At 37.8% G+C, this 576716-nt stretch overlaps 2 protein-coding genes, 1 long non-coding RNA gene, 1 other non-coding gene and 1 pseudogene across 17 annotated transcripts, besides 27 other annotated features; 2 read left to right on the top strand and 3 right to left on the bottom strand.

Annotated features, from left to right (window-relative positions):
• Nucleotides 1-7232: 7232 nt before the first annotated feature.
• On the bottom strand, nucleotides 7233-31115 carry P3H2-AS1 (P3H2 antisense RNA 1). The gene is made up of 4 exons (NR_126419.1): nucleotides 30990-31115; nucleotides 23004-23150; nucleotides 8578-8793; nucleotides 7233-7473 (listed from the first exon to the last, which is right to left on the bottom strand). It is a non-coding gene; the product is annotated as a P3H2 antisense RNA 1 (long non-coding RNA).
• Nucleotides 29801-195351, top strand: P3H2 (prolyl 3-hydroxylase 2). Of its 2 annotated transcripts, none has more exons than NM_001134418.2 (15): nucleotides 29801-29876; nucleotides 156637-156789; nucleotides 157796-157985; nucleotides 163041-163172; nucleotides 164410-164552; nucleotides 165202-165291; nucleotides 167489-167529; nucleotides 168939-169033; nucleotides 177394-177521; nucleotides 178075-178170; nucleotides 179055-179205; nucleotides 180072-180189; nucleotides 181188-181263; nucleotides 187981-188121; nucleotides 194075-195351. In NM_001134418.2, the coding sequence occupies exons 2-15, from the start codon at nucleotides 156700-156702 to the stop codon at nucleotides 194165-194167; spliced, it is 1584 nt and encodes a 527-aa protein (NP_001127890.1). In that variant the 5' UTR covers nucleotides 29801-29876; nucleotides 156637-156699; the 3' UTR covers nucleotides 194168-195351. The 2 variants fall into 2 exon arrangements, with proteins under 2 accessions (NP_001127890.1, NP_060662.2); NM_018192.4 differs by lacking the exon at nucleotides 29801-29876 and adding an exon at nucleotides 31182-31827.
• Nucleotides 30796-30975: an enhancer, noted in NCBI's record as "active region_20983". NCBI's record gives its function as "activates an Ori minimal core promoter by ATAC-STARR-seq in GM12878 lymphoblastoid cells {active_cell/tissue: GM12878}" and the evidence as "EXISTENCE:reporter gene assay evidence [ECO:0000049][PMID:35858748]".
• Nucleotides 30945-31239: a silencer, noted in NCBI's record as "tiled region #10063; HepG2 Repressive DNase matched - State 4:PromP, and K562 Repressive non-DNase unmatched - State 24:Quies". NCBI's record gives its function as "represses a minimal TATA promoter and a strong SV40 promoter by Sharpr-MPRA in HepG2 and K562 cells {active_cell/tissue: HepG2 | K562}" and the evidence as "EXISTENCE:reporter gene assay evidence [ECO:0000049][PMID:27701403]".
• Nucleotides 30945-31415: a biological region, named in NCBI's record as "Sharpr-MPRA regulatory region 10063".
• Nucleotides 31186-31415: a silencer, noted in NCBI's record as "silent region_15000". NCBI's record gives its function as "represses an Ori minimal core promoter by ATAC-STARR-seq in GM12878 lymphoblastoid cells {active_cell/tissue: GM12878}" and the evidence as "EXISTENCE:reporter gene assay evidence [ECO:0000049][PMID:35858748]".
• Nucleotides 31626-31705: a silencer, noted in NCBI's record as "silent region_14999". NCBI's record gives its function as "represses an Ori minimal core promoter by ATAC-STARR-seq in GM12878 lymphoblastoid cells {active_cell/tissue: GM12878}" and the evidence as "EXISTENCE:reporter gene assay evidence [ECO:0000049][PMID:35858748]".
• Nucleotides 87545-87839: a silencer, noted in NCBI's record as "tiled region #7173; HepG2 Repressive non-DNase unmatched - State 24:Quies". NCBI's record gives its function as "represses a minimal TATA promoter and a strong SV40 promoter by Sharpr-MPRA in HepG2 cells {active_cell/tissue: HepG2}" and the evidence as "EXISTENCE:reporter gene assay evidence [ECO:0000049][PMID:27701403]".
• Nucleotides 99851-99900: a silencer, noted in NCBI's record as "silent region_14998". NCBI's record gives its function as "represses an Ori minimal core promoter by ATAC-STARR-seq in GM12878 lymphoblastoid cells {active_cell/tissue: GM12878}" and the evidence as "EXISTENCE:reporter gene assay evidence [ECO:0000049][PMID:35858748]".
• Nucleotides 110178-110860: an enhancer, noted in NCBI's record as "OCT4-NANOG-H3K27ac hESC enhancer chr3:189759008-189759690 (GRCh37/hg19 assembly coordinates)". NCBI's record gives its function as "activates a minimal SCP1, AML or CMV promoter by ChIP-STARR-seq in naive H9 embryonic stem cells {active_cell/tissue: H9 hESC(naive)}" and the evidence as "EXISTENCE:reporter gene assay evidence [ECO:0000049][PMID:30033119]".
• MTAPP2 (methylthioadenosine phosphorylase pseudogene 2) lies at nucleotides 182140-183049 on the top strand (annotated as a pseudogene).
• Nucleotides 213630-214829: an enhancer, noted in NCBI's record as "P300/CBP strongly-dependent group 1 enhancer chr3:189655039-189656238 (GRCh37/hg19 assembly coordinates)". NCBI's record gives its function as "activates an origin of replication core promoter dependent on BRD2, BRD4, P300/CBP, MED14 and CDK7 cofactors, with strong dependence on P300/CBP, by STARR-seq in HCT116 cells {active_cell/tissue: HCT116}" and the evidence as "EXISTENCE:reporter gene assay evidence [ECO:0000049][PMID:35650434]".
• Nucleotides 216118-217317: an enhancer, noted in NCBI's record as "P300/CBP strongly-dependent group 1 enhancer chr3:189652551-189653750 (GRCh37/hg19 assembly coordinates)". NCBI's record gives its function as "activates an origin of replication core promoter dependent on BRD2, BRD4, P300/CBP, MED14 and CDK7 cofactors, with strong dependence on P300/CBP, by STARR-seq in HCT116 cells {active_cell/tissue: HCT116}" and the evidence as "EXISTENCE:reporter gene assay evidence [ECO:0000049][PMID:35650434]".
• Nucleotides 254803-555333, bottom strand: TP63 (tumor protein p63). 13 transcript variants are annotated; one of them, NM_001329964.2, is made up of 14 exons: nucleotides 554841-555333; nucleotides 414211-414339; nucleotides 413305-413437; nucleotides 343553-343807; nucleotides 287661-287847; nucleotides 285282-285397; nucleotides 284137-284246; nucleotides 283363-283499; nucleotides 282673-282755; nucleotides 279084-279220; nucleotides 265528-265685; nucleotides 262595-262739; nucleotides 261197-261290; nucleotides 254803-257873 (listed from the first exon to the last, which is right to left on the bottom strand). In NM_001329964.2, exons 1-14 carry the CDS (start codon nucleotides 554894-554896, stop codon nucleotides 257577-257579), a joined length of 2037 nt encoding a protein of 678 aa, NP_001316893.1. In that variant the 5' UTR covers nucleotides 554897-555333; the 3' UTR covers nucleotides 254803-257576. The 13 variants fall into 13 exon arrangements, with proteins under 13 accessions (NP_001316893.1, NP_003713.3, NP_001316077.1 ...); NM_003722.5 differs by lacking the exon at nucleotides 554841-555333 and adding an exon at nucleotides 520502-520690; NM_001329148.2 differs by lacking the exon at nucleotides 554841-555333 and adding an exon at nucleotides 520502-520690 and having other exon boundaries at nucleotides 283375-283499.
• On the bottom strand, nucleotides 322070-322157 carry MIR944 (microRNA 944). The gene has a single exon (NR_030642.1). It is a non-coding gene; the product is annotated as a microRNA 944 (primary transcript).
• Nucleotides 343093-343639: an enhancer, noted in NCBI's record as "H3K4me1 hESC enhancer chr3:189526229-189526775 (GRCh37/hg19 assembly coordinates)". NCBI's record gives its function as "activates a minimal SCP1, AML or CMV promoter by ChIP-STARR-seq in primed H9 embryonic stem cells {active_cell/tissue: H9 hESC(primed)}" and the evidence as "EXISTENCE:reporter gene assay evidence [ECO:0000049][PMID:30033119]".
• Nucleotides 352581-352650: a silencer, noted in NCBI's record as "silent region_14997". NCBI's record gives its function as "represses an Ori minimal core promoter by ATAC-STARR-seq in GM12878 lymphoblastoid cells {active_cell/tissue: GM12878}" and the evidence as "EXISTENCE:reporter gene assay evidence [ECO:0000049][PMID:35858748]".
• Nucleotides 362278-363363: a promoter, noted in NCBI's record as "-823 to +262 promoter fragment". NCBI's record gives the evidence for it as "EXISTENCE:reporter gene assay evidence [ECO:0000049][PMID:16516862, PMID:18198175]".
• Nucleotides 362278-365466: a biological region, named in NCBI's record as "DeltaNp63 promoter of tumor protein p63". NCBI's record gives its function as "regulatory_interactions: TP63".
• Nucleotides 362284-365466: a promoter, noted in NCBI's record as "-3043 to +139 promoter fragment". NCBI's record gives the evidence for it as "EXISTENCE:reporter gene assay evidence [ECO:0000049][PMID:16931914]".
• Nucleotides 362379-362591: a conserved region, noted in NCBI's record as "conserved_region; -170 to +45 region". NCBI's record gives the evidence for it as "COORDINATES:sequence alignment evidence [ECO:0000200][PMID:16645595]".
• Nucleotides 362463-362502: an enhancer, noted in NCBI's record as "-83 to -44 fragment". NCBI's record gives the evidence for it as "EXISTENCE:reporter gene assay evidence [ECO:0000049][PMID:27681615]".
• Nucleotides 362542-362572: a protein binding site, noted in NCBI's record as "probe C for Oct6 site". NCBI's record gives the evidence for it as "EXISTENCE:protein binding evidence [ECO:0000024][PMID:16645595]".
• Nucleotides 363013-363035: an enhancer, noted in NCBI's record as "p53/p63 RE". NCBI's record gives its function as "mediates induction by Tp53 when multimerized" and the evidence as "EXISTENCE:reporter gene assay evidence [ECO:0000049][PMID:14576823]".
• Nucleotides 363013-363035: a protein binding site, noted in NCBI's record as "p53/p63 RE". NCBI's record gives the evidence for it as "EXISTENCE:protein binding evidence [ECO:0000024][PMID:14576823]".
• Nucleotides 363013-363035: a protein binding site, noted in NCBI's record as "p53/p63 RE". NCBI's record gives the evidence for it as "EXISTENCE:protein binding evidence [ECO:0000024][PMID:14576823]".
• Nucleotides 363073-363102: a protein binding site, noted in NCBI's record as "STAT3-RE". NCBI's record gives its function as "positive regulation of promoter activity" and the evidence as "EXISTENCE:protein binding evidence [ECO:0000024][PMID:18198175]".
• Nucleotides 520566-521375: a promoter, noted in NCBI's record as "-784 to +26 promoter". NCBI's record gives the evidence for it as "EXISTENCE:reporter gene assay evidence [ECO:0000049][PMID:20052674]".
• Nucleotides 521111-521136: a protein binding site, noted in NCBI's record as "NF-kB (II)". NCBI's record gives its function as "positive regulation of promoter activity" and the evidence as "EXISTENCE:protein binding evidence [ECO:0000024][PMID:20052674]".
• Nucleotides 521163-521173: a transcriptional cis regulatory region, noted in NCBI's record as "Sp1 site". NCBI's record gives its function as "contributes to promoter activity" and the evidence as "EXISTENCE:site-directed mutagenesis evidence [ECO:0005528][PMID:20052674]".
• Nucleotides 521223-521247: a protein binding site, noted in NCBI's record as "NF-kB (I)". NCBI's record gives its function as "positive regulation of promoter activity" and the evidence as "EXISTENCE:protein binding evidence [ECO:0000024][PMID:20052674]".
• Nucleotides 564992-565131: an enhancer, noted in NCBI's record as "active region_20982". NCBI's record gives its function as "activates an Ori minimal core promoter by ATAC-STARR-seq in GM12878 lymphoblastoid cells {active_cell/tissue: GM12878}" and the evidence as "EXISTENCE:reporter gene assay evidence [ECO:0000049][PMID:35858748]".

Genomic DNA, 576716 nt, shown 5'->3' with positions numbered 1-576716 from the left:
GTTGACCATCTATGGACACTCTTATTTTTTTTATTTTTTTGGAGACAGAGTCTTGCTCTGTCACCCAGGCTGGAGTGCAGTGGCATGATCTCAGCTCACTGCAACCTCCGCCTCCCGGGTTTAAGTGATTCTTCTGGCTCATCCTTATGGACACTCTTAAGCAAATTGATTTATCTGTTCTCGAGTGTCTAGCCATCTAATCAGACCTGTCCATTTGCTCACTCCTCAAACGTGATAAATGCTTGAGAAACAAAAATAAATAGATCACAGTTCCTGGCTTGAGAGGTTAAAGGGGGAAGACAGACAAATACACTCCAATGATTTGTAGGAATTTGATACATAAATTTTAAAAACAAAAAAGAACTCATCTAATATTCTTTGAGAACACTGAGGAGAGTATGCTTAACACTGAAAGGAAAAATTAAGAAAAGCTAATTAGGAAAATGTGAGTTGAGTTGATTTTTGAAAGATAACTCAATACAACTAATACTTACTGAGTTCTATGACAAGCCAGATATGTGTTCAGCCTCTACTGTTTTAATTCCTTTAATACTCGCAATAACCATCTGAATTAAGCACCATTAGTATCCTACAACCTCACTTAATCCTCATTTTAAGCGTGGGGAAATTGTAGAGTCATTAAAACATTGTGACTGTGACACTTGGTCAGGTAACACAGGAAATTAGAATGACATGTTTCCTATCTCATTTTTGACTGAGGGGCTGATAAAATAACATCAGTTACTCAAGCATAAATCAAACCCCTTCCCATCAATGCAGTTTTATACATAAAATGACGCCTAGTCTATAAGAGGGTATGGTCAGGGGATCTGCAGAGACTTCTTTTTGGGAATAGGTTGTTATGCTGTAAATCTCCGCCCTACCCATTTATGGTGGAAGGCTGTCAACCTCTCCCTTTAAATATAGCGAGAGAGGTTTCAAGGAAATAACTGAAAGACCTCAGAAATTTGCTTCCAGTAATCGGGAGATATAAAGCACTTTGCTTGCCTCGGTTTTGAGAAAGCTTTATCAAGTTGTAACTAGAAAATCTGAAGGGTAAAGCAGGCCTGGCTGTGGTGATAGAGCCTGGAGAAGGCTTCTGCATTGGAATCTGTCACCTCATACTAAGTAAGGTAGCTGAGGCTTTCCAAAGTCAGATAAAGGTCACATGAGAGAAAGCTCACAAAGGGCCTTCTTGCTCCTGTCTGATGGTGTTGCCTGGAGGGGCAAGGAGACCTCAGTGAAAAACCACTGGATATGTAACTGCTGATGGCCAGGTGCTGATAAAGGAATTACAAACAGCCATCAAAAAGCAGGCTTCAAGGTGATTTAAGAGAGAGACCCACGAAAGAATCTCCACAGAAGTCACAAAACCTTCGCTAAGAGAAAGATCTGGCTCTTATCTGCCAGGCCACTTAGGGGTAGCACCTTTACTTGTCTGTCAGTTCCATAGATAAGAAAACCACCCACCAAGTATGAAATGTCCTATCCTTTTGTCTTTCCTCCTTTTCCTAATAAGATTCCTACAGAGAATAAAACCTGAAAACAACTAGTGAGTGGGTGAAAAAGCAAGCAGAGAGGGAGCAAACAGAGGAAGGACCTTGCCCCTTTCAGTTCACCCCTTGACTCATTCAAGGCCTCCAGTCTGAAGTGGACCCAGACTCCACCAGGGAAACAATTAGCTGATACATCAGGCCCAGGATTTTGTCTGGTATCTTGGACAGGACATTATAGTTTCCAAATTCAGACTGTGTTTACACTTAAAGTCACCAGAAGACCACAACCCAAGAATTGAAGCCACAGGCTTGCGGGGGTGTCATCCAACACCCCTAGGGACTTGCTCCACTGATGAAAATTTGGAGGACAGTGGGAGATTTCATGCCCTTCCGTGTGAAGAGACCACCAAACAGGCTTTGTGTGAGCAATAAAGCTTTTAATCACCTGGGTGCAGGCGGGCTGAGTCCGAAAAGAGAGTCAGCAAAGGGAGATAGGGGTGGGGCTGTTTTATGGGATTTGGGTAGATAAAGGAAAATTACAGTCAAAGGGGATTGTTCTCTGGTGGGCAGGAGTGGGGGTCACAAGGTATTCAGTGGGGGAGCTTTTGAGCCAGGATGGGCCAGGAGAAGGAATTTCACAAGACAATGTCATCAGTTAAGGGAGGAACAGGCCATTTTCACTTCTTTTGTGGTGGAATGTCATCAGTTAAGGCAGGAACCGGCCATCTGGATGTGTACGTGCAGGTCACAGGGGATATGATGGCTTAGCTTGGGCTCACAGGCCTGATATTCCTGTCTTATATTAAAAAGAAAAATAAAATGAAATAGTGGTAAAGTGTTGGGGCGGCGAAAATTTTGGGGGGTGGTATGGAGAGATAATTGGTGATGTTTCTCAGGGCTGCTTCGAGCGGGATTAGGGGCGGCGTGGGAACCTAGAGTGGGAGAGATTAAGCTGAAGGAAGATTTTGTGGTAAGGGGTGATATTGTGGGGTTGTTAGAAGAAACATTTGTCATTTAGAATTATTGGTGATGGCCTGGATACGGTTTTGTATGAACTGAAAAACTAAATGGAATAACAGAAGGAGAAAAACAGGTATTAAAGGTCTAAGAATTGGGAGGACCTAGGACATCTAATTAGAGTGCCTAAGGAGATTCAGCGTAGTCCTGCCAGCAAAGATTATTTATTTACTTCAAGAGTTAAGAGTGGTAGTTTGGGGATAGCACCAGGAGATATCAGCTGTGATGGCTTGGAAAAACAGGGTAAACCGGCAGTGTAAACAAGAGCAGGGCATGTATGAGTAGTTGAGAACGGTGAATAGGAGTATGACTAGACAGAAGACAGTAGGGATGACAAGTTTTTGGGGGGCACAGTCTAAGTTGGTCTGGTGTCTGGAATGAGACTGGGGCGTAATAAAAAGGAGCGTCTATACAGGAGCTCAAATGGGCTGTACCTTGTAGCATTCTGACGACAGGTCTGACTTCTGAGAAGGGAAAGTGGTAAAAGTATTGTCCAGTCCTTTTCAAGTTGGTGGCTGAGCATGGTGAGGTGTGTTTTTAAAAGACCTTTAGTCCATTCTACTTTTCTTGAAGACGGAGGACCGTAAGGGATATAAAGGTTTCACTGAATACTAAGAGCCTGAAAAACTGCTTGGCTGATTTGACTAATAAAGGCTCATCTGTTATCAGACTGTATTGAGGTGGGAAGGCTAAACTGGGGAATTATGTCTGACAGAAGGGAAGAAATGACTGCGGTGGCCTTCTCAGACCCTGTAGGAAAGGACTCTACCTATCCAGTGAAAGTGTCTACCTAGACTAAGAGGTATTTTAGTTATCTGACTCGGGGCATGTTGAGTAAAGCTAATTTGCCAGTCCTGGGTGGGGCAAATCCTCGAGCTTGATGTGTAGGGAAGGGAGGGGGCCTGAATAATCCCTGATGAGTAGTAGAATAGCAGATGGAACACTGAGAAGTTATTTCCTTGAGGATAGATTTCCACGATGGAAAGGAAATGAGAGGTTCTAGGAGGCGGGCTAGTGGCTTGTACTATAGCATAACCTGCCTTTGCTGGTGTGTGGCGATTAGGCCTGGTGGAACCGCCATCAATAAATCAAGCATGATCAGGGTGAGGAACAGGAAAGAAGGAAATTTGGGGAAATGGGGTGAATGTCAGGTGGATCAGAGAGATACAGTCATGGGGGTCAGGTGTGGTATCAGGAATAATGTGGGAGGCCGGATTGAAGTCTAGGCCAGGAACAGTGGTAATTGTGGGACTTAGCAAAGAGTGAGTACAGCTGAAGGAGCCGGGGAGCAGAAAGTATATGCTTCAGGTATGAGGAAGAAAATAGATTTTGGAAGTTATGAGAAATGTGGGGAGTGAGTTGAGCATAGTTTGTGATTTTTAGGGCCTCTAAAAGTATTAAAGCAGCGACAGCCACTGCACGCAGACATGAGGGCTAGGCTAAAACAGTAAGGTCAAGTTGTTTGCACAGAAAGGCTACAGGGTGCAGTCCTGGCTCTTGTGTAAGAATTCTGACCGCACTAACTATGCCTAGGAAGGAAAGGAGTTGTTGTTTTGTAAGGGATTGAGGTTTGGGAGATTAATTGGACACGATCAGCAGCGAAAGCACGTGTGCTTTTATGAGAATTATGCCGAGATAGGTAACAGATGAGGATGAAATTTGGGCTTGACTGAAGTAATGGGGGCTGTCTGTGAAGCCTTGCGGCAGTACAGCCCAGGTGACTTGCTGAACCTGATGGGTGTCAGTGTCAGTCTAAGTGAAAGCAAAGAGAGGCTGGGACGAGGGGTGCAGGGGAATAGTGAAAAAAGCATCTTTAAGATGGAGAACGGAATAGTGAGTTGTGGAGGAAGGTATTGAGGACAAAAGAGTGTACGGGTTGGGCACCACAGGATGGATAGGCAAAACAATTTAGTTGATAAGGCACAGATCCTGAACTAATCTGTAAGACTTGTCCGGTTTTTGGACAGGTAAAATGGGGGAATTGTAAGGAGAGTTTACAGGCTTTAAAAGGCCATGCTGTAGCAGGCGAGCGATAACAGGCTTTAATCCTTTCAAAGCATGCTGCGGGATGGGATATTGGCATTGAGTGGGGTAAGGGTGATTAGGTTTTAATGAGATGGTAAGGGGTGCATGATCGGTCGCCAAGGAGGGAGTAGATGTATCTTATACTTGTGGGTTAAGGTCGGGGAATACAAGAGGATGCAAAGGAGGCTTTGGATTGGGAAGAAGGGAGGCAATGAAATATAGCTGTAATCCAGGAATAGTCAGGGAAGCAGATAATTTAGTTAAAGTGTCTCGGCCTAATAAGGGAACTGGGCAGGTGGGGATAACTAAAAGGAGTGCCTAAAAGAGTATTGTCTAAGTTGGCACCAGAGTTGGGGAGTTTTAAGAGGTTTAGAAGCCTGGCTGTCAATACCCACAACAGTTATGGAGGCAAGGGAAACAGGCCCTTGAAAAGAAGGTAATGTGGAGTGGGTAGCCTCAGTATTGATTAAGAAGGGGACGGACTTACCCTCCACTGTGAGAGTTACCCGAAGCTCAGCGTCCGTGATGGTCTAGGGGGCTTCCGAGGCGATCGGGCAGCGTTAGTCTTCAGCCACTAAGCCAAGAAGATCTGGGAAGCAGTCAGAGAGCCTTGGGCCAGAGTTCCAGGGGCTCTGGGAGTGGCTGCCAGGTGAGTTGGACAGTCCAATTTCCAGTGGGGTCCCGCACAGATGGGACGTGGCTTAGGAGGAATCCTGGGCTGCAGGCATTCCTTGGCCTGGTGGCCAGATTTCTGGCACTTGTAGCAAGCTCCTGGGGGAGGAGGTTCTGGAGGAATGCCTGGCCGCTGAGGTTCAGGCGTTTGGAAGTTCTTGTGTGCTGGAGACGTGGCTGAGGTTTGTCTCACAGTGAAGGCAAGGAATTGCAACTTTTTTCTATTATTGTACACCTTGAAGGTGAGGTTAATTAAATTCTGTTGTGGGGTTTGAGGGCCGGAATTTAATTTTTGGAGTTTTATTTAATGTTGGGAGCAGATTGGGTAATAAAATGTATTTTGAGAATAAGACGGCCTTTTGACCTTTTAGGGTCTAGGGCTGTAAAGTGTCTCAGGGTTGCTGCCAAAGGAGCCATGAACTGGGCTGGATTTTTATATTTGATGAAAAAGAGCCTAAATGCTATCTGATTTGGGATAAAGAAAAAGAAGCATTAACCTTGACTATGCCTTTAGCTCCAGCCACCGATGGGCAGGTGGGGGAGGGCTAGTCACAGAAAGAAACTGTAAGCCGGACCAGGTGTGAGGAGGGGAGGTGATAAAAGGATTATAGGGTGGAGGAGCGGAGGCTGAGGAAGAATTGGGACCTAGCTCGGCCTGGCGAGGAGCAGCCTGGGGAGGAGGGGAGAGGTCAGATGGGTCTGTAGAAAAGGAAGATTAGAAAGACTCAGCGACGCTTGGGGTTGGGACTGAGGGGACAGGTGGGAGGGAAAGAAGGAAGATTTGGGAACAGTTGCTTTGGGAACAGAGACTAGAGAGGGACCGACGTGTAAAAGAATGCCTGGACGTCAGGCACCTCAGACCATTTGCCCACTTTACAACAAGATTTATTTAGATCTTGTAGGATGGAAAAATTGAAAGTGCCGTTTTCCGGCTGTTTGGAACTACTGTCGAGTTTGTATTGGGGTCAAGCGGTATTGCAGAAGAAAATAAGATGCTTAGATTTTAGGTCAGGTGTGAGTTGAAGAGGTTTTAAGTTTTTGAGGACACAGGCTAAGGGAGAAGAAGGAGGAATGGAGAGTGGAAGGTTGCCCATAGTGAAGGAAGCAAGCCTAGAGAAAAGAGAGAGTAGAGACACAGAGGGAAGGGGTTCGGGGGTTCTTACCTTCCAGAAAAGCAGGAAAGGGGTTGGGGCGTGGAAATAAGGGATTGGGGCACAGAGATAAGAGGTTGGGGCATGGAAATAAGGGATTGGGGTGCAGAGATATGAAGTTGGGGTACTTGCCCCTCTAGAAAAGCGGGACTTGCTGCTAAGAGTGAAGAAGAAGGGGTTACGGGTTTCTTGCCCCCCAGAAAGGTGGAGAAGGGGTAGAGACACAGAGAGAAGGGGTTGGGGTACTTGCCTCTCCCCTAGAAAAGCAGGACTTGCCGCTAAGGGTGAAGGACTAAGGCAGGCGTCCCTGCGTGGTCTGACACCTCTAAAACCTGGGTGAATAATCAGAGAGGCGTCCCTGCAATGATTAAACACCAAGGGAAGGCTGCCTTCCCAGTCCGTGACCGGCGCCGGAGTTTTGGGTCCACGGATAAAACGTGTCTCCTTTGTCTCTACCAGAAAATGAAGGGAATTGAAATTAAAAGAAGGGAGAGATTGAAGTGTGGCACCAAGATTGAAAGGAGAAAGAGGTTGAGGGATAGTGAGGGAGGTTGGAGAAGAGAGTAAGAAGAGGCCGCTTACCAGATTTGAAATTGGTGAGATGTTTCTTGGGCTGGTCGGTCTGAGGACCATAGGTGGATCTTTCTCAAGGAGCAAAGAACAGGAGGACCTCCCAAGGGAGGTCACGATCTGAGTCACGGCACCAAATTTCATGCATGTCTGTGTGAAGAGACCACCAAACAGGCTTTGTGTAAGCAATAAAGCTTTTAATCACCGGGGTGCAGGCAGGCTGAGTCCGAAAAGAGAGTCAGCAAAGGGAGATGGGGTGGGGCCGTTTTATAGGATTTGGGTAGATAAAGGAAAATTACCCTCAAAGGGGGTTGTTTTCTGGTGGGCAGGAGTGGGGATCACAAGGTACTCAGTGGGGGAGCTTTTGAGCCAGGATGAGCCAGGAGAAGGAATTTCACAAGACAATGTCATCAGTTAAGGCAGGAACAGACCATTTTCACTTCTTTTGTGGTGGAATGTCATCAGTTAAGGCAGGAACCGGCCATCTGGATGTGTACGTGCAGGTCACAGGGGATATGATGGCTTAGCTTGGGCTCAGAGGCCTGACAGGAGACATATATGCAGTTATATTTCATTTATGTCAGAAGTTTCACATGCAAATTATGCTAGTAAACACTAAAGCCATCATTTCTAACTCATCCCTCAAAAATATACAAATCTCCAAATGTTCTCCAGTATAACAAAAATTGATAATCAATGATGTATTTCCATGTTTCTGTAAACCTGACTTTTCTATCTTAAAAAAAAAAAAAAAAAAAAGAAAAAGAAAATGTCAGGTCTCTGGGCCCAAGCCTGCACGTATACATCCACATGGCCTGAAGTAACTGAAGAATGACAAAAGAAGTGAAAATGGCCTGTTCCTGCCTTAACTGATGACGTTACCTTATGAAATTCCTTCTCCTGGCTCAAAAGCTCCCCCACTGAGCACCCTGTGACCCCCACCCCTGTCAGCCAGAGAACAACCCCCTTTGACTGTAATTTTCCACTACTTACTCAAATCCTATAAAACGGCCCCACTCCTATGTCCCTTCACTGACTCTCTTTGCGGACTCAGCCCACCTGCCCCCAGGTGAAATAAACAGCCTTGTTGCTCACACAAACCCTGTTTGGTGGTCTCTTCACACGGACGCGAGTGAAAGAAAGAATATCAGACACCTAACTAAGTTTACAACAATTCTAGTTAAGTGTCTTTTACAAATCCTGGTGACTCACTTAATATTCTATCTGTAAAGTGGGTGTGGGAGGGTTATTTCAAAGAACAAATGACAAGAAAATTTTGTAGTTTACACAATAAATGACTAATGTGTGTGTGTGTGTGTGTTTCTTCCCAACATGGATAAAAGAGTATAATATTCAAAAATAAAGGGAAAAACAATATATACAATAAAAGTTACATAGAATTTAAAATACCCCTCACACACACACAATACAAAAGAATATATTGTTCATAGAGATATACGTGTGTATACATATATACATATATGTGAGATATATGTGTGAATGTGAAAGGTGGAAGTAAGTCGCAGAAGACTTCAATTTTTTTTTTTTTTGAGACAGAGTCTCACTCTGTCACCCAGGCTGGAGTGCAATGGTGTGGTCTCAGCTCCCTGCAACCTCCGCCTCCCAGGTTCAAGCGATTCTCCCACCTCAGCCTCCCGAGTAGCTGGGACTACAGGCATGTGCCACCACACCCGGCTAATTTTTGTATTTTTAGTAGAGACAGGGTTCCACTATGTTGGCCAGGCTGGTCTCGAACTCCTGACTTCGTGATCCGCACTCCTTGGCCTCCCAAAGTGCTGGGATTACAGGAATGAGCCACCACACCCAGCCCAGAAGACTTCAATTTTAAGTAGAAGGTGTTCCTTTACAAAAAAAAAAATGGCAGAATGTTAATAGATACTAATACTGGGTGTGAGAACTCAGAAATGTATTATTCTTTGTATGTGTTTGTGTTTTTTAAACTACATTTTTATATACCCAGAAACCCATATACATACATAAAGAATTAGAAAATAGACGTTCTAGTGGTATACAAACTGCAAAAAATGTTACATAAACATTATGTAATAATATTCTAACATATTATAACTTTTAATCTTGAGGTTTAAACTATGTTCAAGCTCTTTATATATTCCCTTATGATAAATAACAAAGAATAACAAACACCCTGAGTCAACAATTGGTAAATGAAAAGTATTTTCTCACAAATCAAAACCACAATGAGATACCGTCTCACAGTCAGAATGACTACTATTAAACAGTCAATAACAACAGATGCTGGGCTGGGTGCGGCAGCTCACACCTGTAATCCCAGCACTTTGGGAGGCCGAGACGGGCAGATCACGAGGTCAGGAGATGGAGACCATCCTGGCTCACACGGTGAAACCCTGTCTCTACTAAAAATACAAAAAAAAAATTAAACAGGCTTGGTGGCGGGCACCTGTAGTCCCAGCTATTCAGGAGGCTGAGGCAGGAGAATGGCATGAACCCGGGAGGCGGAGCTTGCAGTGAGCCAAGATTGTGCCACTGCACTCCAGCCTGGATGACAGAGCGAGACTCCGTCTCAAAAAAAAAAAAAAAAAAAAAAAAAAAAACAGATGCTGGCGAGGCTGTGGGGAAATGGGAATGCTTATATACTCTTGATGCGAATATAAATTAGCTCAGCCACTGTGGAAAGCAGTTTGAAGATTTCTGAAAGAACTCAGAATTAACATTTAATCCAGCAATCCCATTGCTAGGTATATACCCAAAAGAAAACAAATTATTTTACCAAAAAGACACATGAACTTGTGTGTTCGTTGCAGCACTATTCACAATAGCAAAGACATGGAATCAACCTAGGTGCCCATCAACAGGGAATTGAATAAAGAAAATGTAGTACATATATACTATGGAATACTATGCAGCCATAAAAAAGAACAAAATTATGTTCTTTGCATCAACATGGATGCAGCCGGAGGCCATTATCCTAAGTGAATTAACGAAGGAATGAAAAACCAAATACTGTATGTTATCATTTATAAGTGGGAGCTGCACATTGAGTATTTGTGGACATAAAGATGGCAACAAGAGTGGACAACTAGAAGGAGAAGGGAGTAAGGGAGCAAGCGTTGAAAAATGAACTATTAGGTACTATGGGTGATGGGATCAATCCTACCCCAAACCTCAGCATCATGCAATATACTCAGGTAACAAACCTGCATGTGCACCCCCTGAATCTAAAGTAAAAGTTGAAATTATAAAGAAAAGACAAATATTTTAATTACAAAGGGTAACATATGGCCTTTAATTTCATCAAGTCTGAGAGTCTGAACCATGCAAATATTAGTCCAAATTTCTGAGCTTGGGCTCTATTTTTTAGAGCTCACTCTGAGCTCAAATAAGTGAAAACATTTCAAAATTTAAATATAAATAGGATTTTTTTTTCTTTTTGGAGTAGTATGTAATTTGTGGAAGATTTATGGAACACAAGTTAAGTTTTTAAAAAATCAAAACAACTCATAATTCTACTTCCCAAAGATAATCTTTTTCTTCAAATACTTTTTTCTATAAATATGTAGTTGGGATTATTGTTTCATGTATGCATAGGTGTTTTGCTATTACCTCAATTCTGGCTCATGTCATCAAATTTTTTTGAAAGTGTGTTTTTACTATGATGTTGTAGCATTCATTGATACCATTGTTGTCTTACACTCTCTTATGATGAATGGATTATTTTCAGTTTTTTACTATTATGTATAACACTCAGCAACATCATTATTTATAAGTATTTCTATATGCTACTATTTTTTCTTAGATTAAGGTCCTGAGGATATCCAACTTTTGGGTTTTAGAGAGGTAACGTGTTGCCTTTAACCTCTATTAAGTAACATCCTATTTGGAGTCTAGGGAAATGCTTTCCTTAGCAAAATGTATTGATAGTCTCATAAAGTAGAAGCAATACAAACTGTGAGCAGCATCATATGAATTCGAGTCAGTGTTTAGTGGCAAATGAGCTATGAAAAAATCTTTGAACTTTGGAAGTGTGGATGAGGGATTGTGAATCCATACCAATTTATACTCCTTCCCAGACCAGATGAGAATGATGATTCATAGAATTTTCAGCCAGTATTATTTTTAGATTTTACCAATTTAATAAGCTAAAATAGGAATATTTAAACATTTTAACGTTTAACATTCACTTATATTTTTTCATTCAGAAACCCTATTATGCCTTTTTTCTATCACAGTTGAAGCATTTATCTTACTAATTTGTCAGAATTCTTTATATAAATGATAATAATACTGTATAATATGTGTTTTAATACTTTCAAAGTTCATTATTTATATTTAATTTTAATATTTGAAATTTATCTATGTAGCTAAGTATTTAAGTCTCTTATTTTGTAATTTATTCATTTGCTTTTATGTTCGGAAGTTATTTCACCACTTACAGATCAAGTAGTGACTTTCATTTTTACCTATCCCTTTATAACTACAGATTTTATATTTAACTTTGATTCTATTGAGATTTTATTTGGTATATGTTTAATAAAAGGGAGCAATTTATACTTCAGCTTTCCCTATTACAAGTGGAGCTATTTCAGAGGATCTTTGGAATTCAATTTTGGGCTATATTGGTATGTGTGTGAACCACAGCCTTCATCTGCTTTGATTTATTATCAGTTTGATAGAAAAATAATGTTAAATTAAAAATGTGAAAACAGAGATGTACAATATTTACATATGTAAAATCCTTACAATTCATCATTTACATATTTGTGTATCTTATGAACTCAAATTATACTTTATGTTTTATGTTGATTTGATTCAGCTAAGTATGGGTAATAATAAAAATTCCAATTCTGCTCGAAATGTCAAAAATCATTGCTAATCCTCTCCTTCCAACCTCCACCCTCAAGTTGTTCTTATTTTTGTATTTGTTACTATTAATGTTATTTGACTGAGGTTAGTTTCTGTTGTTGCTGTTTTCAGAATCAAGTGCTACTTGCGCTAATATCCCTGAATCACGTATATAAGTGCAAGCAGCATATTTGGAAGGTGATCCCAGGAAAAACTGTAAGGAAAGTGGTGAAATGAGAGAGACAATGGAAGGAAGCTGGTGAACGTTGTATTATGGAACATGTTAATACTGTAGGCAATTGAGGCTCAGTTATACCGGAGAAATCTCACAGAATATAGAACACATCTCATTTATCACAACCAAGGTCTAACTTTGCTCTTCTCTCCATTACCTACACCACATCCTAATTTGGGTTTATAGTACTATTTTCCAAGACAATTGCAGTAACCTTCTTACTGAAAGCTCCTGGTCAAGGGGTCCAGAGTACCTACTTAATATAATTGATGTATAGGTCCCAGTTTAATCTTGTAAATTTGCTACCACCTTGTGCAAAAGAACTTTAACAGATTACCATTCTCTATAAATAAATAGAGCCTAAACCTCGGGAATCATTGGCTTCAAAAAATTGCTTTCATCCCTCCTTTCAGGCTATGTCTTACTGCTTCTCATGACATACGTTGTGGGAAAACTGGGCTCCTTTCTGTTTCTCAACTGTGTCCTATATTTCTACACGTGCATCACGTCATACTTTTTCTTTCTCTGGAATGCTGTTGTTTCTCTCCTAACTTCATTCTATTGAAATCTCACCTGTCCTACATAGTTCAGCTCAAACATTACCTCTTCCACGAATTTTCTGACCACTAAGCTAGAATTAGTATAATATGTTCTTTTGAAGTCTCTTATAACACAAGCCACCTTTCTCTTTGAATTGTATTTGTTTCTATGTCCCCTAGATTGTCTTCTTTGAGGAAAGGGTGTGTTATCTGATGAATTCTCCACTGAATTAAGTAAGTCACTTGCACATAACAGACACATAAGAGATATATAGTAAATTAATTCAATTATTAAGAATCTTACTAATAAAGTGTTATTTTCAAATATGTGAGGAGATGTCAAATAAATGGACTTGAGTTTTTTCTATTGTTCTCCCAGGGGATAATGAAAACAAATTGACAGAAGTTGCATCGGGCATGGAGGTTAAAAAGGAAGCTTTTCCTGCATTTTTTAGGCTGTATATCAGCTGAGTATTTGTTACTTTTCTCTTTACTTCTTTATTTTCTTTACTTATTTTATTCTTTACTTATTTATTCATCTTTTTTTAATTAATTAGTCAATTGACAATATTGACTTATGTTAAGAACGATTCTAGTTGCTAGTTACACAGCGGTGAACAAAATATGTGATTTTTACATTCATGGAGCTTATAAAGTATTCAAGGAGAAAGATAAACACACACACACACACACACACACACACACACACACACACACATGTAGTGGTCAGTGCCATGAAGGCAAATGACAGTATAATGCATAATAGACTATGAGAGGGATTGAGAATAAAGAGAGCCAGAAAAATCTCTTTGAGAAAGTAACAATTACCTTGATACCTGAAGGATAGGGGAAATTTCCAAAAAATGAGAATATAGAAAGGATCTGAGATGGGAAAGATTTGGGCAAGTTTAAAAAAAGGCGAGTTGCCTGGCCGGGCATGGTGGCTCACACCTGTAATTCCAGCACTTTGGGAGGCCCAGACAGGCGTATCACGAGGTCAGGAGTTCGAGACCATCCTGGCTAAAACGATGAAACCCCGTCTCTACTAAAAATACAAAAAAATTAGCCAGGCGTGGTGACGGGTGCCTGTAGTCCCAGCTACTTGGGAGGCTGAGGGAGGAAAACCACTTGAACCCAGGAGGCGGAGTTTGCAGTGACCCGAGATCATGTCACTGCACTCCAGCCTGGGTGACAGAGTGAGACTCCATCTCAAAAAAAAAAAAAAGAGAGTTGTCCAATAGAAATAGAGTAGTAAGTAGGATGAGTTTAACATTGGGTAGATCACACATGATCTTGTAGAAAAATTGAAGATTTCATATTTTAGCTCAAGTGCAGTGAAAAATCATTGAAGAATATTAAGCTGGACAATGACATAATCATATTCATATGTAAATTTTTTTAATTTCGATTGATCATAGCAAATGGTTTCCTCATAAACCAATAATAGTAGTTAATTCAAATATTATTTTTAAAAATTAACCTCTTAAAGGCAAAATAACATATATTCATATCTATTAAAATATAATTATTTAAATTGTTTATTAAATATTATGAAGAAACAATAGAATTATTTTTGATACATTTTCCTAAATTTTAATGTCTTCTTATTTTACTTCTACTATTATATTACTAAGTTTGTGTCCTAGAATATATTTTGTTCTTCAAAGTGGTTTCTTTTATTTTTAATGTTTAATAGATTTATTGAGGTGTAATTTACATACCATAAAGTTCACCCATTTTAAGTGTACAATTAAATATTTTAAAATAAATTTACAGGGTTGTGCAAATATCATCACAAGGGCTTTACATTTTTAACTTTATAAAATTACTGGTAATGTTCTTCCAATCTTTTTTTAATTAATTAATTTGAAATTATTGATGACTTCAATTGACTCTTCTCTATAAACTATATTTTTAAGTAAGAAAGTGATCAGTTAACTGATGCTGAGGTTTTTGATAAGTTCATGACAAATTCTACCAAAGAGAAGATATTTTTAATTCTAACTGCCTTTAATATAAAAGTATGTACATAATACTATCTAATTATTTTCACATAGTGTCTTTTTGTTTTATTCACATTATATTTTGGCAATATCTAACAACTATTATTTAAGACAACATTTTTCAAATAAGTTAACGATTTTGAATGTTTTGCCATATTAATCCTGTAAAACTGTAGGCTTTCTGAATCTTTTCTGTTCTAGTATACTACATTTTTATATTTCATTTTATTTTTAGGTTAGATTCACAACAAAATTGAGAGGAGGATATGAAGATTTCCCAAATACTCCCTGCCCTCACACATGCATAGCCTCCCCATGATCAACATCTCCTACGGAAGTGCCACATTTGTTACAATTGATGGACCTACATTGACACATTGTTATCATCCAAAGTCCATAGTTTACATTTAAGTTCGCTATTGATGCTGTATAGACTATGTTCAGACAAATGTATAATGACACCTGTTCACCATTATAGTATCATAGAGTAATTTCACTGACTTAAAAACCCTGAGTTCCCCCTAACCCTTGGCAAGTACTGGTTGTTGTACTGTTTCCATAGTTTTAATTTTTCCAGAGTTTCACATAGTTGGAATCATACTGTAAGTATCCTTTTCAGATTGGTTTCTTTCAATTAATGACATGCATTTAAGCTTCTATTTTCTGTGACTTTATAACTTTTTTATTTTTGCACCAAATAATATTTCATTGTTTGGATATACCAGAGTTTATTTACCTGTTCACCTACTGAAGAACATCTTGGTTACTTTGGCAATTATAAATAAAACTGCTATCAATATTTGTGTACAGGTTTCTGTGTGGACAATAATATTTCAACTTTTTTGGGTTGATATCAAGAAACACAAAATGTTGAGTCCCATGATAAGGGTATGTTAAGTTCTGTCATAAATTGCCAAATTTTGTCCAAAGCAGCAATACAATTTTGCACTCCTCCTAGCAATGAATGAGTGTTCCTGTTGCTCCACTTCTTTGCCACTATTTAGTATTGTCAGTGTTCTGGGTTTTTGCCATTCTATTGGGTGTGTAGTGGTATCTCATTATTCAAATTTGGATTTCCTTGATGACATAAGACATGGAGTATCTTTCCATATACTTATTTTCTGTCTTTATCACTTCTTTGGTGAGACGCCTGTCAAGGTCTTTGGACATTTTTTAATCACTGTTTTTTTTTTTCTTGTTGCTGAATTTTAAGGTTTTTTAGTTTAGGTTTTTTTTTTTTTTTTTTTTTTTTTTTTTAGATGGATCTTGCTGTATCACCCAGGCTGGAGTGCAATGACATGATCTCAGCTTTCTGCAACTTCCAGCCCCCGGGTTCAAGTGATTCTCCTGCCTCAGCCTCCCGAGTAGCTGGGATTTCAGGCATGCCCCACCACGCCTGGTTAATTTTTGTATTTTTAGTAGAGACAGGGTTTCACCACGTTGGCCAGGCTGGTCTCGAACTCCTGACCTCAGGTGATCCTCCCACCTTGGTCTCCCAAAGTGCTGGGATGATAGGCATGAACCAATGTGCCCGGCCATTAAGGGTTTTTTTTTTTTTTTTTAGCACATTTTGGATAACAATTCTTCACAAGATAAGTCTTTTGAAAGTATTTTCTCCCAATGTGGCTTCTTTTTTTATTATCTTGAAAGTGCCTTTCACAGAGCAGAAAAGTTAAATCTTAATAAAGTTAAGTTTATTAATTCTTTTTCCTCATTAATTGTACTGTTGGTGTTGTATTGAAAAAGTTATCACTAAACTCAAGGTCATTTGGATTTTCTGTTATGTTATCTTCTTAAAGTTTAATAGTTCTGCATTTTACATTTAGGTCTATAATCCGTTTTGAGTTAACTTTTGTGAAGGCTGTAAAGTCTGTGTCTAGATTCGTTATTACCTCTTGCATATGATTGTCCAGTTGTTCTAGCACCATTTGTTGAAAAGAATCTTTTCTCCATTCTACTGCCTTTGCTCCATTGTCAAAGATGAATTGACTATATTTATATAGGTCTATTTCTGGGCTCTCTATTCTGTTCCATGTATTTATTTGTCTATTCTTTTACCAGAACCACACAGTCTTGATTACTGTACCTGTATAGTAAGTATTGATGTTGGTTAGTGGTAGTTCTCCAACTTTGTTCTTCTCCTTTGATATTTTGTTGGCTATCCTGGGTCTTTCGTCTATTTATATAAACTTTTAAATCAGTTTGTCAATATTCACAAAACAAGCTGCTGGAAGTTTTATTGGGATTGCTTTAAGTTTGTGGATCAAAATGGGAAGAACTGACATTTGGCACTATTGATTCTTCTTATCCATGAACATAGACCATCACTCTACCTATTTAGTTCTTCTTTGATTTCTTTCAACAGAGTTTTGTAGTTTTTCTCATATAGATTTTGTACATATTTTGTTAGATTTATACCTAAGTATTTCATTTTAGGGACTGCTAATGTAAATGGCATTTTATTTTTAGTTTCAAGTCCACTTGCTCATTGCTAGTATATAGAAAAGAAACTGACTTTTGAATACTAACTTTGGATCCTGCAAACTACTATAATTATCTATTAGTTCCAGGATATTTTTATTAATAGAGCTTTTTGTTTGTTGTATGGAGAAAAAGTTTCAGGGGACAAGAATACAAGCTGGGAGACTGGTAAGAAGCTATTGCAGTTTACCAAGTGAGAGATATTGGTTGGTTGTTGTGGAGTAGTGGCCTACATTAGAAATAAAGAAATTAGTTTAGTGAGATATTTTTAAAATTTTCAGTGGACAAGGCTGAGGGATTAGCTATTGAGTATGAGGAAAAATAGATCTCAACAATAATTTTAAGGTTTTTTGTTGTTGTTTGAGCAACTAGGTGTATGTTGAGAGATTTAATGATATGGGAAAGACTAAAAAAGAGTAGATGAGATTAAGGGGAGGGGCCCACAATAAAGACACCTTCTCATTTCTCTAGTGTTCCAATACTAATTTGTTTGATTGACCAGTGGTTCTTTCTCTGTCTTTCAAGTTTCTTCAACTTGCCTCTTGGATTTAACACTATTGTTCAGAGTCTATCCCTGATCCCTCATTGAATCCTCATTGTGTTTAGATCCATCTTCATACTCTGCTGCTGGATCACAGTTGCTTGATTTGTTTGCTTGGTCATCTTGACCTAATACCTAGAAGTAAATGAGAATATTCTTCTCCATGGAAATGGAGAAAAACACACCACAATGCAATGGAAAGTAAAACCAAAAGCAACTGTTGTACCCGAGCGAGTTAGAAAAACGCCACACTTTGAGACGAATTAAGAGTCCTTTATTAGCTGGCGACCGAGAGACGGCTAACACTCAAAATTCTCTCGGCCCCTAGAAGAAGGGGCTAGATTTTCTTTTATACTTTGGTTTGGAAAGTGGGGGGGTCTAGTTAAAACAATTTTACAGAAATAAAGTGGCAAAAAGTTAAAAGGATGAATGGTTACAGGAAAGTAAACAGCTCCAGGTGCAGGGGCTTAAAGACTATTACAAGGTGATAGATCCGGGGCTTTGGGCGTCATCAATCAGACAAAATCCTGAGAATTGCGGATATTGCTCGCCACAGTATCTTATCAGTTAATTGCATTCTTGGATGTGCTGGGAGTCAGCTTGCACAAGTTAAGTCCCTGAGGAAGGGGCTGCCAGTGAAAGAGCCAAGATGGAGTCTGTCTGGCTCTCTTAGCTAAGGGAGAGTCAACTCAGGTGGAAACAAGGCTAGGTGATTAAAGGAGAAAGGGAGAGTCTAAAAACAGGGTTAGTAAAAACCAGGTTGGGCATTACCCAACTTCTAAACTCTTGTGCAGTTGAACAATATTGATGTTTTCAACTTTGAGCCCTTGATAAATCTTGCATATTTTCTTTGTCCTCAATAATGTCTTCTTCACAGATCCTGCCTGGAGTTTATGGGGTGTGTTGGCTGTACCTGTGGCTTTTCCGAAGCTAAGGTTTTTCAAAGCGTGAAGTAGCAGTATCTTATTAGTTTTCTAATACATTATATGCAAATAAAATCAAAGAGCTCTGGCCGAAGTGGGAGCAGGGTTTCCAAAAAGCCTCGGAGACTCTAAAGAACATCTAAGGATCCCATATGCAGTTTAACTACAATTTTCGTTAAATCAGCAAGGAAGAGTTTTAAATCTCAATCCTGACATGGTCATTCTTAAAAAAAAAAAAAAGAGCTCTATCTACAAAAACATGATGTGTTTCTAGTTCGGCCACCAATCACTATAACATTGTATGTTAATCACTTTCTAATCTAGGCTTCAGCGTCTTCACCTGAATCAGGAATCTGGACTAGAGGAACTTAAAAGATTCTCTCAGCCTGGAGCATCCAATGAGCTTAAGCATCCAAGATTATCTCTGTATAATTTCCTTGCTCATCATGAGCTCTTCAACTTTCTTTTGGAATAGTAGGTCACTGTGTGGTTGCAGGGAAAAAGGAAGGTAGTAGGAAGTTTGGACAAGTATGATAGTAGGAGACCATGTGATTTGCCTAACCACTACTGGAAAGCTAGTCACTGAGCCTCATTTGCTGATTTAGTCCTAGATTCATTGTGAGATTTGAGATAAAGCATATCCTGAGGTCATAGTCTGTTTCATTATCAGGAAAATCTGAGTTTTAATCTCTAATCATGGAGAAAAAAACAGATTTTGAATAAATACATAATCTGGCCACATCGTTCTATTCTTAAAATGTCACATCAGAGGTCCTCTTACAAGGAATGTCACTGAAAAAGAAGTGAATAAATAAAAATTTTATCTCTGAATTTTAATGTCCTTATCAGAAAGCCTTAGTCAATTACAGCATAATCTTCCAAGAGAAGGGTCATAAGTTTTGCCAGTGAACATGGGGTAGCAAGTGTAATACAAGGGTAAACTCCTATTTTTAACTGTTATTTTCTGTTATCTTGCAATAATAGAGAAGCAGATCCCTGGAGAATTTCAAATTTTGTGTAACAATCTGAGGTCTGGCAGTCTTTCAGATGCAGAGTTCAGTAATTGTTTTCTAGTGAATATATCAGGAATGAAGTAAGGAAAAAATAGAGAAAAAAAGATATTTAATAGCAACTCTTTCATATATCCCAACATTTGGGATTCATACTATTAAGTTTATTTCTCAAAGTGTGGGAAAACTCTGGAGTACAGAGAATGTCTCTAGAAAGATAAATGGATTGCTTTAATAAAAGTTTTCCTACTAGCTAAAGTTTTCAATAATGATGGAAATGTGAGGAGTACATTAGTTTGAAGTGTAGAGTCCTAGGGTATAGGTAAGCAGATTGTCATTGGTTTACTAATGGCAGTCCCAGGGGGCAAGCAAGATTTTGAATTTCTCCAGCTTTGCAACACAACCCAAAGCCTTTATATAGGAAATGCCCAGAAGACCAGACCAGGTGGTGAGACATCAGCTGTATCACTATCATTTTACACATGTGAAAGGGCTTTGAAAATGATCAAGGGCTACAAAAATTAAAGTAACATTACATTTTAAAAATCTGTGATTATTATATATGAAATGATTATTCATTAATCAAAAGAAAGGTCTCTGAACATTTAGAAGACTGGCTTCAATTACTATTATTTTTAATAAGGGTAATTCTTTATCTTTTGAAGTTTACTCGAATTCAGGAAACATCTAAATGTCACCTGGAGTTGATTTTGGAAAATGAATTTAGAAAGACTCTTCTTTGGTAAAAAAGAAAAACAAAATGGAAAATGAATTTAAAAAGACTCTTCTTTGGTAAAAAAGAAAAACAATCAGTTTTGGTTATAAAATAAGAAATTTCTCCACAAGTCCTTCCCAAAGCATTGATATCATCAATGAGATCAGCGTATGTAACACCAAGGTGTCTACTTTGAAGGAAATTAATTATAATTTATTTGATATTTATTTTAACAAATCAACCTATCATTTGCTTTTATGTGATAGAACCTGAGGGCTGGCAGTCTTCCAGGAGTAGAACGTCAAGTTAGTGACTCATGTTTTCTCATGGGTATATTAGGACTGAAGTGTGAACAAAAATGGATATTTTGTTTATACGACTTGCATCATTGAAAGTAAGGAGTCATCTAAAGCTAGTCCTAGTCCTCTGAACCTGAAAAGGTTTTAAGCGTACATAGGTATATTTTTATAGTACCTCAAAAGTAGTGATTGAAAGTTTGAAACTGGTTTAGAGTTAAATAAGTTTATTTTAAAATATAAAGTGTCTCCCTCCTTCAGAAGTAAACTGGCTCAGTTAGTTTACTACTTACATTCCGAATTTCTCCAAGGAACAGAGTGACAAGGGATTCAATCCAACAGGAGAGAGGAGTTAAGATATTGGTTTAACCAATCATTTGTTATTATTTTAGGTGAGCTTCATCATTGCACCTGGGTCTTAGCTTCTCTATTTATAATGTGAAGTGGTAGAATAGAGTAGCTGCAATTCCAGTCATTATTTTCCCTCAGTCCTGGATTATATTCATATTTCGTCTTTCCTATGGATAAAGGCCCAAAGACAGAAGGCAAACACGCATGCTGGACAGACTGAAGTAAGGAGGTTCCCCAGGGAGCTGGGCATATGGATCAACTCCGTATTGCCCAGAATTGTTACTATGCTACGGGCTGGCTCAAAACAATAACAGTAGTCTCTTGCTCTACTTGGTGAGAGCAGCCGAGATTTCTAGGCAAAACCAACAAGCTCTGAGTAAACTAAGACTTTTAATGACCCCAGAGGGAGCTTCGAAATTTGCTTGGGAACCAAAGTTTAACTTTATCCCAGAGACAGATGTAGGAAGAGGGGGAGCAATGCTTTGGGGATCTCTAGGAATGTGACAAAAGTATATATTTTAAATGAAAGAATTAAAGAATATGGAGATCTAGGAGACATCTCAGAGATCTAGTTTCACATTTTCCATTACTGATGGGAGTAAAAGAAGCCCAGAAAGGGACTTGCCTAAGATACCAGACCTAGATAACGGAAGAAACAGACCGGATCCAAGATGTTCTAATTTCCTATCCAGGGTAATTTTATGTGTACATCTCTTTTGAAATATAAATTTATTTTGTTCACTCAACAAAATATTATTTGCTAGAACATAGACACAGTGTTGACATCAAATAGATATCTTTTTTCCAAGAGGTTAAGAGAATGATGATCACTGGTTTATCCCTTCAAATACATTTCCATATGGGCAATCTGCATATGGTCAGGTACTGCTACCGAGAGGTAATTTGGAAATAAACACAGCAGGACTGGACTGGTGTAGGGACAGCCTGGTTGAAGAAACCACAGACAGGCTGGTGAGGTAATCAGGAAGCTGGAATCTATTTTCAGGGTAGCCAAGATGAGTAGTGAAGTCAGACAGAATATAAAATATTCAGGTATGATGAGTGAAGATTTCTCCAGAAGTCACATTGGCAAGTTTTATGAGTTCTGCCAATATTTTCCTCTGAATGCATTCTGTTTTTTTTTTTTTTTTTTTTTTGAGACGGTGTCTTGCTCTGTCACCCAGGCTGGAGTGCAGTGACATGACCTCGGCTCACTGCAACTTCCGCCTCCCAGGTTCAAGTGATTCTCCTGCCTCAGCCTCCTGAATAGCTGGGACTACAGGCACGCGCCACCATGCCTGGCTAATTTTTGCATTTTTAGTAGAGACGGGGTTTCAACATATTGGCCAGGCTGGTCTTAAACTCCTGACCTCGTGATCCACCTGCCTGGACTCCAAAAGTGCTGGGATTACAGGTGTGAGCCACTGCACCCAGCCTGAATGTATTTTTTAAAATTACTATGAGGAACAAAATAATCAATTTAGTGACATATCTATTTGGTATTTTTAGCTTTGATAATTTTATTTTGATCACTAAAACATCAAGCAGTTTTAAATTTCTACAGAGTGAATTCAAAACATTTTTCTTTATTAAGAAAAAAGCAAATCTGTTCTTTTTTGTTTGTTTGTTTGTGTTTTTGAGATGAAGTTTTGCTCTTGTTGCCCAGGCTGGTACCACAACCTCCACCTCCCAGGTTCAAGCAATTCTCCTGCCTCAGCCTCCCGAGTAGCTGGGATTACAGGCATGCGCCACCACGCCTGGCTAATTTTTTTTGTATTTTTAGTAGAGACGGGGTTTCTCCATGTTGGTCAGGCTGGTCTCGAACTCCTGACCTCAGGTGATCCACCCACCTCGGCCTCCCAAAGTGCTGGGATTACAGGCATGAGCCAACGTGCCCGGTCGCAAATCTGTTCTTTTTCCTCTGAACCTTTTTTTGACCATGTATATATGGGAGAAAAAACATATATGTATATATTTATAAAGTTGACTCTTTAATTACCTTTTAATCTATACTTGATAGTAAATCATGAGTTGTTAATCTTAGTGACTACAAATCATAAAATGTGAGCTACTGATGCTTTATATAAAGTAAAAACATTACATATTACATCATCTTATTACCTTCAAAGCAATTACCTTAGATTTGCCACAGATGAGGTTGCTAATCAATGAGATGCTGAGAGTTCTGAGGCCAGAGGTAAGGAAGGATTGTGCATTTCCTTGAGACTTGGAGAGGCCTTGTCCTCCATCTGGCTGGGGTGGGCTGCTAGTACCCATCAGGCACTAAAGAAGAGAACAGAAGAGGGGGCTCAGCAGTCCTGGGGGAAGCACATGTAGATGCTATTCATAGAAGCAGGGATGCAAGATTGGGTGGGAAAACTTGGTGCCAGCATGCAGGATACCACAGGTTACATGACGCATAACGTAGATGTGGGGAAATGGTGATAAGGGTGGGCAGAGCAGCCTAGAATCATTAGAGTGGTGAATACCCAGCAGTAGAATTCAGAGGGTTTTAGTGGCTGAGGCTTTATTGTCCTAGTATTTGGCTCTTTTAGTTTCCCTGTGATCCTACCAGATGATGAGTTTGGAGGCTACCAGAAGTCTGAAGAAATTGACTAGAACAAAGCCTCCTGTTTGCAGGCGCTGAAAGGAATTCCTGTCTGGAGGTCCTCACAAGAGAAGGAAGACATCTCCAGTAAAGTGAGCTCTGGATTCAGATTCAACTCTCTACTGCGTAACTTATTTTTTTTCTGTGGACTTAAAATATTTTTTGAAATCCACAAAAAAATCATAAATTAGGCAGTAAAGACAAATATCTTAACAAATGTCTTCATTCGTAAAGTTTGTATAATATTGTATCCCTTAATTTCTTCCTGTCTCTAAACCCCAGGGCTCAAATAAAATCACAAAAATGTTTCCAGTTTAGAATCCTCAATTAGTATGAGTTGAACCTGAACAAAGATGAAAGTTTAATGCTAGGAGGGAACTTAATGTAAATTTTCTATCAGTCAACTAATATCTTTGTATTCCTTCCTGCGCTTTTTATATTTGGCTTTCCATCTAGATCCCCGACAAAATGTAAAAACTGCAGCAGCCTACGTTTTTCTGAAAATGGGAACAAGACATGATTCACAATTGAAGTGTGCGTCTCCATCCTTTTCCCATGAAGCTGAGGCCAGAGAGATAAGCACATCAATAGCTCTGTTGTAGCCAGAACACGCCTCAGTGCACTGTCAGCTCAGGGGCCCTGTCAGAAGCAGGGCAGGCCAGATCCAAAGGAAGGTCTTAACAACTGGTCAGAACATTTTAGTGGACCAGACTTAGGGGTATATAGGCAGGAAGCAACAGGATGAAATGCAGATGTCCAATAGCAAAGCAGTCAGTATTCGGGTGGCTTTAAAGGGAGACAGGAAGATGCCATACCAGAAAGATGAAGCTCTTACCCAAGGAGTTTGATAGCAAGAGCTAGGTGCTGGTCCAGGCAGGTTAGTGGCATTACTGATATCTAACAGCTATGAAAGGGACTGAGGTTTAGGAACAATTTCAGTTAGAGCCAGAAGGAGTAAGGCAAGGGACTCATTTCAGAGGAAATAGGGTGATAATTATTGAGATTAAGTAGAATGTTGAAGGAAGCCCTCATTTTTCTTAAATATCTCAATGAGGAAATTTCTACAGTAATACTTCATACTTGTCTAGCGTGGCCTGGGAGTAGGCAGGTAAGTTTGATTTGAGGGTGTGGTTGGCTGAAGAAATAAAAAGACCATTTACTAAAGATTAAAACCCATGTTCTTCAAAACTGCTTATTCATCAATAAAGGTAATATTTGGATAATTATCTCAAGTGATTCCAAGTTTGAAGTTGGGAAAAGATAAGTCATTAATGATCAACCCTAATATACCTAAACAGGAAAATACAAGGGTTCAGTTTCTAAACCAGTGTTCCAAGTTAGAGTAGGCCACTAGGAGAACAGTGGTGTCTACTTTGCCATGGGACAAAGCCTCCTGGAACTACAGAATGACCAGAGCCAGACTCAGTTCCTGGAGCTTGCAACAGGGATGCTTCTGAAATGTGATATCAGGGAGCCCTGTGAGGAAGAGTGCAGGGATGGAAATGCGAAGAGGGTCTTGGGACAGGGAGGGCATAAGGGTTATCTCAGGATGACAGATCATCCCATGCATACAGAATATTCTTCTCTTCCAGAATTTCTGATGCATAAGGCTTTTCTTTGCACCCAAGAACAGTGTTCTGGCATCCCTTGTGTAGAAATGAATTAAGACCTATTTACTTCTCTTGTCTTGAGTGTTCCTATACACATTATATCGTCTAACAAGCTGAGTTCAAAGTTGTATTCAGCTTCTGTCCAATACATATGGCTTTACACACACACACACACACACACACACACATACAAACACACTTTGTCTATATATATTTTGCAAAATAATTTTATGAGTCTGGGACTCTAGCTGAATGATGCTTATAAAACAAATTTGGTGATTAAAGCAGAAATGTGGTCTGTATAACTTGAACCAAGGCAGAATTGTGACAGAAGCTATGAAGGTATTTTAGGCCTAGAAGGAAGCACTGAGAAGCAGTGAGAAAAGCACTAAATAAGCTTTAGTCCTGGCTCTGTCAGTTTCAAACTATTGCATTAGGCAAGTCATTTCTATTTTATAAGCCTCAATTATTTCAACGGTAACATTACAGTACAAATGTCTTACTCAAAGGGACCCTTGAGGGTTATATAACTTAATGTTTGTAAAAATAATTGGTAAAATGCTAAACACATAGGATATACCCAATAATCTGGATTTCAATCTGAATTGTGTTTTTAGCCTCAATTATTTGGGGAATACTTAGCACCGTTATTATTTATTTATTTACTTATTTATTTATTTTGAGATGGAGTTTCACTCTTTTCACCCAGGCTGGAGTGCAGTGGCATGATCTCAGCTCACTGCAACCTCTGCCTCCCAGGTTCAAATGATTCTTCTGCCTCAGCGTCCCGAGTAACTGCAATTACAGGCGGGGGCCACCGCGCCTGGCTAAATTTTGTATTTTTAGTAGAGACGGGGTTTCATCATGTTGGCCAGGCTGGTCTCGAACTCCTGACTTCTGGCGATCCACCCGCCTCGGCCTCCCAAAGTGCTGGGATTACAGGTGTGAGCCACTGCGCCCGGCCAGCGTTATTTTTTCACTTCTTTGTAGTTGTTGTTCAACTAAATGTGAGGCTTCCAAGGAATGAAGTTAGAATGTCTCCACAACATGAGTGTGAGGACAGAGTGTTTGCATGTTTTGTTTGATTTGGAATTTTAAAGCTCAACTGAGAATTAAGGTAAGCACAAGGATGGAGCTATTGAAGAAATTGGAAAGGAACAGACAGTCCTGGAATGTGGCAGCTCCTGTTTGATTTTAAATGTAAGTTAAATATTAATTTTTCTAAAAAAAAAACCTCTTTCTCCAGGGAGGGCTTTCTCTCTCACTCTCTTACGTTGACAGATTGTTGGTGGCTTGCCTTTCACACTAACTTATTTGGAGGAAAAAAAGTCTTCAGATGATTTTATTTGCGTAAGAAAAAATTGTCTCCAAAACAACTCCCTTGTCACCAGCATCAACAGCAGCTGAACAACGAGTTGGGTTGTCGCACAGTGAGAATTATTCCTTTCATTTCAAAGGAATCAAAGATGTTTGGGGCAAGCAAGAGCCCTGGTTACACGTGATCATAATAAACTAGTATCAGATTCGCTTTTGGAAAGTGTTAAGTCTACTGCTGAAGTCCGAGTACACTTTTATTGTTCCAAAAATATTTACTAGAATGGAGAAAAGTTGGTTTTTAAAAACTAAGCTGATTTGGAGAAAATAAGAAGCACTTAAAAATCTCTTCTAATTCCTACTTGCTGATGGTTCCCTAAAGAAAGACGGTGCAATTATGCTGTTGACTTGTAAACAGAAGTCAAAAGGAAATTCAAGCTCTGTTAAGACTCAATCCAAATATAATAAAAAGGGCTCTGTCGCCCAGAATCTCCTTTAATGTTTTTGGATGGATTCTCTTGTGCTCTGGCTATTCTTTGATTTTGTAAAGAATAGGAAGAAAAGCAAAATTCCAGTCTCCCAGTTCATACCTATCTTAGTAGAAATGTCAACATTTTATGTTCCAATGTCGTCTTTTCTCAAATATTTTTCTTTCTTACTGTCATGTGCTTTTTTCTTTTGCTTTTTAAAAAAGAATTTACAAAACTACTATCACCCACTGCCCCATGACATCTAGCATATATGTTTTATATTTTGCTATATCAAATTAAGCATTGTACTCCTGCTACTGCCTACCTGTGGGTCTAAGTATCCTCATTTTTAAGTTAAGGGAATTAGATGAGCCTCGCAGTGCTCAAACTATGCTATATCCCTCAGGCTTGGCACCATTGACACATTAGACTGAATAATTATTTCTTGTAGGTAGCTGTCTTGTGTATTGCAGTATGGTCAACACCATCCCTGGTTCTACCCACTAGACACCAACAGTATGAATGCTCCCACCTACCATGCCCCAGATCCGACAACCAAAAATACCTCCAGATAATGTGAAATGTCCTCTGGGGAGTACAATCACTCTCAATTGAGAACCACTGCTCTAACTGAAGCTGTGAATCTTAACCTTTGGTTAGTATCTGCATCACCTGAGAAACTGGTAAAAATATAAAGGCCCAGACTAGATTCTAGTTCAAAAATCCAGGGTCTCCACGATCTTACTAGCTTTTTCACAACACAACGAAGTTTTAGAACCATTGTTCCTAAGAAATCAGATAATAAAGTATGGGCAGCACATCATCAAGGAACAAGTTAGAAATGCAAATTTGAAAGCTCCACCCCAGGTTTAGTGAATCCGGAACTCTGAGATGGAAGTCAGTTAATTATTTAAGGAAAAAGTACATTCTTGGCACACTCTGTGAGAAGTTCAGGAGTATAAGAGACTCGTGGATGACTGTCTGTTCCAACATTGAGTAAGTACCACTGGGACAGCATGACCTGGAATCAGCTTCTTGGCACTGCATGGCTCTTATTACCATAAGGTCATGAACTTTTTGTCCTGATCCAGCCTTAAAAAGCAGATCAGATTGGCTTTCCTGGGAGGGAATATCTGGGGGATTACACAAAACCCTACCTATTCTCCAAACCCTACCTACTCATGAATTCTACACAGCACCTGGAACCCCAACTCATAGACTTATTCTTTGGGCTGTGGCATTAGCTGTAGACCTGTGGTTCTCAACCTTGGCTTCGTATTATAATCACCTGGGAAACTTCTAAAAATCCCATCGCTCAGGTCATATCCCAGACCAATAAATCAGAATCTTTCAGAGCAGAAGCCAGACACTTCTTAGGTGATTCTAATGTTCAAGCAAATTTGAGTTGTCAATGAATAGTTTCTCTCAAGTCAGGCAGAGATTGTACGTAAGGTAGTAATACAAGGCATATTACTTACTTACTACTTGTAGTAAGATATAAGAAATAAGGTAGTAGGACATACAAGAGGCTTGAAAGAACCTGGCCAATTTGGCAATCAGTAGGATGTGGTTGCATTCTATAGGCTATTGACTGTGTGCTAATGCCAATTATTTCCCTAAGTCTTTTTAGATCCTTCTAGCCAGAAGCTATCTTTGTAACCTCTGTGTTCCCAGAGCTCTTTTTTCTTTCTTCTTCTTTTTTTTTTTTCTTTTTGTTTTTTGAGACTGAGTCTCACTCTGTGGCTCAGGCTGGAGTACAATGGCGCGATCTTGGCTGACTGCAACCTCTGCATCCCGGGTTCAAGTGATTCTCCTGCCTCAGCCTCCTGAGTAGCTGGGATTAAATGTGCCTGCCACCACGCCCAGTTGATTTTTGTATTTTCAGTAGAGACGGAATTTCACCATGTTGGCCAAGCTGGTCTCCAACTCCTGAGCTCAGGTGATCCACCTGCCTCGGCCTCCCAAAGTGCTGGGATCACAAGTGTGAGCCACTGCGCCCGGCCAACACTTTCAATCTAATCTAACACGTACCACATTCTACCTTGTATTATAGCTGTATACATTATATATATCAAATTTGTTTCCTATACAGTACTGTGAGCTTCCCAAAGGTAAGAATCCTGACTTATCTTCTCTTTCACCTAGAATATTTACTTTAAGAGTAGGCATCAAAAATTGTTAATTTAATTGAAATATATTAAATGATGTAGAAATGTCACCAAATGTACAAATAGAATGTAGCAAGGTATCCTGGCACTTTGCCCTCAGTCCCACAGCAGGAGTTCCTATCCTGATGTGCTTCAAAACCTTCCACAAGTGGACTGATAACCCTGGACTAGACTCCAAAATCTTTATCTGAAAACAGACAATCTCTAGAGAAAAAGTCTGGGCAGATGACTGATGTGCTAATTCTGGAACACTGACCATCCAAGGCATTCAATATACATTCAGCTCCAAACTGGAGCTTTTTCATCAGTGATATGAGCCGAATTAGTAACGTTTGGTGGGAAAAAAAAAGAGCATGATTCATCAGTGTCTCTTGGAATTACACAGCCAGGGCTGTTCATGGCCTGAGTGGTCAAACCTAACAAAATGAATGAAGGAATCAGCATGAATCTCTGGCAAGCCCCTCAGCGTAGTGGTGATTCCACATAAAAGCCTTCTTCGGAAAAATCATAGCAACTAGATACATGCGTGAGTCTTTTTCCCATTGCCTGTCCCTCTGCTCACCATTGCAGGGGCTGAAAGACTGATGAGATTCTCACAGGCACTAGAAGACCACAGAAATGCCTCCAGGAGGCAGGCTGGGATCCAGGGTCCAACCAATATTCTTGTGAGAGTGTGAAGCCAAGGAACACGAAAGAGGGGAACACCTTGGCTAAGAATGTATTCGTGACAGAGGAGAAGGGGAGGAACAGGAAGCCTCCAGCTAGTCGTTTGGAATCTGGCAACCATTTCTGTCAGCTTTCTCATTCCTAGATTGATGCAGATTGCTTAATTCCTTGAGGTAAGGGATATACTAAATTGCCTCTTTGTTCAACTCTTAGAATAAGAATTTCCCTCTCCTCTCCCGTCCCCTCCCCTCCCCTCCTCTCCTCTCTTTTCTTTTTCTTTGTTTTTTTTGTTTTTGAGACGGAGTCTCACTCTGTCACCCAGGCTGCATGATCTCAGCTCACTGCAACCTTCACCTCCCAGGTTCAAGCAATTATCCTGCCTCAGCCTCCTGAGTAGCTGGGTCTGCAGGCACGTGCCACCACGCCCAGCTAATTTTTGTATTTTTAGTAGAGACGGGGTTTTGCCATGGTGGCCAGGCTGGTCTCGAACTCCTGACCTCAGGTGATCCACCCGCCTTGGCCTCCCAAAGTGCTGGGATTACAGGGGTGAGCCACTGCACCTGGCCCACAGCAAGAATTTTTTTCTGAATAGCATTTTACGTGTTAGGCGTCTGGCTGTTTAGGAGATGAGGAAACTGAGGCCCTCAGTTGCCAAGGTCACACAGCTGGTAAACGGACGGAGCCAGAATGCGAGTACAGCTCCTCCTGCCTCCAAAGGTTCTCTGGGCCCTGTAAAACCACGGGCTGCACAGGAAAGGCAGGCTATATATTGTTCTTCCCCTGGCCCAGCGCCCTGATCCAATGCCCGGACACACATCCACACCAAGTTGGACGAAAAGGTAAGGGAGAAACCTTCCCCAAGAGAAGAAGCGGTAAGCTTTGGTTCTAAAGGCCCTGGGTTGGGTCCGTCCTTTGCCACTTCTCAGCTCTATGCATTTAGGCAAATCACTTATCTTCTTAAACCTCCGCATCTGGGCCTACAGGGCCTCTATGGGTTTTTTTTCTATTTATTTATTTATTTATTCTTTTTTTTTTTAACTTTACGTTCCGGGATACACGTGCAGAATGCGCAGATTTGTTGCGTAGGTACACATGGCATCTACGGTTTGATTCAGTCTGAAATGGCGCTCCAGGCTTCATTTAGAAGGTGAAGCACTCTGCAAACTGCGAGGCCATACAGAGATTCCAGAATATGATTAAGGCCCTAACCTTGCTAAGCTGGATTTTCTTTATTTCCCAAAAAGAAGACTAATACTATCCACTTGTACAACCAGAAGGGAGCTCACGTGTAAAGCGCCTCGTCCCCGGCCGGCCTCAAGCGGCGCTAGCTCTCTGGCTGGCGCTGGAGTGTGCCGCCCCTGGCAGCCCCGCCGCTGCAGCGGGGAGCCTGGGAGAGCGGCTCTCGGAGTCTCAGGCAGCAGGAGGAGCGTGTGAGCTGTGGGCGTCCCTTTAAGAGCGGCTGGCCAGGCACGGCCTCCGCCTCTCAGTACGCGGAGCGCCGGCGGTCACCTGGGGCTCGCGGAGCGGCCAGATCGCGGCGGAGTCGGCGCGCTTCCCCGAGGGAAGGTGGGAGAGGGGACCCGGACGCGAGGTGCCCCGAAGCCCTCTCGAGCGTAACCGTCCCGCGCCTCTCTGAGGCGGAGGATGCGGGAGCGCATCTGGGCGCCGCCGCTGCTGCTGCTGCTGCCGCTGCTACTGCCGCCGCCACTGTGGGGCGGCCCCCCGGACAGCCCACGCCGGGAGCTGGAGCTGGAGCCCGGGCCTCTGCAGCCCTTCGACCTGCTCTACGCCAGCGGCGCGGCCGCCTACTACAGCGGAGACTACGAGCGAGCGGTGCGCGACTTGGAAGCGGCGCTGCGCAGCCACCGGCGCCTGCGGGAAATCCGCACGCGCTGTGCCCGCCACTGCGCGGCGCGCCACCCGCTCCCGCCCCCGCCCCCCGGCGAGGGCCCCGGCGCTGAGCTGCCCCTTTTCCGCTCCTTGTTGGGGCGGGCGCGCTGTTATCGCAGCTGTGAGACCCAGCGCCTCGGGGGCCCCGCATCCCGCCACCGCGTCAGCGAGGATGTGCGCAGCGACTTCCAGCGCAGAGTGCCCTACAACTACCTGCAGCGGGCCTACATCAAGGTACCCACAGAGCGCTCCTCCACTGCAAAGCCCCTGCGGCTCTCACACGCTCTCTTGAGCCCTCCCTGCTGCCCCCGTCATCTCTGTTCAGTCTTTCGAATTGGGTCTCCTTAAATATGTGTCTCAGTTTGTGAATCCAGATATCTGGTGGCCCTATCTCTGTATGCAACAATTGATTAACTTGGACAAGTCTTTTTCTCTCTTTCTCAGAGCCAGCTTCTCTCTCAAAAAGAGGACTGTCCTGATAAGGTGATGTTTAAAGTACCCATTCAGCACTAATTCATGAGGCATTGACAAAGCTGAATCTAGTACAATTTATCTTCTCCCTTCTCACTTCCCATTTCTCTTCTCCCTTCTCACTTCCCATTTCTCTTCTCCCTTCTCACTTCCCATTTCTTTTGTCTCCTCTCTCTTATCCTTCCTATACTGTAGTCTGCACCTTTTCTCTGAAGTTTAAAAGAATCTTCAAAATAGTGAAGTTGAAAGACCTGTTCCAAAACAAATTTCTCTCTCTTCTCCCCTTCACCTACAAAAAAGTAAAGATCAAAGGTTAAAGAGAAGGTATGCTTGGAGGAGGCGAAGCTGTTTGAGGCAGTCTCAGTCAAAGTATCCACCCTAAGTGTTGACTTTTTCTCCTTTGATAGAGGGCTTACGTTTTCTGGTGGTATGCATTGGACTGGGTTACTAGGCATCAGTCCTCTCTTTCTAGTTTTATTTTTGTATGCCTAACTTGCCTAAAGTTAGCGTCAGGAGGTATAGTATGCATATTGACATATTGTTCACATCCATAACTTTGAAGATCTCTCTGGATGCTTCAGCAGAGGGAATTTGAATGAGTTCTTCAACCTCCACTGCCACTCACCCAATTTTCCTTCAAATTGACACTCTTAACCCTTCTTTCTCGTTTTCTGTGTTAATATATCAATGTATCTTCTACAGCTACCGGAAAAGTGGAAGCTTTGGGGTTGGTTGTTCATGCTAGCCAATGGACCAGGCTGCTCTGCTCTGCTCTGCTCTGCTGTGCTCTGCTTTGCTTTCTTTTCTCCTCTCCTCTCCCCTCCTCTCCTCTCCTCTCCTCTCCCCTCCCCTCCCCTCCCCTCCCCTCCCCTCCCCTCTCCTCTCCTCTCTTCCTTTTCTTTTCTTTTTTTGACGGAGTTTTGCTCTTGTCACCCAGGCTGGAGTGCAGTGGTGCAATCTGGGCTCACTGCAACCTCCGCCTCCCGGGCTCAAACGATTCTCCTGCCTCAGCCTCCTGAGTAGCTGGGATTACAGGTGTGCACCACCATGCCGGGCTAATTTTTGTGTGTGTTTGTGTATTTTTAGTAGCGAAGGGGTTTCACCATGTTGGCCAGGCTGGTCTCGAACTCCTGACCTCAGGTGACCCGTCCGTCTCCGCCTCCAAAAGTGCTGGGATTATAGGCGTGAGCACGGCTGGACCAGGCTGTGTTTCTAAGGAGATGAAAGTACATACCATGTTCAAATATCCAAATGCCTTTTGCAGCTCATCCCACAAGATCTCTGCCCTCATCTGTGGTAGGGTTCTCTCAGATTGGCAACTGTTGGTGGAGTGCACGAAATTTCAACTAAGTATAAATCTTAACTTCCTTGTGTTGTGGCTAAGGTGTTGGAGTTCACTGGACTAGTATCTTGGGCAAGAAATGAGGAGAAAGTCTGAATCCTTTCCAGGACTTGTCTTCTGCTTGCTTGTGCCTCCTGATTGCTAAGGCATGTATGAAGTATAACTCTAATTTCTTCTAAGTGATTTACACAATTTCTGGTGGTCTTACAGAAATCAGTCAACACCAGGCAGAGAGGGGACCTTGAGTGTCTGACGGTGAAGTTATCATAAGCTAGTTCCCAGAGCAGAACATGGGTGGTCCCTGTAGCTTGGTCCTCCCAGGAGTCTCGGATGTAAGGTTAGCAGTCCTGCTGTTAATTCTGTCACAAATTTTGGACATATTTTCCTTTCTCATATCTGGAGAAAGAATACATAGTCAAGGTCAGTCCTATAAAAACAAATAACCATGAGGTAACTCTCAATATGTGGGTTTCCCTGGTTCTGGAATTCTGCTTGCTTCACTGTTAATGTCAGCATTTGTCAGTCATTTCCCCTCCGGTTCCCTGGTTGGAGGTCAAAGAAGGTGAAGCCATAGGTTTAACATACCTCAAATTTTTGTGGTGAATTGATTACAGGAACAAGTCACACTCTGTAAGTGAATTACTGGGTGTTGTCTGATGAATTAATGAAGTTTAAGAAGTTCTTTCAAAGATCCGTGGCTTCGTGTGTTCATTTCAGTTCTACCAGCAATATTTCTGAGAGCAGAACAAGTCTTGCGTCTTCTCCCTACTTCTCTTCTCTGGCAGTTTCTTGGATCTACATAATTGATAATCTCTTAAGAAGAAAATATTTTATCCTTTTGGAAATTCGTTTTTGAAAGTTGGAGTTTGTGAACCTCTAAAACTGCATCATGGTTTTTCTCTCCCCTTCACCCCCCTCCCCCAGCCCCCAAGAAAGCCCCAGTTTTAGCCTTTGCTTGGCTTCCTTGGAATTTCACTTATGAATACGCACACACACCATCTTTTGAGACTGAAAAAAAAAAAAAAAACCTCTCAAATAATAAAAGAACATCCTGGAGCTCTGACAGGTCTGGATTCTAGGGCATTGATTCCCTGATGTTAGGATGAGGAACTCCCTGCCATGTGACTGGATATGGTCATGGTGCCCTGTATTGTTTAATTGCTTTTGACATCAGTGATCCAGTTTGCACTTAAAAGGATAATCCTGGACTAGATCAAATTCAGTGAGGGAGGACTGGAATGCTTCATAAAGCTAAGAAAGTACAATTATTCTCAGCTAAGAGATTTTCCAACTATAGAAGCTCTCAGGAGATGTTACTGCTCCCCCAAATCCTGCTGAGTGGGCCTCCGATGAAAGCAGATTATTTGTGCTGGTGTGTTGGAGGGGAAGAAGGATGAAAAATCATGAAATCTGAGACCCAATGAGTTCAATTTCTTGGTTCACAGATGAGGAAAGGGATGTTTCTAAATGTTTAATAGAAAGGTAAAGAGGTTTGCTCAGTGTCACATATTTAGTGGCATACCAAATGATCTGTTGAAATGAGCACAGGGCTGGGAGTCAGGAGTCTGGATTCTTCCAATAACTGATTCCGATAGCTTTCCTGTGCCCACTGGCCTGTAGGTTCACATCAGGTCCCAGAGAATGCTGCATACCCCAGGGCTATCCTTATGCCAGATTTGGACAGCTCCAGGGATGAGTATATCCTTGTCTTGCAGGGTAACAGATACTCACTACATCTTTCATGAGCCTTGCTCTGTTGAATTTTTTCAAGGCCTGGCATGTTGGGAATTTGCCTAGACAGCTATGAGGCAGTAGTTTCACGTGGCTCCTAGCCATACTTTTTGTTTAAAGGCAGTGTGAGACTCTTCAAACTTTTGATTTTTATCATTTAAGATTGTTAGAGATAACCCATGATTCATAGCCTAAGACGTAATATATAGCTTTTATCATTGCATTCTCTGCTCAGAAACCTTCAGTGGACTTCCTCTTGCTACCATATAAAGCTCAAATAGGTTACCATAGCATCCACAGCCTGGCTCCCTCTCAACCTTCCCAGTCCTATCTTCCCCAACTCTGCCGCCTTCCAGCCAAAGGTAACAATGAGTGCTTTGTCTTATGCCTGACACTTCTGCATCTCTTGGCCTTGTTTAGTCTTTCTTGGGAGGTGTAGAGGCTTTAGAATGGATAGATATGGGATTAATTTTTAGTTTTCCCAGTCTCTATCTGTGTGACTGTCAGCAAATTCCATAAGATTTTTCAGCTTTAGTTCTCCCATCTGCAAAATGGGGAAATAATGGGGCCTACGTTCCTATTTTAAGTTAAGTTTAAGAGATGAGTGATGTAAAGCACCCAGCATAGGGCCTGATTCTCAGTAACCATTGGAGATACATTTATTCTTTTTATTAGTTAAAATAGTAGACCTTTCCTCTTCCTCTTCTACATGTTCAAATCATAACTATCCTAACATATAAATGCACCTATTTCTGTGAGTTCTTCCTTCACTCCATCTACAACTCCCAAAAGTATACCATTTCTCCATTTTCTGAATTCCCACAGTAACAATTTTGTTCCTCTTCTGTCATTTTTCATTTTTAACCTTGTTTTGGAAAAAGTGATAATTTCGTTATTACTTAGGTGAGCTTCCTGAAATCAAGAACTGTCTTAGTGATTCTTGTATCTCCTAAAGCAGAGGTTCCCAGATTTGGATGATTACTAAATGGATAATTATTATTAATCATCAGGGGCTTTAAAATGTGATTCAAAATTACAGATACAGGCTCAGTAGGTCTGAGTTGGGTGATTCACAACCATCTTCCCTCCAAATACCTAAAACAGGGGGTGGTTCAGTGTATGTTTGTTGAATGAATAATAACTTGGTTCCATGCATATGAAATGTTGTTGAGGAAGATTTCTGCATGGTGGCAGGAGGTTTTCTCACTTTAGTTGTTTGGCTTCCTGGCTGGTCAGTTGGAAGAGAACGTTTCAGGACTGTTGACTGCCTGACTTCTCACTATTTTCTACTTACAAGTTCTGGCTAATGTTGCAAACTTTCACCCCCTTTCCCACCCCACTTTTTCTTCTTTAGTTCTTATTACTTAAAACTATACTTCAAAATACCCTTGACATATTGTACCTGTTTCATGCACAATTCTGGAATTTAAACAAACATGAGGGATACTTTTCTTTCTTATCTGTGTCCTTTATAATCAGGAATGGTTTGACAGTGTCTGGTTTTTTTTTTTTTTCTCCCACTTTTCCCAACCATTTAAAAAAAGGAAAAAAAAATGCTGTTTATTTATTCATTTTTCTACTCAAAACAAGCTTGCCCCTGCTTGTTTTGTTTCTGTGTTGTTGCTTTGTTCCATTTGACCTTTGTTTTTCTTCTTAGGATTAAAAGGAAGGCGAAAAATAAATACACAATTACATTAGGCAATTCTGTTTTGGTCCTAGAGTCCTCTCTTGAAACTTCTTGTATCTTGACCATAATCTATTTGATTAGGATTAAAAGGAAGGGGAAAAATAAAGACACAATTACATTAGACAATTCTATTTTGGTCCTAGAGTCCTCTTGGAACTTCCTTTATCTTGACCATAATCTATTTGATTAGTGGTTCCTAGGGGAAAACAAAGTAAACTCTAGGAATTTCCTCACTCTTACTCTGTTTTATCAACTGCTATCTCTTTCTATAATGCATGCCTTAAAATGAAATTGAAAACCCAGACAAGTGCATCATATAGATCTTATTAGTTTAGAATAAAAATGCTTTCCTGAATTTCATATTTAAATTATTTTTACCTATTTGTAGAATATGTATATTTTATCTGCAAATTATTTCAAATAGAAGATTGATTTCATATCTTCTTGAAATAGCTGTTATGAAATTGTTCTAATGGTTATTTCCTCAAAAGATGAAGCTTTTCCCCCCTCTCTTTAACAACTGAACACTTTTTTGTGCTTAAACCATCAAAACTTACAGGTCACCATCTTTATGTCTCACTCCTTAGGAAGAAAACCTGAGAGATTGTTCATCTAGCTAGATTTTAGGTCCCGTGTGCTAAGGAATTAGAATCACAATTGTTCCTCCTTGGGATTGTCCCATATCTGAAAGCCTGGTCAGCTCCTTACCAGTCATCTATTGCCCGTATAAGTGATAAGTGCCACAGAGGCTTAAAATTTAATTAGATGAGGCTGGGCATGGTGGTTCAAGCCTGTAATCCCAGCACTTTGGGAGGCCGAGGTGGGCGTATCACGAGGTCAGGAGATCGAGACCATCCTGGCTAACACGGTGAAACCCCGTCTCTACTAAAAATACAAAAAGAAATTAGGCGGGCGTGGTGGCAGGCGCCTGTAGTCCCAGCTACTCGGGAGGCTGAGGCAGGAGAATGGCGTGAACCCGGGAGGCGGAGCTTGCAGTGAGCCGAGATGGCGCCACCGCACTCCAGCCTGGGCGACAGAGCAAGACTCCGCCTCAAAAAAAAAAAATAATAATAATAATTAGATGAGGGCAGCAATTGCTTGCAAGTATTCTCCCATGGTTAGTCAGCTTGGTTAATCAGGGATTCCTTCCTGGCCATTTTTTTTTTTTTTTTTTTGAGACGGAGTCTCACTCTGTCGCCCAGGCTGGAGTGTGGTGGCGACATCTCGGCTCACTGCAAGCTCCGCCTCCCGGGTTCACGCCATTCTCCTGCCTCAGCCTCCCGAGTAGCTGGGACTACAGGCGCCCGCCTCCACGCCCGGCTAATTTCTTTTTGTATTTTTAGTAGAGACGGGGTTTCACCGTGTTAGCCAGGATGGTCTCGAACTCCCGACCTCGTGATCCGCCCGCCTCGGCCTCCCAAAGTGCTGGGATTACAGGCGCGAGCCACTGCGCCCGGCCTCCTTTAACAATGGAAATTAATAAACTGCTGCCTCCCTTTCTTCATAGACCTCGTCTCTCAGAATCAAATGGATTCTGTTACTAATATCATCTGCTCATTGATAAACTCCAAAGGGGTAGCTGTGAAATTCTCTTGGAAATGCTTGATAAAATGTCAACTTCCTCATAGGCGAGACTTGATACATTTTGAAAGGTGGATAGGTTCACCTAAATGAAGACTTGCTGGATTTGATATAATGACTATTCTTTTGTATTGCTAAGGAATTAAGTAAACTGTGGATTTCTTAGAGTCACAGATTTTATAGCTGGAAGAGACTCCAAAAGAACACCTTCAAGTCAACTAACTGCTTTGGGGCAGTGACGTAAAAGCAAGGGAGGAAAGGGTAATTATTTTGTTCAAGAAATGTAATCTAACAAGGGTGGAAGTGGTAGTTATTAAAATTATAAAAATGCTATAGCTTGAAAGAGCCCTCAAAGATCATGAAAAAATCTATCCCTGTCACTTAACAGATGATGACACTGGCCTCACAGATTCTACAACAAATCAAGAAGGGAAAGCAAATGGAGCTTGGCCCAGAATAGGTTTTCTCACTTCCAGTCTCCTACTCTTTCCAGCCTCTATGTAACAGTCATGGCTACCTCCTTGAGGGGTGGTCTAGTGAATCAGTGGTGCACTTGAGACCTGCAGTAAACCCATTGCCTTCAGAGACAAAGTGGACATAAGACACATCTTCCTGGACTGCCCCCTCCACCCTGCACTTTCATTCACATGATACATAAGTTATTCAGCCAAGAGTCACAGTTGTCTGGTGGAAAATGTTGCATTTCTCATTAGGAAAAATAATTCCTCCTGTCTTTTTTTTTTCCATTCATCTTTCTTCTATAATTCTTTTTCTGTCTTTTTATTCATCCCTCCTTTCCTGCTGTCTGATTTTCTAGCCGAGTATTTTCCACCAGACCTTGTCATCATTTGCCAAATGGCCTACACATATCTCTAAAAAAAAAATTTGGTGTCAGCCTTCTGAGTGGCGTTCCTAGTGTTGTATGTGTGTTTTGCTGGTTTTAGTACTGAAGAGGACTGCAGACTGTTGTTGAAAGAAGCTATTTCTCTTGACCACACTCCTTTCTGCTCTACTGTACTATATCGTTTCCTCTAGTTATTTCTCTGTTTTTCCTTGGCCCTACCCCTGCATTGTCCTGTTAGTAGTCTACACAATGAAAGTACATCTGAAAAGAAGAGAGCAGAGGGGAAAATGGGGAAAGAGAAAATATTGGTAGACCTAAGGTCAGGTTTCTAGCTGTATTAAAATAAAAGCCATTGAGCCTTTCATTTAATCTGATAAACCGTCATAGATATCTACTTTTTGATACTGTTTTTATGTCACTTACCCTCATGTGTGTTGTGCAAGACCTGGGTATGGGTTAGAGGAAGATGTTCCCCACCAGCTCTCTATCTTTCTGCCACTGCCCGTCTGCCACATTAATGAAACATTAGTACTGCAACCATTGCATTTTATGGATGGGAAAATAAAGCTCAAAAGAGAATCGAGTTGATCAAAGTAAATGCAATCAAATGGAAGATCCAGGATTAGAATCCAGGAACCTAGACTCCCTCCAAGTCCTATGACATTGCCATTGACCACTAGTTGTAAGATCCACACTAGAACAGGGTTCCTCCCATCAATGAGCTCACATCTAATATAGAGGATTTCAAATGGCGCATAATTATAACACAAGACCCATGGGGAAAATTGTCAACCATAATACCAGTTATAGGATTATTTTTATCGCACTCCCCATTATTCCATTAATGATAAAGTGACTTAACCCTAGGGACATTAACGATTTCAGCAAGTTTTACTTTTCTCTCTCTGAGCATCTTCCATGAATTCCTGTGAATAGAAGTGGCTGGATCAGCTTAATTATTTAGGTTCCTTCAGGTCTGTGATTGTGACATTGAGGCTGTCAAGAATATTGTTTATGGCAAGAATCCATGCATCAGGTAAATTAGATGCATGGGATTCTGTACAAAATTTTCTGTGTCTTTGAAACCTCATAAGAAAGAAAGAGTCACATTCAAGTGGGGAATAGGAAGACCAGAAACTGGTTTCATGGAGGAAGTGATGTTTAAAATCTTTTATTCTAGAGGGGCCAATGCTAGTTTCCAGATTGGGGTTTTGATACACAGATGAAAGCTACAGTGTCATTTCTATATATAGTATATTAAAATAGAGCCCCTTTGACTGATTTTTTTTAAAAAAGGCATTCTTTCTCCCCACCCTTTACCACCCTATCTTTCTGCAGCTGCACCCTGCCACATTAATGGAACACTAGTATTCCAGGCATCCCATTTTACAGATGGAAAATAAAGGCCAAAAGAGAATTGAGTGGCCCAAATTTTACAGCACTGTAAGAGAAGGACCAGGGTTAGAATCCAAGAACCCTGACTTCCATTCTGTGAAATGGCCGTTGACCACTATTTGTAAGGCCCCGGTGAAAACACAAGCTTAACGAAGTTAAAATGAAACACACAGCATGCCACTTGCATTATATGCCAAATGAAAGAGACCCTGAAATAAAAGCTGCAATCTTCTTATGCAATGTTATTCCTTGCACTACTGTTCTTCCTACTTCTGGGGAAAACTCAGAAATAAGAACCTGAGTCAATGCTGTTTCCCAGTTAGCTTAATGAAAATGAGTGAGGCAAAGGATCTTCTTTGGAAGGGAAGTAGAAGAATAGGAGCCAGAAAGAGGGAGATCCAAAACGTCAGAATTTCTAGAAGTGCAGGGCTATCAGAATGATCCTGCTGGAATTCATTATCTACAAATATTAGATTCAGTTTTTGAGCACATAACAGGAAACTTCTGGGGATTGCAGTTTAATTGTACTGGGACCCTGGAAAGGAATGGATAAAAGCAAAATATGTAATAAAATAAATGATTACAAAACAAAGAAACTTCTAACAAATCTGGAAGCACAGGAAATTTGAGCCAATTTTGACATATTCTTCTTGCTTGAATGCTAAATTTGTAAGTCTGCCAAAATCAATAGATTTGCACAGAGAAATTGACACATAATTAAGACTCTGGGCATAGAGAATTACCTTAAAACCAGATTTGGCTGTTTTTTAAAAATGAGCTCAAATTATAGTATCAAAGACTAATCCAGTAGACCATACAAATTATTTCTCCACTGAAGCATGTGCTATTTTAAAATAATATTTTCATATGAAATCCAGGATCAACAGTCAGCATTTGATTCTTATACATGCCATTTATAAATGCCGCCAGGGACAGAGACTTTCACAGTCAATCATTGTTTCTATAGGATTACCAAGGGCTCAGTTAAACAGTGGGGTTTGCAGGTTTTCAGGTCAATAAGCATTTCAGTCCGGGTTTCTCAGCCTTGGCTGATTGATATTCTGGGATGAATAATTCTTTGTTGTGGCAAGCTGTCCTGTGCATTTTAGGATGGCCAGCAACATTCCTGGCCTTTACCTGTTATATCAGTAGTAACACAGTCCACTCCCCTCCAAGCAGTGATAACAAAAAATGTCTCCATATATTGCAAAATGTCACTTGGAGGTCAAAATCACCCCAGATAGAAAAACACTGATTTAAACATTTAGCCATATTTAAGATGACTGGGCCAGGTGCGGTGGTTCATGTCTATAATCCCAGCACTTTGGGAGGCTGAGGAGCGTGGATCACCTGAGGTCAGGAGTCCGAGACCAGCCTGGCCAACATGGTGAAACCCCAACTCTACTAAAAATACAAGAATTAGCCAAGTGTGGTGGTGCATGCCTGTAATCCCAGCTACTAGGGAGGCTGAGGTGGGAGAATTGCTTGAACCTGGGAGGGAGAGGCTGCAGTGAGCTGAGATCACGCCACTGCATTCCAGCCTAGGCAATAGAGCGAGACCCTGTGTCAAAAAAAAAAAAAAAAAAAAAGACTGGGCATCAAGGTTAGATGGTTAGATAAGTACAGTTTATACTAGATTATACTAGAAGGCAGTTTGCCCACTGATGAATTATAATATTTATTAAAAAAGTTTGGCTGCAGCTAGATATCTTTTAGAGGAGAAATCTATTGGAAATAGAGCTTCTCTCTTCAAGATGCAAAGCACTTGGCTTATATCCCATATCTGGTTCTCCATAGCTACAGTAACTCAGCTTATGGAAAAGACCAGATAGTTTTCTCTACTGATTGTCCTAACATGATGAGACAGCTTGCTTTAACAATACAAACTAACACATCTTAGTTGTGAATTTCAAACTCCAGAATGACTATATTTCTCATTCACCTTGTAAAGTTCTCAAACCCAATTATTTATAAATAATCCACTGCAACCTGTACGTTTTCTTTGGGTTAGCTCTGTGTCACATCTATTCTTAGGAAGCAGCTTGACTGAAAACAAAAATGCCAACTCACAGAAGGCTGGGAAGTGGGGGAAATAAGAGGAGGTCAGGTGAAAGAAAAAATATTAGAGACAGAAAGAAAGAGAAAGGGAGGGAAGGAGGGAGCCAAAGACTGATACAGAAATAGAGGAAGAAGGATGACGAGATAATGAACAAAAATGAAGCAAAGGAAAGCCAAAAGCAATTAGATTGAAGTCTAAAGGTCTCAGGCATGAAAAGAGTCTCACGAAAGAAAAGTAGGATGTTTCCCACTCTGATATCTGTCTCACGAAAGAAAACTAGGATGTTTCCCACTCTGATATCTATGTTGTATAATTAGTAATTGGGAAGCAGATGTTTGTCTTTCTTCCACTCCGTATTGCCGTAAGGCCATATTCTATTGAGACACTTCTGCCTTGCTGAAGCCCAGAACAGCAGAGTTAATCAGCTTCTTCAGGAAAGAGAAGGAAGTAATTCCTCTGGCTAGAAATTCCACGTGTACAACACTGAATATTTACCAAATGACATAATTCCCCTCTAAAAAAACAAAAACAAACGAGAAAGATCTCAAACAAAAAATGCTAGCTAATAGTTTTCATTAAATTAAACTGTTTTCTCTATCAGCAATTTAAAAAAATACTGAGGCCTTTTAGATGTAACCTTCTTTTTTAAGGCCCTGGAGATATGAAGATGAGTAAGACACTCTTCCTATCTTCAAGTAAGTCACAGTCCATTGAAAAAAACAAATGTGTATATAGCTATAATATTAATTAACGTAATAAACAGAGGCACTCCTATGTGATTATGTAGTGTCAATTCAGAGATGTTTTGTATCAAAAAAGTGAAATTAAATATGGGAAAGAAAAAGTAAAGATTTACAGGCTGGGCATAGATTGGCCACACCTGGCCCAGTCATCTTAAATATGGCTAAATGTTTAAATCAGTGTTTTTCTATCTGGGGTGATTTTGACCTCCAAGTGACATTTTGCAATATATGGAGACATTTTTTGTTATCACTGCTTGGAGGGGAGTGGAATGTGTTACTACTGATATAACAGGTAAAGGCCAGGACTGTTGCTGGCCATCCTGAAATGCACAGCCTGTAAATAATCTCAGTGCTTTGGGAAGCTGAGGTGGGAGGATCACTTGAGCCCAGGAGTTTGAGGCTACAGTGAGCCATGATTGCACCACTGCACTATAGCCAGGGTGACAGAGCAAGACCATGTCTCAAAAAAGAAAAAAAAAATTATGGTGTGTGAAACCTGCCATTTAAAAAATACTGGTAATTTTTAGGCTGGGCACAATGCCTCATGCCTGTAATCCCAACACTTTGGGAGGTAGAGGCTGGAAGATTGCTTGAGTCCAGGAGTTCAAGACTGCCTGTGTAATATAATGGGAACCCTGTGTCTAAAAAAAAAAATAAGTAAAAATAAAATACTGGTAATTTTTAATACTTAGGAAAAAAGGAATAAAAAACAAAAAATACTATTGGAAACAGAGACAGTGAAAAATTTGGAGAATTAATTTAATCAATAGTACAGGCAGTTTTAAGAATAAATTTGACTAATCATAGTTTGTAAAAGAATCTGTACTATTCTGAGGCTTGAAAGAAATGTATGTATAGTAAGATATGAAACAATGCCTTTTAGGGAATTTTACTAATAGTTATAAAATCCATTACCCAAAGCTAAATGTAAGTGAATTGTAGCTTTAAAGATTTTTTAAGTTTGATAAGGGAAATGTTATTTTGCCATTTCAGGTTCCTTTGAAATTCTAGGTGAAGCTCAACCTTCCCTTTTACAGTTCTCCAAATTGTTCACCCTCTTTGTGTCTCAATTTCTATCTCTGTGAAAAGATAATAATAAAAACTGCTCAACTCATAGGGTTGATGAAAGGACAAAATGAGGAAATATTTGTGAAAGTCATTTATGAGGGATAGGATACATAAAATTAGGAGTGAGAAAATAGAGAAATTAAAATCCTTATTCGTAGACTAAATTATTCACACAAAAATGCTATGAAAGCGCAACAAGAAGAAAATCTTCTATTCACACAGCTGAAACACAGGTCAAAGAATCTCCCTATTTTATCGAGATAACTTGTTGAATTATTTTTTACCTCAATAGGTATAAATGTATATCCATCTATCATCTATCTATCATCCAAATATATATCAAGAAAGTCATTAAACTAATAACGAAAAATGTTTTGTGTATGTGCAGGAAGAATCAGACTAAATACTCATATAGAAAAAATTGTCAGCCTTTGAAGACCATCTTATATTATCTTCTTGATACATTTTGTTTTCAAAACAGATTTTGAAGAAACCTGAAATAGCAAAATGACATTTCCTTTAACAGACTTAAAAAGTCACTGAAATCAAACACTTGATCTTAGTTTTGAAGACAGTTATGTTCTATGACTATAGTTATTAGTGATAACAGATATTATTGACTATTACTGTGTACCCGGTATTATGCTAAAAGCTTTATGTAAATTTTCTCATCAAATTCTTTCAACAATCATGAGATCCAAACTCTAGTATATTCTTCATTTTTCAATAGGGATACTGAAGCCTGAAAGATTAAATAATGTGTCTGAGATTATACTGCTAGTAAGTAACAGAATCAGAATCTGCATCCAGATTTTTCTGATCACAAATCCTGAGTTGTCATCCACTTCTCATAGCTTGAGTTTTGACATCAAACAGGTATATAGTCAAAAAAAGTTCTGACATATCGGTTGTTTGAGACTGTATGAAACTTGTCTACGTGAATCAGAATTTTGTATCGGGAAAATGACAATAATCATACCTATTTTACAAGGTACTTGTGAGAAGTTAAAAAAAAAAAAGATTGTTCCTTGCCTCATAGTTTCTAGGCAGATGGTGAATTTCTAAGGGAATATAAAGGGCAAAAGAATATTTAGGCAAATATATCATGGTAAGTGGAGAAAATAATTACATCTATAACAGGTACAGAACACTAGGGGACATATAAAACAGGTGCTTGACCCATTCAATCTGAGTAACTGGCTTCACGTTCAACACTGCGCACTGTAGCACAGACTTACCTGCCTCTCCACCATCAAGATAAAACAAAAATCATCCTCTTAATGGAAATTCGAGGCTGTTCATTTGCTATGTTAAGAAATGTTCTTTTCTTTCTTCCCCATTAAATTCTCCCATTCTCTGATTTCACAATTTCCTTGAGATTGTGTCCTCTTCTTTGTATTTTTTTTAAATGGACTCTGTTCAAACACATTCCAAATCTTCTCTGTTTCATATTAATAGATAAAATCTCTTCCCACAGACACATCTTGGGAATTTTAAACCTCTTTAAGCCTCCTTCCTACCCTGATTTCTTGTACCCATGGGAGATGACTTAAGTTTGAGAATCAACAAACATTTCTTCATCATAGACACCAAAATGAAACTGCTTTTTGTTTAGCAGTCAGGTAAATGGGAGAGTAGCTCACAAAAAGTAGTAGAGGGTTACAAGTCTAGGAATCAAGCAATTTAATCTCTACACCCAGCTCTGTCATAAATGGCTTTCTCTAGTCCTTGGGGTTTGCATTTGGACTAGGGCAGCATTGGGCCAGTTACTTAATAAGAGCTCTTCTGCATCTGCCAGCTTGAGATGCTAAAATACTTTAGTGGATTGGTACAGCAAGCCAACAGTCTACCTGTGGAAACAGAAAACTGATGAGATTATAAAATAATGGAATATAAAATGCAATGGACATAAATTAGTTTAAAAGTTTACAGGAAAGGAATTACTTCCAGTGTATCTAATGCTGGTCCTCATCTTGGGGCAGTGAATCCCTTTAAAGTAAAACTTGAAAGGAAGTTACACAAATATTTAATTTAATGGTAATTTAAGAGGACAGAATAAACTAGGCAATGTTCAAGAGAGACAAAGAAGATAGATAAAAGGCTCAAAACCATATATGAGAAACAGCTGATATAGAGGATGAGTAAGCTAATGAAGAAAAGACAAGCAACAACAACAAAAAATCTCCTTTTGCAGTTTCAAAAAAGATTATCATTTGAGGCGATTGTTCCTGATCTTTATGGCACTGAAGAATTGAAGCACTAGGACCAAATAACAGAAATTACAGAAAACAAGATCTCGGCTCAAATGTGAAAGACTTTCCTCACACTATTCTGAGATCTAATAGGAAGCCCTAGAAGGTGTTCAAACGTGAGTCAAACAAATACCTAATGTAGAGGTTGTATTTAAGGTGCAAGCACCAGAGTGATGTTGAAATGAATGAGATTTAAAATATTTTCCAATCCAAAGTCTATAAGACTCCATGATTTTGTGAAATGAAAATTTCTCTTGTACTCACAGAAAGGATCATTAAAGTCTTTTTCATTGAAAAAGGCATACAGTTTTCTAGCTTCCTTTTGAATTCTAGTTAATGTATTTTAGGCCATGGTTGCCAGCCTACTCCCTATAAATAGTTACATAATGCAAAAAAGAAAAGAGGAAAAAACAGTACCAAGGCCCTAAGACACACATGCCAGAACACACATGCATGGAATATTTAGCAGTAATAATATCCACATGCATGATTGGCATCAGTCCTCTGATTTCCGACTCTTGTCTCCATGAGATGACATCTGAGATGGATTTAGTTGTGGTTACATAGTACCACTGGGGGTTTTAAGTTAAATTTATTACAACTGATCAGGACATCCGTGCTAGGAATTGAAAGTAGGTATGCTTCTCTGAGCGAATATATCGTGATATACTAAGTAAAAGCAATTTCATTTATAGAGGCTTTGCAATCCTATTCTGATTTGCTTCCTGTATGTACTGTCCAGAGGCCAATCTTTAAACCTGGTGGTGTTCTACACTGTAGTTCATTTCTCAAACTTTGATACTGTTAAAGAAATTTAAAGGGTATTAAAATATTAAATATTTTATAATAATATTTAAATAATCCCTTTATCCAGCTCCCTCCTCTTTGAAGTTCTTCCCTCACTCTCTAGTTGGGAGCGGGAGGAGTGCCCTGATACCATCACTGGAGTGGAGGGGAGTGGGTGGAAGTCCATGCTGTCTCGGACCAGCTGACATAAAGGTGAATTGAGCCGTGGTTTTTGCCCCATGCTGTTTGGCTGGAGTAGGATAGATATTATCACTAATATTTCTGTTCTGCTATGCCTAATCCTTTGACTAGAGAGAGCATGCTTTCTAAATGATCTTTGAATGATGATGATGATGAATATAATTTGGAATGGATATGATTTCAGATCTCTAGCAGAGTTTTGTTACCAATACTTTACCACAAAAAGCTACTGAAGGCAGGGTGCAGTGGCTCACTCCTGCAATTCCAGCACTTTGGGAAGCCGAGGCTGGCAGATCACTTGAGGTCATGAGTTCAAGACCAGCCTGGCCAACATAGTGAAGTCCCGTCTCTACTAAAAATACAAAAATTAGCCAGATGTGGTGGCGGGCACCTGTAATCCCAGCTACTTGGGAGGCTGAGGCACGAGAATCGGTTGAACCTGGGAGGCAGAGGTTGCAGTGAGCCGAGATCGCACCACTGCACCCCAGCCTAGGTGACAGAGCAAGACTTCATTGAAAAAAAAAAGCTACTGAAAAACTTTTCTAATGTTGAATAAAAATCTCTAAGTCAACTTTGTCACCACTACTAAATTAACCATAAGTCGGTGAACCGGATTGTGCTATAGTTCATGTCAAGTTGTTGAGTATTCTTTCCTACCTCTGCTTTAGAAGTATGGAAAAGTCCCAGTGCTCTTTCAGCCTTGCCACCAGCCTGCCCTTTCACTTGTTTATATGTCTGTAGATGAGCTCCTCTAGAACACTGTGATTTAACTCTTCATAAATAAATACAGATTTGATCATCCTGGTCCACTTTCCCAATAAGATAGTTAACAAAGGTTTACCTAATGTGTTATTTATGGAAAACCAATTTACACAGAGTTTGGAATAGGGAAAAAAAGTTTCTAAGTAATGATTTCTTTTCCTGTAACCCATTGTCCCAGATTAAGTCTGATAGTCTTATGATCAATACCTCCTAAATTCCAGATTATTGTGTGTGAATCTTTGACCTAAACATTTACATATGGCTGATAGTACTATTTGAGTCTTGCACGTGATGGAAACTCATGCTTGTTGAATTTGAATTGTCAGTTCTCCTAGGACATAGGTTTGTCCATATGATTTTACACAGTTATTTAGAAAACTAGCATACCTCAGAAATATTGCAGGTTTGGTTCCAGACCATTGCAATAAAGCAAGCCTCACAATTTTTATTTTTTGGTTTCCCAGTGCATATAAAATTTGTGTTTACATTATAATTTAGTCTGTTAAGTATGCAATAACATTATGTCTAAAAAACAATGTACATACCTTAATTTTAAAAAATACTTTATTGCTAAAAAGTATCTGAGCCTTCAGCAAGATACAGTCTTTTTGCTGGTGGACAGTCTTTCCTCAGTGTTGGTGGCTGCTGACTGATCAGGTTGGTGGTTACTGTAAATTGGAGTGACTGGCATTTAAAACAAAAACGAAAACAAAAAAACAAGAAAGTTTGCCCCATTAATTAACTCTTCCTTTTTTGAACACTTTCTCTGTAGCATACTGTGCTGTTTGATAGCATTTTACTCACAGTAAACTTCTTTCCAAAGTGGTCAATTCTCTCAAACCCTGCCACTGCTTTATCAACTAAGCTTATGTAATATTCTCAATCTTTTGTTGTCATTTCAACAGTGTTCACTGCATCTTCACCAGGAGTAGTTTCCACATCAAGAAACCACTTTTTTTGCTCATCCTTAAGAAGCAACTTTTTATCTGTTCGAGTTTTATTATAAGATTTCAGTAATTAACTAACATCTCAGGCTCCACTTTTTATTTTAGTTCTCTTGCTATTTCTACCACACTTCAGTTACTTTCTCCACTGAAATCTTGAATTCCTCGAAATCATCCATGAGAGTTGGAATCAACTTCTTCCAAACTTCTGTTAATGTTGAAATTTTGACCTTCTCCTTATGAATCACGAATGCTATTAATGACATCTAGAATGGTAAATCCTTTCCAGAAAGTTTTCAGTTTACTTTGCCCAGATCCACCAGAGGAATTACTATCTATGGCAGTCATAACCTTACAAGGTATATTTCTTAAATAATAAGACTTGAAAATCAAAGTTACTCCTCTATTACAGGCTGCTGAATGGATGTTATGTTAGTAAGCAGGAAAACGACGTTAATCTCTTTGTTCGCCTCCATCAGAGCTCTTGGGTGACTAGAAGCATTGTCAATTAGCAGTAATATTTTGAAATGAATCTTTTATTCTGAGCAGATAACAGTGGGCTTAAAATACTCAGTAAACCATACTGTAAACAGATATGATGTCATCCAGTCTTTGTTATTCTATTTATAGAGCAAAGGCATAGTAGATTTATCATAATTCTTAAGGGCCCTAGGATTTGGGGGATGGTAAATGAACATTGGCTTCAAGTTAAAGTCACCAGCTGGATTAGCTCTAACAATAGAGCCAGTCTGTCCTTTGAAGCTTTAACATCCGGCATTAACATTTTCTCTAGCTAAGAAAGTCCTATGTGACATCTTCCAAGAAGATGCTTTATCTACAATGAAAATTTGTTGTTTAGTGCAGCCACCTTTATTAATTACTTTAGCTAGATCTTCCGGATAACTTGTTGCAGCTTCCACATTAACGCTTGCTGCGTCATCTTGCACTTTCATGTTTATGAAGACGGCTTCTTTTTTTAGACCTCATGAACCAACTTCTGCTTGCTTCAGACTGTTTTTCTATAGCTTCCTCAGCTCTCTCAGCCTTCACAGAATTGAGGAGAGTTTGACTCTTGCCCTGAATTATGCTTTGGTCTTAAGGAATGTTGTGGCTGATTCGATTTTCTATCCAGACCACTAAAGCTTTCTCCATATCAGCAGTAAGGCTGTTTCACTTTCTTATCCATGTGTTCACTGTAGTAGCACTTTTAATTTCCTTCAATCGCTTTTTTTTTTTTTTTTTTTTTTTTTTGCGTTCATGATTTGGTGAACTGATGCAAGAAACCTAGCTTTTATTCTATTTTGGCTTTTGACCTGCCTTCCTCAGTAAACTTAATCATGTTTAGTTTTTGATTTAAAGTGAGAGATATGTGACTCTTAACTTGAACACTTAGAGCCATTGTGGGATTATTAATTGGCCTAATTTCAGTGTTGTTGTGTCTCAGGGGACAGGGAGGCCTGAGGACAGGGAGAGAGACAGGTGAATGGTGAGTTGATGAAGCCATCAGAACACACACAACATTTTTCTATTAAGTTTGCCATCTTATATGGGCATGGTTTGTGGGGCCCGAACCAGCTGCAATAGTAACATCAAAGATCAGTTATCACAGATCATCGTAACAGTAATGGTAGCTATGAAAAAGTTTAAAATATTGTGAGAATTACCAAAATGTAACGTTGAGACATGGGGTGAGCACATGCTGTTGGAAAAGTGGCACTGAAAGAAGTGGCCTGATGCAAGGTCGCCACAAACCTTCAATTTGTGAAAAACAATATCTGGAAAGTGCAATAAAATGAAGCACAATCAGAAGCGGTATGCCTGTATTTACATACTTCAAAAACACCATTTTCTGCACTTGATCATAGTTTTGTAAAGACAGACCTTTCATGATGATACCAACTTCATATGTCAGTTTGAGAATAATAGCATGAAATTGGGTGGAACATTTTGGAAACTGTATTAGAGTGAGGAATATAGAAAGTGTGGCTCTAGTTTTAATTATGTTACTAACTCTGTAGGGCTTTATAATAGTTAACCTTTTCTTGGCCTCAGAGTCTTCTTTTACAAAATGAGGTGATTGTAATATGTAATCTTGGAAGTCTCTGCCAGCTTCAATATATTTTAATATTTGGCAGAATATTTCCACTGATAAAAAAATTTATTAAATGCTACTAAACTATGAAACTCTCAGCAGTTGTTCACTCCTCATTTTAATAAATCCTAGTATCTTATCCTCAATACCAAAAATTGTGACATTTAGACATTAAGATAATAAGCTTAGGTAATATAAAATATTGAATACATTGCAGAGAAAAATGACCTTGGCAAGCCTTATGCAATCATAGAAGTGTTTTTTTTGGGGGGGGGGGCGGCGGGGGGGGCGGGGGACGGAGTTTTGCTCTTTGTCGCCCAGGCTGGAGTGCAATGGCGTGATCTTGGCTCACTGCAACCTCTGCCTCCCCAGTTCGAGCAATTCTCCTGCCTCAGCCTCCCAAGTAGCTGGGATTACAAGTGCCCACCACTGCACCTGGCTAATTTTTATATTTTTAGTAGAGATGGAATTTCACCATGTTGGGCCGGCTGGTCTCGAACTCCTGACCTCAGGTTATCCACCCACCTCGGCCTCCCAGAGTGCTGGGATTACAGGCATGAGCCACCATGTCCAGCCAGAAGTGGTATTTTATAGCAGTGTCAGGGTTCTGAAGAAATATTTTAGTTTTCATCACTCAATTCTACAATTAGCCTCAGTACCTCTTCCTCTTAGATAAAGGTATTGTACCTGCCACACAGTTCTGCAGACTCCGCTCTGAAATGGTGTAAACCAGTGGTTAACATTCAACTTTCTTCACAATTTTCCTTATTTTCCATAATGCTAAAAAAGATCAAGATATATATTGTTAATACCATCTTTTTTCTATGAATAAAGCAGTTTATAGATTGTCTTTCAGGTAAGACTTCTTATTAGAAATGTGCTTTTTTGCTGCACAAAAAAGGTCAGTTCTGTATCATTCTTTATTTCAGCCAACCTTGGTTCAACACATCCATGTTCTGATTTACACAATATTGTGAATTAAACCAGAGCAACAGAATCTTTCTTGCTATGTGATAAAGAAACAAGAAGTTTCTGCTGATAAAACCTTTATAAAGATATAAAGCTTTAGTGATAAAGAAAAAAGGAGTTATTCCACACTTTCCCCCTGCATATATACCCGTTGTCCAAGTGTAATTCTTCTCTCGTGGTTTGTCCGACTATAAAGCAATATCTGTTGTATCTAAACATGTGGTAGTAATTGTCTTTCCTCATTGTGTGTATTGTATTACATTATGTGATATCCTACAGCGTCATTTGAAAATGAAGTTTTGCCAGAAGTTTATTCTTCGTTCCACGCATAATTTGTTGTTCATGTTGAGGCATTTTTTACTAGCTTCTTGGCAATAATATTTAATGTAAGTATTTTTGCTGCAAGAAGTGAAACTTGACAAAATGTTTTTATTAGTTAAATTACTTTTAGATCTAGTATTTGTTATTATTCTTATATCTACTATTAAGCTTCAGTAAATCATGAAAGAACCCTTTTTCTTAAAAAAAAGCACAGCTATAGCAAAATACAGCAATGGCATTAAAACTGCAAATGTAATAAAAGTAAACAGCGTTGTATCAACAATATTAAGTTAGCAAGATCAAATAAACCTTGACAACTAAGTGGTATGTGACAGAAAATGCCTGGAAGAATCCAATGAAGAGCTTGTATGACCTTAAGAATGTCATAATTATTAAGAATATAATGGAATTGCTAAGAAAATCATAATTAAACTTGCATTTTAATTCTGCGAAATACACCTAAATCAAATCATTGTTAAGTCTGAAACTGTTGGTGGTCCGTGTAATAAATTATGAATGATCAATGTATTTTGAGAAACACTGATCTAGAGAAATAAACGAGACACTATTTTTTGATTTGGGGCAAGTTACTCAAAGTCTCTTTTGCCTCTGTTTTCTCATCCAGAAAGGAGGGGTAAGTGACAGTGGCATTGCGAGGATTTCATTAGTGAATACAAGTTAGGCACTTAGAATAGTAACAGCTTATTGTAAGCCCTAGTAAATAATAATTGTTATTGGTGCTATCATTATCATTTTTCTAATGGGCTATCTATCATCTATTATCCTGTCTCATTTATAGCAACTACGGAAAATTATGACTGTTGTCACTTTCAGACCTCATCTCTTAATTTTTAATTTTGTAGCACGAGATTAACCTATTGTCATTTGGAACCTAAACTGTACACAATCTGATTATAAAACAATAAGAGCGATTCCACAGATCCCTGCAAAAGTCATACATTTTTTGGAAACTTAGTTTCTCCTTCTGTAAAATGGGGGCTACTAATATTGATTATGGAACACGTATGCAATAAGGACTAAGGAAAGTATTTTGAAATGTTCAAGTTCTATACAAATGTAGTGTATACAAATGTATACATTTTACACGACTGTAATTTCTCATATGAGAATTTGCATCACCTAAAATTGTTTCATTTTTAAAAAATTACTTTTACCATATTCATAAAATGTTTTTTTATTTTTCACCACAGTAATTGCTTATTTTTACTTTAACAATGACAATATCCATACTAGCCATAAGGCTTAATGTGACCTAAAGTATTTTTCCAAATGCTATTGCGCTTACATAAATTAGACATGGATAGTGCAGACACAGAGAGCATATGTAGGGTTTTTTGGGGGGCCTTGAAAGGTTTAAGGCCTCTGACCTCCTTTAATACATTCCAGACTCATGCATGCCTTTATCCTGCGGGGGTGGGGCGTGGGGATGAAAGCTGCTGCTTAAAACAACACTTCCAGTAGGAATTGTTTGATAAGGCCAATGGTTAGAATATTTGCAGCTTCTTGTTTTGAATTCTTATGATAATATCCACTGCCAAAGATTATGTAGCAATCCAACAACAATAAAATAATTTTATTGTGGGTAATCCAACAACAATAAAAATTAGGTTTTCAAGTAAGACTTTGTAGATATGATACCTGAGGCAGAAAGAAAGAAGGGGAATATGTACCTGTGAGGGAGGTCTGAATTGGCCCCAGAGCACAGTATGTGGGGGCCTCATTGTTTTTCATGTCATAACAGGTGGAATCGTTTTGTTTTATTTTTCAGTCCACAGTCTGTTTGTTTGTAGGTATAAGTCAGTCTCTTATTGACTTCTTTATTGAACTATATATGAGGAACCAGCAACATTATTTCTGATTTTCAAATATATGGGAAGAATCAGTATTGGGGAAATCATAGCGGTTTTTTTGGTTGTTTGTTTGTTTTACTTTTAGTAATGCATCACATCTGTGAGAGTCAGTACTTGCATGATATGTTCCAGCACTCAGTTTCACATTGATTCTCCTTGCTTTTGAATGGTGAGAATTACAGTGAGAAGGAAGATAATCACCTCTCATGTTTGCATTATGCTCTGAAATTCATGCTCTGAAACTTCATCACACACGTCTTGCCTTCCTCACGAGAGCCCTGTGAGAAATCGGAGGTTTAATGGCTTGTCCATTCTCAAGTGTGGCAGAACTATGGCTCAGTAGAGAAGTTTCCTGACTCCAAGGCCAGTGCTCTTGCCAAAATGTCACAGTTGCTGTCTGTTCAGATTTGAAGTTCTTTGTAGACACAAAGCTACAAACTAATAAATTTCTCTTTCAAGGCTCTCATCTCTCATGACGCTGCTTTTATCTTTTCATAAAAAGATGTCTTTTCATGATGCTGTCTTTATCTTTTCTGATAGGTGGTATTTCCAAGCTGAAGAGATTGAAATTTAGCAATTCACCCCACTCTTTAATATATGGAGACCTTTTGGCCAAGTTGGGTGTCTGTGTTCATTGACCTATGATAGGCATGGAAGAAGGTGGGTGTGAGAATACTGTTTCCAGCCAGATGCTAACACAATTGCATGACTGAATGTGGGATTGCCCAAAAGCTTTTTTCATCTGAAGTGAAAGCTACATGCTTCTCTTTCTTTCTTAAGCGTTCTGAATGTATTAGTTCATTTTCACACTGCTATGTATGAACTACCTGAGACTGGGTCATTTATGAAGAAAAGAGGTGTAATTGACACAATTCCACAGGAAGCGTGAGGAGGCCTCAGGAAGCTTACAGTCATAGTGAAAGGCAAATGGGAAGCAAGCACGTGTTACCGTGGCAAAGCAGGAGAGAGAAAGTGAAGGAGGGAGTGCCACACACTTTTAAACCACTAGATCTTGTGAGAATTCACTCACTATCATGAGAACAGCAAGGGAGGAATCAGCCTCTGTGATCAAATCACCACCCACCAAGCCCCTTCTCCAGTTCAACATGAGATTTGGGCAGGGACACAAATCCAAACCGTATCACTGAATAATATTCCCAATTGTTCATTATTGTACTTAAAGGAAATGGCAGTTGTATGGGCCTAGGTCTATTTGTCAGGTTCTTGGCGTTTGTTTGTATTGTTTGTAAACATTCTGTTTGTGCTCTGTGTACACGCTGATGTGCAGTGTTGTATTTCATTCCCTAATCAGTTAAAGGACTACATGATTTTCAGAATCCAAGATAGGGCATCAAAAGAGATGGTTTACATTACACATGGGTTTTTGTTGTTGTTGTTGCCTTTTATGCTGTATTTACTTGCCTTTCACTTGAGTCGTAATGAGTTAGAATTACAGCCTGTTTTTGGCCGGGCGCGGTGGCTCAAGCCTGTAATCCCAGCACTTTGGGAGGCCGAGGTGGGCGAATCACGAGGTCAGGAGATCGAGACCATCCTGGCTAACATGGTGAAACCCCGTCTCTACCAAAAATACAAAAATAATTAGCCAGGCGTGGTGGCGGGCGCCTGTAGTCCCAGCTACTCGGGAGGCTGAGGCAGGAGAATGGCGTGAACCCGGGAGGCGGAGCTTGCAGTGAGCCGAGATCACGCCACTGCACTCCAGCCTGGGTGACAGAGCGAGACTCCGTTTTAAAGGAAAAAAAAAAAAAAAAGGAATCACAACTTGTTTTTGTTTTTTAATTTCCCTCTAAATTACATATCTTCATGGACTTAGCTCTCTCTTATTGTTGCTCACTGTGGAACCCAAGAGAAATTTGAAATTAAATTCTCCTTGTAAACTTTTGGATGAGGTTTTTTTGGTTTGCTTACATTGCAGAATTGTAAGCAAAATGTTGAACATTGTATAACTCTTCTTGGTGTAGATATAGGTTCATTGCTTAACATTTTGAGGTGATAATCCATATATATATATATATATATATATATATATATATATATATATATATGTTTTGAGACAATTTGTCTTTGAGACATGAGTCAGCTTCAAGTTCCTGTGTATAGGTGTGTAAATTTGGGTTAGATATTTAATGTCTGTAAGACTCGGTTTTGTCATCTGTAAAATGAACATAATAATAAGTCTCAGTTTTCATGTCTGTACAATGAGCAACTTCTAAAAGTGTTATAATAATTAAATAAGCTAATACATATAAAATTCTTAGATATGCCTGTCAAAACCTAAGAATAAAGCACATGTTCACTTTTCTGTGAAAACTAATGGAACTTACTTTGGGAAATACTGGCTCTATTCTTTTACTAAGTTTTCAAACTTGTGATATTGATTATATTTGGCCTGACTGTGGCAGAATTGTCTCGATACAATGACATAATCATGGATGATCAGTCAAAAAATCTGAATAATTGTTCTAGTCATTCCTTTTCTAGCTGCCTGACTTTGGACCAGTCATTTACACCTCTGAGTCTTGTTTCTTTTGTCTTCTAGTGAAGAAAAGTGGTCCTCTTCCTTTACAGGATGAACAGAAGGATGTTTCTCTGTATTGGCTGTGTTAGGTGTTTTGCGGATTACAAAGTACTATATATGTCTTTTTATTATCTCAGTTTTATCACTTCCTGTTTTGGGTTGGGCAGAATGTCAGAGAGACCCAGTACCCCACTGTTGTTGCTGTATTGTACTCAGGACATCAAGGCTATGAGCTTGAGTCAGCCTTTCCAAGGCCACCATTGTCCCAATGGTTATGGAGCTGTGCCTGGGTTCTGTGGAACCTGTAGGGAAAATGTGAATCAGTGGGCTGTTTTACTTGGCTGCTAAATTTGGTTCACTGTTTCATAAATCAGAACAAGTCTGTCTAGAATGGTTCTGGTTGCCATCAGCAACCAGGGTCATAGAATTCAAGGACATCAGATATGTAAGAGAAATGGAAAATAACTTTTCAAAGGAATGCCTTCTGCAAGAATCCCGAGGCTAGTTGAAATACTAAAGAAAGCTAAATAGAAACTATAACTTCAAGCTTGGAATTTCCTGCTTGTTACTTGGATGTTGTCATGAGGACTTGGTCCAAGATTTTGCTTTCCTGGGTGGAAGAAATAGTGTCAGTATTGGATTACTGATTAGTGTCTTTGCAATGTACAGAGCTCCATAGTTCCAGTCAGTAGAGCAGATGTTAATTTTCCAGAGAAACACATTCTCGATTCTGGTTTTACAGTGTATCAGATTGTCACCTATTGCTCTATATCAATGTTTGTGGAATTCTTAAAATTAATCAAAATTATTTTAGTTCATGCTAGCTACATAGCACCACTTTTTTATTCTTGGGAGCCAAGTTGATAATGGGAAAAGGATGTGAAATTTTTATCATGTAAAATGAAAACTAAATGACTTCATGAGAATTTTTCAGTGAGCCATTTAAACTTATAGCGTATAATCTTCAATTTTAATGAAATTTTCATTAATGATTAATGTGGTGAATTTTTCTAAAACTTACCAAAAAAGCCACCAGCATATTAATTATTTTCAGTGTATCTACTGCAAATCATTTTGACAACAATGTTAAACCAAACCCAAAACAAAGCAAACAAACACTGTAAATAGTAGCAATCACTTTTTTTCTTCCACTCAGTCACATTTTCAGCAGTGCCATCTACTCTCTCTCTTCTCCATCCTGGACACCTTTGATGACTTCAGTTTCTGAAGATGACTTGTGGTTCATCACGATCCTTCCTTTTTATCCACTCTCCAGCTACCAATGCCTGTGAGTTCAACAACCGTGAGGACACTGCCTTAATAATTTTCCTTTAATTTTCTCAGATTTCTTTATCTGATTTCACCCTTTCTAGCTATCCAGCAGAACTTTCCTCTATGGCCTTCGTTCCTCTTTCCCTTTCTCTCCAGACCAACCCCCAACTCATGGCCAACCTCTTTAGCTAGTCACGTGTATAGAAGGGTAGGGCCATTTGCATTGCAATAAGGATTGATGATCATTCTTTTCCTCAACTGTCTGTCTTGTCAAGCTTTACAGCACTCCACCACTGTTCACTGAGCACTGCAGACAAATGACACAGAGCTATGTCTCTGCCGTCTACTATGTATTCGCACTGCATGATCACAACTAAGGTTTTAGAGTTGTTTATCAATTTTCTATTATCGTTGCTTAGTATTATTTCTTAGAATTGATGTCAGAATTATTTCTACTTCTCAAACTGTGTCCCTTCATTCTTTTCATGATTTTATCTCCCACACTACTAAGGAAAGCTCTAATAAAGGGAGGAATTTTGGGTGGTGAATTGGAGTAGGAGAAGAGAGATCACATGTATGAGACACTAAGCAGGTGAAATTAATAGGTGTTTGTATCATTTTTGGGGGGGATTAGAAAGTAAAGGAAGGGGATCAGAATTGACTCGGAGATTTAAAGCCTGGGTGATTGATGGATTGTGGTTCTATGAGCAAAAACAAGAACTACAGGAGCGGATGTAGAATAGGAAGGAAGGATATTATTTTCCTTTGCCCCTTCTTTTCCTCTTTGTCTTTTTAAAAGTCTCATTATCTTTGCTTAATTGCCTTAAATAAAATATAAAAATTTACTGCTTGAAATGAATGAGCTTTCAAAATAAAAGGGCACATACCAGTAAGACTGAAAAGAGTTCAGATCCCAGCTTCCCGAAAGAATAATCCTCTTAATAAGGCAGCTGTAAGCTCTCTAATGCTGGATAACTAGAACAGCACTCTGCCTTTGGAAAAATGCCATAAGTCCCTTGCACTTTTCCTTATTTTTAAAGATAGCCATGTAAGCAAGATGTAGCTCCTAATGAGAGTATTTTCTAGACTTCGTTCCTTGCCTTAAGCACTAGCTATTTTGCTAAGCAACTGTCTTCTTGGAGGGTTTTGCTTTTTAGCAAACCAAAGATTGACAAAGTTGGTGAGGAAGTGACTCATGGCATTGGGGTTATTTTAGTATAAACTACTTGCCCTGAGTACATGGCCCTTTTATACTATTTCAGCTGAAGTATTTCTCCTTTGATAGAAATATAGAGTTGCTAAGACCAACTGGATTTTTTTTTTTTTTTGACGGAGTCTCGTTCCATCGCCCAGGCTGGAGTACAGTGGTGCAATCTCAGCTCACTGCAATCTCTGCCTCCTGGGATCAAGCCATTCTCCTACCTCAGCCTCTCAAGTAGCTGGGACTACAGGTGTCCACCACCATGTCCGGGTAATTTTTGTATTTTTAGTGGAGACGGGGTTTCACCATGTTGACCAGGCTGATCTCAAACTCCTGACCTCAGGTGATCCACCCACCTCGGCCTCCCAAAGTGCTGGGATTATAGGCGTGAGCCACTGCGCATGGCTGGAAAACATTTTTACATGTAAGACATGGCCCCACTTATTTAATGCACATCAGTAAAACCTAGTTCCACGTTGTTCCTATTCTAATACATCAGGTTATGCTCTCTCTTCCCTTTCTTTAATATCTCAGCCTCTTTGCATGTAACATTTCCTACTTCACAGAGAATGTCAAAACAAAACAAAAGAAACAAATATGGCATCTCCAACATCTCTTTGCTTTCACACTGTCAGAATACTGTTTTCCTCTGCCAGCCTATGTACTCTTTAAAAAGCCTCATTTGCCATCATTCTTTTCAGAATTATCAGGTACTCTATTTGTTAAGGATCTGGCTTGTGCCATCTTTCCTTTGAAACTTATATTGATTGGTATTTATAAAGAAAACTTTCTAGTACAATATATATAAGCAAATAGCCATTTACAGACATTAAGATGTAATCACCTGTCCTAAATTGATATTGTAGTAACACTTCCTTTCTTTTCTTAGTAATAATGGGAAATAGGGGCATCCTATTATATCATTTCATTAACTATGAATTATGCAGAAGTGTAAAGTTGAGAGTGTATAGTCATTAAAAGAAGTTACTGTTAAGGTAACAAATGTGTCCACTTCGTGTTTCCATATGGCAATCATGACTCTTAGAACCACTTCCATCAATCTGAATGCTTTATATCAGACCAGAAAGCATTTAGCAAATTTGAGCTTAATGCTGTACCTTGGTAAACACAATCCAGAAGCTAAAATGGTCTCCACAAATCCAAATCAATACTAAAAGCCAACACATAATTTTTGGATTACTTGGCTTTTGATTTTTTGTGGCTGAAATTCCTCTTCACTTGCACAATAAAAAACTAGCTTTGATATTTATTTTATTTATAGAACAAACATTATATTCCAAATAAGACTGAATACCTGTGTTGGCAGGTAGAAAGAAGCACAGTCATACCTTATTTGTTCATAGTTTTGAGAGATGGCAGGCGGAATAAAAAAATAATACATGAGAAGGCTATGATAGTATTGATGAGGGAGTAGGTAACTGAGTGAATGAAGGAAACTTCTGTGAGAAATTGACACTGAAGTTACGTCTTGCAAAGGAGTAAAACATTCCACACAGAGGAAATGGGGTGGGGCTCTCCAAGAAAAAGGAATAATGTGTATAAAGACTTGGTAGTGTTCAAGTGCCTGGTGAAGAATTCTACTAGGTTTACAGTTTGTTTTCTAAGGTAATAGGTGGTAAATTTTTTTTTTTTTTGAGTCAGAGTCTTGCTCTGTCACCCAGGCTGGAGTGCAGTGGCACAATCTGGGCTCACTGCAAGCTCCGCCTCCCAGCTTCACACCATTCTCCTGCCTCAGCCTCCCGAGTAGCTGGGACTACAGGTGCCCGCCACCATGCCCAGCTAATTTTTTGTATTTTTAGTAGAGACGGGGTTTCACCATGTTAGCCAGGATGATCTCGATCTCCTGACCTCGTGATCCACCCGCCTCAGCCTCCCAAAGTGCTGGGATTACAGGCGTGAGCCACCGTGCGCGGCCAATAGGTGGTAAATATTTTTTGAGTCTAAAATATGCTCAGTGAGAACTGTGAAAAATATGTCCATAAAATGTTTATTTACCTTTCTGTACAGATTAATATTTTGTTTTCAGTAAGCATTTTACTCAGCATATTTTTTAGTGCCTTTGATCCGGTATACTCCACAAGGAAAAGGAGAAATGGAAAAAAATAAAAACGAATGATATCTTCTAAAGAAATTTCCAATCTATTTGGGGATGTAGCCATGTTTATTTAGTTAAGAAGCATGTTTGACCTGATGCATAATGAGAAATGGAAAGGGTCTGTTGGGGCACAGAGGAAGGAGCAATTCTGAAGGCTGGCAGGCAAAGCCCAAATAAATCTACCTACAGAGAAGATTCATTGACTTCGGTCTTTGTGCTTCATGACACAGACACCAAACCACAAGTTCTTTACCTCACTGACCACTGAGACTCTGCCAGACCCAGGAAGCCTCCCCAACAAACGTCCCCATTCATCATTTCTTCACCCTGTGACTAAAATGTGATGTGGTGTCAGGCATTACTAGCTAAATATGGGATCAAAAACCCCAATTGCACCACGGTGGTAGCCTTGTGGTATGCAAGTCTTTTTAAACAGGCCCCACAGATTGGACACCCATCTTGTCCTACCCATATTATTATGACTCCATGGGTTTGGAAAGTCCGGCATGACAACCAGCACTTGTTTCCAAGTTTCTGACATACTTGCCCTCCCATGTCTCAGATGCCCATGACTTATTCCTATAAATGCTACATCCCTTTACTGACAAAATACAGAAAGAGGGGAGGTGGAGAATGAGGCATAAGGTATGTGTGACCACCCTCTAGAGTCAGGACAGAACATCCGTCCAGTCCTCCTGTTGGGAGGGCGGGAACAGAAGGTCACAAGGAAGGAGACATTAAGGTGTTTTTTAATGAGCTAGTCTCTGGACATGTATGCCCATCCTCTGTTGCCCTTGTTTCAAACAACTACTTTGGAATTTTTGGTGAAATTTCAACATCTGATTTAACAATGAATTTTCTTTCTCTTTTTTTATTATACTTTAAGTTGTAGCGTACATGTGCACAACGTGCAGGTTTGTTACATATGTATACATGTGCTATGTTGGTGTGCTGCACCCATTAACTCGTCATTTACATTAGGTGTATCTCCTAATGCTATCCCTCCCCGCTTCCCCCGCCCCACGACAGGCCCCGGTGTGTGATGTTCCTCACTCTGTGTCCAAGTGTTCTCATTAACAATGAATTTTCAACATCTGATTCACTCATTTGGAAACTTCCTTAGTCACTTGGCATGAATGCTGGCCCTAGGAGATAAGATAAAGGGCTAGAGAATATGGTGTCAGTGTGGAGCTCCCAATATCTGCCTGGGGACACCACGGGGGCCATGGCGAAGACTTCTGACAAAACTGGGTCTATTTCTTGTTCCCTCTGGTTTTCACACACTTTAAGTACTTAGGGTGGTGTAAGTGTGGGAGAGTTAAAGTGTGCTATAGGTAGGGGTCGAACACGCTATATTCCAAAGGTAGAGGGAGTTTGGTCATTTATGAACATCTGCAGGTATTGCAGGAACTGTTTTCAAGGCTGTAGTATATATAAAAATGCTACATAAAATTTTTCATTTTAATCAGAATTAATCTCATTAAGTTTCTTACTTTTTTAAAAAATGAGAAAATCAAGTACAAGGGTCATTCTTTTCAATCTTTGACATTCTCACAAGCCCGTAACTATTATTCTGGGAAGAAAAACCTATACCCATTTGCCCTCCTTCTGATCTGGTCTCTGTTAATGTTCTATTAATTTTGACCCTAATAATTCAGTTATCAAGTACCATCCAAGAGCAGAATATGATAACAGAGTCAAATTTTATCCTTCCCTTCCCAATTATGACTAATTTTGGTAACAACCTAAATACAAGAGAGATCTATGTGTTTTCTTTATACATCAGTGTAGTGAAAGGGAACACAGGCTTACCTTGTTTGCATTTACCACTTTCCAAATTAACAAAGAAATATAGAATCATTGAGCTTAATGAATAACCTGCCTTCTCTCCCTAGACATCTAAGAATGTGTCCAGTTAAGGTTTTTCACTTAATATTGCCAAGGGAATTATCCCATAGCATGCTTATCCAGATGTATTGTACATAATAATATTCTGAGGAAATAATATTTTAGGGATTTAGTTTTTTTAAATGATGTGTTCATTTTAAGAACCTAAGAAAGAACTCCTTTAAAAATGGCTTTAAATTTTTTTATTATCATCAATGAGACTTTAGATCTATTGAAATAAAGATTATTTCCATGTGTTTCATATGAAATTTTATGTTTGGTCTCTGTTGCGCTTACCTTGAGTAAAGCCAAATTGAAAACTAGCACATTAAGTTTTGATAAGAAAACTTGCACAACAGAACTCGTGTTGAGAGGGCAGAAAGTAATCACTTTCAGGAACTTGTTGAACACTTGGACCAATTCCTTTATTTCCAATATTTGTTAATGTGTGATATATAATAAGGCATCTTTGAGATCATTTAGCTGTGAAAACACAGATGATCAGGTCTGCTTTTAACTTACAGTAAGCCAGAACAATTTTTGTTTTGAAGTCTTCCTTCTTCCACTTTTGCTTACTTTTTCCCACTCCTCTCCTACCCTCTCCTACCCAAGAATCATTACCAGAAACAAAACTAACAAAAACCCACAAAAATTGGGATCATTATGGAATTTTATAGATCTGAATTTAGAAATACTGATCGTATTCAAATACTGACTTCCCATAATGCATTTAGATATTTAAGTTATAAAGAAGAGCCAAATAAATGGATGACATTGCCTTTTCTTGATGGTTTTTTTTTTTTTTTTTTTTGAGATGTAGTCTTGCTCTGTCGCCCAGGCTGGAGTGCAGTGGTGTGATCTCGGCTCACTGCAAGCTCCGCCTCCCAGGTTCACGCCATTCTCCTGCCTCAGCCTTCGGAGTAGCTGGGACTACAGGCGCCCGCCACCACACCCAGCTAATTTCTTTTTTTTTTGTATTTTTAGTAGAGATGGGGTTTCACTCTGTTAGCCAGGATGGTCTCGATCTCCTGACCTTGTGATTTGCCCTCCTCGGCCTCCCAAAGTGCTGGGATTACAGGCGTGAGCCACCGCACCCGGCCTCTTGATGGTATTTTATTAAAGCAGATGATACAGATGTATAAACAGCAGTGATAGAATTTGAAAAGTATTTTTATAGAGTTAAATTCGGTGTGGTATAAAATATGCAGAGTAAGAATTTGTTCTACCTGGTAGTATTTGTAAGGCTAATTTAATTTAGTCTAGGGAGATGAATAGGAGTTCGCTGGATTTTCAAAGTGGAGAAAATAGCATGGATTTTCATAAAGGGATTGTAGACTTAATTACTACTGCTCTTATGTGTAAATAAGTTAAAGCTTATGCTCCACATCAGATCAAGTCTTCCTCTCAAGTTCCCATCTTAGGCTGGGCTATGGAGAAGAATTTTAAATTGCCAATCTGTCCCCTTCTGGTTTTGTTTGTTTAAATGGTGCAATCTTTTGGGGAAAATACTTGGTCTTTCAGATTTCTTCTCTCTTCTCAATGCCCCTTTCCAACACAATGCCTGGATATTTGAGAGGCTTTGTGTGACTTCTTGGTAGCAGAGAGTATGGTTCTTTCAGATCTTCATGGAGTCCCCTGGATGCTGGTCTGGTTGAGTCCCTGGGCTAGCACTAACTGAGGTATGGTGTGTCCCACTTGACCTTTAAGGGAGAATTTGGATTCATGATTTCCCTAGTCCTAACCATTTGTGAAATTGAGAAATCTGTATGCTGAAACTCTAACACAGAACCTCACGCCTATGCACATCCATGATCTAATCAATTCTGAGGCTTCTTCTGCACAAGCAGGAGTTCTGATTCTTACTCAGCTATATGCAGGGTAAGGAATCCAGCAGAACTGCTGCAGGTTGGGAATTAGAGAGATGAGCTGGGCATCTGGAGGTCAGCAACTACCCCCGGGAAACACTCAGAGAAGCAGACACCTCATGCTGTGGCACTCTCTTTTGTAAGTATCTGTTTCTTTCTACAGAGGTTTCACTCTGAGCTGTCAATCTTTGTTATGCAGTTAGAGGGTATTCAGTGATAGCCCTTAAGAGACTCCAAGTGAGAGACAGTGAGGTTCTAAAATAGGTTCTAAAATAGGATAGTGGCTTTGGGGAATAAAAAAAGACAGTGAGTCCCAGATGTATTAGGAAGATTAGAATCAAACAGATTTAGTTTGAATTTTGGGGATGAGTAGATGACCTCAACATTTGTTGCTTGGGTCATGGGGTAGCTAATGATACCATCAAGCAAAGTAATGGGTTTGGGGGAGAATTTACTGAGGGCAGTTTTGGTAATGAAGAATAATCTTTATTTAAATCTTTTAGTAAATTTTGCTGCACCCAATGGAATATTCCCATCTCTCTTTACCTGTCCAGTGAAATGTGTTACTGTAAAAATTCAAGAATTAGACCATTACATACTATTAATTTTGTAAAATTACTAGGGATATATACAAGGATGGGTTTTTAGGTTTGAGACCCAACTAAGGTAAAGAGAATATTATCAACAAAGTAAAATAATGCCATGATTTTTTGATCTATATTAATGAATAGAGGGATAATTAATAAATATATTAAATATGCCAATAACTCAAAAGTCACTTTTGTACATAAATATTAGTATTTTCTGTCTCTAGGTTTTCTAATCTGTCTCAAACAAAGGGTTAGAAGTAGTTGTTATTGAGCAATGAAAAATAAGCTACAAAAGGGAAAACTGTGTAGTCAGTTCCAGTAGGAACAACAATTTTAAAGAGTTATTTATTTACAAGGAAGGAGCATATTAATCGATCAGACTGTGTGGAGCTGCAAATGCTTAGATAATTTGTGCAAGCACATGTCAAGCAATTGGGAAATCGATCCTTTTCCTGCTTTGGCAACATTTCTATTCTCCATTCAGAAGTTTATATATTTAATCACATGTATCCAGAGACTTTTAATTAGGGGTAAGCTACCTTTGAGTATGTCTGTATCAATAAACAGAAATGTCATAATTTTGACCTTCTTAGTTAACATCACACTTACACTAAAAATTCAGTAAAAACAGCAGACATCACCAATGGCTGCGTCATTAATGTTGTGCCAACAAACAACATTGGGTTCTAGCTCCTTCTTCTTTCTCTGATTTATTATGCCCCCAAGCAAAAGTCATGATTTTTCTCTGTGCTTTGGTTGAGAAATTCTCATCCCACAGATGAGAATTTCACCAGAAGCAACACGAGAATAATTCAACGTCTGCTCCCCAAGCAAAGAACCTTAGGCCCAGGCAGCACATCCCCTGTAATTCTGTATTTGAGATGAACACCATCTTAAATTTTTATCTGAAAGCTTTATAGTTAGTTTTCTTTCTTTCTTTTTTTTTTTTGTTTGTTTCTCTTAGCTCTCGACAAAAACTGGGTAAAAGGAATTACCCTTAGGTACAGAGCTATGAACTATGTACATACTATCTTACACCAGAAAACACCTACTGAGCGAGGTATTAAGTCTGTTCCACAGGTTGTAGAGACTGTGGCTAAAACAAAACCTCAGTTCAGAAAAGTTGTACTAAGGTCTGTGTTAACCCTAAACTTGTATACTTTGCATTGTTTCATATTACTTCATTATAGGAGAAATAAAGAAATGGAATAAAGGCATTTCGCAGAGTTGGTTTATTTTTATACAATAATATTTTATTCTTCATTAATATTGATAAGATTTTAAAAATGCAAAAACCACTTGCCAGAGTAACAATTTCAGATTCAGCACCTGTGATTATTAATTTATTATTAAGTCTGCAGCATCACAGCTTTTACAATATCCACACCTACCTTTTAAATGTGCGTTTAGGTCTTGGAAGTAACGTGAGCTAAGACTAAAGGTATGTCTTCTGGCCAAGAGATGGAGAAAATTAATACAACTTTCTGAAGAAAATAAGATACAAAATAATGCTATTAGTGTGCTACTTAAAATTATGGCAAAAGTTTGTGAAATCATCAGATTAATTGTCATCCTTATTTTCTTCTTTAGCGGAGACCATTTATTTATGTCATCCTCCTATTCTGAAGGTTGTTAGCTGCAAACATGTTGAAGAGGTTTTGGCATAGTGTAAAGGAAGTGAATGGTGAGAAATTATTCGGGAAATTCTTGCTCTATATGCAATATACATAATCAGCTCATTTGAGTCCTAACTTGATGTGTAGATTCAGGTCCTTTCTCGGCTTTTTAATAGCTGCTTGACCTTGGCTAAGTCACTGAGGGAATATGCCACCATTTAAATCATCTTCTTACTGAGAATCCAAGTTGCTATAAGAAATATCTTTTGATTTGATGACTTTTTTAAAAAACATAATGAGAATGGAGTACATTAGGTACTTAGACTCTTAACCTAGAAGAATGTTATTAAAATGAAAACATCCACGTACCCTTTTAAAAATCCAGCCAAGCTTGTGGTTATTGTTCGTTCACTTTTAAACAAACATTACTCTGTCAGACACAACTACAGCCCCCATGGGAGCCACCAGGGAGGGTTCTGTTGTCTCATGTAGCCGAGAGTGGCTCTCAGGTCCAGTTGGCAAAAGGGAGAGAAAAAAGGTTTGATGTTAATCTGAAATGTCTCTGAGAGGCCATACATGATTTGAGAATGGATTAAATATCAATGGGTGACTAGGGGATTCTTATACTCAGTTAATTTTAGAAAGAACTTTTATTTAGAGCTGCCTTTATGCCTGTGATGGGGCGGGATACACCACAATTACACATTTTCAGAAGGGTGGATCCTTTGATGACAGATGTAATTTCTACCCCCTTATTTCTCCCCAGTTAAAAGATTGCCAGTTAAAAATCCTTTGAAAATGGTTTGATCCTTTTCATACATGCAAATTTTTTTCCAGTCTTTAGGAAATTTATATAGGCTGTAGTTTTTAGCCAAAAAGCACACACCAGGAGTTGAGTCTTTTCCTTATCCAAAATAGAAAGGGTGTGGATTTTCCTTCTTTGATGTGGATAAGGCACAACTTCTTCTCTAACACTTCTGATGGCTGTGGTGTTTCCTCTTTGTTAGAAATCCACTGTGAACATCCCATCCCTTCTGCAGGTCTTTCCCGTAAAATAAGATGTTTTGCATTTTTCAGACCATATGTCTTCTTGGTAAGTTAGGCTAAAGAGGCAAAAAAGGCAAGTTATTTTCATGATTGTGTTTTCAAGACTTTAGAAAATTAATTTTATCATAAGAGAAAGACCTGGACACCATTATGAGCTGCTTGGTTGTGAGAATTTGATGACCTTAGGTAAATGCAGATAAGCTGCATGATCCTCTGCATTATGGGATCCTGATTATGTGTACATATTTATTCACCTAATCTTGGAGTATTATGTTCCTTTGTCAAATCATGAGTATGATATAATTTTATTTTTGTTTATAAATATAGGTATACAATCTCTCTAAAGTGATTCTTCATTTTCTTTTACTGTTCATATTAATGGTAAACACAAGGTAATTATATTCTTCCCACTTGATTAAGTAACAAGAAGAAAACATTAAAAAAAACCCACCTCTGTTGTCTACAGCATTGGCTCTCAATACTCTATGCAAAGCATTCTGCTAAGCTCATCACCTTCACAAATTCATTTATTCCTGTTAAGAATCCTAAGGTTGAAAATACAGTTCAATAAAGGGAATAAATTTCAGTATTCAATAGTATGGTAGGGAGACTATAGTTAGTAATAATGTATTGTATATTTCAGTGTAGCTAGAAGAGAGGAATGGTAGTGTTCCTAGCACAAATAACAGATAAATGTTTGAGTTGGAGGCTATCCCAATTACCCTGACTTGATTGTTCTACCTTGTACATATATCAAAATATCATATGTACCTTCAAACTATGTACAACTATGATATATCAATTTAAAACAAGAATCTTTGGGTGGGCATTATTATTAGTCTTTTTTTATAGATGAGGAAACCAAGACTACCTTGTATGTTTTCACACAAGTAGAAGGCAAACTCAGGACTTGCATCCAGGTTCGCCTCAAGCTAAGGTCAATGTTTGTTGTTTTGTTGTTGTTTGTTTTGTTTTGTTTTTGAGGCAGAATGTTGTTCTGTCACTCAGGCTGGAGTGCAGAGGCGTGATCTCAGCTCACTGCAACTTCCGTCTACCGGGTTCAGGTGATTCTCCTGCCTCAGCCTCCTGAGTAGCTGGGATTACAGACACTCACCACCAAGCCCAGCTAATTTTTATATCTTTAGTAGAGATGCAGTTTCACCCTGTTAGCCAGACTGGTCACGAAAACTCCTGATCTCAAGTGATCTGCCCACTTTGGCCTCCTAAAGTGCTAGGATTACAGGCGTGACCCATTGTGCCCGGCCACAAGCTAAGGCCATTGTTTTAACCATGTTTAGCATGTACAGCTGAATGCCTTAAGTTTGATGTCTCAGAAAGCCTTAGCTGTTCAGCACATTTTTATACTTCATAAATTATAATTTTGCCAAAATGAGTGGCTGGGTATCATCCTACAGCCCCAGCCCTATGATTGACTCTTCAACTTGTCTGCATTTCATATTATAACTTAGTTTGTATTCTAAAATAGAAGTGGTTGAATTCATCATTCAAGGGTTTTGAGGAAGTTAATGCATGCAAAACAGTAATATGCAGGGCTAGCATGGAAACAATGCTGGCATCTGTCTCTTAGTGCCTCTCCTCCAGACTGGAACGGTAGTCACTTGTCACTAGTCACTTTGTCTCTCAGGCCTGAAGAGGAGAAAGTGGCGACACTAGATGGTAGTACACTTTTAGAAATCAGACTCATTTTCTTGAAACAATTTGAAGGCCCTTTCTCTTTTTTCCAAATCATTCTTTTTTCTTTCCATTTATATTCATTTTATTATTGTAAAGATACACTACATACATACAATTCAATTTGGAAAGCCTTTTTAAAAATAATCCACTTACTTTAGGGTTGATGGTAACATGAAGCTACCTTGTTTTTGCCCTTAATTATATACCAAAGTAAGAAAAATAATTCAGATAAGAAAGTCTTAAAGACTTCTATCTCTTTAAGTGCCTCATACTATAATCTCTATTTTATTTCTAGGCTTCCATGTGTCAAACTACCTTGCCTACACAAACGAACCATAATAATAAATATCACAGAACACATAAAATCTTTAGAGTTTACAGATTGATACATATTCATAATTTTATTTGATAATTTCTTTAGTTCTATGTAAAAGACAGGAATACTTCTGCTTTTTCTATTATACAGTTGGAGACACTAACAAAGAGAAGAGCCAAGGGTTTGCTCAGAGTATCTGTAAGCGTTAGATATTCTGAGTGTGACTATCAGCCAGAGCTGTTCACATAAACATGGTAATCTAAGCTCTGAACTTCTTTGGAAGTAAATTATTGTCTGTGACAGAAAGAAAGAGCAGCATATTTCTTTTTATTTAATTATGAGGTTCTGGAGGGTTTCTGTGAATTCAAGAGATGGGAAAGTCATTATTTTTATTTCATTCTCTTTCATGTCTCCACTACAGATGTTGCCATATGTTTTTCTTTTGTTTGTTATGTTTTTATGGTTTGCCTCTCAAATTTACAGACACCATCTACAGTTGGGGTTAGAAAAAATGCTCAAATCTCAGCTGGGCGCGGTGGCTCACACCTGTAATCCCAGCACTTTGGGAGGCCGAGGCAGGAGGATCACCTGAGGTCGGGAGTTCGAGACTAGCCTGACCAACATGGAAAAACCCTGTCTTTACTAAAAATACAAAAAATTAACTGGGCGTGGTGTTGCATGCCTGTAATCCCAGCTACTCGGGAGGCTGAAGCAGGAGAATCACTTGCACCTGGGAGGCAGAGGTTGCGGTGAGCCAAGGTCACGACATTGCACTCCACCAGCCTGGCCAACAAGAGCAAAATTCTGTCTCAAAAAAAAGGAAAAGAAAAAGAAAAAAGCACTCAAATTTAATTCTCTCCCGGCTATGCCAACATGATCAGATGTTGTGTGGCCAAAACTCTTACTATGGCACTCAAGGTCCTTCATACACTAAAGCCTGGCTTACTCTGTAGCCTCAGTGCCCTCTGCTATGCCCGTATCTTGTTATCCAACTCCAATCAAATACTGGGTTTGCCTCAATGCATCATGCTCACACATGTGTCTGTGATTTTTGTCTATGCTCTTCCTTTTATCTGTCAGGCCCTTATGCCACCTCTGAACTGATTTTCAAGATTCTACGGTTACTTTCCTTACCCATTTATGACTTTGAATTGTCACACTAATTTTTTATGCCTCTACTTAATAAGGGAAATATATAACTTGCCTTTTCCTACTCTATTATAATAACAATGATTCATTGAGTAGTTTTATTGTACAAGCACTGTCCTAATGACTTTTCATATATTATGTTATTTAAATGATGTATCACAAATCTCTGAAATTGCCATTAATACTCTCCTGTCCCCTTTTATGGATGAGAAAACTGGGCACTGACAGGTTAACTGCCTAGGTCACAGTTAGTAAATGATAGCCAGTATTTAAAGTCAGTTCTATCTGCTTTGAGGTAAAGGTTCTCACCACTGTAATATACAGCTTGAAATCAGTGAATTAAGAAGGGGGAGGTTCAATGGCTAATGCATTCCTGTGTAACAGTTGCTAGCCCCAGGTGTGGTGGTGTTAGGTACTCTGTTGAGAAGGTGGAAAGGGTGATGCACACTGGGCAGTGTCTCTGTGTTTTGGGACATTAGTGGACTTTCAATTCATAAATATCAGGTATTAAGAAAATAAGGTTTCATGAGCTTTTGGCATATATCTAAAATGATTCTGCCAAATCATAACCTACTACTAGTAAAATTTAAATTGATGTATCATTCATCTGTGCTTACATATACTAACTCAATTCTCACAATACTTCTTTGTGGTAGGTACTATTATGTCCCCAGCTTTACAGATAAGGATTATTTATTTATTTATTTATTTATTTATTTATTTATTTATTTATTTTTTGAGACAGAGTCTTGCTTTGTCACCCAGGCTGGTGCAGCGGCGTGATCTCAGCTCACTGCCACCTCCACCTCCTGGGTTCAAGTGATTCTCCTGCCTCAGCCTCCTGAGTAGCTGGGATTATAGGAATGCACCACCCTGCCCAGCTAATTTTTATATTTTTAGTAGAGACAGGGTTTCACCATGTTGGCCAGGCTGGTCTTGAACTCCTGACCTTAGGTGGCCCACCTGCCTCAGCTTCCCAAAGGGCTGGAATTACAGGTGTGAGCCACCACACCTGGCTCAAATATGGATTATTAAGTCATAGAATGTTGATGTCAGAGGTTACATAGCCAGCAAGTGACTGAGCTAGGATTGGAGCATGTGGACTCCAGAGTCTATGCTGTCAACCACTGTGCATACAGTCTCGTGTAAACAGTCCTTTCACCCTCCTGCACTTCCCAAGGGAGCTGTCTGACCACTCTTCCACCCTTAACTAAGAACATTAGGGCATCCACACGGATTTCTTTGCTACTTCCCTGGAAGAACAAAGTCTTCATGGGAAGGAAGAGAATGATGATCCTATAAAGAATAAATAAAAAACAAATAAAAAGTTTGGGTATACAGTTAGAGCTCAGGGAACTGAGCCTATTTTTTCTTACCTATGAGATTATGAGTGAGGATAATAACACTACATTTCTGTGTCCTTTTCCAGTTTGTGAATATATATGCCATTGGGTCATAGTATGTCTCCCTTGTCTCATGGGGCTATTATAGCTCGTTGGTCTCCTTTGCTTGATTAGAAGTTTCCTCATACACAATTCCCTCTAATCAGTTGCCTTTAGTAGGTGGTAATGAGTGATGGTTGAAATTGATAATAGTAGAAGATAAAACAACAGATTTCATTTATTGAAATCCTATTAAGTACTAAATGATTGACATATACTTTCTTGTTTAATAGTAACCTGTAAGTTTTAATTAAATTCATCATAAATGCAGTAAAAACTGCTAAAATGACCAATTTCATAGCCCTGACTATTGAATTTGTCCCATCTTCCAACAAATGTTTATCAAGTGACTATCAAATGCTAGGCACTGTCCTAAGCACTGAAGATACAATAAGTAAAAAATAATACAAACAGACATAATTTTTGGATTAGTGGAGCTTACAGTCCAGGGACTTTGAGTGCTAAATAAGTCTCACTCCCTCAACTTATCTACTTACAAATTTTAGTTCTACTCCATTAGCCCTTGAGAAAGGGGATGGAGAGGATTTGGAGTCGCTACCCATCAATACTTTCATCTCTTGAACTATGTTGAAAGCAATAGGAAGGGCCCTTGATTTATTTGCCTTGGGCCAGTTGGAGCAGTTTTGGGTCATGCAACAATTATTCAATTTAATGATATGTTGCTATCCCTGGTCTTATATGCCTCATCAGTTGCAATCATTACTCTCTATGGGTCCCAGGAAGGCTCTGGTACAAGTTGAAATTTGGATGATTAAAGAGAATAAATTCCATTCATATCTTGATAAGAGCTTTGTTCTTAAGTGAGTAGTGACTTTTTCACAGGCTTGCGTAGTTGCATCTCTTCCTAAATACATGTCTAAAAACATTTCCTCTGCTTATAATGTAATAACTGTATTAATCTGTATAGCCATTATTGTTACAAAACCTTTCATCCTTCATTGTATCTTTTGAGTCTCACAATGACACTTTGAATTGAGTATTTATCATCTCCCTTCTACATGATGAGGTAACCAAAGAGGCACTGGGACTTGTCTGATTTCTTCAATAGACAAGAACAATTCTATGCTTGTTGTACTAGATAGTATTCCCATCTCCAGGACAGATTTCAGGCCATTCTTTTGCTGGTTTGTGTGTGTGTCCATGTGCATACAAATGTTTGTGTGTAAAAAAGAGAAAGAAGGAGAGAAAGGGAGGTGGAGACCTAGGAAGGAAGAAAATAAGTTCAATTTCAACTGATTTTCCAGGTCTGACTTTAGACATCAGACCCCTTTGATTACAGGGAAGGTTTTTGGTTTGTCTGGACTGAAGACAAGAGCACAGCCATGAAAAAGAACCAATTGCTACAGATGACTAGGCAGAGAAAATGTTCAGTGTTGCTAGGAGACCAGGTCTGCTGTCAGGCTCAGGAATGAGAACATGTCGGATGGAGGGCACTGGGCTGGAATTTGTGTTTGACATAAACTATTGAATCATGCATGCCAGTAGGATTAAGTCAGAATCAACTGAAGCTAAAAACAGTCAGGAAAGTTTTTCTACCTCTTTTTGGTTTTTCCCTTAAATTTTTTTTCTTTTCAGTTACAAATGCCTAATGAAAGGCTCAGCAGTAGATAGGTGATGCTTAAAAGTTTTTAGTAACACCCTGAGGCAGATGGTACTGTGTGTAAACCAGCATTTAGAATGAAAAACCCTTTCCTCCAAAAGACTAAGCTGGAGGAGTTTTAACTTGCTTGTCATCAGAGTTACTTTGAGGTAGTCAAAATTATTGATAAAATGAATCATCATTACTGAGTTAGAGTCTAGACTTTTTGCAGTGTTTATAAGAGAAGGCTGTGGTGTGTCCTTACCTGGACTTGGAAGAACTCATTACTAATCCCTGTTTCCACCAAGCAGCCATGTGGGCTTGGACATGTCATCTTTCTCTAGGAGTCTCCCTTTTCTCAGATGAGTGAGGCTAGAATTGTGGGTTATAATACCTTATAAAATATTCAGCTTTATTTGGTTCTGGGACCACAGGCAAATGTCAATAACCCAGATCTGCTTATATTAATTCTAAAGCACATGGATGCTGGGATCACAAGATAGACCTAGGGAGGTGGATATGTGAATGAGTGAGCAGGCATTCTCACTTTGCTGCAGCTGTAGTAATAGCTGCCTCATCTTTCCCATCTTTCCATGATTAAGGTAGCCTGGCACTGTACTGAAGAATTGCCCAGTGTTCCATTTCCTAGAGCCAGCAAAGAACTTCAGGGAATGTTCTGGCTTTTGATAGTTTTTGGTCAAACACATTCTCTTTTTTGTCAAGTTTCCAGGAAGCAGGGAGCACTTGGCCCTGAAAATCCAGAGTGTGCTCCTGCCAAAGCACATAAATATCTCAAAATTAAGGACACTTGTGTTTAATTGTTTCTGTGTGTGTGTATGTGTGTGTGTGTGTGCATGTGTGTTTGGTGGTTTTTTTTTTTCATATCTTAATATGGCTGGAAATCACCACTGCTGACATTGAAGGTTCAGCCCAGGAGAAACAAGCCCAAATTTGTCCAATATATGAACTAAATAGACGAAATGAAATCTGCCCAATTCAGGTCTAAGAGTGACCATTTGTGTTACCATGAGGAGTACAAGACAAAGCCATGCTCAAATTTCCTGGAGGAGTTTTCTGAAAGGTAGTTGATACATCTGCAGAAAAAAGTGTTAGTTGTGGGAAGTTAATACATTTCTAATGTAAAAATTCAATCACATTATTCCTCTAAAATACAACCTGTAGTGAGTCCTCTGTAGACACAGATGTGACTGTCTTCATCTGAAAATCAAGGCTTTCAAGATCTGACCCGACCTATCTTTCAACCTGATCTCCTATTAATCCTTTTCAGGTACCCTAAGTACATACCAAATGTCTCTTCCACTTCTCTCTTTCTTGATGTTTCTCCCTCTTAATCTCCACATGTCCAAATCCCACCTTTGTTTTCAAGGCACTTCTCCAGTGCCATATATTTTGGGAAGCTTTCCCTAATTCCTGTAGTTTACCAGGAAGATTTCCCTTCTCAGAAATCACATGAGATTTTATGTGTATCTGTCTTGGTGCACTTTTTCTTTTTGCTTTTCTTTTCTTTCTTTTTTTCTTTTTTTTTTTTGAGACGGAGTTTCCCTCTTGTTGCCCAGGCTGGAGTGCAATGGTGCAATCTTGACTCACTGTAACCTCCACCTCCCAGGTTCAAGTGGTTCTCCTACCTCAGCCTCCCGAGTAGCTGGGATTACATGTGCCCACCACACTCAACTAATTTTTTTGTATTTTTAGTAGAGACAAGGTTTCACCATGTTGGGCAGGCTGGTCTCGAACTCCTGATCTCAGGTGATCCACCCGCCTTGGCCTCCCAAAGTGCTGGGATTCCTGGCATGAGCCACTGTGCCCAGCTGCACTTATTCTTTTCTACTTTGCATGACAGTTATTAGTTTCATATCCTAGCCTTTTCTTCACTACTAGACTATGAACTCCTTGAGAACAGGATCTCTGTCAGTTTTGCCTCTGTATTGGCCATAGCATCACTCTCATTATATGCTAAAAGGTGTGAGTGGAGTGGATGAATGATAGCTGAGGGAGGTGCTGTTGGTCAGATGTTCTTCAGGGAGAATTGAGAGTAGCACAGTGCAAAGTTAGAGAGCAAATCCCCTCTGACTAAGAGAAGAAGTTTCAAAAAGAAGTGATCGTAGACTGAACTGTACACATTGACCATGTATTTGATTGATTATCTGTGTATATTTTCTTCTCTCGTGCTTTCAGGTCTTTCTTAATTTTATTTTTATAATCTATTAAAGAGAACTTAGAGGATGCATAAGGAAGTGAGAGAAAAGACATAAAGCAAATTGTTGAAAATCAAAAGACAGATTGGTTAAGAAGATGTTCAATTTACATTCAGTTGTACATGCACCCTCCATCTCTTTTTAGTTTTTCCCCTCTGGTTATAATGAGATGGAACTGGGTCTGTAATAAATCTAGGAATTACATTGTGTTATGATAAATTAGGTGATATCTTTTTTTTTACAGTGATGCTTTTGGTGTGAAATTGTACCTTTAGAATCATAGTATTTTACTTTATTTTATTTATTTTGAGACAGAGTCTCGCTCTGTCACTCAGGCTGGGGTACAGTGGTGCGATCTTGGCTCACTACAACCTCCGCCTCCTGGGTTCAAGTGATTCTCCTGCCTCAGCTTCTGGAGTAGCTTGGATTACAGGTGCATGCCACTGTACCCGGCTAATTTTTTGTATTTTTAATAGAGACCAGGTTTCGTCATGTTGGCCAGGCAGGTCTCGAACTCCTGACCTCAAGTGATCCATTCACCTCGACCTCCCGAAGTGCTGGGATTACAGGCATGAGCCACCGCACCTGGCCAAGAATCATAGTATTCTAGATTTAAATTCACAATTTTTGGAATAAATGGGATCTCAAGATTAAGTTATCCAATCACACTTTACTAATCCAGAAACTGAAACACCACAAGATCAAATAATTTAGAGTCATATAGCTTGTACATGAAGGCTCAAAGGTAAAATCCAAGTGTCCTAACTTACAGTTTAAGTGTCCTGTCTTTTACTGATACGAGAGTATTTCTTAATCTAATGACAAATGATATTCTGCATGATGTGCTTCAATAGCTGATCCTTCCTCAAAAAAGTGAACTGTCCCCTAAAGCGTTATTTGTTAAGTTTTGTTTATCACTTTAAAAATTCAGGCAAAGTTCACACAGCTGCAGACATAATTCTCCAAACAGCCTTATTTGTAGCTCATTTGAGGTATGGCCTTGGCACAAAAAGAGCAAAAGTCCTTGATTGCAGTTGAATCATTTCCATTATTGCAAGCATCTCTTCTTTTAAAAGCATACATTTATTGGATGTATATATACCACTGGCTTTGAAATGAAACTCAGTTTGCCGTAACTGAGCCTTAGAAATTCTGGCCCTACTATTTACACTCAGCCTATGATCCTTGACCACACTGCAGTTTCTGGGCACACTGCTGTCAGCGACCTTCAATCATGCCCACCAGAGCTGCTGTGGCAGCCACAGTTCCCAGGCCAAATGACAGGATGTACTCTAGGCCTTGGTGGTTAATGACCCTCTTACCATCTATGCTCAAGCATGCCTGTAACTGATTAGCTCAGAATCGCCCGGAAGCTGAAAACAAGCAGATTGTTTATGGCTCATTTTGAGGAAGAGGGCTTTTATCAGGGCTGCGTGGCAATGGAATGATACTCAAGGATCACAGCACTTCTTATCTGTGGAACTGAAGAAATGGGATGAGAGGTTGGAAATGACCTCTTGGGTTTCCTGCCAGCTTTGCTGTGAATCTAGGAAATAACAGGCTGGAGTTACTTGTAATCTTTTTAATTGAAGTATAACAGACACACAGAAAAGCACATTGATTAGAAATCACAAGGTGAGCATCCATTTAATGAAGACTAAAATTCCAAATTAGGTGTATCTGTTCTTTAGTGCCAAATTCTGATAATAAATATTTTCACCACATTGATCACAAACTACTGTTTCTATTACCTCTTTTATACCACGTGACTTTGTGATTTTTAAAGTGATATGAATGCAGTTAAAATGGTACAGGAGATATGATACTCTGATACCAGACTGTTACAATAGTGATTTAAGAATGATATTTACTTTCTCTGGAATAATTTATGTTCATGGTAGATAATTTGCAAAATATAGAGAAGCAAAGTATAGATAACAAATCTCAGAAATCAGTATTCAACATCATCATCCAGAACTAATCATGGATAACATTTTCCAGTATAACATTTGAAATGCACATATGCCACATGTACATATAAATTTAAACAGTTGTTTGAATTATATTGTGCATGTTGTTTAGTAACTTTTATTAATTAAAAAATAAAATGATACTTACAAAATTTTTGAATAGCTGTAGTATAACTGTTATATGAGCATATTGGCATCTATTTAATAAATACTGATTTTTAGTTATTTGTGTGCAGTTTTGCACTAATAAATATTGCTTGATGGTCACTGTTGTATCTGAATATTAGTTTTTTAAAATTTTTAAGTACATCCTTAGAAGTAGAATTGCTGGATTAAATAGCAAACACACTTTAATATATTTGATATATATTGCTAAATCATCCTTTAGAAAGTTGGTACCACTTAATACTCTAATTCAACATCAGTGGACGAGATTGTCTGATTCCTAGAGCCACTGCCAATGCTCTAAATTATACTTTAAATAAAAGAGACTTAAAGTTTAATGGATTAAAACTTCATCTTGACCGGGCATGGTGGCTCATGCCTGTAATTCCAGTACTTTGGGAGGCCGAGGTGGGCAGATCACCTAAGGTCAGGAGTTCAAGACCAGCCTGGCCAACATGGTCAAACCCCGTCTCTACTAAAAATTCAAAAAATTAGCCAAGCGTGGTGGCACATGCCTGTAATCCCAGTTACGCAGAAAGCTGAGACAGGAGAATCACTGTAATCATGCCTGTAATCCCAGCTATGCAGAAAGCTGAGAAAGGAGAACCTGGGAGGTGGAGGTTGCGGTGAGCCGAGATGGCGCCACTGCACTCCAGCCGGGGCAACAAGAGCGAAACTCTGCCTCAAAAAAAAAAAAAAAAAAAACCCTTCATCTTGTTTTAATATGCATTTTTTATTATCAGTATAAAAAATTTTAAATGTTTCTTGCTCATTGTTTATGTCTTTTGTCCATTTTATTGAAGTATTTTTCTTATTGCTATGTTAGATTTGTTTATAGATAGGTATGCAGGTACTGTTCCCAGTTCCTCATTGTCCTTTCAATTATTGATCACCTATAATCATAGCTGAGATCAACAGACTTACCAGAACTAATTTGACGTGAATCCTAGATACTAAAAAGAAATGTTCTTTTTCATCACTCTCAAATGACTCTTTAACATCTGCAGCTTTTTCTTTTTGATTTCAATATGTATGTGCCTAGGAAAAACCCATGAATAGCACAATAAGTTGGTGACTATGATCTTTCCTCAAATGGAAAGGAGTAAAACAGCACAATTGTGCTTTTACATTCTTCATTGGAATGATTTGGAATACAATTAATTGCCTTATTTTTAACTTTTCTGCTACTGTTTATAGTGGCTATTAACTAATATTTGCTTAGTGATTAATGTTATTCAGAATTAGTATGGAAGCTGATTGGATTTACATGTTTCTAGAACTACGAGTGGATTTAACTGATTTGCCAGGAAAGAACTTAAACATATTTTAAGTTTTAATTCAATATTTATTCTAGGTGACAGATTCTTTTTAAGGACTGGCATTGAAAAGTCTGTTTATTGTGGCTTGTAATAAGACATTTCAAAATTAATGTAGGCCCTTTGAAGGGTATTTATTTCAACATTTACCTAGTAAATATTTGGATACTATCTGAGTGCCTGAAGCAAACCGTAATAGCTAAAGTCAATGTCACAGGGATTTGCTTAGTTCATCAGTTTCAATGCAAACATGTCATCCTGTAACATGATAGTATTTATTGAGAAAATTAGATACTTCACATTTGATGAATATCTTAGAAGCTAGTGGAAAGTGTTTTATAATCCGGAAAAAAGCCAAAATTATTTTACTCATTAAAATTGTTCTAATAAATTGTTTTCCTTCATTTAATTTATTCTGCTTTAAGTCATTTAAAAAGACTGTGTGCAGCCTACATGTAATATGATTATGATGTTCTGGTCGGGTCAGCTAAAAGAACAACATTTTTTCTCAATGAACAGGAGTTAATGAAGTGTGAGCAATGCATAAGCGTGAAAATGGAAGCTGTAGCAAGGGGCTGGAATGTAAGGCAAGTTTGAGGTCATGGAAATTCCCGTTTCAGGCAGACAATGTGTTGTTTAACTGAAGATAGCTTTTTTGAGAATGATGGCTGTTCATATGGATTGTTAGTAATAAGAACTTTAATGTGAGAAGGGGAATTGGCTACATATAGATAGTCAAAATGTTTTGTCTTGTAAGTCGTTGCCTCTTTGATGGAACTGTGACCACTCCCTCCTTGGACCGTGTGCTCTTGATTACAGCACTATGACTATAATGCTGGAAAAGATGAGAGGAAGCTTCATGGCTAGATGACCCTGGATACCCTCATGAAGGACACTTTCACATTTTTATGACTTCAGGAACTGACTTGATATTCCTGTGACTCGGTTACCCCAAATGCAAGGCAAGAAAGTTGAACCTGATGCTTACTAGAACCCCTTCTGTATCTTCCTATGTACTATGACTTCTAAGAAAACAAGATAGATCAGATGAGGATAATCCTATCCTCTTACCACCAATTCCTCCAATGCACTGAGCCAAAATCTGCTTCTCTTCCTCTCTCAATAGTAAATAATAATAATGATAACAATAATAATAAATCTCTATGTAAGAACAATGCAAGTTCAACATTTTTGACTAAATCCCTGGATCTGACCTATTTCCGCTAGCCTTCATAAGGACTTCATGCTTGGAACTATCCTTTTTTTCTGTTTTCCTATGTCATCAGTTTCTCCATAGCCACCACGTGATTGCCATCAGCACAGCCTTCATGCATGCATCTTAAAACAAGTAAACCACCTTTCACCTCACTTCTCCGTTACCACAACTTAAAAAGAAGAAGAAGAAAAAAAAAAAAAACTTGTCTACACTTGCTGGCTTTACCTGCTGGCTAGCTTTACCCCCAATTTTCTCCACAATCCATGCTAATTGGATTTCCATCTACACCACTGCTCTGAAATGTCACTCATAAATGTTTCCAGTTGTCTACCCCTTGCTAGAGCCAATGGTCAGTTACTGGCCATCAGCTTTCTTGGCCTGTTAGCACTATTTCACTTTCATGACCTTGCATCTTGAAACCCTTTCTTCTCCAGACATTTCTTCCCACCCTCGCTAGATTTCCTTCTATTTAACTGGACATTTTCTCTCTATTTGTTTGTTGGTTCTTTGACTGGCCCTCTGAAAGTTGGTGTCCTTCAGCATCTTGGTTGCTAAGGATATGGGTAGAATTTTAACACACAGAGATAAACATGAGGAGGACTGGGAAAAGAAGAAAAGGTAAACATGCTGTAAATCTTACAGAGAAGTTCTGTTTGGCTGGAGAGGAGGTGAAGAGGAGATTCATTTATGGGAGAAGTTTGAAACATCCCATCAAATATATAAGATTTACACTGAGACTAGAAGAAGATTTCTAGGGACTGTGAACTTTCCATTTTTTCTAGTCCTGAAATCAGTGAAATGTCAAAAGATGCTTACTCAGTGGGGTTGGTCAGTTAACTAGGCCTCATATTGAAGGTAGCAATATCCTTTTATTGGAAACCCACATCTTAGCAATGTCCCAGTAGAGAAACCAAGACTGTGTCATCATAGATTTTTTCTTCTTGGTATGGTTTATTCAGAAGACACTCTAGGGTCTGGAGCTGAGCCTATAGATATTTAATCCTTAATTACCCAAGTATTTATTGAACTTTACCATGTGAAAGGCACAGATAGGTGAGGCTCTCTTGGATTAATATACCAGAATTTTTGTTAGAATGAGCTAAGGTGCCGCCTGTGAAAATACTGACCTCACTCATATAAAACATTTTTTCTGTGGTTTTTCAGTGTACTACCAAACATGGGATGGTATCGATAGCAAACGTTTAGTTGGTTGTAATAGGATATTAAATGTGATTGTTCTCTTTTTTGTATTTGCAATTTTTTTGTAAAAGTCTTATAAATTATATATTGGTTTGAATTTCTTGTGTGCAAAAGCATCTATATGTAGAGAAGCTGAAAATTATTGCCGAAGAAGAAAACACATTATGTAGATCAACAAATAGCTGTCATTTTACCGAGAAAAATCGGTAACTCTTTTAAGTGATAAGCCTTCTCCCTCAGGAAATCGCAACTTCAGCTTTTAGGAAACAGCTCTGTCTACTCGTCCACCTTCATCCAGGAATGAACTGAGCAAGCAGTAGTTTTTCAAAGAAAACAAATCTCCTACATAGATTTACTCTATGTATTTTTGCCAGCTCCTTAGTAACTGTTCAGTTTTGATATCACTAAAGATTTAGAGTAAGCCTGATTTACCAAATCTAGCAGTTTTAAGACCCAATAACTTTTGTGGGAGACAAAGGGTGTGGGGTAACTTCCCACCAACATATGTGTGTGTCCAGGGGGCTGAGTCCACCCTCATGTGACCAGACCGCTTGGCCACTTATAGAGTGGCTGTCGAGGTTAAGGTATCTGGAATCTAGTAATATTTCAGAGGATGGGACAAGGTAGATTTCCCAGGCTTCTTTTCAGTACTTGTTACTTAGCTATTGTTTTTCATTTTAATTATTGTTGAAATTCAACCAGATTGATTTTATTTTGAAGGTCCTTTCAAATGTTTGCTAACAATGTATTCTCTTTAAATGTTTGGAGAAAATTATAAGTGATTTATAAGATTTATCTTATAAAATTTTTATAAACAATGTAATTCAGACATGAGATTATACTATCCCATTCATCTTAACCTTTCTTGATTTGAGAAAAATTATATAAACATTTTAAGCATAAATTTGACTTAAAATTAAATTAAAAAGTTGTATATTTTATTGTTATCATATGAAAAATCTAACTCATGCTATTTGTGGATGAAGCCTAATTTTTATATTTAAATTGTTATAACTATGTACATTTTTTTCTTAGGTCTTCTTTTCAAATTCATTTTTCAACTTAAATATTGAGATGCTGATGCACACAACTTGTACTTGCATGTATTATGTAAATAATGAAATGCAATATTTTATCTTTTTATTGGATTCCAGATATAGATAAATAATTTTTGTATACTTAAGAATAAAGAAAATATTCCCCCCCAGAAATACTTCATAAATAATTTTAAAACTTTTTAACGAACACTTAAGAGGAGGAGAAGAAGAATCAAAAGTATATGCTTAGTAGGTAAATGTGCCAGCACCATATGTAGAATTTTATGGCTGGAGGGGAGGTGAAGAGGAGATTCGTTTTAAATTAATATACCAGAGAGTGACACAGAATCACTAGTTATTCAAAAGCAAAACTCTAGAGAAATTGAGATAACATAGAATGGTAGCATTTATCTGAGAATTTGTCATAGGGAGATTTTGAGTGACTAATTCTTTGTTTTTATTTTGTTTGGGGTGTATGAGGGAAATACTTAGTAAAAGGGGTATGGAGGTCATGCAAGGATTTGTCTCTTTGCTTCTGTGGAAGAAACATGGAGCTCAAGTTCCTGGGTACATGAAGACTGCTTGATAATTCATATTCCTCCCACTTCTTCCTTCTCCTTTCTCTTCCTTCACTTTTTATTTAGTAAATATTTCTTGAATGCCTTGAGTCTGAAAGATGGATTAGACTCAAATCATGTCTGCAAAAGGTATGAATCTGATAGTAGAGACATCTACAAAAATACACAAATAATAGGTAAATGTAAGAATAAGGCTGGGTGTGGTGGCTCACACCTGTAATCCCAGCACTTTGGGAGGCCAAGGCAGGAGGATTACTTGAGCCCAAGAGTTTGAGACCAGGCTGGGCAACAAAACAAGACCCCATCTCTACAAAAAAAAAAAAAAGAAAGAAAATTAAAAAAGAATAAACTACATGTGAATGTAGTGGAGAGAATTATTGTCCATCCAGCGACTGTCAAAGAAAGCTTTACCCAGGAAGTGGCATTTGAGCTGGGTCTGGAAAGGTGGAAGGAGAAGGCACTCTAGGCAGAAGGAACATCATGAGCAAAAGCACAGATGAGGGGCTGTCTGACTTTTTCAGGGAGCCATGAATAGACAGGGCTAGAGCTCTGGCTTGGAGTCTGATTGTTGACGAATGACATAGTAAGAAATTTGGACTATAGATAGTAAGTCCCAAATTATTTGAAGTAGAGGGATTTCACTATCAGATTTTTTTCATAAACTTTTTTTATATTGCATTCTTTTTTCCATTTTTTTATTTCCATAGGATTTTGGGGAACAGGTGGTGTTCAGTTACATGAGTAAGTTATTTAGTGGTGATTTGTGAGATTTTGGTGCAACCATCACCTGAGCAGTATACACTGAACCCAATTTGTAGTCTTTTATCCCTTACCTACTTCCCATCCTTACCCCCTGAGTCCCTGAAGTTTATTGTGTCATCCTTATGCCTTTGCATCCTCATAGCTCAGCTCCCACTTATGAGTGAGAACATACAATGTTTTGTTTTCCATTCCTGAGTTACTTCTCTTAGAATAATAGTCACCAATCCCATACAGGTTGGTGTGAATGCCATGCATTCATTCCTTTTTATGGCTGAGTAGTATTCCATCATATATATGTATGTATATACCACATATATATATATTCCATCATATATATGTATGTATATGCCACATGTATATATCCATATTCCATCATATATATATGTGTGTATATATGTGTGTGTGTGTGTGTGTGTATATATATATATATACACACCACAGTTTCTTTATCCACTCGTTGATTGATGGACATTTAGATCTGTTCCACATTGAAATTATATCAAGTACTCTCTCAGACCACAGTGGAATAAAATTGGAAATCAATTCCAAAAGGAACCTTCAAAACCATGCAAATACATGGAAATTATATAGCACACTCCTGAATGATCATTGGGCCAACAATGAAATCAAGATGGAAATTTAAAAATTCTTCTACCTGAACGACAATAGTGACACAAGCTATGAAAATCTCTGGGATACAGCAAAGGCGGTACTAAGGGGAAAGTTCATAGCCTTAAATGTCCACATCAAAAAGTGTTTCATAAACTTTTATAAATTATAGATTATTGGAGGGGAGACTGATGAAAGACCAAATAGGAGGCTATTGCAGTAGCCCAGAATGGTTTACTTATATCTTGGTAACAGAGGCAGATATGATGACCAAATACGTGTAGGACATTTCATATAATTAAGGAAATGACAGAATAGGCCAAACAATATTTTTTTGAATCCTGTATTGACTAAGACTTTGACTAGAGAGAGTCTTCAGTTAGAAAGTAATTCTATAGGAGCAGTACTGAAAAAAAAATCTCTATGTCGTTACTGATTAACATAACACTGACTGTTGTAAAAGAGAAACTCCTAAATCTCAGTGGCTTAAAACAATAAAAGTTTATTTCTCATATAAAGTTCAAGAGGTGTTGGGTGATGGGGAGGAGTACTCTTCCTCTGACGTCTTCAACAAATGGCTTCAAAATCCTCCTGGGTATTGACACTCATCAACCAGTTGATAGACAAGGAAAGGGAGGGAGGGTAATGGATTCCATGGAAGGTTTTTATGGGCCAAGCCTGGGAATGGCATGTATCACCTGCATCCATATTCTGATGTATAACTCAGTCTTGTGGTCACATTAATGCAAAAGGACTGAACAATATTGTCTCACTTTTTGCCCAGGATGACAGGGAAACAAGTTTAGTGAACAACCAGATGGAATCTGAAATGCTGTCATTGCCTTGGGGAGACTCGGTTTTTTAATGGAGACAGTGCTCTCCTGGAGACCTTGGACATCAGTGCCTTCTGGCATAAGCAGTTTTTAGGCAGGGAGTCCTCCAATTATGGAGAGCCAGCCTACCAGAAACCAAGAGCCCAAACTCTTTACGCAACAACAGGCTTTTCCTAGAAGATGGAATTAGCTGAACAGCCCCTGCAGTCTACTGTTTGCACCTAAGGAAGCTGCTTTACATTTTGATTTTGTTGTATATCAGAAGACTGGCTGACACAAAACAAGAAGGCTTATCTTATAGCCTCTGATATGTCCTGTTACTTCCTGCTGCCAGGAAAATGCTTAAGACAGCATGTTAATTTAGGAGGGATTTTCAAAACTATACGGTATGACTCAAATTTTATATTTTTCAAATATAGACATCTTTGTTATTATAAATATGTACATTTAGACTGTTACTTCAGTGAAGCCTCAGATATACCCATTTTTGCTCTGCACTTGTCCCTGGTGACTTCCAGAGTATCTGGCATACCATTGTCTCAATAAAAATAGGCTGAATAGATAAATATATATGTGAATGCACAAAGACTGGAAATGTACATCAGATGTTATTTAAATATATTTTAAGTTACAAAATATCCCCTTGCTTAAACCTGTCGACTTCAGATTCAGAAGAGTCATACCGTGATGAGATTTACTGAGCAGCTATCAGCCTAGCCCTTCCAGCACAGCCCTATTTGTTGACTCACTCCCTAGGAAGGATCAGAAACAAAGTTACTGAAGTGTAGCCAAGAATTTAGTTATTAAGAATATTTATTCTGGCTGGGTTCAGTGACTCATGTCTATAATCCCAGCACTTTGGGAGGCCGAGGTTGGAGAATCACTTGAGCTCAGGATTTCAAGAACTGAGCAACAGGAGTTCACCCTGGGCAACATAGTAAGGCCTGTTCTCCACTAAAAATTAAAAAAAAAAAAAAGTTAGGTGTGGTGGTGTGTGCCTGTAGTCACAGTTACTTGGGAGGCTGAGGCAGGAGGATCACTTGAGCCTGGGAGGTCAAGACTACAGTGAGCTATGATTGCCCTACTATTCTCCAGCCTGGGTAACAGTGAGACCCTGTCTCAAAAAAAAAAAAAAAAAAAAAGTTTATTCTAAAATGATTTCTTAAATGTTTATTTAAATTTAAATGCTTAAATAGATATATAGTTAAGTATAAACATTCTCAAATCTAACTCATGGTGAAAAGAGCAAGGAGGCTCTTCAAATTCATTTCTCGCAGAAAGTAACAAATTGGCTGCTCTCTTTAAAGCCTCTGCCTATCTGCTCCCCATCTTTTTCTGCATATCCTGGGGTAACAGCTTATGTTCCAGAGGCAGCTCGGAAGTCTCTAATGGTCACCATACAGGCTTCACTCACTCCAAAAATAAACATTGTAATTACAACCACCACCACAGTGGGCGTGAGGAGACTTTCACACATTTATATGTCACAGAACATCAAGGGTGGAAATTGTATTGAAGCACTGTTATCTGAATCTCTAACAAAGCACACACCTGGTATTTAGTAACACATTAATCATGCAAAGGGAAGCTTTTAAACTTAAAAAATGGAAGTCTGAAAGCAACTGCAGGTATGATTTTTAAAAATAACTTTGGTAGCAAGCGGTGTCTGATGTGGTTGTCCTATTTAAAGAGAACCATTAGTACTGTCTGTAATGCAATAGCCAAACGTATTGACCAGAGCAAAAGTTTAGCAAAATGCCTTTTTCCCAAGAACATTTGCTTTTGCCTGTGGAATGCTGACAAGTAGGATGCTGTGCTCAGGCATGGAAATGATAAATACTGTCTCTTCATGTCAGATTACTGATCACATTAAATAATCCACAGCCCTTGCTATCTGCAGACTCCAGCACTAACTAACTAGAAGCAGCTTATCATTTACCAGTAGTTGTGTACACCCCATGGCACCATTTTCATAGATTATGAAGCCATTTGTAAAAAGTAGAACTCCTAAATTTAAACTAAAACATCTCAGGAGCCATTTGTTGGGGAATGTGGTTTGGGCCCAAATACACTGGCTTAATAGAAGAATAGCTTTATATAACTTCTCTGATTGATTAAAAGTCTTAATGATGAAAGCTCAGAGCTAATCTTAAACAAAATTATTCAATAGAATTTGCTCATGGCCCTCAACTACTGCCTGCTCCACATTCTTGCTCCCAATTCTGATGTTATCCCATTCTGGTATTCTGTTCCCACCAGTTCATTATGCCAGGGTCTTGCTTCCTGTTCAAGTCCTTGGTGGTGGTTAGGATATGGAGTTTGTAAATGTAAGATTGAATCAGTGGGGAATAACGTTATCTCACTGATGCAAGATACTATTATTAATTCCATTTTACAGAAGATAAAACCAAGCCACAGAGAGATTGAGTAACTTGCCCAAGGTTATGTCACTAGTTAGAAGGTAAGCTGGGATTCCAACAAAGGAAGTCTGGGTTTATTTCAAAACGCAATGCTTATACATAATAATAGTGCCAGGCTTATTATTAATCAGTAAATATTCACTGGACACCTATTAAGTCCACGACTTACAAGTGTGGATATTCTACATTTAGTGATAAAGCAGTGGGTAATGTATGGGCCACAGTTTTAGTTATTAGAGCTAGTTCTTAAGAGTGAAAAATTATTTCTTTATTCAATTTGAATTTGTTAAATGGGGATATTCTGTGCAAGGAACTTTGAGACTAGAGCATTAAATAAATGATGCTTGCATCAAGGATTGTGATGGGAGGGGATTTGTCATGTACATTAGTTTATGATATAGGACACAGAATTAGGAGATGCCAAAAGACAGGTAATTATAAGGATCCATGGATACAGGGGGAAAGATTAGGGTTGAAGCAAATAAGGAAGGGTTTGAGAGCAAAGAGATAGTATTGCAGCTTAATTTTGAAGGATGGATAGCATATGAACACAACTGATATAAAATGACTGTGATGAAGGATTAAGAAGGCTAGGGGAGAATTTTAGAGGAAAGAGTTTGATTATCTTTGATTTTGCCTGTTGAAGGGTAGAAGTAAGCTAAGGTTGGAAAAGTAAGTTAGCATATCATGGAGGACCTCGAGGAGAAAGAAAATCCAACTACCATGTATTAAGTACCTAATATATGCCAGGCATTTTATATACTTTTCTCATGTAATTCTCACAACCACAAATAGTAGTTGTGTTTTGTGTTCTACCAAGAAAAGAAACAAAAGCCTGGACAGACTGAGGAACTTTCTCAAAGTCATTTAGTAATCCACTAGGATTTGAATTCATGCTTGTGTGGATCCTAGCATCTGTTCTTTCCATTTCATCATGACCTCTTTCTTTTGAAGGCAATAAGAAACCCTTAAAGACTTCTTAGGACAGTACATGGTATCTGGCACCAGTTTGCCTGAGTTAGAAGGAGGCAAGGCTAAGGGATATGAGTGTCCTTAGCAGGAAACTGGCAGGTGAATGAAGAGTAAGAAATCATCTTCAGGACATGGCAGAAATGAACTCTAAAAGGTTTAGTACTATTTAGATTTTGTAGTATAGTAGGATGTATTGATAAACACAAACAGGGTAACCTGTTTTTAACTCTGAAGTTTGTGGTTGAACCTGCTTTCCTGTCATCTAGCTGCCAGTCTTTGTAATTCTGGACCCTTCCTTGAGCCATTTTTATCACTTTCACCTTCATATGAGGGTTTGCATTAAAAACAGAACCATATTGCACTAAATAAAATCCACCCATAGCTCCTGGCATCAACCTTTCAATGGAATGTGTGTTTTAATGGTTGTCAGTTTTCCCTCCATTGGGATTCCTATGGCGTTAATTCCCAAACACAGAACGGTATTTAAATGCTCTCCTAAGGTCCAGAGGAAAAAAAGTGAAGGAGCTATTCTCAGGCACTTGTGGGGCAAGTAAGGAGGATGAAGAGTGGAGGAAGAAGGTGTTTTAGTTTTGTTTTTAATTCCAGTTCAATCTTACTTTGTATATTCCTCTATAGTCAGAAACAATGGAATGTCCTAGAGCCCTTTAGTGAAGAATGAAGCAAGATAAGAAATTAGTAAATGAGTATAGTGTACACTATCTGGGTGATGGAATAGCCTGGAAGCCCTGACTTCACCACTAAGCAATCTACACATAACAAAATTGTACATGTGCCCCATAAATTTGTACAAATAAGAAAATAAAAAATAAATAAAGCAGGTGCTTAGTGTTCCATAAAGGTCATCAAAATAAAACAAACCATGTAGCATGGTTCCTGCCATTTCTATACTCCCCTTCCCTATATTTTTAGCATGTTAGTACATGGGTTTTGATTTACAATCAATTTTTTATTCTCAGAAGTTCTTTTAAGCATCTTTATCCATTTATGAGACAGTGGAACAAAATAGCACCAAATTATAGTTTGATGTGAAATCTTTGGTTTTCCCTTGGAGATACACTTCATTCGAGTAAGTAGAGATCATAGGCTAAATTAGGCCATTGTGACTAAGATACAGTGCATCATCCAATTCTATAAAAACAGAGTGCTTGACTGAAAGCAATGATAGCTATTAAAAAATATAAAATTGGAATTAGAAGAATTGAGAGGAAACCACTTCCAGGAGTCACTGACTATTTAAAATATCCAGGAAATTTTTCTCTTAAGTCTGGCTTGGCATTCATGATTCTTCTAATTCCCAGAAAATTAATATGTGAACTTGAACGGATTTTGTGATCACTTGTAACCTCCAGAAAATTGGCGGACTTGGATGCTGAATGCATTGTAAGCTTCCTTACAGATCTCCAGCCTAGTTTTAAAATAGATGCTTTGCATTAGGATTTAGCCAAATACTTCGTTAATAGTGGCAAATGTTGTATTTTTCTGTGACTACTATTTTTTTTTCCTTAACATCCAGGCATTTTAGGAACCTCCAAAGCAGTGAATTTCAACAAATTGGGTGCTTCATCTGCTTCAGGACAAACACTTTCAGCTATTTGTTACAAAACCTGGGTATTTTTCAGGCATTGGATTAGTCTTAAGAAAAATGTTTTCATCAAAATGTTCTAAATTCTTACATTAAGTGTCTTAGATAAAGCCATTTTTAGAAGAAAATTCTTGATGTTGGCAAAAGGTAGATACCTGGAAAAATTTCCTGTCTTTTCTCCTTAAACTGGAACTATACCAATTAGAGTTTCCCAGCGTAACACACTTCATTCATATGGTACCATGTGACTTTAAAAAATCTCAGATGACGAGAAGGAATCTTCATTTTCCAAGCTTGAAAAACAAGAAGTTAGTCAGACTTGTGAACAAGAAGACACTGTGGAGAGTGGTTAGGGCTCTTGCAGGATACTAAAAAATGATCAAGAATTATGTTTGGTTTTGTCCCCTAGCCATCATGCAGTGTTTCTTTCATATCCTAAAGATGCTACCAGGATGAGGAGGCCAGCATTCGTGGGAATTGGTGGCAAGTGTTGGAGGGGTGGGTGGCAGAGGCAGTGAAGGTGAGTGATGCTGGCGTTGGAGGAAAGCAGTGAAGTAAGGATAATGACAAATAGGAAAATGTCACTTTTTCCAATTCTGGTAGTTCAGAGCTTTCTCATTCTCTTAGTCTTTGCTTCTTTCACCATGACACTATGGCTGGAGCCCAGGAAGGAAAAGGATCCCCATGACTAAAACCAGTGACCTTTCCAATTTTCCATCCTCCAGTGTTGTATGACAATGCTGTGCTTTTGATACCTCTCGGTGCAGCTGTGCTGGGAGTCTCTTACTCATGAGACTATCTTCCTGGAATACAGTTGCCAAACACATACTGACCCACCTACTGTCTGCATCAGCTATTAAAACACAGACCTGCTACTCAAGAAACTCACCATCAGTAGGGGAGACAGACATGAAGACAGATAATTATACTATTATGGCACAGGTTGGGGGAAGTAGGAGAATCCTCACAAGGCTATGGGAGTGTAGGGTAGGAAGCTACTGCAGCCTCACCAACTGCCATGAAGCAGGGACTGCCTGTCTGAGTCTGCATCCTCTGTGTAGTCCAGCCTTTGTCTAAAGGAAGTCCTGGGTATCAGAAAATGATCGAGAAAGGGGATCAGCAAAGCAGAGATTTAACAACTGAATGTACAATGTTGGTAGCTAATAAGAATGCCCTCCTTCCCCAATCCACTAAGCTGAAAGGATAGCAGGGAAAGAAGGAAGCCATTGTGTTTCACTGTAAAGTCTCCTCAGCAAAAATCAGTTGTTTTCTCGCTGAACTAAATCTGGCTTTTGTTTAGTGAGTTTCCTTTGTGTGTGTGCCTTCTCTGGTCTTTTCCCAGCATCCTTTTATTATCAGGGACAGAACACTGTGACCTTTTGCGCAGGGTTAAAATAACAGCAGTAGCTGAAATGAAGGTTGAATTTTGCTGACTGGTTTACATCCTCCCTATAACTTGCTGTCTGCATCAGCAAAGCAGGTCGCCCTTCTGCCCACAGCTTCCAGTAATGTTGAAGCTGTCAAGGCAATTAAGTCTTTTTACCCTTTTAAGTTGATGTAACATTTCACCCTTTCCATTCCTGGACATCTACTCACTCCCATTCTGTTACCAAGTTGTTTCCAGCATTCCTGGGACCATTTACTCCCCATTCCATTTTACAACTTTGACCCATATTTGAAACTTCACAAGTTTAACCCATTGTAGTTCCTATGGCTTCCGTAGTTTTCGCCTTGTTTTAGGACAGGAATAAATACTTTTATTCCTTGGGGGCGGGGATAGGTATCATCAATACCTGGTATCTTCACTATGAGGTGAATAAATTGATCTATAGGAAACAATAAATGCTACTTACACGAGAGAGGGTAGCTTATCCCCATCTTACTGAAAAAGAACTAGGACTTCAACAAGCCAGTTGACAGATAGGGACTAAAATCTATGTACAAGGCATTTTGCTGGCCCCTTAGGGTTATGTGTTGAGGAATATATATTCTCCTAAATTATATTAAGTCAGGAATGACTGAGGTGATATTGGGATTTTCCATGCTCTTCCTTACAGTCTTTATTTTATTTTATTTTTTGGTGTTGGGGAGACCCTTTCAATCCTGTTTTTTATCTGCCCCAGCTATTCCTCTGTCTCTAATATTCCCATCTTTCACAAATAGACCCAGATTTTTTTTCTCATTAATGAGTACTTCAAGTTGAAGGTCAGCTATGCCTTAGTTCTGGGAATGACTGAGGAAGAGAGGGAAGAAGGAAGGGAAACTCAAGAACTCACCCATCTTCCTTACACTCTGAAAATAGATTCCTACTGCTGAATATGTTACCTATTCCTTCATCTTTCCTTTCACTCCCATGTTTCGATGGAAAAATGCTCTTAGTAGCCAAAGTTTGGGTTTTTATTGAAATATAGATGAATATAAAGCTGTCTAAAACAGAGGCCACACCACATCATCTGTTTGCCTCAGCCTTCCCTCTGCAGGATGATCCTGTAAGATAAAGTGTGATGGCTTTTTTCTTTCCTCTCAGCGTCCACACCATTATCCCAAATAGAAATCTATATGAAACTCTCAAAGGATAGCTTGCTTCAGGTGGAGGAGTGATGTGGGATTCTGTTTCCAGGGAACTAGGGAAAGGAATAACACTGGTAGATGGTAGGCCTTAGAAGAAAGTCATGAGAAGGAGCAGAGAATTTCATTCCAGACATGATTAGGAATCAGAACCAGCGGGGTTCAGATACATCCCTGGGACTTAGCCTTCCATGGTTCTTACTCCTAACACAGAAAAGCTGTGCTTCTCAGACTTTCGTGTCCATACAGATCAGCTGGGGGATTTTGTTAAAATGCAGTTTTAATTCAGTAGGTCTGATCTAGTTTGAGATTTGCATTTCTAACAAGTTCCCTTTGCTTCTGGTCTAAGGATCACCCTTTAAGTAACAAGACTCTTAACTATCCATCATTATGTAAAAAGAAGCAGGATAAGAAGATACTTAAAGTTAGGCCTACTAAATTTTTCAAGTTGATTTGTAGGTAATACAGACATCCCCTTTTCAAGTCATTCTCCTTCTGCTCCAGTTCCCCACTTCCCCTTCTCTCATGTCTGAAAGGTTGGCAGCCGTTTCATCAGTCCTCTCTGCTATAAATGAATCCAAGTTATCCTGGAATGAGGTCGCATTTTCCAAAAGCATGTTTCTAGTCTATGGTGAAGGGGGAGGGTCTACTTGAACAGTTGAGGCTTGGGAAGCATATTCTTTGTAAAACACAGCAGTGTCTGAGTAGAGTGTGGATCTGAGGACTTTCCCTAGGCAAAGGAAGTGGGGAGGCCCAGAGCAGCTGCGTGTGCTTTTCTAATCCAGCTCCTTGGATTTATAGAAATAGACCGCTGGCATGTTTAAGGCATCCCAGTTAACTGCAGCTGAGAAAAAGTCTCCATCATTTCTGACTGAGCTATCCAGCCTCACACCAAAGTCTCTGTCATTTCTATGGACCCCCAGAAGCTTAATCGTAGTTTGACTGGTGATGAATGGATTAATCCAGATTATCATCACGACTTCTTGAAATTACGTTCCCTGTAGATTTGGCTTTTCAGAAAGAGTCCACCTATCAAACATTCTGAATGCAATGAAAATATTTAAAGGTTTCCCAGAATTCATTTGAGAACAATCTAATTTAAAACTGCATATTTTTCCATGAATGTTTAGTGAGCCCTTGCTATGTGGACCCTGTGTTGAGTACTCGGGAATATAGCGGTGAACCAAATGAAGGCAGTAACTGCCCTCATGACCGTAGGGAACTGCCTGTGGTCTCTATCAGGGGGACAGCTTCTTAACAAGCTGTATTAGCTTGGGCTGCCAGGACAAAGACCACAGTCTGGATGACTTGAACAACAGACATTTATTTTTTCACAGTTCTAGAAGTTAAAAGTCCGGGATCAAGGTTCCAGGTGGTTTAGTTTCTGGTGAGGCTGTCTTCCTGGCTTAAAGATGGCCATCTTCTCACTACGTCCTTCACATGGACTTTCCATGTGAGAGGCAGAGAGAGAGAGCTTTCTGGTGTCTCTTCCTATAAGGATACTACTAATCTTATCATGTCATAGCCCCATCCTAAAAGACCCCACCCTAATGACCTCATTTAACGTGAAGTACTTCCTTAGTATCCCCTATCTCCAAATACAGCCACGCTGAAGTTAGAGCTTCAATATATGAATTTTGGGTGGACACGAACAGTCCATAGTACAAGTAAACACACAAGTAAATCCCAATTACAAAGCATAGTACATCCCAAGAAGGAAAAAGAGGCTCTTTTTAGAGCTACATTCCATGGAATTGTTATAGAAAGCTTACTTTTATTATCCACTAAAAATATAAATCAGAAGAGCCAGGAGTGTAAAATTGAGAATGATATTGTATTCTGTATTCTTTCTTGGAACGCTGAATCTATTTTGTTTGTACTTGCCTCAAGGCCCACATAATAATCTTTGACTTCCTTCAAGAGAATATGATCGTTTTGTAAAATGTAACTATGGCCATTGCCTGACTCTTGAAATGTAATTACATTTCTAAGTACTTCACTTTTTGGTATTCAGCGAAATGAGAGAAAGGAGAAAAAAAAAAAAAGCACTCTGTATAGAGTTTCATTCCCAATTTTTTTTTTCACATTTTGTTTAATATCTAAAGATTCTTGTTATAATGAATTTAAATCTTTTTTGTTATGGTGATTCTTTTTTAAGTAAAGGGGTAAAATTGAGAATGCACTGATGTGAATTTCAGTCTTTCAAACTGAAGTTTTAGAAATTAAATATAATGTCACTTTTTGGCAGAAGAAAATTAATGTGGGAAATTTTTAGAAGTTTTATCCAAACGAACACAAACTTGGCTAAGTACTGAGGAGACTGCTGAATGTAAGACCCTATGTTACGCACAGCTTGTAGTTATTCCCGATTGTAAGATGCACTATTAAAAGTTGTTTGTGGACAACAGGGGTCAGTGGTCTCCTTAACATCTGATGCCCATGTTACACTTTCCTGTTTCTATTGGGGAAGACGGGGGAGTCTCCTGTTCGAGAGAGGCCTGTCCCTCAGAGAACAAGAAAGATGTGCATCCCACTTTAACTGCTGAAGGAAGGAAAAGGAATTGGGAGGCCTAATGAACATGGAATTTGACTTTCACAATGTATTTCTCATGGATAGATTCTTGGAGAATGGTGTCTGTTTGGGGGCATTTAAGAGGGATATTGAAAGAGAAGAGCTGTTACAGATGGAGAACAAGATGGAGGGGGGCATACAATTCTGTAATGTGAAGAAGAGGCGGGTAGTAAGCTTAGTTCCCTTAGTTTCTACTCATAATACTGAATGAAGTGAGGTGAGGGGATGGGGGCAGTGCCTGAGTCTTTTCATATGCCTGATGCCCAGGTAGCTGAAATCCATGAAGGGATACAAGGTGTGGATGAATGGGTGAAAAATTCAGAATCTTAGAAATTGTACAACGTGAGAACAATCTTTAAAGCAGTTAGGACTCTCCATAGATAAATGAGCTGCCTGGAGTAGTGGAGGGAGTGATACTGGCATCTCTGTAGAGGTCCAATCAAAGCTTCATGACTGAGCAAAGGTATTTTACATGACTGAAAAAAAAATAAAGATCCTAGTGTCAAACAGCTGAACTACAGGCCCAGTAGTATCTCTCCCAATGTTGATATTCTATGATCTTTTTTTTTTCTCTCTACCACATTCCAAAGATATGACAAGGCTGGATGTCACTACTGACGTCGGCTCTCAGATCAGTCTGTGTCGTGGCTGATGGCTTCACCAGATCCTCAGAGACCAGGCTAGTTGCCCTGCAAATTATTCAAGATTCAATTTTCTCAGACTATGAACTTCCTTTGAATACCATAGTTATATAAGGCAGAATCTTTCATTTCCTAAACTGATTAATGATGATAAATAAGGCATTTAGAAAATAAACTATAGGTGGGGGTGGAGGGTTCTGATTAGGCATTATTTCAGTAACCTCACTGTTCCAGTAGTGGTCTTGGAGTATAATGCAGCATAGTGGCTAAGAACATTAGAATACAGTGCAGATAAAGCCCCTGCATATATGGCCAGCTGATTTTCTACTAATGTATGAAGGAAGTTCAATGGAGAAAGAATATTTTTTTCAGTAAATGGTGATGGAAACATTGATATAAAAAAACCTCAATAGATTGTAGACCTATGTGTAGAAGCTACAGTTTTGAAATTTGTTTAAGAAAACAGGGAAATCTTAGTAACTCTGGATTTGAAAAATACGTCTTGATTAGAAAATAAAATACATAAACTATAAGAGAAATAGATCAACAAATTGGGCCCCATAAAAATTAAAAGTGGTTGTTCTTCAAAAGACACTTTTGGCTGGGCCCAGTGGCTCATTCCTGTAATCCCAGCACTTTGGGAGGCCGAGGCGCGTGGATCACCTGAGGTCAGGACTTAGAGACCACCCTGGCCAACATGGTGAAACCCTGTCTCTACTAAGAATACAAAAATTAGCCGGGCATGGTGGCGGGTACCTGTAATCCCAGCTACTAAGGAGGCTGAGGCAGGAGAATCGCTTGAACCCAGGAGACAGAGGTTACAGTGAGCCGAGATTGTGCCATTGCACTCCAGACTGGGGCCTGGGTGACAAGAGTGGAACTCCATCTCAAAAAAAAAAAAAAAAACCACTTTATTTAAAAATAAAAATAAAAAGGCAGTCATAGACTGAGAGAAAATATTTGAAAAATATATACCTAACAAAAGACATGTGTCTAGAATATATAAAGAATTCTTAAAATTCAATAAGAAAATCCAATTTTACAATCAAAAATATTTGAATAGACACTTCACCAAATATGATATGTGGATAACAAATAAATACATTAAAAATGCTCAACATCATTAGAGAAGTTAAAGACTTGTATCTGAATGTTTTTAGAAAATTTATTTGTGATAGCTAAAAATTGGAAACAAGCGGCCCTCAACAAATATATAACAAAACAAATTGTGATATTGTCCTAGAATGGAATACTACTCGGCTATTCAAAGGAGTCAGCTGTTGATATGTGCCACAACATGATTGAATCCTAAAATAGTTCTTCTGAGTGAAAGAAGCTAGATAAAAAGATTTGCTGTATTTTTCTTTTCATATAAAGTTTTATAAAAATTTAAACTAACCTATAGAAATGAAAGCAGATCAACGGTTGCCTCAGTATGGACTAAGGAAGAAAGATGAATTTGAAAGTGGCACACGGAAACTTTTAGGGAGAGTGGATATATTCATTGTCTTGATCGCTGTGTGGATTCATGGGGGAATGCATATGCCAAAATTCATCAAATTATATTCTTTTACATGTACGGTTTACTGATCATCAATTAAACTCACTAAAGACAGATAGATAGATATGTATGTGTATATACACACATGCATATATATATATATATACACACACACACATTTATATGTATATATACTTATATACACATAAACACACAGCAATATGTTCTTAGACACGGTAATAACCTTTCTATCTTCGATTTACATTTGTATAAATTGGGGATATAATATTACTTACTTCATGGAGAACAGTGCTAAGCATGGAGAAAGATCTCAATCAATGTGAGCTAAAACTATTACTCTGTAGTATAGTTCACTTCTTTTAAAACATATTTTAAAAGAAGTTTGTTTTAAAAGAAATATGCTTTAAAAGAAGTGTCTATGTCCTTTGCAGGGACATGGATGAAACTGGAAGCTATCATTCTCAGCAAACTAATACAGGAACAGAAAACCAAACACTGCATGTTCTCACTCATAAGTGGGAGCTGAAAAATTAGAACATATGGACCCAGGGAGGGTAACATCACACACCGGGGCTTGTCGGGGGGTGAGGGGCAAGAGGAAGGGAGAGCATTAGGACAAATACTTAATGCATGCGGGACTTAGAACCTGAATGACAGGTTGATAGGTGTAGCAAACCACCACGGCACATGTATACCTATGTAACAATCCTGCACGTTCTGCACGTGTATCCCAGAACTTAAAGTAAAATTTATTTTAAAAATGATTTGTTTATTCTATTTCTCCACTTTTTTCTTTGTTTTTGAGGATATTCGTTACCAGGAAAGATATTGTGTTTCCTCAAGGACTATTTTGTGGTATGTAGTTTTTAGAAGGTCTGACTCCTGGGCAAGTGTGAATAGAACAGATGGGTGAAGAAGCCTTTCAAATGGCATTCCCAGGCCTGAGAGGGGAAGTCCTTGTGCTTAGAAATTTTCCATCCTCCTCCACAGCTGAAATGCCTCCCTTGGCTGAAATGCCTCCCTCAGCATTTTTGTTTTGAACGCCCTTTCTTGGGGGATCCTAACCCAGCTGCAAGAATTCACTGTGGGCTGAAACCTGGCAGATTAGATCTTGGAGAGGGAAAGTGATTTGAAAGTAATGTTTGTTCTTAAAAATGACAAACAAGTATTGCAGGTTTCTGTTATTTTTTGTGTTCCAATTAAATTGTTGAGGATTTTGAAGATCAGTTACAAGACCTTTGAATTTGCCAAATGGCAGGTTTCCTTTGCTCCTTTTAATTTTTAAAAGAAAATAAGCTGTAACTTGTAAAAATTGGCTCTTCTTTAAGCAAGGACTTCTTATTACAGCTACTAAATGCCCAGGATTTATCTCTATATGCTTTTCAACTATGGCCTCTAGTATGAAAAGTTGAGCAAATTTTTACCTTTTCCGTATTAAATTGCATTGTTTGACCAAAGATTAAATGACATCTTAATGCCATAAAATTCTATGTCATTTTTTCCTATTTCCATTTTTTATAGAGAAAAAACAAATGTTATTTTGTATTGGTTGTTCATCATCCTGACAAAAGTAACTTTTTCTTCAGTTGCCTCTTCACTCTTTTCTCATCCAGAGTAACCTCCCAGCTATTAATAGCCTATTTCCTTTAAATCCTAACCTGTACCCGCATCAAATGGCATTAGCATTGTCCTGTTTCTGCATTATTGATTCTAACTTATCAAATTACATGATGATACAGTTATTGATGTCACAGGTGAACTAACAAGACCTGCACTACCTATAGCTATGACTGGTCTGCTTCAGTTCGCAGATTAGGAAATTGCTACAGATTAATATCCTAATTTCAGAAGGCATTTGACAGTATCTTTTATATTATGACTTCATGACCAGCTAGATAAATGTATTATCATTGGTATTGTGTAGGTTTGTGAAACAATTTACTTGGTATCAAGTAATGAATTGGTATTAAGCTGGAAGGAGGTCACTAGTATAGGTAGTAAGTTTCAGGCTAATACTCTTCATTCTTCTAATGTAATAGAATTTGCATGAAGCTGAGATATTATAACTTTATAAGAGAAGGTAACTGAGAAAAGATGACCAATTTTATTATAAAGCACAGTCTCTGTCATGAAGGACGAATAAAATCTAATGGACTTGTGTTTTCCTAATATTCCTCAAAAAACTCATATATACACAAACAAATGATCATACAGATATAGAACTGTAGAGAATTGACTTAGCCACAATATTTATGAGGACTCGAAAGTTTTAGTAAATTAATTGGAATCAATGATAAGACATGCCTTCCAGAAAAAAACAAAACCTGACATCTAAGTCTGCATCTATAGAAGCATAGATACTTCTAGAGATCTGAATTTCTGTAATCATTTTGAAGCCCCATGTCTTAAGACATTGACAAGTAGAGAGGATTAATTTGATGCATTCATTTAAGAACTAGAGCTGTGTCTTCCTGCAAAATGGAAGAGTTTGTGAATATGATTGTCGCTTTCAAATATCTAAAAAGCTATTGCAGGAAAAAGGAATTGCATTACTCTTCTTTTTGTTCTTCCAAAGTGCAAAATCAAGAGCAATAGTGGAAGTTATAGAGAGATAGATTATGGTTCAGCGTAAGAAAGAAATCCCGTTTGACTTAGATCTTTCGTAGGACAGAATGAACTCTTTTGGAAAGTAGCAATTTTGTTCACATGGGGAAAATTTAATCAGAGACTGGATGAACATTTTAGATTGATTTATATTAGCATTTTTCACTGCATGTCCTGCAAATTACCACCCTTGTAAGATATTTTGCAAGTTTCTGGGTCAACCAGCTTTGAGAGATATTACAGAGTATGTTGACCTCTTGAATATTTACAATGTGCATCAGCATATTAGAGACTCTGAAAGTTCCACAATAAAGAAAGCTGTTTAACTTTGTGTAACCCGGCATTTCCCAATTTATTTAAGCCCCTCAGTTTTTCACATGTCGTGGAACAAATATGCTTCAGAACTCACATTGGGAAATGCACTTAAAGGAGGTGAACCAGATAACTTTGATTCCGTGAAACTATTTTCTCCATATGTATTGACAGGTTATTTTATAAATTCACACACATACATCTGTGTGTTTGTGTTTGTGTGTATCTATGTAGCCGAGGGTGGGTTTTAAGTCTTATTTATAGATAGGTGACAATTTTGAAAGAGTTTTTATGAAGGCCAATAAATTAATAGCATGATGAATAAATACTCCTTTAAGAATCTCAACTGCCTCAAGAAAACTACAATTCTTAATTTTCCATAGAGATGTCATGAAAGCGAAATGTATTTGTCACATATCAACAACCACTCATCAACCTGAGAATAAGGCTAAAGCTCCAGAACTTTTTTTTCTTCTTTTTTTCCCTTTCCCTCCCCTGCCATTTAGGCGAAAAGCCAATTTCTTGAAAGTGGTACAGGAGGGGATGTGAGCAAATACAGCGTAATGATTGAGCTACAATTTAAGCATCTGGTTTTATTTATGTGCAAGCACCGTGCACAGAACTTAATTAATATGACTGAAAAAAAAAACCATGTGTCTATTGAAATGTTAGGTAGTGCCTCACATATGTGTGTTTCTCTTTCCTAAACACTCCCCGATCCTGATCTTTTTATCACACCTTCGAGATTCAGTTTTGTGCAAGATTTATGAACATGCAGTTTTTCTTCCTCTTCTGACTTTCTATTTTTCTTTCCCTGTAGTTTTATATCTAGAAAACTACTACTTTGGCAAGGGTTGAGGACTGAGTCACGGACGTGCCCTTACTCACGTCTTCTGTGATTTGAAGGCAGAATCTGAAGCAAATTCCAACACAGCTGTGAGAGGCAGCCCGTTTTTGTTCTTAAAATGCTAACTACACACATTTGCAAACCTGCAAAGCTATTTTTCTCCTTCCTTTGGAAGGTGTTAAGGCTAAAAGGACATGTAGACAGGAGACAGCAAGGAGAGTCCCTTTCCTGTCTCTGTTATAGAACTTCTATTTATTTTTAGTGTTTATTTTTTCACTTGTGAATGACATGATACTGACCTGGAAGAAACATTGCTTCTGGGATATGTAGCTGATCTCCTGCTACTGTCCCTATAGTCCACCGAAAAGTTAAAAGGCTTCAATTCTGATCATCTTCTCCAGGAGAATTTTTATAGCCAGTGATGTCAAGCTTACATTTTAACTTTGTTTTCATTTGTTTGTTTTTTAATATACTTGGTTATTAATGTCATAGTTCATCAATAGCCTACCAGGTACAAAAATCATCTAGTAAAATAAAGCAAAATCTATGGTAGTTATATTATTTTCAAAACTATTTTTTGGCATTCTCATTGTGTTGCCCAGTCTGGAGTGCAGTGGTGTGATCTCGGCTCTCTGCAACCTCCACCTCCCGGGTTCAAGCGATTCTCATGCCTCAGCCTTCCAAGTAGTTGGGATTATAGGCACCTGCCACCATGCCCAGATAACTTTTGTATTTTTTAGTAGAGATGGGGTTTCACCATGTTGGCCAGGCTGGTCTCGAACTCCTGACCTCAAGTGATCTGCCCACCTCAGCCTCCCAAAGTGCTGGGATTACAGGTGTCAACCACCACACCCGGCTCAAACCATGTTTAAGTTAGCAGAAGCCATTTTTAAAATAAAATCTCTTGAATCATTGTAATTTTTTTAAAAAGAGAGAAGAAAAAATAATAAATGAAGATAGTTGTGTTGGTGAAACTGCTCCTCTTCTGTATTCAACAGTCCTTGAGGGACCTCTAAAGTACCTCCAGAAGTCATTGTGACAGCCACTTCTCTCAAATGCAAGAAATCAGAAGAAAGACCTGTATACATAAAAAAAGGATAAAACAAGGGTAAAGCATTTCTTTGTGTTGAGAACTTTCCAAATCTTACCTTCTAGCTATTTTGCAATAGATTATAAATTATTGTTAACTGTAGTCTCCCTACTGTGCTATTCCATACTGTAACTTATTCCTTCTATCTAACTGTATTTTTATACCCATTAACCAATGCCTCTTCATTCTCACCTCTCCCACTACCCTTTCCAGCCTCTGGTAGCCATCAGAGACTACTTACTACCTCTATGAGATCAATTTTTTAGCACCTGTATATGAGTGAGAACATGCAATATTTGTCTTTCTGAGCCTGGCTTATTTACCTTAACATACTGTCCTCCAGTTCCATCCATGTTGCTGCAAATGTTTCTTCACAGGAAACATGGTGTATATATACACACGAGAATATTATTCAGCCATAAAAAAGAATACAACCCTGTCATTTGCAGGAACTCTTATGTTTAGATATCTGTACTTTCATGTTCATTGATGGACACTTAGGTTGATTTCACAGCTTAGCTATTGTGAATACTCCTACAATAAACATGAGAGTACAGATACCTCTTTAATACACTAGTTTCCTTTCCCTTGGATATATACTCAGCAGTGCGGTTGCTAGATCTTATGGTAATTCTACTTTTAGTTTTTTGAGGACTCTCCATACTGTTTCCATATTGGTTTCCATAGTGGCTGCACTGATTTGTATCTCTACCAACATCATTGTCAGGTCACCATTTGCTATATGAAGTCTTTTGGATTATAGCCATTTTAACTGGGGTGAGATGATATCTCACTGTGGTTTTGATTTGCATTTCTCTGATGATTGGTGATGTTGAGCACCTTTTCATTTACTTGTTGGTCATTTGTATGTCTTCTTTTAAGAAATGTCTATTCCGATCTTTTGCCCATTTTTAGATCAGATTATTTGTTTTTTTGTTTTGTTTTGTTTGCTATTGAGTTTCTTATATATTCTAGTTATTAATTCCTCATTAGATAAATAGTTTGCAAATATTTCTCCCATTCTGTAGGTTATCTCTTTGCTTTGTTGATTGTTTCCTTTGCTGTACAGAAGCTTTTTAGCTTAATATAATTCTATTTGTCAATTTTTGTTTTGGTTACCTGAGCTTTTGAGGTCTTCTACAATACCAATTAGAGTGGCTTAATAGGGTAAATTACCCTAAAATAAATTAAATTAAATTAAAAATAAATTACCATAAATTTCTTTAATTTACATTAATATTGGGCATTTAGTTAGTTTAATTCTCTGTGGTTCAATTACAAATTTTATAGAGAAATCCATTTGCATCAATTTTGAGTTTATATCTGATTGTTTCTTAAATCTATATCTGATTGTGAGATTATAGTGTTGAAATGTTTAGTTTTAATGTTACTGGCTACTATGACAAGCTATTCTGGCAATAGCATCCACAGCTACAGTGGCCCACACATCCAAAATGGATGAGGGCTCTCTAACTCTGCTCCTCTCTTCATCATCATCTACCATTACTTCATTTGGCCAGAACAATGGAATTTGGCAGCATTATACCTGAGTAGACTGTTCTTCCTTTCATCTTCCACGTAATTGAAACCATATTGTATGGGTCACAGAAATAAAGGGATTATGTCGATCTTACCCCTTTGGTGTTTGGCATGAGTTATCTTTAAGACGTTTATTCAAAATAAGTGTGATATCTTGTGTAAGTCAGGATTCAACCAGAAAAAATAGAACCAGATAGATCACAAGAGATGTACTGCAAGGAAACGGCATACACGATTGTGGAGGCTGGCTTGGCAAGTCTGAAATCCTTAGGGCAGGCACCAGGAAGGGCAGGTTTGAACTCTTTTTTTTTTTTTTTTTTGAGATGGAGTCTTGCTCTGTCGCCCAGGCGGGAGTGCAGTGGTGCGATCTCAGCTCACTGCAAGCTCTGCCTCCCGGGTTCACGCCATTCTCCTGCCTCAGCCTCCTGAGTAGCTGGGACCACAGGCGCCCGCCACCACGGCTGGCTAATTTTTGTATTTTTATTTTTAGAGACGGGGTTTCACCATGTTAGCCAGGATGGTCTCGATCTCCTGACCTCGTGATCTGCCCACCTTGGCCTCCTAAAGTGCTGGGATTACAGGTGTGAGCCACCGTGCCCGGCCTAGGTTTGAACTCTTAACCATGAGCTGAGGCTTCTGTCTACAGGAGGAATTTCTTTTTTTTTTCAGGAAAGACGAAATTATCTTCCTAAGGTGTTTCAATTCTATTCTTAAGGGCTTTCAACTGATTGAATCAGGCCCACCAGGATTATCTAAAATACTCTGTCTTACTTAAAGTCAACTCATTATGGACTTTACTCATATTTACAAAAATACCTCCAAAGAAACACTTATATTGGTGTTTGGGGACTGTAGTCTAGTTAAGTTGACACATCACAGCTCTGTAGCTGGTTCTTGTTCTGCCTCTCTCTCTATGTCTCTCTCTCTTTCTGTCATACTTAGAACTAGGATATATGAAGGATTTGGTTGGGGGGAAGGAAAAATGAATAAAAGGCAGCAAACAGGAATGCAGAATAATGGGAAGAAGAAAATTTGAATTTTTTTCAGATGTCTCTTCTTACAGCAAGAGCCCTATTTATTCTTGCTAAGGGAAAAGAATGTTTAGAGATCTTAGCTGCCACGAAGCTTATATCTAAGTGTACCACACAATTGCATTAATTTTCTCATCATTGCAAAATAAATCCAAGCTTTTCACATTGGCCTACAATGGCTTAGATGATCTGGGCCTTGCCTGCTTGTTAAGCCTTCCCTAATTTTATTAGGTCCTATAAAATCCAGCATGTTTTTCTTTTCCTCAGAGATGCCAAAGGTCTTCCTCAAAGAGCCTTTGCACTTGCTTTTCTCTTTGCCTTAAAGATCTTCCTCAACGTATTTTCTCTCCTGGGCATTTTATTGAGTTCTTAGCTCAATTGTTATTAAATACTTACTCAGAGGCCTTTCTGGCTACCTTAGCTAAAGGAGTCTCCTCCTCCCCAAATTACTGTATCCTACCATCCAATTTCAATTTTTAGTGAGAAGTTGTATCTATATTAATCTTAGCGATTTCACACGTTTTTCTGGTTACTGCATGTCTTCACTTTATTCATGTTATTGAGAACAGAGACCCTTTTTCTTCCCTCCGCTAAATCATAGTGACAATAGCCTTACCTGACATTTAGACGAGGTTTACCTCATACTCGTGGAATAAATAGAGGCATCGCAATTCACTTTCCAAGTACAATCAATCACTCCTCCATATGTGATAGTTTTTGTCCTAGCTTGTACCATTGTATTTTCTGGCTACATATATTGTTATTGTAAGTTACCTTACACTATTATTTTTGGAAGTTGTTAGTGTATAGTGTATGATAAGTGCATGCTTTTGCAGAATTAATGAAGTGTCCCTGGTGAGGATTCTCATGCTCCAGTCCTGAGTGGAACAGCATATATCAATGTCGAGAATTCTTACTGGGGACCACAAGCGAGGCAGATGTCAGAACTGTTTTCTGTGTGCACTGCATTCTAGCGAGAGGTGTGGCAGCTGCAAAGGATTGAGAGCCCAGAGAATGTGCCTTGGCTAAAAGTTTCTGTATTACTCCACCACTCTGATTTCTCTGTACTGTAAAATGTCTCCCATTTGGCATCTGGCTCATCTGAAACTAATGTGTCATGTGTTAGGATTATGCAGAGTGGTGAGAAGGCAATGAGCATCTGGGAAACAACGTGTGCTCCTGACAAGTGCTCAAGTATTAGCTAATGATTTTCAAAATATCCTGGGAATGGAGTTGGACACCTATTCATTCTCTTACTTGTGCTTTTGTTTTGTTTTTATTTTAAAGAAACACTTATTTGACCCTGCATTTATTTTAAGAGGTGTGCAATATGCTAACTAAAAATGAAGTAAAATATAACAATCTCTCTTTCATTTTATACTTCTTTGTAAAGTGTTTATGACTACCTTGGAAGTTCAGGAAAGCAATACAGTTCTGTTGTTTTGTTTTGACATCTCCCTGGAATTCATCCAAATAACACTATAAAACTCCTATTTCAGTAATAAAAGCATGATTTTAAGGCAGATTTGCTAGAAAAATGCTCCTGAGGTGCATTGTCAGAGTCTGCTGCCCTGAGAATCTTCCATCTGACTCTGGGAGACACAGCTGTGAACTTGTGGAACATGTTGGCTCAAGGTTCATAATTCCTACTCTCATTATTGTTTCTAATTATGATATATAAACACTTGATTGATATCAACAACAGTATAAAGTCTGGATAGTGGTAACTACGGAAGGTGAGGGATGTGTTAGTTTGAGTGTAGTGATCATTTTATTATATGTATATTTCAAAACATCAAATTGCACACATTAACTATATACAATTCCTGTTTACCAGTTATACCTCAATAAAGTGAGAGGGGATAAAGATCAATAGGAAATTCTTGTGTAGTGAAATTGTGGCAAGTTCTCACGGGTGACCTGCACTCTGCTGTTCTTTCTTCCACCTGTGTAAAGTACAAGTTTAAAGAGAATAAGAAGAAGCTGAGAGTTGCGAATTACCCATAGGAAGTCAGCACTCTTTCCACTCATCACTCTGCAGCCTCATCATCTCCATTCATCAGTAGGCTCCACATGGCTTCCTGGAGGTTAGCAACTCTGGTTCCTTAATTTTGATTTGTTGCTTTGGCGCTTAAAGGATGACAACTGCCTGAATTTTCATGAAGGTACATAATAAGCCTTATATGAGATCTTACTATAATTAGGAATATGATAAATGTATATGATGTTCCATCTGAGCATGTGCACATGAACACACACACAGACGCTTCTATTATTTTGTGATAATTATAATATAAAAGTGATTTTGAAATTGTTTCATTTCTTACATTTTCAAACACTTTCCTATACTTACTCTCTCACAACCCTTTGCTAATAGGCCATGTATGGTACTCTGTTCTGCTACTGGAAATTAGTTTAGGAAGAAAAATTAACGACCATTTCTAGTGATTACATTTCAAATGAAAAAAATCTGCCTTCATTTTCAGCGTTAAAATTGACTAGCCTTTGTTTCTAGTCTGGCTTTCTACCAAAGCATTATTTTATGAGTGAAAAAAAATGTTAAGGGCTCAACAGTTTTCTCCAAAATGTGGAACTCTGGGGATAAATTTTCACTGCCTTCTCCTGACTCTTGTTTCTAAGAACAGTCAGTATGCTGGAATCCCACTTACCCCTAAAAGGGAATAGTAACTATGCCAATGTAAAATAGGAACCATTCCTTTGAATTCAGGTCAAAAGGTTTACTGTAGGGACTGGAAATGATGCAAAGTAGAACATACTGTACTTTTATTCATAAGGTTGTTCCGAAGGAAGATTCTACATTAATTTTGAAAATCTTTTATTACAAATATACTAACATCTTATATTGCTATACAGCTTTAGAGTTTGCAGTATATTCTGACATACTTTGATATATTCCACAATATGCCTGTGAGATAGATGGCCAGATTCTACATACACACACACACACACACACACACACACAAAATCTTACAAGACAATGAAGTTCTTAGGATATCCTGACACCAAGGACACACAGAGTAAACAAGTAAAAATTTTTGGAACCGTGTCCTCAGATTCCTAATACCATATACTTTCTGCTGTCAGTTTCATAGTTACTTGCCACAAACTTTGTGGACTGGATAAGTTAAACAAAAAACATCAAATATGGCAATAACCCTCAGTCCCTAATAGAGTTCAGAATCTCAACTTCCTATTCATGTCTATTAGGTTAGTTACACATCAGAAGATCCTAGTCAGGATAGGTCTTAACCAAAATAAATAATTTTCTTCCACCCCTCCCTCTACTCCTCCACCATTGCATTCAGACGATAGAAGCCAGTTTTAGAGTTTAAAGCCACTAATTACCAAAAGCCATTGGTTTAGGCACTTACAGACTTTAATCATTAAGAATAAAGAATTGCCCCGTGGGGAATGTGTTTTCCATGCATATGCTGTTCTAAACTGAAAACAAACTAGGTAAGAAAAATAAACAAACTGGGTAAGTGATTACTTTCTTTTTACTTTCTTCATATGCTTTTTTGTATGTTAAAATTTTTTTTAAGTTGAACTTCCCATGACCATGAATTTTTAAGTTCTGTTCACAGCATTGTTTTTCACTTAAAAATTAAAAATTGCCTTTGTGTAAAAAATTAAAAATTTAAAAAGCAGAGTGTCTCTTTCCTGGTACTTGAGAACATAAAAAACCATATAAAAGTAATAGGGAGAAATTAGCTAATTCAGGTTTTAACATGTTAATAGAGGGGCAACAATGACTAGACCAGCTGTGCTATTGACCTAGGTCTTTGAGGCCTTTCAGGTTGCAAAGTAGCTATTATTCTCCTTAAGCATTTGCAGGTCAGGCATGGAAACTTTTAAGCAGGCTCTGACTGAAGTACTAGTTTGCATTCTGTAATTGCAGTAAGCAGAGCCAGCTGTGAACCTCTCGGGATTTCCCCTTATTGGACTAAGAATTTAAACATTTTGCTGAGTAGGCGGTAAAGTTTTCTTCTCTTCACTGCCACCCTCCTTTAAAAAATATACTCTTAATATGCTAAAAAGAAACAGGGTATGAAAATAAAAAATGAAGAACTTATGTAAACACAAATTTTAGTGCTTTTTTTTTTTTTTTTTTTTTTTAAGACAGGTTATCACTTTGTTGTTGCCCAGGCTGGAGTGCAATGGCACAATCTTGGCTTACTGCAGCCTTAACCTCCTAGGCTCAAATGATCCTCCTACCTCAATCTCCCAAGTAGCTGGGGCTACAGGTGTGCACCACCATGCCCAGCTTATATATATATATATAGTATATATATATATATAGAGAGAGAGAGTGTGTGTGTGTGTGTGTGTGTGTGTGTGTGTGTGTGTGTGTGTATATATATATATATATAGTAGAGCCATGGTTTTGCCATGTTGCCCAGGCTGATCTTTAACTCCTGAGTTCAAGTGATCTGCCTGCCTCAGCTTCCCAAAGTGCTGTGTTTACAGGTGTGCACCACCATACCAGACCTTTAGTGCCTTCTTGAAGGTCACACACGCCAACATATGGAAATTAACTGGTACTATGTGTACTAGCTTTGTAGTAGCTGATACATCATAATCATAAATTAAATATTTGTTGAATGGATTGCATGCTAATCAGCTCATTTTTTGCATAGAGTTCATAACAGAAATGTATCCAATGTATCTGCTATTCCAATAACTTTCCACAGGCAATGATGCAGTTTGTCTTAAGTCAGGGATACTTTGTGTGAAACCAAGAAATCAGAAGATGTAAATGACTTAAGGCAATATTATCACCATTCCTGGAAAAACACTACTGTCTATGTTTGTGATAGCAAACATAAAAGCATTACCTTCCTTAGGTGATGAATATGAACATTTTTAGTCGTATATCTGGTGCCCTTAGATGACCAGTCAGATCAGATTCCATGTCTTTATGAAAAGATGGTGTTCTCGTGTCTTGACTCTGATGGAACAAGCTGCTTTTCCAAAGTTATTCTGCAGGTGGTGGATTCAGTAACCATTAGTTGGCATTCTCCCTTACAAGCCTCAGGTAATCCTGTGTGCACACCAGGTTTATGGACCGAATGAGTACCACAATGGTTTATAGACCCAATAAAAACTGTTTAAATATCTGGTGGTGCTTTACAAATATCTTCATCCCAGGTTTTTCAAATCTCCCCTGGAATCTATGCAGCCAAATGTGCAGTTGTTCTGTAACTGATGGTCGCCTGGATATCATTTGATAAAAGTGTAAGACGGGTTTTTTGTGTGTGTGTGATGCCAATTACTGAGGACTTGAAGATACGCATCTTGAATTATTACATATAAAAAGATTAAAAGGCTAAATATCTATTTAAGAAATATCTAATGCAACTATAGTCACTGCTCTCACTTCTCCATATTCCTGTGAGTTTTTGTTCTGTTCCTTATTCTTAGAGTGTAAAGTGAATCATTTTAGGAATGAATATCATAGAAAGTAAATACAGGGAACAGAAAGCTTAATGCATTCATTATTCATTCCTTTCCATCAATACTCTGAACACCTACAGAGTGTTCTAGGCTCACTGGGGAAACAAGAATCAATAAATCTCATTTTCTCCCCTTACTGACCTCATGATCAGTAGAAAATCAACCCGAATAATCTCATACTGATTCCTCCTTCCTGTGAGTCCTCATGCGTTCTGGAAACCTTTGGAGGGATTTATCATAGTCCATATTACTTAAGAGTTTGTGGGCATTTCTTTTATGCTCCTTGGTAGATGTTGAATGCCTGGAAGGCAAAGACTTTGTTTTCCCTATCTTTATATCCCTGGTTCCCTGTGTAGTGGTTACTCCATGCTATGGGCTTAACACATGTTTTTAAATAAAAGGTTCAACGGTTTTGCAATTAACAATATATAAGACTCTTAGCTAGTAATTTTGTATCTTTGGGGCCTGTTTTCTCATCTGTGAAGATAACACATGCTATATTTCATGAAGTTATCATATCAGAATTAGATGCATTAAATTTTGCAAACTGAGAAGCAAAGCATTATACCAAGGTACAGACTTATTAAAATTGAATATGTGCTTTCATTTAAACATGAGTTGCCATTTAACTATGGCTGGTAGTTGCGTTTGGGGGATTCTGTTACTATTAGTGGAGGACTCAACAATCATATGCTCCATAAAATTGTCCTTCCTTACAGTGCTCAATTCTTTTTTATTTTTTTTTTTGAGATGGAGTTTCGCTTTTGTTGTCCAGGCTAGAGTGCAATGGTGTGATCTCGGCTCACCGCAACCTCTGCCTCCTGGGTTCAAGCAATTCTCCTGCCTCAACCTCCCAAGTAGCTGGGATTACAGGCATATGCCACCTCGCCCGGCTAATTTTGTATTTTTAGTAGAGACAGGGTTTCTCCATGTTGGTCAGGCTGGTCTTGAACTCGCGACCTCAGGTGATCCGCCCGCCTTGGCTTCCCAAAGTGCTGGGATTACAAGCGTGAACCACCGCACCTGGCCACAGTCCTCAATTCTTAAACATAGAGTTAAAGAGTAGGATTTCATGAAGCATACTAACTGCAGTTTATTCTTTAAAACTTTTAACCTCTGCCTTGTCCATAAATGTGAATTATTGTGGCATATGGTTTCATTCAGTGTATGATAAATATTGTATGTCCTTTAGGAAGGAAACTATAAGGTATATTTCTGGCTTGTCTTGGGGATGAAATAAATGGCCTCTGCAGTCATTTCCACCTCTGGCTTCAGTGATTAATGCATCCTAGGGGACCAACTTTCTTTTAGCTATAATGCCAGCTTCTATCCTTATTTCATCCCTGGAGCTTTAGGCAGAAAGGGAACTAAAAAGTCATCAGCTTTTATTTTATGTGACTTTTTTCTACTCCTGTTTGGGTTTCACTTTTTTTTTTTTTTTTTTTTTTTTCATTCTGCAGTTAGTTCTTCTTGTTGAATATCTAGGTTTTTATCTAGGAGGACACCTGGGGTGATTGAGATAATGCAGGGGTGTATCTGGTGTTTGGAGGAAGACTGTATGCTCAGGAGGCTGAGAGGCCACAGCACTTCTAGTGCCAAAAGTTCTGTTTATCTCATCATGTTACTCACTCATAGTCTCCAGGAAGCTTGCAGCCAATCAGGTTTCCTTGTTTGTGACAGTTTTTTTTTTTTTTTTTTTTTTAAACCTAGTCTTGCTCTGTGCCCCAGGCTGGAGTGCAGTGGCGCAATCTCGGCTCGCGACAGGTCTTGACTTGCAGTGTGTTAGGCACAGTAGATAAGCATTTTGTGAAACAGTATGAATGGAAATCAAAAGCAATTTGATCTAATTTTCTCTTAGATTTAGTTATATCTCAATACCAACTTCTAATTCAGTTTTATTTTTGCTGATTTTCTAAAAAGATAGTTTTCATCACCAGTGTGAATTAGCTTGTCATTAGATCTTGGAGATCTTTGAGATCAGTGGAGAAGTTTCAACTTAGGCAGGAGAGTGGCTTTGTACAAAAATAAATGTTGGTGATGGCTTATCGATATTGTTATTTGAGCCCATGTGTGATGCTTTCATTGCAATAGAAATATTCTGTTGTCTCATTTTAAAGAAACTATTATTTTGCTTAACAAATATTGAGTGTCTGCAATATGTGACATAAAGGAGGCGCAAGAAATGTTTTAGACACAATAGCCATAGTTAAATTGCTTATAAATTGACTTTATTAAAATGTCTTACCATATAATCATTAACATTCATATCTCAAATAAGTGTCAGTAATTTAAAATGACCTTTAAAGTCATGCTGATCAGTAATTGTAAAAAGAAAACAGAGAGTCATGCTAATAAGGTGAATAGATGTGACAGATTGACGTGTTGACATCAAGGGACAAGAATTGATTCAGGTAACTAAGTCAAACTATTTGCTAAAATCTGAGCCACGGTATCTTATTTTCTTCTGCAGACTCTATCCAGAGCAATGATTCTTCCCTAGGGTCCATATTTTTCCTGAAGCTTAGGGATCTATGAAGCACATAAAATTGTGTAGATGTGATCATCTTTCTGGGGAGAAATCTAGAGCTTATACTAGATTCTAAAAGTAATGATCCAGTAATGTTAAGAATCATTAATATAGATTTTTACTTATAATTTGCTTCTCCTTTTAGGGAAGGCAGTGTCAGAATTCTAGAATTAAGTTGAAAAGGTATAAATTATACACCTTAATGCTCTCCTTTCCAGCTATATGATCTCAAGTTATCCAACCACAATGTTTTTTTAATATATGAAATGGGCAGATAATCCCTTCACTCCTAAGTGTCAAATGAGATGAGCTATATGATTGGCCAGAATAAACTATAAAATATTTGCAGACATAAACATTATTACTATTGTTTGGGCTTCTGCATGTGCCAATCCATGATACTATTTTGTTGTTGTTGTTAATTGAAAATTTTATTCTATTACCAAGTAAATATATATATATATTTTTATCTTTCCAACGTTGCCAACATAGTTTCTCAAAGAATGATGATTCAGTTTTTCCATGCCTTTGGAGGCCTTTGTTGTTAAATGAATCAGTGTAAGTATCTCATGTACCATGGCTGCTGCCTGGTTTACATCACAGTGGAGGAGAAGGGATCATCGCTCAAGGGCAGAGCAGAGGGTGTCCCTGGTCTTTGTCAGATTCTACAGAGGGAACTTGGGGGAACTAATTCTGTTTCCTTATAATTGAAGTCAAAGGTAGACTCAGTGAGTGAGACTGAGGGAGAAAAAGAAAAGTGGAAATGAATGTGATTTGACATTAGATTATGAGTTTTAATTTCTGTCTTGCCATCATGCAATCTTAAGCAAGTCATAATTCCTTTAAGACTCAATGTTAATTTTTTTTAAAATGGAGATTTTAAATAATAATCTCACAAGATTACGTTAAGAATGAAATTATCATGTCGACTATAAAGTGATATACCAGTTTAGATGTTATTAATTATTAAGGCATAGTCATTTGCACAAAATTCTAAGGTGCAAAATAATTTGATCACTCCCTTGGACTTCCTTTTGATGGGCTTTCAATACTGTTGTATTTATTCAAACATGTATGAAGTCTATATGTATGATTTACCATTCCTTTGGAGACACAAGAAATATGTGGAATGCATCATTAGGTAAGAGCAAAATTCTCAAATCAGAAATTTGAGACTAACTGAAAAATGAGAAAGTTTGGGAGAAAAGGCAGAGTGATGTGGTTATACAAAAAAGGGAGACAAACTGTGACTTCATTTTAGAGAACAACAGAAGTGGGAAGGAGATGGTGGTGGCAACTGAGACTTTCAGAAGAAAAAATTTCATTCTGAATATGGCAAAATGGGAAACCAAATGGTGCAGAAGTAGAGACAATTCTTGCAATTGAATAAAATAACTGGTCAGAAATATTCATCCAACTAACAAATGGTTTCCAGGGACCCTTCACTGCAGCTTACTGTGTAGAATTTAAACTAAGTAACTTAACAATTGATAACATAACCTGTATGTACCCTTTGTCCCCTGCCCCCACTCCAAATATTACTGCTAATTAGAAGCACATGTTGAAGGAAAAACTCTAATAAGACATTCCGGTATAAGATCTGGGTTTGCTTTAAATCCCCCAAGCAGCCTAAAGCCCAACAGAAGGTATTTAGCCTTTTGCCTTTTGTTTAAATGGAGATTATTTTGAGTTATCAATAGTGCAATACTCCCATCCTGCTGTCCTTTAGTGTAAATTAAGGCAAAGGACATGATAACAGTATCAATAAAAGAGCAAAAGTAAAAAATAAAACGCATAAGATTATTAATGGGTGACAGAAAATTGCTATATACATCATAGCTGGTAGATTAAAAGGGAGTGACAAAGAGATGTCCTGAGAAATTTATTCAAGGGTTTACAAGAGAAAAAAAAATGAAGGATTTAAGACTGTTTAATCTTTAAGAATTTAAAACTTTTAAATATCTCTTTAATAAGCTTTATATTCACATAACATTTTAATAGGATTTTATATAGACTAACTCAATTGTCAAATATACTGAGGCAGGTTGGGTATCAGGTATCCTCTAATACCTATTAAATAGAATGAACCAGAGAAGTTAAAATATTTTTGTAAAGTTATGCAGCAAATAATGTGGGAGCCAATATTTAAACTCTGGTCTTCTGATATAAAAGCTTTTGTTTTATGAACTATTCCTAGTTGCCAAGGAAGCAATTACAAACAAAAAAACCAAAAAAAAGAAAAGAAAAAAATAGCCATTTGGGGGCAGATGCGGTGGCTTACACCTGTAATCTCAGCACTTCAGGATGCTGAGGCAAGCAGATCACTTGAGGTCAGGAGTGTGAGACCAGCCAGACCAATACGGTGAAACACTGTCTCTAATAATAATACAAAAATTAGTCGGGTGTGGTGGTACATGCCTGTAATCCCAGCGACTCAGGAGGCCGAGGCAGGAGAATCGCTTGAATCTGGGAGGCAGAAGTTGCAGTGAGCCGAGATCACACCACTGCACTCCTGCCTGGGCAACAGAGTGAAATGCCGTCTCAAAAAAAAAAAAAGAAAAGAAAAGAAAAGAAAAAGCGATTTGGCCAGATATTTTTAAATATTTGAAATTATTTAATGTAATTTAAATAAACATACAGCAGAATTCCCATTTTTGATGTATAGATCGATTCCCATCAACAAATTCAGTCATGTTGACCACCACACAGAAACTAAGATACAGAGCAGTTACGTCACCACCCAAAATTCCCTCATGCAGCCCTTTTATAATCAACCCCTCCCTCCTTCCCAATCTGTGACAACCATTTGTTTGTTCTTTCTTCCTCAAGTTTTGCCTATTGCAAAAGTCTATTAATGGGATCAAACAATATGAATCATTTTGTTTCTGGCTTCTTTCTGTTTTATGGGTGACCAAAATCACATGGAGAGTATGTTATTATTTTCCTATGTTTTTTACATATCTGAAACTGTGCAATACTGCAGAAACTTCTGAATTATTGTGTTTATTGTGAAACTCAATGTCCAAATAGTGAGACAAATTATTGTTCAAATTCTGTCGCTTAAAGATTATACCTAATATGCCTAGAGAAAGTACTACCACCAAAAGTGCAAGTCCAGCTGTCATCTTTTTTAGGTGTCTCTCTCATTACTAAACCTGACTTTTGACAGAGTTTATGAGGAACAATTATTCATATGTGATTATTTCAACTATCCCTTTATCTAGTCCTTTGGACAGGATTATTTATAAAAGAGGTCTATGCACATTTTTAGATGTCTTTATATCATGTTGAGTCTTATCTTGCCACAATAACTACATTAAATCTTTTTTTATAACATCGTGTTCCGTCTGAATATTGTTTACGAAAGTATTCTGTAACGTGAGCTTGAAATTGTAGCAAAACCCATGTTAGGAAAGTAAATATCTAAAAGCAGAAAATATAAGCTTCCCTGGTTGCCAAGAAAACCACTGTACGCAAATTTCTGTTTATTAAATATTTGGCGGTAAAATAACAAAATTGTTGAAAAGAGGAGATTGTCTTACCCTGAGCAATAGGATATGAATATCATCCATTTTTTGTTGGAAAAATAAACAACAACATGGGATTTTAGGATAGGAGGTCTTCAGCAGTCTCTTGCAAATAGCTTAAATCATGGGGATTAAAAGGCAGCAAAACCAGGTACAGATAACTTGGTAAGAATAGTTACTTCTTTTGGGACTTTTACAGCCAAGTTTACAGGACCAGCCACATCCAAATGGAATGAAGGCCGTATGGTTTGCAAATGAAGATTGAAATGCTACGGCCAAACAATACAGAATGGATCCTGAGCTCATAAAGAAATAGACATGTACTAAACATGAGATTACTGAAAGAAAAAAATCATAAGTTTTCTTTTTGCAGTCATAAATGACAAAAATGTTTAAAAATAATAGATAATTTTCTCTCAAGGAGTATGAGAAAAGTACCCAGTTGGTTCTAGATATTTTATTTTCTTTCACAGATTTCTCTCTATATTTTTCTAAATTTCCAATATTAATTTTAATAAAGGTATATATTCTGGTTATTTTGAAAAGAGAAAACACCACAATATTACTAATTCAGTTAAATCAGGAGTCCACAACCCCCAGGTCACGGACCCGTACAAGTCTGTGGCCCATTAGGAACTGGGCCACACAGCAGGAGGTGAGCGGCAGGTGAGCAAGCGACTGTATTTACAGCTGCTCTCCACCGCCTGCATTACTGCCAGAGCTCTGCCTCCTGTCGGATCAGCAGTGGCATTAGATTCTCTTAGGAGCGCGAGCGCTATTGTGAACTTTGCATGTGGGGGATCTAGGTTCCGAGTTCCTTATGAGATCTAATGCCTGAGGATCTGTCACTGTCTCCCATCACCACTAGATGGGACCGTCTAGTTTCAGAAAACAAGCTCAGGACTCCCACTGATTCTACATTATGGTGAGTTGTATAATTATTTTATTATATATTGCAATGTAATAATAATAGAAATAAAGTGCACAATAAATGTAATCCACTTGAATCATTCTCACACCATCGCCCTACCCTACCTCCTCACAATCCCCACCGTGGTGCATGGAAAAATTGTCTTCCACGAAATCCTGGCACCAAAAAGGCTGGAGACCGCTGAGTTAAATCACACCTACCAAAAAAGCCAAAACTTGAACATTCCTTCTCAGTGACTCTGTCATAGGGTGACAATTTAATTTTATTGTAGACAAAGTTTCTAGGAGGAAATAGTAAAGCTTCAAATTCTAATCTTACAAATCCAAAGCTCTAAATGTACCCATAAATGTTCTCATGGGTTTTGAGTCTGTGTCCAAAGTTGACCTTCATGTGTTGTGAGCCAACCTGCTTGCCTGCATTTCCTCTTCTCCTCTCCTTCCTATCCTTTTCCTCTTTCTCATCCTTCTCTTCCTCCTTCTTTTTGTGATGTTACCAAAACTTTAATGTTGAATTTTTACTGTGAATTTCTTGAGACTAAATCACAGAAATTATGGAACTGAAATCTTCACATGTTGATTTAAGACATGGAATTTGGAAAATATTCAGGCTCCTAAGGCAATTCATATAGTAAATTTTATACTTGAGTGAATGAGTCAGCATTTTGACAACACACCTACAGAAATATAGTGCTTTGAAAAAAAAATATTTCTCTGTTGAAAATAAACAATGTAGACCAGGCACTGCTACCATAAACATTTCTGGAATTGTAGAGATAACAAATAATTTATAAAAATCCACTTCAGAATAGGATATGGAAGGAAGCATATCCTCCATCTCGTTGGACATGCATTTCTGGAGTTTCAGCTCATGCCAGCTAAATGCCTTGTTACTCCCATAAGACAGGGATCTTGTCCAATCATTCTTGCATTATGAGGTATAGCAGTAGGTCTAGCACTTAGTAGACACTTACTGAATGTTTTGGAATAAACTAAAAAATGATAAAGCCCATCCTGGATCCCACATTGCCCTTAATTGTTGTCTTTTTAGTCTCCTCTACACTGTGCCAGTTTCTTGGTCTATACTTGTCTTACATGACTTTGGTACATTGAGTTCTGATCAATTATTTCTAGCTGAGTCATTTGAAATATGTATGTCACAAATCTTAGCTTAAATTTTAAATTTTTGTTACCAATCTGCATTTTTTTTGCAAATTTATCTGATTGTATCTATTAGACTTTTAGTGATTTTCCTTAAAAGTTAGAAAAGATCTTTGTATATTAAGATATTAACAGAAATTACATTTCTTTTTTTTTTCGACATGGAGTCTCGCTTTCTCACAGAGGCTGGAGTGCAGTGGTGTGATCTTGGCTCACCGCAGCCTCTACCTCCCAGGTTCCAGTGATTCTCCTGCCTCAGCCTCCCAAGTAGCTGGGATTCCAGGTGCCTGCCACCATGCCTGGCTAGTTCTTGTATTTTTAGTAGAGACAGGGTTTACCGTGTTGGCCAGACTCGTCTCGAACTCCTGACCTCAGGTGATTAGCCTGTCTTGGCCTCCAAAAGTGCTGGGATTACAGGCATGAGACCTCATGCCCGGCATACACTTCTTTAAAAATATTTTTTCTAACATGATAATGTAATTTTATGTACACAAGGGTTTATTTTGGTCTTATTTTTCTTCATTTTATGTATATGCATGTTGAATGACATTTTTTGGTTATATCTTCCATCACTTTTAAACATGAGAAATCCTTTCATCTATAAATTAGAAATATCTGCATATATTTTAGTCTTGTTGTTTTATGTTTATTTTAGAGCATTTAGTATTTTAATTCATTTTTAGTTTATTTTATTGTGCTGTCTTTCATCACTTCTCAGCATAGGAAATCCATCCTTATCTAAGTGTCAGAAATATTCACATGTATTTTATTCCAGCTTTTTAAAAAAATATATAACTTGAAAAAGCATTCACTACGAATTATAGTACGTACTCTTAATTCATCTGTAGTTTATTTTTAGCAGGATATGAGGCTAAGATCAAAGTGATGTTTTCCAAATGATCAACCAATTTTTCTAACATCATTTATTGATTTTATGTAATATTCTCATTAATTGACATTGCCTCATTTTTCCTATATTAAGTTCTTTTGTAGTCTAAGATCTCTTTGGGGGCTAATTTGTTCCACTGATTATTTTCTCCCATTTTCTCTCACTAACAGATTATTTTAGTTATTATAAATTTACTATAGCATGTTTACTTTCATTACTTTTAATTTTCAAAATTTTACCTCTTCCTTTTTGCCTTTTCATTTTTCCATTCAAACATGATAATCATTTTGCCAACTTCCAATACAATCTCATTGTTTTTATTATTTATTCATTTAATTACTTATTTATTTGAGACAGGGTCTCACTCTCTTGCCGAGGCTGGAGTGAAGTGGCACAATTATAGCTCACTGCAGCCTTGACCTCCCTGGGCTCAGGTGATTCTCCCACCTCAGCCTCCAGGGTTGCGTGCCATCACGCCCAGCTAATTTTTGCATTTTTTAGACAAGAGGTTTTGCCATGTTGCCCAGGCTCATCTTGAACTGCTGGGCTCAAGCCATGTGCCAGCCTCAGCTTCCCAAACTGCTAGAATTATAGGTATTTACCACCACCCCAGCCAAAATCTCATTGTTTTTCTAATATTTTAATTTTTCATATCTCAGTGAAATTTTGTATTTTTTTCATGTAGCTATGACACATTGCTTATAAAGATCATGTGTTCAGGTTCTGTGTATGGAATATATAGATATTATCTTTTCTCATTATATGTTTAAATTTATTTTTAAAGGAATATAGAAAAGCTAAACATTTTATGTAATTATATATTTTTATACAGCTATTTAACTGAACTCTTAGCCTGATAGTTCAGCACATTATCTTTTTTTCTTTTTTTTTCTTTTTTTTTTTGAGACGGAGTTTAACTCTTGTTGCTCAGGCTGGAGTGCAGTGGCACGACCTTGGCTCACTGCAACCTCTGCCTCCCGGGTTCAAGCAATTCTCCTGCCTCAGCCTCCTGAATGGCTGGGATTACAGGTGCCCACCACCATGCCCTTCTAATTTTTTGTATTTTTAGTAGAGACAGAGATTCATCATGTTGGCCAGGCTGGTCTCAAACTCCTGACCTCAGGTGATCCACCCACCTTGGCCTCCCAAAATGCTGGGATTACAGGCATGAGCCACCGTGCCTGGCCAGCAAATTATCTTTGTTTCCTCAAATAATGATACATTTTGTCTTCTACTTTTCTGTAATTTTTTGACATCTTGTTTATTGGTCAGAATTTCTAGAACAGGGTTAAATAACAATGTGGATAAAGATTGCTTTAATATTTAATTATTAAGCATGTTTTTTTGAGTCAGAAATTATATCAAGTGCATTGGTCAGATACTTTAATTAAAAAAGCAAAAAAAAAAGAAAGTCACCAATTTCCTTTTGCCTGTTGATACTTCTAGAGGATTATCAGTTGTGACAGCCCGAAACTTGGCATGTGAATGAATAAACAGTTCTCACCAAATGAAATTGTCAAGTTGATGATATTTAAGAATAGATAGGGGTAACAGTATGGTGACTTTTAAAAGTCCCCAGATTTCTCTGAATTCTTAAAATCTTCTTTGTAATTACCAGCATGAGACTGAGACTAAATAAGAATTTCACCTTTGATATAAACACTTCATGGTGGATTGAATCAATGGTTCTCAGCTCCTTGGATAATCAACTTCTATTCAGATATTGAGAGCTCCAAACTCAATGGACACTTAATAAATACTAACCACCCCCACTCGAACTCTTAAGAGATAATCAAATATTGTCTTAAGAACCTCAGGCCGGAACACTAGAATTTGGCAAGAACCAGAGAAAATTTTTCTTTAAGTCATGTAAATGACTTTTTGAATTAGTAGTAAATTCAGGGTTTCTACCTCTACCTTAGCTTCCTGGAAATTTCTCCCTGGCTTCCCCCACACTCCTCTCCCTAGACTGTGTAGCCCAAGTACAAACATATCATCCTTTTCTTCTCTCATATCAGTCAGCAGAGGTATGTTTGGGGCTTTTAAGGAATGAACTTTCTGAGGAGACTCAGAGAAAATTCAAACAATTATTAAAATAATAAAATCATTGTAAAACATAGAGTGTCTCCATTCAAACAATTATTAAAATAATAAAATCATTGTAAAACATAGAGTGTCTCCATTCAAACAATTATTAAAATAATAAAATCATTGTAAAACATAGAGTGTCTCCATCTAAGAAGCACAGAATTTTAATTAATTCTGACAGCATTCAATGAATGGCAAATCCTATGCAGGGCACTATGAAGATTAAACCATGGCACTTGTGGTCAAAAAGATCATTGGTCTAAGTTGTGGCTTCTGATCTGTGGCTACTGAGAGAGCCCCTCAGATATGGAAATATTTGACAAGTTCCCCTCTAATTGTGTGTCAACAGAAAAGATGGAGGATGTCAGGTCTCCAGAGTTTGGCTGGGATACCTCTTCAAACAGATTTTTCTCTGTTTCTCCCAGTCCCGACCTTCACTAAGCCTCTAAACCTGAGTGCTCTGCAAGAGTAGGGCTTGAGGGGAATATCAGTCATGTGTATTTTCTCTTCACTATGCTGGATGAGAGGCCAGCCTAAAAATTATTCCCCAGTTGAGAATGGCTTTGCTATTTCTCTTGCTAAGTATGGTAATTTTTTCCTTTAAAAGTGGGAATAACATTTAATGTGTGTCTCTTATTTGGCATAGTACTGTGAAATTTTGCTTCCATATCATGGAAATTGTGAGAATTATCAATCATTCTTCTAGAAATATGTGGAAATAGAGGGAACTTATTGACAGGAATAGAAAAGCACCTTAAATAAAAGACCAAGGAATAGGGTGCAGAGGGCTCAAGAGACAATATGAGCAGAGGAGGTAGTGGAAGCCTGGTTCTTTATTTTTTTTTTTTTTGCGATGGAGTCTTGCTCTGTCGCCCAGGCTAGAGTGCAGTGGCCCACTCACTGCAGTCTCCACTTTCTGGGTTCAAGTGCCTGGTCTTAAAATGTATTCCGTGAAGCCAGAGAGGAGGTGAATGCTCAGACCCAGCACAAAGGACCTCCTGTGTGCAAAATACATGCACCAGCATTGGGTGGGAAGAGCAGCAGAGGGAAATCCTGAGCAGTGAGTGATAGAAAATAATATTTTATGAATCGATTACCCACTTAAGATTCATTAAACACTAAATGTTAACAGTACCTACAGGTTGGTGCAAAAGTAATTGCAGTTTTTGCCATTGCTTAAAAAAAAAAAAAAAGGTAAAAACCGCAATTACTTTTGCACCAACCTATATCTAAATATCTACTTTATTTTAGTGAAAATACAACAAATATGTACAAGCCCTTTTATAGTTTAATTAATGACCTCTTTCTCTATAACCTGATGTTTCATTATAAGGTCATAATTCCTCAGAGTTAATTATTTTATTCCAGTACTGTTCAGGTACCCAACCACTGTCCCTCACGTGGGTTAAGAATGGGTTACTGTATTTTCCACAGTGGTGGAATTCGCTGGCTGTGAAACCCTGTTCTTGCCCTTGTGGATAGAACACAGAGATAAAATGCCACAAGATGTGTTTACATCATCTTTGCTTCATGGTATAGTATTATCTGTTGGGTGGTTTCTCTGTCCAGAGCTAAGTGGCGGAGATTTAGTTAGGTATCATAGTTTAAAACTACAGGCCTCAGAGCCAAACTGCTTGTGTTTGCATTACATTATCTGTTATTTCCAACCCATTTGTTTGGTGAAGTTAGTTGTACTTCTCAGTGCCTCAGTTTTGTCATATGTAAGTGAGAATGATAGTAGTACCTACCTTATAAAATTGTTATGTGTATTAAATGAGTAAATGTTTCGAAATCACCTAAAACAGTGCTTGGCTCGTATTGTAGAAGGCAGTTATGTTTTAAATAAAGTATAAATATTTTCTCCTAGCTTATCCCCTTTTCATTTTATAGCTTCATACACCCAGCAAATATTCATTGAGTTTTGATAAATACTACACACTTCGCAGATTGGGAAACCAGACCTGGTTATTAGAACAACTAATACCCGTATGATATTTTCAGTTTATGAAGCACTTCTTATTTTACTTTAATCTTTATGTTACCAGAAAGGGAGGGTTCTTGGATCTCCCGCAAGAAAGAATTCAGGGTGACTGCACAGAACAAAGTGAAAGCAAGTTTATTAGGAAAGTAAAGAAATAAAAGAATACTTACTCCATGGTCAGAGTAGCCCAAGGGCTGCTGGTTGCCTATTTTTATGATTATTTCTTGATGATATGCTAAACAAGGGGTGGATTATTCCTGCCTCCGCTTTTTAGACCATATAGGGTAACTTCCTGAGGTTGTCACGGCATTTGTAGACTGTCCTAGCACTGGTGGGAGTGTAGCAGTGAGGATGACCGGAGGTGACTCTCAGCGCCATCTTGGTTTTGGTGGGTTTTAGCTGGCGTTTTTACTGCAAGCTGTTTTGTCAGCAAGGTCTGTATGACCTGTATCTTGTGCTGATTTTCTGTCTCATCCTGTGACTTAGAATGCCTAACCATCTGGGAATGCAGCCCAGTACGCCTCAGGCTCCTTTTACCCAGCCACTACTCAAGATGGAGTTGCTCTGGTTCAAACGTCTCTGACACAACAATACTATAAGAAAGAGATTACAGGAATTCCCCAAAATTTGACTTTTAAGTAAACAGGCTAAAAGAAAGGGATGAATTTATTCAAGTTCATACACATCATGTAAAAGCTGAGACAAAATTCTGTTAAATTTCATTGAAAAAATGAAATGCTGCCAGTTTTGTAAACTGACTAACAGAACCTCCCCAGATGAAAGAAAAATGTTTTCAAGGGCCCGAGAAATAATGGTTAATAAAAACAAAAAATCAAATCAAAATAAAGTTAGCAACTCTAAAAGGTACTTTCCCTTACTAAAGACAAACACTTATTATTTTGGTCTTTAAAAAGTGTACTGTAAATCCAGTAGTAAATTTCTAAAATTAGCTTTTCAAAAAAAATTTTTTTTTGGTCCATGGTCAGGATTCTGCTCTTGATTTACAGATAATTTCCATTCTTATGGGAAGCATTGATGGTTACTTCTAAGATTCCCGACTGAGGTTTATTATGTGTTAGTCCATTTGTAAATGAATCAGCTCCAAAAATATCTCGAATTCATTTTATTTTCTTTCATTCATACTTCTATTTGACTTTTATCTATTTTGGGGCTGCAATATAAAGAGAAGAAGATGTAAGTGAGACATAATGATAATAGCTTTATCAAACTCTTATATGCAAAGGAGAGTTCTAAGTTCTTAACAAATGCCAATTTACATTATCCGCATCATAACCCTCACAGGTGAATACTATTATTATGTCTTCTTTATACTTGGGGAAAATGAGGCACAGAGAGGTTAATTAGTGGTCCAAGAAAACAAACCTACTAAATTACCAGTTAAATTAAAATCCAGCCAGTTTAGTTTTAGAGTGTACAGTCTTGACTAACTCACCATGCTACTTATTAATGATTAAAATATTAAGAATTTAAAAAGTAATTGAGGGATAATGCAGCTTGGTTTTTTTAGCCTGCGAAAGAGAAAAATAAAAGATAATAATGTTATGGACTTTTGGCTTACAAAGGATGAAAAGTTACGGTCTCTGAGGGAAATTATTCCTGGAGAAACATTATGTTAGAGGCAAAAAGAAAAAAAAAAGTTCTACTAGTGACTGTGGTTGAAAAATTCAGATGAGGAAATGATTCATTAAGCAGGAAGCCCCCATTTCGTAGGCTTTACATATTCATAGGTCTATTTTAAGAGCTAAATATGACAGCATATATCAAGGACTCGACAGAGTGCCACTTGTATAGTTCCTTTAAGAGTCTTTTTAAAAGGCTTTTTTTTTGTCTTTTGATAAGTCAGTCTGTTTTTGGACTGGATTTTCCTCTGGGTATCAAGGACAAAAGTACTTGCCACATTTATGGCAGTGTTAGGGTGGAGAAGGGTTTCCATTTATGATCATGTGTAGGTAAATTGAAATGACTCCAATATTAACATTGTCTGTAAGAAAAATGTAATTCTGTGTGTTTTCTCTCACATTATTTGCTTGAAATCCTCTTTTTATATTCTCAGTCTTTCTTTTATATTGGGGACGATAGAGTTTTCTTCTGCTAGCCTTACAAATTCACATCATTGCAGATATAACAACCTGTAGAGGTACCAAAGCAGACAGAAGGCATCAGACACATTTACCAAGAGCCCCATCAATGCATATGAAAGAGGAAAGTAAATTCAGACTGTTGGAATTCATCTATTTACAATTTTTTTTCTTTCTTTCTTTCTTTTTTTTTTTTTTTTTTTTTTTGAGAGGGAACCTCACTCTATTGCCCAGTGGCAATATCTTGGCTCACTGCAACCTCTGCCTCCCCAGTTCAAGTGATTCTCCTGTCTCAGCCACATGAGTAGCTGGGATTACAGGCATGCGCCACCGCGCCTGGCTAATTTTTGTATTTTTACTAATAGTAAAGACAGGGTTTCACCATATTGGACACGCTGGTCTCGAACTCCTGACCTCGTGAACCACCTGCCTCTATCTCCCAAAGTGCTGGGATTACAGGTGTGAGCCACTGCACCTGGCCAATCCATCTGTCGTAAATAGTAAGATTTACATATTATATTTTTTGCTAACATTTATATATTAGCTGTATACTATGTGCACCATGTGTACTCTGATAGATATTTTAAAATTCAGGAACAATTATTTATACACTTAATTTATTTCATACCAAGCAGGGCCCCTGCATTAAAAAAACTGCAGGGGCACCATGCACCATGTCCTTATTATATTTAATATTATAGTATATCCTCTAAAGCACATATGTTTATATTTTACAGATGATGAAACGGGACCCTAACAGTTAAATAATTCACTTTATATCTCACCAGTAATGTGTAGTGGATGCATAAAAATAAGTGGTATTGGTAACAGAGCTTTCTGGACATCATGTTGCCTTTGTAATACTATGTAAAACATTAGTACATTAAACCTAACATAATTAAATACAGTTGAACAAAATACACAAATATTTGGCCTTCATAGCAAATCCAATCTATGGACTTAATCTTTTGGGCTTCCAAGTGTAGACTTGCACAATGCTTTTAAATACTGCCAACAAATTTTACATAGATAAATAGACTCTCATTGACAAGGTTAGGTTTTGTGTCCCCACCCAAAACTCCTCTTGAATTCTAATCCCCATAATCCCCGCCGCCCATGTCAAGGGAGAGACCAGGTGGAGGTAATTGAGTCATGGGGGCAGTTTTCCCCATGCTGTTCTCCTGATAGTGAGTTCTCACAAGATCTGATGGTTTTATAAGGGGCTCTACCCGCTTCACTCGGCACTTCTCCTTCCTGCCGCCTCGTAAAGAAGGTTCATTGCTTCCCCTTCGCCATCCTCCCTGGTTGTAAGTTTCCTGAGGCTTCTGCAGCCATGTAAACTCTTGAGTCAATTCAACCTCTTTCCTTTATAAATTACCCAGTCTTGGGCAGTTCTTTAGAGCAATATGAAAATGGAGTAACACACTCATCATCTTTATAAAAAATTGAATCACCTGCCAGTACTTTACCTCCATTCCCAAAACGGCAATTGAGTAAGGCTATTTAATTTGTCATCAGTTTCACCATTTCTTACAGCAGACTTATAGTGTAGTCCTTGGTCAGCAGCACCAGCTTCACCTGGGAACTTGTTAGAACTATATGTATATATTTTGGCTGGGCGTGGTGGCTCACACCTGTAATCCCAGCACTTTGGGAGGCCAAGGCGGGCGGATCGTGAGGTCAGGAGATCGAGACCATCCTGGCTAACACGGTGAAACACCGTCTCTACTAAAAATACAAAAAATTAGCCAGGCGTGGTGGTGGGTGCCTGTAGTCCCAGCTACTCGGGAGGCTGAAGCAGGAGAATGGCGTGAACCCGGGAGGTGGAACTTGCAGTGAGCCGAGATCGCGCCACTGCACTCGGGCCTGGGCAAAAGAGTGAGACTCCATCTCAAAAAAAAGAAATATATATATATATTTTTTGCCCTGTATTGGACTTACTTAATCGGAAACTTCGGAGGAGGGGACCAGCAGTCACCTATGACCCCTAGGTGATTCTGAGGCATAACAGAATTTGATAACCACTGCCTAATGGTTTTATAAAGTACCCACTTCATTATTGATATTATCTGCCTCGCCTCTGAAGGCATTTGGGGTTTTGATCTATTTAGAAACCCTCTAAATTGCCAACTTTGCAAATAGAGAAATTTGTGTATGTGCATTTAACTAACAAATAATGTTTCTTGGAGGATAATATGTTAAATAAAAAAGTATATACAAGTTTATTCTGTATAAAATACCTAAAGGAGACTTTCACTTCATTATTTATATTTCATAAAGAAACAAAGGTCTTATGGAATCCTGAGAGTTACTGCATTAGTTACCATGGGTTTAGAAAAGCAAAGCCACTTTGGGCTGAACATTTTGGTCCCCTGGCTGGATCTGTTTTCTTGAATGCACACCCCACCCCTGAGGGGCTCATTTGTGCCTTAAACTACAAATCTACTACTTCTTAAAAGCCTTTGGTCATTTCCAGAGAGCTAAAGTCACAAATGTTACATATGTAAATTTTAAGAATTTACTGTTTATTATATGGAATATTATTTGTGAGATGCTCTTTAATGTTTACTATAAGAAAAATAAATCAATGGTAAAATTTGTTTCTCAGTTATTGGGAGAAGTCTGGTTAGTCATTTGTAACCAAGATACTCTCAATACTCTTTAGAGGCTAATGTCATTGTACATTCCTAGAAGAACATTATTTTTATCAATGTATCCCTAAAATAGTAATTGGCACATGATATACATTCATTACATATTTGTTGAATGAATAGGCAATAAAGTATCACTGACAGCTTTTAAGAACTGTCCTGTAATGTCAGTTACATTAGAGAAACACACTATCATATAATATTGTACATAGTTGTCTAACGAAATCCAGAATTTACAAATTTAGTACCACTGGAGTAGATCCTCAAGGTCAGAGATGCTTATTTTTTAAACACTCAGATCACCAGTACCTAGCATTATGCCTGGCACATGAAAGGCACTCATTAAAGATTTATTGAAAAAGTGAATAACTGGGAAGATGGATGGAAGGATGGATGAATGGATGAGTGGGTAGGCAGATGTACAGCTAGCTGGATAGGCATCTGTTGGTATGAATATTACAAATGTGTGCAATTTAAGCCAGAAGTATGGATTTTATTTTTTAAAACTGAAAGAGAAAAGTTTACATAATTTAGGGATGAAATATTTGGAGAGAAGAGAAAGTTACTTTTTTAAAAAAGGAAATTATAAAAGAAAAAATATATTTGGCTAGAATTTATGCATTATAACATTGTTGAAAATCTATTTGTTACAGAACAAAAAATTGAAAAAAGGAAGACTTTAAAAACAAACTGAAATAGTTTAATAATTGAATTTTACTTTTTCAATCTTAAGGAAATGACAAAAAATAGAGACAAAGGCAAATTATTGTTTTAATGAGCCACATTGATGCATAAGAAAGGGAACCACTGATTGTGCTCATTTCTCCACCAGACTAAAACATCTGCATAAAGGGTGAAAAATCTCTGGAACCTCGCAAGCACTTTTTGTTGTTTTATTAATTTTTCAGACCAAGTTTCTGATTATTGGAAACAGTTCATGGTGGCTGCTTTGTAAATATTGGTTTCCAGATGGCTGTAGTTGGCATTATTTAGAATAAACATCTAGAGGACTCTAGCCTGGTGTAAGGCAAAGATGGTTACTTAGGGTCCTGGGGTCTCAGATTTTTCCAAGTGACTTTGAAAACATTATTTTGCCTTTTTGAGTCTCAGTTTCTCTTTTTATAAAACTGAAGGATTTGGACTAAACTATACTTAAAAGTTCCTTGCAGTTCCATAGCCATCCAGCTTTTACCCCAATATTTTAATAGGGATTTTGTAGACATTGCTTTCTTTTGTTTGACATTTTTGACAGATGCCACCTCTCCTTGGAAAAGGACTCCTTAGGAAGCCTTTCTAAAAGGCCAGTTAGGCTTCAAGCACTTCAGCAGGCTTAAAGTAATCAACGTGTGGGTAGCAGCCGCCCAGCCAGACCATGCATAGGAAAAATCACCACACCCCTGGATGGGCTTCACCCTAGAGACCCACGCTAAACTGTGACCCTATTTAACTTTGCTGTGTATCTGGCACTGATGAGACATAGGAGACTTTCATGAAAGGGGAAAGCTCTGACTTTTAAGATGAGACCTGGAGGTCAGGCCTATTGAGCCATAAAAAAGATGCTAGGAGGGAAAGTCCTTAAAGAACTGATCGTGGCTTCTTTGAAGTTACCACTGATATTAATACTATATTTGGGAATCCAGTAAGCTGCTTTATTTTTTTAAAAAGAAGAAAAACATGTTTGGATTAAGATGGAAAAGAGAAGGCAATCTTGGTTATTGAGACAACTCTTCCACTCTTTCGCAAAAGAAAAATTCTAATTCATTTTACTTTTTTCTAAATCCTTTGACGTTTACATTAGCAAGATCACACATTCGTGTGCTAAGACTTATTCCTGATTTCATATCCAGTGCTGTTCAGATACCTGGTGTAGGTTTCCTGAAACCTACAGTCTCTGTTTTGCCAGAAACCTGGTGTTGAACGCCTTAGCCTTTCTGAAGGTGGCAGCCACCACAGATAATGGAAGAAACTTTGAACTAATTTGATAGCTTTTCACCATATTTCAGCAGTAGACCAACTATGAACCTTTCTAATTAAAGTCTTCAGGTTTGTGCCCCCACCTGCTGGCAATGATGACTACTCGCAGAATTGTATTCATGGGGTAAGGTATGTTAAATTTTATTCTCATCATTATTATTTATATCCACTGAATGCCTACTCTTCTGAAGCACTTGAGATAACATGAAACATATGGCAAGTCCTTGTCATCAGGATGGAGACAAGACATACTTAAATAGAAATAATTACAGAAGCATCAATTGTGGGTTTGTGAGTATATATATATATATATATATATATATATATTTTTTAATTTCTAGGTAATGTCACATGGATTTTTTCCTTTTCTTCCTCACACAACTTCTTGAGGCAACCCAAGCAAGGATCATCATTGCTATTATTATAAATGAGGCTTTTGACAGGAGGGGGGCAATGGAGTGGCTTGCTGAAGTTTCAAAAATGAAAGACAGACCCAGGTCATCTGTCTTCTTACTATTAAAATGTGCAAAATTAATGGTAATAGAAACGATAATGAGCATCCAGACATCTATGGATATAGGGATAAAGGGACAGTCATCAGCATCCAGACATCTGTGGATATAGGGATAAAGGGATATGATTTAGTCTCATCATGTAAGAATAAATAAATAAATGTCACTGAATAAATGCTATTGAATATTTTGACAATTTTTCGGTTCTGAAAACTACATTTAAACTCTCTCAGGTATTCTGAATATGAAGTTTTCACAGTGGACTTTTGGAATGGAAAGAAATACCTTATTTTTTGGCATAAGAAGTGGCATTCACTCCAGGGGAAATGTGGCTAAAAATAACATCAGCATCCTTAATCTCCATTGCCTGAGAGGAGCCTGTGTTGACAGACACTGGGAGGGCCAGTCTTCTTTGGTTTCCCTCGCTTCTGTTTGTCTAACTAGCCCTTCCTTAAATGCCAAGTCAGAAAAGTGACTGCATTGAATCTTCCCAGCTATTGAAATGAATGGCAATTATCTTGGCTTTCTCAAGGCAGGCTTTGGTCAAAACATATTCATATGTGTTTTGGAGAAGGATGAGTGGCATAGGATCCAGTAGTTTCTTCCTGTGTCTGTCACAGTGACACTAAGATTTCTGCATGTATTTCTGTAATATCCTGGGCCATTACGGTGTAAGAAGTTTGCCGATGGCTGTATTATAAGGAAAGATAGAAATACTTGTTCTGACCTGAAAGAGTGAATAATTTAGAAAGGAGTACAACAGTCTTAAGTGGGGCATACATAAATACATCAACAAGCACTTACAGTTCATTCCCTCTTATGCCTATATCTAACTTAAACTGCAGCATTAAGTAGTGGAGTTAGCAAGGCACTTATCTTTTTATCCTTTTTTGAGTCAGGGTCTTGCTGTGTTGCCCAGGCTGAAGTACAGTGGCACAATCATAGCTCATTGCAACCTCAAATTCCTGGGCTCAAGGAATCTTCTGTCCTCAGCCTCCCAAGTAGCTAAGATTACAGGTGCTTGCCACCATGCCCAGCTAATTTTTAAATTTTTTATAGAGACAGTGGTCTTGCTATGTTGCCCAAGCTGGTCTCAAACTGCTCGCCTCAAGCAATCCTCCCTCCTCAGCCTCCCAAAGTTTTGGGATTACAAGAAGGAGCCACTACACCTGGCCTACTTATCTAAGCCTTGATTTTCTCATCTGTAAAAATGGGACTATTAACACCTGATTTATAATGATGTTAAAAGGATTAAATACAATACATGCATTTTAAGTGCTTAGCAAGGTGGCACAATACATGATAACCATGATTTTGTTATTATTATTATTTTGTAGAAATGTGCATCTAGATGCAAGAGAGATTGAATTAGTGGCAAATGTGAGTGATTAGTTCATCAAGGTAGACCACAATGATGGGTGAAATAAGTTAAAATCGATGTTAAAATAGAAGCAATCTTTGCCAAGTAGAACAATACTTCCTTACAAAGTTTCATATAATTCTTGACCAACTGCTTGTGAAACCTTTCATAATAAGAGGATGAATTCATAAGGAACTACAGAATCGGTCACTGTGACTTCAGCCACCTGACAATTCATGAGAAGGGTAATCTAAACACCTTTTTTCCATTGACGTGCTCAGATCTGTTGTACTTGGGCTAGTATTTCTGTGTATATACAGAGACATATGTGTCTATGGCATTAGCAAGTTCTCTTTGCCATTGAAGCACTTTTCTGCCCTCTTGGGGCCAGTTTTCACCATTCCAATGTCCTGAGTAATTTGGCTTTAATCAAAAAGTCAGGATCATTCAAGTCAAAGAGAAAAACCTTTCAGGAAATAGATTGTAGAGGTTTTCTTGTGAATCCACAAACAAAGTGTTTGCTCCTTCTCCAAGACTAACTAACAAGGGCTGCAGCATCAGCCATACTCAGCAACTCGGCACATGCATAATACATTGTGGCTTAGGGGTGTGGCTCGATGGCAAACACATAACGGTACTGCTGGTGGTGAATGTGCTGAAGAGAAATCCAGAGAAGAATTTCTGCTAAAATCCATTTCCCATTATGCAAGCTGTCTTCAGGACTTGCTTTTGTTATTGTCAGGAGTCAAATATATTTACCACGCTGTTACTGGCTCCATATAGTCAACAGTTCTTTTGCATCCATGTGTATGCTCTTTGGCCTCTGGAAATAATACCTTTTTGAAATATTTTTTGGGGGATGATTCCCAAACTTTTGTAACTGGGGAAGCAACAGTATTATTTTTTTTTCCCTGAGAGAGCAGCTGAGGTGGCTTAAATTTATATTACTAAATAGAATTTCACTGCCCCAGTCATGGCTAATTTATGAAGAACAAAGAAATGACATTGCTGTATGTATCATGTATCTCTGGTTCTCTGAACAAAATTCTTCAGGATATGGAGAGACCTTTCCTGACTGACAGGACAGCTGGAAAGGGACTAAGGAACAAATGGGAGGAAACACAGAGAAGATGCAGCAGCTCCCATAATAGAGATATGCATGTATCTATCTAAAGGTACATTAAGATATTGGCAGCTCATGATAAAAACATTCATAGAAGAACAACATTTTCTACTGAATTAACCACATTGATTCAGTGGACTCATACTTGAATGGCTACCTTAGATCTATCTGGAATGGCTGTGACCAATAGATTGAGGGAAATTTGGTAGAAATTCTAAGAAGACAAAGTATAGGACTCTGGAATGGCCAAAGCTGCCCAAAGCTAGAATGGGCTGTTTTGGAAGGTAGTGAATGTCCTGTTGCTGAATGCGTGCAAGAAGGGGGTCATGGGACAATTGACAGAACTCTGCAGAAGATGCAAGTACCAGAGGAGAGAGTGGGGTTTGGCCAGATGACTCTTAAGAACTTTTCAGTCTCAGATTCAACGGAAAAAAGCAATGAGACTACATTAAACATATGTTGGAGTTTTAATTTGCAAACTTGGCATTATTATTATTATTTTTTCTAACCAGTTTAGATCACAATTGGCATTCATTTCACAAATCACATGCCAGATTAAAAAATAAAATAAGCAGGCCGGGTGCAGTGGCTCATGCCTGTAATCCCAGTACTTTGGGAGGCCGAGGCGGGTGGATCACCTGAGGTCAGGAGTTCAAGACAGCATGGCCAACGTGGTGAAACCCTGTCTCTACTAAAATTACAAAAAATTAGCTGGGCGTGGTGGAGGGCGCCTGTAATCCCAGCTACCTGGGAGGTTGAGGCAGGAGAATCGCTTGAACCCAGGAGGTGGAGGTTGCAGTGCGCCGAGATCACACCATTGTACTCCAGCCTGGGCAACAAGAGTGAAACTCCATCTCAAAAATAAATAAATAAATAAAAATAAAAATTAGGATTTGGTGTTAATATTCCCATTATACACATGAGGCAATTAAGGTAAAACAAATTAGGATTTATCACATACCAAAACAAGAAGAATGGAAAATCCCATCAGTGATATATGTTGTGGATGTTTTCTCCTTCCAGGATAAGGAAGCCACAGATAATAAAGAGGCAAAACAGCAAGCTAAAGAGCAAGGACATTTAATAGAGGTCTACCCTCATGCCTGAACTTTACGGGAAATAGTCAAGAAGTAGAATGCAAGCACCCCCACCCTCCAACGCAGATACACACACATGCACATGCACACACACATGCACACATGCACAAATTTCTCCACCCAAATGTCCCCTAACTGCTTACTTCCAGTGGACCATTTATCTCCAGTCCTATCCTTGGGCAGAGCTTCAGTCCAGGCAGGGTGTAGCAATTATGATCTTGTCTCAAGCAGCCCTCCAAGGGCACTGGTTCAACCTTAGCTTGGTCAGGGAATAACCAAAAGATTGAAGTAATCTCTGCCCTCTTTAGGACAGTTCCAGGCTGAGTGCAATGATGCTGAGATAAATCATATCCTACCAATATCAGCTTGGGAAAATCAGAAATGCTGGACCTACTCTTGGGGAGGTATTTTATCTTGAGGAGTAGTTCAAGGTTGGTCGAAAGAAGATGATTGAGGGAGACAAAAAAAGTTCATGCCAGACTCCTGGGTCAGTGCTATTTCTACCATAGAACGCTGGTATTGGCATGAAGGGAAAACCGTGGGTTGGAATCAGTTATTCTTCAGTGAGTAAACAGAGCCAAGGGGGCTCTGAGTAAGGCTTGTTATACACTGAAGCATGCTTTTACATTTTTTCACAATTTAGTTTCTAAAGTGGATTAAGCAGATTATACTATTTAAGCCTTTAATTCTTAGAATTTATAGAAACTAAAGAGATAAACATAGGAAACTGGAAGTCATCTTAAAAATCATGTGTCCTAGGCTAGATGCAGTGGCTCATGCCTGTAATCTCAGGAAAGTAGGCAACATAGTGAGGTTTCGTGTCAGCAAATAATTTTTAAAAATTAGCCAAGCATGATGGTGCACACCTGTGGTCCCAGCTACTCAGGAGTCTGAGGTGAGATCACTTGAGCCCAGGAGTTGCCGGTTGCAGTGAGCTATGATCAGCCCTGCACTCCATCCTCAGTGTCAGAGTGAGACTCTGTCTCTAAACATTAAAAAATAATAATGAAATAAAATCATCTGGCCCAACCCTTCATTTTACAGATGAAGCAGCAGATTCAGAGATATTGAATGGTTTGCTTAAGGTCACTCGACAGGTTGCCAGCAGAGCCAAAACTAGAATTCCTCTCTTCTGATGTCTGGTCTTACACATTCCCTCTTACCAAGGCTCCCTCCTTCCTCACAAGTCTAGTAAGGAAGTTTCTGTGGCTCTGAAGGCACCAGCCGGGGAGTATGGAAAGAGTCATACAGAGCAGAATGATAAAGAGGCTTCCATGCTAAGGCCAGGGAATTAGAGAAGCCACGAGGCCACCAAGAGCGGCAAAGAAGACAGTGAGCTTTTCATTATGACTCAAGCCCCAGAAGATGTGGGCTCAAGATTGGTGTCTATGTTCACTCAAATACAACCACAATGTGAATGAAATCTCTCCTCCTTCCTAATGTCCCATTTCTCTCCAGTCGTCAGTCTCAGATGCAGCCAATTGGAGCTTCTTTCCCAGTACATAGCCTGCACTTTCTAGGCAGCCTGCTTTCATCAGTTACGATTGCTTTACCTAGAAGATAACCTTTTCACCTTAAGCTGCCAAACCCTATCCATCTGTCAAGGTTGATCCTAGGTGTCTGCTCCTTTAGGTAGAGCCTTACTTCTCTCTCCTAAATGATATGCTTCTCACGTAGCCATACCTGTGGATCACCTATCTACTTTTCTCTCAGAAGGGGTGAAATTATTTGCATCAAAATAGGAGAAAGAAATATCAATGACAAGAAATCCTGTAACTTTACAAAGACTTGAAATAGTTATTCATTCCTTCATTCAATCTTTTAGTTCAACAAGCCTGGGCTGAGCCCTGCTTCTCATATTCAAATCACATCTTTTCCTCCAGGATCAGCACAAATGTTACATTCTTCATGAATCATTCCCTAATTCCTCACCTGTAAGCAATAAATACTTCTCATAAATCAACTATTTATTGTCCATATTTTGCCACCAAATTTTTTTTTCTCGCTAGTAGACAGCAAATGCCCAGAGAGTAATTTTCTTCAGGAAAAATATCAAGAAAACATTACACCTACTTTTTTCCTACTTAAAAAAAAATAAGATCAAAGCTAACATTTACTGATACTCTACTCACACCAAATTCTTGATCTCAGTGTAATATTTCATATGCAGAAATGATGAAGTGATGATTTAATTACATCTTAATTGATTTTCTTCTCTCGTGGAGGATTTTCAAGCTATTAGCATTTGGCAGCCAGGACCATTCCACTTACTCTCTGGACCTGTAAAAGATATTTGAAAACTGAGCCTCAGGCAAAGCCAGGGTTGTTAAAATCACCATTTCCCTAAAGGATGTTAAAAGTCCTAAGGGAAAATATTTACAAGGAAAATCTGTTTTCTCTTTGGAATTTACAGATTTTTATTTGTCTATTTTTCTCTTCTTACATGTCTCACCCTTGCCCTGTCCTATGTGGCAGGAAGACACATCCACTTGTCCTTCCACAGATGTATCCATCATCCAGTAGCTGACTGAATTCTACACCTTTTAGTAAATGCCTTTCAGCTTATCAAAGTTTGCTAACAGATCTTCAACTGTCATTGGTTTATTTCTATTTTTAACTCTTTAGAATAACTTACTAGTTCCAGTTTAACTAAAGTTCTTTTGAAAAACAGCTATCAGGAGACTGCTATAGTTTGTAACCAGCTGCCATAATTTTTAAAACTTGGTGGTATAATAAATTGAGTTAGGTGTCCTTTCTATGTGTTCTCACATCATTCTCCTTTGCACTTGACTCATCACCTGATCATTGTCATGTGTATTTACTGTGTAGCCCTCCCAATGCTATAATCTCTTATTATATTCATATCAATATATATCGAAGAGCACATCCATGCCCTGTGTGCCTATCACGCATAGTTGGTAACTAGTCCACAGTAGCCCATCCAGGGCTCTCAGTCAGTGTTTGATGCGTGAACAACCATATGAACAGCTTTTCTTACAGTCCTTATTGAGAGCCCAAGGTGTGCCAAGAAGAGTTAGTCACTGGGAATACAACGATCAATCGGAGGCACATAGAGACACAGCTTTTTATGAGCTAAGCGGACTTTCAAGTTTAAAGAGAGAAACTAGTTCTGTTTTTTATACAGATGAGTTTTTATTTTGACTTACAAAATCTCTTAATCTTCTGTATACTGGTAAACAGTGTCTTCAGAACTCTGCCCCCAGAGAGCCACTGGGGGGAATACAGACATAACAGTGGATGATTATAATACTACCAGAGAGGCACCACGAGGGGAAGTCCAGAAGTGGATGGGATCATATGGGATTTAGTTGTTCATGGAAGACGTAGCAGAGGAAATGATGTTTAAGCTAGTCACTACAGATGAGTGAGAAATAATCAGTCAAAGATTTGGAAGGAGAATTGCCCAAGAAGAGGAACACTAGAAACCCAGAGGGGAGACTGAGTGGAACTGAGACAAAATTCATCAGGACCGTATTTTAGAAAACAGCAGAGAATAATGAGATTTAAGTCTGAGCAGGTAAACCACGAGCAGTCAGGCAAGAGCTTGTGAGTCATGTTTAGGAATTTGAACTTTATCCTTAGACCAGTGGGGAGCCTTTGGAAGTTTTAAATCAGAGAGGGATAAGATCAGATTTGCATTTTAGAAAGATCACTCTGGCTGCAGTGTGGTAAATAGATTAAGGACAGCAGGAATTCACAAGAAAATTTCCTACAGCTGTTTTCCTTTGTACATTTAAATATGTCCCCCGCCCCCCACTACACACACACACACACACACACACACACACACACCTTTACCTACACACAGGCACACACCTTTTTGAAATTTCACTTGTCTTATATAAACTATATAAATTAAATTGACTGGTGGCATAATTTGTCCCAATTTCAAGATGAAGCCCTTTCATGCTTGAAATATTTATTTAGGAAATCATGACTAAGCTCTACCTTTGCTTCCTTTCTCATTCTACTTCCATTCCTGTTTCTTCATATACCACACATATGTTTGTTTTTAAAATTAGAAAACAAGAAAAAAATTAGAAGTAGTCAATTATTAAGTCTCATTTCTCCATGTGGATATCATGACCATTAACATTTGATGTATAACATTTTTCTAGTGAATTTATGTTACATGAGTAGAATCATATTATCCAGAATGTCATACAATCTGCTTTTTTCATTCGAGAGTATATCATGAGCATGTTTGCATTCTAATTATTCTCAGTGGGCATATAATACTCTACCATATGATTGTGTTGTAAGTTAATCTATGCCCATTAGAAATTTTGCTTTTAATTTAATCAGACCATAGTTTATCTGGAGTCTTAAAAAATCTGCTTGACGAAATTAAGATGACATTCCCCAGGCAGCTCTTTCTGTCGGGTGCTCTGGTATTTGGGGTTTTCAGCACTTTTCAGTAACTTTACCAGCTAATCAAAATAATATCAGAAAAGTATCTTCCCTTTGGGAAGCTTTCTGCATTAGGAAAACTGTTTACTTCCAATAAAATAAGTGGAGATGCTTAAAGGAAGAGGGTCTTGATCAAACTTATTTTTTAGGATAAACCAAAATGGAAGGTTTAAGGACCATAAATAAAAACAAATGTATCACTCCAGAATGCTTACAAAAATCATTTTTCTTGAATTGTTTAGTCTTATTCTGAGAAAGTATAAAAGAAAAGCAGACATTTTCATTTTTGCATGAAACTCTATTTTTTTTTTTTTTTTGGAGATGGAGTCTTGCTCTGTTGCCAGGCTGCAGTGCAGTGGCGCAATCTCGGCTCACTGCAAGCTCCGCCTCCTGGGTTCAAGCAATTCTCCTCTCAGCCTCCTGAGTAGCTGGGACTACAGGTGCGTGCCACCATGCCCAGTTAATTGTTTGTATTTTTAGTAGAGACTAAAGGGGTTTCACCAAGTTGGCCAGGATCGTCTCAATCTCTTGACCTCCTGATCTGCCTGCTTTGGCCTCCCAAGGAACTATATTTTTTCTTAACTTTGTTTCCCATTCTGTTTTAATGTCGTAATGAGTCTACCAAGGTCACTTTTTGATACCTTTGTAGAAAGAACACTGGATTAAAAGTTAGAATACTTTAGTTGCCAGCATTGTCATTGATCATGCTGGGAGGATATAGTAGAGCTTAAGGGTGTGATTTCCGGTGTAAGACAGAAATGAGTTTAAAGTCAGATTAAATTACTATTTTTGAATTTCTCAATTGCAAATGAAGCTACTGATGCCAAACTTGTTATTTTCAGCATATATTAGTTTGCTAGGGCAGCCATCACAAAAACCACAGACTGGGTAGGTTAAACAGCAGACATTTACCTTCTGACTGTTCTAGAGGCCAGAAGCCCAAAGTCAAGGAGTCAGGTTTGGTTTTTCCTGTGGCCTCTCTCCTTGGCTTGCAGATTGTTGCCCTCTTATTGTGTCTTTATGTAGTGTTTCCTCTGTTTGTGCTCGTTCTCCTGGTGTCTCTCTCTGTGTCCTAATCTCCTCTTCTCAAAAACAAACAAATAACAAACCAAAAAACCACCAGATTGGATTAGGGCCCACCCTTATGGCCTCATTTTAACTCAGTTTCTTCTTTAGAGGTTTCATCTCCAAATACAGCCATATTCTAAAATACTAGTTGTTAGTACATAAGAATTTTGGGAGACACCATTTAGCGCAAAACACGTGGTAATACATTTATTTCAGGTCTCTGGTGTATTACATGTTTAATAATAGTGGCAACTATTATTACCTGACCTCTCTGAACTTCATTCTTCTTATTTGCAAAATTGGGATATGAATATCTGCCCAGTCTACACATGATGATGACTTAAGATTATTTATATTAACATTCTTTGTAAATTAAATGGTAGAATACTCTTGTGTATTTTAGGCATACACGCATATACTCACCATCTTCTCTTTGAGAATATGCAAGTTGCATCCAGGCATTTGCTGTTAGCTTCTTTTTACATTAAAGCTGGAAGTTGGAAGGGTGGGACTTAGGCTCCTAGTCATCTTCCTTTTATTTCTATAGGGTCTTAGCGTCCTCAGCTCCTAGACACACAGATTTAATAAGTTTCAAGTCATATAGCCTTTCCCACAGTACTTCCTCTACTCACATGGGGCAAGGAGCAAAGATTAATGAAAGTGGAACAGAATCTCTCTGCTTCACTGTCTCCATGTAGAGGCAAATGAGATTTCCTCTAGTGCCTCATGGGAGTGTTTCCAAATAAAAAAGAACAAAAGCTGCTTATATTATTTCATAATAAAACCACATGTTTTTCTGGGTAGAAAGAGTAGAGATGGCAACTCTCAGATGGAAGGCTATATTCATTTTAATGACTTGGCTAAAATTTCTCTCTGGCTTAAAATTGGGTTTGCTGTGGAGTCTTCAAAATATGAAACGTTTTAAATGAACAGAAAGTGAGTCTTCCAGAAATGTGAAATGTGGAAGTGTAGTACCTTATTGGGATGCCCTACCAACGGAACTGCTGGAGTGTGAGTATGCAGGTTGATTCCATAACACTCAGCATTCAGGGCCAGGTGGAGAACTGGTTGGAAGGAGTAGGGTATACTGCCACGCATTGCTCAGTAAGATTGATCTAATCCAGCTCTCTCGTAGACCATCCTATGCTACTCGAACAAACTAACAACATAGACTTTCTCCTCTCTCAGATGGAGATGTTTCTGGAAGGAAATTTTTAGAGCTACAAATCACTCAGTTGCTTTACAAGTTTCATGTTCTCCCCAAAATAAAACCTAATATGTGCTTAACTTTCAAACCCCACCCCACTTTGGCATCAGACTACCATGTTAGTATTCTTTGCTCTTTCAAACCCCACTCCCAACACTTGTACTCCTAGAAAACTAACTCTCAAATATAGATGACGCTTTTCCTCTGTGTCTTACTCATGGTGAAATGCCCTTCCCAGCACCTCTGCCTGTTGAAATCTCATCTATCCATCAAGGTCTGTTACAGATGCCATATTTGTAGTAAGATCCCCATGAAGACTTTTCAGATCCATCTATTCAGAAGTTCTTTCTCCTACTTTGAATACTTATAGAATTTCTTTTTACTTCTCTTAAGGGCCCTTACTTAACCCTAAATTATAGGTATTTGCCTGATTTCCCACCCCACCCCCCAGATTCACTACTAAAACACAGGAATTATCTCAGATTTCTCCCCACTGTTCCCACCTACCCAATGGCCAGTACAGGCCCCTCATTAAATGTTGCTCGGGTGGAATGGAAAGATGAAGTAAAGCAGCCTGAGCTTTAGAACCTCTAGAAATAGAAAGCTCATAGTCCTCTCTGCAGACAAAGCAGGACTCCATATGTGGAAGTGCATAGTGGCAGTCTTTTCTTAGCACAGACCAAACATGCAGCTGCTACACTCTGCCACACTATAACATTTCAAGGGGAAGGGAGCCAATGTAAACCCACAGTATATACAAAATTGGAATCAGAAACCCTCAGTTTTTTTAACCACCGAATATAATTTCACAGTCTATTTGATATAATTTTTCTAGGCTGTGGTTCAATTCAAGCCAGTCTCTTCATTTAAACACAATCCTATAGTTATCTTCTATACTTACTAGCAGTCACTTTGCAACTTTAATTTGCGTTATTCTGGGTGGCATGGAGAAACTGATGTCTGCCACCGACTTTTGGAGAGATACATTTTGGGTCTGACATTTTTATATGCACTGATTAAAAATGGTAGACTCTTAATTTCCCTGCTGAAGAAGGAAGATTGTCCACTTAGTCTCAGGCACAGCGAACTATACTAAAAAATTATTAACTTTGGAATTAAAAGACCAGGTTTCAGCTCTTCTGTCAGAACCCACGTGACCCTGAGAAGAACACTTTTCACTCTATACTTATCTTATTCATGTAAGTATATTAGGGAAGCAGATGTCACAGCAGATGAAGAGCTATTTCAATATCTGCATTCGGGATTCTGGGATCACTTAGGTCATTATTTTATAATTAAAGTCATTCATCAACGTTACTGAAGTTTACTATATATATATATATATATATGTGTGTCAACAAATAGAGTCTCAGGCAGCTGATTAGTTTTTTGAGCCAGTCTGAAGCAGACTAGAAGGTTTTTGGCCGAAAGAGTTTGAAAAATGTGAAATACAGTGTCCCATTTACACAGATTAACTGTTACAGTAGTACATAAAAAAAAAAAAATCTGAACGCTGTATCCTAAAGAAATGTGTTTAACTCTTACTACAGTTCATCATACCCTTTGTTAATTATAAAAGCATTTTTATAAGTCTTATGAACATCTAGGGCAATACATTTCTTAGCAAGGTAAGGGCTGACAAACATCAAAATAAACATTTTTTTTTCTGTCCTTCTTGGTTGCTCTAACTTATTTATAATAATAGATTGCTCCTTCATTTAGGAAACTCTTCTCTCTGGCTTTCTGTCTGGGAAAAGACCTCAAGTATGTCTCAAGTGAAGACTTTGCTCGATATTTGGTTGATCAGATCTCTTGTCAAGATGCTTGACTTCTAGGAAGATGTACTTATTTGGATGCCTTTTCATTATATCAAACACAAACTAGCTCAAAGTGAAATGAAAAATTTCTCCAACCCACAACCAAAATTTGTAGCCACCTAAAAAATACTATTTCCATTGCTATTACCACCATATTCCAAGTTAACTAGTTTTGAAATTTTAAGCATGCCTTTAGCTTTGCATTTCCCTTTGACCAACTTACTTCTCTGTTATATGAGAAAGAGAAGTACAAGGGTTTCCCCAAAATTTTGCCTCTTCTCCAGTATCCCTTTACTCCCACTTAGTCCTACAACAACCAGGCTAATGTTTCCACAACTAAAAGGATATTATAAAGTTTATCATAGGCCTCCAGTCTTACACTCTCCTCCCTGCCAATGAGGAAGTTCTCCCTGCCAATAAGTGAAATTTTACCTCACGTATTTTAGTTTTTACTTTTCACAGCCCTTTTTGGAATAAGAGAGATATATTTTTATGACTACATTCACAAACATGCACATATAGATAATGCATAGATATATCTATCTGTTTCCCCTTTTCCGGGAATAAAAAGCAAAACAACTCACCTTAGTATCAAAGATCCCCATAATCCAGTCCTGTTCCACCTTGTTTCCCATTACTCTGGAATCGAAACCTTCCACATGAGCCACGTTATCCAAAACACTATCTTATAAATAGATCTGAGACATTTCTGCTGTAACATTACTATTCTGCAGCTGGGACATCCACATGTTTTCTGTTTTTCAAGACCCTCAGTCCTACTTTCTCAGTGAGTCCTTTCCTGAACCTTCCAGGTTACTGTGATTTCACATTTCTCCTAATTTTTACAGCATTATATTGCCTGCCACCCACCCACTCTGCCCTAAAAGCTTGTAAATTCCCAGTTCTTGATATCAATAGTCTGTGTATGTCTTCTTGTCCTAACTGGGCTATATTTACTAAAAGATTAGGATCCTGTCACATTTATTTTGTATCCTCAGACACTTGTCATCTATCACAGTTCTATGACTGAAGTGACCAGCAAACCTGTTACATAAACAAGACATGCACAAACTCACCTCTACTTTGAAATAGTGGTGACTAAAATCCCAAGTGTCTATTTGTGAATGTTTGTTTTAATCGAAGAGGTAGCTTCTAATTATACTTCTGCTGCTAATATTCTAGGCAGGTTCTTTATCCACCTGTAAAATGAAACAGTGGGACTATATGATATAAATAGTCTATCCAGCCCTAGTCTTCTATAGACTTAATTGCAATTAGTATTTATAAGATCAATGCAAGTGCCACAAAAATAACAGGACTGATGCTACTCGATATGTTTAGTCAGTAAGTAGATCTCTCCCAAACTTTAGCTTTCTCTAGAATTTACATGGACTAGAACTTTCTTTCTAATATAGTCTCTTGGCTGAGGTACAAAGAAAATGTTTGAGTTTATATTTAACCTGGATATATGGTAGGGATATTTCATATACTGTACAGCCTGAAGGTTATTGCTGTGGCTGGATACTTATAAAAGTGCAGGTGTGATGCCAGAGGAATGTATGAAACATTGAAATGAAAGAACTCTATCATGAAAACCATCTCTTTAGTAAGAGCATGTGGCCTGTCAGGTTAGGAGTACCCATTAGTGAGCTTGATGGGTGACATACCTGCAGAGACCTTAGTCTCCTCTTAAAGATTCCTCCAGGAGGGGTCTTTGGAATAAAATTCCCCTTGGCTTGCAGCCACGATGCATTCCTTTGCATGAGCTGAAATGAGTGTTTGGAAATAACTTTTGAAGTAAATCTTCCCACTCCTATAAAAGCAAGAGTTTATATTTCACAGAAGAACGTGGCGTATTTATACCAAAAAGGTACAAGTGGAAAGGCTTTTGATTTACTTGTTTGCTTTTCTTGCATTGCTCACAGTAAAGCGATTTGAGTGGAATGTTAAGTTTGTTTCATAAACACAAAATGGAAGGGAGACCAAGCATGTTGGAAATTATAATGACAGAATTTATTTGTACATTCACTAAACCCTAAAAGCCTCCTCAAATAATCAAATTTGCCAAGCTATTTTCAGTGTTATCCTAGCATTGTTACAATTTAAAACAGGCCAGGGCCCAAATGATTACTTCTTCTCCCTGATCTATATGCCCCCATGCAGTCTACTCAGGAAACATGTGGACTTACAGGAGAAACACTAAATAAACCCATACTTTGATTCCCAGTGCTTGTGACAAGCATTTGATGTCTGAGGCTTTGTCATTTCACAAAACAATGTTGCAGACACAGCAACAAACTTTTGAAATTTTTTTTCATATTCTCAAGATCAGAAAAATCATTCCCAGGCTTGCATTAAGCTATTTCACTGCTGATTTTCAAAAAGCTATCTTAGAAACAGAAATCCATAGTTAATTGCCATTTTGCTATCATAATTGACAAATTCAAATGATTTGTGACATATGATTTTTGACAAATGATTTGTGACAAGTGATTTGTGACAAATTCAAATGATTGTGACATACAGTTTGAGGAAAAAATGTGATCTGGCTGCTATTGGTTGTAGAGACATAACTGTGGTAGTGAACAATTAGGAAGCTGACTTTTAGCTGTAGTAAATTGATGGCCAGCTAAAATTTTTTTTTTAATTGAGTCACTCGGGAAAGACAACGTTTTTCCCCCTTTATTATAATGAAAACCAGGCAAAATATGAGTCAAGTGTTATCACAACAAAATTTGTTTTTGTATCCTAAAGTTCATTAAGGGGAACTCTGTCCCTGGACAAGTTTTGACTTGGTGCTATAAATTATTGTTCGTGGCCAGGCGCGGTGGCTCACACCTGTAATCCCAGCACTTTGGGAGGCCGAGGCGGGCGGATCACAAGGTCAGGAGATCGAGACCATCCCGGCTAAGACGGTGAAACCCCGTCTCTACTAAAAATACAAAAAATTAGCCGGGCGTGGAGGCGGGCGCCTGTAGTCCCAGCTACTCGGGAGGCTGAGGCAGGAGAATGGCGTGAACCCGGGAGGCGGAGCTTGCAGTGAGCCGAGATCCCGCCACTGCACTCCAGCCTGGGCGACAGAGCGAGACTCCGTCTCGAAATAAATAAACAAATAAATTATCGTTTGTATCATAACGTACCCTTGTCAATAATTACCAGCCACTTTCTGCGCTGGTCCTGAAGTAGAGGTAAGGGCTCATCTAGCTTTTTGAAGCTGTCCTCTTGGGCAGACAAACTCAATAAATGGCCATTTTTATTTCTCTTATTTTTATTACTAATATTATAAAATGCTTTGCCAACTATATAAAACATACAACCTATATGACAAATGCAATTTTTATTATTGGCAACCTCACAAGTTAGATTGTGCTCACCAATACAGAGGTCATGTATAAGAGGAGTAGAGTTCTGTACTCACATAGAGAAACATTGGATTTCTATTTATTTATTTTTCAAAATCTGACATGAACTAGATTCTTGAGATGTTAAAGTAATGACTACTACCATAGTCATGGGATGCTGGCAAAGCTAAGGTATGAAATTAATGACAACTACCTTCAGAATAAACTTTGAAAAGGATTAAAGCAGATTCCAAAAACAGTAGCAGGAAACAAATGTCAGCAAGGTCTTGGCCCACACTGCTTTTCGGTAACCATTAGTCATCATCTGACACCTCAAGGGAGAGTGCTGGACAAACACTGCAGAGGTTAAGATCCCTGCCCAGTTATTCAGTCTTACCCTGTCCTAGCATTTAGAACCAAAAACAACAGTAACATACCAATAGACCATGCACACTAACTTCATTCGACCCGAGGCAGAGACGACTTGTCTACCTTCCATCACTAAGATAATGTGCTCTCCTTCTTACCCAGCAGCCATTCAAATTTTGGCTGTTCCCTTGGTAGGAAGTTAGACAATACACAGATGACTTGAGCGATTTTGTCTAATTCAAAGCACACACTTATTTCTGGCTAATACTTAGATAGTTTTTTTTTTTTTTTTAACATCAAGGGCATTTCATTTTTAATAGTCTCTAATCGGAAATAGTATGTTTAAAAGTTCTGTGTCTTCACTTTAATGTTTTCCTTACCCAGAAAGATGGTTTCTATTTAGATAAGAAATCTTCTAGAAAGCTGATGGAATCTGTTGTTTCACGGAGCTCCTAAGAGTATCCTCATTTGGCCATGGCTATTCACCATTAGTGTTTAACACTAAAATGTAAACATCAAGACTAAAACTTCACTAGAGTGTTTAAAAAAGCAGGAGTCTATTAATCAGAATCAGGACCATAAGTAATTGAGGGAAAGAGCATAAGCAGTTTGGCAAAAGAAAGCACTTTAAGAAAGCATGTTCATTCTTCCTTTCCAACTTACTCCACAGAGGAAATATTACTCTTCAGAAACGTCATTTCCATTTAATCCTTACCAAATTGCATTTTGAAAACGATAAATAGTTACTTATACCTATGACTGTATTTTAGAGTGACATTCCATAAATGCAAAGATAAGTTCATTTTCTACATTAGCATGGCCACCTAACTTGTGAATTAACATGTGTTCTTCAAAGCTAGAAATTTTAAAATGTTCTGCCTTGAGATGTAGAAAAGGAATATATTGTATAAAAATCTCCCTTACTATGGGAGTATATATTTTAAATAGGTTGTACCTTTTGTATGTCCCTGAGTTTCCTTGCTAAGGCAACTATTTGTATAGTTAGATTTTTGAAATGGAAACAAAAACACTCAAAGAAAAAAGTGAAATATGCCAGCTTTAGTTTGACACATTAGAAACCCAACATAATGCCGGGCACGGTGGCTCACGCCTGTAATCCCAGCACTTTGGTAGGCCAAGGTGGGCGGATCACGAGATCAGGAGTTCAAGACTGGCTTGGCCAACACGGTGAAACTCCATCTCTACTAAAAATACAAAAATTAGCCGGGTGTGTTGGCGCGTGCCTGTAATCCCAGCTGCTTGGGAGGCTGAGGCAGGAGAATTGCTCGAACCCAGGAGGCAGAGATTGCAGTGAGCTGAGACCATGCCATTGCACTCCAGCCTGGCAACAGAGCGAGATTCCAACTCAAAAAAAAAAAAAGAAAAGAAAAAAGAAAGAAAGAAACCCAACATAATATAATATAGTTACTGTAAATGACAGTGAATGCAATTCTGAGCTTCCCAGTAGTCAAGGCAAAAGGTGCAACAGAATATATTAGGTAGTTCTCTATGGATGTTAAAATTAATTTTATAAATTTGTCAGGAGATATAAACTGTTTTTTCTTATAACTGAATTGTGAAAATTTCAAATATGGATCTTTTTACAAGTTATATTAATGTATTAACATCATCAGTAACTGTGAAATAAAATGCAAAGTTATTTGCTATATGGCTATTATTTTACTCCAAAAATCTGACTCTGCTATATAGAAATGTTTAGGAATGTCCTAAAATAAGATTAAATTCTCATTCATAAGCCCATACTTTACATTTAAATACTGTAATTTACAGGATTTCGTTTAATTCAGTAGGTTGAACAAACTGCTTCCAAATTTTATTTCAAAATTTGATGTTTTGTAAATTTTAAGAATATTCTTTTAATATATTATTCATATTGTAAGAAATGTATTTATTTATTTGGTTCTATGAAGAAAAATTAACTCAAGTTGGCAAAAATTCGAGTAAATTTGGAGACTTTTTAGCAAGTAATGAAATGTCTACAAATGTGCCTTGTGACATGTGTATGTATATGAGTGTATACACACACACATCTTACAGGTTCATCAAAGGATGAATTTGGTTGTTTAGTGTGATATACATGCTGTAATTTGATGACTTCCTTTCTCTCTAGCTGTTGTGCTTATGCTGCTAGCTAGAGCTTAGAACTTGCGCTGTGGCTTAGAAACAGGATGTCTTCAGTGTCAGCTTACATGCTTGTCACTTGGGAGTTAAAAATCTCTAAAGTTACTATATTGTGAAATTTAAGTAAAAAAACGAAGGCAAAAACCATAGCACTTCATTAAAATGTAATGGATAAATTCCCAAAGTTAGGGTGACGAAAGTAGAAAAAGAATTCATTCATTTATTGAAAATGTTGATGTTTGAGAATAATGGAAATTACTTATTTTACGCTTGATGTTTTACTCTGTACAAAAAACCTTCAAAAGAGTAAAAAGTGCTGCCAAATATTCTATTTGAGAAGTACATAGTGGTATTTCCATGTTTTAATGTGCTTTAGAATTATTAGCCCCTTTTCTTTGTTGCACGTGCCTTACAAGTTGTTCTTAATTTCGTATTCAAAATATTTGAGCTACATATCCTAATTCAGAAAATAGGGAACTTACATATTTTCCACACAAAATCTTTGGAAATTTTAGAAGCGTTTCCTTTTGTGTTACGTGTTTGCCTTCTGAATTGAGAAACATTGTTAGAGCAAGGATGGGCAAAATAGACGAAGAGAAAGGAATCGAGGCAGGAAATGGAAGGAAAGTAAAACAGGCAACTGACTTACGCTGTGCTGCATTATTTTGCAAAGTAAAAGCATCATCTCTGACTGATTACTGCAGTGCTCTTCTGCCCTCTAGGAAGATCTGTTTTCCACAAAGAAGTTTGAATTATCATTTTAAAATGTGTATCAGATCTGATTATATCCCTCCTTAACATTTTTTACTGTTTCCTTGTGCACTTAGAATGACATTTAAACTCTACCATAGCCTATACAAATGATCCGTCCTTCTCTAACTTCTAAAATCTCCCTCCTTGATCTCTGCTCTGCTTTGAAAACACATCAAGCCTTTTTCCACTTCAGGCACCTTTCACTTGACTTTCTTTGGCCTGGAATGCCCTTCCTCTTGTTCGGTTCATGCCTGGCTTCTCAACTTTTAGGTCTCAGCTCAAAAATTACATTGAAGAGAAATCTTTGATGAATGAATCTAAAGGAGTTCTCCTTCCAGCCCAGTCCCAGTCAGTGCTCACAACTTTGTTCATTATTTCTTCATAGCACTTAATACAATCTGAAATTACTTTCCTTACTTATTTATTTACTTGGGATTTGTCCCCTTCTATGAGAATGTCAACATTTGTTATAGAAAGGAGGGCCTTTGTCTGTCTTGACCACGTAGGTATTCTGTTTAGTGTCTGATACAGAGTTGGTGCAAAATAAATATTTGCTGAATAAGTAAATGGGTGAACTAATGAACTGGGGCATGACTGGAGAATTGGACCTATGTGTGTGTTCTTGAATAGGCGGGTGGTAAGTTTTAAAACTTAGAGAAGTTCAGTTTCTCTGGAAAGAGTTGGTATAATGGCAGAGAGGAAGAAGTGATGCCAGGAAAAACAGAGCCAAATCCCAGAGTTCTTGAATGTCATGATGTGGAGTGTCTGAAATCTGTTTTCTAGTCAATGGATGACTACTGGAGATTTTTGAATAGTCAATGTGTGCTTTAGCAATCCGTCCTTTATTACTAGCTATGGAAAACTCTTTCTGTGTCAGAGGAACCTCATTCACTCACAGGTTCAAGGACAGTGTAACTTCTGAACGTCAGCAGGCTGTTGATTTAGTCAATGTTCATTTCTTTGTCCATACAGTATGACTACCACGTAGTCATGCTTCTGGGCTGGCAAGAGAAAATGTTTGCCTTAGTTCTTCACAGCTTGAGAGGAAATGGCCCTAAGCTTCTTGAAGGCATTTTTACCAGTATTTCTGACATCTCAGTGGCCTCCCCTAAACGTCAATACCATCTTCATGTCAGATTATTCCCCTTTTCTCCATTGTTCTTTATTTCACAGTTTATTTTTCTAATGCATAGAGTTACCCCCATATTAGACTTACTCGCTCCTGTGGTTTGTTTTAATTAGGTCTTAAAGGAAGTCCAGTTTGGAGCCTTTAACTGTAGTGTGCTGTTGGTTTGTTTCATTGGAGGAGTGGGTAGGTCCTTCCTTAGCTGAAACCTAGTACTGACTATGCCTTGTAATAACCTCCATCCAATCATATGACATTATATGTAGCATGCACATGTTTATGTGGACTTTTCTTACCACTTTGGATGTGTGTATTTATACAATGGAAGACAGAGGTATCAAGCTTCCAGTTAAAACAGTGGTTTATTTTATAGACCCTGGCAGCAAATTCTAGTTTCCTAAACTGGTTCACAATAATTTAAAAGCCAGGGCCAGTTCATGAAGTTTTATGGTTCAGCCTTTAGTCATGGAATCTTTTTTTATAGATTGTAGTATCTTCAATTCTGGACTATAAAGGAGGAAAGCACCAAATAAGCAAAACGTCAAATTTGAGAAAAGGACCCAGTTTGTTGACATTGACTGTTTTCAAGAGCTACGGAATCACATTCATCGTGATAACCACATTGGAAGCTCTCAGTATGAATGATGATTTCAGAGAAGTTTTTATTAAATGTACAAACTTTTAGTACCTTATAGGAGGGGTCCCCAACCCCTGGGCCATGGATCAGTACAGTCCTGTTAGGAGCGGGGCTGCACAGCAGAAGGTGAACCTTACCACCTGAGCTCTGTCTCCTGTCAGATCAGTGGAGGTCTTAGGTTCTCATAGGAGTGCCAACCCTCTGGTGAAGTGTGCAAGTGAGGGATCTAGGTTGTGTGCTCCTTATGAGAATCTTGCGTGATGATCTTAGGTGGAACAGTTTAATTCTGAAACTATCCCTGCAACCCATCCATGGAAAAATTGTCTTCCATGAAACTGGACCCTGGTGCCAAAAAGACTGGGGACCACTGCCTTATAATTCATGAAGCATATTCACATGTAATATACCTTTGAACTTATTACAAGTTACTTCTTACAAGTTTTTTTCTCTTTTCTAAGACATAGCATAGATATACTCTGTATGTAAATAGGTAGAAAATAAAAAGATTAATATACCATATGATCCATGTCCACAGAAAGCTCTAATGGGAGAAGCAGATATACTGATGCATATATAAGGTACAGAATGGTAAGTACCAGTAAAGGAACAGGTTGAGAGTATATTGTGGTACCCAACTATGGCTACAGGAATGGGAAAGGGTCTCTTAGAGAAGGCAGGATTTAAGCTTGGCCTTATAGGACATGACATATTTCAGTAAGAAAAGACAGAGGGACAAAGATTCTCTAAGTCAGTGGAATATCCTGAGCCAAAGCATAAAGTAGGAAAATTAAGAACATAAATATTTATTTGTGTTCCATTAACTTTAACGTCTAGTGCTGTAGAATCAGAGTATGTCAGTACTAATCTGTTGTACTCATAGCTTGTAGACTGGCTATTGCCCAGAGAAAATTTTCACCAACCAGAAGCACCTACTCTATCCTCTTATATTATGTGTTCATGGGAGCTATAAACTCTACTCTTCATTAATGGGAGCAGATTCACCTCCTTGAAACAGATCATTTATATATTGTATGCTATTATTTATCTTTTTCTAGTGCTCTAGTGACTGCTGAACACATTCATATGTATTTCACAGTTGAATCCTTCCAAAATCCTCCACAGTAAATGATGGTGTATAGTTCTTTTGAGCATTTTTTCTTTAGGGAAAATTAAAGCACCAGTGTTTAAACAACTTTTTCCAGGTTCACTTGGCCAATAAATGCAAACCACACATAATTTTGAACCCATTCTTTATACCTATATAGTTATTACTATGTAGATGCATACAATTCATATTTATCTGTATTGATATGTAAGAGATTGAGAAGATTAAAGTTGAGAAAGATGAAATCCAAAATTAGTGATTTTGACAGTCAAAATAATTCTGAGTGCACAGAATTGAGGACAAAGGTAAAAGTGGCAGGAAGAGCTCATTTCAGGCAAGATTTAATGGAAGGAAAGACAGTAGCTAAAAATGTGCAATTACATTTGAAAAGGGAAAGCTTTACTATTATGGGATGTTAGGTCTTAAAACAGGGCAGTTTATGTTTTTGTGTTAAGAGTTGATTATATTTCACAAGACTGCAGGGACTGGGCACTTGTGAGTCTACTACTTCTAGTTTTTAATAATTGAGTGGCAAAATGGTCAAAAGCAGATACAGTTGAATCTTACATGCCATTCTGTGATTTTATATTGTTCAGCAACAATTAGTTTTCATTTCTTCACACTAAAATGGATTGAGCATATTTTAGATTCCACCATGAAAACGATAACTAATGTGAATTTTTATTTTTCTGATGTGAGGTAAATGGATCTCTCTATTGAAATTCTCCATGACTAAAGCATATGTAAATATGTGAAGTGGGCGGATCACAAGGTCAGGAGATCGAGACCATCCTGGCCAACATGGTGAAACCCCATCTCTACTAAAAATACAAAAATTAGCCGGGCATGGTGGTGTGTGCCCATAGTCCCAGCTACTTCGGAGGCTGAGGCAGGAGAATCGCTTGAACCCTGGAGGCAGAGATTGCAGTGAGCCAAGATCGCGCCATTGCACTCCAGCCTGGCAACAGAGCAAGACTCCGTCTCAAAAATAATTTTAAAAATGTGTTAAAATGGGTAAATTAATTCCATTTTTTAAAAATATATCATTGCTTGTTACATGGAGATCATTGTATTAAGTGGTTTAGGAGACAGTTGGCAGTGTCTGTGTAGTGGTGGTTCAAAATTCTTTTTTATTAATGAGAATCAAAGTTGTAAGTTTGGAATCAAATATCTCAAAGCTGTGTGGTAAAGCATTTTATGTGCTGTTCTTAGCATCTTTATGCATTGGAATAATTTATCCTTTTAATTTTTTTAAAAGTTTTGTCTTATTTTTAATTGACACATAATAAGTATACATAATTACGGGTACAGTGTGATGTTTCCATATGTGTATTCATTGTATGATGATTAAATCAGGGTAATCAGCAAATCTGTTGCCTAAAACACTTATCATTTATGTTGGTGACATCATTAAAAATGCTTTCTTCTAGCTATTCTGAAATATACAATACATAATTGTTAGCTATTGTTATCCTACTGTGCAATAGAACACCAGAAATTATTCTTCTTCTTTAACTATAACTTTGTACTCTTTGACCAACCTCTTCCTGTCTCTCCCTTTCCTACATTTTCCAGCCTCTGGCAATCACCGTTCCACTCTACTTCTATGAGATCAACTGTTTCAGATTCCATATAAGAATGAGATCATGTGGTATTTGTCCTTCTGTGTCTGGCTTATTTCACTTAACATAATATCCTCCAGATTCATCCATGTTGTTGCAAATGATGGGATTTCATTATTTTTTATGGCTGAATAATATTTCATTGTGTATATGTACCACATTTTCTTTATCCATTCATCTGCTGATGGGCACTTAGGTTGATTTCATGTCCTGGCTATTGTGAATAGTGCTACAATAAACATGGGAGTACAGATATAGCTTCAACATACTGACTTCATTTCCTTTGGATATATACCCAGCAGTGAGATTGCTGGATCTTATGGTAGTTCTACTTTTAATTTTTTAAGGAAACTCCATACTGTTTTTCATAATGGTCTTGCTAATTTATATTCCTACCAACAGTGTATAAGGGTGCCCTTTTCTCCACTTCCTTGTCAACACTTGTTATCTTTTATCTTTTTGTTAATAACCATTCTAACTGGAATGAAGTTGTATTTCATTGTGATTTTGACTTGCATTTCCCTGGTGATTAGTGATGTGGAGCATTTTTTCACACACCTGTTGGCCAATTGTATATCTTCTTTTGAGAAATGTCATTTCAGATCTTTTGCCCATTTTTTAATCTTTCTTTTCTTGCTATAGAGTTTTTTCAGCTTTTTATATATCTTATAGATCCTAGATATTAACCCCTTTTGGATATGGATATATAGTTTACAAGTATTTTCTTGCATTCTGTAGGTTGTATCTTCACCTGTTGATTGCTTTCTTTGCTGTGCAGAAGTTTTTTACTTTGTTATAATCCCATTTATTTTGTTTTTATTGCCTGTCTGATAAAAAAAAAAAAAACCAAGGCTCCTAGTTTCATTCTTAAACTGTGAGATTTTGGATTGATCTTTGTATTTCTCTGAGTGTGATTTGGAAATATTTGCCTTCATTTTGGTCATTTTTTTTTCTCTTTAGCTTAACCAGCTCGAAAAAGCAGTGGAAGCAGCTCACACATTTTTCGTGGCTAACCCTGAGCACATGGAAATGCAGCAGAACATTGAGAATTACAGGGCGACAGCTGGTGTTGAAGCATTGCAGTTGGTAGACAGAGAAGCCAAGCCACACATGGTAAGCTCTGTGGGCCCCTGCCCTCACCACAGGGAGCTAAGTGCTCCTAAGTTTCATCTGAGTCACAGCAAATTTCTATGAATGAATATCTCATAAAGTTTATTCTCAAATTTTAGTAACATTTTTGGACTTTCAGAATTCTCAGAATATAATGATCAGGTCTGAAAAAATTGAGGTTTTTTAAAATTTTAATTAAAATTTTAAAAGTTGAAATAAAAAAACTAAAAAATTAAAAATTTTTAAATTAAGAGAAAATAAAAATTAACTTAGAAAATTGGCATAATGTGATAAAAACTAGAACATCATATAATTCTCTATAATCCTCTCTGAACCTTTCTGATACTCTTATTTTATACCTAGGAGGTGAGGCCAGTGTAAATTGTTCAGGATTATACTGTGATTTTCCAGCTCCCAGTCCAGTGGTTTGCCCATTGTACCTGTATGTTTCAAACTGGGGTTTTAAAAAGTGATGTAGTTCTTTATATAGACTAAACATTACTTGAAATCACATGTTGAAAGCCTTTTTTTTTTTTAATTTTTGACATCACCATTCTCAACATGTAGCCTCCAAAATTATCACAGAAAAGGATAAGGAAAGATTTTAGAAAATATTAAAAAAAAAAAACAAAAAACACAGGCAGGGCCTAAAAGTGGATGTCACTTCCACCCACATCTGTTGTCCTGCACTTGTTACATGGCCCTACCTATAGGCAAATGATTTCAAAAACACAGTCTTGCATGTGCTAAGGAAAAAAACGACATTGACTGATCACATAGCAATCTATTTGCTCAGTAAGACCCCTCTCACTTACAAGCATTTGAAGCCAGGAATGTTGTTCTTTATCTCCCAGTGCAACCCTTCTTTATCCCTCCGCAGCAGAAGCATCCAGTACCCCATCTACCTAGATGATCCTGAGTCAACAAAAACCCTTCTCTTTGAAAATAAGGGTTTTTTTGTTTGTTTGTTTGTTTGTTTGTTTGTTTTTTCCCGTCTGTTTCATTACAGGAGAGTTACAATGCAGGAGTTAAACATTATGAGGCTGATGACTTTGAGATGGCTATCAGGCACTTCGAACAAGCCTTAAGAGAATATTTCGTTGAAGATACAGAATGCCGGACCCTATGTGAGGGGCCTCAGAGATTTGAAGAATATGAGTATTTAGGGTATAAGGCTGGTCTGTATGAAGCTATTGCAGGTAAAAGCTTAATTTTTCATTTTATTTCTTTCTTGATTATAAAAATACTACTTGCAATTTGTAAAAAACTATTCCAGCAAAATAGAAGAATATACTGTAAAAATAAAAGACTCTCATGTGTCTATCCCAGCCTATCTCCTGTAGAGAAATGTATGTAGTTAAAATTTTGGTGACTGTCTTCCCAAACTTTTTCAGGTCCTTATGTAAATATTTATGTATTTATTTATAGTTATTATTTCATTTTTTATAAAATAGGACAATACTATATATAATGTTTTTCAACTTTTGTTGTTTTATTTTATGCTTAACAATATATTGTGGACTTCTTCTCACGTAAGTACGTAGAGCCATTTTATTGTATTTAATGGTTGGGTAATGCTCTGTTATATAAACGCATCATAATTTAATTGACTAGTCCTTTAGTGATGAGTGTTTAAGAGGCTGAAATTTTTCATTATTATAAACAATGTAGTAGTGAACACTTTTGTGTAGTCTTCAACTACTTAAAATGTTTTATTACTTAATAAGAATTTAATATATTACAAAGCGGCATTTAAAATACTAGGTAATGCACATTATAGAATAATTTGGGAGATTGGCTAGTTAACCACTTATGAGGAGAAAGTGGGGTCTCTGCTGTATGCCTTACACAAAAATAAATTGTATTTGTAATAACAATATAAGTGTAAAATATAAAACTGTTAGAACAAAATGAGGGAAGATATTTGTATAATATTAGGAGAAGAAAAGCTCTTTTTTTTTTTTTTTTTTGAGACAGAGTTTCGCTCTTGTTGCCCAGGCTGGAGTGCAATGGCGTGATCTTGGCTCACTGCAACCTCTGCCTCCCGGATTCAAGCAATTCTTCTTTCTCAGCCTCCCGAGTAGCTGGGATTACAGGCATGCACCACCAGACCCAACTAATTTTGTATTTTTCATGGAGACGGGGTTTCTCCATGTTGGCCAGGCTGGTCTCGATCTCCTGACCTCAGGTAATCCGCCCACCTCGGCTTCCCAAAGTACTGGGATTACGGGCGTGAGCCAGCACGCCCAGCAGAAAAGCTCTTCTAAGTATGACAAAAGACAAGAAAAATAAAGAACAAGTTAAACTTTACCTAAGATTTATAAGTACAGATTTATACGATAAACCAAGCTGATCTACAAACACAAATAGAAAGTATTGCAAAATATTTTATAGGCAAAGTGTTAATATATTTCATATTCAAAGAGAGCCTGTAAATTATTATTGTTCATAGTAATTTACTTCTTAATTATCAGTAGTAATAATAACCAACACATATGTAGCAATTGTAACATACAAAGCACTTAACATATTTTTATCTATTTAATGCTTTAAGCAACTCTTATAGATACTATTGTTACTTACTCTCCTCTCCCTTTTGTAAATGAGGAATTTATCTGAAAAAGATTAAGTGATGTGATTAGAGTGAAGCTGGAACTCATATTTGGACTTTTCTGAATCTAGAATCTATACTTTTAAGGTCTACATAATTGAAAAGTAGGCAAAGGATAATTTATTAATAAAATTTTCACAAATATTTTGAGCACACATTTTTTTCTGAGTTACCCATATATGAAAAGCAACATTCAACTTCATTTACTTACTGAAATGCCAGTGAATAAAATCAGTTTGCTCTCCCCAACTTCCAGTGCTTTCAGTCTTCCTAAAAAGCACTACTCATCCGGGCGCGGTGGCTCATGCCTGTAATCCTAGCACTTTGGGATTCTGAGACAGGTGGATCACATGAGCTCAGGAGTTTGAGACTAGCCTGGCCAACATGGTGAAACCCCATCTCTACTAAAAATATAAAAAATTAGGCAGGTGTGGTGGTGGGTGCCTGTAATCCCAGCTACTTAGGAGGCTGAGGCAAGAGAATCACTTGAACCTTGGAGGCCGAGGTTGCAGTGAGCCGAGATGGTGCCATTGCACTCCAGCCTAGGCAATAAGAGCGAAACTCCATCTCAAAGGAAAAACAAACAAACAAACAAAAAGCACTACTCACCTAATAACTCAAACCAAGTTACCTTTCAATCCAACATCTTCCTTAATTCCTATTCCCATATGATTTTTTACCAAACTTGGATAGAGGTTATCTCCTAATAGCACTGAACACTTCCTAACTCCCTCCACCCCTTTTGCTACCACCCTGGCTCAAAGCAACAGTGATTGCCTCCTTGTTGCTCTTCATGTCCTGTTCTGGTTTTGCTCCAAATGCCCACAGAGCAGTCTCTAAAAAAACAAAATTCTGCTCACAGATCTGGTTTAAACACCCCAAATGGTTTACACTCCACTTGGAATAAAATCCAATTCTTTAATAAGAACTTTCATGATTGGGCACTTGTGTATGTTTTCATTCATTCTCTCTCTCCCTCTCACTCTCTCTCCTGCTTTTTGATTCCTTAAATATGCCATGCTTATTTCCACTTACAGATCTTCAAAGTGTTGTTTTCTTCTATCTCTCGGCTAAAGCCTTGTCCTGTTTAGTGCTCAATCTTCAGTGCCTAAGAAGAGTGAGTGGCAAATAGTAGATACTTACTTAGTAAATACTGGTTAAATGAATGGGTTGATTAATGAATGAATGAAGGAAGGAGATGATATATCCATCTATCTCATAGCAGGGATTAAAATGGTTAAATACTCCATGTTTATGAGAATGTAGGTTTAGGATTATTGTTAAGAATTATTTTTAAGGTTTCTTATAGAGACAATTAGGGTATAGCTATCAAAAATTAGACTAGGAAGTAGACTGAAAATTAATGTGACGAATGACCAATTTGTGACACACCCAGTTACCCAAAATCAACTCAGTTCACCTAAATTCAATACAGCAATCTCAATTATTGAGGATATTTTCCTGAAAGTTTTATTTTTTTGGATCTCTGCCAGATCCAGTTGCCTAAATTTTTGGAATGTCAGTTTTATGTGTGGTTCACATTTTAATTGCTATTTCTCTACACTTGATCTTGTATTTGGGAATGGCAGATTCTTCCTTTATTATAGTTAACTGTGTTGTGGTTGTGGGGAGATATGCATCCTGCTTTCACGCCCACATTCGCCTCTACACCTGCTTCCACCAATGGCCACTGAACAGTTTTGGCCAATGTCCTAGATCTGGTTTAGGAAAATGGACCGACGATTTCCCACAGATGAATATTTAGTGATTTGCTCAAGGTCACCACAGCATGTCGGTAGCTGGAAAAGAATAGAGATCTCATAACTCAGGTTCTTTAATTTTTAAGACTCAAACTTATTAAAAACATATTAATTGCACAATGTCATTTAAGATAGAAAGGAGGCAAGGGATATACCTAATAAAAGTAATATGACAGCTCTCACTATGTAAATTCTTGTCTGCTTCAAAATTGTCCTAAATTAGGTATAAAACTGGCTTTTTAAATAGCAAATGTATTAGAAAATCAGAATATTTGAATTTTAGAGTTAGACATTAACAGTTCGGGAAAAATACAAATGGCTGCTGAATGCAGTTATTTATTACTAGCTCTGCTATGAAACCCTAAAGGATACCTTTCTGTCACTCCTATTTTGCTGCTATTTGTATCCGCTTTGAAAAAATATTTCCATTCAGATTTTGAGTTCTCGGTGGGTATCTTTCGCCTTTACCTTTTGCTTGTCACTTGGAATTAAAAGGAATGTGTATTAGAAAGTAAATAGAAATGCAAATGGTAAGTTGAGTAGGAGAAAACAGTTGAAGGTTGTTTATTTTTGTTTTCTTAAGAAATGAAACAGCTGGTTATTTATTTCTAACATGCTAATCAAATAAATAGAACTCATTCTTCCTTCACATCCCCTGACTGGGGTTAATAACCAATGGGCTTTAGGGATTCTATTAGCTGTGCTATAAATGATTCAGTTAGCCAAGTTATACAAAACTGGCACATTCCCCCACACCAGAAAATGCACGTTTCCTTCCTGTTGTGTTTTGGGGTCCCTCTGCAAAATCACCAAGATCCAAGCCAAACTCAGACTAAACAGAGAACCTTTTGAAAAAAAGGCAGTTGTGGTAAATTAAATTGCACAGCTATGAGATCAAATGATTTTATCATCATTCTCAAAAGAACCCACTCAGCGCAGCCATGAATGAATCTTTCTTGCTGGAAAATACATCCATCTTCATTGTAAAAATCAGTCAAGGTGAAACGTAGGAGGCATTTTCTTCTCTGGGACATTCACCACTTGTGTTTCCTCATCTCAGGCTTTGATAAAATAGAGTCCAGAGCCAAAGGTGGCATGAAGACCCTAACACTTCAGGACTCTCAAGCAAGAAGAATGGGAGCAATAGAAAGGGGAGTGAAGAGAAATAGGAAATAAGATGCTCATTCCTTTAGTTTACATCCTTCTGCCTGTTTTACCAGTCTCTGGTAAAGAATATACAATGTACTTAGTATTAGAATATACTATGTCTAGGCGATAGACTAATTTATAACTGGATAGAATAGGTTTCTGACCAATAGGTTTAAAAAAAAAGAGTTTTTATTTCTCTTTTAGGACAATTTGGCTTGAAAATGTTAAGAAAGAAAAAGAGCACTTTTGCTTCACTTCTCAGCCTGAATTTTCCATGCCCATGGTGGTTTCTTTTTCCAAACTGTTCCTTAACATTTACTAGCATCTGAACTTCCATTCCCGATTCCAGGGCACTTCGAGCCATCCAAGATATCCAAAGAGAGACCCCAAAGTTGTTAAATATGAAAACTGACATTCAGCTGGGTGTAGGTGGGGTAAAGTGGACTGTGGGGTATAAAAAGTGTACATGGGAAGGGAAAAGTGAGGTGTAGAGAACAGACTGTGAGCTGGAGGATTCGGAATCTACTGTCGTTCTAGTGATCGCTGACCAGGAGACCTTGGCAAGTCACCTACTTTCTTTGTAAAAAGGTTTTGCAGTCCGGAAGTGAGGATTATAATAATTTGGTCTTCCAGTGTGGTGAGGTGAGGAATGACCTGTGTAACTGTGGCTGTGACGTTGACGTTTGGGCACTCAGCAACCTGGAGGAACACACGTATTGGCTCTTGTCTTCCAGATCACTACATGCAGGTGCTTGTTTGTCAGCATGAATGTGTGAGGGAACTTGCCACCCGCCCTGGCCGCCTCTCTCCCATCGAGAATTTTCTTCCTCTGCACTATGATTACCTACAGTTTGCCTACTATCGAGGTAAAGCGTGGATCATCCGTGAAGACTTCTTGGGGGGTTGTGGTTCATCATTACAGACATCACATTTTTGTAATTGAGTTTTCTGACTTCTTCAGTTTATTATGAAAGCAATAGGAATTTATGCATTTCTTCTCTCCTGAGCTGCAGGACAAGAAGAGCAGAAGGGGATATCACCAATGGGCAAAGTACAAAATTTAATGCTGTGATAATTTACTGAAAATTATACTAGATTGACATTTTGCATGGTTTTTTAGACTTAATTTTTTTAGAACTGAATTTAAAAGGAACTTTGCAAAATCCTCTTCCTTTCCAAAAACAAAACATTATTTATTATCCTGGCGTTGATGGCACACAGTGAATCACGTGCTCAAGTCATAAACAGTGAATCAAAGATGAGAGAGTTGCTTAATTTTTATCATTCCTTTTAAAAATCAGAGTCATCTCAGAGTATATATATATGTGTGTGTGTGTGTGTATGTATTTATTATACACACATACATGCACACACACACATATATATACACACATACGTATATTGTAAATTTCCATTAGAAGAAATACAATGTTGTGAACTATTTGAAAACAAGGCATACAGACATTTAAAATTTCCCTTGTAATAGCTAAATATTTCTATAATGAAAAGTTTATATTGGAAACATCCTTGTTAGTTCCTTTTAGTAGTTTGCTACTGTAGGATGTGCTATAATTGTATAGTGAAGGATTTAAGGGGCTTCCTCCAGAACATCTGGGACTCTATGAAGGACTTTGCATTGAAGTACCAGTTTACCACAAACTGCAGCAATGAAAAATAACATTTTAAAAGCACTTATGTTACTCATACATTATATATAAAATGGTACATTACTGTTGCAAAGATCACCTTCAGGATGTTTACTTAACCCAAACTCGGTACAAAAATCAGAATTAACTCATAGAATTCTGCTGTTTATATGTGTTAAATAATAAAAGTTGTCAACAAACATCTTCAGATAGAAACTTGACGATTTGCACAAAACAACTAGTACCAAAGCAGACCAAAGGTAATAACTTTTGAATACTTGAAATCATGTCTTTCCTTTTATCTGTGACTGTTTCTGCTTTCTCTGCTGAGCCTCAATTTATCTTCCCTCTTATTCATGTTTAATGCTGACCTTTGTAGACACGTTGATGGCCTCCCTTTAAAATCCTTTGGACAGACCTAGGCTGACTCTAATGCTGCAACTCCTTTGTCTTTCAGTTGGTGAGTATGTGAAAGCCCTGGAGTGTGCCAAAGCCTATCTTCTATGCCATCCAGATGATGAGGATGTCCTAGACAATGTGGATTACTATGAGAGTCTGCTGGATGATAGCATTGACCCGGCATCCATTGAGGCCAGAGAGGTGAGACCAATGTTTTGAAAAGAAATTCTTTTTTTTTTTTTTTTTTTAAGACAGAGTTTCGCTCTTGTTGCCCAGGCTGGAGTGCAATGGCACAATCTTGGCTCACCGCAACCTCCGCCTCCCGGGTTCAAGCGATTCTCCTGCCTCAGCCTCCCTAGTAGCTGGGATTACAGGCACATGCCACCACACCCGGCTAATTTTGTATTTTTTTTTTAGTAGAGACGGGGTTTCTCCATGTTGGTCAGGCTGGTCTCGAACTCCCGACCTCAGGTGATCTGCCCGCCTCGTCCTCCCAAAGTGCTGGGATTACAGGCGTGAGCCACCGCGCCTGGCCTGAAAAGAAATTCTTGATTCTGCATGTGTTCGGGGGAGAGTTGATAAAAATATGACACTGGTCTTAAAGATGTCTAACAATTTAGCAAAGGTTGTTGAACTCGGTTCTTTCAAACTTTATTTATGCCTGAAGCACATTTTTATTCATACATGCTAGCGTGTGAAAGTATGTTGAGATGGGGCCAAGTCTTGCAGTTCTGAATATTTGTTAGCTCATTTGTGACTATCTAATGAAAATATTGCCACCTGAACATTTATCATATCTCTTACCTGCTATTTAAATAAAAAATGTCTTTCTTTACTTCTTTTTCTCTAGGATTTAACAATGTTTGTGAAACGTCATAAGCTGGAGTCTGAGCTGATAAAATCAGCTGCAGAAGGTCTGGGGTTTTCATACACTGAACCGGTAAGAGGAAAGAGGAAACGTTTATTAAAATAATGATTCAGTGGAATCCTTTTTATGTTTTTATTACCTGCCTCCATTTTTGCCATTTACCTCAAAAAGCTAAGATTTCGATGCCCTCCTTGAGGTAAAAATTGGGGGTGGGAGATATTTACTCAATATATGTGATGAACTTTATCTATTTATTTATTTATTTATTTTGAGATGGAGTCTCGCTCTTGTCGCCCAGGCTGGAGTGCAGTGGCGTGATCTCGGCTCACTGCAACCTCCGCCTCCTGGATTCAAGCAATTCTCCTGCCTCAGCCTCCCGAGTAGCTGGGATTACAGGCACACGCCACAATGCCCAGCTAATTTTTTTTTGTATTTTTAGTAGAGATGGGGTTTCACCATGTTGGTCAGGCTAGTCTCGGACTCCTGACCTCAGGTGATCCGCCCGCCTCAGCCTCCCCAAGTGCTGGGATTACAGGCTTGAGCCGCCGCACCCGGCCATCTGATGAACTTTAAAAGACTAATGGATTTCCACATCAGTCATTCCATATTAACAAGGTCTAAAGTCAAAAGCAAATCTATTGGGTAAAAGTATTTTGTGTATGACTCATTTGCCCCGGGAGTGTTTTATTTTCCTAAATTCCGGATGTGGTGTTTTAAATTTTTCTATTAATGCTTTTATGTTACCTAAACATTAAAGAGAATTCAAAATATCATCAGTCACAATGCTATCACACCCATCATGCTGACTTCACTCCGCTTTTCCATGTTGTCTTCTAATCATTGTTTATATGAAGACATAGCTTTTGCAGAAACATATACTATGGTATAAAGAGATTTGTATTCTTTTAAGAAGATACCATAAGAAATTTCTACATTTGTATAGCTTTAAAAGGTATTTTTAGCTACATTTTAGTCTCTAAAAAGTTGGTAGAATTTAGAATTTTAGATAGGTAGAATTGACATACAATAAATAAATGAACTCTTCTGCTGAACATTTGAATTATTTCTGATTTTTGAATTATACATAATGTATTAAGCATTTTTTCTCTATTGAATTATGTCCTGAAAATAAATTCTTAAGAGTGGAATTATTCTGTCATCAAAGGATATAAGGTTTTAAACTTCTTGAAACTAAATTGCTTTTCTAAGAGAATTCTCTTAGAAATTATTTATTATTAATTTATTTATAATTATATATAATTATATATGATTACTAAGAGAATAATTCTCTTGGAATTATTTATTTGCACACTATTTTAATACTAACACTATCTCATGTGGGAAGATTTAGTGACTACTCTAAAGTCTCATAGCTCACAACAGATTGAACAGGCATTTGAATCCTAGTAATGCATAAAAGTACCATTTTACCACAAATTTATCAGCGATAAGAAATAACATTTGAAAATCACTTTTATTATTTATATATTATGTATGAAATAATACATCATTTTAACTTGTAATTTTTTTGATGACCAGCAAGAATAAACCTTTTCACATATTAACTATTTTTCCTCTTCTTTTAATTACTTGGGCATGGGTTTTATTCATTTATCCATTGGTTACTATGTAAGTTCTTCAAATGATATACAAGTTAATACATTTATAAAATTATTTATAATATGTCCATTTACAACCTTTTTTCATTTCTTATGCCGTGTTTTTATAGGCACACTTTTTAAAATGGGTTAATTTTAATGTACTATTTCTAATATAACACCTTCTAATATATTAATATTTATATCGGGCCTTACTTATTATTCTTTTAAAATTATGTTATCCAAGAGACCTTAAAATATGTTATTTACTAATTTCATGATCTATACAGATGATTACTAAAGCTCAATTTTGTTTGCTTGTTTTATTCAGCAAACATAAAGAAGTTGAACTGAATGATCTTTCAAATGTTTTTCTGCCACCAAATTCCAAGTCACTTTCTTGGACAAAAGGATGGATATCTAGGCTAATTCCATAGTATTTGAAAACTCGACTTGTATTTCATTTTTTCCTTGCCAAATCTCCACTAACTTTAGCCTTCCTTTTCATTAATCTATAAAATATAAATATATTGTATCTTTACACAATATGCAAAATTCCTAAATTATAGATCTTTTGAATGTTTTGTGCATATTTTATTTTATCTTAATTCTGTAAGTGATGTTTTAGTGACAAAATTACTGCATTTTTTTTTTTACTCGATTCAAAACAGAATTATTGGATCAGATATGGAGGACGACAGGATGAGAATCGGTAAGTCCATTCAGAATGCAAACTGGTTTTTTATGAGGAGAAATACTTAGTGTCATAACCTATCATAGAGAAATGTAGCTCTATGAAATAGGCAAGGAGATATAATAAAATAATTCTAAGCTCTGAATTAGGAGCTCTACATCCAGGTCCCAGCTCTTCCTGCCACGTTTTTGTAACCTTAGGTAATATATCTTCTGCTTTCTGGATCTCATTTTTTTTTTCCAGGAAAAAAAGGGTTAAATCAGGTGCTTTCTATCTGCTAACGTTCCATGATTCCGAATCTGAGAAGGTTGGATACTGGTTTTGATTTATTAACAGAAAAACTGTGAAATGGGTTTTTGATGGTGAATTCCCTTATTGTATTTACCTAAAATAATGAAGTTCAGAAAGTTATACTAAAATAGCTAAAATATTAGGTGTCACTAACTGAATCAGAAATCAAGAAAGCTCATTTTTTTTTAAATTTTATTATTATTATACTTAAAGTTTTAGGGTACATGTGCACAACGTGCAGGTTTGTTACATATGTATACATGTGCCATGTTGGTGTGCTGCACCCATTAACTTGTCATTTAGCATTAGGTATATCTCCTAATGCTATCCCTCTCCCCTTCCCCCAAGAAAGCTCATTATTTAAAAATGACAAAAGTCAATTTACATCTTTTTAAAGGACTGAAACTCAGAAGGTTAGAAACACCTGCTTGAGATCACATGGTCCAGCTTATTCATTTTCAAATTGGGAACCTGAGGCCCTGACAAGGCAAGCAACTTGCTTAGAGTCTCATCACAAAGGAAGGACAGATCCAGATCTTCTTATTTAGAATCTTGAAGTCTTTCACGAGGCTTCAAAAACTCAACCCTTGGGTGGCATAAAATTATTTCGAGAGATCCAAGAATGTATATACACATTTGGATTTGTTTGATTTTTACGTATATAAAGAACAGCCTGCTATCATTTGTGTGTTTGCATATGACAAACCTGTGTCTTCTTTTCACAATAGTCAAGAACTACTACATTATGACATAATTTATTTCAATTCAACAGTTGTTCAATGATGCACTCCATGTTCCAGGCCCCATTGGACACTCTGAGCATTATAAAGATGCTCATGATAATTTTTTTCCTACTTGAGATTAGAGTCTAATCTGAAGAGAGTTATGTTATGCATACAATTAATTGTAATAAAGGTTGCTAAGAAGATTTAGAGGAGTGAAATAAGGCAAACTCACCGAGGAAATAGAGAACTTACTAGAGGCAGTGACATTTAATTTGACTTTAAAAGACAGGTGAACTTGTTTACAATAAAATACACAATATAGAGTCACAGACTACCTTGGTAAAGTATTCTTTGCCTTTGAACATCGTTATTCAATGACAAATTGCCATTTTAAATTTTTTGAATGGGCAGGGTCCCTTCAGGAGTGAACGTAGAGGGAGCAGAAGTTCATGGATTCTCAATGGGAAAAAAGCTATCACCCAAGATAGATCGAGACCTAAGAGAAGGTAAGTAGCTGTGCACTTTTACCCTATAAAGGAGGGGAAGGGGAAGATGGGGCTTGACCAGTTCTTTTCCAGATCAAGGAAGAACCCACTTTCTCTAGAAAATAAAGAATAAGACTAAGCTACTACACTCCCTAATAGTCTGAAAGCAAGACTTAAAAAAAAAAGTCTTAGATTTGTGTATTATTACCATGGGTTTCAAAAAAAAAGAAAAAAAGAAAAAGCCTCCAAATTCACTCCCTCATCTGTTTCCCAAGGAAACTTGCATGGTCATCACCATTCTCAGAATACCGGAGGCTTAGCAATTTCCTATGGTTTACTTCTGTTACACAGTCAGTAAGAGCTAGGTAGTGTGGGACAGACTGTATATCAGAGGAACTTGGAGAGGAGACCAGCCACATGGGATATTAGATTAGTTAACCTTAGATGCTTGAAGCACATAGATCTGAGCAGGGCCTTTAGAGAAAGCAGAATGTAGTAGGATGCATGGATGTAGAGGGAACCATTCTAGTGGTTAAAAGAAACGGAGCAAAGGCACAGAGACGAAGCGAGCGGAACATTATGTGCCTACTTATGTAAGATGAAAATTAGTAGAGACAACAGGTGGAGTGTTGCCAAAAACAGTTTTTAAGTAGAGCCAAGCATTGTTATATTAATAAAAACTATTAGCAATAGTAATACTAACAGCAGTGGTTAATTCTTAACAATTATTATTTCTATATGTTTTATGATTTCCCAGCAAATTTGCACACAATTTATTTGCATACTATTTTAATACTAACAGCATCTCATGTGGGAAGATTTAATGACTTCTCTGAAGTCTCAGAAGCTCAGAACAGGTTGAACAGGCATTTGAACCCAGACATTTGACCCGAAATCCCATTTTCTCTTCTTCACCTGCTGCATGAAACATAGAATTGTGTAGATATCAAAAATATATCACCTATTGATGAAAGAATTGCAAGACAAGAGGCTTTCAAAGTGCTGCATTGGGAAGCTGTACAGTACTTCTTTCCCCAGGAGATCTTGTCAGCACATTCCTCTGATTTGAAAACTTTTGGCTCTCTACAGCTCTCACATTTCCCATCCCTTTCCTTCCTTAGCTTCCAAGTCAGTTTTGAACCAGTAAACAGGATAATATGCTCATCTAATCTGACCTGGACCTCAGTTTGCAGCCACAAAGCCCAAGCTGTTTTACAAATGCCAGAGAGCTTCATGGTCAGCCAGAGTTCATGTTGCCTTTTAGGCTGAGAAATCACCCAGGAAGTTCATGCCAATAAGCCAACACATTGCTGTAAATGTTTGGGAAACTCCAGGACAGTTGCCAAATTTCAAAGCATTTTTTTCCCCTGGCTACCAGGGAATCTGGTGTCCAGCAACTGACTAGAAGGTTAATAGAAGAGCAGAACAGAAGACTACGTGTGATAGAGAAGGATCATGATTAATTGGGCTACACAAATCTACCATTTCCACAGAATTGTCTAGGACGAAGTGGCTAATGGGTTGTAGGATGGAATGTTTTCTGGGAACCTACTGGTCTGAAGGAAAAAAAAAATTTTTTTTTACCTACCGTACTCTCATATTCATTCAATACAGAATACTTCTGTGGCCAGATGTGTGTGAGGTTTTACCCACATGCACCAGTAATTCTCCAGTGGATAGCAACTGAGGGTGAACTAATCCAATTCAGTTCTGACACTGTCTGTCTGGAAATAGTGTCAGATCCCACAGGTTAAGGGCTTAGCCCACAACTGGCATTTCAGATGCCAATTGCAAGTATAAGTTGTTACCTATACTTCTGACCAACCCCTCATTGACCAGCTACAAACCAGTGTTCCCATGATCCTGACTTTGGGTTAGGTTAATTTGCTAGAGCATCCCACAGAACTCAGGAAACTCTTGTGTTTACTGGTTTATTATAAAGGATACAGATGAACAGCTAGATGAAGAGGTACATAGGGCAAGGTATGGGGGGATGGCAGGAGGAGCTTCCATGCCCTCCATGGGCAAACCACCCTCCCAGCATCTCCACGTGCTCAGCAACCTAGAAGCTCATCACATCTTGTTGTTCAAGAGTTTTTATAGAGCTTAATTTGCAGGCCCCAAACTCCTTTCCCAGAGGTCTGTGGGTGGGGCTAAAAGTTTCACTTTCCTAATCACTTGGTCTTTCTGGTGACCAGCCCCATTCTGAATCTTTTTAGGGGCCCTACCCTAATTCATCTCATCAGCATAAACTTAAGTGTGATCAAAAGGATCTCATTATAAGTAAAAAAGGACACTCTTATCCCTTGGGAAATTCCAAGGGATTTGGGAGCTCTGTGCTAGAAACAAGGGATAAAAACCAGTATATTTCTTATTATATCATAACTAAAAAGCCTGTTGTCCAGTCGTCAGATACCTAATTAGGATCTAAATTAAGAACAGTTGTAGATAGATACAAAGTTTCCAACCAGAAAACACTTTCATATCTCTTTTTCTTTTTTTTTGAGATGGAGTCTCGCTCTGTCCCCCAGGCTGGAGTGCAGTGGCGTGATCTCAGCTCACTGCAACGTCCGCCTCCTGGGTTCAAGCGATTCTTCTGCCTCAGCCTCCTGAGTAGCTAGGACTACAGGCACATGCCACCATACCCGGCTAATTTTTGCATTTTTAGTAGAGACGAGATTTCACCATATTGGCCAGGCTGGCCTCGAACTCCTGACCTTGTGATCCTCCCGCCACGGCCTCCCAAAGTGCTGAGATTACAGGCATGAGCCACCACGCCCAGCAACATTTTCATATCTTAATCTGACTAAAAGGGGATGTCAGGGAGGCATGTGTCGCAGAATAGAGTATACTTCAGCTTTTCTCATCTTCCCCAAAGAGACTGTCATCTACTCTGGATGCCTATCAGTGTTTAGTATTTTGTATTATTCCTACTGGACAGCTCCTAAGCATTAAGATGGGGTGACCCAGGGCTACTTACATCCCACAGTGGCTTCAGTCCATGAAACATGCGTGATATGGAAACTCACTAAAAAACATTGCTGTCACTTGTCCATTCTCCTTTCACTCACCAGATTTTTTTTTTATTTTTATTTTTTGAGACAAGAGTCTCACTCTGTCACCCAGGCGGGAGTACAGTGGTGCGATCTCAGCTCACTGCAATCTCTGCCTCCTGGATTCCAGTGATTCTCCTGTCTCAGCCTCCCGAGTAGCTGGGACTACAGGTGCATGCCACCATGCCAGGCTAATTTCTTCATTTTTTTTTTTAGTAGAGACGGGGTTTCACCATCTCGGTCAGGCTGGTCTTGAACTCCCGACCTCAGTTGATCCACCCGCCTTGGGCTCTCAAAGTGCTGGGATTACAGGCCTGAGCCACTGTGCTCAGCCCACCCACCAGATTTTTAAAGGTTGTGCTGGATATGATTCCAGAGTCAGTAGGGGGATAGTAGAAACAATGTTGGGGAATAAACTTGGAATCAGGAGGCTTAGTCTCTGGGATTATCTTATTCTGATATGCTCCACAGTGATGAAGATCTAGTGACTCAATTTTTCTGGGCCCTATGATTTTTATCTATAAAAGAAGGATAGTAACTGTTTTAAGATGGTAAACATAAAAAGTTCTTCTTTTTTTTTATTTTAGAGCCAGAGCCTCACTCTGTTGCCCAAGCTGGAGTACAGTGGCACGATCTTGGCTCACTGCAACCTCTGCCTCCTGGGTTCAAGTGATTCTCCTGCCTCAGCCTCCCAAGTAGCTAGGATTACAGGCATGCATCACCATGCCCAGCGAATTTTTTTTTTGTGTTTTAGTAGAGATGGGGTTTCACTGTGTTGCCCAGGCTGGTCTTGAACTCCTGAGCTCAGGCAGTCTGCTCGCCTCAGCCTCCCAAAGTGCTAGGATTACAGGTGTGAGCCACCGTGCCTTGCCCTTTTTTTGTTTTTTTAACTGTAAAAGGCTGTACTCATATAGGGATTGTTAGCCTGCCTACACCATCATGCTTTGTATGACACTATCGAATTTCTGATAAAGTGATTCTTCTTGCCATGAGCCAGACAGTGAGTACAAGGGAGTACTTTCTTAGATGATCCCTTCTTGTTGCAACCAGAGAGTCAGAGCCAGGCACATACTTTATAAACGAGGGAAGAATTAACTTGTTTGACTAAATCTTCTTGGGCTGTGGTTAAGAATTGGCTGAAGCCATCAAATCAGGCCCCAGAAACCACAATTTATTGGACTACATTTTTATTTTTATTTTAATGTTTTCCTCTGTCTGGTGTGCTACTAGTCATTAAGCTACCAGCTTAAGACTGGTAGTCATATGGAGGCTGGTTGACTTGCCTGTTGAATGATAGGGTTTCATTTGTCTTTTTTTTTTTCCTTTGGTTAGTTGATGGGTGATGGGTCGTTTTTGTTAAATGTACGTGTGGAAAATATCTGTGTAAAATTCTACACTTAGTAATATTAATGATTATGTTAGCTACATGAAAGGCATATTTCTAATGCAGATTCTCCCGGAACCCAAGATTCAGATATTGAAGACTCCATGTTACATTCTTCCTTCACTTGATCTTTGCATGTTACTTGTGGAATGCTAGGAGAATTGTCAATATCCCAGTAGCCTTCTCTTAAGGCTCTATGCTTATTAAGGTGTCTCAATCAGAACTTAACACAGTATTCCAGGTGTAGCTTATTAATTCAACAATAACGATAGTAATGATAATACATACTTATAATGGAGCTTAAGACTGGTAGACATTTTCCTAAATATTTCATTTTTGCTAACTTTCAAAATCATATTTTGAAAATAAGCTAATTATGTTTAAAATAATACATCTTCAATGTAGAAAAAGAGAAAAACTTGGCAAAGTATAAACCAACTTAATTCACTAAATCTCTCATCTGTCTTTCATTTCTATTTGAGTTTTTATTAGCAGATGCTTTTCAGTGAATCTACAAGTATCTTATCTTTCTTCTTGAAGGAACATTTCTTTTTATACTTCTAAATTGGAATGGAATATACAGTTCACTTTTCCAAATATTCGAGGGAATGCCTGTCTCAATTTGACTACAAACTTTAATCAGCTACATAGATTAGAACAGCCTTTTCCAAATTGCGTTCTATGCTAAGACGTTTAGGGGGGATTTTTAAAAGACTACTTGGCTGGGCGTGGTGGCTCATGCCTCGAATCCAAGCACTTTGGGAGGCTGAGGAGGGAGGATGGCTTGAGTCCAGGAGTTGAAGACCAGCCTGGGCAAGACCCTGAAAATAAAAAAATAACAAGACCCTGACAAAAAAAAAAATAAACTAGGCATGGTGGTGCGTGCCTATAGTCCCAGCTACTTGGGAGTCTGAGGTGGGAGGATTGCTTGAGGATAGGAGGTCAAGGCTGCAGTGAGCCATGATGGTGGTGCCACTGCACTCCAGCCTGAGTGACAGTGAGACCCTGTCAAATAAATTTTTTAAAGACTACTTTTTTTATTGCTGTGAAAACATAATGAAAATATAGCAGCTTATGAAAATATCCATTTATTATCTCATAGTTTCTGTGGGGTAAGAGTCTGCAGAGAACATAACTGTGTCTTTGGCTTCAGGATCTCTCACCGGTTTCAGTCAAGTTGTTGACCAGGGCTGAGAATTCAGTTCCCAAAAAGTTGTTGGACTATGGCCTTTTAGTTCCTAGTTGGTTGTTGGCTGGAGGACGCCCTCTATTCCTTGCCATGTGATCCTCTCCAGTACAGCCGCTTGCTTCATTACAGCATGGCAGCGGAGAAGGCAAGAGACTGAGAAGGCAAGAGAGAAGTTGCAATTTCATGTAACATAGTCACAGAAATGACACCTTATCACCTTTGCCATATTCTACTGTTTAGAAGTAAGTTCCAGGTTCCACTCGCACTTGTGGGAAGCAAATTGCACAGCTGTATGAATGTTGGGAGGCAATGATCATTGCAGCCCATCGTAAAGTCTCTGCTGCAGGAAGGAAGTTGGGGGAGTCGGGGAGGGAGAGAATTGTATTCAATTAAGGCTAAAAACTGCTGCATATTATGTTACTACTTAGGACATTAATAAGGCCTGTTCACATATTAAAAGTTCTGAGACGTCCTCTTATCTTTTATTTAACCCAGTACTTTCCCAGAACTTTCAATGCAACACAATTTGAGAAATAGTGAATTGTAGAAAAGCATATTTTTCTATTCAACTAAAAGATGTGATACTGAAACGAGGCTTATGGATATATTCTTGGGATCCAAAAATTCCATATTTATAAATTTTAATCACAATTTTCAAAAATTAAGAGAAGCAATTAGGGGTTATCTAAGGGATCAACTTCTAGCCAGGTGGTGTCATGGGATTCCACAGTTCAATGGGCACAGTTATGGTCATATTAACGCCAACTAATAATACTTCAATGATTAAAGACTAGAAATAAATGAAATACGATGCACTTATAAATAATGTATTAGGCTTAGATGAAAGCTGATATGGTTTAGCTGTGTCCCCACCCACATCTCACCTTGAATTGTAATAATCCCCATATGTCAAGGGCAGGGCCAGGTGGAGATAGTTGAATCATGGGGGTGGTTTGTTCTCCTGGTAGTGAATAAGTCTCACAAGATCTGATGGTTTTATAAACGGGAGTTTCCCTGCACAAGCTCTCTTGCCTGCCACCATGTAAGACATGACTTTCTCCTTCTTTGCCTTCCACCATGATTGTGAGGCCTCCCCAGACGTGGAACTGTGAGTCCGTTAAATCTCTTTTTCTTTATAATTTCCCAGTCTCAGGTATGTGTTTATTAGCAGCAAGAAAATGGACTGATACAAAGGCCAAAATTAATCGTGGTACATTAAGATTGTGTAGTAGTTTAACTAGAGAAAAGTTGTGGTAGAATAGTAATTACACACCAACAGTACTATAAGGAATCCTGGCTCAAAAGAACCCAGACCAGATCAGTGAGTAGAATATTCATGTGGAAGGTAGCTTTTTATTTTCAGAAAAATAACGTTAACCATTCCATTTGTTGATTGGAATTTAGTTCATTTTATGGTCTTGCTTTTATTTAGTCTTGTAAATTGGTTTGGGTACTGTATGAAACTACTAAAATAAATAATGTGAACATAGTTTTATGATTGCATATATAGAAGTAAAATTAGAGTGAAAATAATTTGTCAGCACTGGAGCTCCTTAGGGAACTTCTGCTTTAACAGATAACCGAACATTACTCTAGATTGAGAAACACTGCCTCATGCTTTTAATATTCCATTAATCATGAGCTGTAGTGAGTCTTTTATCCTAGCTAGACTAATAAACATTTAGACAGTGCTCTTCCCTAGGCTGACTAATCTATTTTATAAAGTAGACATCAATTTCAATTGTCTCTTCTTCCTCTGTTGGAGTGTTTTAGGCCAACGTGTTGGTGACCTTTGCTAGACCTGGGGTGGCAGGGAGTTGTGCCTTCCCTATCCCTGCTGTCTTATCTTCGGCTGTTGCTATGGACAAGCACGCACCAGGCCCCTTGGGAGTGTTATAAATGGTTAGAAGCAGTGTTTTCTTTTCTGTTCCATTTTCTGGTTCAAAATGTTTGCACTATGCTACACCAGAAGATTTCCTCTCTATCAGAGGCTTTGTCCTTCAGTCCTACTCTATGAAAAAAAGTCTTTGTCAGGTCTGGATTTTGTAATTTCACAACCTAAAATGTGACCCCAAAGCATCACCCTCTGAAGAGCCTATCTGGAGTTAATTTTATAAACTTGTGGTCTCTCTCTGGGAAGAGAGTAGGTGCCTAAGGGAAACCCTCCTGTGTGGAAATAGAAACGTGATGATTTTGCCTGGAGAACAGAGAAAAACACTCCAAAAGCAAGACAACCTAGGGTCAGTTGTGTGGTAGGAAGAAGACTGAGGCAGAGTCAAGTGACTTGGGTGTGACTACCTGAATCACCTAGTGAAGGTGTTACTCTAGACACCAGTGAAACTGAGGTGTGCATGTCATACCTGGGGACCCAAACATGCAATCTGTGGTGTTGCGACAGAGGTATGAATGAGGGGCTGTGAACAAGGGTGGACTTTCTCAGAAGAGAGTCCTATGAGATGCCCAGTCGACTTTTTGGGATCAGCATTAGAAACAAATGCAAAAGTAGTTCTATCTCTCCCAAAATAATGTACGCATGTAACATTATTATGACATTATGAGGAAACCCGATAGACATCTTTCTCCTGAATCTATATTGTGTTTATCAAGCTTCCTAATTTGCAATTTGTCTTTGCATTTCTAAATATTCATGAAGAAATGGACTCACTCGAATTGCACATTGAAAGCTGTTTGGTATTCTGTGCTTCCTTTCGGGGGACAGAGGTAACAGGGAAGACAATGTGCTCTGTTCCTGTAGGTGGTCCTCTACTCTATGAGAACATCACATTCGTCTACAACTCGGAGCAGCTGAACGGGACTCAGCGGGTTCTCCTGGATAACGTCCTGTCGGAAGAACAGTGCCGGGAGCTCCACAGCGTGGCCAGTGTGAGGATCCGGAGAAGGAGGGGAGCTCACTGCGCTGGCCTGCCAAGAAGCTGGAACTGCTTTGGTCCTGGTCTCATCTGGAGCCAGACAACAAGCCCTGAAATATTGCTTTCTTGAGGAGAAAGACATAAATTATTTTTGAGGAACTTTTATAGCCTTTGGGTTGGGATTATTTTAGTTTTCCCGGGTGGGATCTGGAATAGCTACTGGCATATTTCCTAGCCCAACAGCCATCTAGCAAGGTCCCTGCCTATCATATAAAGTTGCTGGAGAAATCCTTTTATTTTAATTAATTATTAGGCAATATATCAATAATTTACATTCTTTTTATTTCCATAAAAAGTGACAGTATTTGATAATAAAAATGTAGAATGAAGATTAAATAAAGATATCTCTTTTAATTAAAAGAATAGTTATACCAGCATCCTGGAATAAAATGGGGATGGTTCTTAGCATTGACTAGAGTTCTCAGCTTTCTGGCAGCCAAAGCAGAAAAAGACCTGATGAATTCATAGTTATCATTGATGACGTATCTTCTTGTATTTGCTTCCAGGGAATCATGCTTGTTGGTGATGGATACAGAGGAAAAACTTCACCCCATACACCCAATGAAAAGTTTGAAGGTGCAACTGTCCTGAAAGCACTCAAAGTAAAGTCTTAACTTCTTTTGGGTTTGAGTTCCTTAGTGTCAGCCTAAGGCTTCTGTAAATGGCAGATATAAGAAAGAAAAAAGTGGCCAGGCACAGTGGCTCACGCCTGTAATCCCAGCACTTTGGGAGGCTGAGGCAGGCAGATCACGAGGTCAGGAGATCGAGACCACCCTGGCTAACATGGTGAAACCCCGTCTCTACTAAAAATACAAAAAAATTAGCCAGGCATGGTAGTGGGTGCCTGTAGTCCCAGCTACTCGGGAGGCTGAGGCAGGAGAATGGCGTGAACCTGGGAGGCAGAGGTTGCGGTGAGCCGAGATCGCGCCACTGCACTCCAGCCTGGCCTGGGCGAGAGCGAGACTCCGTCTTAAAAAAAAAAAAAAAAAAAAAAAAAAAGAAAGAAAGAAAGAAAGAAAAAAGTTTTGAATATATACCTATCAGGACAGCTGAAAGAAGCAAGAGTGAAATGAAACCTTCATTGTAGTTAATCATTCCTCCGTTCAGCCATCAACTTATCAAACTTTACATTTCCTGACAAAAAATACATACAATCCCTCTTTGTAAAATCATGATCTAATAGTGAAAACATATTCAAACAAGTAATTATTCTCTACTGCAGGAAGGGTTGTTAGAGAGGATGGTAGAACATATTATAATAGAAGAGAAGAGGAACCAAGTAGCTTTTAGCTTTCCATCTGTTATTGGGAAGAGTTTATTCCAATGGCACAATGTCCTAACCGAAATCCACAAATATGTAGTAGCCTTCCCCATTAGTCAATACAGACATGACAATCCTATATTGGCTCAATGCAAGCTAGTGCCTGTTTTTCTTACGACCTCCAATGAACCCATTTGTTTCTCATGTTTTGTTTTTTTTTTTCAGTCTGGTTATGAAGGTCGAGTCCCACTGAAGAGCGCTCGTCTGTTTTATGACATCAGCGAAAAGGCTCGAAGGATTGTAGAATCTTATTTTATGCTGAACTCAACTCTGTATTTTTCCTATACACACATGGTCTGCCGAACAGCCCTGTCTGGTGAGATTGCAGTCTGAAATGGTTCCCTTTTACCCACAATACATTGGGAAATGAAACAAGGCAAAACAAAGCTCAACAGCATGGTAGATTAATATTTTAGACGAATTCTAGATTTCCAAAACAAAAGTAGCTTATGAACTCTTATTCTGCTTCTTTCTTTTTCTTCCTTTTGTTCTTCTGAAGTTCCAGAAAACCCTCGTTCTGAACATTTTCCCTTCCAAATCAATTTTCCCCAATTGCTGAAGTCTTGGGAAAAAAAAATGCTTTTCTGCTGTAGGTTTCCCATTTTGAGGAATCAGGAACATGGAAATCATAGTCACCATGATGTCTACCAGCATTAAGTGGAAGCATAGAAGATGAAGGGATGATTGAAAGAAATACTCTTAAAAAGACCGGGACCTTCTCGGTCCCTGCTCAGCATTATTTCTCCTCTATGTCTTATGCCCCTCTGAATGGGGCGGGGGGAATAATGATGTCATAGGAGTAGACTTTTACACTTGGGAAGTTTTAGCTGAATTAAATCTTGTTTTTTTAAAAAATTTTCATTTCCTTCCCATTGTTTTGCTGCCCTATGTGAAGTACAACCCATGAAACGCATGGAATTTGTTCATGTATGTTTATATCAGAAATAACTTTTATAGCTGAAGAGACAGGTGTGACATGCTCAAGGTTTCACATCCAGTTCATATCAGAACCAGACCAGAATCTCAACTACTTGTCCACTGTTCTTTTATCTGTTCTTTCCTGTTGTCTGCCTCTGCCCATTTGCAAAGATCATCAGGACTGGGAGAAGAGAGATTGTCAGTTACTTTGGTGGAAGTTGCTGCACTTCATTTCTCGTTCTTCCCTATTCCCTTTTCTGGCAGGTCAGCAGGATAGAAGAAATGACCTCAGTCATCCCATCCATGCTGACAACTGTTTGTTGGATCCAGAGGCCAACGAATGCTGGAAGGAGCCTCCTGCTTACACATTTCGAGACTATAGGTATAGCTAGAACCTGCTTCAAAACAAAGCTTTTACCTAACAGTTTTCAAGCAGTGAAAACTGGAAAGGTGCTCTGTTTTGCTTGACGTCGTGTTCATATCTCCAAGGCAGAAATTCTCAAATAATCTTCTGAAGTAGCTGCCATAACCAATAAGTGGCATTATCATCTCACTTTTATCTTAAAAATTGTGCACAGTTTGCATCCCATTTCACAAAATGTCCATTTTGTTTTAATATGAAAAGTAAATTTTATGTTCTTTTAAAAAAATTCCTGTTCTCCCTGGAACATATTCCTTGTGGTATATGTATTTCAGTCAGAATACAAGGGCATGGAGTCTTGGCCTACATAAGGACTTTATCACATCAATTATCTTTATTCATACCCAAGAAGAACTATGTCTGCATTTTATAAATAAGACACTAGAAACTCAGGAGAAAAGAATGTCCTTACCTATTGAGAGAGATTTCAGTGTGTAAGGAATCAGGAGTTATAGTCACCATGTGTTCATCCTTACTACACTGTACTCGATTCCAAAACATTTATTAAGCACCCGCTATCTGCAAGGCGTGGCTAGGCCACAAGGAACTCTTCAGCAAGTTAAAGAGAAAAACAACAACAAGAACAAAGCAAACAAACAAACAAAAATCCTTTAGAGTTATATAAGGGAAAAAGAGAGTTGTAATTAGGGTGGGCACGTTCAAAGGGCTAGATTAAATTAAAACTAGTTAGGTTTTCTGTGGAGGAAGTGAAATGTGAGACAAGCTTTGACATATGATTACAATTTTAGTAAAGGTGGAATAAGTAAACTCTTCAGAGGTATAACTCAAACTCTATCTGATCTTCTCTTTAAGAGTTTGGAGGACCAATTATATCAATGTCTAGTTCAAAGGAAACTTACTAATGGAGGCTGGACAGTACATCACCAGTCTTCAGTATTCTATGACCATGCTCTCATAAGCATATAATAATACAAATAGTTTTCTCTTCATTCTTATAGTGCTCTCCTATATATGAATGATGACTTTGAAGGAGGAGAATTCATATTCACAGAGATGGATGCTAAGACTGTGACTGTAAGTAAACCTATTCTTGAATACTTATTTAGTATGTTTTAGCTCAGTATTGCCATTTTTCTAAGTACTTACAGATGGTTAGATTTCAAATACTTCTGAGCTCAAGATTTCAAGAGGTTAAGAGAGTTTCAGTAAATGTATAGATCATAAACTGTTAGAAGTATCCATAAAAATCTAGTACGTTGTAAAGATGAGTAAATTAAAGAATTGAGATATTAATCATTTTATCATGATCATATAGCTAGTTAGTGTTAGACTTGGAACCAAAACCTAGGTCTTCTAATTCTTTGTCAAGTAATCTGATGGAAACGTAAGAACGTCAGTTCCTAAGTCACCCAAGTCTAGAATAAGTCAAATGATTCTACAAGGTGTCTTTCAAGTAACCTGGTGTTCTACGTACTTGGACTGAGCATTGGCCTTCAAATATATAGTTACCAAAATTATCATATATGTGTGTATGTATGTGTATGTGTATATATACCTATAGGTATGTGTGTATATATATTATATATATAAAAAATATATATATAATATATATACACACATATAAATATGCCCACTGCAGCTTCCTTTCCCATGCAGACATGGCCTCATATATATATATATATATATATATATATATATTTGCATATATATATGCATAGAGAGATATATGATTGTGACTGTATGTAATAAACTCATACCTGAAAATTGATACACACACACACACACACACACAAATATGTAAACAAAGAGTAAATCAAAAGTTCAATTCAACGACCATCTTCCTAAGTAAACCCGTGCCTTTGGAAAGAAGCCTACTTAAAGACCATATAGTTAGCATCCTTTGGTCTTCAAGCCAAAGAGCATACACAATGGTAGAAAAATATATTTTCGACTGCTGCCGCTCTTTGGCCCACTTCATTCCCTTAGTCCCGAGTGCTCGCCCACTGCAGCTTCCTTTCCTGTGCGGACATGGCCTCAAGCACCACCACCACTGCCATGAAGATTGGAATAATTGGTGGAACAGGCCTGGATGATCCAGAAATTTTAGAAGGAAGAACTGAAAAATATGTGGATACTCCATTTGGCAAGCCATTTGATGTCTTAATTTTGGGGAAGATAAAAAATGTTGATTGTGTCCTCCTTGCAAGGCATGGGAGGCAGCACACCATCCTGGCTTCCAAGGTCAACTACCAGGCGACCATCTGGGCTTTGAAGGAAGAGGGCTGTACACATGTCATAGGGACCACAGCTTGTGGCTCCTTGAGGGAGGAGATTCAACCTGGCGATATTGTCATTATTGATCAGTTCATTGACAGGACCAGTATGAGACCTCAGTCCCTCTATGATGGAAGTCATTGTTGTGCTAGAGGAGTGTGCCATATTCCAATGGGGGCCAAGCCCCCAAACGAGAGACGTTCTTATAGAGACTGCTAAGAAGCTAGGACTCTGGTGACATTCAAAGGGGACAATGGTCACAACTGAGGGACCTCGTTTTATCTCTTGAGCAGAAAGCTTCATGTTCTGCACCTGGGGGGTGGATGTTATCAACATGACCACAGTTCCAGAGGTGGTTCTCACTAAAGAGGCTGGAATTTGTTATGCGAGTATTGCCATGGTGACAGATTATGACTGCTGGAAGGAGCACGAGGAAGCAGTTTTGGTGGACCGGGACTTACAGACCCCGAAAGAAAATGCTAGTAAAGCCAAAAGTTTACTGCTCACTGCCATACCTCAGATAGGATCCATGGAATGGTCAAAAACCCTCCATGGCCTGAAGAATATAGCCCAGTTTTCTGTTTTAAAATTTTTGCAATTTATCCTTTTGACAAAGGGCTAATATCTAGAATCTACAGAGAACTTTAACAAATTTACAAGAAAAACAAACAAACAACCCCATCAAAAAGTGGGAGAAGGATATGAACAGACACTTCTCAAAAGAAGACATTTATGAGGCCAACAAACATATGAAAAAAAGCTCATCATCACTGGTCATTAGAGACATGCAAATCAAAACCACAATGAGATACCATCTCACGCCAGTTAGAATGGCGATCATTAAAAAGTCAGGAAACAACAGATGCTGGAGAGGATGTGGAGAAATAGGAATGCTTTTATACTGTTGGTGGGAGTGTAAATTAGTTCAACCATTGTGGAAGACAGTGTGGCAATTCCTCAAGGATCTAGAACCAGAAATACCATTTGACCCAGCAATCCCATTACTAGGTATATACCCAAAGGATTATAAATCATTCTACTATAAAGACATATGCACATGTATGTTTATTGCGGCACTGTTCACAATAGCAAAGACTTGGTACCAACCCAAATGCTCATCAATGATAGACTGGATAAAGAAAATGTAGCAGATATATACCATGGAAGACTATGCAGCCATAAAAAAGGATGAGTTCATGTCCTTTTCAGGGACATGGATGAAGCTGGAAACCATCATTCTCAACAAACAAACACAGGAACAGAAAACCAAACACCACATGTTCTCACTCATAAGTGGGAGCTGAACAATGAGAACACATGGACACGGAGGGTAACATCACACACCAGGGCCTGTCAGGGGGATAACATTAGGAGAAATACTTAATGTAGATAATGGTTTGATGGGGTGCAGCAAACCACCATGGCACATGTACACCTATGTAACAAACCTGCACATTCTGCACATGTACACTAGAACTTAAAAGTATAATAATAATAAAAAAATTTCCAATTGAGAAAGTAAGCAGATTATAGATGACCAGGTATCTCTCACCACCATACAAAATCTAAGTAGTTGGGACATGTATGTGATAAACTTCAAAGTTTTGGCATTATAGAAGCTATTTCTAAACTTTTCTTGAATTTTATGCTTGTCCCTCATAGCTTACATGCTTTTCTCATTAGTGAAACATATCTGTCATTTATGACACACATATGTTATTCATCACACAGTACTGTGATATAAGCAGGTAATATCAAAAAGTATGTATTACTGGGTTAAAAGGTGATTCCTATGAGGATTCTCGTTAAAATTGTCTAGAAACATTGTAATAACTAAGAAAAAATATTTCATGTGACTTCATACAATAATATATGTTAAAAAGTCATGATGCCTCACTTTTTGGGTAAAAAGCTTAAATGTTAATATGGGAGTACTTTAATACTCCGTAATCTGATAAATTAAATCAAGATTGACGATCTGTATTGGAGTTTAAAGTCCAGAAGGTTTTTTGCACTTCTGGGAAAGCTTGAGTGTAGGAAGCATTTTATTTCTGATCTCTGCTAACACTGAAACTGAGGTACAAAAATACTGGCATTTCGCAGTTTCAAAGAAAGTCAGACAGGTGGTTGAAAAGATTTCTTTGCTTCTCCTCCATCTAGTGGCCGTATTTGGAAATGCTTGATGCTTAAAGCAAGGGATGCCTGTTTCATTAATTTTTGAATGTCAAGTTAACTGGAATTCTACTTTTTAAAGATGTGAAAGCAGATAATATTCTCCTTTCAGAGTGCTACAATTTTAATTAAAATCTATAACTATTTTTAAAAACCCAGAATCTAACCTCCCCTAAAAAAACTAAAACTGATTTAAACAAATTTTTAATCCAAAAGCTCCTGTTTGAGAACATTTATTTCCTCAAATACTTCATATTAATGCATACAGTGGCATTTTAGGGAATAACGTAGATAACTAAAATTCTTACGTAAGGCAGTTCTTATCTTTCCCCACAGGAAGTTTATTCTAGTACCAGCAACAACAACAACAGCAACAGAAATGGGTATTTTTCTGTTTTAGTTTCCCTTTGACTGTGGAGGGACAAATGGAGCAGAGAAATGGCATAACTTGAGGCCACATAAGGAAGTAACGTCTTCTGAGTCCTTTACTTTGGAAAAATCTGGAAGTTGTGTAATTATCTGAAAGGTGGCTGAAATTTTACTTTTATTAAAGACAATTACAGCACAAACGCTTTTCTAAATCAATCATCAGTTAGACGGAAAGCAAAAGGATTATTTTAAATTATGCTTAGTATACTTGGAAGATATGTGGATTCTTTTCAATAGCGGCATTTGTTTGTGAGACTTGGGAATTCAAGGATGTTGGTTTCTCTGTGCAGGTTCAAAGAAGATAAAATTTAATGAGTTCCATTTGTTTCATGAAAAATTAAATTCAGTATAAACGGGGCTGTGTTACAAAAGTATGTTTATAATCATTTATCCAAACTTCATAACATATTTTTGCTGTAGAAACAATGTCACACATGGAAGCAGGTTCACTAAAGCTTGTTTATTCCTCCAAATACCTGACATGTAACAGATGATGTTCGCTGTGTGATGAGATGGGTCTTAGAGATCCTTGTGAATCCACGGCTATAATCAGTTCCAACCGCCTCATACAGTTCACAGCTTCTTTTCCTAAACTTTCCCAAAGTTATTCATGTTTAAAATTACTTTCAATTCCAGAAGAAAGAAAATACTAATTTGTCCCCACATCCTTTCTTTAGTCTTATAAGATGTTACCAAGACTTGGTAATCACATAGAAACATTGGCAAATGCGTGTTTGAGTGAGTCCTGACCAGCACCAGGGAGTGGGCAGCCCAGAAAACCTGAAATTCCAACATCCCAAGGCCATTTACTCAGAAGGCTTTTCTTTCTTTCTTTCTTTCTTTCTTTCTTTCTTTCTTTCTTTCTTTCTTTCTTTCTTTCTTTCTTTCTTTTTCTTTCTTTCTTTCTTTTTTCTTTCTTTCTTTCTTTCTTCCTTTCTTTCCTTCTTTCTCTTTCTTTCTTTCTTTCTTTTCTTTCTTTCTCTCTCTCTTTTTCTTTCTTTCTCTCCCTCTCTTCTTTCTTTTCTTTCTTTCTTTTTTTTTTTTTCTGTCACCCAGACTGGAGTGCAGTAGCACGATCTCAGCTCACTGCAACTTCCGTCTCCCAGGTTCAAGCGATTCTCCTGCCTCAGCCTCCTGAGTAGCTGGGATCACAGGCACCCACCAACACATCTGGCTAATTTTTGTATTTTTAGTAGAGACGGGGTTTCACCATGTTGGCCAGGCTGGTCTCAAACTCCTGACCTCAGGTGATCCACCTGCCTTGGCCTCCTAAAGTGCTGGGATTATAGGCGTGAGCCACCACGCCCGGCCTCAGAAGTCTTTTCTATCCTACTTCACAGGTTTTACCTTTCACTTATTTTGCTGCTTCTATGTGGAAATGTACAAATTCCTTCTCCAGAAAAACAGAATCACATTGATACTGAGGACACGACTAACTCGTGAACTCTCTAGATTTACATCAGAACAGTTGCCTTGGTAAAGCTGTTTAGGAAAAGCAATTCCAGCAAAGACAAATCACTCTTCAGTTATTGTGAGTAGAAGAGTAAAAAGAAACTGACTGCTTTTTTTCTGCTCTTCCCTTTAACACTCACACACAAGTCACATATACACACACATGCAGACTCACACAGACATAAACACACACACATGCCCACATAAACACATATGCACCCACCTGTCTCTCTGGCTTTCCGACTCCTCCACCTACCTCTTACCTTCCATATGTAGTCACGTAGTCCGGGAGTACCTATGTTATGTAGCAACCAAGGACTTTAGGAAATTTTTCAAATATTCTTCCTGAAGCTAGCAGTGAAAAACCAGCCAGCTCATTTTATGCAGAAGGAAACCAAAGATTTACGGGCATATGTCAACTCAAGTCAATTCAGAAAATGGCTAGTGAGAACCAGTCCATGTTCTCACCTAGTAAAATGGCTAGTGCCACTTTTTTTTGGTTTTACTTTACTTTTCTGAACTATACAGAGGAATGAATAAAGTTTCTGTATTTCCCAAGAAAGACAAAATGGATTCTACTCACATGAGACACTTCTTTAAACACAGAAGCAAGGCCTCTAATATTCAGTTGCTTAAGCTCATTCAATTTGAAGAGGCAGCTTGTTTGATCTTCTACCCTGGCTCAGTGAGCCCAGCAGTATTTCTTTTTCTCTCACTACACTCTTCTACCTAAACGCTGTGGACAGCTCCACCTGAGCAGTGCATAAGCTGCGAAGGACTGTGTCAGTCTTAAAACACTTAAGGGTGATGGCGAATAGGCCACTCCAAGGGGTGTCGTGTTCTCACCACTAGAGATGTTCAAACAATGCCTAAACGACCACTGGGAAACAATAGTGTAAAGGAAATGAAATATCATACAGAATTATGACTTTTAAAAATGTTTGTATTGTGAAAAGCACATAAACCATGAATGTACAATTTAAAAATTAGAAAGCGTATACGCTCATGTAACCACTACCTAGATCAATAACAACTTTTCCAGCACTGCAGATGTCCTGTTTGTTTGTTTGTTAATTACACAAGTATGGAATGGACACCTACCTTGTATCCGGATGCTTTGCTAGTGCAAAAGCTACAGAAATGAATTATGAGAGGAAAACTTTGCCTTCTTTGAATTTGCAGGCTATCATATATATAGCATGTATTGAATGATTACTATGTATGTGGACTTTGCTACACGTTTTACTTGAACATCTTTTTATTTTCTGAGGTATATATTATTTTGACCTTACCTTTGTTTTACGGGTGAGAAAATTGAGATAATTTACATCATCTTCAATCCCAGGATTCCTTTATTCTTCGCCTCAGGCCTTAACTCAAATAATCTCATAGCCAGAGAAGCAGGAGTTGTGGAAATGTTTATGATACAACAATTGAAAGTCTAATTTTTGCTTTCTTTCTCAGGCCTCTATAAAACCAAAATGTGGGCGCATGATCAGCTTCTCATCTGGAGGAGAGAACCCTCATGGGGTGAAGGCAGTCACCAAGGGAAAGAGGTGTGCTGTGGCTCTGTGGTTCACCTTGGACCCACTTTATAGAGAATTGGTGAGTTTCTCACCCGCCCAGAAAGCCAATTAGGCTTGCTTCATGAACTGCTTTATCTGAGAAGTCCTTTAAATTGCTTCGTCTGAGGAAAAGAAGAGGGTAAAGGCAGTTCTTAATCAGATATGTTCTAGTAAGTGAAGATGTTTGTAGAAATAGCTGTGTCAATGATATTTGATAGTCACTAATCTGTCTTGAGCTTATTAACAAATTGTAAGGCTGGGCGTGGTGGCTCACTCCTATAACCCCAGAACTTTGGGAGGCCGAGGTGGGCAGATCACTTGAGGTCGGGAGTTCGAGACCAGCCTGATCAACATGCTGAAACCCCATCTCTACTAAAAATACAAAATTAGCTGGATGTGGTGGCATGCGCCTGTAGTTCCAGTTACTCGGGAAGCTGAGGCAGGAGAATCGCTTGAACCTGGGAGGCGTAAATTGCAGTAAGCCGAGATCGCACCACTGCACTTCAGCCTGGGCAACAGGGCAAGACTCTGTCTCAAAACAAAAACAAAAACCAAAACAACTCTGTGGCATCAGGGAGGAATCACTTTTTATTGGTCACCCAGAAGACGGATTTGTTTTCTCGCAAATCATAAGAAATAGTATTGAATCATTTATGAAACGTATTTGAAAGAGGGCAAGGAAACCTAAAAGATTATTATTACTTATTACTGTTATTACATTAAGTATTTCAATATTATTATATGCAAACTAGCTGAGGACACTTAGCTAGGAGGAGACCATGATCTCATCGTTTTGGAAGCCCGTGGGCAGATGTCATAGTCTCCACCTGTGGAGCTGCAGCGGTATGAATTAAGACCAATGGGTAGAAGCCCTGGAGGGAAAATTTGGGCTCCACACAAGGAATAACTTTCAAATAGTCACCACAGTTTGGCAGAATTGTCTGCTTTGGAAGCACTGATTGGATGGCTCCAATCAAAGCCCAGGCAACTGCTTAGCATGGAACGCTGAAATGGAATCTAAAACATCGTAGCAGAGGCTTAACTGGATGACCTCCAAATCTTCTCCAGCCCTAAGTATTGATGAAGCTATGAAATTCTATTCTTAAAACTGGCATTCTATCCAGTTTTCCTTGTTAGGTTCCTAAGTTGAATCCAATTTCATCAGAAACTATTTAAAAATAATGCGTTTTTCTCATATACTTTTCACCATCAAATCTAACTTACAAAGTGTTTCCCCACATTCCCTAAGCCATTCTTTCACATATTTTACAAAAGACCTATTGTGACCTTTTATTGTACAGAAGAGCTATTATTATCTGCCTTGGAAACTCTGCTAGATAGGCCCTAGGGGTAGAAGGGTGAACAGAACAAGGTCCTGGACTATGAGGAGCTTGGACAGAACAGCTAGTAAATACGCTGTAAGAAGAGAACAGTATATGTTTTGTAGCAGGGAATCAAGGAAGACTTCTATAAGCTCAGACCTAGAAGCAAAGACGATAGCCAGGCATAGAAAAAATGGCCCTGGCTGGGCGTGGTGGCTCACGCCTATAATCCCTGCACTTTTGGAGGCCTAGGTGGGTGGATCACCTGAGGTCAGGAGTTGGAGACCAGCCTGGCCAACATGGTGAAACCCCATCTCTACTAAAAATACAAAAATTAGCCTGGCGTGGTGGCACGCACCTGTAATCCCAGCTGCTCGGGAGCCTGAGGCAGGGGAATCGCTTGAACCCAGGAGGTGGAGGCTGCAGTTGCAGTGAGCTGAGATCACTCCACCACACTGTAACCTGGGCGACAAGAGTGAGACTCTGTCTTAAAAAAAAAAAAAAAAAAAAAAAAGAAGAAGAAGAAAAAGAAAGAAAGGCCCTGACAAAAGGACCAGAGCACAGAGTCCTGAAAACCTCAAGGGAGCAGCAAACAATTGCCTTCCCCTATCATTACTTTATATCCTGGTATTTTCCATCTCCAAAATGTTAGCATTCCATCAAAGCATTTTTTTTTAAACTAAGGAACCTATGTCAATGGGTAGACAGTGAAGATAAAATTATTGAAATATTACCTCACTATTCTAGTATTCAATTCAGCAGACATTTAATCTATTTCATCATTCAGTATCCAAACTCCCTTTTCCAAGGTATTGTTCTCTCAAAATAAGCTAACACAAAGTAAGTTCTCTTTGCTCCTTTGTAATAGGAAACATCAACGCCAGCGTCCCTTCCTCTGATGGAAAAGTACTAGAAAACCTCTCCAGTCTTCAGGCCGTAGCGGCATCTAGTGGCCACAGTGGGAAATGACCAGAACTTTTTCCTCAGCTAAATTAGCCCAGGCTGTGAATCATTCTTTGCTACACGTGGAGATCATCTATTGATCGTTACAAACTACTAACATCTGTGTTTCAGGAGTTTTAAGAGCTCCCCAGGTGATTCTAACGTGCAGCAGCAGAGTTTGGGAGTTCCTGGCCTAGACGTCTTTTTGCAGATTGAATCTCAGAAAAAAAAAATGCCTACCTATGAACAAGTCATTAGAGCTGGCCGATTCTCATGCTTATTATGAATTACTTTAAAGGGTCTCAGTTCTCAAGGAGTATTTAGCAACATCCTTTTAAGGATGCAAGGATGTTCGAAGCTTCATATATATTGGTTCCAGCTCTTGAATTTCTTTCCCTTAATGAGAAACAAGATTACAATCATTTCTTGTGGTCAACAGATGTGAAAGCTTTGTATGTGTGTCGATTTGTTAAGTATCAGGATTGTTTTCCTTGGCCGGGCACGGTGGCTCAGTCCTGTAATCCTAGCACTTGGGGAGGCCGAGGCGGGCAGATCACCTGAGGTCAGGGGTTCGAAACCAGCCTGGCCAACATGGCGAAACCCCGTCTCTACTAAAATTACAAAAATTAGCCAGGCATGGTGGCATATGCCTGTAATCCCAGCTACTGGGGAGGCTGAGGCAGGAGAATCACTTGAATCCAGGAGGTGGAGGTTGCTGTAACCCGAGATCGCACCACTGCACTCCAACCTGGGCAACAGAGTGAGACTCTGTCTTGAAAAAAAAAAAAAAGATTGTTTTCCTTATATTTGTAAAGTAGTACTTGGGCTTTTTATTTAGATGTGGCAGCAACTTAATTTTCTGTTATTTAGTATATCTAGTCCTTTTAGTTGCCTTTTTGTAAACATTTTTTATTACAAGCTCTTGCATGAAAGGGGCTTTGTTTTCAATTCATAAAATAGTTATTTATTTAACTTACTGTGCGCAGGCACTGTGTTAAAGACCGCCTATGGGGAATGCACACTAGTAGGATATAATTCCTATTTTCAAGGAGCTTGAAGTCAAATTGGAGAAATAATACAAGGACCCAACTAATTAAACCACAAGGCAAGTTTTGGTAAGAATCCTTAGCAGCAAATGCGTGGTTTGAGGGATATCAAAAAGCAATCCAAAAAGGCTTCTTTGAGGAGATGGCATTTGAAAAAAAGCTTTAAAAGATCAATTTCTTTAGGGAGAGGCATTTTAGACAGAGAAAGGCTTCATCCATTTACACATTTACTCATCAAAGAAAATAGAACTCTTGCCACATGTCAGTGGCTTTTCTGAGCACTGAAAATACAGTAGTGACCAAGAAGATAAGATGCCCTGCTCTTCTGGAGCTTACATTCTAGTGGAAGGAAACAGATCCCAAAAAAGTAAAAAATAAATAAATAATCGAGAGATTTTTCACACGGTGACCAATGATGTGTGGAAAATGGAACAAGACAACTGATTCTGGAGTGAAAGGGTAGGAGCGGCAAATTGTGAGGCCTCGCCAAACAAGTGGCATGTGAGCTGAAACCTAATAAATTAGAAGTCCACTAGGATAAATGTCTGGAGGAGAGTATTCCAGGCAGAGGACAAGCTGCAAAGGCCCAGAGACAATAAGATGTTTGGAGTCACCAAGAAACAAAGAAAGCCAGAGCATCTGGAATATGGCAGACAAGAGGGAGAGTGGCTTCAGTAGAGGACGTGGAGGCGGCAGGAGTCGGATTCCACAGGCTGATTGGGAAATGCGAATTGTATTCTAACTAGTGGAAAGTCATGTAGTCCCCACACCCCAACACACACACACACACACACACACACACACACACACACACACACACACACACATATCTCCTCCAGTCCTGGAGAGTTACAGGATACAGAAGATTACTTTAGCTAACATGTGGTCTTGGACTGGAGTAGTAATAGAGAAGGTAAAAAGAGATGGAAGATTTGAGATACAATTTGGAGGTAGACCAGCTGCACCTGCTGATGGATTAATGTGAGGAATAAAAGAAAGCGTAGAATATAATGGGAGCATCCAGAGAAACACTTAATTCAGAATCGGATTAGGGAATTCTTTTGAAAGTGTTACATTCAGGGAGCTTGAGGTAAGTTAAGAAGTTGGAATATAAGGTGAGGAGAAGGGAGGCAAAATAAACCTAAAGAAGAGAGAAAGGTATGAATAAGAAGAGAGAACAAACACCACATATTCTCACTCATAGGTGGGAATTGAACAATGAGAACACATGGACACAGGAAGGGGAATATCACACTCTGGGGACTGTTGTGGGGTGGGGGGAGGGGGGAGGGATAGCATTGGGAGATATACCTAATGCTAGATGACGAGTTAGTGGGTGCAGCGCACCAGCATGGCACATGTATACATATGTAACTAACCTGCACATTGTGCACATGTACCCTAAAACTTAAAGTATAATAATAAAAAATAAATAAATAAATAAAAGAAAAAAAAAAGAAGAGACAGGTGTAAAGCAACTTCTTATAAGCACACCAAGAAAAGTAGACCTGAAACTTCAAGCAGTAGGGACCCATTGAAGAGCTGTGAGTAGGAAAGAGATATAATCAGATATAAGCCAGTAGGATTCATTAGAAGCATGTGAGGGTGAGTAGTGAAACAGCGAGAGCAATTTGGAGGCTGCGGCAGTAATTAAGAGATGATGAGGGCTTACAATGGTGGCTCTCAAGAGGGAGCGATTGGCCGGGTGCAGTGGCTCACTCCTGTAATCCCAGCACTTTGGGAGGGCGAGGCGGGTGGATCACCTGAGGTCGGGAGTTTGAGACCAAGCCTGGTCAACATGGTAAAAATATAAAAAATTAGCCGGGCATGGTGGTGAGCGCCTGTAAACCCAGGTACTTGGGAGGCTGAGGCAGGAGAATCGCTTGAACCCGGGAGGCAGAGGTTGCAGTGAGCCGAGATCGCGTCACTGGACTCCAGCCTGGGCAACAAGAGCAAAATTCCATCTCAAAAAAAAAAAAAAAAAAAAAGAGGGAGCAATGTTGCCCTCTAGTGGACATTTGGCAATATCTGGGGGTTGGTGGGGGAGGTTGTTACTGACACCTGTGGTAGGTAGAGAGGACGGGGTGTCGCTGAGCATCCTGCAGGGCACAGGGCAGCACCACCCTCCCACCCCCCAACAAATAATTATCTGGTCTAAAAATGTCAATCAGACCAAAATTGAGAAACCCTGACCTAAACTCCGGCAACAATAGTGCATTGAGGAGAAAGGGGCAGAGACAGCAGATAGAACAGAATAGGTGACTTATCAGATGCAGGAAACCATGGTCGGGCTTTTAAGGCAAATAGGTGAGCGATGTTGGTCTTTACCGAGAGAGAGCCTACGTGAAGAACAGAGCAGGTTCTTGGGGAGAAAATGGTGAATTCAGCTTGACCACTGAACTGAGTTGGAGATGGCTATGGGGCCATGAATTAGAAAGAGTAGGAAGCAGTTGAACATACAGTCGTTCTTTGCAGGAGAGAAAATCTTAGAAAGTAATTGCTTAGGACCCAGGAATGTTAGGAGAAGGCATCTGTCTGGGGATGAAGAGGAGGTGTTCAATGCTTAACTGGATATAGCATCAACCCATGTACAGATGGATGCCAGGAAGTGTTTGGGAAGCGTCTGCTGATGAGACTGATTATTATGCTTGTAACAGAAATGTGTAAATTGTCTTTTTTGCAGGAGCGAATACAGGCTGATGAAGTGATTGCAATTCTGGATCAAGAACAGCAAGGGAAGCATGAACTGAATATCAACCCTAAAGATGAGCTATAAAAATGAGAAAGAATGTTCTATCAAATATTTATTTAAATTGTTAATCTTATGAGAACCTTTTTATTTTTGTACAGAGCCATGGTATAAATTAACAGGTTAATGTCAGTCATCAGATCTTCCTTCTCTTCCTAAGGATGCTTGTGTTGCCTCAATCTATCAATCTATCTTTCTTGTTTTGGGTTGTTTTCTCTCTCTCTCTCTCTCTCTCTCTTCTTAGAGACATGGTCTAACCATGTTGTCTAGGATATAGGGCAGTGGCTATTCACAGATGTGATGATAGCACACTGGAGCCTCAAACTCTTAGGCTCAGGCGATCCTTCAAGCCTCCCGGGGAGCTGGGACCACAGGCACGTGCCACCACACCCAGCTCTCTTTCTTGGTTTTTCATCATTTCATGTATCTATCAAAGCCCAGTTCACCTCCTCCCCCAAACACACACACACACACACACACACACACACACACACACAATTAAGTTGCTGCAAATTCAAAAGCTTAGAGAGAATAAGCTTCTTGGTGGTGAAACTACAACTCTCACGTGTGCTCCAGTTCTAAAATTAACCTGTGCCTGGTCTCTGAAGCCCTTTCTTGCTCTGTGCCTTTCAGCCACATCCTTAGGTGCTAACGGCCATGAGCTCCGACTCTCCAAAGTGAGCTCCACTTTGGGTCTGAGGAGCCCCTGGCAGAGTCCACGCTGCCTCAGGTATCATGGGCGTAATGATCACCCAGGCTCCGGGAGATCTCATGGATGATTACTGTATGAGACAGAGGGGACTTCAGTCTTTCCAGGGCCTTGGTGGAATTTTTGGCTCTGGTGTTTTCGCCAGACAATAAACTTACACTGGAAGCTTTGATTCACCCTCCACAGTACTCCAGAAAGGACTGTCCTATAAGTTGTACACTTTAAAAGGTCATGTAGAGGTTGTAGTAGAATGGCTTTTCACCCTGGTGACTTTGGAAGAAACTCTTGAATACTGCCTGCATCCGGGCACCATGGCCAGGTTGCCTAGGAGTGGGGTCCACTGATGAAAAGAGGTGTTTTGTACTTACATAAGAAAAATAAATTTCTGATTGATTTTAACCGTCATCTGCTTATATTTTGGGGGCCCCTCCTCATTGCTGCTATCCAGCACACAGATTTGTGCTTGTGTCTGATTTGTTTAATAAAGGGAGGCTTATTTTAATATCTGGCATTTATTTTTGTTCTCCCAAATGTTTGCTTTATCTTCACAGAATGGTTTTGTAATTACATAGGAGCTTTTGGGACCACTTTAGGGGCAACATTGGGACATGACTAGTGTTGCTGGTGCAGTGGCCTCAGGAAAGGTGGGGACACTGCTCTTGAAGAACAGAGATGGAGACCAAACTGGGCATTGATCCAGAGAATGCTTGGTTCCAGGTCCCACTTCTAAGAAAGACACTACAAAGGCATAGTTCATGGGGGATGGGGTTCTTCTAACCTAGGGGAGACTTTATCATTCGCCCGTGGGAGATCACATGCTTTTATGACGGGCAGTGGTGGAGGGAAGATTTACTTTCTGCCGTTTACAATCTGGTGAGTGGTAAGAACATTCATCCATTGAAATTGAAAATTTGAGTTAGTGATGTATGAACCATCTGTTTTTTACTGAACCTTCTGGTTGTATTTTAATCATGGGAGAGTGGAAAGAGCATTGGATTATCCTCCCAGTTCTATCAAATATGCCCTGCTGTGTGATATGGAACTACTCTCTTTCCCTTTCCAGACTTTAGTTCCCTTCTCTGAAAATGACATAATTGATTGTAACAAGGCCCTCCCTCCTACTCAAAATACAAACAAAGCAAAAAGAAAAAAAAGAAACCAAAACCATTTTAGAAATAGTCACAACCAAATTTATTTCTGCTAACATTTAGAGAGTTGTGAATGGTTTTGTTTTGTTTTGTTTTGTTTTTGAGACGGAGTCTCACTGTCGCCCAGGCTGGAGTGAAGTGGTGTGATCTCAGCTCACTGCAGCCTCCACCACCTCCCGGGTTCAAGCAATTCTCCTGCCTCGGCCTCCTGAGTAGCTGGGATTACAGACGCCTGCCATAATGCCCAGCTAATTTTTGTATTTTTAGTAGAGATGGGGTTTCACTATGTTGGCCAGGCTAGTCTCGAACTCCTGACCTCAGGTGATCCACTCGCCTTGGCCTCCCAAAGTGCTGAGATTACAGGTGTGAGCTACTGTGCCCGGCCGTGAATGGGTTTTTTATGTGTGTACCTGATTTTTAAAAACGTAAACCCAAATTTAGACCTAAAAGTTCTTGAGCTTTGCAAAGGTAGATTGCTATTTGTCCTCCCACTGTGAAGAGCTTGTTGGCACTCAGATTTGCTGATTGGAGGATCTGGGTGAGGATCTGATTTCTGTTTTCTGGCAACAAGGCATCAACATAGAAACAGTCTTTGTTTGGCTCCTTAAAGTTCCCACTTCCTGGGTGCGATGGGCACTAGGGGAGGGGCAGGGACTTCATCACTGATTCTTATATTCAGTCCCACAGAAAGTGGGTGAAGGCCGAATAGATGTTGTGTTAGAGCCACATCTTGTGCCATTTGCTGACAACACAGGGTAGTTATTCTTGTTTTGCCGGTTAACCATGTTGCTTTACACCTGAAACATCATGTATACACTAAAGCATTTACTTCTTAATCTGCTCCACATCAAACCATACATAATTTCATTCAAATATTTAGGGAGTGTCATCAGACAACTTAAAAAAAAGTGAAGCTTAGAAATTGCAGTTCGTATGGCACATAATCCCTTGTGTAGAAGGATGGAAAAGCCCATTAGGACATTTGTTGCTTTTACAGCTGAAGGAGGGCGTAGAAATCACAGTTCAATTTCATCTTTCTTTTTGGGTAGAAAGTGAGGCTTAGAGGTGGTAAAGATGATCCCATGGTTACAGAATTTGAGCAACAGAGCCAGAGCTAAAGCCAGGACTGTTGAACTTGGTTATGCAAGAATGCCTGTGGGAGTGTACATGGGGGCTGGAACCCTGGCACAGGGCTTTGTCCAGCTGGTGGAAGGGATGTCTTATTCTATTTGCCCAGAGATGGTACTTGCTTACCAATCTATGGACCTGCAGGGCTATATCTTTCCAGAAAGGGTGTCTTTTCTAATTCTCACGAAGTGCTGAATGTGCTTGAGTCAGCCTAGGTTAAATAGTCCAATGTGTATGAATAGTACATCTCATCTGTGTTATCTGAGGAATTACCGTTGGTCTTGGTGATGATCCTTCCCTTGTGTGAAAAGTCTGCAGCTCACAAAGCTTTTATTTTCACCTATATTATTGTTTTGAATGCTTATGACACAGAGCATGTTCACACACTGGGAACCCCAGGAGGTATTCTGGGCATGGATCGTGATGTCCATTTTGCAGATGAGGACATGGAGAGCAGTGGAGAGAGGTGATTACCTGGGGTCACGTGGCTCAGAGTGTCCAGGTCTGAGCTAGAAGCACAGTCTTTTGGGTCAGAAGGGAGAAAAGAGCACCAGGGTTGTTGCTCCCCTGGCCGTGCTTCTAGGCATATTAAATATAAAATAATAAATGTGAATAAAAAAGTCTGATTTTACCAAATCAAGAAAACCTTTTTCTCCTCTTTTATTTTCCTGCTGAGGGATGTATGTTGGCATACTTCCTCTTCTCTCCTCTGTGATATATTGAATACGAGTTGTATTATTCAATTTGATTCAGCCCTATTTTTAAAGACATACCTTGAGCCTTGAACTGCTTTTATGAAGCTCACAAAAGGGAAGAGGATTCTAGTCAGGTATCATTTTTCTCTCCCTCAAAGGCAAAAAGAATCTTGAACTTAAATTTCTTCTTTAGAAAAATCTGACACAGGACAGAGTGATACTGTGGATGGGCGAAGTGCTTTCTTCACAGCCCCGAACCTACATTGTTTGACAAGGAAATCTCAGTTTTAACGCACTCTTAAGACTTTTAATGCACTCTTCATCATTGACATCATAACATTTTTGGCACTTCCTCAGCTGAGGAGAAGCCATGGAATGAGTCAGTGCTATTTAATAATATATACCTGTGAATTTTAATTGAAGTACAAATGCTGAATTATTTCACACAAGAGAACCACAGGGAATGACTCCCTCACTGACGTCAAGAAAGGAGGTAATGGGGGCCGCCTCACCAGTTCCTTATGCCAAAGCATTGAACATTCTGAGCTGACTGACAGTGGTATGGCTGAGAAGTGGGAAAATGTTGACCTGTTCCCACATCCAGAGCACTTTAGGGAAACAGGAGCCATTGGCAAAAACTCCAGACCACAAGTCCGTGTTACAAGCCCTCTCTGCCTCCTGCCAAGAAGGCTGTGATGTGAAATGACGTCTCACATAGTTCCAACTGCCCACCCACAAATCCTCTACTCCCTGATAATTTGATGTTTCCAACAGGAGGCATATAGACTTTTTTTTTTTTTTTTTTTCTCCTGAACCTGGTTGATTTCTTCAAACACATCAAAACAAGTAACATCAGCCACTCATTGAGCTCACTGCTGGGTTGGAGCTGCAGACTCATTCTGTCAGAGCTTCCCCTTTACCTCCTCCTCCTTGTAATTCACAGTGTTTTCTGTGCCCACTGCTGACCTCCGAGGCTGGGCAAAGCCAAGTTGGGAACAATCTGACTATTGATTCTGTTTCACTCTACAATGGATGGCATCAGCTGTAAAAAGTTGGGTTAATGAGGCACCTCTGGCTTCAACTATCTTATTAAGGGCCCGCAATAAAAATAACCAAACAAGATGTTCCTATCATTTTTTTTCCAGACATGTTGCTGGGGAGGAAAATCTAAATGAATGCTTCGTTTAGTCAACATATGACACATGTTTTCTAGTCATTTTATATGGTACATTTAGGAGAAGGGAGAACAAAAGGTGAATAAGACATGCTGTACCCCCTCTCTTTATTTTGGTAGAATGGCCACAGAGGAGAGCCAGGGTAGCCTAGAGTTTGACAGTCTTTCTACCTTAACAGTCCCTTTTATAATTATCTGATATCTTCTGCTTTTGAAGGACGAATCAATTTCGAATAGATAAGGCCACGTGCCTTCTTGATTTGAGCCTCATTTCAACAGTGAATTGAGTGTTACCTATATATATGGGAATCTTGCCCTGGGCCTCTCTCATCAGACCTAGGTGCCTTCCCGCATGACGGCAGCGTGATGACATCGGTCCTAATAATCTTATCCAGACCCGAGGTAAACCCTCCTCTCTTATTCCAAGTTTATGTTTTTACCTCTGAGTTACTACCTGGTGGTGGGTGGAGGTAGAAATAGGGAATGGACAATAAGCATTACCTGGTATGTCTCATCTCTTTCCACTTGTTAATCGTATATTCCATTGTTTCAAAGGTTGTAATCGTGGTTGGCTTTATAAAGCTTTTTTATGGTCTTGAAGCACGTAGCAATCATATGTAACTACATAATTATCTTGAGAGACACGTCAATGCCATCTTCATTGTGTAAATGGGAAAAAACAAACAGGCACAGAGAAGGTGATGTCGTAAAGCCCTGGTCATGTATGAATTCATTTCACAGAGAGTTTTTGAGTGGCCGTGCCGTTGTAGGCTTAGGGAGGCATTTAAAGATGAATAAAATGTTATCCCTTCTTTTAAGGAACTCAAAGTGGAAAAAAACAGATGTAAACAAATGATCAACTTAAAGTAAGGTGAATGTTACGGCAGAGGATTGTGATAGGGGTAGGAGGAAAGGTCATGCAAGTGGGAAAGGAGTGGTTAGTGGTAGGGAAAAGTTGGAGAGAAGGTGACAGGTGAGCTGGATCTGGCCTGACTGATCTGCCACCAATACGTGGGAATGAGCCACTTAACCTCTCATTGCATCACAGTGTCCTCAGCTGAAAAGTGTTGCATTTGAACTGAATGATTTCTTGGGTTCTAAAGGACTGAGCCTTCGGAGAAAATGAGAGTTCAGAAAGTTGGTGTTTTGGGGTGGAGTGGAATGAGATAGCCTTCGGAAAGCAGTTTAATGAATGCTGTGAAAATCTTAATAAATACCAGTTAAAGAGTAAGTTTTATTGTATTCACTTGCAAGGGAGGTATTATTCAAGTGGGTAGTGTGAAAGCCCTGAAGGACTGAGCTTCCTTCTGAAAAGCAGAGGAGTAGCTACTATCAGAAATAGCTGACGTGAATTCATCGTTGAGACTAAAGTCAATGGGCTCTACCAGCAGCATATTCCTCTGCCCATAAGTCCATGAAACTTTCTACCCTACATGACCTGGAACTAATCTACTTCACTCAAATTATTAGACTTTCGTATCAGAAATGGGAATAATGACAATATTGCAGCACACAGGTATGTTGTCTGAAAAGCCTAGCATTTGGTAAACTCAGTCAGTCTTTTAATAAAACCCGAAAGCCATGTAATGCTTTACTAATGACATCTTTTCCAATGTCAAACAAGGAACAGAAGGAATCATTGAAAGAAAACCATCTCCAACAGGAGTTAATTGGAGCAATTTACCTCATTTAAAACCAAAGGGTCAAATAGGACATAAAGCAACAAGCATCCAATCACCCTTTTTGTTCTCTGTACCTGTTTTTTGGTGTGTTAAACTTTGCAAATGCCTTTGAAGGTCTTAGGCAATCAGACTACTTAGATTTAGAATAAATTATAGAGTCCCTGAGGCTCAGAAGCTGACTTCAAGGCTTCCGGTCACTGGAGTAATATTCTGGTCTATCACGATAGTCCAGTGTTTAGCAACATTTACTGAATAGATGCTAGAATTTTTATTATATTTCAAGTTCAGAATTTCAGGACTTTTTTTTCACAAGGTAATATGAACCAGAATTATATTTCTTTGAAGTTAACATTGGTTAATTAAATAAAGACTACTTGGAGATTTTCAACCCTTCAGCATCCCAGATAAAGGTGTAAACATCTTTTAGGACAGCTGGATTCTCAGTGGTCTTAATCTGCAATTTATTCTAACTTTAGCTACTTAGTATTAAGTAAAGAACAGGCATGGGCGGTATTGTTGAAGCTCCCTTGCCTAGACAGAGTAAAGATTTCTGGGAAAGTAGTCCACTTCATCGTTTAGCATTGGGTTCACTAAGTTTTTCACGACATCCCAATAGATGTGATGATTATTCTCATATAGTGGAAAAAATAAAACACCAGAATAGATAAATAATTTGACAGAAGTCAAAGTCAGTAGATGTCAGTTCCTCGAGTTAAAAAAAAGTTGCTGAACTCTCTAAGAAGATTTTGCAGTTTTGATGTTTTGAATAACTAGGAAGCAGTAGGAATTATTATGAGCTTATCTGACACTAGATCTCACCCACTCCCCCACACTCCAGTGCAAATCCAGAAGGAGGCGACATCTTCAGCAAGATGGCTGCTGCCACTGCTCTGAGTTGGTTAGACATGATTAAAGCTCTGTCTAAACATGCCCTGGTTTCCTCACAGGGAGCACTTTCAGCCTTCTCTGAACTTCCAGGCCGCAGGGCTAAGCACAGGGTACAGATTTTTCCTTGCAGACGTTTGGCTTCTGAGTGATGTTTTTTTTGTCTCTAAGGGTAATAAAAGTACATCAGATGTTGCTCCCTGTACCAGAAAGTTTGCTTTGAAGAACGCGTGAGCCGCTTCAAAGGCTAGGCATGCTGCAGAGATGGCTGTCCCCGGAGACTGTGAGCTATCGGGGTGTGCCTATTAACTAGGGACACGTTGCCCACCAAGCCACTTACCAGCTAAAGGCTGATTGTCAAAAATGTCAAATGTGACAAATTGGCGTGCCAAAACTGAAAACTGCCCTACCTTCAGAATCAGCATGAAATAAACTATCATGCCTTGAACTCTGTGGTCAAAACATGTCATTTATGTGTAGAAGGATTTACAAATTAAATAGAATGATATTTGAATGACCATCAACGTCAGCACAGAGGGCTTTTCATTATTGATCTGAGGTCAACGTTTAACTCATCAGAGCAGGCTAAACAGGGAAGATCAAGTCCATGGTAGGGACCCCAAGGAAGAATCATAGCCACAATTGTGCTTTGTATTTATAGCTTAGCAAGTGAACGACACTGCAAACAACTGACTCCAAGTTGGAAGGGACCTTAGAAAGCACCTGACCTTATGCCCTTTATTTTAGAGGTGGAGAAATGTGAGTTACTCAACTTTACTGAAATGTTAGTGGTAGAAATATGGACTCAAAACCAGCTCCTCTGACTCCTAGAGCGGCAGACCACACTGAGAAGCTATGGAATTGCAGAGAAGAGTGCAGACTGTGTTACCATGGACTTGCAGCCCTTTCTGCCTTTTACTGGCCTTTAACGCACATCTGTTCAGTGTCTTTATCTATAAAGAAAAGGCTGGTAATATCTATTTCATAAGTTATCTAGAGATTTCATTGGCCAGGCATGATGGCTCATGCCTGTAATCTGAGCACTTTAGGAGGCCAAGGCTGGAGGATCACTTGAGGCCAGGAGTTTGAGACCAGGCTCGGCAACATATGGAGATACTGTCAGGAAGGGAAGGGGAGGGGACGGGAGGAGAGGGGCAGGGAGTGGGGGAGGGGAGGGGAGGGAAGGGGAAGAGAAGGGAAGAGGGAAAGAAGGAAGGAAGGAAGGAAGGAAGGAGAAAGGAAAGAAAGAAAGGAGAAACAAAGAAGAAAGAGAAAGAAGAAAGAAAAAGAAAGAAAGAAAAAGAGTAAGAAAGAAAAGAAGAAAGATTAATTGAGATTATAAAAAGAGAGCCGAACACATAGCAGGTAATCATTAAAAGACAATGACTTGTGACTATATCAGAACACCTAAAATGAAGGAAAATGAATAGGACTGTGAATTCTCTGGCAATATTTCACCTGCTCTCATGACTTTTTTTTTTTTAGTGCATTATCCCTTGATCAACCTCAGAACCTTCAAGGTTAATTTTCATACAGTTACATTTAGAAATAGTCTGATCATATATAACACACTTATTGCTAGGGCAGGGGCACAGGAGAAGAGAAACTTGTTACAAAATTACAAAATTGAGAGTGTTTGAACTCCAAGCTGGTTGTCAATCAGCAGTCCAGAAAAGAGAGGCTTGTCTTGTCTGCAGCCACCTCATTTGGTCCTTCTGACAGCCTAGCTTTCTGTCTGCACTGTGACATTACAGCTACTTTGTTTGTGCCAAGCACCTTGAAAGACACAATTTTTACCTATTTCCTTTTACTGAGCTTTCTGTCACTTGCTTTTCAACTGTGTAAAAAACAGAATCGTTAGTCAGCAGCAGAGGGCACTATTAGCATATTTTGCTGTGAGGGGTTAAAAATAAAAAAGAAAGATGCCTCTATGCATTCATTCATTCGTTCATTTTAGCAAGTCTTGATTTAACATCTACTATGTTCTCAGCATTTAGAGAAATGCTAAACAAGCATGAGATGTTGCATTTATAGTCCAGGTGGGAACATGATATGAAATGATACATGTGGTACATGCCTGAATGCAAAGGGTATATGTTTTGGAGGTTTTTGAGGACAGCAGAGTTCAGTTCGGTAGGCTAGTGTGACCCAGGAAGTATTTGGCAGGAAGTTAGTCTAGAGTTGTTTCTTAAATGACGAGTATGATATGGAGTGGTAAAGATAAAATATATAAAAGATAAAATAGACAACATTAAAAAAATCAGTAAGTCATGCATTGCCATGAATATCAACACTAATTGTTGACAACCACTACCCTGACAAGTATTACTTACCTCTACTGCTTATAATAGTCATCGTGGCTCACACGGGTAGCTGCTTTCACAACCATGATGTCATTTTGCCCTTGCTGTAATCCTGTGACTTCAGCTCTATAGGTATTATTATCCTAATTTTACTATGAGAAAATCAAGGCTTTTAGAGGGAAAGTGACTAGCTTAAGCTCACACAGTCACTAGTACTGCTGGGATCCAAAACTGGTTTTCCTCCCTGCTACTGCAGCAGGAAACCATAAATTTGTAACATAGACTCCTCTGGAAAAGAGGGTTTGGGATGTGAAATTAAAAGGAAAAGTCACAGCTGTTAGGCTACCTACAGGTTACCGAGGGCTTGATCGAAAGCTAAACTGAGGCATTGGGGCTTGATCCTGTAAACCTCAGGGAGGATTCTGAAGTTTGGGAGAGCTCGACACAGGTGGTTATAGATTGTAGTTGTTAGATTAACAAAGTCAGCCTGAGAAGGATTGGAGGAAAAAAGGTCAATTGTCAGGGATACCAATAAAGCAAATGTTACACTAATCAAGAGTTGAGTGGGAGGGAATTTGGGAGTAGTCTGCCCCAGTGGGAAGGAGATTTTATCTTTGTCATTGTCTATAGTTGCTGGCACATAGAAATAATACAAGGCAGGCTAATTTCGAATTGGTTTTGTATTGGTTTTAGACCTCTAAAGACAACACCTCGTCATTGCCTGCACCCAGGGGTATCCAATCCTACTGATTGCCTAGCTTAGTCCACCACTGCCAAGGCACATGTGAGGAAGCCTGAGGCAGGCTGGCAGCCGTGGAACTTGCGGGTAAAGGACTAAGCAGAGACATCCTGAAGGAAAAACAAATCAGAACTTGGAGGCTGTCAGAGTCACCAAGAAGAAAAGATAAAAATTATGTCTCTGAGCTGTTGAGCCTAAGAAAATAATGATGTCAGTGATGCAAGCAGAGAAACGAGGGAAAACATCAACTAGTTTCATAGGGAATTTGACCTTATTACACAGAAGGACTCCCAAGTAGCAACTGAACACTTAGCTGGAATGTTTTCGTATAAATGTATTTCCTACTCTGTTTAGTGATTTCTTGCTTGTCATCTTTTTCTTTACCTGAAAACTTATAAATTACTTGTAATAGCTCTTCTACAGGTAAATTAACAGAGGTGACAGGTAACACTGAGTTGTTAGTGCTAACACTCCTTGCTTAAAACCCTTCCAATGATGTAGAAACAAATCCCAGCGATCTTCTGGCTTCCTCGCCGTACGCTGGTGCCCTTGCCTACCTCCTCAACCCTGCATGCTGCCACTTTCCTCCTCTTTATTCCCTACCCTGTAGCATGGCCCTCTCTTGTCTCTCAGATGTTTACATTCAATTCTCTCTGCTGAAAACACTGTCCTCCCACCACCACTCTGGTTTCACCAGGAAACTCCGACCGTGGGTGGTCACCCATCCCACTTTCCCTGGGACCGAGGGGTCTGAAAACCAAACTTGGACAGTTGGTCACTCTACATCATGTTGTGGCTTAGGTCTGGAATATTTCTTCCTCTAGGAAGCCTTCTCTGATGCCATGTACTCCTAGGCTAAGTTCGGTCTCTCTGCAGAGTAGTCCAGACCCACCCTTCCTTACCCTTCTCACACCCCTCATTATTGAGTTTATATTCATGTCTTCTGCTGTCCATGGTAGTGGACTTTGTGCCATCACCACTCTCACCATCTTCGTCTAAGCCACCATCATCTATCTCTCTGCTGAATTACTGCAGTGTCCTCCTAACTTTTCTTTTTGCTTCCACTCTTGTCCTCTTTCGGTGTATTCTCAACCAAAAAGCCAGCGGTATCCTTTTAAACATAAATTAGCTTATGTCATTCCTCTGCTCAAACATCTTTCATTGGTTTTGCATCTCATTGGCTAAGTCATTAGAACAGCCACCAAGACCTGAGGCAGCTACCTCTCTGTTCTTATATCCTATATACTCTCCCCTTGCTTAGTTGGCTGCAGTGGCACTGGCCTCCTTACTCTTCCTAGAACATGCCTGTTGCCTAGCATGCTCCAGCCTCAGGGCTTTGCATTTACTGTTGTTTATGCCTGAGCCATTCTTCCCTCAGGTGTCTACGTGGCTCATTCCCCATGTCTATCTAGTTGAGATCAAAGATCACCTTCCTGGGGAGGTCCGCCATGACCTCTCTCTACAACTGAACTCCTGCAGTCAGCATTCTCACTCCCTCTCTCTGCTTAATTTTTTCTTTTTTTTTTCTTTATTTTATTATTTTTTTTGAGACGGAGTTTCACTCTTGTTGCCTAGGCTGGAATGCGATGGTGCAATCTCGGCTCACCACAACCTCCATCTCCTGGGTTCAAGCAATTCTCCTGCCTCAGCCTCCTGAGTAGCTGGGATTACAGACACGTGCCACCACGCCTGGTTAATTTTGTATTTTTAGTACAGACGAGGTTTCTCCATGTTAGTCAGGCTGGTCTTGAACTCTCGACCTCAGTTGATCTGCACACCTCAGCCTTCTGCTTATTTTCTTCATAACCCTTAATATCATAACTTCCTACTTATGTGTAATCTAACTTGATTTATTGACTACCTCCTTCTGCCCAGAATAAAGTTTCTAAGACAAGAGTTCCATTCATTGCTATATTTCCACAGTTTAAAATATTACATGACACAGATAAGAAATGCATAACTATTAATTAAATGAGTAATTAATTAATGTACACACAATTAAATGAAAGAGTGAACAAACACATTGGAAAGGACAACTGACTGAAAGTCACAAATTTTAGCTTAATCACTCAGGATTTGGGAGGCTCTGAGAAAATTACCCTCTAACTCAAATTCTTAATTTCTCCAACTAAAAAATGAAGGCATTAGTCTCAATACTCTTTGAGAATACTATAAGTAATGGTACTGTCAAAGTCTAGGAGCCAATAATAAGTATAAACTAGAATCCAAATTTGTTGCTAAACAGGGTCCGAAAGCAATAAACAATAACAAGGGAAAGAGAAGCATTGTGCAAATTCCAACTGAGAAAAAAATATATACAAGAAACATGAGAATTCCATATGTGAGGAAACACACAAAAGGCAGGTGACTGGGGCAAGCTGACACAGTCAATTTGTTACAGGGCTAGGATTGAACCTCAGCCCAGGGATATGTTGCCCTGGCAGCCTGGAAGAGAGAGTCAGTCCCCATCTGATTACAAAGCCCTGCACTGATACAATTTGTGACGAGAACACTGCCTGGAAATCTTTCCTCGTACCCGCCTAATGGCCCCCAGAGTGGGTGGATTCTCGAATTAGTCATATGAGAACAGAAGGCTTAAGAGAACACACATCTAAGTTCTAGGCTGTTCCACTTAGAAGAGTATCACGTCTTCGGAAATGGAAAGCAGTGTCACCGTGCGCACAACTTTCTGCCTACTGCAACACTGTCTCCGGTGGGAGCAACAAGCTGGCCACCATTTTAGGGCAAAGGGGGAGGGTGGAAGGGACTGGACTGGTAAATTTGAAACAGACACTGTAAGCACTACAGCTGCCACACCCTGAGTGCGAGGAACAAGACCGGTTATTCAACTTCCCCTGTATAGCTACTGTATGGAAACGATGCCCAGTAAGGTCAGAGAGTTATCCTGCAGTAACCAAACCCATGGTGTTGCACTGATTATCAGAGCGATCTGCTTCTGCCGTTGTGGTTGAGTAGGATTTTGCTGTTGTCACCTTGTTTGGTAATGCAGAGATAGCCAAGTGTTGCAGATGTAATTGTCCCTATTAAAATATCCTCTTGGCAGTTCCTGGTGTGTGTGTGTGTGTGTGTGTGTGTGTGTGTGCTCATGTGTATCTCTATGTGTTTACCAACCTCTTCAATCTTCACAGAGCAGCTCTGGGAACCTGGTTTCCACCTTAAGGAAGTAATCATAAGTGGGACTAAGATCCAACTAACAGATACCAAACGCCTAGTTCATGCTAGTCATTTTCTTGGACGTTTTGTGCTGATCTAAAACCTCGAGAGCCAGAATGATTGGTTCCATTTATAGACAAGAAAACTGAGGCTCAGAGAAGTTGGGAGGTAAATACTCAAGGCTCTACTGAGAGCAAGTTGTCAAGTCAGGATATAAGGATTTTAGGATTTGTCTGCCAGACACAGAAATATTTCGTCAAATAAAATCTTAGGCAGACTACCACTGTAAACAGCAGGAAAAATCAGAGCTTCTTGGGCTGAAGCAAGAGTCAGGAATTTGGAGCTCTCTCCGCTAACCCCTTCTCATCTTTCCCCATGGTCTTCCTAGAGCTCTGTGGAACACATCTGAAAAGGCTTGCTGGGTGAACTTGATTTCACTCCCAGCTCTAAAGTTCTATTAATCTAAGATTCGCAGAAGTTCCTGCTCATATCCGGATGTAGACTATTTACTCCTTTCTTTGGATGAGCACTCAGTATTCAGACCTCCGATATGGGAATCTGAATTTATTCACAGTTTACAGAATCATAGACTACTAAGAGTGGAAGAGACCGTAGAAATTAATAAAGCTGGTAACTCTACATTTTAACTATATGATAATCCTTTTTTATTTTCACTGAGTCATAGTAACCCAGAAAAAGAAAATGATTTTCCCGGGGCAGTCATCCAGTCAGTTGTCCTCTGTCCTCCAAAGAGGTGACATTTATAATATATAACAAGCAGTACATTCTCAACAACCAGAACAAATAAAGCATAGGGCAGGGGCCAGGGCCACAACCTGGATTGTGAGGAGGTCTCAAGGTTTTAAAGGAGGAACTGAGGAGGCTAGAGGCAGAGGTTGCTGTGGTTCAGGGGCTGGGGCTGGGGAAAGTGGCTATTTATGAATTGTCTGAATTTTGCCCTACTGCTGATGCTGCTTCCTTTTCAGAAGGGGACAAAAGAGGCAGGGAGGAGCAGATCTTCTGCCAGTCAAATGTCACATTAAAGAATTCCACCCAGATCCACACAGGTGCAGACACCTGAGGGGCATTGCCGTTCAGATAGTGCTGTCTCTGGTAATTGGGTTGACATCATCTAGCAGCCTTAGAGGATGTGAATCCTTTCCATGACTCCTGTCACCTTCTATCTGGCGGTGAAGACTGCAGGCTGGAACCTGAGTGATTATGCAAAAGCAGACACAGGGAACCTAGAAGATCACACTGCTCAATAGAGAGACTTTCCCCTAAGTTCCAATCCAAATACCCGAGGAAAAGCAAAGGGCTGAGACCCCACTTGCCTAGAAATGAATACAAGGAGGGAGCCAAGAGTCATTATGAAATTATGTGCCTATGGGAGTGGAAATCTCTCTAGTGGTCACTTCTTCCAACACCCCGTCTAAGGCTTGAATTTTCAGGATGAACCATCATCCCCGGCCCCAACCAGACTGAAAGATGCTTTGTTCCAGAATGAGCCTTGTTCTTCCTCCCTTCTAGATCTTTCTCTATATAGTCTTGTCTGCCTGCAAACCCTCCCTCTTTCCGTGCTTCCTTTGGGGCCTATCTTCTACTCGCCTTCCATGTCTCTTTTTAGATAATATTTTTTTTTCAAGCAGTTTTCTCTGGTCCTCCGAGTCTGCATTAGGTGCCTCTTAGATATACAACTATAGCTGTTGGAACTTCACACATGCAGCATTTATTACAATCATGTTTTCATCACTCTCTCTTTCCTGGACTATGAGCTACATTGGGATGGGAGGGATTGGTTCTGTTAAAATTTTAACAGCAGCTCCCACCACGGGGCCTAACCCAACAAGAGCATTCAAAAAACATGAATGAATGAATGAATGAATGAATGAATGAATGAATTGCTATATCTTGACTACCGATAAAGTGTTTACATTCAAAATCCTATAATCATACCATACTTATGACAAAGATAACATGTTTTATGATTATAAGAAGTAATATTTTAATTTTCATTTTATGAATGAAGAAACAGACTCAGAAAAGAAAGCAATTGATATGTATTTAGCACACATGTGAGCCATTTATTGTCCTAGATGTTTTCAAATCTTTTATTATTATCCTCACCCTTATTTTAATCACTCTTTAGAATTTATTTGCTTTTAAAATGTGTATACAGTACAATTCATTATTTTCAGGTTCACTTCTATGGGTCACAAATGCGTGGAGCTGTGAGACCACCACTGTAATCATGACACAGAACTTTCCTCCTCCCACCCACCCCGCTGCCCTTTGTGTCATTCCCTCCTGACTCATTCCTGGGCAATCACTGGTTTGCTCTCCACCCCTACAGTTTGTCTAGACACATTTTTAACAAATAAAAAAGCAAGGCTCAGAAAGTTTAAGTAACTTGCCCAAGGTAAGCAGCTAATAGGTGATTAGATTTAGCCTTTGAACCCAGCACTTCTGATTCCCTGTAAAGGCTGGAAAACATGAGTGTGGAGCCAAGGAAAACAGCTGTCACATTCTCTTGTCTACCTCCCACCTTCCATAGAGAGGCCTTTGTTCTTAGTGTTCTATTAGAGGCAAGGCAAACACGGCCTCATTACCAAAGGCAAAATCTGATAAAGTTCCACCTCTGATCATCCACTAAGTGCTGAGGGAAGACTCTGTTCCTACCTAGCAGAATAATCTGAAAACCATTATGATCTGCAGCCTGTTTAGCTGACTATGGTGTAAGGCATTGGTCTTTTTCCAGTTCCCTCACTTATCTCCAAGAAAAGAGGGCTCTGAAAGGAGGTCACTGCTAAACATCTAGCCTCCCAATTCACCAGCTTCCCCACTAAGGCCCGGGGGCCCTTTGCTAGACATAGGTAAGACCACAGGTGGGCCTTGCTTGCACAAAGTGGATGCTGCTGCTAATTGGGTTGATGTAATTAACTGTCATTGTTGTTCACCCGGGAAGACAGCCATAGTCTCAGCACGAGCAGCCTATCTGGGCCAGCCTGTGGCAGCAAGCACAAATCTTATTGGAGCTCCAAAAGCAAACAGGTTTAGAGGCAGCTTCAAAGGTGAAGAGCTGGGCTGCCGCTGGGAGAAGGCCATTTCCCTGGGAGGCGTTGGCTTTGTAGGCCATGAGGGATAGAGAAATCATTTTATCTTCATCCTGCTTTTAATCAGGATGGCAGGATATTGGTGCCACTTTTGTTTAAAGATAATCTTTCTCTTTCCTAAATTAAAAAAAAACAAAACAACTTGTTTGAGGCTGAAGGAAAATAAGTGAGCTGAGATCTGCCCTAACAGAGGGAGAAAATAGCTATAGGCCTCCTCTTTCTACACTGGGCCCCACCACAGCTCCTTCTCCCCACCATCCTGAGACCCCAACTCTCTTTCTTCCCTAAGAAGATACCTTGAAAAATTATTTGCAATTCATGAAGGCTGAATCGCTCCCCATCCCCAGCCTTTAGGCTCACAGCCTTTGCTACAAAATGCCATCTAGCTGTACCCAGTTAAGTTAGATCTACCTGTGAGGGTTTCTCGGATCAGTAGCCCAGACATGTTAGGTGGGGGAGTCTCCAGAATTTGCATTCTGCATTCTCTGTAATAGACCAAACCCAAGACTCTAACACAAAACTAGGAACAGCAAATAGTGAAAGACATTTCACAGGCTATGGAAACCTCAATACTGTCCTGGTTAATAACTAGCTGTGGGATTTTGGGTGAGTTGTTTGTGTTCTGAACATCATCTTCCTCCTCTGTGCAATGGAAGAAATAATACCTATTTTTACTGGGTTGTAGAAAGAATAATGCATGTAAAGCGGCATACAGAACACATCAATAATAGTAATTATGATCATCCCATCATCACCATCACCATTTACTCAACAGAGTTTTGTTCAGACAACAATGTTTGGATATTTCTGCAAATTATATACCTAAGTTGTTCTCTGCCTTTTGCTGCCAATCCACAATATGATACAAGACAAGGAATGCTCCAGCCAATGTCCTGGATAGAACATTTGCCCTGAGAGCTTCTTCGTTTCTACCTTAGACTGGGTTACACACTAAGAAGTATATAGAAGGGTCCTCTCTCTCCCAGAGAGAGCCCAGAGCTCAGAGCCCAGGAGTAAGTGAATGCCACTAGCCCTTGCCTTTTTCTTCCACAGCCTACCTGGTCTCTTTGAACCCACAGAAACAAAATTCTCTCCTAAATAGCGGGCAATTTATGGTAAGAAAATCTCAAGAAACCACAGGCCAGCAAGGCAAAAATGAAAACCCAGATATCCTTTATTCTTGTTCTTCTCCAACTAGCTTTCCCAGTCTGGAGAGGTATGCCCTAAAGGTGGAGCCATTCCTTTGACTCAGGGTGGACATTTTTTCATCTCCTCCAATCTTTGCCTGTTTTAGGTAGAGTTCTCTTGTTGTGATGTCTGGGCATCAGAGGAGAGGGTATGAGGCCCACAGAACAGGTGTGTTCAAATCATTAAATGGGAGATAATTTGAACGCAGAAAACTACCTCTTTTTTTTTTTTTTTTTTTTTTTTTTGAGACAGAGTCTTACTCTGTTGCACAGGCTGGAGTGCAGAGGTGTGATCTTAGCTCACTGCAACTTCCGCCTCCCGGGTTCAAGCAATTCTCTTGTCTCCACCTCCCAAGTAGCTGGAATTACAGGCATACACCACCATGCCCAGCTAATTTTTGTATTTTTAGTAGAGACAGGGTTTCATGATATTGGCCAGGCTGGTCTTGAACTCCTGACCTCAGGTGATCCACCTGCCTTGGCCTCCCAAAATGCTGGGATTACAGGTGTGAGCCACCACGCCGGGCCAACTACCTTTTATACTACAGCTAACTACTAGTGTAGGATGGTTGATGTGATGATTCCCTTGTTGCCTAGTTTTGTGGATTTAAATGATAGAAGAGCTGCTCATCTTACAGTCATTTAAGCTACCTCATCCCTTTCCTTTCTTAGACCTTGGCAACCTGAAAATATGGGCATAAAAAAAAGGATGGGGATCAGGTAAATAATTAATTCCTGCGGCTGGGCACAGTGGCTCATGCCTGTAATCCTAGCACTTTGGGAGGCTGAGGTGGGTGGATCACCTGAGGTTGGGAGTTCGAGACCAACCTGACAAACATGGAGAAACCCCGTCTCTACTAAAAATAAAAAATTAGCCGGAGGTGGTGGTGCATGCCTATAATCCCAGCTACTTGGAGGCTGAGGCAGGAGAATCACTTGAACCTGGGAGACAGAAGTTGTGGTGAGCCGAGATTGTGCCATTGCACTCCAGCCTGGGCAACAAGAGCGAAACTCCATCTCAAAAAAAAAATATATATTAATTTGTAAGACAGTCCCTTGATACATAGAAATCCTGGCAGTAGCTCTGAAGTTAAAGGGTGTATTTTGGTGTCTTTGTCTACTGCATGTAGACTAACTTCTTATCACATTAATTCTTGGTATTTAAGGTTTAACCTTCAACTTAGGGCATTGAGCTTCTATTGACATTGCCTTCAAATTTCCTGCCCTTCTGTAGGGGCAAAAATTAAGGACTAAGAGAAATTTTAAGATCTACTCAAGATCACACATGAAGTCATCAGAACTCCTGATTCTCTCTCCATTCCTGAACTACTCTTCCAGCCGTCTTGCTATCTCAGATCCTCCTCCATAAATAAACATTTTAATTGTCACTTTTTTACTATATTAGGAACTATGTTATCTAATAAAAATAGAAAAGAGAAACACAAAAATATTAATACTAGTTATATCTAGATGATGGCATTAAATGTCAATTTTTTTGTTTTTCTTCCCATATTTTCCAATCTTTAACACTGAACCATTTATTAATTTTATCCTAGATATATGTATGTGTGTGTGTGTGTCTGTGTGTGTGTATACACAATTTATTTCATAAGGCTGCATACAGTGGTATACAAAAGTCCTTTAAATAGTCAAAAGACATAACCCATCTGAGTATTATTGCTACTCAGTTATTATTCAATCTCTTGACCACTCTGCAAACTGTTAGGCTTTCTCTCAAGCTTTTTCTGGAGAGCAACCCTAAACAAAGGTGTTAGGTTCAAGGATACTCAGAGATGCAGTCTGCCCTCTTCTAGCCATTTAAAGACAAAGTCACCTCAGCCCGTGCTTTCCTGTCACCAATGCGAAATGTAGCCAGTAGCACAGTCGTAGAATCACATCACACTCAATTTCGTGCTCTTGAGGTCAAGGCCCAGCAGAATGAAAGGAACTGGCAGGTGAGAGAACCTTGGGTGGAGAATAGAGCACTGAGTCATTAAATTCTCACCAGATGTTAACTGGAAGGCTTCGGCCCACCCAGTAGCCTTAGGCAAAGTCTCTTGGCCATTGTTTTCCCATCTGTAGGCTCTAATGCTGACCAACCATCCCCTCTGGCACCTTATAAGGGAAAGCTAATTAGAAAACTCATCTTGCAAGAATGCTGCAGAGAGACCTTTCACACATGGAGTGGAACCACAGTGCCTTGAGGTACTGTGACTCAGTGGTGTATCTGACTTCCAACACCCAGGCCTGATCATTCTCCAGCCAAAAGGAGGGTGACCTATCCAGCAAAAGCCAGGCAAATTCCCACGGGGCCAGTCACAAGGATAGGGCACGGGAGTGGCAGGTCCTCACAGTGCCCTAGAAAGCACTAATTACACCCATAGTCTCAGGAAGAGAAGGGAAGAGGTCAGCCAACTCATTTGCTCATTTGTTTATTTTATTAGTACCTATCGTCTGCCCCTAAATATATTATTCCCTCCTCATGTACCAAGGATTGCATTATTTGCATGGGGAAAACAAAGATGAATCAGATAGCTCTGGCCCTCAGGTCTACTTAGAGGGAAAGATAAACCTTAAAATATTAAACACCTTGTAATCACTGCGAATGAAGGCATATACATGGAATGGAATAACATGGAATGACAAAGTCAGGTGTAGCTTAACTTGAGAGGGAAAGTGAAGGTTTACATGAGAATTAAATTAATTGTTAAGTGTAGAAAAATGAATAGGAGTTTGCCAGGCAGTGAAAAGCATGACAGCTAAGGGGATACATGTATATAAGTAAGTAAATAGGAACAGAAAAGATAGAATAAACAATCCAAGTGTTTAAAGTTCATTTCGTGCTCTAAACATTCCATAGATCTCAGCCATGTCATTCTCTAAAATTGTAATAAAAATTTTACCTCTGTTCACAGTAAAATTCTTATTTCCCAAGTAGTAGAGCACATTACAAGAGAGAGAACGGGAAAAAAGAGTTGAATAATCTAAGGCCTCCTTAACAAAACAAAACAACAAAACAAAACAAAACAACAAAACAAACAAAAAACAAACAAACCAAAAAGGTGCCGTGTCTTTTCTCCCAAGGTTCCAGGATGCTTTATCTTAGAAACAGTCAGAGGCCCTGCCCAAGCTGGCTCTGGGTTGTTCTTCTACTCCATCTGCCAACTTAATTATTTGATACACTTTTTCACTAGGATGGCTGGGAACCACCCAATAGCCATCTGTGTGTATGTGTGTCTTTTAAGGTTGCTATCCCTCATGTTTTATCTTCTGTTTTTATTTTTCTTATTTCCCAACTTCCCCTAGCCTTGGGTGTGTTCCTGTTTGGCCTCTGTGGGAGACACTCACGTGTCTCTCACTACCTTGTCAGTCTTGCTTTTTCCCCAATAATTTTCACCATTTCTCTCACCTCCTGAGACGAACCACTACAAGCAAAGCTGTGATATCTTTGCTCATTCCCTTTGCTTTGCTCTTATTTCTTCAGCTTAACATGACAAGGAAATAAAGTGCAGCCACAACGGCTGAGATGAAAAGGAGTTACATATTTTGGAGACAAGAGTGCCCTTCTTTTCCCTGGAGGCAAATGTGAGCACAGTGGTAGAGTCATCATCTTAACACATTGTTCTGTGCCCGGATCTTGTGTCATGTATAATGCAATAGATAGATTGTGCGGGCCTTGAAGTCAAACTCCTAAATGATTATGTAATATCATTCCACAGAGAAAGTAGAATCTCCTCAGGAGACTTATAAATATCAAGGTAGACATAGAAAGACCAGCAATGCCTTTGCAGAACATTCTTCTCTAGTATTTTGGTGCCTTTCTTCAGGAGCACAGATTTTGATGCATAGTCCATGGGCACAAACTTCAGCTTCTGTCCTGAGACTAGAAACGATCCACATGCACACTATTTTACTATTTTAAATTAACATAAATATGCCTTTGCCTGCAATTCCTTTCTTTTATTCTCAATGACACTACTGAGACATGAAGCCAGCTGGGCTTCTGGGTGGGGTGGGGACTTGGAGAACTTTTCTGTCTAGCTAAAGGTTTGTAAATGTACCAATCAGGGCTCTGTGTCTAGCTAATTGGGTAGGGGACTTGGAGAACATTTCTGTCTACCTAAAGGATTGTAAATGCACCAATCAGCGCTCTGTGTCTAGCTAAAGGTTTGTAAATGCACCAATCAGCACTCTGTCAAAATGGACCAATCAGCACTCTGTAAAATGGACCAATCAGCAGGATGTGGGTGGGGCCAAATAAGGGAATAAAAGCTGGCCACCAGAGCCAGCAGTGGCAACCCACTGGGGTCCCATTCTGCGCTGTGGAAGCTGTGTTCTTTCGCTCTTCACAGTAAATCTTGCTGCTGGTTTCTCTTTGGGTCTGCACTACCTTTATGAGCTGTAACATTCAATGTGAAGGTCTGCGGTGTCACTCGTGAAGTCAGCAAGACCATGAACCCACTGGGAGCAATGAACAACTCCGGCTGGACCACCTTTAAGAGCTGTAACACTCACTGTGAAGGTCTGTGGCTTCACTCCTGATGTCAGCAAGACCATGAACCCACCAGAACGGAGAAACTCTGGACACATCTGAACATCTGAAGGAACAAACTCCGGACACACCATCTTTAAGACCTGTATCACTCACCGCGAGGGTCCACAGCTTCACTCTTGAGGTCAGTGAGACCAAGAACCCACCGGAAGGAACCAATTCTGGATACACTACTACATCCATCCTTCTGGCAACATCACTTGAATAACATCATCCTTCTCTTTAAAAATCTTCGTTAGGTTCCCTCTGCATGCTATAGAGCCATCCGACTTAAAGTTTGTAGGCGTTCATCTAACTCTCCAACTTTATGTCTTAGTAGTCCCAGCCACATGTCCAATGCATATAGATTCAATGAAGTGCCTAAGGATCCAGGACACATGCACACCCAGCTGCTCACTGGAGACTGACTCATCTGTCCCTTTCTGCGTGGATTGCATTTCTTCTGAATCTCCAAAGAAGAACAGAAAACAAAACAAAATGGGGCTGTAATGTATGGATGACATTCCTTGGCTCTCCCCCATCCACTGTAACCATTCCACCTTTCAATATAATGCTAGTAACATTTTATCTGCATTTCTCATTTGAGTTCTAGCAACTTATCTCTGTCAATACCATTAAATTTTTCCCTTGTGAGTACAAAAGCAACTTGAGAGCAAGGATTTTGTCTGTCTGTTTTGTTCAATGGTGTATCCCAAGCACCCAGAATAGGGTTTGGAAGGTACTACATGCTCTATAAATAATTATTGAATCAATTAAATTAAATTTCATTAAATACCTATTGATCACCTATACTATGCTAGATATTGTGTTAGAGTTACTTATGTGCATATCTTATCTTTCCTAATTGACTGTGTGTTTCTCAAAGGCATAGAGAACATGGTTTATTCATCTCGAATGTACTTACCACAAGGCCTGCCTGGCACATGCTAAGAAGTTGGTAAACATTTGTTAAATAAATGACATAATGAATGAAGACATATCTTTATAGATAACAAACCTCACCCAATATCCTTTTATTTTGTAAAGAATTACTTTCTTTCTGCCTCTATTCTTCAGATTCCTATGACAAGGTTCTGCATTGCACTTGAATAGAAAAATCAGTAATACACATTTGTCCTGCCTTTGTTACTGCCAACATTTTCTACCAGTGCTTTACTCATACTCTGAGTATCCATTTCATTGCTTACTATGGGGTTCAATAAGTGTTAGTGGTGAAGGGGAGTGATCAGGGAAGAAAGAATTAAATTGATTAAAGAAGTCAAGAAAAAATAAAAATGCCATATCCACCAGCCTCACAAACTTTATTTATAACCCCTTTGTTTGCATAATAGATATATTTCCAACTATAATTTGTGCTATTTGAATACCTTGAATATCTACTGAAAATTTGCCTTGCAGTATAGAGAATTAGCTTTCAAACGGAGGATCTTGTTGTTTGGCCAATTTTTACATTGACTGTGGTTCCAACTTTAGAGTAGATCTCATAATTATAACAATTCTAATTTAACCATGTCTCAAGTAGTGTCTGGTGATATCCATAAAGACAGAGTTTAGTTTGATTCACCCGTGTGTTGCCATTAATTAGCCCAGTTTCATACACAGAGTGGGATCTAAATATGCACTTACTTATCACATGGTTACTTTTTCAGTTGATCAGTTGAGTGAATGAACATTTATTTAATGTTTTCCTATATGCCACACAGCTTGCAACATTCTGGGATAATACAAATTAAATATAACATCCTGAGTTCTTCATGTTAAAATGAATAAATCCACAATAAACTGCAAGTTATATGAAGCAATTTTATGATACTGTTAGAGCTACATTTTAAAATCCATAAATTACAAGGTAGTTGACACTCATGAACATAGATGCAAAAATCCTCAAGATACTATTAGCAAATGAAATGCAACAACCTACAAAAAGAATTATACATCATGACCAAGTGGGATTTATTTTAGGGATGCACGGCTATTTCAGCATTCACTAAATTAATTAATTTAATCCACCACATCAACAGGCTAAAAGCCTGGGCAACATAGGAAGACCCTGTCTCTACAAAAAAAGTTAAAAAAAAAAGTAGCTGGATACTGTGGCATGTCCCTGTAGTCCCAGTTATTTGGGAGGCCGAGATGGGGGTGTTTCTTAAGCCCAGGAGTTCTAGGCCGCAGTGAACTGTGATCACACCTGGACTCTAGCCTGGGTGACAGAATGAGACCTTGTCAAAAAAAAAAAAAAATTCGGAACATAGGCATAGGCAAAGAGTTTATGACTAAAACACCAAAAGCAACAGCAAAGAAGCCGAAATTGACAAATGGGATGTAATTAAACTAAAGAGCTTCTGCACAACAAAAGAAACTATCATCAGAGGGAACAGGCAACCTACAGAACGGGAGAAAATTTTTGCAATGTATCTATCTGACAAAGGGCTAATATCCAGAATCTACAAGGAACTTAAACAAATTTACAAGAAAAAAAAAAAACCCATCAAAAAGTGGGCAAAGGATATGCACAGACATTTCTCAAAAGAAGACATTTGTGCGGCCAACAAACATTTGAAAAAAAGCTCATCACTCGTCATTAGAGAAATGCAAATCAAAACCACAGTGAGATACCATCTCACGCCAGTTAGAATGGCGATCATTAAAAAGTCAGGAAACAACAGATGCTGGAGAGGATGTGGAGACATAGGAATGCTTTTACACTGTTGGTGGGAGTGTAAATTAGTTCAACCATTGTGGAAGACGGTGTGGCAATTCCTCAAGGATCTACAACCAGAAATACCATTTGACCCAACGATCCCATTACTGGGTATATACCCAAGGGTTTATAAATTATTCTACTATAAAGGCAGATGCGCACATATGTTTATGGCAGCACTATTCACAATAGCAAAGACTTGGAACCAACCCAAATGCCCATCGATGATAGACTGGATTAAGAAAATGTGGCACATATACACCATGGAATACCATGCAGCTGTTAAAAAGAATGAGTTCATGTCTTTTACAGGGACATGGATGAAGCTGGAAACTCTCATTCTCAGCAAACTAACACAGGAACAGAAAACCAAACACTGCATGTTCTCACTCATAAGTGGGAGTTGAACAATGAGAATGCATGGACACAGGGAGGGGAACATCACACACTGGGACTTGTTGGGGAGTGAGGGGGGCCAGGGGAAGGATAGCATTAGGAGAAATACCTAATGTAGATGACGGGTTGATGGGTGAAGCAAACCACCATGGCATGTGTATACCTATGTAACAAACCTGCATATTCTGCACATGTATCCCAGAACTTAAAGTATAATAAAAAAAAAAACTAAAGAAGGGAAAGATCATATTATCCTATCAATAAATGCAGAAAAAGCCTTTGATAAAATCAAATACCCATTCATGATAAAAGAATCTTTCAGCAAATTCAACACAATATTGAAAGAGAAGAACAAAGTTGAAGGACTGGCACTACCTAACTATAAGGCTTAATATAATGTTACAGTATTCAAGACGGTGAGTATTGGGAAAAAAAAAGAAAAAAGAAAAATAAGTAAGTCAACGGAACACAATAAAGAACGCAGAAATAAATCTGCACAAATATAGCCAACTCACATTTGACAAAAGCGCAAAGGCAATAGGATGTGTAAAAATAGTCTTTTCAATAAGCGACACTGAAACAACTGGACTCCCACATACAAAACAAAATGAATCTAGACACAGACCTTATACTTTTCACAAAAATTCGCTCAGAATGGATCATAAAGCCAAATCTAAAATGCAAAACTGGAAAACTCCTGGGAAACAATGTAGAAAATCCAGTTTACATTCGGTTTGGTGATAATCTTTTTTGTACAGCACCAGAAACATAAGCTATAAAAGAAAAGATTGATAAGTTGGACTTCATGAAAATTTAAAGCTGCTCTGTGAAAAACATGTCCAGAGAATGAAACTATAATCCATAGACTTAGAGAAAATATTTGCATAAGATTTATCTCCAAAGGACTGGTATACAACATATAGAAAGATATCTTCAAACTCAACAATAAGAAAACAAACAACTCAAATATAAAATTGTCATAATATATGAACAGTCATCTCACCAAACTAGGTATATAAGTGGCAGGTAATAATATGAAAAGATGCTAAATATCATATGCCATTAGGAAATTAAAATGAGATACCACTACATACCTGTTAAAATGGTTTAAATCCCAAACACTAACAACATTAAGTGCTGGTAAGAATGTGGAGCAACAAGAACTCTCATTCATTATTGATGGGGATGTCAATAGTACAGCCACTCTGGTTGATAGTTTGGTAGTTTCTTACAAATATTAATTAAATTAATATTAAAAAATTAAATACAGTCAGCCCTCAATATCCAAGGGTTTTGCATCAGCATATTCAACCAAACACAGACTGGAAATATTTGAAAAGGTAAAACCACTACAATAAAAATAACAATACAACAATAAAAAAATACAAATAAAAACATTACGGTATAACAACTACTTACATAGCATTTACACTATAATAGGTATTATAAGTAATCTGGAGATGATTTAAAGTATATAGGAGGATGTGCATAGGTTATATGCAAATACTGTGCCATTTTATATAAGGAACTTGAGCATCCATGGATTTTGATTTCTGCAGGGGGTACTGAAACCAATCCTCTATGATACTGAGGGATGACTCTTACCGTATGATCCAGCAATCATGCTGGTTAGTATTTATCCAAACCAATTGAAAACTCATGTCCACACAAAAACCTGCCCATGAATGTTGATAGCAGCTTTATTCATAACTGCCAAACTTGGAAGCAACCAAGATGCCTTTCAATAGGTGAGTGGATAAATAAACTGTGCTACTTCTATAAAATGAAATATTATTCAGCATTAAAAACAAAGGATCCATCAAGACACGGAAATGCCTTAAATGCATTTTGCCAAGTGAAAGAAGCCAGTCTGAAAGGCTACAACCTGTATGATTATAGCTTTACAACTTTCTGGAAAAGGTAAAACTATGGAGACAGTAAATAGATCAGTGGTTGTCAGGGAAATATGTCTGAGAAATATCATGAAAGAAACATTGTCGGTATTTGGCAGTCACTCGATTAAAGATGCATTTATAGCCTGAAAAGTTGTAGGAGTAGTAACAAGAACGCGAGGTGAAAAAGGTAGGAGAGGTTTTGGGTTTAGGCACCATATGGGTTATTTTATAATGTTATTTATTATTATTATCAGTGCTGATGGAAATTCTAGCAGAAGTCTGGCAGGGAGTTGAAATTGTGGGACTAGAAATGAAGAGAACTTTAAACACTAAAATTATAAATTCAGAAGTCACCTGCATAAAGCACAAGAGCTGGCTGATATTACACTCTTAATAAATGCATGTTAGTCAAAACTATAAAACTGTATGAGCTTCTTTAATATTGTGAAAGGAGAAGTAAAGGGGGTCAAAGACAAAAAGTTTGTGCTAAAAATTATCTTAGGGAGCAAAAAGATTTATCATCAGAGAAGACAAGATTAACAAGGAAGATGGATGATGAGGAGTGGGTTTTGGAAATGGGAGGAACGAGAAACCCAGACTCTTGATTCAGTAAAAGATGCGTGTATATGCATGAATCTATGTAAAGGTGGGCTTGGAATGACTCAAAGGCCATTGATTTTGACCCTAAACCACCCCATAGCTGGATCCTAAAACTTCAACATTACAGTAATCTCACATAGCTAGATAGATGAAATTATTATACCAGAGACTTGACTAAGAATAGTTAACTAGCATCATAACATTTAATTACCCTTCATCATAATCTGATAATTTTATATATATTTTTAATGATTTATGAGCACTGTCACAAATATTAAATGTAAGTCCTAAAATAAATCTTTGAGATAGATCTAATTCTCATTTTCACAGGTGAGAAAAATGAAATTCATGGAACTTAAATTACTAAGAACAGTCATGAGAATAAAACACAGATTTTCTGACATTATCCAATGCACTTGCTACTGTGTCACACTAACATCACCTTGCACAAAAGGGGGCCATAGAGTTCCTAACACAGTAGGCATCCTGTTGCAGATCCTGAAACACTGGGACATCTTCATAAGACAGAATGACAGGATAATATTTCAAATGAAGGGGGAAGTGTCTTGGGCATCCTGGGTTTCTGAAGAGTGATAATACAATCTAATTTGTAACAGTTTTCTGGTTTAGAGAGTGCTTTCTTAATTTTAACATGACATTACAAACTCCCAACACCTTATTAAATCAGAATTACTAGCTCCATTTTACAGATGAGGGAAATGAGATTCAGAAACAATATGTTAATGACTCACACTCATACAGCCGGATCAAAGCCACATGTAAATACAGTCTCTTTACATTACTAGTATGGAAATAAACTTTAAGAGGGTATGGAAATGCAAGCTGTCCTCTTGTAATGTTGCAGCTAGAATTAATGGTGGTGGTAGTAGTAGCGTGGGGTTAGAGATTTTGTAAACTGACATATATTCTGCCGGAATAGTTAGGGGTGTGAATTGGTGAGACCGATGCTCTAGTGCAGGTAAATACGAAGGGGCCTGGAGCAATGTTGAAGGTCTGAATACTTTTGCAGCTATCAGAAGGCCGAGGTGGACAAATAAAGTCTCCTACCATGTCATTTTGGTGCAACAGACTCTCTCCATCACGTGGTACTGTTTCTTAATTTCAAAATAAGTTTGGGGATTAGGTGCTGATCTGTATCAGAAACCTGAAATGAATGTTATATGAGGTAAAGGACCTTATCTAGACTGGTACCTGAATAATTTAATGATTTTTCTGAACTAATGGTACCCAGAGGCATGTATGTTGAATAAATCATGTGAGATAAGTTATCCTTATTCCCACGTTGGTAACAAATCTCTTCTCTCTACCATCTTGCATTGCTGTCCTCATTCTGGAGAAGTGACTCAGTCTCACCTGAAGGGAAATGGAACTAAATGGTTGGTATGGCTGATGACATGTGGCTTATGACTAAGAATTCCCAGAAATGAAGGGCTGATCTTTTCCCCTGCAGCAAGATACAGCATGGCAGCTTTTCCTGAGACTCGATTTAGTTGCCAATTTCCTTAATCCAAGGCCAGTGAGTTACCTAGAGGAAACAATGTTGAAGGACAGAAAGAAAATGGCCTGTTTGGCAGCTCTGCTCATGCCCAACATAAAACACTGCTGATTTATGGTGAGAGTGGAGCTGATTCTAAAGAATCCAATGAATCAATTCTACAGCAAGAGTTTATCAGTGCTTATTCATTTTTTAAGAGATTGAATGCACTAAGGCAAAAGTGAATGCACTAAGGCAAAATGTAAGGATTGGTCTAATATACTGGTTCTTAAACTTGGTTGTACACTGAAATCTCTTGGAAAGTTTAAAAATATATATACTAATGCCTGGGCATCAGAATTTTTGAAAGCTCCCCAAGATCTAATATAAAAAACAGTTTGAGAACAATTAATCTGAGAAATACTCTTTTATTTTGAAATTTGGTTTTTGAAGCTTTCTCATTTCTCATTTCATTTCCATAACCACTGTATGCACCAGTCTAGGCAGAGATTGTTCTCTATGTTAGGTTGGAGATACTAAGGTGAAACAGCAATCAAATGTCCTGACTCTAATTTGACACTTTCTTTCATTTAATAGCCAATGTCATCTTTGGGGTGAATGAAGGACAAGAGACAGAAGTGCTTATGCTTAAAAGGACATTATTATATGGCAGATAATCTTTGTGAAGGGATATTTGGATTCTGAAGCCTTTTCACTGTTTGCCAAACATCCCACATGACAAAACAAGTCTGCAGGGCTTCACAGAAATGTTTCTAATAAGTGCCTGCATTAAAATTACATGGAGATCTTGTTAAAATGCAGATTCTAATTCCAAACCCCCCAAATTTGTTATGCTTAATCAGAAATAGATCTTTGGAGTCTGCATTTTAAAACTCCCCAAAGTGATTCTTATGCCTACTGAAAGCTCTAGGACCATACCACCGTGAAGCTCTCAGACAGTGTTGCCTATTGTCCCAGTGTCGACCTAGATTCCGGTGACTCTTTGCACTGAAATTTAGAATTAAGATTTAGCCATCTGTTAAGCTCTATCAATTCTGTTGCAAAATGAGAACCTAGAACACTCCTTAAAATCTGGTTGCTGAGGCAATAGAAATATTTCTCCTAGAATTTCAATATACCTGAGGTTCAGCTAAATAAACCTGGTAAAAACAAACAAACAAGCAAACAAACAAACAGAACTACAGTGAAACAAAAATAAGTTTTTATATTGGTACATGGTTATTGGTTATGTACAGTCAAGAAATGCCATGTGCTTCTTATGCAAAATCATGATTGATGTTTTCTATTTATTACGGAAAAACATCGCAGGAGACCAAAGATGTAGTGAAAGGACACTGATTGAATTTAGTGTCAGAAAATTAAGCCATGATTTCACTGCTAATTATTCAGGTGACTTTGGGTAATTCACTTAACTTCTCTGATTTCAGTATTTTCATTGCTAAATGAGATTATGCCTTCTCATGCCAATATAATAGAGCTATTTTAAGTTGCAAATGGTATACTCAGTATGAAAGGGCATACTTATAAACTAATTAATTTTATACAAGTATAATTATTTCATGGTAGTTACAGTGGAATCTTCTTTAATAGCCTTAGATAATTAGAGAATTGCTTCCATGTGGGGCTATACTTTCGGTGGCGGGGGAGGGTAAAGACAGATGTGTAAATCTTAAGAGAAAATTAACAAATATTTATCAACAGGGTACAATGAATTAACCCTGGAAAAAACTATCTATATTTTATCCTGGGGCCAGTATGATGTGTGGTATCATAGTTATTCTTAATTTGTTTACTAACATATAATAAAACATTGTGTAGTAAAATATCGTGTAGTAAAATATTGTGTAGTGTGTAAAATGCATTTTCAAAGAGGGTTTATAGACATGATGATACTGATAAATGGGGAAAAACATTTAACTTGCATACATTATTATGCCAGTATTGTAAAACACATAAAATTAAATTAATTCAAGAAATGTTGAGCACCTATTGTATAAAATGTGAAATGTTCTCATGCTCTTTGCTCGAAAACATAACAGTTGAATGAAAAATATTCCATTATATATTAATAACACAATTTTTTAACCCATCTCTTCCTAATGGCTATTTTGATGGTTGACACTGTTGTCGCTGCTATTGTAGTATGAGGTCTCAGCCAAAAAACCTCACTGATCAGAGGATCCCTTTTTGGTCCTTTGAGCCAATAATCTCACATTAAGCAATGCTGTAAAAATTGTGTGTGTGTGAAAAAAAATTATGTGTACAGATACAGATTACTTACTGGCATACAGATGTGTATATATACATATGTGTGTGTGTATAGCTCTGGATTATAAAATTATAGTCTTGTTTTTAATTAAAGGGCTATACATCTCTGTAAACAACCTAAGGTGATGGGAATAAAAACATTATTTAAAAAGGTAAGTCACAAAATAGAGAGAACTTCTTAGAATCTAAGGAAGATGGGTGGAATGATGCCAAAAGCATATGGATAAAAAAGCATCCTAATTTTAATAGGGGAAGTCCAACTTCTAGAACCTAGAGCGCAGCTTCTGGTTAGCACTTGTCAAATCAATGCTCTACTGAATTGGATAGATAAAAACTTTGGTCAAACTTTTCCAAGACGGGGCAGTTTCACAGGATGTCGTCTGCCTTCAAACACTTTGAGGAACATAGCTTTTATTTATTTATTTATTTATTTATTTTTCTGTTCATTGCCTATTAGCTGAGAGGTTCCTTAGACTAGTCCTGTCACCAACAGGGTTATCCTTTCTTTGCTGGCTTAAGGAGAGGTAACAGGATAGTTGTATGCCTTTCCTTTCTCTTTGTGGGAGAAGGAGGGAACAATTTAGTTCCTAAATAATTTTGAAGGCAAATTGTGTTCTCTAAAAGGAAAGTTAAGTAATCTTATCTGAGTTTTAAAGTTCAATACGTGGTTCTACAAATAAAAACAAATTATCCAGTGAACTTTCTTATATATAAATATTTACCTATATCTTTGATAAGATCCTCTAGTAGATTCTAAAAGGTAAAAACTCCAGGTCAAAGGATATGATCGTTTTAAAGTTCCTTGCACATGTTGCCCAGCTTATTTCCTGAAAGATTATACCAATTTACATTCCCATGAAAATGAATAAAGTGCTTATTTGACTTTGCCTGCAATAGAGATTAATTGTCTATTAATAGGCAGGAATCAAAGAAATAGTTTCCTTCAAACCTTCTTTTATCATCAGGACAATTTTGTCAGATTTTCTTTTACTATTATGTGTAACATTAGCTTCTACTTTTATGGGGTGCACTTCATCAAGTTGAAAAAATTACCTCCTATTCCTAATTTGATGAGAGGTTTTTTTGATCATGAATGAATTTAATTTTGTCAAATGCTATCTCTCCATCCATTTAAATGATAATCTTCTCACATTTATTGGTTTTTTTTTTTTTTTTTTTTTTTTTTTTTTTTTTTTTTTTTTTTTTTGAGACGGAGCCTCGCTTTGTCTCCCAGGCTGGAGTGCAGTGGCGCGATCTCTGCTCACTGCAAACTCTGCCTCCTGGGTTCCCGCCATTCTCCTGCCTCAGCCTCCCGAGTAGCTGGGACTGCAGTCACCCGCCACCACGCCCGGCTAATTTTTTTGTATTTTTTAGTAGAGATGGGGTTTCACCGTGTTAGCCAGGATGGTGTCTATCTCCTGACCTCGTGATCCACCCGCCTCGGCCTCCCAAAGTGCTGGGATTACAGGTGTGAGCCACCGCGCCTGGCCACATCTATTGTTTTATTATAAATTCCATTGATTGAATATCTAATGTTCACCCAATTTTGCACTCATGAGATTAAACTCTATATGATAAAGTGTATTATCATTTTGTATACTGCTAGGTTCAAGTTGCTAATATATTAACAAGATAATATATTCCTGAAAAAAATGGTCTTTCAGAGTATTTTTTTCTAATGTTTTAGTCTGGTTTTTATAACAATGTGACGTTGTTTTCATAAAATGACTTGGCAAGTCTCTCCTATTTTATGTAAAAGTTTATGTAGAATTTGCTTTATATTTTTAAACTTATATTTGATGGAATTCACTCATGAAGCCATCTGGGACTAGAGTTTTATGTGGATGAAGGTTGTAAATTACAAGTTCATTTTTCCTAATAGACATAGGGCTATTCTTGTTTTCTATTTCTTTTGTGTACTTTTTATTTTTATTTTTATTTTTTATTTTTTTGAGACAGAGTTTTGCTCTGTTGCCCAGGCTGGAGTGCAGTGGCGCGATCTCAGCTCACTGCAAGCTCTGCCTTCCGGGTTCACGCCATTCTCCTGCCTCAGCCTCCCGAGTAGCTGGGATTATAGGCGCCCACCACCACGCCCAGCTAATTTTTGTATTTTTAGTAGAGATGGGGTTTCACCGTGTTAGCCAGGATGGTCTCGATCTCCTGACCTCATGATCCACCCGCCTCGGCCTCTCAAAGTGCTGGGATTACAGGCGTGAGCCACCGTGCCCGGCCTCTTTTGTGTACATTTTGATCATAGTGTCATTCAAGAATTTTGTCCATGTCATCAGCTAACCAAACCAAGGAAAGATACTAATTGGTGTATATACACATATTTATAAATGTTTTAATTGTAATAATCTATATCTACAATTTAAGCAAACAAGAGTTCATACTTATGTCTCCAAATATAATCCATTACCATGTGAATACCCGCGGCATACTTTTTTTGCTTATCTGTTAACCCACACCTAAACTGAGAAACTTGTGTCCACCATCCACTATCCATTTACTTAATTGTTCAATTTCAGTATACAGTATAGCACCATCAGTATTAGCACCTGCTAGAAACAGCTTTACTAACTAGAGTATAGCGCTTGTAAGTAGCTTATTTTACTTTCCGTTTTACACACTCAAGTAATTTCCAAAGTTTACTTAGCCAGTATCTTTTCCCTCCAAACCTTTCATTGAAGTTTTTCATACATCTGTAATACAGTAAGATTCTCTTGCCACAGTCCACACTTCTTCCTAAAATCCTCCAGTTTCAGAGATGATTTTTTAAAATGAGCATGCATTAAGGTTCACACTATGTATTGTGAAGTTCAATGGGTTTTGATAAATGCATAATGTCATTATAGTACATACCATTATAGCATCATACAGGATAGTTTTAATACCCTAAAAATCACGGGAATTTTACCTATTTAACCATCTCCCTCTCTCACTGAGTCCTGGATATCACTTACTTTTTAACTTTATCTACAGTTTTACCTTTTCCAGAATATCCTCATAATGAAAATCATACAGGTTTGTAGTCTTTTCAGACTGGCTTCTTTCACATAGTAGTCAACACTAAGGCTCTTCTGTGTATTTTTATGACTTGTTATTTTACTTTTATCATTGAATAATGTTCCATTGCATGAATGTATCACAATTTGTGTATCTCTTCACCTATTGAAGAATTTGGTTCTTTCTAGGATTGGCAAATGTACATAAAGCTGTTCTAAACACCTGTGTGTAGATTTTTGTTTCGTTATAACTCTTCAAATCAATTAGGTATGTACCTAAAAGTGTGACTGCTAGATCATAAGACTAAGTTCAGCTTTGTAAGAACCTCACATGCTGTCTTCCAAAGTGGTCATATCATTTTTCATTACCACTAGCAGCAAATAAAAATTCTTGTTCCTCTGCATTTGCACTAGCAATTGGTATTGTTAGTGATTTTTTTTCTTATTTGTTTTGTTTTACCCATTCTAATAGATGTGTAGTAGTACCTCCATATTGTTTTAATTTTAACTTCCTAATGGCAAATGTTACTGGGCATTTTATATGTTTATTTACCATCAGTATATCTTTTTTGATGAGATGTCTTTTCAGATCTTCTACCCATTTTTATTGGGTTGTTTTCTTATTGTGGATTTTTAAGAGATTACTCTACATTTTGGATGCAGGCCTTCTATCAGATATACGTCTTGCAAATATTTTATCCAAGTCTATGGCTTGTATTTTTATTTTCTTAACATTGTTTTCAGCAGAGAAGTTTGTAATTTTAATAGAGTTCAAATAATTTATTTTATTTCACAGGTTGTGCATTTGATGTTATATCTAAAAACTCATCACATAAATTTTCTCCTGTTTTTCTTTCAGAAGTTTTGTAGTGTAGCAATTCATATTTTAAACTAAGGTGCATTTTGATTTAATTTTTGTGAATGGTATAAGGTCTGTCTAGTTTACCCTTTTTTTGCATGTGAGGATTCAGCACAATTTGTTGAAAATCTGTGCTTTCACTATTGAATTGACTTTGCACCTTTCTCAGTTGATTGTATTTGCAATGGGCTTATCTGTGACCTCTCTAATCTGTTCCATTGTTCTTATCCCTCCAGCTGTGTTCTTGAGTATTGTGTTAACTGTGCTAGGTCTTTAGCCTTTAAATATAAACTTGAGAATCAGTTTGCTAAAGAGCTTACTGAGATTTGATTGCAATTGCATTGAATCTATAGATCAAGTTGAAAAGAATTGACATCTTAATAATATTGGGTCTTCCAATCCATGAACATGGAACACCTCCATTTATTTAGGCATTTGATTTATTTCATCACAGCTTTGTTGTTTTCCACAATTAGATTGTACACATATTTTGTTAGATTTATACATGTATATTTTGTTTTATAGTATTACTGCAAATGGTATTGTTTTTATAATTTTAAATTCCAACTGTTCATTGCTAGTATATAGAAAAGTAATGGGCTTTTGTATAGTAACTTGTAACTTGTCACCTTTCTATACTTGCTTCTTAGTTCCAGGAGGGACTTTCTACATAGACAATCGCTTTGTCTGCAAAAACAGTGTTCTTTCTTCCTCATGTATATACATTTTATTTTGTTTTCTTGTCTTATCACACTAGATAGATAGAACTTACAGTACCAGGTTGAATAGAAATGGTAAGAGAGGGTATCTTTACCTTGTTTCTGATCCTAGGGGAAAGTATCCAGTTTCTTACCATTAAATATGAGTAGTTTTTTTTTTTTTTTTTTGAGACAGAGTCTCACTCTGTCACCCAGGTTGGGGTGCACTGGCACGATCTCTGCTCACTGCAAGCTCTGCCTCCCGGGATCATGCCATTCTCCTACCTGAGCCTTCCGAGTAGCTGGGACTACAGGCGCCCACCTCCACAGGTGCTCCAAAAATTAGCGCCCGGCTAATTTTTTTTGTATTTTTAGTACCGATGGGGTTTCACCATGTTAGCCAGGATGGTCTCGATCTCCTGACCTCGTGACTCACCCGCCTCAGCCTCCCAAAGTGCTGGGATTACAGGCGTGAGCCACCATGCCCGGCCATGAGTATAGATTTTTATCAAGTTGAGGATATTCCTCCTATACCTAGTTTGCTGAGTTTTTGTTTGGTTGGCTTTTGCTCATTTTTAATCATGAAAGGGTGTTAGATTTTATCAAATACTTTATGCATTTAGTCATATGATTTTTCTTTTTTAGCCTTTTGATGTGGTGAATTATGTTGGTTTTTAAATGCTGAACCAACTGTTTCTTTTTTCCTTGTAATTTATTTATCTAGTTTTGTTACTAGAGTCACATTGTCCTCATAGAATGAGCTGAGGTGTTTGTTTTGCTTCTATTTTCTCGAAAGATTGTGGAGAATAAGTATAATTCATCCTTCAACATTTGGTAGAATCCGTCATGAAACCATTTGGACCTATTATTTCTTTTATTGTAGGTTATCAATTATTAATTCAACTTATTTGATAGATGTAGGCCTATTCAGATTATCTGTTTCTCTTTATATGAGTTTTAGTAGATTCTGTCTTCATGGAATTGGTCAATTTTATCTAAGTTATCAAATTTGTAGGCAAAGAGTTGTCATAGTATTCCATGATTATCCTTTTAATTTTCATAAAATAAAAAATAATAACCTCTTTTTCATTTCTGATATTGGCAATTTAAGTCTTCTCTTTTTCTTACTTTCTTACATATTAATTTTATTGATCTTTCCAAAGAAATAGATATTAGTTTACCTTTTTCTATTTTATTTTTGTTTTTAATTTCATCAATTTCTGCTCTATTTTTTATGTTTTTTTTTCTTCTGCTTGCTTTAGGCTTACATGACTCTTTTTTTCTCTAGTTTCCTAAGGTAGAAGATTAAGTCATTGATTTAAGATATTTCCCTTTTTTTCTAACATAAGCATGTAATTGTAAATTTTCCTGTAATCATTGCTTTTGTTGCCACTCACAAATATTGATGTTTTACTTTCATTTAGTTAAAACATGTTTAAATTTATCTTGAGGCTTCTTTTTTGATCATGTGTTATTTAGATGTATGCTATTTAATCACCAGATACTTTGATATTTTTCACCCAACTTTATATTACTGATTTCTTGTTTATTGTGTGTATTGAGAGCATACTTTGTATAACTTCTGTTCCTTTAAATTTGTTAAGGTGTGTTTTATGATTTAAAATGTGGTTCTTCTTGGCGAATATTCCATGGGGGCTTGAGAAAAAGTATATTTCATCATATTAAATAGAGTTTTCTGCAAATGTCAATTAGGTCACTGTGATTGATGATGTTTTTAAGGTCATCTATATCCTTATCAGATTTCTACCTGTTGGATCTATCAATTATTAAACGAGTGGTGAAGTCTCCCACTATAGTCGTGGACTTGTCAATTTTTCTTTGCAGTTCTATCAGATTTGCTTTGCATATTTTTATGCTGTGTTGTTGGGTACATGCACATTAAGGGTTGGTGTCTCCTTTTAGAAAGTTAACCCTTTTATCATTATGTATTACTCCTCTTTATCTTTCAAAATTGTCCTTGTTCTGAAGTGTGCTTTGTTTAAAATTAGCATAACTACTCTAGCTTTCTCATGGTTAGAATTAGCATGGTATATCTTTACATTTAACCTGAGACTTTACATTTTAAAGTGGGTTCTTGGTAGACAACATGTAGTTGTATCTTACTTGTTTTTATTCACTCTGATATTGTCTTATTTAGTGTATTTAGAGCATTCACATTTACAGTGGTTGTTTACACAGTTGGATTCAAATTTAACGTGTTTTAAACTGCTTTCTATTTGTTGCATTTGCTGTTTTTTTCTCTACTTATAAAAAATTCTTCTTTGGTTAATTATTCATTTTGCATAATTGCATTTATCTCCACTCTTAGCCCATGTATTATATGCATTTTAAAGTTTTAAATTTAATTTATTACTTATTCTAAATTATTTAGTGATTACTGTAGTATTTGCATTATTCAATTCAAATTAATCAAAGCCCATTTTCAAATAATACTGTGCCATTTCAGATGTAGTACAGATATCTTGCAATAGAGAATTTCCAATTCCTCCATCCCATTTCTTATGACAAAGTTGTCATCCCTTTTACTTATCTATGTACTATAATTATCCAATACATTGTAACTATTAATAATTTAAAGTTACATTTTAGATTAAGAATAAGAAAAACAAAATGCTTTATTTTACCTTTATTTATGATTTTGTGGTGTTCTTTCTTTTATATATGATTGGAAAGGTTTTCTGTAAAGTCATCTGTGCTGGGAAATTTATTTGTAAAATGTTTTAAAATTACAAATTCATTTTCAAAAATCATATGTTGGATTTGTTAGATTTTTCGCTTTTTCCTTGTGTTTGTTTTGGTCAATTGTGTTTCACAATGACTTTCTTCATTTCCTCTGATTTACAAATATATTGATCAAAAATTATTCTTAGTATTCTCTTATCTTTCATATGTATATGAAAGAATATATGAAAGTTATAATATTTTAAATAATACATTTTGTAATTTACAAAAATATTCTGTAATTTATATTTTGTAATACATATAATGCCCGCTTTTACTTCCTAATATGGTAATTTGTACTTTTTTCTTTTCTTGATCAATCTTTTAAAAAAGTCTTATCCACTTCACTAATTATTTTTCAGAAACCAATTCTTGCCTTTTTAATATTCTCTGTTGTACTTTTGGTTTTAATTCATTCATTTCTACTCTTATTTCTTTTCTTCTGAGTTCTTTATGTTTACTTTGATGTTATTTTCATAATGTTTTAAGATAAAACATTAAATCATGAAATACAGCCTTTCTTTTCTGGTAGATGATTGCAAATCAGTATTTGTTTGTTCGTTTGTTTTTTGTCAAATTTAGCTGTGTATGTAAAGCTTCAGTATGCGTGTGTGTGTGTGTGTGTGTGTGTGTGTGTGTGTGAGACAGGGTCTTGCTCTGTCAGCTAGGCAGGAGTGCAGTGGCACAATCACAGCCTTGAACTCCTGGACTCAAGTGATCCTCCTGCCTCAGCCTCTTGTGTAGCTGGGAATGCAGCTGCACACCACCATGTCTGGCTTATTTCTTAAAACTTTTTTGGAGAGACAGGGACTCTTTATGTTGCCCAGACTGGTCTCAAACTCCTGGGCTCAAGTGATCCTCCTACCTGTACCTCCCAAAGTGCTGGGATTACAAGCATGAGCTTGACCTCCATATTTTTCTTTAGAAGTCATCCAAAATATTTTGCAATTTACACTGCAATTTATTCATTGGTTCATCAATTATTTTAGGAGTTTATAGTTAACATCCAAACATTCAAATTTTATTTTATTTTATTTTATTTATTTATTTATTTATTTGAGACAGAGTCTTGCTCTTTTGCCCAGGCTGGAGTGCCATGGCGTAATCTCAGCTCATGCAGTCTCCCAGGTTCAAGCAATTCTCATGCTTGAATTGCTCCCAAGTAGCTGGGACTACAGGCACCGGCCACCATGCCTGGCTAATTTTTGTATTTTTAGTAGAGGTGGGGTTTTGCTCTGTTGGCCAGGCTGGTCTCAAACTCCTGACCTCAAGTGATCCACCCGCCTTGACCTCCCAAAGTTCTGAGATTAGAGGTGTGAGCCACCATGCCCGGCCATTATTTTTATAAAAATACCATGTAGTATATTTTTCTGTTGAACACACTCTATTTTTTTAAACTTTGAATCAATATTTGTTAATTATTTAGTTCAAACCTACTATATTTGTTCTGACTTTTGTCTGCTTGTCCTATGAGTTACTGAAAGTTGTAAATCTCTCATTATGACTGCAGTTGTGCCACATTATACATGTTTATATATTGAGACGATGTTATTAGGTGAAGACAGATTTGTAATTGTTACAATTTTTCTTATTATTTATAATAATGCTTTTCACTTTAAAGCCTACTTTATTAGTTTCCCAAGTGAATTTTGGTTAATATTTGCATAGTATATTCTTTTTCCCATTCTTTTATTTTTAACCTCTCTACATATTTGTTTAAGAAATGACTCATAAATTGAATGTGCATTTTTATTTTTATCAAATCTGAAACTTGTAGTCTATTTACAGGCAATTTATCACTGATTTTTTTTAATTTAAATCTACCGTATTGCTATTTTTTTTGTTTATCCCAACTGTTCTTTTTTTCTCTTTTGTTGCCTTCTTTTTAATTGATTATTTTTTCAACTATCATTCCATTTTGCCATCTATTAGCTTATTAGCTAGAAATTATTTTTCTCTTATTTTAGTGATTACACTAAAAATTACAACAGAAAGCCTTAAATTATTAGCATGTACTCTTAATTAATATTTTGTTCATTTCTTAGGAAATGTGAGCACTTGAGGACTCTTCAATTTCATTTACCCCACTCAGGCTTTTTTGTATTATTGTCAAGTATTTTAATTATGCCTGCATTTTAAACCCCATGTTGTATTACCATTGTCATTTTATACTATCAGTATTCATTTCTGTTTCCTTATATGTTTATTCTTTCCAGTGATTTTATTTCTACTTAAATTTTTGCCTGGATTGATTTTCTTCTTGCATTTCTGTCTAGGATAACTTTCTTTCTGCCCAAAGAATATTCTTTAGCATATCTTTTAGTACATGTCTGCTGCCACTAAATTTTCTCATTATTTTTCTGAAAATTATTTTATGTTCATTTAAAAAAATGTTTTCAACTGGCATATAGGTTTTGTTTGTGAATTTTGTTTTTCAATAGTTTAGCATTAGCATTTTGTTATATTCTGTATTTCATCATTTCCTTTGAAGACACACAGAGCTTTTTAAATCTGTGAATTAATTTCTTTAGTCAGTTCTGAAAAAAATTTTTTTTTCTGTATACATTTCACCTGTTCAGTGATTTCTAGTGTTATTTTTTTTCCCCTTTTGGTCATTTTGTCTTATTCGGAAATAGCTAATCATTTTGGATTGAATGCTTGACATTGTGTAAAAAAGATTGTAACATCTTCGTATTCCTTTTTAAGCTCAAAGTTAGAATAGGGTATAACATTTCAATTCTATAAGGAATTGTGCTAATGTGAGGATAAATTTCAATCCTTGTAACAACTGTTCTATTTTTAGTTTCCCATTACTCCTCATTAAGTCATGAGAAATATGTGATCCATTAGTTATATATTTTTTTCATTGGTTTCCTGGAAGTTTCATGTTACGTTTAACATTTAAGTACAACAATTATATTGACCTTGACCTTGTTTCTTAGTTTTATAACAAACTTTTTTATTTTAGTTAATTGTCTTACTGTACCTGTATCTATTATTATAAAGATTCTCTAGTATTTTATGAAGTTCATTCACTCATTATTTATTATCACTTGCCTACATTATTTGGGGCATCAAATTAGTCTCTAAGTAGGCCTATAAGGATGAATTCCATATTTCCTGACTTAACAGGTCTTGCAGTCAAATAACTGGAATAGGAGAGAGGAAGAAAACTGTGTAACAGGTGCATAAACCACATGCTGTAGGGAAGCAGACAAAGGAATAATACAGTTTTCCTAGAATGATGAGGGAGAACATGGTAGGCTAGCATTGGAGCACACACTTTGCCAGGAGAAGGACATTGCTTTAGGTTAAGAACACAACATGAACAAATGTACAAGAAGAGAAAAATAGGGTAGTTTGAGAGAAGAGCCTGATAAAGGAAAGGATGAATAACTGGAGGATATTGTTATGGGGCTGAGCCAGGGCTGGGTAAAGCTTATTTAAAAACTAGTTTCTGAGATTCTTAAGTCAGTGATTCGGTTGCCAGAAATACGATCAAGTATTATTCTTTGGTGATTTTAAAATATGTGCTTGTTCTTTAATTACCTCCCAAGAGATGTATATTTACTAACTAAAAATCAAGAAACAATTGCTGCCTCCAGGGCTAAGAGTATCTAAGGAAAGAGAAACACACCTGCTTTTTTGGTCACCAATATTAATATTTTACTTTCTTGCATCTTGAATGGTAAGCTGAAGCCACGAGTTGGAACGGAATACAGGCCGCTCTAGGGTGATGATTCAGGATGACTATTAGACTTGCAAAACTGAATGTGGGTGGTTTTGTTGTGTAATCTTTTGCCTTAATCTTTCTGCCTTTAATGAAGTGCTTTGACTGTCTCTTTTTGTGTGTGCCTGTTAGAAGTAGGACATGCATAGAGTTTCTCAATGGAATCTCATCAAATGTAAAGTCATGATTGAAAAATTGTTTGCCTTAGGTTAAAAAAGTCCCCTTTAGTTACAGAAGATATTACTTTATCTTGGGATATAAAGTCCAGAGAATTAAATAATTTGGTCAAATTACTTCCCAATTTAAGTGGATTTCAGACCTGAAATTTAATAGGTACAAAGTTAGTGTACACATGCAATATTGAAGAGAAAATTTGGCTATAAACAGCAAAAAAATTATCTAGTAAACAGTAAATCACGAATTGAATATTTTATCATTTCAAAAAAAACCACTAAACATTTTTCTAAGTAGCATGCTATTACATCAACTTTCTCAATATTTTAGTCAATGTTTCTTCAGCAAACATTTATTGATTGTCTACTATATGCTAGATTCTCTGCTAGCCTCCAGAGACAGTGATGAGCAAAATACAGGCACCACTTTTAATATTTTGAAGATTATAATCTAGTGAGATTCATCAGACATTTATCAAATAATCATACTTATGAAAGAATAATTCCAAATTTAAAAAAATGCTCTGAAAGAAAGAAGCACAATTCTATCAGAGGCAATAATGAAGGGACTGTAAATAAACACCTTCATTCTTTTTTGACCTCAGAAGTGGGTGGCATACAGAAACTTGTTACCACAAGCTGCTTGGTGCTGTGGAGACAACAGGAGTCTTAGAATTAGACTCTTGTCAAGATGATTAGAGCTTTTCCATGATGTCCTGCAAGGTCAGAGATGGCTAAGAGATTCCTGAAGTTAGGTTTGTCCTAGTCCTACCTGGACTAGCCCTTTACTTGTCCTTTGCTTTCCTCCAACCCACCTCTACAGTGCTGCCAAATAGACAGTTTTAATACTCAGCTGGTAGAGTGCCTCAGATCTTCCCAACACCATCTGAAGTTTCTTCTTTACACAGTTGCATTTCTCTCCTTCATATTCATTTAAAATCAAGTTCTAAGTCCTGACAAACAAGTTTCCATAATCTTACCAGACTCCAGCCAGTCTTACCAGATTTGCTTTATCTGTCTTCTCCACACTTCTGTACCCCAAGTTACAGACTCAGTTAATATTTTCTAGCAGAATTATTTACTTCCCTGAAACAGGCATGTGCTATTTCCTTTTACTGGGAAGCATTCCCTCTCTTCTTTGCCTGGGAAGTCCCAATCCTGACTTCCTCACTGAGGCTCTCTCCTAATCCCTAAGGTAGAGTTAGTTGCTTCCTTCTTGGTATTTCCTCAGCATTTTGGACGGGCAGCAGTTACAGCTCTCATCACTTTGTACTGTAACCATTTGCTTTTGTGTTATTTCATAAGTTAGAATGTCAACTTTCAGAAGATGAGGACTAGGTCTGATATACTTCTGTAATCTTATTTTGGTTCTTCCCAGGAGGATAACTAATACCATGCTTTGCATATATTAGTAGATGGTTGTTTAAGGAAAGAAGAGGCCTACAGGTCCTTGATGTCATGCCTTTTTTATTTCTAACTAAATAATGAGCCTTAGAGCCTAGTGTGGTGGCACACACCTGTAATCTCAGCTACTCAGTAGGCTAAGGCGGGAGGATTGCTTGAGCTTAAGAGTTTGAGGTTACAGTAAGCCATGATCATGCCATTGCATTCCAGCCTGGGCCACAGAGAACAAGACCCTGTCAAAAACAAAAATTAAAAAAAAAATGAAATAAATAAATAATGACCGTGATATATTTTTAAAGAATGTATGAATGAAATAAAGAGCTCAGGTGGTTCTTAAAACTAAAATTTGAGGACCAAATTAGAGAGCTCTTTGATACTTAGGGGAAAGAATAGTCCCTAGCTCATATGGTAGCTATGTGTTAATTATAAAATGCTGTCCTTTTCTCAAGACCCTTTACTTCAGTTGTTGTCCTAAATATACAAGGCTATGATAGCTACAGTAAAAGTTATAACTTTGGAATGTTGTGCCTGTGTGCACTTCTCAACCTGAATGACTATAAGTGTCTTTCAGAAAGATAATATGCTCTCTATTATTAAAAAAGCACCATATTGCTGCTTTAAAAGGAAAAATAAACTTACAAGTTGAGCTGCAAATGGACACCATTGTCATTATCATGATTAACAACAAATGACTACTGAATACCTAGAACATGTAGGCAGGGAGGTGAAACTTAAGGAAGACAAGACAAAAGAATTTATTTCTTTTTCAACTGAACTTCTAGCACATATTATTTCTTTTCCCTTATGGTTTAACCCTACCTACTTTGAACTTTTGAATTATTTCACTCATTCTGCTTTTCTCAAGCAGAATTGTCTAGGCATGAATGTTACCATTAAACCTAATTTTACACCAAAGGGTTCTCTTTGGTGTTGGTTTATGCACAACAAGACCAATGGAGATGGGCAAGAGAAAGAAGTCTAAGTTGACTACCAAGTTAATGGATTAGGTAGATGAGAAGTATACATTTATGCTAATTACTAAAGTAAATGTTGCTGGATGACATTTTAAACCCATAATCATTTTTTCCCAGTAATTTATCTATATGTTCCCATACTGCTTAATCAAAGTAGTGGTTGATCAGGAATTATTGCTTTAAAAAAGAGAAATTTTCAAAGTACAGTTACAAAATTACTTGCTAGTGTTTTTCTGGAGTTTGGTTATAAATATTTAAGGTTAGCTTAAATAATTTAGGCAGAAAAAATATATTTGAAAGATGAGAGTTGGCTTCCTCCAGACCATAAAAGCTTTCCTCACTTGGAAAGACAGAGTTATGATGCAGAGATGAGAAGATAGGTATTGGTAGATACTGGAGAGAAGAGTCTTGCTTCTTTTTTCAAGAACAGAGCCTTAAGAAAGTAGCAAGACTTTAATATGTCCATATTGCATGTAAGCCTAGGCAGGAAGAGCCCAAAACAGCACCAGAGAGATTCCCATGCTTCTAAGCCTGACATAGAGCTGCAGGCCTTGAATGGCCATGGCGATGAGAGAAAGAAGCCTTCCAGAAATGACACTAGTGGATTAATGACTAAGGAGCTGATGGGATTATGGAATCCTTAGTGTATGTCTGAGTGGACAGATGGCTGAGTGGACAGTTGGCTGAGTGGATCTGAGGCGCCCTACCAGAACTTAAAAAGGAAGAAAGCCTGAACTGACCTAGAAGCTTTTTATTTTTTACCACATTGGTGCAAAAAAAAAAAAAGAAATAGAAATTAAGTCAATATTTAATAAAAATAAAGAAAGGTAAATTTCTTGCACATTTACGTTTGTGGAGTGAGGTTCATATACGTTACAAAAGGAAAAAAAGAGTAGGTGTGCTGGGGGTGGAAAGCAGTGTGAACTCAGCATGAATGAACCATGATGAGTTTGAATTATCTATGGGAAAGTCAAGTGCTACATGCAGAGTTTCTAGAATACGAAGATTTGTAAGACATAATCACTATCTTTTAGAAGTTTACAGATGGCCTATAAGGATGTATTCTTTAAAAGATCAGTGATAATCCCAGAGATGATGTGCTAACTCTAACAACTGCAGAAGTAGTTCAGATGAGAGAATGATCATTGAGGTTTTCTAGTGAGGAAAGGCCCCACATAGAGATGAGACTTGAACTTGGCCTTGAGAGAAATATAACACTTAAGCAAATAAAATAAATCAGCAGTTATGTGGTAACAAAATTATGCATGGTATGTTTGAGGGACAGTGAAGCCTGGTTGTGTCAGGGCAGGTGGTTCTCTTATGTTAGAACATAGGTAAGGCACGTTGGAGTGCTCTACCTGGTTCAGGGAAGAGGAAGTATGGAATACTCAGCTACAGAGTTGAGCTTTAATTTGAAATCAAAAGGCAGCCATCAGAGGTGTGTGAATGGAGGGAGTTTCTGTGAAACAGGATATTTCAAAAAAATAAATTCCCTACAGTATGTAATTTTGCTTCTAGCAAATCAGGCACAGTTATATAAGATCATCCTAAAACAGTTATTCCAATGAGAGAGACTATTCCACTAAAAGGCAGAAAAATTAAAGTTACAGACTAAAGGTAAAGAATACCCGGATGGTGCATTTGTAACCTTATGTTTATATTAGAGATGGCTTATGTGGACTTGATTTGCAACTATTAGAGAAAATTACTCTTATTGTCTGAATGACAATACTGACACATGAATGAACCAGTAACCTATGTTTACTATTAGTTTGGTTTGCTCACTGAGCTTGAGGATTCTGTGAGCTCCAGGTCTGTTCCTCGAAAGTGGTTTGCACAGATGCTCCCATGCCCTGTGGCAGCATATAGTCAAAAGTGTACTCTTTACAAACATAACCAGGTTTGTTCCTCTCTACTCAGAATCCTCCAATAATTTTCTATCAGTCAGGTTAAATGAAATTTCCACTGTTTACCTTGGGTTACTTGACTCTATGTGATCTAGTCTGTTCTCTGCCACTGTCCCTGATTTTGTCTCCTAATACTCTTGGCCTGCCTCACAAAACTGCAGTCATACAGGGCTTCTTCCTATTTCTTTAACATTACAAATATATTCCCTCCCAGGGTCTTTGCTTTCATTGTTATCTTTTCCTGGAACTCTACTCCTAAGATATCTTATCCTTTCCACTTATTCAGGTGTCTGCTGTTCTACCCAGAGAGGAATTCCTGGACTTCATATCTAATCATTGATATCCTGAATTTCATCTCTAATCATAGCCTCCATCTTTCACTCTACCACTCATTCTGTGTTTTGTTTTTTGCCTTGCTTCAGTTTTTTTTATTGTGCTAATCAGTAACTGACATTGCATTAAATACTTATTTGTGTGCTTATTGTTTATGTCCCTTGCTAGAATATAAACTCTGTGAGGCCAGGGTCTTTAACTAAACCCTCTGTAATTCCTGTCCTCGAAGAGGCTCTGACACATAGAAGGTACTTGATAAATATTTGTTGTATAAATGAATAAATAAAGAACATTATTATTATTCTTATCATTGTTCATAACAAGTATTTACTGAGACTTCGTCATGTGCCATGACTGGGTTATTAAAGGTTGTACTTGCTTATTTCATTCCTTTCTCACAGGCACTGACCTACCTGCTGAATCATAGACAGGTGAAGCAACTTCAGCAAAGTCACTCAGCTAAAATATGGATGAGTCAAAATTTAAACCTGGAACTGTTGAACTCCAGTGATCTTGCAATGCCATATAGTATATGTAAAACCACCATGCTGTATCATAGAGTATATATGAAAGCATTAGTGCGATGTCTGTAAATTAGTAAATGAAGGTAACTCTCTTAAATATAGATCCCCTTGTTAATATTAATTTAAAAAATTGGGAAATGTAGCTGATAGGATGCTATTGGATTAAGGTTTAGATATTCTAAGATCACGTTTTTCTAGATAATTTTTTTTTCTTAAGTATGTTCCCTGGGCTTTGGTATGTTTCACTTCCAACAGCCAGCAATTGTGATGGTTCTTTTTCGATGACTGCCCCTGGGATTTTTGGAACACACAGGAAACTGAGAGTTCCTAAGAGTTTATATGTCCCTGGGAGAGCCCTTTACCAATGATCGGTAGGTACAGGATTATGACATCCCAAGTTTCCCAGCCTCAGGTTGAGACTATTTTGGGAAACTTGACATTTCATAGTTCAGTGTCAAGTTCAGGCTGAAGCTATTGTCTCCCACCTTGCTTGACACTGTATTCTTGCTTGTGTGGCTTCTTCCTCTCTCCTGTCCTGTTTCTGTCACTATTTTTTCATGGAGAACTTTGTTATTAAATAACTTGTACATTATGAATTTTTTTCTGGGTCCGATGGTAAGCAATCTAACCTTAATTAGTAAATCATCCAGTTCGTGTGATTGCCAATGAGAGTACTATGGCCACACCTTAATTTACTCTTCATGGGCATCCATGCCTTTCTTTCCATTCATGGTCTTTCCAGACTTGCAAATGTAAGATTCATACTCACTGGAGCCAAGTGTTAGGGGAGACTTACTGTAAAGAAATAGCATTTGTAGGAAAATCACCTTGGGTGTGTATAGATCCTGGTTCTTTGCATTGTGAAGCTCAAGCATAGATTTGCCCTAACTCACTTCCTCCCCACATTCCTGGCTGATAGACAAAGGCAGGGAGGAAGGAGGAGCTGAGTCACTGAAGCTTAATTCACTTTTCTGTTTCTTAGCCCCTAGAGCTTGGTTTAATTGAAGGTGGTTTCAGTAGGATTAACTTTGCTCCAAAAAGTGTGCTTTTGGCTATATTGGAGCAGCATGACTATTTAATGTCTTTGAAGAACGTAGGTATTTGCTAACTTTGATGGGACTACCTCTCTAAGTGGGCCCACAGAAGTCATCTTCCCCTGTATCTTCTCTGTATCTTTGTGTTGAAAATCTAGAAACAGCAGTGTATGGGTGCAGTGGCACAAGCTAATGGCATCAGATGACCAAGGTAGGCACTCTTTCTAGAGACCCCAGTGGAATTCCCAAACACTAAGAGGTTTAGAGAAAAACAAACTGGCCTCTGTATTTTATAGGACCTGAACAGTGAAGGCAGGTTGCACTCTTCACCTAATATTCTAGGGAACAAATTTCACTCTCAGGATCCTCCTAGTGTGCTCTTGCTTGGCTGAAGCTAAACTGGAGCATGCTTTGTGCAAGAAAATTAAAGAAACATGTAGGAGTGTTATTACCATGGCATGCCAGGAAGAGTATTGCACAGGGTGTGAAGAAGAGACATGAGAAGTCACTGGAGGTCAATCACTGACTTTGCGACCTTAGGAAAATAACTCAAATTATCTGAGTAACGGCATCCCCATCTGTAGAGAAAAGCAGTCACTATGAGTTCGCTGTGGTCAGCATTCTGCAACTTCATTCTTCTCTCGTAGTATCCAGTGTTTCTGTGGACAATGAATGGTCCCTGTATCAGCTAGCCACAAAACAGAAAACTAGGAAACTCACAATTTGCTGTTCACCCCAAGGCATTGGAGCCTTCCTGCTTCTCCCACATGTCTTCGTGTAAAACCTGCAAGTTACTCCAGGGGTAATTGAGCAATTGTCTAAATATTATGAGGGGTGGCTAGCCACACTAGCGAGTTTTAGATGTTTAGCTGAGTTGTAGAGTACCAAGAAAACAGAGTTTTTCTAAAATTCTGTAAACCTTTCTGGGGCAAAAATCCCCAAAGTAGGTACAGTGGCCTGTCTTTCCTGACTTTTGGTCATATGTAAAGCTGTGAGTCCCCATTCATGTTCCTAGCTTAGCGAAGAGGTCTGTTGACTTAACCGTCACATTGCCATGTCGTTATGGCTTTGCCCGTGATATTCATTCTACAAGATAGTCCAAATGCTTCTTCTCCTCTGATATTTCTCCAGATTTCTCTGATCAAAAACATCTTTTCTTCCGCTGGGATTCTCCCGAGTAGTTCATACTGCAGTCTCACTTGGAAACACTTTATACATGTTTGTTTATGAATCCTTACCTTCTCCCAAACTCTAAACCATGCTCACAGGAAGGGCAAGGGCTATAAGTCTTACATCTGTCTTGCTCCAAAGAATAATTCATGGAGACTGGTACCACTAAAAATTATGGACTTCCAAGCTCAGTAGTATTGGCATATGTTTTAGTCAATCATTTTAGAAGGTACAGCACGATGCAAAGGGGAGAGCAAAACTTTGAAGTAAAAAAAAAAAAAAAAGCATTTCAATCCTGCTGCTTCTACTTAATCTCCGCGTGGCCTTAGGTAATTTGTTTCAAATATTTGAATTTCTGTTTTTTCATCTGTGTGACAGTCAATTTTAGATGTCGACTTGAATGGGCCCAGATAGCTAGAAAAACATTTCTGATTGTGTCTGTGAGGATGTTTCTGGAAGAGATTAGCATTGGAATCAGTAGACTGAGTAAAGAAGATCATCTTCACCAATGTGGGTGGCATCCCTTGAGGGCCTGAAGAGAGCCAAAGGTGGAGGAGGGACAAATTTGCCCCCTATTTGAGCGGCAACCTCCATCATCTTCTTGACTTTCAGACATCGGTATTCCCAGTTCCCTGCAAGGATGCACACAATCCACCAACACCCTCCTCCTCTCGCTTTGTTCTTGAGTCTTTGGACACAGACTGAATTACACTGCCTGCTTTCAAGGTCCTCCAGCCTGCAAACAGCAGATCATGTGACTCCTCATCCTCCATCATCACACAAGCCAATTCTCATTATATATATATATATATATATATATATATATATATATATATATATATATACATATACACACTATTGGTTCTGTTTCTTTGGAGAAGCCTAATACAATCTATAACATGGCAATTCCATCACTTAGCTTGACTGTATGAAGGCAGAGAAACTGGATGAAAAAAAAAAAAACCTTAACGTGGCAACTGTTATGTTTAAGATTATTATTCTGGCCGGGCACGGTGGCTCACGACAGTAATCCCAGCACTTTGGGAGGCTGAGGCGGGCGGATCGTGAGGTCAGAAGATCGAGACCATCCTGGTTAACACAGTGAAACCCCGTCTCTACTAAAAATACAAAAAATTAGCCAGGCATGGTAGTGGGCGCCTGTAGTCCCAGCTACTTGGGAGGCTGAGGCAGGAGAATGGCGTGAACCTGGGAGGCGGAGGTTGCAGTGAGCCAAGACCATGCCACTGCACTCCAGCCTGGGTGACAGAGCGAGACTCCATCTCAAAAAAAAAAAAAAAAAAAATATATATATATATATATATGTATATTATTATTCCAATTCTATGAAATTTACTTATCTGTACTATAGAAAGCAAAATGATAATGGATTGGAGGAAATACTCTAAACTTATGGTGCAGATTAATTCTGGCCCCAGGTAATGCAGGGAAGTAACAGAGAAAGATGTGTATACCTATAGGTAGGCGATAAAGGGGATATTTACTTTGTTAAGTTTGACTTATATGAAAAGCACAGAGATACATAGATTTGTGGTAAATATGAAAAAGTGTTAATCATAATTTATGGGCAGTAGGTATATGGACATGTATCAATTATTTTTTAAACTTTTCTATATTTTTAAAAGTATAAATTCTATGTATACTAGAAAATTTCCATTTCACATCATAGAGCTTAGGGTGTGGTTTGTTGACCACAAAATCCTCTTTCTTCAGTAGAAAGCATGTCACTAGTAAATCAAGGGACAATCAAGGAGAAGCTAGAGTAGGTTTTAATAGAGCTTTAGACTCTCAAATGAAAGTAGTAAAACATTTTGAGATCTCTAATATCCCAAGGGGTTATTTCCTAGCTAAGAATTAGGAGTTACCCCAACTGCAAAGCTCTGTCCCTTCTAGACAGGAGCTGAACCACAGCTGATGCCAGATCTAGTGTGACTGAAAGAAAACCTTATATATATATATATATATATATATATATATATATATATATATATATGTGAAAATAAATTTTGAATATACCAATCTAGTATCTTTTTACCTTTCTACTTCCTTCCACTGAAAGCTATTCAGAAAAAGCAAAACATACTACCTGTTTTTCCTGTTTGCAAAGTATTTATTAGCATTTAAAATAATAATCCATCGAACCTTCATTAAACACCCATTATGTCTTAAGAACTTTATTTAGGGGTTGGACTAGAAACTGTGCAGGATCAACTGTCAAGAGATATATGACTACAAAACAGAAAACACGAAGCAGATTGTGGTGACATCCATAGAGGCATAGGTTATATTCAAACTACTTAACAACCCACAGAGAATGGGCACAGACCACTCAAAATGTACACATTTACCAATCAGAACAGGTAGCTTGCCTTAAAAGATACATTTTTAGGGGGTTTGAAGAAAGAATGAGCATTCTTGTATCAAGGAGAACCTGGGATTTTCAAAAGGCATTTTTGAAAGACAGGTGGTATCATTGGCCATAGCTGAGGGTTTTATATAGGTATATATTATATAGTGGTGTGTGTGTGTGTGTGCATATATATAGATATAGATATAGATATAGATATAGATATAGATATAGATATATTTTTTCCTTTTCTCTTCCTATTTCCTATCCCCTGGAGGATAGGGGAGGCATTGCTTATGTTCTGCCCCCACAACAATTAAAATGCTTTTTAACATTCAGAAATAGAAAAAAGAGAAAAAAAAGACGATCAAACTGAGAAGCCAAGTTCGTTCATATCTATCATGAAAACAGAAACACATCTAAGTCCTACAAAGTCTTTCCAGTGGTAGATAATCAAGGAAGCTTTGTTGTGGAAGTAATGTTTGAGGTAATTTTTGAAAGACAAGAAGAGGTAGACTGAGATGGGTGAGAGTAGGGTCGAAGCATTCTGTTGAAGAGAACAGCATAGAAAATGCACAGATACCTGAAAATTCAAGAACTGATTTGTTGAATTCTACAAATAGTTATTGAGTGAAGGCTACAGTAGGCTTCATCAATTAACAACGCAAGGAAACCTGCCTTGTGAAGATTACATTCTAGCTGGGAATGTTGAGTAAATAGAATTGGTTGGAGCATCAGATAATATTAGACTTAAAGGGCAAATTAGTGACAAAGTTAGATAGGCTTTATCCTGCTGACAATGGCCAGTGATAGAAGGGTTATGTTTTCAATAAGGGGCTTGAGGGGCCTAGGTTAGTTGGATGCAATCTAGGGCTGACAGATTTTGGAACGCATACTCTGTCTCCAACCAGGGAAAGTCCACAGAATTCTTTTCTTTGAGGCGTGTGTGTGCAGCCTAAGAGAGTGACCCGCTGAGAACTTATTTTCTGATTGGAGACAACAGTACCACGGAAAAAAAGAGCCAAACTAGAATAGAAAGACTTGCTGATTCTACCACTGACTATAATAGCTTTGTGAACTTAGACATGCCTGTAACTTCTCAGAGGCTCAGCTTCCTCCGCCCTTTGTACTGACAATGTTTGCTCTGTCTATTCCACAGTGTTGAGGAAATAAACAAGATAATTTATATGAAATGTTTTAGGAAACAGTGAATCAGTATATATTAAGAATATAAAGATTTTATATTTATTTATACAATCCATCTAGATCATCAGACCTATTGACAGATACTCTTTAGCTATGTTTTACTTGATTGTATTTTTTTAAATATATAAACTAGAAAATTGCCACTTCTTTTCCCCTACGTTGACGTCATCTCTTCTGTTTCCTGAGAGATTAGAAGAGGGTGTCCCAGCTGAAAGTCATGCTATGAAGGAAGATTGTCATGGAAAATACCTACAGCTGTTGCACAAATCTTTGCTTTTATCCCAGCAATTCCTGTTAGCACCTTTCACAGCTTTTACCTAAATGTTATTAATTCTTAAGGCCTCTTAATTTTAGCTAAGTAATGTCAGTATGTAATGAAAATCCCATTTTCTTCCTTAAATGGTGGCCTACCTCATGGTGAAATGTACATTTCTAGAACACTGAAGCTAGTAGAGGACTTTGAGATCTTTTACTCCAGCCTCTTTCCTCTTAGAGATGCGAAAGCCAAGACCCATTGTGTGAATTCCAGAGTTCTTTAGGCCAGGGGTGTTTGTGGTAAAAACCAGCATGGGGATGAAAAAGAGTAAAGCAAACAGAGTGAGAGAAGGAGTCACTCCTAAGCAGCACTCAAAAGTATTCATTGACAAGTTCCATTGAGAAATAGCAACAGCAATAACAAGGGCATCACTGTGGTATGGAAGAGAGACTTCTTCTAAGTAGAGGTGGAGTTAGGTTGTACTACAAATGAGAAAGGGAAGTCTGGATCACCTGGTTCTTCTTTGCCTTGCTGTGAGAATCTGTATAGTTCCTTTTCCTGCCTGGGCCTCAGTTTTCCACTCCAGAAAATGAAGAGTTTAAACTAGATGGCTCTTAAGTTCCTTCTAGGTCTAAACTTCTGTGATTCATAGAGCTGTGTATTTTTCAACTTTGAATTTCCCACAGTGCCTTGCACATATGAGAGTCTGTCAAAGGCAGCTGAGTAACCCCTGGGACAGGAAGCACAAGGAGATCCCTCACCAAAGCCCATGTGTAGCCTCCACACAGACCTTTGCTGAGCTCCACCTGCTCCATCAGATTCTTTCATTTTCCCAATGTTTACCACCTCTAGTCTCCTCACTGAAGGCACCCAACCCATTCAACATGAGGAGGAAAGACTGGTATTACACAAGAATATCATGGAAATAATTGGAGTGGAGTTCATTTAAAAAAAAAAAAAATTAGTCTTTCAGCCAAGAGACAGGGAAGCACTTTTCCTCAGGGAAGGAAAGAATGCATTACAATCATGGGAAAGAGGCAGACATTCACTTCTCCTGATACTCTACCAAGGGAGGTCAAAGTGTTACAGAGGCTGTGATGATGAGCAAAGACTGTGGTATTGTACCCCAGGACAAGAAATAATGAGGCTAAGGAGATGAAAGATGGAGGAGAGAGCCAGCCAAACTATGTTCTTATGAATAGGATATTATACCAGGGGAGAAGAAGGGCTGTATCTGAGAAGACAGAACTCTATTGATTGCCAAATGCTAACTGAACACTGGCCAGCCACTGGACAGTATTACGCCTTCTGCTGGGCCTTTGGTGAGACTAGGCTTAGCCATGGCTTCCTGTCTTACATGTGACTCTTGAAAGAATCGTGGGCCTTAAAGTGGGGATTGGTAAGAATAAGTGGCAGGTAACCACCTCCAAGGCATGGTTAGAAACTCCTGGCAAAATGCATATAACCGTGGTATCTCATGCACCATCAAGGAAATTACCACCTAGCTAGGAACATCAGGTTTGAGTAGAGAAAGTAAAAAAGAAAATGTGAATGTCTTCAGCAGAAAGGGAAAAGAAAGACAGGCATGGGAATGGAATATTCCAAAGACAACTTTCGTATCATTTTGCTGAGAGTTTGTGCTGCTTATAAGCCAATTACTTAGGGTGACAGTGGGACCCCGAGAAAGCAAAAGATAAGGAAAAGGGATATTGAGATGTTCCTATCCCCAAGCAGTAAAAACAAAAATTGTATATATGCATATATATATTTATATATATATATTTTTAAAAAATATATATATATATATATTTACTTCTCAGTGTCCTGAAAGCCATGTTGAACACCAGGTGTTGTTAGGCAAATATTTCCTAGGGCTTCTTCTGCGTGGGCAAGGTTCACAAAAGTGTTCTATTTCTTAGAATATTATTTCATGACTGCCATTGGATATTTACGGATGTCAGCATTTGTTCTGAGATACCAAATGTGCTGGTACCTGGATGCCACGTAATTCCAGAATTCTTTAGAACGAACTTTCTAAACATTTCCAAAACGCATTTGGCAAGAGGCCCCATGAAATGACACAGCAGAATTTTCTCTATTCATTTCACAGTCCAGAATCTGACAATGGGTTGATCTTTTTGTTCTCTCTTTCTCCTTTCATTCTCTTTTAAAATTCCACCATTTCTGTACTTTAGGGATTGCGAGTGCTTTCAAGTGCTTTCTCTAACATTTAATCATTAGTGAGACAAAATCGTATTAGGAAGGTATTGATAAGTTGGAGAAATATTGAAGACCGCTGATGCAAGCTTAGCTAAAATACAGAAGAGCAGGCTGGACGCAGTAGCTCATACCTGTAATCCCAGCATTTTGGGAGGCAGAGGCAGGAGGATTGCTTGAGGCCAGGAGTTCCAGACTAGCCTAGGCCACAGAGCGAGACCCCATCTCTACGAAAACTAAAATAAATTAGCGGTTTTGGTGGCACACACCTGTAGTCTCAGCTACTAAAGAGGCAGAGGCAGGAGGATTGCTTGAGCCCAGGTGTTCGAGGCTGCAGTGAGCTATGACTGTGCCACTGCACTGCAGAGTAATCAACTTACTTATAGAAGGTAGTCCTAGAATTTCGGAATATTGAACCATATTCAAAGTCACCATAATTTCTTTCACAGAAAAATAATAGCGTTTCCAATTACAGAGCAAATGTCAGATGAGTTAAAGCGCTCACAGGATTCGTTATTTTCTGCCTGGTGTTTCTGATGTCAAACTCTCTCTGCAAAAAATTTTTGTTCCTCGTCCTGTGTCAGACTTTTACTTGAATTGCAAAACGTTGGTCCTCCAGTGTGCTAGGCCTAGAATTCTAATCAGAATCACAAAAGGGAAGTTCACCTGCCAGTACTTGCCACCCACCTGGCACATAGACAGAGTCAGGATTAGTGTAAGGAGTTACAAATCTCATAAATTTCAAGGACACACCCAACATGACTGTAAACCCACAAAGTTAAATTAGTGAACTACTCTTATCTGAGAAAAATATATATGGTTAGTGCTCTATGAAAAACCTTTCTAAAGAAGGAACAAGATTCCCGACACTTTTAGGTCTGCATTTAACGAAGATTAGAGCTTTGAGACTGCTGAATTTTTTCTGAAAACGCTAACCCCATTTCTATATTGGAAGAGTTGTTTCATGCCATCCTTCGGCTTTCTTCCAAAAGCTATTACTGAAATACTGACAAGTTAGGGGTTCAGACCTCTCATCTGGCAGATGTTGAAACTGAAATGCAGAAGATTAAGCATCTGGCCCAAGTCACCAGACTCCTCTCAGTCAAGTGTTCCTTTCACTCTGGATCTTCATATTTCCGTGAAATCTACACATCTGCATAACTTTTTTTGGAATGAGTCTGAAGCACCAGGGGAAAAGGCATAGTGTAAATCAAATTTGGAAGAATGATAATGGACACCAAAGTTTTTATGGGTACAAAGAGGAAGCTAGGAAATCCATACTCAAGGCTGAAAGTGTCCTATGTTCCAGTTTACCTAGTAAGACAACTGTAGTATATGAAAGAGAAAGAATGGCAAAACGGGTAATAACCACTGCCTTCTGCCAGTCTGTGGATGCCCTGACTCAAGATTAAAGTTATCTTTCCTGGATCTAGGAAGGTTCCAATGTCTACCCACCTATGTGCAGGCCTTTATTCCATACTTTTATTTTGCTACTAGGAATACAAAATAAATCAGTATACTAAGGAAAGTCCTTGGGTTACCTTCTTAGATAATTCAGAAACTGCACCCAAAAGCACAAATATGTTCTTGGAATCTCAGAGATTCTATGCAGATTTTAGATAATTCAAGAGTCTTTAATGAACATTAGGTTTTTGGCATTCTATAACAATATTAGATAAATTATTCTAATAATTCTCAGTGCAGTAGTCATTATCCGTATCTTCTGGGTCTAATTAATGCTTTATATTTTTATTTTAGTAATTTTATAAATAACAGAATATATGGTGAAGAATAATTTTATAAGAAATTTTAATATAAACATAGTAAATCTAAAATTTTGTTAATGATTTCAGTGGCACATGTACATGAAATAGAAAATACCTTCTGAATGCAATTAACTGCTCATGAACTACCATGAAATTTGGGACATAGCTACCTTGTAAGTATTGATTTCAAATGCACCTCTGATAAGAAGTTCTAACATCATTACTTCTGATTGCTTTTCTTGTATTTACATCATCAACATAAAACACTTGAACTATTTTTTTTGAATCCTTGATGGCTCATGCCTTTGTTGAAGAGAGGATGACTATGTTCTTCACTCCAAAACCGCAAAATACTTTTTAAACACCAATTAGAATGATTAATCCAATGAGTTAAGTTTCTACCTCATTTTTCTTCCGATTACCTTTGATACTCACCAGCCTTTATTTGTCCACTTGTGAAGTATATTGGTAAATTTTGGTGCACAAGAATCATTAGAACTAAAATAATACTATCGCATGTCCTTTTAGAAAATCGGATGGTCAGATTATTGTTGTAACCTTAAATGGTAAAATTCTTCCTATTGAAGAACTATCTAGATTAAAGTAAGCATATACCCTTTTTATCTTTAAAACTTTATTCCTTGGCCACTGAGCCTTGTGCTTGAGAAAATTCATCTAGGATATCATTACATGAAAACTCAAACTTACACAAGCCATTTCACCATCACCAGAGTCTAGAGTGCCATTGTGTTTTGTATTCATATTCTGATGTAACAATTTTGAAATGCTTTTCTCTGTCAGTTTTAATATCTTTACCATTATGGGGAGAAAATGAAAAATCCTAACTACAAAGATATTGTCTCCTATTCTATACTTTGTTGAAAACTGATGCAATACTAATGAGCAACCCAGTAAAAAACCAAAAAACCTGGATAATTACACAATAGTAAATAGTAACTTCATTTCATCATCCTAACAGGCTTCTTATTACATCATCTTTCTAGCTAATTGCCCAATAGAACTACAATGAAATCCATTTACATAATTTTAAATTTTGTAGTAAGCATATAAAGGAACGGGTAAAATTAATTCCAGTATATTTAACCCAAAATATTTATTTTCAACATCTAATTTAAACAATTATCAAGGAGTTATTTTATATTTTTGAGTCCCTGAAGTCTAATGTGTATTTTGCATATACAGCACATCTCAGTTTTGACTAGCTCCATCCATGTGCTCAATAATTACATGTAGCTAGTGACTACCATATTGGACAGCACGGTTTTGGGCAATCCCACCATTCTTCTTGGTTTTTATTCTTTTTTTACTCATTAGAATTGATGGATAAAAATAAAGCAATTTCTAGAACGGCTAAAATAAAGTCTCAAGACATGAAAAAGAAGAAAATCGCCGAGTTTCCATAGTGCATTTTGTATTTGTAAAAGGGTTTAACAGACCCAATAATTCTAAGCAAATGCATTTTTTTAAAAGTAGGTTTTTCTTTTACTCCAGAAGACAGCTAAGAGTAAATAAAAGTCATGAACTACCAATTCATACAAATAGAACTACTGAAAAAATAAAAATTAAAATTGAAAGAGCCCAAATGACAGATCAATTATTAATCATTTTTATAGCTCTTTTATATTCCTCATGCTAGCATAATTGAATTAACTGTTTCATTTCTGGCACTCTATCACCTAGACTGCAAGGACTAAGAATTGAATATTTTGGCTGCACCTGCTTGCCTATATGAACATATCTTTATAATGTGATTATATCTATAAATAGAAAAACAAATTGATATCTCTAGTATATATTTTTGTTATTCTGAAAAGTTTATTTTATAAGTCTAAGGCATTATATTGTATTCATGCCATCCAATGTTATCCCATAAAGTAATATACATTCTTATTTAATAAAAATAATTCACCCATTTTGATAGAGATAGTATTGGCTAAATCAATGTACATAACTGAAGGGTGATATTTAACAATGAATTTAAAAGGGAACATGGCCCAGTCAGGGCCCATCATCTGCAGCGTGCTCCCACATACCACCAGCTTATTTGCTTTCCACTCCCACAGTACTGATGAGGTCACTGCTGAGTATCATCGGAAGGTCACTAAGTTAGACATTAGGAATATTTGAAGTCTAGTCCCTGTTCTAAAGCAAACTCTTTCTGACCTCAATCAAATAAGGTATTAAAACTTTGAATGTCTCATTCACCAAATGAAAATGCCATTCTGGTCTTTCCTATTTTGTAGGTTGGCTAAAATGAGAAAAGAATGATTATTTGTTCTCAGATGAGAAACGTCAACATCTGAAACTCTCCAGTGTTTTGCTCGGTATCTCTTCTTCCTCGATAATATCAACAAGGCCAAAGGATGGAAGAATGGACAAATAGGCAAACAGACACAGATAGACACACACACAATTTCTTAATTAGTTTTTATTTATTTTTTAAATTTTATTGCATGTCCTGGCAAACAAAAAGAGATTGTAGATTGGCTTCTGGCTCCCCAAAAGCCCATAACAGAAAGTACCAGAAGACAAGCAACTGAAGCTTAAAAAATGTATCACATGTATAATACCTTTTGAAAACATTAATAAAGCATATAAAACTTTTAACATTTGCTTAATTTTGTACAATTATAAAAATAATAGAAAAAAATATCCCTTTAACATTCAATATCCCACATACTGTTATTTTAGGGGATTACCAAGAAAAAAAAAAGGTAAAAGGATTTAATGAAAACTCTGCTTTCCATTTCTGTTTATAAACGTCTCCAAACAAAAACTTTTCAATTCTTCAGCTAACTGCATTGAGCTGAGGCCACAAGAACTCCATTAAGCCCACTTTCTAGTGGTTTCTATGCTTACTATCCTTTTACCCCTTACCCTGGCTACTCATACACTCAAGGAGAGTAGGCTGCCATGAGGAGGTAAGCCAGTAAGGGTGCCTCGCTTTGGCTAGTGCCAAATCCATGAGACACAGTACAGGAATTTCCAAGGCCCTAGTGTTACCTGAATAGTACTGACATAGCTCGGAAGTCCTAGGTTTATTCAAACCCTCAGCAAAGTAAGGGAAGCAGTTTGTCTTCTTACTAGGACCAAGGAACAGCTTTCATTCTTCCCCTTAATGGGTTTGCAAAGCTGCATGCTTGTTGCAGAAGTTTACAGTGCTTATTACCATTTAAGTACAACAAAACTTTGAAATCAAGGACTCATTCTCTTTAACATACAAAATTTTAAAAAAATAATAAAAAAAAACTTTCCCTTCCCTCCCCTCTTAAAATTGTAGCATTATTTCTTATTTGATGTGGTATTCTTACTAAATGGTATTTTCATGAAAATACAAAAACGATAAAAAAAGGTTTCAAGTGTGGTTCTGGAAATCCCACTATCCCAAGAAGAAAAAAAAAATAATCAAAATACAAAGTATGCAATTTCACACAAAATATATACACACTTTTCAGAGGCAATCCACACATTACCTTTTAGAGCCACGCTGGCCCTTTTGCACTTTAAAATTAAAATGGAAGCTTATGTGCAATGACAGCCCTTGACCAGAATGCATGGGAAGATTTCAGAGCTCATTTGCATGCATGCAAAAAAATGTGTTATATTTCTGAAAGATCTGGAATATTGTCATTAACATGTTTTCCCAAAGTTTCAAGGGAACTCTTCGTTTAAGTGGTTTAAGCAACAGCAGCCATGAAAGACTTATCTCTTGCTCTGTGGGGACCTTTCATGTCTATGGGTAGTCCCTAAGGGAGATGGACGGGAAACTGGGTTCTCACAGTTACTTTCCAACAAACTGAAACTCTTACCGGTTAAAAAAGAAAATGATACAGTGATGCAATTTATGCCACAGGAAAACCAATCTCATAATTTTATATTTTTCAAATCACCACTCCTATTGTAAACCTTAGAGAGAGAAAGGTAAACAAGCCTCTACATGCAGAGTTTTATAGAATAGGAGGGTCTTTAAAAGAAACATTTACCAAACAAAAGAAACATTTACCAAACAATATTATCTATGCTTCAAAAGATTTTTACAAAGTTGAATTTATGGTTCATTGAGATATCTTACTGTTTAGTACAGACTCAACATTTCTGAATGATTCCTATTTACCCTGAATATTAATAGACAGTAAAACTTCACTGTTAGAACTAGATAGATGGCATTCATCCCAATCAAATCAATCAGAATTCTTACAACAGTAGCAAATGTGTATTTGAGTTAGTCAATCTAGTAGTGAAATTTAGTTTTAATACCTCTGTAATGGCAGCAAATGTTTTCCCAATCAATATTGTAAGATAAGGTATCTGGTATTAAATTTAAGGGGGTTACTGATATGCTCAAATACATGACGTCGGGTGTTTTTGAACTGGCTGCTATGGGCCTTTTAAGAATTTTCCTCATTCCCAACCAAAAACTAAAGAGGACGTTTGGACATGAACTTCTTCTTATAACTGGATTAAATCACCCCAACGTGAACCATCATCACTAGAAGAAATGTCAGTAATATAAAATATACCAACACTGAGAAAAGAATACATATCTACAGTCTTACCTACATAATAAGCAATGGAAATGGATCTACTCAAAGGTTTGATGTGGCATGTATTTAGAATCCAAAGAACTGAAAGAATCTGTACATCATCGTCACTCACATGTAGCATTAAGCTCTAGATACCTATCACCATACATGATACCCCTTAAGGGAAGGAGTATAGACAAGCCATCCAAAACAAGTAAATTAAAAAATGGTCAATAAGTGCAACTCAATTTTCTTTCATTTAAATTACATTTTAAACAATACTCAATGCCCCCCACCCAAAAATCTATACTGTATATTTATACATTTATATATATAGTCTTAGACTATAAGGGTGAACATGCTTTATAAAAGTCAATGAGAAATCTCTGCAGCTTAAGGAGACACCCAACTCTTTTTTGCTCACTTCTACCTAGCCATGGCAGCTACAGTTCTGCAAGCTATAGTTTTGAAGGCTTAAAGCCAGAATCAGAATTAGATGCCAGGTCAGATGTTAGGTAAGAGGTAGCCTCTTACTTCTCCTTCCCCTAAGAAATCAGACAAGAGGAAGGGGAGGAGCTAGGGAGAAGGCTTTGAAGATTAAGCAGGAGTGCTTTTAGGGGGCTGGCAGTTAGGAGAGGGATAGGAAGAGCTCACATGGTGAGGCTCACTCCCCCTCCTCTTTGATGCGCTGTTGCTTATTGCGGCGAGCATCCATGTCAAAGTTGAAGTCATTCCACTCATCTCGGGGTGGGAAAGAGATGGTCTGGCGGAGGGTGAATCGCACAGCATCAATAACACGCTCACCCCGGGTCTCACTGGAGCCCACACTGACTGTAGAGGCACTGCTTGGGGTCCGCAGGAGATGAGAAGGGGAGGAGAATTCGTGGAGCTGCCGGTGGTCCAGGATGCCCTTCCAGATCGCATGTCGAAATTGCTCAGGGATTTTCAGACTTGCCAGATCCTGTGCAACAGGGGAAGGTGTCATGGAGAATGAAAACAGGGAGAAAAACGGACATTTAGTCCACAGCATCCTATCATTCCCTGATGCTCTGGTTTAATTGATCTGAATCTATTGATCCACAAATTAGAAAATAAAATTAGTTCTCTGAGTCTTCAACTCTATGGAACTAAGCACAAAGGCACAGCCTTGAGGTGTCTTTCCTGCCTGTGTAGAACACTTCACTTAGTCTCTACTGGCCTCAGTTTCTTCATTGGTAAAATTGGGATAATAGCTAGATGAGAGGGCAAAAATCCCAAATAGAAACATGAGGTACCTACTTATGCTTGAATTTACCTGGCTAGTCACTAGAAGAAAGGTATTAATGGAATGTCACCACCACTTGGTTGAGGAGATGAGAAGAAAAGATTGAGTACTTTCTATGTGCCAGGCCCTGAATTATTTTATATTCATGATATCATTTAATCCCCAGATTAGTGGTAAACATTATTAGACCTGTTTTATAGATAGAACAACTGAAGGCCAGAGAGGTTGACAAGTTTAAAGTCACATAACTAAGTGAAAAAATTAGGGACTTAGGGCATCCTCAGAACCTGAAACGGCACTTTTATCTAAAAGGTCTCTTGGTGTTTGAATAAAGCAAGGTATCAAAATGCAGAGCAACTGTGTCTATGTTCTGTGAATGGGTGCAGAAGGCATTGCAAATAGGGTCAACCTTAACTGACTGTGGTGATATCACTTACATTTATCTGCGTTAGCTCTTCTTTAGATTGTTTCAGTGATAGCTCATATTTTCACAGGGCAGAATGGTAGGTAAACAGCACATTGTGCTTGGAGTGAGAAAACTGTGGCAGAGGTTTTGATGGTCACTGACTGGCTATAGAACTTCAGCAAGTCACTTATTCTCTACCAGCCTCAGTTTCTTCTTTGGTAAAATGAGATACAATTGCTTTATAGGGCAAAAGATGCTATAGACTCATAGGTAAATACAGCTATGAAAGTATTTTATAAATTACAACACACTCTATAAATATTAACCATTTGTATTATTATTATGTTGTATTGTTACCTCATTTTTGCATGTTATGGGGATACTAATGAAGTTCCCCAAATTTAGGTCACATTCCTTTTCCAGGAAGTGATGATGCCCAATAACTTAGACTGGCTCTAAGATAAAAGCTGAGAAAAGGGTGTCTCTTTCTAGAAATACGCAGGAAGAAGCTGAGGTGAGGAGGAGAAAATTGCACAGCTTCCCAACATTTCTCAATTTGGAAGTTTGTAGTCTGGTGTCATATTTTCCTATGGTGTGAATTTTCAGGCCATTAGAGGTATTCCTAATCTCTTACTGTAGCAGAAGAATACCTTATAAAGAAGGTAATCCACAAAAAAATAAGCATAGCTTTTTTTATTATTTTTTGAGACGGAGTCTTGCACTTTCACCCAGGCTGGAGTGCAGTGGCGTGATCTCGGCTCACTGCAAACTCCGCCTCCCAAGTTCACGCCATTTTCCTGCCTCGGCCTCCTGAGTAGCTGGGACTACAGAGGTGCACCACCACACCTGGCTAATTTTTTGTATTTTTAGTAGAGACAGGGTTTCACCGTGTTAGCCAGGATGGTCTCGGTCTCCTGACCTCGTGATCCGCCTGCCTCGGCCTCCCAAAGTGCTGGGATTACAGGTGTGAGCCACCATGCCCGGCCTAAATAAGCATAGCTTTTTATGTTTCTTGGATTCTTTATACTTTTGAGGCTCTCAGTAAATGCAAAGCTCTTTGTAAATTAGACTCTGTTCATTGTCATGATGCCCTGGATGGATTTTAACTAATGACTGACAGGTGAGAAAGCTGTGGCCCACAGATTGGCATAGGACTTAGTCAACATCAGCAGAAATGAACTTATAAAGGGTATCTGCAGATCCTAATGATCAAGGGAACATCCTGACACATTCCCCAGTGGAAATAAGTGAGCAAGTGGAAAGTATAACTTTAAAAATATAGGGAAGAGGAAGATTCTCTGTTCCAAAATGTAGGAATCTACTACAGGAGACTCTCTCAAATATAGGGCAACTCTGTTCTCTTCAGTGGACGGAAGTGACTGTAAAGTTATCAGAATAATACTGGAACTTACTCTTAAAGCTTTCCCTGCAGTTTTTGCTTATAACTTATTCTATCAGGGAGCAGCAGCCAGGAGTGATTTATGGGGTGAAGAGGGGTGGGCATAGGGGCAGTACACTATGTACACGTCACCTCATGGTGGGGGCATTCTTATGCTGCAGGGGCATCTCTAGCATCGGTGCTCAAGGAGGGGGAAAAAAGAGTCCCCAACAATAGAAGTAGCAGCAGAGGCAGAGACTGTCTTCTTCCCGCAGTCCAAAGTACCCTCTGGAAGCTAGAAGAGAGGCTAGTGAACCCCAAAGAGAGCAGCATGAAGAGCGCGGCCTAAGAGACAAATCAGATTGCCATAAACCAGAGCAACACTAGCTCCCGTGTGAGCAGGAGTTCAAAAAGTGGAGTAGGAAGCAAGAAAAAGTCCCCTCTCGCCCAGCTTGTTTCAAAGACAAATCAAAGGATATGAAAGCCAGAAAGGAGTAATTTGAACCCAATATTTTATTAACTGAGGCCCAGAGAGGCAAAGTGATAACCCCAAGTTCTCATTGCTACTAAAAAGGGTGATTGGGATTTGACCCCATAGCCATTGATAATGCCCAATGATTAGAAATGGCTGGGCTCTATTAGGATGAAACTGAAAATTAATAAAGGAACATATAGTTTTAATTGAGAGGAACGGCTGAATCTCCCTTAAGGTACTAATTTAAAGAAAGGCAGAAAAGGCCAGTTAATAAAGTTAAAGACTGTAAGCTTACACGTTTGTGTTCTATTCCTAGTTTTGTTTTAAATAGTCATGGCAAATGACTACTGTGTCATCTCTCCATGTTTTTAAGAGAATAGCACCACCGGTGCCCTGCTATCCTTTCTGGGAACTGATACAGATTAATGAGCACACTCAAAAAGTTGTATTAATTCTTTAGAAATTATGAATGTTTTGATTGCGGGAATAGCTCCTCTTTCCCACCTTGAGAATAGTGTAAGTGCAATAGACAATTGTTGACTGATAAGACAAGCTAAGGAAGATTGATTGCTAAGCTTCTAATATGTATAGGTTGAGGCCTGGGAATCTTTCTAACATAGTTATGGGTTCTATCAAAATGGATAATTGGGGGCATGACAAAAACAAATTTTTAAACTATCAGGGATTGAACTACAAGGCGGTTGTCATCAGAGGAAAGAAATGAAGAAATAAAATTTGAGAAAAGTCTAACAGTTACTTACATCCATGGAGTAATGCTCAATCTGATAGATGGTGGTCAGCCCCTGGGTCGTGAAATAGTCCAGACATGATGAACAGCCCAACCTCGCTAAGAAACTGCAGAGGGAGGAGGGAAGAGGAAGGAGGAAACAGAAAAAGAAAGTTCACCCCAACTGCATTGGCGAGATAAGGGAAAACCCAATATATTTTGCCCTTGGATGCCCCACATCAGAGATGAGGATTGGGTAATATATATGTGGGCCTTAAGTCTGAGGTCTGGAGATTACTGGTGACATGAAGTTTAGGTCTACAGAAATTAAAATCAACTATAAGGATTCCTGCAGATCAGCGATTATCATATGGTGATCTGTGGAATTCTAGGGTTCTGTGTAAGTGTCCTAGGAACCATTGCAAAGGGTGAAAGGGAAGTCCAGTGTTCAGGTTCCTAGCTTTCTTGCTGCTTGGCTCTACACTTCAAAAAGAACATCTCTACTTTATTTGTTTTGTATCTGGGCTTTGTGAGAATGGCTCATGTGGTTAAGAAAAAAATTGTAGGCCTCTACTCCATTAAGTCATTCATGCCTTTTGATTTATGTCCTTCTCAGGATACAGATCCCCTTCCTTTTGGTGCTGGTCTGAGACTGATGATGATGCCACCATCATTACAGAACAGACCCTGGGTGGAAAAGGCCACGCACTTTGCCATCCCTGTGATTGACGTAGCAGGAAAATCAACACAAATCGTTCCAGTAGCCAAATGAAACAATCATTCTGCACATGAAGCAGAAGAAGAAGATATACACTAGGCAAGAAATCTGGGAACCTACTCTTGCCTCTGTGGGAAGCAAATCTTTCAGGCTTCATGCATTTCTTTCTTCTGCTTATCTCAACTCCCCTTTTCTGGAGTGTGCCCATTTCCCATAGGCAGAGTAGTAAAGGCCATCAGTTTTTGAAAGTCCCTGTCATTTTGGATAACATTAAAACTTTTTATGGACATCCAACTCCAAAATAATGGTCCCATGGTGGCTGAGAGCTATAAGGATTAGAGAGAGAGGAAAAGGAGCGAGATAGCAAGTTTATTGCCCTTTTGGAAACCCAGCCCTGAGCACCAACTTGAGGGCCGCAATTGACAATGTAAAAATGTGAGAGAGGAGGAAGGGAGTAAGTGAAGGCGAGGGAAACAGACATGAAAACAATATGCCTATCAACAGACACTTTCCCTTGTTTCCATGCTGGTTATAGTAGTTTTCCTTGATAAAACATTGTTGACCACTCCACAGATCAGAGATAATAGTGACTGAACTCCAACCACAGGACTGCTGTCTTCCCTTCCAACTGTTTTATGGACTATAACAGTATCCGCCCTCCACCATCCCGGGATGCTTAGGGCAGGCCCCCAGGGGCACATGCTGTGGACTCACCTGACAATGCTGCAATCTGTGGGATACGGAGGTGGGGGTGTGCAGTGGGAGGTGGATGGCATGGAGAGTGGGGGAGGGAGTGCCTGGGTGGGGCTGAGTCCATTCATGTCTCCAGCCATTGGCATGTGGGTGCCCATCATGGGAACTGAACAGAAGCAGGAGGAACAAAAAGGGTTACTGCCATCATCATGTACCAGCATCCCAGTGGTCCATCTTGTCTGGTTAAATTTTATCAAGGGCCTAAACTACCAGCCTTCCTTTTTAATCTTCGCTCTCACTACACCCCTTCAAACAGCCTACATCTAGTCAAACAGAACGGTCAGACTCCAAACTAATTAGGCACCTCTTGACTTTTGTACCTTGTCCGAGAACAATCTCTTTCCTCCCCTTTCTCTGCTTCTAATTCTCTAATTGCTAATTGCTCTTAATGTTAACATATTCTTCCTTGTATTTGCCTTCGAGGGTGATATTTCTGTCTCCCTCACTAACCTGTGCAAGCACAGAGATTAGATCTTATAGGTGTCTAGATCCCTACAGTCCCTAGCACAGTGCCTGGCACAGAGTAGGTGCTCAGTAAACTTAGGGTAAGTGGATAAATGCACAAATCTGTGAATGAAAGAGTGACCCTTGGAACATTTATTTGGGAATAGGGAGACTGACTTCAATATTTAGAAGGACTCACGTGCCTAATAAATGATGATACAATTAAATATTCTATTACTTATGGTCCATTTTCAGGGTTGTATACAGGAACACCACCAATACTTACTGATATTTTACTAAACAATTAAGTGTAAACACTCACTGATAGAGAAAAAAAGTTTAATATCAATATTTATAAAATGAATTTTGCCTTCATGTCAAAAAGAACAAAATAATTTACTAAAAGATTAATGTAATTTGTTTCTACTTTAGTGAGTAGCAGTATGCCTAGAAAAGGTCTTTGCCACTAACTAGCTAACTAAAGAGCATACCCTATCACATCTCAATCTGTTTCCCTTCTGAAATAATTGTAAAGTACAAATAAGAAAAAAAGTAGGCAAACTGTAAGTTATACAAATGTGAACCATCATCACTATTATCACAATTTTGTCATACCAAGAAGGAACTTGAGGACTCTAAGATGTCACAAGAAATAAAATAAAGTTGAAAATAAATGGTTTCTACTCTTTTTATGTCAAAGTAGGCCTGTCAAGGGGTCAGGTTTTAAGCCTTATGATGAGTTTATCATTAGTGAGAGAGTGATCTCACTCTAAAGTCTACGTTTGCCATAACAGGCAACCATTGCAAACACACACACCTCTATCTCATTAAAATATGAATGTGTGGCCAGGCGCGGTGGCTCACGCCTGTAATCCCAGCACTTTGGGAGGCTGAGGTGGGTGGATCACCTGAGGTCAGGAGTTCGCGACCAGTCTGGCCAACATGGTGAAAACCCACCTCTACTAAAAATACAAAAAATTAGCCGGGCGTGGTGGTGCACGCCTGTAATCCCAGCTATTCGGGAGGCTGAGGCAGGAGAATCACTTGAACCTGGGAGGCAGAGATTACAGTGAGCCGAGATTGCGCCATTGCACTCCAGCCTGGGCAACAAGAGCGAAACTCTGTCTAAAAAAAAAAAAAAAAAACCAAAACAATGAATGTGTGCCATTAGACCACAGAAAGTCATAATCCTAGCCTCCCCTGATTTCTTTCAGAAGAGACAACACTGAAATGCTCGTTTAGAGGTTTGATCAAAATAATTAGGATTTCAAAAGACAAGCTTGAGGGTACTGTTTTTTAGGTAGTAAGGATTATATGATACCCATGCAATGTTCAGTCTTCTGTATCCCCGAGGGTGTTATACAATCTTTTGCATTTTTACCACGACTTTTTTTTCCTTCAAGTTTGTGTATCCACTTTGCTAGATTTAGTCCTAGTGGAGAAGATAATTATATTTATAGTAAAGCTATATGCCAGTCATCATCCACTTGGAGGCCCAATTCTTACAGTGCCTTTTTCATTTGTACTTAGCTGATATGAGGAATGTGTGTGAGAAGAAATAAAAGGCAGGTTCCTTCGTAGATCAGTTCCTTACTGACTGTGTCTGGGATAGAATAGGTGAGTTTAAAAGGCCAGGATTATAGAGTAACAGACATAAAATGTTAAGTATATATAGTGACAATTTTATGGATAGAAAATTAAGTATTCGAGAAGTAACTTCTTTGTAATTAGAGGTATTTTTTTCATAGAGTCCAGACGATAATCTACTTTTCTAGATTTTTTTTTTTTTTTTTGAGACTGAGTCTCACTCTGTCACCCAGGCTGGAGTGCAGCAGTGTGATCTCACCTTACTGCAACCTCTGCCTCCCGGGTTCAAGTGATTTTCATGCCTCAGCCTCCTGAGTAGCTGGGATTACAGGCATGCACCACCAGGCTCAGCTAACTTTTGTATTTTTAATAGAGACGGGGTTTCACCATGTTGGCCAGGTTGGTCTCGAACTCCTGACCTCAAGTGATCCTCCCGCCTCGGCCTCCCAAAGTGCTAGGATTGCAGTCGTGAGCCACCATGCCCGGCCTATTTCTCTAGATTTTAAGTTCACTGCAACATGCTACTTTATGCATGTTGCATTTGTTTCCTTTTGACTATTTCAAAGGCTGCAGGTGGTGAGTCTCCATCCAGGATAGCAGCAAGTAGACTGTTCTTTTCACAGAAATCCTTATCCCTACACTAAAGAAACATCCGTCCCTATCTCTACCAGTAGTATATTTTGCAATGAATGATAAACCTCAAAAGTGAAAGGTTCAGTCAGAAACCCAAGCCACTCCACTTTGATCTGATCTGTCCCACTGTGTCTCTCATTTAGCTTAAGAACATGCCTTCCCCATCACAGAGTCTTGTCCTAAGCTAGCCTGTTCATCCTTCAGCCACAGCTAAAAGGAGATGCTCTTACTGTTGGCTCCCATGCCATCAGGAATGGTTGTAGGAGTGAGGGCGTTGCGCTGCTGAGGGTTGATAAGCTGGCTCACAGAAGGCAGCTTGTTCATGCTGTTCATTTTGTTCAGAGGTGGGGAGCTGTTACCATATGAAGATGGAGACTGTATTGAGGTCCTAGGAAGACAAACATGGAAATAATGGTGAGCAAGGGACACTGAAGAGTGGGGACTATTGATTTTCAACAGGTCTCTGTTTAAAACATGGCCTCAAACCAAACATTTGAAAACATTCTTCTAGGATTAATGGTAAGAAGTTAATTTTGTTTCCATCTGAGAATATTTCCTGAATAGGGAGAAACTGACTGCGAGGCTATCATCAAATCATATTTTTCCTGAATGTGCAGAGTGCAAGGTTTAGTATTTCCTTTGAGAAAGAGAAAATTCTTGCCTCCTCTTTTCCCTTCAGTTGTTTTCTCCATTCCCTTCTCCTCTTTTCCCTTCAACTCAAATGAGTTTGAAAAGCAGTTAGGGAAAAGAATTGAGCAAAGACTTAAAGGCTGACGAAAAACATGGATATCCCACCCTCAAACTGCAGCTAAGGCATTCCATTTGTAGCTTTCTGTATATTCCATTTGGGATATGCAGAAAATGACTACAAACCCAATCAAACTGGGCATTTGGCAGCTCATCTTGCTGTCATGCAGAGGCCCCTACTTGGAAACATGCATTTTCAATAGAGATGTTCATGATGTATGAGAGAACCTACTGGAATGTCAAAAGCATTTCTACACAGGAGAACGCTGAAGCCCAAATAACTATTCTATTGACTTTCCAAAAGTCTCCTGGGAGAAATGAAAAAAACAAAGCAACAGAAAAACCCAATAGTTTTCCATTCAGCATGATCTTCAATTTGGAAAGTTACCAGAACTCATTTGTCATATTATATCTAACAGATAATATTCCCAACTCAACTGTCATTCCTGATGTTTTATCTTAATATAAAAACTAGTGATGTGTACTACAATGAGAGTCACAAAGTCAGAGATGAAGCCTTCCTCCGTCATCTGTTAGGATGCTATAGATGCCCATGCGAGCTACTTAACATCCTGGCCTTTGTTTTCTCACAAGAAAACTATATAAACTACATACATTTACACTTGCTGCATGAGTCAGATGTTCAAGTTAATAAAACTTAAGGCATGGTCCCCATCTTTGAGACACTCATAGAGTAGTGGAGGCAATGGATATAATAATCCATCCTACCTTATACGGCTATGATGAGAACTGAAAAAGAGAAGATGAGGAAGAAATGTACAGACTATGCAGCATCTACACTGAATTACTGTGACCACAGAATGAAGACTGGACTTTAAGCAAGTGTCTAGTCTGTTATGGGAAAACTCCCCTTTAACAATTCTCAAACAAAGCGAATTATGTTGTTCCTGTTTACCTTTTCCCTGTCACAGGCATATTTACATTAGAGGGGAGACAAATTTTTTCTTTGAGTTTTATCTGCATATATATGTATAATTCAAATTTTGGAGGCTCTGTAAATGGACCCAGGTTCCAAGCCTATATGGCATAATATTTGAAAAAAATCATTTTAAAAATGGCCCTAGCACTTAGGTGCTGCAATCGTAGGGATGGTCTTCGAAGCTGCCACTCTGCATTCTCTCCATAATTACATGAAAATAAGGAAGGCTCCATTCCATGTCAATGGAGAGCCACAGCTAGATGAATGCAAACAATATGCTGTATTTTAATGTGTATAAATTATCATGTCAATTAATGTAAATTAACAATTCAGGTGTATTTTACAATCACTGCCTTTAAGGTAGGAGGGCATTGACTTTTCTCTTTAGCCCTTATCAAATACTCACAATTATAGATCCACATTGTATATATATACTGGTGTTGATACAATAAATCCTCCCAACTATAAAACATTTCAGGTTACCGAACTCTTCTTTGTACATTTTCTGAATGATTGTCACACCATCCTTGTGGAGCAGGTCATGGTATAGCAGGGCAGAGATGGACAGAAATTACTATTCCAAATATACATATGGGTAAATATAAGGTTCTAAGAAAAAACATATGCCCAAGATCACATGTTGCTAAATGGATGCACTGAGGGCAGAACTAGGTCTCCTGGCACCTATTGTTTTTTCTAGGTTATGGGGACAAGAAATAGATGAAGTAGTAAGAGAAATGTAGGAGACCAAGATGGAAGAGGGGTAAAGGAGGTAACTCCAGCTACTACCAAGCACTTCTGAATCCACTCCGTCCCTGTGGGGGAACCTTTTCAAAGAGTCAGCACATATGGCTGCACTTAGGCTCATCCATTAGTCCACATCAGAGTATAGGAAAGCTTGGGGCAAGGCAGTAAGGAGATTCTCTGCCAGCTGATGTTTCTTCAATTCTCTTTGCTCACTGAAAAGTACCTAAGATTCCAGGTAGCCCATATTCCTGATGCAGTTGGTCCTCTGTAACCTGAGGAGACCTCTCTATCTGTCCCTCCTCAAACCAGTCAAATGTACAGCAAGAGCTAATAGAAAGCAGTGCTTGAATCATTAATAGCCACAATTAGAAAAATAAAAATACATTTAAAAGTTTTGCTTTTTTTTTTTTCTGGACGCTCAGAGTAAATTCCTTCTTACAATTCCTGTTACAACCTCCTGCTTTCTTTAGCTTATGGTTATTATTTTTGACTATTTTATTAGTTCATTTACCATTTTTCATCATAAGCCACTAATTTGAGGAGGGTAGGTCAGAAACCACAGATGAAGAAAGAAGGAACATGGATTCTAAGTCAATCAAAACATCTAACACAAACTTAGTGACGCAGGATGTTGTACAAGTTTCTTGAGTCTCATTTTCTTAACCTGTAGCCTAGATATTGTACCTACTCTAGAAGATTTCTATTAAGAATGAGATCATGTAACAGCCCTGGACAGGGTCCAGTGATTTGTAGGTGCTCAGGAAACATCAGCTTCTTAGCTTCTTTCACTGTTTCCCTCCAGCCTCAAATATTTAACACTCTGATATGTGGCCCATGGCATAGAAGATAACTATGTAAGAATTAATAGGAGGAAGTGGCCAGAGGTGAGTTGGATTCTTAATTGAACATACCCAGAAATGAGGGTGAACAGTTGAATGGGGTTAACAGTCAGGAAAGGTCAGAAATTCGGAATGCCTTCCCTTTAATATGAAAGTGAGTTTTAAAGCCACACGGAAGGGAAGCAAGGTAGTCTGTCTATTATTAATTTCAAAATGACTGAACTAGAAGAAGCATTCTGAAAACTACATACGGTGAAAAAGGAAGCAAGGCTGAATAAACTCAGCCAATTTGAAAGCCTTGAAGAACAACCTTTTTTAAAAAAAATTACAAATTTAATACAATAGTTCTTAAGTGAAATATTCCAAAAATTTCTGGAGAAACTAAAGAGAAGGAAAATGTGTTCAGAAGAATAACAGGACCTGTACCATTCTGGTTTTCTTGCCTACACTCTCCTCTCCTATCCAAAACCCAAAAAAGTAAGAATCCAGCTGTCTGCAGAAAAAAATCGTAAGGTGTATACCTCAGGTTGTTTTCTCTAGAGCCTCACTAGATTTTTCTAAGAATTCAGTGTAACAGAGATGTAGAAAATCATATTTCACGTATTTCCAGCTTTGAAGAAAAATCCTGGTGGAGCCAAGTCCCAGTTCTTAACTTTAACAATATAAGCTTCTGCACAGTTTCCGAAGAATAAAATTCAAAATTGAAAAGCGAGAAGTGGTTTTAGGACATATAGGACTTCAAATCAGGTTTTCTGGTTCCAACCCTAGTGACTATCTATGTGGTAGAATATCAAAATTCCTGCGCAGACACAAGTTACACTATCTACCTCCTAGATGTCTAGAATTCCACTAGATTCCTTCTTTTGGCTAAAATCTTCCACTGCTCATTAAAAAGCAACCCTCTAGTAGGATTTGGTGATAGCTTAGGCCAAATCTATTTCAACAAACCATTTCTGCAGTAAAGAATTTGGGAGCAGAAAGGGATACTGAGGGCGGAGCAGAGCATCCTTGTTATGAGAAAGGTCAGGAAAAAAAAAAAAAAAAGGGAAAACATGGACCATCAGAAAAAGAATCATATCTTCTCTCAATTTTACCCAGTACTGCCTACCTGTGACCTTTCTCTCTAGCCGGGTTATCTGGCTACTAAAGACAGTGCAGCATTTATTCTCTAGATGGGAAAACTGTAATTTTCTAATATTTTCCATCATTTCAAATATGTGCATTTATATACAAGTCACTATAAACACATTAAAAACTTACTTAAAAAAGGCTGAAAGAAAAGAAAAACCCTTCTGAAAGAAAAGCAAATATCAAAAAACGAAACATACTCACCAATCCTTTAAGGGCTTTGTGAATCAAAGTTATTAGACCAATTGAAAAACACCTTGCAAATATAACAGGAGCATCTGGTTTTACTAATATACTTTTATCTCAAATATAAAGATTTTTTTTTCTGAAATATTTATCTAAAATACTAATTTTTTTTTTTTGGTTAGAACTTCTTATGAAGCTTTTAAAAGCAATTATTCAGGGCTCAAAACATAAGTAAAAAAAAAAATTGGACAATAGGTTCCACTGTTGATTTCTGGCCAAATATTTGCTAATGTCTATGCCACAGAAGCCATGTTATTTAAAACATTTGGATTTGATTGAAATTCACTTTAGTAAATTTGGCGAATTAACATACAACTAGAGGTTTGTCAGGAATGTCAATAAATGATTCTATGGTGTCTGGCTTCCTAGGACAAACTTTAAAACTCATAGAGCTAAAGTATTTTTTTAAGTTAGTTTAGGCATTTTAGTTCCTTGTTACGATTGATGACCTTGATACAGAGTATCTTAAATAAAAATACCAAATACTGACAGAAGAAATGTACGTAGGAACAAAGTGATGATTCTATTATTATTCTTGTTCCTTAGACCTACACATGCTACTTCAAGCACTTACATGAGAATATTCTAGTATTTAGTGGAAAAAAAGTGAGAGAGACAGAAACAAAAAAACTGCAAGATAAACCAAGATGCAAAAGTTTATTGAAAATTAAAATCACACATCCACAAAAGCAACAGCCTCAATAACAAGAAATCATTGTCTTGGTGACAGAAAATACAGTGCTGGTGACTGGGTGTGGGAAGATGGAGGGGAGGAACATTTTTAAAGTCTTTATGCTATTATCTTAAAATATGTTTTTAAAATGGAAAGAAACAGAGATTCTCTAAACTTTTGAGTAAAAAAAAGAAAAGTAGTCTACCCTTTCAATCTTTAATTTCCAGTCCAGGAGTGCTGATTTTAACACGTCTGCTTGGATCTCACTTACTCAAAACGTAAGTCTCCTGGCTAAATGCACTGAACAGTATCAGTAATATGGCTGGTTTTATGGTAGGTAGGCTTGAGGGATAGAAGCTCTAATTAAGCAAATTAATCACAGATTTTGTGAGAGGGCTTCAAATTCTATTTTGAGCTTTGAATAATGGTAAACAACTACGTAAGGGCAATATTACTGGGGTGGATTTGTCTTTCTATTAAAAGCACAAAATGAGTTCACCTGCTATGGGGGCCAAACAACAGTTTTTTTGTAGTAGGTCTTCCAGGGTTTCATGTACAAGAAAAACTTTAGCATAACAGATGCCAACATACAGTGGCAGAGGCAGGTACACAGCATTAAGAAATGTTCTACCTACACATGAGGGGAGGACACAAATAATGCAAGTTCTCACAAAGAACTCTCCACCCACAAAGTTGATTACTTTTGGTAATGATCACCTCGCTGCCCAGCAGTACACTTGACACCTTCGTTTCTTACTACTTGCAATATTATTACATGACCAGCATTAAAAGGGTCTGACTGAGTCTCTCAGTCACCTACAACTTACTTATGCACAGACAATAACAACTTTTTTCTCCTTTTCTTAAAAAGACATCTTAAGTTTGAGACCTGCTCAAAAGCTTCCCTGTGAATTTTAGAAAAACAACAGAAGAAGACAGAAAAGGGTTCCAATAAACATCTTAATGCCCCTTTCCCCACCTGACCCCTCCCTCCCAGGAAACAACAGAAAGCTCACAGACAAACACAGTGGTTCCTCACCCACCAATGGCCGGTCTAAGGATACAAAATCTGCAGAAAACATCCTTTCTTGTAAAGGTTTGAGTCCCTTCAAAAGATTCTCTCACTAGTGGCTTTGTGCCTTTGAGCAGTTGGGTCTCTGAGCCAAAGTGTCTTCAAGTCCTGTTTATGAGGGCTAGATACACACGCACACACATACACACACACACACTCACATATACACATGGAAATACAACACACACACTTAAAATATAGAGATAGGGCTCTATGGGTACACTGATCGGTTTGGGGGCTTGGAATGTCTAAAGAAGACGTCAGATTGTTTTGGAGTTTCTCTCCGGGGCTCCACAAGCTCATTCCTGAAGCAGGCTGAAAGGAGACTGCAGAGAGGAACCAGAGAAAAGAAAAAATGAAGGCCTAGGACTTCATCTATTCAAATCAATTGAATTCAGAAACACACTCCTTATACCTTCATGATCATAGTATAGACAGAATAGAGTGCCTGAAAAGCTATTTTTGTTCTTCCAATTTATCTTCTTTTACAATTACTGAGACTTCTCAAGATTTTTATGAGGAAGAAATGGGATAAGGCTATAGTAGTTAACCAGAAATAAACATCAGAATCACTTGTGAAACTTATAAAAATGCATTTTCCTGGCTCCCTTCCAACACAAGCTGGCATCCAGGAAAACATATTTTTAATAAGTTACACAAGGCGATTCAGTCGAGGACCACTGAGATAAGGTAGATCAAGGTATTTAACACAGTGCTTCGCATACGGTTTACTGGACTCAATTAAAAAAAAGGAATGAAGAAGAAGAAACTTGAATCTTTTGTAAAATGTCATCTGGTCAATTATTATCCCTCATTACAGTTCTTGTCTAGCCTAAGTGTGAGGTATAGAGAAATATGATATTATCAGAATGGGGCCTGTGGCATCAGGCATTTACAAAGAACTGTTTAATGAGTATTTTGGATATTCCCAGATTGAGATGGATAAATACCTTAATCCTTTGAGTAAAAAACTCGGCCTATAAATGCATATATCAAACCCAAGAAAGCAATTTTTTGCATAATTAAGAAATTATTTACACCACGAGGATGCCAGAAATAAACCCTTTTATTTTGCTGAAAGTTGGGCAATCTCATGAACTGTTTGGAAATTGTTTCCCAGATTGGCTTCTTGAATCACATTTGGCTATGCCTTTCAAAGGAACAAAGTCATTTTTATTTGCTTAATGCTAGGATTCAGTAAACCATGTCACCGGCAAGAATTGATATCATCTTAACAGAATATGCCCGAATAAAAATGGATGGGGAAGCAATGTACAGCTAACTAAAGACCTCTAAGACCTAGGACTGAGCCTGATTCTGCAATGAGGTGAGAGAAGTTACAAAAGTAATTTAATCTATCTGAGTTTAATTAATCATTGAGTTTTTTCTTCATTACCAATTCAGAGATAATAAATCTCTGCCCTGAAAACTTCATAACTATGAAATTCAAAAGTAAACTGTAGGCTGGGCGCGGTGGCTCACACCTGTAATCCCAGCACTGTGGGAGGCCAAGGTCAGGGGGATCACAAGGTCAGGGGTTTGAGACCAGCCTGGCCAACATGGTGAAACCCCGTCTCTATGGTTTTTCTTCATTACCAATTCAGAGATAATAAATCTCTGCCCTGAAAACTTCATAACTATGAAATTCAAAAGTAAACTGTAGGCTGGGCGCGGTGGCTCACACCTGTAATCCCAGCACTGTGGGAGGCCAAGGTCGGGGGGATCACAACGTCAGGGGTTTGAGACCAGCCTGGCCAACATGGTGAAATCCCGTCTCTACTAAAAAAAAAAAAAAAGAAAAAAAAAATTATATATATATATCAAAATACAAAAATTAGCCGGGCATGGTGGCAGGCATCTGTAATCCCAGCTACGCAGGAGGCTGAGGCAGGAGAGTTGTTCGAACCCAGGAGGCAAATGTTTCAGTGAGCCGAGATCATGCCACTGCACTCTAGCCTGGGTGACAGAGCAAGACTCTGTCTCAAAAAAAAAAAAAAAAAAAAAGGAAACTGTAAAAGCTTGTGTAGTTCCATAATAACTATAAGGGTGAATCATATGAAATTATCAATATTCATCTCTTTTTAACCTATAAAGCTGGCAATTTCAGATATTCTGGAAACGTGGAGGATTTCTCTGTCTAACCTAGAAATACGGTGTTGACATTTTCTATCAGTTTGGAGACCGTGTACCTTTCTCTTTTCTACATTGATAATACTGAAAATACTGCCTGCTTCTCCCTCAGATACATGAATCTGAGAAAAAAATATCAATATTCTTGATGATAACCATCGCCAAACAAGTTTAAAGATACAGGACTTTAAAGTGAACCTACAAGAATAAATACCAAGTAACTAACAACAGAGTCAGAAAAACGTGCCAGGCACAGTGGGGTGTGCCTGTGGTCCACAGCTACTCGGGAGGCTGAGGCAGGGGATCGCTTGAGCCCAGAAGTCCAAGTCCAGCCTGGGCAAAATAGCTAGACCCCATCTCTAAAACAATCCTACAAAAAAGAGACAGAAAAATGGAAATAGATGTTTAAATTTTATAATTAACTACTTACTTAACTGCCAATGTAGCAGAACACAACATTACAAAGAGCTCTATGTTCTAAATCTGATTCTAGTCTTAGCTTTATTATAAACTGGCTATAAATTCACAGAGCCTCAGTTTATCCGGCTATGGTGTGAGGGGCTGGAACCATGGACTTGGAGATCCTGCTTTGTTCTAATAATCTCTGACTTGTGTTACTAATGAGCCACAATTGTCAAGTAATCATAAAAGAGAAGGAAACACTAAGGGCTCATCAGGATGTCACAGATCTGTTTTATCATTTAAATAAAATTCATCCTGTAGAAGCTCAAAAATAAATTTCCAGAGGAAAGTAAGAGCTAGCCTAAGCGAGACTGTAACAAAGTGATGTCAGCCTCGCTTTTATGTTGGAAGCCAAGAATAAGGGAAAACAACTAACAAATGAAAAAAGAAATAGTACTGATCTGAAGTACAGAAGTCAAAACGTTGCTAAATAGGTCTCAAGAGGCTTCTGCAAAGCTGTCTTAAGCGTTGATGTCCCTTGATAATAGGATGGCAAGAAGTCTAAAGATAGGGTCCGATTTGTCTTTCTATTAGATTCTGGCATCTAGAAACATAACTCTCTATATTTATTCCAATGTAAGCAAATCAACTAAAATCACATTTCTTCGTAATATAAAGCCTACTTGTATCTATAACAATTTGATTCACAGCAGCTCTGTAAAGTCTATCTTCGATAAAGCCTATGATCATGAAGGTAAACGCGAAGAAATTTTTTTAAAAAGAAAAACCATGCACAAATGAAAAGCAGGCAGAAGAAAACACATAGTGGGAACCTAATAGAAGTAATTAAAGTAAAAATATTGTAGTGCCACCTTACAGAAAGTACGTTCTCTTCCCACTAATTTTCCCTCTACTATAAAGAAAAATACAAAATTGATTCCTTACCAGCATAAAATTGGTACTATCTTTTTGGAAAGAAAATCACAGGCTATTATAGGTATTTTCCAAGCTGATTTATTCTTTTCAAATGATTGCCAGGAAATTAGATTTTTGTTTTTCTTTGTTTAGTCATTCATGCTCTTTCTTGGAGATTTGCATGAAAATAAGAGCTAAAAAAACTCAGCTGAAGAATTCAACTGAAGGATTTATATAGATGCATATCAATCACTGGAGACCCATGTATATATAATGTTACAAAGACATAATTAGACCAAATGTCTATATTTTGCAAAGATTTAATTTTGCAGTCTGTTAGATTTCCATGCACAAGTTATCACAGCTGTGAGATACCAACTCAAAAGCATGCATATAATACAGTTAAATGAACACACCAGGGAACTATGAAGCTACTAGTTCTTTACTATCTATCTGTGGCCACACATGCAAAAAAGTGTAAATATGTCCCTAAAATCTTGTGTGCTTTTAAAAATAACACAATATTAACATGTGTTTTCTTCTCTGGGGACACAGATTATTTTATGAAATATGAATAAAAAATTCCCTTTAGAGCAATGTGAGCCGGTCAGACAATAAGCACTGGATACTCATCGTATAGAAAAAGAGGGTTATGTATTTTCATGTATGCCATAAAAACAAATACATTTAGCATATGCCCCTGAACTGAATGATGTCAATCCTCCTGGCTTGTCAAGTTTCTAAAACAATGACATGAAACTATTCTTTTTCTCATATGATCCATGGAAACTGTTTAAAATTGTCCTATTAACTTGCACAATGCTGAGGATAAATTTCCAGAGCTTTCTTCAAACTCAGAGTGTTAAGGTTAGAAATTCACCATTAAATTGTAGACCATGGGAAGGCAGGAGCTACATCTTTCTCACCTCTATCCTTAATGCTTTCACATAGCACATCTTCAATAAGAATATGTGACGTGAATCAAGTCAACTATTCCAGCCTCATCTGACAATGAGGTTGTGTCGTTAACTACATTTTATATCTGGATGGGCATGCCTCACTTTCTCAGACAAAAAAGATATCTGTTCAAGGCTGGTGTTGCTTTTTATTAGATACTGAAATGCCACCTGAAAAACCACTTTAGGATTTCCTAAAATCTTTTAATAACTTTCTAGCTTGGAATATACATATTAACTTCCAAGTACACCTATCAAACAAAATTGGAGCCTCAAGAAGCAATGAAAGGAGATCCACGCATTTATCTATAAGACAGACTATCAAACTACAGCAAGCTAAGAATAGTTTATATATATATATATATATATATATATATATATATATATATATATGTATGTATTTTTTTTTCTTTTTCTTTTTGAGATGAAGTCTCTCTCTGTTGCCCAGGCTGGAGTGCAGTGGCACAATCTTGGCTCACTGCAACCTCTGCCTCCCAGGTTCAAGCGATTCTTCTGCCTCAGCCTCCCAAGTAGCTGGGACTACAGGTGCGTGCCACCTTGCCCAGCTAATTTTTGTATTTTTAGTAGCGACGGGGTTTCACCATATTGACCAGGCTCGTCTCGAGCTCCTGACCTCGTGATCCACCCACCTTGGCCTACCAAAGTGCTGGGATTACAGGCGTGAGCCACCGTGCCCGGCCTACAGTTTTTAATAGGGGGAGGAACAATCAAAAGGAGAATAATATTTCACGGCATGTGAAAATTATATGAAATTCAAATTTTAGGGTCCATAAAGTTCCATTTATGGAACAGCCACTCTCTTTCCTTTATGCATTATCTTCGGCTGTTTCTGTGCTACAACCACAGAGCTGAGTAGTTGCAAAAGACAATATAGACCCAGAAAATCTAAATATTTACTACCAGGACTTTACAAAAAGCAGCTTGCCAATTCCTGTACTACATATGAGACCTTTTCTTATTAACTGAAAAAAAAAAAAAAAAAAAGACAGGAAAGAGTACTGAAGAGCAACTAGTTCAGCATGATATATTACTTAGTGATGTTTTGGAGGTCATTTTGGTATAGTCAAACTTTCAGAGTGAACAGGAGGAAATTTGAGGGTATTTCTTAATACCATGACACACATATCTTAGGAAAGGTAGATATCCCTCCTGGGTCTATAAATGATGTTACAGGTCTCTGTTTCTTTGATCCTGGTTGTATGGTTTTATAAGAACTAAATCATTTTCCACTTAAATATGTTAGTATATATTTCCATCTGATATCCCAAAACATCCATATGATTAGCAATGGAAATTGTGTCTGCAACTCTGAGTTCTAATTCTCCTTCAGAATACACTGTGTGATTAAACTTTCTGCTCAGGCTTACAAATAAAACCATACCATTAAAATTTGCAAAACTTTTATGCTAAAAGTAAATGGTGAGATCCCTTCGGGCCAAAAAGGATCTTGGATGCTCAAATAGCTTAGAGTCCTTTGAACAGAGAATGTGCCTCTTTTCTCCCTGCCGTCTACTCCACTCTGTAGATAACAGGTGCTCAGAAAGTGTTTCTTTACTATCAGAGATACATTCATATTGATTAAAACATAATAACAAGGCCGGCACGGTGGCCCACACCTGTAATCCCAGCACTCTGGGAAGCCGAGGTGGGTGGATCACCTGAGTTCAGGAGTTCGCGACCAGCCTGGCTAACATGGTGAAACCCCATCTCTACTAAAAAATACAAAAAATCTGCCAGGCATGGTGGCAGGTGCCTCTAATCCCAGCTACTCGGGAGGCTGAGGCAGGAGAATCACTTGAACCCGCTAGGCAGAGGTTGCAGTGAGCCAAGAAAGTGCCACTGCACTCCTACCTGGGTGACAGAGCGAGACTCAATAATAATAATAATAATCATAAGCCCTCTTTATTACACTTTCCACAGCTGACTCCCTACAACAGCTAATAACATAGAAAATAACCATTTTTATTGTTCATTTGCATTTCTATTGTAAAATATAATCTTTGCCTCTGGAAGATAGTTTTTGACTTCTTTTTTGCCTAAAGTATGAAGTTGAAAGTCTACATTACTCAAGTGGACTCATAATGTATATATTTTACACTTATCTACAGAGTCTCTGACAATACTTCCAGGACACATATCATATTTTAATTAAACTAACAAGTGATTATTTTTAACCACAGAAAGGTAAATATAAACAAGGTCCTGATTGGTCAACCTCTCATCCTTTCATAAGAGCTATTCTATTCTAGTCAGTCATAAAATCACTTTAGGAAAGATCCAAGATTCAAGGCAAAGCTTAACATATAAATAGGTTATATGTATATGGTAATATACTTGAAAAATCTGGCTTGATTTATGCCAAAAATGTACTGCTGGAAGACAATCTAGAGCAGAGATTCTAAAATACGGCAACATGATGCTACCTTATCCTTCTGCACCCAGATATTTCCCCAATTATCATGCACTAGGTCTCAGAATTCTTCTCATTACAGCATTCAAACAAGTCACTTTATATTATAGTAAAGCCTATTTGCTATCCCTGGTCTACAGTGTTATTCCCAAAAGTGGATAGTGTGCATCCCAGGAGATTTATAAGACAATCCATTGGGATGAGAAAAGATTTCATGTTTTCAAATATACACATCACTACCAAATAGAGTGTGTACTTACTGTTAGTGTGTATGGACCAGGCATATAGAGACGAGAACTGTTAGTGTGAGTTTCTTTGTAATTCACCAGAAATGGTTTGTATTTAATTTCAGAACATAAGTGGAATTCTGAAGGGAAGGTTATAATAAGACACGTAAAAAAGGTTGCAACTGAAAGAGGGTTGCCATACCAGGTCATCTGAATCTATGACAATCTGCTATCTCCCATTATGTTCCACATTGCTCATCAATCACCCTATTGCTGATCCAAATAAAGTCACCCTCACTCATGCCTCCTAAAATGACACGTTGATACACTCACTGTTTCTGAAGTAAGTGCTGGTGCTGCTGCTGTTGCTGTTGCCTGTACGTTTCAATTGTGTGCTGAGGAAGGTACTGCATGAGTTCCAGGGACTCTTTGATCTTCAACAGCATTTCATAAGTCTCACGGCCCCTCACCTATGGAAGTGAGCAGAAGGAAAGAAGGAAACATGAAAAGCTGTAGAACTGTTAGAAGTGTGGTCAATCCTCATTATTTGAGGATTCCGTAATTGCAATTTGTTTATTTGCTAACGTTTATTTGTAACATGAAAATCAACACTCTTGGCCCTTTTGTGGTCTTTCAGACCCGGGCAGAGTGATGAAAAATTTGAGTCACCTGTGTGCATTCCCAGCTGGTTCGAACAAGGAGATGCTCTGTCATCTTGTAGCTCTTATACCGTAAACCCACGTTCTTTTCATGGTCTATTTAGCGCCACGTGTTTTACATTTTTGTGCTTTTCATTGGTGATTTTGTTATTTAAAAGACCCTCAAGGGCAGTGCGGAAGTGCTATCTAGTGTCCCTAAGTGAGAGAAGGTCGTTCCATGCCTTATGGAGAAAATATGTGTGTGTGTGTGTGTGTGTGTGTGTGTGTGTTAGAGAAACTTTATTCAGGCATGAGTTATAAGGCTAATTGGCCACGAGTCTGATGTTAATGAGTCAACGGTATATATTAAATAAAATGTCTCTTAACAGAAACACACAACAAACGAAGTGATATATTATTCTGTTGTGAAATGTATGTGACCAGAGGTGCATAGGAACCCAATCCTATATTTCTCTTAGGAGCGATGAGATGATTCATATCCACCAATACCATTTTTGCAACACCTTCATAAAACTAAACTACTACAAAAAATAAGAATAGATTGTAACTATGTTTGATAGGATAAAAGTTTCCATGTGGGATAAAATATGTTTCTCTCTTTAAGAGAGTCCCTTAAAATCTTTAAATAAAAGCTCTTAAAGGCTTTTACAATTATGAGCAGGGGCCAGACATGGTGGCTCACACCTACAATCCCGGCAATTTGGGAGGGAACAGATTGCTTGAGCTCAGTAGTTCAAGACCACCCTGGGAAAAAAACTCCTTCTCTACAAAATGTGCAAAAATTAGTGGGCGTGGTGGCCCACACCTGTGGTCCCAGCTACCTGGGGAGGTGAGGTGGGAGGATTGCTGGAGTCTGGGAGTCTGAGGCTGCAGTGAACCATGATCCTGCCACTACACTCCAACCTGGGCAACAAAGTGAGATCCTGTTTCAAAACAAACAAAAACCAAAAAAACGGATGAGCCGGGCCAGGACTAGAGTGAGGCAAGAGAGGCACTTAGCACAACTGCATTGCCTTGGGTGTGAGTGACTATTTAAATTTTGCACCCTAGGCACTTTAACTGCCTTACCCCAGTTGCTGCACCCAGTAGGAAAGGCAGAATTAGTCAGAATTCAGAAATGAAAAATGTTCTCCACCTTTTGTTGAATTAACTCTTACTCATCCCAGCTGTGGGACCCCTTCTCTGAGAAGCTTTTCTTGATCTTACTCTTATTTATAGTTTTTGCATCTTTGGAGCTTCTTGGGTACTCACACAGCACTAGGCCTTGATCTAGGAATATTTATTTTATTACATTACATTTATTTATTACATTATAACTGTTTGTGTCCTCAATAGAAGGCAAGGTAGTTGAAAGTAAGAATTGTATCCTACTGAACTCTAAATGCTCAAGGTCTAGCATATTTGCCACTCACCAAACACCAACAAAATATATATTAAATTAATGGAGTTTTTCCTCACCCATAAATTATTTAGGCTAAGTCTTCTCTCAACTTGAGACATGACACTAAGAAGGATACCTCCTTCTTAGTACAAACTGAAATTTTAAAATAATTTTTCAAGCAGTTCCTGTTTTATCAGCTGAAAACATATTAAGACTTTTGGAATATTTAGTGTATCAGGGTAATGTTTTACTTTAACATCACAAGTCAGTTTCCATATATACCTTGAGAAACAAGACACTGGGAATCTCAGCTAACTCACCGTCTGATTGGTCTACTGGCAATTTATTCCCCTGAGAGTCAGGACCCAAAGAAGATGAGGAAGAAAGTGCAGCACACCTAAATCCGTTGACTTTCGTTAGTTCAATCCCAGGGTAGTAGTTCATGGTCAAATCTCCTGGCCCTGCTTGGCTGTGTCTCATGTCATCGCTTTAGATGGCATCAAGGGCTATGCCAGCCACCAAAACGTCATTGCCACCCTACATGGCAAAGACCTAATGCAATAAGAATTCAACTAACTAACTGCAACCATAATCTAATAAAGTGATCTCATTAGTGATTGCAAGAGAAGTAATGTCCCTTGTAGGAATTAATGAGGTTCTTACATAATAATTGGGCTAAGACTTCTGGCCATTTACATACACAGTTGTCTTTTGATATCAGCAGAGCATTGATTCCAGGACTACCCACCCCCATCTGGCCCCCATGGATACTAAAATCCTAGGTTGCTCAAGTCCCTTATATAAAATGGTGTAGTATTTGCACGTAACCTATGCATATCCTCTGTATAGTTTAAAATTACCTCTAGATTACTTATAATATCTAATATAATGTAAATGCCATGCAATTAGTTGTTATACTATATTGTTGTTATATTTGTATTATTTTGATTGGTGTATTTTTTTATTGTTTTTTTCCAACTATTTTTGATCTGTGATTGGTTGAATCTGCAGATATGGAACAGGCAGATAGGGAGGGCTGACTGTAATTCAGGCTTCTGCCTTGCTTGGCTTTCTTTATAGTGCTGCCTAAAAGACATCAAAGTCAAGGCTATCATTGCTGCATTATCAATTTTGTGAACTTTTTCTGACAACATTTTCGGCCTAAATTTCTATGGCCATGCTGCCTAGGATAATCTTATCATTCTCAAATAATGAAGGACAAATTAATTTTAAATATTAGGGTAAGAAAAATTCTGTTAGGAGTTTAGCTTTAGTTGGGTGGGTAGGTAAGTAGAGAAGCTCATGCTAGTAATACAGTCCAAAACTGTGGAGAGAAAGAATAATATTCTAATTTTAAAAAACACATATTTTCTCTCCTTTGTATCACCAGCTCTCAACCGTCTCCCCTCTTCCCCATTATGGACTGAAGGTTTCTGTCCTTCCAAAGTTCACAGATGGAAATTTTAACCCCATTGTGATGACATTAGAAGGTGAGTCCTTTGGGAAGTAATTTAGGTAATGAGAGTGGAGCCTTCATAAATGGGATTTTGCCCTTATAAAAAAAAAAAAAACACCCTAGAGAGCTCTCTAGCCCTCTCCACTATATGAGAATACAAGGAGAAAATGGCAGTTTGCAACTCAGAAGAGAACTCTCACCAGAACCCGACCATAGGGGCACCTTGATCTCAGACTTCCAGACTCTAGAAAATAAACTTCTGTTGTTTATAAGCCATCTAGTCTACGGTAGTTTGTTGTAGCAGCTTCAACTGACTAAGACACCTCCTTTCCCATTGTCACAGATAATGAGATGATGATCATACTGTAAAAGCCCATTCAAAGAAGGTTAAAATGAAGCAACCATGAACACCCAAGGAAGACCTACTGGTAAGTATAACAGTTCATCATCTGGGGATCTTCGTTTCTTGATGGATGTCATCTGGATACCATGTGTGTTCTGACGAAACGCTGGTGGAGGAAAAATGCAAGTTTCATCCTGGGAACACTTCTAAAGCACTAATGCATATTAAATATACTTAATAATTAAATATTAATGTTAATCAGATTTAATATACATATTAAAAAGACAGTAGTACCAGCAACACATGTAAGATTAGAGGCTCTAGCCCTAAGCGTCCATTTAACTGGGGACAATTGTTTTTACATTGATTGTGATCCTAGCAATAAGGAGGTGGAAGGATGGTAGGGAAGAATACATAAAAGAAATTCAGTATGCTGGGAAATAGCCTTTGGCTTAAGTAATGTTGCAGGAAAGCCCGTATCTTGCTGGTGTGTGTCTGTGAATAGATGATGTTTATGCTACTGGTGTGGAAGTCACATTTTGAGAATCCCTGGACTGAGAAATTGTCACAATGACTACTTGTTTTTGTAAAGCTGTAGTACATGCCTGGAGTCCACTTCAATGCTATACCTATTCTCACTGGCTCTGAGGGCTGACGTCCCACTTGCTGCTGAAGGTCACAGGTCTTATCATGCAGCTTCTCCAATATCACCCCATTCTCCAACATCTGGAGAAGATTCAACCCTACCCCATTTGGCCACTACATCTACTTACGGCGCTTCGTACCATCACCGTTCTTTGTACTGTCCGAAACTTGCTGCTTTCTGATGCTATCTTCATCCGCCTTCCTGTCTCTTCCTGGGCAAGCACAGATCCGGGCCTCAAAGCAGCGTCGGCCCAGGACTTGCCCACTAGGAATTAGAATAAAGGGGAAGAAAGAGTTAAATTCAAAGCATTTTGAAAGTCCCCTGAAGATCTACCACTTCCACTTCCCATATGGGCCATCGCCAACGTACTACCAGCTTAGCCATGGCGGCTTTGAGAATGGACCCAAAAGCACTTGGCAGAACACAAAAGTGCTAACATGCCACAAGTAATATTAGTAAATAACATTCCATTTGTTCTCCAAAGAACCTCTGAGCTATTAGCTGAACAGCTGTATTTAGCTACATATTTTGAAGGAAACTTGAGTTAAGCCAGTGGATGTCTCAAGGATAAAATCCCCTAAGGCAGCGCAGACTTAAAAAAAACTGTGAAATGCCTTGAGGACCATGGTCTAATCAGAACAATTCCAGTCAAATGTCAAGAATTCAGGTATGAAGTGACTTGCACACTTTTCTAGCTCTTTTTTTCCTTCTAACTTTACCCACCTTCCTTTGTCTCCACTTTCTTAGATCTTTTATGTAACCGTTTGTAGCAAGGATTTAGAGCACAAAGGACAAGCTCTCCGCTGCACATGCAAAATTAATGATAAAGCAGCCACGATTTCACTTTGCCCTCTGCTCGTGATTTTTTGTGTAGAATGACAATTTTACATACGCCACTTACTCTCTGGTTTCCAGAGTAACAATGATTAAAATTGGACGGCGGTTCATCCCTCCAACACAACTGCTGTTACACATGAAATTGTACAAGACTGTCGTGAATTCAGTGCCAACCTGAAAACAAGGGGTAAATAATCTGTGTTAACAAGGGTTTAAACTGACGTTGTTCCTTCTCAGTTCTTCCCTCTATTTAAGGAATTCCACTTCTGATGAAGTGATACGCTTCCTCCTAAAAGGGCAAACTCTGAACCCTGTTGTAGATTTTTCTTCATCTTGCCTGCGGGGAAGCTTAAAGCTAATGTTTGCAACACTGAACACTACCTTAGGTGAGACAGGCTTTAACATTTTGTGATCTTTGATCCTGTTCGTTTGTAAGCTGATCCACATCATGTAATTCAAATAGGCTATACCACCTTCATGAATATCACTGAAAAGGGAAAACTGGGGATAATTGCCAAAAACAGTAGCAATGCTCCAAGAATATTTTCCCTGTGTGGATAAAACAGTACAATATAGATTTGAATATATACTTCCATTAATAACATCTTAGAGCTCAAAATGTTCTCAGAATTAAACATAATCTAGTCCAAAGTACATACGTACGGGTAAGGCAACTGAAGCCTAGAGAGAGAGAGTTGCCGAAGGTCCACACAGCAAGCCAGCAAACCAAAGAACTTGGGTCCTGTTACACCAGTGTACTTTCAACCACACTACTCTGCTTCATGCAACAGATTTACAAATCTATCATCTGTTCATTCAAACTTCAGCTAAGAGATCCCTCTTAGGCTTTCCCACTTATGGTAACACTTGCATCCACTACTATTGCTTATCCACTACCCGTCCAACTGCCAGTTGGATAAAACAATCTCATGTATACACCCAATTGCCAGTTCAATTGTTATCTGCCCTTAAGATGGGAATATGGACACAGAGCCATGTTACCAAGTTGATTCAGTGCATATTTAGGTATTCTGAAGGGAAAGCATGTGGAGAACAGGTAGAAAAAAATACAAAAATATTATATATTTGATGACAAGAACTAAGACAGTGATAGATGCTAGAAACATCCCTGTTGCTGAAACAGATGTTCTCTCAAGTCTACTCAGTCCATAGAGGTGTTGTTTTTTGGTTTGGTTTTTTGCTTTTTACCTGGGGTGGCTCATAAGGTACCAGCACACTCTGTCTTCCTGTGATGGGATCTTCTACATACTGGGCATGGCTGTTCCCCTCTACTCGAATCAAATGACTAGGAGGGGCAATCTGTCCTGCAGAGCAGAAAACAATAAAAGAGTTAGTTCTTTACCTTAAAAATAAAGAAAATAAAATGAAATTGCATGAACAGGATGTTGGTGGCAAAAGAAATAGTCTGTATAATAAAGAAAATGTGCATCCTTGAAGAAACGAACAGATCCCATAGCCAGATATCAAATACATGAAGGTGTCATAACCTTTATAGCAACAGAAAGGGCTGGAATGCACATCTACAGTTAAGGGAACAGTCCTATAATTTGGAGTTTAAGATTAATGATTCAAGCTTTATGGAACTCTATAACTACATCTCTGACCTCATCGTGGAGGAAATTTTGCCAGCTTCCTGGAAAATGAAAGGGAAATAAGCAAATTAATTTAAAAAAAAATCAGTTTAACTGAGAAAATGCTGCCCAAAAGTCTGACCAGCAAATACACTGAGAAGCAGAAGATAGCAAGGATATGACTTCCACTTCTTCTTCTTTCCTCCTCCTCAACTTTTAAACATTGTGTTGATTATAAAGATAAGAAACGTTCTGGTGTTTGTGTGTTGAAGGAGTCCCAAGTTGGGTGTAAGAAAAGGGATGCAATTTTAAAAAAGAGACTGAGTAAAGTTTCATAAAATTGTGATATTTAGCAGAGCTCCAAAAAAAAGAAGATGCTCCAAGAACTGGGACCCGTAAAGCTGTTTTTAACAGCTCTTAGGTCCTATAGTCCCAGTCTACAAAAACCATTCAATAAAAGTAAAAAGTGAAGCATATCAAAATGTTCTCTGCTGCATCATCTATTATGGTTAAAACTAAAAACAATTTTTATGTTTAAAAAATGGGAAAACGCTTACAAATAGTATGTTATCTTGGTGAAATACCAAGTTAGGGAGGCTGATAATGAAGTCTATCTATATTGCAATATTCTTTATGGCAGATTGTTAAGTGAAAAGCAAGAGATAAATGTACGGATAATGTGGCCATGTGGGCAAGGACTTGAAATTAATGTGTAAAAAATAGTTTTTTAAAGAGAATTTTGACTTTATTTTCTTCTTTTAAATTCCGATCCATTCTCTTTCTTCTTCCATTGATTTTCTCTACAATTATACTCTCTATATTTATCAATCCTTATATTTTAATATTTTTTCTATAAAGTATCCTAACCCCCAACACCTTTGGCACCCTCAATACTCTTTGAGGATTGCTTATGCTTTATCCTGCTCTTACCTTCCACTTTTCAGCACTCTCTGTTTAGTCTCCCTTCATGGAACTATAATATCAGATCTAAGGGAACTCTTGGCATTGCTGACCTTTTCTGCTAAATTGTTGTAGGATCTGAGATGTAGAATATGAGGCATGACTTATTCATGGATATAGCGTCTAAAGGTGGCCTTCATGATACCTCATCCCTCCACTCCCAGTCCTTTATTTGATTGGCCACAGTATGCTCTAGGCCTTCTATTTATTCCCCTTACCCATTACTTGCCTTCTCATCTTTTTTTCCTTTTTCTTCTTCTGGTTTTTTCATTATTTCTTTCATTTGGTGCTCCTTTCTCTTACCCTTCCAGGTCTCAACTGGTCTAGACTTGAGAATCTTTCTGGGAAAACACTAAATCTGAAGAAACTGTAGCCTGGGCCAAGTAGAATAGCTACCATGTAGTCTCCTGGCACCCTCTTATTTTTTTTTCATTTATTTTTTATTTTTGAGATGGAGTCTCGCTCTGTCGCCCAGACTGGAGTGCAGTGGTGCCATCTTGGTTCACTGCAAGCTTGGCCTCCTGGGTTCACACCATTCTCCTGCCTCAGCCTCCCGAGTAGCTGGGACTACAGGTGCCCGCCACCATGCCCAGCTAATTTTTTTGTATTTTTAGTAGAGATGGAGTTTCACTGTGTTAGCCAGGATGGTCTCGATCTCCTGACCTCATGATCTGCCCACCTCGGCCTCGCAAAGTGCTGGGATTACGGGCATGAGCCACCGTACCCAGCCTCTTATTTTATTTTAAAGGCAAGAAAAATAAAAAGAAGGAAGCAGGAAGGAGTAAAGATAACCAGTAGTTCAGGTCATCTAGTAATTACTAATATTAAATAGTTCAACCACTGTGAAAGCCATGAATTTATTTATCATTATTCTTAGATACTGTCAGCCAAAAAAAAAAAAAAAAAAAAAAAAGGCAGACTGATCTGCCATCGGAGTGCAGAAGTCTGAATCAGGTAGGTGGGTCTCAAACAAAAATGCCCACAGAATCTTGACCTTCAAGGAGGTTGAACAGTTAGAGATTCAAATTCTGCTTACCCTCGTTGAATTCACGGCTCAGCTCATGGTTGGGGCACCGCTTCACCACCTCCGTGACGTGCTCAGCTTTTTTGTAGACAGGCATGGCGCGGATAACAGCTCCCTGAGGAGGTGGGGTCATCACCTTGATCTGGATGGGGCATGTCTTTGCAATTTGGCAGTAGAGTTTCTTCAGTTCAGTGGAATACTGCTTAGAGTTGGGGCCAGTGGAGAAAGGAAGGAGAGAACCAACAGGAGATATTGTTACATTCCAAATCAGAACAATGAAAATCTGTCCACTTTTTAGAGCTGCATGCTGCCTGTTTACTACTGGCTACTATAGATGTGACGTATGTCAATGTTATTAGAGGAAGTTATATTAATATTTTGTGCTATCATAAATAAAACCCCATGTTTACAAAAGGTTTTATGTTTATCAAAACACATTTATGCCATTATTTCCTGTTATTTTCCTTTAGCATGAAGAAGCTGAGGCTCAGAGGGGTTTAAATGAATGAAACCACGAGTAGCTTCATAGATTACCAGAAGCTAAGTGAAAGAAGAGTATTGGCATGTACTGAGTGATATTAAACAACAACCACAAAGACAGATTTCTGCCTAGATTACAATTAATCCAGTCTTTAATATACTTTAGAGACACTCACAGGAATTAGGGTTCATGGGATTTTTTTTAAGATGGAATATCTGTTAGAGAGTGAAGAGATTTCGCCTGACGTCAGATCGCTTGAAACTGTAAAACAAGAACTCCCTTGAACGCCTGCACTTTCCTTCTGATGTCAAAGACTAGGAGAATGCAAGAGCTGAAAGGGGCTGTTTGGTCCTAAACTCCTGAAAACACCGGGCCTGATGTAGCACAGCTAATCATGGCACAGAAAGGATCTGGATGCAGATCTTCTCACTCACAAGTGAGTGAAATTTTTCCTTCTCCAGGGAGAGGAAGTTTAGTGGTGGTTAGTTGCTTGTAAGTTGGCAAAACGGGCTGGAGAAAGCCTGAGACCTAGAACCAGATAGAGATCCCATCCTGTGTTGCTTCCTCTTCCCACTTCTGAAGCAGAAGAGAACCTTCATTCTAATCCTTACACTATAGTAAACCTTATCATCCCTGTGCTCTGGGTCAAAGCCCTATCTCTACATTCCTAGCCACTCAGGCACTTTGCTCAGGCAAACCACCCAGGCACTGGAATTGCTGGCCAAGAGTGGGGCACCTAGTAACATGTATCCAAACAAAGGATAAACACACACACAGGTTGCAATCGTAAGTTGGCCCCAACATCCTCCCAGAGGAAAGATGGTGGGGGGGCAGAGCCATAGTGGCAATCGGATTCGTTACTGATATGTCCCACCCTAACTCTCACTAATGGCAAGTATCTTAACAAAAATCACACATTTAAAATGTTGCTTTATTTCTTCATTTTAAAATATAGTATTTGTTTAAATGACCTTTCCTTTTCTTCCAAGTATTCCAGCACACAAAATTTTTAGTTAGAAGTTTCCCAATGCTAGAAAAGTATTGCAAAATCAGTCCTCCATGTCCGCAGGCCATGGATTAGACGCAGCAAAAGGGTTTTATATAGCTTGAAGAAATAGGAAACATGCCAAACTTCAACCACAAAAATAAAATTCTACTTGGGAAACACTGAATGAAATCTAGATGGGTATTTTTGCTCTAGTGCTTTTAACTAAAGACTTACACAGAACTTGTTTTATGACATGTTAAGAACTTCCTTTTATTGAGAACTTGAAGAAAATAAGCATATCCATTCGTGTTTTCGTTAGGAGGTATATAACGCATAATCTAACCATGAATTTCGTAAGATGACCCTTAGGAAAGATGACTGAAAAATAAGTCTGTCAACTAATACCTAAAGGCAAATAAGGTATCCTTCCAAGTATGTAAAGATTGCAGAAATGAAGGTTAAGTGTTCAGCGTAGAAGTTTCTTAAGGAAAACATTCCATTTTAATAACTGATATACTATAAATCAAGCTCGAGAGAGTACAGTATAAAAGCATTAAGAATAAAATTAAGGATCGTCAAGTGCTAATTCTTGTTCATTCTCGGGGATGGGGGTGGGAATCTAATTTTTAAGCTTAATTAATGATAAATAATAATAGCTTCATCGTTTACTGAGTTCTGCCTTAAGAAATTTTATCCTGATACAACCCTAAGAGGAAGGTATTACAAGCATACTGTCTCTTATCTGAAACCACAGGGGCCAGAATTTTCAGAATCCAGAATTGTTTAGATTTTAGAAAAATAGTAGTTTGCATAACATATGAATGTATCCAGCAGAATTTAGGGTAGCACCATAAGATCAAACATTATTTCTGCAGAATTCATAAATATTCACACTAACTGATAAATGACTACGAAACCTGGGTTTCACCATCAAATGAGTGTGCCACAAACTTAAGAAATCAAAATAAAACTGAACCAACTTCTGATTTTCAGAGCTCTTGGAACTTCAGAATTGTAGATAACAGATAATTGACTTGAATTATCATCCCTATTTTATAAATAAGAAAATAAATGTACAGAAAGGACTTGCCCAAGAACCTGCTTAGTAACTGGTATATGAGTCTATCCTAGTCCTGTAATAACAGTTTCTTATGTCTCTGTTCTCTTAACTCAGCCATGCAAATGTTTACCTTTTTCTAGTTTCCAACATTGTGGTTCTTTTCTGAATCAATTACAATGCTTACCGACTCTTCTCCAAGCATTAAAATGGAGCTCAAAAGTGGTCTATTTAACATAGTTTTATTAATTTCTCAGTATATTGCTTACTCATTTAATGGTAGGGAGAGGCAGCAAGTGATAGAGTTGAAAAAACTTTGGGCTAGGTGGAAGACAGCCTGGACGATTACACCAGCTGCTTCTGGGAATTCAAGGATACAGTCTTGCTCTTTAACATGGTTTATTGAGGACTTTATGAGGCCCTCTGTATTATGGCCTTATCTATCTCTAATTCCCCCTACCCCTCCACCCCCACCCACACACATTTCTCACCCCATGTTCTACCCATACAAACGTTTTAATGCTTCAAACACACCATAGGATCATCACCCAAAATTCAAAATGCTATTCCCTGAAATCATGTCCTTTGCAGCAACATGGATTGAGCTGAAGGCCATTATCCTAAGTGAAACAACTCAGAAAAAGAAAATCAAGTATCATGTGTCCTCACTTATATGTGGGAGATAAGTAGTGAAGACACATGTGGTCGGGCACAGTGGCTCATGCCTGTAATCCCAGCACTTTGGGAGGCCGAGGCAGGCAGGAGCTCAAGACATGCCTGGCCAACATGGAGAAATCCAGTCTCTACTAAACATACGAAAAAAAACCACAAAAACCCCAAAAGGATACACATGGACATAAAGATGGAAATAATGGACACTGAGGACTCCAAAAATGAGGAAGGTAGGAGGGGATGCGGGTTAAAAAATACCTATTGGGTACAATGTTCACTGTTTGGGTGACAGGTACACTAGAAACCCAAACCTCACCATTATACAATATATTCATGTAACAATACTGAACATGTACCTACTGAATCTGAAACCTAAAAAAATTAAAAGCAACAAGCAAGCAACAACAACTACAACAACAAAAGTGATATTCCCAGTGTGGTACACTTCTCTTTTTCCTCTGCTCTCCACGTCATGCCAGGACAATTCAGATATCACTTTTCAGCTAGTACTGTATCTGTACTGCAAACCATATTTTCCAATTTTAGTGGTGAGGGCTTCATATTTGACTAAATCAAAATATCTGACCACAGCCAAGATGCATTATGTTTATTGCTTTTGGTTCAACTACCAGTCCTGCAATTCAGCAACTAGAGGCGCTGAAGTGGTCTGGCACAATCGCTTTTTTTTCTTTTTACAAAGCCAAATCTCTGCTATTCTGTTTACTTCATTGTTTGCAAATCTGTTCCATGATGACCTTTATTTTTTTTACCCAGTACTAAGTTCAGTCTCCCTGGTCTATGTGTATAAACAAGTCCTTAGACTTGCCCACTTCCGTATCCCTTACAAAATAGCACCATCATCTCCAATTTTCCCGGCTTCTGCAAGATTGGAACATGGGAATCTGATTTACAGCAAGATTTTAAAATACCCTGATGATTCAAGTCAGCAGAAATTGTAAATTTGAACACACATGGCTTATTTTACTATCTTTCTTTCTCTGTGGAATTTAAAAAATTCACGTCTAAATTGCTCCTCAACATTGACTTGAGATTCTTTTCATTCTAAGGCCTAATTTATTCTTTTTTGTATGGGGGTTTTGTTTTATGTGGTATACTTTTCCGCAAAGTATACCAGTTTTTAAGTGCAAAAGCTGATGGCTTGACAAATGTACACCGTTGTGCAACTACTACTACAATCAAGATATAGAATATTTCCATTCCTGTTCCAATTATCTTTTGCTTCTTTGCAGTTCATCCCCTCCCTAGCTCCTGGCCTCAACAATCATGTACCTGTTTCCTCCACTAGTTTTACCTTTCCAGAATTTTATGTAAATGGAAAAATATAGTATATAATCTTATGTGATAAGGCTTTTGAGATTTATCTGTGGTTTTTGCACGTATCAGCATTCCATTGTATTTTTGAATAGCACTTCATTATTTGTCAACTCACCAATTATTTCCATTTTTTTCTATTGTGTATAAAACTATTATGAACGTTCATGTACAAATTTTTGTGAGGATGTACATTTCCATTTTTCTTGAATACCTAGGAATATGATTGCTGGGTAAGTGTATGCTTACTAACAAACTCCCAAATAGTTTTACAAAGTGGTTGTGCCATTTTACATTGTCACTTGCAATATATGAGGACTTCATATCCTTGTCAGCATTTGGTATTGTCAGCTGTTATTTTAATTGATGTCATTCTGGTATGTATGCAGATCTCATTGTGGTTTAAATTAACATTCCTCTGATGATTAATAATGTTTAACATCTTTTCATGTACTTATTTCATTCATATTTATATATAATAAAAATAAAAACAAACTTATGTAATTCTATACAACTATTTGATATTTTTTGAAGCATCTGTTCAAATATTTTGTACCTTTTGAGTTAAAAAAATTGTAATACAGACTGTGTTCTCCCCCTTTGTAACACAGAAATTTCACTTTTTAGGTTTTATTTTATGATTGATACAAAAGAATTGTACATATTTATAGGTAAAATGTGATGTTTTGATACATGTCTATATTGTATAATGATCAAATTAGGATATGTAGTATATCCATCGCCTTAAACATTTATCATTTCTTTGTAGTAAGAACATTCAAAATCCTCCCTTCTAGCTATTTTGAAATATGCAATACATTACTGTTAACTATAGTCATCCTACTGTGCAATAGAACAGAACTTATTCCTTCTGTCTAACTGTAATATTGTACCCATTGACCCATCTTTTCCCCATTTCCCCTCACCCCGTGTCCCCTTCTCAGCCTCTGGTAACCCCTATTCTACTCTCAACTTCTATGAGATTAACATTTTTAGATTCCATTTGAGTGAGATCTTGTGGTTACATCTTTCTGTGCCTGGCTTATTTCACTTAATATAATGTCCTCAGATTTATCCATGTTGTTGCAAATGACAGGATCAGGATTTCTTTTTTTATTTTTTGAGACAGGTTCTTGCTCTGTCACTCAGGCTGCAGTACAGTGGCACCATCACGGCTCACTGCATCCTCGACCTCCCAGACTCAAGCAATTCTCCCATTTCAGCCTCCTGAGTAGCTAGGGCTACAGGTGCGCACTACTATGCCCAGCTAATTTTGGTGTATGTTTTTTGTAGAGATGGGGTCTCACTATTTTGCCCAAGCTTGTCTCAAACTCTTAGGCTTAAGTGATCCTCCTGTCTCAGCCTCCCAAAGTACTGGGATTACAGGCATGAGCCACTATGCCCAACCTCAGGATTTCATTATGTTTTTCTGACTGAATAGTATTCTACTGTGCATATACACAACATTTTCTTTTTTTTTTTTTTTTTTTTTTTTTTGAGACGGAGTCTCGCTGTCGCCCAGGCTGGAGTGCAGTGGCGCAATCTCGGCTCACTGCAGGCTCCGCCCCCTGGGGTTCACGCCATTCTCCTGCCTCAGCCTCCCGAGTAGCTGGGACTACAGGCGCCCGCCACCTCGCCCGGCTAATTTTTTGTATTTTTAGTAGAGACGGGGTTTCACCGTGTTAGCCAGGATGGTCTCGATCTCCTGACCTCGTGATCCGCCCGCCTCGGCCTCCCAAAGTGCTGGGATTACAGGCGTGAGCCACCGCGCCCGGCCTATACACAACATTTTCTTATCCATTTATCCTTTGATGGACACTTAGGTTGATTGCATATCTTGGCTATTGCAAATAGTGCTGCAATAAACAGGAGTGAAGATATCCCTCTGACATACTGATTTTATTCCCTTTGGATAAATGCCTAGTAGTGAGATTGCTGGATCACATGGTAGTTATATTTTTAATTTTTCAAGGAACTTCTATACTATTTTCCATAATGGCTGTACTAATTTACATTCCCACTGAAAGTATGTAAAGGTTCTCTTCTCTCCACATCCTCGCTAACAGTTATCTTGTTGTTAATAGCCATTCTAAATGAAGTAGTATTTCATTGTAGTTTGATTTGCATTTCCCTGATTAGTGATATTGGGCATTTTTCATATGCTTATCCTATTTTGACAAATATCCATTCCGGTCTTTTGGCCATTTTTTAATTGGGTTATTTTGGCGATTTGGGGTAATTTGTCAGTTAGGTTGCTTTTGTTTTTAATGTGAGTTTTAGGAGTCCCTTATGTATTTTGGCTACAAGTCTTTTATCAGATATACATTTAAAAATATACTTTCTCCCAGCCTGTAGCTTGGCTTTTTTCCTGCTTTCCCAAAATACTTAATTATCAATATTTTCCCTTGAAAGCTCTTGCTTTTTATATCCTAAGAAATCTTGGCCTGACATTAGGAGGATTTTCTATGTTTTCTTCAAGTAGATTTATTGTCTTAGCTCTTCCATTTAGAACTATATTTTCAGTCAATTGTTGTATATGGTGTGAGTTAAGGGTTTATAATTCTTCTCTTTTTAACAGATATCCAATTGTTCTAACACCATTTGTTGAAAAGATTACCTGCATATTTTCCCTTGTTGAGCTGCCTTGGACTCTTTATTGAAAATCAATTGGTCATATGTGTTCATGTCTGTATCTGAATACTTCCCTCTTTCCTATTGATCTATTTGTCTATCCATATATCAATTTCAAATTGTTTGGGTTAATCTACTTTATAGTAAGTCTTGAAATCAGGTAGTCTGATTCTTGCAATTTTGTTCTTTTTAAAAATTGTTCTGGCTATTTTATATCCTTTGATTTTTCCATACAAAATTTACATGCAGTTTACAATTTCCATAAAAATGCCTGGTAAGATTTTTGCATGAGATTGTGTTAAATATGTAAGGTCTTTTAGGGGAGAACTGATACCTTAGCAATGTGGTGTCTTTTAAACCATGAGCATATGATATCTCTCCATTTAAACAGAGTATCTTTAATTTTACTCAGAAATGTTTTATAGTTTTCAGTGTATAAATACTGTACCTATTTTGTTAGATTTATCCTTCAGTATTTTATTTTAAAATAATTGTTATAAACAGTACTTTTAAAAATGAAAATTTCTTTTTGTTTCTAATGCGTTTTATACTATGTCATGTATTTATACCTAATTAATTCATGTATAATGACCATGTAGCCTATGACCTTGGTAAACTTACTAGTTCTTGTAGCTTTTTGTAGATGCCTTCCTTACGATCTACATAGATGATCATGTCAACTATGAACAGGGACAGTTTTACTTCTTCCTTTCAAATCTGCATACCTTTAAATTTTTATTTTTATGTGACTGCAATAATCAAACCAGGGTTGAGTTTGCTATTTTTTTGAACTAGAATCATATATCATTCATTTTAGACTTTCACGTTTTTTTCTAATATAAACATTTAATTCTACCAAGTTTCTTCTAGGTACTTCTTAGCTATGTCCACAAAGTTTTGATATATCTAATTCTTAATACTGAGTCATATGTGAAGCATTTCTTTTAAATCTTTTATCAGTCCTCATAACCAGTATATCAAATACAACACTTACTCACATTCCTAAGAAAATTAATTCTCTAGGTCTTCTGCTTGTTTCACGGGTTCCATTTCTAGCTCAAACTTATTTTCTCCTTTACACATTTCTTTACCATTCTAAACAGATTTTTTAATTGCTATTCCCAGGGTTACCTTATATCTCTATGTAGGTTTCTCCTACTTATAGGCATTAAATTAAGTACTCAGTTGATTTTATACCTGAAAAAATATCTTCTATAGCTAAGAACTTTTTTGATTATGCCAGCCCATTGTATTAAATTTCCAGCAGCTCTTTGGGTGGATAGCAAATATTTCAAACCTTCTATGTGAAGGTATAAAGTACCTTGCCCTGTAGTGTTGTCACTATGAGAAGCCGTTACAGAAAATTTAAAACTTTTGTCAACGTCTCCCCAACTTCTCTTTTTCTACAATCTGCCTTTTATTAATATTTCATCATTGTCAAAACATGTGCACACAGAATTCTGGAAAAAAATGATTTCTTGCTTACTCAAGAGATACATACCATTATTAACATTGTTGACCGTTTTCTGTGCATACACACACACATACATACATACACACACACACACATATATACACACAAACTAGGGGCATATAATACAAAGACGGTATTCTTTTTATAATTTAATATATCATGAGCATGTTCTAATTTTAAAACATGATTTTAAGTGGTGGCTGTCACAGTATTAAAAAGGGATATACCATTATTTATTTAATTGTAACTTTTTAGTAGAATAGTATAATTTAGTATACTTCTGTATAAATTTTACTCCAGTTAAAAATAACACCATATAGCACAGTTTAGTATATAAATTGGCTTTAGATAGATCTCTTAAAACAGAGTAATTGAGTCAATGTACATTTCAGTGTAGAAAAGTCCAAGGTCAATCTGAATTTTATTTCTTTAAATTAAGTAAGCTGCTTATTTTTCCATAGTTTCTTGTAGAATTTTGTTTATCTTTTTTAAAAAATAAAGTGGCACTGTCTCTAAATGTGATTTTTAAAATGGAAGTTACTTGGAAATTGGTGGGTCCTTTTAACTTTCATGCTTGACCTCAATACATTTTGTTCTTCAATTGTATTTTTGTTTCTTCTGCTCGTATCAGTTTCCAGAAACACGTTAAGTCTTACTTTAGGATCTCCACTTTCTATCCGCCATATATTTTATGCAGTTTTTCCTATTGTTTGCATTTTGGGAAAGCTTCTTAAATTTGTCTTCAGTATGTGTATGGTTTTCTACACTTAATTCTGCTCTATTCTACTACAAATAATACTTTCACTTCTTCTGCTGCATTTCAAATGTCCTTCCTTATTTAATCTTCATCCCTTTTTACTAGTCCTCTTTACATCTCAGCCTGCAATTTTAGGTTTGCCATGTCTTCCCAACTTTACAGTGTTACTGTCTTATTAATTTGCACCAAAGTAATCTTCTAAATATTTCTTCCAGTTCCTAAGTTGATTTTCTTGAGTATTTAAAACGATGTTCCCCTATAGATAGGATTTTGTTTGTTTTTAATATAAGCCCTTTCTCGCTTTTTTACTTTTCCATGAACATAGCAAGATATAGCCACAGCTAGTGTTTGCAGCTTTCATTTCATTTTGACATTTTTCAGTTCTATCCTATCAGGCTTTTAGGGCATAAAATTATTATAAAATTCTGCCAATGGCTTGAGTGTCCAATTTAGTTTAATTTTTTCTGGAATTTGTAATATTAATATTTTAATACAAACTTAGGAGAGGCCGGGCGCAGTGGCTCACATCTGTGATCCCAGCACTTTGGGAGGCCAAGACGGGTGGACCACCTGAGGTTAGGAGTTTGAGACCAGCCTGACCAACATGGAGAAACCATGTCTCTACTAAAAATACAAAAAAATTAGCTGGGCGTGGTGGCACATGTCTGTAATCCCAGCTACTCGGGAGGATGAAGCAGGAGAATTGCTTGAACTCAGGAGGCGGGGGTCGCCGTGAGCTGAGATTGCGCCATTGCACTCCGGCCTGGACAACAAAAGCAAAAGTCCATCTCAAACAAACAAACATAAAAACAACAACATAGGAGAGACTACACTAAAAGCTGCTAGTCAGTTGCCATCATAAACCACAAATGAGAGCTAGCTCTTCTCATTTGTACAACATTCAATACTTAATCTAGCCAACTCTTACTGAGCATGTATTGCACAATGCTAGGTCCTTATTCTGTACTGGGAACAGATAGAAGTAAGACTTTAAAATCCTGGAATGCAGAATTTTATGTATCCATGCTGCCTAGGATGGTACTTGAAATATAAAATAAATTGAAAGAAAAAAATCGATCTTTATCCTCAAGTTGCTCACAGTCTAGAGGCAGAGTACAGCAAAAACAACCAAAATACACTGGGTATAAAGGAACCATCTGCAAGTGTTATGGGATTACAGAGATAGAACAATTAACTACTAGGTAATACATTTGATTTTTATTGAGCATATACTATTACCAAGGCTCTGTTTTAGTTTTGGAAATTCAGCATTAAACAAAGACAAAGTCTATGCCCTAAAAATGCTAGAATTCTAGAATAAACAAATAACTACTATGTCAGATAGTGATAAGTGCTATAAGAAAAAGTAAATCAGGGTAAATTCAAAGGGGATAGAGTATAAAAAGCCAAGAGTCAGGGGAGTGAGTGTGAAGAGGATATTATTTTTTCCAAGATTGTTAGGAAAGAATTCTTCAATAAGATGATATTAAAGAAAAAAGTCTGGAGGAAATAATGAGCTGGGCCATATATATACCTGGAGAGATAGTGTTCCAAGTACTAGAGACAGCAAGTGCTAAAGTCCTGGCTGGGTATGCTTGCCATGGAGGCCAGTGCACCTGCAGAAAAGTAAGCAAAGCCTGCAGTGGTAGGAGTTAAGATCCAAGATCAGAGATAATAGGGAGCCCAGATCACGCAAGGCCTTGTAGAGCAGGACGGGTCTTGAGCTTTTTTCGTGTGAGATAGGAAGCCACTAGAGGGGCTTGAGCAACTGATGTGGTCTGATTTTTATTTCTATAAGACTACTGTAGCTGTTATGTGAAGGACAGACTTTGTGGAACAAAGACGGAAGCAGGAAGACCAGTCAGGGGGCTCCTGCCAATAATCCAAGTGTAAGATGAGAGTGGCTTAGACCAGCAGTAGAGGTGATGAGAAGTCACCAGATTAGCTGATGAACTGGCTGGGATAAGAAAGAGAAAATTAAAATAGAAAAGACAATTTTCATAGAGGTAGTGATATTTAAACTAGGCCTTAAAAAAGAAGTTATTATTCACCAATTGGATTGTGCACCCAAGAAAGAAAGGAAGAAAAAGCCAGGAGACAACAGTAGGCTTTCCATGAAGACAGAATATCATCAGTAAAAGCAAGGGGATGTTAACTGTGGATGAAATATAGATGGGATGGGGGAAGGAGGAGGAGTAGCCGAGCAGAAGTCAATGAGGCTGAGCTAGAAAGGCACTTACCAGATTCTGAGGAGCCTTGGATGTCACAAGATACCGTTAACTACTATGAGCAGGCAAAGAGGTGTCACTGAGGATTATAAGGTAGGGGAAAGACCTAATCAGTTCTTTGTATTCAGAAATACAAAGGTGGTGGGAACAAGCAAAGTAAAATTGGGGAAACCCATCAGGAGCTATTCAGACAAGAAATGAGGAAGGCCCAACCTAGGGCAGTAGAAATGAATGAAAAGGGAAAATGATGGGGGAAACTCTTTGGATTTACTAAATTCAGCCTTCTTGGTTTTAACATGAAATACATACATGGAAGTACCAAAACAGACCAATACATATTATGCTTTAGAACAAAAGATGCTTGCAAAAATACTATCAGTTGTTTATCTGTTTTCTAAAATCAAAGCAGAATGAATGAGTTAATTTTAACACAGAGCTCCTGATATTCAGCAGACAATTGAAACCTGGCTTAGCCAATGGAATTGTCGACAATAGAGAAAGGATAGTTTTAGTTCTGGACAAATAAAAAAATTACATGAAGTAACACTGGAATTAATAGGCCAATTTTGTTGTGAAGGAGAGGGCTCAGTTCTCAGATCTAAAAGCAACAGAAAACAGACTCTTGTCCAACACCAACAACTGTGGGCATCATTTATTTATTGGACTAGGAGTTAAAAAATCCTATTTAAATTCTGCCTCCTCTTTTTATTCCCTCCCTCTGCCTTCATGTAGTCTTAACTGAGTACTCCCATTTCTTCTAAGAAAAGAGGAATGAGTTACTATTATTTTTATTATTTTCTCTTATCCTGTCCCCTTTCCTCCCGTTCCCTGTTTCCTACTTAGCCCTTCAGAAATGCAAATATAACCCTTCACGTCCTCCTCACCAGATACTCCCTGCAGGGTAAGTTCTAACTGTGTGCTCCAAGACAAATCTCTCCTGGAGAGCTGATAGTCCATTTGCAAACCAGAGAACACCTGCCATGGAACTTTCACCTTCACGGGGTGGCCTTGGGACTTTCACCCATCAGAAGGGCATATCTTAAGTCTGCCTGCTTGGCCATTTTCACAACTTATTTCTGCCCGGGTTGGTGCCAACTCAACTATCAGGTAGATGAGGCACCAAGCTAGCAGGGGGACCGCCTGCCCTTGTTCACTTCCCTCCTTACCTTATAAAAGTGTCCACTTCTTTCTGCTCCAAAGGGGAACTAACACATTTTATTTTATTTATTTATTTTTGAGGCAGAGTCTCGCTCTGTCACCCAGGCTGGAGTGCAGTGGCGCGATCCTGTCTCACGGCAACCTCTGCCTCCCAGGTTCAAGTGATTCTCCTGCCTCAGCCTCCAGAGTAGCTGGGATTACAGGCGCCCACCACTACGCCCGGTTAATTTTTTTTTCTATTTTTCTTTTTCTTCAGCAGAGACGGGGTTTCCCCCATGTTGCCCAGGCTGGTCTCTCACTCTTTGGGCTCAAGCGATCTACCTGCCTCGGCCTCCCAAAGTGCTGGGATTACGAGTGTGAGCCACCGCGCCTGGCTGGAAATAACACATTTAAAGGCAGACTGCTTTGCGCCCCTTCCCAAGCTCGCTTTGAAATACAATAACATCTAACCCACATTTTGGCCACTTCACCATTACACATATAAAATGGAAAAAATTATAGTTCACATCTCTTAAGGTGAAAGAAAAAATAGATTAAAAAATTCTTACTCAACTGCAAAGATCAAAATAAAAGTCATGTATAACAATTATGACTGAAGCCTCATATTTCTAAGATTCTCCACATAAAGTGTTTAACATAGCTTAAGTAATTTTAAGACAGCACTGTGAAAACTGTATCTCAACCTGGTGAGAAAGTGTTTGTTGACATAGTAAAAGTCTGCTAAAGTTTGAATGTTAACCATTTAAAATAAATCACACAATTCATATTTATCTATTAATAATCATTAAGTTCTTAACCATTTCAAATTACTAGATTCATTTATAAAAAAAGAATTTTATTTACTCCCATACATTTTTAATACACATCCATAAATATATGTAATATAATTTTGCGTGTCCTTAAAATTTTTTTTATTTTTATTATTATTATACTTTAAGTTTTAGGGTACATGTGCACAACGTGCAGGTTTGTTACATATGTATACATGTGCCATGTTGGTGTGCTGCACCCATTAACTCGTCATTTAGCATTAGGTATATCTCCTAACGCTATCCCTCCCCGTGTCCTTAAAATTTAATTTACATCATCCTACATTTAGCCTTAGTAATCTATTTTCAATTCCCATGCTTCCCAGATTTATCCATGTTCTTATATACAGGTATATTTTATTCATTTTAATGGCTGAAAGAAGGGAAATGAGATAGAATGGAGGAGTACTTTTTGCTTTATATTTTATTTAAGGAAAAGATTTGAAGCAATATGGAAAAATGTTAACATTTTGTCTTATACTCAGATGTCTTAATTTACTTACTTTTTTTACGTTAGAAATAATTCTTTTTTTGGTGGTGGCGGTGGGGGAAGGGGTACGGGGGGATGGAGTCTCACTCTGTTGCCCAGGCTGGAGGGAAGTGGTATGATCTTGGCTCCCTGCAACACCCACCTCCTGGGTTCAAGCAATTCACCTGCCTCAGCCTCCCAAACAGCTGGGACTACAGGCGAGTGCCACCACTTCTGGCTAATTTTTGTATTTTTAGTAGAGACAGCGTTCTGCCATGTTGGTCAGGCTGGTCTCAAACTCCTGACCTCAAGTGTGATCCACCCACCTCAGCCTGTCAAAGTACTCGGATTATAGGGCATGAGCCACCACACCTGACCTTGAAATATTTCTCACTTAAAATGTTTAATACATAAATTATTATGAGTAGCACCAACCTGTAAACTTGTTACAGACCTATGATTTTAGAAGACAGAGAATACAGAAGATGTTAGAACTCAGAAGGAACATTATAGCACCTCTTGTCCAAACCTTCTTCTCCTAATTTTCTGATATAAAACTGAGACTTAAAGAGGTGAAGCTTATTAATTCAGCAAATATTTATTGAGCACGCGCTTCATGCCAGTCCTTGTCCTGGCTATTAGGGAACCAACGGTAAACCTTACACTAAGGGAGTTGATCCAAAGGAAGTACTGACATTAAAAAAAATAATTTCTAAAATTGTGACACATGTCTTGAAAAAAAAGCAAAAGGAGAGAAGGTAAAACATGGGGGTCTATTTAGCTTGGAGGATGTTTTGGGAAATGCTCAAACTGTGTTTTTTCCTCTCCTCTCACATTACCACAGCAACAATCATCAACACAGAAGATGACTTCTGTGGCCAAATGTGTGGGAGTTTTTCACCACTCACCAAGCAGCAGACACCAAGCTGGGTGTCCTCCAATTCAACTGTGACACTGTCTACCCGGAGATCTGTCATATCGCACAGGTTGAAGACTCAGTTCCCAAGACTCCACACACAACCAGGAGCAAATCCAGACCTCTGGAACTTCTGACCAACCAGCTTCAAATTGGGTTTTCCATGACCCCAATTTGGGTTTGATTAATTTGCTGGAGCAGCTTACAGAATTCAAGGAAACACATTTACTGGTTTATTATAAAGGATGTTGCAGAGGATGAAGATGAAGAGACATCTAGGGAGTGGTATGGGGGGAGAGGTGCAGAGTTTCCATGCCCTCCCTGGGCTTCAACCTCTAAAACTCTCCACATGTTTTACTATCTTGAACCTTGCTGAAACCTGTCCTTTTGGGTTTTTATGAAGGTTTCATTATCTAGCCATGATTGATTAAACCATTGGCAAGTGGTGATCAACTTAACCTTCAGCCTCTCTCTCCTTCCTGGAGGCTGGGGGGTGGGGCTGACTCTCTAATTGTGCCTTTGCCTTTCCAGTGACCAGACCCCCATTCTGAACCCATGAGCCAGCATTAGCATACAAAAAAGGCAGCATTTTGGAAATTCCAAGGATTTTAGGAGTTATATGCCAAGAAACTTGGACAAAGTCCAAATACGTATTTCATGATATCACAGAGGGTCAGGAGTGCATCCCTGATAAAATGATTTCTAAAGGTTGCACAACTAAATTTGGGTAATGAAGAAGTGAACTCAGATTTCCTTAGTTCTATGAAGATAATGCTTTTACTACAATATTATATTCTAATTACAGAATTTCTGTAGAAATCCAACTTGACATCTTAAAGCAAGGGCTTGGTTCTATGTTTCTATTACTGAGTCATCCCATTTCAAAGCATTTTTAGTTTAACACACATTTGCTAAGATTTTTTTAGAACATTAGATCAGGGGCCAAGTTCAGTGGCTCATGCCTGTCATCCCAGCATTTTGGGAGGTCTAGGCAGGAGTATTGCTTGAACCCAAGAATTTGAGACCAGTCTGGGCAATACAAGAAGACTCTGCCTATACAAAATTAAAAAAAAAAAAGCCAGGTATGGGGGCATCTGTAGGAGGCTGAGGTGCAGAGGATCACTTGAGTGCAGCAGGTTGAGGTTACAGTGAGCCATCCTCAGACCAGTGCACTCCAGCCTAGGCAACAGAGAGAGAGAGAGAGAGAGAGAGAGAGAGAAGGAGGAGGAGGAGGAGGAGGCAGAGGGAGGAAAAGGAAAAGGAAAAGTTAGATCAGGAAAATTCAAAGTTAAAGATCATTTGGTTCAGCCACTTTATTCGCCGATGAGGAATCTAAGCCCCAGAAAGGAGAAGAGATTTGCTCAAAAGTTCTCAGTAACTGGGACCATCTTGACATACAGACCAGTGTTCTTCCCCACGTCCCACACAGTTTTAACAGTTATAGTATGAGGCCAAAGTGGAACTGGTGTATTCGTGCCAGAGTGAATTTGAGTGAATAAACACATGATTAGAAAATATATGATTAGACAATCAAGTGTAAAGCTCAGAGGCCATCTTACTAACAAAAATAAAAATATGATCACCAAATTCTTACAGGAGTATATATACTTATTTTTAGTTAAGCAAAGAAGTTTGTCTAAGAGTTGAGGTTTTCTTCCCTAAAGTGTAACCATATTCTCACAATGGGAGCTTGAACATAAAAACAACACAAAATGCCCACTCATTGCTTTAAGAATCAACTCTACTCCATCAGGTCCTGGGTTCAATAAGTCAGCAGTGGGTTGCACTAACCTCGTTGCCTATTTAGAAAGGACCCCCAGTGCAACTGTGGCTCTTTGCATTATGCAAATCTAAGTGAAATCAGAAATAAAATACTGTGATGGGTGGGGGGAAATAAAGCACATCTGAAATAATTTTCAAAAACGATTGGCCTCTTCAAAGAAGTCATAAATATCTGACACTCACTGAGAAATAACTGGCAACTTACATGATCCCCCCAAATCTTGAGCTAATCATTCATAGAGGGGAAAATAGATAATGTATAGTGTTACTTCCATTTGATGATAATGATGATGATGATGATGATTATTTTTGTTATTCTAAGACTGAGCTTCGCTCTGTCACCCAGGCTGGAGTGCAATGGTGCAATCTCAGCTCACTGCAACCTCTGCCTCCAAGGTTCTAGCGACTCTCCTGCCTCAGCCTCCTGAGTAGCTGGGATTACAGGCGCCCGCCACCACACCTAGCTAATTTTTGTATTTTGGGTAAAGACGGGGTTTCACCATGTTGACCAGGCTGGTCTCAAACTCCTGACCTCAGGTGATCCGCCCGCCTCAATCTCCAGAAGTGCTGGGATTATAGGCGTGAGACACTGTGTCCGGCCTCATTTGATTATTTTATAATTTGGTGCAAATCTCTTAGAGAACGCAGTTACCAGATTTGCACTGGCAAAGTGACTCTTTAATAAAGAATGTGGAAGGCCAAGCGTGGTGGCTCATGCCTGTAATCCCAGCATTTTGGGAGGCCGAGGTGGGTGGATCACAAGGTCAGCAGTTCGAGACCAGCCTGGACAACATGGTGAAACCCCATCTCTACTAAAAATATAAAAATTAGGTGTGGTGATGCACACCTGTAATCTCTGCTACTCAGAAGTCTGAGGCAGGAGAATTGCTTGAACCCAGGAGGCAGAGGTTGCAGTGAGTCAAGATCACACCATTGCACTACAGCCTGGGCAATAGAGTGAGACTGTCTCAAAAAAAAAAAAAAAAAAAAAAAAGAATGTGGAAAACAAAGTGTTGGTAATCTTTCTGATGACACACACACACACACACACACACACACACACACCCTACTGGCCATTTCTGATCATATATGTATAAATATATAAAGTAGAACTTAATATATGTTCTTCTGTATACATACTGTACATATATTCAATAGTTTGTTCATTCCCAGGAAGCACCAGCCCATGGGCAAGAATGATGAGCCTAATATTGTACTGATCTTCAACCAAATTTCCTTGTATACTGACATGACAGTTTTGGCCATCCACATGAACTAAATATTTCAACAATGACATGGAAAAGAAGTTCCTGAAAACTAACAAATGAACTAAACTCCTTCTTTTTATAAAATATCCTTGTCAAAATGGATAAGTAAGCTTTGCCTAAATTTTGTTTTGCTTTGGGAGGGAGGGGAGGAAGTTTGGAATATCGAGGGGTGAGCTGCTTAAAGCCAAATATCATGTTCAAATAAAACAACTCCAGGGGATTTTGGAAAACAAGTAAATTCAGCTCCTTTACTAATAATATGTTGCAAAGAGAAGGGGGAAAAAAAAAGAATTCCAGTGACTAGGACCCTACCTTTACCACCTGCCTCAGTAGACATACTATATTACACGCTTTTGGCTGGCAGACTGGTAATTCAGTATCACAATGCATAGAGGTGCCAGGTAATATCAGCACACACCTGCGTAATTTTTCAACACCTCCCTTTCCTAAAGGTAGAATCAAAACCCTCCCTGCCTACTACACCAAAACCAAAAAACAAGAACTTTAGCTCTTTCATCCTCTCCCAGAAGAAATGCCATACTACATGCAAATCTCAAATCACATGGCTATCTTGAGCCCTAAATCTTAGAGACTATGGATGAAATAAACTCTCACGGAACAAAAAAAAATCATTAATTCTATAACCTACCTCTCTTCTCAATCCCTCTTCAAGGAAGGCAACTAGATAGAGTAGCATCAAAGCCCTCCCGAGTCTGCAATTCCAGATCAATTCACGTCTGGCATGTTCTTATACTGAGGTCTTAAAAAAAAGAAAACTCTAAGAAAGGCTTAAATACACCAACGAACATATTAGTCTCACTTTATGCCTGGCTTTCTGAATGAATTTGAATTTAGTTTCTTTAAAAAAGAGAGAAAAATAATGAGATTTACAAATACAATGAATCCTCATTTAACATTTTTGATAGATTTTTGGGAACTGTAACTTTAAGCAAAACACATATAACAAAACAATTTGTTTTTCTCATCACTGTTATAAGAAAATAACATTGTATGAAACAATTACTCGAAGATCTCCTGCACATCATTTTGTTTAAGGTCGCAGTTTACCAAGAACCTATCAAGGACATTGAGGACTTCACTGTTATCTAAAAGATAGCCACTAGTCACAAACAGGAAATGCCAGGTGCACTTCTAATTTATGGCTTCTAGTTCAAAAAACTTAAGAGGTAAAGTGTTGTCTGTACTATCTCAAATAACCCAAAATACTTGACAGGAAGAAAAAAAAGTCAAGCTCTAAAGCTCTCAGAACAATTCCGTTAATCAAGTACAAAGTCTGTCTTAACTTAGTGCTCTCCTAAAACATTCAGTGACTTAATTTTTTTTCTTTTTATAAGCTATATTCCTTGGGACTGCCAAATTAAAAATGTCCTTTTATAAGGGTAAGAGGGTGATGAAATCAATAATTAGAACTGCTGGGAATGAAAAATCATACAAAACAGATGGAGGGTTGCCAGAGAACCAGATAAAGTTCTGGCAGCTAATCTGGTGGGAGGCAAGATTTAGGGAAGAGAAATGAGATACATGAAAATAAAAATTTGAGGGTCCAACAATAACTTTTGATAAGGAGGGTTTGAAAAATTAATTCTAAAGATCCAATTCAGTAAAATGTAAAAAGACCCTTAGCGCTGAGACACAGCTTCAGTTTGGTCTGCTTCAAAGACACTGATTATCACATGAAGTTATATGGGCTAATTATATACTATACTTTGGATTTGTCCTCTACAAAAAAACTCACTTGAAAAACATTTTAAATTTCATATCGAGAAAGATATTATTTTTTAAAAAATGTAATGTTTAAAAAGTGTTGGCCGGGTGCAGTGGTTCACCCCCGTAATCCCAGCATTTCAGGAGGCCGAGTCAGATCACCTCAGGTCAGGAGTTTGAGACCAGCCTGGACAACATAGTGAAACCCCATCTCTACTAAAAATACAAAAATTAGCTGGGTGTGGTGTCACATGTCTGTAATCCCACCTACTTGGGAGGCTGAGAAAGGAGAATCGCTTGAATCCAGAAGGCGGAGGTTGCAGTGAGCTGAGGTCGTGCCAAAAATTAGCTGGGCGTGGTGGCGCGTGCCTGTAATCCCACCTACTTGGGAGGCTGAGAAAGGAGAACCACTTGAACCCAGGAGGTGGAGGTTGCAGTGAGCTGAGATCATGCCATTGCACTCCAGCCTGGGAGACAAGGCGAGACTCTGTCTCAAAGAAAAAAAAAAAAGAAAAAGGAAAAGTGTTCATTTCAATGGCTTTTAATATATCCATCCTAATAAACATCAGGTCAATGTGTTCTGATAGTCAGTGTCCCGAACTACCAAAAATAAAAAGTAGGGGGGGTGAATGGGTACAGGTGGTCTGGGGTTGGGGTGGGGGCATTCTCTTGAGAAGTCAGCTTTAAGTGGTTAGATTGAAAACACTAATATCTTTCAAGAGGCAACTGATCATCCTTCCTTTGACTAGGACCCCAGTTTTGTCATTCTATTTCTAAACTACATGTGTATAATGGGGCAGTAAATATTGCCCAGTGAATCATGGAAACAAAGCCAAGAGGCATTGAGTTTGGCTTCTAGTCCTCTACCTGCCCACTGACTTACTGCATCATCTTGGGCAAATTATTTCTCCTCTGGGGCTCCAACTTTGGCCCCGGATTTTTTGATTCACAAATGAGGCATTCCATTTTAAGACTGTATCCACATCAAAGGAAGGGGAATTCTGCAAAGTGAGCTTGCAAACAAGTCCAAGGCCACCATATCCTTTTGGATCTATCACAATGATCAGGCAGACGCAGATCCCAACATTGGCCCCACAGTCGTCTTGGCAAGGTATTTACTTCTCCCTGCCTCCCTTCCTGCCACAGCCGTCTAGCTGCCAGACATGTACGAATTGTGCTCTTGATCATTTTTTTAAAAAAATCCTTCCTCCAAGCACTTTTCCTGATGGCTCCAGCCAAAGGGCCGCCTGTTGCCACCTGTCAGTTGCGGGGATTAATTACCTGAGCCAAGGAGGCTGGGAGCGGCACATTCTTCCCGGGCCGCGCCCACAAATGTTGACATCAAGCAGGTGGGCTGTCTGCTACTCACTTACCGTGAGGACCAGCCAGGAGCCCACTGGGCCTGGCAGGTGGTGGGAGTGGGGCGACACTTAGACCGTGCCACAAAGCAGCAAAACCTCTGCAGGGAGTAATGTGTCCTGGGTCTTCTTGGGGAGGCCATAGCCAGCTTTGTGGCTAGCCCTGGGCACTGGCCCCAGAGGCAGCTGTGTCCTCCCTGCTGAAGGGCAGCATGTTGGCACCCACCTTGGGAAGGGGCGGGGGTGGAGCTCGCCAGCCTTGTTCTAGTTGCCTGAGGGTATGGATTTGGAAACCCAGTCTAAAAAGATTTGACAGACTTGATCGGTAATTTTGCAACTTTATCTCCCCAGGAGGGTAAAATGACCTTTCATTTAGTGTCTCCTGCCAGGGCCACCTCTGTCAACCCCACCTGACCAGTAATATCATTCACAGTTACCTTCACAGAGCAGACACTGGGAGGCATTTGTCAGAGTGACTGTCATACAGCAGGTACTCGTGTTAAGGTCGGCTTACTCTTACATGTTTCCTAAAGTCACGACCATCATGAGAAAAAGGCCAGGGTGAGATGACACTGATACGTTAGAGGTGTAGAAACAGGAGCTCAAAAGTTGAAAGCAGCACTCCAGTGAATGGTGGAACTGAGAACTGAACTGCAGTTAGTTTTCCCTCTTCTCAGTGCTGATTAAAGGCCTGCAAACCACCTTCCTGACTACTGGACATCTATGTGCTCCCCTGCCCCTCAATAAAACAAACCTGGACATTCCTCAGCAATACAGGAAGACACAATTATCTGTAGAGTCAAAATTCTTCTAGTAGAAACCCTGGATGGGCAGAGAACTCTTACCCCTCACCCCTACTGGACATACCTAGTTTAACTCCCCGATAAATGAGAGACCCAGAGAAAATATCACACCAGAAGTTAGCAATGAGACATAATTAGAACTTGTGGCTTCTAATTTCCAGCCCTGTAATCTTTTCACTGTAAAACATTCCTGTACCTCTTCTCTTTAAGATGTTATTGGTGGGGGACAGGGTTGGTGGGCAGATCGGAGAGCTTTATGGACACAGACGTGACATACACGCGCTCTCTCTCTCTCTCTCTCCAGACAGAAGACAATACGTTGCAACCCCCTTCCACTGCAGTAGCAGCATGTCTGTCTCAGCACACTGCTCTGCAAGTCAGCTATCATTTTCCCTTAAGGTAGAGAAAACATTATCCTCCCCCTAAGGGTGGCTTGCTACTCCCAACTGCCTGCAAAACCGCGGGCTACTACACTATCATTTCTTTCCCCTCTGGGCCCAAACTGGTTTTCCCTGTTCCTTCCTCAGCTCTTACTTTGTTGTATCAAGAAGTCACGCTTCTACAAAAACGATAGCCCTACCTAGAGCTCAGCGTCCTGCCTGAGATATGTTTTACCCCCTGGTCCAAGACAAAGCCTCACGCAGTGGCACCCAAAGTCGTAGGAGTCCTTCCCTGGTAGCTGACCTCCTTCAACACCTGGACGCTAGAGGTGAAAGTTATTGTCTATGCTTCCACACATACTCTTTGATTGTCTTTTAAAATGACTCACAGTATAGAATTCTTAAATCTCTGGTCTCTACTGAAGGTTGCATCATTCCTAACAGAAACACGTTCAGAAACCATTCATTCTGGGAGGCACTCACAGCTCAATTTCTATGAAATGACTCAGGTATCCTTGGCGATATAATACCACACATATTGGTTCTCTTTCCTGGTAGATTTGTGGCTTGTTTTGGAGTTTCATTTGTACATCTGCTCTAAAAGTGAGTCCTCTGTTCCAGTAATGGTAATTTGTATCTGCGGGATATTCTTTTTACCGGAAGACTAGGTAGGCCAGTCTGATAAGAAGAAATGGGAGACTATGTATCGACAGTATGGAGAGTAATGGCATCTACTGATTTCCATAAATGACACCATCACTCACCCATCTGTATAGTCCTTAACAGTTTATAGAGCATTTTCATACAGCTATTAATTTAATCCTCAGCTAACTCTATAAGAAAGTCACCTGTATTCCCTTTCTGTCAAGGAAGAATCAGAATCAGAGACTTAAGTAAACTACTTTGCTCACGATAACACAAAGTTAGAATTCTCCAATCTAGGTTTTAACTTTAAATTCAGGGCCCTTACTGTACATAAGGCACATACTATATGTACATTGCAGGATGTCTTCCTGTGCCTTTGTGGTGTCCTTGCCGTGTTCAAATCATTATACTGCATGCTAGGATGGGAAAAGGTGGGGACAAAGTATCCACCCTCTATTTACAAAAGATCTATATATACATATATATAAACTTATGTATATAAATATTGCTGACCTACAACAGTATATAGCATTAAGACACACATATAATGGAGCATGAATTCCAAAGCGCTCTCTAGCTTCAAAGCCCAAGAAGGTTATTGGGAAACCTTGAATAGTTGTTTTTTTTTTTTTTTTTTTTTGGAGACTGAGTCTTGCTCTGTCGCCCAGGCTGGAGTGCAGTGGCATGATCTCGGCTCACTGCAACCTCTGCCTCCCGGGTTCAAGCAATTCTCTGCCTCAGGCTCCCGAGTAGCTGGGATTACAGGTGCCTGCCACTACACCCGGCTAATTTTTGTATTTTTAGTAGACACGGGTTTCACCATCTTAGCCAGGCTGGTCTTGAACTTCTGACCTCGTGATCCACCCACCTCAGCCTCCCAAAGTGCTGGAATTATAGGCGTGAGCCACCGCACCCAGCCACCGTGAACAATTTTTTAACATTTCACACAAAGAATATGTTCCAAGTCCTTACTGTGTATTCTCACCCTCTCCCATCTCTCTCTCTGTCTCTCTCATAAACACACACACACACGTACACAATCTATTTTTAAAACAAAGTGTTTAATACTGTTTGCCTGAATTTGGAGAAGAAAAGAATAAAAGAATTTGTAAAAAAAAAAAAAAAAAAAAAAAAAAAAGACGAAAAGCAAAAAAGAAAAAACTCAATTCCTTAACTCCTAAAACAACTGTACATCCTCCAATTGGAGCAATAGACTGAATTATGGTAGACGTCTACCTTTTTGAGGATTACTGCATGAAAAAAAAAGTTAGGATCTGCACTTTCAATGAAAAACAACACTTACCACCCGTACGTATACACTCAAATACTCTGAATACTGGGGAAAGGGTAATATGACAGATGTAAAAAATAAGACTTACGCTTGATGTATAAAACACAAAAAGCTAACACGTACTGTGATCTACAGTCTAGGCACTTCGCTAAGTTCTTTATGTCTTATATGATCATCGCAGTAAGCTGTGAAGTAGACATTGTTATTCCATTTGCCAGTTAAGTAAATTGAAACTCCTAAACGTGAAATAAGTTGCCCAATCTTTCACAGCTACTAAGCCAGATTCAACTCCAGATCCCCTCACTGCAGCACCCTTGCTCCTCCCCTGTACAGGGCTGAAAAAGAGGACAGTTCTCTCTGCTGCAAAACCTTGTGTGACTCATTTCAAGGCTGAGATAATACTACTGCCCACTGCAAGCTTGTCCTGAGTGTGGAGAAAAAGCCACATGATATTCAGGGTACAGTGCTTGGTCCAGGGTAAATGCCTGATGAACAGCAGCTATCACGATTGCATCACACTATTTAGCTGAGCTGTTGTTTCCACTAGGCAGTTTAACTGCTAGACAAGTAACACAAGGAATTTCCTAAACAAACTTCTGGAGATCAATCTTTGACTAAGGTACTAGTTAATATTACCGTATAAGAAGATACGTTTTGGGGTGAATCACAAAACAAAGAAAATAAAGGGGAGGGAGATTGAAATAAAAATAGAAGGCCTGTTTCAATACTGGAACTTAAATCACTATAAATGGATGCTCCATTCTATGTCTGAAGTTCCTATAATATTTTATAGGAACCACACTTTACTATTTTTCTTCCAAGGTCGGGGAAGTCCAGGTTCCACTTTGTGCTTCTAACTGCAATATTTAAACCGTAATCCCTCTGTACTGTCCTTCCGGCAGGAATTAAGTCAGATAAGCAAAGAGCTTTAAATCTCTTCATGAAAGAGTGCCGACAATAATTGTTGAGAATCACTGTTATTCTGACATTTTAGATCCTTCATTCTTCTCTCTTCAGAGAAATGGATGCCCAGGTGTAAATATAATAGGATTTAAAAACGAGGAAAATGAGTAGCAAATGGATTTCAAAACATAAACAGAGTCCATGCTCATTGGTATACTTAAATCTACTTTTTCTTTTTCTTTTTTTTTTTTTTTTTTTTTTTTAGCTTAGGATACTAGTTGCTTTTTAGTGCACCTTAAAAGTGAACCTGCAAATGCTGAGAAGTTTAAGGGACTTTAAGGTCCCTTCAACTACAGCTGTCCCCAAGGTTTCAAGTGAACAATAATGAGATAAATTTAGTTCAAGGCTCTACTATCCTATAGGCAAATTGCTGAGTTTCTTTATTCTAGATAAGTACAGGAAACCAATATGCTGAAATACTGAGATCCTAGGGGTATTAAGATACTGCCAAAAAGGAAAGGTGTAACTTAATCAATTAGATCAGATTTGCTCTTTAATACCTTCAAGCCAAGTTTTAAACTTTTGCTCTCCTCTCCTTTTTTAAGGGAACCCCTGGATAATTGAAACAATTTTGAGACATCTATTTCCATCGTTGATAATTAGGTACCGTGTGGGCCACTAATACATAAGCATCTGTGTTGGCTGGGGGTAGGTGTAGGGGGTGCTTGGGGAGAGATTTAAACAAACCCTTTCCTCTACTTGCAACATCTCTTAAAAGCTTGTCATCATGTTACTTCCTATTTCTTTAGAGTTCATTTGTTTAAGACGGAAACGTGCTTCATCTTGTTCGCTTTTTCTGCATTCTTTGTAAACTTAATATTCTAATTAGCCCCAACACGGAAAAGAATGTAACACAACTGTCTTAGTTGTGCCATAGAGTTAGAATCTATCTATTAACATGTTTTAGTAATAACAAGAAAAATAATAAAAACAAACCTATTATGAGAAGCTGCCCATGCCAATAAATTTGAAACATTACCAGGAATATAAAGGAAGGAAGGAAACAGGTGAAGACACTCACAGCAACAACAAAAAGGTAGGAAGAATAAATAGGAGAGAGGAAGGGAGGTAAGAAGGAAGAAAGAGAAAAGGAGGGAGGGGGGCTCAGGAAACTGTGGAAAACAAGTGTCATAGCTTAGCTCATATTTAATCTTGTCACCTCACTAATCCTGACCTCACTATGGCAAGAGAGATGAAAAATTTCCTTCTGCTTAGAGAGTTGGTGATTGAGCTGGGAATGGGGTTACCAGATAATCTCCAGCCTAATTAAAATTTAATTGTAAAAGCAATGAAATTTTTCAGCATAAGTAAGGAATATTGGCCAGGCACAATGGCTCATGCATGTAGTCCCAGCACTTTGGGAGGCCAAGACGGGAGGATTGCTTAAGCCCAGGAGTTCCAGACCAGCCTGGGAAACATGGCAAAACCCCTGTCCCTAAAGAAAAAAAAAATACATAAATTAGCCATCAGGAAGCTGAAGTGGGAGGACTGATTGAGCCTGAGAGGTAGTGGCCACAGTGAGCCATGATTGCACCACTGCACTTCAGCCTGGGTGACAGAAGGAGACTCTGTCTCAAGAAAACAAAACAAAATAAAACAAAAGTAATAACTATTGCATGGGATTCCCTTATGCTAAACATTTTTTCATGGTTTATTTGAAATTCACATTTAACTGACATCCTTGGTTTTTATTTGCTAAATCTGGCAACTCTAGCTAGAAAGGATAAGTAAAAATTTTAAGAAGTTTCTTAAATTTCTTAATTTAAGATTTAAATTTAAAATTTCTTAATTTGAAATTGGATTTTTGGAACCTGAAATTGGAAATTTCAAATTTAATTCCATATGCTCATCATCTATATTCAATAGTTAACTAACATTTTGCCAATCTTCAAGGTAGATTGCCAGGATGATAACAACTCTTAAGTTTCTGGTAGATAGATGAGGATTATTAACCAAATTACATTAAATAGCCAAATTATGTGACATAATTTTGGTAGGCAGCAGTGAGAGGAGAGAGAGAGAGAGAAAAAAAAAATGTTTTGAACAGAGGAAGTAGCAGGAGACAGGGCATGCAGAAGGGAAAACAAAACAAAAATCATCTTTTGTTGACTGCGAAACACCACCTCTGCCTGTTGGGAAGAGTATATATTTGGAAGCATCGTACACCGTGAAGAACACGGTACTCACAGAGGCAGAAGGCTCATTCCCCTACTTTCCAAACTGAGGTATAATCTCAAGAAAGGTTACATAACTTTGCATGTGAGAAGTGAGAATAACACCTGCCAATGTGACAGGTTTGTTATGAGGATTAAATGTGATAATACATATATGTGTGTGTTTTGAAAAATATAAGACATTTTCCAAACAGAAAGGGATTATTATTAGCCGTGGGGAATTGGGCCAAATACAAACACTTTGGTCAGAGTGTGACATGCTTACAGGTCATCATGCAGTCACCAACAATGGACCATCAGCAATCCATGAACTGAGGCGAGTGTTAGAAAGATCCTTCTGCCTGACACTGAAGAGGAAGAGTAGGAAAAGAAAATGTCTAGGAGCACTGATGGGGCTTATCACACCAGTTGAACAACAGGTAGGTGTATGGATGGGTTTGCCAAGGAACAGGGATATTAAAATTAGGGAAAAGAGACATTACCAAAACCAAATTAGCAGGATAGTACCAAGTTTTAAGTTTCTGGTAGATGAATGAGAATTATTAACAAATTATATTAAATAACCAAATTACACTACGTAATCATTTCTACAGGTTACAAAGCAAAAACGCTTTGCTTTGCCCAACCCTATAAGAGTTATACTTTCCAAGGCTAGCAAACACAGAAATACTGCCTACAAGTCCCCATGCTAGAAGGTAGCATTCCATTTTCTTAGGAGAAAATTGTCATTAACAAGTGCTGATCATGTTTGTAAACCTCCAACACTTTGGGTACATTCAGTTTCATATTGTTTGCCAGTTGAAATAAGAAAAACTCCTCTTAAAACAGGGATTCTTTGATTTTAAGTTGCACGTGTACATTTGATTAATTTCCTTAGAAGAACCAAGTAAAAACAATCTCTTCTTCCAAAATTAACAGTTTCCTGAATGTGGAATATGGACAAAACCCAAAGTGAAATCTCCTGAAAACAGCAAATACTCATGGAAATAAACCACTACCCGTGTGATCAAAGGAATAGACACTCTGAGCACTTGCTTCAAAGATAGACCCATTGATAGGAAGTCTGACGCGTGAGCCAAATCTTGCCTTCCCCACTTTACATTATTATTATTATTATTATTATTATTATTATTATTATTATTATTATTATTATTTTGAGATGGAGTCTCGCACTGTGGCCCAGGCTGGAGTGCAATGGCACGATCTTGGCTCACTGCAACCTCTGCCTCCTGAGTTCAAGTGATTCTCCTACCTCAGCCTCCTAAGTAGCTGGGATTACAGGCACCTGCCACCATGGCCAGTTAATTTTTTGTATTTTTAGTAGAGATGGGGTTTCACTATGTTGGCCAGGCTGTTCTCGAACTCCTGACCACCTGCCTCGGTCTCCCAAAGTGCTGGGATTACAGGTGTGAGCCACTGCACCCAGCCGCCTTCCCCACTTTTTTGGAACATTTTAAAATGCTTTGAACCCAGACTTGCTTTAGTTGTAGGCAAACAGTTGCTGACAGGACAGGAACTGAGCCTTCGGTAAGAATGTATTGCAATGCTTTCATTATGTTAATTATATCTGAGACACCAGGAGGCTGGTATATACACACCATGGTAAGTATTTCTATTCATTTGATTTTACTGGGCACCAGATTCATTTACAATTAGGACACAGTTAGGACAAAAAAAGTAAAAACGATACAGTTATTCCCAGTCAGAGAACCAAAGAGAGGAAATTGGCAGACATCTTTTGTTTTACATGCCTTCATAAACTATAATTTATTCTCTCCCCATTTAGCCTTTTATCATTAGGAGTTTAATTTTTATAAAATATAACTATTCATCTATGTCCTTCTAGACAGTATAACTAGACCCTCCATCTAGTTTAATAAGCTATACAGAATCTGAGAATATAAAGTTAAGAAGATTTTAATCCTGAAACTCTAGAGCTTTATATGTGTGGGATCTCAAACTAGGAGATTTGACTCCCTCCACCAAGGTCAAAGTGAATTAGGGACTGCATGAAAAACCCAGCATTTTTGTCTCACAGGACTCGGACGATCCATAAGATCAGGTCACTCTTCCCTATCTCAGTGAAGATTTAAATGTTTAGAGACATATGACCCAGTTCTCTGTCTTCAAGCTTAGAAAAAATGTACCGTTTGACATTTAGCAAAGACAAAAAAAAAAAAAGGAAAAAAACCATATGAAATCAACATCTATTATGTTTCAACAAAATATCAAAACATATATAATTGCTTTTTCCAAAAAACTGACCCATCCTAAGGAAAGATTTAGGTGCAGAGATTTAAGAATTGTGCTTCTTATGAAAAAAGGGTGTGCTTGCTCTGTCTAGAGCACCAAACTCTCTCATCACACCACTTGGTTTATGGTCTTAATCACCAGACAGATGAAAGCGACCTGCAAGTTTGGGAACCCACAGCCCAAGTGCTAGGAAGAATCTGTTCTGTGTGAACAGCCACAGCGCAATTGTGGAGATACATGGCACAAGTACACAAAATAAACAGTAACGTATTTTCTTTTCTTTTTGGTAGAAATTCCTAATGGAAAATTCCTGATATAGACTTTATTAGGAGGAAACGCGAGTCCATAACTGTAAATGGTGCAAAGCCCACTTTTTCCACCTTATTAGCAAGTGCATAAGCATAAGAATCTATGTTTTCCAAAAATCATATTAATAATTTCCCCTGTCTTTCCTCCCAAAACTTAAAAAAAAAGACTGTCAGACTATCAAAGCACTGTCAGTGCCAGTAAGACACATCATTAAGGTGAGTAATTTTCCTGTTTACTTCAAACACTTTTTTTCCCAAACTCCAACCTGGGCAGGTCTGATCAGGTTAGGCTTTGGAACGAGTAAAAGCATCCCCAATTTCTACATAAGCGCTGCAGGCCATGGGCAAAGACAAGTCTCAACTGAGCTCTCCACGGTAGTCAAGCTTCCCGGCGCCTCTGGTCTTGTCTCCCTCATACCTAACAAGTATCGTCATGTCTCTCAACCTTCAAAATCGGTTTATCTGCAACACAAATGCACATACGCTCACATACATCCTACTTCTTTTACTTTTACTTATAATTAATATCTACATACATTCTGAACACATTTGCTTTATAACAATTCTTTCCTATGCACTTTTCAAAAGAAAATATTTTCCATTCTGAATTCAGGCATTCTTCATGTAAAGACAAATGGCAGAATGCAAAATAATAATCGTTTTTAACTGCAAAATGCTGCTCTAATTTTTAAATTCAGTGGAGTAGAGATCTGGCTTTTCTATTTTTTCCTGGAAATAGATACCGCTGTCTTAATTAAATGTTTTCAAGATCTACCTTTATGCAAATATATCTACTATGTAATTTGTGTTTTCTTTAAAAAAAAAAAAAAGAGAGAGAGAAAATTGCTACCCTTGACATAAGATTCCTCTTTCAGTGTGATCTGCTTCTAAGAAGACAGGAAGCTGGAATTAAGAGTTTAGTATTGGATCTATTTTGTCAACGTGGACAGATTGGTAGGTCTCAAGTTCACTTCTCAATCTATAAAAAATAATGCATGAAAATACATATAAGTCCCCAGGTCACAGGGGAATTGTGAGTTCTACTGTTTGCAAAGCGTTTTGCATTCTTTGGGTAAGAGGTGTTGGGCTTGTTATGAAGACACTGTACTTACATAATCCTAAACATGCTCATAAATTGGAAAGGCAGTTTTCAAGCCAAAGGCATAATGTTCTTTTACACTACAAATGAACTTGTTTATATGCTGGTCTGAGATACTTATTTGCTCCTACTCAGTCACCCTGTTTTCTTCTTGAGGCCATCACTATCATCACTGTTTCTTCCCCTCACTGTGCTGAATTTGTCATAGATAGAAGAGGGAAATAGAAGCAAAATTAAGTAATGAATAACAAAAGGCTTAAACTAAATGGAAACTCATTTTTCAACCTCATGGTGGTGGAGGCAAAGTGAGGAAACATGAAAGGAGAGAGAAGGCCTTAGCAAATTGGATTCGATTTACTCTCTATCAATAAGATACAAGGGAAGATCCAGTCTCACCTTTGCCTCTGCTCTCTTTATCTCATTAAACGTGCTTAAATTTGGACAGGCAAAAATGAGAGCTGTCAAATAGTAACAGACGCATAATAGTAAAAGTCAGAATACTAGTAGGAAGTGCTCTGCATCCAAGGATCACTCATCCCTAGACTTATAGCATAGCTCTCTATTCATTTGGTAGGTGACAGGTGTTGTCAGGTCTAGAAAGACACATAACTCTGCATCTGTGAAATGGGAATATTAATCCTCCATCCTGGAGAACTGTTACATGAACCAGTTCCCACAGTGTAAAGTGTCTTATGGAGTTTTTGACCTGGTACTCAACATATATTAACTACCAGTTTTATCTCTATCATCTAAATTTTGGAGTTGGTCATCAGTGGCCAACTCCTGACAGCATAATAATACACACAAGATAATAAGCATAACTGACTATGCGGCCAGAGGTTAAAATTTATGTCAAACTTCATGCTTTATTAAAAAATGAAGGAATAAGTCAAGAGCCTTTTATTTTACCCTTGCTTGCTATGTCACTGTTGTAACTTTTAGGTTTAGCTGGCGAGCTGTCTCCTCCTGCAGCTATTGTACTTGAGTTGTACTACAGGTAATATAACCAACTAATGTAATGAACGATATATACTAAGGAAAGTTGGCCCTGAGTGACCTCCTTGGATTGAGGACTTTGTCTCTAACAACTGTCCATCTGTCAGTCCCTGGGGTTGATTATAAGAAGAACAGTATACCCCAACAAGCCCGATGCAGAGAAGTCTCAGGTAACTTTCAGGTTTTCCATTTGCCAGTCATTTAGAAAAACCCCAAGAGGAGAAAAAAAATTAGGATGCTGACATCATCTGAAGATTCATTTCCCTCTATTAAAAGCATTATAGTGCTGGGCGTGGTGGATCATGCCTGTAATCCTAGCACTTTGGGAGGCCAAGGCAGGTGGATGATGAGGTCAGGCGTTCAAGACCAGCCTGACCAACATGGTGAAACCCTGTCTCTACTACAAATACAAAAATTAGGCGGGAGTGGTGGTGCATGCCTATAATCCCAGCTACTCAGGAGGTTGGGGCAGGAGAATCACTTGAACCCTGGAGGCGGAGGTTGCAGTGAGCCGAGATATCACGCCACCGCCCTCCAGCCTGGGTGACAGAGTGAGACTCCGTCTCAAAAAAAAAAAAAAAAAAAAAAAAAAAAAGAGCATAATAGCTTTCATGGCACATCAAGTTCTGGGACAAAAATTACACTGCCAGCTCTATGTGTTATAAATCAAAACCTACTACTTATCAGCCAAATACCACTTTAATTACAGTGTTCTCGTATTAGAGAAAGAAGATTAGGAAGGGTAGGAGCTCAAACGGTGCAGAATGGGAAGAGCTTCATGCTGCTATCATCAAATGAGCACCTGGCCAGAAAATCAGAGTCTGAACTCCACCATCTAGTAGCCTAAAGACTGGGGTTTGTCACTTTACCTGTGAGCTTCCGTGTCCTCATCCTCAACATGAAGATGAAGATAACAACACTGAACTTGGAGTGTGGTTGTGAAGCTCGAATGATATCATGGAAATGAAAATGACCTGTGCATATAAATGTATAAATAAAATCAGTATTTAAAAAGTAAATTAAGAAATACCCTCACAGCAAATTAGAAAACTGTCTGCCTATTTAATCTGCCCTCTGCAATAGATTTATAAAGTCAATCGATTAGACGGAAAATAAATAAGGATCAATAACCAACTCAAGTAGAAATATTTAAGAAAGAATGCAGGACCCAAGGAACCTCAAACAGCAGATTTCAATTAGGATCCTCCACATCAAAATTATAAGTGCTTTTGTTGTTGTCACAGATAGTGCAAGTCTGTTCTCACCTCATGAGACTCTGAACCCCTATGGGTTTTTATTTGAGGGGAAGTTGGCAGCATTGGCACTGGGAAGATAAACCACACCAACAACAGAAATACAGGCTGCCCTCGCAGTTACTACTTCTGGCCCATCTCATCCAGCAAAAGCTGGTAGAGGAACTTTGGTGTTTTTCCATTTCCCTAGTATTGTAGTGAGATAATTTTACACATTTGCAAACCTTAAATAATCCTACACAACTCCTTTGTGTTTAAATTGCCCTAGACCTTATAGGTGAGGTTTATTCTCCCTTTACATATTCATTCCCTTCTTCAAACAATATTTACTAAGTGTCTATATGCTCCCTTCCTCCTTCAAAGTCCCAAAGAAATTTAATAGTATCTTTATTTTTTCTTGCGTCACATATTAATTTTTCTGTTATGATAATTATGGGCCTTTATTTGTCTTCCCTGCCAAGAGACTATACATTTCTAAATGGAGACCTTACCTTATCCATCTTTTACTCAAGTGACAGGCATAATAAAACAACAGCAGCAGCAACAAAATTGCGTGTTATGTAAACAGAAATGATACTTGTGTAAAACAAGTAAATGAATATATTTGAGATAAGCATATCATTGTGGTTTGTGATGAAAACTCACTATGATGAAAGGAAAAGTGATGACTTTCAACTCCTGTTAGTAAACTGGAGGTTTTTCAGTCCAATAAAATTAATGCTGATATCCAATTTCCAATGGTTTCAGGATATACATTTTTTTTCAAATTTTATAGAATGAATTTTGTCTCTATCCCTTGCCATGAAAATCAGAGTTGCAGTAAGTCAAATTGAAGGTAGATGTGTTTTGTTTTGTTTTGTTTTTCAAACACACAAATTATCAATCTTTTGTATCAGGAACTCTGGCAGACTGTTACAACGGTAGCTCCTGACTACAATTTGTAAAGGTCTAGCTTTTTTCACTAGACAGATTCTCCTAGTCAGATCTCAAATCTGAACTCCAGATATACTTGAACTGTGTTTCTATAACCAACAGTCCAATGCTCTCTCACCAAAGCCCCATTCCCCATCCTATTCCAACCCTACTAAATGACCGTTGGCCTTTCTTTCCAGTGTTCAAGAAAATGAAGGTTACAGTGGAGCTAATACTTAATCCCAGACACAGCTCATCCGATGTACAATAATTTCTCTTTATACAATTTAAGAAAATATTGTATATCAGATGAGATGTGTCTGGAACATAAATACAAATTTACTGCAGAAAAATTGTTTATCTTGGTTGAAAAAAATTAAGGTTATATTGGTCTGGTAATGAAATAATTAAAAGGGCTAATATTTGAAAAAAACTGTCAGCAGTATAGAAATCTTTGAAACTGAATTTGTTAGTTGGTGAAAAAGTAATGGCAAAACCTGCAATTATTTTTGCACCAACCAAATAGTTAGAAGTGAAGTAAATTTTTATTTTTCTTTAAGAGCTCCAAACTTTCCAGAATCTTTTTCTCTTCTAAGTCCTCGCCAGACTCTAGGCTTTTAGTACCCTGCTCCTCCAAATCTAGTCTCTGCCCATTCCTTAGTTCCAAAGCTGTTTCCACATTTTCAGTGAAATAAACTTTCATAGAAGCCATTCCAAATACTTCCAGTTATAACTCTAAAATAACACGTGCTGTTCTCCAGCTCTTCCACTTCCTCCCCTAAGATCTGAGACAAATAATCCAGTAGACATATAGGGAAAGTAGATTTTCTAAGAATTGATAGTTGGATGCTAACTTGTTTACATGGGTCTAGTTTTCAGAATAAATGCTTAAAACTCATATTTAGTGTCAATTAGGGCAATCTCTGTAGTGTATTGCTCAGAAACAGCATGTTCAAGGCATGAAAGCAGGAAGAAACATTTAAATGATTTCCTGAATCCTCTTTTAAGATGGTTGGGTCTTGGGTCTGTAGACAGGTGATTTACAGAGTCTTCTCTCTTGGTCCAGCTCCTATAGTTAGATTTGGTAATATGGTATCTGCCAAGATTTTTGAATCCTTCTTTGGGTACCAGTAAAAATAAAAGTACTTTATTATCAGTAAATATCATCTGTAATAAATTTATGGTCTTTAGTACTCAGCAAAAAAGAACAAAGAGATTTTATAATTCTATTCACTGAACATTCACTGAGGACCAACCACGAGTCAAAGGCCAAATACATTTTCCTAGCTTCTGATTTTGTAAAATGGTACTGCTATTTATAATAATAGCATTCATTTCATTACGCTCAAAACACTGAAGTGAAAGATGCTTCCGTTTTCTTTAAGCTACTATTAGATTATTTTCATTCAGTAAAAGGACGAAAGTGTTAACTTCCATACCACGTTAAGAAATAGGAAAAAGATATCAAGATTTAGCTCAATATGTTTCTTTTACAGATAAGAAAACTGAAGCTCAAAGCAGCAAAACGGCCTAGCCAAAGCCATCAAGCCAATCATTGGCTATTTGGGCACATTTCTTCCTTCTTAAACCAATAAATTTTTTACCCAAACATTTCTAGTGCAAGGCAGAGACATAGAGAATATAAAATGTTCTTTTGTCTGACCAATTACAGGTATGTGGTTCTTCTCATAGTCAAAGCAGAAGGATAAATAGCCAAGACTAATCCTAACTAAAGAAAGCAAAGCATGGCACCAAAAAGGCCCCAAACCTTGAGGAATATATCATTCAACTAGTTTCTTGGTACAGTCCTTATAAGAAGTACCTCTAAAACCAATGTCTAGAAAATGTTACAATGGTAGGAGTCAAAATAATCCCAATTACGGAAAATAGGTTTCTATCTCTAAAATATATACTGCAAAACCACCCCAAACCCCACACTCACCTCCTTTCCCCTTTGCCTGCCCATATCTCCGTATCTCTCTCTCTTTTTTTTTTTTTTGCTTGTTTTGAGATGGAGTCTCGCTCTGTTGCCCAGGCTGGAGCACAGCGGCACGATCTCAGCTCACTGCAACCTCTGCCTCCTGGGTTCAAGCAATTATCCTGCCTCGGCTTCCCGAGTAGCTGGGACTACAGGCGCCCACCACCTAGCCCAGCTAATTTTTGTATTTTTAGTAGAGAAAGGGTTTCATCATATCAGCCAGGCTGGTCTTGAACTCCAGACCTCAGGTGATCCACCAGCCTCGGCCTCCCAAAGTGCTGGGATTACAGGCATGAGCCATTGCACCTGGCCCCCATATCTCTTATCTAAAATATTGCAACACCTTTCCAATTAGCCTCCCTGCTTTTAGTCTCCCTACCTCCAAACTGCTGCCAGTTAGCTTCCTCCAACAGAACATGATGTCATCTCCCAACTCACAGCCCTTCCATGTTTTCTTAACACTTGCAGGACTAGAGCCAAACTCCTTAGGGTGGTATTCACAGCCCATCTCAATCTGGCTCTGTGGACTTCTCTCTAGCCTCATTTCCTGCTACTCCTGTTCCTGCAAACTTTCTATGGTCCAGGTATACCAAACTGCTTCCCACTCCTAGACTTACATAACACATTCATGTCTCCATGCCTTTACTTACCCTGGTCCCTCTACCTGGAATATCTATTCTTATTTTTCCCAAGACTTTGCTTATCCTTGAAGGCCCAACTTTAAATGCAAAGTTTTCTGTGAAACTAGCAAAATCAGTTTTCTGTACTACATTCCACTTTGTTTAGGTAATAGGTATTACCTGAAAAATATTTGTTAAGACCCATTATATGTGCCAGCACTAAGACCCAGAGATGAAAGGTCAAAGCTACTGCCTCTGAACTCCTGAGTACGTGTCTGTAAGGGGGAGCTGGTGGGGGGTGGGTATCACAAGGCAAGTGTTCATCTACAATTAATGCTTCCAATGAGTTTTAAAGAATAAGTAGGAGTCTGCATGGCAGACAGAGGTGGTGGTGGCTAGGGGAACATTCCAGACAGATTATAGCACCTGTCACACTAAATTACAACTAGGTTTATCAGTTTGCCCTTCTTGACTGTGAGCTCTTTGAGAAAGGGCTAACTTATCTATTAATATAATTACCCAATAGTGTCTAGCCTTAATAATAACTAGCACAATTTATCAAGGCCCTGCTCAGTGGCAGGAACTATATTATGGGCTTCATATATTGAACTTTCAAAAGCCTTCAATGGAGATTATTTTCACCTCACAGAAGAGAAAATTGAGTCTCAGAAGCATCAGGTCACTTGCCTAGTCAACCCAGCTAGTCAACTGTGGAGTTATATCTGTTTTTCTTCAATGTGTACCTTCCAGTGCTTAGAAAATGCATGTTGAAACTAAAGGTGCTGTTCAGTGAACTCTAACATTTGAGACCTCATAGTATGGGGCCTTCAACTAAGCCTCAACAAACGCATCTTGGGACATGTGTGCACATGCATACCATACAAAATTACAAGGCACCAGTTGGAGAGATCCTATGAGACTCATGCTATGCGTCCTCTTAGTTACACCAGTTTCGGTGGTTAGTAATTCTGAAGCTTATAAGGAGATAGAACTGAAAATATTTCAAGCCAAAATTATTAATACTGAATTTTCATGTTGTGGAGCTCTACACATATCCTGCAACTTACTGATAAACAATCCTTTCAGTTTTTTAATTGGGATATTTCACTCAACTCCTGACTTTGGAATAGTTCCTTCGTATTCTATTTTACGAATATTTCCCTCAAATAAAAACTGTATGTGTCTTGGAATGCCAGAAAGTTAAAAATAAAACAAAAAATATACACAGTATCCCTTCCTAGAGAGACTCATTGTTTACATCACGGTGTCCATAAAATCATTTTTCAAGTAGTATAAGCAAAAGGGAAGTTAAATTTCTGGATGTGGACTAATCAATGCCTTTTCCAAGAAGCTCATCAAATATAATCAACCTACCTTCATTTAAGAGACAAAATGCTTCTTTTGAATTTTCCAAGTCAGAGGATAACATTTGTCCTTGCCTTAGTCAATACTTACAGTGGGCTCAGTCAGTATGTAAAGATTTGGTTTTATGAACTAGAAAATTTTAATTACACTAATTTCCCCCATGGAAGCTCAAAAGATTCATTTAGCTAAAAAGAACCATAAAACTTTAAGTTTTAAATGTCCTTAATATTTTTCTCACCATTTCCTATTTTTTTCTTCCCTTTTCTGCCCTGTCCTCCATGTAGCTCACGTCCTTCTTCAGAGAAAGAAACAAGGAGCAAGAAGCAAGTGGGGGAGAGAGAGAAGGAGGGGGAAGGGTGGAGAGGCTGCAGGGAAGAGCAATCTTTCTTGTAAACTCTGAATACTGGGTACAAATTACAGCGCATACCCCTAACTTTCTTTCCAAATGATGTGTTGAGAAGTACATGACTACCATAAAATATTATTTTTTTTAAAGCACGTGGATTTAAGAAGATGCATTAGCACTACATAAGCAATGGCTGTTAAAAACAAAAGAGAAGGCTTCCACTATCTTTCCTAAAAGGCATTTCCTATTATGTGTAAATATATGATAAAGGGAAAGAATAGAGAAGACACAATTAAAAATCATGTTGTTTAATAGATACTGATATTATTTAAGCTTATTCTTTCTTATTGACGTCCATCCCCAATTCTGTTATTTTATTTTTAATCAAGTTTTGAGCAATACCTCTGGGTATTTTGAAGCAAATATCCATGTATTTCCCTTTTATTCTTTGCATAAATTCTCTACCAAGAACATTTAAAAACGTGGAAAGCATAATTTATTTTTGCCTGCTGCTGGATTAATCGGTAGACTCACGAATGATTGCAGATATTCCTAATACTTTTCTATCTACTTCATATTGATAACCATTTTTATATCACTTAGCTCAATATTGGCACTGCTCAAACTCCAACAGGGTGTATAGTTTAGCCACCACGCTGTGAATGTATATGCCTATTATATGAGGAAATAACATTTTAAGGTGATTCCTCCAAAACTTTATAAATCATTTTAAAAATTAGACATGTTTGAACAGGCACTAACACACAAACAGGTCTTGGCTGTATCTCATGCAGAATAAGGGTTTGTTGCAGATGTTCTCCTGCAAGCTACATCTTGCCTATTACAAGAACATTCATCTCCCAAACACACCATTTTACCTTCTTTGCCAGAAGCAAAACAAAACACACGCACAAATCAGAGAGCTTTTATTACTATTATTTTTAATTCTGAAATTCTTCCACTTATTCTATATCCTTACAGAGGAGAGGAACCAAACATCTGATTTCTAAAATGCTGCTGTCTGATGATAGCTCAGTTTGCTTTCCCCCTGAACAAGCTACTGATATTAGGGGAGTCTAACCCATGTCTTTTTTTTTTTTTTTTTAAACCTACAAAACCGATGCCTGGGCCAGCACTGACTCATAAAACTGGAGACATTAGCTCATGGCAATGATTCAGTCGTGAGAATTCTGACAAGGGCCTCTCCCTCCCTGGTGCTTTAAGAGGAAAATCGTCCTGAGTAAGTATGGCTTGTGATCTAGGCACAGATGTTACTGTGTCTGTGATCAAGTATTATAAGGAAAGGGGCAGTGCCGTGTGACAGCAGCCACCCTAAGGAGAAAATCACTGTCTTCACAGGAAAACAGTTTCACAGCAGCCCCGGCACAGCCTAATTGGAAAAGTCCAGGCTAGGCACGGTGGCTCACTCCTGTAATCCCAGCACTTTGGGAGGCTGAGGCAGGTGGATCACCTGAGGTCAGGAGTTCAAGACCAGCCTGGCCAACATGGTGAAACCCCAACTCTACTAAAAATACAAAAATTAGCCAGGCATGGTGGCAGGCACCTGTAGTCCTAGCTACTGGGGAGGCTGAGGCAGGAGAATGGCTCGAATCCGGAATGGCTCGAACCCAGGAGGCAGAGGTTGCAGTGAGCCAAGATTGTGCCACTGCACTCCAGCCTGGGTGACGGAGCGAGACTCTGTCTCAAAAAAAAAATAATAATAATAATAAAATAAATAAATAAAACAGTCCTACAAAAAGGCCCTGGGCTCCCACGGCCAGCCATTTCAATCAGCCTGGGAGAAAAATATGAATTTTATTCACTGGACTGCTTTGGTTTCTCCTCAAGGAGAGAGGAAAGGCAGGTTTCCTTTGAAAGGATCCTCTTGAAACGATCAAGGTTTGGGGGGCTATTAGGCTTTTGGCATTTATTGCTAGGTGTGAGAGAGAGAGCATGAAAGGAAGTCTTGAGATTAGGCTGGATAAGAGTTATCTCACTGAACCAGCACCTTCATCTTGGACACCAGGTGAGAGGATACAAATGTTCATTTGGCAAGACAGAAAGCTGAAAGGTATACCTGCTGCCTCTATCCGAAGTCTATCATGCGGTTTGCATGATAGACTTCCTAGTTTACAAATCACTTTCACCCCATCATCTCATTTAATCCTCACAATAACCCTTCAGGATAGGTAGCATCATCCTCATTTTGAAGACAAGAAAACTGAGGCACTAGGGAGGAAGTGATTCGTCAAGGTCCCAGCTAGAGAATGGCAGCCAAGCCTTTAGGACAGACCTGCTCTAGTAAAATAGCTAATCATTTTGGCTCCTTTTCTGGCTCTCCATTCCTCCTCCCTACCTTTCTATCTAGCCCTTTGGAGTAGTGACTTCAGCAACTGACTCTTGCCCTATCTCACCTCTGTCCTTCCCCTGGTGAGTGAGCCACATCACCGACTGAGTGCTCAGCTCCACAGTGTGCGTCTGCATGCCGTGGCATTCTCCAAACTGCTCTCCTTTACTGCAGGCCCCTCCAACCAACCGCCATCTGCTGTCAGGTTAATCTACTTTATATACCGATCTGAAGAGGTGCTGAAAAAGTATGCAATGTCAGCACACTGCCCATGCGATAGAGTTAAAAAGCCTTACCCTACATAGGCTGGCCCATCCTACCTTTTAGCTTCACCCTATGTAGTTTCCTACATAGAACCACAGCTTCAGAGAGAAAAGAAGAGTCACTGTCCTGGGGAAAGGCACAGAAGGCTTGCTGTGTGTTTTGGTGTAGGCTGAGTCCACTGCCTGTCTGGAGAGTCTACTCTCTTCAGTTAACCAATGGTCTGGCATAGAAAAGGTCAATTGCAGTCAATCTGTATCTTTCTGGTCACAAAATACTTCTCTTCTGGATGCAAAGAATTTGAATTCAAGGGGAACTTCAGAGGCTGCTTGATTGTTTCTCTCATCTAAAACTTGAGTCAAGGGTGTCTCACTCTCTGGAGGTGGAGAACTCACCACCACTGGAGGCAGTGCAGCCACCCCTAGAGAACCCTGACCATTCATTTTCTGCTGCAATCTGCCTTCCTGTGGCTTCCCTTCTTACGTGGTTATTGTGCCTTTGGGGACATCTAAAGAAGTCTAAAATATCTCTAGGAAAGCTGGCCATAAAGAAGGAGCTCTATACAACTGATGAAGAGCGTTATCATTTTGTAGCATGAGTCCGAGTCATTTTGGGCTAAGGCTCCAAAAATAAACAATGCTCTTTCCCAGGGCACTTTAACTTATCTCAAAATTGTGCTTCTGAAACAATTATTGAAGGCACTTGTACATCAGAAGTGTTCCTGGTAGTGCGCCTGGGTATAATAACTCAATGTTACAAGATAAATACTACTCATCTTCCTGGAACAACAATTTTAAAGACTTTTTAATGAGGGGAAGAAATACCTATATTGAAATATATATTTATATTTGAATGCAAAGTTGAAATAAGTTTTTCAGAAAGAAAATGATATGTCTTCTATGGACCATTTCAGATTAAACCCTCAGGATGGCTAATCTAGCCATTCATTTTCCTCTGCTCTTAATTGGGGTAAAAGTTTTAAAGTACTATCCTAATACATCACCTCTACTAGGCACCAGAGGCTAGAGCTACTTTATGGAGTAGATTTCCTGCTATGATTCTGGACAAATCTATGAATAAGGTAGGTTTAGTGTAAATTCTAATCCTAAATCTATGATCCATCCTAATAGAAATTACCATTTACAGGCATTGTTTTAGGCACTTTATACTTATTATATCAAATCCTACCAATAACATCGTTACCTAAAGGAGTATCATCCCTATTTGAAAGGTGAGGAAGCCGCTCTAGAGACAGTGTTTAGCCCAACACCATACAGCTAGAGAGAAGTGAAATTCAACCCCCCAGGTCTATCTGACCACAAAGCTGAATTCTTTCTCCTACACCCTCCTGTTTCCTTAGGCACTATTTGTCCTTTAGTAAAAGAGCCATAGTCCCTGCTTTCAAGAAGAGCCAGGATGTGCTAAATATCATATTTGTAATCTTCATCTTATAAAACAACCAAAAAAGATATACTGTAAGTATCATATGCTTTATACGATATCTCGTAATTAGCAGTTAAGGGGACATTTTCATTTTAAATCAGGAACTTATGGAAAGAAGATAATTCAAAGTATTGCATTTTTTGTTTCTGAAGTCTAAATTCCAATGTCAAATTAAGAAAGCAATAAATTAGGAGATAATCTATGCCCTACAACCACATGCCCAAATAACAACTTAAAAACAAAAGTTCAAACCATTAGAAACAGAAAATCTGTTAGTTGGGAATGCTTTAAGCGAGGCTTAGGAAAATATAACCTCTCTCACTGTTCATATAGCAGCGTGGGCAGTACCCAGGCAACACTCTAATTCTTTCCCTTGTTGTTCTGAAGCATCCTCCATGTGGTAAGCACGCTTGACCCTCTATTGAGACCAGTGACAAAAGATGACAAAGTAGCTGTGGCCATTTCTTTCTCTCTGGCTCTGGAGGAGGTGGAGATTACTGCAGTCACCAGGACCCTCAAATGCAAACAGTATGAATGCAGGAATCAAATCTAAGCGCTGTGAAGTGAGGCTGTATTCTGAGTTAGTGCAAGGGAAACATACATTCAAAAGTAACCATAATAAAAGAATACTTCTAACAAGTAGAAAGAACATAAAAGTAAAAAATGCTTCTATATGAAAATACTGCTTCAATTACATCACAGCACTAGCTACCAAAATAAAACCACTGCTAGTACACATGAATCAAAGGTCTTAATTTGTTATTGCTTTTTTTTGTTCTTTTCACTAAAATTCAAATAGATATTTAATGAGACCTTCCTTCCTGGAAGTTTCAAAGAATTTTAGAAAAGTATACACAATTACATATTATTCATTCATTAAGACCACCTAAAGTAGTGGGTATATTTTGAAGAAAATGCACTGTGTTCAAAAAGCAGCAAGGCTTACTAGGCAAAGGAAAGTAAGACATCTTCTTTCCTGAAATAGTTCAGTCAACTCTCCTAAAAAGAAAACTGAAGGAAATAATAGGTATGTCCTTATATTTGGAAGCAAAAATACCCATGAGATTACAGAATGTAATAATCAAGGACGTGAAGATTGTAGATAGATTGAATTTTAACATGCTATTTGAATTGGTTTGGGTCTCTTCCTCATATTAGAAGTTTATATCCATAAAAATATACCATCAGAGCTACAAAACCATCTTAGAAAACATCTAACTAACAAATGTAAAATGCGTGCATTGTACTTCTGTAAAAGGCTCCACTCACTAGTATCCAACAAACCATTTCACTTCCCCTTTCTCCTTTTGTCCCTTCTGATGATGCTCTCCCTATCTCCACCCCTAAACTCAAAGTGTCTAAGATGACAATTACACTTAGGTTGGGGGAGTGGTGAGAGAAAAGAGTCTATAAAACCTTAAAAGATTGTTCCCAGAGGCATTCTTATACCTACTAACCCCATGTCTACCATGCTTGTGCAAGGAGAAACATTATAACTGAAATCCATGCCGTGCTAGGTAAGAAATCAGTTCTGAAATATGAATGCATTGTGGAAACTTATACAAATGGTCGTATATTTAATTGCTTTTTGAAGAGAAAACCAGACTGCAAGAAGTCTATAGTTCCTTGTGGTTCTGAGGCTGAGTGAGTCATTTTCTTGTCCCCATCTACATCACTTGCTCTAGCTTTTACAGCAAAAGGTAAACAGATGAGTTAATGTTTGCTAAATTATGTGATAATTCTCAGACATAAAGTATAAATAACTGCAAAATATGCCTTTGTTACATTTGCATACAAAAGTATTCAATGTAGTCATTGACAATAGATAAAAGTAAAATAGGGCTGGGCGTGGTGGCTCATGCCTGTAATCCCAGCACTTTGGGAGGCCGAGGCGGGTGGATCACAAGGTCAGGAGTTCAAGACCAGCCTGGCCAAGATGGTGAAACTCCATCTCTACTAAAAATACAAAAATTAGCTGGGCATGGAGTCACGCGCCTGTAATCCCAGCTGTTCAGGAGGCTGAGGCAGAGAGTTGCTTGAACCTGGGAGGGGGAGGTTGCAGTGAGCTCAGGTGGCACCACTGCACTCCAGCCTGAGTGACAGAGTGAGAGACTGTCTCAAAAAAAAAAAAAAAAAAAAAAGGTAAAATATAATCCATTACCAGTGAGTACTGTGAAAGAACAATAAAAATCTAAAGAATGAAGTATCTTTTGGTAACTCTTGGATGTTGACAATTCTATTTGTAAAAGACTTGACTTAAGCAGTATTAAAAATGTTTATTTGCCAAGTAGCTAAACTTAAAGGTAACAAAATTAGACAAAAGCATTTTATAAAACAGTGTAAACACCGCATGTTCTCACTCATAGGTAGGAATTGAACAATGAGAACACCTGGACACAGGAAGGGGAACATCACACACTGGGGACTGTTGTGGGGTGAGGGAAGGGGGGAGGGATAGCATTAGGAGATATACCTAATGCTAAATGACAAGTTAATGGGTGCAGCACACCAACATGGCACACGTATACATATGTAACAAACCTGCACATTGTGCACATGTACCCTAGAACTTAAAGTATAATAATAATAAAATTTAAAAAAAAAGTGCACATTTGCTTATACTTATATAACTTCAACACAGCCTGGGTGGGAGAATAAGCAAAGCAGAAAGAGGTTACTATCTTACGTGTCTTAGTTCAAAAAGAGATTTTTAATCATCACAATAAGGATACATTTTCTAGGCATCCATTCTAACTATGGGAATATAGAAAAAGTTATTCCAAATTCCTACTATGAAAACACTTTCTATTTTTACATGTTGGTCAATCTGCTTTATCTATCAACTATCCACCGTCTTCCAAATGCTTTATTCACTAAATCCATGGTTTTGTATAGAAAGGTTATAAGAAAGGTGATAAACTTGAATTGTGTTTAAAGACAAACTCTGGGTCTAACACATAAATCATGTTCTCAAATTCCTTTTCTAACATCAAGGCAAAGGTCTAGAAGTTTCCCCATTAGCAATTCAAACTCTTCTCATATCTAGCTGCCTTTGAGGACCTTTTATTTCCTCAAGACTACTCTGTTTTGGGGAGTGGGGTATCAGGCAGGAAGAGTAAATACACTCCAAAACTACATTTTCAAATTCAATCAGATACAGTTTTTTTTCTTACAAGCAAAATTCTTAAGTAATATCATTAAAAATGGATTCAATTGCTTAAAATGAAGACTGACCTACACTATAGAATTTTTTTAAGCATCATTCCTAGTAACAGGAATATATTATACAAGTATCCATTCTAATTTTCCTACGAAAATTTTGAGAAACATAGGCTTCTCAAATTATTCCCCATGAAATGGATCAAAATTATGGCATGTCAAAATGTTAAAAGTATTTATTATAATAGCAGTCAGTTCTAGATAAGTTTATAAAAATAACATTTTATAAGTAAACTTAATACATATATGTCAAGGCATATAAAATATTTAAGCAAAGTTTATATGACAATGAGAATCATTTTGTTATTTCCAATAATTATACTGGCTTATGGTGGTAATAGCTTTGCTTTTATGACATAGAGTTAAACATATCTATTACTTACTTGATGACAATAGCTTGGTCAGAAATTTTATCCATAATTATGACACTGTTCTTATGGGAAAACATGATTTTTCTTTCAAGAATACAAAGTAGGAATAAAAAGAATTTTCAAGGCAATTTATATTAACTCCAGGGCTCTATATACATTTTTATATTTTATAAATATGAAAATCTCAAATGAACACACAGTAGAAGAAAAAAGTAAGGCAGAAAGATAGAAGAAAGGAATATCTTTCAAGCCCAAATTATCAAATTCTAATTACTGTAAATTAATTCCATTGTTATTCAATTGGAGTAATATATTTATATTTATATATATCTAAATGCGCATATTTATTTACATTTAAATAAGTATTTACATTTTTTAAATGGAGTAAATTTTTCTTCTCATGACCCAGTAAAGATGACTGCATTTTAAAACTTTTTACTGGTTCTGCAAAAATGTTACGAATAAAACACTGAAATGCTTTTAAAAAAATAAAGCTGGTTAACAGATATAAGATTCAATTAAACATTTTTTAAGAAGAAACTCTTTTACATCAGAAAAAAATTATGTGTAATTTTTTCATCCCATATGAATGTCTAGGGACTTATATATTTATGTTATTTTATTTCATGTCTTTGTAGAAATAAAAAACCTCAGAAAACTGCCTGAATTGTAAGCATCGTTATGATACAGATTCAAGCAAGTAAATCTAAAAACAAAAATCCAGGATGAGATAATAACATATTATGTTTTTAGAGCTTCATCTCTCAGGCTCCCAAAGCACTTTATAAACTTTAATTAAGCCTCACAGCAATCTTGCCAAGTAAAAATTATAATACTCATTTAACATACAGACAGAGACAAAAGACCTGCCCCAGTTCATATAGCTTGTTAGTACCCCAAAGTTGTCCTTCTGAGTCCCGTATTCTACTTAATGAGTCACACTCCTCAGGAGCCTGTCAGATGTCTTCTCAAATTCAAATGAGAACCCTTAAGTAATCATTAGTCTTCTTATTTAATACAACTTGGAAACCACTCAAAGGAAAAGTCTTTAGAAATAGTCTCCTCAACTTATTCATTATAGTTTTTATAAGATTCAATGCAGATGATACTGGCTGAACAGCACATGAAGCAAAACAAAAATAAAAACTTAGGCATTAATCCAAGAAGGAACTCCTATTTAATCAATGAACTTGAAAGGTTGGTACTAACACAATTAGCAATTAAGGTCCCTGCTCTGTTTTCAGGCCTTTCTGATACAATAACAAGGTGGCAAGTTGTAGGGTTTTTTTTTTCCCCCACATGAATCTTCATTATTAAATTCAGACTAAAATGAGAAGTCTCATTCTATCTGTAAAGTCAGAATCCCTCCCTAATTTACCTCACAATAAATTAGATCTAGGGTCTCTGACTACTATCAAATTTTCTTTTAAATTTCACGTGGGGGGCTTAATGATAAGGTCATGATCATTACTAAAAACCACAAGAGAGAAATCTACTAAGATCATTACCTTTACGCCTCTGTGTGCCTCATTACAGGATCCATCATTCTAAAAACCATTCCATATCTACAAAATGTCTGCAGGGCTTCAAAGAACTGAAGAATTATCTTTCTATCTTTCTATTCTACAATAAACTCTTCTTTAATTTTGAAGAATTGGAAGTTGTTGGAAAGCTACATTATCTCAAGTCTCCTTTCAGTCACAGTGACCTGACTAGACATACCAATTGCTGCTAATATAAAACCAGGGGGTTTTTATATATAGTTATATGGTTTTACTCGCGATATGACAGCTGTAACTGCTGAGGACTTTTCATGAGAAACATACATCGGCCCTTTACCAAAGCGGGTAGGAACAATTGCATAGACTTGGTCACGTTATGGAAATAACCTAATTTGGGGAATGCGAACAGGAGAATGTGCAAAGCTCATGTATGGAAATGTACCAAGAGCGACAATCCCACAATAAATGGTACACATCACTCAGGGCCGATTTTAAGTTTGCATTCATTTTAAGGGATCTCTTTTGAGCTTAATGATATAGTTTTCCAGAGTCATTAAAAGTTCTTATGACATTATTTTCTCTTTATACTTCAATTATCAGATGATTTTTGTTCTGGCACACTATGTGCCAATTAAAAGTAAGCTATCTGTTAGTAAGCTGAGAAAATTGATTAGAAGCCCTTTAAATCTCAAAGCTCTTTTCTGAGTGCAACTTTGGCCAATTTTAAGGAGTTAAGTTACAGAGTTCCATAATTCTCTAATGATAAGCACAGGAACAAACAAACAATAAACTTCCAAGTATCCAATCCTGCATGCCATTAGATTTTTAAAATATAAAATGATATAAAAATGAGAAGCAGAAAGGTCATTTGCTGTAAGAAAACAAGTTGAGAAAAATATGTTCTGATAATGTATTGCTTAGTTAAATGCAGCAAGAGATTAATCTATATGACTTTGTAAAGGAATAAAGAATTATTACTTGTGAATAAAATATACCCACTAGTAACCTTTCTCTTAGATGCTGATTCCAGTTATTTTAGTTATTTTAATAACTAACTTCCAATTAATTTATTTAAACATTTAGTAATCTCCCCTTGTTACCATTAACACCTTGCACAGGATGGCATGCAGCCTGTGTACTGTTTTGTTTGGCCTGTAGTGTTTTACAACTTTTTTTTGAATTAGTATCATCATTTTAAGATATGAAGATATTACATGCAAACCCAGGTTTCTAGTTACTCTTTTAAAAATTAATATTTAAGAGTTAATATTGTGATAATTAATTTAATATTTTAAATATTTTAATACTAGGTCTACTTTCCCCTGTGACAACAGTCTGGGATTGTAAAGCAGATGTCCTTGTAGATACAGTATATAAGCTCTTTTGCCACAGTTTCTGTACTTATCATTCGGCTCATTTATGCTACCTCCCTGACTCCAATGACATTTGGGTTTGCTACCTCTAAAGCAGCCCATTATTATTCACCAAAGTGATTTGTTACATGAAAAGGTTGTGATAATTTAATCCTGATAAAAATTTCCACGGTGATTGATATATATCATGTTCTCCATATTAATTTATGGAGAAGAGTGAAGCTATAGTAAAAAAAAATAAAGAAAGATACCATGTAGCTGATGATACCTACAAAACCAAATTAACTAACAATAATAACATAAATGAAGGAAAAAAGAGAAGGAGGGAGTAGAAAGAAGGGGGAGAAGAAATGCGGGAAGAGGAGAAGAATAGGGAGAAAGAAGAAAAGGGAAAAGCAGAGGATTTTTGCTGTTACTCTTTGTAGTAGGAAAAGAAATATAAGCTTTATTTAAATTATTCATTTTTAAAATCAATAGTTTTTATAATGTTCACATGCAATAAATCAAGATCAGTTTAATGTTAAATAGACACTCCACGGTGCAGTGAACAAATCACTCAAAATAGTATGGGAGGCTGATAAGCCTTAGATTAGATTAAACTGGCTCATCACGAATACGTTAACCTAGAGTCAATCTAAAACTCAGGCAAGAACGCTGATTCAGTTATTCTGCTCTGGATGAGGGAACAACTCTTCGGAAGCATGCCTTACAATGAATATTCATTTTAAATCCAAAACCTAGAGGTAAGTTACTTGAACCATCACCAAAAATCTCTAAGCACTTTATTTAGTACATTCTTCCTCAATACTCTGTGAACTAAGAAATAGTTTAGATAACAGATTAATATGCTCAATGCTATTATTTTCTTCATCATGGGAGTGGCACAAAAAGGCACCTGATACACATCTCACATAATTTATGAAACAGCTATGGCAAGAAGTAAAAATTATCTTGTTATGATAAACACGAACACATGTACCAGTGGCACGAGCTACTGACTTCTGCCCCTCACCAATAAAATCTAACAGCCACTGAATTGTAAGATTAGATCAAGCCCCAGATGAGACTCAGACTTTAATGGGGGAAGTGCTTCCACTGTGAAAGAAAACTGATAAATCCTATTTACCATCGAAGAGTTTGTCTGTACATCTTGTCCTTTGATGGGCTATTCTTAAGAGTCTCTAAATTCCAGAGGGCCACGCAATTGGCTGGGTTGCATTAGATTTCTGCAGAGCTGGCAGCCTTTTTCTAAAAGTCTTACATTACAGGTAACCTGATGACAGGGAGGGTGGGCCGCAGGCGCGCATCTCAGCCTGCCTGCGGAGCCAAAGGGAGTGAGCTTGCGAGACCAAGACCCATATGCTGGGATCAATGGAACTCTCCCGGGAACTGGCTGTTCCCCTTTCAAACGCCACCTCCCTAATCTCTCCACTTGCTCAAGTCAAATTCTCCACAGCTCTGAACATGACACGAAGCTGGCATGGTTAAGAAAGGCAAAGGAAGAACACTCTCTATAAATCATGGGTGAAGGCTACAGGGAACAAATTCACGGGCAGTTAACAATCAGAGTCAGAATTGAGGGCTCCTGCTGGGAACTACAATTGTTTCCTTTAATTATGAGAGAAAAAAAGTTCCTTCCCATTTATTAAAGGTTTACTGTGTGCTGGACATTGTGCTGGGCACTAGATCAGGGAGTCTGCCATACAAGACCTTGAGGTCAATGACAGGAGAAAGATACAACAGCAAAAAGTGATCCTATGTCCCAAGGGTAGGGTCCTTACTTCAGTCTGAACACAATTTAAAAAACAAAACAATGCAAAAAAAAAAACAACCTGAGGATTTTCATGGCGTATGCACACAGAGAGTACTCTCGTGTCATGAGCGGTGAAAAATAGCTCTCCAACTGGCAAAGGTGTGTGAGGCCAATAATCAAGACAGACTGAACTATGTTCACCAAGAAGCCTCATCACTAGAGGGGAGCACAAAGAAACACCGCCCCTACAAGTGGGGTTCCTTACCAGGACTCTCAATTCTCAAGCAGGTGCCACAGAAAGCTTTCTTTTTCCCTCACCAGCAACTCCCAAAGCTTTCCTTATCAGTACAGAGAATTCTTTCTAATGGCCGTATGGTTATTGCTTATAACATGCCATCTAGTTTTTCACGGGTGACTGATCAGGTTGCTTCCAGTAGTTTGTCATTATACATTAATATCTTGAGTCTGCCATAAGTAAGGCCCACTGTTATTCCTTAACACAAAGAATACAAAAAGGCATTCCCATCATGAAGCATCAGATTAAAAATGAGGAACGAATGTCAAAAATCAACAGGTTCTTAAATCTGGAAAGGGCCTCTCCTTGCACTGGCAAGGAGAGCCTACATCTGCTTGGGCAGGCTTCGGAAAGCAGCAGAGCCAGCCTGCAGAAGTCTGCATGCAGGAGAGGCTGTTATCACCCTATACCATCTATTCATATATTTGGATAGTGGATAGTATCACAGTCCCTCTATAAAGTATGCATGTTAATAGCCCAAAAGCTTTAAGAAAAAACATTAGTTGAAATTTTATTTTTCATTCTCTCAAATGAGTACCTTTAGTACAACTAAAGGTACTAAAGTTTTGTCGAAGCCTCAACAAAACTACAATGAACTCACGAACCGAAGAAATTCAAATTCAGACCCAATAAACACTTGGGAGCATATGAGTAGCTAGGTGCTAATAGGTATGTTTACATGAAGTAATCCTCATGATAAGGAAAGTATTAATGTTCCCATTTGTTCCCATTTGTAGGTGAGAAAAGTGAGGTTTAGAGAGATTGAATTTTTGGTGAAAGCCCCATATGCTGTTAGTAAGTTTCCGAGTTGAAATCTGAATTTAAGTTTCTTGCCATCTCCACACTACCATTCTTTCAACTGTCCTATGATTAACGATTCCCAACTACAATGCTAGACCAGCACTACATTATATTAAATGATAGGCCTCTGTAACTAGTATCAATTAAATTGTGGAAATAAGAAAATCTGAAACTAAAGTAAACGTTGGTTTGTCGTGTATGTATGTGTGTGTGAAACAGAGAAGATGAAAAATGTTGTCTTATTTTACTTCATTTCATTGAAAGAAGTTTAAAATAAATACCATATTTTTGTAGAACTGGAAACATAATCACATTTGTTATTTAAAACACAGAAACGCAAAGGAAAAATGCACATATACTTTAAATATATTAGCTATATTTTGACAGTAATCCTGAGGGTAAAACCAGAAAAGTTAAAAAAGAAAACTTGACATAAAAGGATTGCAAGTGATAAAATGGTACTAAAAATATTTTTATTAAAGAATTACCAGAAGACTATGCGATAAGCATGATCTCCCCCTAATGACAGCAGCTTCTGTTTCTTTCAGTTTGTGGGCAGTTCTAAAATGCAGCATTTTATTTTGAAAAATTGCTCTAAAATGCACAAATGCCTAAGAAATAGGTGTTGTATAATAAGGCACAAAAAATTTCTTTACCAGTTGGACTCTGGGACATAAGAGGCAAGCTCCAAACTACACAGGCACTGCCTGCTCCTGTATGCCCCTCCCTGGTCTCAAACCAGAGGAGAAACAGTCTAACTAGGATGGTGGAGAGACTTGAATTAGGGTGAGGGAGGCCTGGATTCTTCCCCATCCTTGGCTGGTTATTAGCCATGTGACCTTTACATCTTCAAGTTTCCTCATCTATAAAACTGGGGATTACAAACTTGGTTATGAGGCTCAACTAAGATAAATATATGAAAAAATACTTTTTAAAATGGGAAGTCTGTGTATAAACATGAGGATATATAATTTGGCTCAAAGAATTAGAAGCTAAGATGCAGGTATCCATGACGAAGAACTTACATCTTTTTAGGTGATCTCAGTAGCTGCTCAGATAAGGGTTCAAGTGCCCTAATTTAGAAGAAATGAACTGGGCCTGAAATAAGCCTGGTTGTGAACAAGAAAGAAATTTAATAAAAATATAATTACCATGTGATATGTGAGTAGAAACCTGATTGTAAAATTTATAGGTAGAATGCAGAAAAGTGAACAAAAATCCAAGAGAAGCAAAATCACTTAACCAAGGACACTCATGAATGGCAGACAATATATCGATGCGAACCAAAGCCCTTCTAAAAACTTTCTACGTTAATTATTAATACTATCATCTCACCTTAAGAAAACAGAGTAGGTTTCTCCATTCTCATCCTCTTTCTCATCTGAGGCACAGACTGAATTTTAGAAAGATCAAGTGACTTGGCTAAGTTTGCATAAATGATCAAGACCATAATCCAGGTTTTCTGTCTCTCAGTCAGTGCCTTTTTCTCATCACCACAGTGTATCCCTTTTGTCAGGGCACTGATATTACTGCTGTCACATGTAAGGAAATTTTACCAGTGTACCAGAATATTTTCTTTTCTTTTAAACCTAACATTTTGGTAGAGATCTCCAACTTTTTGAGTAAGACAATTGACTTCTCTGAGAGAGGGGCTTTGAGTGATGGTTTAGGATTATGCTAAACCTGAAAATAACTTTAATTTTTTTTTTTTTTTTGGAGACGGACTCTTGTTCTATTGTGCAGGCAGATCACATGTAGTGGTGCGATCTCAGCTCGCCACAACCTCTGTCTCCCAGGTTCAAGTGATTCTCCTTTCTCAGTCTCCCCAGTAGCTGAGACTACAGGCACCCACCACCACGTCTGGCTAATTTTTGTATTTTTAGTACAGACAGGGTTTCACTATGTTGGCCAGGCTGGTCTTGAACTCCTGACCTCGTGATCTGCCTGCCTCAGCCTCCCAAAGTGCTGGGATTATAGGTGTGAGCCACCACGCCCGGCTTTTAAGATTTCTATATGAGGAGGTAGTGAGGAAGGGACAGGGAAGGATAACTAATTTGATGTTGAACTTACATCAAGATTCATCCCCATGGTTTTCTAAAAATTTTACAGGGAAAAAAAGCGATTATTCATTTAGCAGCCCTAATATGCCCATCATCTCATCAGACATGCTGACTCCTAATATAATGGAGACCTGGCGGAGTAAACTGAATTAGTAACTGTTAGCTTTGAAGACTGGTGACTGTAAATGTCCGGTTGGTGACCTAAGAGATATCAGTGCTCCATTTATAAAATGGTTATTCTAGTGGCTCTTTAGCAAGATACTACTTAGATCAATCAACCAACTATTTGAAGCCTATAAACTCTAAGTTTACTCACCTGCAGTATCCATCGCCTCCAGAATTATAAAAGTAAAGGAAACTAAGGATTATGACTCCATTGATAAGTAACACGTGGAGGAGAGATCAAGTTTTAAGCTGATGTTCATGCTCTACAGTTGAAATATGAGCCACCGGAGAATTACTTCTCAAACCACAAGAGGAAAGAACTAAAATAACATTAATTTTTAGACAATTTTGGGAGATCCTGATATAAAATGGTTGAAAGAAAGGATACAATCCAGTGAGAGGGAAGCAGAAATGAAAAACAGGCCCAGCTACACACAAGTTTCTGTAAGTTTAGGCATGCCTCTTAACTTAACCTCCAACTTCTTCAGCTTTCCTCACTAGCACAGTGGAAGTTATAAAACTTGTCCTGGGTACTTCACAAAGAAATGAGGTGAAAAAGAGGAAATGGATGTGAAATGATGTTAGAGTGTAATAGGTCTTAGGCATGCCGATCATTTTATAAACTATACAAACTAAAGGCTGGAATGAACTAGATACTATATATAACATAAACATAGAAATGCTTTCCAAAGAAATCCATTTGTCAAAGAGGGAAAAAACTGTCAAAACAATTCTAAAGCTACTTTTTATTAAGATGATGATATTTGGAAGCATTTCTATAATCCATGTAAACATTAAGTTGTTTGACAAACATACCACTTTGGTCTTGATTAAGTTGTTTGACAAACATACCACTTTGGTCTTGAACATTCTTTGATCAACCAGTTAAAACCAACTTTGTAGGTGTCCTCTTTTATACTTGAGCTTTATTCTTGTTATAATACATTTCAAAATACACTTCAAAATAAAATATTCTTGGATCTAGTTATGAAAAAGAAAATTCCATGCTTCCTTAGAAAAGTTATATACAGAAAGATTTTTTAAAACAATTTCTTTGGACTAATTCTTGTATCTTCCTAATTTATGAAAAGAAAATTCCATGCTTCCTTAGAAAACTTATATGCAGAAAGATTTTTCTTTAACAATTTCTTTGGACTAATTCAGGGCTCTGATATGTCTATTTAAAGGCTTTCTTTTCGAAAAGAATGTTTCCAAATTAAATAAATATATACATATCAATAAATTATAATTCACTGATAAATTATAAATAGTAATTTATAAGACATTATACAATTTACTGATAAATTATAATTTATTGATACCTACATGTATAAACATATTCATCCTTCCTTCATAAATGGGATTTTATTTTCTTAATTTTTATAACACTATATTTATTATTTTACTCAGTTTTTAAAATCACAACTTAATGTGACACTTACTTCTTTACAAGAATGAGACTGGTAAACACGTTCACGTTCTGGAGACTGTAAACACATATCCCATGATTATGATACTTCTTGTTGGCACAGCGCTCTTTACCTTGCCATGAACTTTCACATACAACAGTGTGAAGCAGGCAGGAACACACTGACTGAAGTTGCCAGGAGCTGGCTAGAACGCAGACGTTTGGTTCCTAAATTGGGACTTTTCCCACTAACTGGCACTTTCTCTCTCTCTGGTTCAGTATTAAATATTCAAAGACAAATTTTCCACCATGAACATGGAATCGCTAAACTGGGAAGGGGGAGAAATCCCTGGGACGTGGTGAAGCCCATCCTTGGACTTGGGGGGTCAGGTATGTGCGTGCCCGCTGCTCTTACCGTCCAGGTGGCCGACTTGGCGGTGCTCGACTGCTGGAAGGACACGTCGAAACTGTGCGGGCCTGGGTAGTCGGTGTTGGAGGGGATGGCGGGTGATGGAGAGAGAGCATCGAAGGTGGAGCTGGGCTGTGCGTAGGGCGAGGGCGCCGTGACGCTGTTCTGCGCGTGGTCTGTGTTATAGGGACTGGTGGACGAGGAGCCGTTCTGAATCTGCTGGTCCATGCTGTTCAGGAGCCCCAGGTTCGTGTACTGTGGCTGCAAGGACACCCAGAAACCCCAATATTAGCCGCTGAAGCCACGGATCATTGCTCCAAAAAAAGGCATCCATGGGTGAATGCATTCTACAGAGATGGACCTCACGTCGGAAGCACTTCACATTCAAAGTAAAACCGTTGATTTTTGGTAAACAGAGAAAACAAGAGAAGTCTGAGCATGTGTGTGTTTGTAACGGCTTTTCCAGATCACTCAGCTCTATGTGCCACCTCTGGAGACTGACTTCCTACAGAGCATTTGAAAGTAGAGTATATGCTTATTCACAAACTAGGCAAAACGTTCCCAGTGCTCAGTAGCTGCTTAGGAAGTCTTTAAATAAATACTGCCTGCTATTCCATTTTGAGGTTGTTGGTGGGGGTTGGGGCGTGTTACACAAAATGAGAAAGACCACTTGATAGGTATGTTCCAGAGGGGATTTAAGTGTTAAATTGTTGCATAGGGGGCAAAATCAAATGACCTTCGAATTTTCTCTTAATCTTGCAATTCTGCATTCTGTCCCAGAGTACCAAGAGTGTACCACCCAGCCCCCTAAGGACTGGTTTCACAAAGACTGGAGGATCATGGGTAGCGGGGTTAGGGACACCCAACTATGTATTTTAAAAAGTAACATGCTAGTAAATCATCCAAACTGGTCTAATTCTTTTTTATTTGTTCTTTCATTTTCTTAATAGAAATTTATTCTTTTCTAGAGTAGAACATTTGTAAGAGAAATACCAACTACTTATGAAGAAAATTCTATGGTCAATATAATTCAAAAATACATTAGCTCATGTATTTCCTTCTGCCAAACGTTTTTATGTCTTCTATGTGAATGGGCCCAAGCACAGAGTAAAAGTACTCAAGAACATATTTATGAAAGAATAAATTAATTTTGCCTCATTTACTCTACAAAAAACTTGACTATATTACTATCGGAGAGGTAGAGCATTTGCCCTAGCATCCGCTAACACAATGACTGGGGCTTTCGGTGCTGAATCTTCTGGTTCTGACTTCAGGGCTCTGTCCATGCCATCAAAACTGTCAGCCTGAGTAGGCAAATCAGCCTATCATCATTTCTAAACCTGAGCCAAAATGAACAAAGGGGCAACCAGCTTATGGTACAGTTGCTTTTCCTTTGTAAAACCTTCCGACACATAGAAATCTTGTTTCATCAACCTAATGAATGAGAAAAAAAAATCAAAAGCAAGATTAAGGCAGTCCTATTCGTACATATTTTATAAAGGAAATAGGCCTAGCTCTTCAGTTGAAATGTAACTGAGAGTCCCAGATTAAGTAAAACTATAGAGAAGAACAAACTTACAAAGAAATAGGAGCTAGGCTTATCTTTTTAAAAATTTCAAACTTTTAATTATTTTATTGAACTTTTTTTTTTCCACAGGGGGAGGAGAAGTGGGCTTTGCCATTCCATTCAGTCCAGGAAGCATTTGTCTAAATGTTAATAGTCACATGCTCATTCCATTACATTCATGCATTCGCATTCCACTGCCGAATGCCATGTCCCCATTTGCTCTTCAAATAACTATTAATCTCTTTACACTTATCCCCATGCTGACAAGAGCAGCTGTTTGTCTCGCTTTCTCTCCCTTCTGACTTCTATAGCTGCTATCCACCACTTACCCACCATCTTCAGCTTTCTCTCCCGGCAGGTGTGGCCAAACTGCAGGTAAGACAACTAGGGGACAAAAAAATAAAACCTGAGCCCATATAAATGGTCCATACCCCGGCTGAACTAAAGCTCTTAGGTATCCAAGCCTGAGGCAACAGCCTCGGAAGGGGATTGAAAAGATATTCTTTGTGTTCAAGTTAAGGGTCAGTATACAAAGCACTCTTGAACGTCCTGTAGGAATCAGATAATGCTCCCAAAGGCACGTGCCTCCCTACAGCAGTACAATTAGGGAGGCAGCCGTCCCTGACAAAAAGGACAAAGAAACTCACAGCACTTTCTCGCAGGCAGTAAAATGCCTGCTGGGCCACCCCCTTCCCTCCTGCTTCTAGCTACACAGAAGGAACCCCAGCTAACTAATTGTGGGCTTGGATGAGAACAAAGACGCATGGGCCCCTTGATTTTTTTTTTAACCCAATATAAACGAAGAAAAAAGTTTTGGGACCACACTTTAAAAGCCAGTGAGCAAACACTCTTCAATTCAACAAGGACTTACAAAAAGGGACAATTCCGTGTAAGGGGCAAAAAAAAAAAAAAAAAAAAAAAAAAAGTGTTTGCTTCTGTTGTTTATTGGGTGGGTTCTGAACAGCAGGAGATCCATGTCCAGGGTGGTTTGGTGAAGGCCCCTCTCCCCAGGGGGGTAGCAGGAAAATGTCCTTGACTTGGTGAACTTGGTCTGCCTCTGAGTCACCTGAGGAACCTGTGTTTTGAGCCAGGGTTTTTGGCCTTGAGGCAACATTTCCTCAGTCTCCCTTTGCAGTTCAAAGTATACGGTGACTCTGTTGCAATACTTTCTTCCTTCAAATCCTGCCATTGTTTTGTTGGCCTGCAATCAGCAGGACCTCAAAATAAGCCATGCTCCTTTGCACACTCACTGGCCTTCAGGACCTCAAAATAAGCCATGCTCCTTTGCACACTCACTGGCCTTCCTTCCTATTTCTCCTGGTGAGCGGGCCTCGGCAAGGCTGGCCAAGGCCGAAGGCCTCCCAGGCTGTTCTTCCACTGTCCTGAAACAGTGTTTGGTGCCATATAAGGCCAAGGGTAAACAAGCCTGATCTAGGCACTGCTTTATCCTAGGACTTCACCAGTGAAGTTAATAAAACTTACCTGACTAACTTGAAAGTTGGTTCCCAGAAAATACATTTCTGATTTATAAATCTCCTGTTATGCTCATATGACATTAATAATTATCTGTCTTTGATGATGTGTTTAAACTGAGCAGCAGAAAATACAGAGGCCATACTTTCTGGGAAATTTTAAAGGAAGAAATCATTTGTAATGAGATGAAAATGTTTTAATGAATAAGAAAAGCTAGTGACAATTTTGAGAAAGGGTTTAGGCTGTATACTGCTATATAATTTCTTGAGTAAACTGATTTTATGGATATTAAGGAAAAGAAAGGGAAAATTCCATTTACTGAGGAGTCACAAGAGTCCTTTGGAATGATAGAAAGACTGAACCATTGAGAAGCAACAAAGAAGCAGAAACTGTATTTCAAAAGTCATGAATAGCAATGTGGGTACTGATGGATCTACTTTTAGGCGTCATAGTTTTAAATTATATCCAGTCCCAAGGGAGATTTTGTACGTAAGAAAAACAAGATTTGTTACCAATGCTAAATCCTCAATTAATATAACATAAAGGTATATTTCTTAGGATTGATGAGAAATCAGCCTACTACACACAATCAAAGTGGGAAAACACATTTCAGTTGAAACGCTTCTCAAGTGATACTTTACAGAAATATAAGCCAAGTAGTATACTCCGTTGTCTTTTCCTGGAAAGCGTAAAACTGACACTACTAACTTTGAATGTTAGCTTAAAATGAACAGAAACAACAACAAACCCACCAAAGTCAGAACTGAATGACTGGAAATCCATTTACATATTTTCTTAGTTTATTAAAAATCAATAAATTCATTCTTCAGAAGTTAATTTTTAAAATATCTAGTTTAAAGAAAATATTCTTATTCACTTATTCCTTTGATTTAAAGAAAGATCGCGTGTGTTAACAGGGTACAATTGGAAGCCAAGGGCTGGCCATTATAGTCAAGAAGAACAAGTGTCACCCAGACAGGTCCAGCAAAACAATTTGTACAATTTGTAGTGCTCAGTGCAAGATGAAAATGCAGAACCTCTTGTTCATAGATTAAGAATTTCAAAATGATGATAGCAAAGCATTAAACAAAGAATGGTGCTTTTCTAAGATAGGGCCCTGTGTGACCAATTGCAGTTTTTATGCCCATGAAGCTGTCCCAGGTCAAGTGAATAATATCTATCCCTTATTTTCTATCACAGCAAATCTGGCGGGGTAAAGGGAGCAGTACCTCTTGCCTTATTTACAGCCAATAATTCCATAACAGAGGAGAGAAATGTGTAATATGCTGGGATGTTAATGCAATGCTTACTGACAATGACAAGTCAAAGAGTCAGTCTCAGAGATTAGAACACTATACTTTCAGATCAGCCATAAAAACGGCCTTTGGAAGAACTCCATAGAGCCCCCATGTCCCATATGCATGTATTTCTTAGGTAACAAAAGTTATTGGCGTATCTGAAATGAAATAGGAAGCAGGTTCTCCCTTTCTAAACACAAGGCATCTTGATTTTGGAATAACCTTAACATACCCTGCAGACACCCAAATAATGAGTGAATGGAAACATTATATATCTATCTCAGCATGTCTGAAAAAAGAGGCAGTATTCTTTCCACAAAACATAAAGGCAAAAATGAACACAACTTCTGTGATATCTACTGTGAAACTTATAAAGTAAAATAATTTCCTGTGATTCCAAACAGATGCTTCATTTTCTATAAAATAACTTTGAAATAGAAGAATCACTGTTTGGACCCTGGAAAATTTATTTGTAGTTGTGATATATTCAGGTTCCTCACAAACTAGCTGATCTGATCACAGAAAGGATGAAGTACGCCTTGGTCACATGGACTCGACATATTCCCTGCAATCATAGAACACCCTGAGGGCATTCTGAAACATACAGCTTGCATGGTAGGTATAAAGATACCCAGGAGCTGAATCTCAAACTGTTTTCACCATGAAGAAACAAAACTGTGTCAATATATATTGCTATAACTCAATATTAAATAATTGGATTTATATTTACTTAAAGTTGATGACGTAATTATTTTCCTATAAAAGTATTTAACATCAAAAAGAGATTCCAATGAAGCTATTTGACCAATGCAATAGAAATAGGTATTTACCTATAATTTGTGTTTTTGAAAATCTCTCTCCACCAATTTATCTGTAAAAGATAATTTTTTTTCTTTGAGATGGAGTTTCACTCTTGTTGCCCAGGCTGGAGTGCAATGGCACGATCTTGGGTCACCACAACCTCTGCCTCCCAGGTTCAAGAGATTCTCCTCCCTCAGCCTCCTGAGTAGCTAGGATTACAGGCAGGTGCCACCATGCCCGGCTGATTTTGTATTTTTAGTAGAGATGTGGTTTCTCCATGTTGGTCGGGCTGGTCTCAAACTCCCGACCTCAGGTGATCCACCTGCCTCAGCCTCCCAAAGTGTTGGGATTAAAGGTGTGAGACACCACACCTGGCCAAGAGAATTTTTTAAAATGTCCCCTTTTTCAGATATTACTATCTATAATAGTAAATTTATGACACTATAGCAACAATAGTCAACAATATATAGTAAGAGGTTATTAAAAAAATGGGATAGGGACCAAATCAGGGGTAGAAGAGATTACTGTTGGGATATATAATCATAACTTATCTCGATTCAACCAGACCTTTGTTACAAGATACAACAGTATTCCCAAATTTCACTTGGAAGAAATTGTATTTATAATCCATGAGTGACTGGTGGATGAGGCTAGGGGATTGAACACGCTTCAGTACTCCTTACACTCCTGTATGGATCCTAGTGATGCAAAAGAATTCTGAACTTAAACTTCTTTACATGGAGTCTAAGTCCCAACACTGCCACTAGTGTGCTGTGTACCTCTGGGCAAGGTAGCTGAACAACTTGTGGACCTTAGTTTACCATAATCCAAAGTCTGTGTAAAATTGAGGAGACTGAATTTGAGGATTCAATGAGAGGGATCTCCAGTTCTAACATTCTGTGACTTATGGCCATCCTCATCTGTGAAGCTACGTTAAAACAATGCTATAAGACCACATTCAAAACAGTTTTCTAAGGTAACTGTTCTCTCTCTATACAGATGTCCCTGACCAAACTTAGAAATCTAAAACATTTTAGGCAGCACATACAGTTTCCTCAGCTGATAACCACCTTTCACCTGAGGCTTCACGGAGGTGCTTTTATGAACATTCTACAGTCCCTCATGGGTAAAGAAAACAGCTTTACTTGATGACCCTGGCTTTAAAAGCATTCATTCAATTATGCTTTAGCAGAGAGTACTACATTTCCATCCCCAAATATCAGCAGGATAGTGACTTTTCAACAAGCACTGCCTAAGGGAGACATACTTGTCATTTTTTCGTCTTCTGCCACCTGCCCCACCTCAGAGAATGATGGTTTCTTTTATGCTAGAATTAAACACAATTGACTTACAGTGTTCTACTCCAGGTTAAGAAAATATATTGGTATTCAAACGTCAAGTTAAAACACCATCTTTCCAACCGAAGAATTTATGTAGCATCACATTTTTCTCAAAACCAGATTTTATTAGGTATAAAATATGTCACTCATTTTGTTTTCTAAAATTATATAAAAAGTGAATACTTAATATATACTCATACAAAGAACAAAATATAAGAATAAAGTATTTAAACGCACCCAAAACTATCAAGACTGTAAGCAGAGAGTTCACTAGATGTCCTGTGTTCTGACACAAAGTGTCAAGATTCCTTTGAGTGCCAAGATTCCATAATTTAGGAGAAAGAGCTCTAGAAGCCCCAACGGCAGGTGAGAGAAATAAATACAAAGTTGTCTGATCAGGTGGACAACAATGTCAACAAACATTTGACACAACATTTGAAAAGACAGGAAGTGGGAAAGGTATTAAAATTAAAACTTGATCCAAATGCAGCTAAATTAAAATGTGTAGAACTCAATTAAGAAAAATAAATTTTAAAATTATATTATTTTAGTACATACTCCTATAATAATCATAACAACTCAACAAAATGAAAATCAGAAGGCATCCCAATTCTGAAGGAATTATTATCATTTTATATCAAAGAAGTATCAAACTAAGCAGAAAGCAGGATAGAATTTTAATATTTAATAATTTTTAATTCTGGTATTAGGGGAAATATTCAGAATTTCAGTTTATTCCAAGTGAATCAAAATATGTTTGAAGAGATTTTCAATCTATAGCAATCAATATGTTTTCATAGCTCTATATAGCAGATATGGTAATATTAAAAGAAGAAAGTACATAGTAATAAAATTCTTCAATGAATGTTAAGCCATCTTTATGTTAAGCATACCATACTGCCTTTAGAAGCCCAGCAGTAATGCATCCTTGGTTTGGAAAGTGAGTTTAAAAATATTTTTTAAATAATGTTGGTAGTATATTTGTCTAGTTCATATCCTAAATTGTGACTTAAAACAACGGGTGATTAAATGTGATTAACATTTTATCACAGAAAATAAGCTTTCGTTACCATGACATGAAACTGAAGACATATCAGTTTCAATAAAGTAATGGTGACTATCAGGAGCAAAAAATAAAAATAAAAATAAATTTTAAAACTCTGAAATCTACTTATCATCCATCTTCCATCCCCTCTATAAAAGAAAATGAGCAATTACTTCTACTATTATTAATTCTCTTACGGAGTTCTAAGTATGTGTCTTAGAGTGTTCAAGTGCTTTGCATGGTTTTACTTATTTCTCATGAGACACATGGCATTAATATCCATGTTTTATCCATGTTTTATAGATGAGGAAACTGAAGCTCCACAAGGTTAAGTAACTCGCCCAAGGTAGTGAGAAGAGCCTGGATGTCGAACCAGTAAATCTGGCTCCGGAACCCGCTTTCCTAAGTAGCTTTCATTCCGACTGCATGTAAATAGGAATCACTCACATTTCTGCCTGGAATTTTTATCTGAAAGTTACAATCAAGAAAAGCGCACCTCTTTTATTTGCTTTTTTTTTCTTTTTTTTTTTTTTACTCATTAAAGACAGGATATAAAAGTTTCCCCATTCTTAGTTAGAATGGGTATAATTGCAAAGGGTCAGAGACCCAACTCCTTGTAACTACCACTTGAAAGGCATTGCAAATCTGATCTTGTCACTCTCAAGCTTAAATTCCTTGAGCAGCTCCCTATTCTCCTAGAATAAAGGCCTCAGGTCTTTAACGTGGCCTGTGAGGCACTATTTGAAACTCTGCTCTGGCCAAATAGAACTTTCTTCATTTTTTTAAAGGCTAACTCCTTCAGTCTTCAAGTCTTTTGCACATGCCAGCTGTTTTCCAATTCCTTGTTCAACCTTTAGCTCAGATGTCATCTCCCAGAAGTCTTCTTTGACTGTTCAGACAGATTATTCTCTTTTGTTCCACATTTTCATAGCACTTTCCATTTGTATCATATAATCATAATAGAAATTAACTATATGTATAAACTTTTAAAAATGTTGGTCTTCTCTGCTAGGCAATAAGTTAATGAGAGAATATATCTGGCCTGTTTAGTACTGAATCCCCAATACCTGGGATAATGGCTGAAACATAATAGATGCTCAGGAGACAGTTCTTAAAAGAATAAATGCAAAACACTTCAACATGAAAATTACTTGCAGAAAGTATCTCTTTTATTCTAATACAACTGATCATTTATTTTATCCTGAGTCTGTGTCCAAATTTGATTCATTTCTTTATATGCTACTGTCAGACAAATGTTATAGTGCATCCCTAAATAATCTCTATGATCTTTACTTTTTGTTTAGCTTTGTCTTGGTAGGTGGGAATTGTGCTTTTAGCTTCAGCTTTTATGGGAACTAGTAGCAGAATAGCCAGTCCTGTCACTCACAATACAATGAGTAATACTTGGTAGCTCACACCTAGCTGGGAAGTTTATTAATGAGCTTCTACTTCCTTAAAACAAACACATACACACTTTTGTGCCAAGGCAGTGTTTTTTAACCTGATGGTCTAGGTTTTGTTTCGAATGCACCTAGGTCAGCAATAAGAACCTATATCTTTGTGGTCATATAATTATTCACTTCCTACTGATGGAGCACATGGCCAAATGCAGGTTGCTTTGAAAAGAAACCACCCAGAAACAAGCTTAGAGAAAGACATTTAGTTTCTGGTAGATAGGCCACAAAATTGGTCCCTCCCTGCCTAATTTCCATGATTTTATGCCCAGTTAGCCAGAATTCAGTTTAGAATAAAGCCATAATTAACAGTTTGTGATTGTATGTTTAAGGAACTGAGATTATAGTTTATCAGACTTATAAATCCTTTCTTGCAAATGATATAAATTTATGCTCCAATATAACAAACACTTAAAGGTTGAAACACTAGTTTTTATTTGCAACTGGAAAACTGAGGCTTGAAACAAGGAGTGTACTACTCAATCTTGTTAGACTATAGGCATTCAAGCGGGGAACACTGTTTCATGAGTTCTAATTTGCTTTTGTTTGTCAAATTCTTTGCTGATTGCTACTTTTTAAGTTATATTTGAGATAATTAAAGTTTTTAGTGATTACTTTGCAATTAGATATGGTGACCTATATAACATTGGAGTGTTCCTCTCAGCTGTCACTTTAACTGCAAAATAAAACTCAAGTTTTGAGCTATGCAGAAGACATGCCTTACTTTTGAAAAGACACTCGTCTTATTCATTTTATTCTATTTGTCCTATTATAAAAGATATGAGCAAAACCAAAAGTTGGAATACCACGTTTAAGAGAAAAATTGCTTTGAGGTTTCTCAGACATCCTTTAGTGATAACACTATAGAGAATTAAAAGGAGAGAGCGTTTGCAAATCATCAAGCTTATTCACCCAGATCAAACTTCCCCCATCTCTGGTGAGGACAGAGAGAACTGCAGGGGATAAACTGAATCAAGGGAACAGTGCAGACACAGGTAAACACTTTTAAAAAGGGCCTGCAAAGCAAGATAAAAATCTAAGACTTTTTTTTAATCAAACACATTCTCTGTCCTTGTGAGTAATCAATTATGTGAAAGCAGCACATACTTTACACTAATTACTTGATACCAAACAAATCATCTGCCCTGTCTTTCAAAAACTTTCTTGCTATTTAAAAGATAATGGAAATAATATTGGGCTTATTAAAACAAACAAACAGCAAAAACAAATGACCTGCAAGATGTGAAGGAAAATGACACAATTTGGTTTACCTGCAGAACATATAGATAGAAGAGGCTTGTATAATATGTCGGCTCGCTTTATTTATTTTTGTGCACAAGTCAATTACAAACAGCCTTTTAAGTATATACAATACACCATATATTCCTAGGTGAAGATATCCCTTCAAGCAACAGCAACAGATGCATGTCCTCATCACATTCAGGGAACATTACTGAGTGGCCCTGTAGGGGATACAGAGATAAGCATAACACATCCTCTACCCTCCCAGGGTCTTCAGTCAAAGGATAGGGAGGAAGGATCTGGTGTACACAGAGAGCAATGAGGAAGAAACAGAGTAAAAGAGTTCAGAGGATGGAAGTGTTATCCTGAATGGGGGAATCTGAGAGCTTTTTCAGGGTTAAGTTTCTCCCCAGCAGGGCTTAATGACTGGAAAGGATTTGACCTGGAGATAAATATATGGGGGTGAGGTGTTGGAGCAAAGAAAGAAGGCAGAAAAGCCCTCTTCTCTGAAGTCTCACCATTCTGATTTTCAGCCTTTCAAGCATTTTGGGATTGTCTGTTGAAATAATTTCCCAGGCCTAAGGCTTATGAAGAGCTTCCTGCCTCACCCAGTGTTACTGTTTCTCTTCAAGTGTGTCTTGTGGAGTCCTCAACCTCAGTCTGGTGACAGAGTCTCACACGGTCTATTTAAAAGTAATCACGCCATTCCCCAAACATCTGATGTTGCCCTTTGAGAGGGTAATGGTTTTCCTTTTAATTCTGACTCCATCAATAGAGTGACACTAATCCAGACTGATTTGAGTAAACAGGGCATATTCCCCATTGTCTCTGTGATCTGAGAAAGAATAAACTTGAGAAAGATCACTGGCTGGGTGGGAAATGGCCCCTTTGGGTGTTTTGCGCAAGCTTAAAAGGAAAAAGAAAATGCCTGTACAGAGTTCCTTCCAAGGCAAGCTCACTTCGGGGGTGGTAATTCTCATAGGGGTATTATACTAAACTGCACCTATTAGTGGCTTTAGCACCAATAAGAAAGTAGAACTATTTCTTTTGTAGTGTTTCCAGCATAGCTGACAAGAGTGTTTCATAAATTTCCGCCTCTGGCAACACACCACAGCTTGACTCAAAATTCCCTCTTTCAGCTTTTATAAGGAAATCTTTTTGCCATTTAAGAAATACAGACAAGATGCAATTCAGATTACAAGTTTTGCATGAAATATCAATTTACGTTACACACACATTCACTAACATTCCAAAAATGTTTTATTCTTGCCAGTTATTCCCTCACCTAGAACCAACATGTGCTCTATCTTAACCCCAGTGACTGAATTTTAAATTGACAGGTGAACATTATCTGGTGAAGCCATCTCAGCTCGAATCCATACAATGATCCATTTGTACTTTGTCTTTGAAAAAGAAGCTTGAACAACTTCAAAATCAGAATAAAGTTAGTCCATATCAAACATGCAATCAATCAACTTAGAAATAAGAAATTTATAATTTTTTTTGCAGAAAATGGAAAAGAATAGTTTTTGAATAGTATAGGTGCTATATTCTCAGACCAACTAAGGAAATCAACTGTGGGGAAGTATAAAGTAAGACTTTTGAAAAGATTTTACAGACACTTCATTGAACTACTTATTTCTTTTAAGGAGGTTGTATTTAGTGGAACCTCACTGTTTCCCCTAATGTCTGTAGGACAATCATATGTTAACATTTGATGCTTTCAAAATCTACTTTTTGAAAGTGGAGGATTAGGTTGGTAAAAAAAAGAGAAAGAAATGAGTACTAGCTTAGATGTCTCCTTATTTATCTTGAAGCCCAGTTCTCTTATCCACTCCCTTTGGCTTTAAATCAAGTCACTGGTTCACTCCTTCCTCCCACCATGGCCTACCCTCCCCTGCCCTGTTATTATCTCTTCAATTGCCCACGTGGTCTTCTTGGGTGAGATGGAAGTGATGAAGGAGGCTGTGGAAAGGGAGGATATTGATGTGGGAAAAGACATGTCTTCTCCCAATATTTATCTTTACATATTACATCTTACACATGTATCCTTGTCCCAAAGTCAAATTTAAAAATTTTATGGCAAAGATAATATCTTAAATTTTTTATTTGGTGGGGTTGGCTTTTAAATGGGATATTCATATTTCCCTCTGCTCTGTTATTTATTTCCCAGCTGGGATTCTCATTCTGAATAAATGTCTTATATTCAGCTTCAGGATTACTATTTGCATTTAGAGCAGTGACCAGAGAAAAGACTTCTGGTCCTATTTCTAAGACGACTATTTAATAAATAAAATTAACTCATAATAAACACAGAGAGTCAGTTTGAATTTTGTTCCTAGCTTTGATAAGTTTTAAAATGTCATTACTAAGTCCCTATAAATGATAGGACACCATATCTGGCTCTGTAGAAGTCTAAGGAACGGGAAAAGGTAATCCTCAACTTTTCAGCCTAAGGAATCATTCGGGCTAATTTTCTTTTCCTTCCTGCAAGATGTCACTCATCATCCCTAGAGTATGTGAAGTTTTGAATCTCGAATTCTGAACACTGGTCACACTTTTAAAACACATATAGGTTTCCGCTCTTAGTGAGATCAATATTCCAATTAACTTTTGTTGCTATTTCTACAAAAGCGTTCCATTTTGACATAAATAGTAAATACATATCAGTGTTTAAACCAACACATTTTCTTTTTAAATCAATATACTATGTTCCTTCACGTTGTCTGGCACAGTCCTCCCTTGTATTTTTATAAATTTTATCCCCTCTACATAGAATGTCTTTCCTCCCCTCACGCCACATCTGAATTTCAGTTCTCAAACCATATAAAATATTACCTTTATCATAAACAGTTTGAACTCGATTTCACTCTTTCAAAACTTGGGATATCTTTTACCAATTCTGTTTTATACTGGAGTCATTTACGAACCCCTCATAACTCCCTCAGATTATGAATTCACGGAGGCTAGAAGCTGTGAATTACTAATTTCTTCTTTCCTCACAGTGCATATAACAGTGACTATTATAAGTTTTCAGTAACTGTTGGGTTGGAAGGAAGTGTTTCCTTTAGTGGGGGAAATAATCAAAATGATTTGTGGCTGGTACTTCAAAATCATTGTGTCTGGCTTACAGCCAAATTTATACTACTTTTTCATTTTGGGGTGGAGTGTTAGTGTGTGGAAGAGAATGAAATAAAGAATGGGGTCTTTACAGAGTGACTATATAATTTATCTTCTAAATGGGACAGTTTTGAAAGTGAAAAGGTGTGCTATTAGTAATTATGCTAGAATAGCAGGCATAAATAAAGACAAACCAAGACCAGTAGTTCCCAATTTGTCTATGGCAGGGACCATAGCTATTAAAAAGAGCACTGGGCAGAAAATACACAGGTTGTATGAGACTTTAGAAACAATCCATGCGTATCCTTCCAAAGATCCAAGAGAACTGATAGATATTTCTGCAAAACAGGCAGCCAATGTGCAATGCAGAGAGATGCATTTTCATACTTCTAGGCAATCTCAAGCAAAGCCATTTATTCTCCCTGTGCTCTCTAGTAGAGCTCCAATTACACAATTACACCATTCTTCTGTTCGAAATCCTTCCATGGCTTTTCATTGTCACTATGATAAATGTACTCTCCTCTCAGTGTTATGGTCATCTCTGAGCCACTCTATCTTGCATTTCCAACTTTATTTCCTGATCGTCTCATAATTTCAATTGCATTTGAACTATTTGATGCTTCTGAGTGTACCAGCATTCACTCCTCACCCCCCTTCCCTTTGCTGATGCTTATTTCTTCACCTAAAATCCTCATTCCTTCTTATATTTCTAGAACTTGGAAATTTCCATCTGTCCTTCCAAGTGCAGCTTCATCTTACATATGCATATAGACTTTCTTGATCTTCCTACATCATGGACTCTCTTTCCCTTTGATGCTTTATATTATCTTGCTCACACACTTAAAATCTCTCCTGTATTATAATTGCATGCATACTTAGCTCATTCCCCCAAAGAACTATAAACTTCTTAGTGTAGGAATTATTTCTTAATTATTTTTAGATCCTATATACCATTTTACATATAATTGATGCTCAGTAAACATTTTTTTAAGAGTCAGTCAGTTCTTCTTCTAACCTGTTTCTCTTTCTCAATACTACTTTTCATGAATATTGTCAACATAGAACTTAATCAAAAAGTATAAGTAAAAATTATAAAATGTTTAGAGTGGTGGCCCATTAATAAGCCACATTTCACTATTTTCTTGGGCCCACAAATTGTGTCCTTAAGATTAGGAATAAGATTTAAAACTTAACTTTTGAATCAAATGTTTCACCTTGACACTTGAATCCATGCTCTTCCAGACCCAAAATGTAGTACTCTATTGGATACCATTTGTAGGTTCCACTAAATTGGCACTGGACAATAATGCTATATTAGTCAACTGACATTTTCCTCAACATACATCTAAAGAAAATTGAGCGCCCACTTGGGTTTAACAATTTTTTATCTTCAAAATAGTAAAACTTATAAATTATGGAAATCATCAAGTTGTTTTTCACAGAAGTATCTTTTTGTTACCTGTATTCATTCTATTTGTTGACATAAAACAATTAGAAATTTAAAAATATTCAAGGGGAGAGAAAAGTTATACTAGGAAGGAAGGATTTTTACCTGTGCCCCTCTATTCTACCAGCTCAGATTCCACCCAGAGCAATCATATGCACATCAAAGAAAACCAGGGTGTATTTGTGGTAACATATTTCTCAACTGTTTGATCCAAATCCCTTTTTAAAATCTCATGACATTAGATATATACTCCCTTTATAGCAGAACGCAGAATCTAAATTCTGTCCATAGTCATTGAGGAATGTTTTAGCAACTTTGCATTCAGAAAATGTACGTATAATGAAAAAGAAACCAATATTTTTTTGGTTGCTCTAGAAAATGTAGACATCCATTGATGCTTTCTGCTGTACGTGTGACATGCTGTTGAGAATCACTGCTCTTCTAAAAAGCAAACCAAACCAAACACGGTTTTCCTTATCGAGGTAAAGGATAAGTGATTTATTGTCTCAAAATCTTTTTTTTTCCAGTAGTAGTGAAGGAAGGTATGATCTGTGATCTGTGATCTAAGATGTCTTTCTCCTAGTTCCCTCTGGGCTCGAGGACAACCAACTGTAAAACAAGTAGTGCAATCTATGGCAACAGCATGGAGTGAGGAATACGACCTGGCTGACACTAATTAAAAATGCAGCTTCTGCTTCTCACCCACTGTGCTTTTTCCTATGATGCTAACTAGCTCAGAAGTACAACATGGGACAGCTTAATACATTTATTAACTATCAATAGAAAACTCACACCCATATCTTTTAAATGGTTGAGTCAGTAGAAATAGTACTAGGACAGGACAGATTTTTTTCCCTAGACCAAGCAGACAAAGAAGTCAATTAAGTGAGAATGACCTGGACTACAGGGAGTTTACACTGCTGTCTCCACACTTTTTTTCTTGCATTCAACTGGCTTTGTACAACTGTTCTTCATGGAAACTGTTTTGGAGCATCTACTATGAATCATCCCATCTCTCCTTGGTATTAAAAAGAAAGTGGCTGAGTAAAGGGAACACGATCGTATACATATAGCTCTCTCAACTACAGAAAGAAAAATCATTAACCCTGATTTGTAAAATGAGGTGTTTCCATATATGAACCTTGATTTCCCATTTAGTTCGAAAATACTGTAACCCATTTACCAAAGTGTCTTTCCTTCATCATCTAAAACCCCGGATGAGGAATTTTAGTAAATATCTCTTTCTAAGAAGGAGTTTGAGATCCTCCCCACTCACACACATACACACTTACACCACACACACAGCCCAGTTTTGTTTTGTTTTGTTTTGCCAGAAAGTTGAAGTTAAAACTTGATCTGTGAAGAAGTTCCTTTATTTTGACCCTCTCTATCTCCAAGTCTGAGACCATTCCCAGAGGCTCTGTCTTTCCTAGTCTGGCACTGGGGAGTGGAGCTTGCTTGCGGCCTCTCCGCTGTACCCAAGGGTAGAGCCTTCAGCCTTGCCTGTTATATCCTGCTTGTGTTCTCCTCCCTTCCGGACCATTTCCTGTTAATTAGCAGCTCCCCCAAATCCAAATCTGCTAAGGGTTGGGGAAGAATTCAAAAGTTGTGGGAAAAGGAATAGAGAAGGAACAGTGTTCTTATATAGTTTTTGAGTTATCAACTCAAAGAAATTGCTAGCAAATTAAACTATAAATTTATTTGAAGTCAAAGAATGGATTATAGTTTTTAAATAATTTTCACTCTTACAGGGAGTTTTATGCCTTTTTCATTTTTAATCTACCCAATGTTTAACAATTCTTGTGTAATAATAGTAGATTGCTTTTTCTGTATTGACAGTTACTAATAAACATAAATCCCTATACATTATAACTTTTATATTAAATTCATGGTTCTCAGAGCCATGTGGTGCCAGGCATTTCATATACTCAGATGTAGCACTGAATTTTAACAGAGGACTAGATATGAAAGCATAATCCTGTACAGAAAGAAAGTTGTTCGTACGTAATAGAATGGAAGTCAAGCCATGAAATTATAACCTAATACATGCACTGGTGGAAGGATATGAAAGTCATGCAGGCAACATGCAAAAAGACATAGAAAGGTAGGGAAGTGCAGCCATGTTTTTTACAGATATTTTTTGTCGACCTTAGCAGCATTCCAATAGAAAACAGACAAGGGATGCCTTTTGTAGCTCTTGATTACATATTTACCTAGAGTTGTGAAAAACTAAAACCTGTGTATAAAACTATTTTCTTTCATAAGCATGCCATATTCTCACATACAATATGACTCTTTTGCCTCCATAAAAGGAAATAATTTCTACAAATATCCTCTAATCACAACATTAATGCAATTGCTTTCTTTCACGACATTATATTTAACCTAAAATTAATCATTTCTTGCCACTTTACATCAACCTTGTGCTTCACTTAGAGATATCAATGAACAGACTTTTGCTTCTCCCATTTGACTTACAAGATCCTAGGCGGCTTATAAATACTGTGTGTGAAATAGTTCATGAATAAAGACAAACAAACTCAGGTATGACATGATGGACAGATCATTTTCTGAATGATTAAAACTGGACAAAATTGGATCCAATAGAATCAAGAAGATCTTAAAAGCTAATCCTATTTAAAAACAAATTGGTAACATTTTAAGCTAACTTTCAATATAACTGCAAAACAAGAAACTCAAGTTTCTCTACTGAGGACAAGCAAGCCTGCTTGAATGTTTTAAAGAAAAATAGGCACTTCCTTTTCCTTCTTTAGATAACTCGATATTTCCCCTGTTGTATTTACACAGTTCAGGAGTCTAGACAATAGCGTGGTCAATACGATAGCACAGGCCCTGCTTCGCAGCCCTCTGCTCTACTCTTCCTCTTGCGGTCTGCACCGGAATACTATGCATTTTGTTTTGATTTTTAAGGAGCTCAATTTGAGTACTCTAGTCCACTTTTCCAAGCACTCACCTGCAAGCATTTTTATCTGAAACACCGAACTCTCTCTCTCCACAACACTCCCCACCACAACCCAATCTGATTAGTGTCAACACAGCTGCCCCATTCTGAGGAATGTAAACTAATATTGTTGTTAGACCTCCCTCAACCTTAGGAAACTTCCTCAAAGCCTTACAGTCTCTTCAGGATTTTTTTTTTTATCCCTTTGCACAGGTTTAAATACCTAAGACAAACTTGCTGAGAAGAGATCAGAAATGCAAATAATCAGTTTCTTAAATAAAATCCTGTATGCTATAATACACATTTACATGTATGCATGTATAAATATTTAACAATGCATCCCTCCAAAATAACTTTATTTGTCATCACACGTGAAAGTACAAGTCACCCTCCAGACGACAGAAACGTTATCACAGCCCCTTCTGGATTTAGGTGGGTCTCTGGATTGACAGACTTAAAAACGAAGATGGCTTTAAAAAATCTCACCTGATTATTTTGAAAAAAGCTTCATTTGCTTTTAGGATGAAGTCTGGAAATAGAACTATGCTAAGAAGTTAAGACACAGTCAACTGATTTTTCTTACTGGTACATGAATACCCATCAGAGGATTCATTGCAATGTATCTAGCAGAGTGTGATCTGCTCTCTGAGTCTGTTTTTCTAAAAAGTGATTTTATAAACTCCTGAATATTATTTTTTCAAATACATAATGTCACCCAGATTTTCTTTTTCATCTTCTCCTACTGTTTCATCTCCTACTTAATAAAAAAAAAAAAATCTTACAGCCACCACAGAAAACATTAACCAAGAAAAGGAGATTCCTATATACAATTTGCAAAACATTACATTGGGTGACCGAGAACCGCAAATACGTAAGTTTTTTTACAAAAATAAAAATTAAAAAGCATCTCTAAATGGAGTGCTAAAATCTAAAATCCTTACCTCACTAAATTGAGTCTGGGCATTGTTTTCCAGGTACAACATGTTAGCTGTAAGATTGATCAATGCTGCTGTCCTTTCTTCTGGCTCCAGGATTTTGCCAACCCCCCCACCCCGAGACCCTTACAATATGAATCTACTTAAGAAGATAACAGAACTCAAGTCCCTCTCTCTCTTTCTCTCTCTGTACATAATTTAAGGTTTCCTAATATATACCCAACTATAGGCATGAGGAGGCGGGACTCTTCTCTTTACCTGTCCAATCCATCAACTTCCACCTGGACTCCTCCACTCCAATGGAGTGAGGCCTCTCCCATCTCATTAAGTAGTTAGAATTCCTTATCACCAATCTTTAAAAGAAAAAGAAAGAAAGAAAAAAAAAACAAACCCAGGAGACAGACAGGTAAAACTTTCCCTGTCTCTTTCATAAGAAAGTGCACTGTCTTTTAAAAACAAAACAAATCTCCCCAAACAAACCGCACCACCACCACGATTTACAGAAGGCATTTCAGAAAGTTATTTTACTCTTTGTAACTGAAAAGTAAACTTCAGGAAAACTTTTAGAAGGCTTCTTTTTTAAAATCTAGATTTGGGGTTTCAAGAATGATTACACAAAGTTAGAAATTAGGAGAGAGTACGCAAATCCACTGTTACATTTAACCAATATAAAAAATTAAAACCCACTGCCTGATAGCTAAAGAGTTTTTAACTTATTTTCCCCAGAGAAATGCCAGTGGTTTCATAACAAGCAATTACAAAATAAGCTACCTGATTTTTTCGAGCATGTTTCAATAACAAGTTAAACCACCGGTCCCGTTAACTTACAAAAACAAACAAACATCCATATTATGTACGGGAAATAGGAATCCTGATAAATGTGTCCTTTCTTTCTTCTTTTTTTTTTTTTTAACAAAACGCTTATCTATTTGAATATTTCTTTTCTCTATTTTATTGTACCCAGTTTATACTAATATTTTTGCTTGTGAATAGGTAATAAAAATGATTACTGCACGTGATGCATCTATGTAAATGATTAGTGGAATAAGTATTAAAGCATAAGATATCAATTGGCTTTTGTTTTAAAAATACATTTACATAAATACGTACCAACATTCATGTAGAATCTGGCCTTGGTACGAAGATTTAGTGGAGATGAAATGCACCCTGATGGTTATCATCTGATTCATTAAAATACTCTCTTTACTGCTGAGTATTTGTAATTCAGTTAGATTTATTTCTTGACATCATCCTACACCCCCACCCCCCACTCAGGGACCCAATTTCCTCTATTTTGCTTGAAAGGTTGTAAGTGGCCAAGATAACTATAAGTGAAAATTGTGATTTCTTCTAAAATTTAGAAGACACAAAGTTTAGAAGAGAATTGGAAGCCAGAAGAGATTAGAACATACATTTCAGAAACAAAGTTTGCAAATACGTTCACGACTTCGGATTTGCCTCCCCTTTACTTCTACTTTTGCATCCATAAAATTTATGCACTTAAAGGATGACGTGGTCATTGGCTGATATATAAGACCCATAGGTTACTGGTAATAATGCTTCCTTCTTTTATACACAAAAACCAAAAAACTCCCATAATATAATTTGATCTTGAGTATGCAAGAATATGACAGTACTCTGTAACACTACAAATTTATATCAGACAAAACATTCATTTCTTCACACATATATTGGGAAGAATGATCTCTCTTTCTACCTATAATTAACCAAATGAGCACTGCCTAGAAGGCAAAAAAAAAAAAACCTACTTACAAAATACAGTATAATTTTTTGTACAATGTGTCTAAATTCTACACCTACTGACAGCTTAAGAGTCAACAGTAGAAAGCAGATGGTTACTTCCTTAAAGGTATGCATAATTCCTGTGGCCCAAAAACTTGGATGATCCTGAAAATCATCCAGGGTGCTTTTTAAAAACAGATTTCTGGACGTGGCCCCAGACCTCCTGAATCAGACTCTGCAGGGTTACAGCCCCAACAACTGGATTTTATACAGCCTGCTAGGCGGTTCTGGATGAGTCACGCTTGGGAATCAATGATCTAGAGGAAATGCTGTTAGCACAACTGCCTACCAAAGTCATTATTAAATTGTTTTTTACACTAATGGGATCATGTAGCCATTTGAACACCTAAATCTAAGGCTCAGGGTCCCAAGTATTGATATCCACTAAAAATGTAAACAAACTTCACCTTTCACGAAGTCAAAAGATTCCCAGCAAGATTTGAAAGATGAAAAAGTCAGATTCCTTCCATGTGCCACCTCAGCTATCAGCATGAATCCAAATACGGTCTCTGTCTAACATATCTACAAAGATTCTGGACAAAATCTAAGACAATATATCCACTATGGCTACTTGAGAACTTTGAGTATGTTGGAAGAAAAGAGCACTGGACTGGGAGTTAGGAGACAGGAGCTCCGTGCCCTTGGGGCAAGTTACTTAACCACTCTGGATTCAGATTCCTCATTTGTGAAATGAGGGCAGAGCTAAATGATTTCTAAAGACAATTACAAAGATAAGAGCCTGTTTTTGTCCAGAATCAGAGAAGTGATTTAGAGGATATTCCTCTGATTTTACTCGGATATTTATTTGTCCCTCAGTTTGCTCATCTTCATATTGTACAAGTGAAGTAGTCAAGCTGCACAGCTACTTAAGATACTTAAATGACATAAAGGAAAAGGAACATATTGGTGGAAAATCCATATTTTTTGCTTTAAGGTATCCTCACAATGAAAAATTCGCTAATAGTTCATGTAGATTTGAACTCAGCACAAACATTTCCATAAAAGAGCTAATTAAAGTATACCTGATAATGTTTGGTTTCAGAATTAGTGAGTAGCTGATGTAAATATCATGCATTGATTTAAGCAGGTTACAAAGAAGTAACAATTCTCTGCACTCAACAACAATGCTTATATGTGGATCTCAAATGTACTAAATGTTTAGTAACATGCATTAATTTTCTAACCACCTAGTGGTGTAAGTTAGTATTATTATCTACATTTTTCAGATAAATAAAGAAATGCAAGGATTTTACGTCAATGTCCCAAGTCCTCAGTAGTTAGAACAACTCTATTTAGAGCTCTTGCCTTTTCTCAGTCATTTCCTCAGACTTCGTAAAGCTCCACGGTCTCTGAATTAGGGGTCACGCTGCCCCCTGGGTAAAAATGGCGGCGCTGTAAAGCCATAGCTTTGGGAATAGAAGTCCAAGATGTCAGATCGAAGCATATGCTTTCCAGAAATAACAAAATGCTAACATTTTGTTGACTATCTTTTTTAACATCCAACTTTTTATTATAAGTGCTATATTTTCCTGTGTTTGTGTTTGTATATGTATTTGTGCATGCGTGTGTGTGTGTGTGTGTGTGTGTGTGTGTGTGTGTTTAGGTATGTCTGGTCTTTCAAATTTGCATACAGTATTATGGTTTGCTTTTTGGTGTAGGAAAATTCTAATTTTTCCATAGTCAACTTATCCTTTTTTGTTTTATGACTTACTGTGTTTCAGACACAGCGTGAAAGGCCTTTCCCAGCCCAATGTAAAATTTTGCAACCATATTACAATATTAGGATTTTTGAATGTTTTCACATGCAAGTCTTTTAACTTTCCAGAATGTATGTCTGTATGAAAAACAAAGGAAAATCCACTCTCATCAATCGAAAACTGATCTTTATTATTTATCGAATAATATATATTTTTCTCAGATTTGAAATGCCATTTTCATAAAATACCGATGTCAATGGCTCCATTTGACATCCCTATGTGAAAAAGTTAAATAGTTATACTGGATTTTTTTGGTTTGTTGTATTTTTATTTTTAATTTTTTCCCTGAATATTTATGATCCATGGTTGTTTGAGTCCATGAATACAGAACTAGCAGGTACAGGGGCTGACAATCAATCCTTCTATGTTTTAATAACAAATCTACCTGAATGCTGAATGAGGGCAAAAAAGGAACATACAGCAATGTCTCCACTTTCTTTCCTCCCTGCTAGAGCTCCCTCACTATATAACTTCATCTTTCCTAAAGTGCAACTCTGATCATGTCACTCCTCAGGGTGTCCCAGTGCCAACAGGACCAGATAAATTACTTAGAATGGCATTCAAGGCCCTTTAAAATCTGGCCCCAAACTACCATTTCAGCTTCACTTTCCTTATAATCCACTTTGCTTAGCAAATGTGGACCCCAGCTGGCTATTTTTGTCCTTCTGTTCATTCCGGTCCCTCAGTTTAGAATGCCTTCATTTGCTTTCCCGATATATTCAAATACTTTTAGATTCTTTAAAGCCTACCGATGTGAGAATTTCTCTAAACCCTAGTTGAAGTTAAACCTTCTCTTATTTTATATGAATATAAATAAAAGCAGTAATAAAATTCTATCTTTCAATGCAAAAAGTTGTATACTTAACGCTCTCCTCAACAAGATTGTGAAGTTTTTGAAGTCAGAATACATTTATGTTCATCATGTCACATTTAGTACTCCAAAAGCTCGGTGAGTATCAGCTCAATTAAACAGTTCTATAATTCTATAAGAAAGAACTAGAATTAGAAGAGTATTTACCCAAAGCATTTATTATGAGACGGACACAGAGAGATGCCTTTTTACAGAGAGATTTTACAGAGAGATGCCTTTTGATCTTGTAAAAATCAAAGTATAGTATCTAAAATAGAAGAGAGAAAAAATATCGCTTTCAATTCAAGCTCCGTATCTCAAGCCCTTGATAATTATTTGTGAAAAGGGACAGTTGTCAGCATGAAAAACCTGTAATAGTCAAAAAAGGTTGGGGTTTTTAGAACATGCGTGAAAGCTAAGAAATGTTGGGGCTTTCCAGGCTGCTGCAGAACAAAACCAATGAGATCTTTTTGGTATCAGCTACCATTAAGTTGAAGGATGATCAACAGAACACACTGAGTAACTTTTAAAGTTCTAATATTGCATGAATTAAGTGTTTACCTTCCTCTCCTGCCTCAGATAGGTGATAAGAATTAGCATTTGAGGAAGCTACTGAAGGCCACTGAATTAGTTCAACAAATCAATTTTTAGTCTGAGGCTAAGTTCCAAAGCAAGATATTAGATCTCACCCATTTTAGGGTGACCAGCTAAGTTCTGAAAAATGGGTAAGTCTCATAGGCATAGAAAGGGAGACGAGTTCTGTCGTAAATCTTACAGTTGTATTCTAGATTTAATTTTTTATTTGTATACATGTTCAAGTAAAAGATAAAATGGTAGACAGAATTTAGATTCTGCACTTTTTATGGTTAAGGTACTCAAAGCACTTTACATATAACAAACTCATTTAATACTCACAAAATTATGCCTTAGATACTATGTTCATTGTTATTGCACAGATGAAGACACTGAAATGCAGATAGATATTAAACATTGGAATTGAGATCCGAATCTGTGTATTTTGAGACTGGAATCTACAAACACTGCTTCATTGTTTAATTACATCTTAATATTTACTTTTCCCCCTACTCCTGTATTTATCCTTCTTCAATGTCATGTATGTCCTACAGTTCATTTACCATATAGCCCATGCTATGATTGTAATAACAGTATTTTACCACTTACCTGGATTTAGATAGTGCCTTACTTACAGTTCAAGTAAATAGATATACAAAGGTACAGAGATAAGATAATCTCTCCTCATATTGTTTTGTATTATGGATTTAAAAATTTTAGGTTACAAAAATAGTGTGAAATTTAGAAGAAAAAAGTAAAATACAAATAAAAAATGAAAGTCAACTATAAGCGCAACTCTCAGAATTACATTAAAAGTTTCTATGGTCTTCCTCCCGTGTTTATGTATATAAACAAGATTGAGATCATATGCAATATAATTTTTTTTTAGTTATCATTATATTTTGAGTATTTTCCCCTGTTAAGTACTCCTACAACTAAAAGTACTGGGTCAAATGTTATGGATTTAAGTCACTTCATGGATATAATATCAAGTTATTTTCCAAAAAGACTGCACCAAATTACATTTGAATGAGGCTAACTACTACAGCACTGAGAGGATTATCTTTTCCAACTTTATAAATGAAAAAAATATTTCATTTTGATATTAATTCCCTTTAGTGCTAGTGATATTACATGTGTTTCAATATGTTCATTAGCCCTCTGCCTTTCTCCTTTAAATGATCTATTAATATATTTTGCCTTACTCCCAATCCCTGCTCTGTTGAGGGAGTAGTGTCTTCATTAATAAAGGTTTAAACCTTTAACATATTCATCAAGTATTTCCAAATTGCTTTCCTTTTTAGTATTATATACATTAAAATAAAAACTCTAATTATTTTATTATACAAAACTCACTTCTTTAGGATTTTTAAAAATACATGTATTTGTTTAGATTACAAATATGTTGTTGAAAATATAGAAAATACACAATGTATGGAATAAATTGCAGTCATTTATCCTAGAAACTACACGTAGACACCATTAGCATTTTGGTTTATTCTCTTCCAGAGATACATATTACACACAAGTATGTGTTTTACCAGGTGTACACATACTAAATACCAAAGATATATTTTGTTAAGTATGTACATATGTATCTGTGTATACAGATGCATATACCTACTTTTTGAAATTAATCTGCTAAAATGAGTACGTTCTCAGTTCATTGAATGCATTATGTTAAATTTTAAAATTAAAGAAATTAAACTGCTACATAGTTATTGAATTAATTTAGCTATTTCCAATTAGTTGAGAATTCAATTTGCTTCGATTTTTCTTTACCGCTATAATCATACAGCAAAAATTATTACACTATTTATTAAAATACACTATCATATAAGCAAATTATTCAATTAAAAGACAAAAATATTTTAAAGCCTGATAGATACATTAATTTCCAAACAGTATACCTGTTTATGTTTAGGCCAACAATGCATTACAGAGCTCACCTTACTACAACACTAGTACAAGCACTAGCAGCTACTATTATTTAAAATATTTTTTAAAATTTCTTAGAGTAAAAACTCATCAACAAAATTAAGTTCCTCCTATTGCTATTATACGTTATTCATTAAAATAAACATATTCATCTGTACTCCCATTGACTGGTCTACTTTGGAAAGAGAAGGTCTTAAATCAAACTAAATTGTGTTTGAATAGTGATGTGTTTAGTTTCTTTGAACTTTCATCTCTAAAAGGTAAAATATCACCTTACATTATAATATTTAACTTCCCTAATCAGCCCTATGGCACTATTTAGTTTATGATAGATTCCAAATAAATTTCAGTATCTTTTATTGTTGTATTTATCAATATATGTATTTCTGAAGATGGCTACTAAATATCTCCTATAAATTCTTATTTTTTAAAGCACTGTATTGTCTTATGTTTGAATAGCCGGATTAAAACTATATATTCCAGTCCCTGGCCCCCCTACTTACTGCCATATCCTCCATACAGCTGCCACCATGGCAAATGGTCATAGACGCAGTCAACTGCCAGCAAGGAATAGTGGAAAGAACTCTGGAATCAACATCAGGAAACCTGGGCTTCGGGTTTCACCTCTTTGATTTTGAGTTAGTCTCTTCTGCTGAATGGATAATGAATAAGTATTCACTCAAGTTCACTGCATAACACATCACTTTTCCTTCTGATTCCACACTGGGATATATTATAATACAAGCCCAGATTTTCATAATTCATTCTACCTTGAAACCATAAAAATGAAACCCCTCTTGCATTTCAGGATCATGCATGAAAGGGCACTGTTCTAAGAGTCATGAATTTTGGGTTAAGTTCTGCATCTGCCAGTAAATTCATTACATTACTTGAAGCAAGACACTTCCCCTGCCCATGCCTCAGGTTTTCAACCTGTTAACTGGATTTAGTGTCATTATATATTCGGCATCCTATATAATTGTGATCCTACTCTCCTTGGAGATGGCATTTGTCTATTTAACCTAGATTTGATTTACTATTGATGAAGACAGACAACTTCCCTCTCAACTTTACATCAGATGTCTGCTCCTTATGGTATTTCCACCCTAAAGGGCCAGTGAGGCAGCTAATTTTATAGACTAGTTGATTTCTACCAAGATTTCAGCCCTGGCAATTTTAGGCTTCACTTTTAGTTCCTCAATTTCTCTCTCCTCAGCAGGAATAATAGGTTGGGCAGGAGATGCCTCATTCTTTCTGGAGGCTGTATTTTGAGGCAACTCAGCTTTCTTACGTAAATCTTCTCCACCCTTTCCAGGAAAAAAAAAAATCCCTAGGCAAAACAGAAAGGAGGTGTATTTACTTTGGAATCCTAGATGAACTCCAGGTGGGGCGGGGATTGCATTTTGCTCTTAGAGAGTTCTAGCGTCCGTCTCTGGTTTTAATTGCTGCCGGTCTGCACCTTTAGTTATAGCATATGTGTCCGCTAGTAGCCACAGTTCAGTTTTAGAAAATAGGAGAAGTCACAGGTTTGTGACATCAGGAATCCGTGGATAATCCCACCTGTGAATCTCCCATCCAGTATGCACACCACCTTTGCATCATGAACCACGAGGGTGGATAAGTCACTCCAAGAACCCCGTTTTCACTAATCCTCTCTGCTACACTGTTCAGGATTACATTACCCTTAAATCCTAAGTATACAGAAATGGTATATGTAAATGTGGTATCTGTAGCTATCTATATTTTTTAAAGTTCCACTTTTCTCATGCTGTGACTTGCTACAAGGCCTTGACATAGCTATCTAGTCTGTCTGTTTCTCAGCCTCTTGCAAGTACGACAAAGAGTTGGCCAAATCCTGTGGGATTTCTAAAGTCCTTTCTGGGCCTGACGTTCTCGGATTTTCTCTACGCTTATAAAGGACACCAGTCCCTCACTATGCAACTGCTTTGATAATGTCTGTTTTGGCAGAAAATAGCCCTTACCACAAACACAAAATGAGAAAAATTGCATTTTAAGAAGAAGAAGAGAATCAACATGATCCGGAAAACACACAGACTGAAACCTTAGCTGGACCCAGGATAACTGACATCACTGTCACCGCCAGCAGAGAGGTGGAAGTAATTTAGGTATGACAAACCATAGTGTTTCTTAAAACTGGGGAAGCAGCATGGACTGGCAGCTCTCCCAGGCACAAATGTCACCAGGCTGGTGTCATCTTCCTTCTGTGACACTAAGCCATGGGAGAAAAAGCACCTGTCTCTGAAAACAATTTCCACTCACTCTAAGTGTGGGGTGTAGGAGATCTTGGTCCAAAACAATAATAAAGACATAAAAACAAGTGCCTTCCTTGTGTCATTTTTGTCCCAGTGACCCTGAGTACAGGAGAGAGTGAAGTGTACATAGAATTAGGAAATAGGGGCCTATAAGTAATCTATGGAGGAAACTGTTTTCCAAAGTGAAAAACCAAATCCAACTTCAAGAGTGCAAGAAAATATTTTGATAAGAACCTAATGATCAGTTCTAGCTTTAAAGTATTCTACATTTCTGTCTAGGATGATCTAACTTGAGTACTTCTTTTGGAAAAGTCTTATTGGTGGGCAAAGAAGGGTACAGTGATTTGGGGCTGGGTAATAAGAGCTTAAGGATATGTATCCTGCATTGCAGCTTACAAAGCATACATCTCTTATATTTCACAATTTGGCAGCTCTGTAGACCCTAGTTCCTCTGTTATCTCCAACAGGCAAACTCAAACACATTCTTTAACACCCACATAACTGCTACTTCCATTTTACTCCACACTGGTTGAGTGTCTTCTATGTACTTAGCTTGTGCTTGCTAGGATCTGTCTTCTTGCTTTTTTTTGTAATTTCTTGTCTTTTCTAGGCAGTCAGTTGCTCTCTCCGTTAACATTTTACTCAATTCTTGGGATACCTATATTACTGTTGATCTGATCTTATTGCCTTTTAGTTATGTTTTCATGAATCCCACACTGAAATAGAAGCTTGAGAGCAAGGGCGATGCCCAATTTAGTTCTATATTTCCTGCAGCTTGGAAAGTATGCAGAGTAAGCATTCACATTCTGCTTGGGAGATGTCTGTTCTGGTTTGATCCATATAATAAGTCTGTGAAGTTGGCAGCGTCTTATTGTCCTTGATTCTCAGATAAGGAAATGAGGCTCTAGAGGGGTTAAACGTCATACTCAAGTTCATACAATAAACTATACTTAAGGCTGGAGCTTGGAACTCAGGTTTGCTGGCTCCAAACTTCATGCTCCCCTGTGCTACACAGGTTACTCTGTCACAGAAGAGATTACTGTCTTGCACGCATGCCTGAACATTGTGCAGGAATTCCATATCAGAGCAAATCACCTTTTTTATTTGCATGCTCTGCAAGGGAAATTGAGAGGTCCTGTGGACACAAATGGCTCCCATGGATTTTCTTTGCAGCTTTTTTCCCTACATGTTGGTCTTCTGAGCTTCCTACTGTTACAGACACAATGAACTAACTTAACTCCACCTTCCCAAGCCTGATTCACAAGTTGATTAAAAAGTGGTGCAACCAAGTAGGTGTGCCTCTGTGACCCGGGTGGTTAAGCCAGATCTTCTGGCCTATGGAGGCTGCTGGTTTGATTTTGTAAGAAAACATTATCTGCATTGATCATGAACTAGACGATTTTGTAATAATGTCACAAAGGGATTAAAAAATACTCGAGGAGTGATGCATTTTAAAAATATAGGTAATTTCCAGCAAAGATTGAAAGCTACTTTAGTGTTAATATATATGTTGCTTAAAAGTAAAGGGAAACTATAGACTGTAGCCTCCTGATAATGATGAAATCATTTCTTCAAACGGATTCAGTATGAGTGTTGTATTTAAATCACAAAAAGAAATGCATAGCAAAGTCAGGCTTCATTATAAGTCATATAAAGACACACACACACACGAGCTATGGGAAAGCTGGCTTCAGCAAAATAAAAAATAAAGCTAAGGAATTATTTGTAACTTGGTTGCTAAGTGAATGAAATGGTAATATTATACCGATCTTAATCATTTACTTACATTCTCTTCTTTAAGTATTTCTTTGATTCACGAGGTTTTGTGATAGTTTCTCTATGGGGTAAGGGATTTAAGCTACAAAGTTAAAGGGCCGAGTTGATAACAACGTAAGTGGTGTGACCAGATCTATAAGATTGTGGACAAAAAAGGGAACTGATACTTCAGTCTAAGCATCTCTTTAAAAGATATATTCAGCTTCTTTTCTCCTAACTCATTCCTCAAAATATCCACATTCTTACAATTCCTATTTAGCAACAATAATAAGTTCTTGGTCATGATCAATAGCTAGAAGACTACTTAAGCAAATTAAAACTCATGCACAATCCTCACCCATCAGACAAGTTCTACTTTCGATTCCATTATGACTCTAGAATGGAAAAGGTCAAAAATGTTTACTGGTTCACATAATAGGAAAGATTGTCACATTTGAGTTTTTCATCCTCTTACAGGGAATCAAGACAATAAAAAATGAAGGCTAAAGTAAATAATAGCTGATTAAAAATTAGTTGATTTGATTTTATTGATACATCAAACTATAGACCCATTCAGTGTATGTTAATACTAGAAGTGTGTTAGAGGCCATCAGTTAGAGGCCATTTTATTTCTCCCACATACACCTGTAGACAAACACATTTCCTTTCAAACACTAACTGAATGCTTTATTGTACATTATCCTGCAATAAGACCTAAAGAAGAATAAGACTCGGCCAGGCGCAGTGGCTCATGCCTGTAATCCCAGCACTTTGGGAGGCCAAGGCAGGCAGATCACTTGAGGCCAGGAGTTCGAGACCAGCCATGGCTGGAGTTCACCAGCATGGTGAAACCCTGCCTCTACTGGAAATACAGAAATTAGCCAGATGTGATGGCGCATGCCTGTAATCCCAGCGACTCAGGAGGCTGACGCACCAGAATCACTTGAACCCGGAAGACGGAAGTTGCAGTGAGCTGAGATCCAGCCACTGTACTCCAGCCTGGGTGACAGAGTAAGACTCTGACTCAAAAAAAAAAAAAAAAAAAAAAAAAAAAGAAGAAGAAGAAGAAGAAGAAGACTCAGCATCTGTCCAAAGACTTCCTCATCTAGTATAGGAGACATACACTTAAAAGAAAAAAAAAAAATATGTTTACAAAGTCGGGTGAAATACATGTGAAATAGTAACTAAAGTGAAGACTAAGTAAGTGTAAAGTTACAGACATAGTTCTATGGGAACAGAGAGAAAGGAGTGATTAATTCTTCATGAAGAGATAAGGAGTTGAATCCTTAAGGTAAAAAGGAAATAGAAGAGGAAGAGGAAATCGACATTTAGGAATCTAATTAAGAAACAGCATAGGACAAAAGACAGAGACATGAAATTATGCATTCAGAATAACAGGGTGAGGCCAGGCATGGTGGCTCACACCTGTAATCCCAGCATTTTGGGAGACGGAGGCGGGTGGATCACCTGAGGTCAGGAGTTTGAGACCAGCCTGACCAACATGGTGAAATCCCATCTCTACTAAAAATACAAAAATTAGCTGAGCATGGTGGCGGGTGCCTGTAATCCCAGCTACTCAGGAGGCTGAGGCAGGAAAATTGCTTGAACCTGGGAGGCGGAGATTGGAGTGAGCCGAGATCGTGCCATTGCTCTCCAGTCTAGATGACAGAGCAAGACTCTGTCTCAAAATAAAATAAAAATAAACATAAAAAAATAACAGGGTGAGTTAGGTGAGCCTGGAATGACATGAGATGGAAGATAGAGTAGGAAAGACATGTTGGAATAAGACTGTGGTGGACTTGAATTATCTGTATCTTTCTCATACTTGAAGTAAATATGAGAAATATACTTCAGCTTTAAGCTTCCAGAAAGGTTTATGATTTAACTTCCCTGAAGAAAAGGTATAGGCCTCTTATTTCCTATGACTTGATATTTCAATTCCTTGGATTGCAAACGGAAGCCTTTCATGTGAATTGAAAGGACATTTAAAAGACCCTAGAATTTTGGGAACTGTCTTCTGCTATTGCTATCACCAAAGATCAACATCAACCTCTCTTCTCTCTCTTATCCTGCGTAGAGAAGTGTGCCAAGTCCACCCAACTGTCACAACAGCATTTACCCTCTGACCCTCAGCAAACAATTGCACAGGATGCCTTTTTAAATTGCTGGATGCTACACTCTTGTTTCTTTCAAGACTGACCTGCAGGGCTAATTAGAGAGTTCAACTCTCTGCCCATCTGAGACTAACATTTACATTTAGGTCTGTAAGGCAAAACCAGTGCTCCTAACAGATCCCTAGCTTTGGAGGACTCTAACCCAGCAGGGGCTGGCTTTTGTTTTCAGGATAAATTTAGGAATTCAAACATAAAGATCCATTTCTTCATTGCTACTCTTCTGTAGGATTGTGAGCCTTTAATAGAAAGCAATCAGTTAAGCATCCACTCCTAAATCCTTTTTTCATTATTTCCTAGGGCTATACATGTATTCACCCATAAAGATAGTGCCCCTTTCTCTTCTTAGGCCCCAGCAAGACAGGAAGAGAAAGGAGGAAGCGCTCTGTCTCCGTCTCTGGAGGGAAACACGGTGTTCCAAAGATAAGGGATGAAAACGAATGTCGGGCTTATTGTAATGATAATATGAGCAGTAATTGCAAGCAATGATAAAAATAAAACTAAAGAATATTACATCAAGAGACTTTAGAAATCATATAACCACACGTTTTTATTTTAGAGAAAGACAATATGAAATCCAAAGATTGAAAATAAGTGTCCCAATGTTTTGCAACTATTTTTTATATTTTGTTAAATTACAGAGACAGGGTCTTGCTATGTTGCCTAGGCTAATCTGAACCTCCTGGGCTAAGCAGTCCTTCTGTCTCAGCCTCCCAAATTTGCAACTATTTTGTAAGTGTCAAGTGGCTCTCCTTCTCTCCTCATTCTTAGTATTGCATCCAATATTTGAAATAATTACATTACTCATTACATTTAACTATGAGAACTAAGTATATTTTTGTTTGTGGCCCAAGGCTTATATTACTAGGGTACCAAAACTTTATCTCAATCATCCCATTCAGCTGCCTCAATTTCTGCTTTAAATTCAGTTAAATGTTGGTGACTATTACAGGTTTCCAATAAACATACTAAGGTAATAGTAAAAGGTAACCTCTGTTTCTCTCTGTGAAAAGTTTTCACTTCTATGTTTGGGCCTTAAAAAAGATACTTAAAAATGTGTGAATTAAAGAGAGATAGAAGGTTAGATATCAGTAAAAAGAAATGAGGATAAGATGCTTACAACATTCAGAGAAGTATAATAGTTGCCCAAGTATATTAGAAGGTACTTTACAAAAAACTCGATCCAAAGAGCACCCGCAATCAAATAGAAAGACAAAACTAAGTGAAAACAAGGAGAGAGAAAACATGGCATATTACGATCTAGGTAGCTGTGTGGAAGGTGGTTTTCATCTTATACTGAAAGGGTAGAACCTAGAACCCAGCAAGAAGGCAGAATCCTCTAGGTTTGGGGTGAAGAAAAGAAAATAAGACTGACTTGAGGCAGAATGAGTTTGAAGATGTAAACAAGTTAACACAGTGGACTCAGTAACAGCAAATGACTTCTTTATATGTAGTTTACAAGTCAATTTTTTTCTTTCTTTCTTTCTTTTTTTTTTTTTTTTTTTTTTGAGACAGAGTTTTACTCTTGTTGCCCAGGCTGGAGTGCAGTGGCACGATCTTGGCTCACCACAACCTCCGCCTCCCAGGTTCCAGCGATTCTCCTGCCTCAGCCTCCCAAGGAGCTGGGACTATAGGTGCCTGCCATCACGCCTGGCTAATTTTTTGTATTTGTAGTAGAGACGAGGTTTCACTATGTTGGCCAGGCTGCTGGTCTCAAACTCCTGAACTCGTGATCTGCCCGCCTCTGCCTCCCAAAGTGCTGGGATTACAGGCGTGAGCCACCATGCCCGGCTGTCAATTTCCTTTCTATGGGAAAAGATTTGTACCTCAATGGCCAACCGCGTACCTAAGTCTTGAGAATATATTCAATAACAGTACTAACATTTTGTACAGTACTTCATAGTAACAGATGATTTGCTGTATCTGATGCCCTATTTGAAAGCACTTCATACTTGGCCGGGAGTCAAAAGGTCTGGGTTCTGATACTTTCTAGGTTGGTAGCAGTGGGGAAAATTGGAAACTCTATTTTTACAATTATTAAATAGGGATAACAACACCTACATCATCTCATTTACAGGTAACTGTAAGGGTTGTCAAATGAGTTGAAATGTTTATAAATTATAAAGTGGGAAAAATATGAGATTATAGTCAATACTATATTGAGATGACCAAAACAGCGATGCATATATCTTTATGTTCTACTTACTGCAAGGCCCCCTTCAAACACAGGTGCACATACAATTCCTGTCACATTTTATCTTTAATTATGTCAACCTGAGACTTCTCAGCTCACAAAAGTATTTGGTCATAAGGAAAGATGGTTGCAAAATCGCTACACATAATTCTTCCAAGTATAAAATTTGTGTTCTACAGGAAATGCAGTTCGTTGGAAGAAAGCAATTTTTTCTTTAGACAAACTATAAATATGAAGCTAAGAACTTGGTTTTTTTGTTTTTGTTTTTGTTTCATATTCAGCAATATTTTCTGATCTTCAAAAGACAGAATACGGCCGGGCGTGGTGGCTCACGCCTGTAATCCCAGCACTTTGGGAGGCCGAGGCGGGCGGATCACGAGATCAGGAGATCGAGACCATCCTGGCTAACACGGTGAAACCCCGTCTCTACTAAAAATACAAAAAATTAGCTGGGCGTGGTGGTGGATACCTGTAGTCCCAGCTACTCAGGAGGCTGAGGCAGGAGAATGGCATGAACCCAGGAGGCGGAGCTTGCAGTGAGCCAAGATCGTGCCACTGCACTCCAGCCTGGGTGACAGAGCGAGACTCCGTCTCAAAAAAAAAAAAAAAAAAAAAAAAAGGCACGAGACACAATACATGGATATGTGTTCTCTTACCTCCTAAGGGAACTATAAGCCAGTCACTTGCATATTATAATGATGGAGTGAAAGGCCAGAGACAGCATGGGTGGTTAGATCTGATGACCTTCATGATCTCAAAGTTTTCTATGATTTAACAAATACCCTCACATGACATAAACTAGAAAAAAAAAGCCATTGATGGAGAGGATGATTAAACAATATTTGTAAGGTCACTGGGTATTTATATTTGGTGATTTAATGACTAGAAAATTATTCTAGTCTATGTTAAAGAGCAAAGTTACCTAAAAAAATAATGTGGCAGCCACTATTGTTCTTTAACTCTCCTAGGAATCAGCTTCTGAATTTTGAGTCATGGTCTGCTAAAAGGAAACAATTTTGGCTTGGCAACTTACTCTCTTTGTGTGAATTAACAAGATGTGTACAAAATTAATGGAAGCATACTCAGAGAGATCTCTAACAGGGTCCATCCACCTTATTAAACACGACTTTACTTCACAATGGTTTCTTGGAGCCACAATGGCCTGAAGCTGTCTGAAAGATTTACTGTCTAAGGACTTTGACCGAAAATAAGATTTACAAGGGAAATTTTTGAGGAGTAAAATAAATGCAAGAATGAGAATTACTCAGAGGAATGAGTCTGACACAATCGGAAGGGATTAAAAATACAGTAAATGCCTTACTTGGTACAGTAGAAGTTTCTTTTTTCAGATCCAAACATTGTAGGAGAAAGTGCATACAAAACATTGCATCAAGATCAAGATAACTTTTAGAGCGATTGCTTCACATCCTGGTCACTTAGCTTCACAGAGAAAGGGCAAAAACAAATCTTTACCGCTGATCTTTCTTTGGAAACATTTTCGCTGATTTATTGATTATGGAGGAGGACCACAGAATAAAAGGAAAGACCCCGTTGTCTCCTTACACTAAGGGACCTTGATGTTTAAGTATACAGCTGCCTTCAGATGCTCAGATAAAAGACACTAAGTGCAAAGTAGTAGTATTATCTACTTATTACCCCACTTATCTGCTTATTTCTTCCTTGAAGTCTGTCTGCAATATCAATCACTTCTCTGGCAGCTTGTCTCACTACAAAGGGGGGATTTGATCCCCTGCTTAGCCCTCTAGAAGCAGCAGACTCGTGCAAGACTAATTCATTACACCACCAACGCTGTTAGACAAGATTATCAAGGGGTTGGGCTTGGCATGCTCTTACAGCACATTTCTTGAAAATGAGACAGAAATTCAATCTACTTTTCCATTAAACATGATGTAGTCTAGGCACTAAACAGCCACCAAACTCATCAGAGGAAAATCCTTGATACTTTCTCCAAGTAGATATGAGCTGCTGTTAGGCAAAATGACAGTGTGAGAGCAACTATGGAACATACTAAAAAAGTTTGCTAGTCTCAAGTTGGTATGTATTGATTGGTGAAATACAGAGCTAGTTTCAAGAGATTTTATACAGCATCTAGCTTTCTAAAGGAAGCATCATAGTATAGTGGAAACAATTAGGAGACCTGGATTCTAGACTGGCTCCATCACCAATTAGCAATGCGATCTAAGGCTTATCACTTCACTTCTAGGAGCTTCAGTGTCCTTATTGGTAAAGAGCATTAGCTAGCTAGTACGTGATCTCTAAAGCCAGTTTGAGCAGTGACATTCTAAGTGAGTGAATAGAGCATTAGGTTATGAAGAAAAACAAACTAGCTCTCCATGAAATGTAAAATAGTTGTTATGCTTGGGAAGATATACATAAAACTTTGGGAAAGGGACAAGAAGCAAATTAGCAGAATGTCTATATGAACTCCTAGATTCATCATAATGGTTTGTTTATTTAACTGTCTTCATTAGCTGCTCTTAGTACATCAAGGGAGTGTTTCCAAACCCTTACAATTAGTCATGTAAACAAAAGCACAATTTATCACTCTGCCATGCTCAACAGTTTCCGAAATGCTATCGAATCCCATTGAGAATGATATCTACACTAAAGCCATTAGATTCTCATACAAATATTAAACAGGGTCATATGCATAGGAAACTTTCAACATATTTTAAGAATAAATGAATCAATCAACAAATTTGCTGAATGTTGATGTGAACTGACCCGACATTAGCAGACACTGCTCAGACATTTACTGCTTTATCCAAATGAGAGCCAAGATCTCACTCTCAGATAACTGAGCAATCAACCAAACAAGACTATTCAATCATGAGTTGTACTTATACTGCCACGTGTGCCCAAATATTCAACTCAGGAGGGCTAAAAAAGAGTCTGTCACATTATTAACAGGAAGGCAATCATGAAAATTAAAGAAAATGAGAGTATCTTCAAGGCCAATCAGCTGATCAGTGCTTTCATCCTCCACACATAGCTATATTATATATTTAATATATTTATATATTATATAAATTAATTATATATTAAATATTATATATTTAATATAATACATTTATATTATAGATTTATATATAATTATATATTTAATATACTTATATATTTAATATATAATATAGTCTATATTGAATATATTATATATTTAATATATTATATAAATATATATTATATATAAATATATAATATATTATATATATAAATATAATATATATTTATATATATATTTGTCTTAGCTTTATCAAAAATGTCACCTGCAGGTAGAATAACATGAAACAATAATAAAGAAAACGTTATCTTTGAGAGCTCATTCAACTTGGAGCTCCTGAACAATAGCCACATTTTTACTTGTTTAATGTTAGTATAAAATATTATGGGTACCTTTTAATTAGTCATACATACTAACCTGTTCACTAATGAAGTTAAGTGGCTTTTCATAACAGTTAATTAAGCCAAAAATCCAGAGATAATGCACTTAGAATGGTAGTAGATATACATTGCCTGTTGTTGTGAGGAGCAAGGGTAATAAAAGATGTGAAATGACTTTTTAAACTGTAGAGCATTACTCAAACATAAGATATTTGTTTGTTTTTGATGGATAAGTATCATTCTTCAAATCTTTACTGCAATTAGCTTTACTTCATCCAAACAAAAACCTCTGACATATTACATGATTTATACAGTGGAAGTGACTGATACATTTCAAGAGAAAATTTGCAGTATCAAACATTTTGTCTTGCCTAACTATCTGTAGAGATGACTTGGATTAGCCTCCTCAAATTTGCATAAATTCAGAGAAAAATGTTCTTTAAAATGAAAAAGAAGGGACAGCCTTCTAGGCATAATAATATTCAATAATTCCCCAAAGGCGTAAATTGTTGCTGCTTAACTTTGCTGCAAATTTCTTAATAGATGTCAAAGTAATTTTTTTTTTTTTGAGACGGAGTCTTGCTCTGTTGGCCAGGCTGGAGTGCAGTGGAACGATCTCGGCTCACTGCAACCTCTGTCTCCCGGGCTCCAGCAATCCTCCTGCCTCAGCCCCCCGAGCAGCTGGGATTATGGGCATGTGCCACCATGCCAGGCTAATTTTTGTATTTTTAGTAGAGACGGGGTTTCACCATGTTGGCCAGGCTGATCTCAGGTAATCCACCTGCCTCGGCCTCCCAAAGTGCTGGGATTGCAGGCATGAGTCACCATACCCGGCCCAAAATAATTTTAATTTAATATTTACACATTCCAGATGAATAGAAAGCAACAGATAAAAAATTCTAACAAGGATGGTGCCCCAATGATAAGGATTGTGTCTGGTTTTCAAAACTTAGATCAAGGCAATATGCAGCATTTAGAAGATTCAGATTGTACCACTTTTCTAAAGGCACTAACAATTTAGTTCAAGAGATGAGGCTACTACCGCCTCAAACCATTCAACAAACATTTGCTAAAAATGAACAGGTGCCAGGCTTTATAATATGTTTAACACACAAAAACGTATAATTTCTGATTTCATGAAGTTGTAACCCTGGTAAACAATCTGTTGTAAGTTATGAACCAGTCTGTGACTTATTATTGGAATATAATCAATGGTAACAAATGTTCATCTTTTTAGAAAATTTATTCAGCCAAATTTAGAGTGTAACATGAGTAGTCAAATAGGATAAGATAATTTTAATTCTGAAAACAAATTAGCATTAAAATAGGGACACTTTTATGCTCTGAATAATCTTTCATTGAAGGTCAGTGACAAGGAGGAAGTCCAGCAACATAATTGCCTACAATGGCTACTTAGAAACATTTTAAAATGTCTAAATGGGCACAGTCATTTTGAAAGTTTTATTTCTTTTGATACATCCTATATGGTATATAAACCATTTATTGGCTATATTTATTATAATCATATTTGTACTCACAGACCATATTAATTTTATTAATTGGATTAATTCTAATTATTTTAAAGGAATACCAATTAAGTGGAAGAATACCAAGAAAAGATCAAACATAGTTCTTACATCCAGTGGATACACAATTTCTAATCCAAACTCATGGTAGAGCTGGCTTGTCAGACTGAAATAACCACAAATGTATACACATAAACAGGAACATCTGTAATAGTGTTTTACTGTCCAATATTCTCAAAGGAACTGACTAGAATAACATTTAATGAGATAAAATTGTGCTTTCATTTTTACCCAGAATAAACTTCTACTCTATTATTCAACTTGATCCTTACATGGAATCAAGGTATCGGAAGATGATAGAATTTATAGTGCCTTTAATGCAGTATTAAACATTGAAAAAATACATATATGCATAAACAGAGTCAGAGAATGACAACAGTGACCATTTGTTAAACACTTTTTAAGGCAAGACATGATTCTGAGCACTTTATATACATGGTTTGTTTTAATTCTCACATCAGCCTATGAGGAAGGTACTATTATAATCCACAATTTACAAATGAGGTAATGAAACAGGGAGATGAAATAACTTGGCTGATGTTACACAAATAGTTAGTTTTAGACGTGAGCTTCAAAGAGGTCTTCTGCAGCCAGATTAATTTGCTTTTGTTCTGACCCTAGATTGAATCTTCTCTGGTCATCTTCGTGAACATACCTATACTTCTTGTAAATGTCATTTACTAGGAAGTTTTAACTCTGTGCTTTTTTGCTGTTGTTCAGCTCCATGCTTTATCCGTTACATTCATTTAATCTGTACATGAAGTCTCACTATGGCACCCACCTGCCACTGTCAAATAAGTTTTCAGTACATTCTCTTATAACAACCTAATATTAAGTCAACTATAAAATGACAAGTCAATCCTCAATGTACAGCGGGAGATATTGTATCATAGGCCATTGCAGTGCATACGTTTTGGAATTTTTGGTCAAAAGTGTTTATAAGAAGGAAAAATAAGCAATTGTTTAATAATAGTGTGTTGACTTTAAAATATTTTCTTACTATTTGTCTTTCAGGATTTTAGAGCAGTTTGAGTAATGATTATCTGGAGGTGGCAAAAACAGTTTTAAAAAGTAACATGCAACTACCTACGTTTGTGATTCGAGATATTTTAAAAGAATTACATAATCATGAGAATAACATCGCTACCAAAATACAAGAGGAATTGGATGTTGATGCTGGTAAAATATTGTAACTTCTATACAAAATCACCCCTTAAATTGTGTTTATTTAAAACAGCCCCTTGTGTTCAATGACTGACCTAAAAAAGTAAATAGTAAAGAAAAGCCCACGTTTATTGAACCAATGCTATTGTGGTAAGCTCTTTATATTTACTATCTCAATTAGTTTTCACCATAGTCATATTAATCCCGTTTTGCAAAAAAACAGCAACAGCAACAGCAGCAACAAAACCCCTAAAACCTAGAGATGGTTAGTTATTCATACACGCGGGGGGTTTGAACACAGAGCCTGAAGTACCTAGTTCTTAAAATAAATCTCTAACAATAAAATGCTACTTCATTTGTTTTACGTGATGTGCTGACATATTGTATGTGATTTCACATATGTATTATTATTCTAAAATCCTGGATTAAATATCAAATATTTAGATTATTGTAAGTGACGAAACTGACACTAGAGAGGGTTAGTGACATGTGTCAGATCACATCACTAAATGGTAGAGAATTCATGACTACAATCCAGGGTCCAAAACTTCTAAGGTAGCTCTTTTGTCTCTGTACAACAGTCTGTTTATTGAGATATTTGAGTCTGAACATTCTTTTCTCCTGTAATTAAGCCATAAGATGATGACTTATTTCTATTGTCTATCAGACAATTTAGTATCCTACACTCTATATGGTAAAACTTGAGACTCACGGTTTTCCAACCATGAGCTCCTGTTTAGCTGAACTTCCTGATGAGTATGGCTGTTTCATCATATTGTTCCAGAGGAGTTAGAAATGAAAATCAAACTTCAGATTGATTCAAATTCTGGGGATATCTTCAAATACGAAACTAGCAAAGAAAATGACTATTCCATTCTTGGCCATTCAGATTTTAGCCAGAGAAAGCGAAATTGAATTTTTATAACACTATGAAAAGCATCCTGATTCCGCTGCATAAATTGAAAGATTGGTACATGTTTACTGGTTTTTCCCCTTCAATGAATTCAAACCACAAACTATCCCTATTTATTTAATAGTACCTATACACAACAACAAGAACATGTTATGTGAGTTATTACTGTTCATGTTTTTTTTTCTTTCATGTAGAACTGCTGGATGAGAAACTGGTTCAAATAAAATAAAAAAGGAAAAGAATCCACTGACATCTGTGATTGCCTAAGATGCTAATAAATAATAAAGATAAATTTTGAAGTATATACTCTACAACCATTACATTTTTCACCATAGACGAAGAACCTTTTGTTTGTATGAAAGCAAACAAACAAAAAGTTATGGGGAAAGATTTGTTATATGGCAAGATTTGTGGAAATACGTGATTTTTATACTTTGTTCCACAATTTATACCTTATTTAAAGTGCCAGCCAAGAAAATATATACTTAATATTTCCTAAAATCACTCCCAGGCTGCAGGGTGAGGGATAGGAGGTGTGCAATAAGGAGGAAAGATTTCATCCAAAGAGTTTAATCCCTGTCACTCCAAAGAACAATTGCAACCAAGAAAAGTATTTTCTTTAAAAGGAGAAAAGCAACTGTTGCCCTAATTGTTTCTGTTTTTGTTACTGTTGCTGTTTCAAAGTGGTAGGTAGGTTTGTGCATTTTTTTAAACCAGAGAAAAGATTTTATGTGCAATATTTACCACTGTATTTTTTTTAAACATGATTTATGTTTTTAGCGAGGTTAATTTTCAGAAGAAATCTCAATGAGGAGACAGTCTGGAGAAAAGACATTCCAATGAACTGGTTAGGCAAGTAGTTGTTTGGAAAGAACACTGCCTGCAGGGCTTGCGAGGAAGACAGAGGCAGCATGTTAGAGAAAGGAACAGGAGAGTAACAGAAAGAGTTAGGAACTTCTCCTTTCACCAACTCCAGACAGTATTCACATTTATGACTGGTCTTTATTAGTGTAATACCTTACCACCCACCCCACCTCCACAGAAAAAAAAAACCTGATTAGGAAGTATTTATTTTTTCAGATATGTAAATGTAGCTTTTGTGTTTGGGTTTTTGCAATGCTCACCCCCGATCCAAGGACAGAAAGAAAGAAGAGACACCATCAAACTCTTTAGATTCCACGCTACAGCTATTATTTAGAAAGAAATGTTGTTTTACACTATTTCATACAGTTTACATTTGTTTATATATGCTTTCACTAGTTATTATTTTTTTAGATGAGGTCTTGCTATGTTGGCCAGGCTAGAGGGCAGTGGCTCCATAGCACACTGCAGTCTCAAATTCCTGGGTTCAAGTGATCCTCCCCACTCAGCCTCCCAAGTAGCTGGGACTACAGGCATTCACCATTGCACCTGTGCACCAATGTTTCTTAAAAACCTATTTAGATGTGCTGGGTGCCCACCATAGCCACATGGAGACACAAGAGGAATCCTAGCAACATAGAATTCAGAAGCAAGAGCATGGAGATTTATCCATTACAGACTATAAGAACACTGAGTATTCACCTAGCCCAACTCCGTGCTTTCACCCATAAGGAAACTAAGCCCAGAGGGGGAGTTATCTGTTCATGAACAGAAAACAATTAGTGGCAGCAGCATGAAGAACAGAAGCCAAGGCTCCTGGCTCCTAGGCCAGTGCTTTTTCACCAAACTGCTGTTCCTTTAAAAATGCAGAGGACAGGCCGGGCGCGGTGGCTCACGCCTTAAATCCCAGCACTTTGGGAGGCCGAGGTGGGCGGATCATGAGGTCAGGAGATCGAGACCATCCTGGCTAAAACGGTGAAACCCTGTCTCTACTAAAAATACAAAAAATTAGCTGGGAATGTTTGGTGGGCACCTGTAGTCCCAGCTACTCGGGAGGCTGAGGCAGAATGGCGTGAACCCGGGAGGCGGAGCTTGCAGTGAGCCAAGATCCCCCCACTGCACTCTGCCTGGGCAACAGAGTGAGACTCTGTCTCAAAAAAAAAAAAAAAAAAAAAGCAGAGGACAGGATATTTACAAAGCCCCAAATTGAAAACCCCAATTTTCCTTTTTATGTCAAAGGATTTCCAAAGAACTTAATGTTACTTGATGAGATTAATTCTTGGATCTCAGGGGGGAAAAAAACAATATACGGGGATACATTTGTTTCTCATATCAATTAGTCACAAAACTGATTTTTTTTTTCTGCTCTATATTCTCCTTAGTTTTCTATCAAACCATAAAATCTCATCAAGCAGCTGAGTTGTCTCTTTTCCTAAACAGGCTTATTGCTAAAAAGTGAATAAAATATCTTGGTTAAATGGGAAACTGGCTGCATCTATTTAATTCAATAGCAAAGATGGTTTCTGCTGATTCCTTTCATCCAGGGCAGCCAACATCACTAAATCCACAACGCTCCAATAAAGCTTTGATTACAGAAAAATCATCTGATACCCCACCCAGACATCTAAAAGAGTTCTTTTTTAAAAGCCACATTTTATAAGCCATCTAGTTCTAATTTTAAGAAAAGCAGGTAGGAACATTTACTAGAACAAAGTGCGCTCCATTCCAGGACAAAGCATGGGTCTTATTTCTAGTTTATTTTCTGATTCATTACGCTGTGCCGCCGAAGTACAAAAATGAGATTTTAAAATACCTGGGCTCTTTCTACCTCTTCAAGAGTGTGTGGTGAGAAATGACTTGAATAATATCCATTAGGAGCTCCCAGCTTCTTGGGAGGATGATAAGTAAACACAATGAAGTTAGAACTATTTTTTTTAATCTACAAGTGAATTGTATGTCTTTCCTAAACACAATGGATAACTTTAGTAGACAAAAGAGACTAGAATTAAGCTTACATCACTGCAGACAATATACTCCTGATGAGCACCCCAGTCAGCCAACCTATGTCCACAAAGTAGACAGCCAAGGGAACATCTTCAAAATAGCTCCCAGTAAAAAGCTTATACTGCACACACTAAGAGTATGACCTATGTGTGTGTGCGTGGGTGTTTCAATTTTTACCTTTTACCTGATGAAGACACCTGTAATCCTCCCAGTCAGAAATAAGCCATCCAGCTATTGGTTTTATCAGCTCTGTTTGTATTCTGGCATTTTATCAACATGGTTCTTGTTTCCTAGGTAGTGGGATATGCACCTGTATTCCTCGTTAGACTGAAAACTAAAGAGACTCTCATTTTCCTCTATTCTTACTCCAAGAAATAGCATGTAGTCTATTCTGAATGGATATTGGGACAGAAAAAGTAGACAATTCATAGGGCCTTATCTGCAAAGAACAGTGTGCCAGAGGGACTTAATCATAATCCCAAGACACCCACCTCTTTTGACAATGAGCATACAAGGGTGCAGAGTTTGAGGTCATATGCATGCACAGGGACCTGCACATCCCCAGCCACCCATCCTCTAATTACCACAGTCAGCTCAGCAAGAGCACCAGGTTATAGAGTATTCCTATTTTTCTTTAATTGACCCTCAGCTGTTTGTTTATTCCCATATAATTTATCTTGCTGTAGGGTTCACATCAAACCAAGCTGACTCTCCTCCCATTGCACATTCTGTCAAAGTCATGTTTACACTTAAGTAAGGGTTGTCACACTGATGGCCATATATATGTTCTGCACGTCTAGTACACTTTTAAAAATTAATTTAAATACTTCCGATGAGTCAAGTATTTTTTAGCTCTAAGCATCACCATTTCATGTCAGACTGAGTGTTTCACACATTTAAGCTGGCAGCCTATTTCCTAACTACCTTAAACACAGTTCGTCTTCCTAGTATAACCTCTCCCCACCTCTTTCAAGTGACCAGGCTATTTCCTGAGCTTTCAAATACAAATGGTGATCAGAATTTCTGCTCTTTACAGCTTTACTTTCCTCTGGCACTTAGCAATCTCTACCTTGACATGAGTTGCTTGTATTGTCTCCTGTCCATAACAAACTAAGAAATCCTTAGGGGCAGAATTTGCTTTTTGTTTATTAATTCATTCTCCACATTGCCTCCAGTTTAGCAAGCATCAAACGTAACTGAATGTAGGACCACTGAGCTGCGTGATGAAAAATATATCATGCTCTACATTATTCAGATAGAGTTTGGTATAAAATACTGTCTCTAAAGTAATATAGCCCAGCAGTACCCTCCTTTTTTATTATTATTTTTTAGAGACAGGGCCTTGCTCTGTCTGTCATGCTAGAGTGCAGTGGCACAGTCACGGATCACTGCAGCCTTGACCTCCCAGGCTCAAGCAACACTCCCATCTCAGCCTCCTTAGTAGTTGGGAATACAGGCATGCACCACCATGCCCAGATAATTTTTAAATTTTGTTTATAGAGACAGGGGTCTCACTAGGTTACCCTGGCTGATCTTGAACTCCCAAGCTCAAGCTATCCTCCTGCCTCGGCCTCCCAAAGTGCTGGGATTATGGGAATGAGCCACCACACCTGGCAAGCAGTCCTTGTTAATAACAGAACTCTGGTCTGTTGTTCAATGATGGATGCCCATTTATTGTCTTTTCTATCGATCCCTCAATATTTCAGCAGCAAATATTTTCCCAGGTACAATAATTTAGATCATTAATAATCTAGTTTATTGACTTCATATCTGTCTCCTCACCCACTCTAAGTTGTAGGCAGTGATAGACTCAGCTCTTTTAAACACTGCACTCCTAGCAGAGTGTGTTGAACTTAGCAGATACTCAGTAAGTGCTTCTTGAACTAATAAGTACACAAGCTTGACATTTTAGTTCTTTTGCCAAGGAAGAGATTTTCATGAGAATGCATTTAACATCTTACTTATAAAGATACATGTAGCCAACCACTGAATAATCATATTTAATTACTATTTTAAAGTATTACATTTTACCTTTTAACTTTTTAAATGATAAAACCCAGCAGACCCTTCCACATGTTTTAAAATGAGTCACAGTCAGAAATAATTATCTTAGAGATGGGTCTAGAAATTTCTTCTCTGTCATTATAGCTGTATACCTTTGGGCCTGAGGACTAAACTCTGACCTTTTTTCTCTCTTGCCCCAAAAGCTATCTAAGGGACCTGAGGAGTCATGCCCTACAAACCATAAAATCCCATCACAGGGGTTTCCCTGAACCTTAAACACCACGACTCTGACATACCAAATAACAGATAAAGAAGCCAACAAAATATTTTATACCAAAATATGTTTCTTTGCCATATTTTGAAGTGGCCCTAACAGGCAGCCTTTGTGGGGGGAAATTTGCATCTGTAAAGAATCTCTATTAACATTAACTAGATCTTTCCTCTTCCAGGTCCTCCCAATCCTGAAGAAATTAACTGAAAGTCTAGTATATTTTAAAGTTCTGAATAGGAAACATTTGCCATCTGCTATGGTTTGGCTCTGTGTTCTCACCCAGATCTCATCTTGTAGCTTTCCTATTCCCACCTGTTGTGGGAGACACCCTGTGGAAGGTAATTAAATCATGGGAGCAGGTCTTTCCCATGCTGTTCTCGTGATAGTGAATGAGTCTCAGGAGATCTGATGGTTTTAAAAACGGGGGTTTCTCTGCACAAGCTCTCTCTGCCTGCTGCCATCCACATAAGATGTGACTTGCTCCTCCTTGCCTTCAGCCATGATTGTGAGGCCTCCCCAGCCATGTGGAACTGTAAGTCCAATAAACCTCTTTCTTTTTTAAATTGCCCAGTCTCGGATATGTCTATATCAGTAGTGTAAAATGGACTAATACAGTAAATTAGTACCAGAAGTGTGGTGTTGCTGAAAAGATACCCAAAAACGTGGAAGCAACTTTGGAACTGGGTAACGGGCAGAGGTTGAACAGTTTGGAGGGCTCAGAAGACAAGATAATGCAGGGAAGTTTGGAACTTCCTAGAGACTTGTTGAATGGCTTTGACAAAAATGCTGATAGTGATATGAACAATAAGGTCCAGGCTGAGGTGGTCACAGGTGGAGATGAGGAACTTGTTGGGAATTGGAGCAAAGATGACTCTTGTTATGATTTAGCAAAGTTACTGGTGGCATTTTGCCCCTGCCCTACAGATTTGCACAACTTTGAACTTGAGTGAGATAATTTAGGGTATCTGGTGGAAGAAATTTCTAATCAGTAAAGCATTTAAGAAGTGACTTGGGTGCTATTAAATGCATTCAGTTTCAAAAGGGAAACAGCACAAAAGTTTGGAAAATTTGCAGCCTGACAATGCAACAGAAAACAAAATCCAATTTTCTGAGGAGAAATTTAAGTTGGCTGCAGCAATTTGCATAAGTAACAAGCAGCCTAATGTTAATCACCAAGACAATGGGGAAAATGTTTCCAGGGAATGTCAGAGACCTATGTGGCAACCTCTCCCATCACAGGCCTGGAGGTTTAGGAGGAAAAAGTGCTTTCATAGGCAAGCCCAGGGTATCTGTGCTGTGTGCAGCCTAGGGACTTGGTGCCCTGCATCCCAGCCATTCTACCTGTGGCTGAGAGGGGCAATGTAGAGCTTGTACCATGGCCTCAGAGGGTGCAAGCCTCAAGCTTTGGCAGCTTCTACATGGTGTTGAGCCTGTGTGTGCACAGAAGTCAAGAACTGAGGTTTGAGAACCTCCACCTAGATTTCAGAACATGTATGGAAATGCCTGGATGCCTGGGAAGAAGTTTACTGTCAAGGCAGGGTCCTCATGGAGAACCTCTATTAGGGCAGGGCAGAAGGGATATATGGAGTGGGAGCCCCCACACAGAGTCCCTACTGGGGCACTGCCTAGTGGAGTTGTAAGAAGAGGGCCAGTGTTCTCCAGACCCCAGAGTGGTAGATCCACTGACTGCTTGCACTGTGTGCCTGGAAAAACCACACTCAACACCAGCCCATGAAGGCAGCCAGGAGGGAAGCTATACCCTGCAAAACCACAGAGGCAGAGCTGCCCAAGGCCATGTGAACCCACTTTTTGCATCAGCGTGATCTGGATGTGAGAGATGCAGTCAAAGGAGACCATTTTGGAGCTTGAAGATTTGACTGCCCCACTGGATTTTGGACTTACATGGGGCCAGTAGCCCCTTTGTTTTGGCCAATTTCTCCCATTTGGAATGGCCACATTTACCCAATACCTATACCCCCATTGTATCTAGGAAGGAACTAACTTGCTTTTGATTTTACAGGCTCATAGGCAGAAGGGACTTGCCTTGTCTCAGAAGAAACTTTAGACTGGGGACTTCTGAGTTAATGCAGAAAGGAGTTGAGACTTTGGGGGACTGTTGGGAAGGCATGATTGGTTTTGAAATGTGAAGATATGAGATTTGAGAGGGGCCAGGGGTGGAATGAAATGGTTTGGTTCTGCATCCCCACCCAAATCTCATTTTGTAGCTCCCATAATTCCCTTGTGTTTTGGGAGGGACCCAGTGGTAGAGGATTGAATCATAGGGGCGGGTCTTTCCAGTGCTGTTTTTGTGATAGTGAATGGGTCTCATAAGATCTGATGGTTTTAAAAACAGGAGTTTCTCCACACAAGCTCTCTCTTTGCCTGCTGCCATCCACATAAGATGTGACTTGCTCCTCCTTGCCTTCCACCATGATCGTGAGGCCTCTCAGGCCATGTGGAACTGTAAGTCCAATAAACCTCTTTCTTTTGTAAATTGCCCAGTCTTGGGTATGTCTTTATCAGCAGCATGAAAATGGAGTAATACAACAGCTACTCTCTCTGAGGGTGGTCACCTATGAGACTTCATCTACATAATAAGAACTGTGGCCTCCACAACTCCTTATCTCAACGCAGACACTCCTTTCTATTGATTCCATGTTTTAAAATAAACAGTTGCCAATTAGAAAATCTTTGAGTCCACCTATGACCCGTGAGCCCTTAGCTTCAATTTGTCCCATTTTTCCAGATCATACTAATGTATACCTCATATGTATTGACTGATATCTTACATCTCCCTAAAATGTATAAAATCAAGCTGAAAACCAACAACCTTGGGCACATGTTCTCAAAACCTCTTGAAATTTGAGGGCCATGGTCACTCATATTTGGCTCACAATAAACCTCTTCAAATATTTTACAGAGTTTTCCTCTTCCTTGACAGGTTAGTCACTTCCCAAAGCCCGAGTTCTGTCCCCTCCCATAAAAATATATACTAAATCACTTGATTGTACCACTGGTTCTCAAACATCTGAATCACCTGGAGGGCTTATAGAAAGATCACCACTCTCACTTTCCCTCCAGTTTCTGATTCAGTAGATCTGGAGTGATATCCAATAATTTGCATTTCTTAACAAGTTCTTAGATGATGCTGATGCTGCTGGCCCTGAGAACACACGGTGAGAACCACGGAATTAAACTATATAGGAGTTCATTCAGCTCTGACTTCATTATCATGCTAAGATTTAAACTCAAGTATATTGGTGTGCTCAACTGCAAAGCCCACGCTCTTAATCATTAGACTGGCAAAGGGAATATTTCATTATGTTATCATTACTGAATGACACCCAAATAAACAAAATTAGCAAGTAAAATAAAGTTTTCTTGTGAGTTCTCTGAAACCTGAACAGACAAAAGAGTGTTGGCTTTCATAAGAAGTCTGTCTGGTTCAAAATCCTGATCTTAGTTTGAAGAAAACTCAACCTTGTCTAGTTTCAAATGGGAAATGATGGTCAAGTCATATTTCACAGCCTGCCAGTGTCAGCAGTGGAACATATCCAAGGCATGCAGCACCAAAGTATGTTAGTGGCAACCAAACTGTATGGGTCTGCAGAGACCTCAACTCTTGCCTCCGCAGAATAAAGAATGCAACTGAGGGGCATAAGGCAGAGGGAGAGACCAAGACAAGTTCTAGAGCAGGAGTGAAAGTTTATTAAAAAGCTTTAGAGCAAGAATGAAAGGAAGTAAAGTACACTTGGAAGAAGCCAAGCAGGTGACTTGAAAGATCAAGTGCCTGGTTTGACCTTTGACTTAGGGTTTTATATGTTGGTGTACTTCTGGAGTCTTGCATCCCTTCTCCCCTGATTATTCCTTGGGGTGGGCTGTCGACATGTGCACTAAGGAGGGGCTGCATGTGCAATGTGTTTACTCGAGTTGTATGCATGCTCACTTGAGACCAGGGGCCCCCGGCCCCATTCCATGGACTGGTACCAATATGTGACCTGTTAGGAACTGGACCACACAGCAGGAGGTGAGAGGTAGGCAGGCCAGTGAGCATTACCACTGGAACCCCACCTCCTGTCAGATCAGCGGGGGCATTAGATCCTCATAGGAGCACGAACCCTGTTGTGAACTGCTCACGTGAGGGATCTAAGTTGTGTGCTCCTTATGAGAATCTAACTAATACCTGATGATCTGAGGTAGAACAGTTTCATTCCCAAACCATACCTCCACCCACTCTCTGTGAAAAATTGTCTTCTACAAAACTGGTTCCTGGTGCCAAAAAGATTGAGGACCCCTGCTTGAGGTGTTCTCACTTTACTAGTCTGAATGTTCCTAGAAGGTCATATACTAGTTAAACTCTGCCATTTTGCCCCTTAGTACACATGCTTGAGCCCATTCACCCAACTCCTGAGGTCTTTTTGGGAAGCTGCTGATCACTAGTTTAAGGTTTTTTTTCTATCTATCGGGAGACTGCCTTTCCCTGGTGCTGGCTGCAACCACGAACAATTATTAATATTATTTGAGTGAAATAGTGTAACAACTGCCTGACCATCACCTTATGGTCATCTGAGATTGCTGGTGAGGGTTGGGGGTAGGGGGTGGAGCCCTCTCCTGTCCTGCTCATGTCTGACTAGCTACCTACAATAACACTAGTGTATCTTCAAATAATATCATATTTTTTGGAAAAACAAAAATACAAATCTGTGTAGATTTTTTTCTTGTCCTGCATCAGTAATTGCTCTATTTAGGATTAATAATTCACTGTTTCCAAATTTAACACAGTCTAAAGACTAACAGCAACAACCATTTCCACTGAGGACTGGCCACAGGCAGTGTGTTATGCTAACATGCCTTATCTCAGTTATCAGAACAGCTCTCCTATAGGATGTCACCAATATCAATCCTGATCCTTGTTTTGCAGATGAGAAAACTGAGGCTTAGAAACATTCTGTAATTCACCCAAGGTCACCCAAATACTGAATAACTGAGCTAGATTCAAACACAGGCAGCCATCTATCTCTGGAGCCTGACCTCTTCACACCACCTCTGATAATAGCTGGAAAAATGGGTCCAGAAATCCAGAAAGTTGGGTGTAGCCCTGGTTTTCTTAAAAATGCTTATCAGAAATGTTGGAGAAGTCACCACTGATGAACTTGGATCTTAATAGTTTTCTCATCTACTAAAGGTTGGACTAGAATTAGCAGGTCTAAAGTTCCTAAATATAACATTGTAGAATTTTTCACGTTTTACAGATTGAAACTATATATATATGTATGTATGCATATTTTGCCAAAGGAAAGGACAGATGACTAATAGCATGAGTATTACTTCAAACAAATCAGATTCTTTTTAGCCAGCATGATAGGATTTCCACCTGATCAGTTTTTAAGAGGATGCAAGGTCAGAATCAGCTCCTGTGTTTCTGCTGAAATCCCTTTCTGTTTATCTGCCCTCTTCAACTTTGTCATTCCTAATGCATACAGTCTGAGCACAGTGTCTTAAGTAACATTGCTGAGGTTACACCAAAGACAGGTGTTAAGGGAACTATTTCCCTGGGGCTATCATTTCCAACTCTCCCTCCTTAAAAAGAGAGGGAGGAGACAGAAGGAAAAGGGTTTCTTTTCAGATTAAACACAGCAACTGCAAACACCTTCCCCTAGGCAATAAATTCTCTGCCAGTGCATACTGCAGTTTACCCAAACACCAAAGCAAAAGGCAAACAGCCCCTTTTGTAAGGGAAGAACTGTCACCTGTCAAGTGATATTTGTGAATTTCTAGAGAATAGAAGAAAGAAAACTCTTTCCCTTATTTTATTAAGAAGGCTGTTTGTTCAGGGTTTGAAATGCATACTTGTGTTTAAGGTAAAGTCCCCGACTTGGCACTCTTTAACAAAGTGCTGCCTTCCCATTGGCTATACTGTACAAAGAACAGAACAGAGAAACAGTCTGCTCTTATGGGGACACCGGAATTCAGTCTAAACGGAGTGAATATTGAGCTACCCTATAAGCCACATAGGTAGCTACAAATCCACTTTCCAAAAATTAGAGGATTTTTGCTATGTGAAATATATTTTCTTACTTGTTTAATTAATATTTACAGAACTCATACCCAAAGCCTATTTGACACAAATTATGTTTAAATGATTATTTTAATAGTAGAAGCCAAAGGGATAAAAGCATTTGGGATACTAAAAGCAAGGGTTAAGAAGGAAAAGGGGAAAATATTATGTCCATTCCCATGTTCAAGATTAACCTTAGGTGAAAGTCTCGAAATAGACTTTGTCTAGCCCTCTTTTACCACCTCTTCACTCATATTATTTCCATCCCAGCTAGGTCTGCTCACCCCACTCCTGGATACTCCATTCTTCAAGATGTCTTACTCACCTCCAGCCAAAACTACTATCCCTTCCATAGACCACAATCAAAGGTATATCGAGAGACACTATTGCAATTTGGTGGCAGACATCTAGACAGGCCTTCAGTCACCTAAAAGTACTTGCATGTTTCAAAGAGGAGACTGTATCATCCAATTGATTTCAAGTCTATAATCAAATTGATTTCAGGCCACACTTTTGCACAGTTGGTGGGAATGTAAACTGATAACAAACATTAAAAAAACAAGATTCATGAAAAGAAGTTTGGTTAGACTCATGTTTATACAATTTTACCCAATAATTACACTTCTAAGCATATAGCACAAGAAAATATTTAAATATTTTTTTCTTAAAAACATGTGAGTAGACTAGCTAAATAAACCATGGTATATGTACACAATAAAATATAATACATAATGAGGAAATTTAAGTTTTGAAGATTAGTAAATAAAATGTTTGCTATAGAATGAAAGAAGTATATTATAACATTTAGTATGACATGATCACAAATGTTTTATTAAATCTTTTCTAGAAAAAAATTTAAAACCCCAAAAATGTTCATAGTTATTATCACTGGTTTGGGATTTATGTCTTTTTGATACTTCTAAAGTTATGTTGGTTGTATTGCTTTCATAATGTGAGAAATGTATAAATTGATATTTTATTATAAAAATAAATACATATTTACCTTCCTCACAGAGCTTTGAGGAAAAATGGTACAGAGAGACAACCAGCAAGAATGACAATTTATATTCGGCTGTATATTTATGCACCAGTAACTCTGAATGAAACTCACCAATAAAGGTATCACCACAATTCTCTGAGATCAATGAGAAACACTGTTTATCTATACAAATGAGGAAGAAGCAGCTCATAAAGATTGTAAAGGTCGCACCTAAATTAGTGCAGACAGAATTTCAACTCTAGTGTGTCTGAGTACAAATCCCATGTTACAATTCTAAAGTAAATCATACATCATAAAGCCCTAAAAAAAAGCAGCAGCCTTTAATCAAATCTGCCTACACTGAATTTTAGCGGTTTTCTGGGTAACCAAAAAAGTGGATACTCAACATGGGGGAAAAGTAGGGAACTTGAAAAGGAAAAAGAGAATGTATAGGAAGAACAAAAGGAGGATGATAATGGCAGTGTGAGAGTGGCTCTAGGAGCCTGATAGAGACCAACGTAGGAAGAGAAGAGAAGGAAAATAGAGATGCTTTCTTTGTAGTGAGCTTGATATTGGTGTCAGACTTAAAGTTAAGTGACATTGTGAATCCTAGAAGTCTAGGAGACCAAGACACATAGAAAATGATTGCTGTTTCTATGACATATCAGAAATCAGATCCTTTCAACCTTCTTGATCCAGGAAAAGGCACACGGCAAGGAGGATTTAGAGTGTTTAAGTGACTCACCTAGTAATATTGTTAACCAGCTCCTTGCAGCCTGACTGGAGTTGGGTCAATGTATTTTTCAGTAGGCCACTGATATGTTCATACAATACGTGTTTAATATCTATTTAAAGATCAAAATTTATCAAATGAAGATTTAAAATAATTGGCATATCAGAAAGTTTTATAATCCAATTCTATATAGAAAATATAATTTGTTCAAATTGAGTTATATGTGGGTGATTGTGTACGTGTACATGCACATGCATGCAGATGCAAGGATGGAGGAAAGAAGGAAGAGAGGTATTAAGGAAATATTTATAAAACTTTGATCAATTCAAAATTTAGCAAACTAGAGCTTTGACCTGGTTTATGGTCCCAGTTAGAAAAAACTCATCTGATAAAAAAAAGAGGTGCATGCAGTTCTCTATTCTTCTTGCTGATGTCCAGGCAAAATGGTAGCTTTGGCATAAAGAGCAACAGCAATAATAAATATTATAGTCAATAAAATAGGCTATTTTTCTCTTGAGTTCTTTACTCTGACAAAAGTAAAAATTATAAGCATCTGATGAAGTTTTCAATGTACAGAAATATATATGAGTATCACATAAAGGTGTGAGGGTTATAAAGCCAATATTATGGTAATGTTTCTACCTTCCATTTGAATTTGTAAAATAGTGATTCTCAGCAGACTATGAAATAATGAATTTCTATGAGATTTATAGAGCCATCACTAAAAATATGAGTGATATAGCCAAAACTAAAATAGATAAATTAAAATTGAATACTAAAAATAGGTTAAATAATTTTAAAAGAAGTCAGTATAAAAAGAAAGGGAGGAGCACAGGAGGGAACCAATAGAAAACTAATAAATGGTAGTCCTAAAAGTACCATATTGATAATTACATTATATGTAAATGATGTAAATACACCAATTAAAAGACAGGAGCTATCATAATGCATAAGAATGAGCCAACTCTGTATTGTCTAGAAGAAACTCATTTCAAATGTAATGATAAAAGTAGGTTAAAAATGATAAAAGTAGGTTAAAAGTAAAAGGAGAAAAAATTTGCCTTGCAAACATAAATCAAAAGAAAGCTAGATTTGCTGTATTAATATTAATACAGACTAAAGTAGACTTCGGAAAAAAGCAATTATCAGATATCAGAAATAAAGAAATATTATATATTAATAGAAGAGTCAATTTATCAACATCTTAACAATCTTAAATATGACATACCCAACAAGGGAGCTTTAGTATACATGTAGTAAAACCTGACATATTTGATAGGAGAGAAAGACACATTCATAATGACAGTTGAAGAATTCAACCCTCTTTTCTCAGCAATTAATAGAACTAGTAGACAGAAAATCAGAATGGATATAAAAGAACTGCACAATACCACAAATCAACTATATCTAATTGACATTTATAGAACATTCCACCCAACAGAAGCTCATTAAACAGTCTTTTCAAGTGCCATAAAACAGTCATCAAGATAAACAATATCATGACTCTAGAAACAAACCTTAATAAATTAAAAAATTTTGAAATCATACAAAGTATATTTTCTGACCATAATGAAATTAAGCTAAGTTAGTATAGAAAGGTAACAGAAAATGTCCAACTTAGCAATTAAACAAAATGCTTTGAAATACTTATGGGTCAAAGAGGAAGTCTCAAGAAAAACTAGACAATATTTTGAACTGAACAAAATAAAAAATAAATATATCAAAACGTATTGTATGCAGCTAAAGCAGTGTCTAATAGAAAACTTATAGCAATGAATGGTAACATTAGAAAAGATATCTCAACTCAATAATATAAACTTCTAATTTAAAAAACTCGAAAAAGAAGAAAAAACATAAACCCAAAGAAAAAGAAAGCAAATAAGGCCGGAAATAATCAAGTTGAAAATGGAAAGAGAGAAAAACAGGGAAACCGATAAGCTGACCAAGTTCTTTGAATGATAAATAAAATTGATAAACCTCTGGTAAGACTGAGAGAAAAGAGAGGAAACACAAGTTAACAATATGATAAATGAAAGTGGAAGATATCATTACAGATTCCACTTACATTAAAAAGGATAATAGCCAGCACAGTGGCTCACAATTGTAATCTTAGAAATTTGGGAGGCTGAGGTGGGAGGATTGCTTGAGCCCAGAAGTTCGAGACCAGTCTGAACAGTGAACACGGTGAAACCCCATCTCTACAAAAAAACTACAAAAAGTTAGCCGGGTATGGTGGCACATGCCTGTAATCCCAGCTACTTGCGAGGCTGAGATGGGAGGATCAGGTGAGCCTAGGAGGTTGAGGCCGCAGTGAGCCAAGATCATGCCACTGCACTCCAGCCTGGGTGAAGAGGGACACACTGTCTCAAAAAATAAATAGATAAAATAAATAAAATAAAAAATATTCCCAATAATTTGATGTAACTCAACAATTTTGATGAAATTAACCAAATCCTCAAAAACCACAATTTACCAAACTTACCCAAGATAAAATAGATAATCTCAGGATTCCTATAACTATTAGATAATCAAATTCATAATTAGAGTGTCCCAGAAAAAAATCTTAGGCCCAAATGGTTTCATTGTTGAATTATATCAAATATACAATAAGATATATCAATTCTACACAATTTTCCCCAGAATATAAAAGGGAGGACATAGGCATGGGAAAGACTTCATGATTAAAACACCAAAAGCAATGGCAACAAAAGCCAAAATTGACAAATAGGATCTAATTAAACTAAAGAGCTTCTGCACAGCAAAAGAAACTATCATCAGAGAGAACAGGCAACCTACAGAATGGGAGAAAATTTTTGCAATCTACCCATCTGACAAAGGGCTAATATCCAAAACCCACAAAGAACTCAAACAAATTTACAAGAAAAAAACAAACAACCCCATCAAAAAGTGGGTGAAGGATATGAACAGACACTTCTCAAAAGAAGACATTTATGCAGCCAGAAGACACATGAAAAAATGCTCACCATCACTGGCCATCAGAGAAATGCAAATCAAAACCACAATGAGATACCATCTCACACCAGTCAGAATGGCGATCATTAAAAAGTCAGGAAACAACAGATGCTGGAGAGGATGTGGAGAAATAGGAATGCTATCACACTGTTGGTAGGAGTGTAAATTAGTTCAACCATTGTGGAAGACAGTGTGGCAATCCCTCAAGGATCTAGAACTGGAAATACCATTTGACCCAGCGGTCCCATTACTGGGTATATACCCAAAGGATTATAAATCATGCTACTATAAAGACACATGCACACGTATGTTTATTGCGGCACTATTCACAATAGCAAAGACTTGGAACCAACCCAAAGGTCCATCAATGATAGACTGGACTAAGAAAATGTGGCACATATACACCATGGAATACTATGCAGCCATAAAAAAGGATAAGTTCATGTCCTTTGCAGGGACATGGATGAAGCTGGAAACAATCATTCTCAGCAAACTATCACAAAGACAGAAAACCAAACACCGCATGTTCTCACTCATAGGTGGGAACTGAACAATCAGAACACTTGGACACAGGGCAGGGAACATCACACATCAGGGCCTGTCAGCAGGGTGGGGGTTTGGGGGAGGGATAGCATTAGGAGAAACACTTAATACAAATGATTAGTTGATGGGTGCAGCAAACCAACATGGCACATGTATACCTATGTAACAAACCTACACGTGGTGCACACGTACCTTAGAACTTAAAGTATAATAAAAAATAAAAATAATAAAAATAAAAGGCACTTGACACCAAACAAATACAGAAATTCCACCAAGGATCATAAACAATACGATCAAGATAAAAATGACTACACATCCTAACTACTACTATCGTCTCTCAATGGTGGGGTTAACTATTATTTGCTTTATAGTTTCCTTCCTATCAGAGTCCAACGTTTTATTACCTTTTTGGATCCTCAATATTTTTTAATTGATACATAATATTTTACATGTTCATGGGATATATGTGCTATTTTGTTACATGCATAGAATGTTCAGTGATCAAGTTAGGATGTTTGGAGTATTCGATACCTTGAGTATTTATCATTTCTATGTGTTGAGAACATTTCAAGTCCTCTCCTTTATGTACTTTGAAAATATATAATCTAATGTTGCTAATTATAGCCACCCTATTCTGCTATTCAACATTAGAACTTATACGTTTTCTATAATGTATGTTTGCACACATTGACCAACCTCTTTTCATCACCCCTTTCCAACAACACATCCTACCCAGCCTCTGGTATTTATCATTCTACTCTCTACTTCCATGAGATAAATTTTTTAAGCTCCTACATATGAGTGAGAACTTACAATATTTGTCTTTCTGTGCCTTATTTCACTTAGCATAATGACTCCCAGTTCCATCCATGTAGCTGCAAATGAAAATATTTCATTCCTTTTTTTTTTTTTTTTTTTCTGAGACAGAGTCTCACCCTGTCACCCAGGCTGTAGTGCAGTGGTGGGATCTCAGCTCACTGCAAGCTCCACCTCCCAGGCTCAAGCGATTCTCCTGCCTCAGCCTCCTGAGTAGCTGGGACTATAGGCGCCTGCCGCCATGCCTGGCTAATTTTTTTGTATTTTTAGTAGAGACGGGGTTTCACCTTGTTAGCCAGGATGGTCTGGATCTCCTGACCTCATGATCTGCCTGCCTCGGGCTCCCAAAGTGCTGGGATTACAGGTGTGAGCCACCGCACCTGGCCTTCATTCCTTTTTTATAGCTGAATAGTATTCCATTGTGTATATATACACCAAATTTTATTTCTTTATTAATTGATGGACACATAGGTGAATAATATTGCAATAAACATGCAAGTGCATGTATCCTTTTTGATATACTGATTTTTTTCCTTTGGATAAATATTTGGTAGTGGGATTTCTGGATTTTACAGTAGTTTTTAGTTTTTTGAGGAATCTCCATACTATTTTCTGTAGTGGTTGTATTAATTGACATTCCTACCAACAGTGAATACGAGTTCCTTTTTCTCTGCATCCTCAATAACATCTGTTATTTTTTGTCATTTGAAAAATAAACTAACTGGCATAAGATGATATCTCATTTTGGTTTTGATTTGCATTTACCTGATGATTAGTGATGCTGACATTTTCATATAGTTATTGGCCATTTTTACATCTTTTTTTGAAAAATGTCTTTTCATATCTTTTGATGTCAGTAATCTCATTTTTACGGGATTATTTATTTTTTTACTGTTGACTTGAGTTCCTCATATATTCTGGATATTAGTCCCATGTTGGATGAATAATTTCAAATATTTTCTTCCATTCAACAGGTGTTTCTTTGTTCTATTAATTGCTTTCTTTGCTGTGCAGAAGCTTTTTAGTTTAATAGCCCCATTTTTAGTTTAAATAGTCCCATTTGTCTATTTTTTTTTGTCTGTTCTTTTGTGGGCTTAGCCATAAAAATCTCTGCCTAGACCAATGTTCTGAAGTGTTCTATGTTTTCTTCTAGTAGTTTATAGTTTTAAGGCCTTACATTTAAGTATTTTATCTGTGTTGATTTTTGTATGTGATGAGAGTTGGGGATCTAGTTTCATTCTTCTGCATATGAATATCCAATTTTCCCAGTACCACTTATTGAAGAGTGTGTCCTTTCCCCAATGTATGTTATTTGTGCCCTTGTTGAAAATCAGTTAGCTGGAAATATTGAATTTAATTTTGGATTTCCTATTATGTCTCATTGACCTATGTATCTGTTTTTATACCAATATCATGCTCTGTTGGTTACTTTAGGCTTCTAACATATTTTAAAGCCAGGTAGTGAGATGCCTCCAGTTTTGCTCTTTTTGCTCTAGAATGCTTTGGATATTTGGGCTCTTTTTTATTCCATATGATTTTTAGGATTTTTTTTTTCTGTGAAAAATAATATTGGCACTTTGATAGGAATTGCTTTGAATCTATAGATTGCTTTGGGCAGCATGGTCATTTTAACAATTTTCATTCTTCCAATCCATGAGCATAGAATGTCTTTCATTTTTTTTCTGTCCCCCGCCTTTTTTTTTTTTTTTTTTTTTTTTTGTAGTTTTCCTTGTAGAGATATTTTGCCTTCTTGGTTAAATTTACTCCCAGGTGTTTTACTTTTGTGGCCATTGTAAATGAAATTGCCTTCTTGATTTCTTTCTCAGCTAGTTTGTTACTGATGTATAGAAATGCTACTGATTTTTGTATTTTGATTTTTGTATCCTGCAACTATATTGAATTCATTTATCAGATCTAAGAGTTTTCAGGAAGAGCGTAGGTTTTCTTAGATACATCATCAGCAAAGACAAACAATTTGACTTCCTCTTTTCCAGTCTGCATGCCTTTTATTTCTTTCTCTTGCTTGATTACTCTGACTAGGACTTTTCAGTACGATGTTAAATAGGAGAACTAGAAGTGGCCTTTTCTTGTTCCAGTTCTTAGAGGAAAGGCTTTTAGCTTCTCCCCATTCAGTGTGATGTTAGCTGTGGATTAGTCATATATAGCCATCATTATGTAGAGGCATGTTTCTATATTGGTCTGTTCAGGTCTTCTATTTATTCCTTATTCAACCTTAGTAGGTTGCAATATGTCCAGGAACGTGTCAATTTCTTGTCAGTTTTCCAGCTTGTTAGTATACAGTTGTTCATAATAATCTCTGATGATCTTTTGTCGGTGATATATTTTTCATTTCTGATTTTGAGTCTTCTCTATTTTTATCTGGGTTAGTCTAGTAAGTGGTTTATCAATTTGGTGTATCTTTTCAAAAAGCCAACTTTTGGTTTTACTGGTCCTTTCCAATTTTTTTAGTCTATATTTTGTTTAGTTCTGCTCTGATTTTTACTATTCTTTCCTTCTGCTAATTTTCTATCTGGTTTGTTCTTGTGTTTCCATTTCCTTAAGGTGCATTGTTGGATTGTTTATGTGAAATCTTTTTACCTTATTGGTGTAGGCATTTATTACTATAAACTTCCCTGTTAACACTGCTTTTGTTGTATCCCATAGATTTTTGATACATTGTGTTTCAATTTTCATTTGTTTCAAGAAATTTTTTAATTTCCTCTTTCTTGACCCAATGGTCAGAAACATGTTATTTGCATATATCTGTACAATTTACAAAGTTCCTCTTGCTATTGTTTTTCTAGTTTTATCCCATTGTTGTCTATGAAGAAACTTGATGTAATTTCAATTTTTAAAAAATTTTTGAGACTTATTTTGTGTCCTAATATATGATCTATCCTTAAGAATGTTCCTTGTGCTGATAAGAAGAATCTGTATTCCGTAGCTGTTGGATAACATGTTCTGTAAATGTCCATTAGGTCAATTTGGTCTAATGTGCAGTTCAAATCCAGTGTTTCTTTCTTAACTTTCTAGATGATCTCTCTAATGCTGTGAGTGCAGTGTTGAAGTTCCCAACTATTACTGTACTGAAGTCTTTCTCTCCCTTTAGATCTAATAATATATGCTTTATATACATGGGTGCTCTGCTGTTGAGTACATAAATATTTAGAATTGTTATATCCCCTTGCTAAATTGATTACTTTATTATTACATAATGACCTTTGTTTCTTTTTTTTTTTCCCTTAAAATCTGTTTTATCTGACGGAAGTATAGCTAGTCCTGCTAGTGTTTGGTTTCCATATGCATGAAATGCCTTTTTTCATTCCTTTTCTTCCATTTTTTCTTCCATCTTTCAATCTATGTATGTCTTTCCAGGCGAGATGAGTTTCATATGTGTGTGTGTGTGTATATAAAATATATTGAAATATATATTTATATATTAATAGATATTATAGTTGGGTCTTTTTAAAAATCTATTCAGTCTATGTCTTTTGAGTGGAAAGTATATTCCATTTAGATTGAAGGTTGTTATTAATATATGAGGACTTACACCTGCCATTTTATTAATTGCTGGTACTTTTGTGTAGTCTTTGTTCCCTTATTTAACAGTTGGTCACTTTATGTTATCTTATATGTTATATGTGCTTTGATTATTCTTTTTTATTTTTTTCATAATTGTGATTTGGTTGTTTTCTGTAGTGTTAACATTTGAGACTTTTCTTTGTTTTTATGTTTGTTGTATCAGTGTTGTTTATATTTTTATGTGTTTTCTTGACGGTAAATATCCTTCCTTTGCTTCTGGGGTATAGGATTCTCTTAAGCATTTCTTGTAGGCCCATCTAGTAGCAATAAATTCTCTCACCTTTGGCTTATAGGGAAATATTATATCTTCTTCATTAATGAAGGATAACTTTGCTGAGTATAATATCCTTGACTGACATTTTTTTTTTCTTTCAGCACTTAGAATATATCATTCTATTTACTCCTGGCCTGTGGGTTTCTGCTGAGTAACCCACTCTTTGTCTGATGGGGGTCTCTTTATAAGTGACAAAACTTTTATTTATTTATTTATTTTTGCTGCTTTTAGAATTCTTTGCCTTTTGAAAGTTTGACTGTAATGTGCTGTAGAGAAAACCTTTCTGAACTGTGTCTATTTGGAGAGTTCCGAAACTCATATCTGGATATATAAATATCTTGCTAGACTTGGGATATTTTTATGAATTATTTTGTTAAATAGATTTTCTAATCCTTTTATTTGATTTGGAAACACCAAAAATTCTAATGTTTTGTCCCTTTGAGGTATCTTATATGTTATGTATGCTTTGATTTTTTTTAATTCTTCTGTTTTCATTTTTATCTAACTGTGTTATTTTTTAAAAACCTGTCTTCAATTTCTGAGATCCTTTCTTCTGCTTGATCTAGTCTATTGCTGAAGCTTTCAAATGTATTTTGGATTTCACTTAGTAAATTCATCAGTTTCAGAATTTCTGTTTGGCTTTTTTTTTTTTTTTTTTTTTTTGAGATGGAGTTTCTGCTCTTGTCACCCAGGCTGGAGTGCAATGGTGCAATCTTGGCTCACTGCAACCTCCGCCTCCTGGGTTCAAGCGATTCTCCTATCTCAGCCTCCCGAGTAGCTGGGATTACAGGCATGCGCCATCACGCCCAGCTAATTTTTGTATTTTTAGGAGAGATGGGGTTTCACTATGTTGATCAGGATGGTCTCAATCTGTTGACCTTGTGATCTGCCCGCCTCAGCCTCCCGAAGTTCTGGGATTACAGGCATGAGCCACCATGCCCAGCCTGTTTGGTTCTATTAATGATATCTATCTCTTTGGTAAATGTCTCATTTATATCCTGAATTATCTTTCTGACTTCTATTGCTTTTTGGTATTCTCCTATATCTCACTGAGCTTCTCAGTATCAATATTTTGAATTTAAGAATTTAATAATTTTTACTGGGATCTATTGCTGGAGAATTATTGTGTTCCTTTGATGGTGTCATATTTTCCTGCTTTTTCATGCTTCCTGTGTCTTTATATTGATATCTGCACATCTGGTAGAATAGTCATTTCTTACAATTTTTTTTGAATTTGCTTTCATAGAAGAGGACAATTTCCTGAAGACATTATCTATGAAATTAGATGGGTAGGCAATTTTGGCTTTTATTCTCAGTATATACTGTCCTGTAGCCTCTGTATAATATCTTCAGTTGTAAACAGCATCAGCGGTGTCTATGATTTCCCTTGTGGCTTAGGGTGTGGTTGTTAGTGGAGGCTGTAGTGAATTTTGCTGGGTTTTAGACACCCGGTAGGCCAGCCTTTGGACTCCTGCAGTAGCAGTAGTGGGCTGAGTGTGCCTGTCCTTGGACCCTAGGGCAGTGTACACTGGTACCATTGTTAGTGAGTCCAGGCAAGCCAATTTTGGAAGTCCCAGGTGGCTTGCTCAGGTGGTTGGAATGGCAGTGGAAAGGTAGGTGGGTAGGCAGGTTCTTGAGCCCCTGGGCAGCTGGCATGTCATGGGTGATGGCATTAGCAGTGGCAAGACAACCCTCTGGGACCCAAATGTTCCACACTGGTATTGACAGTAGCTGTGACAGCCTGGGTGGGCCAGACCCCAGGCCTGCAGGTGATGTGTGTAAGTTGGTGGCAGTTATGGTGGTAGCAGCAGTGGTTGGGTGGGCGTGACCAGAAGGAATGCTCAGCTGCCAATGGTGGCACACTGAAATGGGCAATTTTCAGGCCCCTGGATGGTGTTCCTGGGCACTGAGGGGTAGGGCCAAGTTGGGCGAACCTGTCCTTAGGCCCCCTGCTGGTGTGTGCGGGCACTGGTTGTGGTAAGCAGAAGCAGGGTGATCCCCCGGGAGGCCAGAACAATGTTCAGGTAAGGGCCACAGCAGCTACACCATAGCTCTTCTACTGGGAAGGAAATAGCTGCTTTGAGAGTGTGTTCTTTGCTTGCATCTCAGCCCCACCACAGTGACAGCAGCTGCGGGCAGTGAGATTTGTCCTGAGGCACATGAAAATGTGTCACTGCTACTCTGTTGGGGGGTGAAGGGGTCACTGACTGTGGCTCTTGCCTCAGCCTTGGTGGCAGCCATTCCAGGCAGGGAATGTCAATGGTGCTTCAAGGATGTGGAGATGCATGGGCCGTTGGGCACCAGGGTAGGATGCAGTCTGGTGGAGGCTGGGTTTTTGAAATGGTGTCATGCTGCAGCTGCTTAGGACTTAGAGGTTTGTGGGATTCAGCATGAGCTCCCTCTCTGGAGCAATACTGTTGAGTAGTCTTCAGCTCCTTATGTTAGTCTCAGGGCCCATGATGGTCAAAGGGCTCTCCTTTGGCTAGGACAATAGGAGTCTGTGGTGGTAATGTGGACCGTGAGGGGTCTCCCACTTACCCTTGCCCAACATTAGGGAGCCTCTCCAGGCTACCAGCTGATCCCTCACATCCGTTTCTTGTTTTTGATGCTTCCTGTCACTTCTCTGTTGAATTCCGGTTTTTTCCCTTAGATAATCTATTCAAAATGTGACAATCTACTTGCCATTTTGGCTCCTCTCCATGGAGTAGGTGCCTATGATGAATCCAGTCAACCATTTTGAAGACTCCTTTCTAAAACTTTAAAGGCTATAAAATTTTACCTGGACTTACCATTTTAGTTATTATAAACAATGCTGCAATGAAGCCTTCATTTCTGTGTGTGTGTATGTTTGTGTGTGTGTGTGTGTGTTTGTGTTTGTAGGTACTTATTTATATTTGAATAGTTTTGTGGAATATCTAAAACTGGAACTTACAGGCCAAAGGGAAAGTGTCTTTAAAATTAAATAAATTAGAATGGACAAATTGCCTTCCAATGTATTATTTCGATTTCTACTCTCATAAGAAATGAAAAGATTGCCTGTTTCTCAACAATCTCACTAGCATTGGTTATTATCATTAAATTTTTTGCTGATCAGAAAGATATAATTAATCTCATTATTTCAATTCCCTAATTTTTTATTAGTGGAGAATTTGAACACTTTGAATCTGTTAAACATTTGTACATTAATCATTTGTGAATTACCTATATCTTTTTCCAATTGGGGAAATTTATCTCTCTTATTAAATTTTGAATATTTAGTTTATTGGGGTTATTAAGCTTTTGTTATGAATTATAATTTTTAAAGTTTATGTCTTTTTAATATAAACTTTAGTCAATTTTTTTAGTCTTTTAATACTTATGAGCATCACATTATGTTTTTATAATCAATTATTTTTATAACAGTTACCCAAACCTGATTATTTTTCCTTTCCCTGTTTTGATCAATTTGACTCATATTTTAAGGCCTAAATAAAAAAATTACCTTCTCTGCAATGTGTTGCCAATCTCAGGCACACTAAATCATTCCTTTTTCTGTGCTTTATAAAAACACATAAACACATATATCTAACTACTTTTCATAGATAATTTTACACACATTTGCCTTTTCTGCTGTGTTATCGTCTTCTCAAGGATATCATGGTCTGTGTCACAAAGATCATAGGTGCAAAATTGTTATGGCTAGACCTACTGTATGTGCTTGAAATATATATGAATCTTGGATTATATAAGATGTAGGGCACTACGCTAAGGGCTGTTGCCTAAGCCTTTCCAGACACAAATAAGCTACATAGATATTGGTCTTTTGATACTTAGAGCTGAAGCCTCTTCACATATATCTGGGATGATTCAACAAGTATTTACAAAAAGGAATAGTTTTAAATAATTACCACCAACTCCCCAGGGAAAAATCCAATACAGGTTAAAAGGGTTCAAAGTTTACAAGGAATAAAAAAAAAAAAATTGCGAAAGTAAGAGTTATGTAGTTAGCATCAATCAATCTGGGAGAACTTTTAAGTGTTAATATTATTATCTACCTCATGAAGACATGACAGGCATGCTTACACAGTCTATGAATAATACAAAGATGGGATATAAAGTAACTTTTTTTTTTTTTTTTTTTTTTTTTTTGGGATGGAGTTTTGCTCTTGTTGCCCAGGCTGGAGTACAATGGCACAATCTTAGCTCACTGCAACCTCCACCTCCCAGGCTCAAGCGATTCTCCTGCCTCAGCCTCCTGAGTAGCTGGGACTACAGGCACCCGCCACCATGCTCAGCTAATTTTTGTATTTTTAGTAGAGACGGGTATCCACCATGTTGGCCGGGCTGGTCTTGAACTCCTGACCTCAGGTGATCCACACACCTCGGCCTCCCAAAGTGCTGAGATTACAGGCCTGAGCCAATGCACCTGGCCTAAAGTAATATACTTGACAACAGAATCAAGAACCTAGAAGTTCCTTGAAAACAGACTAAAATGTCAAATTTTTTGGAGAGCCTCCACTCACCTTTACTTACTAACCCAATGGAGTTCATTTTTCATTGATACTAAAACAATTCAAATTAAGAAGGCACACATTCTCTGCAATTCAAATATCCTTTGCTAACAATCAGAGCAAAACATGGTGATTCCATTTAATGGCTAGTTATAAATGTTTAGGTTGTATCAAAAAATCAGTAAAACTGGGTTAAATTTCTCAATTTCGAGATTTCTATCCCTAAGAATATGACATGTTTTTTCATGTCTATAAGTTCATATTTCTTGTATGGTGAGAGAATGCTTGGCTACAATCCTTACTTAATGAATATTATATTTAAGAGGAAAGTAGTTTATTTGCAGACTTTAGGAATTATTTAGCTATTAACCTATACGTGGAAAAGAGAAAAGAAAATATGCTACCAAGTAATGGGAAAAAAGACTCTCACACCCGTTGTAGCAGTTCAGAAAGACTAAGAATCTAAAAGGATCCTACTCCCTACTTTCTAAACCAGAACACTAGCTATTAACATCCTGGGTAAGTTTACCATTTTTCCATTCTTGTTATCCAACTCCATTTTTGTGTCCTTCCACATGGACATATATGAGAATATAAAAATGTTGGAATAGTCATAAGGCAAGAGAAGCCCCAGGATTTCTACGTTGTTAGGAATATCTCAGGGTTTTTTTTTTTTTTCCACAGACAGAGCAGCCACAGATAGGCAAGTTTATTCAGTTAAATTCTTTCTCACTCTACCTTTATTTTCCTTTCAATACAGATGCCTCCAAGTGCCCTATTTCATTTACCTCACTGGCAAAACCTCATTTGTTTTCATTTTGTCTTTTAGCTCTCTCCGAATCTCCTACTATGGGGACCTACTATGTACCTTCAAGCACTGGACATGGCAAGTACAGCCCTGTTCTACTTTAGAGAAAAATAAACAACTATGACACTGTGTAAGAAGTAATTACTAGGCATTAAGGGACAAATAAGAATTATCCAGAGAGGAGAAAAAATGTGAATGGTATCCTCAAGGAGAACATTTCCAAGAATACAAGGAAGTAAGAAACAACATGGCACATTAAGACAATACATGCTAAAAACAGGTGTGGTGGCTCATGCCTGTAATCCCAGCACTTTCAGAGGCAAAGGCGAGTGGATCACCTGAGGTCAGGAGTTCGAGACCAGCCTGGCCAACATGGTGAAACCCCGTCTCTACTAAAAATACAAAAATCAGCCGGGTGTGGTGGCACATGCCTGTAATCCCAGCTACTCAGGAGGCTGAGGCAGGAGAATCGCTTGAACCCAGGAGGCGGAGGTTGCAGTGAGCCTAGATTGCGCCACTGCACTCCAACCTGGGCGACAGAGGGAGACCCTGCTCATAAAAAAACAAAAATCAAAAAACAAACAACAATAAAAAACTACGTGCTTCAGTGTGTAAGAGAAAATTCTTCATTTTTTAACTTCTTTAACTTTTTGCCAACTTTTATGAGTCCAAGACTGAGAACAGAAAATCCCTGGAGAGAATACAATAACAGGTTTTCCTAGGCAGATCCTATCCATCAACTTAAGAGATGATATTTTTATGAAAATTGGGAATGTCCTAATTTTTAAGTAACTGTCAAATCAGAGTTTACACATATTTATGTTGAATTATGATATAGTCCAAGGCCTTGAATGACCTGCCCCTTGGAATTATTTGATAGTTTCATTTCATTGGCTCAAGGATTGAGAACTATATCTGTATTGGAATGAAAAGAGTCAATGAAAAAGTGTATTTTTCTCTAATCAAATTAGTGACAAAGCATCTATGTATCTGCAGAGTTATAACTTTCTGTTTTTGTTTCCTCTTGCCTTTCTCCAATTGACTTTCTCCCATTGACTTTCTCCCAATATTAAGCAGTACATTCTATATCCAAAAAGTACATAGCAAAAATTCCAGTAAAACATATCAAACAAGGTAAGGCATTTTAAAATCATTCCCCTTAATCTCGTCAACAGATACTCTATGACACCCCGCTGTCTAGCTTCCCCCCACTAGTTTTCTAGAAATTTTTGATAGAAAAGATAGCAGGACTTGTGCCGTAAATAAATGATTAAAAAAAAAAAAAAAAGAAAACCCACCAGCATTATGAAACTGCACAAACACAGGAAATCTAAACATCTCAGGAAGGTGTTTTAATATCATTAACCCATTAAACTCCTTAGCTTACCTGGGAAGTATGTAACACCTATGATCTCACCACTTTATAAATGAGGAACTGGGGCCTAAGATCACGAGTGACTCAGTGGTATAGCCAAGAAAAGCCTGTTTCATGTATTAGTTTTTTTCCTCCCTCTTATTCTGTTACCAGGTACTTAAACCTGCATATGCACATAGAATTCATGTGCATAAATTCCTCCTGCATTAAAGAAGGATAGAGAAGTTGTTTGTCATAGTAGGAAGTGCCCTGGATAGGATTCAGATCTAAAAATCTGATTCTTTGCCAGCCACAGTGGCTCACACCTGTAATCCCAGCACTTTGGGAGGCTGAGGTGGGCAGATCACAGGAAGGCAAGAGTTCGAGACCAGCTTGGCCAACATGGCGAAACCCTGCCTCTCCTAAAAATACAAAAATTAGCCAGGTGTGGTGGTGCATGTCTGTAATCCCAGCTAATTGGGAGACTGAGTCAGCAAAATCACTTGAATCAGGGAAGCAGAGGTTGCAATGAGCTGAGATCCTGCCACTGCACTCCAGCCTGGGTGACAGAGTAAGATTCTGTCAAATAAATAAATATATAAATAAAATAAATTTCTGATTCTTTTGCTGTCCCTACCAGCTAGAAAGCCTTGAGCTGGTACCATCTTTTCTAAATTGGGGTTGACATGAGGAACAATCAAGATAAAAGATGTAAAGAATCTCCCTCCCCACACGGATGGAAACACATATATTATAGATATTTGCGGCAGACCCAGAATGCATAATCCACACCAAATCTTCTCTCAGCTAACAACATAGACTCTCTTCCCAAAGGCCTTGGCCATTCAGAGCCACCTGCCTTTTCACACATGACTGAAAAGACAGGTTTAACAGAGCTATAGATAGCATGGCCCAAAGACTGAAGAGAAAGCCTGTGCCACTCACCCACATGGGGTCACTCAGGTCCGAGTCCTGCATGCGGATACAGTCCATGCTAATCTCAATCTTGTTTGTCGCACCATCTTCTGATGGTTCATCCACAAAGTTCAAGTCAATGGGCTGAACTGAACATATAGGCCTAACACATAGGAAAGAAAAAAGTGAGTTAGGCATGGAAAGGGACTAAAATATACTCATGCTGTTGTTAACAACAAGCATTTTCTGCTTCAAAGTCAGCAAGGCTCATTGGTTTCTTGGAGTTAGAAACTCTAGGTTTGAGTCCTGGCTCAATCACTTATCAAATGTGTAATTTCAAGCAGTTCAAATCCAACCCCCACTTGTTAAATGAGGATCATGACCTCTGCCCTCCTCAGATAATTACTGGGTAGGATGCAGGAAATAACGGATGTATCTGTGATAGAGTATTTTATACTCGATTCCTAAGGGTCTCCAGTGTGCTGAAATTCTCTTTTCACCTTTTCTTAATTTACTCACTTATCCAAACCTGTTTTAATAAAGAAATAATAATACGTTTCACAGCAAGGTATAAATAAACAACAAAATTTAGTGTTTTATCTTCTCAGTGAGTACCTGCATTATAAAAGTAGATAAGTCTTCAAGCCAAAGGAATGGATTCTGAGTATCAGAGAAACATTGGGGAAGTGAATTTGGTGCAGGAGGCCTTAGGCCCTCCAAAATTACATCACCTTGGATTAGCAAGGATCTTTTGGTGTTAGAAATGGAAAAAAATCACCACTGAATTTGAACAAAGAGATGGCATTGGAGTCATTAACTTTTCCTAAATAACTTCTACTGATTCTAGAAAAAACATGCCCTAGTAAGCAATATTTTGACCACCCACATTTACCTATTTAGCTCAAGCAAAACATTTCTTGCTTGTTTTATACTTACTGTTCCAGAAAATCCCAGATATGCTGGAAAACCTCTGGACTGAGGAATTCATTTGTCTGTGTGCTCTGGGACATGGTGGATCGGTAATAACTTTCTTTCCAAGAGAAATGAGCTGGGGTTTCTACGAAACTTAAAAGGACAAAAATGAAACTAGTATTATACTTTCTGTATTTATGACACTGAATATTTAAATTAAAGCATACTCTATCATGAAAACATCAAGTGAATCTATAAAACCATGCAGGTATATATGTAGCACATGTTACAAGTTGCACAATTGGCATTTCTTCAGGTAGTGTAATGAATCCAATTTTGCCACAAAGTGAGGCAGACCTCCAATGCTAGACAATCTTGTCTTCTATCAAAGCTCTCCTTTCCTAACTAATAATATTATTATGCTCTATACCTCCACTATCCGACATCTGTGTTCTGTAGATTTTGAAAAGAAAATAAACATTTCCTCATTAAATTTGATAGCAAGCCTGACCTATCATTAAACCCATTTTATAATAGTCTCAACTGATTATCTGCCCATTCTGCCACCAGCATGTAAGAAATAGAACCAGGAAACAGAAATGAACTCAGAAAATTTAAATTTTTTCCTCAGATTAGTCATCCCTCCCATAACCGCAATCTTAGAATCACACTCAGGGACAATAAACTCAAACCTGTGGACCTAATATTTTTTAATTTTTTATTGCCAGTTGCTTACCTTGATGTGTGGGTGGTTCTTAATTAAAGTGTAGAATTGCATGTTAGACTTAATAATAAGCAAACATCTGAACACTTTGCAAATGAATCCTATTTCTGTTTGCTTCATTTTGCTGCTGAGCCCTGAAGTTTGCTTTACTTATTTTTTCCAAACATTTATTCCTATATATTTGGAGGAAAACATCAGCTTTCTCAGATGATGCGTTCTCCAAGTCTAAATATTATCCGGGCAGATCATCTTAATATGTGATTTGTTGTGATAATCAGTAGACTAATTTTATCCCAGGATAAAATTAGTTAAGTTCTTAAGTGTTACTGTTCCTGTTATAAAGAATTAGAAAAATACTGTATGAGGATAGTCAATCATCTTCTTAAAATTTCAAATATGTGTTCTGGTCTAGTAATACAGTAGAAGATAATACTATTAGATTTATGAATGCTGATTTCCAAGCTACCTGCAATAGCACATTCATTTGCTCAAGTTAAACATGCATAGAGGACTTATTTGCCAGGAAGCATAATGGAAACTGGAAATAAAAAGTGTATAATACTGTCTCATCTTCTAGGAATTGATGGTATAGAAGGAAAGACAGGAAAACAAACCTACAGTAAATGTGTTAGCAGTATAGACAGCACTACGAAAACACAAAGATGAACAATGTAATTTTATTTGAAGAATCAAGGAAAGAGCCTTTGCTGATGAAAATTAGGAAGGTCAGGTAAGAGCTAATGGTACACAGTGGGCACTCTATGACAACAGCATAAACAAAACACTATAATGGAAAATAGCCTGGTATGTGTGAGAAAATCACAAGCATCTCTGTGTTAATATTTTGAAAAATTTGGGGCAGAGAATGCTGGGAGATTAAGCCAGAGAGGTAAGAAGAAACTTATATGCTATGTTTTTAAAAAGCCTATGTCTGTACTTATGGTGAGAGAGACAGAGAAAGAGTGTGTGTGTATATTTACATATATCAAAATATATTAAATAATATAGATATATTTATATATTTAAATGATATAAATATATATCATTTAAAATATTCATAAATGATATGTATATTTTAAATAATATATATCTCAAAATATTTTAAATAAATTTTAAATTGAGGAAATTGTAGATTTACATGCAGTTGTAATGAATAATACAGAGAGATCCCATGTACCCTTTACCCAGTTCCCTTGATAGCAACATCTTGTAAAACTACCATATAATATCAAAACTGGGATAGTGACATTGATAAAATCCAGTGACCTGACCCATAAATCCTCAGTTCTATTGTACTTATTCGAATGTGGGTATATATATATGTGTGTGTATTTCATTTTATACAATTTTATCACACGTGTGGAGTAGTGTATCTATCACCACAGTCAGTATTCATGAGACAGACACAGTCAGACTATGCTTTATATTGGTAAATCTGGAAGTTGTGTGATGGAAGAATTTACAGCATGTCAGTTTATGGGTAAAGCGGCTATTTAGAATGTTCCTGCATCAGTTAAGGTAAGACAACAAAAGGGCAAAATCAATGGGAATGGAGATGATAGGGACAAAGTCAATTATTAGTAAAAAGGCTAAATCAGATATTGGTTGTGTTACTAATGAAGGGAGAATGAAGAGTGAAAGATGACTTTAAGTTTCCAGCTTGATTGAACCGTGTGGTTGATGATTCCACTAACTACATCAGTAAGTATAGTTGGAGGATCTGGCTTGAAGAAAGAGAGATGATAAACTGCATTTTAGCATGCTGAGTTTTAAGTACCTAGGGATATGAAAAAAGTGAAACCAACTTAAATAAGCCTTAAACTCTAGGAAGAAAAATAGACCAAAAGTTTAGAAACAGAAATCTTCCTCATAGGGGAAAAATGAATCTGTGAGCGTGGATAAAACGACCTGTGCAGAATAGGTGCAATGAGAAAAGGCACGTGGGGCTCCACTTAGAAAACCTGAGAACTAACAGACCCTGAGAAGTTTATGGTATTTTAGAAGCCAAGGTAAAAACAAAATGAAAAGTAATCAACAGTACTCAATGGCAATGGGATCTAGGAAGATAAGACCTCAAAAATACCTACTAGATTTGACATAAGGAGGTCATTCGCAACCTTGACATTAGAACCTTCTGTAGATTAATGACACCCTCAAAATATTTTAGTGTTTTGAGGAGTAAATGGGGGTGTGCAAAAGAAATGTTTTTTTGGATACAATTGGATTAGAAGAACCTGAATTATGCCTAAAGAGGAAGGAGCTAGTGTGGAGAGAGAAAATTTCAAGATCCTGGAAAGAAAGGGAATGGCATGGTAAGAAATCCTGGAATAGGCAGGTTGGAAAAGGTCAAGGCATAGGTAGAGAGGACTGTCTTGAACTAAAACCCCTTAATCCCTCACTCTAGGATGAAGTAGATGGCAAAATTAAGTACAGATATAAAGGTTTTCATAGAAGATAAATAGAAGTCAAGGCTGATGACTTCGATTTTCTTGATGAAGCAGGAGGAAGACAAGGCCATCTGCTGAAAATTGAGTGGGTCAGACATTAAGTGACTATCTGGGAAAAAAGGGTGAGGGTTTAGAAATGTGAATCAGTTTAGAAAACATGAATTTGTCATCTCCCAACCTACACAGTTAAGTGATTATCTCCAGCTTATACCACTGGGGAAGGGAACAAACAAAATAGATAAAAACAATACTACTGTTGTTTCACTGAATAGGTTACATCAGAGAATTAAGGGAATTGTAAAGACTAGCTTTGGATTCAGACTGGAGAGGGCAGGAAGAGGGTCCAGGGCAAGGAAACCCTGTCTCTTCCAAAAATACAAAAATTAGCTGGGCTTGGCGGCCGGTGCCTGTAATCCCAGCTATTCGAGAGGCTGAGGCAGGAGAATCGCTTGAACCCAAGAGGCAGAGGTGGCAGTGTGCCAAGATTGAGCCACTGCATGCCAGCCTGGGCGACAAGAGTGAAATTCTGTCTCAAAAAAAAAAAAAAAAAGAAGGGAGGGAGGGAGGGAGGGACGGAGGGAGGGAGGGAGGGAAAGAGAGAAAGAGAGAGAGAGAAAGAAAGAGAAAGTAAAGAAAGAGAGAAAGAAAGAAAAGAAAGAAAAAGAAAGAGAGAAAGAAAAAGAAAGAAAAGAAAGAAAGGAAGAAAACTATGTCTCTATGAGGTCAAAACAGAGTTATATAGGGAAGGAATTAACAAAGTTAAATTGGTAGAAATGGGAGAGTGGGGTATGAGAATTAAGGAGGTCCCTATAATTAGAAGACCATCTGATAATCCTGTATCTTTAAATTAAAAGGGTATATTAATTTTCTTCACTTCTCTTTTGAGATTGTGGCTGACTTGGTTTATTTACTGCCAAATAGTAAGTAGAGAAGAAGTAAAAGTTGATAGATTTAACGTTGAAGTGAAACTTATAAATACTCTCAAGATGACACTTTTGAATATGTTTGATTTACACTAAAATTTGTCTTCAGATAAAACTGAAATATAGGAAAAAATAAAAGTAAATGCAATCATAGCAAATGTCAAAAACAGAAATGAACAAAGGCATGAATTATTCCAAAACCAAAATGCAGATAAACTCCCATATGAGTGGTCATATACACGGACCCATAAGGACATCCCCAACATCCAAAGATCCAAACGGGATGCCTGATAGCTCGAAAGCCAGGTGAGCACTAGAAGGTAAACATCACCACACAAATAGGCTCTCAACAATAATGATATTAGTGTGTGAGATTCGAAAAAGTATGAGTTTTTAAGTTGGCAGAAATGTAGATTTAGTTTCTAAAGAGACTGATAGATAATGTGACCAACATCTTCAATAATAAAGACCAAGGCAGATTCAGAAAAGAGTGTTACATAGAAGGAAGACATCATCTCTAAGGCAGAAGAGAGAAAAACAGCACTGGTTCCATACTCATCATCTATTTCTATAATTTCCCTTATTTCCACATAGTAAGTTCTGGTTCCTGTCTGTAATTACTTTGTTATTTTTTTTGTTTTGCTTTTATCCCTAGGTTCTTACTCCTAAAAGTCATTTCCCTGTATTTCTAATGTCACCATAATCAGCTGTGAAAACTTGAACAAGCCTCCAGACTCCTCAAACTTCAGCTTCCTTGCACGTGACAGCATGGAGACCAGGATCTCCACCCCACTGCCTTTCCCATGCCTACCCAACCCTCAGTGCTCTCTTCCTTACTTAGTACTTCCTAGTTCCTAATTTAAGTATAATTTTTCTCCTTTGAATTTTGTTCTTTTATTTCATCTCATCAATGCTACTCTGTCCTACTTTGCTTGTTCAACAATTAACCTGCTGCAGAGGATTTTAGGTAATTTGTGGGTGAAACATCTCTCTCTCAGCTCTGTATTTCTTGTGGTTTTACAGCTCCTTGAGGATAGAGTTGAAGAATTGCAAGTTTTGGAATGGGGCTGACCTAGGTTCAATCTCAGTTCTGCTAATGACATGCTTTGAGGCCATGGCCAAGTTACTCAATGCCTTTGAACCTTAGTTTCTTCAACTATGCTTCCCTCAGAAGGTGGTTGAGAGGCTTTCTTTAAATGTGCAACATAATTGTCATACAGCGCCTGGTAGTCAATGCATTGGTTCTACCACAAAACGCGCTACATCGTTTGCATCCAGGACATACTTGCTGAATTAAACTGATTAGATAGTGTGTTTGAATGGTCTGTTTGAGTTTTTAAAGTGTCACATAAAAATAAAGTAATTATATGAAACCTATCCCTCCCTTCCATCTGTAACCTTGGGTCAAAACAATACCCTCATCACCACTCATTTTCTTCTAGATCATTTTTGTCTTAGACTGGCTACATTAAATGAGGCAACTTTACTCCTCTCAGGGCTTCAAGGGGGCTTTATTACAAAAGACAGGGGTGGTGGAGGGGAGTTGGAATAGATCAGTCATTTTCAGCTTGTGTTTCCAGATATCCTCAGTTTCCTGGTGACTCAGTGTGTTCACCAGAGGTAAAGAAACAGCCATTGTCGGTGGGACTTGATACACACCTCCTTAACACCATGAAGTTCAGCTTTTTCTTGTCTAAGGTATATTAGGGTTCTGAACAAAAGTCCAGTTAAAGAAAGTGTCTGTTTCTTAAAAATAAAAAGGAAAGAAAAATTAACGGTCTATGTTAGGGGATTTTCATGGCCTTTTCTTTTCATGCTCAGTATTAATTTCCATTTTATAGATAAATATGTTGAAACATTATTGAGAGAAAAAGAGGAAAAAGATTAGCTGGTGCCATAGGGCAAGAAGAGTGAAGCAAATCCTACCTATCTTCCAAGTCTTTACCTTTGGGTGACTCTCAGTATCAATTTACTCATAGAACAATCATTCTGTTCAAAGGTTTTTGTCAAGTCAGTCACACCTAAAGATAGAAAGCCCGAAGTCAATTTTTTTTTTCTTTTCAAGTTGTTTTTCTTGGATTAACTGTCTTACACTCTGCATTAATTCAGGAAGAAAGAACTTTACAGAAGTGAACTGAAAACATCAAGAGGTTTCTGCCAATGGTCTGCACTCCCTCTTGCTTTGCCTGTTCTTCCCTAAATGTTGTCATTTTAGTCTGTTGCACCTTTATTTTCTGTCAGTGTGCTTGAAAATCTCCACATCTCTAAAATTTCAGATTCCAAACAACCTTAGCTGCATAGATGGGTTTTAGAAATAATAGACCTGAGAGGTCGTCTAGCTTAGTTTTTCTAATTTAACAGACAGAAAAGCTGAAATCTAAGAAGAACTGGTTCACTGGTTCACACCAGATATATTTCATGAAAACCTAAGTGTTCTTTTTTTTTCTTTTTTTTTGAGATGAAGGCTTTCTCTCTTGCTCAGCCTGGAGTCTTGTGGCACCATCTTGGTTCACTGCAACCTCTGCCTCCTGGGTTCAAGCGATTCTCCTGCCTCAGCCTCCTGAGCAGCTGGGATTACAGGCATGCACCACTGTGCTCGGCTAATTTTTGTATTTTTCGTAGAGATGGGGTTTCACCATGTTGGCCAGGCTGGTCTCAAAACTCCTGACCTCAGGTGGTCCACCTGCCTCAGCTTCCCAGAGCGCTGGGATTACAGGCGTGAGCCAGAGCGCCTGGTGCTAAGTCTTTATCTATAGTCCAATAAGAAAAAAAATTGTGCATCAGAAACAAATTCTTGTCATGAATTGTCTAACCCTTGACTTCTTTTAACAGTTTCCACACTTACTCCCCATTGGAGCATGCAAACTTAAAGCTATAAAACTACAAATAGACTTGATTGTATAGAAACATCAATATAAACTCATTTAACAAAATAAAATAGCACTTAGTAGTGATGCAGACCAGAAGCTCATTGATGCTACTAGATCTCCTGGCTCAAAGGCCTCCTTGACAGGGTGTCAGCAGTTGTAAGAGAGAATGTTGCAGGAGAAATCTCCAATAGAGCAGGCCTGGAGGGACCTCCTCCTCACCAACTGTGATCAAACTGGGATATCCTCATTGGGAGGATGGGATCACAAATAGGTATAAACCTTTGAGGACCTCACAAAATGTCAGCATTTATACATGATGATCTTTACGTTCAGCAAGGATAGGGAAGTTGTTACTCAGGTGTTGGTAATAAATCTGAGATTTAAATTTATATTGTTTCAAATTCGTGCTTTGCTAAATTACATATGTGGCTCCTTATTTTCATTCACCACAAAACTTGGGCAATATGAAGTTTTCATAGTTAAGAGGAATATTTCTTTTTTCTATGAAATAACTAAATATTTTACTAATTCTGTCTCATCAAAATAGTCAGCCTTTTTCCACGATATGACCAGAAAATTGGCATAAGAAAATGGGTAATGATAGGTGAATGATATTTACAGAATGCTTGCCCTTCTGCAGATTCTCAATGTTGCCAGAAGGAACTGACTCTCAAAGGTAATATAAGAAAAGACAGTTAGGATTACTATTGCTCAAGGAAACTTGAGCCCTCAAAGACTCTGGAAGTATCCTCAACCCTTAGATAAAAGTGATTCAAAACTCTAAACATGACTTCTTCCACCTATCCATCCATCCAATTTATCAATCCATCCAATTATTGCTTAAGCCTTCATTATCCACCTCCCTAGATCTTTTGCAAAATGAGTCTTCGGGTTAGCTTCAGAAGCATTCCTGACCACACAATTCCTTTTACATTTTTAGTTCAGAAAACATTCCAATACTTAGAATTTACCCTGCCATTACTATAACTATTCCATCATTAATCATCATACTTAGTTTTGAGGATGCCAAAGAATACCTTGATGCCTTTTAGTGTATTGCCTTTTTATTGTACCTAACAGTGCCCAAGGACCCTGGAGGACTAAATTTATTCATAAACTTGAGATAAATTTGCCTCCAAAACTCACTTGCAAACTCTAAATTAAGCCCATTAGCATCTTTTTTTTTCCTTAGATGGAAATCTTTCCTTTTCAACCTCAAATGGAAAAATATGAAGTTCCTTATCTCTCTACTCATCCCAACTCAAATCCATGTCAGCTTAACTCTCAGAAAACACAACTTCAAAAAATAAAATTCATTTAGAGCATTGTGTATGCCTTAATATCTCAATTTGCCACAATTTGAACAAAAATTCTTATCAAGGAATTTATTTTTATATATTACTGAACCAATATTCTTAAAAAACTCTATTTTGCATATTTCAACACTCATTTCTCCTAGTTACTGGCTTCTTTTCATCTTCAGAAATCTTTTCTCTCCTGACTGACCATGACCTGTCTTAAGATCTGATTGCCCACAGCTTCACGGCTTGCTTCTTCCATGACCTTTTACTGTGCAGTCCAACCGCGAATTTCTCCCATTAAAGTTCTACATATTTAGCCCAAACTTGGCAGTCATTAATTCTGAGGGAGTGTCCTTTTTCTCTCTCAATTATGAAATTCTCTGACGTCTTATGTTTTGTGGCCCATTCTTTATCCTAACCAATTTCTTCCTTAAAGGTAATGATTTCTCTGAATACAATGCCCTTCACTCATGCTCCCCATCCCACTAAACCTCTTGCCTTTTTCATTAGTCAGCATTTTCTAACTTAAAGGACTATGTAATGATCAGCCTTCAAAAGCAGAATTTTCATTAGGTTACTCCTTTTGTGACAGAGAATTTACAGTCATTAACCCTGCATCCTTGACAAAAATCTAATCACCTTTGTCTCTCATTCTTTTGAGCAAACCCTCCTTACAAATTGTTTAGCTAGCTGATATGGTTTGGCTCTGTATCCCCACACAAATCTCACCTTGAATTGTAATAATCCCCATGTGTCAAGGGCAGGACCAGGAGGAAGTAATTGGATCATGGGGGAGGTTCTCCGCCACCTGTGCTGTTCTCCTGAAAATGCGTGAGTCTCATGAGATCTGATGGTTTTATAAGTATCTGGCATTTCCCTGCTTCCACTCATTCTGTCTTCTGCCACCCTGTGAAGAGGTGCCTTCTGCCATTTTGTAAGTTTCCTGAGGCCTCCCCCAGCCATGCACAACTGTGAGTGTATTAAATCTCTTGTCTTTATAAATTACCCAGTCTCAGGTATCTCTTCATAGCAGCATGAAAGCAAACTATTACATCAGCTGTATCCTACAGGTTGTTTTCATCCTTGAGCCCTTACAGATTGACCTTTTACATAATCCACCATCTTCCCCCAAGTCATATTCTTTGCATTTGCCAACACTGAGCTCACCTAGAAAGGATACAATATTTATATATCTTGTTTGGGTTCACACCCTCAACCTGGCATGCTTTAAGTATTCTTGTCCTTAGTTCATTCTATCATAATTTACCCACAAATTTACCCACATTGAAATGGCATTTCCATTTTGTGTATGTAGGTCTGTTGCCTCAACTAATAAGATACTGACACTTAAAAAACATTATTTTCCTTGTTTTTTATTTTTTGGACAGATCCGTAGAAGGGAAAAACTAGAAAGGGCTTTATTTCTCATCATCTCTACTCCTTTTTTTTTTTTTTATAAACGAAACTCATAGGGATTTTACTCATATCCCACAGGAAGTCCACAAGTATCTAGTTCTGGAGCCTAGCCATCCTGGATCCTTAGGCAAAGCTCTTCAGACATAAAGTGTACAGTCAACACTTTTGCAAACTGTACTAACTCCACAAACATAAAACATGTTCTCAAACTTCGCTCTACTATACTAAATTCATCAGTTAATATTCCGAGCCATTTCAGTCTAGAATCTGGCATTTGGTAGAAGACAAAGATAAGGAATACTTGAGTATCTTGTTTAAAATGTCATTTTAGCATTATAGCATGCAAACACAGTAACATGCATGCTTACAAACAGGGTACTTTTTGACAAACTGCCCCCAAATTAGAATTTAGGAGACATTTGAATAAGTGTAATCACCATGACATCAGGTTTGGAATACATTAGGGTTTTACACAACTGTGAACACTTGAAGAAAAATGCATGTAACATCCACGACCCAGATACATGAAAATGGAGCTCAGGAAGGACTATGGGGAAATAGAAACCTGTAGAGGAGGTTTCTTAGGTTTAAAGAATGTGATAAATTGAATTTAGACAAAAAAGAAAAGAAAATATGGAAAAAGAAAAAGTAGAACTTCTTGGAAAAAATTATAAGGCCTAATGGTTGGAAGTACCTTAAGTCATCTAGTCCAAACTCTTAACTTATTAACAGTGATCTTGCAACCTCAGCCGAGCATCTGTACCACATAAGGCTGCTCACTCTTTGTCAGACAACTCAGATTGCTGAATGAGTGATTTAAAAATTGAGGAAAGGTTTACTGCCCTAAAACCTCCAGATACTGGTCTGATTCATGCAGAAAATAATCCAATTGCAGTGGCCTTCAACCTTTTCTCAATTATAGAATCTATTATGGGAATCTGATGACAGTTCTGAACAATCTTACACAATAAACAAAAAAAAGTAAAAATGAAGTATACATACTGACATACATGTAAGTGATTGGGTTTGATTTTCAAAGATTTTATAGACCTTAATCCACTTTCCTAATCCAAGTCCCATAGCTGAAAGCTTAGTGAAGAATCTGCACCATAATCTTTCATCTGGATTAGGTGTTGACAAACTACTACTCACAGGCAAAATCTATCCCACCACCTGTTTTTCTAGGTAAAGTCTTTAAGGACACTGCCATATTTATTTAGGTGTTGGTATATGGCTGCTTTTGAGCTACAACAGCAGAATTCAGGAGTTGCAATAGCAACCATGTGACCTGCAAAGTCAAAAATATTTTCTGGCCCTGTGTAGAAAAAGTTTGCTAACACCTGATGTACATAAAAGACCTTTAAAGATTTTAAAATAAATTGCAGTTTGAGTTAATACTTGTGAAGTTGTAGAAACTTTCTCTTGGACCATTATATGTGGAGTACAAAATAAAGGTGGGAGATCACTGGGCTAATATTTGTCATCCCAGGGAATTACAAGCAATCAGATGTGGACCTGGAAATAAGAAGTGACCCTGGACCAATGAGGCAGGATCCTCGGTTCACACCTGATTTTTTTTATTGTAACTGTTCATGTATTTTTCTTACCATCCTCATTAATATTTTAGCACTTTAAATATGGGATGGTGACCCAATTCATAAAGCATGATATATCACAAAGATATGATTCAATAGTCTATTGCTACATAATGATTCAAACCTGGAATACTTCAGTACAAAATCACTTTCACACATACTCCATTTGATAGTCATATGATGAATTATGTATCATATTGAACCTTAGGAACTTCCTGTTTTGTAGGTTAATGGTGGAATGCTACCAAGTTCATATGGTTCGATGTCATAGAATGAATATTATTGTCAATATTCTACAGCTGAATAACATTAAAATACTTGTCAAGATCACATATTCCATCAATAGCAGCAGACCAAGGTGTTGAGCCTCATTCTTTGGACTGCCGCTACTCAGTGATAAGACGATCGGCCCACCCAGAGAGTAAGACCGAGTGACGTTCATATGGAGGAACAAGATACGTGTTTATGGATTTTTCTTAAATATAAATTTGCCTAATCTGTACATGTTTTATTCCAAACATTCACTAGCAATGATGACAAAATATTCCCCCCCGCCCCACCCAAAATAAACTCTCGCTCTGTTGCCTAGGCTGGAGTGCAATGGCATGATCTCGGCTCACTGCAACCTCCGGCTCTTGGGTTCAAGCAATTCTCCTGCCCCAGCCTCTCAAGTAGCTGGGATTACAGGTGCGTGCCAGCACGCCCAGCTGATTTTTGTATTTTTTAGTAGAGATGGGGTTTCACCATGTTGGTCAGGTTGATCTCCAGCTCCTGATCTCATGATCTGCCCACCTCAGCCTCTCCAAGTGCTGGGATTACAGGTGTGAGCCACCACACCCGGCCTGCAAAATAATTTTACATTTGTATTGGCTATGTATGTGTTGCACTGAAGAATCAGTAGTAACAAAGAACCATGGCAGAAAGCTGAGAATTCACACACTCACATTCCGAAGCAGGATTTCCTCCCCCACCATCTGCCCCCATATTGCTAAATTCCCTCGTGTGGTTCCCTTCAAAGTGAAGGAAATATATATTTTCACCTGTCCTGACTTTATTTGTTCCAACTCTTGGTAGTAAAATAGCTTAAATCAGAGTCTTTAAAATGTACTTTATCACAACGGGATACGTATTATTAAGTTTTGGTGGCATAAAAATAGAAGTTTTAAACTTTAAAATTAGTCATCTTGCCATTCAGGAACAATTTCCTTTTATATATTAATTTTTACATATTTATATTCCTAGTCCCGATAAGTCCTATGTTTTATTTTTTAAATTTTCTGTCGATTATGCTTTAACCCTATTTGAAAGTGGACTTTACAGGGTCTGTCTTGTGTATAAACTTCACATTACCATGTTTACCTAATTCCTTAACATTCAAAGTAATAATTATATATACTATGTCTGTTTTAATTATTTGTCCTGGTAAATTTCATTTTTAGTAAATTAAATACACAAAATTGACTAAAGACAGGAAATGTGGTTTATATAAATCACAACCTTTAGACTTTTTTTCACAATGAGGTATAACACCTTGAAAAAATAGTATCTAGCAGTAAAGTCTGATACAAATCATAAGGATTTATTTATTAAGCAACACATTTGTGCAAATCATGGTGAGAAGTAAGGGAGAAAAAGAAATCGATTGCTGGTTTATCCTTGCCCCATATTTTTTAAATATCAATTATCCGAGACTGTGTTATATATTTACATGTTGATTGTTAGTCTCTCCCGTACCCCCATCCACCCCACTGCCTGAAGAATGTAAGCTTAACATGAGCTGATTGCCCCGTTCCCGGATGCATCCCCCAAGGCCTGGAACAGTGCTCAGCACGAAGGTGTTCCATAACCATAATGCTTGTGAATACAGAATGTGAACAGAGGAGATGGAGGGGATTTGAATCCCAGGTGCATTTAATTGTATTTGTCTTCCACTCTTGCAAAACATCTCTGTTAGTTATTGCCCCAGCTCCACTGTAGAGATGCAAAGAAATTATTAGAGAATGTCATTCTAAGTGAAGTAACCCAGGAATGGAAAAACAAACAGCATATGTTCTCACTCATAAGTGGGAGCTAAGCCATGCGGATGCAAAGGCAGAAGAATGACACAATGGACTTTGGGGAGCCGGGGAAAGGGTGGGAAGAGGGTGAGGGATAAAAGACTACAAATCGGGTTCAGTGTATACTACTTGGGGGATGAGCGCAGCAGAATCTCACAAATCACCTCTAAAAAACTTACTTATGTAACCAAACACTACCTGTTCCCCAATAACCTATGAAAATAAATCATTATTAAGAATTAAATATAATATAAATTACATACCACAAAAAAGTAATGAACAATTAGGGAAACTTTAACACTATAGAACCTTGAAGATACATTTATATCTCGCATCCCTACACATAACAGAATTCCTAATATAACAACTGGGCATTCATAAACATTTGTTGAATGGATGAATGGCTTAATTTATACAGCCTGAAAGGGTTAGTATAAAAATATAGGTTGGATAACTCCTAAGTCTTTATTCTTTCTGGTATATTGCAATGACCTCTGTGAGGAGTGGAGTGGATATTTGCAACAATGAGACAAAAAAAAAAAAAAAAAAATGAAAGCCAGGCACAAAAACAAAAAAGTACTTGCAAAAGCCCCTGAGGATTTTGGTGTGATAACACAACCCAGAAAATAAAGTTCCCCATGGTAATCCTGAGGGTGCACACTATTTTTGGCTTAAAAAGTAAGTATGTATTATATTCAGAAATGTCTATCTTCCAATACAAAAAGAAACATAAAATGCTATCTAACAAGTATATGTTCAACTATTATAGAAAACTCAGCTACCCAGAATAATGTATTTCTTAAGGATACCTGGTAGATAAGTTTTGTTTTTACTAAATCATCAGGGCACATTTTGTTCCTCTCTGATCAGAATTACATTTTGTCTATGGTACAGATCTTTATTTACAGTTCCTACCTGACTGGTTGGTTCATGGAGAGAAAAACCAAATTTTAGTTTCTGGCCTTTGTGGGTTCACAGATTAGCACAGTATATGGCACAGAGGGGGTGTCAAACAAATGTTTGTTGAATAAAATATTTGAAAAGGACAAGTAACAATGCTAACATCAATAAGAGAATCGATAGCTATCATTTGATTGTTTCCATGAGCAAAGTATCTGCAATATGCCTGACAGGCATTGTTTAATTTTCACAACATCCCTTGAATTAGATACCAACATGAACCCATTTAATAGATAAGAAAAATGCTCAAACTCACATGGTAACCGGGAGAATGGTAACTCTGGGTTCCTAAGGATATGGCTTCAGAGTCCCTAGTCTGTCATTCACAAGGTTAATAACTTTGGGCGAGCTATGCAACCTCTCTAACCTTCAATTTCCATATCTGTAATGGTGAGAAGGAGAATCCAGTAGTAACTATATCACTGAAGGAAAAAAAGGTCTTGACTCTTTACCTTAGGTTACTCCACTTCCCCAGTAAGGAGCGGTAGGTGTCACACTTTACAGTTCAACAGAAATACTTGGGAGTACATCTGGAAAATGCCAGTTCCTTGTCCCTTCCTCCAAGAGATTCTGTTTCAAATGATCTGGACTGAGGCTTACAAATCTGCACTTTAAACAAACTGCACTTGAAAACACATGGCTTCAGTATTCACCTAAATTCTAATGTTTAGAGTTTTATTAAAGACAGAGCACTTTAATAAGTCTGCATTTTCTCTAAATATCTGTCCTCAAATAGACAAGATTTCAGTCTTATTCACTGTGATGTCACTTTAATACTTGAACAAAATAGTATGATGTAATAATTATAATTAATATAACACATACTGCATGCTGGGCATTGATCTAAGTGCCTTACGAATATTTAATCCTCCCAACAAAACATGAGAAAGTTGGTGTTTTATACACACCCACGTTTACTAGGTGTATAACTTTGGGGAAGGTACATGAGCTTTCTGCGCCTGGAGTAGTTCTTAACTATCACACTGTGCACTGTGCGGACTCTCCTAGGAGTGAACAGAGTTCAGAGCCCTGCCTTACAGGCCCAATGCGTTCACTGGCTGGGATCTTGGGCAAGTCCCTGCCCCTGTTTGGGATTCAAGTTCCTCCTCTGTGAAGTGAAGGGGTTGATTCCCCTGAGCTCTAAGGCCCTCTGGTCCAAAGATTCTATCGTGCATTTTACAGGAGACTTTTGACCTTGTTATCAGATGAACTACAGCCCAAGGATTGCTGACACTAAAGACGCGCTTATCCTTCTAAGGCTGCTCCCTTATTATTTTTCCTTACCTGCCAATTCCAAACACTTCCTGCTGAGTTATTTGTCCTCTGTCATTCCTTTATGCTGAGGAAACCACATATACTTCAGTCTAGAGAGGGTAGATCAGCGTCTTCACGGAATTCTTTCCAAGCCCTGCTGTCTTTGTTTAATCTGGCCCCCAGAGAGCTTCCACCTGAGCCTGTTTGAACCTCATTACTCTCCTAGGAAGGCTCACCAGTTTCTTGTCTCTCCTTTCCTACTCTCCTCTTAAGCAATGACATTCTTCTGACCTAATTCATCCTCAGTAAGATCTCTCCAATCCATCCTTCCTACTTCTCTACTTTCTTGCTGTTGTTTAATTCCAGGCTTAAACCTTCAGGCTTCCTTTAGCCCTGTATTTCTCAAAGCTGGCTACACATTAGAATATCTGGGATGCTTAAAATACAGATGCCTGGGCACTACCCCAGTTCAATTAAATCAGAATTTCCCAGACTTAAATCTGAGCTGGAATATTACTTAAAAGTCTAGAAATTCCACAAGAGATTGTAATGCTTGGTGAGGTTCAGAACCATTGCTGTCTAGACTTAAGGAGTCTCAAGTGGCGAGGATAAGCAAATCGAAATCACCTGGGCAGCTGGATACTCCTTACGCCCAGGGAGGTAAGTCTGGGCATGTGAAACAAGCGAGAGCCTCCCAGGTGGTTTGAAGAAGTCCCTTTATGAAACAAAGTTCTAGCTGAACCTCCAAAGCAAGATGGATCATTATACTTTCCTGCCGCCCACTTCAGCAGAGCAACCCAAGGATTCTTGTTGTGTCTTGCCACCCAGTTAATATTTCCAATCACAACGGGCAATGCAGAGAAAAAAAAAAAAGCACCTGATAGATCCATATATTTTTCACTGTCTGCCCTAACTAGCCAGGTAACTACGGGGGAATCCCTTTCTCTCTCTAGTTTTCATTTCCCCCATGTGTAATAGAAGGTTATTGTATTACTAGAAAATACTAGAAAATCACTAAGCATCCTTCCTACTTTATTATTCTATTATTGGAAGGCCCACAACCTATTGTTCCTCTCTCTGTTACACAAGTAGCCCTAGTTCTTTCAACATTCAGCTGATGACAGGCAATTCATCTGAGAAAATCTATTCACGACTTCTGGTAAAGACGGTCCACTGTAAACCAATAACTACTGCTGCAAAGACTTCTTCAAACTTCCTACTGCACCAAAAACTCTCTGCCTAAATTGCAGATCAGGCCTCTAAATCTCTGCAAAGATCTTCCCTGTCAGTGTCCTCTTATAGCAACTTCATCGGAAGCCAATCACCTCCTACAGGCAAATGCCTTTATGGACATGACTGGGAGAGACTTGTTTACGAATAGGCCCTCTGGCCTCACCCCTCCAGCTGTCCAGTGGTGCACAGAAGGTAATTCCAGTGTGATTGCCATGTGGCTGCTGGGAGCCTTCTCTTTGTTTGCTGTCTCTTAGTGTGAGATGGCTGAGTCTGTTAGGAGATGCTGGATAATGAATGTGTAGCAGAGTCTCTCCCTATCTCCCTATCTGCTCCCTGCCAGCCTCCAGTCTTCTTCTTTTTTTTTTTTTTTTTTTTTCTGAGACGGAGTTTCACTCTTGTTGCCCAGGCTGGAGTGCAATGGCATAGTCTCAGCTCACTGCAACCTTCACCTCCTGGGTTCAAGTGATTATCCTGCCTCAGCCTCCTGAGTAGCTGGGATTACAGGCATGTGCCACCACGCCCGGCTAATTTTGTATTTTTCGTAGAGACGGGGTTTCTCCATGTTGACCAGGCTGGTCTTGAACTCCTGACCTCAGGTGATCTGCCCGCCTCAGCCTCCCAAAGTGCTGGGATTCAGTCTTCTTTAATGGAAGAGATGCACTATCTAAAGTTATTGGAGACAGGATGGTCTTTAAGGCCTTGTCTAATGAGAACATTCTATGTACAATGTATGAGAAGTTTTTTCACAAGTAAATGAAATATACTTAAGCCAATAATGATAATAAAAATAATATTTAACAGGATAAACATTTAAAATCAGGAGTGTTCACAAGCTTTGATCTTCCCTTCAATGATTCTTCCTCCTTGGCCTGGTTCTTTGATTTCTGTATCTGAGAATGATGGAGGGAGAAGACAGATGAACAAATTTAGCAATGATGCTTTAGTCTACCTACAAAACAAAGAGCTCTGAGACAGAGGTGGCGTGGAAAAAATGAAAACCTTGTGGGCCGAGCTTGCTGGGGGCAAGAATTTGAGACAGGGTTTGGCAGAGGAAAAATGAATAGATTGTAGCTTGTGAAGGCAGGAGAGAAGAGTAAACAGTGAAAACTGCTACTGAAGATTACTAACTGGATCTTCTTTAATATCCTTTTAGAAACAGAATAAATGAGATTAAATGAATAAAAATCCTTTTAAGGTTTATGTGATTGTTCAATGCTTCTCAAATGCAGTACTTAGAGGACAAACCCAGGCTTTATCTACATTTCAAGAAAGAAATTTGCTTTTTAAAGTTCATAGAGAAAAAGAGGAGCATAATTCCAAAGAAAAGCGCTCACGAAGGAGATCTGGCTCAAGAAAAACAGAAGACTCTCTGAAATAGGGATCTACAAACTGCTACCCACATACTCTCATCTGTTTTTGCAGCGTGTTTAAGCCATGCTCATTTGTTTAGGTGTAGTCTATGACTGCTTTCAACCTGCGACGGCAGAGCTGAGTAGCTGTGACAGAGACCGCATGGCCTGCAAAGCTGAAAATATTCAATCTGATTTTTTTACAGAAAAACTTTGCTGGACTAGACTCGAAGATAACATTTTATGGCATGATAATGCCATAAAATGGAGGGACTAGATGTGTTGATTGGTCAGGTAGAACTTTACAAAAGAAATCTGGAGGAATAAACAGATTTCTGATACATCGGATGCAAAAAGAATAGATATGAAAGAGTGAATATGGGCACATAATCAAGGAGAGCCAACTGAGCATCATGGACTCTGCAAGCGCAGATTAGGAAGCTTATAACTAAGGACAAGTTTGAGTATTTTCAAAAAAGGCTACCGATTCGTTTTAAAATAAATGATCTGAGTATGTACAAAAGAAAGTTGTGATTGCTAGGAGCTGCCTGGCTTCCCAAAGAACAAGTTCTCTCACTTTTACCAAACCGAGAACACCGTTTTTCTGTGGGCAGGTTTTTCCTTCGTGCGTCTATGGCTTTTGTCCTTGTCTGCATCTGTGAGTTTTGTTCTTGCTGCTATTTTCCTCTTACCCTACACTTCAATTACGGCAACCGAGAAATTTGTGCTTTTTCATTCAGTTATGTCTGAGAGATGTCAGAGCTCCTCACAAAGAGCTAGAGACATTCATATTCCGAAGTATTCTTTATGTTCTTCACATATTCTTTATATTCTTATTTCTGTTAAATATACCCCTCTCCAAAAGTATAGGCTACATTGTTTTTTTGTTTTTGTTTTTTTAGATAAATGATTCAAAGTAAAGCTCAAAAGTAATTTCCATCTTTTTCCACCTTTCCCAAAAATGACAATCCCATCTTACATGTATAGGTTCTCTACCCCCAAGGAAAACTGAATCACTTATATTAGTTGGCTAACTTAACAATATTATATGTTTACATGTTTCTTTAACAATTGAAACATTGAATTTCTAAATGATGTGATAAAGGTCTTTACACTTAGCCTGCTAAATGTTATTTATGCAGTATTTTCAGGTGATATGGTTTGGCTCTCTCTCCCCACCCAAATCTTGTCCTCACATGTCAGGGGAGGGATCTGATGGGAGGTGATTGGATCACGGTGACAGTTTCCCCCATGCCATTCTCATGACAGTGAGTGACCGCTCACAAGATCTGATGGTTTAAAAGTGTTTGGTAGTTCCCCCATCGTGCCACCCTGCAAAACACGCCTTCCTTCCCCTTTGCCTTCTGTCATGGTTGTCAGTTTCCTGAGGTCTTCCCAGTCTTGTGAAACTCTGTCTGAGTCAATCAAACCTCTTTTGTTTGTAAATTCCCAGTCTCAGGTAGTCCTTTATAGCACTGTGAAAACAAACTAATACATCAGGTTTATTTTTCCCTTTAAATAATTCTTTCCAAAATAAACACAAGATCACTCCTATCCCAGGAACATGTGTCCCCTTATTCAATCATGGCTTTCTGGTCACTGCAAAGTTGTCCCTAGGAGTTTTCTCCACACACTTGGGAATCAAAATCCATCACTTGTAGATGCTTGTGATATATCCTTGTAGGTTACCCTCTGTAAAGATTGGCATTTGTTTTTGTTTTTCCAATATAGACCTTCCTCCATCAGCGCATTCTCTTATGTTGTTATCTTTCTTGAATAATTTTCCATTTTAGATTCTTGGAGTCTGACAGAAATAGTGGATTATATAGCAAGGTTTCTCATTTTTCCACATTAACACATTCTTTAATTCTATCCCTTGCATTTAATATGTTTCCTGTTACTACTAACTCTATGTCTTCCCTTTCTAAGCTCAGGGTAAAGACTGACTTTTGGAGGCTGGGTCCAATTTCAAGCTAAAAGAAAAAAAGAACACAAAGAAAACTGCTTTAAAGGAAAGGGCTTATGCAGCACAGAAGAGATATCCTCAAGCCTAATTCCCAGATTTTGCAGAAGCATTAAGCAGCTTAGGGACTGAACAAGCATGATTACTTTTGGTTAATGAGACCAACTTCATTTAATCAGGATGTCTACAATCCTAATTTCAGATTTTATCTGTGACCTACAGGCTTGTGAGGTCATATTTTTAGTGTATTGAGTTTAAAGAAATTCAAATTCAGTATAGCTATATGAAAACAGTATAGCTGTTCTCATTTCTTATCCCATCCAGATGCTTCTGGAAGCAGTCAGCTTCCCAAATCTTAGCTAATAAGCAAATTATTATTCAAAGTTATTGTGTTTGTCAAAAGTTACATGACACACTCTCTCAAGCTGGTCTCTTGATCAGTGTGGAAGATGATATTTAGTACATTATTTATTATGAAATTATCTGTGATTGATCCAGATGAAGCATGTGTTTGCATGTTGGAAAGGTTATTAAATAGTGATAATAACTCTTTAATTTCAGAGATGTTGAAACATGGGAGCAGCTTTAGGACAGCAAACACTGTGTGTGTGTGTGTGTACATATTTGTTTAGTTCGTATACGTGTATGTTGATATTTCAGTTGTTGCAATTGATAGTGTGAATTAGATAGAAAGTTACTAAGAGGCTGGGTGCAGTGACTCACTCCTGTAATCCCAGCACTTTGGGAGCCCAAGGCGGGCAGATCACCTGAGGTTGGGAGTTCTAGACCAGCCTGGTCAACATGGTGAAACCCAGTCTCTACTGAAAATACAAAATTAGCTGGGTGCGGTGGCAATCGCCTGTAGTCCCAGCTACTTGGGAGGCTGAGACAGGAGAATCACTTGAAGCTGAGAGGTGGAGGCTGCAATGAGCCGAGATTGCGCCACTGCACTACAGCCTGGGTGAGACAGAGCAAGACTCCATCTAAAAAAAAAAAAGATACTAAGAGATTCTGATAGCTCTTCCTAGGAGAAGAAAAGTGCTTATCATGAAGTAGATGAACTGAAAAAATTTCAGATAAGATAGACTAGTGCCAAAGGGGAAAAAGAATGCAACTGAGGAACTGTTTGTTTATTTTGGTTCCTTTAAAAATGTTGGGCTATAAAATTCAGAATATCATAAAATTCCGCAGTCCTTTCCGAGTAAGAACTATGGATTTCTTGCATCTCCACTGTGTTTACTGATGTGAAAGCTGAAAATTTCCTTTCCTAATGACACCATTCCAATGTTGGGACTGAGTGAGAAAGATGATTGGCAAATTCTCTCTCTTTAAAAGGGAAGGGATCATGGAAGTAGCATTTCCAGGGCTTTTTAAAATTAAATTCAGCACAGAAATTATGACATTCTTTCCACAAAGTCCAGTGACTAAGAATCTAAACAAATTTTATGGTGTAAAATCATTAAAACAAAATGGCCCTGAACAAATATGCTATCCCCTGGGGTTTGATCTCACTCAAGAGTAAATAAAAATATATTTTATAAAATTGGACATTATACATAAAAGGGAGGTATCTAATACAATTACAGATAAAGAATACAAAGGTCAGTAACGGATGCATTGAGCACTGATTAGGAACATGACTTTTAGAAATGTGGTTTTGCCACATTACAGATGTTTGACTTGAACCAAGTTGCTTAAACTTTCTAAGCCTCAGTTTCCTCATATGTGGAACAGGAATAAAAATATTTAATGTGCTATATCGCTGTATGAGTAAATGAGATGTATATAGTTTTTAGTATAGTACGTAGTGAGTACTGAATAAATGGTAGGTAATTGTTATCACTATCTAAGCTAAAGTGGTTGAAAGTGAAATCCACATCCCTCTGAGAATAATGAGCTAAGGGATGGGCACAGAAGAGCATGGTTCAGTTCCTGAAGCCTCAGTGCTCACGTAGACTTAGAATTATTTCTCAAACAATTTCATGGTCTCTTGATTTTTCTAACAAAAGAAAAACAAACAGACCAAATCAGTGCACAGAAATTTATACAGTGATAAATCTTTACTATTCCACAATAAGATTCATTGTGGTTTATGTACAGTATCCAAATTCTTCACATGGCTAGCTGCTCCAATTTTTAGCATCAGATTTACATACCATGGTGGCTATGTCCCAAACCACCAGAGAGACGGTTTCAGACTCACAACCCGTGACCTTATTAAGGGTATAGAGTAATTTACCATCAATGTCAGTTTGTAATTACAATCATCTTTTGCTGAAATGTATATACCTAATAGGTCTTAATGTTTATATCAAGGAATATTCCCTAGAATAGCAAAGGTAGCACATTCTTAGAGAGATCAAATCTGGATGTTATACCTTATCTTCTTCTAAGTGATCAGAACATACCCTCAATGCTTCCTGTTTTAGATTAAAAGATAACCACAGGAAAAAACAAATGCCGTAATTTCAAAACAAATGCTATAATCAGCCTTCTCACACAAAATCTTACACAGATATTTCCCTTCTGGCAGCTCTCTTGTGTGACTTTCCTACTCAGGGTGACTAAGAGGTCTAGAATCCTTCCATCTAGTGGCTTAGCAGTCCTCTAGGGCCTCAAAGATTTCTTCTGGGTCCTCTCTATTCAGCCTATGATAAAGAGAGGAGAGGAGAAGGGAGGAGAAAGGGAGGAAACGAGGGCAAGTGAAGGGTCAGATGGTAATTTTAGGGCCACATCTGGAAGCAGCATGAAGCACCCTGCCTGTATTGCACTAGTTAGAACCAAGTCACATGCCCATGCCTAACTTTAAGGGAGGTTGGAAAAATATAGCTAACTACGTGCAAGAGGAAAATAAAACAGTTTGCTGAACGTACAGTACTGTTTCTCTCCCAGTGCTTCTCTGGTTGTGTAGAATTTTTGAGTTCTTGGATTTTTGTTCTATTTTGCTTTTTAGACAGCACTTTAAAAAAAAGAGATGCTTTTTATATGAATGTGTACATGTATGTCTGTGTGTGTTTACGTTCAATGACTCTAACTCTGAGAAGCAAGCTGAATTAACTCTTTGTCATTTATGTATGCCCTTCTTCAATACTCCCTCCTGAGAAACCAGGCCTCTCATATTTGAGAGAATTTTGGAAAGATGTAAGGATAATCTCCAGCCAAGGAAAACCTATCAGAAACTGTGGTGTACATCAGTGAGAGATACAGTCTTGAAAAGGAGGCCTCTAAGTCACAACCAAGTCACTCAAACATTACTAGGATGGACAGAAAAGAAACTTCTCAAAATTTCCGCATAATTGGTGTACGAACATACACTTTAACAGACCTCTGTCAAAACAAGATTTGTTTTTCGGTACTTGTCCTTGGATATTGATATTTCTGTATTATTCTCGGTTATATTCTGTTCTTAGGCAATGAGCCTACACTATGTGATGGGATAATTTCTGGAGCGATTGCTAAAACCTCATCTCTTTGCATACGTCTCTTTAAACTTTCAGAACACCGGGAACATGATCACTTTCCCAAAAGTCATGGCAGAGAATAATAGAACTTGAAGGCAGAACTCTTAGAGGTTTAATAGTACCTTTCCCAAAGTCCACCTTATGAGGGTCCTGTGACGCTTTGCATCACACACACATACATACACATACACACAATTCCACTTACGGGGTGTCTTTAATTCATCTACAGATAATCATTTGGCACTGAGGATCTGTGAATACCACATATAAAATGAAGAGTTGGAAAATCCAACTTTGTCTAAATTGCTTTTAGGTTTCAGATGTGTTAAGGATCAACAGAAACTATTAAAACCGTACTTTGGAGAGAATGAAGACCAGGTTTTAATCACTCTTTCCATACTGAACAAAAAATTTTTCACTTGATCATATATTTTCTAATTAGTGATTTGTAAAGCCTCTCAGACTTAGAAATTGATTTGCTACTTATTTTATTATATTATTATGGACTTATTTATTGAAATAATATTCAATTATAAAAGTTATAAAAGCATCAATTATAAAATTTATAAAAGCATCAATTATAATTATGAAGAGGGATATAAAGTTATTCACAGAATATACACCTAATATAATGTTATAAGTTAAAAAGTTGGATTAGACTTGAACTTGTAATTTAATTGTTCAACTATGGTATATATAACACTTTTTTGAATTACTTTTGTTATTTTATGCAGGCTTCAGTCTCTAATCTTTTCAAAATTCAAAAATCAAATAAATTTGGGAGATGTGAAGCTTGACTTTCTGAAGTTAAAACTGGATCAGTTCATTGGAGATGAAGTACATTTGAGATTACCCCCTAAACGTTTGGAATAAGATGAACTCGTTTCAAATGAAAAGAACTCAGCTCAGGAAAATGAAGTATTTATCCAAAAACTCAAGGACCAGAGGATGGTATCAAAGGCTAGTTGTCTGTCAGCTCAAAACCAGATGCTCATGTGTAGATTGTTTACTCAAGCTCTGATAATTGGCCTCTTCCCCACTGTTGAAACAAGTTAGTAGTTTGTCCATTCATTCAGTAAACATTTACTGAGTAGTTACTTGCCAGGCAGTGTGTTAAGTGTCAGAAATACACAGAATAAACAGAATGCTATAAAGCCCAAAGGCAGGGGTACAAATGGAGATGAAGTGGCCATAAAGCCTATTTTGAGGTTTTTGCATCTCAATCTATCTGACCATAAGCCAAATAATCAGGAAATCCAATCTGACCTCTCTGTCTGTGCTGTGGTGGTCTGGGAGAATTCCCAGGCAAACCTAGCTCTTTCTTAGAGGTTTAAGATGTGGCAATAGTGGAATTTCCCAGCACCCCTAAGTCCAAAAACAGATGTCCCCATGTCACTTGACATCTCAGATATTTTCAATGGCTCCCTCTCAAGATCAAAGCCCAAACTCAATGGCATGGTTCTGAAGACACCTAATGATCTGAGCTTAAACTCATCTCATAATAAAACATAATTCATAATCCTACCTTCATTTCTGAAATAGTCCTTGCATTTTATAACCTTTCTCTTTGCCTACTCTGTCTTTCAATCTGAAACACCTTTCCATATTTGTCTTCTTATTGCTGTGATCTGAATAATTGTGTCCCCACCCTCACCCCACCAAATCTATATGTTGAAACCTAACCCCCAAGGTAATGATAGTAAGAGGTGGGGTTTTGAGGAGGTGATTAAATCATTACTGCCTCTCCTCATGAATGGGATTAGTGCTCTTGTAAAAAAGGCCTCAAAGAGCTGCTGTGTGCCCTTTCCACCATGTGAGGACAAAACAAGAAGGTGCCACCTATGAAAAAGCTGGTGCTCATCAGACGGAATCCACCAGTGCCTTGATCTAAGACTTTCCAGCCTCCAGGACCATGAGAATTTCTATTGTTTGTAAGTTACCCAGTTTATGGTATTTTGTTACAGCACTCCTAGTGGACTAAGACTTATTAATAACCTAGCTAATCTTCACTTCTTACCTCAGAATATTTCAGAAAACTTTCTTATTCCTCTCCAATCAAAAATGTCTTCTTCCATATTTCTGTGACAAACTGACCTCTGTGACTGAATTCTACCTTGTGCAGTAGTTAGTTGTTTACGTGTCTGTTTCCTGTCCTCGTAAGTGAGGACAGGGAAATGCATTATTGTATCTCAGTGTCTACCACGGTGCCTATTGTAGTGTTTGTGCAAGGTATGTGCTCAATAAATGCACATCAATTTTAATTGTTCTGTGTTTTCCTTTTCCAGATTCAGTCCTGAAACTTTCCAGAAGAAAGTTGACTCGAGTCCTGCCTACCATTTAGCTACTACTTTTCTTCAAGTGGCCTCCACACTTCTTCCACTTTTCTCCTTCATGCTTTTGCTCTTCCTCTGTCCATCCACCAAACCAACATGACAGCTTCCTATCACGGAAGTTCCATCAGCCTACCTATCTCCGCCTTATATTCTTTGCTCAAGCCCATACATCAGTGTAAGGATCCAGCTGGTATAAGATCATAAAAAGTGGATAGGCCTAACTGGAGACATTATACCCACATGAAAGAAAACAGGTTATATTTTTTAAATTGTCAGAGTACTGTAGGCTGTCAGTCATTATGGTACTGCTACAACACAAGGCAAGACACTATTCTGACAATTCACTGAATTTCTCCGTTCTCTACCCGTTTGTTTGCATTCTTCCCTCTATCTGGAGTACTTCCAGATTTATCTATTAAACCCCTCTCTTCTTTAAAGCCTGGAGCCAATGTTACTTCCTCCTTGAAATGTCTCCAATCCTCCAGGTAAAATTTCTATTTTTTTCCCCACGTTCCTGTGGCACTTTTTAACAACTCTAGTGGACCACTCATCAGCACTCACCTCACACGGGTACTATGAATGTATTAGCAGCCTTGTCTTACTAATGTTGTCATTGTAAACACAAAAATATACTTGCTAAAGATGAGGTAGAACCTCACCCAGCACAGGACCTTGTACACAGAAACCCTCAAGAGGAATTGTTGAATTAAATGCATACCTCTCCTATACCTACTCTGAGCAGTAGCAACCAGGTTCTTGGCCTAAATTCCACAAGGCTGGTTTCTGAAAAGCAAATTGTAGATGGGAAAATCTATGCTGTAAATGATTAAGTAATGGTTCCTGGCTCAACTGGAAGAACAGTGGCAACATCAAGGTCAAAAGTCTTATCTCTGACAACAGATGACCCCTACCATATTGCCTTAGACATGGGCACTGTAACCAATGTGTCTATATACTATTCCCAACTCTCCAAGAGAACAGAGAGGCATTATAATTGATGAAAACACTCTTGATATTGAACTTATTTATAGTTTTTGGAGAAGAGAGAGGCAGTTTGATGAGTGTGCTGTTAAAACTCTAGGAACTTGGCAGCAGTCAGTGCACAGGAATTCCCCCTGCTCTGCATTTTTTAACACTGCTGTGATTTGTAGACATCACTATTTAATGAAGCACACAGCTGTGTAAGAAGAGCAGGAGGTGGAGTTTGGCAGTGAAAGGCCAGCAGGAAATCTGGCAACCCATGTCATCTGGAATTTCCCTGACTCTGTTGAATCACCCCTCCTTCCATCACCCTCCTCTAGCTCAACCTTCAGGCACTCTCCAAGATGGCCATTTTAAGCACATAAATAACTATGTAGAGAAATTGCAGTATAGGTCATGCACTTTAACGCATCTTTAGCAAGTATATTTTTGTGAGTCCAGGAACTAGAGTTGGACAAATCAGCAAGATAAAATAAGAAATAATCCAAAACTGCAACTAAAGCAGTAATGGAAATATTGAGGGAAGCTAAAAAAAAAATCTATTTGGCTAACATTATAAATTAAGTATTTTAATTAAATTATCCCTGCCCTTTTCTATTTTAATTGCTAACATGTTTCCAAAGCAGGAATCTGAAAGCTGAGAAACTGAGTGGTGACCTGTAAAGCTGAGTTTTGTAGCTGAGTTCAAATCCTAGCTCAGTCACATATTGATTATAAGTTCAGGCAAGTTATTTTGCCTCTTTCAGCTATATTTTTCTCCTCTACAACAGGGAGGTAATAATATCTATCCCCTAGGCCTGTTAGGAGGGTTACCTGACAAACTATACTTACAAGGGACACAGTGAAGGTATGTTTTCTCTTTTCCTTTTCTCTCCCCACGCCTTTCCCTAACATATACACAGACTTCTATGATTTAATAGTATAGTCTAAGTCTAGTGAAACATGGACCATTTTTGAAAACATAACAAATTCAAATAAGTACTTGACATTACACAACCCCCTATTTTTGCTATTACTAAGTAAATGATATGGTTACAGTGTCTTTAAATAACTCAAAGCATTTATTGATAAATATGTTTATTCATTTATAAAATATTCCTAAAAAGTATAAACAAGGTAATGCATGTCCATCTTATGGATGGAGAAAAAGTGAGCAAAGGTTAAGTTGTATGACCCACCTTCAAAGGAAAACTACAATCCTGAGTTATATCATCCCTAACTGTAGCTTATCCATATTACATTGCCTCCCATGTATGCCTCCTAAAGTGTCCTCTTAGGAATTATAAATCAGAGAACAGGACAAATGATCTGAAGAACATTTATTGAGGACAGCATAAATGTAAAAAGCACCTGTAATTCTTTTTTATTATTATTATTTTTTGAGACGGAGTCTTGCTCTGTTGCCCAGGCTGGAGTACAGTGGCACAATTGTAATTCTTTAAAAAAGCAAATAAAAAAAGTTCTCCTCAGTGCATTTTCCATTAAGAATAAATAACATAAAGCTGTCTTAAATAAGACAAATTTAAAATAAAAATGAAGACAAAGTTGTAATAGTATGCTTCGGTTTCAGACTGTGGGCTCCATAGTGGAAAAATAAAAGAAAAAAATCATAAATAGGACAACAGAATGATGAAGGGATTAGACAGAAATATAACCTTGATGTTTGTTAAAGTTCCATGAAGCAAAGCTATAACAAATTTATTAATTCAACTCTTATGGAAAAAAAGGCTATTTAGATTCAGAATAGAAAACCATCATAATAATTTGTTCTAAAAGCAAATTTAAAATCATACCAAAAGGGAAAAGTAGTAATTTATTTCATATTGTATCTTCCTTGTTCTCAAAAAAGCTGAGCAATAATTACATACAAAAATTCATATTTCAGCTGCAGTGTACATTTTCATGATGTACAAGAAAAATAATGTACCATAAGATAATGGATTAAAAGTGAGATGATGAAATAAAACAGCAAACAAGGATGAATCTAACTAACTATATGGGGATAATACTGAGATATACCACAGTAAAATATATTCTAGGTATGTAAGAGGATTGCTTTTGGTGGAAACTGTGAAAAAACAAACTGACACTCTAAAATTTCTTGAACACAACGTAAAGGCTCTTAACTCTCGTGTTCCAGCAATGTCTCTGAGCCGTGAAGCAATGTATGGGTATAAAGAAGTCTAAGAGGAGTAATCCTATTTTAAGTATTATAAAAAATGAAAGTCTTCCTTCGCATATTATTTTTTTTAGCAGTTTAGGCGATGTTCATTATAGATTCTAGTAGAATAGTGGATAGTGACAGAATTAATGAATGAAATCTGTGTCTTTGAGTTCCAGGTGGGTTTAGGGGTTCAAGACCCTGCCCAGTCTACTCTTAAAAGCACCCTTGCACGTGCTTCCCTTTACAACCTGTTCATTCGTGGTCAGCAAACATGCTTCACAGCTCTATTTATGTCAGGTACCACAAGCCACTTTGGCATGCCATCTCTCAGTAAGGACATGTCATTTGAGGTTTTCCTCAGAAATTAGATGCATCCATTCCAGAGAAGAAATTAATCCACCAAATTAAATACTGCTGTATGCCAATCATACAGTTTAGGTTTTGGCACAACTTGTATAAATGACTGAACCAAAAATCAGGCTGTAGCTAACAAACAAACGAGAAAACAAAGATAGATTGTGGTTTCTTTGAAACTGTTGTTCACGAAACAACAGGTTGATTTCCTTAAGTCCGTGTATTTCTCATGACTGCTACTACTGGCAGAGACATTGTTTGCTGAAACTGGTTCCAAGTTCGAAGTTAAAAGATTGTACAAATTGAATTCAATGTTAGTAAACCATTTTTAAGCTTAGGTATTGTCAAGGCTGCTTTAAAAGATGATTTTTCACTCTGCTGATTGAGATCATGAAAACAATTTAGTGGGCTACAGCCAGCTTAAGAAAATAAAGAAGGAACGAAAAAAACATAGATGACTCTGAAATAGAATAAAAGGCAATGGAACGACATGGAATATATCAGATTTCACTGCATGTAATATGAACAAGTATTGTTTTATGAAATTTTAGGATTCACCTTATAGATACTTGCATGTCTTTGTATATGTATGTACGCAATGTACAATGCCACATAAATAGTACTTTTATTATAGCTAGTGGTCAAAAATATTGGAAAGCCACTCTAAAAAATAGGTAAGGTCTATTTTAAATTAACAAGAAGTATACATAAGTAACTTTCTTAAGTTCTAAATTTAGGCAATAAATTTGCCTTATTGATGTTTAATTTATTCTATTTGTGGTTATAATGGTTATGATGTTAGTATTAACATTTAGAATAATATTGTTTTTTAAAGTAATCATTTTCTAGGATAATAATCTAAATTTTAAATTAGCAGCATTCTGCTCAGGAAGGTTTTACTATGACATATGTAAAAGAGCAAAAATTTGATTATGCTATAGACATAAATATATCCTTATCCTCTGACACAGCAAACATGTCTGGGAATATCTCCAAAAGAAAATTTGTAAAACAACAAAAATGTACAAATGTATATAGATGACGACTATAGATTTGTTAATAATAGCAAAAAGAGTATATAATTCACCTACAATTCAACATAAAAGTTTGGGTTTATAATATTCTGGCAAATCTACATAGTACAATATTACATACAGTAATTAAAATGATTACTCTGTGGCAAATTCAGAAAAATGAATATACAATCCATTTAAGTAATATAATTTTATCAGTGCTGTGATTACAGATATGCAAATACTATGCAAGCATTTAGCAAGATTTTGAAAAGGAACAGAAAAATAGAAATGTTTAATTTGCTGAAGTGATAAAATAGTAGATGGTTTTTAAAAAATTCCTTTTTTAGATAGTATTATCATAAAACTGTACTATTAAAAATGATCATGTCTTAGTATGGTTCTAAGATACAACCTGTGTTGACAACAATTAGCAAAGCTAAAATGCTTCATCTGTATATACACTGCTAAAATCTTAAGAAAGTGAGCTAGCAAAAGAACACTTTTAAGGAACCATAACAGAATAAATCAAGACCTGTTACACAGCATGGGGATCTTTCAGCGTGTAGGAGAAATTGTATAAAATGCTGAAGATTGTTTCTCCTGGATTTGGATTGTCTATTTGGACTCTCCATTGAAGTATCAGAGATCTAGAGTCAGAACTACTATTGCCTTAGGCAATGTTACAAGTCGTCTCTGTGATCCTCCCTTATCTATCTAACAAAGCTGGTGATAACCTGTGTCCCTTGGTCTTAGAGTTTTAAATTCGCCTGGCTGATACATAGGATATAGCAAATTCTGAGTCTGATTTATTGGTACTGGTTGGAAAAAAAGTTTCCCTGCTTGAGATGTATTGCTGGATGTCACAAGATGCAGAGAGCCCACGGCAGAAGATGGGAAGAGTCTCCAAGGGAAAAAACAGAATTAAGAAGTAAATTCACGGCCGGGCACGGTGGCTCACACCTGTAATCCCAGCACTCTGGGAGGCCGAGGCCAGCGGACCACAAGGTCAGGTGTTCGAGACCAGCCTGGCCAACATGGTGAAACCCCATCTCTACTAAAAATACAAAAATGAGCCAGGCATGGTGGTGGGTGCCTGTAATCCCACTACTTGGGAGGCTGAGGCAGGAGAATCACTTGAACCCAGGAGGCGGAGGTTGCAGTGAGCTGAGATTGTGCCACTGTACTCCAGCCTGGGTGACAGAGGAAGACTCCGTCTCAAAAAATAAAAAATAAAATAAAATAAAAAAAAGAAGTAAGTTCACAATGGCAAGCTGATTTCTCTTTTTTTCTAAAATAATGTTTGTCATAATTGTTATACTGTGTAACAACTGTTTGTATTTGTAGGGGAGGGTGGGCTGGTGGAGCTGAAACCAGGGGGCGATTATAGATTAATACGATGTGATATAAAGATTTTCTCCATATTTAAAATGCACAATTCAAAGCAGAGTGGGAGAATTCCACACTTTATTAGACATAGTATATGCATGGGCACTACAGAATTAATAAATTTTTCCTTAATTTGTAAATCAGGTCAACATTAGGCTTCTTTATGGATATCCCAGTCCCTGAAGTATCACAGTTACTGTTAAATGGCTGCTGGCATTGTGAATTCACAGTAGACTGATACTTTCTCCCTCATATAATAAGCAATTTAAGGTGGCAAATGATCTCCTTTCAGGTCTAGGCCAGTGTTCCTTTCTACCTTTTGACATACAAAAAATCTTAAACACACCTGGAGAATTCAGTGTACCCCCCTTGAGAATATTTTTCTTTATCAAGGTTCTTGAAAACAACAGATTCCTTTTAAATTTTCTAAATATAAAAGTATATATTATAATAAATATGTTCTTTAAAACTCCATATGCTCTCCCATTGACTAGAGGTTCTGATCTGGGATGGGAGGTGTGCACCGTCTAGGTGAGAAGGCTGCTTCGCACTCAGGAGCAACTTCAGGCACCATAAGGATGTGTTTTAGGTATTACCAACCACAGGCTAAATAATCATAATGAAAAGAATTGAATAAGAATGAAAAGAAAAAGAAAAGAAAGAAATGAATAAGAATGAAAAAAGAATAAGAATGAAAAGCGTTGAAATGAAGAAAAAACTCAAAGTTACTCATTACTTACTATATGCTAAATACTGGGCATTATCTCATTTAGACCTTATACTAATCCTATAGGGTAGGTCCTATTACTATCCCCATTTTACATATGAGGAAACTGAGGCTCAGAATGGTTAGGCAATTTGCCTGTAGGACACATCCAGTAAGAAGAGCTGAGGTCATACTCATTCTGATAAAACATCTAAGCTCTTGAGTCTGCACTATACAGCTTCTCAGATAGCTTGAGCATTGAGAAACCTGGGTTGTTAGTTGCTAAATTGGATTTTTAATGATGACATGTTATTTATACAAATATTATACATAGGTAAAAAATATTGAAGAAAATCATACATCTAGGTGAATGTAAATTTAAAAATCATAGCATTTTACAAATATTTGGAACACTAGGTTTCTGTGATTTTAATGCTTCTCAAGGAGAAAGGAAGTGATAAACCACCTATAGGAATTATTCTAGCTGGCTAGCTGGATTTACAGGAATTTAGAAAATTTTCATGGATGAGAGATTTTAGCCTATTTTATTCATGTTTTTCTTTCAAATCTTTTTAAAAGCATTTTCTAGTGGCCAACACTCTGTGCCAAGCTCTAAGGAAACAAAATTCAGTGAGAGTGTCCGAATTGTGAAAAATTATATACAATTTAAAAGAATGCAGGTAACCTATTCTGTCGAGGAATATTTATTGAGAGCCTATTCTGTGCTGAGCACTGTGCTAGGCCCTGAGGAAATAAAGCTGTGAATAAAAGAACCTTGTCCTTCCTTAAATTTATAGCCTAGTCACGAGACAGACATTAACCAAGCACAGTAACTGCTCTCATACAACTTTGACAATTGGATGAAGAAGAAAACAGAGGGTACAATGAAAGCAGGTATTAGGGGAGTCTAAGCCTGGTATGAAGGTATGTTTCCCTGAGATCCTGGCATTTAAAGTGAAATCTGAACAATAGGTAGATATTATTTAAATGGTGGGCTGTCTAAAAAGCTGGAGAAACTACTATGTAAGCTATGGGTGGCTTCACAAGGGAAGTAATGAAAACTGAGACTTGAAATGTTAATTCAGTATTACCACGTAGAGAACCAGAAAAAGAACATTCTGGAAAGAAAAATAGCACAAACCAACATCACCTTACTACTTAACCTTTTAGGTTGGAGCAGGACAGCCACACACATATACACACACACTATTGCCTACAGGCAATCATACTTTTCTCCCACCATTGTAGCTCTTATCATCTAGCCTATTGCGCAGGGCTAGCCTGAAGTGTAGGTAGTATCTGGTTAGTAAGTGGAAACAGGATATGTATGGCCTAGTTGTCCAAATGTGAACCCAAAGAAATGTTCTCTGGGACAGGGAACAACAAAGTGTCCTTAATTCACACTGAAGTGTAAGTGATAACTATAGAGTCCTTTCTAGTAAGTGAATGTTTATTAGAGAACTTGAGGCTATCTCACTGACTGTAGACTCTCCATCAGAGGCCAGGTTGAGGTTGTGTAGAGTGTGGTGGTCTGGTGTGGTAGAGAACTGTGTTTTGGCCTCTGTTTTCCCAACAACTCACTGTATAACTCTGAATAAGTCATGATCACTTTCTTAGTTTCTATTTCCTTGTCTTTAGAGAAAAAGATACAAATGAAATTGCTCTAAATTTTCCTATAGAATATTGACAATGCTGTGACCAAAATATGGGGTGTTAGTGCACTTTCTGGCTTTTCTCTGTATTAGTATAGTATGTAAGGATCTGGATTTAGAAAACTGCTTTTATTTAAAGTTCTAATGACTCTGCCCTCTACCTTTTCTTTCAATATCATCTTATGCACACCCTACTCAAACTGGCAGCCACCTGCCTTTTCTTTTCTTTTTCAATAGGAAGACCTACGGATTGGGTCCCTAGAAAATAGCATCAGGGAGAGTATCTATCTATCTATCTATCTATCTATCTATCTATCTATTTTAGACAGGGTCTTACTCTGTCACCCAAGCTGGAGTGCAGTGGCACGATCTTGGCTCACTACAATCTCCACCTCCCAGTCTCCTCCTGCCTCAGCCTCCTGAGTAGCTGGGACTACAGGCGCATGCCCCCACGACCAGCTAATTTTTCTATTTATAGTAGAGATGGGGTTTCACTGTTTTGCTCAGGCTGGTCCCAAATCCCTGAGCTCAACAAATCCGCTGGCCTTGGCCTCCCAAAGTGCTGGGATTACAGGCGTGAGACACCGTGCCCGGCCTGAGAGAAGTTTGTGAACATGGAGTGGCCTTTGTAGTTAACCCTGATCCCAGTTCTGATTGCACCACTCATCAGCTGGCTGGGAGCAAGTTCCTTAAACCTAGCCTAGTTTTTCTGATCTGCAAAATGGAAATGACAATGGCACCTACCTTGCAGATTCAAGAGGATTAAATGTGATAATACATATGAGGTACATTGCACAATGCCTGGCACACATTGCCTGAGCCAGTGCCTAAAACCTGTTGTTAATGATGTGATTTATTAATTTCTTGCTATTCTTTATACATATATTATTTCCAATCATATCAATGGTGCTGTAAGATAAAACTTATTTCAGCCACTTTACAGAAGCAGAAAAGGAGCATGAAAGAAGTTTATGTTTCCTGAGATCACATTTCATGTGACAGAGGTAAAACTCAAATTCATGTCTGTACTTTTTGCTCTGCTCAATCCTGAATATTTACCTTTTTAAAAACAGTGTAGCATCCATGGTAACCTTCTGCGATGCTCAACCTCAACTTTTCCCTCTGGCTCTTTCCTGTGGCATGTGCCCTGCTCATTATACCCTTGGCAGGGCCCAGGCTGGTTTCCTTGGGACCCAGGCAGGAGAGGAAACATTTGGAATGCACCACAGCCAGAGTCCTGCTTATCTTCTGAATGAGTAAAGAATTTAAAGCTGTAGGGAAGAGGTGATTTACCAATCAAACCTCCTCTTCTACAAGTCAAGAAACAATGGTGAGATAATCTACGACAGCAAGGAAAAAGCTCCCTAATACCCTAAATCCCAGAGAAGCCCCTGGAGGGTTTCAAATTTGAATCATTTTGGCTTAGAAGGAAGTTAGTTTCAAATGAACCTTTGGAAAGTTGAGATTCATTGTCAATAAATCTTCCCTGCAGTTTCTGTCTGATGTTTCACATTCAGTTAAAACCTTTAATTCCCTCAGGGAAGCTACTAAAACAACAAGAGGCCCACTAGAGAAGCTCAGTAACTAACCCACCAAAGCAGCTCCAGAACCAGAAAAACCCCAAGGGCCAATTCAGCAGGACCCAGACTCTGGTACAGGCCTCCAGGGCTAGTGTTAAGAATTCTCTGGCCAACTCAGTAATACTAGGCATGTTGCAGGCTCCCTAAGATAATGCATTTGCCCTCAGGAATTTCCAACTTGCAGACAAGTTACACATTTATTTAATTTATTAAGGTAAATTGTGTATGTGGTGTTCACCTACATGGAAAAAGAAGAAAAAGAAAGAAAAGATTAGAAACAAACAGAGGTCCTTCAGATTTGAAGAATACACTCAACTAATTGTACTGAACATGACCGTGGGCCAGGTATTATCACCTCTGCTTCAAAAAATAGGAAAGTACAGAGACAGTGAGGAATCAATCCCAGGTCACTTATCTAGTAAATGATAGAAAAGGAATGGAGCGCCTTATCAGAACATTTAACTCTAGGCCTCTTTGCATTGGACCATGTGAATTTTTGAACTTTCCCCTCCATTTTCTGTTGGAATAAATATGATCCAAATAGGTACTCTTTTGTATTCCTCCCACATTTCCTGCTGAACTTAAAAATTACACATATATATAACATATATATAAAATTACATATATATATATATATATATATATGTATATATATCTCCTCACATTACTGAAAATCAGTTCTCATACACCCTTATCTCCAGCTTCCTGAAAGGTGGCTTCTCATATTCAGTTGGACTTTGCCTTGATTTCTTGTTCATGTTTAGATGCCTCCCTTAAATAACTACTGTAATCCCTTCTCTGGAAGACTCACTCCTTCATTTACTGTGATACTCAGACATACGGAGAAATGAATTTTCATAGCTTTCACATCTTCACAGAAACAGACTAATTCTTAATTCCCTTTCATTAGAGATAATTCTTGAGGAGCACGTACTGGAGTTCTATTAGTCCATTCTCACGCTGCTATTAAAGACATATCTGAGACTGGGCAATTTATAAAGAAAAAGAGGTTTAATGGACTCACAGCTCCATGTGGCTGGGGAGGCATCACAATCATGTTGGAAGTTGAAGGAGGAACAATCTTCAGTTTCAAAGCCTATCTCTCATTTTAGAAAATTTGAAAATATTAAATGATCCTTTCTAAAATCACATATCACAGATTTTCTGGTTTGGATGGGCCTTGGTAGCGCTTTTAACCAGGATTCATTAACATTATTTTTGTAATACATTTACTTTAAAAGAGATTTGGGTGATATTAATATGATCCATACCTTTTTATGTTCCTAGCTTGGTATGTTGTGATTATTACCATCCCATCCCAAACATATTCCTAAAATATCCCTGGAATATTCAGAGGATGTAAAAGAACTCATTATCTTAACTTCAGAAGTGGGGAAGTCAGTGCTACTAGACACTCCTGTTTCCAATTCTCTATGTACCAGCTGCTCATTGGAGCACATCGCAATTAAGATCAAAATGGAAAGTTTACCCCGCCCACATCAAGGGACATAAGGATATGTTATTGTGTTATAGCTACCCAGCAGTAATTCCCATTAATCTCTGATCCTGAATGGTGATGCCACATTCTAGCCATGATACCCATCTACCTACCTACCTCATATTAGAGCTCCAGCATCTGCAACTAGGAAATTACCATGTACTTTATTTCCCTTCTTCATGTGGGGCTTCCATTTCTCATACGCAATTTTGGGATATTAATAAGTACTTGAGCAGTAGTGCTATAGTGAGAAACAAATGAGATGGAGTACATGGAAACAGCAAACACTGGGACTGACCTAGAGTAAGGCATTCAGTAAGTGTTTGTTGAAACTGAAATCTATGAATGATGGCACCATTTTTTTCATAATGCCTGTATTACTTAAGATGGAGCTGTACCAGAAAACCATCCTGCTGGCTTTTCCTCTCATCACAATGCTGCCCTACAGCTGCTGTTTAAAAACCTCAATTGGAAAAATCAAAATGATCATCTTTAGGAGCCTCTGGGAAGGCATTTAACCTCAAGTTATTGCACAACCTGTTGATCCACCTTTTATCAAAGCTCACTCCAGACACTTCAAATGTCCATGAAGATTAAGCAACTAAGACTTCTTAAAGGCACAAGGGGATTTACCCACTCAGCACTGCAGTCAGACCAGTGTTCCCCAGTCACCAAACAGCATCAGCGCACATAACTCTTTTGTTTCTAAAACAAGATACTGCCAAAGCTGAGATAAATTAAAATACATTTCTTCAGCAGTTAAAATTCATGTTGGTAAATATTTGTGTAAGGAATCATAACTCAAGCTTCATTAACTATTTAATGTTGAAATTTAAAATATGAAGAATAGTTTCTTTTCCTTTTTTTCTTTGAGAACAAGCAAAAAATTTAAATTATCTATAATAACAGAAGTGACATTAATCAAATCAGTGATGGTATCCATAAAGCTATGTCAAGATATCTAGATTTATAGTTTCATAAATGCTAGGATTTTTTTTTAAAACAAATATGCTAGTGCCATTTTTACCAGATATTAACCTATGTTAATGAAGGGCAGGTAGATCCTACTTTCCTAGTATTTAGTCATTCTGAATTTCTTATATCATTGTTGTGGATAAAACTACAGACAACTGGATGATGGGCTGATGGTACTTGCATTCAGGCTCAATGTTTTAGAATCATTTAATGCATTCTCTAAGTTCCTCTCCGACTCCAAGACAAAATAGGAAAAATATGTCCAAACTTTTAATTTCTTATTGTTCCAATTTCATGGGACAAGTGAATAAAATACCTTTTGGACATCATGCTAGCTTGTAGAATGTGGAAACTTGCACGTAAAGAGCAATAACTTTGAGTCAGGAGAAATAAGTGAATTTAAGTCACATTAGTCTTGGGACCTGAGGCAAACCTCAACTTCTCTCTGTTTTAGTTTCTCCATGAGTAAAATAAGGGTATTAAGAGCAACTTCAGAGGGTTACTGTGAGTGTTAAAATGAGGCAGTAAGCGTGGAACACTTTGGACAGAGGAAATGCTCACTGTATTGTATGAAGGAAATAATTTACAGGAAAATTGATCTTTCTTTCCTACTTGATTGTAAGCTTTGTGAATGGAGGAACCATGTTGGCCATCTCATCACTATGTGCCTGGGAGCTAACCGTGGTCAGCACTTGGCAGGCATTCAATACTAGCTTAACTCAATATACTTGCATTCATGTCTGTTATTCTGTTTTATACCAATAGAATTTCTGTGAGACAAATATAATAGATACTATTCTTCCTGTCATACACTGTAATTTCCACAATATTATAGCTCTGTATTCAAAAAAGCAATATCAATTTTTCAAATATTGTGTAAAATATTATCTTGACCTGTAACTTAAATATTATATAGTTTAGATATGATCAATAGGCTCTTATTTACAATGTGAACAACAATGAGCTAAAGAATATGAGTTCTAGGATGTAATAAATTATTTACGTAATTTACTACATGCAGATATTCTTCTAAGAACATACATGTATAAGCATATTTAATCCTCACAAGACAGATCTTACTATTAGCCTATTTTACAGATAGGCAATGTAAAGGAGTAATCTATATAGCATCTCATGGATAATTAAAATGTAAAGCTGGACAGTTAACACAGGCATTCTGGCTTTAGAAAGGTATCATTACATTCTCTATTCCCCCTTCGAGAAATAACACATAGCTTGCCTTAAATAAAGGAATGATTGCCACCTCTAATTGAGATGGAAGAAACTGAGAAAAATAAGAGAAAGGAAGGAGTAAATGAGTAATTATTGAATTTCTAGTGACATTTCAATGTAAACTTTTAAAAATTATTCACTCACATAAACAGACTAAAGAAGATAAATAGGATCTTATTAATTGATGGAGAAAAAAAATCATTTGACAACATCCGATATCCATTTATGACCAAAAAGTCTCAGGACATTGGGAGTATAGGAGAAATTCCTCAACTTGACATAGAACACCTACAAAAAACCTAAACCTGATGTGTAATGGTACGAAACTGGATGCTTCTTAAAATGTTAAGAATGAGAACAAACCAAGGATGTCTTTTATCACCAGTCCTATTCAACATTGTCCTGGAAGCCCTAAATAGTGAAGTAAAATAACAAAATCATATTAAAATACACAAATTGAGAAGAAATATATAAAACTGGTTTTATTCACAGATGACATGATTGTCTATATAGAAAATCCATGGGTCTTCAGGTACCTCTTGAAACTAATAAGCAACTATAACAAAGTCACAAAATACAAGGGTAATATACAGAAATTGCTTTCCTATGTGTCAGCAACAAATAAAAATGAAAATTTATAGAAATTTATAACAGAACTGAAAAAAGAGAAATATTTGGCTATAAATCCAATAAAATAAATACAGGATCTATATGCAGAAAAGTATAAAACTGACAAAAATTCAAGCAAGATCTAAATAAATAGAGATATGTTTTGCATTGATGGGAGAGGAGACTCAATACTGTCTAGATGTTAGCTCCTCCCAACTTGATGTATACATTCAAAACATTCCAAATTAAAATCCTGGAAGGTTATTTATTTTTTTTTGAGATATTGGCAAACTCACTCTGAAGTTTATGTGGAGAGACAAATGATCTGGAATATCCAACACAATACTGAAAAAGAAAAAAATTGGAGGATTCATTCTACCTGGTTTCAAGACATACTGTAAAGTGCAGTAATCAAGACATTTGGTATTGACAAAAGAATATACTTATAGATCAATGAAACAGAATGGAAGGTTCAGATATATATACAGACCCATACAAATACCGTCAACTGATCTTGGGCAAAGAAGAAAAAGCAATTCAATGGAGAAATAATAGACTTTTTTTTCAAACAAATGGTGCTGAAACAATCGAGTGTCCATATGCAAAAAAAAAAAAAAAACTGAACCTAGACATACACCTTACATCTTTCACAAAAATTAACTTAAAATGGATCATAGAACTCAATGTAAAAATTTTAAAAATATAAAGAATGTCTGGAAGAAAATATGGGAAAAATCTGGACCACTGAGTTTGATAATAAATTTTTAGATAAAATGTATAATCTCAGAAATAAAATAATTGGTAACTTAGACTTTACTAAAATTAAAACCTTTTGTTTTATAAAGGAAACTATTAAGAGACTAAAAAGACAAGCTTCAGGCTGGGGAAAAGTATTTGCAAAACACATATCTGATAAAGGGCTTACATCCAAAATATACAATGAACTCTTAAAATTCAACAATTAGAAAACATTTTAAAATGGGCAAAAGATTGTAACAGACACCTCAACAAAGTACATATCAAGAAGGCAAATAGGCATATGAAGACATTTTCAACATAATTTGTCATAGGAAAATAAAAGTAAAACAATGAGACATCTCAATATACTTATTATAATGGCTAAAGTATAAACGACTGCCAAGCAATTGCTGGTGAAGATGTGGGGCCAGAAGGACTCTAATTCATTGCTGGTGAGAATGCAAAATTGTATGTGTACTTTGGAAAGCAGTTTGACAGTTTCTTACAGAGCCAAAAATGCCCTTACTATAGAAGATTCACCAATTATGTTTCTGGATATTTACCCAACTGATTTAAAACTTACATCTACGCAAAAACACACATTGGAATGTTTATAGCAGTTTTATTCATAATTACCAAGAATTGGAAGCAAGCAAGATGTCTTTCAGTTGGTGAATGAATACGTTGTGGTATATCCATACTATGGAATATTTTCAGCAATAATAGTAAATGAGCTATCAAGCCATGAAAAGATGAGGATTAATCTTACAGGTATACTGCTAAGTGAAAAAGCCAGTCTGAAAAGGCTACATACCATATGATTCCAAGTATATGACATTCTGTAAAAGGCAAAATTATAAATAAGATAAAGTGATTAGTGGTTGTCTGGAACTTGGAGTTGGTGGCAGGGAAAGGATGAATAGATGAGTACAGGAACCTAGGGCAGTGAAAATCTTCTGTATGGTATATTCATGGTGGATACATGACATTATGGGTTTATCAAGACCCATAGAACTTTATAGCACAAGTAATGAACCTTAATGTGTGCAAATTAAAAACAAAATAAAATACAAAGGAGGTCAGGAAATCTTGGGATGGAATGTAGAGTGTGATAAAATATTCTCACTATATTACAAATATATGAAACAACCTCACTAAAGAAGTGGAAGGGAGGAGACACTAACTTAAGTAACTCTGAAGTTAGCGAATCTATAAAATTTAACGTAAAATGAACCGAATGAACGATATATAAGCACTGTACTTTACTTGATAAAATTATTTTCCACAGGCTACATTTTAACAATTCTGAAACCACTATATATGTACACTGTGATAAAACAATTAAGTAAATGGATGATGCGTGTATGAGAGCGAGGTTTTTCACTTTAGTGTGGGAGGATACAGAAAAACAAGGCAAAAAGGCTAGAATGATCCATGTGGTTGAATAAAAGTTGGAGAAATCAGCATAGGTACAGCTAGTTCCACATAGAAATATTTATAGATATGTGCATATACATGGGTCAGTATATATCCATATATTTCCTTGCTCTGTCAGCTGAGACAGCCTAGAAGCAACAACACCCAGCAGCAATGAGAAAACCTAATGCCCAGTTCTTGGTTTCTAAAACTATCCTCCAGTAAAAGAAACCAGAGATCCTTGGATAAGTAGCTGCTTCTATGACTGAAGCAGGACATATATAAGATGAGCCTGAAACATCTTGTAGCACCACAAATTAAAGAAAAACAAACAAACAAACAAAAAATTTAAAACCATGCTCAAAATAATATGAGTATATCAAAGGGACACAGGAACTAACTGAAAGAGCTTTCAATGGCCAAAACTGGAGCAATGGAGCGAGGAAATAAAGTAGTATTTAATTATATTCCAATGTATAACATAACTATCCATGAGTTTATAATGATATAAATAAATATTCAGATACATTAACAAAAGTGAGAAAAAAGACGTCTCCCATGCAGAAAAATTCCAAATAATTTAGGTAGATATTCTACCCTCAAGAAGATAGAAAATAACTCTCCACTCTTAAAGAATAGGCTGTCAAGGTGGGCAGGTCACCTGAGGAGTTCAAGACCAGCCTGGTCCAACATGGTGAAACCCCATCTCTACTAAAAATACAAAACTTAGCCAGGTGTGGTGGCGGGCGTGTGTAATCCCAGCTACTCAGGAGGCTGAGGCAGGAGAATCACTTGAAACCAGGAGTTGGAGGTTGCAGTGAGCCAAGATCACGCCACTGCACTCCAGGCTAGGAGACAGAGCGAGACTCTGTCTCAAAAAAAAAAAAAAAAAAAAAAAAAAAAAAAAAGGCTGTAAATACTGGCCTCCTTTCAAAGAGTATGGCATGGAAAAAGAGGAAAAAAGAGTTAACCTCAAAGTGAAAAAACCTAACAAACATGACTCAGCCAGGTGATCAGTATTACCATCAACAGTGAAAATTCATGTTGATAGTATGTACCCTTAATATAATGTGTTGAAAATGGCACTTTACCTGCATGGTCTTCCTCCCCAAAGAACATAAACCCAGGTTTATCATTAAAAAATGCAAAGTCTAATTAAGGGGCATTCTATTAAATTTCTGAACAGCATGCCTTAAGACAGTCAAGGTTACCAAAACCAAGAAAAGTATGAGAAAATATCACAGCCAAGGGGAACCTAAGGCAACATGATGGCTAAATACAGCGTGGTATTCTGAATAAGGTCTTGGAACAGCAAAATACACTTAGGTGAAACAAAGAAAAATTGAATAAAGCATGAACTTTAGTTAAAAATAATGTATCACTATTAGTTCATTCGTTGTGGCAAATATACCATAATAATGTATGATGTTAGTGATAGGAAAAACTGGGTGTGGGTTATGTGGAAACTCCTTTGACTATCATTCCAAATTTTCTGTAAATTGTATACTGTTCTAAGATTAAAAGCTTATGTAAAATGAGAAAACTATATTCAAAGGAAGTGAAGGATATACTATTGGGTTGATCTTAGTCACATTTCTGTTCCGCTGTTTAATAGTCTGGAAGAAATAACACCAACATACTTTATTATAGTCCATGGCACTCTGAGCTATACCTCTTAAACCTCAGATAGTTTAGATAATTTCATGTACATCTTTTGAATGCATAAAACAATATGGCCATGTAATAAAAGATAACACTAAAACGGTGTTGTTGAGGTGTCAGAAACTTTTTAAAATCATCTTCATCTATTCACTCACTGAACCTTCACAACGACCTTGTGAGGTAGGCATATATTATCTTTGTTATCACCACCTACATTTTAGAAATGAGAACACCAGGCACCGTGAGTTAATCTGCTCCAAATGCACATCTAATGATCAGAGAGCTATCATTTACCCTAAGTCCAGATTGTTTTATTTACCTCTACCTCTACTGCTTTCCATTTTACTATAGCCGTATATATTCAAATAGGCAAAACATAAGGCCTAATATCTACCATAATTTTCTTACCTTTTAGAGTAGCACAAATTCAGAATAATCGTCCCCATCCAAATTCCGTTCAATAACTCCTTTTTTTAGTATACGAAGCACTCCATGATTTGTAGAATAATTTGTTGGTGCAAAACCCTATTTGGATTTAGCTATTATCATTCCACAAATAAAGATTCATGGTTCAGGTATTTTACCCAGCTTAATTCACACAGAAAAGCTGTCACACCTTGTTCTCTTCTCCCTTGGTTTTAATTAATGTGTATTTGGGGGAAAACATTTTCTTGGGTGTCTGTTCCTCAATCTGAAATCATTCTGCAGAATACGAACGTAGGGAAGAGTAGCTAACCTTCAATGGATTAGTGCAAGCAATTGGAAGAATTAGTTTAAATTCTAAAATGTATATACTTTATAAATCACTTTGTTTTCATTAATCACCTTTCCTTAAATAGTATAAGATATGAAATTCTGGAGTCAAAGAAACAGTCATCCTATCTATTTCAATTATTTTATTGATGAAGCCACATAACGGAGTAGATGCTTGAGATAAGATATAAGCCAAAGGTTGTAGGTAACAAGCACCTGTAACATAGTTATTCTCCTGAAAACACTGATTTTTGTTTGAGGGGGTGCTGGCAGGAAAGGTTCAGATGTACCCTTTTCTAAAGATTTTCATAATACTCGTCCATTTACAGGACATGACTCTCTTGTACGGGTATTAAGACCATATTAAATAGATTTGAATACACTTGCTACTGGCTGGCTCCACAGTGATTTAATCCATGCTAGATCTGCCTGAAGGAGAGAGAAAAGACACGTTTTGAGAAGGAGTTCAGTAAACAGATTGGCCACTCATAGCTGTGAGCAGCTTTTGACAGGTCATTGCTCGCAACATCTCCGTATCTTCACTTTTCACAGTTCTGGATTGTCTCTGAATCAATGATTCTGTGATGACCATCCTGTTTCCCCCTATTGCTCAGTTGTTCATAGAGTCTTTTCTTCTCTCCCAAGTCCAAAAATAAAATGCATTTATATATAATTTTTATAGTTATTAAATAATGTAGAATTTCTTTTCATTTGTGGAATGAGGAAAAGCTATATTTTTTCACTGTGATTACTGCCTATTTTTAGCCTATTAATTGTAAGTTATGCCACATTCCTTTTGTAATGAGGTGTAACACATAGTAAATAAAAGTGGGGAGGGAGGAAGGGGAAGGATGAAAAGGAGAAGAGAGGAAGAAGAAAAAAGGAAAGAAGACGAGATGGAAATAAAAAGGTAAAAGAAATAAAGAAGGGATGAAAAGAAGAAAGAAATAGAGAACAGAGGGAAAGAGGAGAAAATAAAAGAAAAAAGAAGGAAAACAAGAGGCACATATTCTAACACAAAATCTAAAGCTGTTTCAAAAGTATTTTGTATTTGTTCAAGTGAATGTCAAGTCCATATGGAAATAACTTTTAAGAAGAGAATACTGGTGTGTAGAGGTAAACTCAGGTAAGTTTGTTACATATTCAGTCACATCAGTGTTACCTCACAGTTGCTGTTTATCAATAAAATAATAGAGAGTGCTAGAAATAATGTTATTAAGGTAAGATTATAGGTGCTTCCGAAGATGACAACCCGTAGCAATAAAAGAAAAGCATTGAATTGTGTCAGAAAGAAATGATGAAGAAATCTGTATTTCAGTCCTGACATTAACAAGCTTGATCTTGAAAAGCACACTTGCCTTGAACATAATTGACTTGGGCAAGATGATCTATTTGAATGGTTCTAGGTACGATATTCTATGTTTCTATTAGTCACTTAGTTTTTTTAACTGGCCTATTTCTATAGTAAATAACAACAGAAACCCAAAGGACAACAACAGAAAAACAAAAGAGAATGGTCTTTAGAAGGAAACATCTAGTGCTGTAGATACCAGAGGACTGTAGTATAGACTCTTACACAGCTAGTGTGAGAAACATGCTTTCCTTTTACAGATAGGAACCCTGAAGCTTAAACAGGAAAACTGATTATTTAAAGCAGCGTTTCTTAACCAGAGGCAATTTTGGCCCCCAAGAAACATTTGGAAATATCTTGAGACATATGTGGTTGACACAGCTTGGGAAGCAGAAGTGTCATATTGGCATCTAATGGAAAGAGGCCAGAGATGTTCCTAAACACCTTACAAATGCATATGACAACTTCCCACAACAAAATATTGTTCAGTTCAAAATGTCAATTGCCCAGGTTGAGAAATCCTGAGTTGCCATACACAGTCAATTACCTTTCTTCTTTTCTTTTTCTTTTTCTTTTTTTTTTTTTTTTTTTTTTGAGATGGAGTCTCATTCTATCACCCAGGCTGGAGTGCAGTGGCATGATCTCAGCTCACTGTAACCTCCACCTCCCGGGTTGAAGAGATTCTCCTGTGTCAGCCTCCCGAGTAGCTGGGATTACAGGCGTGCACCACCACGCCCGGCTAATTTTTGTATTTTTAATAGAGACAGGGTTTCACCATGTTGGCCAGGATGGTCTCAAACTCCCTGATCTCAGGTGATCAACCAGCCTCAGCCTTTGCAAAGTGCTGGGATTACAGGTGTGAGCCACTGCACCGAGCCACAATCAATTACCTTTCTAAATCTCTGGCAGTAGTGAAGAAGGTTAAATATACTGTGAATAATTTAAATCACTCTATATCGTGCTTGTTCTGGTGGAGCAGTTCCTGAGAGTGACAACTCCAGTTTTCTATTATGTAACACATTGGGTTCAGGAGTCCAGTCAAAAAAGCATCTTCAGGACAAACTCCAAACATGTGGAAATATGTTCCAAGTCTAACTGAAAAGGCAAAGGTCACAAAGAAGGTAATGTGCCTCTAAAATAATCCAGTAATGATCAGAAATTGCATTAATAGAAGGATTCTATAAAAATGAGTGATACCCACATTGAATGAGGAACAAAACAGCTAAGCATGTAAATAACAGGCCAAAATCATCATTCCTCATTTCTCCTTATTCTACCGGGGTTTGGGTTTTCCTTCTTGAGCCACTCAGTTCTTGAGCTGCCAGGTATCACCCAGGACCAATTCAAATAAATGTGTCTATAGGAAGTTCTTCAAAATGTAGCTGTGGGGCAATCATAGAATGACAATGATTTCAGCAGATCCACATGAGACCTCAGTGACAGCTGGAGAGACCACAGAATTTTAGAGCTAGAAAGAAAGAAGGAATTACTTGTTTTAACCAGCTCAAGTTTCAGATAAAGAAATAGACGTCCTGAGTTGGGGGGAGTAGGAGAGTGTCTGGCTGAGTGCCAAACACCAAGTTACTATCAGGGCCAGGATCCTGGATTCCTAAAGAGCCTGGACCCCATCAGCCTGAGAAGAGATGGAGATGTGCAGATTAAATAAGTCCATGTTCTACTTACTCTACAGATTGTTTGTTGGGTTCTTCATTTGTAGATGATTTTTCCCACCTAGTAGAAAGCATGATATTACATTCTACTGAAAAGGTTTACCAGGAGATTGGAAGTCTGAAAAGAAAAAGCGATTTTTCCCAAGGCCACAAAACTAGCAAGTAGCTGAGTATGAGTTTAAACCCATGTCATCTTATTCAAAGTCCAAAAATTTAATTGTTTGGGACCTTCAGTGTGGCAGGAGGAGCAGAGAGGTAGAGGGAAGGAGGCAAAGATATCCATTACCTTGGAGGTTAAAACCCCAAGGACTTTCCCTGTTAAGACACAATATATAAAAGTTCAAAAATCTGCCTCATTGTTCTCAATATTCACCCTCCTCTCCTGCCATTACCTGTCCTATAAAGTGACTAATGATATTTCAAGTGGACCATTCAGTATAAACACTACTTTAGCAAAGAGATGAACTGCTAGTTTCCCAACAAGTCAAGACAGAAACTCCTCTTATGTATGGCCTTAAGACAATTAAAAATATACATCATAACTGCCACAATGAGCAGTAATCTAGGACATAGACCAATGTTACCTATCCTTTTTTTGAGGCATGACCCTTTTGAATACCTAATACAATTTATATACTCAGAAAAATGAACATATTTGCACACAATTTTGGCACACTCCCAATACACGATTCAAGAAATCCCCAGTAGCTCAACAATGGACCCCAAATTCTTTAGGTGAAGAATTTTTGTTGTAGAACAAATTCTACAACTAAGTATGTGTATTGCCTTATACATGTGAAATGAACCTCAGGGTCTCAGTTTCTCCACCTATAAGAAGGTAGATTTGGGCTGGGCATGGTGGCTCACATCTGTAATTCTAGCACTTTGGGAGGCCAAGGTAGGCAGATCACCAGAGGTCAGGAGTTTGAGACTAGCCTGACCAACATGATGCAACCCCATCTCTACTAAAAATACAAAAATTAGCTGGGCAGTGTGGCACGTGCCTGTAATCCCAGCTACTCAGGAGGCTGAGGCAGGAGAATCGCTTGAACCTGGGAAACGGAGGTTGCAGTGAACCAGTTCATGCCATTGCACTCCAGCCTGGGCGACAGAGTGAGACTCCGTCTCAAAAAAAAAAAAAAAAAAAAAAAAAAAAAAGAAAAAGGTAGATTTGAATGCTGGCCACTCTGTCATTCTATGTGTTGATGAAATTAGAAGAGTATGGTGGAAGATATTCCAGGAGTCCCAAAATCCCATCTGTCACTGCTTCATGTTGTGAATCAAGCAGTTTACTTCCCCTCTCTGGGACTTAGTCGCTGCCATTGTAAAGTGAGGAATGAATACAAGATGACCTGTAAATCATCTTGTGGGTCTAGTGTTTTGAGATTCTTAATTCAGGAAAGAATAAGGTGGTACAGGAAACAGCTTTAACTCCCTAATAAGCATGTGGAGATAGATTCACCTGCTATAAACAAAAATCCTGCCAGGACCTCTTCAGCAACCATTTACATAAACAACAACGTATTTGCTTTTGGCTAGGTCCTAGAGTGTGACTGGTGAAGCCAGATACTGTCACAGTGGATATCAGGTTTTTTATCAGCTCCCTTACCAATCTTTCTGGCCATAAACCCCTGCAGCATTGACCCCTATCAGTAGCCACATCTTTACTAGCAAAAGGGTACAGTGATAAGAACTCAGGTGGATTTTGAGAGACGATAGGTCAGGAAGTAGCCTCAGAGCCAGAGGAGATGAAACAGCTGTTTCTAGGACACAGAGGTATTGTAGTGAATAAGCTCAGTGTCAGAAGTGTGTGTGAACTGCATCCTCTTCAGCAACCAACTGTCTGTTTATAATCAAGGAGCTTTCCCCAGGCACTAAAGAAGGGTATAAATCTTTCTTATCTTAGGAAGGATTATATCCTGTACTCATATTCACTGCTAACATTTCTGAATTTGTAAGACCTAGAAATGTGGAGACTTTAGTTAAATTGTATTTCACCTGGACATCTCGAGTTATTCATTTCTAAAATGGAGGAAGACAATATTATCTCTAAGGCATTTTATAACTTGAAGATTTTAATTTTAGTGCATTTTCCTCAGAACCAATTTCTTTAAACTCAATCCCCCAACCCCAAAATCCTTTGAAGGAGCCAAGTATTGAAGCTTATTTCTGGGCTTTTTAATATAACCATTGCTTCACTTCTCCTCTAACAGAATTACAAAGCTGTAATAGATGAGCAAGTTGCTAGCTGTTTTTTTTTTTTCTTTCAGATCACATTACTTTGAGAGCTTCTTTGAAATGAAAGGGAAATAAAGAGCCATAACATAGTCTAGTCTTGACAGATGTCCTTCCAAAGGATCTCCAACTGTTTGCTTCACAGTTTTTATGTTCATTCTGTTATTTAACAGGTATTATTGGACACCTGCTACATTTCAGGGAACTGTAAATAAGACATTATTTCTTCTCTCAAGATGTTTATGGTAGAAGAGAAGACAGTGAGGGTAACGATACAATACTCATGGTTCCTCTACCATTGTACATTAGAATTAGAAGTCACTTTAAAGGGCACATTGTCCAGTCGCCCATTTGAAGCTTGATATTTCCCTCTAGTGGCCCTACTACGTGGTTGTCTTGCTATTCTTTAAGTAACCTAGATAATTCGGAGTCTCACTGTTTTTTGTAGCAGCCCACTTCATTTTTATTTGCAATTCTATATTCCCTTGAAATTACAAAAGGAGACTACAAACTAGGTTCCCCTTTTACAAAGGAGGTAAGACTTCAACTGAGGCAGGGCTGTAAAGTTATCAAGCTCAAGTAACAGGCAAGCATCAAAGATAAAATAATGCTGATTTCTGACACAAATGTGGAATCATTCAAACTAGGCAAGTGTTTTTCCATTTCTTGTCTTGGTTTTCCCATCTCTAAAATGATGGGATTGGATTGTATTAAAAGAAAACTTTGCATTTATGTGAAAACTCACCTAGAAAATAGCAAAACTATGTACCGTTTCATCATAACTGAGTCAAATCAAGTGGAGCTGATTTGACCATGGACTTGAATGATCTGGGTACTCCAGACTCTATTGAACCTAACTGAAGACAATGGAGCTCATTTTGCCCAACTGTGTACAGATCTGTAGACCACTTCTCCCTTATCTAGAGTGCTAATTTTCAATCCTTCATTCACCCAACCACCAAGGACCTCCTCTTCCTAGCATTAAAAACCCTGACCCTTGGCCAGGCGCGGTGGCTCACACCTGTAATCCCAGTACTTGGGGAGGCTGAGACAGGTAGATCACAAGGTCAGGAGTTCAAGACCAGCCTGACCAATATGGAGAAACCCCGTCTCTACTAAAAATACAAAAATTAGCTGGGCGTGGTGGCAGGTGCCTGTCATCCCAGCTACTCGGGAGGCTGAGGCAGGAGAATCGCTTGAACCTGGGTGGCAGAGGTTGCAGTGAGCTGAGATTGTGCCACTGCACTCCAGCATGGCTGACAGAGTAAGACTCTGTCTCAAAAAAAAAAAAAAAAACCCTGCCCCTGCCCCCCACCCCCTGAGTAAAGTTCTCAGTGAATTATTTTACTGGTGGTATGTTCCCTTATCTGGCAAGTTTGTAAACTTTGCTATCATTTTTTTAAGCTCTTGGGCATTATTTATTTATTTATTTATTTATTCTTTTTCCACTGGGTAGACTCTAAGTTCCTGTCTCTTTCCAGTAGTTCATGAAATTATGTTTCTAAGAAAGCCTCAGTCAACAGCCACCTACCATTCACTTTTTGAAAGCCAAGATATGAGGGTCCATGATCCCCAAAAACTGGAGACATCCTGTGATGCCACATCTTAGTTTCTTTGAATTGCTGGCATTACCACCCTGCCTGGGAGAGAGCTCTGTTTCCAGCCATTCTTGTTTAAGACACTTCTTACTCACTCACTGTCTTCTATTGCCAGCTTCAGTATGAAGGAGGAGAAACTGCAAAGACAGAATCTAAAATATAAGTTTTGTCTCATAAAAAGAAAACAGGTAAAAGTTCAAGGGACAAACTCAAAAATTAGTGATCAGGATGGAGGCCTGAACCTGGACACCAAGAGTACACATTCCTCTGTGCTTTCCTTTCCCTCCGGAAATGACGAGTCACAGCTCTGCACTCTCTTCTTCTTTACTTTCTGCCACATAATCAAACAATTTGGAGAACTTTGAGCCAAACTCCTCATTTTACAAGAGAAGAAACTGTGACTCAGAAATATGAAGTGCAGTACTCAAGACAGCTACTTAGTGCAAAGTCAAGGCAGAAATGTAGGGTTTTCTGATTCCCAGAGCAAAGCAGTACTCTTCTCACCATTTTATCCCCCTTCTCTTTGTTCATTTGTTTCTCAGATAGTTCCCTTCTTTTAAAAAGCTCATATTGTCTCGGAGTTGTTGTTTTAAGAAGGAGAAATATATTACCTCTGATTCACATCCTACATGTCTGGGGTAAGATGACTGGAAAGATACAATTGCGTTATTGCTATAAAATAATGCTTTCAAATTTAATATCAATATTGCTATCAAATTTCTAATTCTATAGAAAAATCAGCTGTGAGAGAAAAAGCTTTCTTTTCTTTTTCCTATTCTTCCTCCTTTCTTCCATTGAACACACATGTATTGAAGACTTGCTACACAAACCAGTTTGGGAAATATAGAGTTAAAACCTTTTATGCCTTGATGGAGTTCACAGGAAACCATATGTTATGAGAGAGGTTTAAAGTAAGTGCTACAGAAGCTGGCTGCGGGAAGCTTCATCTTGACTGGGCCTTAGAGAACAAAAGAAGCTAGGGTGAAAAGAATAAAGGCAGGAGAAGTGAAAGAAGAGTAACACTGAGGATGAAAAAAGGAAAATACTGGACTTATCCAAAACTAAGTGAGGCAGAGGAAGAAACAACCTGCAATGCAGGGCAAAGGGAGAAACATCAACCTAAGAAGAGACAAAAACCTCTCCAGTCCATTTGACTCTGCCTTTATCAACTCTAACCCAACCAAGCCCCTTAGCATCCTCCCCATGCCATCTCCTGCCACCACCTTGCAATCTCCTCCTTTTTGAAGTACTTTTGGTATTATGGTAATCTACTCACTGATTTCTGTCTTTGGTTACATTTAGAATACTCTCATATTCGTTTAGAAAAAGTCAGAATTTCCACCACATTCTATTTGTCTATTCTCATTTATGGTTTGTCTAGGGTCTGCCATACTTTGTAGTCTTCCTTTTGCTCTTTCACTTCTTTTCTAAACTATTCTACTCTATATGTATTTGTTTGATTATATCTATTACACAAATAATATATAAGTATATCCTTGGCCAGGCACGGTAGTTCACACCTGTAATCCCAACACTCTGGGAGGCTAAGGCGGGTGGATCATCTGAGGTCAGGAGTCCAAGACCAGCCTGACCAACATGGAGAAACCCCATTTCTACTAAAAATATAAAAAATTAGCTGGGCTTGGTAACGTATGCCTGTAATCTCAGCTACTCGGGAGGCTGAGGCATGAGAATCGCTTGAACTCGGGAGGCGGAGGTTGCAGTGAGCCGAGATTGCACCACTGCCCTCCAGGCTGAGCAACAAGAGTGAAATTCATCTCAAAAAAAAAAAAAAAAGAAAGAAAGAAAACATAAGAAATGCATAGATCAATTCTATATCCCTTGACATCACTAATAGGCATCATATTTCTCTTTTGCTCTAATCTACTCTCACTTCCTGCCCTTAACCTTCAGGTACACTAAACTACTCAAAATTCTCAGAACACAGTCTTATTCATACTTTTACGCATACTTACATGCAATTCTCCTGTTCTGAAATTCCCTCTGTTATCTTTTTTGACTTTGTAAAGTGGAGTTGATCACTATTTGAATTCTTTAACCCTCAAAACTCTCTGTTCAGATGTCCACCACAGCATTTATAATGTGTATGATGATTAACTATCACTCTTCCCTATAGGATGTTAGGTTTTAAAGAACTAGGTTTTGAAGAATGTATCTTATTCAGCTTCATATTTCTGGTACCTAGAAAAGTGTCTTACATACCATAGGTACCAAATAAATGTTGAATTACTGAATTAAAGAATAAAGAATGAAAGGAAAGTATTTCTTTTGAGTAATCTCTGTAATCTTAAGGTGTTGTTATATTTGTACAGAAAATCCACATCATGCTGTGGGTTTTCTCTTACCCACTCACACCTTGTATTACCGTCATAATGATATTTTACCAACTGCTTTCCTGCAGTTGCTGAAGCTGCAGATGTCCAGGGTGTAATCAAACCTTGTTAGTTTTGAACTTTGAATGTAAAACCTTACTGAATCTATTTTTCATCCTAGGTGACATGTCTGAATGCTGCAAATTTCCTTCTGGTGAGAACATTGGGCACTTTAACACTTTGAGAGCAGGTGCTGAGTTGTTGTTATTCCAGGTCATGCAAGACAGAGATTCTATAAATTCTGAAGTAGTGAGGAGAGGGTAGGATTGGCAGGCTACTGCAATGACTTCATGTTCAAGTATAAAGAGGAGACCGAGTTTCCGACAAAAGAGCAGAGGATGAAATCATCTTGGCCATGTTTGGGAACTGCAATTGTCCAACTATATAGTGGGACATTCAATATGCTAAATATGATAGGGGATGGAACTGATTCACTGGCTGTTGAGGAAGAAATATAGCTCTTCATGTTTTAGAAGTGGCATTTTTCCTGTTTCCTGTGTCTGCTGCTCCAGCATCTTGTATTTTAGCAACTGAGTTGTCAAAGAAAGATTTGTTTCTAAAAGAAAGTGAATGAATTAAGCATATGTTATAAATTATTATCAAAACATTATGTAGATGGTAGGAGCTTCACAAGGCAGCAAAGTGAAATGCATGTGGCTTTATTTTAGCTCTGCCACATACTGACATAAGCCTTGGGCAACATATGTTTTGTGCTGTGCATATTTTCTCATCTGTACAATGGAGATAATAATGATATTTATCTCAGAGCTGTGAAGCCTAAATGAACAGATACATATAAAGCACTTACTACAGTACCTTGCACATAGTTATCTAATATTCATTAGATATGATGAATCCTTTAGGCAATGTCTTTATAATTATTAAGAGTTTGAGCCACAAAATAAGGTGATCCAGGGCTTATATCTCAACCTTGCCACTTAATAGGTGCATGAAACTGACAGGCTAATTATCTGCTAATCCTGAGTTTCCTCATCTGTATAATGGAAATAATAAAAGCATCTGAAGCATAAGATTTTGTAATCATTAAATTAAATAGCATATTAAATGAAGTCCCTATCATGATTTTTGATGGATGTAAGCGCTCATTAGTATCATTTATAAACCATTCTTGCATAATTCAGAAATGGAGACTCCAGAGATCCAATGATTCACTCTCCCCAAGAGTTCTAGTCTAGAAGTAAATTTTAGGAAGTAAAATTATGGTTTGGGGTCAATGAGGTAAAGGGAACCCTGGCACTATATAGAAAAGGCCATTAGATCACAGAGGCAGGAGTGATACCTGTATTACTTTTGAGTAGAAATGTTCAGTGCAGAATAATGGTGAAAGACCTCCTAAGTGAAATAAATTAGCTAAAAGTTATATTTCCTTGTGTTTTTTGCAATTATAAATAATACTTCAATAAACAACCTTGTGAATAGGATATATATATATATATATATATATATATATATATATATATATTTTTTTTTTTTTTTTTTCCCCTTAGGACCAAGTCCCAGGAATGAAACTGCTGGGTTAAACAATCAGCATTCTTGAGGCTTTTGCAAAATATCGTCCTATTTTTTTCCAGGATAATGTAACACTTTTAAGGTAGCAGTGTAAGAAAGGTACCCCCCTCCTAGAAACTTCTCAACACTAAGTAGTAATTAAAAAAAAAAAAAGGTGCTGATTTATTCAACAGAAAATGGAAGTTTATTATTAATTTTCCTCTCTTTGATTTATGGCAAAGTTGAGAATTTTTCATATATGCATTGGTCATTTGTGGTCTTTCTTTGGGAAATTATTAATGCTCTTCATTAATTTTTATTTGAGGTCTTCTGTGTTGCACTGATATATGAATATAGATATTAAGAATGTCATCACTCTGCCATATATTAGAATATTTTCTTGAGTAGCTGGGACTACAGGTGTGTACCACCACACCTAGCTAATTTTTGTATTTTTAGTAGAGACCGGGTTTCACCATGTTGGCCAGGCTGGTCTCGGACTCCTGTTCTCAGGTGATCCTCCCACCTTGGCCTCCCAAAGTGCTAAGATTACAGGCATGAGCCACCGTGCTCAGCTGACAATATAGTTTTCAAAGCCTTTGCATTGCTATTTTGGTCTGGTTGGTTCACTTAGTGTGTAAAAGGTGATTGCCTGGTTCCCTAGGTAACAAATGAGGGATTCCAGCCTGTGGGGATAGAGGTCATTTCTTGATGAGGAGAGTCAGAAGTAAGAGGAGGGACCTGAGGAGAGAACCTGAGGAAGTATCCATATATTGTACCCTATTTTTTGGAAAATATTTACTTTTAGAGGCAGTCAGCGAGAGAGTAGAAAAAAAGGAGGAGGAGGAAGAAGAGAACCAGTAGAGTTCAAAGTCAAGGAAGCCAAAGGAATGGCAAGAAGAAGAGTTATTAACAGGGTCAAATATTGCATATAATTTATGGAGCACGTGAGCTGAAATATAGAGCCTGGCTTCAGTGATCAAAAAGATTGCCACTTTTAGCTAGTTGGATTTAAGTTCATGAGAAAGAAATCATGCTAAGATGCAAGCTTGGTAGCAAAGGAGGTAAAGTAAATAGGAAATACGTCTTGTAATTTAGGATATGTTAGACATTTTAATAAACTTGGCTTCAAGTTATTTTTAACCTTCCTAATTACAAATTTTAAAATGTATGCTAATGGAAGTGACATCAGCAAAATAGTGAAATAGGAGGTTCCAGCTCTTGTTCACTTACAATTTGGGTGACTATTCACTTATGAAAATATATTACCAGGAGCTGAGAAAACCAGGTGAAAGATTATAGGAGCACAGAAGTAAGAAAAGATACATAAGTGACTATTCACTTATGAAAATATATTACCAGGAGCTGAGAAAACCAGGTGAAAGATTATAGGAGCACAGAAGTAAGAAAAGATACATTTAGCAGAACTGGAAGGACATTTTTACAATTCCCCATGTCACCCCTTCCTCACACCTAAGCAGTGCCTCATGGAAAGACATACTGGCTGTGTGATGAGATAAAAGTGAAGGAAGCACCTGACTTTACTGTGGACCCAAACACCAGGCCTTCACCAGTGTACCCTGGCACCAGGCCAGCCAGCCCTTGCAGACCCAGACTCCAGGCTCATCTCTGTTGTTGCTGGCTCCAAACTTGCCTCAACATCAGGCTAGCTAATGTAAACTCAGGCTCAAGAACCACCCCAGCTTTAGGATGGACCCCTTGTACCTAGGCTTCAGGACAGCCTCCATAGACACAGGCTCCAGGTCCATGTCAGCATACCCAGTCACCAGGCTCACTCCAGTGGACCCTGACTCCATGCCAGCCACCATAGAACCAAGATACAGGCCTGTCCTTGTGGACCTGTTAATGTGATATGTCACATATATTGATTTGCATGTGTTGAACAATCCTTGTGATTCTTGTGGTAAGTCCCATTTGATCATGGTGTATGATGCTTTTAATGTGTTGTTGAATTTGGTTTGCTTGTATTTTGTTGAGAATTTTTATGTCTGTGTTCACCAGGGATATTGATGATCTGTTATTTGTTTCTTTATTTAGGCGGATTTAGTATCAGTGGAATGCTGGTCTCCTAAAATGAGTTTGGTGGTGGTCTCTCCTTTTCAATTTTTTGGAAGAGTCTGAAAAGGATGGGCATTAATTATTTAATTATTTAAAATAGTATAAAAATAAAATACTTAAGAACATATTTGACCAAGGAGGCTGAAGATCCATACACTTAAAACTACAAAATATTGATGAAAGAAATTGCAGAAGACACATATAAATGAAAATATATCCCATGTTCATGAATTGGAATAATTAATATTTAAATATCCAAACACCCAAAAGATATCTACAGATTTAATGCAATCCCTACCAGAATTCCAATGGCAGTTTTCAGTGACATAGAGAAAAAAAACATAAAATTAATTTGAAACCACAAAAGAGCCCAAATAGCCAAAGTGATTTTGAGCAAGAAAAACAAAGCTGGAGACATCACATTACCTGGTTTCAAAATTAAGACAGTGTGGTACTGTCATAAAAACTAACATGTATACCAAATGGAACAGAATAGAGAGCTTAGAAATAAATCTATGCATTTGTGGTTAATTGTTTTTTCCACAAAGTGCCAAGAACATACAATAGGGAACAGATAGCTTCTTCAATAAATGTTGAAAAAAATTGAATATCCACGTCAAGAATTAAAACTGGATACTTATTTTATGCCAAATATAAATACCAATTGAATACTTTACATAAAACCTGGAGCTGTAGAACTGCTGAAAGAAAACACAGGAGAAAGTCTTCTTTATATTAGTCTGGGCAATGATTTTTTGAATGTGACACCAAAAGCAAAGGCAACAAAAGCCAGAGTAGACATATGAAGTCGTATCAAACAAAAAAACTTTTGTACAGTAAAAAAACAATCAACAGAATGAAGAGGTCACCTACGAAATGAGTGAAAATATTTGCAAATCAGACATCTGATAGAGGGTTAATATTCTAAATATATAAGGAGTTTAAACAACTCAATTGCAAGAAAACAAATAATCTAATTTAAAAATGGGCAAAGAACCTGAAAAGACATTTCTCAAAAACAGTCTTACAAATGATGACTAGGTATATGAAAAAAATGGCAAACATTACTAATCATCAAGGAAATGCAAAACAAAACCATTGTAAGATGTCACCTCACAGCTGATAGAATAGCTATTATAAAAAATACAAAAAAAAGCAAGTGCTGGTGAGGATGTGGAGAAAAGCAAACCTATTGTTGGTGGGAATGTAAATTGGTACAACCATTATGAAAACCAGTATAAAAGTTTCTCGGAAAATTAAAAATAAAACTACCTCATGGTCCAGTAATCCTACTTTTCAATGCACATACAGAATAAATGAAATCAGTAACTTGAAGAGCTATCTGCACCCCCATGTTCACTGAAGCATAATCACAATAGCTCAGATACGGAATCAACCTCTGTTCATCTAAACATGAATGAATTAAGAAAAGACTCCTAGATTTGATAAGTAACTTCAGTAAATTTGGGGTCTTTGCTCATTTTAAAATCAGGGTACAAAACCAACTTACAATAATCAGTAGCGTTTATATACATCAATAACAACCAAACTAAGAAACAAATCAAGAAGTAAACCTCATTTACAATAGCTAAAAAAATAATATTGAGGAATACATTTAACCAAGGAGGTGAAAGGTCTCTACAAGGAAAACTACAAAACACTGACAAATGAAATGTGTTTAATGAAATGTTTGTGTTTTGGATGACACAAACACATGGAAAAATGTCACATGCTCATGGATTAGAAGAATCAATATCATTGATATGACCATACGGCCCAAAACAATCTACAGATTGAATGCAATTCCTATCAAAATACCAATGTCATTTTTCACAGAATTAGAAAAAACAAACCCGAAATTTATATGAAACTGAAAAAGAGCCTATATAGCCAAAGCAATCCTTAGCAAAAAGAACAAAGCCGGAGATTTCATGTTATATTACTTAAAATTATACTAGAAGGTTTTTAGTAAACAAAACAGCATGGTACTGGTATAAAAATAGATACATAGATCAATGTAACAGAATAGAGAACCCAGGAATAAAGCCACATATCTACAACCAACTTATCTTCAACAAAAACATATACTAGGGCAAGGGCATCCTATTCAATAAATGGTGCTGAGAAAATTGTATAGCCATATGCAGAGGAATGAAACTGCTTCTCCATCTTTTACTATATGCAAAAATTAACTCAAGATGGATTAAATACTTAAATGTAAAACCTTAAACTGTAGAAATACTAGAAGAAAATCTAGAAAAAACACTTGGGACAGTGCCTTGACAAATAATTTATGACTAAGACCTTAAAAGCAAATAGAAAAAAATCCAAAATAGACAAATGGGACTCAGTTAAAATAAAAACCTTCTGCACAGCAAAAGAAATATAGAGTGAACAGACAATCTGCAGAACAGGAGAAAATATTTGCAAACCATGCATCCTACAAAGGAATAATATCCAAAATCTACAAGTAACTCCAACATCATAACAAAAACAACAAGAAATAATCACAATTGAAAAAACGGGCAAAGTACATGAACAGACACGTTTCAGAAGATACACAGATGTCCAAAACATATGCGAAAAAATACTCAACATCACTAATCATCAGAGAAATGCAAATGAAAACCACAATGAGATACCATCTTACACCAGTCAGAATGGCTATTTTTAAAAAGTCGAAAAATAACAGATGTTGATGAGGCTGGGGAGAAAAAGAAATGCTTATACACTGTTGGTGGGAATATAAATTAGTGCAACCTTTATGGCAAACAATATGGATATTTCTCAAAGAAGAAAACATAGAACTACCATTAAATCCAGTAACCCCACTACTGGATACTGACCCAAAGGAAAAGAAATCATTATACCAAAAAGATGCCTGCATTTGTACATTGACTGTGGCACTATTCACAATAGCAGAGATCTGGAATCAACCTAAGTGTGCATCAACTCATGGTTAGATAAAGAAAATGCCATATATATATGTGTATATATATGTGTGTATATATATATGTATATATGTATACGTGTATATATGTATATATATACACACATATTTATATATAATTATTTACATATAAATATATAATTATTTATATATATTTATATATATAAATATGTGTGTGTATATAGAATATATATAAAACATTTATATAGTAGTATTCCACTGTGTGTGTGTGTATATCTATATGTACACATTATATGTACATATATAAACATGCAATATGTATACACACACACACACACAAACACACACCATGGAATACTATTCAACCATAAAAAGAATGAAATTATGTTTTTTCCAGTAACATGGATGAACCTAGAGGCCATTATCTTAAGTAAAATAACTCAGAAACAGAAAGCCAAATACCATGTGTTCTCACTTATAAATGGGAGCTAAATACCCTGTACGTGGACATAGAGAGCAGAATAATAGACACTGGAGATTTGGGAGGGTGGGAGGGTTGGAAGAGAGTGAGGGATGAGAAATTGCTTAATGTGTACAATGTATACCAGGAGTCCAAACCTTTTTGGCACCAGGGACCAGTTTCGTGGAAGACAATTTTTCCACTGATGTTGGGGGGTGGGTGGTTTCAGGATGAAACTGTTCCACCTCAGATCGTCAGGAATTAGTTAGATTCTCATGAAAAGCATTAAAACTAGATCTCTCTGCTATGTGGTCCAGTTCCTAACAGGCCACAGATGGGTACCAGTCTGTGGGCAGGGGGCTGGGGATTCCTGACGTACACTATTCGGGTGATGGCTAGACTAAAAGCCCACACTTCACTACTATCCAATGTATCCATGTAACACAACTGTACCACGTGTACTCCCTAAGTCTATTTTTTTTTAAAGGAACATACGGGATACACACACACACATACACACATGCACACACACACGATATATTCTATATAATACAAATACATATTGAAATATTATTCAGCCTTAAAAAGGAAGATCCTGTTATTTGCAACATGATATAACTGAAGGACATAAAGCTAAGTGAAGTAAACCAGGCACAGACAGACAAATACTGCATGATCCCACTTACATATGGAATCTAAAAAATGTCAAATAATAGGAACAGAGAGTAGCTTGGTGTTGCCAAGAGTTTGGGAGTACGAAAAATGGGAGGATATTGGTGAAAGGGCACAATGTTTCAGTTATGCAGGATGAATAAATTCCAGAGACTTAATGTACAGCATAATGAGTATAGTTAATAATTTTATATTGTATACTTGAAACTTGCTAAGAGAGTAGAACTTAAGTGTCCTCATCACACACACAAAAATGGTAAGTATATGAGGAGATGGACATTTTAATTAGCTTGCTTTTGGTACTCAGTTAACAATGTACGCATACATCAAAACATAATGTTATACAATATAAATCTATATAATTTTTATATTTCAATTATATCACAATAAAGCTGAACAAAATAAAATCTTTACTAATGGTTTTTCAAAGGGTTCACGGTTCTTTTTAATGAATGTGTGTGTTTCTGGCTCTACTGGAAAAAAAAGGACTTGTGGGAGCACATGCTTATTCTGTTCCTCAGAAGAGCTAATTAACACACCAGAAGAACATTTTCCATAAGAATTAAGCCTCTGTCTGTAGCCTCTTAAATGGGATAACATTTAGGAGAACAGCAGACATAAGTGACACCATACTTCCAGGCTGTAGCTGGTTTCATTTATTTGATGCAGCTCACCCAGCACAGTGGTGGGTGAGGGGGAGCAGGAGACATAACCGTGCCACAGTACTCGTTCATGTCAATCTATTTATGAGTCAACATTGATTCAGGCATCAAAGCAGGTGATGTGGATAAAGACTGAGTAGACTAGCGAAAAAATCTATGGGTTGGGAATATGGGGAATATTTATGACCTCTAAATTTATATGTGACTTATATATGTCTAATATGTGACCTGGTACAAATAGCACTGCCAATCTAGACTTTATCAAATTATGATGTTTAGGTTATATTCTAAATGCAATCTAAATTTTTTGACCTCCTTATATTTTTATAATCTTTTAAAATGACCTATAGACAGTAATTTTTTTCTATTTTGTATCATGATTAAATATTAAAATTCAATAATTATCTTCTGATGACAGTCTTCTTGCTATGATCTTAATGTTTGTATCTCCTCAAATTCCATGTTGAAATCCTAACCCCTAAGGCAATGGAGGAGGTGAGGTCTTTGGGAGATGACTGAGTTATGAATGAAGGCAGAGCTCTCATGACTGGGACTTGTGCCCTCATTAAAAGACTCCAGAGAGCCAGTTAGTCCCTTCTATCATGTGAAGGAATAGTATGAAGGTATCATCTATGAATAAGGAAATGATTCCCCACTGGACACCAAACGTGCTAGTGCCTTGGACTTCCCATTCTCCAGAACTATGAGAGAGAAATTCCTGTTGTCTATAAGCTAACTAGTTGATGGTATTTGTTATCACAGCCTGAAAAGACTAAGACACTTGACAAAATACATGATTTTGTCAATGCTGAGGAGTGCCTCAGCATTAGTAGAGTGAAGAAAACCTAACCCGTTTTTACACTTGATGTGCTACATAGGGTCTTCTAGTTAATATCATTATCACCTTAGCTCATTTCTGATTTCAGCCTTAGCTGCAGAGGGCAGTTCTGTGCTAGTTCAGATCTGCCACACATTGATAGAGTCCCATCTAAAGCTCATTTTATGTGTATATCTGTACTCTGCTTCAGTGCCTTCTCTGACACTTTGGGAATCTACTCAGCCTGGTACACACGCAGCCTGGATAGGCAGAGAGTTAGGGGAGTTAATGCCTTCATGTAATTTTCAATTCATGGAGCTTGTGGATAAATATTGCAGATTTCTGTCTGGCTAAGGGAAAATTTTGGGAAACTTTCTGTATGTTTCTCAGGTTTTGGAAAAAAATCCCTCATTGCCCACAGTGTAACCTCGATAAATCATTCTATATTGACGCTTCTGTGTCCCTGTCTTACTTTGTTTGCTCCCCTTTCTTGCTTCCTGGATCATCGCCTGAATAAATTACCAGGACCAAAGTTCCTGTCTGGGTTTCTGTTTTTGAGGGAACCAGAAATAAGACATTTAAGAACATCATCCCAAACAAGAATGACGACTGTGGTTTTGGAGATATGCAGACTTAGATGGAGTGGTTCAGGATTGAATAGGTCCCAATAAGAAGTCCTGGAACAATGCTATCTCATTTTGTTTGAAAAAGAAATTTCTCATATTAACCTACTTTTGAGCTACTTGCCACTTCTGCAAAGACCTGACATTATGTACACTGGTGTATCTACTATCCGTACATTGTTTTATGACTTATCTTCAGAATTTATTAGTAAATAAAAGGCTAAATAAGCCTGGATTTCTCACCATTATGAAAATTAATCTTCACTTACGCTATCAATCATATGTTGTTTTCTTTATTCAAAGTCTTGCCTATGGTTTCTTTATTGCTAAAGTAATAAATATAAGTATCTCACTTTATAACGCATTATTCATAATAACAATAATAAAACTATTTCAATTTGCTGTACTTCTATTAAGTTCAGGGTTTATGCCAATTACTTCACATATTTCCAATTCTATTAATGACCTATCCAGAAAATGAATTTTATGAATGATGACAAAGAATTAGAAACTGAGTTTAAGCTAAGTAAATTGCAGAAGTGAAACAGCTGCAAATAATTGAATTGAGTTGTGATTCCCACCCCTCTACACAAGGTATAACAGAAACGAAAATATGTGCTTAAATTTATCTCATCAATGTTTCAGTATAAATGTCCTGCCTATCTTTTTGTTAAATTTCTTCCTGTTTTGTGGTGTTATTTTAATGCTATGGTAAAGATTATTGTTTTTCAGTTGTTAACGACCTATACACAAAAATAAAATTCATTTGTTTGTATTTATATGATGTGACTTTGCTAAGTTATCTTATCTGATAGATTTATTTTTGTAATTTTTACAGTTTTTTTGTTTACTTTATATATTTCCAATCTTTATGTTCTACTTTGCATGTTTATTTATTTAGGTTTATTGTCCTAACTGGAGCCTCTAGAATAATATTGAAGATAATTGCCAAGAATAAACTTTCCCTTTTCTCTAATCTTAAGAAAGATTTCTTCAATCATTAAGTAGAATGTTAGCTGGAGGTTTTTTACAGATCAGTTTTATCAGACTGAGGAAGATTCCCTTCTTTCCTAGTTCCTAGAGTTATTATTATGGAAGAATGTTCAGTTCTGTGAAAAAATTTGCTGCATCTATTCAGATGATTGTTATTTATTAAATTCTGATAGGCTGGGTGCTATGGCTCATGCCGGTAATCTGCACTTTGGGAGGCTGAGGAGGGTGGATCACCTGAAGTCAGGAGTTCAAGACAAGCCTGGCCAACATGGTGAAACCCTGTCCCTACTAAAAATACAAAAATTAGCCAGGCGTGGTGGCAGGAGTCTGCAATTCCAGCTACTCGGGAGGCTGAGGCACAAGAATTGCTTGAACGTGGAAGGCAGAGGTTGCAGTAAGCCAAGATCGTGGTATTCTTTTGCTTTTTCCTCTTTTTTTGATTAATCTTGCTAGAGGTTTAACTGTTTGTATTAATTATGTTAAAAAAACCAATTGTTGGCTTTGTTTAATTCTCTATGGTTGAATTCTGCTCATACTTTATTTTTATGTTTATCTTAGGTCTTAATCTCTTCTTCTTTTTACCTGCCTGCCTGCCTTCCTTCTTTCCTTCCTTCCTTCCTTCCTTCCTTCCTTCCTTCCTTCCTTCTTTCCTTCCTTCCTCCCTCCCTCCCTCCCTTCCTTCCTTCCTTTTTTCTTTCTATCTTTATTTGTGACAGGTTCTTGCTCTGTCACCCAGGCTGTAGTACAGTGGCATGATCTCGGCTCACTGTAGCCTTCCCCTGCCAGGTTCAAGTAATCCTCCCATCTCAGCTCCCCTAGTAGCTGGGACTACAGTCATGTGCCACTATGATCAGCTAATTTTGTTCATCTTTTGTAGAGACAAAGTCTCTCTATGTTGTCCAGGCTGGTCTCCAACTCCGGAACTCAAGTGATCTTCCTACCTCGACCTCCCAAACTGCTGGGATTACAGGTGGCAGCCACTGCACCCAGCCTTTTTCAAATATTTTAATGTAGGAGCTTACATAATTTATTTTAAAACTTTTTTTCCTAATATGGATATTTAAAGCTGTAAATTTGCCTCTGCACAGCTTTGGCTGCAACCTATTTTTTTCCTTTTATGTTTAGTTTACAGGTAATAATTGTACATATTTATGGGATACAGAGTGATCTTTGCATTCTTATCTACAATGTGTAATGATCAAATAAGAATAACTAATATATTTATCACTTGAAACATTTATCATTTCTTTGTGTTGTGAACATTCAAAAATCTTCTCTTCTAGCTTTTTGAAAATATACACTACATTATCATTAGCTATATTCACCCTATAGTGCTGCAGAACATAGAACTTATTCTTCCTACTCAGCTGTAACTTTGTATACCTTAACCAGCTTTTTCCTATCTTTCCCTCCTTGCTACCCTTCCCAGCCTCTGATAACCACAGTTCTACTCACTACTTCTATTAACTCAATATTTTTAGCCCCCACATATGAGTGAGAACATGTAGTATTTGTCTTTCTGTCTCTGACTTATTTCACTTAAAATAATGTCCTCCCAGGCTCATCCATGTTGCTGTGAATGACCATATTTCATTCTTTTTTATTGCTGAATAGTATTCCATTGTGTATATGTATCATAAGTTCTTTATTCATTCATCCATTGATGGACATTTAGGTTGATTCCATATTTTGGCTATTTTAAATAGATCTGCAATAAATATAAAGGTGCAGGTATCTCTTCAATATATGTATTTTCTTTCCTTTGAATAAATACCCTGTAGTAGAATTACTAGATCATATGATAGTTTTGTTTTTAATCTTTTGAGAAACCTCCATACTCTTTTCCATAATGGCTGTACTAATTTATCTTCCAACCAAGAATGTGTAAGAGTTCCCTTTCCTTCACATCCTCACCAGCATTTGTGATTTCTTTTTGCTTTTTGATAATAACATTTCTAACCGGAGTGAGATAATATCTCATTGTGGTTTTGATTTGCATTTCCCTGATGATTAGTGATGTTGACCATTTTTTCTTATATTTTTTGTAAGTTTGTATGTCTTCTTTTGAGAAATGTTTATCCAAATCCCTTGCCCATTATTAAAATCATATTTTTGGGGTTTGTTTTGCTTTTGAGTTGTTTGAATTTTTCGTATATTCTGGATATTAATCATTTATCGGATGTATACTTTCCAAACATTTTCTCTCTTTCTACAGGTTGTCTCTTCACTCTGCTGATCGTTTCCTTTGCTGTGCACAAGTTTTTTAGTTTGAGATATTCTCATTTGTCTTTTTGTTTTTGTTGCCTGTGCTTTTGAAGTCTCACCTATGAAATCTTTGCCTAGACCAATGTCCTAAAGCATTTATCATGTTTTCTTCTGGTAGATTTATCATTTTGTATCTTACATTTAAGTTTTCATTCATTTTGAGTTGATTTTCATATATGACCAGGGAAAGGTTTCTAGTTTGATGGCTTTCCCAGTACTATTTATTGAAGAGGGTGTCATTTTCCCAATGTATGTCCCTGGCACCTTGGGTCAAAAATCAACTGGCTGCAAACACATAGATTTATTTCTGGGTTCTCTGTTCTGTCCCACCGGTATATTTGTCTGTTTTATACCAACACCAGACTGTTTTGGTTACTAATGCTTTGTAGCATATTTTGAAGTTGGGTAGTATGTGCATCCTACAATCTTTTATGTGTCCTGTTTTTATTTCTGTTCAATATATTTTCTTTTATGATTTCTTCTTTCACTCATGAGTCATTTAGAAGATTCTTATTTAATTTCCAGATATTTTATGAGTTTTAAAATCTTATTTTTGTATTGATTTATAATTTATAACATTAGACTCCAAGAACACAATTTGCATGATTTCCATATTTTGAAATACATTGAGAGATTTTATGGCTCAACATGTGCTCTATCTTGGTAGGTAAAAAGAATGTACATTCTGCAGTTGTCATGTATTGTGTGCTACAAATATCGATTGGTTCAAGTTGGTTGGTAATGTTGTTTGGATCTTCTGTACCTGTTCTGAACTCAATTTTTCTATCAATTACTGTGAAAAGATGAAAATAACCAACTATATCTGTTTATGAGTCTATTTCTTCTTTGGATGTGTCAGTCTTCAATTCTTCTTTTTAAAAATCTCTATTATTAAGCACATACACATTCAGGCTTGTTATTTCTTCCTGATTGTCTCTTTACAATTATCAAGTATCTATTTTTATTTCTAATATTATTCTTCTTGTTGGTTTATACTTTGTTCATTTCAGCTTTCTTATTAATATAGTTTATATGGTATATTTGGCCCCTTTTTTGTTAATTCAATAGGACAAACTCTACTGTTTAATAGGAATGTTTAACACTTAATGCAAACATTGATATAGCCATGTTTAAACCTACCATTTTGCTATTTGTTTTCCACTGGTCCCTTCTGTTTTTGCTGCTTTCTTATTCCTTTCTTGCCACTTTTGGGTGAGTCATATACTTTTGTTTTATTTTATTTCTCTATTGGCTTGCTTTACTATATCTCTTTTTATTTACTTTATGATAATAGCTCTAGGACTAATATTCTGTATCTCTAACTTATTAATGTCTACCTAGAGCCCATATATTATCACTTCAGATTTAAGCCTCAGAGCCCATTTTCCAAAACATTCAGAAATGTAATAAGCTTATGGGGTATAGTTCTATTTTCCTTGTCTTCCCTTTCACTATTGTCACAGGTTTTACTTACAGATTTTATAAACCCACTTTACAGTGTGATTATTTTTACTTCATACAAACAGTTGTTTCCTCAGGAAAATTCGAGAAACAAAAAACATTTTCTATTTGCCCAATTATTTATCATTTCTTATGTCCCCTATTATTTCCTGTAGGTTTGAGTTTTTGTCTGGTATAATTTCCTTTTAGCTTGAAGAAAATTATTTAACATTTTTCTTTTTTTTTTTTGTAGTACACACCTGCTAACTACAAATTATCCTCAGTTTGTTTACCATAAATGTCTTCATTCTGCTATTGTTTTTCAAAACTATTTTTACTAGACATAGAATCAAGTTTTACAGGTTTTTTGGTTGTTAGTATTGTTTTTTTCTTTTGCTATATACTAGCACCACACCAACCAACTGACCTAACTGCCACCACATTCCTTTGCTATTTAAAAGACGCTATTCCATTATCTTTTGGTGTCCATTTTTCTGATGAGAAGTCAGTCATGATTTATATTATTTATTCCCTGAATAATTGTTTTTTCTGCTTTCTCTGGTGGATTTTAAGGTTTTTTTTTTGGTTTCTTTCATCTTTAGCTTTAAAGAAATGAATTTATGATATGCCTAGGTGTGACTTTCTTTGTATTTTTCTGTTTGCTTTTTTTCTGAGTTCCTTAAGGATTTGTAAATAAATGTTTTTCATGAAATCTGGGGGAAATCTCAGTTATTATTTACTTATGTATTTTTGTTTTTAGAGATAAGGTCTCCTTGTGTTGCTTGGGCTGGTCTTGAACTCTTAGCCTCTGGCAATCCTCCCGCCTTGACTTCCCAAAGTTCTGGGATTACAGATGTGAGCCACCACGTCTAGCCAGCTATTACTTCTTTAAATACTTTTTTCACCCCTTTCTCACTTGTCTTTCTAGGATATTAGTTAAACATTTGCTAAGATCCTTTGATATTGTCCTGTATGCTTGAGTTGCTATTATATTTTCTTCAATATTTTTATTTCTTAACATTGGATAACTTCTATTTATTTGGTTGAAATCCATTGACACTTTCTTTTTCTACCTTCAGTCATCTGTAAAGCTCATATGGATTTAAGATTTTAGTTACTGCATTTTTGTTGTAGATTTTCTATTTCATTTGCTTTTATATTTTTCATGTCTCTGTTTAGATACCTCATCTATATAACATTAAAAGCATATTTTCATTTTATTCCTTGAAATGAACAATAGTTTCCTTTAAGTTTTTATTTGATAAATTAAACCTCAGGATGACTTTAAAATCTGTTTTTATTTATTTAATTTTTTCAATTTTATACTGGACATCTTGGATGATGTAATTTAGATAAACTGGATTTTGGATTTTTTTTTCCAGAAAATTGCTGATTTTTGTTCAAATAAGTAGCTCTATCATAGCCTATTTACCTTAAACTTGTATTCGCTTAGTTTTATGCTTTGTTGAACATATCTGTGCAATGCCTAATTTTTTTTCTCAAGCCCCTGTAACTTGCTACGGCTTAATTTCTAAACTCTGTCTTCCTGTGGATATTGTCAAAGCTGAGTTTTACGCTTTAATAAGGAGGTGTTGTATAGGCCTTACTCTTGGGTAGGGTCAGCAAACTATGGTCTGTGGGTCAAATCTCGACTGATACCTGTTAATTTTATGATTAAAGCTGTAGTGGAACATGGCCACACCTATTTATTTATGTATTTTCTATAGATGCTTTCACATCTCAAAAGCAAGGTTAAGAAGTTGGAACAGAGATTATAGGGACCAGGGTCAGAAAACATTTGCTGTCTCTTGCTGTAGAACATGGTCTATACTTAAGGAATGAACTTCTTGATGTCTCAGTTGAATACTCAGGATATTAATAAGATTTTTGCACTCTAGCTGAGTTGGGGCATTGGGTTCTTCCATAACCATGCAATCTTCAGCTTCTGTTCTACTCTCAAGTCTTTAGTACTTATTTGCTTTGCAGCCTCCCATAGTCTCTTCCTGAGCTTGTAAAGATTATCCCATAGCCAGACACCCTACAAGAGCTCCCACACAAACTCTGGGGTTCCTACTCAAATTAGCTCCCTGCTCTCTGGTGCCCTAGTCCACAGATTCTACCTCCTTCAGCAACTCTTAAATCTACTTTCTCGCACCTCTAATCCCAGCACTTTGGGAGGTAGAGGCGAGTAGACCAAGAGGTCAGGAACTTGAGAACAGCCTGGTCAAGATGGTGAAACCCTGTCTCTACTAAAAATACAAAAATTGGCCAGGCGTGGTGGCGGGTGCCTATAATCCCAGCTACTCGGGAGGCTGAGGCAGGAGAATCTCTTGAATCCAGGAGGCAGAGGTCGCAGTGAGTAGAGATTGCACCACTGTACTACTCTCGCCTGGGTGACAGAGCAAGACTCCGTCTCAAAAAAAAAAAAAAAAAAAAATTCTAACTTCTGCCTTAGCTTCAGTGGGACTGTCGTGCTATGCTTGTGTGTCAGCTCCTTCTTTCACAGTTTAGGAAATTGTTCTCAGGCAGAGAGTAGGTTCAATCATGAGACACACTTTTATGAGTTTTTTTTTTTTTTTTCAAAAACTGTAAGCCTGTGCTGTCTTTTGTTCAAGGCCTGAAAAGTTTTCTTATATATTTTGTCCAATATCAGTGTGTTTATATATGGTCACAAGTATAAGTTCCTCTACTGTCATTTAAAAATATCCAATCCATTCTTTTGTAAATGCATGTAAACCCATTTACATACATACACACAATTTCCCTTTTAGTAGATATTAAGCCAGTGATAGTATTATACTCATTTCATGTTACTTGAGAACTACCCATATACACTAAGCTTGAATTTAGGAGAATGAATTACTCACTTCTTCCAAGAAACTGCCAAAAGTTTCTTCAGCTACCTTTCAGATTTTTGACACCTCACAAGGTAAATCAACTGCCATATTAACCAATGTTGTATTATTTATTACTATTTTACTGTTTACCTATTCTAAATCATTTCTTAATATTCATCTGTCTCTTCTCTATTTCATTCTCTTTCTCTCCTTTTGCTAGAATAATATTGGATTTCAGACTATAGGTTGAATTTAAAACCTCCCAATTTCATTGTTTTTGCTAGAATATAAAAAGTCATAATTACAGTATAAGTCTATTTCATTAATTAGTATTTGTTCATTACACAGAATAAATAACTTCATATAATCATTATTTTTGTATTAGTTGATATAACTTTTGTGTAACCAATCTCAGGGGTTTTGAATGATAGTAGAATGTCAAATATGTCTTATTAAACCTAAGTGGAGTTTCTCTGTTAAAGGGTCACATTTTTAAAAGCATAAAATCAGAATACTTTGTGCTCTTTCTATAACTACTAGAGTTTTCAAGGAATTGTAAGAATAATGTTTAATAAAATCTACTCATTAGTTTATAATTGGAAATGTGCTTATTTATTACGTTTGATAAGTATCTTATGGCTATAAACAACCTCCCCTACTTAAGAAAGGCCTAAGTAAGTATTTGAATAACTGGGTTCTGATGTCTTTTCCTTTCCTAAGGAAAACTATATTTATTTTCAGTTAGATATTAGATATCCATCGTAGTCATCAGTACCCATTATTATACAAATATATATTTGCAGTGCTTACACTTTTTTAAAGTTTCTGGTTGCATTTCATGTTGACCCAGGTTCAAATAATGCTTTTATATACTGGAAGCTATAATTAAAGTTATGCTTAAAATTAAAAAACAAAAAAGACAAGCCTTTAAAATAGAAGTGCTAATAAGACCTTACATGAACTTTCCTAAATGTCGTGGCTGTAGGAATTAGCTGACTTTTATCTATAAAATGGGTAATTGGTGTATTAGTTAGGTTACTTTCTGCTGCATATAATACACACCACAATTAAAAGTGGCTTTAAAGAATATATTTTTCACATGACAAGGTGGCTGAAGTGTGACTCCAGAATTAATTAGTGTTGTGATTCAATATCATCATCAAGGATTCACTCTTCTTCCTGCTCAGCCATCCTCTGCATGTTAGGTTTTGCCTTCAGATATATCCCCTCATAGTTGCAAATATCAATAACATCAAATATTACATTCACTTCATCCTCAAACTACATATACTCTAATCTATTTGGGAATTTTACTCAAAACATACCAAACTAGGACCTGATCCTGACAAAAAGTAGCTTATCAGGTTTGAACACGAGATTATAATGTTGAAGTAGGGTTGAATTTGTGAATAGCAGAAGCTGATCAATATTTGTGATATTCCTCTATTCTCAGTGGCATGCTGACACATGTTTAACAACTGGATATCTGAGATAAAAATCCCTGAACCGTAGCATAAGTCAATTTCTACAGCATAAATACTCCCAACATGGCCAATTTTAAGCTACAAAAATTATGTCACTGAACACAGAGTGAAGAAAACCACGGGTGGTAGTACACTCTCATAAGGAGTCGTTTTACCATGCAAAGGCAGTAAGTGTAAAATAATGAGAACACAGGTAATAGTAAGATGTAGTAAAAGAATTAAGAAGTGATGAGTTTGGTTATTTATGCTTTCATTCTAATATTTTTACTTAGTTATAAGTCTATACAGTTTATTTTTTAATAATGGCTATATTTCACAATTGGTTTGTAAAATTCCTGAATATTTAATAACCAGATGGTATGAGCAGGTACAAGCTAGCTCCGATACAACACTGTCTCCCCACCAGCTAGATCTCTTCTGCTTTTAGTGAAATTATAGCTTTCTACCATCTACACACATAAAAGGCTATGGATTCTCTTAAACATTACATAAAAACAAATACTACTATTTCATTCATTATGAAAGTAGATGGAACTTTATTATGTTTAATATCCAAGCATACAATTCAGCAATAGTCAGAGAACACCAAAATATTTTATAAACTAAAGGAGAAATAAGAGGCACATACAATAAAGTCTTACTGTCACATTTTACTGAAATTTGATCTGGAGGAAAAAAAATAAAAACTGAAAAAATGACATCTTGAATCAACTAAGGCCAGAAGTCTTGAATTCTGAGTCACTGTTTTCTTTTTTAACTCAGGCTCTGGTTCCTGTGGGATTCAGATGTCTATGCAATGTGGCATGCTGCAATGCATGTTGCATCACAGAGCATTATCTTCCTCAGTTAGGAAATAGGATGGCAGTACCAAAGACCGACCATCTCTAGCTTTAAAGTTTGTCATTTTGAATGTTTTTGAAAAAATATTTCTATGTAATTTTGAGCATAGTACTGCCCTTCATATTTAAAATTTACAAAAGATTTTAGTAACGAGATAGGCATGCAATAAATTATGTCAGATTTATGTTAAATTTCTTTGCTGGGTATTGTGATATTCCTGTTGCTGTTCACATGTCCAAGTGCCTATTTTTACCAAAAAGCTCTTAAACCCTTTAAAGGCAGGGCTTGGGGGGATAGGAAAGATGACAAAAATATAGTTTAGGGGGAAGTCAGACCTAAGTTTTAAGTTCTAATCTGCAGCTTACTCTCTGTAGAGGTTTGGATAAGTAATGTACTTTTTCCCAGTCTCCATGTTTTTAGATATTTAAAATGTTTTGGAAGTTAATTACGCTAAAGCACTTAGTAGACACTCAAGAAATAATAGATATATATTTGTTTCTGTGTCCAAGGCACCTAACACTAAGCTTAACATATATTACAACATTATTATTTGCTAAATGCGTAAGTGAATTTAAGAATAAAAATGAAAGAATGAAATGGCTGGGTGCGGTGGCTCAGGTCAGGTGCAGTGGCTCATGCCTGCAATCCCAGCATTTTGGGAGTCTGAGGTGGGAGGATCACTTGAGGTCAGGAGTTCAACACCAGCCTGGCCAAGATGGTGAAATCCTGTCTCTACTAAAAATACAAAAATTAGCTGAAAATAGCGGCATGTGCCTGTAATCCCAGTTACTCAGGAGGCTGAGGCAGGAGGATCTCTTTAATCTAGGAGATGGATGTTGCAGTGAGCTGAGATTGTACTGCCGAACTCCAGCCTGGGTGACAGAGTGAGACACTGTCTCAAAAAAAAAAAAAAAAAAAAAAAAGAATGAATGAAATAAGCCACTTAAATTATGAATTAGGTGTTTTAGTTCATCTTGCCTGAAATTGTACTGAAATTATAGCAGCTCATCTTTGTGGACAGCAAAGGATAGCATAACCACTTTAAATGATTCTATAAGATGCTTTAAGATGATGTTTCTATAAATCTTTTCCTCTGGGTCTTAATTTCTTTCATTGATGAAAAAGAACTTAAATGGTAAGGACTCCATGGTTCTTGATAACTCTGAAGTCCTTCCAGAACCTATCTTATATTTTTAACTATAATCACTATTGTACAGAACTCAATGTCGTAAAAGTATTTTGATACTTACTGATATTTGTCAACAGTAGTCAGAGCACCATCTTCAAGGTCTCTACAGAATTAATACCCCAGCTACAAACATCAGTAAGACCGGAGGATCTTAACCACTTTGTGGGTAACTGATAATTTTAAAAATATGATCAAAACTCTAAAATGTTTATTTTGCAATAGTTAAATTTGCAAAAAAAAATTCAGAGCACTTATGAAAGCCACATAATAAGTTAAAATCACTTAATCTATTCAGACCACTTTATATACATAGAAACAAAAATAAGTCCCAGAAAGACTCTCTTAATCTTATATAAATAATTAGTGATCAAATTAGAATTCCAACAGTTTCCTTATCTTTGGTATGCTTCATAAACTGTAACATATATCCACAAATGTTTAAGAAACTAAAATAGAGGAAAGAACATGTTCTCTTCATCCCCATAAAAGACAAATTGAAAGTAGAGATGTGAAGTCATATATTTATTTATATTTTTTCTTTCAATGACTAAGATAAACAATCAGCCTATTTAAGGAATTGAAATACTGTACTATATATTTGAAACACAGAGCTAACCTAATAATTTGTTTTTTAAATAAATTCTACATATTATGAAGAACATAAACACTAGATGTTTATTCAGAAGATCTTCCACTCAAGTGTAGAAAGAAGCCTATTTGTTTAAAAATAAACTTTTATTCTGTGTGCAGATTAGAGGAATGTACACATACTTAACCATATAGCAAGTCTCAATAAATTAAAAAAAACTGAAATAATACCAACGATACTCTCAGATCACAGTGGAATAAAAGTAGAAATCAATACCAAGAAGATCTCTCAAAACTAGGCAATTTACATGGAAATTAAACAACTTGCTACTGAATGACTTCTGGGTAAACAACTAAATTAAGGCAGAAGTCAAAAGTTTTTTTGAAATAAATAAAAACAGAAACACTGCATACCAAAATCGTTGGGATGCAGCAAAAGCAGGATTAAGATGAATGTTTATAGTGCTAAACACTTACCTCGAAAAGTTAGAAAGACCTCAAATTAATGATCTAACATCACACCTAAAGGAACTATAAAAACAAAAACAAACTAACCCCAAAATTAGCACAAGAAAAGAAATGACTAAAATCAGAGCAGAGCTTAGGAAACTTGAGACCCCAAAATTCACCCACAGAATCAACAAAACCAAAAATTATTTTTTGAAAGGATAAACAATATTGATAGACTCTAGCTAGATTAACAAAGAAAAAAGAGAGAAGATCCAAATAAGCGCAATCAAAAATACAATGGTGGCATTACAACCAATCCAGAGACATACAAAAGTTTCTCAAAGACTATTATAAACATATCTATTCACACAAACTGGAAAATCTAGAGGAAATGGATAAATTTCTAGAAACACAACCTCTCAGGATTGAAGCAGGAAGAAATTGAAACTCTGAAGTGGCCAATATTGAGTTCTGAAATGGAATTGGCATTAAAAATTCTACCAACCAAAAAAGCCTGACTACATAATTCACAGCCAAATTCTACCAGACATACAAAGAGGGCAAGGTACCAATTCTATCAAAACTATTTCAAAAAAATCAAGCATGAGGGACTCGTCCCTAACTAATTCTATGAAGCCAGCATCACCCTGATACCAAAAGCTCGCAAAGGCAAAATGAAAAAAGAAAACTAAAGGCTAATATCTCTGATGAACATAGACACAAAAATCCTCAACAAAATACCAACATATTGAATCCAGCAGCGCATCAAAAAGTTAATTCACCATGATCAAGTAGGCTTCATTTCTGGGATGCACGCTGGGTTCAACATATACAAATCAATTAAATGTGATTTAACACATAAACAGAATTCAAAACAAAAACCCCATGATCATCTCAAAAGATGTGGAGAAAGATTTAGATAAAATCCAACACCCCATCATGATAAAATCCCTCAAGAAACTAGGCATCAAAGGAATATACCTCAAAATAATAAGAGTGATCTACGGCAAACCTACAGCCAACATCATACTGAGTGTGCACAAATTGGAAACATTTTCCTGGAGAACTAGAAGAAGACAAGGATGCTTACTCTCACTACTTCTATTCAACCTAATACTGGCAGTCCCAGCAAGAGCAATCAGGCAAGAGAGAAATGAAAGACACCCAAATAGAAAAGGAAGAAGTCAAAGTCTCTCTTTGCTGATATGATTTTACACCTAGAAAACCCGAAAGACTCCACCAAAAGGCTTTGAGAACTGATAAATGACATCAGTAAAGTTTCAGGATACAAAATAAATGTATAGTTACACTGATAGAAATGCTATCAGTAGCATTTCTATACACCAATAATGTTGAAGCTGAGAGCAAATCAAGAATGCAATCCCATTTACAATAGGAACACACACAAAAATACCTAGGACTACATCTAACATCGAAGGTGAAAGATCTCTACAAGGAGAACTACAAAACACGGTTGAAGGAATTCATAGATGACACAAACAAATGAAAAAAAACATTCCATGCTCATGGATTGGAAGAATCAATATTGTTGTAATAGCCATAATGCCCAAATCAATCTACAGATTCAACATTATCCTTATCAAACTACCAAAGTCATTTTTCACAGAACTAGAAAAAACTATTCTAAAATTCATATGGAGCAAAAAAAGAGCCTGAAAATTCAAAGCAATCCTAAGCAAAAGAACAAAGCTGGAGACATCACATTACCCAACTTTAAACTATAGGCTAGAGTGACCAAAACAGCATGCTACAGTAACAAAAACAGCATGGTACTGGTACCAAAACAGACACATACATTCATGGAACAGAATAGAGAACCCAGACAGACAGCCATACACCTATAGCCATATGATCTTTGACAAAATCAACAAAAATAAGCATGCGGAAAGGACTCCATAGTCAATCAATGGTGCTGGGATAGCTGGCTAACCAATATGCAGAAGATGAAACTGGACCCCCTACCTTTCATCATAAACAAATATTAAAACGGATTAAAGATTTAAATTTAAGATTGCAAACTATAAGAATCCTGGAAGAAAACTTAGATACATCTTTCTGGACATCAGCCTTAGGAAAGTATTTATGATGAAGTCCTCAAAAGCAATTGCAACAAAAACAAAAATTGACAAGTGGAACCTAATTACACTAAAGAGATTCTGTGAAGCAAAAGGAATTATCAACAGAGTAATCAGAAAACCTACATAATGGGAGAAAATATTCACAGACTATATATATGGCAATGGTCTAGTATCTAGAATCTAAAGGAACTTAAACAATTGGAAAAACCAAAACCAACTAATCCATTAAAAATGGTCAAAAGATGTAAACAGAAACTTCTCAAAAGAAGACATACAAGTGGCCAACAAACACATGAAAAAACATGCTTAACTTCACTAACCATCAGGAAAATGCAAGTCAAAACCACAATGAGATGCCATCTCATACCATTTAGAATTTCTATTACTAAAAACTCAAAAAGTAACAAATGCTGCCTAGTAAAAGGAATGCTTATACACTGTTGGTGGGAATGTAAATTAGTTCAGCCACTGTGCAAAGCAATTAGGAGATTTCTCAAAGAACTTAAAACAGAACTACCATTCGACCCAGCAATTCCATTACTGAGTACATACACAAAAGAAAAAAATATTTTATTAAAAATGCACTCATATGTGCCTCTCAGCATTCTTCACAACAGTAAAGGCACAGAATTAATCAAGGTGCCCATTTGGGGTTCCCATTATAGTGGATTAGATAAAGAAAATATGGTACATAGACAACATGGAATACTACACAGCCATAAAAGAGAATGAAATCATCTTCTTTGCAGCAACACAGATGCAGCTGGAGGCCATTATCCTAAGTGAATTATGCAGAACAGAAAACCAAATACTGCATGCTCTCATGTATAAGTGGGAGCTAATCATTGGGTATACGGGGACATAAAGATGGCAACAGTAGACACTGGTGACTACTAGAGTGGGGAATGAGAGATGGGGCAAGGGTTGAAAAATGAACTATTGGGTACTGGGTGATGGAATCAATCATAATCCAGACTTCAGCATCATGCAATATATTCATACAACACAACTGCACATGTACCCCATGAATCTAAAATAAAAGTTGAAATAATTAAAAATAAATGAATAAATAAGTTAATAAACTTTTATTTTAGAATAGCGTTATATTTCAGAACAATTGAAAGATAGGACAGTTTCCCTTTACCCTGACTCAGTTTCCCTATTATTAACATCATATATTAGTATGTACGTTTGTCACAATTAATGAACCAATACCGATACATTATTATCAAAGTCCATAACTGAAGAGTCTCATTCTCTACCAACTGAGTTAGATAGGCTAAAGTCCCATAATTTATTCATATTTCCTTAGTTTTGCTTATCTCCTTTTTCTTCTCCTAAATTCCATACAGGATACCACATTATGTTTATTCATCATATCTCATTTGGCTCTTAGTTACAACAGTTTTTCAAATTTTCCATGTTTTGATGACATTTAAAATTTTGAGGAGCACTAGTCACACATTTTGTAGAATGCCCCTTAACTGAAATTTGTCTAATGTTTTCTCATGATTAGAATTAGCGTTATGGATTTTTAAAAGAAAACCAAGGGGGATCAAAGCCATTTTTACTACATCTTGTTAAGGCTACATACTATCTACTTGAATTGTCACTGTTGATATTTTTCTTGATCACCTGTCTGAGGAGTGTTTGCAAAGTTTCTCACTTTTAAGTTCTTCTTTTTTTTCCCCTTTCTATGCTGTATTTTTGGTTGGAAGTACTACATGCAGCCCGTACTTAAGGAGTGAGGGCTTCACCTGCTTGAGGGCAGAATATCTACAAAAATTATTTGAAATCCCTTTCTTCAAGTATTTCTATTCTCCTATATTAATTTGCTTATCCAATAATTTATTCATATTAGTGTGGAATCATGAATATTCATTTAATATTTTGTATTACAACCCAATACTACTTTATTAATTTTGTTACTGAAATCATTCCCTTTTTGTGGGTTGGGAGCTCTTCAGTTGGTGCCTTTGTACCACTGACATATCCCCGTTATTATGTTTTGTGGATTGTTTCTGTTGTTAGAAACGCTTTACTTTTTGAAAACACAGGATGCATCAGTTTTATCTTGTATATGTCTTACCCTAGTTTGAGAATTGCCACTTTTCCAAGAAGCTCTGGTAGTAGGAACAGATATAAGAAGCTAGTATTAGAAATCAAATTCTGGATGAAAGTGTGCTTGTAACTACTTAGGTGTCCTTGCTTCTGTACCAGTCCTAGAATCAAGGAATATGCCCTTTGCTCCTGGGACATCACTCCTCCGAGGCCATCAGTTGGTAGAGCAAGGAAATATGAAAGTATACAAACACTTGAACATATGCATATTGATATTTCTATATATAACCATCCATATCTAATACAAGGTAAACATAAATAAATTCACACTGATGTCTGTAACTCTAATCCATTACCACATGAATCACTCTCATTTTCTTTCATTGCTTATCTGTTGTAATCTCCTACTCCAATAGATAAATATGGTTCTTACCATGTACCATCCATTTGTTTAATTGTTCAATTCCAGTATACATTTGTTGTTGCAATATTGTTAAATTGTATCTCCACAGGTAAAAGCTTCATCAAAGAGAGTGCAATTTTTATGTCTAGTTCTTTTGTCTTCATTTTATAGTCTCTATTTATTTCTAAAGTTACTTAGGTCAGCACCTTTTTCATCTCCTTCAGTGAGGTTGTTTCACTAATCTGTAATATTGTAAAACTGTTTTACCCCATTCTGCCTTCCACTGGAGAATGCTTGATCTCCAAATTTTCACAAAATTTATATACATTGAGGTTCATTTTTTATGCCGTAATGGTCTCTTGGTTTTGACAAATTCATAATATCATGTATGCATCACTGCAGTATTATACAGAATAGTTTCACTGCCCAAAAATAAATCTCCTATGTACCTTCTATTAAATATTTTTCCCTTTACCCCAAACCCCTGGCAACATGTAATCTTTTTCTTAGCTCTATAGTTTTACCTTTTACAGCATGTCACAAAATCACAATCATACAGTATGAAGACTTTTCAGATTGGCTTCTTCCCCTTAGCAATATGCATTTGAGATTCTTGTTGTCTTTTTTTTTTTTTGCATGCTTCATAATATTTTTTCTTTTTTTTGCTGAGTAATATTTCATTGTATGAATGGGATGCACTGCAGTTTATTCACTCACTTGTTGAAGAACATCTTGGTTGCTTCCAATTTTTGGTGTTAAAATTTCAAACCCTAATAATAAAGTTGTCTATTTTCCCCTTCACTTCTTTCTGTTTTGGAGACATACATTTTGGTGATATGTTGTTAGGTGCATACACATTTAGTGTTGCTATGTATTCTTAGAGAATTAACCTTGTTGTTACCATGTGGTCCTCAGGCTTTGGAAATCTGTTTTTTGTCCCTTATGAATATAGCTGTTCTATATTAGTGTTAGCATGGCATATATTTTATATCTCTTTACCCTTAAAATATCTCTGTCCTTGTATTTAAAGTGAGTTTTTTACAGACAACTTATATTTGAGCTTTTGTTTTTTATTATTCTATCCTGACAATCTCTGTCTTTTACTTGGTATGTTTAAACCATTCACATTTAATGTGATGATTGGTTGAGGTACATTTGTACTTACCTTGTTTGAAACTCTTTTTATTCATTGCTTATGTTCTTTGTTCCCCATCTCCCATACATACCCTTATGCCTTCTTTGGTTTTAACTAAGCATATTATATAAGACCATTTTGCCTCCTCTATTTATGTAAAAATTGCAATTAAACATTCTTTTAGTGATTTAGAGTTGAAATATGCACTTTTAACTAATCTAAGTCTGTCTCCAAATAACACTACACTATCTTATGGGTAGTACATGTTCTCTTATAATAGAGAACTCCCAATTCTTCTCTCATCCCATGTGATATTGATGTAATTCATTTCACCCTGCTATACACTTTAATCATTTAATACATTGTTATTTACTATTGTTTTAAACAGTTTTCTTTCAGGCCAATTAAGGATAAAAAAAGTAAATATTTTATGTTTGTTTATTCTCAATTATTATACAATCTTGTTGATTATGTTATTTTTCTTTCTTACTAAGGCATTAAACCTGGATAAGGCAAGAGTCAGGAAGAATTTCCTTCTCCCAAAAGCAATGAGTCCCTGTCAATGTCTTTTCTTATGGATAATAGGTCATTTGTGGGGTTATGAAAAAATTCTGTGTATATTTCACAAAAGTTCCACTTCCTCTTCTCTTGTACTCAGATCCCTACAGTGAGAACCTGATGGGTTAATGACAGAAAAGCCCAACAATGTGTGGGTTTTTTCTAAGACTGAAGTGTCAAGGGGTTTCTCACTGTTAAGATAGATAGTCTACACAGCCTCAAACAATTTATCACATTTACCAACTAAGTGTTCTTACCACTTTATGGCTTCTGTTCTAGCTAAGCAGTTTCTCTATGTGCATCTGTCTCTCCAGATTTATTTTATTTTTTCTTTTTTTTTGAGACAGAGTCTCACTCTGTCGCCCAGGCTGGAGTCCAGTGACATGAGCTCACCTCACTGCAACCTCCACCTCCTGGGTTCAAGCAATTCTCTTTCCTCAGCCTCCCAAGTAGCTGGGACTACAGGCATGTGCCATGCCCAGCTAATTTTTGTATTTTTAGTAGAGATGGGGTTTTGCCATGTTGGCCAGCCTGGCCTCGAACTCTTGACCTCAGGTGATGCACCCGCCTCGGCCTCCCAAAGTGCTGAGATTAGGGATGTGAGCCACCACGCCCACTCTCCAGATTTGTTTGTGGCCATTCATCCTACAGTCTCTGTTTTCTGGTGGGTTCAAAAAAAGTTATTGATTTGTCCAGCTTTTTCTTGTCGTAAGAGGAGTGACAACCTCCAAGCTCCTTGCATTTTAGGGCTAACCAAGAAGTCTCCTAAAATAATTTTTTAAAACTTTTATAGAAGCAGAGATCTCAATTTTCATTTACATTGTGTTCCAATAGACTAAAAATAAACAAAAATGATCTCCAGTCTTCCTTTTATTCTCCCAAATTCTGTGAGTCCATAAAGAGATTAATTATGGCGTTTCTTTCTAACCGATGATCAAGACTTAACAGCACTGCAGTAGTCACTGCAGAGTCCTATATAGTTCAAGAACTGTTCCGTGATATTTCCATCCAGGTGTTCTCAGTGGAATGCAAAACCTAAAATTTGGCTTCTCTCCTCTAACCTAATTAAAATCCCTTCCAGCTCAACACATTGAACAAGACATTACATTGAGGGCATGTTACAATGGAAAATAAAATGACATGGCAAAATAGTTGAGCCAGGAGATTTTATGTTGAAATCTGAGTGAAACTCAGCACACACAAAAATTTCTACATAACTGGGTCATTCATACATATGTAAAAGGGCTTTGTAATTAATAGATTTTTTTCAGCTTGCATATTCCATTAATCATTTTTTAGGGTTTTTAAATATATTTTTGTAAAAAGCCATTATAACTTTAGCATATCTGAAAACCCCAGGCTATCCCAAGGTAAACATTGGTAATACATCTCTACCACAAAGATTCCATTGAAAAGTACTTCTTAAAATTAATTAATGCAATAATAAAAGTATAACATCAAAAATGTGTTTATTTTTTACTCCTTAGTAAAATTCCTAAATAGTAACATGAGCTTCTTTAGTTCTAATATCAAAGCCAGTAAACAAAATAATTAGTTAATCTAAAGCCAGACTGGTTTTCTTGTCCTATAGCCTGTGGAAGAAAATGGATTTTTTCACATACATTTCAGTTTAATAATCTATATATTTTTTTCATTCTGCCATGAGTCCTGCCATTTTGATTATTTGTAATGATTGCAATTTTTCTTTTTTTTTTTTACAAAAGGCTTGGTATTAACATTCTTTTACTTAAATGTTTGTTTCAAATGTTTAGTGGGATACTTCAACTGGTTTTGTCTTTAAGACATTTTACTGGCAAATGAGATACATGTTTTCTCAGCTTAGGCTAATAAGTACAAACTTGTCTCACAAATAAATGGGAGACTAGGTATACAGTATTTACTGAGAATAACATAAATGCATGAAGAGAGAGGTTCTAGTCATTATTTGAATCTTTAAATCTCTTCAGCCATAGTGGAAGATGAATTGAAATTCAATTATTTCTCCCCTAAGCACTTAGGACCCCATGAAACACTCAAGATGCTTCTCTCTAACACTGGTTTGGTGCTAAGATAACAAACAGTAAGAAATCTGTTTAGATTTAATCCCTTAAACATATAAAGATTATGGAAAACTAGACAAGCACCTTTATTATAAGTTAAATATGGTTTGTGAGAAAAGCTTTAAGAAAATTAAATACTGACTGAATCTTTGGTTAACAATTGCAGTTTATGAAAGATTGAGTGCCATATATTCACAAAGGTCTAGTTTTAGGTTGACTCAACTGACACATGAGGAAAATTAGTTTAAGTAGAGTAATTTAAAACAAAAAGCAAAAGCAGGTACTAAAATTTGAAAAGAGACTGCACTTGTTTTGGTACAACCAGCTGAAATTAGCAGATAAGTCTACTTAGTAGAAATCTAGGAAAATTACATAACATAGTTTATAATTGTGACATATAATGGTTACAACATAGAAACTGAGAAATAAGATTGATTGTCCTCATGAGTGAAAAATATATAAACACTGGATCTGATTGACAAAGTCATCAAACAGATGGATTAATTTCAGGTTAAAAATAGAATGAAACCTATCAAATATATTAACATATCTAAAGTACAAATGTGCTAGTCAGGCTGTTGAAGGATGTTTTGGTCTTTGGTCAGTGTCGAGAAACCACAAGAGAGAAAGAGATATCCTGACTCTAGGTTCTCCCACTCTGTCCTGGCATATGTATGTTCTGGACCAAGAACATGAGTAACTATATGGTCCTTTTAATAGGTATATCTTTATGGAATTAGCTATAGGTAGATGGATGAATCATGCTATTAAATTCTCCATTTATTTCCTATTTTCTGCGATGCCATACTTATCTGGCAACATTCTGGACCTAATTTTCTGTCCTCTATATCTATAGAAAAAGAACATGCTGATTATATTAGTCCATTATCACACTGTTAATAAAGACATGCCTGAGACTGAATAATTTATAAAGGAAAGAGGTTTAATTGACTCAGTTCCACATGGCTGGGAGTCCTCAGGAAACTTACAGTCATGGCAGTAGGAGAAGCAAACATATCTTTCTTCACATGGTGACAGGAAGGAGAAGAATGAGCGCCCAGCAAAGTGGCAAACCCTTTATAAAACCATCAGATCTCATGAAAACAAACTCACTATCATGAGAACAGGATGGGGGAAACTGCTCCCATGATTCAATTATCTCCACCTGATCCCTCCCATGACACGTGGGGATTATGGGAACTAAAATTCAAGATGACATTTGAGTAGGGACACAGCCAAACCATATCATTCTGCACTGTGCCCCTCCAAAATCTCATGTTCTTACAATTCAAAACACAATCATGACTTTTCAACAGTCCTCCAAAGTCTTAACTCATTCTAGCATTAACCCAAAAGTCCAAGCCCAAAGTCTCATCTGAGACAAGGCAAGTCCCTTCTGCCTATGAGCCTGTAAAATTAAAAGCAAGCTAGTTACTTCCTAGATACAATAAGGGTACAGGCATTGGGTAAATACACCCATTTCAAATGGGAGAAATTGGCCAAAACAATGGAGCTATAGGCCCCATGCAAGGTTGAAATCCAACAGGGCAGTCCTTAAATCTGAAAGTTCCAAAATGATCTCCTTGACTTTATGTCTCACATCCAGGACACGCTGATACAAGAGGTGGGCTCCCATGGATTTGGACAGCTCCACCTTGTGGCTTTGCAGGGTACAGCCCCCCTCCTGGCTGCCTTCATGGTTGGGGTTGAGTGTCTGTGGTTTATCTAGGTGCACTATGCAAGCTGTAAGTAGATCTACCATTTTGGGTCCTCCTCTCACAGCTCCACTAGGCAGTGGCCCAGTGAAGATGTTGTGTGGGAGCTCCAACCCCACATTTCCCTTCCACTCTGCCAGAGGTTCTCCATGAGGCTCTACTCCTGCAGCAAACTTCTGCTCGGACATCCAGGCGTTTCCACACGTCCTCTTAAATCTAGGTGGAGGTTCCCAAACCCTAATTCTTGTCTTATGAGCACCAACAGGACCAACAACATGTGGAAGCTGCCAAAGCTTGGAGCTTGCACCCTCTGAAGCAATAGCCTTAGCTGTACCTTTTCCCCTTTTAGCCACAGCTGGAGCTGAAGCATCTGGGACGCAGAGCACCATGTCCCGAGGCTGCACAGAGCAGGGGGCCCTGGACTCAGCCCAGGAAACCATTTTTTCCCTCCTAGGCCTCCCAGCCCATGATGCAAGGGGCTGCTGTGAATGTCTCTGATGTGCCCTGGAGACATTTTCCCCATTGTTTCAGTGATTAACATTCGGCTCCTCGTTACTTATGCAAATTTCTGCAGCCAGCTTGGGCCTGAATTTCTCCCCCCAAAATGGGTTTTTCTTTGCTTTACTTTTTTTTTTTTTTTTGATATGGAATCTCACTCTGTTGCCCAGGCTGAAATGCAGTGGAATAATCTCAGCTCACTGCAACCTCTGCCTCCTGGGTTCAACCGATTCTCCTGATTCAGCCTCCTAAGTAGCTGAGATTACAAGCTTCTGCCACCATGCCCAGCTAATTTTCGTATTTTTAGAAGAGATTGGATTTCACCATGTTGGCCAGGCTGGTCTTGAACTCCTGACCTCAAGTTATCCACCTGCCTTGGCCTCCCAAAGTGCTGGGATTACAGGTGTGAGCCACTGCACCTGGCTCTGCCAGGTTTTTCTTTTCTATTACATCACCAGGCTGCAAATTTTCTAAACTTTTATGTTCTGCTTCCTCTTGGACACTTTGCCAGTTAGAAATTTCTTCTGCTAGATACCCTAAATAATCTCTCTCAAGTTCAATGTCACACAGATCTCTAGGGCAGGGCAAAATGCTGCCAGTCTCTTTGCTAAAGCAAAGCAAGAGTCACTTCTATTACAGTTCCTAACAAGTTCCTCATCTCTATCTAAGACCACCTCAGCCTGGACTTCACTGTCCATATCACTATCAGCATTTTGGTCAAAGCCATTCAACAAGTCTCCAGAAAGTTCCAAACCTTCCCACATCTTCCTGTCTTCTGAGCCCTCCGGATCTCTAGGAAGTTCCAAACTTTCTCCCATTTTCCTGTCTTCGTCTGAGTCCTCCAAACTGTTCCAGCCTCTGCCTGTTACCCAGCTCCAAAGTCGCTTCCACATTTTTGGCTATCCTAATAGCAGCACCCCACTTCTGGTTTCAATTTAGTGTACTTGTCTATTCTCACATTGCTAATAAAGACATACCTGAGATTTGGTTAATTTATAAAGGAAATAGTTTTAATTGACTCACAGTTCAGCATGGCTGGGGAGGCCTTTGGACTCTTACAATCATGGCAGAATGGGAAGCAAATGCATCCTTCTTCACATGGTGGCAGGAAGGAGAAGAAAGAGTGTCCAGTGAAGTGGGAAGCCCCTTATAAAACCATCAGATCTCATAAGAACTCACTATCATGAGAACAGGATGGGGGAAACTGCCCCCATGATTCAATCTTCTCCACCTGGTTCATCTCATAACAGATGGGGATTATGGGAACTACAATTCAAGATGAGATTTGGGGCGGGGGACACAGCCAAACCATATCACTCATCAATCAACAGAAGCTTATTCAAGATAAATTACATTTCTTATTGTAAGAGGTAATGCATTGATTGGTTTTCTCCTTCTCATATATCAATCTTTGAGTGTTTTGTTAAACAAGAAATTGATCTTTTGCGGACATATCAGGCTTCCAAGTTCTCTAAGCTGAGAACCAGCTTTGGATTGACATATATTCACTCAGGTAAGGTAATGCCATGCTGTGAAAACCAGATGCCCTCCTATGGATGACACCCAAGAATTAAGTGAGGTCAATCTCTGTAAACGTCAACTATTCCATTGGTCAACTTTTGAAATGTGTGCTTGATGCTACCATGCTTCCCCACCTTAGTACATAGCACCATAAATTCTCATATAGAACAATAGCCCCTAAACTTGGTCTATACATTTATTTCCTACACAGCATAGAGTCAAAGTCATTCTTTAAAATATGAGACAATAAAATCCTTTGAAAAAAAGTTAATCATTACTTTTACCTACACGTCACATCCCTGTTCCTCATCAGTTGCTCTCTTCTCCTATTTCCCTGTTCTTATTCACTCTGTTCCAGCCACTCTGATCTTACACTCCTTGTCTGGAATGCTCTTTCTCTACCAAGTTCCATCCTCATTCCCCTCAGATCCATGTCGCTCAGATCTCTAAAATGCAGTTGAATTCATTGAGTCTCTTAATCTGACAGGCCTTATTAGATGACCATCCCAGTTAATATAGCACTGTTTTCCTTTCTTTTTAACTTTTAAGTTTGGGGGTACATGTGCAAGTTGGTTGTATAGGTAGACTCATGTCACAGGGCTCTGCTGTAAATATTATTTCATCATCCAGGTATTAAGCCTAGCACTCATTAATTATTATTTTTTGATCCTCTCCTTCCTCTCACCCTCTATCCTTCAATTGGTCCCAGTGTCTGTTGTTTCCATTTCTGTGTCCACGCGTTCTCATCATTTAGTTTCCACTTATGAGTGAAACATAATGCTATTTGGTTTTCTATTCCTGCATCAGTTTGCTAAGAATAATAGCCTCCAGTTCTATCCATGTTCCTGCAAACGACATGATCTCATTCTTTTTCACGCTGCATAGTGTTCCATGGTGTCCAGTCTACCATTGATGGGCATTTATGTTGATTCCATTTCTTTGCTATTGTGAATAGCATCGTTTTCAACCCTTTCATTTTCTCTGTATATATCTGTTATTTTCCTCATTTTTATGCAGAGACTTACCACCACCCAATATATCATGTGTTCATTTATGGACTGAAGATACACTTCCATAATAGCATGAATAACTTTTTGCTAACTAGTGCCTGGTATAAGGCTTAGCCCATAGATGGTGCTTAGTACATTTTTAAAATGAACAGTAACTAGAGAGAACTATGTAATAACAACAAGGCTATTTGATTAGATTCCAGGAATTTAATCCTGCCTTTGCCATTAATTAGGCATCTATGTGATCTTCAGCAAGTCATTAACACTCTAACCTTCAGTTTCTTTATCTATAAAATGAAACTAATAATAGTTCTATGGCTCAAATACTATATGTGAAATGGTTTTACATGACAAAGTCCTAAACGACTATGAGGGATTTGAGCAAACAAGATATCTAGACGTATAAACAGGATAATGGTAAGATTTAGGAAGAACACTGAATTCTGAGTGTGACATTCTGGCTATTAAGTCTTGGTTCTCCCACTAACCAGCTTTGTGATTTGGAGTTAATTACTCAATCCTGTTAAGATTCATTTATCCTAATGAGAGAGAAAAGTTTCTTTTTTTCAATAAGCTTGTTTTTCACTCATTTAAAAGAAATTGTATCCCAGTGGTCAGGAAAAGCAATATAAGTAAATGTACCAAGAATTATTTATTAATGATTTCTCCGTAATTCATTCAGTCAGTAGTTATTGACTGAGCACCTCTGTGTGCCAGCCTGTGGCCTAGGTGCTTGGGATGAATTGGGGCACAAAGTAGACAAATGTCTGTCCTCCATGGAGCTTACTTTCCAAAGTGAAGAGACAGATAAGAAACAATAAGCATAATAAAAAAGTAAACTAAATTGTATTTTCAAAGGTGATGTGTGTTATATGGACAAAATAACATAAATAAGAAACTAGGAATTGAGAATGTGTGAAGGGAAGGGGGTCAGGTTGCAATAAATATGGGGCCATGGCATTCGAACACACACTACCATTTAAAGACTTTCCTCCTCTTCCATTACTTCTTGTTCTTTATTTTTGGTTTCTTTAAATGTTTAAAACTATATTATAAATATGCTTTCTTAAAATTACAGAGCCTACATACTTCTACTGGAGTAACCAGTTGTAATAACATATCTTTAAAAAACATTACTGTAAAATCTTTTGAAATTCGTTTATTTAATCTTTCTATGTGAAATCTTTAATCTTAGTTACGAAATACAGTCTATATCATAGGCTCTCTTAATAGTGATTGCTTTCAAAAGAAGCAACATTTCCATTGCAAGTGAAATAAATAACATTATCTTTAAAATGTACGCATACTTTTTAGTCACTTGTTTTGAATCTCATGATTTTTATTACTAAATTTTCTATTCATGGAAACATCTATAGCGATGGATGGGAGAAGGCAGGGTAGAGGTTTGTTTTACTTTTTTTTTCTTTAAGACAATGTTCTTTGATAATTTGGCTTCGGTCTTCCTACAAGGGCTGCATACACAATGACCAGACAGCTTGCGTATCTTATAGCATGACGTAACTGAAAAAAGGGATGTCAGGTTTCCTGAGAGATATCCCCCCATCTCCCTAAAAACAATCCACGTAGAGCTTGCAATGGCTTTCCAGATAAATATAATCAACGGATCCTCTGTCAACCCTCTGGATCATTGTGTATGACTGAAGAAGGCACCAGAGGAGGACCTGTTGAGTTGGACCATCTTAGAGGTAGGTTGCTGAAATATGAGTCATATTTAGTGACTTTGGTCAACTGTTCATCACGAAACTTAGATATATTAATCAATCATTGCCTTAACGCAGATATTCATACTTTTGGACATTTTTAGTGCCCCAGGGAAGACCTACTGGTTTAGGGTATGACTAATTAAGAAAAGCCTAGAATGACAAAATAGTCACTGTTAGCCTAAGGTCTTAAACTGAAGGACCTCATCAGCATTCGTGTTGCTATCTACTTATAGCAACCCTCCTTACCGGGTATTAAAAACTAACCACCTGTGAGCTGGCAAAGAACACTGATGTCTATTTGTTAAGGCTGTTGGAGTTCTTGGAAGCGACCAAGTGCTAAACAAATGCTATTATTTATAGTCTGTCCCTGTTCAATGAAAAGGATCCACAAAACACTGCTGCCAAGAGTCACCATTAGTTACCCAGCCTGACGATTTCATTTCACTGGTTGAAACTAAGCAGCATGCTTTGAGCAATGAAAATCGTGGCATTCTCTTATGACTGGAAAAGCCTATTTCAGACCCAAGCTCCCTTTGTTTCCAACAGTGTTTGCACTCCACATGTTCTCACATGATTCAACATGGCAACCAAAGGCATTTTATAAAAGAATAAATTATGGGTGTGGCCAGCAACTACGTGTAGCCTCAAACCAGATTTATTTGCTTTTCTCACTTTTATTTTCGACTTTGTTTTTAAGATGTATTTTTGTTATTATGAGAAGACAAATCTCTATAGGTCAGATTCCCACCTGCCTTATATCTTGTGTTTGTTCCTTCACTTGGCCTGAAGCAATGTGTCGTGAAAGGGAAAGGTGTATGGTGGTGGGGGTGGGACCAAAAGTAGAAGAATGTATAATAGAATTATTTCAATCAAATTAGACATTTATTGAATATTTATAATATACATGACTCAATGTTAGCTATAATGTATATCCAGAAATAATTAAAAGTTTAGTCATTGAAGTAAGTAAATGTAAATACCATATGTGAAGTATAAAGTTGTATCAGAGAAGAAAACAATACATATTATCTGTGAGATAAGCAAGAGCGTCCTTCACTCATTCATTCATCCATTTGCTCGGTCACTTCCTATGCATTTGTAAAACGCATACCCTACACCTACAGAGAAGACCAAAATTAACAAGACAACCCCTCCCCTTGTCAGTTGTATGGTCAGGTTTTCAAACTTCCATGTGCATCAGAATTCCCTGTTAACTGTGTTAAGATACAGATTGTTGAACTACAACTTCAAGTTTTTAAATTCAATAGTACACATGTGGACCTGAGAATTTGCATTTCTAATACTATTCCCAGGTGCTACAGTTGTACTCTTGGGATCACACCTTGGGAACCACTGGATTAGATCCATGCTTCTCAAATTGAATGTGTTCACAAATCACCTTGAGTTCTTGTTAAAATACAGATTCTTACCCAAAGGAAAAGAAGTCATTATATGAAAAAGACACTTGTATACATATGTTTATAGTAACACAATTCACAAATGCAAAAATATGGAATCAGCTTATGTGCCCATCAACCAACATAGTGGATAATGTGGTGTATATTCCATGGAATACTATGCAGCCATAAAAAAGGATGAGTTCATGTCCTTTGTAGGGACATGGATGAAGCTGGAAACCATCATTCTGAGCAAACTATCACAAGGACAGAAAACCAAACACTGCATGTTCTCACTCATAGGTGGGAATTGAACAATGAGAACACATGGACACAGGGCAGGGAACATCACACACTGGAGCCTGTCGTGGGGTGGGGGAGTGGGGAGGGATAGCATTAGGAGATATACCTAACGCTAAATGACAAGTTAATGGGTGCAGCACACCAACATGTCACATGTATACATATGTAACAAACCTGCACGTTGTGCACATGTACCCTAGAACTTAAAGTATAATAAAATAAATAATAAAAAAATTAAAAAACACAATAAAAAATAAAAAAAAATTTAAAAAAGAAGATCATATAATCCTAGAAATAGACCAGCTGGAAGACCATGGAGTAGCAGAAGTCATTCCAACAATGACAGACCAAACTGCAGCTGGAATACCCAGTACAGTTCTGCTTACTAGACTTCAAGAAAGATCTGAAAGTGGAAAAGGAACCAAAGAAGGGCAGTTCAAGAGACCAAAGGGTGTGTGGAAGGTGCTGCAGTATGAATACTGTACGAATATTTTGACTCTGGTCTGAAAAGATAAAAGAATATTATTGAAAACTACATGGAATAATTGAAGTCCCTTCAAGTTTGAAAGTAAGCATTTTAGGACAAATAAAAGGAAATTCAACTTAGTACTTGTGGAAACTAATCCCTAAATATGAATAGGTTTATATCGATTCATGGGTAACAGGTACATAACAAATTATTGGAAACTAGGATGTCTGAATATCGAGGAAGACAGCCATAGTCCCTTACAGTGCCTCTGTTGCTCTGTCTCAAACTGAATTGGGTGGGAAAAGGTAGGGTCCAATATAAAAGTACCATTTCACCATAAAAAAAAAAAAAAGAAAATGTGGTGTATATACACAATGGGATACTACTCAGCCATAAAAAGGAAAGAAATAATGGCATTTGCAGCAACCTGGGTAGAATTGGAGACCATTATTTTAAGAGAAATAACTCAGGAATGGAAAATCAAATATGGTATATTCTTACTTGTAAGTGGGAGCTAAGCTATGTGGACTCAAAGGCATAAGAATGATATATGGACTTTGGACACTCAAGGGGAAGAGTGGTTGGGAAGTGAGAGATAAAAGACTACTCACTTTTGGGTTACAGTGTGGACTGCTTAGGTGATGGGTGCACCAGAATCCCAGAAATCAGCATTAAAAAACGTATCCATGTAACCAAAAACCACGTTCCCCCAAAACTATTGAAACAATAAAAATAAATAAAATGCAGATTCTCATTTAGTAGGACTGATGTGGGCCCCACATTTTGTATTATTCTATGCATTTCACTTTAAGTAGTAGGGTCTAGTAGGTGAACAGAAACTCATAAGTGAATATGCACAAAATACATTATGAAATAAATAGAAATTAAGACAAACTTTGAAGAAGGGAATAAATTTTCACAGGGAAGATTGTGAGGGTGTGCAGAAGGAACAGGCTTGGTGCAAGCTGGGGGTATGAGAGAGGGGAAGGGACTTGGTGCAAGCTGGGGGTATGAGAGAGGGGAAGGGACTTGGTGCAAGCTGGGGGTATGAGAGAGGAGATAGTGGCCAGAAAGGAAAGTGTAAGATTGTGTGATTTGGGCCTGATAATTTCAGGTAATGATGAACAACCCAGGGCATTTGTGTGGATTGGTACCTGAAGTGGAAATGGGAGCTTCTTGAGCTGAAAAGGCAGAGGGACTGTAAGACAACATTGTGGGAAGGCAATCAAAAGGGAATAGAGTTCCCAAAGAACTGGCAGATGAGATGCCACAGTAAAGAGGAAAATGGAGCCATGTAACAGAGGAGAGCTTTCTGAAGATCAGTGTATTGTCATAAAGGTCAGTAAATCACTTTGATGGTTGAGATTTCAGAAAACGTGAAATTATTGAGTAACCATGGGTCAACTATGATCCCAAAACAGCAGTGTTGTCTAAAAAATATGATAGTTTCTTCTCCTGTCCACCGCAATGAAAAGGAGTTTGTGCAGAAGGCATTGCTTCTACTAAAGAACCATGGGCGATGTAGATGTTTTCAGAGAAAGAAAAGCCTTCAGTTAAGACAAGCTAGCAAAAGCATAAAAGATAAAAAGAACAGAGATGGAAAGAAATGATGGTGAGCTGAAGTACCACATTAGGGAAAAAACAGTCACATTGATAGAGTGGAAATTAATTAATCTGATTGTGTCAAGAGTTCATGGAGGAGGGCTTGATCCACATCACCAAATTTCAGTAACAGAAATTGGTAAATGAGAGATTTCTGAGTTATCAACAGAAATAGGGGAGCAAAAGCATTGAGGGTTTTTTTTTTTTAATCAGTTTAAAGGATAGCTTTTGAAGTAAGTGACTCCAAGTTTCCAAACTGGGCAACTCTAAGTTTTCAAAGTTAAGCCCCTGTCTGTAAGGGTTCTAATGGAAACATTTATTTCCAGAGGGAGAATAGACTGTCCTCAAACTTGGCTGTCTGGGGCCGGGTGCAGTGGCTCACGCCTGTAGTCTCAGCACTTTGAGAGGCTGAGGCGGGCAGATCACCTGGGGTCAGGAGTTCGAGACCAGCCTGGCCAACATGGCAAAACCCCATCTCTACTAAAAATACAAAATTAGCTGGGCATAGCGGCATGTGCCTGTAATCCCAGCTACTTGGGAGGCTGAGGCAGGAGAATTGCCTGAACCCGGGAGGCAGAAGTTGCAGTGAGCTGAGATTGCGCCATTGTACTCCACCCTGGGCGACAAGAACAAAACTCCATCTAAAATGAATAAATAAATAAATAAATAAATAAATAAATAAATTTGGCTGTCTGGAATTAAGTTAAGGGTGTGAGTGATACTTGGAAATATATTTCCTCTTTAGACTCAGACCATTTTTCTAGAATGTTAAATTATTAGTTTTTGCAGTTTTCTGTCATGTTTTATTTATGCTTTAAAATCATTTCTATATAGAATTTACTGAAAGTTAAGGCACTTACTATTAAAGAACATGTGATAGAAATCAGAATCCTACCCATAACTACCAGCTCTTTTACCCAGGACAGGTTACACAGCCTCTCTCTGCTTCGATTTCTTCATATAAAATATAAATAATAAGACCTATCATCCTGTAGTACTTACTGTGTGCCAGACTCTGTCTTAAGTCATTTGTACAATTAACTCATTTAATTTTTAAGGCAATCCAATCAGGTAGGTACTACTATTATCACTCTTCTTTATACATGAAAAAAAAAATAGACATATAGATTAAGTTAGGAGGTATAACATTTGCCAGAGTGAGATTTTTGAACCTATGCGCATTGGCCCCCGAATCCAGTCTCTTAAACGTTATACTATTGTCTGTTGGTTAGAAAGAAATAATACTAGTAACTACCTTTAAAGGTGGTTTGAGAGTTAAATGTGTAAAGTGCTTGGAACAGTTCCTGGAACATAGTTAAAATTCAATAAATACTACATATTTCGCTGTTCATATCTCATTTTCATTTTGTAAAAATACAAAATCAAACGTTGAGGTCTTTTAAAATTAGTAATTGTGGTTTCCGTAGTTAATACGGAAGTCCTAGTTAATAAAAAGTGCTAATCAAAACCACATATCATCTTACATCTATTAACTTAATGAAATTTAAAAATAATACTATTCAAAGCTGCAACTGTTTAGCAAAATACATTGGCATACTGTTTAAATAGTAATGTTTTCCAGAAACTTGAAAAAGTATACACTCATTTACTACCCAGCCCTCTTGCTTCTTAGGTGGCAGGATGTTGTGGGGGAAGCAGTAAAATCTTTGGGTCAGATAGCCCTGACTCAGGTGAGAATGATAGTACAAACAGGTTTTTCCACTTACTAGTTAGGTCACCCTTGGTTAAGTTAGCTATCTCCAAGCATCATTTTTCTCATCTGCAAACTGGGAATATTACTTAAGAACTGTGTTATATGAGATAATTCAGGTAAATTACATACCTTGTTTAGATTGAACATGTATAAGTTTGCTTTCCTTAAATATTTGGACCATTGAACTATCCCAAGGAAATAATTCAAAAGAAAGGTGGTTGTATAACATTCTTAATTAATAACAAAAATTATAACCAAACCAAATGTTCAAAAATAAGGGAAATAATAAATGTAGTAAATTACATAGATATGATGAGATACTGATGCAGTCACTTACATAATAACTGGAAAGTGCTCATTAGATTATTTATTAATGAATAAGACATTGAAACTATTTATGATTATAACTTGTTTGTAAAAAAATTATGAACCTAGAAGATGGCATGGAAAACAATTGTTTTACTAAATTTTTCTTTGTTGGCATCATGATTATTAGAAACACTTCATTTGTGTAATAAATACTTATTGAAATATAAGTAGTAGCAAGTCACAATTACTTTTATCTGAGTATGTTTTACCTGAGAATATCTAAAATGCTCTGACATTTATATTTCTACCTGAGCTTCGAAGATCTTCCTTTACCTCACACTTAATTAAGATTATTTCAGAACCAAATTTGCTACAGTAAAAACAAATACATAAAAATGTTGAAGTTGTAAATTTCTTATCATATATCCAGTATCAAGTATTTAATAAATATGTGCAGAACAATATTAAGTAGTTTTGTAGCTTTCAAACTACAAACTCAACTACTAAGTTTACAATGAAAGTGAACTATTTCCCTTCTCCTATTGTTCCTTGTCCCCCCAACCAAATAGAATTTATGAATTTATTTAAAGATCAGCTATTTACAAATCTTCTTAAATGTACTTAATTCAGAGAGGCTAGGTATTAAAAACAATTATCGTATAAAATCCAAAAGGCATATGTTTTGCCAGTTTTATTTATGTGTTTATATTTTTGATATGTTTCTGTTTCAGTGTCTTAGTTTAGTTTACACAATAGCCCAATTTTACTTTTGCAAAGCAAAGCTTGGACTTGTTTTAAAAAAGTGTTCTATAATATTTTTAGCTTTTTCAGGCATATTCTGTACTAACAAGCAGCAAAGAATGCAGAGCTTCTATGAAAGAGAGAAAGAGCAAAAGAAAAGAAGGGAGGTCAAAAGCTGAAGGGAAAAACAAGCTTTCCACTTCACTGCTTTAAAGCATTTAAGACACAGAGGTAAAATTGTATGTACATTTTATGTAGGAACATAGGCTGGCACCTTGCATATCATACAAGAGGTTCGGTAGTGCATTTATAGAGCATCACTGAAGCCTTTTGTTCAGCAAGAAAAAAATGATTGAACATCTGACTGTAAAAAGTGTGTCAGTGTGACTGCAACATTTACAATGGACCACATTTGCAGCAGTACTAACTTGAAGATAAATCGTGCATTAATATTTCACATTTTGTTGCAGAATTCTCAATTACAGCCACATCAGCCTCTATAGGGTACTAAAAAATGAGCTTATGAAGGTACAAAGATTTATCATATTAGACAGTATCAATTAAGATGCTGAAAGAAAACCCGTCAGTTTTGATTGTTCATCATTTAGTTTGAAAAATTTTGTCTCATTTATTGCCTGAGATAACAAAAGGGTTAAAAGGAAAAAAGTAAAATAGAAAAATACATCTTATGAAAATTTTTTTTATAGAGGCAGTTGCAGTGTCATGGAAAAGTTGTAAGAAAGCATATTTCCTCATTGAAAGCTTTAATGAATAATATATTCATTATTTATGTAGTTAAGAAGTAAATGACACTACTAAATTCAAGTGCAAAGACAGAAGTTTCTTTGAGCCAGAAAATAATAAAGAAGAAAGAAAAGCTAATGATGAATTTCAAATAAAATATTTAAAGTTTGATGTTTTTAAGGAAGCTGTAAAAATTGAACACATTGATAAAATGTCAGCATTTGATGGAGGGTTAAATTAAATGCAATCAACAGTCTTAAGGCATAATATACTTGACTTTAAAAGAAAGAGTTCCCATAGTCCACTATTATAAACCTGTATATGTTCTATTATTTATTCCCATGATAAATCAACATCTGTTTAAAAAGATTAAACACCTTTTCTAGCCGGCCATATGGCTGACTAAATAATCACGCTAGCTTCGGTTTTGTATTTCTTGACTCAAAATGCTTTCTCAGTCTTAACATTATGATGATGCTGGTTTTGCCCTCAATTATGAAAAATCTGCCTGAGTTAATGGAATTTGAGAATGGGTGTTTGCTGTTCAACCTAACAGATTAGGTTTACTCATTTGAAACGAAAGAAAAAAGAACTGGAAATTTGAAAGTGGCAAGAGATTTTGAGCCCTTACATTTATTCTTCTAAGCTTAATGAATTCATTCTGAACTTCAAATAATCTAATTCACCATAAGATAGTCAGATTAAGTAGAGAATGGAAGGCGAACAATAAAAATAAGGATGGAGCAAGAATTAATTCCCACAATCTAAGTTATCCCCCAAATATTATGGTTTATGGTAAAACACACATGTTAATAACTGTCATTTCCAAAACCTTGACTAACCAATAAGTACACATCACCCATGTCCATTTCTCATTCTATTTTAATGGAACAAAGTGGCTTGCAGAGGTTGGGAAGTGTGTAATTACATAGACAGAGTCTTTGCACTTTGATCGTAATTACAGTATTTTATCTACCCATCACTTGTTGCTTGAGGACTTTTTCATGGTGAATTCTTTAAAGGAGATAGAAACCCTGTCCAGACAAATTTGAGCTTCAAAATAGCTAATCAGAAACTTGGCTCTCTTGTCCTCAAACAGAGATTGAAAATTGTCACTTTAATCTTACAATCCATTTGGCTTTGAAATAAAGTGAGAATGTGAAGTCTTTCTTTGGGAGCATGCATCTCTGTTTTTCATTATCTCTAGTTACCTTTTTATGAGCATGTATTGGGGCATTGGGTCTAAGCTTGCCTCACTGTAGGTAGTGATTTTCAAAACTGGGTGTGCAAACCAACGAATCATCTGGAGTGTCTGATAAAAATGCTGAACTTGCATTCATTCCCTTGGCTCCCAATTTCTCAGAGAGAGGCATCGATGTAATCTCAAACCCAAATTAACTGAGAACCTTCCAACACCAAAAAGTCTAGAATTATTTCTCCAAGTGTGGTCTGATAACCACCCGAATCAAAATTGTCTTACAGTTTACAGTGCATTTCCAAGGCTCCACCCAAGCCCTCTCAATATCTGACAACATCAGAAGTGAGTATGTGCATTCCTGTGTTTCCTGGATCTAAATTTGGCCTTCAAAATTTTAGAGCTGCCATCTAAGAGTCAGATATATCTCTGTGTAAAAGAGTTTGAGGAACTTTAACAGAAACTAGTAATAAGAATCACTGTTTCAATTTACTGCCTCAAGAGCAGATGCTTGCATCTGCAGTCCCCGGGCTAGCTTGTCCAGTGTTTTTCAGCCCCACCTTGTACCTTGTATTATTTCTATACAAGTACTTTTACCTTGGATTCCCTGAGGTCTAGGATTGTATTTCACTCATATATTCTACCTTCCCCACTTGGCACCATAAAAAAATAATAAATTCATGGGAAGGTTTAGTTAAACGCATCAAAACAAAACGCAGTTTTCTAGTGTCCATATCTACAATTTGGGGATAACAATTCTTACCTTGGTGGATTAGTTTCCTATTGCTGCCATGACAAGTTACCACAAATTTAGTGGCTTAAACTAGCACAAAGTTAGTATCTTGCCGTTCTGCAGATCAGAAAACTGATGTGGGTCTCCCAGAGCTGAGATCAAGGTGTTGGCAGGACCTCATTGCTTTTGGAGACTGTAGGAGAAAATCGGTTTCCTTGCCCTTTCCAGCTTCCTTGGCTCCTGACCCACTTCCACTTTCAAAACCAGCAATAGCCTGTCAAGTCTTTTTTTACAACATGTCACTTTCACTCTTCTACCTTCCGCTTTCTTGTGATTACATGGTGCCCATAGGGATAATACGAGTTATTCCACCTACTTTAAAGTCAGTTGATTAGCAGCCTTAATTCCATCTACAACCTTAATTCTGCTTTGCTGTGTAACATAACATATTCACAGGTTCTGAGGATTAGGATGTGGCTATCTTTCGAGACTATTATTCTGCCTACCATATCTGCCTACCTCCCAGGTAGGTCACATGTGCAATGCATTGGGAAACATTTTGTCAACTGTAAAATTTTATACACATCTAATAAAATGCTATGTTTTGTGTTAAAGAGAGCTTTGAACTGGTAGTCAAGGGACTTGAATTCTCATCCTGGTTCTGTTACTATTTTGCTGTGTGATCTTTGACAATACACTTAACCACTCTGGGATTCAGATTCCTTAATTCTAAAGTATAAGAACTGAGGTGGACAAGCCAAGATGATGTCAAGACCCATAATGATCTTTCTTCCGAAAGTTGATATAAAGTGGAACTTGAGGTATGCTTACATGAAGACACAATTGTTGGAAGGCAGCTCCAGTCCACTGGCACACTATACACGTAATATAATAGTAGAACTGAACAATACAGCAGGTCATGAAAAATGTTTTGTTTAACGTCTTTTCCATATAACGCTGATGAGAAAAAAAAAATTCAGTTCCCAGCTGAGGTCACTGTCTATGTGGAGTTTTTGTGTTCTCTCCAGGTCTACATGGATGTTCCAGGTATTCCTATTTCCTCCCACATTTCAAAGATATGCACATTAGGTTCATTGGTGTGTCTAAATTGCCCCATTGTGAGTGTGTGTGTGTGTGTCCTGCAGTGCAATAGCATCCAGTCCAGGGTTGGTTTCTACCTTCCACCCTGAGCTGCTGAGATAGGCTCTGGCCCTGAGACCCTGAACTGGAATAAGCAGGTTGGAAAATAATTAAAGGAATGAATATACATTATTGTAAAATAAAAATTCACAAAGTCTATGATAATCATAAAATACATGATGATAAACGATGCAGTCAAAAAGTGCTCAGTAAGCCTGCTATATTTTCATTTGATTTTGAACTGTGTGGTGGTAAGAGGTGCTCCTTACAATTTTTGCTTTGCAAAGATTTATTCCTTGATTTAACGTACTACCACTATGACCATCACTCACTGATTCACCAAAAATTGGGCAAATAATTATCTTACTTCCTTGTATTAATCTTTCTTAAATACATGTGTAGCTCACATTTATCTCAATGTTTAATATTAGAAATCTTGTGGGTCTATATTTAGAAGATTGGTGGCGGTTTTGTGACCCGAAATATGCCATAGAAACTTAACTGTTGTTTATATCAATTAGCCTATGGTAAAATTGGTTTCGTTAGTTACATACGGTTTTGCTTAAAATCACAATCTCCAAGAACCTATCAGTAATGTTAAGTGAGAACTTACCGTACACTAAAGGGGTGTATTTCAGAGTTGAGTTGAGTTTATTTCTCAAAGTTCTAGTTGTGAACAGTAAATGAGAGGTTTTTATCCCTACTTAACTCATGAGGAACTTTGATTTAGATAGCTTAAGTGATTTCATGAAGGTCACATAATCACTTAGTGGTGGAGTTTACTTACTACAATTGAGATCTTTTGCAAATCCTTTGTGCACTCTGCTAAGATGACTCTCTGCTATTTAAATGCACTCACCGCTCAGACGCAGCGCATGGTAATAGAGCGGCATTGTGCTTTTGGCTAACCACGGTTGGTCATAAATATATTTTGAAGCTTATTCATTAGAGACTGAAAAATTTTTTTTTGATTACAACTGATGGATATATTAGATGCTGAAGATAAACTGTAACTTAATATTTCTTTAAAAGTGTGTATAAACAACTGTGTATAAACAACATATGCAGACTGTAGCATGTTGGCTCATTCCTTTCAGTCAGAGAAACTTAGTGATTACGGAGATGGCTAAAAGCCAGTGTGCTCATTGAAATGGATGGATTCATCATTTACCTCATATCAAAAATTATATTATTAATTACTATATCAATTATTTTGGAAGTCTTCTTATGTGCATAAACAACATCATGGCATACTTTTTTAATGTGTGTAGTTGTCATGATCCTGGCAGGAAAAAGAGCATGATACTGGCAAGAAAAAAGATATTGAGGAAAGTTTAATGAGGGGGTAAGGAATATGATGTGGATCCCTAGAATTAGCAATGGCGGGAAATGGTTACTCCTCCTAAGCTTGAAGAAAAGGAAGGGGAGGGAGTAACTACTCAAAGTCAGGGGACTCGGACCTGCAGCAAGGGCCTCTGAGAGGATCTGCAGCCTTTAGCCAAAAACCAACAGGGAGTCAGCCAGGGAAACCAATATTCCAACTTCACTCTCCTGCAGGAGATTGCTGCTGGTTGAATTCAACAGGAAACCAGAGAAGAAAAGACCTGTTAAAGCAATTATCAGGAGGCAGCTTCTTGAGGCAAAGAATGAGAAAGAAAAAGAGCAGATGTGGAGGAGCAAGTGAAGGACGCCCAACACAGAGCTGCATCTGCCTTTAGGTGATTTTAACTTACAAATGAAATGATCTTCCACTGTAACTTCATTGTCATCACTCTTCCTTTTGGGATATATTTAGAAAGTACAGCTAATAAAGTTGACCTTTACGCCAGTAAAGAATAAAAATCATAACAAATATGTAATTCACACACAAAAAACACACTTCATATTATCCATATAGTATTTTAATAGTTCGATGCTTCTTTGGAATACAGGATGACTAAGAAGAAACAATACAAAATATTTTACTGGTGGTTCAAATTGAAATGATGTTTACTTTTCTCTAATTCTTAGCCCTCAGTGATCACATAATTTCAAAATTTAATTTTGATTCATGTTTATCATTTTAACTGGTTTATTTTTTGAAAAAAATACTTTGAAAGAATTTAATCTATTAAAAGTACTTTGTTAAAAAATAAATTTTGCAAACTAGATGGAAATTCTAGAAATGAAAGAATGGAAAATTGCCCAAGTTTTAGCCCAAACAATAAATTAACAAGGATGTATCTTCTGAAGTGTTAAATTTTAGATTCATTTCCAATATTCACCTAATACAAAATAAACAACAAACAGAATTTATTGTGTACAAGTTTCTATTCATAAATTAATGGTAACGAACCCACTGACTTATTTATTGAACTTTTATAATTTCATCTATAGTTCAATATTTTAAAAATTAAGTTAGTATTCAAATGGTAATGTGATTTTATCCAACTTTTTTCCTCTTTGTATTGTTAATATTATCAAAAGGGGAACTTAATAAGCTCTAAGGTGTTAACTGCCTTTTTGGTTTTCAGAAAAGTTTTTGCAAAGACTAAAGTAAATTAGCATTAACATCAGGGCACAACTAAATGCTCAATATGGTAATATGTTTAAGTGGAAAGGAAAAAAAACAGAGGATGAAGTCCCAATTTTAACTTAGAGAATGATTACCATCATCCTTTGAAACATGTATTTAAACACTTTTTTGGAATGGCATTAACATTTAGTAATAAAAGATAACATCTGTCATTTTTTTTTCTATTCTGTAAGGGAATTCATAAATTAAGGTAGCTTGGAGTTAAAAATATCAAGATATCCTGTTCTTTCTTTAAAAAATTATCTTTCATGACTTCTTTCTAAACACAAGGTCAGTAAAGACAAATTTAACTATGTAGATGACTATGATTATGGAATGATTAAATTTGGTCTTTCTTAAAATAGCTTTTTGTAAACCGAGAACTACAACGGTTGTCTGCTTACAAAAACCAGCTCAAACCCATTTACTCATGAGGTATCAAAGAACATATTGTTTGATCCTTGCTTTGACCATATACATTATCATACTAATTCCTTCAGTGATATTTCATTTATTCACTTGTTTATTCACTAAGTAATAAAGGTTGGAAAATAGTAATAATTCAGTCCTTAAAACACATGACAAACAGTTAAAATACTTGAGGAAAATATATTTTAGATTAAATATGTAAGTACTGCAACATTAAATAAATGAATGTAACAGTCACATCTAATTGGTTTTTGTATTTGCAATGTCTTCCGCAGAGCAGATGCTGAGTAAGAGCTATGTTTCATCACCTTAATGTTTTTGCTGGTTAAGCTTGCATTACAAATGAGAAGTACATATTCTTGCCTAAAATTATTTATTAGGCAAATAATTGCTCCCTGGCCATTCTGAACCATAGTCTCACAGCTTCTCAACATGCCCTCCCCTGCCTTCCCCAAAAGTATCAGGCACCATGATTAAAGCCCAGGGCATTCTAGGAAAATTTAAAACTACTTAAAAATACTATGTAGCCATAAAAAAGAATGAGATCATGTCCTTTGCAGGGACTTGGATGGAGCCGGAGGCCATTATCCTTAGCAAACTAACACAGGAGCAGAAAACCAAATACTGTATGTTCTCACGTGTTAAGTGGGAGTTAAATGATGACAACGCATGGACACATAGAGGGGAACAACACACGCTGGGGCCTTTCAGAGGGTGGAAGGTGGGAGGAGGGATAGGATCAGGAAAAATAACTAATGGGTACTAGGCTTAGTACCTGAGTGATGAAATAATCTGTACAACAAACCCCCATGACACAAGTTTACCTGTATAACAAACTTGCACTTGTACCCCTGAACTTAAAATAAAGGTTAAAAAAAAACCAAAAATACTATGATTGCTTAGAATATTACAGTATGTCAAAAACTGAGATGACATTTGCTTCATGAACTAATAGATCGTCAAGGTAATATAAAAAGTAGTTTCTCTATTTCTTTATATTTATAGGCCTCTCTTATCATTAGAAATGCTTCTAGAGAGGTATGTATGCAGGATTGAAGTGTGGGTTATTAGTCAATAGAAGGAAGTTTCTTCTAAAGCTTCCCTGGTTCCAAGTACCTAGTTTAGGAGAGATGCCCTCAAGAGTAGCATTACACAGTTACTATTTCATCACAATTATCTTCTTAGAACTATTATTTCCAAAGATGTTTAATGGAATAGATAATTTTGAGATTAGAAACAATTTTGAGAACCAGAAAATCTTTGGTGTTTTTCTTTTTAATCAACCCAATCCTCAACTGCAGCTAGATCTAATTTTCACATTATACAAGAACATAAATCCTAGAGCCATTTATTTGTGCTAATATTGTTGTTTGTGGTAAACAGCAAGACACGAATCAAGCCACCACCAACAAATTCCACTGAAACCTTGGAGACCCCAAACTTGCTTCCCCTCTCTCTTTTTTCACCCTTTTCTTTTTATCTCCTTTATTCTATTTATCTTTCTGCCTTGCTCTTTCTCTTCTGCCTTTTCGCACAACCCACCAGAAACCTCACAGGAAGAGAAACAATCTACATAGCTCACATTAGTGTTCTACGTTGTAGCAAATCACGTTAAAGGAAGATCACAAATCTTTCACACTCTACTAGTCTACAGTAAGTGAGTCCTGCCCAGAGAGAGCAGAATCTGCTTCTAGTATCAAGCTCCAACAGACACAGGTGGTAAATGGCAAGTTAACCCTTTGTAACCTCACCATTTTCAACACGCAAAGGACCTCTCTCATTAGTCTTATAAAATAAAGTACGAAATCTCATGCTGTTAAACTAACATCACATTGCTACATATGACTTGAATATCTCCCATAACTTTATGACTGGAAAAACACTGTTCAGATTTCATTTACCAGTTTAAAAATAGCAAAGTCTAATTTGAAGCACATACACAATTGTGCACCCTCACTAATATTCTCTCTTAGTACTAGGCAAATGTTTCTAAATAAAATTTACTACAATCACAAGCTTTAAAAGTCAGATTTGTCAAAAGATTTTCATTATCAAACATACCAAAAAATATTCCTTATAAAATGCAATGACAAGCCACAATCTGTTTGGTACAACAATGGCTAGTTATCTATTTCTTAATGTATAAATCAAAATTATTTGGTGTTTATTTTGACTTGAAGATTATCCATACATTATTATATCCCTGCCCAGTGAAATTTCTTATTGAGTGAGTAGGTGCTGAACAAGGCAAATAATATATTTTAAACATTCTTAAATGGCGTGATAATTTTTTTTAAATGGGAAGATTCGCTTCAAATTTTTTCACTTTGTAGATCCAAATATCAACCAAAAAAGACATTCAGAAAATATGTCCACAGACCACTTTAAGTCCACAGAAAGTCCAAAATAATATCACTGTGCTGACTAAACAAGGAGGAATTGTTCTTTGTACACAGCTGACACATTCATAATACACAAGGCACTTCAATTAAGTTTTGAGAGAAGTTATGTCACATTCAAACTCACCGCTGGATGTAAGGGTCAGGGCAGTACTGTAGGGTGGCACACCGTGAAGTTTCAAAATTCATTTCCTTCAACTGTCTTTGATATCAACGAACGGAGAACAATTATATAAAATATACACATATACCTGTGTATATATAGATATAAAGCCGGGAGGCTAAAAGCAATAGGGTCAAATGCTATCAGACATAGAAGTTTAGGCACTTCTCTCCTTCATACATATTTGCAAAGAGGCGGAGCGTTTCTTGATTTTAGCCAATGAGATTCATCAATTGACTAAAACTTCATAAACACTCGATTCTTACCAGCTGGGCATCCTCTCTACTGTTGTTCTTCCCCCTCTCTCACGGCTTCAGAGTCCTTGACGTATAGTAGCCACACTTGTTGTTGGCAATTTGGAGCTGGAGGCATCTCTGAACTTCTGATCTCTGTCGTGATTGGATGCTGGCATGAATGGCATCAGAGTTTAATTTCAGCAGCCTGGACTTTTGTAACTGAACTGAGCTGATGAGTGTCCACCCTGCTCCAGCTACATAACACTTCCTTGTATCTGGATACTGGTTTGATTTGAGGATTTCTGTGACTATTTCTGGGGCTAAAATGTTTTGTAGAGCTGCTTAGGGAAGTTTTGTTTTGTTTTGTTTTTTCATCTATTTCCCTCCCTCCCCGCCCTTCAGTTTCCCTTTCAGCCAACCGCCTGTTGTGGTCACAATCTCAAATAGCAAAGACAGGGAAATTCCTTGATTATATTTAACTTAGAACTCACTCTTCCTCTCAGCTAAGAGAAAGAGATATCCCTTTCACATCCCCTTAGAAGCTTTGCCTGACCCGAATAAAAGAAAATAACCTTTATTGAGTTAAATATCCTACCTCAAACACATGCACATGTACTTACATATAATATAGTAATTTTCTTAAAGATATTAAAATTGGAAATAATATATTATTGTAGAATATTCTGAAGTGCACAAATTATTTCAAATTGCCTGTTAATAAAAATATTCTAGTTTATTTTAATCTCTCAGTCGGCTCCACTCTATTCTTTATGTCTTACAGTTTTTGCTGTTTTTGGTTTTGCTTTGACTTGACCTACTTCGAAAGGAAACCATAAAATTGTTCATATATTCCCAAATCAGTGTAATATCAGGAAAGTCTACACACAAAATAATTTATTTCCTTTCTGAATATGGGCTGTAAACTTATCCTGGTTTTGTGGATTTGGAAATTGAATGAAATATGATTCAGAAGCTCAGTTAGGATAGACTCCAACAGGGGGAAAAAAAACCACTCTGTGTATCTAACGGTCACTAACATGGTGAGTTCACATCTTCCCTTCACCCCCTAGTCACAGGACACACCTGTAAATAGGTGACATCAGTAGATGTCAAAGTTGTGAGACAATCTAAAGCCCTTTCAGAGAAATTTGACATTTCCCTGTAAGTAAATCTAACTCAAAATGTGTTTCATAAAAATATTTTATTTGTTGCTTCAGCCAGGATGGAAGGGAGAAGCTATTTAAAACTTGACATTCTCTTCCTTTACTTAGCCCGAGAGCGGCTAACATCTGTGAATTGTGAAATTCACAAACAGGCCAGCCTGAGCCCCAGCCAAATCAAACAGCTTGCTCCACAAAATGTAAAACTTAAAGGGAAGATTGCTTAACTAATTAATTATAGATTTGTTAATTGCAGTTAAAGAGTTTGGCTTTCTTCCCTGCTATTAGCAAATATAGATGACCTAAATAGAAGGTTCTGAAATTAAAAATAATCAATTTCCTGTGACCACAGCCAAGTGATTCCATTTATAATGAAAGGTGGAGTGAAGATTTCTAGTGCAGAGCTTCTCAAGTTTTAATGTGCCCGTGAGGCACCTAGAAATCTTGTTAATGCAGATTCTGGTTCAGTAGGTCTGGGGTGAGGCCTAAGACTCTGCATTTCTAACACGTTCCCAGGTTACTTGATGCTGCTGGTCCTTGGACCACACTTTGGAGTGGCGAGCCCTAGTGTTCCTTCTAGCTCTGATATTTACAATTCGACGTCTCTAGGAAATGAGGAAGAACTCTTCTAAATATTTTAAATTAACTTCCAGGGATATAGACTCCCAAATAATCAATTTGCAAACATCTCTAGTGTGTTGTGTCTTTAAAATTTAATTAATTTTTGTTTTTTAAAAGTTATTTTTATTTATTTATTATTTTTGAGACAGCTTCTTGCACTGTCACCCAGACTGAGTGTAGCAGCGCGTTCATGGATCACTGCAGCCTCAACCTCCTGGGCTCAAGTGATCCTTCTGCCTCAGCTTCCTGTGTAGCTTGGACTACAGGTGAGCACAACCATACCCAGGTAATTTTGTTTTGTTTTGTTTTTTTAGATATGGGGTCTTGCTGTGTTGCCCTGACTGGTCTCAAACTGCTGGACTCAAGCTATCCTCCCGACCCGGCTTCCCAAAGTGTTGGGATTACAGGCATGAGCCACCACACTCATCTATTTTTTTAAAAAATTTAAAAGGTTTATAGCCTAACGTATTTAAATAATATCATTTAAACGTATGTCATGATTTCAATAGTTGTTATTTAAAAATCCTAAAGTTACTAAGCTAAGAGGAACAGAAATTAAATGGCAACAAATTTTAAATAAGTAATTATGAAAAAGATTGGCTCCTATTGCATTATGGAAATAAATGGCGAGAGTTGACCCAGGAAAAAGAGGCAAACTCTCTAGAATTCAACAGAACACCAGTAGCATGCAACCATACACGATCAAGTGAAAAATAAGTGGCAATCATATTATAATTACCATAATTGCTTCTTATATTTATAGTTCATCCTTATTCTCTTAGGGGACTAAGGTTACTATACAAATGCATGAATTATATCTTTGATGTGCAAGGTGGAAACTTTTCCAAGACTTTAGAGTCTTTTAGGCAGAAATTGTAATATAATAACGTACATAGAAGTCTAGGAAAAGCAATTGCCTTTCTGACCATGACCTGCCTGTTTAAATGATGTTTGTGAAGACTTTAGATTTGTATGGAGGGGAGAAGAAAGTACTTAAGGAAGGAAAGGTGTTTTGGACTTGGACCACTGAGCATAACGTAGGAGAAAGGGACACTTTGTTCTTCTTGACTCCTAGGAGCCAAGAACATGCACTCTGCCAAACTCAGGTGTCTATGATACAAATTCTTCTCACTTACATTCATGAAAATTATTTTACAACTGCTCCCCTTCATGCACTTTCCTCTAGGTTGCATATTTTTCTGGTTGCTCTTGTGCCTTGGATCATATTCTGCCCTCCACCAGGAATGTTTTAAAACTCCATCTGCGCATATTCACATCTTGCTCATCCTTCAAAGACCAAAAATTCTCCCTCTTTTTTCCACATAAAAGAAACCTTCCCCACTTCTACTGTCCTACATAATTATATCTGCACTTTTTTGTGTAAGGTCACCTATAACTTTCTTCCTGGAGTCTAGCTATTTTTGAATAGACTCATCTCCTGTACTGGATTGTGAACAGCTTGAGGGCAGGCTTGCTATTCTAATTCATCTCTGTGTTTTCAGGAGCTAGCAAAAATATTGCACCTAATGGATGAATAACATGTTTATGTATTTGCAAAAATCATCTCATAATAAGTATTGCAACTGATTAAAAATAATTTCCACAAAACACTTGACCTCTTAGAGTTACTTTATGAGGTATAATTTACATACAATGAAATTCGCCAATTCCAAGTGTTCAGTCTGAGGAGGTGACACATTAGACACCGAGTAGCCTTCATCGCAATCAAGATTCCAACAACCCTATTACCCCAAAACTTTCCTCATACCACTTTGCAATCGATCTCCCCTCACCCCTGGCCTTAGACAATCACTGACTTGCTTTTTGTTTTTATAGATTATGTGTATATTTTCTAGAACATTGTTTTCCAATAGAACTTTCTGTTATAAAGGAAATATTCTATATTTGCACCGTCTGATGTGGTAGCCACTAGTTACATGTGGCTAACGCTACTGAAGAGCTAAATTTTTATTCTTACTTAATTTTAATCAACTTAAATTTGAATAGCCATGTGAGGCTACTGGCTACTATGTTGGACAATACAATGCTAGAATATCACATAAATGCAGGCATATGGTACGTATTCTTCTGTGTCTGGATTTTTTTTGCTCATTGATGCCATGGTTTCTGAGATATATTCATGTTGTCAACTGTATCAGTAATTCACTCTTATTATAGCTGCTGAACCTGTGGATCTCTCGTTTGTTTGTTTAGCTATTAAGAATGAAATCTGGTCTTAGATACACAATTATGGCCAGAAGTCCAACAAACTTTTTAAGAGTTCAATCATCACATATCCCAGAACTTGTTCTTGGTCCTCCTGAGGTCTTTGGCAAAATAGTAGCTTCTTTCTTCCAAGACTGCTATAACTCTGAAGGAGAGAGCAAATGTTGTGTAAAGCAGTTGGCTAACCTGGGGTTAGTACGAGCTCTGGTACTAACTTACTCCCAGACCTCAAGCAGGTAGCCTACTCTCTTTGAGCCTTAGATACTTTATTTTTAAAGGGGAAGGATGTATCAATCAGGATTCCTTGGGTATAAACAACAGAAACTGATTCTGCCTACCTAAAGCCAAAAAACACACAAACAAACAAACAAACAAAACATGAAAATGTATGAAAAGAAATATGAAAATTCACAGACTATAAGAGACAGTTGGAAAAAAAACCACACATCTCAGAAAGGGCTGTAACCAGGATAAATTATAAATTCAGGGACTTAAGAAATAGGAATGGACAGTCACTTTGCAAAGCCACTGTAGGCGTAAGTCAGATTCAACAGCTTTTTTTGAACTTCAGCTATTCAGCTTAAGATTCAAATTCCCAAAAGAAAGATGCCATGTTTGGCCAGGAGAGGCCTGATCATCTGGACTGATGGCCCTACCATGACTGAGCAGAGAGTTTTCAGAAGAAAATAAAGGTTCTGTTAACCAAGGAAAGAGCAATAGGTACAGGGCAGTGGAAAACAACAGATGCCACCACAAGAGGCTTAAAGCAGATGATCTTGCATGTTCCGTAGAGCTCTGGCAGCCTGTGACTATGAGATCAGAGAAACTGAATTCCTTTGTGTCAGGGTAACTGAACCTCAGGTCCTAGCCTTTCCAGGTCATCCTGCATTTATAGTGAGGAGAGCAGGAAAGAACCTTCAAGGAGAGGAGGTGGTGGAGTAAATTCACCAACTATTGCTCAAATTGAAGAGACTGAGTTTGGTGATTTTTAATTGTATGACACTTTTCTGTACATAGCTGCAGCTCAACCACACAATCTCTATTTTAGTAAAGTGGAAGCCAAAGTTCTGTCATGGGGAGGATCCTGCTAACTCTTCCAACTTTGGACCTAATATTTGCTACAGTCTGACATCGATTAGGAGTAAAGCTGGGCCTAGAACTTAAGTAAACTGAATGGTATTCGAATGACTTTAATTCAATGAAAAAGCAAGTGCATTGCAACCTTAGCCATGTGCTTCTTCTGATTTGACCTCCATCTCTCTTCAGGTCACTGAAATTCATCAAATAAACATTTATAGTTAAGTTAATGTCAAGAAGATGCCTTAAGGGAGTGTCCGAAGGAAAGAGGGCATGCAAGGGAACAGAGGCCAATTGGGGCAGGAAGAGGTTGGCAGTTTCTTTAACAGACAAACCTGATACCCTCCAAAGTCACACCCAGTGTCCAGAAGCAATGTGGGTGGGCTTCTTTTCCAGACATCCCTGAACAGCTGTGTGGGGGCTGCTCCTCACTCCCACCCCTCCTTTGCTCAAAGCTCACGTGAGTGAGAGATAAAGAAAGAAACACAGGAAGTCCTTATTTGGCATTCCCCAGATTTTTTTTTCCCTGAACCATTTGTCAGTTGCAGATATGTTGCACCTTTACTCTAAATGTCTCAGTGTGTATTTCCTAAAATGAGGAAATACCTTACATGATCTCAGTTCAATTATTGAAATTAAAAAATTATATCCATAAAATATCATCTATTCTACGCTGCTTATTCAGATTTGACAATTGTCTTAATAATGTCCTTTACACCAAGGAAAAATCTTGGATGATATGTTGCATTCAGTTGTCCTTTTTTTTTTAGTATCTTTTAATTAGGAACAGTTTCCCAGTCTTCTTTGTGTTTCGTAACACAGATATTTTTGTAAAGCACAGGCCAGTTGTTTGTAGATAATACCTTAGTTTAGTTTGAATGCACTTTTGGCAGAAATATCACAAAAGTGATGCCGTGTCCATCTCAGTGCATCATATCAGGAATTGCTCTCTTTTTAACGCCTACCAACAGGTTTTCCCCAGGCCTTCTTTCAGATTTACTGTGAACCTAAAACATTTAAATGTCAAGATTTGCAGAGTTCCTTCCAAGGTCCAGGGAAGTACCTTAGCAATATGTTTACATTGTCATAAATTGTAACATAGACAAATGTGAAATACTGTATCTGCAATATTTTAATATTATTATCCATCTCTACTCCAATACTCCTTTCATCACCTTTTACCTCAAGAGAGTTGTGATGGAGTGGCTGTGGGATTTTTTAGGGTCCAACTAAGAGGAAGTTGAATAGGGAATACTTTTAGTTTGGGTTTGAGAGGATACACTAATGTGTTTTGCAGTTACATTTATGTATAGCTAAATTATTGCTACTCATCCTGGTGTAGAATGGCTTCCAAGAGCACACCTCCTGCCCATGTGTGTTGGTTCAACAATGGCTGGAGACTACATCAAAATATGAATATGTCCTACAGTAATTGGCATGGGAAGTATGTGAATGCTTTTCCCTTTTTACCAACCATGAAAAATGTGAGTGGAGAAATTAATATCATCAATATTTAATCAAAACCCCCTCTCTATTCAGCATATGCAATTATAAATGCACCACATATTATATGCTTATTTATGATGAGAATGCATGAAATAGAATTTATCACTATTCTTGTGTCTGTAGGAAAATAAATGGGGTAGTGCTGCAAACAGCAAGTATGTCTATCAAGCCTTAGATTGGGGCTGCAGGAGGAAAGGCTGTTATATATTATATTAAAGATTCTGTTCAACCCCAAGAGTCTATGATTTTATGAGTATAAACTTCTTAAAGGCTATATTGACATATGATTCATCTATTATTCTATCTACATAAAATCACTTTGTTCTAAAATGATTTGAGTTAGCTTGTGAAATACTTATAACATTAAAAACCACACATATGTAAAGTTATGGGGGTGGGGGTGACAGGGTAATGAGGTAGCTTAATGAGTATAGAGTTTCAGTTTTGCAAGATGAAAAATTTACGTGATCTGCTGCAAAAGAATGTAAATATATTTACCACTATGAAACTGTACACTTAAAAGCAGTTAATATGGTACATGGCATTAATATATGCTTTTTACCATAACTATGGATTTCTAAATAATTTCAAAAACATATGTAGGTATATGAGGAAATTAATACTCAGCATAAACATCAATGGTAAGTAAAATAAGACAAAAATCAAAGATAGTGTTTATTCACAAACTGTATAATGTGAAGTTCCATACTTGTGCTAAAGCGCCATGAATTTATCTGTGAACTTCTAAACAGCCAGTGTAAGAGGACTTATATTTATTTATTTATTTTTTACCCACAATAATAGCTTTGACTGTTGTTATACATAGCACACTCTAGGTTTTGAACGAATAAAAGGAAACATAATACATACTGAGTCTTCCAAATAAATTGACCTTTAGTGTGTCTGGTCTCTGATTATAATGCATTTGGTTGATTGCTTATTGCAAATACATTACAGTGAATGATGTTGTGATGGGACCTAAATTCCTAGTGGGGTTTCAGTGTGATTCTCTCACAAGACTACATAGCACTCATTGATTTGATAGCTGATTAATGGATTCAACATGAATATTCTTTTAGGACCTCCTCTGTGTCCCCATCAGTGTGCTAGGGGCCATTGGTAACAAGTTGATCAACAAAATCCATTTCCTATGCTCAAATAGATCCCAGTAGAATCAAGAATGATCTTCTTTTCCTTTTATCATCTTCAACTTCATAGACAAAAGGATAACTATGGCATGGCTGTGACCCCAAGTTAGTAATGATCAGTTTGCCTACTGGGCTTTTGGTTTGAAATATCTGGTAACCTGATGAAGACTGATGCAATAAGAATATGTTTACAGTATTCATGAAGCATGTGTGTAGGTGGGAGATAATAAAATGAAGCATTCTTATTTACCTTCCCTTGGTTAGTTTGAGCCCATAAGACAGCTGTTGCTGAACCTCTCTTTCAGACATAGATTCACAAATTTGTGCCTTGTTGATTTGGTACTGATCATCAGGAAGTCATAAAAGCCACAATTTCTGGAAGGCAAGGAGATGCAATTGAGACAAGGAAACAAAAGCCCAATGTGTATATTTCAAAGCCTATGGCAAAATGATTTCTTTTGGGGGTGTAGCTTCTTGAAATATAGTGTTTACCTAGGGAACACAGCTCACAAAAGAGGGGCTAGAGAGACATTTATCAATTTCTCTTTTTGAAAATTAGCCATACTGAAAGTTAAAAAGAAATTTAGAGATCATTTACTTAGAAAAAAAATCTTAGAAATCAGAATGACTTAAAAATAACAAGGCTTTGTATCGTGGTTTATCGTACAGAACACTTTCACAGACAGTATCTCATTGCAACATCTCAACTGTCATGCGAAGTAGATGGCTAGAACAAGTGGTGTCATTACCTCCATTTCATGTGTGAGGAAGCTAAGACTCAGACGGCTTAAGAAACAAACTTACAATCACACGATGAAATAACCATCAGCCGCTGTGGCCTGTAATGGACCCAGCTCTAACTCCCAAACCCAATTCATCCACTCAATGAAATAACATTAATTAAATGCCTATGGTATGCCTGGTGTTGAGACGGGATTTAGGAAAATAAAGATAAATAAAACAAAGATCTCTCCTCTTTATATTGCATCTTCAAAACCAGAATTTTTATACAGCTTGCCACTTACTAAATATTTTATGTCCATTACCTATTTAGATAACTACTAAAAACCCTAGGAAATAGCCAAGTTAGGTTAACTGCATTTCACACAGGAAGAGATAGTTGGTGACTCTGCATTAATCATTCAGCCAGATAGTGGTAGAGCCAGGATCTGATCTCAAATTAACCCATTTCCCTGACATTTATGACCACATTTTTGCTTTTGACTCTCAAAAAGATTCATAATACATTTGTGCGCAGTCAAAAATCTCAGAGTCCTACGTATGCATGGTTTCCAGCACATGTCCCTCAGTGTCTCTTTCCTGGTCCAGTTAGCAGGATAACATAAGCCCTGCGAATGCCAGCCCACAAAGGAAGGCATGAGCTCATGGCGGGCATCCACATTTGGGCCAGGAGTCAAGAATGTTAACTCTGCTTATTTTGAAATCTGGGGCGTGCGCACCGTTTAAGCATGTGGGGGTGGATGCACTGATCAAATGCTTCTGTGGGATGGACATGATTCTCAGGGCATCTTTACAGGGGAATCCCCACGGGGTGACCCCTGAGTAGGTCTTGTTTACAGCAACATCTCTGTGTCAAGTTTCTACGAGGTAAATTTAAAGTGCTACCTTGCAGGAATAGCCTCAGTCTGAAAACACAACTAACCTTCACTGTCTTTGGTTAGTTAGTACATTATTCTGTTGCTCTGCTACTGATTTATTTAATCCATCTGAATTCTTCTTCAGTTATCTCTTATATTCTACTTCTGAATAGTATAAATAATTTTCCCCATGGAACTGAATTACCATTAGTATTGTTATAATAATTGCAACAAATATTTTCAAAGTAAAAAAAAATCCTTCTTTTCCAGATCAAGACCCTGAGTATACATAGAGAGGGAAATATGAGAAGAGAGAGAATAAATATAGAGTGATAATATTTATATAGATATGTATGCATATATGCACATTTATGTGTATATGTGTATATGTATATATTGCACATAATGTACATATTTACTTATATTCATATGTGTATATTTCTCTCTATATATAAAATATACTATAGTGTAACATGTATAATAAATATGTATATAAGTATGCATGTGTGTATGTGTGTATATATATGTATGTATATACAGAGAATATTTATTGGTCAAGTTTATTCTCTAATTTTCTTCTTTTCTTACTAATGTCTTCTACATAATCAAGGTAAAAAATTATTTTTAAAACCAAAAATAAATCATCTAATAGAAGAAGCAAAGCAATCTATGCAGTGTATTTCCATGGTATGGAAAATGTAGATTTTCCATATCACAAAGGCAAAGGAAAAGAAAGAAAATTCATAAGCTCCTAATTGTAATTATTTCTGAATTATGGAGTGAAAAGAATATTTTCTTCTTTATACTTTTCTGTAGTTTTCAAATTTTGCACAGTCAATGGGCATCATTTTTGTATTAACCTACAAGAAATAACCATTACAAATACTTTCCTGGAGAAGCTTTAGTCATGGGATAAATGTACATGAAAGAAAGTGTCTTAGATGGTTCTACCCTATAAAAACTATACAGGTGAAAGCCATTTTCTTTCAAAGGTGTGCGTAATAGATGAGTGAAAAATATTATGCCAAGATGAATGAAAGCTAAGAGAATGTGTCTCAATTTCCTGATGAACTGTCTTGTGGACAACCTCTGGTTCAAGAAAAAAAATGGCCATCATGAAAGATGTGTGGTACGGAGTGTGGGAGCTAAGAGAGTGGAATGCACAGTTGATGGCAGCCTCATGCACTGCTCCTTGGATTCACTCTGCTGTCACATTTATTGAGGCCACACTTCTGGGCTGCTTCCAACCAAGGACTGAACCTAGTAGGGCTACAAACAAGGCCCGTGCTGGCAGCACATGGGACATCTTTGATGCGTGATTTTTGACTCAAGAATGCCTCATTAGCCTGGACAAATCTTCCTTGAAATGGCTTTCAATCTGAAACTATTTCTATTGAATTCTCTTCTTTTCTCCTCTACCTCATGGCTGTCAGAGAGAGGTTTTTTTTTTTTGTTTTTTTTTTGATGGAGTCTTGCTCTGTCGCCACACTGGAGTGCAGTGGTGCAATGTCACCTCACTGCAACCTCCGCCTCCCAGGTTCAAGCGATTCTCCTGCCTCAGCCTCCCGAGAAGCTGGGACTACCATGCTCAGCTAAATTTTGTATTTTTAGTAGAGATGGGGTTTCACCATGTTGTTCAGGATGGTCTCGATCTCTTGACCTCATGGTCTGCCCGCCTTGGCCTCCCAAAGTGCTGGGATTACAGGCGTGAGCCACCACGCCCGGCACACACTACCATGCTCAGCTAAGTTTTGTATTTTTAGTAGAGATGGGGTTTCACCATGTTGATCAGGATGGTCTCGATCTCTTGACCTCGTGGTCTGCCCGCCTCGGCCTCCCAAAGTGCTGGGATTACAGGCATGAGCCACCACACCCAGCCAAGAGTTTTTCTTACACTCTGAAGTGCCCCCCTTCTTCCGCTCTTTTTTTCATTATCCTCCACAGGCATTCTCACTAGTGCATCTTTTGTAAACCCAATCCCTTCTTTAGCTCTGCTTCTTTGAGTACACAAAGTGACGCAAGTGGTCCTGAGAGAGGTCCAAGAGTGGAGAACGAAATGGGGGTTTTGGGACTGGCCCACTCCCTTATCAAGCAAATAGGATGGCTTCCTGAAGTACGTGGACTTTGGACAGTTTGGGGCTGAAGGAGAAGGCATGATTGCTATACAATTTACTGAGGTTGATCTGGAAAAACATCTATTGGAGGGAGAGATGCTTGTAGGTCCTCAGATTCGGGCTTTTGGCAGTTATGGTGGGAACAGTGCCTACAGATATGGTTCTTAACAGCACCTACAAGGATAGCAGAGCTTTATGGTTACTGCTAAGTTGTACTGATACCTTGAAGAGGGATATTGAAAAACTTAGGGCTCTTAACAAGCAGTTAAAGGCTAAGTGTGAGAGTCAGAGGACATCTTTGGTGTCTTACAAAAAGACAAGGCCCTCTTTGCAAAAACAAAGCTAAGCAGCCCACTGAAAATGTGGTAGTTAGAGTCAGAGAGCTCTAGAGACATTTGAATGTTTAGCTAAGGCTGGTTGGAAACACCTGAGACCTGGAAATATAGATAGGGGCATTAAGTGGATACCCCTGATAAGTTGGTTTTGCAGACTCTCCTAAATCCTCAGAGATTATGGAGATGGACCACCCTTTCCTAGTAAGAGCTAGTGCTTCCCTCACACTGAAAGACATCGCAGAGGCATTACTTCATAAAGCAACATATATCCCCCCTCTCAAATGCTTTTACTTCCTTTTTGGGCTGCCAGGTCCCAGACAGTGCTAATTTCCAGCAGAGCTCAGCTGAAGACGTACTGGTCATGATAAAGTAAAGCATGAATAATATACCAAAGAGTTGCCAGAATTAGCTAGCATGTATCAGCAGAAGCCATGGACATCCCTAGAAATTGATTTTTGCAGGTACTTGATTGAGGGGACTAAAAAATAAGTCCACATAGGAAACAGTTTATTGACTTGGGGGCATTTTCTTATGACGTGGGCTTTAACACCCTGTTAAGAACCACCGTGCATAGGGCAAGCTCACAGCTAGGGTGGCTTGAAAAAGTCTGGAAAAAGTGATGATCAATGCTAAATGAAGAGAAATTTCATGGGTTTCCCTACAAGACGGTAGATAAGAAATAAAGAGGCTGAGGGAAGAGGACATGGCTAGAATGGATATATAATATGAAGCCAGAAAATTCACCAGAAGACTATGTTAGATGAGGGAGCCAAGTGGACACTCGAAGGTCATCAAGATTCACTAAGGACATCAGGAATTTGCTAGTTGGAAGGGTAACAGGATCACTAAGTTCAATCCTGGCTCTCCTCTGTGTCTCAGAGCTGGGGGTAGGAGAGGTGGTCATAGACCTGGGACTGTTAATATCCATGTAAATGATGCCCCTCTACCCTCAAGAACAGAGGCCAAGGGTGGCACTTACCTACCACATGCTAGGAGGCCATATTTACCATTATGACCAGCAAGGTCAGAGTCACAGCCAGGGGGCTTGACCTGCAGTGAGTTCTGGGAATGGTTGATAGAATATGGCATTCCTAGAGGAAGAATAAGGTGGCAGCCAACAAGAGTGCTGCTTAACAGCTAAGAAAAGGAAAGAATGGGTCAGTAGGAGGCTGAGGATGTTCATCCCAATACAAAGAAAGACTTTCTCATTAGATTCTTTGACCTGAGCCCATTTTGAGATACAGAATTTGTTGACTGAAGAGGTAGCTGGGTTTCTCAGTGAAAGAAACCTGTAAGTATATATAGTGTGGCAATTCCATTAGGCTTCTCTAAACAGACCTATAGCCAGGCACGTCAGAAACATATACTGAACTCTGCTCTTAGAAGGGCCCCTCACTTGGTTTAGTGTTTTACTGTTACCATCTTGAAATTCTTTAAACAAAGGATCCCACATTTTTATTTGTACTGGATGCTGCACATTATGCAGCCTACTGCTGTTGACTTGAGTAACTGTATATTGGGTACAGACAGTTTGAGTTAATGTTGCTATCCAGGGACCTTAAGAGTAATCATGGACCTGTGGAAGCTCACATGGCTAAATAATAAATAAATTTATTATTACAATCCAACTCATAGGAAGCTTACTGTGTTTGAAGACCCACTTAGTTGTCACTTTTTCAGTCCACAAGAATTTTGTTGGAAATGACATACTTGGCAGCCAGAGTGATGCCCACATTGTGTCCTGGCCTTTGGAGTAAGAACTATCAGAGTCAGAAAGGTCAAGTGGAAACCTCTGTATCTGCCCTCTACTCACTATGCCAAGGGAGTAAATAAAGGGTAATATTACATTCTAGGAAGATGGTAGATGTTAATGCCATCATTAAACAGCCAAAGAATGTTGAACGGGGTAAGTAGAGTATCCTTATTATATCTCTCTTTATTGACTCAATATGACCCCTAAAAAACTCAGAAAAATCCTGGAGTGTAGACTTTTGCAACCTCAATAATGTAATAGCCTGATTGTAACTATTATGGGAGGGTGACATCTTTGCTAGAGCAGATAAAAAGACCTCAGGTACAGGACAGGTAGCCATAGATTTGGATGAATATATTTTTGTTTATTCTCATGATAAAAGAGGATCAGAAACAGTTCACATTCATGTGGGATATACAAAAATACCCATTTATAGTTTTTCCTCAGGGCCATGTTAACTCTTCTGCTCTTTGTCATATTGTAGACTGAAGATAACTGGGCTGCTTGGTCAACCCACAGAACGTTGCACTGTATGCGTTACATCAATAAGATCATGCTGATCAGGCAGGGCAAACAATAGATGGCTAGTATACAGGAGGCCTTGATAAGACATTTAATACATGCATTCCAGAGGGTGGGGGATAATCCCCATGAAGATTTAGATTCCTGACACTTCAGTGAAGCCTTTACAGATCCAATGGTCAGGAGTTTGCCAGAATATATATTTTGCAGTCCCATACCACAAAGAAGGAAGCAGAAAGCCTGATAGTTATTTTTGGGTTCTGGAGGCAACATATTCTATGCCTAATGCTCTGGTCCATAATCTGAGTGACAGGGAAGGTTTCAGGTATCTGGTGGAAAAAGATGTAGCATGAAACTTATGCTAAGCCCCAGTGGAGACTCACAATGCAAGCTCTGATATTCAGGAGTAGGACAATGCCATCTACAGCAGAGAAAATAATACATTTTTTGGTTAAACAGCTCATGGAAGCAATGAAAACTTGACCGTGAGGCTCTACATGACCATATGTCTGGAACTGCACATCATGAGCTGGATTATTTCAGTTCTTCTAAGTCATAAAATCAACCAAGCATAAGTCAACCAAAAGACGAAAATGATGTGCCCAGATTGAGCCCAAGCAGGACCAGAACTTAGCTGCATGAGCAGTAACCCGAATATCCCTATTACCCACTGCAGTTATATGAGCAATGTTTCCCTACTTCACTTCTAAGACTGGATGAAGGAGGTAGAAAAGGTCTGAAAGTGCTCTCCAGCCAAAGACAACCAGCTGTATCTGTTGGACTCATTATTTGTTGTAGCAAGGAAGAATATATACCATGAGGATCCATGGAACATCTCAATAAGAGGGTGTTAGAAAGAACTTAATATAGGATTTAGGTTAGTGTTAGCTTGTTGTGGAGAGGGTTCAAGGAATTAGGGCTTTGCTGTCTACTCAATGCTGTCAGAAAGTGGGACAATTCCATGACTGGATATCATAATAAATCTTATAAGGCAGGATGCAGGAAATGAAGCTAGTTATAATTAGGTAAAGAAGCAGCAGTAATGCAAATTAGCTAGGATGAGAGGATATGTGGATATTTTTGTGGTTTGAACAGTTTTTTTAAATGTGTTTATAACTGATTACAGAATGCTCTTATTTTTGTCTTGATCCATGACACTCATGAAGAGACCTTGTCTGATGCTGATTTCATTAAGTAGTTGTATGTTCAGTAAGAAGACACCAAAATCTAACTGTGAGTTCTAGGCCAGCTTCAGCAACGCCAGGCTCAGCTAATAGTGCCAGATCGGGTCTTAACAGTCAAGCCCTGCTTTTCTCCTTCCCAAGGCCAGGCTTACTTTACAGATAGGTTAACTTGGTAAGTGGTTGAAGGCCAAAAATGACAGTGGCAGCCTTCAAGAACATCTGAGGACAGCATTGGAAGTCAATAGAGAAGAAATCTTCCTAAAGTGTGGAGTTGTGACTTAGGAGCGTGGGCATCTACTTCATGAGGAAGGAGAAATGGCCTGAGGTAACGACATAAATAGATGCTTGAGTCAAGACCAATGGCCTGGCTATCTTGTCAAGGGCCTAGAATAAAAGGAATGGGGAGATTGGAGACAAGGAAGCCTGGAGCAAATATATGGACATATGGGAGTGGAAACTGAGTATGAACATTTTGTATCACACATTAACTTTCATTAGAACTCAGGAAAAAAGACCAAACACATAAAATTATGTTAATGTGGTATGTGCCAAAGCAGGAAAAGAGACCAAACACACAAAATTATGTTAATGTGATGCGTGCCATTAAAGAAACCTGAAAAGAAGCAGCAATTATAAATAATGAGAGGGAGAGGCGACAGTGATAGTGGTAAGCCTACGTGACATTAAATAGTTGAGAAAGACCTTTCTGAAGAGGTGATCTGAAGGCTGATGTGAAAGGTGAGGGAGGAACATGCCAGGTGGATGGAGCAGCACATTCCTGCAGTCAGGTAGGGGAAGGCCAGGAATATTCAAGAGACTGAAGAAGACGGTGCACATGGGCTAGAGTGAGTGAGAGGGAGATGGCACACGAGTCTTACATATTCAGAAGCCAGGTTATACGAGGCCAGAAAGGGAGTTTAGGTTTTATTCTAAGAGTAATGGAAAACTTTTGAAATTACCCAGGATGTGGTATAACCCAAATTCATGTTTTAAAAATATTACTCTGGTCTGACTGTGGGACAAGAGTGGAACACAGAGATTTGTTAGGAAGCTACTACAATCATCCTGTGGATTAATAACAGTCCAAATTGAGCCAGGACCTCACCCTACTTTGTGAATGCATTCCATTGTCTGTCCTTGAGTGGGAAGTAGCTGTGTAGGTGGATGGCACAGCCTTTCTTTTATAGCTGACTTTCCAGTGTCCAGTTCGGTTCCCAAAGTACATGTGGTATGATATACATATAGTTCAGCAGGATAAGTACCACGTTAATATTAGGAGATTACCCCCATGCCACATGCTTTCAAATATCTGCCCCCACATCTTATATTTTGAAAGTAAATTTGTACAGTCAATTTCAGATTAAATGTACTCCACATGAGCCTCTGTCCCGAATCCAGTATTGAAGTAAAGCAAGAGATACAAAATAATGAAGGAAATTAAATGTGTGTGTACACATATTACTGTATACATAGGACGTCTTACAAGGGAATGAATGCCAGAAGAAAAGAAATAAAGAAGTTCCCACTTAGTCCTATTAAGCTAGCAAAGTTGCCTGGGGTGCTGTCAATACAGGGCAGCTATATTAGTCCATTTTCATGCTGCTGATAAAGACATACCCAAGACTAGGCAATTTACAAAAGGAGGAGGTTTAATTGGACTTAGAATTCCACGTGGCTGAGAGGGTCTCAGAATCATGGCAGGAGGCAAAAAGCACTTCTTACATGGTGGCAGCAAGAGAAAAATGAGGAAGAAGCAAAAGCAAAAACCCTTGACAAATCCATCAGATCTCGTGAGACTTACTCACTATCAAGAGAATAGCACAGGAAAGACTGGTCCCCATGATTCAATAACCTCCCTCTAGGTCCCTCCCACAACAGGTGGGAATTCTGGGAGATGCAATTCAAGTTGAGATTTGAATGGGGACACAGCCAAACCATATCATACTGCCCCAGACCCTCCAAATCTCCTGTCCTCATATTTTAAAACCAATCATGCCTTCCCAAGAGTCCTACAAAGTCTTAACTCATTTCAGCCCTAACCAAAAAGTCCACAGTCCAAAGTCTCATTTGAGACAAGGCAAGCCCCTTCTGCCTATGAGCCTGTAGAATCAAAAACAAGCTAGTTACTTCCTAGATGCAATGGGAGTAAGATATTGAGAAAATACAGCTGTTCCAAATAAGAGACAGTTTGCCAAAACAAAGGGGTTACAGGGCCCATGCAAGTCCAAAATCCAGCAGGGCAGTCAAATTTTAAAGGTCCAAAATGATCTCCTTTGACTCCAGGTCTTACATCCAGGCCACACTGATACAAGAGGTAGGTTCCCATGGTCTTGGGCAGCTCCACCCCTGTGGTTTTGCAGGGTACACTCTCCCTCCCAGCTGCTTTCATGAGTGTCTGCCACTTTTCCAGGTGCACTATGCAAGCTGTCAGTGAATCTACCATTCTGGGGTCTGGAGGACTGTGGCCCTCTTCTCACAGGTCCACTAGGCAGTGCCCTAGTAGGGACTCTGTGTGGGGGATCTGACCCCAAATTTCCCTTCTGCACTGCCCAAGCCGAGGTTCTCCATGAGGGCCCTGCTCATGCAGCAAACTTCTTCCTGGGCATCCAGGCATTTTCATATATCTTCTGAACTCTAGGTGGAGGTTCCCAAATCTCAATTCTTTACTTCTCTGCACTGGCAGGCTCAACACCACATGGAAGCTGCCAAGGCTTGGGGCTTCCATCCTCTGAAGCCACAGCCCAAGGTGTGTGTTGGCCCCTTTCAGCCATGGCTGGAGCAGCTGGGACAGAAGGCACCAAGTCCCTAGGCTGCACACAGTGCAGGGACCCTGGGCCCAGGCCAGGAAACCACTTTTTCCTCCTGGGTCTCTGGGCCTGTGATTGGGGGAGCTGCCATAAAGGCCTCTGACATGGCCTGGAGACATTATCCCCTTGCTCTTGGGGATTAACATTAGGTTCCTTGCTACTTAAGCAAATTTCTACAGCCGGCTTGAATTTCTCCCCAGAAAATGAGTTTATTTTCTATCACATAGTCAGGAAGCAAATTTTCCAAAGTTGTATGCTCCACTTGCCTTATAAAACTGAATGCCTTTAACAGAACCCAAGTCACCTCTTGAATGCTTTGCTGCTTAGAAATTTCTTCTGCCAAATACCCTAAATTGTTTTTCTCAAGTTCAAAGTTCCCCAGATGTCTAGGGCAAGGGCAAAATGCCACCAGTCTCTTTGCTAAAACGTAACAGGAGTCACCTTTACTCCAGTTCCCAACAAGTTCCTCATTTCCATTTGAAACCACCTCAGCGTGGACTTTATTGTCTATATTGCTATCAGGATTTTGGGCAAAACCATTCAACAAGTCTCTAGGAAGTTCCAAACTTTCCCACATTTTCCTGTCTTCTTCTGAGCCCTCCAAACTCTTCCAACCTCTGCCTCTTACCCAGTTCCAAAGTCACTTCCACATTTTCGAATATCTTTTCAGTAGTGGCCCACTCTAGAGTACCAATTTATTGTATTAGTTCATTTTCACGCTGCTGATAGACATACTCAAGACTGGGCAATTTACAAAGAAAGGAGGTTTAATTGAACCTACAGTTCCACATGGCTGGGAAGGCCTCAGAATCATGGTGGGAGGTGAAAAGCACTTCTTACATGGCAGCAGCAAGAGAAAAATGAGAAAGAAGAAAAGTGGAAACCCCTGATAAAGCCATCAGATTTTATGAAACTTATTCACTATCATGAGAATAGCACAGGAAAGACTGGTCTCCATGATTCAGTAACCTTCTTCTCGGTGCTTCCCACAACATGTGGGAATTCTGAGAGATACAACTCAAGCTGAAATTTGAATGGTGTCACAGCCAAACTATATCAGCAGCACTTCCCAAAGGAACACAGTCCTCAAGAGAATTTCTGAACCCTGGATACAGTCCGTTAGGCACGAAAAAGAAATAAAGCACATCCATATAGAAAGAGAACAAGGCAAACGATCTTTGATTGCAGATGACATGATTCTATATCTAGAAAATCCTATATGCTCAGCCCAAAAGCTCCTCCAGCTAATAAACAACTTCAGCAAAGTCTCAGGATACAAAATCAATGTACAAAAATCACTAGTATTCCTATACACCACCAACAACCAAACCAAGAGCCAGATCAGAAAGGCAATCCCATTCACAACTGCCATAAAAGGAATAAAATACCTAAGAATACAGCTAACCAGGGAGGTGAAAGATCTCTACAATGAGAATTACAAAACAATGCTCAAAGAAATCAGAGATGACAGAAACAAATGGAAAAACATCCCATGGTGATAAATAGAAAGAATCAATATCATTAAAATAGCTATACTGCCTAAAGCAACTTAAAGATACAATGCTATTCCTATCAAACAACCAATGACATTCTTCATCAAAGTAGAAAAAACTATTTTAAAATTCAAACAAGAGCCCAAATAGCTAAGCCAACTCTAAGAAAAAGAACAAAGCTGGAGGCATCATGTTACCTGACTTCAAACTATACTACAAGGCTACAGTAACCAAAACAGCATGGTACATAAACAGACACATAGACCAATGGAACAAAATACAGGGCTCAGCAATAAGGCCTCACATCTATGACCATCTGATCTTTCACAAAGCTGACAAAAACAAACAATGGGGAAAAGACAACCTACTCAAAAAATGGTGCTAGGATAACTGGCTAGCCATATGGAGAATATTGCAACTGAACTCCTTCCTTAAACCATATACGAAAACCAACTCAAGATGGATTAAAGGCTTCAATGTAAAACCCAAAACTATAAAAACCCTGGAAGACAACCTAGGCAATACCATCCTGGACATAGGAATGAGCAAAGGTTTCATGACAAAGACACCAAAAGCAATTCCAACAAAAGCAAAAATTGACAAATGAGATCTAATTAAACTTAAGAGCTTTGGCACAGCAAAAGAAACTATCAATAGAGTTGATATGGCTTGGCTGTGTCCCCATCCAAATCTCATCTTATATTCCCACATGTTATGGGAGGGATCCAATTGGAGGTAATTGAATGATGGGGGCAGGTCCTTCCCATGCTGTTATTATGACAGCAAATAAGTCTCAGGAGATCTGACAGTGCTATAAGGGGGAGTTTTCCTGCACAAGCGCTCTCTTTTTGCCTGCTGCCATTCATGTAAGATGTTAATTGCTCCTCCTTGCCTTCTGCCATGATGGTGAGGCCTCCCCAGCCATGTGGAACAGTAAGTCCATGAAACATCTTTTTCTTCACAGCCTAGGGTATGTCTTTATCAGCAGCATGAAAATGGATTAAAACAGTAAATTGGTACCAGTAGAGTGGGGCACTGCTGAAAAGATATCTGAAAATGTGGAAGTAACTTTGGAACCGGGCAACAGGCAGAAGTTGGAACAGTTTGGAGGGCTCAGAAGAAGATAGGAAAATGTGGGAAAGTTTGGAACTTCCTAGAGACTTGATGAATGGCTTTGCACAACATGCTGATAACGACATGGACAATAAGGTCCATGCTGAGGTGGTCTCAGATGGAAATGAGGAACTTGTTGGGAACTGAAGCAAAGGTGACTCTTGCTACGTTTTAGTAAGGAGACTGGCAGAATTTTGCCCCTGCCCTAGAGATTTGTGGAACTTTGAACTTGAGAGAGATGATTTAGGGTATTTGGCAGAAGAAATTTCTAAGCAGCAAAGCATTCAAGAGGTGACTTGTGTTCTCTTAAAGGCATTCAGTTTTATAAGGAAAGCAGAGAACATTTTTGCAAACTATGCATCTGACAAAGGTCTAATATCCAACATCTATAAGAAACTTAAAAAAATTTACAAGAGAAAAACAAACAACCCCATTAAAAAGTGGGTAAATTGCATGAACAGACACTTCTCAAAAGTAGACATACATGCAGTCAACAAGCATTTGAAAAAAAGCTCAATATCACTGATCATTAGAGAAATGCAAATCATTCACAATTAGGTACCATCTCACACCAGTCAGAATGGCTATTACTAAAGTCAGAAAATAACAAATGCTAGTGAGATTGCTGAGAAAAGGGAACACATACTCCGTTGGTGGGAGTGTAAATTAGTTCAACTGTCATGGAAAGCAGTATGGGGATTCCTCAAAGAGCTAAAAGCAGAACTACCATTCTACCCAGGAATCCCATTACTGGGTATATACAAAGAGGAATATAAATCATTGTACTATAAAGACATATGCATGCAAACATTCATTGCAGCACTATTCACAATAGCAAAGACATGGAATCAACCTAAATGCCCATCAATGAGAGGTTGGATAAAGAAAATGTGGTACATATACACCATGGAATATTACGCAGCCATAAAGAAGAACATGATCAAGTCTTTTGCATGAACATGAATGGAGGTGGAGGTATTATCCTTAGTAAACTAATGCAGGAACAGAAAAACAAATACTGCATGTTCTCACTTATAAGGGGAGCTAAATGATAAGAACTTATATACACAAAGAAGGAAACAACAGACACTGGGGGATACTTCAAGGGGGAGGGTCGGAGGAAGGAGAGGATAAGAAAAGATAACTATTGGGTACTGGGCTTATGAAATAATATGTACAACAACCCCCCATGACATGTGTTTATATACGTAGCAAACCTTCACATGTACCCTCAAACCAAAAAATAAAAGTTAAAAAAAAGTCAATGGGTGATAGTAACATACCCATTTCATTGATAGCATCATGGTTTGATTCTTATTTATGCACTATTAATTGTATCAACACATTGAATATTACCGTTTTTCAGGAGAAAAAGGGAAAGCATTCAATCAGATAAACTTGGCTGACAATTTGTCTATGTTACATGAAACTCATCCATCACCCATACATGGAAAGATGTCTAAAAGGAGATTCAAAGAGATAATAAAAAATTATACTCAAGTGATTTCTTATTTATGGTGTGTATTTTTCATCAGAAACTTGCCCACAGCGGTTGTGAATTCAGAGAATATAAGAACACAATGGTACAATCAGTCTGGAGGTATCTCAATTAGACAGCAAGAGAAGGTCAAGAAAAAAATTCATTGTATGAAACTACAGTGTTTTCCTCCTGAATCCTAAGATTGAAACTACTTGTACCCATGCATTAAATTTGTACGTGGTGCTCCAAATCTTGGAAGGAATACTCTTACATGTTACCGAGAGGCAGGGGGTTTGTGAAGCTTTTAAAATGTACTCTTGATTTTAATATTGAAGTGCTGTGAATGTGGGTTTCTTTGGAAAGATATTAAAATATTATTAATTGTAATCCTGAGAAAATAAATGGGGGCTTAGTGTTTGGGTAATAAATTATGATATTGCTGAATAGAGCTCTAGCTACAAGTTGAAAATGAAACCTAGGGTAAAATAACTTCAGAAACAATTTATGTAAATAGCTGATAATATATTTAAGTCATATTCTGCCTTAAATTTGTTTGGAAATGAGATACAAAGTATAAAAGTCAAGTTCACAAAACAGCCAAAGAAAATAAAACTTACACAAATTTTTGCATCACCTGTCCTCTGAAATTTTGATCTGTTGTTATCTAATGCCCTTACCATTGCCTTATCTCTCTGTGTTTATGACTCTGAGAGATATCGTAGCCTCAGAAATCCCAGTTTATCATGTGTCCAATAATTCTGGTGCATGAGCTGAAGAATTAATCACAAGAAAACTCAATTCTAGAACTCTGATGACAGATGAGCTAGGAGGATGGGAGTTAATGAACTGAAGTTTTTACACAGACATTATCCAATGCTCTAATTCCTTACAAAAGTCCTCTTTACTCAGTCTGATGTTATACTAAATAAATACCCCTCCCCAAGATTTCCAAGGAGTTTTCAAGAGTGCTCACACCATCTACCCCAACACATACATGCACACACAGTACACACAACTTTTTTTATCTGTTTTAATTAGGAACTGAAATTTGATTACCTCCATAAATTACTTTATTTTTTAAAGCCAGGTTATTGTAATTAATGAACTTATAACCTATGAATTAGTTGTTATCAGAGATCTTCATATCTTAAACAACTTAAGAACCCTTTGCTCTGTTTGTAAGGGCTGAACCTCTCAAGTCTAGTACACTTTCTTTGAGTTAGATATACTGTTGAGTTATGTTTGCCTTTCATTAACTTTACCAATGAATATTAGAATATTAGAGTCATGAGTTTTGAAAGAATGTATGTGATATTCAAAAATATTTTGTGCTCATCTTAAAACTATATAAATACATTAAAGTGATAAACATTATAATCCTAGAATACCTATCCACTGTTCTATGTTTTGGCATTTCCTCCTGGGTTTGGCTTAAAAGTATACATTTTTATATGTACGATAATTTTAAATATATATGTAATATTCATAATGACATACACTATTATTATATATTCTAATTTTTCATTTAATCTTATAATAGAAACAAATTTATATACTCACTATAGTCATAATTACCATTTTAAACTGTTTCATTTTTATTGACAAAATGCTTCATCTTACTTATCCATTTTACTCTAATAAAAATTATTTTTTAAAAAATTTCACAACTAGGAAAAATTATTTGTAATAATAAATAACTGCAATGAATACCTTCTCACAAATAACCTTTTTCTATTAAGTTTTTAAAAATAAACTTTTTATTTTGAAATGAATATTGATTTACAGAAAAGTTGCAAAGATAGCACAAAAGTTCCTGCATTTTCTTCATTCAGCTTCTATGACACGCTTGTCAATATTTTAAAAATTAACAGTAACTAAACTATAGACTCTAAACAGATTCATCAGTTTTGCTACTAATGTTCTTTTTCCTGCTCTAGGATCTAATTGAGGATATCACATTGCATTAAGTCTTCACGCCTTCTCAGTTGGCTCTGCTCTGTCAATTCCCCAATGACAGAGCCTCAGACTTTCCTTACATTTCATGATATTGAAATTTTGAAGAACCCTTCTCAGGTATTTTGTAGAAATACCATTTCTCACTGGCACCTGGTTCTAGGTCACAGTCATTTCTTCACCACATGGGCCTCTCCAACATAACAGCTCACTTCATCAAAGCAAGCAAGTCAGGGAAGCATGAAAGAGAAAGTACTGGCATGACAGAAGTCATAGTCATAATCATGGTGGTGACATTCCATCACATTTATATGGGTGCCATTTATTAGAGTGAATCACCACACCCAGCCCTCCCAATGAAGGAGATATAATTACACAAGTATATTAAGAGATCATTGCGGGGTTGGCCCGTCGCGGTGGTGCACAACTGTAATCCTAGCACTTTGGGAGGCCGAGTCAGGCAGATCACTTGAGGCCAGGAGTAGGAGTTGGAGACCAGCCTGGGCAACATGACAAAGCCCTGTGCCTACTCATTTTGTACTAAAATTACAAAAATTAGCCAGCTGTGGTGGTGCAACGGAGGCTGAGGCACGATAATTGCTTCAACCTGGGAGGCAGAGGTTGCAGTGAACCAAGAGTGCGCCACTGCCCTCCAGCCTAGGTGACAGAGCAAGACTCTGTCTCAAAAAAAAAAAAAAAAAAAAAAAAAATGGCCATCTTAGAAGGCTGTCTATCAATTACATAGCTATTTTATGGGCCATGCATTGTAATTCCAATATTTGAAATTTATGTAGGCCTAGCTCTGCTCTGGTGTTTTTATTGCTTCACACTCATGGTACCTTGTTTCCTTGTGTGTTTTGTTATTTCCAGCCATGAACTGTTGATTTTAATGTTGTATTTGTGGATTTTTTTTTCCTGAGGCCTGGAATGGAAGTGAATTTCTCTTGGGAAGGTTTTGTTTCCTTCTACCAGGTGCCTATGAAAATTATCAATTAGTATGCAATTAAATTTTCATCTTGAGGTGTTTGGATCAATAAAGTAGAGTGAATTTAGACTGGAAACTGCATCAGAGTTAGCTTGAGATTGTAAATTATGAATAGCAATGTTTCTTTCCTCTACCATGTGGTTAGGTTTGTGATATTTAATTTCCTTTAATGTCTCTTGGATGACAGGGAAGAAGTTTATTTTTGTTTTAAATTTTCTATTGTGTATGGTCTTTGGAACCACAGTGTTATGGCAGGAAGATATCCCGGTAGTTGTCTTACATTGGGTCAGTATTTTGTCTCCTATTCTTTCTGCCCTTTGAAACTATGAACACCAAAGCTCAAATTTACCCAAGTAAATAAACACACTCAGTGTAAAATTTGCCTTTGATATTCCATCATATCTCTTAGTGCTTATCTTCGCTTACTGCTTTGTCTGAAAGACTTCTTATTTTTTTTTCTAGCCATTAATGGATCTAAACTAAAAAAAATTTTAAACACATTATTTTACTAAGAATTTAGTTGTTTGCAATGAGATTCGATCTGGTTTCCTGTCCCATCATTTTACCAGAAATAGAAACATCGAGGGTCTCTAATGGTTCATTTTATTTAACAAATATTTAGTGATCACATAGCAGGTACCAGAATCTATATTGCGGCTTAGAAAATCAGATACTCTTGTATCATCAAGCAGCTCACCTTTTAACAATTCTGGAAATTGTAATATAATGCAATGTAAATTCCACAGTTAAGCAAACATATGACTCTGGAGGCACAAAGAAAGGCACAAAGAAATCAGCCAAAAGACACCATGGTATATATCTGACTTTCACATTTTGGGGAATAACTGAGATATTCTTGCCTCTTCTCCAAATAGCAATGACTTATACAGAGATCCTTGACAAAAGCATACTTCTGATAAAATTTTTACTAATAATGTGAAACTTCTTGTTAAAGATAAATAAAACAGTCTATTGAGTTGGCATAATCAGTGGCCTGAAATTATAAGCCTGAGTTTCCTTCTTGACTAATATTTTCAGTAGACAAGGCAGGCATTTTGTTTTTTATTGTATTTGTAGGAAATTATGCCCCAAGAAGGACACAGGCCTTTTTTCCTTCTCCTCAGTGTGTGGTCTCAGCGAGAAGAGATACCACTAGAAGAAAACCAAGCCACAAGAGAGCTCTGAGACCCTCAGTGGGAGTCACTGGGTAAAGAATACAACACCAGAACCTTGTCATTGGCACAATTCAGGAGAAAGGGAAATAGGATGTTGAGATGTCAGTTTGAAGAAAGCCCTGCCACTTCTTTCCTGGGTGGCTTAGGAAAATTCTCTTTGGTCCTTAGGTAAATAAACCATGTAAAGTGAAAGTCAATCTGTTTATTTCCCAAGACTTTTAAAGAATCAAATAATTTATATGAAAGTTTTACAAACAGCTTTACAAACTGTAAAGGTGGTTTTCCAATTTTGTTAATATTTTTGCCTAAGAAGTAACAAAATAAGATATAGTTGCATTAAATGGCTCATTTTCTAAACTCAATCTCAACTTCTTTCCCCTCTCCCGGCAACCTAAACCTTGCAAACTCATGGTTAAATTTTAGATATCTGGTTGTCTAGGGGTCGGGTTCCACAATACTTTTAACCAAGACCTTGTTTATATCTTCCTAGAGATTATCTCCAGGTAAATATCCAAGAAAGAAAATCTACAGAGGCCTAGATTTATCCTTTACTCATCTGAATTTGTGTGGAAAATTTCCAGGCCTCACATCTATCTCTATTTTTTACTGAGAAGTGTCTGAATTTAGCTAGATGGTAGAGATTTGGGTGGGAGATGGTGGTGAAGAAGAGTAAGGTCATATTTTACAAATCTACCCATTTAATGAATGAGAGCTAAATAGTAGGTAGAATTTAATGAGCACCTCTCTGCCAGACATACTACATTTATTTGTTCTAATTCTTCCACATACCCTGCAATCTAGGTTTAATTATTTATTTCACTGATGAGGACGTTAAAACCAAGAGAAGTGAAACAATTTCTTAAAGGTTCCGAGGTGGGAGTATGGAATGGACACGCAAGGAGGTAGCAGATCTAAGATTCAGGCTCAGAATTGTCTGACTTCAACGACCATGTTCTTTGCACACTACTTCCCTGATGGTAAAATAATTTTGTCTTTTCTACTAATTCTTTTTTTGTGAATATATATATATTTTTCAAGTGTTCTATTTACCCATTTATTCATTAGCAGATTGTCTCATTAAAATTATCAATAGAAACTTGGCTGGAGTGTTAACTTTTGGGGGCTAATCTTAGGAAAAGAAAATTTTTTCGATTTACCTTTTCTCTTCTTTTCTTTTTGTTGGTTTTGTTTCTATAATGGAAACATGAAAAGGCAAACATTTTATTTTCCAATGAGGGCTAAAAGCTTGGGACTTGAGGGATGTATATACTTTTCTTACAGTAAAGTAGTTTAATACTTAAAGGTAAAACTATATAGGTGAAATGCTGAAATAAGTCAGAGGGTAGGAAAAAAAATCTGTAACTCCAGGACTGTGCTTCTTTTTTTTTTTTTTTTTTTTTTTTTTAATGAAGGCAAAAACCACTGAGATAGAATAAAACTCCAAAAAGTGACTGCTTGATGTTTACATGGGGTGTCCGGTAGTTCCTGGCAAGGGAAAAGCAGAACTTAGTTTGAGCCACTGTTCTCTCAACTCCTGTGATAAAACAAAATACCCTCTCAGAGGAAGAAATCTTTCTGCTTCCCATGCTCTTATTAACACTAAGTAGAATTAGTAATAGTATAACTACTATGAAGGAAATAGGTCTTCTGATAAACTCAGAAGGATAAGGAGAAGAAGAAAACAGAACCCAAAAAACCACAGGAATGAGGTAGTCCAATTTCTTCACCTTATAGATGAGAAGAGAGAGGCCCAGAAAGTGGCAGGGACTGGCCTGGGCACATATAAGGAGTTGGGACTAGGATACAGCTATCCACTTTGAGCCCATTGCTGGTTCCACTGCTGCATTAGTATTTATATAGAGGATAAGATAAATGGACATGTAGCATTTTGAGAATCAGCACGTTTGCCTGTCCCACTATATAACTGGTTTTCAACCTTCTTATAATCCTAATAACTGAGTCCTGGGTAAAAGAGCCTCCATTCTTTTGCATTAGACGTTCTCTCATTCAGAGTTTATATAGCAGTGCAGCTGAGAAGTTTATAAAGTTTCAAAATGAATTTAAAAGTTTATAAATGAATTTATAAGTCTAAAAGTTTATAAATGAATTCTTAACCTGGGAAGTTACCTACTACTAGCTCTATGCCATTAAACATAGAACACTAGCTCTATGCCATTAAACATAGAACACTAGCTCTATGCCATTAAAGTGATGCCTGTGCCTCTATTTTAAAATAGAGTGTTCATTATTAAACAGCAGACTCTACGAACGATATAATTTAATACAGCACAATCCAGAATTTGTGAACGGAACTTCTGGTACAAAAAGAGTGTATGAAATCAGTGTCATGATGCAACAACCATTCCCTGCAGCCCAAAGAAGAGGCTTCAGAGTGCAAAGAGAATTAATACTTGCTGGCTCGGATGCACGACTGGCTGCACAAGGTGATTTTACTGTGTATTATACTTTAATTATAACTGCACTGTAGCCATCTGCTCCACTTCATTCCCTAATTATAGATGTAAAATGCATTTCACAAATCCCACCTGTAAAAAAGATCTAAGGGATTTCATAGCAGGCTTGCTCCTCCCTCCTCCCTCCTTTCTTAGCCTCTGCACTCTTTCTTCAACACATATGAGAAGACCAAGAAAATGTTTGTGATGCACTGATCACCCCAGAAAGTCTGGGCTTTCTGACACTGTTCCATCCATTAATATCTCTCTTCTACATGTTATTATACACACTGTGGCCAGCCCTTTCTAAGCCATGGTCACACATGACTTCCTGTTCACATGTAATTTTCTACACGCTCTCCCTCCTATTATTTTTGAATTAGCCTTTTATTTTATTTCCAGCACTATCACTTCAAGTATCTCCTAGCTTTTTCTGTGAAGCGTCTGAGAAAGCTGTTATTGTCCTCATTTTTCAGTGGAGAAGAGAGGAGAGATGTAGAGAGTTTAAAGGTATTATTTAAGGCCACACAGTTGATCAGTGGCAGAAGTAAGCTAGAAGCCACACACACCTAGAGATATTTATTCCCACTCTTTCACACTCACTACTATCAGGCATCATTTGAGAGTGTTGTTTAAATTTCCATCAAGATAGCAGAAGTGTGCTGGAGCCAGCTCACACTGCCTCAGAAGAGCATACCGTGGGCATCTCTTTCCAATCCCATCTTCAGTGACTTCTTATTGGAAGCTGGAAGTTGGCTACGTTGGTAGTGTGAGATGGACACATACTATAAAAGCTCACATTGCTTCCTCAGGAGAGAGCTGTTAATAATTTAACATTCAGTAGAATGCTACTGAATGTGGGAAATGGATCTATATGCTCTCAGGAAAGTCACATATTTAGAGCATAATACCCTCTTCACCTCTGAAGTTGAATAATGTGAATATGAGTACTACTCATGAATGAGGAAAAGCTAAGCAATTTAACCAAACAAGTATCACTTCAATGTTCTAAGGATAAAAATAGTAATCCAAGAAAATGAGGATTCTTTCTGCAGATGGTAAATTCAGAATTTTCTAATGAACCCTTTGGCTGTAAAAGTCTCTCTGGTTTCCAAAGCAATCTGCAAGTTAGAAATTTAGGGTTCCAGGGAGGTTCAGGATGATGTACAGTAGTCCCAAAGCAGGAGGCTCCAAAATGACACCTGGTCTTCCGCATCCAAGTTTACTTCAACCAGACACTGGCATATGAGGAAATGCCTCTCTGAACGCTAGATGTGGACATTTCTGAAGGAGAGTAAATGAGCACATGTGCTCATTTTTCATGGGTGTTAAAAGGGAAACAATTTAGAAGCTTTAAAGTTCCCTCTCCCCGCGAAATTCTCAGACTTTCCAAAAACATAAATTCTAGCTATGCACAAGATTGCAGCTCAAGTCCAAGAACAGTCATACAAAAGAACACATCCAACCTGAACTGAAGAAGGCTTTAAAACATCAACTATGGGATTAAAAATAAGCAATGACTTTCTAGAAAGAAAATGAAGTGTAAGCTTTTTACCAAACATGTTGTGCAAATACCAAATCACAAGGTAATAGAAGCACAACACTAAAATTCAACACATGTTGTACTGATTAGAGATTCAATTAGTTTCTCTATATAGCAAAGACAGCTGTATCAGATGGTATGTATGCTCTTTAATGGACATCTGAATTTATATATGTGCTGATCTCAAGAAATTTATTTGTGGTGACCTCCAAAGTATGTAGTCAAGGCTAATAGGAAAATTGAGTATAAATATATAATCACAAGGTTCTTTAGATGCCTTTTTGCAACTCTTATTGAACCTACTTTTGTAAAATCCCTAAAAGTTTATTCAATTAATAGAGTACTGGCCTGGTAGTAAGGAGTTTTAGTAGACCTAGATCGAACATTAATTAGAATAAGGGCTTCAGAGAGCATCTAAAGCAGGGAGAAACAGTATAAAGAGGCAGTAGAGTTTAATAACAAAGAGAATGAATTTGGAAGCTTGGCTACCTGATGTGACTTTCACCTCTGATACTTACTAGTTGTCACACCTTAGAGAAATTACCTAAACCTTAGTGCTTTGGTTTTTCTATCTGCTACATAGGTACAAAACAGTACTGCACTTCTCTTAAGGCCATTGCAATAATTAAAGAATTATACATGTAAAGCACTTAGAATTGTTTCTGACATATAGCATGTGTACAATTCATGTTTAACCTACAGTACAATCAATATCCTCATTTTATAAGATAAAAAAACCTAAAGCCCAGAGAGGTTAAACACATTATACAAATTCACATGGCAAACTAGAGACAGAATTAGGATTAGAATCCATGATCCATTTCTATTGATCCACCCCCTCTCCCAACAGTGATGAGTAGGTTATTTGCATTTATTAAATTCAACAAGTTTTGTCAAACTCTTCTGGGGGTTGGTGATGCTCAAAAGGACTTGTCTAATATAAAAGTAAATTATTGGTTTAATTATCAGACAAGATCTTTGACTCTCAGTAAAATAAATGTTTTTGCCTCTTCGACATATTATTTCTCAATTACGTGATTTTGAAATGGTATAGTATCCATTTTTGAAATACAAAAATTTATTCTTGTAACAGCAACAATAATAACTGAAAAGATCCCACAGAGCATATGCATACAAATGATATAAAAGTGTTTGACTCGTTGAGGAAAATAAATATAGTACATTTAAAATATAAAGCTGAGGAAAGATCAAATGGAGTGCAAAGTTTGGTGAACAAACAATTTTCAAATCTAGTGTTTTATCCAAGCAATGTCAAAGTAAGTTGTCAAAGAAACTGATATGAGGGTGTTCTCTGTATCCCTAGAGATAGGAAACTCTCTTGAAAAAAATATGGGTTACTAATACAGAATCTACTAATGGTTTTTCTTTGGTAAACTCCCTAATCTTCAAATCTGACAACTGCTCATAGAAGAAACTGGTAGACCTCATTAATCATGACTGCCATGATCGCCGTCACTGCTACTATCCTGTTGCTGATTGGGCTTCCCATCACTATTCACTTTGGGTATTCTCCCACTCTTGTAAGAAAGAATATTATTAATTCATTATTTTATTGAAGCACTCCAGTTTCAAAATGAGGATGATGGCTGGCAAAAACAGAAAGAGTCTCTGAGAAATCAGGCTGTGGTTACAAGTCCAAAGCCATGATACATTATGGGAATTGATGGGTCCACAAATTTCAAAGAAGCTGACACCCAAGACTATTGATGACCCTTCCAGGCCCAGTTGAATACAAGGATGAGGTTGAGAAAGCAAAGTGGCTGGTTGTAACAAGAAATTGGCCAAAAGCTAAAGAAATTTGCAAGCAGATTCTAAGAACAAAGAGTAGGAAAACAGAAACAGAACAATGAGGTAATTATAAACGTAAAGTTTGAATTAAAGGTGGATGAAGGGAAACTGATATCTAAGGAGGTAAATATAATGTTGAAGCAAGTTACAAACTTTAAGAGTGAAAACATGAAAAAAAGGTCTGAGAAGAGGAAGGACTCTGAAGTGAGCTTGGACATTATCCAAACCTGCTTCCTCCTTCAGCCTCTGCTTTGCTGTGGGCAAGGTTAGGGTACCCTGCAAAAAGCCTTCGCAGTTACGCCTCCAATCCTTGGGAAATCCCTCTAAGATATGCCTTCCACTTGCTATTCTCCAAAAGCTGACTCTCTGGGGCCTCTAGATTCTGCCCATAGATCCAAGAAACTCTATGATTCTGATTTCTGTCTCTACACAGACTATTCAGATGAATGCCTTACCTGTGACTATGGTCATTCAGATTTCCTTTGACCTTGCATATCCTGGACTGCAGGCCAGGCTGCGCCAACACTCTGCTGGCTCTGGAATTCTAGTTTAGTCCCAGCCCTCTGGTTCTCACTGGACAGTATTCAGCTGGAGATAGTGGTTTACTTCTGTTATCGGGCTGATATCCGGATCTCAAAGGTGCTATGTATGGTTTCATAATGTTGAAATAAGCTTGTATGTATATTTGTTTGTGCCTTTTTTGGTGATTAAATATTTTTCTTTGATTAAATATTTTTCTTTGACTTTAGCCTGCTTGAAGTTCAGGGAGCTTATTGAATCTGTGGTTTCATGTTTTATTACGTGTTTTCAAAAATGGCCACAATTTCTTTCTATATTGCTTTATCTTTCACTCTCTTTCTCTCCCCTACTTCTTCTCTTGCCTCGCCTTTCCTTCCCTATTTTCCTCTCCCCTCCCCTTCTCTCCTCTCCCATTCCGTTCCCTCCCCTCTCCTGCTGTCCCTTTCCTCCCCTCCTCTACTCTCCCTTCCTCTCCCCTCCTCTCCTCTCCATCTCTACTCCAATTATATGCATGCTAGATTTGTTTTATTTATTGTGTTTCGTATGTTTCTTAAAATCTTTTCTTATTTTTCATTTTTTCTTTTTACTGCTTCAGTGTAGATATTTTATGCTGACCTGTCATTCAGTTCACTAGTCTGTTATTTTGCTTCTTCTCAACAGTGTATTGAATTTATAAGTTCATTTCAGTATTTTACAGTTCTATAACTTCCATCTGACTTTTTGTAAATTTTAAGTCTCTGGTAAAATTATTTACATCTCCTTCTATTTTTCAAAATATTAATTCTAACTTTTTTTTTTTTTTTGAGGCAGGGTCTCACTCTATTGCCTAAGCTGAAGTATAGTGGTACAATCATGGCTCACTGCAGCCCTTGACCTCCTGGGTTTAGGTGATCCTCCTAACTCAGCCTGCAGAGTAGCTGGGACTACAAGTGTGAGCCACCCCATCCAGCTAACTTCTTGCTTTTCTTTAGTATAGACGGGGTTTCACCATGTTGCCTAGGCTGGTCTTGAACTCCTGAACTCAAGCAATTCACCCAGCCTGGCCTCGCAAAGTTCTGGAATTACAAGCATGAGCCACCGCACCAGGCCAATTCTAGCTATTTTTAAGTTTCTCATAACTACATTATCTAAACCACCTATGAATCTGTTTCAATTATCTACCTATTTCTCTAAGGTTTTGATCATTTGATTCTATTTTTACCACATTTTGTCATTTTAAATTTGATTTTAGAAGTTTTGGACAAAACATCTTTGAGATTCTACATAATATTATCTTCCTCCTAAAAGGATTAAAATTTCCTCTGGTAGAGAGAGTTTGAGCATATCTCTTTAAACCTGTCAGGTACTGGTTTTGGACTATGTGTAAGTCCTATTAATATTAAGTCATATTTATTTCAGCTTTACCCATATTTTGGAGGCATAGTCCTTACTCTTAATGCATGGTCCTTTAGATTTTTATCTTCTTGGGTTTCAACTGAAAACTGAGTACTTACCAAGGTTTCCCCACCTTTGTGAAGGCTGTCCAGTCTCTCTGTTCCCAGCACTTCATAGTTTTCAAAATCTCTGATAGGGTGTCCGGAATTGGTGGGTTCTTGGTCTCTCTGACTTCAAGAATGAAGCCGCGGACCCTGGCGGTGAGTGTTACAGCTCTTAAGGTGGCGCGTCTGGAGTTTGTTCCTTCTGATGTTCGGATGTGTTCGGAGTTTCTTCCTTACGGTGGGTTCGTGGTCTCGCTGGCTCAGGAGTGAAGCTGCAGACCTTCGCAGTGAGTGTTGAAGTTCTTAAGGCGGTGCGTCTGGAGTTGTTCGTTCCTCCCAGTGGACTCCTGGTCTCGCTGGCTTCAGGAGTGAAGCTGCAGACCTTCACGGTGAGTGTTACAGCTCATAAAAGCAGTGTGCACCCAAAGAGTGAGCAGTAGCAAGATTTACTGCAAAGAGCAAAAGAACAAAGCTTCCACAGTGTGGAAGGTGACCCCAGCGGGTTGCCACTGCTGGCTGGGGCAGCCTGCTTTTATTCTCTTATCTGGCCCCACCCACTTCCTGCTGATTGGTAGAGCCGAGTGGTCTGTTTTGACAGGGCACTGATTGGTGTATTTACAATCCCTGAGCTAGACATAAAGATTCTCCACGTCCCCACCAGACTCAGGAGGCCAGCTGGCTTCGCCCAGTGGATCTCCCACCGGGGCTGCAGATGGAGCTGCCTGCCAGTCCCGCGCCATGCGCCTGCACTCTTCAGCCCTTGGGTGGTCGATGGGACTGGGCGCCGTGGAGCAGGGGGTGGCGCTTGTCGAGGAGGCTCCGGCCACACAGGAGCCCACAGAGCGGGTGGGAGGCTCAGGCATGGCGGGCTGCAGGTCCCGAGCCCTGCCCCACGGGAAGGCAGCTAAGGCCCGGTGAGAAATCGAGCGCAGCGCTGGTGGGCTGGCACTGCTGGGGGACCCAGTACACCCTCCACAGCTGCTGGCCCGGGTGCTAAGCCCCTCATTGCCTGGGGCCGGCGGGGCCGGCCGGCTGTTCCGAGTGCAGAGCCCGCCAAGCCCACGCCCACCCGGAACTCCAGCTGGCCCGGAAGCGCCGCGCGCAGCCCCAGTTCCCGCTCCCACCTCTCTTTCCACACCTCCCTGCAAGCTGAGGGAGCGGGCTCCGGCCTTGGCCAGCCCAGAAGAGGCTCCCACAGTGCAGCAGTGGGCTGAAGGGCTCCTCAAGTGCCACCAAAGTGGGAGCCCAGGCAGAGGAGGCGCCCAGAGCGAGCGAGGGCTGTGAGGACTGCCAGCACGCTGTCACCTCTCAATAGTGTTTTCAGTTTCCAATCTACTGTTTTCTTATGGATTTCTAGTCCTGGATATGCCCAAACTGGCACTGGACAGTGACTCTAAGAAATATTTACAAAGATGTTGGAGTTTATTTGGGAAGTTTTGACTTCTCTGGGATCTCGTACCTTGTGCCCTAGCCACTTGGGCAACCACAACCTCCAACCTCTGTCTTCTCTACCTAGTAATGTGCTTTCTACTTGGGTACTTTACCATCCACTTTCAGATACTGTACTATGAAAACTGGAAAATTCTTCCAGGTAAAATGCCAGGGTAAATTTGGAGCTCAGTATTTGTACTTTTATTATTTCCAAGTTCATAGTTCTCAAATCAGGCCTACATTATTTGCTCTTATAGGCCTTTAAATACTTGCTTTATAGACATAGTTTTAATAGTTATAATTGTCTTCAGCAGGAAGGTTACTACAATAAAAACTATTCTCTCATGGCTGAAATTCAAAGTTGATTAGGTAAGTTTAAATATGTAAATAAATGTTGATTTAATAATCTACATATAATTTATTTATAATCTATATATGACTTAACATATTTTCCATTTTAATAAAGTAGATTGAGGCAGCTAATAAAAAGGGCTGTTTGTGAGATTTGTTTACCAAAAAGAAATTAAACATTCGATATTAAGCAAAAGAGAACTAAGCAAACCATACAAACCATATGGTTCTGTGACTGAACTTCAGTTTAAATCTGAGTTTCTAGGCAGTCTAGGCACAATAGGAAATACGATCCAATAGATAAACTTTGTTATCAAAAAGGAAAGAGTATATGCCAGTTACACAGAAAGATACCTTTTCATACAATGAGATTTTAAATGAAAATATTTTACATGAGACTTTCTCTAGAGGTTTTATCTAAAATGCTGAAGTAATTTCTTATATATTAAAAGTTAGAGTGATATCATTACATAATAACGGTAATATACACATAATATTAGTTTGCATTAACACCAGCTGACGATAGTCAAACATTTAATGAAACATAAAGTATAATATAAGCTTCTGCTTTTCTCTTTTTTTCTCTTTATTAAGATGTAACTGGCAAATACAAGTTGTGTGTATTTAAGGCATACAACATGATGTTTTAATATGCATATATACTGTGAAATGATTACCACAATCAAGCTAATTAATATATCCATCAACTCAAATCCAACAACACAACATTGTATATGTTTGTGTGTTGAGAACATTTAAGATCTACTCTTTTAGCACACTTCAAGTATTATTGTTAACTATAGTCACCGTGCTATATAGATCTCCAGGATTTATTCATCCTGCATAACTGAAATTTTGTACCCTTTGAGCCACATCTCTCATTCTCCACCCCTGCTCCCCACCACCAGACCCTGGCAATCACCATTGTACTCTCTGCTTCTATGAATTCAACTTTTAAAAATTCCACATTTAAGTGAGATTGTGCAGTATTTGTCTTTCTGTGCCTGGCTTATTTCACTTAGCATAATTTCCTCTAGGATCATCCATGTTGCCACAAATGATAGCATTTTTTTTCCTTTTTAAAGTCCACTGTGTGTGTATACCACATAATCTTTATCCATTCATTTGTTGATGGACACTTTATTCCATACCTTGGCTATTGTGAATAATGCTACAATGAACATAGGAGTGCAAATACCTCTTCAAGTTACTAATTTTTTTTTTGGATATATATACAGTAGTGGAGTTGCTGGACATACAGTAGTTATATTTTTTATTTTTGTATGAACCTTTATACTGTTTTCCATAATGGCTATCCAAATTGACATTTCCACCAACAGTGTACAAGGGTTACCTTTTCTTGACATCCTCCCTGACACTTATTATCTATTGTATTTTTGATAATAACTATTTTATCAGCTGTGAGATAATCTTATTGTGGTTTCGCTTTGCATTTCCCTGAGGATTAGTGATGTTGAGCATTTTTTCTTATAACTACTGATCATTTGTATGTCTTCTATTCAGGTCCTTTGCCCATTTTTAAATCAGGTTATTTGTTTTGTTGCTATTGACTTGTTTCAGTTCTTTATATATTTTGCATAAAACCCCTTATCAGATAAATGGTTTGAAAGTATTTCCTCCTATTATGTAGATTATCTTTTCACTGTGTTGATTGTTTCCTTTACTGTGCAATAGTTTTCTAGTGTGATGCAATCCCACTTGTCTATTTTGCTTTTGTTGGCTGAACTTTAGGAGTTATATCCAAAATATAATTTCCCACACCAATGTCAAGAAGCTTTTTCTCTATGTTTTCCTCCAGTAGTTTTACAGCTTCAGGCCTTATGTTTAAGTCTCTAATCCATTTTGAGTTGATTTTTGTGTATTGTGGTAGACAAGGGTCCAATTTTATTTTTCTGCGTGTGGATATTTATTTTTCCTTGTAGCATTTATTAAAAGGACTATCTGTTACTCATTGTATTTCTTAGTACCTTTATGGAAGGCCAATAAACCATAAATACCTGGATTTATTTCAAAGCTTTCTATTTTGTTCCATTGGTCTATAATGTCAGTGTTTATGCCAGTACCATGCTGTTTTTATTAAAGTAGCTTTCTGATATATTTTGAGATCAGGTATTATGACACCTCTAGCTTTGTTTATTCTGCTCAAGGTTGCTGGTTATTTGGTGCTTTGTGGTTCCATATGATTTTAAATTTTTTTTTCTTATTTCTGTAAAAGATGGCATTGGAATTTTGTTAGAGATTGCATTGACTCTGTATGTTGCTTTGAGTAGTGTGGGCATTTAAACAATATTAGTTCTTTGAATCCATGCATACAGTAAGTCTTTTCATGTATTTGTGTCTTCTTTCATTTTAAAATCAATTTTTTGTTTTCAGTTTTCAGGTCTTCTACCATATTGACTAAATTCATTCTTCAGTATTTTTTTAGGCTAAGTAGAATTGTTTTCTTAATTTGCTTTTTGATAGTTCGTTGTTAGTATATAGAAACTTAACTAATTAATGTAGATGGATTTTGTATCTTACAACTTTACTGAATTTATTAATTCTAACGGGTTTTTTTTTGGTAGTGTCTTTAGTGTTTTTTTTTTAATATACATAATGTATCTGCAAACAGACAACATTGCATCTCTTCCTTTCTGATTCGGATGCCAATTTATTTTTCTTGGCTAATTGCTGTGGCTAGGAGTTCCAGAATTATATTAAATATAAATGGTGAGAGTCAGCATTCTTCTTTGCTAATCTGGGAAGAAAAGCTTTCAGCTTTTCACCACTGAGTATGATGTTAGCTATGGCTTATTGTATATGGCCTTCATTGTGTGAGCTACATTCTTTCTATATCTGATTTGTTGAAATGTTTACCATTAAATGATGTTGTATATTGTCAAATGCTTTTTCTGGATCTATGGAGATGATCACGTAATTTTATCCTTCATTCTGTTAATGTGATATATCACATTTATTGATTTGCATGTTTTGAGCCATCTTTGCATTCCTGGAAAAAATCTTGATTGTGCTGTATGGACCTTTTAATGTTCTATTGAATTTTGTCTGCTAGTAGTTTGTGAAGGGTTTTTGTATATATGTAAATTAGGAATATTGGCTAATTTCCTTTCTTTTATTATGCTTGTCTGACTTTGCTATCAAGGTAATGCTGGCCTCATAAAATACCTTTGGAAGTGTTCCCTCCTCTTTAATTTTTTTAGAAGAGTTTGACAAGAAATGGTGTTAATTCTTTATAAATGTTTGTTAGAATTCACCAGTGAAGGCATTAGGTCATAGGATTTTCTTTGCTAGGAGGTTTTAGTTTACTGATTAAATCTCTTTACTCATTGTTGGCCTATTCAGATTTCCTATTTCTTCATAACTTAGTATTGTTAAGTTGTGTATTTTTAGAAACTTATCCATTTTTTTCTAGGTTGCCCAATTTGTTGGCATATGATGGTTCATAAAAGTCTTTAGTGATCCTTTGTATTTCTGTCATATCAATTGTAATGTCCTCTTTTTCATTTATAATTTTATTTGAGCCCTCTCATTTTTTCTTAGTCTGGGTAAATGTTTGTCAATTTTGTTTATCTTTGCAAAACTAACTCTTACTTTCATTGATCTCTTCTATAGGGTTTTCTTAGTCTCTGCTGTTATTTCTGCTTTTATTTGTGTTATTTCTTTCCTTCTACTATGTTTGGGCTTTCTTTGTTCTCCTTTTCCTAGATCCTTGAAGTGTAAAATTGGGTTGTTGATTTGAGATTTTTCTTCTTTCTTCAAGTAGGCATTTATTGCTATAAACTTCTTACTTAGAAATATTTTTGCTGTAGCCAGTGAATTTTGGTATATTTTTTTCTTTCATTTGTCTCAAGATATATTTTGATTTCCCTTTTCCCCATTGGTTGTTCAAGAATAGGATGCCCAATTTCTACATATTTGTGACTTTTTTCTGTTTTTTTCCTAGTATTTCTTTGGGTTTCATACCATTGTGGTAGGGAAAAGGTATTTGAGATGATTTTAATCTTCTCAAATTTGTCAAGACTTATTTTGTGGGCTAATATATAAAGAATTCTGAAGAATGCTTCATATGTTCTTGAAAAAATGTATGTTTTGCTGCTGTTAGCTGAAGTGTTATGCATATGTCTATCAGGTTCATTTGGTCACAGTGTTGTTTAATTCTGCTGTATCATTTTTGGTTTTCGGTCTGGATGACATATCCATTGTTTAAAGTGGGGTTATATAAGTCCTCTACTATTACTCTGTTGCTGTTTACTTTTCTCTTCATTTCTGTAATATTTGCTCAGTATATTTAGGTACCCCAATATTGGGTTCATGCATATTTACAATTGTTATATCCTCATGATGAACTGATTCTTTTATCATTATATAATGACCTTCTTTGCCTCTTGTGACAGTTTTTGACTTAAAGTCTGTGTAAGTATAGTCACCCCTGCTCTCTTGTAGTTACCATTTATGTGGCATATCTTTTCCCATCTCTTCACTTTCAACCTATGTGTGTCTTTAAAGCTAAAGTGAGTCTCTTGTAGGAAGCATACATTTTGATATCTCTCTCTCTCTCTCTCTTTTTTTAGTCACGTTTGCCATTCCATGTCTTTGATTGGAGAATTAAACCCATTTATGTTTAAAGTATTATTGACAGGAAGGAATTACTATTGTCATTTGGTTAATCATTTTCTATATACTCAGTAGTTCTCTTTTTTCTTTTTTTGGTGTGTGTTGATGATCTTTTTTTTTTTTGTAGTGGTTTGCTTTGATTCCTTTCTCTAGATTTTTTTGGATATCTTTCATTGGTGTCTGTGTATTTTAAGAAGTAAGCACCTCTTCTAATCTTTACAGACTGATTTTGGTAAGGAAAGCCCTTTACCAGTCAGCTGGCTTAATTTTGTGTGAGCAGCTCGTTGGGTCTGTGGGTAGACATGCTGTTTCAGTCCTCAGGTGGGCTGACCTGAATCCTGGGTCAGTTGGCAGGCAAACCTGGTTTCTGGGTTCACAAGGGCTTGGCTGGTGCTTTGTTCCAGTGAGGATGGCCTGGCACTAGGGCGGGCCTGGAGCTGCGGTTTGCAGGAGCCAGTCTGGCACTAGAGTTAATGGAGTATGTCCATGGCAAAACCAAATGTTGACTTTACTCTCCTTCCTCTACCTTGAAGGTATCTCTCTCCACAGTGCACTCCAGGAGCTTGCAGGAGGCTGACATGGGTAGTGTGAAACTGTCCTTTATAACCTCTTCAATGTATCTTTTATCATTTCTGTGCTCCACCTAGGCACCGCAATCTCTCATCTGGAGTCCTTATCTGTTGTGAAGTTATTTTTATGACTGGATGGTTTTTAAATTCATTTTTCTTTGAAAGGATATATGCTGGAGACTCTTATACCACCATATTGCTGATGTTACTTTCCTCTCTGCTATGTTTTCCTTGAGTCGTATTTTCATTCTTATAGCTTTGCAAAATCAATAAAATATAATCATTTGAAATGCATATTTATTTTGTTATGCATTTAATTTTAACAACAATATATGAAGGCATTTAGGCATCATGGAAATGTGTTTTAGATACATATATATATATAAAAACACTAACCTGATAAATCTAGAAACATGTTTGTTGATAGACTGGCCTCAATATTGCTAATAAAAAGATCATATATAAGAGGTCTGGTCAAACTTATTGCATGCTGTTGTAAGACTTTTATGTGTTAGTGGATGCAACTGGCTTGCTAACACAGGTATCCTTGTGTTTGTTGAATGAAAACGAATGTATGAATAAATGAAAAAGTGAATGGATTTTGGATGCAGACTTTACGATAGTGTTCACCTCCAGAGAGAGTTCAATGAGCCCACCTGCGGGATTTGGAGGGCTAGGTGGGTGAGGAACCAGACATCTCAGTACCCTACTTTCTAATTTTATCAACATCTTATATAAGCCATGTGTAACATTACAGTGATACCTCAATTAACACAACCTTTGGAACAAAGGTCCCTTATAATCAAGTTGGAAGCATTGACAATAACTCATAAACTTGCAAAGCATGCTACCATGTGTCACTCTGCTCTGTGTCAGTATTCCAGTGAAGCCGCATGTCTGCACTTGGCAGATACCATTGTGCATAGCTGCCACTGGCACCCACAATCAATAGAACTGATACTATATTCCTGTTCAACTTGTTCTCTCCTCTTGGCTTTCTTTTTTCTGATCTCTTTTCAACATTAATGGCTATATCTCCTTCCACTCAAGTGTCTGATGTCCTTCTGTTCTTTAGCTTCTAATCCCCACCCTATCAAAATAAAAAGAGGTCTTGTGGATAGCTTTTCATACTGGTGACTTGCCTGATTGATTTCAGCTAATTCTGAGGTAATACATATTTATATACCAGGCAGTGCACATTATAAAACCACACCTGCCAATAGTTCTGGGAAGGGATAACACATGGTTTAGAAAGATCACTGAAAAAGAGCATTGTATGATCTATGTCATTGAAGGCTGTATTGCTGAATCACCACATGCTATTGAACTGCCAGTCCTTTTTGCTGACCTTGTTTCCACATTTACAAAATGAGAGGATCGATGATCTCTAAGGATCTTTCCAGATCTAGCTTTCTTGGATACAGAATTCATAACCGAAAACCTATGGAGAGAATTAGCTGTTTCTCTCTCAATTCCAAGATTCGGGAGAACTGAAAATGCATAGTGCCGGCTGATGTTGTTTTATCATGCTGAGTCACAGAAGAAATTTTTTTGAAAATATTTCTCTTGAAATATAAAAGGAATTATCACTAGGGTGCTTAGTAATAACCCCTTAGGGAAAAAGGCAGAGAATTACAAAACCAAGTGGCATGACACCACTACTATCTTCCCAGAATCTGGATAGAAGTTTCAAGAGTCAGGACGTGATTCACAGTGTTCTTTTTTCTTCTGCAATCATGGAATCATGTATCCAAATGCAGCCTTCATCAGCCTTTTTTCTTGAGTTTCAGTGATAAGAATATCTCTCTTGTTAACTCTGGACACATACTGAGTGTGAAAAAAAATTAGTAGCTTCAAACTACTAAAAATCCAACCAACCAACCTAACGTATCTTAAGTTGTAAAACCCAGCTTCCTCCCACTTAGTTTCTACTGCCCTTTTACCAGCCCTAGGCATTTGGAAGGTGGAAGGGGAATTCAATGTACATAATTTCCTATTACTGGATTTACATGGCTTGTAAGGCAAAACTGGGCATTTTGCCTGTAACTCTTCAGAGAGAATTTATCAGGCACAGACTCTGAGCTTAGAATTTTACTACCACAAATATAAGAAACTTAAAAAGGTAGAAAGGCATGTTTCCCTGGTGCTAAAATATTTAAAGGTATTCTCTCTTACCCTCTCCAGTTGTTCTGTCTTTACAGAGTACTGAAATCTCAGACTGATGAGGATCTTATAAGAAAGGTTATCAAATGTTCTGTCTGATGCAGTCTTCCACAGCCCCTTGAAGTAATATCTAACTTTTGCCTGAACATTGTCTTTGATAGGGAACTCATTTCCTCACAAGATGGCCAGTTCTATTTCCAAATGGCATTGATTCTAACAGAGTTCTTCTCTCTACATTAAAGTAAAATATGACTCACTACAATTTCTACCCAATGAAATGTTTAATTCTCCCTCTTGGGGCCTCATGTTAATTCCTCTTACCCTTGATATTCCTTAAAATATTTAAAGACAGCACAGTCTCTGAAATGAAGTTCCTTGAATTCTCCCAGAGAAGGAACTTGAATTACAAAATTGGCTAGAGAGGAGATGACAATTATTTGGATGTACAATTATTTCCAGGTGGTCACAACGCAGTTATTATTATTAATGCAGATGAAGTGAAAATTAGGTAGCAGGAAAAAAGTGAAAGGTTCAATTCCTCATATCTTAAATAAGTTAATGAATCAGTCGATTCATCAAAGCAGCAAGAACAAAAAAGCAGTTGGTGAGAGCTCTATTTTGGCAGGAGGAAAGCTCAATTTCACATCCACTATTTTATGCCTATCTCCTCTCCCTGTGTTGCTAATTATCTAAAATGAAAGTTTTGCTGCTTACTAATGACTAGAAAGAGAAGAGAGAGATAAATTGGTAAAGTTACTAAAAATAATCTCAGAGATACACAGAGGTTGACACAGAGGATGACACACTGAGGGTGCAAAGGATCATTTTCTAGATTGGAAAGCGAACCACATCAAATATTGCAAAACTGAAAAGGGAAAACTAAACTGCTCTGCATTAGGACCATACATAGAAGTGAAAAAGCACAAAGTAAGGGTGATGTGATTAGCAGAGGCACAAGTTAAAGACATAGGACTTTTGTTGTTGTTGTTGTCGTCGTCAAGTAGTGTGGCTATTTGAAATGAATAGTACAAATGTAGGCTACGTTCATGACAGGGTGTTTCCAAACAGAGGAGTATCGTGTTCCAAACCAAGAAACCATACCAAGGGTACAGTTCTAGCTGCCATGGCTTTCAAGAAAAGCAAACATCCTGGAACATTTTTGGAGTAATTTGACTAGGTTGGAGAAGTAACAAAACTATACCTTTACAAAGAGGAATGAAGGCTTTTGTAAATATTCATCTTGGATCAGAAAGAGCTCATGGAAAAACTTGAATGATTCTTCTGGAAAGGACGAATTAGAGGTAATAAAGGGGGAGAAAATTTCAGGAAGGCAAAATAAGGTTCAATATAAGGAAGCGCTTTCTAAACAGAACTATCTAACAATACGATAGGTCAGCTCAAATAGTAGAGAAATTGAGGCTAGGTCCATTGCTACGGATCCTGCTTTAGGGGAAATTTAGGCATCTGATTAACATTCCGGCTCAGTAGGTCCTTAAAATATAAAACTTTACTTCAGAACAAGATAACACCTTGAGACTTGGATTTGCTGTAGTCTTAAGACAAGTCTCATCTAACTAGGAGAATGACCCTAGACTAGAGACACAACTTTTAGTTTGTGCTCTAGGCTAAACAGTTTTGTAACTTTAAGCAATTTCTTTTCCTCCCTGGGCTTGGCTTTTCTTCTACAAAAGGCAGGGATATGTACTTAGATCATTGATTTTCAAACTTAAAATATTACCCGGAAGCATAAATAATTAAAATAAATTAATTAAGGAATACACTGTTGGTGGGAATATAAATTAGTACAGCCACTATGGAAAGCAGTATGGAGGTTCCTCAAAAACATTAAAAATAAAACTACCATATGATCCCAAATTGGACCCCACTTTCCACTCCTTGGCAATATCTTGGAACATCGCATTATAAGTTTGCCTTGTCATCTCAAAGGAACTCTGAGTTGCTTGTGACAGCATATTGAAACATGCTTGGGGTTGGTTAGGAATCATAACTTCTCCACTTGCTAACTGTGTGATCCTGAGAAAATGACTTACCTTCTTTGAGCCTCAGTTTCCTCATTTGTAAAATAATAATGGGTATGTATGCCAATTAAAAGGGGTTTGAGGGAAGATCAAATGAGATAATGTATGCTAAATGCCTGGTACAGAGGGAGTTTCATGAGTTAATAATTTTATCCATTCTTTCCTTTGCCCCAAAGGAAAGGCAATTCAAACACTTCTTAGGGGAAGCTCTCGATTTTTGTGACTTGGTTGTCGCTACTGCCTTTCTTCCCTTGATCCAGTCCTCATTCAGTATTTATAAACACTAAAATAGGAAAAAAGATTGGCTAAGTAAGAAGGAAAGAGCATTTTTTTTTCATTAGGAACACTTTAAAGAGTGTGTGTTTACATATCTGATCTAATTTGATCCTCACAACAACATCTTGTGGAAGATATTACTCTCTCTTACAGCTGAGAAAATGGAGACTAAGGATTCAGTGACTTGCCCAAAGTCACTTCACTAGCTGGAGAGAAACTAAGACTCAAAATTGCTCTGTCTTTATTTTGAAACTCAAGATTTTTGTGTTCTATGTTGTTGTTTAAGTGGATCCTTCTTGGTTTCTGCCCTTGGGAAAGTCTTAACGCTTCCTTTCAGTGTGAGTCTGGGGAAGAGGAGGTGAGATTTCACTCTAGATCAGAGAGGGCAAAGAGCAGCTAGGTCTGCCTTGTCCTTACAGGAACAGTTTCACCTGGTCTTCCCTCACCTGTGGGAACTCTTCCTTCTAGAGCTGCTCTGGAACACTAAAATGTATAGCCTTATCCCACAGGAATAACCATCTTCCTTGCTCATTGTCGCAGCCTGTGTCTGGGGTGTTAAACTCTCTTGCAAGGGAATTTTAACATTTTTTTCAACTTTGCCCTTGCTTGTCTTTAGAATGATCCACAGCTCATTGTCCGCCCCCTTATTTTTGGATTTTGCAAACACCCTAAGGCCTTTTGAGGAAGAGTCATGCTTCCTCGTGGGGTTGTCCCTGAAGTTCATTAAAGTCTGTTTCTCCTGGCACTGCAGTGATGATGTCCCCTATGCTTTTGGCTGAGACCCACAGATCTAGCCTGATCATTGAAATAAGCTGAAGCAATTCAGCAATCCCAAATATGGGAAGTCTGAGTATAGGAAAACCCATAAAACTTCTGATGCAATGGTTGCTGACAGATTTCACCTACCTTCCTTCTCTACACACCCAACTATCCACAACTCACCCTAATATGCAGTTCAGAGTCACACACGTGCTTCTGAAGGGAGAATTTGGCACCAGCTCTCCATTCCCTAGGGCATGGCTGGGGATTATGTTCAACAGATAACTCACCACTAAGGGTGCATTGTATGAAGACAACCATTTCAGGTAGGGCTGGTTTCTTCACTCAGGCTGAATTCATGACATAAGAACAGACTGCTGGCTTTTTTTTTTTTTTTTAATTATACTTTAAGTTCTAGGGTACATGTGCACAACGTGCAGGTTTGTTACATATGTATACATGTGCCATGTTTGTTTGCTGCACCCATTAACTCATCATTTACATTAGGTATATCTCCTAATGCTATCCCTCCCCTCTCCCCCCACCCCACGACAGGCCTCGGTGTGTGATGTTCCCCATCCTGTGTCCAAGTGTTCTCATTGTTTAATTCCCACCTATGAGTGAGAACATGCGGTGTTTGGTTTTCTGTCCTTGCGATAGTTTGCTCAGAATGATGGTTTCCAGCTTCATCCATGTCCCTACAAAGGACATGAATGAGCCTGAGTAGCTCAGTCAGTAGAGCTATTAGGCTTTTAGCATGAGGATCCAGGGTTCAAGACTGCTGGCTTCATGCTGGCCTTACCAGGAGCTCACTGACCTTCCTTCCTCTGTGTGATAGATAGAAATATGCCTAGGAGCTTTAGACAGCTGGTCACCATTAGCTTTTTCCTTGTTTTTGTTTTATCATGAAAAAAAAAAACGCCCTTGTAAATTAGTATTGAGACAAAAGCATAGATTTTTCCAGAGTCACCCCCTCGTTGAAAAGCTCTGATAACTGCACAGTAATAAGAAAATTTCAGGCAAAGAGCATGGCAGAACTAGCATCAAGCATGATTTTTTCCTGCCTGTCCAATATTCTCAGCTAAGTTGCAAAAACTAGAAGATTATCAGGAGTGTTGGGGCCATTGCCCTCTAACAAAAGGGGAGGTTGTGAAGTATTTTTACCTCTACGCTTCAGACAATATGGAAATGCGGATTTATTTCCTGGGTTTCTACTATTTGTCAGACCTTATGCAAGTGGTTTACACATTTGCTTTGTTTGATTGTTATGATAGCATAGTGAAGTAGATATTGTAATGACAATTTTCAGATGACGGAATTCAGCCTCCGAATACCCAAAAGTGGGTAAGTGGGAGTTGGGCTTCAAAACTTGCGCCCTCTGACCACAGAGCTTCATCATCTATTCCATGTAGAATAAGTAGCCATTGCATCTAGATTTCTAGTCCTTGCTAATCTGTTGCATTCCAGGTCCTTTGAAAGTCCTCGTAGTGAATTTATACTGAGCATGTATTTAGTGCCATCCACATATCCAGTACTTGAGAGGGTATAATAAAATTAAAAAGCAGCTGAGATCCTCTCCTTGGAAAATTTCAAAACTAACTACAGAGAAATACATGCAGCAAATTCATAAGGAGGTTTGGAATTGTACAGCGAGATAGCAGACTGGACCAGGGGGACATTCAGTGAGGGAGGGATGATTATGGCTCCCACGAAGTCTTCACTGAAATACTGGTTTCTGAAAGAGCGGAGCCTGTGCAGGGCAGAGAGCTGGGCCTGAAGAAGATTAAGGGTCAGCCTTATGCATCATTCAACTGTCTTTTCTCCACAGCAAAGAGAGATTTCTTTCCAAAGTCTTTATTTTAGAACGTGTGAAATCACAGAGATGGTGTGCGGGACACAGCCTAACTTCTCAACACAACAGACTCATCTACTCTCTAATACTTTAGAGACTAAGGTAGGCAGATTATAGAATGCAAGCTGGGTCTTTCATTCTGGCCCAGCTGTGTGACCCTGGCAAGTTCTTTGTCTTCACTAGTCTTCAGTTTCCCCAACAATTAAGGCAGGGGAGGTTTCAAAGGATAATCTGTGAGGTTGCTTCTGATGCTGGCACGCTATATGTCCTCTCTCAGATAACCCATGTTTCTAGGTATAGTGGAATGAGCACTAAAATGAGAGTCAGGAGCCAGTGATCCTAGGACTGACCCGATGCTACGTGTGTGATCTTGGATAATTGTTTTTCAGTTTCTGAGTTTCAGTTTTCCCATCTATAAAATGAACAATCTGGAAGATTTATCTAATGCCCCTTTCTACTGTGACATTTAATGAATTTAAATATTCTGTCTAAATTATTTCTAATAGAAGTATTCCTTTAGATAAGAAAATAAAAGAAACAAAATAGACCTCCTGAAGGCACCAAATTGGTTATTTGATGTTATTCAATTAAGTTGGTTTTGACTGGAATTTAGCATCTTTTGCTCAAACAATGAGTCAGAAAATTAACTAGTCTCTGCTTTAATTAAATAATAATTCTGTTTAACGCCAATTAAAATACCACATCTGAGTCAATTTGCTGCAGCAAGGTGTAGTTAATGCAGGAAACATGCTCCTTTGCCTTGTGGAGCTGGGTCGATGACTGAGATGTTGGCTTTACTGATTTCCAGATAGGCACTCAGGGCTCTGAATACAGGACAAAAATTCCCAGAGGCCATGGGTGCAACCTTCTCTGATGAAATCGTGCATACCTTAGCTTTCTTCATCAGATTAATTTGCATGTTTTACTATTAGCATTAAAAACACTGAGAAAAATCTAATAACAGTATTTAGCTTTTCAGGCCCATTTTCAGAAGCCAAGCCACATTTGCTTGGTGCAGCGTTCTTCCAGAAAACTCGAGTTATGGCTGGACTGAAGAGGCTATTTGACTTCTCTAAACTTAGTACGATATCACCCATTAGATTCCTGCAGAGTTGAGATAGTGGAGTCATTAAATTATAATAAGAAAGATTTCCCTGCTGTTGCAACCAGATTCAATCTTTCCTTTGAAACAATATGGATTTGATTTATGTTAGTGTAAGGCAGCCACTATATCCCATGTTAAATTTTATTTTCATGTCTAATTGTGTTATATACCTTTTTGATTCTGTCTTATATTCTTGATTTAATAGCTATACAGTCATGTGTCATATAATGGCATTTTGGTCGACAATGGACCACATATGCAATGGTGGTTCCATAAGATTATAATACCATATTTTTCTGTACCATTTCTGTTTGGATACACAAATGCTTATCACTGTGTTTCAATTACCTACATTTCTCAGTACATTAACACATTGCATAGGTTTGTAGCCTAGGAGCAATAGGCTATACCATATAGCCTAGGTGTGTGGTATAGCAGGATATAGTGTGTAGGTATGTGTAAGTATACTCTATGAAGTTCACACAATGACAAAATCACCTAAAAACACATTTTTCAGAACAAATCCTTGTTGTTAAAAGAGGCATGACTGTATTCATAAAGGCTTCTTTTTTAAAAAATGAAATTTATAATTTGTAATTTTCCCATGCATTAATACTTCAGGGGCTTCTATGGTCTGGGTGTTTGTGTCTCTCAAAAATTTATATGTTGACATTCTAATTCCCAACATGATGGTATCGGGAGATGGGGTCTTTGTGGAAGTGATCAGGTCATAAAGATAGAGCTCTCAGGAATGGAATTAGTCCCCTTATAAAATAGGTCCCAAATAGGCTTGTTCACCCTTCCCACCATGTGAAGACACAGCAAATGGGTGCCATCTGTGAACAGGAAACATGTCCTCACAGGGCACCAAATACGCCAATGCTTTAATCTTGGACTTCTCAGACCCCAGAATTGTGAGAAACAAGTATATTAAGTGAAGTCTTGTTATGGCAGCATGAACAGACAAAGACAAGCCTCATGAGAACTTTTGAACTTTGGAAAGTCCTTTATTTAAAGATAAGAAAGCTGAAGCTCAAGGAGTTCAAGTGGATTGCCCGACACCACAGATCTAGTTCTTCCTCTAGCTGGTTGCCTCTAGACACTGCTGTGGAGTTAGTAGTAACTTGACAACTATTGAAAGGAAAAAATGGAAAATCCTGTTCTTCCTTCCTGAGGGAAGTCCCCTAAGGATCATGGAATTTTAAGGCTATACATAGAAGCGCTTTTTTTTTGTCTCTCCACATAAGCAGTCAATGATTGTCTGATAGTGAGATCTGAAACAGCCAATAATAAGTCAAATATGGCCAACTAACAATAACTACAAAACATTTGCTACTTCTCCCTTGAAAGATGGCGACTAATTCTTTCTCCCTTGCAACTGGACTGGCCGTCATGATTTGTCTGTTCAACAGAATGTGGCAGAAGTGATATCCTGGGACTTGCAAGGTTAGAACGTAAGAGGCCTTGCAAGTGGGACTCCTGGAACGTGATTCTCTGGAAACCCTCAGTTGCCATGTAAGATCAACTACCTGAGATTTACATGCCTGTAAGACCACACAGATAAGTACTATTGTCAGGCTCAACTAATTTCAATCTTCCAGTCATCATTGCCAAAGCAAAAGACATGTGAATGAAACTGTCTAAGATACTCTAGACCGGCTATCTCCAGTTAAATACTATTGAGCAACTTCAGTCAATGCCATGTAGAGCAGAAATATTGCTCAACTGAGCCCATCCAGAAGTCTTGACCCACAAAATCAGGAGATATAACAAAATAGTTTTTGTTTTAACTCACCTGGCTTTGGGGTAATTTGTTATTCAGCAAGAGATTAGTGGGACACCAAATTATAAAGAAGCAAGAAAGGGAGTAACTATAATATTTTGTAATATGCTATTTTTTCTTCAGTGAAATTATAACCTGAAATTTACAAGTCATGGCTTCTTATCTATTCCCTATTATTAAGAAGTCCACAAGTCAACTGCCATTGCCCAAGTCTGTGCCTGTTTGTTTTCTGCCTTTATAAGTTCAATAAACCTTCTGAGAGTACCATGTGCCACACATTGCACTAGGTAGTGCCAATGAGGTTACAGCCTCATATGGAAGAAAAGTGAAAAATATGGGTAAGTACAATAGAGATAGTTGCCAAAATGGTTAACTACATGGGCTCTAAGTCAAACTACCAGGACTGAAATTACTGCTGCAGCATTCCTTAGCTGATGAAAATTGTTTTTAGCTTCTTACAACTTCAATTTCCTCAGCTCTGAAATAAAGATACAGTAAGAAATTATCTGAGAGATTTCTTTAGAGAATTAAATGGAATAAGATTTGGAACAATTATTAATTATAAATGATTATTTGTGTAAATAATCATAACATACACTATATGTAATTTGGGTATACAAAAGGAGCAGTGGGAGCATCAAGGAGGGACACACTTAAGGCATGAAATTTTACAAGGGGTTCAGGAACAGTGGAGCTAGCTGAGGGTCTAAATGTGCAGAAAAATAAATCCATGCTTTAAATAAGTATCTTCCTCTGTATGGCAAACTGCTGGCCCTTCCACGGTGTGGAAGGGGTCTGAAGTAGTCAGCTTGCCAAAAGTGGCTATTTGGTTTCCAGGAGAAATGGTGCCATATCAAGGGATCAGTGCAGGTCCCTTTTGCTGACACTGTGGATATTCAGAGGCAGCAATAGCTAAGTCAGTCCCAGTAAGTCATAATCCATGCTGTTGAGCCTGGGCATAGAGTTTATCTCTGCCACCATGGCCACTCCATTCATATTCCCTTTGTGCCAGTTCTGGAGTGGTCAATGACAAAGGCTGCCTAACTTCAACCAGTCAACTTTGTGTATATAGTTATTCAGTGCTTTTTTATTGGTGGATGATTTCTGGTGAGCATTAATTTGTGATACAAACATATTCTCACATTGTGCCTACCCCTATATATCCACCTAAATGCCATTATCCCATATTTTTTCCCCAGTTTTCTTGACCAGACATCTAGACCATTGGCCACTACCCAGAAATATATATATATATATATATATATATATATTCTTTCAATCACATCTCCTTCCACATATAAGGTGTAACCAGATTTGTTGCTCAATTCCATGCATTGGAAACATTGTTCTTCTCAACTCTTTTTCCGGGATATCATTAAATGCAGCACATTCTGTTTTTGGTTTGCGCTCAAAAATCAAGCTGACCAATTGTAACCCAAGCTTGAGTTTTTTCCTCCTCTTTCAAGGTCCCTTGTATGCTCATAGGTGCAGGCCAGGGAAAGGTCACTGGTACAACTATGGTGGGTGACATAGAGATTTGGATTATATATTCCTTCAGTTTATTATGCCCACTGGTCCTTCTCAGGCTCAATCCTAGATATATTATTTCCAACTTAAAATTAACTAGTGCTCAGCATACCTGCCTTTATTATTTGATTGGTGTCTCAGAATCCAGTTCATGATGGATAGCTCCAGACTAATAATTACCTGATATTCCATGGTCAAACATCTTACTCTACCGGGGACCACTAGCCTGCCAATAGCTATTTTTCAAAAGATAAATAATGCTCTACTGCTGAAGGCATAGATAGTCTCGCTCCAGGATCACATGGGCTTGTGCTATAATTCTCTACCTGGAGCTTTCCATAATCTCCATACTGTAGTTTTTCCTACCAGTGACACCTGTGACATCATAGAGTCTACCAGATTATTTGGCTCAAGTGACAAAACAAATTGTTCTGTGGACTGGATATGCTACAAAATCCTTTCCTGCTCCAGCCCCCACTCAAGGCTGAAAGCCATTCATGTCACTCAGGATATAGGACAGAGTAGTATTCCCGTGTAGTATACCTAAGCATGTAATGTTTTGTCTCCACAACCCAAAAAAGCTCACCAAGTGCTACGCTTACTTCTTTGTGGGGTGTAAGATGAAACAATTTTTTTTTACTTTGGAGGGAATGTTGTGCATAATTTTACCCAACATGAAATGAAGAAGATAGGGACACCTGAAGGGAAAGTAGGAGGAAGGAAGAAAAAGAAAGAAGGAAGGAAGGAAGGAAAAGAAAGAAGGAAGGAAGGAAGGAAAAGAAAGAAGGAAAGAAGGAAGGAAAGGAAGGAAGGAAGGAAGGAAGGAAAAGAAGGAAGGAAGGAAAAGGAAGGAAGGAAGGAAGGAAAAGAAGGACGGAAGGAAGGAAGGAAAAGAAGGAAGGAAGGAAGGAAAAGAAGGAAGGAAGGAGGGAAGGAAGGAAGGAGGGAAGGAAGGAGGTAAAAGGAAGGAAGGAAGGAAAAGAAGGAAGGAAGGAAAAGAAAGAAGGAAGGAAGGAAAAGAAAGAAGGAAGAAAGGAAGGAATGAAGGAAGGAAGGAAAAGAAGGAAGGAAGGAAAAGAAGGAAGGAAGGAGGGAAGGGAGGGAAGGAGGGAAAATTGAAAGTGTGAATTGTAAGGAAAGTTCAACAAGGGTGTCAGAAATCCTTGGACAAAAGTTACTCCTCAAGGAGCCCTCACTGTCTGGAAATGGGCCTACTTTAACGTCCCTGCAATGCTCAGTCTTTGGCTGGGAGCACTTGTGGGAAGTGTAGCCCTAGTGGAAATGCTGTAACGAGTATCAGAGCACACAGCTAAAGCCCAGGTAAACTATGCTCACTACAGTCAGAAATTAGAAATAAAAACTGCCTCTTATTGTTCTGTTGGCTCAAATTGAGTTTAGAATTGGACACCAAGTCACGTTAGCACCCTGTGACTGCAAGTACCCACTCAAGCAGGAATTATTCCTATATTAGTGGAGGGATCTGCCAAATCCCCTAGGCTTGTTTCAACCAATCTCTACATCTTACTCAATTCTATTAGCTGTTGCATCATTTGTAGACAAGTAAAGGAAATGCTTTATGGAAATTTTGATCGAAAAAGGCAGGGTGGTATTTTTCACTACTTTCACATGTGTCACCTGAAAATCATTTCTAGAAACTTTCCATGAATGGTCTGGGCTACAGAATAGGATTCAGAATACTTTTTCTATAAAGAGTCAGATAGTAAATAATTTCAGCTTTACAGTCCATATGGTCTCTGTTGCAAATACTCAACTCTCCCAGTATAGAATGAAAGCAGCTCTAGACAATATGTAAGTAAATAGACAAGAGTGTGTTCCAAAAAATAGGAGGCTGACAATATTTAGCCCAAGGGGCCATAGTTTGTCTGCTCTTGTTATAGTGGAAAGGAACCAAGAATTGAGGCTCATGATTCCTGTGTTTAACTCTTCTAATTAACCTATTGTTACTCTGGGAAGGTTATTTTTCCCATGTTGTCCTCAGTTTTCCCACATGTAGAATATGCTTGTGTCCACAGCACCTAGCACAGGTCTGATGCATGGCAAACTATAAGGTTTGCTGAGTCAGCAAATGCATAACTGCATGATAGCTTTTGGTTCAATGGTTGCCAGTTTTCTTCCAAATCAAATATTCTCTGAAAATGGCAGCTAATCCAGGGAGTTAAATTTATCTCTAGACCTCTACAAATCACGAATTCTGCATATTCCCATGCTGATGAGATTAAATAAAAATGTAGAGTTTTAGTGATCTAAATCAAGCATGTGTAGGCCCACATTCAAGGGCATTGTTGAAGGGTTTGAGATGTCTCTCCAAGCTTGTTAATTATTCTGACTCAAAGGAATCTCAAAAGAGAAAACAAAAAGTCCAGTTTGGAAATTAGCAAGATCGTGTTCATGTATCTTTGACTTTACACACATATTCTTGTTTGGTGATACAGACTTTATCATGTTTGCCATGAGCTACTAAGCAAATTCACCTGTCTTTCTCTCTTATGTAGCAAGCGAGCTCTAAGACCAGTCTTTTACGTGTGTCACAAGAGAGGAATAAGCCAAACATCAGAGGAATTTTAAGAATTCTGCCACAGGTGTAAGAAAACAAAATTATGAAATGTGAGAATGGTAGGTACCATATATATCTTCTAATCCTCATTTCACACTGGGGAAATTAAAATGCAGAGTGACCTAAAAAATTATACATAAGATCCAGTCACGTCTCTCTTTAAAATCTTTCAATGGTTTCTTAGTCATTCATTCACTCAACAGACGCTTATCTAGCATCTGGGTTGTAGAAATAGCATGTGGGGTGTATAGTGAAGATTTAGTGCTGAATAAAGCATGCTTTTCCTTTTCTTGTGGAGCTTTCATTCTGACATGAATAAAAGTATTTAAAAATTATTTTAAAATAGTTATAAACTTTGAAAAGTGCTACAAAGGAAAACAGAAGGGTTGTATAAAAGGGTGCGCCATGATTCAGATTGGCAGGCAGGGAGCACCTTTCATTTAAGCTACAGTCTAAATGATTAATAGAGGTATCCTAGACAAAGGAGAGGAGTAAGAGTACCCTAGGAAGACGGCATAATAACATATGGGAAAGTCGTGAGACAAAAAAAGAATTAATTGCTTTCTAGTAACCAAGTACACTGTGCCAGGGTGAGGAGAAAAGTAGCATAAAATGGGTTTAGTGAGTTAGACTGGGAACAGATCAGGCAAGATCTGAAGATCATATTAAGGACGGGAATGCATGAGAGTACTCTCATTTTCACTAAATATGATCTCCTACTCTGGCTAATTTGTGGAGTCTGTTGGAAACAGGCAAAATACAAACAAAGTGAGAACTTAGGTGAGACTAGTGTCGTGGCAGAGGAGATGGAGAGTCATGGAAATAT

This window comes from Homo sapiens, chromosome 3 (assembly GCF_000001405.40).
Source record: "Homo sapiens chromosome 3, GRCh38.p14 Primary Assembly".
In the NCBI taxonomy this organism is placed as follows: domain Eukaryota; kingdom Metazoa; phylum Chordata; class Mammalia; order Primates; family Hominidae; genus Homo; species Homo sapiens.
This window is presented reverse-complemented; position numbering and strand designations above follow the sequence as displayed.

Coding starts and splice junctions, on each gene's coding strand:
- TP63 (NM_003722.5), bottom strand. CDS start 520,563: ATGAATTTTGAAACTTCACGGTGTGCCACCCTACAGTACTGCCCTGAC. Junction 283,500..284,136: donor GTTACTCTGGAAACCAGAGA/GTAAGTGGCGTA, acceptor TCTAATTCCTAG/TGGGCAAGTCCTGGGCCGAC. Junction 261,291..262,594: donor ACAGATTGCAGCATTGTCAG/GTGAGTCCACAG, acceptor CTCCCTCTGCAG/TTTCTTAGCGAGGTTGGGCT.
- P3H2 (NM_018192.4), top strand. CDS start 31,348: ATGCGGGAGCGCATCTGGGCGCCGCCGCTGCTGCTGCTGCTGCCGCTG. Junction 156,790..157,795: donor GAGAAGCCAAGCCACACATG/GTAAGCTCTGTG, acceptor GTTTCATTACAG/GAGAGTTACAATGCAGGAGT. Junction 181,264..187,980: donor TGGATGCTAAGACTGTGACT/GTAAGTAAACCT, acceptor TTTCTTTCTCAG/GCCTCTATAAAACCAAAATG.